This window comes from Pan troglodytes, chromosome 10, assembly GCF_028858775.2.
Source record: "Pan troglodytes isolate AG18354 chromosome 10, NHGRI_mPanTro3-v2.0_pri, whole genome shotgun sequence".
NCBI lineage: Eukaryota > Metazoa > Chordata > Mammalia > Primates > Hominidae > Pan > Pan troglodytes.
In genome coordinates, this window is record NC_072408.2 from 56893827 (window position 1) to 57470542 (window position 576716).

At 36.7% G+C, this 576716-nt stretch overlaps 2 protein-coding genes and 1 long non-coding RNA gene across 6 annotated transcripts; 1 reads left to right on the forward strand and 2 right to left on the reverse strand.

Moving 5' to 3' along the window:
* Window positions 1-62287: 62287 nt before the first annotated feature.
* LOC107967541 (uncharacterized) lies at window positions 62288-65292 on the reverse strand. The gene is made up of 2 exons (XR_001708038.3): window positions 65168-65292; window positions 62288-62570 (listed from the first exon to the last, which is right to left on the reverse strand). It is a non-coding gene; the product is annotated as an uncharacterized LOC107967541 (long non-coding RNA).
* Window positions 65293-65594: 302 nt separating this feature from the next.
* Window positions 65595-324009, forward strand: CPNE8 (copine 8). Of its 4 annotated transcripts, none has more exons than XM_016923660.4 (20): window positions 65595-65719; window positions 97168-97208; window positions 98630-98676; window positions 131710-131813; window positions 140424-140463; window positions 151935-152011; window positions 199171-199234; window positions 207720-207823; window positions 212927-213031; window positions 214256-214297; window positions 244459-244534; window positions 249887-249940; window positions 250953-251014; window positions 271870-271916; window positions 282573-282754; window positions 290760-290887; window positions 298860-298962; window positions 300639-300696; window positions 305609-305682; window positions 322297-324009. In XM_016923660.4, exons 8-20 carry the CDS (start codon window positions 207732-207734, stop codon window positions 322483-322485), a joined length of 1212 nt encoding a protein of 403 aa, XP_016779149.1. In that variant the 5' UTR covers window positions 65595-65719; window positions 97168-97208; window positions 98630-98676; window positions 131710-131813; window positions 140424-140463; window positions 151935-152011; window positions 199171-199234; window positions 207720-207731; the 3' UTR covers window positions 322486-324009. The 4 variants fall into 4 exon arrangements, with proteins under 4 accessions (XP_016779149.1, XP_001168902.1, XP_016779147.1 ...); XM_001168902.7 differs by lacking the exon at window positions 65595-65719 and adding an exon at window positions 66291-66424; XM_016923658.4 differs by lacking the exons at window positions 65595-65719; window positions 300639-300696 and adding an exon at window positions 66291-66424.
* On the reverse strand, window positions 109836-110428 carry LOC746169 (small integral membrane protein 14). Its single transcript, XM_009425599.5, has one exon. It carries the CDS (start codon window positions 110243-110245, stop codon window positions 109946-109948), a length of 300 nt encoding a protein of 99 aa, XP_009423874.1. The 5' UTR covers window positions 110246-110428; the 3' UTR covers window positions 109836-109945.
* Window positions 324010-576716: the final 252707 nt, after the last annotated feature.

The window sequence follows — 576716 nt, forward strand, 5'->3', positions numbered from 1 at the left end:
TTGCGCCCAATCTTAAATTTATGGTTGACCCAGGATTAGAGAGATGCAATAAATATCATGTGGATATACTTAATGATTTTCACAGTTTGTGACCCCTAGTATTATCAGCAGGAGACAAATAAACTCATGTCTTTATTGAATAAATGTCTGTTGTGGGCCTCCTGTGTGACAAGCATTGTGCTACCTGCTGGGATGCCATGAAAGAGCAAGACATCATCTCAGGCCTCTGACATTGACATCCTTCTTTAAGAAACTATGTCAGGGGCAAATGGAAAAGAGAGTAAATTGTGGCAAAAGACCAAGCATCTTGCCAAACTGTTTTAAAGTCCTGGATGTTGATACTGAGCCCAAATCCCTAGGTCTATCTCCCAAAAAGGCCACAAAGCCCTGTGCAGGGACTCCTGCAGATCAGGAGAGACAGTAGGAGATTTTTTCAAAACTGTACTCTTTGTCTTTAATGGCCAAAGAAAGAGGCATGAAACATTTCTCGCTGTGAGGAACATCTTACCCTATAACTTGACCCCCAGAGATATTTGAAGTTTTCAGATGAACTTTTTAAGAGCTACATAAAACAGGAGAGACAGCTCTCATTACATGGCAGAGTGTCCCATCCCATCCAAATACCATGACTCTCCCTGCTGATGGGCCTCTTCTGCAGTAAGGATCTTTCAAGTGACTCCATTGAATTCTTAGCACTTTGAGACTATCCAGGATCTTTCATACAGTAGTTTTCAAAACACATGTGATTTTATAAAGAGAATGATTTCAAAACATATTGAAACTAATCACTTGACTATCACCTTTAAGATATTTCTTAACATTTTCTTAAACCAATATCTTGAACTTTTAAAACCTGAGGTCTTTTAGAACTAAGACATAAAATCCTTCATGCAGCATCCAACAACAAAAAGCTATATATTGGACCAAGCATGATAGGTTATGCCTGTAATCCCAGCACTTTGGGAGCCTGGGGGAAGGGAGAGGATTGCTTAAATCTGGGAGTTTGAGACCAGCCTGGACAATATAGTGAGACCCCATCACTACAAAAAATAAAAATTAAACATTAACAAAAATAAAAAGCTATATACAATTTCCTTGGCTTTTTAATTCTTCATAGTATATAAGGCTAGTGGAATTATTTTATGAGAATAAACAATATTAAAAAAACAGAGTTCAATGAAGATATTATGGTTGTCAATTCATACTACTTGAGAAACATGGGATTATTTTCAAACATAATCTAAAGACCAAATTTCTGCCTATTCCTAACAAACAGAAAATGTAAACTCAAACAAAGCATATATCAAAATAATGTTACCTCATTCCAGGTTCAGCCTCAGTATGTGTAACAAGTGGGCAAGATGGAGGCTTTCTCACAAAATGTATTTCATATATTGATTATGGATCAATTTTTCTTATGTGCAAGCAAAACAAAGCCCTCTTGTTACTTTCCTCAGTGTATTGATACAGAAAGCAAACTCACTCAGCTTTTCCACACAAGGAAAACAAATGATACTGAAATTGGAAGGAAATTAGTGCCAATTAAAACAATTGTGCAGCTGTGAAAAGGGGCATGTTTATACTTAGATTGCTGCCCTTATGGTATGCTTAATAATGGAAAATGTAACAATGTGATGTGTAAATCAAGGCTTATAATTTTCAACAAAGTTTTAACTTTTATTTTCAGATGATGCTATTTTTATTCTGGCTCACAAATTAGAGCATATTTGTGTAAATTACTTAAAATGCATGCTGGAAGGTTCATTGTACCATCACATTTTTCCATTTGCATTCCCCATTCCATCTGTCTTTTTTTTTTTCTGTGAGAAATCTGTACATGTTAAAATAGATTATTTCTTGAAGTATTAATTATGTACAAGAGAAAACCCAACTGTGAATGGGTTGTCATCATCAATAGCTTCACAGTTTTACTCTTTATGTGCTTTCTTGTATGTGGTAGTACAGCGTTCAGAACTAGGCAGACATAATAATGTTAGTAGCAACAGCCTACATCCTCAGACATTTGCAAATGAATTTGTAGGTGACTTACAGACATACAAGTGAAGCGGCTCCCAAACACTGAGCAGATAGACATGAAATGAAATATTCATATGCTACAGAAGTATACTATAGGCAACATTTCTTGAGGGAGCATGCAGGTTTTTGTGGAAGCCTATGTTAATATAAAGGAGCTCCTCTGGTTGGTAGAAGATTTTGTGCATAGAGGGCTGGAGCCAAGATGGCTGAATAGGAACAGCTCTGGTCTACAGCTCCCAGAGTGAGCCATGCAGAAGATGGGTGATTTCTGCATTTCCATCTGAGGTAGCAGGTTCATCTCACTAGGGAGTGCCAGACAGTGGGTGCAGGACAGTGGGTGCAGCGCACCGTGCGTAAGCCAAAGCAGGGCGAGGCATTGCCTCACTCGGGAAGTGCAAGGGGTCAGGGAGTTCCCTTTCCTAGTCAAAGAAAGGGGTGACAGACTGCACCTGGAAAATCGGGTCACTCCCACCCTAATACTGCGCTTTTCCGATGGGCTTAAAAAACGGTGCACCAGGAGATTATATCCTGCACACGGCTCAGAGGGTCCTACACCCACGGAGTCTCGCTGATTGACAGCACAGCAGTCTGAGATCAAACTGCAAGGCAGCAGCGAGGCTGGGGGAGGGGTGCCCACCATTGCCCAGGCTTGCTTAGGTAAACAAAGCAGCCAGGAAGCTCGAACTGGGTGGAGCCCACCACAGCTCAAGAAGGCCTGCCTGCCTCTGTAGGCTCCACCTCTGGGGGCAGGGCACAGACAAACAAAAAGACAGCAGTAACCTCTGCAGACTTAAATGTCCCTGTCTGACAGATTTGAAGAGAGCAGTGGTTCTCCCAGCATGCAGCTGGAGATCTGAGAACGGGCAGACTGCCTCCTCAAGTGGGTCCCTGACTCCTGACCCCCGAGCAGCCTAACTGGGAGGCACCCCCCAGTAGGAGCAGACTGACACCTCACACGGCCGGGTACTCCTCTGAGACAAAACTTCCAGAGGAACAATCAGACAGCAGCATTCGCGGTTCACGAAAATCCGCTGTTCTGCAGCCACTGCTGCTGATACCCAGGCAAAGAGGGTCTGGAGTGGACCTCTAGCAAACTTCAACAGACCTGCAGCTGAGGGTCCTGTCTGTTAGAAGGAAAACAAACCAACAGAAAAGACATCCACGCTAAAAACCCATCTGTACATCACCATCATCAAAGACCAAAAGTAGATAAAACCACAAAGATGGAGAAAAAACAGAGCAGAAAAAATGGAAACTCTAAAAAGCAGAGCACCTCTCCTCCTCCAAAGGAAGGCAGCTTCTCACCAGCAATGAAACAAAGCTGGATGGAGAATGACTTTGACGAGTTGAGAGAAGAAGTCTTCAGACAATCAAACTACTCCGAGCTACAGGAGGAAATTCAAACCAAAGGCAAAGAAGTTGAAAACTTTGAAAAACATTTAGACGAATGTATAACTAGAATAACCAATACAGAGAAGTGCTTAAAGGAGCTGATGGAGCTGAAAGCCAAGGCTCGAGAACTATGTGAAGAATGCAGAAGCCTCAGGAGCTGATGCGATCAACTGGAAGAAAGGGTATCAGTGATGGAAGATGAAATGAAATGAAGCGAGAAGGGAAGTTTAGACAAAAAAGAATAAAGAGAAATGAGCAAAGCCTCCAAGAAATATGGGACTATGTGAAAAGACCAAATCTACATCTGATTGTTGTACCTGAAACTGACGGGGAGAATGGAACCAAGTTGGAAAACACTATGCAGGATATTATCCAGGAGAACTTCCCCAATCTAGCAAGGCAGGCCAACATTCAGATTCAGGAAATACAGAGAACGCCACAAAGATACTCCTCGAGAAGAGCAACTCCAAGACACATAATTGTCAGATTCACCAAAGTTGAAATGAAGGAAAAAATGTTAAGGGCAGCCAGAGAGAAAGGTCAGGTTACCCACAAAGGGAAGCCCATCAGACTAACAGCGGATCTCTCAGCAGAAACTCTACAATCCAGAAGAGAGTGGGGGCCAATATTCAACATTCTTAAAGAAAAGAATTTTCAACCCAGAATTTCATATCCAGCCAAACTAAGCTTCATAAGTGAAGGAGAAATCAAATCCTTTACAGACAAGCAAATGCTGAGAGATTTTGTCACCACCAGGCCTGCCCTAAAGGAGCTCCTGAAGGAAGGACTAAACATGGAAAGGAACAACTGGTACCAGCCACTGCAAAAACATGCCAAATTGTAAAGACCATCGAGGCTAGGAAGAAACTGCATCAACTATTGAGCAAAATAACCAGCTAACATCATAATGACAGGATCAAATTCACACATAACAATATTAACTTTAAATGTAAATGGACTAAATGCTCCAATTAAAAGACACAGACTGGCAAATTGGATAAAGAGTCAAGACCCATCAGTGCGCTGTATTCAGGAAACCCATCTCACGTGAAGAGACACACATAGGCTCAAAATAAAAGGATGGAGGAAGATCTACCAAGCAAATGGAAAACAAAAAAAGGCAGGGGTTGTAATCCTAGTCTCTGATAAAACAAACTTTCAACCAACAAAGATCAAAAGAGACGAAGAAGGCCATTACATAATGGTAAAGGGATCAATTCAACAAGAAGAGCTAACTATCCTAAATATATATGCACCCAATACAGGAGCACCCAGATTCATAAAGAGAGTCCTTACTGACCTACAAAGAGACTTAGACTCCCACACAATAATAATGGGAGACTTTAACACCACACTGTCAACATTAGACAGATCAACGAGACAGAAAGTTAACAAGGATACCCAGGAATTGAACTCAGCTCTGCACCAAGTGGACTTAATAGACATCTACAGAACTCTCCACCCCAAATCAACAGAATATACATTTTTTCAGCACCACACCACACCTATTCCAAAATTGACCACATAGTTGGAAGTAAAGCTCTCCTCAGCAAATGTAAAAGAACAGAAATTATAACAAACTGTCTCTCAGACCACAGTGCAATCAAACTAGAACTCAGGATTAAGAAACTCACTCAAAACCACTCAACTACATGGAAACTGAACAACCTGCTCCTGAATGACTACTGGGTACATAACGAAATGAAGGCAGAAATAAAGATGTTCTTTGAAACCAACGAGAACAAAGACACAACATACCAGAATCTCTGGGACACATTCAAAGCAGTGTGTAGAGGGAAATTTATAGCACTAAATGCCCACAAGAGAAAGCAGGAAAGATCCAAAATTGACACCCTAACATCACAATTAAAATAACTAGAAAAGCAACAGCAAACACATTCAAAAGCTAGCAGAAGGCAAGAAATAACTAAAATCAGAGCAGAACTGAAGGAAATTGAGACACAAAAAACCCTTCAAAAAATTAATGAATCCAGGAGCTGGTTTTTTGAAAATATCAACAAAATTGATAGACCACTAGCAAGACTAATAAAGAAGAAAAGAGAGAAGAATCAAATAGATGCAATAAAAAATGATAAAGGGGATATCACCGCCGATCCCACAGAAATACAAACTACCATCAAAGAATACTACAAACACCTCTATGCAAATAAACTAGAAAATCTAGAAGAAATGGATAAATTTCTCCAAACATACACCTTCCCAAGACTAAACCAGGAAGAAGTTGAATCCCTGAATAGACCAATAACAGGCTCTGAAATTGTGGCAATAATCAATAGCTTACCAACTTAAAAGAGTCCAGGACCAGATGGATTCACAGCTGAATTCTACCAGAGGCACAAGGAGGAACTGGTAGCATTCCTTCTGAAACTATTCCAATCAATATAAAAAGAGTGAATCCTCCCTAACTCATTTTATGAGGCCAGCATCATCCTGATACCAAAGCCAGGCAGAGACACAACCAAAAAAGGGAATTTTAGACCAATATCCTTGATGAACATTGATGCAAATATCCTCAGTAAAATACTGGCAAACCAAATCCAGCAGCACATCAAAAAGCTTATCCACCATGATGAAGTGGGCTTCATCCCTGGGATGCAAGGCTGGTTCAATATATGCAAATCAATAAATGTAATCTGGCATATAAACAGAACCAAAGACAAAAACCACATGATTATCTCAATAGATGCAGAAAAGGCCTTTGACAAAATTCAACAACACTTCATGCTAAAAACTCTCAATAAATTAAGTATTGATGGGACGTATCTCAAAATAATAAGAGTTATCTATGACAAACCCACAGCCAATATCATACTGAATGGACAAAAACTGGAAGCATTCCCTTTGAAAACTGGCACAAGACAGGGATGCCCTCTCTCACCACTCCTATTCAACATAGTGTTGGAAGTTCTGGCCAGGGCAATAAGGCCGGAGAAGGAAATAAAGGGCATTCAATTAGGAAAAGAGGAAGTCAAATTGTCCCTGTTTGCCGATGACATGATTGTATATCTAGAAAACCCCAGTGTCTCAGCCCAAAATCTCCTTAAGCTGATATGCAACCTCAGCAAAGTCTCAGGATACAAAAGCAGGGTACAAAAATCACAAGCATTCTTATACACCAATAACAGACAAACAGAGAGCAAAATCACGAGTGAACTCCCATTCACAATTGCTTCAAAGAGAATAAAATACCTAGGAATCCAACTTACAAGGGATGTGAAGGACCTCTTCAAGGAGAACTACAAACCACTGCTCAGTGAAATAAAAGAGGATACAAACAAATGGAAGTACATTCCATGCTCATGGGTAGGAAGAATCAATATAATGAAAATGGCTATACTGCCCAAGGTAATTTATAGATTCAATGCCATCCCCATCAAGCTACCAATGCCTTTCTTCACAGAATTGGAAAAAACTACTTTAAATTTCATATGGAACCAAAAAAGAGCCTGCATCACCAAGTCAATCCTAAGCCAAAAGAACAAACTTGAGGCATCATGCTACCTGACTTCAAACTATACTACAAGGCTACAGTCACCAAAACAGCATGTTACTGGTACCAAAACAGAGATATAGATCAATGGAACAGAACAGAGCCCTCACAAATAACGCTGCATATCTACAACTATCTGATCTTTGACAAACCTGACAAAAACAAGAAATGGGGAAAGGATTCCCTATTCAATAAATGGTGCTGGGAAAACTGGCTAGCCATATGTAGAAAGCTGAAACTGGATCCCTTCCTTACACCTTATACAAAAATTAATTCAAGATGGATTAAAGACTTAAACGTTAGACCTAAAACCATAAAAAGCCTAGAAGAAAACCTAGGCATTATCATTCAGGACATAGGCATGGGCAAGGATTTCACGTCTAAAACATCAAAAGCAATGGCAACAAAGCTGAAATTGACAAATGAGATCTAATTAAACTAAAGAGCTTCTGCACAGCAAAAGAAACTACCATCAGAGTGAACAGGCAACCTACAAAATGGGAGAAAATTTTTGCAACATACTCATCTGACAAAGGGCTAATATCCAGAATCTACAATGAACTCCAACAAATTTGCAAGAAAAAAAAAACAACCCCATCAAAAAGTGGGCAAAGGACATGAACAGACACTTCTCAAAAGAAGACATCTAGGCAGCCAAAAAACACATGAAAAAATGCTCACCATCACTGGCCATCAGAGAAATGCAAATCAAAACCACAATGAGATACCATCTCACACCAGTTAGAATGGCAATCATTAAAAAATCAGGAAAACAACAGGTGCTGGAGAGGTTGTGGAGAAATAGGAACACTTTTACACTGTTGGTGGGACTGTAAACTAGTTCAACCCTTGTGGAAGTCAGTGTGGCGATTCCTCAGGGATCTAGAACTAGAAATACCATTTGACCCAGCCATCCCATTACTGGGTATATACCCAAAGGACTATAAATCATGCTGCTATAAAGACACATGCACACATATGTTTATTGCAGCACTATTCACAATAGCAAAGACTTGGAACCAACCCAAATGTCCAACAATGATAGACTGGATTAAGAAAATGTGGCACATATACACCACGGAATACTATGCAGCCATAAAAAATGATGAGTTCATGTCCTTTGTAGGGACATGAATGAAATTGGAAATCATCATTCTCAGTAAACTATCGCAAGAACAAAAATCCAAACAACACATATTCTCACTAATAGGTGGGAATTGAACAATGAGAACACATGGACACAGGAAGGGGAGCATGACACTCTGGGGACTGTTGTGGGGTGGGGGGAGGGGGGAGGGATAGCTTTAGGAGATATACCTAATGTAAATGACGAGTTAATGGGTGCAGCACACCAACAAGGCACATGCATACATATGTTACTAACCTGCACATTGTGCACATGTACCCTAAAACTTAAAGTATAATAATAATAAAATAAAAAAGAAGATTTTGTGCATAACAAAGATTTCAGAAGTTTCCAAATGATTAAAGAAAGCAATCTTGTTAAATCTAAGAAAGATATTTTGAGGGGATACACAAAGTTAGTGTCCTTGTGTGTCTCTTCAAAATGCCTTGCTTAGATTCAAAGATGCCTTTGACAGATTCAAAGTGGAAAGCATTAAAAAGCTTTTCAAAAGGAGGGAAATTGGCTGACCATAGCAAAGAAAAGGAAACAAGGGAGTCCAGGATGACTTGGAAAATTAGATAGTATTTATAATAAAACAGGAAAAACACTATAATTGATTTAACAGCAGATGAGTTAAATTTCCTAGTTACAAACCTTACTATGATGCTGAGCGTGAAGGATCACAGTGAACTGAATGTAGACCACACCCAAACCCAGAAATGGACAAAGTTAAACTGCAGACAAATTATTATAGCTGGATAAACATCACAATATGTTGTATGTCATTGTTTATGTTGGAGGTATGTGTAAGTATGCGTGTCATTGCGGGTATGTGGGAGTGTAGAGCTATATACACAATTCACTCCCCTTCCCATACAACACACACACAAATGGAGACATTCAATGATAAATCTGGTGGACTAAATAAGTATAATGTACTTTTAACTTGTGGAATCTCTAAAAAAGATAATGTAGGTGTGAACGTAAAGTAAAATGGAAAGTAATGTAAAACAGAATGTAGGGAAATAACCAAAGGTGTCTTCTCACTATGCTCGAAGCAGCATCCTGGTGAAGAAGTACCACAGCATGGAATAAGCCTGGGAGTAAGGTCAAGAGTGAGTCTGTCACTTGATCATGGTTTCAGATCAGATTAAAAGTACGATGAAGGCATTCCTCTTCTGCTGAAGGTGAATAAAAAAATAAGATTGTTTCTGGATAGAATGGGATCACCAGGATTGCATTTACCCTCCCACCTTAAACAACTAAAACAAAACCAAACAACAAGAACAACAGCAGCATCAACAAAAACAGAAAAAGAACGTAAGAACCAAGAGTTTTCTGGCAGTGGATAACAGGTAGTAGAGTACAGGACAATGAGAGGCTGAAACAAATGAGGTAAGAGCGTGTCCCAGTTTCCTGTCTGGAAAGAGCTCCCAGGCCGTTGTGCAGAGAGGGAACCCAGGAATAGCCCAGCTGACTCCGCAGGTTAAGAGACAGAGTTTGGAGTCTGAGGAGGCCAAGGCAGCTAAAATTTCCAGGGCAGGGGACCAGAGGAGAGAGAGCTGCCCTACATTTCTGTTAAAGCAGCCCCAAATTGCTAGAGTGAAAGAAATCAAATACTATAGAAATTGAGTTCTTACTAATCTACTAATCTAATCCACTGATCAATTCTAATCTAATTATAAAATGCTTTCAATTTTCAATTACCATTGAAAGGTACAATTTCTAATCCACAATAGCTCTTTCTAAAATCTAATTCTGTCACCCTCTGCAGCTGAACTTGTAAGGTACCTTCAATTCTCCTCCAACTTCCCAAACCCCATGAAGAAACTAGAGCGGCCCTGGTCTTTGCTCTGTTGCCTCCCCCACTGCTCACATCTCTAGACTTTCCCTACCAGTTCTCCATATTTCCATCACAAAAGCCCAAGGACTAATACCTAAAACTCTCCTTAAGGAAGAGGAAGCTGAGTGGGCTGAGAAAGATTCTTCTAAGCAGTGTTGGTGGAAGAGGAAAACGGGAAGACAAGAGACATCTACATGTGCGTACACTTGCTCTTTTTATAGACAGATAAAAGCTCATAGATATTTTGCATTCTCCTTTTGCAAAGAGTTAAATAATCTCAAGATGGTCTACCCTAAGAGCAAAATAACTGCATACTGGGCATTCATCAGAACAGGCAATGCTGAATTTGCAGTTTGTAATATTTAATAGGAACCCACTGTGACAAAACTAGTAATTATTTCAACTCCAAGTATCTCCACATTCTTCATTTGGGAAAAAAACAAACTGCTAGAAAGGTTTTTTTTTGTTGTTGTTGTTACAATTTTCTGGCAAAACCTAAAAATATTGAATTTATTTGAAGGAAACAAACTAATTTAGAAGCCAAGAACAATATTTGAAGCCTCTATTGTTTTTCGAATAACAAGTCATCTATTTTAATCAGAATCTAACACACAAAACAGAGAGATGCCAGATCCCTTCCACATAGATTTTTATCAGTATATACGGAGCATTCAGTTAGCTCTCACAATCAATGCTAAATAAAACATACAAAGGTGATACTGAGCAGATGGACTTATTAAAGTAATGCTAATAACTCAGGAAATGTGTTAATCTCTTGAAAAGAAAGATAATCAAATGAGATTATTGCACATTCATGTACTCTAACTGCCAAGTTCTGAGTAAAATTCCTTGATTGCAAATTTTGAAGCATGAATTTTAAGCTGAGTGTTATAACTGCAAATAACATAATCAGAATTTTCCAAAGAGAAAATATTATTGAAAGATAAATACGAAACTGCATTAACATTTAAATTCTTTGATTTAAATGCTACCAGGCAAAGATGCTCATAGGATAAAAATAACCTATAAATAAAATCCTTTTCTCCTCAGAGCCTTGATTTTTATTTCAACACCAAACTCAGATATAACTTTTGCTCTTATCTACAAGCTTGAATGAATCACATAACCAATATCTTGTAGAAATAAAGATAATTTATCTGCATCTTCTTAGGCATAATTAAAAGTAGGGGAGAAATAGGACCTCTCAAGTGGAGGATACAAAGATGCCCTTAATTTGAGGCAATCTATTTACTTATAGTAATAAGAAATTTATGTCTAAGGCTTTGTATAAAAGTACAAATCTATACTGAGAGAAGTCATGGGATCTTTGTAATGAGGAAAACCTGAACAGGAGATAAGTAATGGCACTATTGGAACTCAATGGAGACAGGAGAAGAGGGTTGAGTAGAGCGCCAGGATTCACCAGGTGGAAACCATCTATCAACATCCATGGATAGTATTCTCAAATCCAAAAAGAAAGAAAAGCAGGTTTGGCCACATTTCTTAGCCCCTCTTCAACAGACCTAATCTTGTTTTTCTGGCACTGTAAATTTCCCCCCAGTGGCAAATCAGAAAGAATTGCTTGATATGCCTTGAATCAAATTCCCCTCAGCACTCAGTCTTAGAACTAGAGGGACCAACACTAATACCATTTACAATGCAAAGCATTATTAAATGTGTGCTATAAGACAAGCAGAGACCATGTGCTTTAGGGGAACCAGTGAGAGACCAACTCATTCCAATGGAAACATCCAGGGAAGTCTTGGGGGAATGGGAGTGGGATTAGCGATAGTGAGGAAAAGAAAGAGCTGTGGAGGGGCCAGTGGAATTATCATTTGAGAGAAGAGTAGACTATTACAAGTTAGAAAATAGGAAAAATAAAATTTCCAGGAAAGGGAAGAGAATGAGTAGAAACAAAGATTATAGGCTAAGATGTTTAAAGTTCTTGGTTTTCAGAAAGTTTTTCCTCAGCATCATATTATTGAATAAAATCTTCCTTTCTCACTGATTTTTAGTATTATTTTAGTCATATTTTAACTTCTTAGATGGACCAGTTTATCCAATGTAATATCTAAATTATCCCATTCCAAATATTTATTTGCTTTAGAGAACCTCTACATTACTAAATCCATATGCTATTAATAGCATCTCCCACATGTTAGTAATCTGTTTTTGGAACTCAAAAGTTTTGTCTGAGAAAACTAACCAATAGCCTAGGCTGGGTGTGGTGACTCACACCTGTAATCCCAGCACTTTGGGAGATCGAGGTGGGAGGATCACCAGAGGTCAGGAGTTCGAGACCAGCTTGGCCAACATGGTGAAACCCCATCTCCACTAAAAATACAAAAATTAGCCGGGCATGGTGGCACACACCTGTAATCCCAGCTACTCAGGAGGCTGACGCAGGAGAATAGCTTGAACCTGGGAGGCAAAGGTTGCAGTGAACTGAGATCACCTCATTACATTCCAGCCTGGGCAACAAGAGTGAAACTCTGTCTCAAAAAACAAAAAAACAAAAACAACTAACCAAGAGCCTATTATTATTTTAAAGAAAAAACTATAATGCATTATACTTCATCCCAAATTCACCAGCAAATTTTCTGAAACTCAACTAAAACCTAGTAAATACAAATATAATAGGATACTGTGGTGTTAAGATCTATAGTGCTTTAAACATAGCTTCTACAGATCATCAGTCATTGTGTTTAAAAAACACAACTGTTGCTTTTTATATGGTAACGTAGATTTTGCATGCTGTACTATGGTAAATAGACAGAAAAAAATAAATTTATTAGATATAATGTGCACAAAAAGTAACAACCAAAAACAGGAAAATTTTCTGTGATGAACTTTACTTAACAAGTAAGACAGAGACTTAAAACTTGTAGATGGAGGGGAGTTTAAATGCATATTCCCTCAGTATCCTTTTCAAAATGTCTAGCATATGATTCTAACAATGTACCCAATTGTATACAGAATGTAACTTGAACAGGTTTTTGCACATCCTTTAATTTTGTACTGAATTTGGAAGAAATTACTGTACTTTTTCTAAATAAATATTGCCTGATAAAACATGGATTGATAGATACTTGCATTCTATACATTTGGATACTAAAAACTAAGGAGCATGAAAAGCAGGTGAAATGTGAGTAAGGATTTATATTTGATTCAATGGTATTGTACCAAAGTACAATACCAATGTTGTTGTACCAGTATTGATTTCCTGGTTTTGACAATGTATTGTAAGATGATTTCCGTGGGGGAAGCACAGTAAAGAGTACATGGGGATTCTGTACTATTTTTTGGCAACTTCTTGTGAATCCAAAACTATTCCAAAATAAAACGTATTTTTAAAAAAGCATTAATTGAGAATATTAGGTGGAAGATGCCCGTACTTTGTTATTGTTGTTGATTTATTCTATCAGTTTATGCTAGGTTCAGAGAATTAGTTAAAGCTATTCTTTTAGGCTGAGGCTGGGTACAGTGGCTTACACTTCCTAGCACTTTGGGAGGCTGAGGTAGAAGGATCACTTGGGGCCAGGCGTTCGAAACTAGCCTGGGCATCATAAGGAAACCTCATCTTTACTAAAAAAGAAGAAGAAAGAAAAGAATGATTCTTTTAGCATATACTGTTGATATTTCACTTTAGAGATAGTTAGAATATATTATTATGATTTGATCACATTACTCTAAGTAGGTACTAAACCACTTGAGGTAAAAAAGAACTTTGATTGCATTTATATAACTTGTTGGTAAATTAGAGTCAAAACAGTGAATGAATTAATAGCTTCCAGCTGGAGGTATTTCTGTTCTATAAAATGTGATGAATTTATTCTAGGTTTTTAAAGTCAAAAGTAATAACCCATACAGAAATTAATCAGATTTGTGTTTCCATATTTTATAACAGCCTTACCATCACTAACTATATGCCAAATTTTAAGACTGTGGCTTTTGAGTGAGCAAAGGAGAATGGAATAAAGAAATTCATAGTTACATAGCATCTATTGTGTATCAACCTCTACGGTAGGCACTTTCATTTTCTCATTAAATCCTAATGACTCTGACTCTGAAAGTCAAGTGTTACCATTCCCACTTGAAAGATATGAAAGTTGACTACAAGAGATTAAGCAATTTTTCAAAGGTTTCACAGCTAGTATGTGGGGCCATGATTTAGCCTCAGATCTGCAGCTCTCATTCAGCCCTCACTCTCCTCCACTGAGAGGGCATGATGATACTGATTTGCTACTAGCTCAGTAATTGCACGTGTCTATAGAGATAATAAATCTTTGACTGATCTCTCCTTAGCATGGTATTCTGTATTGATCATTATGTCCTCCTAATCTTCCCGTACTTATGGAGAATACTTGTTCAAATGTGGGCTAAACTCTATTCCTGAGCACTTCTAATTTCCTATAGTGTTCCATATAAAAGATTCAGTAAGTTATTTTTACTCCAACAACAGAATCTACTCCTATCACCTCCACAAAGAAAGAATTTATTTAAATGGTATTAGGTAGGCCAGGCGCAGTGGCTCATGCCTGTAATCCCAGCACTTTGGGAGGCTTAGGTGGGCGGATCACTTGAGGTCAAGAGTTTGAGACCAGCCTGACCAACATGGTGAAACCTCATCTCCACTGAAAGTACAAAAATTAGCCAGGCATGGTGGCACATGCTTGTAATCCCAGCTTCTTGGAAGGCTGAGGTGGGAGGATTGCTTGAACCTGGGAGGCTGAGGTTGCAGTGAGCCAAGATCATGCCACAGCACTCAAGCCTGGGCAACAGAGCAAGACTCCAACTCAAAAAAAAAATATATTAGATAGATCACAGAATCTTCTCATGAGACAGAGAAGCTAAACAGCCAGACAAAATGTCCAACCATATTGTAGACATAGGTAGCTAAAATGTCATCTCCTACTGCTGTATGGTTTCTGTGACACTCAGAACTGAACATCAGAACCTCTGGTAGTGTTTTTTCAACAAACCAGTGCCTATGTCATACTAGCCAGAAAATCAACCTTCCTCAACAAAACTTTGCCCACATAATACACATTTCCACACCCAAGACACATGTATACATGTATCATTGGCAAAATCTAGGTCATATGACCACATCTTGAGTAACCATTTGAGGTCCATTTGAGGTCCACTTGAGGAAACACCTTTCAACAGTGACACAAGTAAAATCTTCTTCCTGGCCTTCATCAAAATAACTTTAGCCATTTAGCCAGGTGACTATGCAATACAGAAGGGGAAATGTGTAGGAATTTCAGGGATAACTGAGCACTGGCTCTGAACTGACATAAATTCCAGAAGTCCTAAAATGCCTTCATTGCTTCATTAGAGTGGGGATTTATGGAGGCCAGAAAATAAGTGAGGTTTTGGCTCAAATTTCTTTCAAAATAGGTCCCTAGGTCCATGAGTTCACTCTAGAGTTATTTCCCAGGTTCCTGAATTCATTGTTGGGTAGATGAATTCGGCAGTTGCTAAATAACATTCTTGCCAGCAGCAAAGACCTACACAAAGTATCTGATGCAGTACCATTTCTTACAGAACCATCTAACCCTTTCTCCTTTCATTATGGAAATGGCAGAAATTTGACTTTCACTGGATGCTTTATTCAACATCCTGGTATCCAACGACAATATTACTTCTGATCAAGGAACTAGTTTTATAGCAAAATAACTAAAGCTCTTCTCTTAATCTCATATTCATGAGAATCAAAAGTATTACCATATACACTGTCAACAGAAGCTGCTAACATGAGAGAACTGTGCATAATATATTAAAAACTGACTTAGGTTGCAGATTTAGTAATGGACCATGAGGGGTTGATATGCTGTCCCAAAGATTCACTAGGTACTCTAAAACAGTATCCAGTTTATGGTGTCTTATCTCCCATATTCAGAATATATGGGTCTGGGAACTGAGGGTGGAAAAGAGATCAAGAATTTTTTGTGCTTTAATGCCCTCAAATTTGTGCTCTGTTTGTTTAGAAGGGTTGTTTTTGAGGGAGGCAGGGAAGGGAAATGAGAATTGTACTGCATAAAGTGACTGGTTCCAATTGTCACTGAAAAAGTAGGCTGATGCTACACAGTGGGGATTAGAAGTATGGAATTGAGAGGATTCTATACCCTGGGGCACTTCTTATAATTTCCATACACTGGTAGAACAGAACACAACATCTATCTAATGCAGTTAGAAGCATTAATAACAGATCCATTTGGAATAAAGATTTGGGTCATGAAACTTGGTGAAACAAATAAACAAACAAAACTAAACTAACTTATGATCAATTGAAGGACTTGGTAACAGGTATTAGAATAAGGGAACAACGAATATCAAAATGGCTTCACAACTAGTTATAGAATTAGGACTGTATAAGCTATGGATATTTTCTCCCTTGGTTTGTTATATATTTGTATATGTTATTATTTTCCTCTTCACTCTCCTACCTTTATATAGGATGTGTTGGTGATTTTGTTTTTGAGACGGAGTCTCACTCTGTCACTCAGGCTGGAGTGCAGTAGCGCCATCTCGGCTCACAGCAACCTCCGTCACCCGAGTTCAAATGATATTCCTGCCTCAGCCTCCTGAGTAGCTGGGATTACAGGCACACACCACCATGCCTGGCTAATTTTTGTATTTTTAGTAGAGATGGAGTTTCACCATGTTGGCCAGGCTGGTCTCTGAATTCCTCACCTCAAGTGATCCACCCGCCTCAGCCTCATAAAGTGCTGGGATTACAGGTGTGAGCCACTGCGTCTGGCCATTTTTTTTTTTTTTTTTTTTTTTTGAGGTGGAGTCTCACTCTGTAACCCAGGCTGGAGTGCAGTGGCGCCATCTCAGCTCACTGCAACCTCCGCCTCCCAGGTTCAAGCAATTCTTCTGCCTCAGCCTCCTGAGTAGCTGGGACTACAGGCATGTGCCACCACTCCCGGCTAATTTTTTGTATTTTTAGTAGAGACAGGGTTTCACCATGTTGGCCAGGTTGGTCTCGAACTCCTGGCCTTGTGATCCGCCTGCCTCGGCCCCGCAAAGTGCTGGGATTACAGGTGTGAGACACCGCGCCCAGCCTGGCCATTTTTTTTAAGCAACTCTAATCCTGTAGTTGATTTACAGAGTACCAAAAAGAGATCATGACTGCTAAAAAGAGAATAACTGTTATCCACAAATGGACATGGTATTTTATGGGAATTTGTGTTACTTTTGCCTGTAGGGCTCTGGTTAGATTACACAATGTGAGGCAATCATGAAAAATTCATAAGGAGAGAATGAAAAACCATCATTCTCTAGTAGCAGCTGCAAGAATATTCATGAGCATCAACAGACAGCAATGTCAATCAAGAGCAGTGAAGGGTTGGAGATCCTACTCTGCTTGCATCAAGTTAGCCTGTGACAGGTTCATAAATGCTGGCAGAAGACATGAGCCTGCTGGGTCAGAGACAAAGAACTTTATTATTCATGGCACATCAGGCAGCATGAGCTTCATGTTCACATCAGGTCCTTTTGCCCAAGTCCCATAGGAGTGATGTGAAGCCATATGGGTAGATGCTTCACGCATAGTGGCTTTATGTCACAGCTGAGAAATCCTGAATTTATGACACCTCAATCTTATAAGGCAGCTGCCAGAAAACTCGAGCAAACTTTGTACAGGGAGAAGGACCTTATCTTTATTATCCTGATCAAATAAATCTATTCTCTGCCCCAGAAGGAAACACTATTGCTATATTTCAAGGCTATCTGCTATTAAACAACCTTGGGACGATAGTCCAGAACAAGAACTAATACAAGATATATAGAAATGCTATGGTGAATTGTCTTTTAATAAGCTTATGTGGTTGCATGAAATCCAAACAAGAAACTCAATTACTTGTTTTTCCAACCAAAAACTGACAAACACCCTGTTGTTTTTGAAAACTCTAGCCAAGAAAATAAAATACAAAACAGATAAAACAAAATGGGGATAAAATTACTATTTACATATCACATAATTCTATTCCAGGAATACATTACAGAATCCCATAAAAATATTACAATTGCTAGAAGTCCATTAAAGTGACTAGAAAAGTATATTGTATATAAAAATACAAAAATTACTAACTCTCCTATGTATCAGTAATAGCCTGTGAAAACACCTATGTCAAAAAACCCAAACTTATAACCAATGGCAAATTAACTGCACAGCATCCAGGAATTAATTTAAATTAGTAAAAAGAATTGCATGAAGAAAACTAAGCATTCTTATTACTAGATGTGGAAGAGGGATTGGAACAAGTGAAGAGAAATATAGAGCTCTTGGGTCATATAACCTAATGATATATTTACATTCTTTCTGAATTGAAGCTATAATGTAATGTTTATCAGAATTCTAACAGCATAAACAAAGGGTCAAAGCAGTGAAAAGTGAAACTATGTATGATGGTTAATATTGAGTGGCAACTTGATTGGATTGAAGGATGCAAAGTATTGTTCCTGGGTATGTCTGTGAAGGTGTTGCCAAAGAAGAGTAACATTTGAGTCATTGGACTGGGAGAGGCAAACCCACCCTCAAGCTGGGTGGGTACAATCTAATCAGCTGCCCGTGTGGCCAGAATAAAATCAGGCAGAAGAATGTGAGAAGACTAGACTGGCTTAGTCTCTGGGCCTACATCTTTCTACCGTGCTTAATGCTTCCTGCCCTTGAACATCAGACTCCAAGTTTTTCAGCTTTGGGACTCTTGGACCTTCGACCACAGACTGAAGGCTGCACTGTCGGCTTCCCTGCTTTTGAGGTTTTGGGACTCGGACTGGCTTCCTTGCTCCTCAGCTTGCAGACAGCCTATTGTGGGACCTCACCATGTGATTGTGTGAGTAAATACTCCTTAACAAACTCCCCTTTACATATACATCTATCCTATTGGCTCTGTCCCTTTAGAGAACCCTGACTAATAACTGTGGGTAAGGAATAAATCATCAGATATCCAGGAAGAAAAGAAATTCAGGTCTAGATGAGTTAAACAGGCATTAGAACAGAGAAAATAAATCAAGATCTCCTGATTCAAAGTCCATAGTTCTTTCATTCAAAGTCCATATATTCTCATATATTCTACCATAAGTTTAAATTTTGTATGCATTTCTATCACATAGTAGATTAGTGAATAGTTTTATTGCTGCCCAACAGAATATCTTCAATTTAATCCCAATATTTTAAATGTAAGGAACTCTCAGACAGAATATTAAATATTTGTCTTATACATGAATCTATCACCAAAGACTACAGTCATGTTTGGAAGACTTTCTAATGAGCTGTGATTTTTGTTATTCATCACCTCCCCTCCACCTTTTTGGTAATAGTACTGTTATTCTTTATGGAAATGCCTCAACACCATTCTCTTTCCATGTGTCTTGATGCACCCATTCTTCTCAGCTTCAGGAGTTTGCTTGAAAGAGGAAAGAGTTGGAGTGGAGGGATAGTATCACATCTCCCTGGCCACTGTGATTAAATCAAGGTTCTGCATGGGCCTCACTCAGACCTAATGAAATGTAATGAGATAACTTTTTACCAGGGTCACCCAGAGACAGGCAAGTTTTGTCCTCCAGTGTAGCTGCTGGTATTCATAATGATGTGAGACTAGAGCTGACTGGAGTATAATGAAACCAACAGAGGGAAAGAAGATAATCATTTGACCTCCTGGGCCAAGCTCTGCTTTAAAAAATCAAATACTATTCCTGGGAGTTTTTATATTTTTTATTCAATAATGTTTTTAAATCAATTGATTGGGTATTCTGTTACAGTAAAAAACAGTTCTAACCTATTCATCCAACTATTTAAAAGTGAATATAGTAGTCCTCCTTTATTCCTGGTTTTACTTTCCACAGTTCTGGTCAACAGTGGTCTGAAAATAATTTCAGTGGTCTGAAAAAGAGTACATTACAATTAGATATTGAGAGAGAGGGAGACAACATTCACATAAGTTTTATTACAGTATATGGTTATAATTGTTCTGTTTTATTAGCAATTATAAATCTCATACTATGCCTAATTTATAAATTAAACTTTATCATAAGTTTGATGTATAGGAAAAACACATACACAGAATTTGGTACTATATATGGTTTCTGGCATCCACTGGGGATAAGGGGTAAACTACTGTACGTAAGTATATATTTTAGAAAGGAAGAGGACAAACTTTGTATATTAATAGAATGCACAAAATATAAATGTAATACAAGAAAACTTCAGTGTCAGTATTTTTTAAGATCTTTTAAGCTCTATTCATAAAATACCTATAGCTTTTGTTTTGAGTTAGGCAATCCTTTGGAGAGACACTTCCTTTTGTATGCAAATTTCCTTAATATTTAAAGAATTCCATTGGAAGAAGTGATGTGTAAAAAATGATAGTCAAAATAAATATGTATTTATGCTTAATTTTGAACAAAAGTCTGAATCATTTGTAGGAGGAAAATACAAGTATATGAGATTTTGCTTGACTACCGAATTACTGAATCAATAACAAATGTGGATATAAAAATCTTTCCTTCCTAATTGCTGTCTTTTATCTATGTCCCTATCACTACCACATAACTGCCAACTTTTGTACAGGCCGGGTGTGGTGTCTCATGCCTGTAATCCTAGCATTTTGGAAGGCCAAAGCAGGAGTATCACTTGAGCTCAGGAGTTCTCAGCCAGCCTGGGCAACACTGACACCTTATCTCTGTAAAAATAAATACATAAATAATTTTTTTTTTAAAAAGCAACTTTTGTCCAGCCTAGGGCACCTCAGCATCCATGTGGTCAATCATTTCAGTTCCTTGATCTCCTGCTCTCCTACTAACAATTATATAAAATAAATATTTATCAAACTCTAGTCATTGCTTATGCAGTAAACCAAAATGGTTAATCTCCTAGTCATTACCTATCGCAGAAAACCAAAATAATTTTTTCTAGCTGCAAGGGTCTTACATTCCACTGGAAAAGACTTGGAAAATAATAAATAACTGTGTAATACAATGTCAGGTAATTAAGTGCCATGAAATTAAACAATGCAAAATTAAATAATAAAACATTGTCTGAAATAATGCTATTTTAGAGCAGTCAGGAAAGGATTCTGAAGAGTGATGTTTAAGCAAAGATTGTACTGACCTAAAGATGATCTATGCAACATCTTGGGACAGAACTGATGGAACAGCAAGAATATTCTCCCCAAGTTAGAGTTCGTTTGTTAAGTTAGAGCAAGAAGCTCACTGCCTGGACAAGAGGAAAATGAACCTGGAGAAGTGGCTAGAAGCCAAGTACATATGGCCTCATATGTAAAATAAATTTTGAATTTAATTCTAAAAAGCCATTGAAGAGTTCTGAACTGGAGCCGGTATCAGATGACCTGCACTTTAAAAAGATTACTCCAGGCCGGGCGCGGTGGCTCACGCCTGTAATCCCAGCACTTTAGGAGGCCGAGGTGGGTGGATCACCAGGTCAGGAGATCGAGACCATCCTGGCTAACACGGTGAAACCCCGTCTCTACTAAAAATACAAAAAATTAGCCGTGCGTGGTGGTGGGCGCCTGTAGTCGCAGCTACTCCGGAGGCTGAGGCAGGAGAATGGCGTGAATCCGGGAGGCCGAGCTTGCAGTGAGCAGAGATCGCGCCACTGCACTCCAGCCTGGGCGACAGAGCCAGACTCGGTCTCAAAATAAGATAAAATAAATAAATAAATAAAAAGTAAATAAATAACACTCATGCTAACATCCCTAATATCCTTGTTCTTCAGATTATTCATTTTACCGATTTGGAAAAAAATGCAAATCTAGATGCCTCCACGATTTGCTTATTCTATTTCTGCAACACAGCTTTGTGCCATTTTTCAACACACACTCACAGACAAACCTGGGTATCATTCCTAATACCTCTTTCCCTTCTCCCTTATCTTTGATACCCTTTCCAAAATATCATCAAGTTCTCTTAAGCTCTCCAATGGATCCATTCTTGCTATGTGTAAGACATCACTTTTGTCCTGAACTTCAAGATCCTCTAACCAGCCCCTACAACCTTCCACCCCCTACAATACATTGATGCAACCAGAGTGATTTTTATTTTTTACAGTCAAGTCTAATTATGACTTCTTTGGTTAAAATTTCAGTGAGTTCACCTTGGGATAATTTTTTATCAAATGGCCTGTAGATAGGGTGACTATATAACTTGTAGCTCAGAATGGGACACTTTAGTAAGTATAAAGGGGAGCTATTAATGGATGTGTTAGGACAACTGACATAAACCTGGACCACCCTGGGAAAGCTGGAACATCTGGCCAGACAACATAATATCCTATTGATCCTGTTACTCTCTAACTCTCCCGTCTCATCTCACATTCCATTCCCATCATTTAAAAGCATTCCAGCCACAATTTCACAATTTCTACTCATTCCGCAATCCATGCCAATTTAGCTTCTCCCTCCTCCAGGATAACAGCTTCTGATCTTCTAGTCTAGGTTTAGTCCTCCTATTATATTCACTTAACACATCAAGTACCTCTCCTTCTTGTAATTTTATATTTACTTGTGTTGTTGTTTAATTGTCTCACTTTCTAGGCAGTTACTTTTGCTTACTATATAACTAAATTTCCTGTAAAATGTCCACTATATAGTGACACTCAATAAATATTTCTTAGACACAAAATAAGTAAATGAAAATTTAAATCATGTTGCAAAGTGGGTAATTATGCTTATCACTCTGTTCTGAACAGTGGTAGATCTTAGTTAAGTCCCCTTTCTATGTGTTAATTCTAACACGGTTTGAATGGAAAAAATACAATTTTTTCCAATATGCCCCAAATATTTGCAATTGCTTTTCAGCAGTTGTATAGCTTTGCTCTGTCCTACATTGAAACCAAGTTGAAATAGACACAGCTGTAGGGCTATCCCTTATGCTTGCTATTGTTGTGACTGACAAGTATGGCATAATGGGATATAAGAACAAACACATGTATATGTACAATAGAAATTGCCTGTGCATCTATTTTTACCTATATCCTGTCCCCACTGCCCATACCATCCCCATCAGGAAATTAGTTTGGAAATGAGGCATAAAATTCCATACCTAAATGAATGCAAACAATTTTTTTTCCTGAAAAAAAAAAAAGAAAAAAATGTTTGTATGGAGGGAGTAGAGTGGGGTGGCATAGCCACATTTTTGCTGTCTTCTTGAGCTGGATGAATTGTTTGGGTTCATTATGACTCTACTATTCCCATAAATGAGTCATAATTATTCTCTCAGTACAATGTAGACACTAGTACCAAGCCTGCCAACTTGTAAGAGCAAATTCCATGACATAACAGCTTAAATCTTTTCAAAACTGTTGTTGAGTTCTGAATGTTTGTCCCCCTGTACCGCCCCCTGCAACTCCCAAATTCATATATTGAAATTTAATCCCCAATGTGTTGATATAAAAAAATGAGACCTTTGGGAGGTGACTAAGTTATGAGGGCTCTGCCCCCAAGAATGGGATTAGTGTCTTTATAAAAGAGACCTGAGAGGGTTGTCTTGCCCATCTGCCATGTGAGGACACATAGAAGGTGCAATTTATGAGGAGTGGGCCCTCACCAGAAACTAAATTTGCTCCCACCCTCACACTGGACTTCTCAGGCTCCAGAATTGTGAGCTATAAATTTCTATTGTTTATAAATTACTTAGTCCAAGGTATTTTGTTATAGCAGCCCAAACAACCTAAAAAAACTATAAATCTCTTATGAGTCTAGGCAATGAATATTCATGGCCACTAGAATCACAAAAGTGACTAGTCACCCTGTCGTGCTATCAAATAACAGAACTTATTCATTCTATCTAACTATATTTTTGTGCCCATTAACCACCCTCACTTCCCCCCTCACTACCCTTTCCAGCCTCTGGTAACTATCCTTCTACTATCTCCATGAGTTCAATTGTTTTAATTTTTAGCTCCCACAAATCAGGGAGAACATGTGAAGCTTGTCTTTCTGTGCCCAGCTTATTTCACTAACAAATTGACCTCCACTTCCATCCATGATGTTGCAAATGAGAGGATCTCATTCCTTTTTACAGCTAAATAGTACTCCATTGTGTAAATGTACCACTTTTTTTTATTTATTCATCTGTTGATGGACATTTAGGTTGCTTCCAAATCTTGGCTATTTTGAATAGTGCTGCAATAAATATGAGAGTGCAAATATGTTTTTGATATACTAATGTCCTTTCTTTTTTGTATATACCTAGCAATGAGATTTCTAGATCATATGATAGCTCTATTTTTAGTTTTCTGAACAACCTCCAAACTGTTCTCCATAGTGGTTGTACTAATTTACATACCCACCTACAGTGTACAAGGGTTCTTTTTCTTCACATCTTTGTCATAATTCTTTATTGCCTGTCTTTTGGATAAAAGCCATTTTATCTCGGGTGAGATGATATCTCATTTAGTTTTGATTTGCGTTTCTCTGATGACCAATGATGTTGAACACCTTTTTATATATCTGTTTTCCATTCATATGTCTTCTTTTGAGAAATATCTATTTAGATCTTTTGCCCATTTTTAATTAGATTATTAGATTTTTTCCTTCAGAGTTGTTTGAGCTCCTTGTATATTCTGGTTATTAATCCCTTGTCAGATGGGTAGTTGGCAAATATTTTCTCCTACTCTGTTGGTTGTCTCTTCCCATTGTTGATTGTTCCTTTTGCTGTGAAGAGCTTGTTAAGTTGATCGTGATCCCATGTGTCCATTTTTGCTTTGGTTGCCTGTGCTTGTGGGGTATTAATCAAGAAATCTTTGCCCACTCCAATGTCTTGGAGAGTTTTCCCCAATGTTTTCTTGTAGTACTTTCATAGTTTGAAGTCTTAGATTGAAGTCTTTAATCCATTTTGATTTGATTTTTGTATAAATGAAAGATAGGGGACTAGTTTCACTCTTTTAAATATGGATATCCAGTTTTCCCAGCACCATTTATTGAAGAGACTATTCTTTCCCCAATGTATGTTCTTGGTACCTTAATCAAAAATGAGTTCACTGCAGGTGTTTGGATTTGTTTCTGGGTTCTCTATGCTATTTCATTGGTCTATGTGTCTGTTTTTATGCCAGTACCATGCTGTTTTGGTTACTATAGCTCGGTAGTATAAATTGAAGACAGGTAATGTGATTTCTCCAGTTTTGTTCTTTTGCTTAGGATAGCTTTTGTTATTCTGGGTCTTTTATGGTTTCATATAAATTTTAGGGTTGCCTTTTCTATTTCTGTGAAGAATGTCATTGATATTTTGATTGGGATTACATTAAATCTGTATATTGCTTAGAGTAGCATGGGCGTTTTCACAATATTGATTCTTGTAATACATGACCATGGAATATCTTTCCATTCTTTTGTGTCCTCTTCAATTTTATTCATCGATGTTTTATAGCTTTTGTCATTGATATCTTTCAATTCTTTGATTAAGATAATTCCTAGGTATTTGATTTTATTTGTAGCTATTGTTAATGAGATTACTTTCTTGATTTCTTTTTCAGACTATTTTCTGTTGGCATATAGAAATGCTACTGATTTTTGTATGTTGACTTTGTATCCTGCAACTTTAGTGTATTTGTGTATCAGTTCTAATAGCTTTTTTGGTGGAGTTTTTCCAAATATAAGATCATATCATCTGCAAACAAGGATAATTGGACTCCTTCGCTTCCAATCTGAATGTCCTTTATTTTTTTCTCATTTGATTGCTGTACCTAGAATTTCCAGTAGTATGTTGAATAACAGTGGTGAAAGTGGGCATCCTTCTCATGTTCCAGATCTTAGAGTAAAGACTTTCGTTTTTTTCCCATTCAGTATGATACTAGCTGTGGAGCTATGGATCTACCATATATGGCTTTTATTGTGTTGAGGTAAGTTTCTTCTATACCCAGTTTTTTGAGGTATTTTATCTTGAAAGTATGTTCAATTTTATCAAAAGCTTTTTCAGCATCAATTGAAATGACTATATGGTTTTTGTCCTTCATTCTGTTTATATGATGCGTTACATTGGTTGACATGCATATGTTGAACCATCCTTGCATCCCTGGCATAAATCCCACTTGTTCATCATGAGTTACCTTTTTAAATGTGTTGTTGAATTTGGTTTGACAGTATTTTGTTGAGGATTTTTGCATCAATGTTCATCAAGAATATTGGACTGTAGTTTGCTCTTTTTTAATGTGTCTTTGATTTTAGTATCGGAGTAATACTAGTCTTGTGGAATGAGTTTAGTAGTATTCCCTCCTCCTCTGTTTTCTGAAATAGTTTGAGTAGAATTGTTGTTAGTTCTTCTTTAAATATTTGGTAAAATTCAGCAGTGAAACCTAGGCTTTTCTTTGTTGGGATAATTTTTTATTAAGGCTTCAATTTCATTACTTGTTATTGGTTTGTTCATGTCTTGTGTTTCTCTGTGGTTCAACTTTGTTAGGTTATGTGTATCTAGCAATTTATCAATTTCTTCTAGGTTCCCCATTTATTGACATACAGTGGCTCATAGTACCCTCTAATGGTCCTTTGAATTACTGTAGTATCAGTTGTAATGTTGTCTTTTTCATCTCTGATCTTATTTATTTGGGTCTTCTCTCTTTCTTTGTTAGTCTGGCTAAAGGTTTTTTTATCTTTTCAAAATACCATTTTATTTCATTGATCTTTTGTATTGTTTTCTTTATGTCCATTTCATTTATTTCTGCCTCAATGTTTATTATTTTCTTCTGCTAATTTTGGTTTTGGTTTGCTCTTGTTTTTCTAGTTCCTTAAGATTCATTATTAGGTTGTTTATTTGAAGCTTTTCTAGTTTTTTTCATGTAGGTGTTTATAGCTCTTAGTACTGCTTTTGCTGTATCCCATATGTTTTGGTATGTTGTGTTTTCATTATCACTTCTTTCAAGAAATTTTTCAATTTCCTTCTTAATTTCTTCATTGACCCACAGGTCTTTGAGGAGCATATTGTTTAATTTCCATTTGTTTGTATAGTTTCTCATATTCCTCTAGTTTTTGACTTCTAGTTTTATTCCTGTATGGTCAGAGATAATTCTTTGATTTTAATTAAGAAAATGTTTAAGACTTCTTTTGTGGCCTAACATATGTCCTTGAGAATAATCCATGTGCTAAGGAGAAGAATGTGTATTCTACAGCCATTGGATGAAATGTTCTGTAAGTATCTACTTGGTCCATTTGGTCTACAGTGCAGATTAAGATTGGCTGATTTTCTCCATCGGAGATCTGTACAATGCTGACAGTGGGGTGTTGGAGTCTCCAGCTGTTACTGTATTGGAATCTATCTCTCTCTTTAGCTCTAATATTTGCTTTATATATCTGGATGTTTCAGCATTGGGTACATATATGTTTAAAAGTGTTATGTATTCTTGCTGAATTGACCCCTTTATCATTATATAGTGACCTTGTTTGTCTCTTTTGATAGTTTTTGTCTTGAAATCTATTTTGCCAGATATAAGTGTAGCTACTTCTGCTCTTTTTTTGGTTTCCATTGGCATGAAATATCTTTTGCTACACTTTTATTTTAGGTCTATGTTCGTCTTTATAGGTGAAGTGCATTCCTTCTAGGCAAGAGGTCATTGTTGTTGTTTTAAATCCATTTAGCCACTCTATGTCTTTTAGTTGGAGAGTTTAGTACATTTATATTCAACACTATTATTGATAAGTAAATATTGCCTCTCATTTTGCTATTTGTTTTCTGGTTGTTTTGTGGTCTTCTCTTTTTTCCTTCCTTTTAGTGAATGTGATTTTCTGTGATGATATATTTTAATTTGTTGCTTTGTATTTTTAGTGTATCTATTTCTATGTGTTTTGAATTGAGGTTACCATGAGGCTTATGAATAATATCTTATAACCCATTTTTTAAAAACCAATGACCACTAATGCTGTTTGTATGAACATACTAATAAACAAGCAAAGAGAAAACTAATAAAAAATTCATACTTTAAGTTTACTTCCTCACTTTAAAACTTAGGATGATTATTTCTATTCATGTCTTATTATAGTATGTCTTGAAAAGTTATTATTTTTAATTGGTTCATCTTTTAGTCTTTCTACTTAAGATATGAATAGTTTACACACCCCAGTTGCAGTGTTATAATATTCTGGGTTTTTCTGTGTACTTACTGTTACTAGTGAGTTTTGTACATTTGGATGATGGTTTATGGTTTATTGCTCATTAACATCCTTCTCATTCAGGTTGAAGAACTCCCTTTAGCATTTCTTCTAGGACAGGTCTGGTGTTGATGAAATCCTTCAGGTTTTGTTTGTCTGGGAAAGTCTTTATTTTTCCTTCATGTTTGCTAGGTATGTTATTCCAGGATAAATCGTTTTTTCTTTCAGCACTTTAAATATGTCATGCTACTCTCTCCAGGCCTGTAAGGTTTCCATGGAGAAGTCTCTGGCCAAAGGTATTGGAGCTCCATTGTATGTTATTTGTTTCTTTTTTCTTGCTGCTTTTAGGATACAGTTTTTCTCCTTGACCTTTGGAAGTTTGATTATTAAATGTCTTGAGGTAGTCTTATCTGGGTTAAATCTGCTTCGTGTTCTATAACTTTCTATAAACATACTTGAATATGATACTTCAATATTCATGTCTTTCTCTAGGCCTGGAAAGTTCTCTGTTATTGTGCCTTTGAACACATTTTCTGCCCCTATCTCTCTCTCTACCTCTTTTTTAAGGCCACTAATTCAGATTTTTGTTTTTGTGGTTATTTTCTAGATCTTATAGGTGTGCTTCATTCTTTTTAATTCTTTTTTCTTTTCTCCCCTCTGACCATGTATTTTTAAATAGCCTGTCTTTAAGCTCACTAATTCTTTCTTCTGCTTGGATGATTCTGCTCTTAAGTGACTCTGATATATTCTTCAGTATGTCAATTGAGTTTTTTAACTCCTGAATTGCCGCTTAATTCTTTTAAATTATTTCAATCCCTTTGTTAAATTTATCTGATAGAATTCTGATTTTCTCTGTGTGTGTTATCTTGAATTTCACTGAATTTCCAACAGCTATTTTTGTCTGAAAGGTCACATAATATCTGTCTCTTCCAGACTGGTCCCTGGTGTACTTTTTTTTTTTTTTTTTTGGTGAGGTCATGTTTTCTTGGATGGTGTTGATGTTTGTGAGTGCTCTTCAGTGTCTGGGTATTGAAGAGTTAGGTATTTATTGTAGTGACTGCAGTCTGGGCTTGTTTGCACCCATTTGTCTTGGGAAGGTTTCCAAGTATTCAAAGGGACTTGTGTGCTATAATTTAAGTTTTCAATCACTGCATCCATGTCTGCATTAGTGGGTACTCCAAGCCAAGTAACACTGTGGATCTTGCATACTCAGAGAGGTACTGCTTTGGTGGTCTCAGATAAGATCCAGAAGAATTATATGTATTACCAGGCAGAGACTCTTGTTCTCTTCCCTTACTTTCTCCTAAATAAATGGACTCTCTTTCTCTGTTCTGAGCTGCCTGGATCTGGGGGATGGGTGACACAAGCTTCCCTGTAACCAACACCATTGGAAATGCACGGGAACGGGATCAGATCTAAAGCCAGCAAAACACTGAGTCTTGCCCAAGGCTCACTGTAAGCACTGCCTTGTTACTTACTATGTTTGCTCAAGGCCCTAGAGCTCTATAACCAGCAGGTGTCAAAGCCAGCCAGACTTATATCTTTCCCTGCAGGGTGGCAAGTTCCCTCTGGTCTCTGGCGTGTCCAGAAATGCCATCCAGAAGCCAGGGCCTGACATTGGAAACCTTAGGCATCTACCTGGTACTCTATTCTACTCTGGCTGAGCTGCCACCCAAGCCACAAGACAAAGTCCTTGCTATTTTTTTTCCCATTTCCACAGGCAGAAGAGTCTCTCCCTGTGGCTATCACCACCCAGGCCCCCAGCAAATACTGCCAGTCTACTGCTATTGTTCATTCAAGGCCCAAGGGCTCCTCAGTCAGTCTGTGATGAATGCCGCCAGGCCTGGGACTCTCCCTTCTGGGCAGTGGGCTCTCCTCTGGCCCAAGGCAGGTCCAAAATTGCCTTCCAAGGGCCAAGGCCTGGAATCAGGGACCCCCAAGGGCCTGCTTGGTTCTCTAGCTCATTGCGGCCAAGCTGGTGCCTACGCTGCAAGACAAAGTCCCCTTTACTCTTTCCTCTCCTTTCTCAAGCAGAAGGAGTCTCTTCTCATAGCCACCACAGCTGGGAATGTGCTAGAGGACACCTGAAACCAGCATGTCTCTGAGTCTCCTCCAAATCCCAAGGCCTGTGTACTGCTGCTGATTATTCAGGGCCCAAGTGCTCTGTAGTCAGCAGGTAATAAAATCTGTCAGGTCTAGGTCCTTCCCTTCAAAGCAGTAGGTTCCCTTCTGTGCCTAGAAATGTCATGCAGGAGCTAGGGCCTGGAATAGGTGCCTCAGGACTCTGCCCAGTGACCTATCCTACTGTGGCTGTGAGGGTATCCAAGTTGCAAGACAAAATTATCTTTCCTCTTCTCTCTCTTCTCCTCAAGAGGGGTAAGGAGTCTCTCTTAGACCTTCCAGCTGTGCTGCCTGGGGTTGAGGCGGGGTGGCAGGAGCACTTTCTTGACCACCTCTGTTGGTGTTTCACTAGGCTGCATGCCCTCCATGTCCACTGGCTCTAAGCCCAGCACAGGATCAGGACTTGCCCAGGAATTGCAGTCCTTCTGGCCTTGACTGGCTTTCAAGTTTATTTAGGATCCCAGAGCCCTTTAGCCCATAGTGGCAAGACTTGCCTTAACTCAGGATCCAAGTGCCAGGATGGACAATTCCCATCTGGCTAGGGCTGGTGTAAATGCTCCCTCTGTGGTGCCAACTGAGCTCTGCCACAGTCACTGTGCTCTTCCTCCCCACAGTGTACAGATTCTCTCTCCTCACCATGCAGCCACTGCCGGGGCTTGGAGGAAGGGTTGGTGTCAGCAATTCGAGACCGTTTTTCCTCCCTCTTCAGTGCCTCTTTCAGTGATATGAAGTTAAAAACAGTTACTGTGATTGCTTACCTGATTGTTGGTTCTTATGAAGGTGCTTTTTTGTGGGGATAATTGTTTAATTTGGTGTTTCTGCGGGGTGAATGACCATTAGAGGTTTCTACTCAATCATCTTGCTCCACCACAGAACTTTATCTTCAGGTCTACCTGCCAAGGTATTATGGTTGAAACGATATGATGTCTGGGATTTTCTTCAAAATAATCTAGGGGAAGGGTGAAAGGGAGTGGAGTATAGGTGAAACAAGATGGTTTTGAGTAGATATTTACCTAAGAAAGGTTATGGGTACGGGGGTTTTATTGTACTATGTTTATATATTTTTAAAATTTTACAATAAAACCTCAAATTTAAAAAAAATGCGTAAGAAAACGAAGCAATTCCTTTATCCTCTTCTTTTCCTCTTTCTAATACTTTTCCTTCTCTCTCTCTCTCAGAAATGGAGGCTAGGAGAGATAGGTTTATCTAAGGTACACTGATTTCAAAACATGCAGTTTCTGAGAAGATTATTAATTTCACATTCCTGCAATAAACATCTGTGTGTGCATGTGTGCGTGTCCTTGTGTATTTTACTCCCTGTAAAAAATTATTTTTATTGTAATCTCAAAGAAATGTAGAATCTGATGTGGATACACAACTGTAGAGTAAATATACTGTATTTCTTATAATTTTCATTGAATGATTATTCTTGTGTATAAAGGTGATTTTCATTTGATTAAATGGTAAAATATACACCTTTTTCTACCTTTAGTCCTGACCAAATTGAAGATGTAAAATAATTATAAGCTTCATTTCTGAGCATTTTTATCAAAAAGAGAGAAAATTTTGTTTTTGTTTCTAATTATTCAAGAAACACATGATTGTGATTGTGAAAAAAATCCTCAAATAATAAGTATAGAGAGCAAAAAAGGAAATCTTATTTCTCTGGCAAAGCATTTCCTTCAGAATATCCACTACTTACAGTTTAGTTTGTGTTCATTCAGAAATTGCTATGGATTTACACATCTTTATCTATATTTCCACATTATATGCTTTTAAAAATATATAAATGGGAACATCTTGTGTTTTTTTTTCTGTGACTTTCTTTCTCTTAACAATAATCATTAGCATATAATTCTTTGCAAACTTATGTAGATTACCTCATTGTTTAACCAATTTGTTTTGGTGAATAGTATGGATGCAGTATAATTTAACTATATCCATACTGATAGATGTTTTTTTCTAGTGTTGGTATTACAAACAGTATAGTGGCACACACATCCTTGTACATGAAATTTTGTTGGCATATAAAAGTATTTCTGTTGGATAAATGCCGTTTTTTGTTTTTGTTTTTTTTTTTTTTGAGACAGAGTCTCACTCTGTAGCCCAGGCTGGAGTGCACTGGTGCGATTTTGGCTCACTGCAAGCTCCACCTCTGTGAATGGGTTCACACCATTCTCCTGCCTCAGCCTCCCGAGTAGCTGGGACTACAGGCGCCCATCACTGCAGCCGGCTAATTTTTCATATCTTTTTAGTAGAGATGGGGTTTCCCTGTGTTAGCCAGGATGGTCTTGATCTCCTGACTTCGTGATCCACCCACCTCGGCCTCCCAAAGTGCTAGGATTACAGGTGTGAGCCACTGCACCCAGCTGATAAATGCCTTCTTCTATAGGATAAATTCCCCAGAGTGGAATTACTGGGTCAATGGTCTTGTTTAAAATTATATTCAATACTATTAAATTGCCTTCTGAAAAGCTATACAAATTACTTTCTCACCAGCAATGAAATTCAGAACCCATTCCCCCTACATCCATGATAATAATAGTTACTATCAATTTACCTAATTTAATTCAATTTTATGTATAAAAAGTAGTCACTCATATTTTTTCGATTACTAGTCAGTTTGAATGTTATTTACAGACTTATGAGCCATTATATTTCTTTCATGAATTTCTCTCCTTTATGTGTATTAAAAACTTTTTTGTAGTCACTCTTTCTATACAACAAATATTGTTTCTCCACTACATTAATTTCAAGGTCTCTTTCAGTTCTTTGTTTGTGTTTAATTTTAATTGTAATAAACTTTGACAGAGAGAAGTAATTTTTATGGAATTTTTAGTTGTTGTTCTGTAGTGTTTCTCACTAAGAAAGTCTTCCTGAACATCAAAATTTAAAAAATATGTATATATACATATAGATAGATTTTTTCTTCTAGTAATATTACAGACTTATTTTATATATTTGACCTATGAACAATTTGCAATTTATTTTTTGAATAGTGTATAAGGTAGGTGTAGGATACAGTCAAATTCCTCTTCAAAGGTTTTAGCCTGTTAACTTCCTTTAAAATCTAAGAAGGGAAAGTCGTTAAGTACAATGAGTTCTGAGCTCCTCTTCAAAGAGCCAATATGTCAGTATGTTCAGCTTCCCTGTTCTTTGTTCTCCATTTTAATTTCCTCATTCTTTATGTCTCTTTGCCCCTAGTTTCAGTAAACAACTCCCTCCTAGCCTCTATCACCTGCTCTGTCCTTAGTCATCCTTAGTCACCTCCTCTGTAACCATCCTTTCCACTGAAACTATTCACCCTGCCACTCTGGCTCATACCCCTGCTTTCTTTAAAACAGCCAATCGGAATTAGCTTAGACTGTGCAGTCCAACCCTAGACAATAGGGGAAAGATACAGCAGTAGGGACTAGCTGCATTAGGATAAGAACCCCTTCTCCTCCCTTGTCCAGTGTGCTCTCGCCATTGCTTCATCTGTGAGATGAACCCTTCTATAGAAGTAAATTGCCTTGCTGAGAAAACTTTTGCCTGAGTGCTATTTTCACTTGGTGGCACTGAGCATTTACTTCCAACAAATTTAGGGGCCCTCCTGGGATCCCATTCTCCTCTGGGGAATAGTTTCTGATCACCTCTTAAGAGGAGACATGTCCTGCTGCCTCACTGAGGTGGCCCCAGGGGCAAGGAATGGAGACCCACCCGGTGTGATGAATAAACCCAGACTCTCAGCAACGTGGGGAAAAAAAGGCCTACAAATAAATACCACAGCGACCAGGTAACTCTGTGCACAGACCAAAGTAAGAAAAGCAGCAGGGACAATGTAGTATTTTCTTGGTGGTTGGGACCAAGATAAGAAAAGCTGTAGAGGCAGTGAAGTGTTTCTTGGTCAGGACACACCAAGGTAAGAAAAGCCATGGGAACAGTGAAGTATTCCTTGGTGGTCAGGACATCCTGGAAGTTGAAAGTGTGTGAGTGAGACACACAATTGAGTGCAGAGCAAGTGCAGAGTCTAGATCTCGTTCTGCAGTCACCTCATATGGCTTAAAGGTGGCTTGCCTTAGTGGGGTTTATACTGACCTGCCTATGCTAAGAGGGACCTGAAAATTCCCACAAGGAAAGCAGATGGAGGACAAGCAAAAGCTGAAGGGTGCAAGAAATCTCTAGTAGGAGAGGTTAAGCCCTGCAGACTAGCTAGGTTGCAAGAAATTTCTAGTAAGAGAGATTGAGCCCCACGGACTCAGGGAAAAGCACTTTCTCCAGGATGGGAAATACAGCAAGTAAGACAAAAGATAGGAAGGATCATGATCATGATAATATCCCCTCTGATAGTCTCCTAGGCCTAATGTTAGAATACTGGAAGGATAACGGAAGGACCAAACACAAGAAAAAGCTGCAAGTGATAAAATACTGCTGTTTTATTTGGACTAAAGAACCTTCCTCTCCCCAAGCAGCTGCCACCCCAGACCGTTCCCCTACTCATGTTATACCCTCCCCCCAATAATCCTGAGTGTCACCCCTCAAGGGGACTTCAACATGAGATAGAACAATATAAGAAAAATACCCGAAATTTCCCTTTCCCCAGTACCTCCAAAGAGTTGGCTCAAACTCTTTTTCCCTTAAGGGCAGTGCTTCTTGGAGGAGGGGGCATTGGCTTTCTGAACACCCCCTTAACCAGCTCAGAAGTCTGAAACCTAAAAACAAAAGGAGCTTAAACCACTCTTAGATGACCCTTATGAAGTGGCAGATCAAATTGATCAGTTTTAGGACCCCAGTTATATACTTGGGCTAAGTTAATGTCTATCTTAGGCATCTTATTCTCAGCAGAAGGAGCATGATACACAGGGCTGCTATGACCTTGTGGGAACATGAACACCCTTCCGATCAGAATGTCCCAACAGCTGAACAAAATTCCCAGCCCAGGATCCTCAGTTGAATAACAACCATATAGCCCATCAAGGAACTATGAAAGATCTTAGAGGAGACAGAAGTGAAATACAAAAACCAATCAGCTAATATCAAATTTCTGTTAATTCCAGAAGCAGGGACAAATCTATTAGGAAGAGATTTAATGCTAAAATTAGGCTTAGGCCTCCAAATCAATCATGGAAAATTCCTCCCTTCCCTAAACTTGCCCACCACCACAGATGAAGAACACATTCATCCCGAGGCATGGCCAAAAGACGGGAATCTAGGAAAGTTACAGATTCTTCTGATTCATGTTAAATTAAAAACCCCTGGGGAAGTAGTAAAGAGAAAGAAATACCCTATTCCTTGAGAAGCCAGGGTAAATTTATAACCTATAATTGAAGGTCTTCTCTGTGATGGGCTTCTTGAACCCTGTATATCTCCCTATAACTCTCCAATACTACTGCAAAGAAGCCAAATGGGTCATACCAGTTAGTGCAAGACCTTAGAGCTATTAATCAGATAGTCCAAACTACGTACCCTGTTGTTCCCAATCCTTATACTATTATCAGTAGGATCCCATACAGCCACCGATGATTATAGTCATAGATTTAAAAGATACCTTCTGGGCCGGGCATGGTGGCTTACGCCTGTAATCCCAGCACTTCAGGAGGCCGAGGCGGGCAGATCACGAGGTCAGGAGATCGAGATCATTCTGGCTAACACGATGAAACCCCATCTCTACTAAAAAAATACAAAAAAAATTAGCCAGGCGTAGTGGTGGGCACCTGTAGTCCCAACTACTCAGGAGGCTGAGGCAGGAGAATGGCATGAACCCGGGAGGCGGAGCTTGCAGTGAGCGGAGATGGCGCCACTGCACTCCAGCCTGGGCAACAGAGGGAGACTCCAACCTACAAAAGCCTTCTGGGCTTGTCCGTTGGCAGAGGACAACCAGGACCTATTTGACTTTGAGTGGGAAGACCCTCACTCCAGTCAAAACAGCAATACTGATGGATAGTCTTATCCCAGGGGTTTACAGAGCCTCCAAATTTATTTAGTCAAATATTAGAACAAGTCCTAGAGAAACTTTCCCTGCCCTTGCGCGTATGCCTCCTCCAGTACCTGGATAATCTTCTAATTTCAGGAGATGATAGAGAAGAAGTAGTAGCCTTCTCAACCCATGTCTTAAATTTTCTATGGGATGAAGGCCTAGGGGTCTCAAAAAACAAACTCCAATTTGTAGAAACTAAAGTAAAATATTTAGGGCATTTAATTAGCAAAAGTAAATGAAAACTGGGCTTGAACAGATTGAAGGCATCATATCCTTGCCTCTGCCGGAGACTAAAGAACTTAGAAAATTTTTTGGATTAGCTAGATACTGTCATCTATCGATAGACTCTTATGCCCTAGAAACAAAACCCGTATACAAAAAGCTTATGCAAGACGAGCCAGACCCCCTCGTTTGGCAATTACCAAAAATCCAACAGGTGGAAAGGTTAAAACACCTATTAGTAACTGCCCCTGTCCTAGCTTTACCCTCCTTAGAGCAGCCATTCCAACTTTTTGTCAACATAAAAAAAGGCGTAGCCTTAGGAGTACTTACCCAAAAGCATGAAGGCCATCAGTAACCCGTAGCCTTTCTATCAAAAATCCTTGACCCAGTAGCCAGCGGATGGCCCGAATGCATTCAATCTGTAGTGGCAACTGCTTTGCTAACAGAAAAAAGTAGAAAAATAACTTCTGGAGGAAACCTCACTGTGAACACACCTCATCAGGTCAGAACTATCATTAAGTCAGAAGGCAGACAGATGGCTTACTGAGTCAAGAATTTTAAAATACAAGGCTATCTTGTTAAAAAAAAAAAAAAAAAAAAAAGATGATTTAACCCAACCACTGATGATTCACTGTTTCCTTCTTAACAGGAAATCCAAACCCAGAAAAAACCCATGCCCCAGACCAGAACTTGGGCATAGATGATTAGATATTATTGCCTATCAGACAAAAGTTAGACCAGACTTAAATGGAACTCCCTTTCAAACCGGAAGACACCTTTTTGTAGATGGTTCTTCTCAAGTAATAAAAGGGAAAAGGCACAACGGGTACTCAGTAGTAGACAGAGACACCCTCACAGAAATAGAATCAGGAAGATTACCTAAAACTGGTCTGTGCAAACATGAGTTGTTTGCACTAAATCAAGCCTTAAAATTTCTTCAAAATCAGAAAGGAACTATTCATACTGACTCCAAGTATGCCTTTGGAGTAGTCCACATCTTTGAAAATTTGGGCAGAGTGAGGCCTCATTAACAGTAAAGGTCAAAACTTAGTCCACTGAGACTTAATAATCCAAGTACTAGAGAACTTACAGCTGCCAGAAGAGATAGCAGTTGTTCATGTTCCAGGTCACTAGAAGAATCTTTCCTTAGGGAGCCAAGGATAACCTAGCTGACCGAGTAGCCAAATAAGCTGCCTCTTCTCAAGCAGCACCCATTTTCCACCTAACCCCTTATCTTCCCCCTCCAGCTGTAGTTCCTATCTTCTCCCCCAGAGTGTAAGAAAAGCTAAAAGAAACAGGAGCCAAAGAAAACCACGAGGGAAAATGGATACTACCAGACAAGAGAGAAAGGCTGTCTAAGCCCCTCATGTGAGAGATATTGTCACAGCTACATCGAGGAACTCACTGGGGCCCCCAGCCTATGTGTGATGCAGTCCTTACAGTTTATGGATGCAGAGGAATTTATACCCTTGCTAGACAAGTTGCAGATAGTTGCATAGTGTGTAGAAAAACCAACAAACAAACCCTAAAGAAAATGGGAATACCACATGCCATGGCATCTTTCCCTCATCAGGGAAAGTAGAAAGGCCTATTGCCCTGTTGAGAGTCCGAAATGCTCCCTGAAAAGACATAGAACTACCCCCTTAAGAGGTGCTTTATGGATTGCCTTATCTACATTCTACTGCTGATCTTCCTCCATTTGAAAAAAAGATCAGTTTCTCAGAAATTATATACTTGGTTTATCTTCCACTTTGTCTTCCCTCAGAACTAAAGGTCTTTTAGCACAAGTGCCACCCCTAGAGTTTCCAGTACACCAACATCTGCCTGGGGACCACGTCCTCATCAAAAGCTGGAGAGAAGAAAAAGCTTGAACCGGCCTAGGAAGGACCTTACCTAGTGCTCCTAACTACTGAAAGTGCAGTTTGGACAGCAGAAAAAGGATGGACCCATCACACCCTAGTCAAGAAAGCACCGCCCTCTCCAGAGTCATGGGCCATAGTCCCAGGGGAAAACCCCACCAAACTAAAGCTAAGAAAAAGTTAACTCTCTTTCATCTATTCTATTACTCCTTCTTCTTTCCTCACTCTATTGCTGACCACCTCGTTATTAATGCAACCAAGTAAATTTTGCCTCAAACTATTACATTTAATGCTTGCCTTGTTATACCCTGTGGAGACTTCTCAAGTCAAAGACAGCTCTCCACTCAAAAAAGTACCTCTGTCCTTCCTGGCTCTACTCAGACTGGGCATTAGTAAATCAGGATCATTTAGCCTGGAGAGGTCTCGATGAAGACCCCAGTGTCAACTGGAAGTCTTGCCCCCCCCGAGACAGAGCTTTTATGCTGCAGCTGGTCCAATGTTCTGTGGACCACTAAAGAGCAAGGATGGACTGCCCCAACCAGTAGTTGTAATTTCCTAAAGCTATACATTTACTACTAAAAGAACAGCTTCCCCTAGCTGTCAGCTAAACCAGTACTATCCAATACAGGTTATTATCTCAAACCCTCAAAGTTCTTCCCCTTCTCTAAGCCGGCTCCCTTCTTTAAGCCAGTTTTATGGTATGGGGGCTGAGGCTTCAGGAACAGACTATCTGATCCTTTGAAATAAATACCCTTCATTGATCCCCCACCGCCTACACTTTCCCCTAAGCCTTCTTCCAAAACCTCTCACAATGAAACTGTTGTTCCTCCTCCATGTAATGACAAGACCAAGGTAGCTATTGTAGAAGTTAAAGACCTAAAACAATCTTTGGCAATTGAGACAGGACATCAAGATGCTAATGCCTGGTTGGAATGGATCAAAGATTCCGTCCGCACTTTAAACAAAAGCAATTGTTATGCTTGTGTGCACGGCAGGCCAGAGGCCCAGATTCCCCTTTCCACTAGGATGTTCCTTCAGTCAATCAGGCATGGGCTGTATAGTAGCTCTTTTCCATGGTTCCACAGCTTGGGATAACAAGTCATGTCGAGCTGTCTCTCTGCTATATCCCGAAGTTCAACAGCCTGCGGGTCAGCCCCTGAGGGCCATCGAACTTCCAGCTCCAGAAACTAAGTTCACTTCGGGTCTCTCACGACAAGGAGGAAACTTTGTGTTCCTTGGAGACCTAAAAGGATGCAGTGAGCTTAAAACTTTCCAAGAGCTTACCAATCAGTCAGCCCTTATTCACCCCTGAGCAGATGTATGGTGGTATTGTGTCAGACCTCTACTGGACACTCTCCCAAGTAACTGCAGTGGCACTTGTGCTCTAGTCCAATTGGCTAGCCCTTTCACCCTGGTATTTCATCAACCAGGAAAAGGAAAAACAACATTGTAAAGCAAGGGAAGCTTCTTATGAGTCTTTCGATTCCCACGTTTATTTAGATGCAATTGGAGTCCCACGAGGAGTACTAGATAAATTTAAAGCTCGAGATCAAATAGCTACAGAATCTGAGTCAATATTTTCGTGGGTGACAATAAAAACGTAGATTGGATAAATTATATCTATTATAATCAGCAGTGGTTTATTAATTACACCAGGGATGCTGTTAAAGGGATAGCCCAACAATTGGGGTTGACTAGCCAGATGGTCTGGGAAAGCAGAATGGCTCTAGATATGATACTAGCTGAAAAAGGTGGTGTTTGTGTTATGATTAAACTCAGCATTGTACCTTTATCCCAAACAACACTGCCTCCGCAGTAACAAGGGCCTTACAAGGACTTACCGCTTTAATCCAATGAATTAGCTAAAAATTCTGGAGTCGACAACACTTTCTCAGGATGGCTAGAAAGGTGGCTTGGTAAACAGAAAGGAATCATAGCCTCAATTCTTACTTCTCTTGCAGCTGTAACAGGTGTACTCGTTCTTGTTGGGTATTGTGACATACCGTGCATCCGTGGGCTGGTGCAAAGACTTACAGAAACAGCACTTACTAAAACCTCCCTTAACTCTCCTCCACCTTATTCAGATAAGCTTTTCTTTTATGGATCAAGTCGAGCAGCAAAACCAAGATATGTTAAAAAGGTTTGAAGAGGAAAGACTATGAAAATTGAAAGGGGGAAGATTGTAGGATACAGTAAAATTCCTCTTCAAAGATTTTAGCCTGTTAACTTACTTTAAAATCCAAGAGGGGAAAATCGTTAAGTACAATGAGTTCTGAGTTCCTCTTCAAACAGCCAATATGTCAGTATGTTCAGCTTCCCTGTTCTTTGTTCTCCATTTTAAAGTTTAACTTTCTCATTCTTTACATCTATTTGCCCCTAGTTTCAGTAAACAACCCCCTCCTAGCCTCTATCACCTGCTCTGTCCTTAGTCATCCTTAGTCACCTCCTCTGTAACCATTCAAAATTATTCACCCTGCCACTCTGGCTCATATCCCTGCTTTATTTAAAATAGCCAACCAGAATTAGCTTAGACTGTGCAGTCTAACCCTAGACAATAGGGGAAAGACACAGCAGTAGGGACTAGCTGCATTAGGATAAGAACCCCTTTCCCTGCCTTGTCTGGTGTGCTCTTGCCATTACTCCATCTGTGAGACACACCCTTCTATAGAAGAAAATTGCTTTGCTGAGAAAACTTTTGCCTGAGTGCTATTTTCACTTGGTGGCACTGAACATTTACTTCCAACACAGGGATTATTTTTTTCCAACTTGATTGCTAATTCTCTTAATAGCATTTATTAAATAAATGATCTTTTCCATATTGATTTGAATTGTCAATTTTAACATAAACTATTTTCATTAAGACAGATTTTTTCAAACGAATTATTTTGCCAACACAGTATTTTTTGTTGGCTTTAATTAGCAGAGCCTTCATAAACATTAACATTTATTATTGGTACGTATCATAAACATAAGATAATAATATAAATAATAGACTTTTTATGAATAATTTTCATAAGGCTTAGGTATTCATGCACGTTTCCTCTTCTTTGTGAAATTTAGAATCCCAAATCCCTGCTGGTATTTTACTAAAATTTCAATGGATTCGTAATTTCAAAAATTGCATTTTAATTTATTGGCAAAAGTAAAATGTATCTATTTAGTTGGGGCTTCTTTTACACCTTTCAGCCAAATTTGATAGTTTTATTCCCATAGCTATTAGATGGTTCTCACCATGTTCCTTCTACTTCTGGGAAAAGAAAATGTATAAGATGAGCCTAAAACATGTTTTCAGACCAGAAAGCAAAGAAGCTGTCAAAGACTACTGGAGTTACGTCAAAAAGAACTCAGTAGACAAGTCGAATAAACATCTAGTCAAAAGATGAGAAAAAGTGGTTACAATAAATCCAGTATCTTCAGCAGAGTGAATTGAGACTGTTTCAATCCCTATGTATGCAGTGACATGCACAAAATTACTTGTTAACTTTGGAGATTGCTAAGGAACTCATTATTTGAAAAAACAGGCAAATAAAGAGAAAAAATCAAGCATTTATCATACCTTTCGTATCTACACTGTACAACAGGTGACCAAATATTTGAAATAGGAATGTTTCAATCTATTTATTTATTTATATACTTCTGATAACAAAAAATTATTGCCATTTTGAAAAATTTTGTTAATTAAATGCATTGGGTAATGTAGTAAATGCTCAAGGAATGATAACTATTATGATGATTACCATGCAGGTAAATCTTTTGGATGTTTGGAGTTGGAGTAGTTGTAATCAATGGTTGCTAACATAACGTAACAGGCATTATGTACATCCTAATGAAAATCTACAATATCACTTATCAGGACCCTTATCATAAAAATGAAAAATGAAAATGAATCTGATCAAGCCATTAGATCCAACTATGAATACTTTAACAGATAAAGCAGAGATGCATTTAATGAAACGAACACTGTGAAAAACTCTATAAGACAAAAAACCCAATTCTTTCAATAGCAACAACTCCCCTCCTCCTGAAAAAAATATCACAAGAAAAAATACAGAGGGAAAATTATAGAATACAAGAGACTTAAGAGGCTTATCAAACAACTAGAACACCTGTTTTGTTCACTGATTCCAACAAACTAAAGAAAAAACAAGACAATGGTTATATGTGACCTAACTGTAAATAAGACGATATATTAAAATTATTGTTACTTTTTTTTTTTTTTTTGAGACAGGGTCTCACTCTGTCACCCAGGCTGGAGTGCAGTGGCACGATCTTGGCACACTGCAGCCTCTGCCTCTGAGGTTCAGGTGATTCTCCTGACTCAGTCTCCTGAGTAGCAGGCGTGTAGCATCATGCTTGGCTACTTTTGTATTTTCAGAAGAGATGGGATTTCACCATGTTACCCAGACTGGTCTGGAATTCCTGACCTCAAGTGATCCACCCACTTTTGCCTCCCAAAGTGCTGGGATTACAGACATGAGCCACAGCGCCCAGCCGATGTTATTTTTTAAATGATATAATGAAATTGAAGTTATTTTTTTAAACTGCATTCTGGGAGGATTCCTTTACTTCATCTTGCATCTTAAGAATGTAATCTTTACTGATACTTATATTGCTATTAACTCAATTTGTTGTATTTTTTCTATTTTAACAATCACTTTTTATAGTTTCCTAAACTCCCTTTCCTAAAAATTCGTTAACGTTTTATGACTGTCATAGCTTTTAAAGATTTCTTTTCAGACATTATGTTTTAATGTATTTAAATATATTCTTCTGCTCATTCATTTTTTTCCCATGAATGTTGTTGAATGCTGGATGTTTTGCTGACTGAATGTAGTGATTCATCATGTTGACTTTCCCTCAATTTTTACAACTTTTCTTTACATTTTCATATTTTTCAATAAATGTAATATCTAAAGTACGACTGACATATATATACACACACACACACACACACACACATATATATGTATATATATATAGGAATTACCTGGATAACGAGTATGGCAGGAAGAGTGATTAAAGTGAGAAAAAACTCAGAGCTAGAATGGAAGTGCACATTGCTTAGCATGGCTAAAATAAAATTGCTAAAGAGATGTGATTATAATACAATAGGCCAGAGAGTTAAAATAGAAAACAAAAACAAAAACATGTTGGGCAAGGCTTTTTGTGCCACATAGGACATTTTAGACTGGGTTCTAAAATCAATGGGTAGCAATATCAAATTTGTGGCTTATAAAGACCTGTATGGGAGAGTGGTTTCCAAGGAAATAGAAAGCAGTTCCTTAAGAAAATTAGCTTTTGAGATAGAGGCTTTGTTTAATAGCTGGCTTCACAACTTATAAGCTTTGTATATTAGGGCAAGTTATGTTACCATACCTTTCTAAATTTCAGTGCCTTTCAAAAATTGTAGCTAATAATACCTACCTCACAGCGTTGTTGAAAGAATTAAATTAGATAATCTTTCATTGCACTTACCATGATAATGTAGTAAATGCTCATGGAATGATAGCTATTATGATGATTATCATGCGGGTAAAACTTCTTTTGGACATTTGGAGTTGGAGTAGTTGTAGGATATTTTTAAAAGCCAAGCAACTGGCATTTTAATCTGGTCAGAGATTCTTAGTGCACACCAAATATCTTCTATTTTCTCACCTTCCTTGCAGTAAGTTTGGACCATATGATTAGTTCTGGCCAATGAAATATGAGAAGTGGCATATGCCCATTCCATAAGAAACTTGTAAGTCATATGTTTCAGATGGCGTGGATAAAATATAGAGGTGGAATACCTGATTTGCACAGGATTGTGGTATGAGGGGAAAGGAAAACTTTACTGTGTTGTTACTAAGATTTGAGGGTTTACTTGTTACTGCAGCCTATTCAATCTTATTAATATTCAAATTGACCAAAATGATAGAAGGTAGAATGGAGAACATGGAAAAATTTTTTAAACCACTGGAATATAGCCAAAATGTTTTTAAGAGAGAGCTTGTGATTTGGCTATAGATAAAATAGGAAAATTTTTGGACATTAAGAATAATAAAAAAGAACAAAGGGAACATATTGAAAGGGCAAATTCCAAGGCCCCACCACAACAATTTAAATATTTTACAAGTGACCCAGATGATAAAAAGTTTGAGAATCCCTGATCCATAAGAAGGCTTCAAGATATTACTCAAATAACTAAAATAGAAGGCAGAATGCATAATAATTATCATGTCAAATGTAAAAATAAAGTGTTAGGAGAGCTGACAGTATATTTCTAAGATATGTCCGTATCTAAGTCTTTATTACCACTAGGAAAAGTATGAAGAAGGTGGCATTTGAGATGGAAGATAAAAGGATAAGATTTTGGTAGATGAATATAGGCCATTCAGATAAAGGGAATGGTACAAGCCGAAGGAGGGTAGAGATAGGTATTGCACCTGCACCTAAGGTAACCTGATAGCTGATATTCATATAAAGTGCCTAACAAGCTTTAGGGAGAAGATTCTTAAATTTAGGTTTCCAGTTTTAATTTATCCCTCAAGATTCTGACATGAAGACAAATGGTTTTCTGGTTTCATGTATACTCCCAAACTTGACTCTACACTACAAAAACTTAGACATACTTTTTGAAAATGGCAATTTCCTGATTAGAGAAGTAGAATTTTTCTGCTAATACAGGCTGATTTTGTCATACATTTGTAATGCTGACTTTACACTACAAAACCTTACACATACTTTTTGAAAATGCCAATTTCATGATTAGAGAAGTAGAATTTTTCTGCTAATATAGGCTGATTTTGTCATAAATTTATAATGCTCTGTAGGCAAGACTTAAGTGTATTACTTGTTTAGATTTTTTTTCCATAAATGGGTGGATTTCTAATCCTTCTTACCATGACAACTGTTGTATTTTCCTAGTCCTTCCACCAAATAATAGTTTTTAGGACTCTGCTTAGATTCTGAGTCATAAAAGTTCTCTGAGATGTGTTAATTAATGACTTCCAATGGAAACAGAGAAGGAGGTTGTGGGAGAGTCATTGATATTTACATCCTGTGGTAGTTGAGTTCAATTATACCATTGAAACCTAGAACAATGCAATGCTTTAAAAATCGACTTCTCATATTCTTAACTGTTCTATGTTTACTTATTCTGGAGAATTGTAGGTTACTTGCAGGCTTTGGGGGAAAAGGCTTTCATATTTTAACATAGGTGAGAGATCAGCAATTTGAGTCTATTGTTTGTGATGCCACTTTGTCATCTGCAACTACCACTATGGCACTTGCGCAATATTTCTCTAACTACTGTTTAGTACATTACTGTAGAAACACATGTTCACATACAAATATCTCTTTTGATTCAAACATTAATTTTATCTCAATTTCCTCCTCATTTAGGAAGTTTCCTCAAGTCACATCTATGGGGTCCCTTGAAGCAAGTGTCATAACATGGAACAGAAATATTCTCCATGTAAACCTCTGTGTTAACATTTCCTGCTATTTAAGATAGAGAGAATGACTTGTGTAATTTCCTACAATTCCTTGTTAGGAACAATATAAAAAGGCATAATGAGTAAAACTTTTCAAGACACCATCTTGCAATAAAACCGAGTCTTGGAACAAGGCATGTATTTTCCATCTATTTTAGGCACAGTTACATTGTGCTACTTAATGCCAAAATCAAAGCAGGAAGTAAGAAATTCATTTTGCCTTGTAAAGAAAGTATTAAGTGGATGTCCCAAGCTTCAGCGTTTATGGGTCATTAGGCTACCATTTTAAGACACTGGACTTACAATATTGGCCTTTTCATCAAGTGGCTTATGGTTATATTTTCCCACCTAAATTCCAGACTTGATAATGAGTGACAGGAGCTAGGGAGAAAGAAGCCTACTGACTTATGGTTTAATTTAAGAAATGCTCTTACTTTGAATGAGCTTAATTTTCTCTGAGTTAAGTTATGTGTGTAAGATAATGGGGTGGGTGGAACAGTTCATTACTTTTGATGTGCACAACTAACAAAATCATTCTTCCAGGGTGTTTCTTCCTAGTTCATTCATTCACTAACATTTTTAAAGAATTTATTCTATGCTAATGGTACTATTGTAGGTGCTAAGAGTAAATAAAGAAGTGTCTAAGACACAGTCTAGTCCGAGGTCTCCAGGAATTAATACAGTTTAGGATAATTAATATCACCCTTACATCCAGGAGAAGTTTTACATTATTAATCACTTAAACTTGATGTTTGCAACTGACTTATGCAAGTAAGCATGACTGGGAGAAATTCTGTCTGTTAAGAAGGCATCATATTCTAAACTGCTAATATAGAGAAGGAACAAATTTTCCACTCTACAAAATGTATGTACCAAAAGACAAATTTTCTATAAGTGAACTTAGTTTCAGTCCCAAGTTCCTTTTCTGCCCAGTCGTGGGGAATCTAATCTTGTAAATTTAGGGTAAACTCAATCAATCTATGGTTATTATTATCCTGTTACATTTCTCTAGGCATTTAATTTTCTTGAGGCTTATGTAACATCACAACAACACAAGTCCAAGATCTGTTATCACAATTAAAACTAAGAATCCATTTATATTTGCTTTCTATCCCTCTGTCTGTCTCTGGCCTCTACTTCATTATTTTCTCTCCTGTAAGATAAGTTCCTTGGACAGAAGCAATTTTATGTGGTATACCATGATGGTCATGAAGGTTCAATGTATTAGTACTCAAGGCAGTCAACTTTTAACTAGCTAACAAAGGAATGGATCTGTTGAATTAGAAGGTGTGACTACCAGCAGCTGGACAGATAATTCTTTTTTTTTTTTTTTTTTTTTTTTTTTTTTTGAGATGGATCTGTTGGATTAGAAGGTGTTGACTACAAGCTGGACAGATAATTCTTTTTTTTTTTTTTTTTTTTTTTTTTTGAGACAGAGTTCTGCTCTTGTTGCTCAGGCTGGAGTGCAATGGCACACTCTCAACTCACTGCAACCTCTGCCTCCCGGGTTCAAGCGATTCTCCTGCCTCAGCCTCCCAAGTAGCTGAGATTACAGGCACCTGCTACCACACCGGGGTAATTTTTGTATTTTTAGTAGAGATGGGGTTTCACCATGTTGGCCAGGCTGGTCTTGAACTCCTGACTTCAGGTGATCCACCCACCTCGGCCTCCCAAAGTGCTGTGATTACAAGCATAAGCCACAGTGCCTGGCATGGACAGATAATTCTTAGCTGGCATTTTGAGACCTTTCAGTCAGCTGGTATTCAGTAGATACATGTTTGTGGTGCAATAGGCTGATTTGCACAAGATTAGGTTTACTGCAATCTCAATGTTGTAGGCTTGCAATGTTGAATGGCTGTTGTCGTATAAAACAGTAGAAGACTCAATTACACTGCAAGCCTGGAGACAAATTCTTGTGAGGGTGAGGTGTTCTCCTGTAAGATGCCTAATATCCTCTGAACTCATTAAATGGTGCATTCTCTTTCATAGTCACAGTATTTGCTTTTATACAACTCTGGGATCTTCTTGTCCACATGTTTGAGAATCCATGGAGGAACACTTTGACTAGAGATCCTATAAGATTTCCATTGAATTGGAATCTGAGCTTGCTGCCAGACAATTCTAGACTCCAAATGGCATTTAATGAAAGACAAAAATATTCTCAGGATTGTGGTGTGGGCTTGGGTGACAGCCTGACTCTCGATAGGAAACAGGTTTGCTACTATAAGCAGGAATGGAAAAGAGTATGAATAGAGCCCAGGAGATCTCTGGTACATCCGTGTTTATTTAGCGGAATAAAAAGCAGTATCATAGAGGCAGGACTTCCAGGAGTTGGTTTCTAAGAAATGAAGTTGTAGGCCATAAACTTAGGCAATAAACTCAGACCAGATTAGATGTTAGCTAAAGGAAAAAAAAAGAAACAAGTAAATGAGATAATTAATGAGATACGGAGATTATCAATACCAACTACAGCCTTATAACCAGTTATAGATACAAAGTAGAGAATACCTGCATTTTTTTCTTGCAGTCATATGCACACACACACACACACACACACACACTCTGATAATTATCTCTCTGATAATTACTCTCTTTTCTTCCCTCTCACATTATTTAATGTTAGTTCATACTTTAAAGATTATCAATACAGAATTATGTTGGAATAAAAAAGGAATAGCCATTCCCCAGAGATCTTGAAACTGAATGTGGTAACTGGTAAGTCTTTGTGGAAGAAATGAGTGTATATTTGATGTGCAAGGCATAGTTATAATGTGCCACATGTGATCACACAGGTAGTTTTATACATCCAAATATATATTTGGAAGTGTTAATAGGAAAAGAACTAGATATTTTTTGTATGCCAAGTGCTATAATTCTTTTCTACATTTGGATTATTCTTACTTTGTAAATTTTGGTGGGAGACACATCCCATTTCTCAATATAAATGCTAATAAATTCTTTATTTTCAATTTTCCAGCTTTCCTTGAATCTGAGGAATAGACACCTGCTCTTAACCGAATGTCCCAAGATAAATAGACTAGAGTAGTTTGTCTTCGCTAGTGATGGCAGTGATGTAATTGGTGTAGGCAGTGGTGGCAATGGTGAAGAAATGACAGTTGAGGTGGTGAAAATGATGACAACGCGTAGCAAAAATGGCAGTCTGGTCTGTGGTGCTACAAGGGAGTCAATTTTCCAAGTACAATAATGGAAGTGTTCTAGGGTCAGTATTGAGAAGTTGCTCTGGTAATAGCAACAATATAAGGGCAACATCTAATATTCATTGGTGTACTCATTAGACCAGTCCTGAGGTGTGATTTTGAGGCATTTTGACTTCACTGTCTCAACTTCATTGACTTTGAGACTGGTTCTCTTGAACTCCCAGTGATTCTGGGAGCAACCCAATATGTAATTAATTTAATAAATTTTCTGCTTAAATAAACCAGAATCAGCTTTGGTTGCTTGCAATTAATTAACTTGACTGATAAGACCTGTTGATTTAAAGCCTTCCTCTGAGAGAAGGGAGAGGGTCAGGGAGAGTTTTGTCAATTTTCTTGACAACAAAGATTTCTTCATTCTTCTCTGATTACATTCTTCCTTTGGGTATGAGCCTTGCAATTTCCTCCCCATATCCAGATTAAACCACAAAAAGCCTTTCTCCAATAACATGTGTGTGTATGTATGTATATATAAATATATATATATACACATATATATGTGTATATATAGAGAGAGATATATAATATTATATTTTATAAAAATATAAAAGACTAATCTAGTATTTGGGGAAGTTATACTTATATATACATATATATATGTGTATCTCTCTATATATACACATATATATATGTATATATATGTATAACTTCCCCAAATACTAGATTAGTCTTTTCTTACCTTCAATAGAAGTTTTCTTATATGCTATCTTCTGGGATTTCTTGTTGGGCGGGGGTGGGGAGGGGATTCTCTCATTGAAAAAAAAAAATCTCAAGTGGTTTATAAAATCTTATTTTTAATCAAGGTTTTGACTCAGTGTGAGAGAGAAAAAAGCAAAAAGACTACTTAAATAAAACTGGAAAAGACCTTTAACTAAATGCTGTGTACCTGGAAATTTTGAGATGACTAAGTTTAATACAAGTTAAAAGAATTAAACTACTGTATATTTGTTACAAAAAGGATCAAAGAGAATTACCCATTTGGAAAATGATAAATACTTCATGCTTCTTGAAATTAACTTGATTATAACATACATTCATTTAAAAGAAAAAAATAACATTTTAGAGGGGCACTACACACGTGCAAGAGAAAAGAATAGAAAATTTCCAAATTCTGTATGTTTCTTTATATTATAATTTGTAGTAATTTAAAGAAATATGTCTACCACTATCTTTTTTTGTATTTTTAACTTATTTTTTGTTCTGAAAAATTTAATAATAAAAACTACACCTCTTATCAGAAAAAACTCTCCCACGAACAACATTTTGCACATAATTTTACGGGATTCATGGGACCTTTGAAGCCCCTTTATTAATCCTTTTTTAGGATCCTTGGTTATCATGTTAAACATCTCTAATCTAATCTCCAAAGGAAATCCAATAAATTTTTCAGCCAATTACGATTAAATTTATATTATTATAGTATTGATTTAATTTTTTATTTAAGAATATAAGCTTAACTTATTATAAATAATAATCTTATTCCATTGAGTATCTTAGGAATAGAGTTTGATGAAGCATAATACATTAAAGAATAAATGCCATTAATTCTTTTTAAAACAGGATCCTTCTTCTATTTGATTGAAGTAGTACTCTAAGCAGAAGAAAGGGCAAAGAAATCTTTAGTTAAAACAAAAGTAATACAAACATTTGAATCTGAGCAGTCACAGCTGTTCACAACAGCTTATTGTAAAAGTCAGTTACTGGTTATTTGTACTCCCTAGCAGGTAGGCATGTGCCACCTGCTGGTCAGATAGTTTGAGCTGCGAATATTCTCAGTATGTTACATGCATGAGTCAGGAGCCTGGAGTGTGGATATATTTTTACAAAGCAAAACCTGTTGAGAGTCTATCTGTCTACCTATGTATCTATCTATCTATCTACCTATCTATCTATCATCTATCTATCCATCTTCTATCTGTCTTCTATCTACTCTTCCAAAAGGAGGTATTTCTATTGTAGCATAACTCTAAATGCCCACAGATTTAATTTATGAAGCTATGATGTTAGTTACATATTGAACTGAAATCTACTCACTGCACAAACATAAACGTTTGCTTTGATGCTGTTGTTTTCCCTATTTATTGAATCTCCCTTTTCACCAAAGCAGATATATTATTAGAGAATTTTCAATCAAATTATAAAAACAATCCTTGGCGAGGACTTACCTATTTATCTATCTTTCACAATCTGAGATGGAGATAAACACTAAGTGGCCTGTCAAGACCTCTTATGGTGATGTTTGAAGATTTACGGATAATTACTGGAACTAAACATGTATAAGATAATAAAAGAAGTCTTCATACACTCAAAACTGTTATTATATAATCCATTTTATCAGATAACATTGTAATTGGATTATTAATCAATAATAAAAAGATGATAAGATACTCTTTTGAGAAAAAAGATATACTCCATACAATCAATTGGTTAAAATGAAATTTGTAAAATATTATAAAGCAGCAGTCAAAGTACAGTCAGCCCTCTGTACCTGTGAGTTTCACATCCATGGATTCAACCAACCACAGATCAAGAATATTTTTAAAAGCATTTCATTTATGTACAGACTTTTTCCTTGTCATTATTCCCTAAAAAACACAGCATAGTAACCATTTACATAACATTTACACTGTATTATTTTACTAATATAAATAATCTAGAGATGCTTTAAAATATATGGGAGGATGTGCAGAGATTATATGCAAATACTATGCATATTATATCAGAGACTTGAGCATGTTGGTGTCCATATGGGTCCTGGAACCAAGCTCCCATGGATACTGAGAGGCAACTGTACTCTATATCAAAACTTGTGGAATGCAGCTAAAGCAGTACTATAGGGAAATTCATGGCTTTAAGTTCTTGTATTATAATATGAAAAAGATTGTGAAAAACTAAGCATTAAACTTACCAAGTAGGAAAAAATGAAAACAGAGTAAAGACAAAAGACACATAAGAAAAGAGCAAAATGAAAAGAACAGAAATTAATAAAATAGTAAATAGATAAAATGATACACAATTACAGGCTGTGTCAGCAGAGCTAAATGATTGTGAGCAATTGTAAATGGTATGGACATACAGAGGAGGAACAGATTGGCTATGAGGGAATGGAAGATAAGTGCTATAGTTTGAAGAATTCAACCTTTGGAGTTATTTGATTAGAGCCATTTACCACTTGCTATAGATATGTGACCTTTAAGTCATGGAGCTTCCCTAAGTCTAAATTTTCTTATTTGGGATAGGAATAAATAATACCTATTTTAAATAATACTTACTTCACAAGGTTTTGATGAGAAGTAGTTATTGACTTTATTTAATATACGTCAACTTTGGCTCTCACTGCCTCACGAGTGATCTGATACAGAGAGTTTCATTCAAGTTTCTGAAATGCTTATTGTATACATTTTTACATGTCATTCATAGCCTATAATATATATGTAAAAGGAAACAAAACATCTTTATTATTAGAATTCTAGATTTTAAAAACTCACTGGATTGAAAAATCATACTGCTTGCCAGTTAACTCTGCCAATTTTCCTCCACATTAAAAAAAAAAAACCTCCCATTTTTAATCCATTCAATACATATTCACCATGAGTCACTGTGTGCCAGGCCCTGGCCTCAGCAGTCACGTGTCTTGGCTCACTCTCAGCTGACGGATGGCCATGGTCTCTTGGAAGCCGACTTAATTATTTTTTGTGGGTCATTTTGTTTTGGGTGAAAACATGTTTTGTGTTTACAATTGTGGAGGGCCGGGTAAACATCGGTTGCAACCAGAAACAAAAAAAACAGCTTATTTGAAGTTTTTAATGTTGTTTAATTTTTTCCCCAATGGTTTGACTATGTGTATTGGACTACATACAACTTTTTGCTTCCTTAACCAAATCTATTTATGTGGACCTGTTATACTGTTGTTAAACCACCATCTGGAACTTTATCGTTCACTTGCAAATGCTGCAGTCATGGAGCTACCATTTGTGTGAAAAAAAGCAGGTTTATGAAAAGAGATTTGTACTGAAGATGTATTTAGCATTCTATACATTGAAGTTACATAATATCCTACTATTTTTGGCTACAGTCATTATAAAAACAAAGTGGCAGGAAAAAGTCTCCTGTAAAGAATAAGAATATTGCATCCTTCCAACCTGTGATTCTTTGAATGTTATAGTACATTATCAAGAAAGAAAAGATACCTTTTTTTTTTTTTTAAAGACAGAGTCTCACTCTGTCACCCAGGCTAGAGTGCACTGGAATGATTTTGGCTCACTGCAACCTAGAGGCATGTGCCGCCATGCCAAGGTAATTTTTGTATTTTTAATAGAGATGGTGTTTCACCACGTTGGCCAGGCTGGTCTCAAACTCCTGACCTCAAGTGATTGCCCTCCTCGGCCTTGTAAAGTGCTGGGATTACAGGCGTGAGGCACTGCACCCAGCCACCAAATTTTTAAAAATTTTAAAATCCAATGTAGTTGTCAATCTTGGCAATCAGAACAATTAACTGCCCAGCTAATACAATGAGTCACGCTAGAAATGCTTCTTAAAACAAGCATAACAACCACCACCACGACCACCATCATCAAAACCTAAGATTTAGTGGAAAATGGTTTTAGTGGCCTCTTAAAGGTAAGCCATTCTAAAATATACATGGAATTAATGAATAGACCTTTTAAATATTAATTTTTCTTTTTTATGTTTGTCGACATTCTTTGACATGTTGACTCATGCTGGGATAAGCATGAGTTTTCTTGTACTGATTTTAAAAGCTCCTCATAGAGATGCATTGAGATCCTGTGAACACCAGACGGAATGCATAGAAATCAGTCTTTTTTTCTCTGCCATATGGAGAGCTACTATACCAAAAATGTAGTATCCCAGAGGCCACTACAAATCTGTGGCATAGTGTGATATTTCATAGTTTATGAAAAGAAAACAGAAGGAGGCAGAAAGAAAGGAATGGTGGGAAGGAAAGTGAGAGAAAACACACCTGCAAGTAAGATGCTTTTAGGGTCCGTTTGTGGCCAGTGGGATGGAAAGAATCACTGCTGGAGTAGAAAACAAGCAATAGTTGGTACAACTGAATTGCTTGAATATTTTCCCAGAGATCTAATAAATATTTATTAAATATTTAAAGAATTAAGAGTTTTAGCTAACTGTATGTATCATAACAAAGATTTGAGAATAAAAGCTGTCATCCCTTAATTGAGTGACAGGGCCACATAGTAATCATTTTATCTGACCAGGCACGGTGGCTCCTGCCTGTAATACCAGCACTTTGGGAGGCTGAGGTGGGCGGATCATCTGAGGTCAGGAGTTGGAGACCAGCCTGGCCAGAATGGTGAAACCCCATCTCTACTAAAAATAAATATTCTTTATTATGCCTGCCTCATATTCAACTGTGAAATATACTTTATTTATCAAATTCCTTACTGATGAACACTTAATTTGTGTCCAGTCTTTTGATATTGTTAACTGGTATAATAGGTAACCTTAGGCAAATATAATTTCACACATTTGCAAACATTTCTGTAGAATGGATTCCTCAATTGGAAATGCCAGGTTAAATGGTGTGTGCATTTTTTTAAAAGCTTTATTGAGGTATTATTGACATACAATAAACTATATGTAATTAAATTGTTCATTTTGATACATTTTGACATATGTATTCAACCATGAAAGCACCACCACAATCAAGGTTATCATTATAGCCATCACTCTCCACTGTTTTGCTTTTTCAGTATTACAAATAAAGCTGCTATGCACATCCATGTATATATCTTTGTATGAATATATGTTTACTTGGGCAAATACCTAGTGGTGGAATGGCTACATCATATGATCATATGATGAGTGTATGTTAAACTCATACATCATATGATCAGTGTATGTTTAACTTTTAAGAAACGTCCGGACTTCCGAACTGTTTTCCAAAGCGGCTGTATCATTTTACATTTCCACCAGCAGTATATAAAAGTTCCAGTTACTCCATATCCTCACCAATACTTGGTATAGCCAATTGTTTTTATTTTAGCCATCCTAATATGTGTGCTCTAGTATCTCACTGTGATTTTAATTTGCACTTTTATAACAATTAATGATGTTGAGCATTTTTTGAAGTATTTATTTGCTGTCTGTATATCTTCTTTGGTGAAGTGTGTGTTCAAACGTTTTTTCAGTTTTTCAAATTGCGTTGTTAGGTTTGTTATTAAGTTTTGAGTTCTTTATATATTCTTCTCATTGATCAGATATATGTTTTGCAACATATTTCCTCTCCTATGTGATTTGTCTTTATTCTCTTAAGAATGTCTTTCAAATAATAAACATTTTTAATTTTGATGAAGTCCAGTATATCAGTTTGTTCTTTTCTGTATCAGCCTTTTCTGCCTCAACCTCCCAAGTAGCGAGACTTACAGGCTCCCACTACCGTGCTCAGCTAATTTTTGTATTTTTAGTAGAGATGGTGTTTCATCATGTTGGCCAGGCTGGTCTCGAACTCCTGACCTCAAGTGATCTGCCTGCCTCGGCCTCCCAAAGTGCTGGGATTACAGGTGTGAGCCTTTGCACCCAGCCAAACTTTACAACATTCTAAGGGACTCACTTGTGAAATAACAATTTAATTATTTGAACTTTCAATAAAGAATATTGCATGTTATCACAAAATTATGGTAAATTTAACAGCAATTAACATAACTATGAAAAACAGTTTTGTGAATTACAAGTTTTGCCTGAATCTCTTGGACAGTTAGAGAAAGGTCCTGTAGTATTTTAACATTTTCTAATTAAAATAATTATTTTCAAATATACCAAAAAGCCTAGGTTAGCTCATAAGAATGTCAATTATAACAAGTTACTAAACACCCAAGATTTATATTCTTTTTTTCCTCTCTGTCTCTATTTCCCTAGTTTCCAGCAAAATTTTTACTTTTTTGCATGGTTGCACATTCTAATTATCCATGCAGGAAAGAAACCAGAGCAGACTCTGACCACATACTAATTAATGCTTATCTGCCCTGCTCTAGCAGCGATCTAAATCAGGTTTGGAAATGAGGCATTAGTTCCTCATACATCTGGCTATAGTAGGCCAGAGGGGATTGTTCCTATGTGAGGTCCTCAGCCATGCAGTTGCTTACTTGAGAGCTATTTTCTGGATTAATGGCATGTGAAGTAGGGTGGGCTTTATTCTCAAGACATCACAGCAGGAGCTACAGTTGGGCTTCTAGGACATTTTGGTAGAAGAATCTGAAAGACAGTCCTTGGATGATTACAGAAAATCTTTAGAGGATTCTATAACATTGGTAACTGCCCAAGAAAAAGAGTGAGGCAACCCACTGGGACAACAAAAACAAGGCAGAAATGTGGCCTTTGCAGCTTCTACCACAATGATCCCATTGACATCTTTCCCCTTAATAGCTTCTTCTTATTATTTAGTGTCTTGATGCTGTTTTTTGTTTGTTTTTCTTTTCCTGTTTGTCCCCGTGCTTCTTCCCAACTTGTTTCCTTGGTAGGACCTTTCTTTGTCCTTCTCTCCCAAGGCCAGATATGCATTATTTTTCTTCTTTTCCTTTCTTTCCTGGAGTACTCACCAAAATGCTTGGCATCAACTGCTAATTCTAAGCTATTGATTCCAATATCAACAATCTTGTCCTCTCACCAGTCCCAAATCCTGTTGGACAGTCCATCCAAGTGCTCAGCTGTTGCTGAACTAAACATATCAAAGTGAATTTAGATACTTTTAACAGTCCTTGGCCACATAGCACCTCACTCACATCGGTGTACACTGAGTGCAGGGGACAATCAATGAGTAAGACAGATGGACCCCTATGCCCTTGAGGCTCAATGTCTAGCAGGGGAAATAGGTATTAAGCAAATTGTCAAACAATGCTTATTCTAATTATGACAGTTAAAAGTTATTGCTTATTTTGGGCATTTAGGAAGGTATCTGTAGACGCAAAATATTTTAAACTTCATACTCCTTTTATAAGAATGTATTTTTTCTTGTATTCTTTTGAAAAGTTTCAGAATTCTTTAGGCCTGCCCTTTCTGATTCATTCTTGCAAATGGATTTCTTTCAGCAGTCTTGAAAAATCAAACTCTCTGAATTGGCAGATTTAGTGAAAAGCTACTTAGAAGACATTTTTGATAAATTTAGAGGTTGAAAACATTTATAAAAAATAAGTCTTGTTCTGTACTTAATAATCATGAAAAAATATCCCTGTAAAATTCTTATGGACAGGCCCCTTTCAAAGACATCTGTTTTTCAAGGAGTAAAGGCTTTATTCTAGGAAGTCTCTCAATGTTAGCTGGGTATCATTGAGTAATTATATTCAAATAAATGTCTACAACTCTAGAAGAAACATACTGCTATTTTCTTTATTAGATAAAGGAATCCTCAGATTTCATATATGTCTCTTCTCTATGCATTAAGTTGTCCTCCTAGATTCATTGTTTAAAAAGCAATGCAAATGAGAGTATTTATTGAACACTTCCATGAGGAAATGACATTTTAGGTAGGCCATGAGGACTGAATAGGAGTTGGCGAAGTAAGACAGAATTAAAAAGAAGTACAGTTTAAAAGCTTTGAGAAGGAGAGGGGCAAAGTAAGTTAGAATAGTTCAGGGAAGGCTGTGTGGCTGAACTGTAGTGAATGTAGATGCCTCTTAGTCATATAAGCCACATAAGTAATTTTAAATTATTACTTGGGAGATAGGTGACACTTGGAATGCTCCTCTGCGAAGCTTACGTAAGAAAATAGAGCCAGAGGGTTTAAACCATCACCACCAAATTATGGTCATCACTATAATCAGCATCACTATTCTCATTTTAAGTGTTAAGTGCTAAATGAATTACATACATTTTCTCTAATTTTCACAAACTGGATATCACACATAATGGTATCATTTAACAGGTAAGAATATTGAGACTCAGAAGTACCTGAAAAGACTTTGTTGAGGTAGTGACATCTGATTTGGGGCCAAATATGTAAGTGTTAGCTAAAGAGGAAGGCAGAGAGGAGTATTACAGACAAGGAGATTGGTATGAAAAATTTAGGAAGGATTTTGACAAGATCAGATTAATGTTTTATAAAGTGCATTCTAGCCATGGAATGAGGAGAAGATTGGAGGAGGGGACTGGAAACAGGGAGACAAGGTAGGACAGTGCTGCATTCACCGGGGTGAAAGATGACCATAGACTAAACTAATGTCTACCATTAATGGAGTGGAGGAGAGAATGTGAAAGTTGAGGAGATTTAAGAAATATTTAGGAAGTAGAATAGGTTGTCAGCACTATCCAATAGAACTTTAGAGAGTAGGCTGGGAGTGGTGGCTCACGCCTGTAATCCCAGCACTTTGTGAGGCCGAGGTGGGCGGGTCACCTGAGAACACGAGTTTGAGACCAGCCTGGCCAACATGGTGAAGCCCCATCTCAACTAAAATACAAAAATTAGCTGAGCATGGTGGCATGCACCTGTAATCCTAGGTACTCAGGAGGCTGAGGCAGGAGAATTGCTTGAGCCTGGGAGGTGGAGGTTGCAGTGAGGTGAGATCGCGCCATTGCACTCCAGCCTGGGTGACAGAGTGAGACTCCATCTCCCAAAAAAAAAAAAAAAAAAAGAACTTCAGAGAGTAAAGGAAATCGTCTATCATATCTGCACTATTCAATAGGGTAGCCCATAGCCACGTGTGGATATTGAGCACTTGAAATGTATTAGGTTGGTGCACAAGTAATTGCAGTTTTTGCCATTACTTTTAATTGCAAAAACTGCAATTATTTTTGCACCCACCTAATTGTGCAACTGAAGAACTGCATTTTAAATTTTATTAAATAGAAATTAATTTAAATAGCCACTTGTGACTCATGGCTACTCTACTACAGTTCAGAATTGTATAATTTTAGATTGCTGAAAGTTTTACATATCCCCACTTTAATTACAAGATCTTTTAAGATAACTTTGTGCTGTCTATCCAAATTTGCACACTTCTTTGGTGAGTTTGGTTGTCTTTCTACTGTGCAAACATATGTAGTACTTAATTTTACTTCTGTATTTACTTATATTGTAACCCTTTTCTATATTGGTCAGTTGTCTTTTTTTACCTGTTGGAAAGTGTCAAGTCCCATTTTTCCAGGAAAGTTTTAATAGCTTGTCTTTCTCATTAATATGCCTTCCCTTGAGCATCAATTACATTAGTCTATATCACATTATCTCATGACAAATCATTGCTTACTTCTTGCTCTTTCATATTCTTTATTGGTGCAATGAATTGAAGCTGGGTCTCACACTAAACTCTAAGATGCTTGGAAGGAGGGAAGATATCCTTCATGTCTTCTATATTTCTTCCTCCACCTCCACTGTTCAGCCTATAGTTGGCATAACAGCAATTCTTAAAGACAAATACTTGCTCACTACTCTGAGCCTACTCATTACAATATATGCTACGAGATTTCTGGTTCCTTAAGTGTATTTGTTCTTTTCAATTAGAAAAAGTCTAAACTAGTGAAAAAAAATATGAATGTCTTTTTTTTTAAAGTGGGAGATACATGCTATTTTAGCCTCTATTGACTATTTTAAGTACGTAGTCCCCAAGGATGCCTGCCATCAATTCCTTCCCTCATAATACGTGCATGCTGCTCTACCCTGTAAGTCAAGTCAGCCACCCCGCTCCCTCCAACTCCTTACACTGGCCTTGAGACTTGCTTTGACAATTAGAAATCAGTGACACTGTGCCAGTTCTGTGCCGAGGCTTTCGGAGACCTGGCAGCTTCCACTTTGGCTCTGGGAAAGCCAGCCACTGTGTTGTGGAGAAGCTCAGGAGAGACTCGAGAAGGAGGAGAAACCACAGAGCAGCTACTTGGGGGAAAGGCACTGAGCTGCCAGACATGGGAATGAAGCCTTGTTGGATTTTCCAGTCCGGCCAGCCTCTAGCTGAATGCAGCCATGTGTATGACCCAAACTGATGCTACATGGAGCAGAACTGCCTGGCCAAGCCGTGCCCTAATTTCTGACCCAAAGAATCATGAAAAAGAGTAAAATCATGTTGTTTTGCATGACTAAATGCTGGAGGGCTAGTTATGCAACAATAGATAGCTGAAGTATTATCATTAAAAATAATAGAAGATTCAGTTATAGTAAAATAACTAACCTCCGTTTGGTCACCTTCCTGATCTACACTCTCTCTTAACTCCTGCAAGTTTATGGCCTCCCTTTACTGAATAGCCAGTGGGTGGAGCCAGTTGACTCCGTGATAATGGAAAACAAATATCCAAACCAACCCAAGACCTTCAAAACATCATGTGAAATAAATTATATGCTTAAATATGAAGTGTGAAATTCTGAAATTGAAAAGATTTTGCATTCTATGTGCTCTCTTAAGTGTAAAATTTACTTTGGAAACATTTACTTGAGACTAGGTTTACCTAAATAATCATACATGGTCCCTTAGAAAAGTGCTACTTGATTAAAATATTGGATTTACTGTCCCTAGACACTTATTCATGACAGATCTTAACTCTGTTATTATTTGTAGTATTTTAAAGTTGATTTTAAAAGTGATAGTCTTCTGACTGTCTTAGCTATTAGCAAGGTGGTAATTTATGAGGTTGGTGAGACACTGATCTTACTTGGTCACAAAGGTAACTTTAAGCAAACAGTGTTAGTGATATTGACAATTTGAATGTTTGAAATGATTGAATTGTTTACATACTTGATCCACTTTGTATGGTTTAAAACCAGGTGGTTATTTGATCCAGAGAGAAGGCAGGTACTCAGAAAACATGTTTTGGCCACTCATCACAATGTCTTCCCTCATCTGTCACTCCCTAAAATTAAACAACTAGCCCATTTTTGCTGTGATATAAGTTTATTTTATTTTAAGCTGTGTCTTCATAGAGCAGGTCAAGTAGCTAAAGTAATTATAAAGCTATCCACAGAGGTTAGAGAACTATGTATTTTCTTCAATTTCCTGAGGGTATTTTAAAGGTGAGCATAGGGCAATGCTGGTATTTCTGACTTATCTTTGGCTAGGATAGTTGTTGGAGCCAATAGCGCAAATGTTCCATGATGAAGCTATACCCTGAAGAAATGCTCAGTCCAGTTTGTTTTGGATTATGTGTGAGCTGATACATCACTTGCCAGGCAAGGTAAATACATTTTATCCTTATATTATAAGCATACACTGTTTCAGGGACATTCTTCAAAAAGTACGTTCCCTTCTTTCTGTTTTGTTGCTCTCATTGGAGACTCAACAGTGTTTTTTGTTTGTTTGTTTTTGTTTTCTTGTTTGTTTGGTCTTTCTCTTCATGTGTTTTTCTCATTAGCCTCTCCTTAACCAAGCTATTTTGTAAATAAGTCCTTCTGAAAATAATGGTTAATAATCATTTAATTTACCAACTGAAATCTTCTCTAATCTTGTGAAATAATAAAATCTCAGAAATGAAAAGAACTCCGTGATTCACAATAACCAAGATATGGCATTAATGTAGGTGCCCATCAACAGTGGATTGGATAAGGAAAATGTAGTACATATGCACCATCGAAATACTAGACAGCCATAAAAACGAACAAAATCATGTTCTTTGTAACACAGATGCAGCTGGAGGCCATTATTCTAAGAAAATTAATTCAGGAACAGAAAACCAAATACTGCACATTCTTAGTTATATGTGAGAACTAAACTTTGGGTGCTCATGGACATAAAGATGGCAACAACAGACACTGGGGACTGATAGAGGGGGATGGGAAGGATGGAGGCAAACTTTGGGGAACTGTGCTCACTATCTGGGTGACAGGATAATTTGCATCCCAAACCTTAACATTATACAATCTATCTATTTAACAAACTTGCACATGTACGTCAGAGATCTAAAAGTTGAAACTATTTAAAAAACAGAGCTCGATGACTCAGTCAGTATAATCTTTACCCAATAATGTATCTCCTTGCTAACTTTTACTTGGTCTATAAGTGCCAGAAGGAGCTTTAGCTCTTAGATCTAGTATAGTGCCTAGTGCATAGCAGACATTGAATTAATGTCTGCTAAATCACTGATTCAGTGAATGATGGTTTATTACGTTATAGTAAATGTACCTTATCTTTGATTTTTAGTATATTCCAAGGGCTTTATGTTATTAATTTAAATGAATTTTAATAAATATAAACTTCTTATTATAAAATCTCCAAAATAAAAGTTTAGACATGTCATAATTTATATTTATATTATTAACATTTATTTTTAAAAATTATATTCCTTTCTGTATTGTGCTAACTATAGCAACAGAATTTGAGTATACTTTCAAAGTTTTATCATTTAAAGCTTACTTCACTATGATGAATTTATAAGCACAGAACTTGAAAGAGTCAGCAAAATGGAAATAATAAATGTTATCGATATGTATTACTTTTCTTAGGGCTGCTGTAACAAATTACTGCAAGCCGAATTGCTTAAAACAACAGAAATTTATTCTTTCACAATTTTGGGGGTCAGAAGTCTAAAATCAAGGTGTTCCAGGGTCAGGCTCCTTCCAACGTCTCTAAGAAAAACCTTTCCTGGCCTCTTCCAGCTTCCTGTGGTTACTGACGATACTTGATATTCTTTGCCTTTGGTGGCACAACTTCAGTCTCTGCCTCTATCTCCACATGGCCTTGTTCTCGGTCTGTATTTTTCCAAGTCTCTCTCTCCTTAAGTACACCACTCCACGGCTGACATATATTAAGGAAGACCTAAATAAATGGAAAGATATATAACGTTCATAGATCAGAAGATAAATTTAGATCAGATGTCAATTATTCTCTAATTTGTCCATAGAATCAATGCAACCCCAATGAAAATCTCAACAAGACTTTTTGTGGACCTTGTCTAGCTGATTCTAAAATTTATATGAAAATGAGAAGGATTAAAAATGAAAAAACAATTTTGAAGAGGATCAAAGTTGGAAAAGTTATACTACCTGACTTTAAGAGTTATTTTAAAGCTATAGTAATCAAGACTCTGTGGCATTGGTTTAAAGAAAGACAAATAGGTCAATGGAATAGGATAGAGTCTAAAAAATGGACTCATAGATATATGTTAATTTTTGGCAAAGGATGCAAAGATTTTTCAATGAAAAAGGGTAATATTTTCAACAAATGGTGCCAGCAAAATCTGATGACAATGTGTAAAAATGAGAACTTTGATTAGGAAAACCAAAATAAATTATAGAGATAAACGTAAAACCTAAAACTGAAATTTCAGGGGAAAGTATAGAAGATGATAATTTTTGTGATCTCACATTAGACAACTATTTCTTAGTTTTGACATCAATATTATGATTTATAATAGATAAAGTTGAAGAACTAGATTCATCAAAATTAGAAACTTCTTCTCTTTGATAGACAGGAGAATGAAAACACAAGCCACAGACTGTCAGAAAATATTTCGTAAACCACATGTGATAAAGGTCTTGGATACAGAATAAAGAATTCTCAAAACTCAGAAATAAGAAAACCAACAACATAATAAAAAATAAGTAAAATATATGAAGACACTTCACCAAAGAAGATACGTATACACATAGCAAAAAGACATAGGAAAATACGTTCAACATCATTCGTCACGAAGCCACATGAGATATTACTACACATCTGTTAGATAAGCTAAAATTTAAAAGACCATCATAAATGTTGGCAAGGATGTGTGCAACCAGATCTCTTATATACTGTTGTGGTAAAGAAAAGTAGTAAAACTCTTTTGAAAAAAAAGTTTAATAGTTTCTTTTTCTTTTTGAGACAGAGTCTCGCTCTGTCCCTAGGCTGGAGTGCAGTGGCGCGATCAATCTCCACTCCCTGCAACCTCTGCCTCAGGGGTTCAAGAGATTCTCCTGCCTCAGCCTCCGGAGTAGCTGGGACTATAGGCGCACACCACCATGCCCGGCTAATTTTTGTATTTTTAGTAGAGACAGGATGGTCTCGATCTCTTGACCTCATGATCCGCCCACCTCACCCTCCCAAAGCGCTGGGATTACAGGCATGAGCCACCGCACCTGGCCTTAATAGTTTCTTAAAAAGTTAAACGTACACATTCCATATGATCCAGCTGTTCCACTCCTAGGTACTTACCCAGAAGTAATGAAAACATACGTCCACAGAAAGAGTTGTACATATATGTTCATATCAGTTTCATTTGTAATTGCCCGAAGTTCGAACAACCAAAGTGTCCATCATCAGGTGAATGGACAATTTACAGCGCATATATACAATGAAATAAATTAAAAATTTATTTCATTAAATAAATGAAATGTATTAATTTAAAATAAATTAAAAATTTATTTCATTGTATATATGAATAAATATTTAAAAAGTAGAATGAACTATTGATGCTAACATAGATGAATCTCAAAAGAACTTTGCTTAGTGGAAGAAGCCAGACCAAAAATACTACCTGCTTTATGATTCCACATACATAATTTTTAAAAATGCAAACTCTTCTATAGTGACATAAAGATCAATGGTTGCTTAGAGGGTTGTTTCAGTGATGAAAGGAGGTCCTGATTACGACGTAAGAAAACTTTTGGGTGATGGAATGATTCATTGTTTTGATTTTGGTGATGGCTTCACAGGGAGATACATGAGTCAACATTTATCGAATGATGGATGCACTTTAAGTGCAGTTCATTATATATGTTATACCTCACTGAAGTGGAAACAAATTGGACGTAAGTATCCCACATGTTGACTACTAAAGTTCTCAAGTTTCATCTCTTCAGTAGGCTTCTGTAAAGTAAAATTCTGGTGAGCTTAAAAAAAAAACCTAGATCTCTATGCCAAATTAACTTTGAGCAGCATAATAGAAATGCCTGGAGTTTTAGGGCATTTCCAAATCGCAGTAAACTACAGTTTAATTTGTAATAGGACAAGAGGAAGAAAAAAAAAAGGAAGAAAAAGCGGTGGGTGGGGAAATCAGGAAAGGAAAGCAAGAAGAAACAGGGGAAGTACACTCGGCAGGGGAAGCGGCAAGACTGCACCTACACACTCTCACCCGCCTCTACAGATTCTCTAGGCAGGAGGCAGCAAGTGGATTAAAATGTTACAACGCAAGGCAAGTCCTCCACCGCAAAAACTGCTCCTCCCAGACTTAGCCCAACCAGCTGGAAACTCCGTGCTTGGAGCGTTAAATCGGACGGACACCCGCCCCCTCTCCACCCTCCGCCTTCCAGCTGCGCCGCATGCTGTTCTCCGTCGCCGCCTGGTGGCGAGCTCCCGGGACCTGCAGGCGCTCGGGTGAGGCAGGAGGGAAGGCGCGGGGAACAAAGGTCCCTGCAGTGGAGGGGCGCCGCGTCTACCTCTGGAGGCTTTTGCCACGATTCCGTCTTGGCACCAGTCTTGCTGCCCTGGAATGCAGTTTCCCAAACGCAGCGCTCACTCTGACTCCTCTCTGCTTTTATCCGTCAGGTCTCAGGTCTTGCGGGTGGGAGTCGGCTGAAGGAGCTGCGTTATATGGTTGTGACATCACCCTCCCCGGCCCCCGTTTTCAGGTCAGAACTTTCATGTCTTTGGAAACGAGGGACCCAGAAGAGCCCTTACTGTAGGAGGAATGTCGCCGTTAGACCTCTAAGCTCCAAAGAACCAAGGGGAGACAGAATCCAGATTGCTTCCTTAAATCCCAAGTAGTAGTGTTTTTTCCACCTTAGAGTCCGCCCCCCCGCCCCCACTTGTCCCATATATTGATCGGCCACTTTGCCACCGCGTTCCAAGGTTGGAGAGCGTCACAATGCCCCACCGTCCCCAACTCTCAAGTGGCCGACAGTGGGCAGTCCAGAAGCTGGGACCAGACTCATCTGCCCGAGGGCACAGTAGGAGGGACGGAGGGATCTCCCATGAGCTCCGAGGGCGAGGTGAGAACCAATTGTGGGGAGGGGGACCTTATAACGGGGCAGTTAGGAACGGGCAGAGGTGCCCCCACCTCCAGCTTTCAACTCAGGCGAGGAAACTTCGAGACCTTCCCGTCCACACCTGATTGACAGAAGGAAGCTGTCGCGGCCCAGGAGGCGAGTGTGGGTGTGCAGAGGTGGAGACAAAACCTAAAAGCACGCAGAGCCGGCGAGGGCTTGCGGTCCTGGACGGTAGGGGTCTGCATCTGGTGCCACCTTCTCCATCAGGCTGCTTGCTGGGTCCACCAAGCCTGACCCCTCCAGCCAGGAGGGGATCACGGAGTGTGTCCCCCGCCCGGGCTGCTGCCTGCCGGAAGGGGGCTGGGAAACCGGGATCCCCGCGCGCCACTTGCCCGGCAGCGTCAGTTTCACCCAGGACTGGCTAGCGGTTCCCTCGTGGCTCTGCGCGGAGGTCCGCCTCCTCCCTTCCCTCCCCCATCCCGCGCGCTGCCTCCGCCTCCTTCTTCTGCCTCCACCCTCAACCCCCATCCCCGCCTGACGGGAGCTAGCCCTCAGTCCGCCCGAGCTGTGGTTGTGGGCGCCGGACAAGTCCAAGGCGCCTCCTCCCAATATGGACAGCCGCTACAACAGCACTGCGGGCATCGGGGACTTGAACCAGCTGAGCGCTGCCATCCCGGCCACGCGGGTGGAGGTGTCCGTGTCCTGCAGGTGAGGACGCAGCCCTTCCCCTCTCTCCTGCCCTCTCATCTGTGGGGTTGGTAGCACTTGGAGAGCGCTCGGGGTACCACGAGGCTTTGCGCAGGCAAGAAGTTGCGCCATGAGTGGGAAATATCTCAGTAGTGGGGCTGGAGTTACCCCGGGTCAGGTGACACAGGGGAGCGGGAATTAGAAGCGGTGGGCTCCGGGACTGAGACTTTGTATTTTCTTTCTGGGAAACGCTGTAAAAGTTGGCTGGGCTGTGACTCAGCTGTGGGAACACCGGCCGCCGCCCACTTTACAAGCCGGTTTTCCGTCCCAAACCCGGGCTGGATGGTTGGGTGATGACCGGAATCGAAGGGGACAGCACTGCCAAAAGCTCTTGTGACCGCTGCACGCTTAGGCCCGGGACTTCCTCTGCTAGGCTTGTGCAAACCTGCTGTTGCTAGGGTTGGCTCCAACCCCGGCAGCTTCCTCCCCACCCACTTCCTGGAGCCTTCCAGCTTGCTTCTCCCCCACCCTTCCGGGCTTTTTGCCTTTTGCCTGATAGGTAGAGATTTCAGCCCTCCTTGCAGACGAATCTATGCCTTACCTAAGATCTGGGAAGTCACGACTTTTGTTTTGTTTTGTTTTGTTTTGTTTTGTTTTGTTTTCGGGCCCACATTTGAGTGCTTGTAAAAACTGACTCTCGGCCGGGCGCAGTGGCTCAGTACAGTTTATACGCCTGTATTCCCAGCAGTTTGGGAGGCCAAGGCGGGTGGATCACGAGGTCAGGAGTTCGAGACCAGCCTGGCCAATATGGTGAAACTCCGTCTCTACTAAAAATGCAAAAATTAGCCGGACGTGGTGGCATGCGCCTGTAGTCCCAGCTACTCGGGAGACTGAGACAGGAGAATCGCTTGAACCCGAGATATGGATGTTGCAATGAGCTGAGATCTTGCCATTGCACTCCAGCCTGGGCGACAGCGCAAGACTCCATCTCAAACAACAACAACAACAACAACAACAACAACTGACTTTCAACCCTGTCCAGAGACTGTAAATTGCAAACTCGTTGTCCTGAGCTTTCGGTTAGTTGCCCTGTAAATAAAGCAGCATCACCGCTATATCATAGATGATTTTGAGAAGGAGATGAGCGATGGTGCTAAATTGGTACTGGCCACTAATTTGCGAATTAATATTGACCCTGGAGCCCACTCCCTTGTTTGCATAATTGGGTCTGTCTCACTGGAAAACTGGTTCCTCATTTATCCATTTTTGCCCTAAGATTGTTTTTATGCCCTCACATCCTCCCTTTCCTTTCCTTAGCAAACTTGCCTTGAAGATATCTAACAAATTTGGGTAATCTTGATGTAAATAAGTTTAAAATTCCATCAATCTTGACTTTGCATTTTCACAAACTGAGCCTAAAGCCAAAGGAATTCTTTTCTGGGGGTGGAAATTCGAGCACCAGCAACCGTAGTAGAAGTATTATTTGAGGGTAGGGGACAGCCTTTATCTAGCCCTGAAACTATATCACCTGATTGTTTGCCGCCTCTTAAGACTGATCTGGGACTATGGAAATAATCATGCTGATAATGATAGCTATCATTAAGCTCTTGCCTTATTGCTGTCACTGCTTTAAGTGCTGCCTGAGATTTTTCTGTCAATGGAACAGGTGAAGCTGTTTGGAAAACTCTTTAGAGGATTCCTAGGCCTTTTTCTTTTCTCTGAAGCTTGCTTTCGATGTTAGAGGGAAGTTACTGGTATATACAGATAATGGATAGCCGGAAGTCCTACAATAACAGCATTACTAGAGTTCTTATCCTCTGCTCAACAGTCTGCAAAGTCTGAATGGCATGTGGCCTATACTTGGAATGAATATAAAATAATATTGTCAATCAAATCTGAATTTTTCCATGAGCTTTTTAAGGGAAATTATACCTAAACTGGTCATTCTGCCAGTAGGGCCCATGTTTAATGCAGCCCCTTTTTTGATGCATGTTTTCTGTGAGTGTGCTGGGCATACTGAAGTCAATTGGCTTAAGGCAATTTGTTTCAGTTTGCTGCCTCAGAACCTGCAAATCCCTTGTTCCAGCTTTTTTTCATAACATTGCTTTGACATTTTGTTTTTAATTTTTAAGATTTCTAACAGGAAAAAAAAAAATCCTGAAAGAGAACCCGAATACTTAGTGTCAAGCATCTCTGCCAGGGGCACTAGTGCTTAGTCTATTGTTTGAGTTGCTTCTGACTCAGCTTACTATTTACGATAAGTTTGAGGTAAAAAGCATCTTTTGGGCAAAGAGAAACATAATTAAATACCCAAGTTAGTGCCTTTGGAATAGGTTTGGGAATAGTTCCTGAAAAGTTGGGTTAAATTTATTTTTAATACATTAAAATTCAAAGATAAAAATATTTGAGTATTGTTGGATCTTGTAACCATAGGAGGTGGTTTAGTTTGGGCTTTGGCATCAGAGACCTAAGTACAAATTCTGGCTTTGTGACTTGTTCTTGCTACCTTGGAGTAAGTTCTTATTCAGTCTATCTAAGCATTCTCATCTCCAAAAATAAGAATAGTTATGGTATTTACCTTATATAGAGTGTTATCAAGGTGATGTGTGAAAGCGCTTACACAATGCATGAAACAAAAACATGTTTTCAAAAATGTTAGCTATTATTATAATATTGGAAATAACATTTGTTGAATAAATGTGTTATATATGATTCAGGTATGGAATTCTGTAAAAGTCCTTCTCTTTTGAACTTCAATAAGTTGGTTAAAGAACACAAGGATAGAACCAGCATTGGGATACCTGTTCCCTCTTTCTCTATCTTCTTTGATGTGCATCAAGAACATGTTTTGTAGAAAGTTTGTGGGGATTTCACTTAGCAACGAAGCACAGTTGAAGGCCTCTGAGCCTTGCTATGGGCAGGCAGAGTAAGGAATTCCCTTGCCTTACTATACCAGAGACTTCTGAGGATTTGCCCACACTTCAAAAGCAGCTCAGATTTGAATAGGTTCTTTCTTTCTCATTCTTTATCTTTCTTTCTCTCTCTCCTTTCTTTCTTTCTTTCTTTCTTTCTTTCCTTCCTTTCCTTCCTTTCTTTTCTTTCTTTCTTTTTCTTTCTTTCTTTTCTTTCTTTCTTTCTCTTTCTTTCTTTCTCTTTTCTTTTTTCTCTTTCCTTTCCTTTTCTTTTCTTCATTTCCTTTCTTTCACCTCCTTTCACTGTCCCCTATCATTAAAAGCTTTATGACAAAGTTTTTATCTTCATTTTGGGGAAGGTGAAAAAGATCAACAATTGAAGCTTGAATATAATTCATGGAAATAATTTAGTCTGTTTATTCATCAAGTGTCTGAGTGCCTTTTATATGTCTATGTTTATGCTAGGGTCCATGAGAAATGCAAAAGAAGTTCTCTTCTCTGAAAATGTAAAATCTGATTGAGAGATAAACACTACATAAGACACGGTAATGGGGCTAAATTCAAAGATGAGGCTCATGCATGAGGAGGGAAAGGATCATTGTGGAATAGGGTGCTTGGAATATATTACAAAGGGGAGATGGGGCTTGGGCAGAGACAAGCTGGATAGGCATGGTTTGGATTAGAGAAGGGACAGTGGTTAAATTTATAGCCACTTAAATTTGTGTTAAGGGGGTGAGAGGTACCCTTTTCTAGATGTATTTATGCAGAGGCAAACTCCTGCTATTTGACTTCCTTCGTCTTCTACCCATTGTCTAGCTCTTGCATTCATTTTCTTTTATTGTATAAATTTGTAGATTTTTAAATTAATTAGCTTACTTAATTAACTAAAAATGCCTGTAGCTGAAATGATACAACTTTGAGAGATAAACTAAGGTAATATTTCCATTTTATTCTGAAAGCTTATTACTATAGAATGAGGTAAACCCACTGGGAAAAATAATATGCAGTAATCACCTGTTTTCCTTGGGTCCTTGATTTGTTGCACTATTTCACTGATTTTCATGATTTTCTCTGATTGAGAAGTCAGCTTATCAATAATAAAAGCAGTGAGAATATTGTGTATTTCTAGACTTTGCATGTTAGGTATCAAAAGTACATCCTGTCACAGAAATAATCCTATAATGGTGATAATACTGACTATTTATTTATTTGAGATGGAATCTCACTCTGTGGCCCAGGCTGGAGTGCAGTGGTGCGATCTCTGCTCACTGCAACCTCCACCTCCCAGGTTCAAGCGATTCTCCTTCCTCAGCCTCTCGAGTAGCTGAGATTACAGGTGCCTACCACCACGCCCAGCTAATTTTTGTATTTTTAGTAGAGATGGGATTTCACCATGTTGGCCAGCTGGTCTGGAACTCTTGACCTCAAGTGATCTGCCCACTTTGGCTTCCCAAAGTGCTGGGATTACAGGCCTGAGCCACTGCCCCCCTGGCCAATACTGACTTTAAACATTAAAGTGGAAGGAAGACTATGAAGTGGAAAAGGGTTGAGTGCCTACGTGGTGCTAGGCATTCTAAAAAGCCCTTCCTGACCTGGTGTAAGTCTATTGCCTCATCTCCCATCACTCCTTGCATGAACCCAGCAACTGTATATAGTCTGATAAACAGATGTGTGCCATAGCCCAAAATGCATGCCCGAGAAATACGGCTAAAAAATACTCATAAAAGGTACAGTCCCAAAGCGTGAGCGATCATCCTAGACAACTAAACTCCTCATGCTTTTGTGGCTACACAGGTGCTGCTCTTTGCCCTGCCCTACTTCCCTTCCCCTTCTTTTCTGGATTAGGCTGTGCTCCTAAACTGGATTAGTCCCAAAGTAGCCGGGGTGTGCCAGTGTCATAGGTATATTACCACTCTTAGTCTTTCTATTCTCCTTGAGGACAAGTTTTGTCTCTTTCATGTCCATGTACTATATTCTGAGCTTGGTACAGAATATGTAGTTAGTAAATGTTTGATGCTGCAGTTCTATAGCCAAACTGTCTAATGTGGGAAGGGGGATTTCTCCTGTTAAATAAAATATCATTCCTAGGTCCCATAGCAGATCTATTGAATCAAAATCTCTGGGGATGGGACCCAGGAATCTGAGCTTTTAACAAGTTCAACCTGTGCTGGTTATACACACTAATTATTTTAATCTCCTGGTTTCATGAGTAAGTGACTCTAACTCTAGTCCCTTGATCTGAGTTAGTAAAACCCACCCTACTAGGGTGTTAGGAAGATACTTTTTGATGGTGTGCTAGAGCTTAAATGGGTTTGGGAACAGAAATTTGTAAGTCAGTTGTTAAAGTGACTATTAAAAATCGAATTATATAAACAAAATTAAATTATATTAAAAATAAATTTAAGAAATGCTGAAAGGTTATAACTTCCTAATTGCTTTACTACATGTTACTGTCATCTGTTTTTTTTTTTTTATAATCATCTATTCTCTATTTTTTAAATCTGTGTGTTGAAAGTATTCTGCAGTGCTGTGCTTCTGTTCTCTTCCCAATTCATGTATGCCACGTTGGTAGCTTGAAATAAGCCATAGTTACACCATGGAAATTGGCAAACACTGCAAATCAGTGTTTGACTTACCCTTTTGTCATCTGTATTTAAGAAATCATTCTGTGGGAATCAGTTGACTCTATGGAGTTTATAATAAAAGTACTATATGCAACTTATTATTTGTAGATTGTGTGCCAAGCTACATACTCTACACATCAGTAAAAAATAACAAATTTTGTACACACAAACGTTCAGCTTTTTATTGAAGAGGTTGTTTTAAAATATATACTTGCACATCACTGTTTATGGACTTTTGGAAAAGGTAAAGCCTTATATAAAAGAAAATTATTGTTGTTTGTCTGGTTCAGTTCTGGCTATTATAATAAAGTACCAGAGACAAGGTGGCTTATTAACATCATACATTTATTTCTCACAGTTGTAGAGGATGGATGTCTGCGATCAGGGTGCCAACACAGTCAGGTTCTGATGAGAGCTTTTTTTCAGGTTACAGGCTGCCAGCTTCTCACTGTACTTTCACATGGCCTACAGAGAGTGAGAGAGCTCTCTGGCGTTCCTTTTATTAGGACAGTATTCCCATTCATAAGGGCAGGCACCATCATCATGACCTAATCATCTCCCAAAGGCCCTACCTCCTAATATCATCGCATTAGGGGTTAGGATTTCAACACATGAATTTTGGGGGGACACAAACATTCAGTTCATAACACTCTTGTTAGACTGTCACTATTAGAAGTGGTAGTGTCAAGTTCAGCACTATCTCTGGTCTTCCTTCTCTACTGGAATAAGTGGGGTTGTATGATTTTATAATCCATAAAAGTTGTGATAGCAAGTATATTGCAGTTAGGAACTTATAGACTTTTAAATTTCTCCCTCTCCTTTTCATGTGGTCCTCTCTACACCTTTATTCTTCTCTTACTTTGAAGTTGTATTTTTCTTTCTCTGTTTCTCCATCCACTGGTGGCATATCCTTTGCAAGTTTACATGTTACAAGTCCAGCTACACTTAGTGATTAACTGACCACCTGCGAAAGCAAAGTTAGATTCCAAGAGAGAGCGTCTGACCCTTTTTGGAGTTGGCTGTCTGAGGTAGATACCTGTGCTGTTCTAATGATCTGCGGTGAAAGGAATCAAAGCATTCAAACACAACAGTTGGAGGCTCTACCTTAGTCCACAAAAAATTTGGTGTTACTATGTAAATAGATTTTCAAGTGATGTTGTTAGTTGATAAATTAAGTTATATATGCTAGGGATATTAGACTGCCTGTTGTGCTGTTAATGAGCCATATGACAGGTAAACAGAGGGTAAAGTTGTTGTAGACCGTAACATCCTATTCTGTCTCTGCAGCTCTTGAGATCCTGTGGTTCAAGATTGTAGTCACCCTGTAGTGCCTTTTTTGATCATATTTAGGTTTGTCTTAGCCCCAGAGTTTCAGTAAAATTTGTCCTGGGAACTTTCTGAACTGTGGCGTTGAAGTCTTAATGTGAGAGTTGCCCTGGTATATTTTTTTTTCAGAGAAATACCTTACTTAACATTGTTGTTCCACCAGTATTTTGGTCTGCCTGTGTTTTTTAGCATTTGGGGCCTGAGGGGTTCTAAAACAGCCCTGGTATGTGGAGAATGCTAATCTAGAAGCAGTTTAAAGGACAGGATCCCACAGGAGAGGGTGGTAATAGCTGTGCTCCTTTAGGCCTGTTATTTGTGTTGTAGCAGGCAGAAGCCTACATCCCCTATTTGAGTTTACTCAAGACTGAGAAGAAATACAATTCCTTTCAAAGAGATTTCATCCAGTTTGTAGCCTGTTTGAGAGCCAGTTTTGCTTAGCGCTGAAGAACGTGGGTGTAGGGCTAGATTAGCTCTGCCACTTAGTATCTTTGAAACATCTGTTCCTCAGTTTCCTCATCTGTAAAGTGGGGATAATAATAGCCCCCAGTTCTTATATTTGCTTTGAGGATTAAATAAGTTAATACATGTAAGTGAGATAAAACACTGCTTGTGACATTAGTTAAGCACTCAATGATTACAAAGAGATAATAAAAAAATTAAAATCCTTCGCGGTTCCATCAAACTATGAACAAATGAGTTCATTTTTGTCTCATGTATAGCATCACATTTATATTCTCTGTGTATATGAATATATACACACATATATAATATATAATACCTAATACAATATGTAATATATTAATAGTGTGTATTAATATAGAATATAATTATATATTCTATACAATATTTTTCCTGTGCTTTTCCCTTAATATTATATCATGAATATGTTGTTGTTATTAGTCTTTGGAAATATAACCTTCCATGTCTGTGCAGTATTCTATTATATGGTTGTACTATATTTATTTAACTTAACCCTTGTTTTCCAAAATTTATTTCAAAAAGTTGCTATTCAAAACAGTGTTAAAAATGAGTATTCTCCATCACAAACATCTAACATCTCTGGTTACTTTTTTTCCTGGGGATAGTTTTCTAGAACTGAAATGATTAATAAGCTATCTTCTCAAAGGGATTTTGGTAGCTTGTTTTGGTTACTTCCATCCCATTCCTATTTAAATACGCAGAATCAAGGCTAAGCTACTGGCTGCACTTTTCTAAATACTTTTATTACCATAAGAATGTTGCATTTAGAGATTAATGAGAATTTGAGGCAGCAGAGTATAGCAGCAAGAAAATGGAATTAGAAATCAGACAGATGTCTTTAAATCTCATTTTTATCCCTTTGTGGAATGTTATTTTGGGTAACCTGTTTCAACTTTTGGAACCTCATTTCCTAATCTGTAACATAGAAATGATTTAAAAAACAACATTTCAAGGTTGTTGGATGAGTAAATGAAATAAAGTCTGTACAATGCCCAGCCTGTCACAAGAAAAGCACTAAGTAGCTATTAGTCTTATCCCAGGTTCTTCAGCATTTTACTGTGTGGCACACAGCAACATAGAAGAAGGTATCTGTACTTTGGAAAAATTTACAGTCAATTTGGGGAGCCACAGAAACATAGAACCAAAGTGACAGTGATAAAGCTGCATGTTATCCCATGCTGATTAATTCAATGTGGAGAGAGTGTGGAATAAAACAGTCGTTAGAATAGTGTGGATTTGTAAATGCACACTCAGTTTCTACAGATTCCACCCTATAGGCCCACTTCTGCCAAGACACAATCAGTCATGTGGGATTTGACAGGTAGGAGGTAGTCTGCTATAATAACCAAGTTTTAGAACAAAAGAACATTCTTGTATCTGCTCAATAAAGTCAACGGGCTGATATTTAAGACAGCTGTTTTGTGTTGGGCATGATAAAACAGATACTGCTGTAGTTGCCAATACAGGCTGAGGTAAGGCAAGTAGTTATTGCCCGTAATAAAATAGGATGTATTTAAAAGGTGCCTGCCCCAGGGACCAATGATGTTCACTCCTTGATACACAATACCTTAATATTGGCAAACTTAATGACAACTTTCAGTGTTAGTGCCTCTCCAGCCAGGACCATTAGCTACCAGACATTCTTGTTCAAATTGTGAGGGTTTTTGTCAGGTTTATTCTGTGAAGAATAATGTTGCAGACCTTCTGAGGGAATCATCAGCTGATTTTCTGAAACTCTGAAGAAACAAAATATCATTGATAGTCCCCAGCAAATATTTCTACTTATTAGACAGTAAACGAATTCAAATATAAGCTATTTTAATGAAGCCAAGAAACATGCAACTTTTGGATATTTGCCATCTATTTTCTTTAAATTAATCTCAAAATCTAACTCTTTGTCAGACAATGTATAAAGTGGTTAATGTGGGCTAATTCATTCAATCCTTGCAATTCTGAAAAGAGGTGATGTTATGTCCTGTTTTACAAGTGAAGAAATTGAGGTTTAGAGAGAGTATAAGTAATTTGGTTGAAGTCACGTATCTAGTAAGTGGCAAAGTTGAGTTCCTATCCATATATGTCTAATTCCTAAACATATGCTTATGACCATTAGCTATATTATGTTGTTCTTCCATAAATTCTTTATTGTCGGCTTGAAGAGTGGAGCTCTTTTCTGTCAATACCAGTGTGTTAGTAACTAAAAAAAATTATAAAGCTTAGGAGATGCAATTATAATAGATCATATCAACACTACTCTACCACAAAGGATATATGTCTCTGAGGATGCAAAATACAGAATTCTTTCCTGTTTTTCTGTTCCCTACTGGTGAGAGCTTTGAGTAGAGCAATTTATAGGAGTGGCATAAACTTTAACCATGTGATGTTTTATTTCCAGTATTGATTCTTATCTTTTTCTGATGCTGAGTTACCTAATGAAGATGTGGGAAATTAAGTAATGAGAAGACTATTTAGCTAGAAATAAGCAGGCAGGGTGAGATGAAAACTAAATACTGGAGAGAGGTGATAGACTGGGCAAATGAAAAGTAAGAAAAGTTAATTGAAATGACTATGTGACATTCACATTTACCAGTGGAATTGAGAATTGACCTCAGGCCCTACCATTTCAGTCCAGTGCTTTCTTAGTACTGGCGAAGTCACCGTTTAACTTGCTAGCTTTTCAGTAATACTTAATTCCAGAGTTTCCCTTCATGGCAAATTCATTCTTCAGAATTTCATGTAAATAAAATAACTACTTCGATATTAATATCAGTACATTATTCTGAGCTATATGAATTGTGGCATGAGTTTGTAAAAGTCAATTTTTTCTTACCTTGCTAATTAGCTTCATGCTCTCTATGTATGTAAAATAAGTAACAAGTGACACATTAATTTTATTAAGAACGATCTCAAATGTCAGAGAGTGTAATGAACCAGAGATATGATTATAATTGCCATAACTGGTTGAAACCAACATGTGTCTCTGCCTTAGCCTAATAGTGGTTTTATAATCATTTTGAGAAATGTAATTGTTTCTCACTGTCTGCAGATCCTTCTTATTGCATCCATCTCCTATAACTCTGAGCATTCCTACAATCCTCTTTTATCTAAATGTACTCCTATAAAGGAGTACTCTTTTATCTAAATGTACTCCTATTTGTGGATTTTTTGGTAATTGAAAGTAACACAAACATTTTTCTTTAATGTCTTAAATAGGTTTTCATGTTTCCAAGCTATAAGCAAAGAATATGAGAGAGAGAGAGAGAGAGAGTGAGCTAGAGCAAGAGCAAGCACGTGAGACTAAGGGATACGTGGGAACTACACTAGAACAATAAATGTATTTGCTAAACCCATCTCAATTACCTACGATTTTAGATATAGCTTATTATCTGACTTATCTTGGTATCTGCACTCTCAAATTAATTATGGAAGCAGAGATATTAGAAAGTTGATTACAATTGATTTTTATGCCAGTGGTTTCATCCAAAGCCTCTTGTAGGCATTGGGGAAAGGAGGCATAATCAATATCAAGTTACTAGTGAACTTCTCTCTTAATTGATGATTTAAATTAGTAAATTTAAAAATGTTTTTTTGGGAAAAGTTTGAAGTACACTACCTAAAAGATGATTGATTTTTTAACTTAAGACATATCTTATAATGGCTTTAATTTCTTTGTTTCACTTAAATCACTGTGCCATTGGAATGTCATATATATGGCATCTTGCTTCCTTGTGGAACACTTCAGCAAAGAAACAGCATCTGTTTTGTTTCTGGAACTAGCTCTGTGACCTTTGACAATCATGCCACTTCACTGGATCTTAGATCCTATAGAAAGGTGGAGTCTCTGGTCAAGATGACCTATGATATTACTTGGAGGTTCATAATTTTATGATTGGAGAAGCAGGACCTTGAAATAAAATGGAGACATACTTCAGTTTAAGGAAATAATGTGATTGTCAAAGCCCATTGTAAACTAGCTAAACCAGGTGGTGATAATTTATCTTTAATAAAACAAACAAAAAAGGCTATTTTACTTTCAAAATATTTATCTCAGAATGTCTTTAGATAGACAATTCCTCTAGTGTATTTAAAATGATATTGATATATGAATTTTAATTTTAATCAGAACAAGTACAGATATAGAGTAAAAGTTATTTATTATCTTTGAGTTTTTTAAATAAAAGAAGGTTTGTGAAGAAAAAGTAATAGGGAAAGGAGTAGTATTGTTACTGGAAAGGGGTCCCGACCCAGACACCAAGAGAGGGTTCTTGGATCTCGTGAAAGAAAGAATTTAGGGTGAGTCTATACAGTAAAGTGAAAGCAAGTTTATTAAGAAAGTAAAGGAATAAAAGAAGGGCTACTCCATAGGCAGAGCAGCACCAGGGTGGCTGGTTGCCCATTTTTATGGTTATTTCTTGATTATATGCTAAACAAAGGGTGGATTATTCATGCCTCCCCTTTTTAGAACATAGAGGGTAACTTGCTCATGTTGCCATGGAATTTGTAAACTGTGATGGTGCTGGTGGGAGTGTAGCAGTGAGGATGACCAGAGGCCACTCTCATTGTCATATTGGTTTTGGTGGGCTTTGGTTAGCTTCATTATAGCAGTGTGTTTTATCAGCAAGGTCTTTATGACGTGTATCTTGTGCTGAACTTCTATCTTATTCTGTGACTAAATGCCTTAACCTCCTGGGAATGCAGCCCAGCAGGTCTCAGCCTTATTTTACCCAGCCCCTATTCAAGATGGAGTTGCTCTGGTTCAAACACCTCTGACAGTGTTAACATATATTTAGAAAACCTTAATTTCCTCCAAACAGTTTAACTTTGTTGCCATATTACACTTGATTTTCTAGACATAGGCTCTTAAACCTTTGTGTGATCATGAGACTTTAAAAATGTAGGCTCTAATTCTAGTGTCTAAGGTTTTTTTAAAAAGAACTATTATGTTAGATTATTTCTAACACCAACTACTTGCTATTTCAACGTCCTCATTTTCCTTAATATTCTCCCCAAGAGTTTTCAAGTTCTGCTGTTGCTGTTCTAGTTTTTTCTCTCAACAGAAATCTATAACAAACTGTATTCATGGAAATGAACAGTGTTTGATATGAATAGATACCGGTGCCTTTTCAGTAATTTACTTTTCTAATATATTACTTTTAAAAAATCATTTAGGTCTCTTTGGCAACTAGAGAGTTTTTAGTAAAATTGTCAGATGGATTCAGTCTTGTGTGCTTCCTCTGATCAGTTGTCACTGAGTGTGGGCTACCTGGGCTTTCTGGAACAGTTGACTTTCAAAATGAAATAAGCCAACACTGTGAGTCATGTATGCTATTACTTCCCTACCATTATAATGCTTGACTTACTATATTTCATAAGCTTTATGAATGGTTTCAGTACTTTTAAAATCGCCTTATCAGTCACCAAGACTTGTTTATTCCGTTCTCCAAAGTGTCGGTCACCTCCTTTCCATTTCTGCTGTCTCCACTCTGCCTCAAGAAGTAATCATTTTTCCTCTTCTTCACACATGTAGTGAGCTTCACATGTTTAGTTAGCTTTGTAAACAAAGGTTGAATTGCATGATTTTTCTTTGCAGAAACTTCCACTGTTTCAGCGTGTCCCCTTTGTTTACAGAGTAAAGTCCAAGTATGCTAGCATGTGTTCAGAGTACTTACTCATCCTGCCCAGATTCCTTTCCCAGCCTTATCTCAGACATGGGCACCAGCCAAAGTGGACTAGGTGTTAATCCCCACATTCCTTTGTGTCTTCCCTTTCCCCACCCTTGTTGACACTTTCCTACAGCCTGAGAAGCCTTTCCCCCATTTGTGGCTCTCCTTGCCTGGTTGTCAAGATTTACCTCACTCAGTGCAATTTGTGATATTTTACTAGATTCTTGAGATTGGAATTAATTGTTGCTTCCTTGGAGTTCCCAGACAACATTTCTTGTACATTCTTTTTGTTTTATTTTGACTTAAAATTTTTTAGGTTTTTGCACGCCTGTCTCCCCAACCAAGTTTAAAAATACCTATTTGTTTTATCATTGATTATTACAAAACCAGACTTTGTGCTTTGCACATGAAAGGTTTTCAATAAATGTTTGCCACTTGATAGATTGGAAGAATGAATGTGGACATCTATGAATTTGAATATGTTTATGTATTATATGTTTATACCCTTAAAAATATTAGTTTATATTGGCTGGTTGTGGTGGCTCACGCCTGTAATCCCAGCACTTTGGGAGGCTGAGGTGGACGGATCACATGAGGTTGGGAGTTTGAGACCAGCCTGACCAACATGGAGGAACCCCGTCTCTACTAAAAATACAAAATTAGTCCGGCGTGGTGGCGCCTGCCTGTAATACCAGCTACTAGGGAGGCTGAGGCAGGAGAATTGCTTGAACCTGGGAAGTGGAGGTTGTGGTGAGCCGAGATCGTGCCATTGCATTCCAGCCTGGGCAACAAGAGTGAAAACTCCGTCTCAAAAAAAAAAATTAGTTTATACACTTAGTGAGAACACTGAAATGCCTGCCTGATTTTGCTATTCAGTAAAAATATAATTACTTAATCTTTGTTTATATAACGTTCTACAAAGTTTTATTTGTGAAGAAATGAGAAACAAATAAATTTAAGTTAAAACACATTGTCCTCAAGCAGAGGAAAGCTAATTTTAGAGGTGGCCACAGTACATTCTAAATATTGACGGATAATTTGGCCAGGCGCAGTGGCTCATGCCTATAATCGCAGCACTTTGTGAGGCCGAGGTGGGTGGATTATTTGAGGTTGGGAGGTTGAAATCAGCCTGGACAACAGGGTAAAACCCCATCTCTACTAAAAAATACAAAAATTAGTCAGGTATGGTGGTGGGTGCCCATAATCCCAGCTACTTGGGAGGGCGAGGAGGCAGGAGATTCTCTTCAACCCAGGAGGCAGTGGTTGCAGTGAGCCGAAACTATGCCACTGCACTCTGGGTTGGGTGACAGAGACTCTTTCTCTCTCTCAAAAAAAAAATATTTTATATATATACATATATATATATGTATATATATAAATAAAAATGTTGACAGATAATTCGCTTAATCTGGGCATGAATACTACCCAAAAAAAGGAGACAATTTGCATGTGTGATATCCTATGTAAAATACCTAAGTAGAAAAATAAGTGAACATATCTTTCACTCAAGGAAGACTTTTGTCTTGGGGAAAAATATGTCTTAAAGTACTTGGTGAACTAATAAAGTGCGGCAGCACGTGATGGTTTCACTTGGGTATAATTTAGGGTAAGAAGAGCTGTTTGGTGGCCTGGTCACTTGAGGAAGCAAAAATTTGCTTATATGCTAATGTACTTCTTCCAGACTCTGTATTTTTTTAATCACCAATTTAAATTTTGTGCCACACAATGCAAAATAAAATTTTAGAAAAGTCAAAATCCAACTAAAGAAAAGTGTCAAGGATGAGAAGATGGAAAACAATGCTTTCTATAAAAAAAGGAAAAGACAGAACTTGTTTACACATGTTCAAGTTAAAAATGAGCAACTTTACTTAAGTCAAGTCACTATCCATAAATCATGTCTTTCCTACACTTGTCTGGCTATAAAGTTTCCTTGGATGGCCTAAGTAATTTCCTAAGTGCTTGTAACAGCTGAAGTATCTAAGTGCTCAGTTGATTATATTTAGCCTAAAATGTTGTCATCCCTGATTACATCAAGTCTTTCCAGAGAAACAGACCTCATTAGTGGCTATAGCTATAAAATTAGGAAAAAAAAGAAAATTATAAAGCCACTTTGTTTCAGTGAGGTCAATAAATGGTAATACAAGGTGATGATGATGATGATTGATGAACAATTTCCAGCACATATATAAAATGCTGTGATTTAAAAAATGCAACTGTTGTGTGGTTGTGTCATTTTCATTTTGGCAGCATGGTCTAAACCAGCTATTGTCAACAAGAGGCACCATCAAAATTGCTTCAGAGGTTTTGCGAACTACTTATGGGCACTCCTGAAAATTCTAGGTTGCTTTCCTACAAGGGACTAAGTCCTCCCCATCATTTTCTCTATGCCCCCAATACCCCAGTAAAACTTCTGTCAGTTGAGCCTCAGGCCTCATCCTCCCATTCCTTCTACTTCCGTATCGTCTCTTTAACATGGCTGACCATTCTGCTAACTAGGTCCAGGCCAGTCTGACCCATGCAAAGACTATGCACAAGTTCCTTGACTCTTCCAACCTCACAATCTCTGGCCAACCTTCTCCTCCTCGCCAGGAATCCTGTACTTTGAGCTGGTAGAGTTGTACTCAAAAAGGGCAAATGACATCATACTATTACTCCCTTGTTTAAGACCCTCTAGTTGCCTGTATAATGAGTCATCAGGATCTTCCAAACCCTGACTTAAATTTTCAGCCTCATCTCTTTCTCTCTATGTCCCACCACCCTCCCCTTCTCCACTTTTGCCTCTAAACTCTTTCCTAAACTCTAAGTCACTTCAGACACCTGCATTTCCTGAGAAAACCATGATGTTCACACTGTGGTTCTCTCTGGTAGGAACAGTTTGGCCTCACGTTGTTATCTCACCTGATGGACTCTGCCGATAGTTCAAGCATCACTCATACTATGAAGACTTTTCCTGATCCTTCAGATTGAATTGTCCACCCCTCCCTTTCTCTAATTTGTAATGAATTTATTTATTATACATATTCCACATTTCACTGCACATATTTGTTTACAAATCTGTCCCCTTAATGGAATATAAATAATCTAGGGCCTGGAGCCCAATGTGTTCATATCATGGTCTCCAACACTAAATCCTTTATCTGGCACTTAATAACCTAGTGCTGGTTGAATAAACATTTGAATGAGTGTCAGACAGCTATTAAACTGTAAATTCTCATAGGATAAGATTCATGTCTTATTCAGCTTTGCATCCCACTTAGCTTCTAGTCCAGTGTATTGCATATAGAAAGTGCTTGATAATTATTTATTCAATATATAGTTGAAGAAAGGAAGGTTAGTAGAAGAAAGGCACATCACATATGAACAGGAACCATGGCTGGAAGGCCTGAAGGCCAGAAAGAGTATAGTATTAATTGAGTTGAAAAAAAATCAATTGTAAAAAGGCAGGATGAAGGAGACATAGCCAAGCAATTGCCTATGCCTGTTTCATTCAGTGGTTTTTTTAGGACTTGTAGAACTGTAGGTAGGATGGGCTGCTACTGAGATTTTGTTTCTATTGTTGTTTTGTTGGTTTTGGGGCCGAGATGAGAGCCTTTGAGTCAGGGCACACTTCTGTTCTACTCACTTCTGATAAGGATGAAACATACATATTAGGAAGTCATTTTTATTCTCCTGTATCTCAGCTGATCATTTATGCTGACCTACATATTCCCATTTGGATTAGTTCCTTCTTCTGTTTAAATTCTGTTATATTGAGTCTGCAAATCTCAGATTACTCCTAGGTACTTCTGAATTGTCCAATGGTCGAAAGAAATTACAGAAGATATTGCTTAAAATCTGGAGGAAGAAAAAAACCAACCTTGCCAATCTAGCCTTACCTTTACAAGCATGTTATTGTTTTCATTGTCATAGCCTATGTATTATTTTATGCATCTTAAAGAGAGCTGGCTCAAGACAACCTTGCATATAGATAAAGATTTTCTTTTGAAATGTTGAAATGTTGAGCCTGAATATACATGACTTTTCCTCCGTTATAGAAGCAACATATTGTTCTACAGCTAATAGACAAAGGAACAAAATGTTAGAAAATCCAGTCATATGATCAATATTTTTGGGAGTGGTGCTTGGAAGGCAGCAGTATGTGAGCTGATGTTGGGTAGAGTGATGTTAGCCTCCAGCTTTCTACTTAGTGGAGATCTGTAGGCACATCACAGTCATCAGCTCTTGCTTCTTGGACAAGTGATCCATTGCACTGACTCTGGGAAAAGCAATAAACCCTAAAAGACTGCTAATCTAGCTAATTGTGTAAAATATTTGGAGGATCATTGTCCACTTAGCTGTTAGCAAGTGAGCTGAAATGTGGTTACTGCTTTTCGAGTGGGCAGGAGGAGAGACTGAGAAAAATAATGATATATAATCTCAAGTGTTGTAACATAGTTAGGGAATGGTGTAATGTATTACAGGCTTAGCAAAAGTTTAGAGCCAGAAAGATCTGGATTTAAACGGCAGCTCCATACTTTACTGTGAGAGTTCAGATAAGTTAGTTTCCTTGTGCTTCTGTTTATAGAAATTCCTTCTGATACAGTTGTATAAGGATTGTTTGAGATAATATTAATAAAGTGTTTTGAAAGTTTCCATAGCTTAGCAAGGAATTCTTGTTTTTATACAGATATTCAACTGAAATATTTGGAAAACAGTAGATCACTTCATGAAGATAAAGTTGTAAAAATATGCAAAAAAAAATCAAATTATGTTGAAAAGAGCAAAGGAGAAAGTACAAATCACCCCAACTTTCTTACCCAGCAATAGGTCAGGCCAAGCAGATATCTCTTTGTGCACTTATTTAGAGGCATATAAGGCATATTTCCATTCATATTTATTTTACAATGACTTACGTAAGATGGAAGTCGAGTTTTTTTCCTTGGATTTTGGCTTCAGATATTAATACCTGAACCTAGCTGCTGCTTTTCAGGCCTAGTACCCCCTGCCTGGAGAGCATCTCTCCAAGGGAATGATCTCAGCTGTGGTCTCAATATACCCCTCTTCCTATCTGTCTGCCTCCATGGAGCCTTCACTGCTGTTGTTAAAACATTGCTGTTGACAGTGCCACTGGGAAGTTGCAGTAATGTCCTATTGCTACAAGGCCTGGCATGAGACCTTGCTGTCTGCTGTCCCTGTAACCCTGTATGTAACTCTGCTCATTGCCTCCTGGTGCTTGTCTCTCTTGATTTACCAGATCTTTGTGGTTCTATGTGGTCCTTCTAGGTTCAGTCTCAGTCAGAAGTCCTCCTTACTAAAGACTCCCTGGGTGTCGTCATTTCTTTAAATCCATATATTCACAGCTTTTTTGCTCTGTGGGCACACACCCCACAGTTCCAGGCTCCAGACTGTGTGGGCCTGTCTTTGTCTCTGAATCTGGGTCTCCCATCTGAGCTCTACCTTCTTTTGTAAAGAAATTCCTCTCAGAGTTTCCTATTATATATTCCTTCCACCAGACCCTGGCTGGGCCGACAGTATAAACTTAAAAAGATATCAAGAGGATTCATTTTTCATTTTACCAGGAGGCTCTTTGGCCCCTTTTAATTTCATAGAAGGCAAAAGGAACTTGGAGGAGGAGCCTTAGGCTCACATTACATCTCTTCTTTCTTCTACAAAGTGGACTTGAGATCAGGGCTTAACTATTCCCATACACTACTCTAGTAGTGCCTGGCACATAATACATGCCCAATAAATCTGTGTTGAAAGAAAGCATGAATGAATATTTGCGAATGAATTTGACCTTTTTCCTTAATCACAGTTTAGGGCTTTATCACTTAATTTAGGGCATTGCACACCCACTCTACATTATTCTCTTTGCCTTTGCCTCTAGATAGTTTTTCCAATATTTACTATATGCTGGGTTTGCTCTAAGCACTTTATATTTACTTACTTACTCCTCAAACAACTCTATGAGGAGGATACTATGATCATCTCCTTTTTTACAGATAAGAAAACTGAAGCCTAGAGAGTTTTAGTTTACACAGCTAGTAAATGGTGGAACTGGTGGTTCCCAGTTGTAATGACTGTTCAGAGGTGGCACCCTGCCAGGTGATGACAAGTCCATGAGATCTGGTGATTGTACTGAAGTGGGGAAAAGCTGGCAGTCTCTTCTTGGGTGCCAGAATTATAAAATATGAAGCTAATAACCCCAGCCATCTATATTAGTCTGTTCTCCCCTTGCTGTAAAGAACTACCTGAGACTGGGTAATTTATGAAGAAATGAGATTTAATTGGCTCACCGTTCTGTATGCTGTACAGGTAGCATAGCTGGGGAGGCCTCCAGAAACTTTCAATCATGGTGGAAGGCACAAGGGGAGGCAGGCACGTCTTTACATGGTGGAGCAGGAGAGCGAGAGAGAAGGGGGAAGTGCTACACACTTTTAAACAACCAAATCTCCTGAGAACACACTGTCACAAGAACAGAAGGGGGAGGACTGCCTCCATGATCCAATCACCTCCCACCCGGCCCCTCCTCCAACATTGAGGATTACAATTCTACATGAGATTTGGGTGGGGACATAGAGCCAAACAATATCAGCATCTGTGTTTCCCACCATGTAGTTTAGAGAAGTAGAGGAAGCAGTTAAAAAAAAAAAGATTGAAATAGATAATACTTGCACACAGAAAAACAGTTTGGATATTTCTGCCCTTGTTTTTGTTCTTCTCACAGGGTCAGCTACATGTCTGAATCTGGGCTGTATAAAATATCTGTATTTTCACCATAAATTTCCCTTTTCTTCTGTAACTTACAACTAAATGAGTTCTATTCATGCAGCTAATATTTGTCTGTCTCACAGTAGAGCATTATCTTATTTATTTTATTTGCATGTCATTGCTTATTATTCAGGATGAACTTTATTTAAAATGTGAGTGACCAAATATATTTCTTCCTCTTGTAAAATGCCAATTCACTTCTTTAAGTCATTTTTCTTTTGGGGTGCTTATACTTTTTTCTCATTAATTTAGAGAATGCTTTGTATATTTATAGCCTTAACATTCTTGTATATGATATATGTAACAAATGTTGCATTTTGAGTTTAATTATTATATCATTTTCTGTATATAAGTTTAAAATACATTCATTATCATATAAATTAATTTTTTCTCTAGGCTTCATATAAAGCTTAGAAAGTATCCTTTATGCCAAAATTTTAAAATAATATGTTACATTTTCTTCATCTTTTTTTCAATTGATTGTGGTTGATGATTTTTCTCTGTAATTTACTTTAAAATATTTCAGCAGAGAGTGTCATATAGATGTGTGTGTTAGACTGTAGAGTTAAATCTCAAGGATCCTAATCAGTTTTATATACTTTGGGTGTGGGGAGTTAGCATTGGAAGTTTAATCAGTAGCTCATGCTCTGGAAGTGGCTACTCCTAACTGGTAGACTATCTTTACCCTTTATCAACACCAGAGCGTTTTGTAATTACAATGGATGTTAGGCTTAAAAAAACCAAACTGATAAAACGTGTGGTGATCAGGTATGTGGATTGACTACTTCATACCACTATACAATTATAAAAAAAAAGACTGACAATAACATTGGAGAGGATGTGGAGAAATTGGAACAATTATATATTGCTGGTAGGAATGTAATATAATGCAGTCACTTTGGAAAATAGTTTGGCAGTTTTTTCAGATTTTAAAAATAGTGTCACCATAGGACCCAGCAATTCTGTTAGGTATGTACCCCAGAGAAGTGAAACCATATGTCCGCATAAAAACTTGTACAAATCTTCATTGCAGTATTATTCATAATAGCCAAAAAATAGAAACAACCCAAATATCTATGAATTGATGAACCAAAGTAGTATATCCATACAATAGAATATGATTTGGCAATAAAACGGAATGAAGTACTGACAGATACTACAACATGGTTGAATCTTCAAAACATCATGTACTTGAAAGAAGCTAGTCACAAAAAGAGCACATATTGTATATGATCATGATTCTATTTACATGAAATGCTCAGAATAGGCAAATACATGGAGACAGAAAGATTAGTGGTTACCAGGGGCTCGGGGAAGTGGAATAGGGTGTGATTTTTGATGGGTTCAGGGTGTTTTTGGTGGGAGGAAAGAGGAAAATATTCTAAAATTAGATAGTGGTAGTAGTTGCACAACTCTGTGAATATACTATCAACCACTGGATTGTACACTTTAAAAGGGCAAATTTTATAGTATGTCATTTACATCTGAATAAAACTGTTATAAAAAGATACTGTGGATTAGCTAGAAATATTGCTCAAGTGAACGGGAGATACATGCCTAGTGACCTTTAGAGTGGTGCCGTAGGCCTAGGGACGCCTTAGGTAATGGATATAAATGTTTAGAGAATTCTCTACACTTATCTGACCAGAAAGTTAGACACTGTCAACAGAATATTGTCACATCTGCCTGAAGGTGCTATTTAGAGTGTCTGAAAGGACAGGGAGCTGGAAGTTGATTAAACTGATGGAGTACACTGTGTGACTGTTTTGAGTTCTTCTTGGTAATGAATATTTGTCACTTTGGCACAATTTGGCCTGAGACTTGCTTTCTTGGTAATATACTATTTTGGAGTGAGGTTATAGTGAGAGCTGCATAGCTCACATGCTTCAGCAATTGAAGGCAACATATCACTACTAAACAGCCTAGTTGGATAGAATGATTAACAGTTGATACCCAGGAGAATTATTAACTATTATGTATTCATCAAGCTCCCAATCACTCTACTGAATTATCTTATTAATTTAAAAAGCTTTTATTTGTTAATTCTCTTGCTTTTTTCTGTGTACAAAATTAAATCTTCTGCAAGTAATTTAATTTTTCTCTTTCCAATACTGCCTAATTTTTATTTTATATCTTTCTCTGTAGAGTCTCTGAAATGATGCTAAATAATAACATTATTTGCAGCTCATTTCATTTTGTTCTCAATGATATAGATGAATAGTGTAACAAAAACAGACATCAAAAATCAAAATCAAATTCAGAAATCAATAGAAAATTTGCAAAGCCGCCTCCAAGTGTTTGCCTTTTCTGTGACTTTGGCCACTTTATTTAACGTCTCTGAATTTGATTAACTTATTTGGAAAATGGATCCTGCTAATAATTGCTACTTGGTAGGATTATGGTGAGGGTTAAGTGAAATGATTTATTTAAATGCCCAGCTCAGCACCTGGCACTTAGTAAATAAATAGTAGGTGTGCAATTTGTGATACAGATTCTTGTTGAGTGTGATGGGGCACCTGGGGGAAATAATCAGTTCTGCATGCTAGGACAGAGCCATGGAGAGAGGCTGAAAGAGGAATTCTCATTTCCTAGCAGGAAAGGGGTTGGTGAGGAAATTTTGGGAAACAGAATGCTATGGGTAAAACGTAAGTGTAGAGAAGTGTGAGGCAGGATTCATTTGAGGGACTGCAAAGAATCTGAAGTGTCTGGAAGAAAGTCTCTAAGAAATAATATGGATAGAGGTGCAGCTGGAGACATAGCCAGGGGTCAGAATGTGGCAGGTGGTCAGTGCAGTGTTATGGAGTTTGGAATTTCTGGAGGTAATGGGTGTTTTGCAAGCGAGGCATTTGCTCAAGCATTTACAGTAGAGAGCTTTCTCCTGGAGGTGTCTTGGTGAATGAACTGGGATATGGGAGACAAGATGACCTGTTACTGAGGCGTCTTGCTTGGAGGAGAGGTTGGACAGTGTTGCTGGCTGTACTCGTTTCCTGTGGCTGTTATAATAAATTGCCACAGCCTTGTTGGCTTAAAAGAACAGAAATTTATTTTCTCACAGGTCTGGATGCCAAAAGTCCTAAATCAGTATTGCTGGGCTGAAATCAAGGTGTTGGCAGGGCTGATGTCCCTCCAGCTGCTCTAGTGGACAATCCATTCTTTGCCTTTTCCAGCTCCTGGTGGTTGCTGCTAGCATGCTTTGGCTTGTGACTGCATCACTCTAATCTTCAAGGCCAAAATCTACAACTCTCTCTGTGCTGTCACTGTCTTGTCTCTTCTGTAAGTGTCAAATCTCTGTCTGCCTTCCTCTTATATATGATATGTGATTGAATTTTTGGCCCTCCCAGATAATCCAGGGTAATCTACTCATCTCAGGATTTATAGTTTAATCACGTCTGCAGAGACCTCTTCCAAATAAGGTCACATTTACAGGTTCCAGGGATTTGGACCTGATATGTTTGGGTGTCCATTATTTTTCTTTCACAGTTGTCATTTACTAGGACAGAAAATACAGGAGCCGTAAGATTGGGGAAAAGGTAATGAATTTAGTTTTGTACCTGAGATTTAGGTTTTTAAGAAGACCCATATCCTGCTCTCAGTCTCTTTTTTTTTCTGCATTTTTTTAAAGCATAAACATGTTTCCCTTTTCCAGCTGAAATCAGGAATTGCATTCTGTATCTTTTTCTGAAAGCTTGCATTACCCTGAGTTAACCCTCCATTACTTCAAACCCGTAGGTTCTTGTATTTATCTCAGGCTAACCAGAGCTCTGACATGTCAAGTTCTGACAAAGCATAGGTTTCTTTTTAAGTAGTTTCCAAGGATATCAATCACGGTTGAATGCTTCAGAACGAATATAAAAAATTATACGGTTAATTCTCCTCTCCTTAAATTTCTGTTAGTGTCTAACCCAAATTCACCCACGCAAAGGTTGAAACTATAATTTTATAACTGGCCTTTTCAGCTTAACAGTAGTAATAAGTACTTTGAACAACCAATTTCAGCAGAAACTGAAAAATAACTTAAAATTTCTTTTATCCCTAGTGTCGGTTGGGTAATATCTGTCATTTATGATAAAGTTCTTGCTGTATATTCAGGCTACCAGAGGAAGCTGTTGAACTGAATTTTTTAGTCTATTTGTGCAGCTTCAAATCTGAAAGTCTATTCTTAACTTTCTTGAAAGCCAGATAATCTTGTTAAGTACTTTCCAATGACCCTATCCTTCAGAATTACTTGGTATCTTAGATGCTAGCTGACTTTGGCTTTTTAGTAAGTTTCGGTTTTAAAATATTTCTTTTTTTTTTTTTGAGACGGAATCTCGCTGTGTCCCCCAGGCTGGAGTGCAATGGTGCGATCTCGGCTCACTGCAAGCTCCGCCTCCCGGGTTCACGCCATTCTCCTGTCTTAGCCTCCCGAGTAGCCGGGAATGAAGGCGCCCGCCACCACGCCCAGCTAATTTTTTGTATTTTTAGTAGAGACGGGGTTTCACCGTGTTAGCTAGGATGGTCTCAATCTCCTGACCTCGTGATCCACCCGTCTTGGCCTCCCAAAGTGCTGGGATTACAGGTATGAGCCACCGCTCCCGGCCTTTTTTTTCATTTCTAAACCTTTCCTTTTTGCCTGTACACAGTTTGGCTCCCCTTGCTATAGAAATTACAGTTTTGGGAAAAATATTTTTTCCTGAAGTGTGTTATGTTAAATTTCTCAGGGTATTGTTTATTCAGTGAATAAAATAAAAGAATGAATGAATCAGAGAGAATTAAACATTGCATTTAAATCACTTCCAAAGATTAAATTTGCTTTCAGTTGCTCAAAAAAAGTTTTGATTTCCTTGTCTTCATAAAAAAAAACTCTGAAAACCATTTTGTGTGTATGTACATTAAAAAATATATATACATACAAATAACTTTCTGATTCCAGTCCATAAGATAACATAATGCCCTAAATAAAGGCCGTGGGCATGGTTCAGTGACATGGGGCTCAGTGATGCTGTCACTCTCAGGGATTTTCAGTTAATGGATTACCTATTAGAGCAAAGGCCCCAAATGCTAGATTCCCCTTCTACTCTGCCTTCTATAATAAAACACCTAACCTTACCTAAAGTGAAAAAAGATGATGCTTTAGATTGGAGACTAAAACTCTTCGTTCATTCAACGGGCCCCACTTATGTGCAAGCTTGTGCTAGTTAGTTTCTGTAGCTGCCTAAGCAACATTTGGTAAAGACTTTGCAGGCTATCAGTGGTCCAGAGACTACACTGAAAAATAGATAAATAAAAGGCCCTTAATAATTTACAAAATTTTAATTAAAACCAGAATCATTCTGCTTATTGACACAGGGCAATTTGCAGGGGACATTATGATTCAAAGATACTGGTCTCTGTCCACATGTGGAAAATTTATTCTGGACAGTGTTTGCAAAATGATAAAGCATTGTTTGGCTCTACTTATAAACTGTATTTTTGTCCCTATAGAAAATTAAATATTTTTTGTTGGGCTCTATTTACAAACTATATTTCCATTCCTGTTAAAAATTAAATAGAAAAATTGCACTCAAGGTACAGCAGTAGATTTTTTAATGTGTTGTTTCACTTCTGCTGGTCACAGTGCTTTTTGGAATTAATTTTATATCTCCAAGTTGAGGACTTAACCCCTAAAACAAGTATCTTGTATGTTTTTTTTTTTATTGAATTAGAACTTTAAAAATTTCTAATTTTTTAATTAAATTAGAACTTTAAAAAGATCACAAATAGCAAAATTGCCTTTACTCTGAAACTATTAACTTTAAAATTCACACACAGGTCGTCTTTTTCAAATTTCATCTGTGGAAGGATAATGATATTTGTTTCCCTTTTAAAGGATTTTTTAACAAGAATATTTATTAGGTGATTTTATCTGCTGAGCAGGAAAGAGTGAGTAGCATGCCTGCAACTTTAGGATTAACTCACAAGTCACTTTTTACTTTAAATACATCATGTTTTGCTCATTATACATATGAAGAATTCAAAGTTTTTATTTTCTACTATTAAATCCTTAATACATATAAATATAATAGACAAAATACTTAGCTTTTTAAAAATAATATTGCAGGATTTTTTCCTTAGTTTGGCTAAAGACAGGGTCCGTGTCCCATGGCCATGAAAATTTAGGCTCACAGACAATTCGAGGAGGGAGAAAAATGGGATGTAGTTGGCAAAAAGGAAAAAAAAAAGGGAAACAGAGACTCTCTGTAAAGCCAGGGTCCCTAATGGGCTGCTTCCTATCTGGCAATTTGAATCTCAGGTTCTACGCAGGAAGAGGAGTGGCCAGGCTCCTCCCCGCTGCAAATGGGGCAAACTATGGCTCCACCACAGTGTGCATTCCCAGTGCACAGGCTGGTTGGAGTTTTGCCAGGGACCCCCTCCCACCTGACTGTCTCAATAAGGTACTTATTTCAGGACATATATTTATTTAGATCACTTAAATTATATATATGATTATCGATTATTTGAAAAATAGTTGGAATAAGAACTAATTACTGTACCTGGCTTTTGTTGTTGTTGTTGTTGTCGTAGCTGAATCAATTTGACAGTTTTTAGGTTACTGTTCTTTCTCCCTATAATAAACTGTGATTTTATACACCATCCTATATTGCTGTTTAGTTATTTCTGTAAATAAAATTCAGCCTTCTTGAAATAAAACTTTAATGCAGATTGTATTATTTTTGATAGAGCTTAGTTAGGTCTTGGCCATAGATTATTTGCTTGAAAAATACTTGCAGATTTGCTTTGAAGTTGAAAGAGAATTGCTACTTTCCAGTTTGAGAAAGACAAGCATGAGATACAATTTTAAGAGGCTAGCTGGCTCTTCAGTGTGAGTCTCAGAATGCCGACTGACAATAAAAACTACAACAGTAAAGACAACTGTGATATTCATATTGGCTACTCAGTAACTACTATATGGGAAACTGTCTTAAATTTGAAAGATGACTTGTTGAGCATAAAATCAAAGCAGGCTGGGTTATCAGATGAGCTAACTGACTGTTGTGTTTAGGGGAAGGCAGGCTGTTCTCAAGGATGAATATGCATGAGAATTGAGTAGGAAGGCACAGGAGTCAGGGAATTCTTTATCTTGGATGGTTTTGGAAAGGTGTTGCTAAATTCCTGCTTATCTACTTTTTAATTTACATTTCACGCAAAATACACCTCTCCAGTTAACCCAGTGATGTTACTAGAAAGGTGTCCCGATCCAGACCCCAAGAAAGGGTTCTTGGATGTTGCCCAAGAAAGATTTCGAGGTGAGTCAATAAAGTGAAAGCAAGTTTATTAAGAAAGAAAAGGAACAAAAGAACAGCTACTCCATGGGCAGAGGAGTGCCGAGGGCTGCTGGTTGCCCATTTTTATGGTTATTTCTTGATTATATCCACGGGGTGGATTATTCATGCCTTCCCTTTTTAGAACATATAGGGTACTTCCTGATTTTGCCATGGCATTTGTAAACTGTCATGGCCCGGGTGGGAGTGTAGCAGTGAGGAAGACCAGAGGTCACTCTCATCACCATCTTGGTTTTGGTGAGTTTTGGCCAGCTTCTTTACTGCAACCTGTTTTATCAGAAGGGTCTTTATGACCTGCATCTTGTGCCAGTCTCCTTATACTGTGACTAAGGATGCCTTAATCCCCTGGGAATGCAGCCTAGCAGGTCTCAGCCTTGTTTTACCTAGCCCCTATTCAAGATGGAGTTGCTGTGGTTTGAAGACTTCTGATAGTATTTCTTCCCACAGGTTAGAATTAAATTGGCTGGGCCTCGGCTTTAGTTATGCTATTTCAATTATCCCCCTTTAAGCTCATAGTCTAGGAATTTTAATGAAATTTGAGGATGAGTGGATACTAGAACAACTCAGGCAATTTATAGGTTATAATTTTGATTAGATATTTCATCAGATAATTTTTCTAACTTATACACTGTATTTTTCCAAAATTTCTTTTGAAGAATTTGTTCTTTTGTATTAGCTACATCTAGATTTGCAGAATAGAAACACATGTTCAGGACTTTTAACCTAGTGTTGATGTTCAACATCATGTTATAAAATGGTAGGAACAAAGTTACAGGCATCCTAGCTCAAGCAGATGACAAGTCCATGGAGGGAAGAGTAGCCTTCTCATATAAAATCTGGTCATGGAGGGGTGTGTGTATGTTTATTTTTAAAAGTGCAATATATAAAAAAACAAAGATTTTTTTCTATGAAAAATATAGTGGGTTTGGCCTCTCATTCTGGTTTTCTGTCCTCATTCTATAAGCAGCATCTCTCTTTATACTAGTCTATGAACAGGAATTTATTTTCCTTTATATTCATGTGGTAGGTAAAATTGGAGGCCTTTGACATTTTCAATACTCATAGAAAATAAGAAGTCTTCTGGATTTCTCCAGAAACTGAGGTATTTTGTAAAGAACAGAAGACTCAGATTCAGAATGATTGGTACCATTAGATTATTCTGTACTGGGCTGTGTACATTGACTCATTCACTCACTTTCTCTGAGCCCCAGCTTAGTTTCTGAATTTATGAAATGGCCTTCACAATAATACCTATCTTATTTTACTTAATGTGAGTGGGCTTTGTTTCTAATAGGATATTGGGAAGATAAAATTCTTATTCCTAAAATAAATCTAAACTGAATGGTGCATTTTAACAATCACTGGTCTTTTGCAGTGTATATATCACTAAGAATATTTTCCTTTTCCAACTTTGCGATCATATATGCTTGAGTAAAGTAGTCTTTTGGGAATTCAACCTGTCAGAGATAATCTATTCTATTATATTCATATGACCAAAGTACAGGTAAAATTATTACCAAATATAATTGGAAAGTTAAATTGCAAATTTCAGACTATGTTATGAAGATTTATAGATTTTTACTTGTCATTATACAAAGGGTTTTTTGTTGGCTTGTTTTATTTTTGATCTTACCATTATGTGTTATGGATCACAATGGCTGAGTGAAACAATGTGACAAGTAAAGTTTATGATTAAGAATACTAATCTCAGCGGGGTGCAGTGGCTCATGCCTGTAATCCCAGCACTTTGGGAGGCAGAGGTGGGTGGATCACCTGAGGTCGGGAGTTTGAGACCAGCCTGACCAACATGGAGAAACCCTGTCTCTACTAAAAATACAGAATTAGCTGGGCGTGATGGCACATGCCTGTAATCCCAGCTACTCTCGGGAGGCTGAGGCAGGAGAATCACTTGAACCTGGAAGGCGGAGGTTGCAATGAACAGAGATCGCACCATTGCACTCCAGCCTGGGTAACGAGTGAAAGTTCGTCTCAAAAAAAAAGAATACTCATCTGTCCTATTGTTTATAGAAATCCTTTATTTTGTATTTGTGGTTCAAACTTGTAGTTTATTTTTTTTTACATAAGTAAGGCATTGAAACTACATGATTTTCTGTTAAATACGTACATAGCATAGTTTTTGAGTCACAGCCACATCACAATATTTTGCACTGTCATCTCTGTTTTTTTGTGAATTCTGAAAGAAACAGCATAATATTTTCCTAGGATACCTAATGAGCAAAAGCTTGAGTCACAGGAAGGATTGGGAGAATTCCCACTTAAGTGAAGAACTACCTTTGTATAATAAATATAATGTCACAGTAATTTCTCAAATGGAAATGTTTTAGTTTACTGTTTGCTAACCATTGCTGGAGTCATGGTGTCTGCTCAGGGGACAGAAAGGATTAATTTAATGTGATTACTGACTAGTGGTCTTCTAATCTGATTTAATTCCAAATATGAGTATGTCTGATGTTTCTCCTTTCTAGGAATATTTCAAGACATGATCTCATTTCATTGTTTGTGCTGCATTGGTTTGTTGAATATGTTTTTGTTTTTTCAGTGTATAGTGATTCAATGGCGGCAATCACTTTTGAGAACCTGAAATAAGAAAGGATGCCAGATTCATATGAAAAAGGGACTTTTCAGATACCAAGGGCAGTACAAATAAATGCACATGAATAGTAGTCCTGGTGGAAAATAAGACAGCTTGAACACGAGATTTTTATTATAAGTATTACAAATTGAAATGTAATTTAGCTACTCCATTTTAATTAATGGAAGATGATTATTAAACACAAATTTGAACTTTTAGAACCCTCAAGTCATCATTCTAGATAATCAAATTTTTCAGAAAAGCATATAGCTTTAAATCATAATTTTATAAAAACTAATTTTAGATGGAAATTTTTCGAATAATTTCCTGCCTTGTGAATCAGAGCATATTGAATTTAACTTTTTAATGAGTACTCAGGGTTATTGTTATGAGCATAAAGTATAGGACTGCATTACTACCACTGAGGGTAGCAATACACTAGTATCAGAGGAATCCAGGCTTTCCTACTTTCTGATTTTCCATTGTTATTCTATGTTAGAAATATCTGGAAAAAAAAAGTACTAATAATGGCCTTGTGTACTTTTTTAATGTTTACTGAAAAGAGTCTTCAGGCAACATCTATATGTTCATCTTAAATTCCGAAACCGTAATAGCAACATAAAACTCATCAGGTTTGATGTAACACAAATGTCAGTAGATGCTGCTTCACAACTGTATTCTAATTGTATGGACTAACGTGATCATGTGCTCTGAACTGCAAACAATTTTGCATTAATAACAACTCACAATTCAATTCAGGAAGCATTTCTGAACACCTTTATATTCTTAATGAAGGATTAAATGGAAACCTAAAACAGTTAATTCTCTCAAAGAGATTTTAATCTTAGGATGTAAGGAGTCATGTTACTGGTTAAGTGGAATGAAAGTCTGAGAAAATAAAAGCTTTCTCTTATTTTTGGAGTCCAGTGATGTTCAGTCTGAATATATACAAGCAGACCCTTGGGACATGTTTATTTAGTCATATATATGTATATGTGTGTGTATGTGTATGTTTATATATATATACACAATTATGTACATACACATTTTAATATGTCTATATAAATATAAATATTTTGCTTTCATATCCAGCTAACATTTTCTGTTTTATTCAACAGAAATCTTCTTGACAGAGACACATTTTCTAAATCTGATCCAAGTAAGTATGTATTGCTTGCCTTTTGAAAAATCATTTGATTTTGCAAAAGTTGTAGGAAACTCATAGTTCTTGTTTAAAGGTTTGTTTTAAAGCCTAGAAAGCAACAGGAGAATGGTCCCAAGCCCTACATACTCATCAACCCCGGGCAGTACTGTGGGTAAAGAGGGACTTGCTGAGCACTTTGAGAATAAAATAAGAATGCAAATGACTCCAATGTGGGACAGTTCACTTTGAAATTAAAACCTCGTACTATGGCCATTTGGTAGAAATTATTATATTTGAAAGAAAACTGTAATGGGCCATAATTTAAAGTTATTTAGTCACAGAGTAATACGTTTCTTTTTTTTTTTTTTTTTTTAAATGAAAGTGGTGGTCGGGCAAGGTGGTTCATGCCTATAATCCCAGCACTTTGGGAGGCCGAAGCAGGACTATTGCCTGAGCCCAGGAGTTCAAGACCAGCCTGGGCTACATAGTGAGACCCACCCAACCCCGTCTCTTAAAAAAAAAAGAAAGAAAAGAAAAATAAAATAAAAGTGGTATATACAATTTACAACCAAGTGAAATATGTAACATCTGATATGAACCAAAGTGTTTGATTACTAATTAGAGGTATTGAAAATTGGAGATAACTTGTAAAGTGAGAAGGGTAGTTTGAATTAGAAAACAGCAGAATGAACTGTATAAATCAATGTGTTTCCGAATCTTGTAATATTTAGAAATGGATATACAACAGTTCTCTATCTCTACAAATGTGTGAACAAATATGGTTGAATTACAGAGGGAAGGTTTTTGTCAGTTGTCAGAATTCTTGAGGTAGTCATTGGGAAAAAGGCATTGCAATTGTGGGTATTAAAAATTCCTGGGGCTCATTTGACAAGTGGGTGGGACACTTCTTTTCCCTTAATCTTTACCCAAAACTCTCAATCTCCCTTTTGGGAATTCCTTTCTTGGTTGACAGGATTTCTTACCTATTTACAAATATTAAGGGTGGAAGTTATAAATATTAAATGTAGAGCATGACTTGCCCCAAGTTTTCGTTCCTATTATACCTTTGAGCACTGTAAATATCTTAGGGAGAGCTTGGCTTGTTTTTCACAACATAATGAAATATTTCAAATTGTTTAAATTATGGTTTTAAAATTTATCTATGAAGACCTTAGCAAGTACTTATTATTTTATGTGCCAAGCTCAATTCATACTAAGTTCTAAAGATCTGGCATAACAGTTTGTTTTCTGCTTATTTAAATCAATTTTTAGTCATATGATGATTTACTAGCCTTTTTTTTTTGCAAGGGTAAGTCTAGGAATTAGGCATTTAATTTTGATGTAGCTTTTGAACAGCTGAAAAATAAATTGTATACATTCACATATGATTTTCATAAAAGACATTTATATGTGCGTATTTTTTTCATCTTTTGTAGTTTGTGTCTTATATGTACAAGGAGTTGGAAATAAAGAATGGAGAGAGGTAAGTTTAAAACTTTTTAAAAAAAATCACTGGGCTTGAAGATACAGTAAGTTATAACTTGATCAAGATGATACTTTCTATTTTCCGTTGTAAGTCCTTTTGAACCCAAAGATTGAATTGTTTTTATCTTAGGAAAGTTACCTTTGTGTTTTGTTTTTAATAACAGTGAATGTTTAGCTGATTTATGACCTTCTTGTGAGATATTCTAGTCCTGAAACTTGTACTTCCTTTATCCAGACATAAATTTAATGTGTTGCAATCTATTTGACATGATTTCTTACAAAATTTAAGTTTGTGGGTTAAGTCTTATTTTTAGAGATCAATTGCTGATACTTATAAAATGCCACTTGAAAAGATTTCAGTTGTGCTGCTTAATACCAAATATTGCCTACTTTTTGCAACATATTTAAAAATAAAGTAGAAATTCAGCTTCTTAATACAAATGTATGTTGTTTAATGAAGCAAAAGTGAAGAGACTGAATTGTTAATTTATTTTCTAGAGTGTCTCCACATTCAAATGGGCGGATGATCATTGGAAGGTGGAGGGCATATTAAATAAAAGGCATTTCCATCTGCCTATAGTTGCCAGTTATCTCAGGAAGTTAGTGCATTGTTTTAATGAGGTTACAGTTTCTGGCTAGATTTCCCTAGTGAGGTTAGTGCTATTTGTGCCACAGAGTGCATTTGCCAGTCATTTTACCACTGTGTCTCAATTTTGAGTAGAGGGCAAGAATAAATCATTTAATTTATTCTTAAAACCTGGGGAAAATAATTCAAAACTTGTTTCTACTGATAATGAGCTGGTGGTCAGTAGTCTGCTGAACATGTTTATCGTATCTAACTGCTTCTGCACATTTTTTTTTTTGTCTGAGACGGAGTTTCACTCTTACTGCTCAGGCTGGAGTGCTATGGCACAATCTCGGCTCACTGCAACCTCTGCCTCCCAGGTTCAAGCGATTCTCCTGCCTCAGCCTCCCGAGTAGCTGAGATTACAGGCATGCACCACCATGCCCGGCTAATTTTGTATTTTTGGTAGAGACGGGGTTTCTCCATGTTGGTCAGGCTAGTCTCAAACTCCCAACCTCAGGTGATCCACCTGCCTCGGCCTCCCAAAGTGCTGGGATTACAGGTGTGAGCCACCACGCCCAGTGCATTTCTATTTAGTTCAATATCTTCCTCAAACTCTGTATATCAAATATAAACTCATCATCTTTATGCTATGTCTGCTTCTTCTTTGCTTCAAATATAGCTAAAACTACCAGCCAAAATATGAAACTGCAATTTTTGTAGTCATCCTGAGTTTCTCTCCCACATCTTCATAACTTAATGTCATCCAGTGCTATGAATTCTCTTTCATAAAAAAGAAAAATCCATGCTTGGATAAGCCAGCCTTTTTATTCAGACCCATTTTCTCTTTTGTCCTCCCTGTTGCAACAATTCTCCTACCTTAGTATATGCCCCCTTTTTCCATGTTCATCTGTCTAATCATCCCCTTGATTATCTTCCTGAAAGACATGCTGTCTTGTCATTCTCTCCGGAGTTCCCTTTCTCAAAGGCCTGAAACAATACAGTGGAACTGCTTACTGACCATAGATGCCAGGCTAGATGGGACTGAGCATTGACCAGGGTGTCCACAAAATGGCTTTGCTTCAGGCACCAAAAAGTAACCAGGATAAGGATACCTAAGTTATAGTACCAGGCATCTGGGCCAGTGCAAATGACTAATAATGAGGCAACTGGAAACTTTATTGGATAAAGGGAGTTTGAAGAAGGACAACCACAAAAAATTTTGGACCTAAACCAGGGTTCTGGGAGTTAATTCTTAAGTGGGTGCTGACCAAGTAGTGTTGGCCAGTTAGTTTAAGGGCAGCCTCAGCTCAAAATCTCCCTTCCTTAAAAAATTTCTCATGCTTTCCTATTGCCTAAGCAATGAATGATAAATTTCTTATTTAATTTACAATTTTTATAATAAAGATGGCTAACTAATGTTCCAAACCCTTCATAAATATTGACTAATTTAGTTTTCACAGCAACTTTAAGAGGTAGGTTATATTATAATCCTTATGTTTCATGAGAAAAAGGAAACATAGAAAGGTTAAATGACTAGACCAAAGTTACCCAGTTGTAAATGACAAAGTGGGAATTTCTTTTTTTTAACTTTTAAATTATTTAAATTTTTATTTTTATTTTTATTTATTTATTTATTTTTATTATACTTTAAGTTAAGGGGTACATGTGCAGAATGTGCAGGTTTGTTACATAGGTATACATGTGCCATAGTGGTTTGCTGCACCCGTCAACCTGTCATCTACCTTAGGTATTTCTCCTAATGCTATTTCTCCCCTAGCCCCCAACCCCCCGACAGGCCCCGGTGTGTGATGTTCCCCTCCCTGTGTCCATGTGTTCTCATTGTTTAACTCCCACTTATGAGGGAGACCATGTGGTGTTTAGTTTTCTGTTCCTGTGTTAGTTTGCTGAGAATGATGGTTTCCAACTTCATCCATGTCCCTGCAAAGGACATGAACTCATCCTTTTTTATGGCTGCATAACATTCCATGGTGTGTATGTGCCACATTTTCTTTATCCAGTCTATCACTGATGGGCATTTGGGTTGGTTCCAAGTCTTTGCTATTGTGAACAGTGCCGCAGTAAACACACATGTGCATGTGTCTTTATAGTAGAATGATTGATTTATAATCCTTTGGGTATATATCCAGTAATGGGATTGCTGGGTCAAATGGTATTTCTAGTTCTAGATCCTTGAGGAATCACCACACTGTCTTCCACAATGGTTTAACTAATTTATACTCCCACCAACAGTGTAAAAGCATTCCTATTTTCTCCACATCCTCTCTAGCATCTGTTGTTTCCTGACTTTTTAATGATCACCAGGCCATCTGGCTACACAGCCCTTGCTATGAGACCATCTTGCTATGCAGAATTCTTGTCTGATACCAACCTTTATGCTCTTCGTTTATAAATGGAAAGAAACTTTATCAATCAATTTTTGGGGCTTTATTAATATTTTCTTATGCTTGGCTTGGAAAGAAAGACAAGTAGAAAGAGGAAGCCTACAGTTTATGAGAAATGGCATAATATTAAAATAGAAAAAACAGAGTATTTTGCTTATTTTTTATTTTTGAAGGAGTTAAAAGTATTGGTAAGAAGGAATAATGATCAAAAAGGGTTTGAAAACAAAATGAAAATGGAGAAAATGATGAGATAGGACCCAGAGTTATATAGAGTAGGTGGGAGCTGAAGATGGCTGAAGATGGGGAAATACAAATTAAGAGGCATTTTCAACATAGTTTCAGAAGAGTGAAAAGTATTAAAGAGAGAATGGTCTGGAAGAATAGAAAGGAAGTGCGAAATGCAAGAGACAAGCATTTTGGAGCATTTAGCAACTAATTGAACTTGCTGGATAATGAAAAGGGATCACAAAATGAATGACACTGTGTGTGTTACTAAGCCCCACAAAACCATTTGAGAAAGAGTTTATTTTGAGAGCCAGCATAATGTTGTGGTTGAGGGCATGCACTTGATCTTTCAGTGACTCTGTTTCCTCATTTGTAACATGAGAAATAATGATAATGATTCTAGCTAATACAGCTGTTATGAGGATTAAATATGAATCACTTGTAACAGTATCTGGCACATAAGAAGTACTATACAATTAAGGATACATTATAATTCTAAGACATTAAACAACTTGTAAAAGGATAACAAAACTAGGAAGTGGCAGGTAGGTAAATTCCTGCATTATAAAATTCTGTAAAATTCTTTGCACAAGCCCAGCAGTTGATGGGAAAATGACTTATGGGATTTACTTGGCCTCAAACCTAATATGAAGCTGTGGTGTTACCCAGCTGCTAAAAAGCTAGTGCAATCTGAGGATCCATTGATGGATGTGCAGTGTTTACATCAAGGAAGATAATGCTATTAGGTTGAACCATATGAAATTGTCATATTTTATAGGTCAGAAATGGTTGAATCTTGGCAGTTTCATGTGATTCAACTGAATACTATTGCATTTTGCTCCAATGGAAAATTGCTTTTTTATCTACATTTCAAACCATTGGAAAGCCAAGGCTGTATTTGAAGAGGGCTGCCATTTTGAAGAAAGGGATAGAAACTATACCATAGGAATAAAATAATATTTAATCTGAAAAAAGGCGAAGACTGAACAATTCACAGTACTTTCTTCAGACTCTTAAAATATTTTCATTTGGAAATGGGGGTATACTTGATGTTCAAGAGAAAACAAAATTTTAACCAAAGTCTGGAGAGACAAATAGATAATATTTAGTCTACTGTGAAGAAAACCTTTGTAACACTTAAAGTATCCCACAGTAGTAGGTTTTTCAGAGCTGTATCCTGAAAGTATAGCGCATTTACTGTTACTGGAAGTATTGAATAAAAGGCTGCATTGATTCATCAGGAAAGAAGTTGAACTTCATTATCTCTATTTTCTTACAAGTTTGTGAATTCTTATGATGCTATGGAGTTCAAAGAGTTTCCTAGTCATTTTATTAATTCTACCAAGTATCTTTTAAGTATTGAACACTATTTTATAAGGATGAAAAGTAGCAAAGCTACTGTAATAATTACTGTTAGGATTATTTGAAATCAGACTGGGAAAACTTAGATACTTTATTAATAGTTTTTAAATGTATCCTTTATTTATCAATTTGACCAATATTATTGGGTGCCAATTATGTAGTAGTGAATAAAATTTAAAAATAAATAGTGTTTCTACCTCAGGGAGCATGCAATATAATTGGAGAGTTTTCTCAGCAATTTTGGTATATCTGTAAAATCAATTTATTGATGGAGGTATCAGCATTATCTCAATAATATAGTGGTTATGTTTGTATTTAAATTCAGGTATATTTTGGAAAAGCATGTATATAACAAGCCATATGAATTTATGTTCTGAGATGAATCACTTTTAGATAATAAGGGGAATAACTGAAAAAATAAAGCTTAAAAATGTATTGAAACAAATGCTCCAAATAAATATAAAATTATTTAAAATTAATCTGTAGTCGAAATTTGTGATTTAAAAATCATCTCTAACATGATTATAATTACCACTATATTGTTGATAAATTCTATCTAATGAGTGAATTATGAAAAACTCTTGAAGTAATGGATGTTGTAAAACTAAAATTATTTTTAGCGTATAGTAATTTCAGAGCTAGAAATGATGTTTAAGCACCATGAATTATGAAAATGTGGAAACCTCCTAGTGGCAAATGGAAATAACAAAGTAACATCTCTAAGAATGGCCACTTTACTCAGAGTTGGGAAAATGTTCCAACTAATTTCTTGAAGTTAGATTTTAGTTATCCATAGACAATTCATTTTGTGAATTACTTTTAAACATTTAAAATTATAGAATTTGTTCCAGGTTCCCTAAGTTAGTATGTGATAAAAGAAGGCAAGCGGAAGTTGTTTATGAACTGTAGTGATTATAGCATAGAGGCAAACAAGTCTGCTTTCAAATGCTGATTACTACAGTTTGACATTGTCTCCACTCTGCTCCATTCCATTGACACTGAGCTATTTTAACATTTATTCATCTCCATACTGAATAATACTTGTTTTGGTATCTCTCTCTCTCTCTCTCACACACACACACACACACACACACACACACACACACACACAAACACTATACTATTCAACAAACATCAAAGACTTTTTTGTAAACTTACTCTCTTACATGTCTTAGCTTCACTGTTTAGCTTTGTGCTTCCAATGGTGAAACCTCGTGCACAGCATTTAGAATATGGCTTTCTTTGTTCTTAAAAGGTGTTGAGGGCCAGGTGCAGTGGCACAGGCCTGTAATCCCAGCACTTTGGGAGGGTGAGGTGGGCAGGTCACCTGAGGTCAGGAGTTAGAGACCAGCCTGGCCAACATGGTGAAACCCTATCTCTACTAAAAATACAAAAATTAGCAGAGTGTGGTGGTGGGCACCTGTAATTCTAGCTACTCAGGAGGTTGAGGCAGGAGAATCGCTTGAACCTAGTAGTTGGAGGTTGCAGTGAGCTGAGATCCCGCCATTGCACTCCAGCCTGGGTGACAGAGTGATACTTTGTTTAAAAAAAAAATGTTCAATTAATATTTGATTGAACACCCAAATTTAGGGACACCCGAATTTAGCCTCTCAACACAGGCACATACAGTTTAACGTCATGGTTTCAGAATTTATGTGGTGGAAGAATCCCTATAGATAATTTGCTATGTAGGCCACATTTTTATATTAAATGTGAGAACATGTATATGTCATGATAACTAGTTATGGGAGCCTAAGACTTGTTCTGCTGCCCTTTATTCTAAGCTTAACTACATGTTTTGGAATTTGAATTACAGCATCAATTGAAAACATGTTATGTATCTCTTTTTTTTTGTTGTTGTTACTAACGTTTTCTATTTATTCATTAATAAAAAGTGCATAGTACAAGCCCTTTATCCCAATCCAAGTACTCAGAAAAAGATTAACAACAGACCCTGGATGGCACAGACATAATTTGTTTGGCATGATTTAAACATATAAAATCAGTAATTAACATTTAGCATATCACACGACCACTTTTGCTTTTAACAAAGTAATCTTCACACATGGTAACAAATACCTATGATTTTTCATTTAGAAATATTATAAGAAGACTAAATTTACTATTGCAACAACAAAAATTTAACCCATTAAACTAGAAACTCTCTTCATTTTTCCTTCTTCAAATTACTGTTTTATGTCTTAAACTGAGTTGGTCAAATTTGAGCACATAATTCATGTAGAGTGACAGACTTTCATTTAGAGTGATAGACTTCCAAGGTTCCTTTGAAAATTTAAGATACTGGTAATTCCATAAATACTCCCACACCACATACCACAAAAACACTAAAAGTAGCCATAGAATAGCTGTATTCAATAATTATTTTGGAAAATCCACATTGTAAAATATGACTTGCTGACCATGGAACAGTGCTTGGATAGATAACATGAAAAAAATGAAAAACATCTTTTTTTTTTTTTTTGAGACGGAGTTTCACTCTTGTTGCCCAGGCTGGAGTGCAATGGCGTGATCTTGGCTCACTGCAACCTCCACCTCCCAGGTTCAAGTGATTCTCCTGCCTCAGCTTCCCAAGTAGCTGGGATTACAGGCATGCGCCACCACACCAGGCTACTTTTGTATTTCTAGTGAAGATGGAGTTTCTCCATGTTGGCCAGGCTGGTCTCGAACTCCTGACCTCAAGTGATCCGGCTCCCTCGGTCTCCCAAAGTGTTGGGATTACAGGCATGAGCCACTGTGCCCAGCCTGAAAAAAATCTTTTCCTAGAAACAGTTCCAATGTTAACTTTTCCCACATGGAAAGCAAAACAAAACAAAACAAAAACAAAAAAACCCGAACAAAACAACCTCCCACTATTATTGTGCATAAAAACACATTAAATGACTCTAAAACAAAATAAACTTTTTTTTTTTGGTAGAGACAGGGTCTCGCCATGTTGCCCAGGCTAGTCTCAAACTCCTGCGCTCAAGCAGTTCTTGCCTCAGCCTTCCAAATTGCTGGGATTACAGGCATGAGCCACCATGACTGGCCTAAAACAAAATAAATTCTTAATGGCATTTGTAGAATGTGTTTAAGAGCCAAAACTGTGAAAATGTAAGCTTTATCTTTCTTTTTTCCTAGATTATTTAAAAAGGATTGTAGTCACAATTCAGATGAATGTTTACAAGCCAAATAATGATTTAAGAGTGTGCTCAATAAAAAGGCCATAGGTAGAAGCTTTAAGAATTAAATGGAATAATATAAATTACTAGGTCAACAAGAATATTTCATGTATAGTACACTGTCTAAGGAATGCAGAGAAATTTTACAAGAAACCCAAGACTAAATACTTCATTAAGAACACTGGTTACTAAGTAAATAGATGGCTCATGTAGGAAAAAGCTAATATATGTAGATGTAATGTCAACTAAGTGCATGTGACAGAAATGAAGAACTAGGAATAAGAATCCAGATTTTCCGGCCAGGCATGGTGGCTCACGTCTGTAATCCCAGCACTCTGGGAGGCCATAGCGGGTGGATCACCCGAGGCCAGGAGTCCGAGACCAGCCTGGCCCACATGGCGAAACCCCATCTCCACCAAAGATACAAAAACCAGCCGGGCGTGGTGGTGGGCACCTATAATCCCAGCTACTCAGGAGGCTGAGGAAGGAGAATCGCTCAAACCCGGGGGTGGATGTTGCAGTGAGCCAAGACCGCGCCACCCCACTCCAGCCTGGGCGAAAGAGCAAAACTCCATCCCAAAACAACAACCAAAAAGAATCAGATTTTTAGGTGTCTAATACTAGACATTCTGTATCCAAGTTTCAGCCACTTCATCCAATAAAGCCTTCTAAAGCCTTTTTTTTTTTTTTGAGACAGGGTCTCACTCTGTCACTCAAGCTGGAGTGCAGTGGCGTGATCTTGGCTCACTGCAACCTGTCTCCCAGGCTCAAGCGACTCTCCTGCCTCAGCCTCCCGAGCAGCTAAGACTACAGGCCGTGTCACCAAACCCGGCTAATTCTTGCACCTCCCGTAGACACGGGGTTTCACCGTCTTGGCCAGGCTGGTCTCAAACTCCTGACCCCAAGCGATCCACCCGCCCCAGCCTCCCAAAGTGCTGGGATTACAGGCATGAGCCACTGCGCCCAGCTCCCAAAGCCAATTTTCAATTATTTGTGAGCCATAGATTCAGTGACTACATCAATATCTCTTGCCAGGGATTGGCCTAACAGCTCAGAGAACAGATTGTTAGGATATATGGGCAAGCCTTCTAAGTTCAAGAGGCAAGAGCAGAAAATGGAATGCTATAGGGATTTAGCTCCATCTTAAGCCATTCTGGCCCTTTCTGCTCTACTTTACCAGCTATAGAGTTAGGAAGGCTTCCAGTAGGCCACAGCAAGAGGAAGAACCTTTATTCTGTGGGGCTCATTTATCCAGGATTTAACTTACCTGTGTCATGTTACCCATCTATTAACACAAGTAATTTAGAGTTCGTTATATTATTTCAAGAAATTGAGCACAAAGCCAGGATGTACAAGGAGGAATTCAAACAATCAATATTGGATTATATAACGAAAAGATGCCCTTACAATGTTTATGATCTAGAATGTAATCATAATAAAGGGGGGAAAATACCTTATGAGTATCACAATTGTATCAGAGACTATTAAACAGTACAATGATACAGAGAATTTATTCAATTCATACAAGTAATTTACCAGATCTAAACAGTGAATAGACTGACCTAAGGGGAAAAAAATCCTTACATTGATAGCAAAATATCTTCTAGCCCCCATAAATAATCTGCAATCATTTGCTAGGAAAAAAACTTCATAACCATATGGGTCATGCAGACATTTTTATTTATTTATTTATTTTGAGACAGAGTCTCGCTGTGTCGCCCTGATTGGAGTGCAGTGGCACGATCTCAGCTCACTGCAACCTCCGTCTCCCAGGTTCAAGCAATTTCCTGCCTCAGCCTCCCCAGTAGCTGGGATTATAGGCACACACCACCATGCCTGGCTAATTTTTGCATTTTTAGTAGAGATGAGGTTTCACCATGTTGGTCAGGCTGGTCTCGAACTCCTGACCTCAGGTGATTCACCTGCCTCGGCCTCCCAAAGTGCTGGGATTACAGGCATGAGCCACCGTGCCCAGCCCATGCAGACATTTTTAAGTGCTATTGGTATTCACTTTATTTCAAACTGAGCAAAACAATACAACCTTTTACTTTTTTATACATTTGAAAATTTCTCTCATATTAACATTCCTTCCTACCCCAATCCATCCCATCACCAAACAGGAATGAGGTAAGGAGTGAAAAAAAGATGTTTGTTTCTCATTTTCCTTCTTTTCCCTTGAAGTAAACCAGTAATTTATTAAAATATTTTACAGGTCAGAGGATAACAAAAGACTCAATGTAGTAAATAAGTAAATAGGCATTCAAATATCAGTAACCTAACAGGCCCTAATACAGCTTTAAGATTTTCTTTTTTCTTTTTTTTTTTCTTTTTTGAGAGGGAGTCTCGCTCTATTGCTTAGGCTGGGGTGCAGTGGTGCGATCTTGGTTCACTGCAACCTCCACCTCCCGGGTTCAAGCAATTCTCCTGCTTTGGCCTCCTGAGTAGCTGGGATTACAGGCACATGCACCAACCCTGGCTAATTTTTCTGTATTTTTAGTAGAGACAGGGTTTCACCATGTTGGCCAGGCTGGTCTCGAACTCCTGACCTCAAGTGATCCACCCACCTCGGCCTCCCAAAGTGCTGGGATTACAGGTGTGAGCCACCGCACTGGCCTAAGATTTTCATTTTAACAGGGAAGTGTTAGAACAGAAAAGAAGCTTCCCAAGAGGCACTCATTTTAAAAATAAATTATAGCTTAAATTATTACTATGTGGATTATACCAGCAAAGGCAGAAAGAATTAATGTTTTCCTCCTTTCGTGAACCTTGTAAGGCTAGTGTTGAGTGGCTTACAAATGTCATATAATGGACTGTAAATCATCTGCCATATTGATCAATCATGTTTATTTAAGGTTTTCTTAACATTAGAGATTTTTAATGGGAGTATAAAATTAGTAAACAACCATTTCATTTTTTTCTCTCTTCCTATTCTAGCCACATAAGCCAGTTTAATCCATGACACAGATTTCAGCTGTAATTTGCAAAACAATCCAAGAGCTACCACAGTCCCCAAAACTACAGAAAACTGCCATCCACAAATAAACTACCAAGGTAAATGTAAATACAGCGTGGTTCTCATTTTCTTTCACACAATCCCAGACAACCCCAAATAGCTTTATAAATACCTTATGAAAAAAAGCAATTTAAAAACCTATCAAATCTATTTAAAATATATAAATGCAGACCTCTCAAATTTCCTTCAATCAGGCCAGAAATTATCACAAAAATTATAATCACAGTTACAAACAGAATGAGTGGAATGTTTGTAAGTTTAGGACAACCAAAAAAGCCCCATGTAACTTTTTAAAAATATAATCACTCACTCAAATATACTGTAAATAGGAATGGCAGTAACACAGGAAGCAAAAATAAACTTGCAAGTGAAATTTCTAGAAGCTCATGAAAACAATACCATCCCATATTGCAGATACAAAAGGAAAAACAGTTCTAATGGGGTTAAGAGTACTCTGGTCATCTTCGTTCGTTTGGTCGTGCAAAGTGTTAACTATTTTCACATCCCATATCACAAAGTTAGTCCACAGGAGGAGCTGGTGGATCTTGTCCATTATGAGGACTGGTTGGCTTTCCAGGTAGGTTGGATCCTCTTAGATTAGGAGGTCTCAGTAAGAACAAGATCAATGCAATAACCATCCAGGCTACTAAGATCATTGTAACACTGATGCCATTATCACCAGAGGGTCCCGGTAATTCCTGAAGACACTCTGTGTCTGTGCAGTAGGACTGGGACTGCCGTAACAGATTGATCAGTCTTCTCATTGCATGTTCATGAGAGCAAACACATTCACAGGGATCAAATCCACCTTCTGCCATGATTACCCAGCTTGATTTTACTTGACTGTTTAAATCCGCCCAGACAACAACCGATGGGGCGGGGAGGATGGGGGCCGGGACCGAGGCTCGGCAGAAAGACCGCCTGGAGCTTCCAGAAGGCAGCGGCTGCTCCGGACGCTGCTGCCACTGCCGTTTCTGGCCGCCGGCTTCCTCCCGCTCCTCTGTTTTTTCAACATGTTATATATCTCTTAAGGCTTAGGGATACTCATTACATTCTTTCATTTTTGTTTTAGAGAAATACTATGATGAAACATACAAAGCTAATTATACAGGAGAGAGGAAGCTTTTAAAATTTTTAGGCCATAACTGTTGCTAATTGATTAAGCATTCTGCATGGCTACTGATACTTTCTTCACTATTGAATGCATGTTGCAGAACAACTGAATATTTTTATTTTGTTTTATTTTCTGTCTTTTAGAAAAGATTTGAATTGCACTATTCTGCTGTGTATTCAATCTACAGCAACTATATTTCTTTAGTAGATATTGGAAGGAGTCTCACAATATGTATAAAGACTTCCTGTGATTGATTGAGGGGATTGTAACAGAAGACATTTGCTGTGTTCTTGTAAAAACAGTTGTGTGACATGTGGTTGAAAGAACTTAGTAAAGCCAATATATTTTATGAAATGCGTGGCCATTAATATTTCAGCAAAAGTATGTTGTATGTTACTCAGACAAATACTGTATTGATCCACTTGGATTTCCAATGTCAGCAATAACAGTTTTGGAAAGAGATCTGCAGACTGGCATTGGAATCTTTCTGTTCAGAAAAGGACATAAAATAGTACTTACAAACATTACTGGATATAGATAAGCAGAAACTGTGGGTTAATATAAGTTACCTGTAGTTTATAAAGCTTAGTTGAAGTCTATTAGCTCTGTGCATATCATGTGTTCAATTGAACAAGTATACACTTTAGATAGAACTTTGCTGGTTGTTAGCTGAAAAGCAAATCCAGAATATTTTGATCTCTTAAATTATTTTTTCTGTCCCATTTTTAATATACCTTTTTATCAAAATAAAACACATCCAAATGAAGGGCACAAATTACACAGCACAATGAATTAGAAGTAAACACACCCATGTAACCGTCATCTAGATGAAGAAAGGGAACATTACTAGAAATCCAGGAATTTTGATTGTGCTCCCTCCCTCCCCTAAATTGAACTACCATTCTGATTTCTAACACTATAGAATAGTTTTGCCCATTTTTAAGCCTTTTATATACATAGAATCATATAGTTTATACTTAATTGTGTTGTTTCTTTCAGTGAGCTCTATCCATGCCTGTGGCAATAGGTTGTTCATGCCTGTTACTGCATGGTTCTCTATTTTATGAATATACCCCAGTTTACTTATCCATTCTACTTTGGACAGATTTTTGGCTTGTTCCCAGTTACTGAATATTATTATCTGTCTAGAACAATCTTGTACATATCTTTTGGGTCTTACATTCACATATTCCTAATATATGTAGGAGTGAAATATCTGAGCCATAGGGGGAATGCATATTTTCATCTTCAGTAGATACTGCCAAATGGTTTTCCATAACTTTCCATCTGCCACTTGTATTGCCATACATCTTCGCCAATGCTTTTTATTGCCAGTTTAAAAAATATTTCCATTCTCGTTAGTGGGTAAAGATATCCTATTTTTGTTTTTTGACTTGCCAATGATTACTATGGTTCAGAACCCTTAGGTAGGCTTAATGACCATTTGGCTATTCTCTTTTAAGAAGTGTTGTCTATTTTCTTACTAATTTTTAGGAGTTATATCTTCAGGACAGGAATTCCTTGTTGCTTGCGTATCTTGCAAATATCTTCTTCCTTTATATAGTGTGGCATTCTACTCTTTGAATAGTGTATTTTGATAAACAAAAGTTCATAATTTTAATTTAATCTTACATAGCAATATGATCCTTTATAATCATAACATATCCTTTATGATCTGTGCTTTTGTTCTCTTTAAGAAAATCTTCTTCTCTGAAGGCCATGATGATATTTCCTAGTGTTATCTTTTAGAAGTTTTATTGTTTTACCTTTCATGTTTAGACCTACAGTTCCTCTGGGATTAATTTTTGTATATGGTTTGAGATGAAATTTACTTTGATGCCACTATAGTGTTGAATTGACTCGGGAACATTTGTTGATGGGATCGCCTTTCTCCGCTGCACAATTACATCACCTTTATCATAAATAACTGTATATGTGAGGACCTTGTTGAGGATTCTATTGTGTAATACCATACTGTTTTAATAACTAGTGCTGATGGCATGAGCTTTGTAGTTTTTTTTTTCTTCTTCTTTAGGATTTTCTAGGGCAGGGGCTGGCAAACTTTTTTCTGTAAAGGGTCAAATGTAAATAGGAGCCAGGGCAAAGATTTTAGGCTAGGTGGGCCTTATAGTCTCTCTAGCTACTGTAGCATGAAAGCAGCCATCGATAGTAAATAAATGGATGATGATGGGACTATGCTTCAGTGAAACTTAACTTACAAAAACCAGCAGCAGGCCAGATTTGGCCTATGGGCCATAGTTCTTGAACCCTATTTCTAGGATATTCTTACCATTACACAGCTCAACAGAAATTTTAGAATCTGTTTGTCAATTTATACATACATTTATCCTTACTGTACTGACAGGGGCCTCCTGTATAGTGTTGAATAAAAGCGGTGACAGGAGGCATTCTTTTTTCTTTTTTTTTTTTTTGTGAGAGATGAAGTCTCGCTCTGTCGCCCAGGCTGGAGTGCAGTGGCGCAATCTCGGCTCACTGCAAGCTCCACCGCCTGGATTCACACCATTCTCCTGCCTCAGCCTCCTGAGTAGCTGGGACTACAGGCGCCCGCCACCATGCCAGGCTAATTTTTTTTGTATTTTTTAGTAGAGACGGGGGTTTCACCGTGTTAGCCAGGATGGTCTCGATCTCCTGACCTCGTGATCCGCCCGCCTCGGCCTCCCAAAGTGCTGGGACCACAGGCGTGAGCCACCGCACCCGGCCGACAGGAGGCGTTCTTGTTCTTGATCCCATGGGTAAAATTTCCATGTGTTTGCATTTATTCAGATAATTATATGATTTTTATTTTGTCATGAAGGTGAAATACATGCTTGATTTTCAGTGCTAAAACACGTATTTCCGTAATGTTTCCAGCTGAATAATAATGTATCGTCTTTTAAATATATTGCTTACTAGGCTTTGCTACTATTTGTTAGAATTTTGCCTGTTACGAATTATATTGATCTATAAATTTACTTCTTTGTCATAAACTTGTAGCTTTTGTTGTTAAGATTAGGCAAACCTCATTACTTCTGTTTGAAAGCATTTCCGTTTTCTCTTTGAAGGAATATGAGTAAAATTGGTGTTATATTTTAGTTAAATGTCTGACAAAGTTTGCTGCTAAAGCATTCTGAGTCTGGACATTTCATTATAGGAGGTTTTAATATCAGATTCAGTATCTTCGTTACATACATGTCTACTTAAAATTTCAATTTCTTCTTCTGTTAGTTTTGTGTGCCATGATTTTTCAGGAATTTGTCCATTTAACCTAAATTTTCAATTTATTGGCATAACACTGCTTGTAATACGCACTTACGCCATGTGTACTTTCTGTAGGATCTATCATGATGTCCCTTTTTTACCTTCTTATATTGATAATTTGTGTTTCTTTTTTTGGTTCTTCTTGGCAAAGGTTTATCAGTTATTAGTCTTTTCAATAATCAATTTCTGCCTTTGATGGTTATCTCTAATTAAAAAACTGTCATTGGTTACTGCAACTAATTTTTTTTTCTCATTTTTGGGTTTAATTTGATCTTTTATTTCTTTTTTGAGTCACAGTCTCATTCTCTCATCCAGGCTTGAGTGCAGTCGCATGATCTTGGCTCACTGCAGCCTCCATCTCCTGGGTTCAAGTGATTCTCATTGGTCAGCCTCCCAAGAAGCTGGGACTTCAGGTGTGTGCCACCAGGCCTGACTCATTTTTGTATTTTTAGTAGAGCCAGGGTTTTGCCATGTTAGTCAGGCTGGTCTTGAACTCCTGACCTCAAGTGATCCACCTGCCTCAGCCTCCCAAAGTGCTGGGATTACAGGCGTGAGCCATTGCACCCAGACTTTCTCTTCTAAGTTCTTGAGAATGACAGCTTAACAGGTATTGTCAGTCATTTTTCTAATATATGCATTTTAGGCTAAAAATTCTCCTTTGAGAGGCTTTAATTATATCCAAGTTTGTTATGTTATGCTTCTGTTACCTTCCAGATTCAAAGTTATTTTTTAAAATTTGAAGCTATGTCGGGCGTACAGAAAAGGTGCAAATATAGTATAAAGGATTTTTTCCCTTTAAACTGTTTGAAAATAGGTTGCTGACAAGATGCCCCACAACATCTGAATGCTTTATTTACATAAAAGACATGCTTCTCCATAATCATACTAACCAGAATCAGGGAATTAAACTCATATGTTTCCACCATCTAATCTTCAGGATTATATAAGAGAAATATATAATGATTATAATGTATATAATAATATGTATAATGCTAACAAGTTAATTTGACCTACAGTTACACAGTCAGGATCTTGTTGACCACATGTGCTTATGGTGCATTTCATTATATTTTTTCTGTTCTTTGCATTTCTACAATTTGGCAAATTGAATCTGAAGGTTGAATAGAGATTTAGTTTCTTTAACAAATCTATTGGTGGTTGTATAAACTTTCATTGGAAAGCAAATTATGTCTTGTTTTCACTCTTTTGTGATATTAGTACCCTATGATGCTTAGTGCCTAGATCATTGGAGATTTTCATGTATTAGTTGGAATAATGTTATACTATACCAACATTAGCAGATTATATTGCCATTCATGCTTTATTTTCTCTCTTTCAGCCATAATTTAGTCTTAGTTCTGTAAGTAATGCTCACCACTACTCTATATGTCAATATTTCTCTAGTAATTTTGGTTTTATAAAAATCAATCTTTAGTAGATTCCTTAGAAAAGTTCATAGGAACAGTATTTCCCTAGTTCTTGCATGTTAATAACAATTTGTGTCCTTTATATTTGAAGAACATAAAATCTTTTGATCACATTTTCTTTCCTTGTGTATATTTAATATATTATTCCATTTTTATTCTGTCATAAAGCATTTCTGACAAAAAGTTTGATGAAAATATAATTTTATTTTAAGCCATGTACTCATTCTGCATGAATGGCTAGTGGATTAGTTTTCTTTTTTAAATAATATTAAGTACTTTCACTAGACTGTATCTTGGTATTAGTCATTCAAGATTGATATTCTGAGTAGGTCATGTTTTCTTTTAATGTTTCAATTTGTTTTTGTGTTTGAAAGTTTAATAAGTCGTTTTCAATATTCGTTCTGATTTGCTTTGCTTTGATTTTTCTTTATTTTTTATTGTGATAAGAACACTTAATATATGCCCTTTAAAAAATTTTAAGTGTACAGTACAGTATTATTAACTATTGGCAGTGAACTTACTCATCTTGCATAACTAAAACTTTATACCCATTGAACAACAATTTCCCGTTTTTCTCTCCCCCCCCAGCCAGTGGCACCCACCATTCTGTGCTGTTTCTTTAAGTTTGACTATTTTAGATACCTCATGTAAGTGGAATTATACAGTATTTGTCCTTCTGTGACTTGTTTATTTCAGTTAATATAATGTCCTCCAGGTTTATTCATGTTGCTGCATATAGCAGGATTACCTTATTTTGTAAAGCTGAATAATATTCCATTGTATATTTCCACATTATTTTTTGTGATAAGAACACTTAACATAATATCTACACTTTTAGCAAATTTTTAAGTATGGAATACTGTATGGTTAACCATAGGCACCATGCTGTACAGCAGATCTCTGGGACTTACTCATTTTTCGTAACTGAAACTTAATACCCTTTGACTAATTCTTCCCAGTTTTCCCTCCCTTCAACCCCGGACAGACATTCTTCTACTTTTTGCTTCTATGAATTTGAATATTTTAAATTCATCATATAAGTGGTATTATGTAGTATCTGTCCTTCTGTGTCTGGTTTATTTCACTTAGCATAATAACTTCCACATTCATCCATGTTGTTACAAATGGCATGATTTCCTTCCTTTTAAAGGCTGAATCATGTCCCATGGTATGTAGACTATTGTGAATAATGCTGTAATGAACATAGGAGTGTAGATATCTCTTCAAGATCGTTGAGTTTTTTTTTTTTTGATATATACTCAAAAGTGGGATTGCTGGACCACATGATAAATATTTTTAATTTTTGGAAATTTCATACTGTTCTCCATAGTGGCTGCACCATTTTACAATTCCACCAATAGGGCACAAATGCTCTAATTTCTCCACATCCTCAAAAACAATTCTTCCTTTTTTTTTTTTTTTTTGATAATAGCCATTCTAACAGGCATGAGACAATATCTCAGGGAAGTGTGAATTTACAGTTCTCCAATGATTAGTGATGTTGAGCATCTTTTCATATACCTGTTGACCATTTGTGTATCTTCTTTGGAGAAATGTTTATTCAAGGTTTTTTTTTTTTGCCTATTTTTAAATTCAGTTATTTGGTTGTTTTGCTGCTGAGTTTCCGATTTCTTTGTATATATTGGTTGTTAATCCCTCATCAGATGGTACACAAATATTTTCTCCTTCTGTAGGTTGCCTTTTGACTCTGCTTTCCTTTGCCATGGAAAAGCTTTTTAATTTGAGTTAATCCCATCTAATTTTGCTTTTGCTGCTTGTGCTTTTGGTGTTATAATCAAGAATTCATGGCCCAAGACCAATGTCATGAAACTTTTACCCTATGTTTTCTTCTAAGAGTTTTACAGTTCCACATCTTACATTTATGTCTTTACTTCATTTTGAGTAGCCTTTTGTGTATGATGTAGGATAAGTGGCCAGTTTCATTCATTTGTATATGAATATTGAATTTTTTCTACACCATCTGTTGAAGAAATGATCTCTTCCCCATTGACACCCTTGTTGAAGATCAGTTAAACATCTCTGTGTGAATTTATTTATGAGCTTTCTCTTCTATTCTAATGATCCATGTGGCTGTTGTTATCAGTACTATGGTATTTTAATGACTATAGCTTTTTAGTATATTTTGAAATCAGGAAGTGTGATACCTCGAGCTTTGTTCTTTTTCAAGATTGCTTTAGCTATTCAGGATCTTTTGTGGTTCCATATGAATTTTAAGATTGTTTTGTCTATTTTTATAAAAAATGTCATTAGGATTTTGATAATTATTGCATTCAATCAAAGATCAAGATCACTTTGGGTAGTGTGATTATTTTGATTTTCCAATCCATTAACATGAGAGGTTTTTCCATTTTTTTGTCTTTCTTATTTATTTCATTCATGCTTTGTGTTCAGTGTCTTTTACCTTCTTAGTTAAGTTTATTACCAAGTATTTTATTCTTTCTGATTCTGTTAGAAAGAAATTATCTCTTAAGTTTCTTTTTTGATGGTTCATTGTTGGTGTATAAAAAGCACAACTGATTTTTGTAAATAGATTTCGTATCTGCAACTTATGAATTTGTTTATTATTTCTAATAGTTTTTGTGGAGTCTTTGGGATTTTTTTTTTAACCTATAAGTTCATTTGCAAATGAAGATAATTTTACTTCCTCTGTTTTGATTTGGATACCTTTTATTTCTTTTTCATGTCTAATTGCTCTGGCTAGGATTTTCATACTATGTCGATTAGAAGTGGTGAGAATTGTCATCTTTGCCTTTTTCCTGATTTTAGAGGAAAAGCTTTCAGTTTTTCACCAACGAGTATGATGTTGCCGTAGGCTTTACGTATATGGTTTTGTCATGTTCAGGTAAAGTATTTACTAAGTATTTTCATCAAGAAAGGTTGTAGAATTTTGTCCAGTGCTTTTTCTGTGTCTATTGAGATGGTCATGGTATTTTATCTTTTAATCTGTTTTATTGTGTATTGCACTAATTGATTTGCTTTTTTTCAATCATCCTTGTATCACAGGAAAAAAAATCTCATTTGCTCATAGTGTAACTGAGGTGGAAGTTGGGACTCGACTCCAGAGGTGAGGCTTAGACACTAGACCAAATTGAGGACTAGCAAAAACAGGGCTGGTGTGGAAGCAGCTTTTCATAAGATGTCTACCAATGTGCCATGTCAGTTTACCATTGCTGTGACAATACCTGGAATTAATTGCCCCTTTCCATGACAACAACCTAATGACCTAGAAATTACCACTCTTTTCCTATAAATTTCTGCATACACTGCTCCTTAATTTGCATGTAGTTAAAAGTGAGTATAAATATGACTGCAGAAGCACCTTTGAGCTGCTACTTTGGCACATTGCCTATGGTGTAGCCCTGCTTGCAAAGAGCAGTAACTCTGCTGTTGCTGTAGACTGACACTTTAATAAAAGTTGTTGTTTAACACCACCAGCTTGCCCTTGCATTCTTTTCTGGGTGAAGCTAAGAACCCTCCCAGGATAAGCCCCAATTTTGGGGCTCGACTGAACTGCATCATAACCATCTATGTTAGGTAATTGGCTTTATATGGAGGAAAAACAAACTTCCTGTCTTTAGGACAAAAGGTAGTTTTGCAACTTGGAACAATGTCTCTACCAAAATTAGGCTCCTACTTTCCCACAGAAACTGGGAGACAGAGGTGCAAGTTATTTCGATGTTTACATTATATAAAGATGGCTCCTATGTTCTTGAGAAGGGCATTCCTGGGTTATAAAGCTGACCAGAGTTTTCAAAAGGATTTATATACATTTCAGAGAGAGAAAGTACTTGTAATTACATGTTTTCCAAAGTAAATGCTCTGAATAAAAGGAGGGAGGGAAATATTTTCTCTTATTATCAACAGGGAGAATTAAGCCTCTTATTTATTTATTTTTAGACAGAGTCTTGCTCTTGTCTCCCAGGCTGGAGTGCAATGGCACGATGTCAGCTCACTGCAACCTCTGCCTCCCGGGTTCAAGCAATTCTCCTGCCTCAGCCTCCCGAGTAGCTAAGATTACAGGTGCCTGCCACCATGCCTGGCTATTTTTTTTTGGGGTTCGCCATGTTGGCCAGGCTGGTCTTGAACTCCTGACCTCGTGATCCACCCACCCTGGCCTCTTAAAGTGCTGGGATTACAGGCGTGAGCCACTACCTCTAGCCTAACCCTCTTATTTTTAATTTTTGGTTTGTATTTGTCCTTACATAAGAAATAATACAGAGAAATCCTATGTCCTGTTTGCTCACTTTCCCCAAGTGGTAATATCTTAAAAACTCTAGTACATTATCACAACCAGAATATCGACATTGATAAAATAAAGAAATAACTGTAATGTAGTTCAGTGTTTTTAGTTGTACTTTGCAAGAAAAATAGAGAAACGACTCCATCTTTCTGGAAGTGAAAGTCCCATCCTTACAGTTTCTCTGATAGCCAATCAATAAACAATGACAGATCTATGTTTTATTTATAGTCAATATATTCATGTACTGCCAATTATATTACAAAATAAAATATGAATTATTAGAATTGTAGCTATGATTTTAATTAGGTATGTCTCTTGTGTAAAGGCTACATTGGCATGAATAATACTGATATATTTTGTTGACATTTATGTATGTTAAATCAGTGTGTGATAGGGTTTTGCTATATGAATCAGTAACATTTGAAGGAAAAGTTTGAAGGTTGTCAGTATAGGTTGCTAGCCCTTTATTTTGAAAATTAAGGAAAAAGACAACAAGATTAAGGCAAACATCTCTATTATCATAATTTATTTCTAAAAAAAGAGTATTTTTTATCAAAATATATCTAGGCTGTATATTGAAAAAAAAAACCCTGATACTCATAGTATAGTGCAGTTAGAAACCTCATGCAGTCACAATTTTCCTTAAATGTGAAGCATCTAAAGTTTTAAATAAAGATAAATCACAACATAAGGTTTTGTGATAGTACATGTATACTGAAAAACCACAGCCTAAAATTTTATTCTATGGTTAATCATTGATATAGTAGCTGTCTTCTCCCAAGTTTTAAATGTGGTGATCAGTTTCTTGCAGTACAACATGAAGTACAGAACAATGTCCAGCCTATTTGTATTTTTATTTTATGGGCATTATAAACAATTCAATTTTACATAGGCATTTTGAAAAATTTGTAAGCACTACTGTCAAATTTATTTTATCGATTCAGAATATTATAGGAAAACTAAGAAAAATCTAAGATTCTGCCCTCTAGGCAACCCATGCCATTAGTTGATGACACCAGGTGTCTAGCTAGTGAGGATTATAGACAAGGATGATCCTTTTAATGTGCTGTTGAATTTGTTCTACTTGTATTTTGTTGAGGATTTTTACATCCATATTCACCAAGGATATTGGTCTACAATTTTCTTTTCCAGTTGTGCCCTTGTTTGGCTTTGGTATGATGATAATGCTGGCTTCATAAAATGAGTCTGAAAGGTGTTTCTTTTTCTTAATATTTTGGGAAGAATTTAAGGAAGATTGATATTGATTCTTGTTTAAATGTTCGGTAGCATTCATCAGAGAAGCCATCAAGTCCCAGGTTTTTCTTTTTGATTACTGCTTTTGAGGTTGTTGATTACTGCTTCAATCTCTTATTCATTATTGGTGTGTTCAAGTTTCCTATCTTTTCATGGTTCAGCCTTAGTATGTTATATGTTTCTAAGAATTTATCCATTTCTTCTGGGTTATTCAATTTGTTGGCTAAAGTTGTTCATAATAGTCCCTTATGATCATTTTTATTCCTGTACCATCACTTGTAATGTTTTCTCTTTCATTTATTATTTTATTTGTGATTTCTCTCTTTTTAAAATTAGTTTAGGTAAAGGCTTGTCCGTTGTTTTATTTGTTCTTTGGTTCCTTTCTGTCTCTTTCTTTCAGTTGTTTCATTGAATTTTAGAGGTTTTGTTTTAACTTTTAATTGACAATAATTGCATATTATATATTTATGGGATACAATGTGATATTTTATATGTTTACATTATGGGAATAATTAAATCAGTTTGTTTAAGAAATCCAGTACCTCACCTACTTATTATTATTTTTGTGGTGAAAACATTGAAAATTTTCTCTTAGCAATTTTGAAATATACAGTGCATTATTATTATAGTCACTTTTTTCTACAGTAGATCATTAAAACTTATTCCTCCTGTCTAACTGAAATTTTGTACACTTTGATCAACATCTCTCCTTTCCACATTCTGTGTTGTGCATGGATTTATTTCTGGACTCTCAGTCCTGTTCCATTGGTCATTATATGTTGTTATGACAGTAACATGCTGTGTTGGTAACTGTAGCATTGTGATCGATTTTGAAGTCAGGTAGTGTGATGCCTTCAGCTTTGTTCTTTTTTGTCAAGGTTACTTTGGCTATATGGGATCTTTTGTGGTTCTATATAAAACTTAGGATTGTATTTTCTATTTCTGTGAAAAATGACTTGGAATTTTGATAGAGATTGCATCATTTATGTAATATGGCCATTTTAGCTATATTCAATTTTCAGTCCATGAACATAGAATAGTTTTCCGTTTATTTGTGTCATAATTATTTCTTTCATCAGTGTTTTTTTTTATTATATAGGTTTTTCACCTTTTTGGTTAAATTTACTCCTCAGTATTTTGTGTTTTTTCATGTTATTGTGAATGGGATTTTCTTAATTTCTTTTTCAGATAATTTGTTGTTAGTGTAAAGAAATACTACTGATTTTTCTGTGTTGATTTTGTATCCTGTAACTTTACTGACTTTATCAGTTGTAATAGTTTATTGGTGGAGTCTAGAACTTTCTCTATATAAGATCATGTCATTAGCAAATAGAAACAGTTTCACTTCTTTCTTTCCAATTTGCATGCCTTTTATTTCTTTTTCTTGTCTAACTGCTCTGGCTAGAACTTGCAGTCCTATGTTAAGTAGAAGTGTGAGAGTGGGCATCCTTGTCTTGTTCCTGAATTGGAAGAAAAGCTTTCAGTATGATGTTAGCTGTGGGCTTTTCATATATGTCTTTTATTGTATAGAGGTATATTCCTTTAAAACTTAACTTGTTTTGAATTTTTATCTGGAAACTTTCTTGAGTGTTGTTAAAAGCCTTTTTGGCTCCATTGAGTTGATCATATAGTTTTCATAATTCGTTCTGTTAATGTACTGTATCATCTTTATGGAGTTGTGTATTTGAACCATCCTTGCATCCCAGGGATAAATCCCACTTACGATAAATTATTCTTTTAATGTGCTGTTGAATTCAGGCTGATAGTATTTTGTTCAAGATTTTTGCACCTGTGATCATCAAAGATAGCTGCCTTTAGTTTTCTTTTCTTATAATGTTTTTGTCTGGCTTTGGTATCAGGGTGTGTTAGTCAGGGTTCTCTAGAGGGACAGAACTGATAGGATAGACGTATGTATAAGTGGGAGTTTATTAAGAAGTATTGACTCACACAATCACAAACCACTGGTGTAAGTCCAAGAGTCCAAAAGCTGAAGAACTTGGAGTCTGATGTTTGAGAGCAGGAATCATCCACACGGGAAAAAGATGAAGGCCGGAACACTTAACAAGTCTGCTTTTCCATCTTCTCCTGCTTGCTTTATTCTAGTGTGCTGGCAGCTGATCAGATGGTGCCCACCCAGATTGAGAGTGGGCCTGCTTCTCCCAGTTCACTGACTCAAATATTAATCTCCTTTGGCAACACCCTCACAGACACACTCAGGAACAATATTTTGCATCCTTCAGTCCAACCAAGTTGACACTCAGTATTAACCATCACACAGGGTAGTGCTGGACTTGTAAAATGAGTTTGGAAGCATTCCCTTTTCTTCAGTTTTTGGAAGAGTTTCAGAAGGATTGGTATTACAGATTGATTGTCCCTAATCTGAAAGCTAAAAATTCAAAATGCTCCAAAATTTGAAACTTTTTGAGTGTTGTCATAATGCCACAAGTGGAAAAGTTTACATGTGACCTCATCTGATGGGTCACAGTAGAATGTGGTCAAAACCCTGTTTCATGAACAAAATTATTAAAGTTATTGTATATGATTGCCTTCAGCATATGTGTATAAGACATACGCTGAAGCATAAATAAGACACACACTAAAGCATAAAACAAAGGAGTTTCATGTTTAGACATGGGTCCCATTCCCAAGATATCCTAATATGTATATATAGTATTCCAAAATTTGAAAAATTCTGAAATCTGAAACACTTCTTGTCCCAAGCATTTCAGATAAGGGAAAATCAACCCATATTTTTTCTTTTAATATTTGGTAGAATTCTGTGTGAGTGTCATCTGGCCTTGTTTTTCCTTTGATGGGATATTTCTTTTTTATTATTATTGATTTAACCATTTTATTCATTATTTGCTTATTCAGGTTTTCTATCTTTTTTTTATTCAGTCTTTGTGGGTTGTATGTTTCTGTGAATTTATCCATTTTACCTAGGTTATCCAATTTGTAGGTACCTTGTTTATAGTAGTCTCTTATGGTCTTTTGTATTTCTGTGGTATCAGTTGTAATGTCTTCTCTTTCATTTCTGAATTTGTATATTTGTCTTCCTTTTTTTTCTCTCTGACTAAAGGTTTGTCAATTTTGTTTACCTTTTCAAAAAATCAATTCTTAGTTTTATTGTTATTTTCTATTGTCTTTCTAGTCTCTGTTTTATTTATTCTTCTCTGATCTTTATTATTTTCTTCCTTCCACAGACTTTGAGCTTGGTTTTTTCTTTTTTTTTTTCTAGTTCTGTGAGGTATAATGTTGTTTATTTGAGATCTTGGTCTGCTGTATGCTGCTGTGATCTATTACATAGAGCTGGAACAGAAATTCTCATTTCTGATGATAATTGCTGCATATGGTATATGAAAAATTAGAGATAATGCAAAGGTTTGAATGATTTTGTAATTTTCTAGAGTGGGTTTACTTTTACTTATGTAGATACAGAAAGGCTAGTAAAAGTTCACCTTAATTCCTTAAACATTTGAATGACTCTAATCTGGCTTTCATTGCTCTTGAGGGTTGTTCTTCCGATTTATCCTTCTCAATTGTAGCCCTTTGGGATCCCAGTCTAAAGGTTTGTTGACTTATTTTTTAAAATTTTTCTCTTTCACTTTTTAAAGGTTTAGACATATTAAAAATGGAAAGAAATGTAGACCAAATATGCATATACACTGCTAAAATCTCTGCCTAGTTTGGCCTTTTCTAAAGTATATGATAAAACTTTAATAAATGTTTTAACTAAAGTTTTAAAACAGTATAATATAATTTTAAATGCTGGTGGACTTTAGTTCTTTCTGTATTTTATGTGTGAAAATTACAGAGACATGATGTAGGTATTCATTTGTTGGTGGTTAATGATTTAGGTGAGTTCCTAAAAACAGAAGATCCTAAAAATTGAATGACAGTCCCTTGTGTGAAATATTTTGTCTTATCCAAGAACATTAGAAGGAAGTCATTTTACTTCTCTCTCTCTCTCTCTCCGTGTGTGTGTGTGTGTGTAGTGTGTACATGTATTTTTATATCTATAGCTACATCTCATTGATCTATAATATTGTAAGATCTAGATAAAGCTTTCAGATATTCTACTTGTTATAATAAAGTGAGTTTCGTATTATTGGATTGTGAAAAAAATGCCTTGGATAATGAGTTATATAACAGAGCTATATGTCTTCCTCTTATAAGAAGAGGGCTGTGGAGTCTCTGTTGAGGCCAGTGTTTTATTTCCAAGAGGAAGAGTATGAGAATGTAAACCTTCTTTGTGTGTGTAGCTGTGTGTGTTTGTATGTTTGGTATCCTTCATGCAAGTTGGATATTTATAGTCCTAAATTGCGGTTTTAGATTAAATTTATCTTAATATTATGTCAGAATATTCTGCCTACCATACTCATCTAATTTACTCTTGTGTAATCTCTGGAAAGTGTGGCTGTATATCATGGCTACTAAGATTTAATTATAACATAATAATTGAATTAAAGATGTGCAGTTGTTCAGATGACCTTTTTTCTTCATCACTTTCACTTGACAAGTGAATGTGAGACTGGGTGGTTGTGCTGGGCCTTCATAATATATTAAAACTTTCTGAACATTTTTATCAAAACATAGTTCATCTGCTTGGTGCCATAAATAGATGAAGTTACTGAGTGTTCTTTCCAGTACTGCTTCTCTGAAGTAGTTTAATAATTAGTTGATTTAGAAATGAGGAGTATTTCTATTCTATCATTTTCTGCAAGATTTGTTCCTAAATTGGAAAAGTAGCTATTTATCCAATTAGCTCAAGCATAAAACAAAGGAAAACTTTGAAAGACTTGATTGTGAATTGTTTTTCACTTTTTGCTTGGAATTTTAAAAGGAACAGTGTTTTCTGGTTTTAACAAATTTAAGTTTACACACTTTTTTTTCAAATAACTGAAAATTTTCATACTTGGTGAATAAAAGAATAGTTTCCTAATTATAAGTTTATGAAAACTTAATACTGTATCATTATGTAAAAGTGCTTGGCTTCCGCATATTTGTACATGTACATTGTGCCAGAGGTTATTGTAATTAGGTTCATAGGTACTTTTGATAATCTAGTATTATTGATATTCAGAACGAGACTTTTTAGGACACAAGTTAAAATTCTTTAAAATGTAGCTGTTTCTGGGTGTATAACATCAACAAATATTATTAATAATTGTCTTTCCTCAAAATTTTACACCCCTTTGATAGGTATAGAATGATATGCAACTGCACATTTTCCAAAGAATTAGCAATTATTTATTTAGTAGCATAAGACATTAGCTAAGATGTAAATTTTATTTCAAGTCAAAAAGATTAATCACTTGGTTGATAGCTAATACATTCCAGCATCCAGGAAATAACCAGTGTATTTCCCATAAGCTGAACTAGTCATAACATATCTGTAGATTTCTTATTATTTCCAGTTTTCACTTTTTATAATAGAGTGAACTAAAAGCAGGAAAACTGCCTGAAAGTTTTTTGTTTCTGATTTTAAAAGTAAATTCTACTCATTGCAAGAAATTGGGAAAATCCAGAAATGCATAACACAGTTTTAAAAAATTAGATGATAATCATTACATTCTGGTACACTGTATTCTATTTTTTTCCATATATATATATATGCATATATATGCTTATGTTTTAATCAAATTGGTATTATGCTATACATATACCAAAATTGGTATTATACTATATATTACCCTTGATATATTTTCTGAACCTTGATATTTATATCTCAGATCTCCCTTATTTAACCATTTGTTCAATTTTATTCAGGTGTAAATCAAACACATGTCTGTGTCCTGTTCCTTCACGAAGCTTACTGTCTAGTGGGGGAAACATAAACATTTTATTTTTATTTTTATTTTTTGAGATGGAGTTTCACTCTTGTTGCCCAGGCGGAAATGCAATGGCGCGATCTTGGCTCACCGCAACCTCCGCCTCCTAGGTTCAAGTGATTCTCCTGCCTCAGCCTCCTGAGTAACTGGGATTACAGGCATGCGCTGGCTAATTTTTTTTTTTTTTTTTTTTTTTTTTTTTTGAGACAGAGCTCACTCTGTTGCCCAAGCTGGGAGTGCAGTGGCGCGATCTTGGCTCACTGCAAGCTCCACTTCCCAGGTTCATGCCATTCTCCTGCCTCAGCCTCCCGAGTAGCTGGGGCTACAGGCGCCTGCCACCACGCCTGGCTAATTTTTTGTATTTTTAGTAGAGACGGGGTTTCTCCATGTTGGTCAGGCTGGTCTTGAACCCCTAACCTCAGGTGATCTGCCCACCTTGGCCTCCCAAAGTGCTGGGATTACAGGTGTGATCCACTGCGCCCAGCCTACATAAACATTTAAATGTATAGTAGCAAAATATAAGTTTTATTAAGGGGGAAGACAGGTGCTATGAGAGAGACTAAGAATGGAGCACCTATTTCAGATTGATGTTTAGAGCTGACATGCTGACATTTAAGCAGAGGCTTAAAGGATGAGGAAAAACTCAGCCATTCAAGAATGGGGTTAAGAACATTCTAGTAAGAGGAAATAGCAGGTGCAAAGGCCATGAGGTAGGAAAGGGTTTGGTGTGTAAAAGGGCCTACAAGAAGGCCAGGAGGCTGGAGCAAAGAGAAAGAAGGGATACTGCCTAAAATGAGGTTAGAGAGGAAAATAGGAGCCAGGACCTTTAGACCAAAGAAAAGAGATTTTATTATAAGTACTACAGGAAGCCATTAAAATTTTTTGGCTGGTGGAATGACATGGGCATGTTTACATTTTCAAAAGATTATTCTGGATGTCACATAGAAGATGAATTGGAAGGAGAATAAAAGAAGAAGAAGCAGAAATATAAGTTAGGAGGCCCTTTGGGTAGACCATAAGAGGGAAGAAAAGCTTGAGTTAGGCTGATGATGGGAGCTATGGAGAGAAGCAAACAGCTGTGAGGCATGTTTTGGAGTTATAACTGATAACTTATGAGGTAGTGATGAATAGGAGTTGGCAGTTTAAAAAGAAAGACTTGAGATTGGTGACTTTCATTTATGGTCTGATAAATCAAGTGGATAGTGGTAACATTTATTGACAAGAAGTAAACTTGGTAAGCACCAGTATTAGGGTGATGTTTGTGATATAAAATAATTATTTTATGTTTGGATGATACTTTTGAGGGATCTATAAGACAACCACTTGTATAAGTTAAGAAAGCAGTTGTATGCATGAATACCCAGAAGTGAGTCTCAGAGCTGATGACATGCCTTTGGAAGTTATCATGTAGATGGGATTTAAAACCAAATAAATTATCCTGGTCTGTTTTGTGTTGCTATAACAGAATACCTGAGACCACGTAATTTAAAAAGAAGAGAAATTTATTTTCTCACAGTTCTGAAGTCTGGGAAGCCCAAGATCAAGGCACTGGCATCTGCCGAGGGCATTCTTGCTGTATCACATGGTGGAAGACGGAAGGGCAAATGATGGCCAAATGCTGTATGAAGCCTCTTTCATAAGGGCCTTCCTGCCATTCATGAGAAAGGTGCCCTTATGGCCTAATCACTTCTTAAATGCTCTATATCTTAATACTGTCACATTGGTAACACCTGAATTTTGGAAGGGATACATTCAAACTATAGCAGGAACAGATGAAATAACCTAATAAAAAGTGATTGTAAGAGAACAAGAGTGCCTTGAACTGAGCTCTGCCAATGAGATGTTGAATGCTTGAGAATCTGAGAAGAGGAGAAACAAAGAGGAATGTGGTGTCAAAAGTCAGGAAAGACGGCTTCTAAAAAGAATGAGTGGACAGCTGTGTCACATGCTGCTGAGAGATCTGGCAAGATGAGGGCCAGAAGTGACCACTGGATTTAGCAATATGAAGGTCACTGGTGATATAATCAAAAACAATTTCAGGGCTGTGTGGTAGAAGACATATTGTAATGGATATAGTCATAATATATAGATGATTTGCTAAAACCAGGATTTTAATGGCTACAAATTAATCTTCACTAGAGATAGCAGAGTATACTCAGTCACTCCTATTGCTGAGGAGCCAGCATTCTATGAGAAATAGGCTTGTGTGTGTTTTAAGGGCTAATAGGCTCTGGGGAGTTGCTGGCTGCACCTCAATGGGGCTTACTGTGGGAAATTTCACTTCATTTTTTTTTTTTTTCATTTTCTTTTCTTTTTTTTTAAATTATACTTTAAGTTTTAGGGTACATGTGCACATTGTGCAGGTTAGTTACATATGTATACATGTGCCATGCTGGTGCACTGCACCCACTAAGTCGTCATATAGCATTAGGTATATCTCCCAATGCTATCCCTCCCCCTTCCCCCCACCCCACAACAGTCCCCAGAGTGTGATATTCCCCTTCCTGTGTCCATGTGATCTCACTGTTCAATTCCCACCTATGAGTGAGAATATGCGGTGTTTGGTTTTTTGTCCTTGCGATAGTTTACTGAGAATGATGATTTCCAATTTCATCCATGTCCCTACAAAGGATATGAACTCATCATTTTTTATGGCTGCATAGTATTCCATGGTGTATATGTGCCACATTTTCTTAATCCAGTCTATCATTGTTGGACATTTGGGTTGATTCCAAGTCTTTGCTATTGTGAATAATGCCGCAATAAACATACGTGTGCATGTGTCTTTATAGCAGCATGATTTATAGTCCTTTGGGTATATACCCAGTAATGGGATGGCTGGGTCAAATGGTATTTCCAGTTCTAGATCCCTGAGGAATCGCCACACTGACTTCCACAATGGTTGAACTAGTTTACAGTCCCACCAACAGTGTAAAAGTGTTCCTATTTCTCCACATCCTCTCCAGCACCTGTTGTTTCCTGACTTTTTAATGATTGCCATTCTAACTGGTGTGAGATGGTATCTCATTGTGGTTTTGATTTGCATTTCTCTGATGGCCAGTGATGGTGAGCATTTTTTCATGTGTTTTTTGGCTGCATAAATGTCTTCTTTTGAGAAGTGTCTGTTCATGTCCTTCGCCCACTTTTTGATGGGGTTGTTTGTTTTTTTCTTGTAAATTTGTTTGAGTTCATTGTAGATTCTGGATATTAGCCCTTTGTCAGATGAGTAGGTTGCGAAAATTTTCTCCCATTTTGTAGGTTGCCTGTTCACTCTGATGGTAGTTTCTTTTGCTGTGCAGAAGCTCTTTAGTTGAATTAGATCCCATTTGTCAATTTTGTCTTTTGTTGCCATTGCTTTTGGTGTTTTAGACATGAAGTCCTTGCCCATGCCTATGTCCTGAATGGTAATGCCTAGGTTTTCTTCTAGGGTTTTAAAAAATTCTCTCTGAGTGTGAGTTTAGGTTAAAAATCCAAATACTTGGGAATATGGGTACTGGCTGAGCTTCTGTTTGAGAGTGTTGTGCATTTGCCGCTTTAGTGCTCTCTGCTCTGGTCTGGAAACAGTTTTTCCTCCCAGCAGTAGGAACAGTGGGAGGGTGGAGGGTCCCTCTGGTTTATACTTGAACTTACTGACCTCTGCACAGTTCTCTTGAAGTACGCGAGCACTGCCAGCCCCTGGTTATTTGGGTATATTCTCTTATTCCCACTCCCTTCAGATTAGAAAATTAAAATGGATAGGCTCATTGTTGGATCTTCTCCAGGGCCTATGTTTTACACTTAAATAGAGGAGAGTCCTAGAAAGAATGCAGATTTTGTAGCCAAAGTGACTTAGGTTGAAACTCTGCTGTAATTTTCTTATCTCTAAAATGGGGCTAGTTCTACCATGCAGAATTATAGTAAATATTGAAAGTAATGTGTGAAAAGTGCTTGGAACAAGGTAAATACTCAATAACTGGTGGCTGTAATTGATATTATTGTTTAAAGTAAATTCTCAATATTATTGAAATGTTGAATTAGTGACGTGGGTTATAATTTGTCTGTATGATATTGGTCTGTGATATAAAACATTGTCCAATGGCATAGGCCTCTGAAAATTTGTTCTTTTTGGGAGTGATCCATTGGAAGTAGCCTTAGTAAATCCTATGTCATCAATATTTTGTACTACAGTTTTATTATTACAATTTAAGAAAGCTTCACATTTTAATGGATTATCATAGTTCTTCTCTTTTCCTATTAAAAAGATAATATTTCATTGAACTTTAATAAAAGTTGGTTTGTGATAAGACAGCATGCTTCATTGCCTAATGTTGCTCAGAACCAAAGTTAAAATTCTCTCATTAGAATTCCATGGGAGTTGGAAGGGAAGAATGTAAGCCAAGGATAGAAAGGAGATGAAAATTTTATATTTGTGCTCTATCTTTGGGAGAAGTGCCAAATGGCCTTCTTTCACATTGAAAGGAGGGAGGACTAGAAAGTGGAATATTTTTTCCTGTTTTCCACTTGCCCTAAGATGGAGAAACTTAGTTTTTCTAAGCTAAAGTATAGCATATTGCTTTAAAAGATGCAAGAAGTATAGGTCCCATTTTAGCTATCTAGATATGGTAAGAATTAAAACATGATTAATCAGAAACAACTGATTGTTGTGACATATGTGTGTAGGAGATTTTCAGAGCATTCTCCCCAAAACATGGCTAATAAACGGCATTGTATATGGGACTGTTATGTATAAAAAGAGGAGGAAGGTTATGAATACTATGATCTCTTCAATTATAAGAATATGTATTGTCTGGCCTTCTTATATACAAGGTTAGGAAAATAATTTATAGTACATTTAAATTTTAGGTAGAAATAACTTCTTTTCATTAAAAGAGGATTTAACTTTCAAGTAGGGAGAGGAGAAGGAGAAGCATTATGGTTTGTCATATGAATTTTGGGGAGAAGCTGATTTTTGAATGAACTCAGGGCTTATTTTATGATTTCCCTGAATAAATAAGAGAGGTGATTTGATCGCTAAAAAATTTCTATTATTTGGATATTTATTGCTTATTTTTTAAAAGAACTGTGTGATGTTAAGTACTATACTTGTAATAAGTAGCCGTACAAGGTTTAATTTTAAATTCTCTCTCTCTTTCCACAGTTTGGAAGAACTGAAGTAATTGATAATACTTTAAATCCTGATTTTGTAAGAAAGTTTATTCTGGACTACTTTTTTGAAGAAAGAGAGAATCTTCGTTTTGACTTGTAAGTTCTACTAAAACTTGCATTTAGAAAAATTTGATTTTAAAGACAATATTACTAATGTAAGGCAGGGTCCTATGGTTGCACTGAGTTCTAGATTATATTGGCAGGAAACCAGATTAATTCTGTTCAGAGTGTGGCCCAAGCAAGCCCCCTGCTTTGCATTTTGTAGGTCTGAATACATGTTGAATGAATAGGTGAGCAGTTTAGCCATGCAGGACGGTGTATATGGACATTCTTCCCAACTGCCCCGTGCTTCAGTGGATTTCCTACAAGTTCTATGTATACTCCAAAGTTATCACATCCACTCCCATGGCTGATGTCTCTCAGATCTTAAGTTTGGCTCAGCAGCTTCTTAGCATAGCAGCTGGATCTCTGCCTAACTATGGCTTCCATTCATCCCTTGGTAGCCTTGTATTTTTCCAAGGACCAGGATAATCGAGTCAACATTTTAAATATGTTAAGTATTCTTGTTACTTTGATACTAAGTCTGGCATATTAAAACATTATTGTCAAATCCAAGTTCCTGTCCACAGAGAACATAGAGTCAGCCTGTTTATATTATTATAGAGTTTTTGTTCCACAGAAGTGAACTGTAGTGATTGTTGAAGTATCTGGATATGGTTAAAAGGAAATCTGTTGTGGGGAGGTGGGTAAAATATGCTTAAAATATGAAAATAATTAAAGGAAATTCACGAACATTAAAAGATAAATGTCTTATTTTAAATAGCTGAAAATCCTGATGTACCATGCTTTTACAGTTTATAAATACTTTTTGATAACAAAAGCTATCAACATCTTATTTGAAAAAGTCATAATTTGCTTCATAATGTAAAAAATAACAGCTCTTTACTGTTAATAGCCTTTCTCATTTTCCTCTAAAATATGCATGGTAAAATAACCTGCAGTGCTTGTGTTTAAAAAAGATCTTATACTAGCTTCTTTCTTCAGGAATACTGAGTATTTGTCATATTTATCAAACACAATTTATTACATTCACATTTGGTTTTTTATTTTTTAGAAACTCCTTTGCAAATAGTAAAAATGAGGCTCATTGGAAGAGAAACTGAAATGAAATGTGGTAACTTCCTGATTATGTTTATTGTACAGGCTGCACATAGCGTTGCCACTAAAAAACAGATATAAGTCATGTAGTATGTGGTTGAATTCTCCCATTATTCTGGGCCTTGGTAGCAATTGCTTTTTAAGAATTTTCTTTTACACCAGCATGGGACTCTTAATTTTTCCTGCTTAATCCCAGACTTAACTTTATGTTAAAATCAGCCTCTATTTCATGATTCTTTGTTCCCCCCTTTGTTTTTTCCTTTCTTTTTCTTCCTTTCTCATTCATCTGCATTGTTTTCACTGTTGAAAGTAATAAATATTTATTGCAAACTTTAAGTGATATAGACATTTAAAATGAAAGCTTCCTTTTATCCTAATACAAAAAAGCATTGCCTCCCCTCCCAAACCTGCAAATGACTCAATGTATATGCTGGGAGTTTTTTTTTTCTTTAAGCATACACATATGCATACAGGAATTGCAATAAATATATTTTCCTTTACCTTGTATTTTGCAGATATCCTTTTATGCCACAAAATATGCATATACCACATTCATTTTAAAGGTTATATAATTTCCATTGTTCAAAATAACTGTAATTTATTTAACCAAACACTTACTGATGGGCATTTGGCTGGTTCCATTTTTCCTACTACATATAATCCTGCAGTGAGTTTCCTTGGATGCAAATCTTTTTGTAGTATATATTTATGTATACTTTACGTTTTCAGAGGACAAATTACTTACAGCCAAATTTTAGGATTATAGGATGCAGACAGGAGTACCCACTGTCTGGTTCTAAATCTTTGAAATCAACTTGGTGTGAAAGTTAATTATATGAATTGAGTCATTCTTGTCATACTCAACTAAATCAGAGTCAACAGGCCAGGGGGAAAAAGCACTTATAGGCACCTGTTCCAAGAATTGAATTTTCCACAAGGCCAGTTGCTGAATCGGTCCAATGTAACCCTAAAGAACAGTCATGACCTGCCATGACTCTAAGACTAGTTTTACCTACCACCGTCACTCACCAATTGCCACTTTTGCCAGCTCCCAAAATCTTCTGTAGTGCCGATCAGTTTTCTTTCAAAACAATATATAGCTTTTCTCTTTCTAATAAAACTCCCAACCTTCTCTTAGTTTTTTGGACATACTGAATGAAAATCACCCTGGTCTGCATGTATATGCCCTGAATTGCAATTCTGTGCATCCCAAATAAAAGATTTAATTTAGAGATTCATCTCTGTATTTTATTTTGATTTCAACATTGGAGATCCTATAAGCTTTGTTACTTCCCTGAACTCCTCGTCTGTTATTTAGCTCTGATTTTTAGATCCGTGTCCTGCTCTTCATTCATTACCTGATACTCAAAACTTGTCTGTTCCAGGAACATTTACCTCAGAGTGTCAGGAAACTATAAAGTAACATAAATTAATGTTAAGTAAATGGATATATTTTAACTTCCTAATTGAAGTTGAAGCAATTTTTACAGAAACAGTGTAACGTTTGAAATGTGAAAGCATATTGCAAAATGGAATTAAATAAGTATTGTTTTACCTTTTGCATGTATTTTGTTAGTTTCAGAAATTCAATTCAAAGAACATCTCCATTTTATATGATTGCTGAAAAGTTCAAACAATTAGGGCTAGAAAGGGTTACCTGCAGAAGATCATCAAGAGGAGTAACAAGTCCATCATCTTAGTTCATGTAGTGTCTTTGCTATCACTTTAATTCCTTTTGATTTTCCATTTTTTAGAATACTCACATAATAAGCTTTAACCTGAAAGAACAGGCTTATTATTATTATCATCATTATTATTTTTGTGATTTCTTCAGGATATCTACATAAGTAAATGTGGAAATAGTGTAATAGTTCACGAGTTATATATATATATATATATATATATATAAAAAATACCTGTGATATTGGTTTTTAAAATTCTTAGCAATGTGTTATTCCTAGTAAAAGTAACATATTCATGGTAAAAAAAATTGGAAAATAAAAAAGATTAAAGTAGGCAATACAAATTACCAGTAGTCCCAACCCCTACCACCCAGAGAACTACTGCAAATATACTGACATATTGGCAGTATCAGCCTTAAGTAAATATATACAGAGATTAATCTCTAAGAAAAGTATTTATTTAGGAATAATATACAATAATTAGAATTGCAATTTGCACACGTACACACACGTACCAGAATGGTTTCTGGTGTGTTCAGAGAACAAAAGGAAAGGCTGGAGTTTTACTGGGAAAAGAGAAAAATTACATAGGTTGTTTTGAAAGAAACTTTATTGATGCTGGTTGTGTCTTACAGAAGCTGGTGATCTCTGATTGGTAAGGGGTGGCAATTACTAGGTTAAACTTGTCTCAAAATCACAGCAGGTCCTTGAGGTTTTGGATTGGGCTTGTGAGACAGTTCTTGGAGTAGGTGTTTGTGACTCCCAAGTGATTTTCCCCATGGCTCTGCTGCCATGGGGAAAATCAGTCCTGATTCTGTTTTAGTTGGGTGTGACAAAAATGACCTCATTTTGTGTGATCAATTTTCACTGTAGTAATGTAGTTCGTTGAAGGAACAGCATGCTGAAAGATGCACTAGTGTAAATTGACCAACAGATAGATGTAAATGGTTTTCAGAATTGTTTTGGGTTTACTTAATGCCTGTTGATTTTATAAAAGTCTAAACAAATTAAAAAAGAAGCTTTGAACATGTTTTATCTAAACTGGATATTATAACAGGTTTTAGAAATGGCTTTTATAAACTTAAAAAAAATTTCAGTGCTGAAATAATTTTAACGACAGTGAGAGAAAAAGAGAGAGAAAGAGATAGAGACAACTTATTTCTGCTACCACTGACCCAAATTCTTATAAGTACTATAATAGTTAACCGATAATAATTTTTTTTATTGTTACTATGGTATGTCTGAGATATATTTTCAAGATTACCTTATCGGCTATAAGTCCTAAAATTCCCTTGCCTTTTTGATCTGGTATGTGCTTACTCATTCAGGAGACATGGTTTCTTTCATCATGCTATGTATATATCACAGAGAAAGTAATAAACTTTGACATTTATTTATTTTCATTGTAATTATCACACTGATGATAATACAGGTTCCTAATAAATCCACTTTGTTGTCATGGTTGAAAACTTTATTATTGGTAGAGTAGCTGTACCAAAATGCATTTGAGCAGGAAGTGTGGATAGCCTTATCACTTCGTAGTATGTGCCAGATAGAGGATAATTCAGAAATTACTCTTCTCATTCGTTTTTCCATTCAGATTGGAACACTAAAAAGGGATATCTGAGTCTAGATATGACTTACCTAGATAATTATTTTCTTTCTTGATAAATAAAATGGTAATAATCATGAAATGTATAATGTTATTATAAAATATTTTAGATGGATCTCAACACTTTGAGGAAAAATAACTTGTTTTATTTCTTCTAGTAGTTGTCCCAACACCATGTCAACTGTGGTTTTTCCCATTGGTTAAGGGCTCCCTTAACAATGTCAAAGTCTAATTTCATGCCTTTCCAGTCACTTTTGTTTCTTAGAGCCATCTTACTCTGTTAATTGTTAGGTACTTTTTATTTTAAAACTTTAATCTCAAACTTCATTTAAGACTTTTCCCTTCCACTCCCTTCAGCTGGAGCTATTGCCCAGCTCCTTGCAGGACAGAAGGGAGGTGGGAATGCAAAAAGGTAGGCGGTGTTGGGAGACAGAGATGGGGGTCTCCTACCGTCCAAAAAATCCAGACCTTATGTGGGAATCAGCCTCAGAGGACACATTTTAAGTACTTTGCTTGTCTTGTCCTTATGGAGGAGGGGCCAAAAAGGACATTATTCTATGTTTTTCGTCGCTCAGAAAGCACTTTCTAGAACTTCCTAGTGAGTTTCTCTTTCATTGACAGCCCCAGAGTGGACTTGCAGCAGGGCCCCGTAGCTTACTGATGAACCAGATGCTGCACTCCCCTTCTTGCAGGCATCCCAGATACCTTGCAGGCATCCCAGATTTTGGAGCCATACTTTACTTGGCTTTGGGGAGTGGAAAGAACCTCCCTACTGCCCCCCAACAGAGAGGGAAAAGTCTTCAATTATGAATAGTGTGTTCATCACCTGGCCATGGACTGGTCCCCTGAACTTTAGGGAGAAAGTATGTGACCCTAATGTGATTGATTCAGTAGCTCTGAGCTAAGCATGATCACATATTTTGTTTTTTTTCTTTGGGCCTTAGTTGCAATTCCAGAAATACAAGAAAAATTTCCATCAATATCTGTTACTCTTGAATCAAAAACGTAATCCTAAGGTGCACCCAAATCAGCTACTGCCAATTCATTACTGTAGTAATAAGGTTTCAATGGCAGGATGAAGTTGTTTGCAAAATTTGTTACTAAATTTAGGCACAGTGGATGCATCCTCTTAGGAGAAACTACCAAGCTTCCTCCATGATCATATATTCTGTCTTCCTTAAAGAAAGTATGGAACTTATAAACAGATACACAGGTACACGTATACATTGTAACCAGTTAGGATGTAGTGTTTATGTTATGACCTGTGAGAGTGGGACTGGAGAAGTCTTGATATATTTAGAAAAGTTAGAAGAAAAGTTGTGTTAAAAGAAAGATGGTAATTTTAGGCTAGGCACGGTGGCTCACGCCTGTAATCCCAGCACTTTTTGGAGGCTGAGGGGGGCGGATTACTTGAGGTTAGTAGTTCGAGACCAGCCTGGCCAACATGGTGAAACCCCATCTCTACTAAAAATACAAAAATTAGCCAGGTGTGATGGCGGGCACCTATGTCACCCCAGTGACTCTGGAGGCTGAGGCAGGAGAATCACTTGGACCGGGGAGGCGGAGGTTGCAGTGAGCTGAGATTGCACCAGTGCACTCCAGCCTGGGCAACAGAGTGAGACTCTGTCTCCAAAAAAAAAAAAGGAAAAATGGTAATTTCTAATGCTTTATAATCTAACATATTGTATTCAGGTATATCATGTAAATTACCTATGAGATAATGGTATTTAAAAAGCTTTGTAAAATACAGTGAAAGAGGATTGTATTTGAAGATACTTAAGCTTTTTGTGATGAAAACATTTTCCTTTTACTTCTTAATTGAACATTCGATGTCATTTCTCCCCAGTCCACACTCGGTTCTTTTTAGAAGATAGTTTCCAGAGTTGATTTTTGAGAAGGAGCTAGCACAGCTATGTTTCATCTCTGATATTGTTTAAGTTGCTAATTTCAATCTTACCTTTAAAAAATTTTTCTTATATAAGAAACATTTCTTGGATAAAAAATGTATTTTTTTGTACTAGCAGCTGTAGTTCTACAGTAAATGTTGGCAATTTGCTGATTTAAAATTCCAGGCTATAGCTGTTGAAAGTGCTCAGAATGCCTTGATGCGAAGGAGAGTAATTTGTAATTCTTCTGAGGCAGGTTTTTGCATCATGCTTTTTTTTTTTTTTTTTTTTGCTATTGTAAAATTTAATTATAAAAGTATGAAAATAAATTCATTTACGTAGGTAAACAGGTCATAATGAGTGTGTGCTGTTGGAAGAGAGAGGCAATTAACTTCCTTCTTATTTAAAAAATAATAACAAGAAGTCATATTCTCTGCATTTAATCCCTCATCTTTCTGCTTCTCCCTGTGGAAAGGAAGTCACAGGACTTCTGGAGGAGAGACTATTTTGATAAAGACAGAAAAAGCTCTAAATATTTTAAGTTTTATCATGGACATTTTCAAGCAGATTCAAAAGTGGCATGTATGTATTGCCAGTTTTGGTTCATTTACTTCCTCCAGGTTATTTATTATATACTTATTGCTGAATCACTTTAAAGCAAATCATTTCACCTACCAATACTTCAAAATAAAGCTCTCACAGATAAGGATGCTTATTTATGAACCTCCTGTTTGTTTGCTTGTTTTTATAAGACCACCACGCCATTGTCCAGCCTTACCCCAAATAACTACTTACTGGCAGCTAACATTCAGGCCATTTGGAAATTTCTCTGATTGTCTTAAAAATGTCTTACAGTTAGTTTAAGTCAGGCTCCAAACAAGAGTCACACATTGTATTTTTCTCCTGTGTCTCTTGTATTCTATAATACTTTCCTTCCCCTTTTTAATACCAGTTATCTGTTGATGAGATTCATAATATTTTTTAAAAGAGAAGGTGAGACAAGAAATTCCATCTCTATAGAGTGGCTCTGTGTGTTCTCTCTCACATCCCATCACTTGGAGTAATGCTAAGATTGTTCAGGGGTTGTCTGCCTGATTAGAAAAGACCCTGTCCTTTCACCTCAAAGCCTTAGTATCCCTGGATGATTATTACCTAGAACCATTGCAATTCTAAAGCTAGTTTATGGTAAACATTCTTTGCTAGAGAGTGAATGGACCCTCTGCCTAGCATCCGTATACTCAGTGAACTTTTAATGATTGAGATGTTTTCTTTATTTGTGAAAACATTCTTATGTGAGAGAGGAGACTTTAACCTTTAAAGAGGCAGTTAATTTTTGGTAGGAGGTTATTCACAAGAAATTTGAAATGAATATGATTTGGGAGAAAGACTGTAGTCAGTACAAATATTTTCGTATACAAGAATTTGGCAAATTGAAGATATTTTGACTATCAGTGTCCTCTCTACTTCTACAAACTCTTTAATACCAGGGGATAAAGTGATAATGAATGATCGTATTGCAGACTCTTTCCAAGAACTGATTAATTTCCAGTACCAACTGGTCAAAACCAGAACATATGGTAGTCTTATGTAAATATGTTTGTTTCCATAAAATGTATGTTTTCTTTAAGTTCTGTGATTAGGGAAAAATAATGTCTCATTACTGCAGCCAATTTAACAATAGCATTTAAGATATTAAGTAAAAATTAAAATGTGTGCTAAGGACAACCTGTTACCAGGATCTGTTTGTTAAATAATTAATTTGATTTTTTAAAATATTTTATTTTGAGATAAACATAGAGTCATTCACATGAAGTTGTAAAAAATAATACAGGAATTATACGGAGAGACTTGTGTATCCTTTACCTGGGTTCCCCCAGTAGCAACATCTTGCAATATCACAAATAGGATATTGACATTTATCCTGGCAATATACAGAACATTTCTATCACCTCAAGGATCCCTCATGTTGCCCTTTAAAATGATGTCCAGAGAAGAGGGCTTTTCAGTTTTTAAGGAATTTTGAAGTAAGTTGCACAGTACTGGGATACTACTGATGCACAGAAAAGAGAAGGTTTAAACTTATGCACAGAAAAGAGAAAGTTTAAACTTATCAAAAAGCAGAATTGATTATTGAGAAAATATTAAGACTTGTTAGGTGTTTAGAAATGAAAGAACCCAAGGATCATGAATTCTACCACTGGCATGTAAGCCACGGAATATGTGAAACTTTAAAATTTGCTAAGTTTTTCTTCCTATTGGTATTATTTTGGATTCATTTTTATATTATTTATGTGTTTTGGAAAATACTGGGTTTTTTTCTAGCTGTATTTTGTGGAAATAATTTGAGTTTTATATTTCAATCTTTTAGGTATGATGTTGATTCAAAGAGCCCCAACTTATCCAAACATGTAAGTTCATATTTTTATGTTTTTATAACATTATAATACAATGATTAGTACTTATGCTGACTTATTAATATTAAAGTTATACATCTATTAAGTTATTCATGTAACGTGATTGTCATAGAAAATAAGTAACATTTTAAAAGAACCCCAGAAAAACATTTTGGAGGAGCTTATTAAAAACGTTACCTTTAGTAAGTAAAATGGACTAATCTTCTTTTTAATTTTTAATCTTTATTTTTTCAGTAAATGATGATTACAGTTCCCAGTGATGTTTGAAGTTAGATCAGGTTAAGCAAGATGAAATTGCAAGTGTCTTTTTGCAAGGTTTAACTTCTAAGAGAATGGGAAGTAGCTGAGTATAGGCAGAGTGGTTTGTTATTCTGTTTTTTTTTTGTAGTTTGTTTATTTACCAATATTTCCTGAATATCTGTATATGCCAGGCATTGTGCTAGTTTCAGAGGGCATAATATGGGCATGATAGACATAATCTCTGTCCTCAAGTCACTTATAGTTTTGTTTTCTTTTTTGGGTCCCTCCTTTGGTCTATTCCTCTTTTCTCAAGAGCTCTAGTTGCCAGGTAACAACTGTTACCTGGGGAAATTTCCAGGTCCAGGAGTAGTTGGGCATCAAAGCTAGACAGAAAAAGAAGTGTAGATGGGAAGGGAGGAATGAGAGTGAGATACTCCAGCGAAACATTGTGCTAATCCATCAACTTGTTTATTGACCTGTGAAATTGGAATTAGGCCACCCCCAGTAGGAAGGGCTGAATGAGGGTGAAAACAGCATTCTGAAAGGAGATAACTGAGGTGCCAAGTGAAATCTGGGTACACAGATGTAGAATTAGCAGTTGTGTCAGAGTTAGGAGGCTGGCTGGACTAACAGTGCCCAGAAATGTAGGAGGGTGAGATTTTTTAACTTTTCCACTGTTGTACGCTGTCAAACTAGAATAGATGGGCATGTGATTTCCCATGAAGTTTGGAGAAGGGGAGTGTAATAATTTGGAAAAGAGATGAGACAGAAAGGGGGATTACGAGCTAGGAAACAGATTTGGAAAATCTGGGAGCATGGATACGTATGGTGGTAAAAATCACATTTACTGCTGCCCCCTTCATTGAAGGAGGTATGAGATTTATTTGTGTTATGAAGCATACAGCAGAATCATGTGAAGAAGTATTCAGGAACAGTCTGTCTAAGTGATTTACCTCTTTACAGGTTGAAAAAAATGCTGCAACAAGATTATTGCTCTCCATAAGTAAAGTTCATTGTGATTGCCATGCCACCTTCCTGCTCATGATTAAGGTTTATAGCATTGTGACTAGACATTTACAATTTATTTGCATAGCTTTATATTGGAAGTTTTGCAAATGTCCTAAAAAGAATCAGAAAAGAAACTGCATTTTATAGTCAAAGTTGTTGAGTTGTAAGGAAAGAAATGTATTCACTTCTCACACATAGGTTGTTGATTAAAGGGATTATGAGCATGTCATAAATGTGAAGTGTAGGTTGGCTTTATGGGAGCTGGCACTGGAAACAGGGTGGTGAGTTGTGAGTGAGATAGCTATTCTCTCCATTTCTCTTTCTCTCTCTCAGGCCACATATTCTTTTTACCATGTCTTTTCTCTGAGCTTCTGCTTCTCTTTGAAGACCAAGTTTCTCTGTTTAGGGAAATGACCTCACCACTTCTGACTGGACATAGACTTCCAAGTACCACTCTCCCTGAATATAGTTTCTGTGTTTCTTAGTTCAAACTACTCTTCAAAGGGCGTAATAACTGGCAGGTAAGGACATTTCCATGGGGTTGGATATTTTAAGTGAAGTTGGGAACATGTGTTTCCTATCAGTGGAGTTGCCTTAAGTACAGGGCAGAGAGAAGTGTATGGGATAGGAAGGTACCTTAAACATGGCTAATTCTTTTCCCTTTAATAGTCACTAGTGACTACATTTTATTATATAAGAGATACTCCTCCTAGAAATCATAAATGTATATTTCCTTTCAAATCTTTCTCTTTTGTAGAAATACTTTTATTTTCATAAGAAAATTTTATCTTCTCATTGTAAGAAATTTTATCTTGACACTGCTTTACCCTCATGATACCTCTTTTACTATCTCCTCATCAGGTTTTCACTTCTGCTTAAACTACCCCGACATAGGTTAGATTAAGATTGAATGTCTTCTCTTCACTCTTTACCTCGTAATCTCTCTCTCTCTGTTCCAAATAGGATTGACTACTCCGTTCTTGAAACATTCATTTCTAACTTCCACAGAAACCTCTCCCTTGCTGCTTCTCCAGCCTCCCTGTTTACCCATTATCTGTCACTTTAAGCTTTATTTCCTCCTCTTATCCCTTAATATTATTTTTTCTCATAACTTTATTTTCAATTTTTATCTCATCTCACTATATAAACTGTTTTTGGGAGAGCTCAACCATGTCCCTACCATACCTGATGACCCTCAAGTGTTTATCCCTCTGGATACCTTAGCAAATGCAAGTTTCAATTGCTTGTTAAGTATTTCCTAGTACATACTCCACAGAAGCCTAAAACTCAAGTAGATCTAAAATTTATGATTTTTTCCTTCCAGATCATGTGCTTCTGCTTCTGTGATTTATCTTGAGAATAATTCATCAACACAGTTTACTCAGTTAGAAAATTTGGATGCATGGTTAACCACTTTCTGTGTCACGTTTGACTTTTACTGAGTCACCAAGTCCTATTCCTTCTAACAAAAAAATGCTTCTCTTTCTGCCTTCTTCTTTCCCTTCTTGCTGTTATTGCCTTAGTTCAGATTCTCATTACTTTTCTACCGATATATTGCATCGTCTCCTGTAGGTCCCATGATTTATATTATTTCGCATTTTAAGCTATCCTTTATATTTGTGTCTGTGTTATGTTTTTAAAATATATTTAGTCGACTATACAGATTAGTTAATAAGTGCCTGAGCTTATAAGTAGGTGAAGGATGTCGAAAGAGAAGAAAAATGTGTTTTTGAATTGTTATAAGAACTGTTAGAGATGACCATCTAGATTTCTGTTAGAAATTTATAGCAAAAGCTGTTCCTTAATTGAAAGCATACAAGTACAGATTTTAGGTAAAGACACATATAGCTCATCCAACCCAAAAGAAATTCATGAGGATTTTTGAAGATCAGACAGAATCAATGAACAAGATAGGTTTATTCCCTGAGGATATGATTCATTAAGACTGTTGTTGTCTACCTGCCAATTTTGCAAAGTGAAATAAATATGAACTGGAACCTTGTAGGAAAAACTGCTAAGTGCCCAGGTTGCATGTGGCATAAAGGCACTTACTTATTTTTTTATAAAAGGGATTTTGTAGCAAGAGAGACCCCTTGAATTAGTAATAATAATTTTTTTTCCATTCTCTTTTCCGATAATTTTGAAAGAATTTTCTCTCAGGATGACTTTATTTGGTGTTCGGTACTTAAGACTCTTGGGTCAAATTCCTGTTTTTTGATACTGTTAGGGAAAATGGAGATAGAATATAGAACTGCACCTTAGATTTCTAACATTGCAAATAAATATGACGTAAGACATAAACAATCATAATTACTTTAATTGATTCTATTTGTGGTGGAAACGTGTTTTAGTGAAAATCATTGTGCACCAGACAAAGACTTATGGAATCTAGGGACATCTTTTTTAGAAGATTTATTCTGTTTATGATTCTCTGAGGAAATAGCTTTACTAAGATATTTTTCCCTATAGTGTTAGGCCCTGTGAACAAAATATGGCATTTTGAATTCTGAGTTTGTTCTGTAAGGTACTAGTGAACCTACTCAACTAAATACTATTAGCAGAACTACATAGTATACTTTCATTTGCATAATTAAATTGCATAAGCCAAACCATTAATGAAAGGATTAATGACAGGCCCATAATTGGTGTGTACAGGATTCTGCTTGGGATGTTGGACCAGATAACATAGAAACTGTACTCTATATACGAAATTTTCATACAGACAAGGCAATCCAAAATACATTTATCCACTTGGTTGGTTGCGGAAGGCACCACTAAACTTTTTGTTTCAGACATATTCGTGGCTCACTGGATTATTTTGTACACTAGACAGTAGCCTTCAGTGAAGGTGTATATTTTTTAACACACTTTCTAAATGTTATAAATATAAGCTTTCACATACAGATCAGTTATATTTAAAAATTGTATTTGAATATTGTTTGGACTATGAAATGGATTTTCTCATAGAAACAGATTTTTAAGTGGGGCAAGATTCTTTCATTAGAGTATAAAGCTAATTTAACCTATATATAGATGAACTGAATTCTAAAGTATTAATATATATTCATATAGGCAGACAGGCAATAAATATAGGACAGGCACTTGTCGTGCTGGGGAATATAGCAATGAATAAGACAAACAAGACCTCTCTCCTAAAGCAGCTTACATTTTGGAATTGAAGAGGTGAGGTAAGCAGATTTACTCAATGAACATGAATACAATAAGTGATTAAGATACTTGACTTTCTTTATGGCACTTAAACTAGTAAGACACTTTATGGCACTTAAACTAGTAAGACTGGGAGAGAGTGACTGGAGAAGCACCAGTAGTCAGAAGCTGAAGTTTCCCTAAACCAACCAGCATGGTTCTATGCCATTTATCACCTTGGGTGTATATTTACTGAGGAGAAGGAGGGAATGATTGAAAATCTAGGAGAACAGCATCCCAGGCAAAAGGAAGAACAGTACAGTGGCCTTGAGTCAAGAAAGAGTTTGGGGCCAGGTGCGGTGGCTCATGCTTGTAATCCCAGCACTTTGAGAGGCCGAGGTGGGTGGATCACGAGGTCAGGAGACTGAGACCATCCTGGCCAACGTGGTGAAACCCTGTATCTACTAAAAATACAAAAATTAGCTGGGCGTGGTGGCACATGCCTGCAATCCCAGCTACTCAGGAGGCTGAGGCAGGAGAATCGCTTGAACCAGGGATGAACCAGGGAGGCAGAGGTTGCAGTGAGCCGAGATTGTGCCACTGTACTCCAGCCTGGTGACAGAGTGAACTCCATCTCAAAAAAAAAGTTTGGAATGTTGGTGTGACAGAAAGATGGCTACCATATGTAAAATATTAAGAGTGATGAGGGGAGTGTACTGAAATAGTTCGGAAACATACATAGGAATCAGATGATGGAGAGATTTGGAGGCCACAGTTAAAAAAAGAGTTTGGATTTTTCTTTTTTTGGATGGATGTCACTGGAGGATGATGTGATCTGATTTATGCATTTAAATGGTGACTGTGACAGTTGAAGTGGAGAATGGGGTTGAGGAAGCAAGACTGGAATTAAGGAGGTCAGTTATAAGGCTGTTGTAGTTTGACTGGGTGAGCAACCTTTGGTGGTTAAAAACCACTGAAGTGGTGAGACGTAGTCAGATTTGGAATATATGTTGGTAGTATGACTGATGATGAATTGGATGTCCAGTGTAAAAATAAGAGAAGTTAGAGTGGCTACTAGGTTCCTGATGAGAACAAATGGGTAAATAGTGATGTGGTTCATATAATGAGGTACATTGTGGAGAAGGAGATTGAGGCAGGGGGGTGAGGATTGAGAGACCCATGGTAAGGCCAAGTTCATGTTAAATTTGAGACCCCCAGTAAGCATCCAAATGGAGATATTGATTAGGCAGTGTTTGAAGACTAAGACATAGATTTTCTAACCATCAGCCAATCAAGTTGGAACTCAGAGTTATCTAAGAAAATGCAAATGGAGAAGAGCATAGGATAGAATCTTGAGGGAAGAAGAGTAGCTAGAATGATCATTTTAAAAGCCAGCTAGGACATGTCGCTTTCCAGTTTAAACCCTCCAATGGCTTTCATCCACACTTAGGATAGAAATCAGTCCTTGATATAGCCCCTGGTTACCTCCTCTCCTGCCATTCTCGTCATTGCTCACCCTGCTCTAACCTGCTGTCTCTCTTGCTTTTCCTTGAGCACCCAAGTACTTGTCTCAGGGACTTTGTTCTTGTGTTTTCTCCTATCTGTAATGCTTCTGCCCCAGATATTCACATGGTTCCCTCCCTCACATGATTCAGGTATCTACTTGAATAGATAACTGCGAGGCCTTACCTGACTGCCCTGTGTAAAAGAGCGCTTCATGTTATTCTTTGATGCTTTTTCAATAAAAACTTTCTTTTTTTCCTGTAGCCTTCTTTCTAGTTCTTATTAGATGATGAGAGATAGCCTTATACACATATTCAAGCTAAAATGTTTATGACTGTTGCTATACATGGCTATCTTTCCCATTTGCATTCTCAGTAGGGTCTTAAAGAATCTGCCTTAGACTTTCAGACAGAGATAGGGATAATGCCTGAGATGGGTTTGAATATAGCAACTTCAGCACTCATTAAGTTATATTAGGTGGGTTCGTTTGCACATAAAACTGGCCCTTACTCAGGGCTTAGTATTTAATAATGATACTTTGTCATAGTATAATGTCATATTTAATATTATTATTTGATAATGCTATATTTCAGATATTTAATCATAATATTTAGTAAGTTTTCTAGTTATTTGGCATAGCACCTGTCTCACCATGTTTACTAGCAGTGAGAATATTTACTTATTTTCTGTTAACATATTACATTTTGAACTTCGTTATTGATGAACTAGTGTTCTATCAAAAGTGATGTGCTGTAACAATGTAAATATTTTCCATAGATTTGTAATATTTGTGAATATAAATATTTAAAAACTATGGTAGAATGTTATTTTACTATAGCATAGCTGTATTTTGAAAAGCTGTATGTGGTATATGTTTGCAATTATTGAATATATATGTGGATCTTTTTTTTTTTTTTTTTTTTTGAGACAGTGTCTTACTCTGTCACCCAGGCTGGAGTGCAGTGGCCCGATCTTGGCTCACCGCAACCTCCACCTCCCGGGTTCAAGCTATTCTCCTGTCTCAGCCTACCAAGTGGCTGGGACCTCAGGCCTGCACCACCATACCTTGCTAATTTTTTTATTTTTAGTAGAGACGGGTTTTCACCATGTTGCCCAGGCTGGTCTTGAACTCCTGACCTCAAGCGATCTGCCGGCCTCTGTCCCCCAAAGTGCTGGGATTACAGGCGTGAGCCACCATGGCTGACCAATATGTGGATAATTTTTAAAAATTGGTGGCCGGGTGCGGTGGCTCATACCTGTAATCCCAGCACTTTGGGAGGCCAAGGAGGGCAGATCACGAGGTCAGGAGATCGAGACCATCCTGGCTAACACGGTGAAACCCCGTCTCTACTAAAAATACAAAAAAATTAGCTGGGCGTGGTGACAAGTGCCTGTAGTCCCAGCTACTTGGGAGGCTGAGGCAGGAGAATGGTGTGAACCCGGGAGGTGGAGCTTGCAGTGAGCCGAGATCGCGCCACTGCACTCCAGGCTGGGCAACAGAGCAAGACTCCCTTCTCAAAAAAAAAAAAAAAAAGGTTAATTTCAGTCACTGATCATCTACTTGTTGAAAACTTAATTTTCTTTCAGTGTCTTATTTAACTGCCTTCATTTGGACTGTTAGAAAGCCAAAGGTATCTTTTCTTTTCTTTTTTTTTTTTTGAGATAAGGTCTCACTCTGTCGCCCAGGCTGGAGTACAGTGCCACGATCTCAGCTTACTGTTACCTCTGCCTCCAGGATCAAGCGATTCTCCTGCCTTAGCCTCCCAAGTAGTTGGGATTACAGGCACACAGCACCATATCCGGCTAATTTTTGTATTTTTAGTAGAGATGGGGTTTCACCATGTTGGCCCGACTGGTCTTGATCGCCTGACCTCAAGTGATCTGCCCACCTCGGCCTCCCAAAGTGCTGGGATTACAGGTGTGAGCCACTGCTCCTGGCGTAGCCAAAAATATCTTAAAAACCAACAGTTGTGCTGAGGGAAAAGAAATGTATACATTCAGGGATAGTGTATAATTTTCGAAATTGTATTTGTAATTTAAATTTAGAACTTTGTATTATCTCTCGGAGGTTGGATTTAGCATTTTGGTTTGTAGATGGATCTATCCGTTAAAAAGACAAATTCTTGCTTTTTTATAATATTAAAATGTGAGAAACTGTTTCTACTAAAATATTGAATCAAGCCCGGGTGCAGTGGCTCATGCCTCTAATCCTAGCTCTTTGGGAGGCTGAGACAGGTGGATCACCTGAGCTCAGGAGTTCGAGACCATCCTGGCCAACATGGCGAAACCCTGTCTCTACTAAAAATACAAACATTAGCTGCGAGTGCCATAAATATTTGGGGGCAAAATGTACGGTACCTGTAGAGGCCTCCATTCAAGTCGTATGTACATTATACTCACCTGAATTTGCAAGAGCAACAGGCCGAGGTCTTCTATAGCCTTACACTTCCCAGCTTCACCTTTAAGGGAGAGGCCTGGGAAGTGATCTGGCAATACTGCCCTGTATGGCTGTATGTCCAGCTTACTGCCACAGTACTGTTTTCCTTCTCAGCTGATGCCTGTGCTTTTCATGTCTGCCATTATGGGCCTGTGTTGATTCTTCAGCAGTCCCAATTTAGCTAATTGGGTGATTGCATTCCCCTGCGCTGGTGGAGCTGGAAAAGGAAATGACTTCTGACTCAGTTTTCTCCTGGGGATTTTTCTGTAGAGTCCAGTGGTGTATGTCATAGTGTATGTCAAGCCACACACCCTTTCCTGTGCTTCTTGTAGGTATGAAATCGTCCTCATTACCTAGCACTCAGGTGTTTTTAATTCAGGGGTTTATCAAACCAGTCTAGTGGAGTTCTGGCCAATCAGCTAGGACTAGCCAGAGCTGGTTGACACCAGTGTGTGTGTGGCCTTTGACACAGAAATACACAGATTCACGTCATAGCTTTTTGGTGCATGTTTTGTTGATTTTGTTCAGCCAAGGTGATTGTTCATGTGTTCTCTTGTATTTGTTAGTGTGTCTCCATATTAATATGATCCTGCTCAATATTTATGTTTTATTCTCTTGAGCAATTTCAGCACAGATGGCTTTTACTGAGACTCGCTACTCCATTGGCAAAGTCCATTTAATATGTAGTATTTGCAGGTGCGCATTAGCATAATTATCCTTAGAAAAGAATTCTGGAATCGCCCTTGTGTGTTTTTTTGCTGCTGACTCAGAAGAGCAGTGATACATTTCAGATCTTCAGTTTTCAGTTCTTTCTAGCTGTCATGAGACTTAAAGAAATTTAGGTTTATTAAAATTCCATAAACATTTGTAAAATCTGTTTTGATATTGATAAAGAAGTGCCATTATGAAAGGTGTTTCATTTAAATATGGGAAAGCTTTATCTTAAATTCTCTTTATGTATTTGAAAGCAAATTTAAAGTGATTTGCAGTTTAATGAAGGTGTGGCCATGCCGGCAGTATCCAAGTATCAGATGTGGGGTTATTTTTTGTCTCATGTGCAAGTACGGTTTTCACCAAATCCTGTCATTTTTCTGTGCGGTACTGTTTGGGGCCTTAACACTTTGCCTCTTATTAACTACCATAGCCTTCTGATTGATCTGGCTTCTAGTTTTTTTCCTCATTCCTGAAATCACTCTGCAAATAGGCACTTGAGTAATCTTCTGAATACACTGCTCTAATGGTGTCCCTGAATTGGTGAAAGGCTTCTGGTTGCTTCTGATGACCCTAAGACAACTTTTGTGTCTGGTCATGAGGGCCCTCTCTGGGCTTGGCTCTTCATCTCCATTTCTGCTTTTTACTTGAGTCCTTCTCTTTTCTCATTATTCTCTGGCCTGTAACTCTGATCTGTTCTGTAAATCTAGAATGTCCAATTATCTTCTCTCCAAGCAATATCTGATCTGATTCCTTACTGGCTCTCAAGAAAGTAATTCCTTTGGGAAAATGTTCCCTTGACTATGCTAGTCTACAGATATCTTTTCCTCCTCTCTTTAATTAGGGCACTTCTCACCCCCACTTTCCCCACCTCCAACACTGAAGAACATAGTTTTTACTTTTGTGGCTTGGTAAGCTTTTTTGTGACTGGGTCTCATTCCTTTCATTAGACTAGAAGCAGAGAGGCAGCATGGCTTGGCATAGTGATTAGGTGAGTAGTAAGCCTTGGGTTTAGACTTGGGTCCAAATTGTAGCTCTGAGCAACTTACTTTCTCTGTGCCTCAGTTCCCTTATCTGAGAGATGGGGCCAATACTAGTTCCTCACCATGAGTTGGCTTTTTTTCTTTCATCTGAGAACAGTCATTTCTCTGTAAAACTACTAAACTAAATAGATTTGTTTATTTAGTATACTGAACACATTTTGTTTGCCATTAATCCTCTCTGTCCATCCTTCTTAGGAATTTTCTTGGTCCTGTTCACTACACAAACAATTTAGAGAGATCTCCCACCTTGTTTTAGAACAGGGCAATTCTTTGAATCATATACAGGCTAAGCTAGAAGGCACGTGTCTTTCCCTGGAACAACTTCACATTTTCTTGACCTACATATCCAGATGGTGTTGGTGCCCTTATTTTATAGATATATGAGTTTGCATTGTACTTATGGTATTTAAATTCTTATGTGGCATATCAATCTGGAGTCAGAACATCAGAGTTTGTCTTGGCTCTGCTATGTTTGGAAAATCAACCTTCTAGAGTTTTAGTTTCTATTTTTTTAATTAAATTAAATTAAATTAATTTAAAAATTTTTGTGAGTACATAGTAGGTGTATGCATTTATGAGGTACATGAGATGTTTTGATATAGGCATGCAATGTGAAATAAGCACTTAGTTTCTTTATATGTGAAATGCAGTGTTAATATCAGACCTCTCACTTACAGGGTTATTCTGAGTCTTGAAAATAAGAATCATACGGTTGTATGTTAATGAACGTTATAGTATATTTTACTTAACCCATTTTTAGGCACTTACAATATGCTAGTATTAACTCATGCAATAACTAATTGAACCCTCAAAACAATTTTGTGAGGAGGTACTAATACATTATAGAGAAGAGCAAACTGCAGAGCTTAATTAATTGCCTACAATCACAGTTAGTAAGTGGTAGTACTAGAATAGACACCTGGCAGGTTGGCTGTGGACCCTAGTTGAGGCTACTGCATCACATGACCTTTCTCTAAGTGTTACTGGGATTAGCCACCTCTGCTGTGGGCTTTCTCATTTTGTCTCCTCAGCCAACAATTCCAGTAATTCAGAGGCATCCGAAGTTAAGCCAATCGTGCATTCAAAACCCCCAACTTTTGTCTATTTTTTATTATAACTTAAAACATAAAAAGAAAACAAATGCAATGCCTGTGAACTCAGAATAACTGCTCTGTGATTAAAAACACAAAATGCTGTGCAAACATATGAAAGTCACGTGGTAAGATTAATGCATATTGAGCTTATTTTACTTATTATTGGAAGTTAGAAATGTCAATATTTCAGCAATGAAAACAATGCAGATGTATGATGTACAAAACATATACTGTAAAGATAGTTTGGAAACTTATGAGCTTTAATCTTTTTATCTATTTCAGGACTTTCTGGGACAAGTGTTTTGTACATTGGGAGAGATCGTTGGTTCACAGGGAAGTCGCCTGGAAAAACCAATAGTGTAAGTATTTTTTAATTCAGACAATGAAATGCCAACTTTAACAGTTTCTATTTTGTCAGTTTGGAATTGGTGAATGCATGGTTGTGGAGCAAAAGTGGGTTTTAAAATCTTGTTTGAGTTTTTTCTTTTAACAAATAATTTTGACATATTTTTAAAGAATAATTTCTATGTCACCTGTCATATGCTATGCTAAAAAATTTTCACAAGATGAAATGAGCAAATTTAAATAAGGAAATGTGTTGTTTTTCTTTTGGTTGTACTATTAATTATCAGATTTAGTACTTCTTGAAAAAGAGATTTTACTCTTTTGGGTTAGTAAATATATGTAGTAAACTGCTGTTAATACCATGTATTTCATAAATGCACTTTTGGTTATTGAAATTTTCATAATAATTTTTACCATGGAAGTAGCTTGTAGAGAAAGCTGTAAGTAGGTAAATATTGGGAGAAGGTAATCACTAAGAATAGTCTATTCCATCTTCACCTTCAATTACTAGGATCATGTTTAGTTTTCAGGTCAATTGCATGAGTTGATTCTGTTTTCTCCAGTTCCAAATAAGGCAGGGAGCAAATTTTAGAAATTTTTCATGGCTTTATTCTCCTTTCCTCCTTCTTCCCCTTCCCTAATCCTGATTATTTGGATTGACTTAACTGTTCATAAAATTCAGAAGATCTAGAAAGAATAGTACATTTGCAGAGCTAACCACAATGTCAAAAGCTTTAGGGAATTTTGAAGTCTTTATCTTCATCAATCTTTTAAGAATCTCAAACTCAAAAAATAAATATTCCAATACTCCATAAATCTGTTTATTTCTGACATAAATACTTGAAATGACAAGGCATTATTCTCACATTTCTTATATAAAATTAAACTTTTTATTTAGTGTGTTCATTGCTATGCAAGAAATTATTAGGCTAATAAGAATTCTATAAATTCTAATTTTTTGAAATTTAATTTGATTTTCTTAGAAAATTATTACCGAATGTCAGTTTGAAAACTTTCATATATCAGCTCCCATTTTAAATTCTTTTTATGTTTAATTTATTTTCACATAATTATAGGACTTGAAAGCTTTTTACAAAAATATATTTATGCTCACTTTAGTAAGTAGTAAGCAATCTGTGAGGCAAATGCAAATATTTTATTGAGTGCATATAATTCTAATTGCATCTCCTATTCTAGTGACTTATGCTCACAAGGATTCCTAAGATCACTAAATCTACCTTTTGTTTTTTGTCATTAAAAAGAATCAATAATATATGCAATACCACCTTAAAGATGCCTTTAACATTCTTCAAGAGAAAACAAAAGCAATTAAAATACAGAATTTTCATTTCCAAGCAACAGAATAGAGATTTTTATGAATGGGTACACTTCGTATTCATTTATTTATTTGTTAGCTTTTATTTTAGGTTCAGAGGTACTTGTGCAGGTTTGCTAGGTAGATAAATTGCACATCACAGGGCTTTGGCATACAGATTATTTCATCACCCAGGTAATAAGCATAGTACCCCATAGGTAGTTTTTCGGTCCTCACTTTCCTCCCTTCCTCCACCCTCAAGTAGGCTCCAGTGTCTGCTCTTTCCTTCTTTGTGTCCATGACTACTCAGTGTTTATCTCCTGCTTGTAAGTGAGAACATGTGGTATTTGGTTTTCTGTTCCTGTGTCAATTTGATTAGGATAATGGCCTCTAGTTCCATTACTGTTGCTACAAAGGATAAAATTTCAGACTTTTTTTATGTCTGTATAATATTCCATGTTGTATATTTACCACATTTTATTTATTCAGTCCACCATTGGTGGGCATTTAGGTTGATTCCATGTCTTTGCTATTGTGAATAGTGCTGCAATGAACATAAACATGAATGTCTTTATGGTAGAACAATTTATATTCCTTTGGCTATGTACCCAATAATGGGATTGCTGGGTCAAATGGTAATTCTGTTTTAAGTTTTTTGAGAAATCACCAAATTGCTTTACACAGTGGCTGAACTAATTTACATTTCCACCAGCAGCATATAAGTGTTCCCTTTTCTCTGCAGCCTCACCAGCATCTGTTATTTTTTGACTTTTTAGTAATAGCCACTCTGACTGTTCTAAGATGATATCTCATTATGGTTTTTATTTGCATTTCTCTAATGATTAGTGATGTTGAGCATTTCTTTCCTATGCACGTTGGCTATGTGGTATACTTTTTTTTTTTTTGAGACGGAGTCTCCCTTTGTTGTCCAGGCGCAATCTCTGCTCACTGCAGCCTCTGCCTCCCGGGTTCAAGCGATTCTTCTGCCTCAGCCTCCCGAGTAGCTGGGATTACAGGCGCACGCGTGGCGCCCTGCTAATTTTTTTTTTTTTTTTGTATTTTTAGTAGAGACGGGGTTTCAGCATGTTGGTCAGGCTGGTCTCGAACTCCTGACCTCGTGATCTGCCCGCCTCGGCCTCCCAAAGTTCTGGGATTACAGGCGTGAGCCACTGCGCCCAGCCTATGTGGTATACATATTTTTAAATTAGTAATTTTATTGGAAATTTTTATCTGGTTTTTTTTAACATAAGGAAATCATAATTCTGATTTCAGAAAACGATTAAATTATTAAGTTATAAAAAATTTACCAGTGTAAAATCATATTTATATTAATCTTGGAATATATTAAAAATTTGATATTATTATAATGTGTTGATTGGGGTATGTGGTGAATAGAACATAGCATAAGATATGGTCCTTGTTCAGCTGATTCAACAATTCCCACTAGGTATGACCAGCAAAAATAAATTCTTGCTAAGAGGTGAAGATACCTAGGGTAGACTGGTAGAATATGCAAATGTTGGGAGAATTTGCTGGGGGTTGAGTCATGATCATTTTATGTAATCAGAAAGGATGAGATTTAGATTTTTCTTAGCTCTTGCTAAGGGCGGGGTATAACATACACATATTTCATATAGTGTAATGAGGGAAAGACTTCAAAACTTGCTCATCCAACATGGATCTACAGTAACCACATGCTGTGCTTCATCTATAGGATATTCTGAAATTTAGACAACTTTATTGAAGGTCCTCAGGTTCTATCTTTCTTACTGAAAAAGGAACTATTAATTTGATTTTCTAAGCTTATATCACTAAATTTTATTCAGCCCTTCATCTCCTTGGACAGTCTTGTCAGGCAAGTAAACATTAAGAAAATAGTTTAAAGGTAAGATTATTGTTTGAGCAGTGGAAGATTTCTAAATTTTTCTAAGAAAACTTAGCTAGGCAAGTTTTAGTACTAAGTGGGTAAGAAAATGTAAAGCTTGAATGTAGCAAAGAGATGGACTACAAAAGAAAAAAGCAAAGAAATAAAACCTTAGGAATTGCAGACTGGTTGCAATTACATTCATTAAACAGTAGTGAAGATAATCCAATAGAGGAAAGAGATGAGAGGGTGAAATGAAATAGGAAAGATTAATTAAAAATGGGAGAGTAAAAGTGAATACGATTAGTTTGCTAGTGGAAAGATATTTTGGCTTTATAAATTAAGGCACCTAGTGACGTGCTATCACTGGATCAGATGTTCCACCGCAGGTGAACAATGGACTGGAAAAAACATTTTGTAGTCACCCTTCGTCTTGCATGGAAAAGACTAGCTTTAATGAAAAACTCTAGCTGTGAGAGAGGCATGTGTCTGGAGGAAGAACATGTGGATTGAAGAACAAGGTCTGTTGGCTAAGTTTTAAGTTCAGGTACTTTGAGAGAAGATACAGCTTCTATGCAAATATCATTTTACTCCCTTACCTCAGTCTCAAATGAAAAACACAACCATTCATACTTTTTGTTTGAAAAAGCACAATTGGGTTGAGGAAGAGCAAAATGCTGTTTGCATGGAAGCTTTATCTGCGAATAATGCCAAGATAGCCCTTCAGAGCAGCTGGTCCACTCCATGGAGTCCTAAATTCCACATTCATCCTTGCTAACTCCTGCTCTTCCATGTACTTCACTTTTTTTACTTTTTAACTTTTTTTCCTGAATCAATCTAATAAGCAAATAGTGGGAAGAGATGGGAACATGGGAAGATCTGAGATATTTCAGTGGAAGAGGGAATGGCTTTGGAAGAAATGAAACCAGGGAAGGTATTGGAGATGATGCAAGGTCAGGAAGTGTTTTCTTCTCGTGACAGGAAGCTTGGTGACAAACACAACTTCGAAGCCTCCATGTTTTCACATGAATATGTAAGAGTAGTAAAATTTATGAATGCATGACCGAAATAGCCGAGAAATTCACACTGGGGAAATAATAGGTATTTATGGTATAGCTCTTCTATCTATTCTTCATAGTTTCCACTGCCTCCTGCTGTCTTGCTGTGTGAACCTGCCCTGACCAGGTATCTTTAACTGTTTGGTTAAAGATAACATTGTAGGACAGCCACTAAACATTCTACTGTTTTTCATGGTCTGGTCCTCATGACTGAGGATAGAAATAGAATTTGCACACTCCTGGTGCTGCAGCCATTACTTTTTGCAATCATGTTTGTGAGAGGTTAGGTGATTTTCCCTATCTGGATGGGCACTGGCTTCTGAATTGCAGCATAGGACACCTCCAGAAGATATCCTGAGGCAGACAGTCCACTTGCAAGTAACACACAATTGATTTATCATGAATTTGAAGTCTTCTTGTGTCCCAAATGTTATTTATCTTAAGTAGCATTATCCAAGTACCTCTTATTTATTAATTTTAGATTAGAGATTTATTTCCCAATTAGTTTCCCATTTATATTCTAAGTTATTCAGAATACTTCCTTGTTTTTTTTTTTGCTTTCTTTCCTTTAAATGGCCTAACTTAAATTATTTTCTGATAAGATACTCAGAATAATTTCTTCTAGCTTTTTAATTGTGATTGTGTTGTAATATCTCCTCAGAGGTAGTTTTTTAAATTTATGATAACTGTAAAATTGGGAGATTTAAAGGAGACAACTTAGAATTTGAAATTATTTAATATCAATCAAACTTTTGACAACGAAGTTAGGATTATTATGAAGGTAAAATGGTTTGTTGTATGTAGCCTCTTGCCTCATTCCATAATGAGAATTTGAATTTAACCTCGGGCTTTTTTACTTTCTGTGTTTTGGTTATTGTTGTCATTTATAAAATTAGATTTTCTCATTTTATTATGAGAAAAAGCATTTCTATTTTTAATATTTTATATGCATAATGATGAAATAATTTGAAATTGATGTTCAATAATTTTTAGTTTACTTTTTAATAGCAGCTTAAGATTTTTGCAATTTCAATAGTCTGTTCTGTTGAATTTAAGCTTTGGGCAAACAGGTTTATCATCTGAATTCCATCCTACACTTTTGGTCTTTTCCTGGAACCCTCCTAAAATGAGTCTTGTGCTACTTAATTTGACTGAAACATTTACTGTGCTTCCTATGACTCATCAGCTCCTCTCTTTAGATCATCCCATTATTATTTAGCATTATACCCACTCAGCAGTGTGTTTTCTCATGCTGTGAGATTGTATCCAATTTTCTGTGATGCTGTCAAAGAGTCGTATGTCTTCTATCTTTAGGGATCTCAGTGATGGATTCGGCAAAGCCTTCCGAAATGCAAGAATCAGCACCGGTTTAAGAAAGATTGCCATTCTCTCCTCTGGGAGGCAAATATTTATTATGTTCCTCAAGTAATAGGCCTATTTGTTCCTGTTACTCTCAGCCAGGCATGAGTGGTTCCATATAAAAGGATCAGGGAAAAAGGCAGGCACTGGTAATAATCAGAAACTAGATTCTTACTCCAGGGAGAAGCAGGATACAATGGGAAGAAGCAGTACCAGCAGTAATGGTACCAGCAGCTGTTTTGACTAAAGGACGTTTAGGAGGGCAAAGTCTATGTTTTTTGTAGGCTGGCAAAAGCACTTTGTGATCTAGGCAGTTGGTAGTGGGTGGAGGATTAAGGGAAGGTTCCTAGATGGATGATTGTGTCCTAACAGGTGAAGAGGACAGGGACAGGGACTCAGAGGCAAGTGATAATTGAAAAACCAGCTTGTAATTGTCTGATAGATGTAGGGATCTCAATTGTGACTTAGGGTTCAAGGACAGAGACAGACAGGTGCTGAAGTACAACAAGATGAAAGCAGGGAGAGGAACAGAGCAGAAAGGAAGCTTCAGAATAAGGAAGAAGACTAAAATAGAAGAATAGTGTTTGAGGGGACTTGAGGCAGAGACTTACGGGGTTGGCTTAAAGATTTGACACAGATGTGGACTTATCCTGAAAGTTAGGCTTTGACTGTGAATGCACTTAGAGATCAAATGTCTGTGAGAAGGAAGAGGAGGAAGAGGGATAGGAGAATGCATAGTCATAAAAGTGGGAAACATACAAACTCACCATAAAACAGGGCATGTTTTTAGCATGCAGCTTTTTGCCTGTAAAAATGTAATCAACTTTGGGGGAAATTTTGAGGCTCAAAGTAATCTTTATTAATTAAATTGATATTGTTATGCTCTCTAATTTACTTCAGTGGAAAGAATATTGGGCTGGACTCAGAAGATGGTGTTTTTAGTCCTATCTCTGCTACTAACTTGCTATTGCAATATTAGGCCGTTTTTACATCTATACTTTTTTTATGTCTATGGGTCACATTTGTAATAAGAATTTGCTGTAGAGCTAAATAAACAGCCACTGTAATGAAGTTGATAGTACATGAGCTTTGGGAGCAGTCAGACCTGGGTGTTACAATTGATTAGGTATGTAATTTGAGCAAAGTGCATCAAATTCCTGAGACCCAGCTTCCTCATCTGAAATATCTGAATAACACTCATTTAAGAGTATTATTGTAAGTAACATCAATACTTTATACAACTGATTTGTGATGGAGCACATTAGAATTTAATAAACACTCAAATGGTGACTATTATTAATATTGTTTTTATTAAAAATAGCCAGTATCTTTCCTTCCTTCCTTCATGTTTATTTTTCTTAGAGACGTGTTTAGCTAGGAATTCAGCAAGTTTAAGGAAAGGACCGTGTTAAACCAAACTTGATTACCCTTATGTAAAGTGGTAAGTATTATCCAAATATAAATATTAAAAACTATTTGTCTGTTTTCAGTATGTAGCTGAACTATCAAATAGGGGAACTGAGTTAGATTTCTTCTTTTCATTAGTTTGGGTTTTGTAAGATAGTTTTGGAAATATCCCGAATTTCCCATGTTAACGTGTAATTGCAAAAAATAATCCAGAGTTCAGTGTCAATTAAGAATAAAATATTTTTTTATTTGCAAAGACTACACAGATGTGTATACATGTTTGTAATCTTCACATGACTCAACACATTAAAAATAAAACTACTGATTGCCTTTCAGATAGATATTAGATACTTCACCAGCCTAGAGTAGAGCTTTAATCTACTTCTGGGAAAGCCTCTCGAAAAATGGTATATTCTTTTTAAAGGCCAAAGATAGAAGGAATTTTAGTACATTTACTCATGTTATTACACACAAGCTTCTGAGGTTTACATATAATCGAAGTTTAATAAAAATGTTGAGTTGAACCACTTTCTTACATTCATTTTCGAATGTGAGTGAGCTCATTCTCTGGAATGATCTCCGGGGAGGTAAATTGCTTACTCTAAATAGGCAGATTATGTGTATCTGCAGATTCCCATGATTCTCTGCTCTACTCAGATATTCCAGTAGTGACAACTAAAGTCATACAGATGAAGAACTCTTCTGGATGGAAAGGATTGTAAAGGATATGACCAGTCATGAGAGATATAGGTAAAATGAATGAGTTTTTTACAAAATAGCCTTTAATGTCATTGTCAGAGACAAGCCTCAGAATGATTGGTTGGTTGTTCTGACTTGGTGTGACATGTGTCTTGTTCCTATGAGACTTGTGTGCAAGTAAGCCCTTTGGGCATCCCAGTTTAGGAAAGAAAAACAAAAGGAAAAATTATTTTACGAATGGTAACTTTATAAAGCAAATAATTTACTGACAGATTCTGGTAGATAGAATCTGAGTATAATAGAGGTTTTAGGGATTGTGTTTTTTAAAAATAATATATTCAACAAATCTTTACTAGGAATTGATTATGGATCAGAAACTGTTAGGTACTAAGTATACAATGATGAATATACAAAGTTGTTCCTGTCTTTATTGGTTTTTACCATTTATTCATTAAATGAATAATCATGCAACTAAGTATAATTGCATATTGATACAGGCCCTATGAAAATTAGAATACTAGCTTAACCTACAATATGTAGGTCATTTTTAGTATTTTAAACTTTATCATAAATGCAATGGGAAAATTTACGATTTTTTTCAAAGAGGATCATTGACTTCTGTGTAGAGGATGGTTGTATGTGGTTAACAGATAGTTGTTTGGGTTAGGAAGATGAGGAAAAATGGACAGATGAAAAATATGTTCTGAAGGTTGATTTCACAAGGATTGGTGAAAGGTTGATGGTCTAGGTTGAAGAAGATTTCAAGGACCTTCAGGTTTCTTTCATGAGACAGTGGATGTAAGGAGGATGTATGCTAACAAAAGGAAGATCATCCATTTTTGAGGTTGCCATACAGATTGGTGAGCTTTAGTAGTAGATGGGACATTCTGTCCATGTGTTTTAGGTGCCAGTATTCACCCAGAGTTTCAACATTTGCAATATATTTTTGTTTATATTTGCCTAACCTCATTGGGTTGGATTGAAAACCTGTTGGAAACATTATAACTGAAGGAAACAAGTGATAAGACATGATCTATATTATTTTGGAGGGTGAGTTCTAATAGTATTACCTTTATAGATTCGGCGAACATTCTCAGTTTCACTCAAATAAAACTAATAAACAGGTTAGTTTTATTTGATACTTCACCAGCCTATAAAACTAATAAAGCTTGTTTATTAGTTTTATTTGGGTGACACTAAGAATGTTCTTAGTTTTCTAAATAAAACTAATTTATTCAGATGAGTTTCTATTTTTCTTTTCTTTCTTTCTTTTTTTTTTCTGAGATGAAGTCTCACTGTGTTGCCCAGGCTGGAGTAGAGTGGCACAATCTCGGCTCACTGCAACTTCTGCCTCCCGGGTTCAAGCAATTCTCCTGCCTCAGCCTCCTGAGTAGCCAGGATTATAGGTGCACATCACCACGCCCGGCTAATTTTTGTATTTTTAGTAGAGATGGGGTTTCACCATGTTGGTGAGGCTGATCTTGAACTCCTGATCTTGTGATCCCCCCATCGTCGCCTCCCAAAGTGCTGGGATTACAGGAGTGAGCCACCACGCCCTGCCAATTCAGTTTAGTTTCCAAATGGTTGCTTTTTGTATAGGAAGTGTTTATAAGTTATATTGTGATAAAATCTTTCAGAGAAACTACAATTTCCTCTACAGTGAAATTTATTGCTCCTTTCTTCTTTTTTTTCCTCTTGTGTATGGCATAGTTTGATGATTCTAGGATTCAAAATGCAGGCTAAGAATATTACTTCTGTAGTTAAACAAACTAATAGGTGAGGAAAGACCTTTATGGACCAACCTTGGAACATAAGCATCACACTTATCTTGGTCTGAGTTATAACGCACTGATAAAATGAGTGTTTGGAAGGAACATTTGGGAATTATCTCTGCTCTTTTTTTTTTTTTTTTTTTTGAGACGGAGTCTTGCTCTGTCACCCAGGCTAGAGTGCAGTGGTGTGATCTTGGCTCACTGCAAGGTCTGCCTCCCGGGTTCACGCCATTCTCCTGCCTCAGCCTCCCGAGTAGCTGGGACTACAGGCGCCCGCCATCACGCCCGGCTAATTTTTTGTATTTTTAGTAGAGACAGGGTTTCACCATGTTAGCCAGGATGGTCTCGATCTCCTGACCTTGTGATCTGCCCGCCTCGGCCTCCCAAAGTGCTGCAATTACAGACGTGAGCCACCGCGCCCGGCCCTATCTCTGTTGTTATACTTATTCTCAGGTGGATGTTAGTTATCAAAGCAAATAAAAGGGAGCTGTGAATTGTTATTTTAAGTAATACCAGTGGCTAACTTGATTGCATTATAATAAGTCAGTTATGGCTAGCCATATGCAGAAAACTGAAACTGGATCCCTTCCTTATGCCTTATACAAAAATTAACTCAAGATGGATTAAAGACTTAAATGTAAAACCTAAAACCATAAAAACCCTACAATAAAACCTAGACAATACCATTCAGGACATAGGCATGGGCAAAGACTTCATGACTAAAACACCAAAAGCAATTGCAACAAATGTCAAAATTGACAAATGGGATCTAATTAAATTAAAGAGCTTCTGCACAGCAAAAGAAACTATCATTAGGGTGTACAGGCAACCCACAGAATGGGAAAAATTTTTTGAAATGTATCAATCTGACAAAGATCTGAAATCCAGAATCTTTAAGGAATTTAAACAAATTTACAAGAAAAAATCAAACAACCCTATCAAAAAGTGGGCAAAGGATGTGAACAGACACTTCTCAAAAGAAGACACTTATGCGGCCAACAAACATATGAAAAAAAGCTCATCAACACTGGTCATTAGAGAAATGCAAATCAAAACCACAGTGAGATACCATGTCATGCCAGTTAGAATGGCAATCATTAAAAAGTCAGGAAACAACAGATGTTGGAGAGAATGTGGAGAAATAGGAATGCTTTTACACTGTTGGTGGGAGTGTAAATTAGTTCAACCATTGTGGAAGACAGTGTGGGGATTCCTAAAAGATCTAGAACCAGGAATACCATTTGACCCAGCAATCCCATTACTGAATATATACCCAAAGGATTATAAATCATTCTACTATAAAGACACATGCACACATATGTTTATTGCAGCACTGTTCACAATAGCCAAGACCTGGAACCAACCGAAATGCCCATCAATGATAGACTGGTTAAAGAAGATATGGCACATATACACCATAGAATACTGTGCAGACATAAAAAAGGATGAGTTTATGTCCTTTGCAGGGACATGGATGAAGCTGGAAACCATTCTCAGCAAAGTAACACAGGAACAGAAAACCAAACACCACATGTTCTCATTCATAAGAGGGAGTTGAACAATGAGAACACGTGGACACAGGGAGGGGAACACCACACACCAGCACCTGTCAGGGGGTGGGGGACCAGGGGAGCGAGAGCATTGGGAAAAACACCTAATGCATGTGGGGCTTAAAACCTAGATGATGGGTTGATGGGTGGCAGCAAACCACCGTGTAACAAACCTGCACTTTCTGCACATGCATCCCAGAACTGAAAGTATAATTAAAAAAAAAAAAATCAGTTACTATTCTACTGGCTTTGCATCTATTGACTCCTCTAACCTTCATAGCACTATTACGAGCTAGACAGGTACTGTTATTATACCCATTTCATCAGAGGGAGAAACTGAGACAAGATTCTGAAAAAACTAAGTTCAAATACAGGGTGTTTGGCTTTCACACCTGCATGCTTAACCACAGCATTATATTGCCTTCAAAAAAGTGAATAAATTGGCCAGGCGCAGTGGCTCACGCCCGTAATCCCAGCACTTTGGGAGGCCAAGGCAGGAGGATCACGAGGTCAGGAGATCGAGACCATCCTGGCTAACACAGTGAAACCCTGTCTCTACTAAAAATACGAAAAATTAGCCGGGCGTGGCGGTGGGTGCCTCTAGTCCCAGCTACTCGGGAGGCTGAGGCAGGAGAATGGCATGAACCCAGGAGGCGGAGCTTGCAGTGAGCTGAGATCGAACCACTGCACTCCAGCCTGGGAGACAGAGCGAGACTTTGTCTCTCACAAAAAAAAAAAAAAAAAAAAAAAAAAGAATAAATTAATGTGTAACTTTAAACGAAATTTTAAAATTTGGTATCACTTTAGTAATACAGAATCATTTACTGAAGAGTCAAGAATATCTCTAGATGCAAGAAGAGCTCCCAGGGAACACCCATTCTGATTTAGGTCATTTCAAGGATGAGGTTCCTTCCTGGTGTCTGTTACCCATGCAACTCTTCCTCAAGCACAGTCCAGTGGCCCACCTTTATCTGAGATAAACAGGGCTCAACTGTTTTCCAGAACAGAGCCAAGACAGTCTAAATATAGGAAGACAATTGGAAGGATTAAAAAATAAATTCATTTTTAGTTTTGGAAATAAGTACTTCTGTTTTTTCCCCTTATTTGGAAAATCACTGTTTTGAATTGACAATGTGGTAACAAGAAAACTTCACAGTGTTGTCATCGTACCTGGTCATTTTTTCTATTTGATAATTCAGGATGATTTGCCCAGTCTCTAACTCTACAGAGCTTTCTAGGGCTTTCTATCCTTTCAAAAGTTCCTGTTTAAATGGCTCACATACTCCTTGGAGAAAGGGAAGGGGAGAGATTAGACATACTGTTAGTGTTTGTATTCATTCATTCGTTTATTTAAAAAGCTTTTGAGTATTTAGCCTTGATTGGGCTGTGGCATCATTTTAGGTCCAGGTAGACTCAGTGCATCAGGCTGCCCTGAGAACAAATGCCAGTAAGTAAAAAATTCCAATAATCTTGACATTTCACTGTTTTCTTTGATAACAACAATAGTGATTGGACCCTTCCAGTAATTGTGGAGATAGATCAACTGGCTCTCAATTCTTTCACGGTTTGAGGTAACTCTGATGAAAGATTCTAAACATGGACAGCAGTTTAGTAAGTGGACATTCACAAATACAGCTACATTCCAGTATATATTTTTAATCATTAGCAGGAATTTATTTCAATTTTTAAAATAAATATACAATTTCTGGCTAACTGTGAATTGTTAGTTTTTCTGGAATTAGAGTGATGGTTCTTTCTCCCCTTTCTTTCATACTATTTTTGTTTGTTTTAAATTACCAATTTTTCTTTCTTAAGCAGGTCTGCTTAAACAACAACAAAACAAAGAACCTTCAATAGTTGCTCCTGTTAGGTTTTTATTAATTCTCCTGTATACTATGACACAGGGAGTCCACAGCATGCTGGATCAAAGAACCTGAACAAACTTCTAAAACTCAATCAAGAGGCTGAATACCTTCCCCCATTTCTTTCTTTATAGAACAATTGTAAAAAGACTTCAAAAGAAAACATTATATTCTCTGTATTGTAGAGACCTGTTGTGCCTTGTAAATAGTAAGAGTTCAATAATTGTTTATTGCACTGAATTTTCCAGGATAATAGTCACATTTATATGTTTCCTCTTTTTCTCTTGATTATTTTAAGTATCTCTCCTGCACATTATAACTTTGCACTTGTTTCCCAAGACTTAGGAATTTTAAAATTCAGACTTTAAAAATACAGAATTTTAAAATTATAATAGCCTTGCTACATGTGTACCTTACCACATTATAAATGCAAACTATGATTTTAGTAATATTAGAAACCTCATATTTCTGTAGATGGATAGATAGATAGACCTAACTTATCAGAGCACAACAATTTCTTGAAACATTTTTGACATATGTGGTATGTAAGAGCTAGGAATATGCTACTCTATTCAATAATTGTTTATTTTTAAAAACAAAATCTGAATCTCCAGAGGTTGAGCAGTTTACTTTGTTTTTGTTACTGAAAAATCTATGTATTACATAATTTATTGTACTCCTTATGATTCCTTACCATAATAATAACTATTTTGCTTTCCTTTTAATGTCAACATTTACATTCTAACTATAAAATGAGATCCCATTTAGTCTAATTACTATGTTAAAAATTACCGGGTAACAGATGGATTTTTTGATGAGCATAGTGTTTTAAATTTTAAACAAAAGTTGCAATTTTAGTTTCTGGCATATGATGTATTTTAACAGTGAGCATAGTGTGTTTCATGTGTGACAGCGAATTTATTAAAATCTTAGAAATGACATGTTGTTAATAATTTGAAAATAAAAAAAACTGCATAGAAAGATAAATGCATCTGCTTTAAATTAAATGAATCATTAGTTTTAAACTGTACTTGCATGCATCTTTTATTTTTAGTTGAGGAAAGATTGAATGATATGTGAAAAGCTCTTGGGCACAGTGTGATAGAGGATTAGATAATAAATATGACAACTAATATTTAATATGATATTATCTACTCAGCGTAAAAGGTGAGATTGTAAAAATAAAAGGCTAGGAGTGGTGAGAAGAGGAAAGGGTAAGTGCTGGGGGGCTTGAAAAAAAGTTATTCATAATATTTGGAGAAGCTACTGAGCAGAAAAGGAAAATGTGCTTGGAAGGGTCACAGAACATTGCAGATGGAGCTATGGCTGGACCCCAGGACCCAGTGGTGGCACCAGCCTGTTTGGTTCTGTAGTAGGATCCTGCAGTGCTCACACCACATGGGTCTGCCTAGGTGCAGAGAGGGCAAGTAGCTGGGGTTGACGACACCATAGAAGGATGAGGTCAGTGTGAAAGGGTATTGAAGATGTGACAATAAATTTAATGAAATGTGTGACCAAAGCAGAAAGTATCATACGTAAGGTATTGCAGGTCTCATGTGGCTAACTTAAAAAATATATATATAAAGTTAAAATTGTTGACATATTCACTACCAAAATATAATTGTTTCAATGGGGTCCATGATGAACCTACAGAGATTTCTAAGAGGACACTAAATAAGAAATAAAAAGCTATATTATTTGCTGACAGCTATAATTAGTGTTACTATAGTTTACAATCTAGTATAGAATATGAAATGCTATATATTAATAGTTATATAGAGAATATTCCAGACTGTGTCAAAGCATAAGATGTAGGCCTGTAAATGGATATTTAGTCATAAGATCTTAAAATTCCATTGTTAAGCAAACAAAAATAAAAGCCACATAAATAGCCCACCCTAAATCAATAGGGGAAGGAAGTCAGGAGCAGGACTGGTTTTTAAAATTCAGGTCTGAGGTCACAAGTTCAAGACCAGCCTGATCAATATGGTGAAACCCCGTTTCTATTAAAAATACCAAAAAAAAGATTAGCTGGGCATTGTGGTGTGTGCCTGTAGTCCCAGTTACTCAGGAGGCTGAGACAGGAAGATTGCTTGAACCCAGGAGGCGGAGGTTGCAGTGAGCCAAGATTGCACCACTGCACTCCATCCTGGGCAGCAGAGTGAGACTCTGTCAAAAAAAAAAAAAAAAAAAAAAAAAGCCAGGTCTGGCTCCTTAAACTTTCTTCAGTTTTTTTAATCTCACTACAGTTGAGATATGTTTTCTTTTCTGGCTTAGTCAAGCATGTTTCTCTTCTTCTCTTAAGCAGTTGCATTTATCAAAGCTTTGCATTTCGGTACACAGAGGCTTCTCTAGAGACCTTGCCTGCATCTTGAACTTCCTCCCTGACAGCCCGCAGACCCACAGTTCTGCTTCTACCTCATGCTGCAGCTCCCCCTCCATTCTTTCTATCCTCAAAGACTCTTCTTGTACAACTACTCAGCTACTACTCCCTCTTCAACTCATTCTTCATGATTCCACTCCAGTGGCATACCTGGAGTCAGGGACCTCCTCCGTGTCATGTACCCCAGGTGCTTGCAGTTATCATATTTGGCCTCTCTGTGGCTATTGGAAATCTTGACCACTTCTTCCTTGAATCTCCTCTTCCTTTGCTTTCATGACACCATCTCTCTGAGGTTTTCTCCTGGCTCTCTCGATAGTTTTCACACTGTCTTTCACAGACCTAAGAATGACCTGGAATTTTATGCAGAATTCTGGGTGAAAATCTTTTCCTGAAAATTTCTGTAGCTCTTAATGGAGTCTCAAATGTGTCTGTGAATCAACAAACTTTAAACCTACTGCCTGCAGTGTATATTAACCTGAGTGATCTATTACATGTCCCTGATTTTAACAGTCAACTTTATGCCATCAATGTTCATGTCTTATAACAATTATATTTCTCCCCTTGGCACAACTGCCCACTGAACATAGATGTCCCAAAGAAATCTCAAACTGAATAAGCCCCAAAATTGAATTTATCATTTATACCTCAAAACTCCTCCCGCTCTATTTTATTTCTGTGATAGCATCACTAGACAGTTTTCTAGGTTAGATAGCCAGAAGTCATATTCCAGTCTTTTTTCCCCTCTATCATTCTTTTCCCAATTAATGACCATCTTTTCTGGGACTCTTCTGTCCATCTCCACCTCCACTACCCTTGTGTAGCAACCCTTCTTATTTAGATCATTATATGGCTGTCACAACTGGCCTTTGATGTGTATGGTCTCATTATGCATTAGTCCTGTCTGTGTATAGCAGCTCCTAATTGTTTTTTCTGGAATAAGATATAAAATTCAGCCCCCTTTCCTTGTTTGAAATCCTCCAATTCTTTTCCATGCCCTTTGAAGAAAAATAATCTGAACTCTTTATGATAGCACTTGAGACCAAGCAGTTTATTCTCATATTCCTAAACACATCTTATGCTCTCAACTACTTAGATTTTCTCCAGTGGGCCGTATTCTCACAACAATGTATCTGCTCCCTATGTCGGAAAGGTACTTCTCTTAGTCTATTTTGTACTGCTATAACAGAATACCTGAGATTGGGTAATTTATAAGGAACAGAAGTTTAATCTTTCACAGTTTTGGAGGCTGCAAAATCCAAGATCAAGGCACAGTATCCGGTAAGGACTTTCTTGCTGCATCTTTATATTGAAGAAGGCAGAAAGGCAAGAGAGGGGCACACTCTGTCCTCACATGGCAGAAGAGCAGAAGAGTGAGAAGCCACTTCCATAAACGCTTTTTAATAGTGGCGTTAATCCATTCATGGGGATGGAGCCCTCATGACTTAAACACCTCCCCAAAAGCTCCACTTCCCAACTGATATGGTTTGGCCGTGTCCCCAGTCAAATCTCATTGTAGTTCCTGTAATCCCCACATGTTGTGGGAGGGTCCCAATGGGAGGTAATTGAATCATGGGGGTGGTTACCGTCATGCTGCTGTTCTCATGATAGTGAGTTTTCACGAGATCTGATGGTTTTTATAAGGGGCTTTTCCTTTTTTTCCTTGGCACTTCTCCTTCCTGATGCCATGTGAAGAAGGATGTGTTTGCTTCTCCTTCTGCCATGATTGTAAGTTTTTTGAGGCCTCTCCAGCCATGCTGAACTGTGAGTCAATTAAACCTGTTTCCTTTATAAATTACCCAGTCTCAGGTATGTCTTTATTAGCAGCATGAGAACAGATTAATATACCAACACTGTACCATTTGGGTGAATTTTCCAACACGTAAGTTTGGATGGGACACATTCAAATGATAGGACTATTTCTGCACCTGTTCAACTTGCCTATTTGTACTCACCTTTTTAGTAGACCCAGTTCCTGCCACCTTCTGTGTTAAATCTTCTTTGTCTCTGCCAGACCATGATTATTGCCCCATTTTTGGTGTTCTTCTATTGACTTTGTCTTACTTCAGTTTATATTGCCCGTTATCCTTTGTTGTTACTGCATCAGTGTCTGCATCAGTTATGACATCATTACTATGTGCTTATTTGCTTTTCTTCCCAAGAGACTCTCTAGGCTAGGGACCATATTTCTTCAACTTTGTGACCTCACTACCTAACATAATGCCTATAAAAGGGTAAGCACTACATACATTATTTTAAGAGCTGGAATCTTGCTCTGTCACCCAGGTGGGAATGCAGTGGCACAATCATAGCTCACTGCAGCCTCGAACTCCTGGGCTCAACAGATCTTCCTGCCTCAGCCTCCCAAATAGCTAGGACTACAGGTGTGCACCACCACACCCAGCTAATTAAAAACCTTTGTTTATTTGTTTGTTTCTTGTAGAGACATATTCTCACTATGTTGACTAGGCTGATCTCAAACTCCTGGCCTCAAGTGATCCTCCTGTCTCAGCCTCTGAAAGTGCTGGGACTTCAAATGTGAGCCACCATGCCTGGCCAATACATGTCTTTTAAACAATTATATTATGGAACCTAAGTTTGACTTTTTTTATGTTTCTTAATTTATATAACTGAAATCTTACTGTATATATTTTTGTGACTTGATTTTTTTGCTTAAAATAATTTGTGAGAACCATCCATGTAATATGTGAAGCCCTAGTTTATTCATTTTTTATTGCTATGTCAATTTTATGAATTACAAATAGATTTGCCTAGTATCTAGTCAACGAGCTTTTTTTGTTGTAGTTTAGTCTTTTTCTCATTGTTCTGTAATAATCTATTTTATGAATTATAAACAGATTTACCTAACATCAAGTTGATAGGCTTTTTTAGTAGTTTTTAGGTTTTTTTTTTTATATACGCAATACTGCAATAAAACTTATATGTCTTATATGCCTAGGAATGGAATTGTGAGATTACGGGTACGTGCAGGGTAGAAGGAAGAATTTTGGCTCTCATGATCTTAGCTATGTGGTGTCACACCCATAGTTAGGCTACTTTACATGGCAGGAGGAAGTTTACAGGTATAGTTAAGGTTACTAATAAGTTGAGCTCAAGATGAGGGTGGGCTTAATGTACTTACATGAGCCCTTCAAAACAGAAGAGAAAGGCAGACTAGGAAGTCGGAGAGATGCAGTAGGTGGGGAAGTCTAAGAGATTGAAAGAATGAGAAGGATTTGATCTTCCTTTCCTAGCTGGAAGATGTAGGGAGCCACATGGAAATCATGAGAAGAAAATGAATTTTGCCAACAACATGAATGAACTTGGAAGTGAAGTCTCTCTCAGATCCACTAGATAAAAACATAGACCATTTGACACTTTGATTTCAGCCTTTGAAATTCTAAAGAGAATACTTAGCTGATCCTACTGAAATTTTGATGTACAGAACTGACCAATGATGAATGGATATTGTTTTAGCCCACTAAGTTTATGGTAATTTGTTATGGCGATAGGATAGCCCCTATCCTCCACCCACTCCTCTTGCATAGAAGTGGGTGGAGAATGGGAGAATTTTGAAGAACATGTTAGAAAAAACTTAGAAAGCTTTGAATAGACATGATGAGTTGGGAAATACTCAGCTTACCCAAATGGCCGAAGACTCTCAAATGAAGAGATTGAGTATCAGGAAAGTCTACTCCAGACAGAAGCATGAAGATGTGACGCTGATACTCCTGCTAAAACTTCAGGGAGATATACAATTAGAATATTCAGTTGCACAAAAGGCTCTTTGAAAAGACTGAATATGTGATCTCTAGACACTCTCAGCTATCTCAGAAGAAAATAAATAGAGATAGTATTGTCTAAGAAAGATCTGTGGAGGATGCCATTGCCTGGTGGAATGAGTCCTCATGACATATGCAGGAGACCCATAAAGATCTTGAGGATTTTTTGTCAGCAGAAGCACTGCCAACTTGGACTGAAAGAGAGAGAGGGAGAGTATAAATGAAAGTAGATTGTCATACCCTCCAACTTCTTCTGGCAGGAAACAGGCTGATAAAACAACTCAATTGCAATTTCTTGCTACCCTTTTACAAAAAAGGAAGAATGACTCAGTTGATGGAGTTGTGAACCATGAAAAAGCTCATAGAGTTTGCTCAGCTGGATTTGAAAATTATTTTGGACTCATGACTCCATTTTACCTTTTATTTCCTCCCTGTTTGAACTGGAATGTATATAACTGTTATCCTATGCTTGACCCATCATGTGTTGGAAGCAGATAATCTGTTTCTTTACAGCCACAAGTCCCAGATGGAGGGAGCTATGTCCCATGATAGATTATATACAGAGCCCCAACCATATGTGATTTAAAGGATTTAGATGATGAGATTTGGAACATTAAAGCTGGTTAGATTTAGGGGAGATTTTTGAACTGAATTTGTGTTATAATGTGATGAGATCTTCAGGGACCTGGGCAGGGAGTGAATGTGTTTTTATATGGGAGGACCATGGATCATGAGGGCCAAAGGGTGAACTGTGAAAGCAAAATTCTGCCTCCATGATCCTCACTCTCTGATGTCACAACTATAGTTTGTTATGTTGTGTTATGTGGCAAAAGGAACTTTGCAGATGTAACTAAAATTACTAATCATGCTAATTAGCTGACCTTAAGATAGGAAGATTATCTTAGTCTATGTAGGTACACCTCATATAATCATGTGACCCTTTAAAGGCAAAAGAGATGCAATGCAAGAGAAAGTTAGAGACTTGTAGAGTGAAAGGCGCTCAACCTACTTGTTGCTGACTTGAAGACATGGAGGCCACGTGGAAACCGTGAGAAGGAATTAAATTATGTTTGCTATCAACCTGAGCCTCCAGATAAGAACACAAGCTGGCCGACACCTTGATTTCAGCATTGTGAGATCCTAAGCAGAATTCCCAGCTGAGCTCGCTCAACTTCTGACTTCCTAACTGTGAGATAGCATTATTTTAGCTGCTAAACTTGAGATAATTTATTTTGGCAATTTTAGAAAACTGACATAAGCAGCTTGAAATTTATTAGGTAACCAAATTGTTTTCCAAATGGTCATACTCAATTTACCTTTCATAGCAGTATAAAATAATTCCACTTGTTTTTACTTTTTGTTGAAACTTGACACTTTCAGACTTAAATTTTTGTCAGTATGTCATATATTTTAATTAGCATTTGCCTGTTTACTAGCGTGCTTGAAATCTACATATTTATTGCTTGTTTATCATATTCTATAAAATATTTGTTTATAACTTTGCCCATTTTTTCCTGTTAGGTGGTTTGCCAAAATTTTCTTACTGATTTTTAAGCATTTTTTATATAGTCTTTTTTTATTTTATTTTATTTTATTATTATTATACTTTAAGTTTTAGGGTACATGTGCACAATGTGCAGGTTAGTTACATATGTATACATGTGCCATGCTGGTGTGCTGCACCCATTAACTTGTCATTGAGCATTAGATATATCTCCTAATGCTATCCCTCCCCCCTCCCCCTACCCCACAACAGTCCCCAGAGTGTGATGTTCCCCTTCTTGTGTCCATGTGTTCTCATTGTTCAATTCCCAACTATGAGTGAGAATATGTGGTGTTTGGATTTTTGTTCTTGTGATAGTTGACTGAGAATGATGATTTCCAATTTCATCCATGTCCCTACAAAGGACATGAACTCATCATTTTTTATGGCTGCATAGTATTCCATGGTGTATATGTGCCACATTTTCTTAATCCAGTCTATCGTTGTTGGACATTTGGGTTGTTCCAAGTCTTTGCTATTGTGAATAGTGCCGTGCAATAAACATACGTGTGCATGTGTCTTTATAGCAGCATGATTTATAGTTCTTTGGGTATATACCCAGTAATAGGATGGCTGGGTCAAATGGTATTTCTAGTTCTAGATCCCTGAGGAATAGCCACGCTGACTTCCACAATGGTTGAACTAGTTTACAGTCCCACCAACAGTGTAAAAGTGTTCCTGTTTCTCCACATCCTCTCCAGCACCTGTTGTTTCCTGGCTTTTTAATGATTGCCATTCTAACTGGTGTGAGATGATATCTCATTGTGGTTTTGATTTGCATTTCTCTGATGGCCAGTGATGATGAGCATTTTTCCACGTGTTTTTTGGCTGCATAAATGTCTTCTTTTGAGAAGTGTCTGTTCATATCCTTCACCCACTTTTTGATGGGGTTGTTTGTTTTTTTCTTGTAAATTTGTTTGAGTTCATTGTAGATTCTGGATATTAGCCCTTTTTCAGATGAGTAGGTTGCGAAAATTTTCTCCCATTTTTTAGGTTGCCTGTTCACTCTAATGGTAGTTTCTTTTGCTGTGCAGAAGCTCTTTAGTTTAATTAGATCCCATATGTCAATTTTGTCTTTTGTTGCCATTGCTTTTGGTGTTTTAGACATGAAGTCCTTGCCCATGCCTATGTCCTGAATGATAATGCCTAGGTTTTCTTCTAGGCTTTTTATGGTTTTAGGTCTAACGTTTAAGTCTTTAATCCATCTTGAATTAATTTTTGTATAAGGTGTAAGGAAGGGATCCAGTTTCAGCTTTCTACATATGGCTAGCCAGTTTTCCCAGCACAATTTATTAAATAGGGAATCCTTTCCCCATTGCTTGTTTTTCTCAGGTTTGTCAAAGATCAGATAGTTGTAGACATGCAGTGTTATTTCTGAGGGCTCTGTTCTGTTCCATTGATCTATATCTCTGTTTTGGTACCAGTACCATGCTGTTTTGGTGACTGTAGCCTTGTAGTATAGTTTGAAGTCAGGTAGTGTGATGCCTCCAGCTTTGTTCTTTTGGCTTGGGATTGACTTGGTGATGCGGGCTCTTTTTTGGTTCCATATGAACTTTAAAGTAGTTTTTTCCAATTCTGTGAAGGAAGTCATTGGTAGCTTGATGGGCATGGCATTGAATCTATAAATTACCTTGGGCAGTATGGCCATTTTCACGATATTGATTCTTCCTACCCATGAGCATGGAATGTTCTTCCATTTGTTTGTGTCCTCTTTTATTTCCTTGAGCAGTGGTTTGTAGTTCTCCTGGAAGAGGTCCTTCACATCCCTTGTAAGTTGGATTCCTAGGTATTTTATTCTCTTTGAAGCAATTGTGAATGGGAGTTCACTCATGATTTGGCTCTCTGTTTGTCTGTTGTTGGTGTATAAGAATGCTTGTGATTTTTGTACATTGATTTTGTATCCTGAGACTTTGCTGAAGTTGCTTCTCAGCTTAAGGAGATTTTGGGCTGAGACAATGGGGTTTTCTAGATATACCAGCATGTCATCTGCAAACAGGGACAATTTGACTTCCTCTTTTCCTAATTGAATACCCTTTATTTCCTTCTCCTGCCTAATTGCCCTGGCCAGAACTTCGAACACTATGTTGAATAGGAGTGGTGAGAGAGGGCATCCCTGTCTTGTGCCAGTTTTCAAAGGGAATGCTTCCAGTTTTTGCCCATTCAGTATGATATTGGCTGTGGGTTTGTCATAGATAGCTCTTATTATTTTGAGATACGTCCCGTCAGTACCTAATTTATTGAGAGTTTTTAGCATGAAGGGTTGCTGAATTTTGTCAAAGGGCTTTTCTGCATTTATTGAGATAATCATGTGGTTTTTGTCTTTGGTTGTGTTTATATGCTGGATTACATTTATTGATTTGCGTGTATTGAACCAGTCTTGCATCCCAGGGATGAAGCCCACTTGATCATGGTGGATAAGCTTTTTGATGTGCTGCTGGATTCGGTTTGCCAGTATTTTATTGAGGATTTTTTATCAATGTTCATCAAGGATATTGGTCTAAAATTATCTTTTTTGGTTGTGTCTCTGCCCGGCTTTGGTATCAGGATGATGCTGGCCTCATCAAATGAGTTAAGGAGGATTCCCTCTTTTTCTTTTGATTGGAATAGTTTCAGAAGGAATGCTACCAGTTCCTCCTCGTGCCTCTGGTAGAATTCGGCTGTGAATCCATCTGGTCCTGGACTCTTTTTAGTTGGTAAGCTATTGATTATTGCCACAATTTCAGAGCCTGTTATTGGTCTATTCAGAGATTCAACTTCTTCCTGGTTTAGTCTTGGGAGGGTGTATGTGTCAAGGAATTTATCCATTTCTTCTAGATTTTCTAGTTTATTTGCGCAGAGGTGTTTGTAGTATTCTCTGATGGTAGTTTGTATTTCTGTGGGATCGGTGGTGATATCCCCTTTATCATTTTTTATTGCGCCTATTTGATTCTTCTCTCTTTTCTTCTTTATTAGTCTTGCTAGTGGTCTATCAATTTTGTTGATCCTTTCAAAAAACCAGCTCCTGGATTCATTGATTTTTGGAAGGATTTTTTGTGTCTCTATTTCCTTCAGTTCTGCTCTGATCTTAGTTATTTCTTGCCTTCTGCTACCTTTTGAATGTGTTTGCTCTTGCTTTTCTAGTTCTTTTAATTGTGATGTTAGGGTGTCAGTTTTGGATCTTTCCTGCTTTCTCTTGTGGGCATTTAGTGCTATAAATTTCCCTCTACACACTGCTTTGAATGTGTCCCAGAGATTCTGGTATGTTGTGTCTTTGTTCTCCTTGGTTTCAAAGAATATCTTTATTTCTGCCTTCATTTCGTTATGTACCCAGTAGTCATTCAGGAGCAGGTTGTTCAGTTTCCATGTAGTTGAGCAGTTTAGAGTGAGTTTCTTAATCCTGAGTTCTAGTTTGATTGCACTGTGGTCTGAGAGACAGTTTGTTATAATTTCTGTTCTTTTACATTTGCTGAGGAGAGCTTTACTTCCAAGTATGTGGTCAATTTTGGAATACGTATGCTGTGCTGAAAAAAATGTATATTCTGTTGATTTGGGGTGGAGAGTTCTGTAGGTGTCTATTAGGTCCCCTTGGTGCAGAGATGAGTTCAATTCCCGGGTATGCTTGTTAACTTTCTGTCTCGTTGATCTGTCTAATGTTGACAGTGTGGTGTTAAGGTCTCCCATTATTATTGTGTGGGAGTCTAAGTCTCTTTGTAGGTCACTGAGGACTTGCTTTATGAATCTGGGTGCTCCTGTATTGGGTGAATATATATTTAGGACAGTTAGCTCTTCTTGTTGAATTGATCCCTTTACCATTATGTAATGGCCTTCTTTATCTCTTTTGATCTTTGTTGGTTTAAAGTCTGTTTTATCAGAGACTGGGATTTAAACCCCTGCCTTTTTTTGTTTTCCATTTGCTTGGTAGATCTTCCTCCATCCTTTTATTTTGAGCCTATGTGTGTCTCTGCATGTGAGATAGGTTTCCTGAATACAGCACACTGATGGGTCTTGAGTCTTTATCCAATTTGCCAGTCTGTGTCTTTCAACTGGAGCATTTAATCCATTTACATTTAAAGTTAATATTGTTATGTGTGAATTTGATCCTGTCATTATGATGTTAGCTGGTTATTTTGCTCGTTAGTTGATGCAGTTTCTCCCTAGCCTCGATGGTCTTTACAATTTGGCATGTTTTTGCAGTGGCTGGTACCGGTTGTTCTTTCCATGTTTAGTGCTTCCTTCAGGAGCTCTTTTAGGGCAGGCCTGGTGGTGACAACATCTCTCAGCATTTGCTTGTCTGTAAAGGATTTTATTTCTCCTTCACTTATGAAGCTTAGTTTGGCTGGATATGAAATTCTGGGTTGAAAATTCTTTTCTTTAAGAATGTTGAATATTGGCCCCCACTGTCTTCTGGCTTGTAGAGTTTCTGCCGAGAGATCAGCTGTTAGTGTGATGGGCTTCCCTTTGTGGGTAACCCGACCTTTCTCTCTGGCTGCCCTTAACATTTTTTCCTTCATTTCAACTTTGGTGAATCTGACAATTATGTGTCTTGGAGTTGCTCTTCTCAAGGAGTATCTTTGTGGCGTTCTCTGTATTTCCTGAATCTGAATGTTGGCCTGCCTTGCTAGATTGGGGAAGTTCTCCTGGATAATATCCTGAAGAGTGTTTTCCAACTTGGTTCCATTCTCCCTGTCACTTTCAGGTACACCAATGAGACGCAGATTTGGTCTTTTCACATAGTCCCATATTTCTTGGAGGCTTTCTTCATTTCTTTTTATTCTTTTTTCTCTAAACTTCCCTTCTCGCTTCATTTCATTCATTTCATCTTCCATCACTGATACCCTTTCTTCCAGTTGATCGCATCAGCTCCTGAGGCTTCTGCATTCTTCACGTAGTTCTCGAGCCTTCGCTTTCAGCTCCATCAGCTCCTTTAAGCACTTTTCTGTATTGGTTATTCTAGTTATACATTCGTCTAAATTTTTTTCAAAGTTTTTAACTTCTTTGCCATTGGTTCAAACTTCCTCCTTTAGCTCGGAGTAGTTTGAACCTCTGAAGCCTTCCTCTCTCTACTCGTCAAAGTCATTCTCCGTCCAGCTTTGTTCTGTTGCTGGTGAGGAACTGCGTTCCTTTGGAGGAGGAGAGGCGCTCTGCTTTTTAGAGTTTCCAGTTTTTCTGCTTTGTTTTTTCCCCATCTTTGTGGTTTTATCTACTTTTGGTCTTTGATGATGGTGATGTACAGATGGGGTTTTGGTGTGGATGTCCTTTCTGTTTGTTAGTTTTCCTTCTAACAGACAGGACCCTCAGCTGCAGGTCTGTTGGAGTTTGCTGGAGGTCCACTCCAGACCCTGTTTGCCTGGGTATCCGCAGCCGTGTCTGCAGAAGAGCGGATTTTCGTGAAACACGAATGCTGCTGTCTGATAGTTCCTCTGGAAGTTTTGTGTCAGAGGAGTACCTGGCTGTGTGAGGTATCAGTCTGCCCCTACTGGGGGGTGCCTCCCAGTTAGGCTGCTCGGGGGTCAGGGGTCAGGGACGCACTTGAGGAGGCAGTCTGCCTGTTCTCAGATCTCCAGCTGAGTGCTGGGAGAACCACTGGTCTGTTCAAAGCTGTCAGACAGGGACATTTAAGTCTGCAGAGGTTACTGCTGTCTTTTTGTTTGTCTGTGCCCTGCCCCCAGAGGTGGAGCCTACAGAGGCAGGCAGGCCTCCTTGAGCTGTGGTGGGCTCCACCCAGTTCGAGCTTCCCGGCTGCTTCGTTTACCTAAGCAAGCCTGGGCAATGGCGGGTGCCCGTCCCCCAGCCTTGCTGCCACCTTGCAGTTTGATCTCATACTGCTGTGCTAGCAATCAGCGAGACTCCATGGACGTAGGACCCTCTGAGCCATGTGTGGGATATAATCTCCTGGTGCGCCGTTTTTTAAGCCCGTCAGAAAAGCGCAGTATTAGGGTGGGAGTGACCTGATTTTCCAGGTGCAGTCTGTCACCCCTTTCTTTGACTAGGAAAGGGAACTCCCTGACCACTTGAGCTTCCTGAGTGAGGCAATTCCTCACCCTGCTTTGTCTTGCACACGGTGCGCTCCACCCACTGTCCTGCGCCCACTGTGTGGCACTCCCTAGTGAGATGAACCTGGTACCTCAGATGGAAATGCAGAAATCCCCCGTCTTCTGTGTCACTCACGCTGGGAGCTGTAGACCGGAGCTGTTCCTATTCGGCCATCTTGGCTGCCTCCCTTTTTTATATAGTCTTGATACTATTTTTGTTGTTCAACTATTTTGAAAACATCTCCCAGAGTATGACTTTTTCTTCTATTTTTTATATACTATGCTTTGATGAATAGGAATTCTTAATCTTAATGTGAAATCATCAATCTTTTATCATTTTTACTTTTATGACTTGTTAAATTTTTATTGCCCTAAATTTGCATTATTTTATAAAAACTAAATATTTTTGTCTTTTCCTTTTGAGTTCAAGATTTTTTTTGTTTTTAATTTTTTGAGATGGAGTCCCACTCTCTCTCCCAGGCTGGAGTGCAGTAGCACGATCTTGGCTCACTGCAACTCCTGCCTCCCAAGTTCAAGTGCTTCTTTTGCCTTAGCCTCCCAAGTAGCTGGGATTACAGGCATGCACTGCCACATCTGGCTAATTTTTTATGTTTTTGGTAGAGATGGCCATGTTATATTTATGGTAGAGACGGCCTTCACCATGTTGACCAGGCTGGTCTCCAACTCCTGAACTCAAGTGATCTGCCTGCCTCGGCCTCTCAAAGTGCTGGGATTACAGGCGTGACCACCGTTCCTGGCCTGAGTTCAGGATTTTAAAATGTTACACAGTCTTGTATTCTCAGAATAACCTCAACTGGTCATGTTGTATTATCTATCTTTTATCTATCTATCTATCTATCCATCTATCATCATATTTACCATTTTAAGTGTACAGTTTAGTAGTGTTAAATATATTCACATTGCCATGAGACAGATCTCTAGAACTTTTTCATCTTACGAAACTGAAACTCTGTACTCATTAAACAACACTCCTTTTCCTCTTCCCTCTAGCTGCTGGTAATTACCATTCTACTTTCTCTTTCTATAAATTTGATTACTTTAGATATTTCATATATGTGGGATTATACAGTATCTTCTGTGACTGGCTTATTTCACTTAGCATAATGTCTTCAAGATTCATTCTTGTAGTATGTTATGGGATTTCTGCCTTTTTAAAGACTGCATAACATTCCATCCTATGTATATACCACATTTTGCTTATTCATTCATCTGTGGATAGATTTTTGGGTTGCTTCTACTTCTTAGATATTGTGAATAGTGCCGCTATTAACATAGGTGTGCAAATATCTCTTCAAGACCCTGCTTTCAATTATTTTGAATATACACATGGAAGTGGGATTGCTGGATCATATGGTAGATCTACTTTTAATTTTTTAAGGGAAGTCCATTGTATTAATCAGTGTTCTCTAGAGGGACAGAACTAATAGGATATATATGTATACATGAAAGGAAGTTTATTATGGAGAATTGACCTACCCATTCACAAGGTGAAGTTGCATGATAAGTGGTCTGCAGGTTGAGGAGCAAGGAAGCTAGTAGCGGCTCAGTCTGAATCCCAAAACCTCAAAAGTAGGGAAGCCAACAATGCAGGCTTCAGTTTGTGGCTGAAGGCCCAAGAGCCATTGGTATAAGTCCAAGATTCCAAAAGCTGAAGAACTTGGGGTCTCATATTCGAGGGCAGGAAGTATCCAGCACAGGAGAAAGAAGAAGATCAGAAGATTCAGCAAGTAAGCATCTCCCACTTTCTCCTGCCTGCTTTATTCTAGCCATACTGACAATTGATTGGATGGTGCCCAGTCTCATTGAGGGTGGATCTACCTCTCTCAGTCCACTGACTAACAGGTTAATCTCCTTTGGCAACACCCTCACAGACACTCCCAGCAACAATACTTTGTATTCTTCAACCAATCAAGTTGACACTTAATATTAACCATCACATTCATACTGTTTTCTATAGCAATTGCACTGTTTTATAATCCCACCAATAGTGCACAAGGGTTTCAGTTTTGCCATGTTATCACCAACACTTGTGTTCTGTTTTTTTTTTATAGTAGTTTTTTTTAAATAGTAGTTATCCTCATGGCTATGAGATGATATTTAATTGTGGATCTGATTTCCATTTCTTAATGATTAGTCATGTTGAAGATCTTTTTATGTATTTGGCCATTTGTATATCACTTTTGGAAAAATGCTTACTGAAGTGCCATGCTCATTTTTAAATCAGATTGGGAGGAGTTCTTTATGCAGTTCTTATTTATTATTAACTCTCTATTGGATATATACTTATTTGGCAATTTGTATATAATCTTTGGAAAATGTCTATTCCAGCCCTATGTTCACTTTTTAATCAGATTATTTAAAGCAGTTCTTTATATATTTTGGATATTAACTATCAGATTTATAATTTGCAAATATTTTCTCCCATTCTGTAAATTGCTTTTTCACCCTGTTGAGCATGTCCTTTGATACACAAAAGTTCTTAAACTTAATGCAGCCCCCATTTGTCTATTTTTGCTTTTCGTTGCCTGTACTTTTGGTGTCATATCCAAGAAATCATTGTCAAGACCAATTTCAGGAAGCTTTCCTCCTGTGTTTTCTTTTGGGGGATTATGTTTAAGTCTTTAATCCATTTGAGTTTATTTTTGTGTATAGTGTAAGATAAGCATCCAAAACATTCATTTGCATGTGGATAGTTTTCCCACCACCTTTTATTAAAGAAACTATTCTTTCCTTATTAAGAAGTCTTGGAATTCTCATTAAAGGTCTTCTCATCATGTACATTAGGGTGTATTTCTGAGCTCTGTATTATATGTCATTAGTCTATTTGTCTTTATACTAGTAACATACCATTTTGATTACTGTAGCTTGTAATATGCTTTGAAATCTTGAAGTGTGAGTTTTCTAATTTCATTCTACTGTTTCACAGTTGCTTTGGCTATTTGGAGTCCCTCGAGGTTCTATATGAATTATAGGATGATTTTTTTTTCTATTTATTTCTGCAAAAAAATGCCATTGGCATTTTGGTAGGAATTACATAAAATCTGTAGCCACTTTGGGTAATATGGATATCTTAACAACATTAAAGCTTCCAATCTATGAACATGGGATGTCTTAACATTTATCTGTGCCTTTAATTTCTTTCAGCAGTGTTTTGTGGTTTTAATTGTAAATGTTTTTCACTTCTTGGTTAGGTTTATTTCTAAGTATTTTGTTCATTTTAATGCTATTGTAAATGAAATTATCTTAATTTCCTTTTCGTTATTGTTAGTATATAAAAACAGAACTAATTTTTAATACTGATTTTATATCCTGCAAATTTGAATTTGTTTATTAGTTCTAACAGTGTGTGTGTGTGTGTGTGTGTGTAATTTTTAGAATTTTCTACATAATGCATGAGCTCTTCTGTAAACAGAGATAATTTTATTTCTTCATTTTCAATTTTGATGACTTTTATTTATTATTCTTGCCTAATTGCACTGGTTAGTACATACAGTATTATGTTGAATAGAAGTGGGAGAGTGGGCATACTTGCCTTCCTCTTGATCTTAGAGGAAAGTCTTTCAGTCTTTCACCATAGACTACAATGGTTGCTGTGGACTTTTCATATACCGCCTTTTTTTTTTTTAATTATACTTTAAGTTTTAGGGTACATGTGCACATTGTGCAGGTTAGTTACATATGTATACATGTGCCATGCTGGTGCGCTGCACCCACTAACTCGTCATCTAGCATTAGGTATATCTCCCAATGCTATCCCTCTTTTATATTGAAGTAATTTTCTTCTGTTTCTAGTTTTTATCATAAAAGGCTGCTGGAATTTTGTCAAATGCTTTTTCTGCATCAGTTAAGATGATCATGTAGTTTTTTGTTCTTTATTCTGTTAATGTGGTGTATTACATTGATTGATTTTCATATGTTGAACTATCCTTGTATCCCAAACATAAATACCAGCTGGTGATGGTGTATAATTCTTTTAGTGTGCCATTGATTTCAGTTTGCCAGTATTTTGTTGAGGATTTTTGCATCAATATTCATCAGGGATATTGATCTATAATGTTCTCTTCTTTGTATAGTGTTTTGATGTGCTTTGGTGTTGGGGTAATTCTGATTTCCATAGAATGAACTTGGAAGTATTTTTTCCTTTTAATTTTCTGCAAGTGTTTCAGGAAGACTGGTGCTAATTCTGTTTTAAATGTTTGATCAGATTCTGTAGTTGAACCATTGGGACTTATGCTTTAATTTTGTTGTGAGGTTTTTTGATTATTGATTTAACCTGTTTGCTAGTTATTGGTCTATTTAGATTTTCTATTTTTTCATGATCCAGTCTTGATAGTTCGTGTATTTCCAAGAATGTGTCAATTACTTCTAAATTTTTCAATTTCTTGGCCTGCAGTTGTTCATAGTATTCTTATACTTTTTTCATTTCTGCAGCATCAGTTGTATTGTCCCCTCTTTCATCTGATTTTGTTATTTGAGTTTTATTTCTCTTTTTCGTAGTTAATCTAGCTAAGGGTTTTTCAATTTTGTCAATCTTTTAAAAAAAAACCTCTTAGTTTCATTGATATTTTTGTATTGTTTTTGTATTCTCTATTTTATTTATGTGTGCTCTAAATTTTATTACTCCTACCTTTTCCTAGCTTTGGGTTTAGGTTTTTCTTGTTTTTATTTGTTCTTTGAGGTATAAAGTTAGGTTGTTGACTTGAGATCTTTCTTTTTGTAAATATATATGTTTACAGCTATAATCTTCCTTGTTAGTACTACTTTCACTATATCATAAGTTTGGTATGTATGTTCTGTTTTTATTTTCATTTGTCTCAAGTTTTTTTTTTTTAATTTCTCCTGTGGTCTCCTCTTTGACCCACTGTTAAGTGAAAAATGTGTTAATTTCTACTTATTTGTGAATTTTCAGTTTTCCTCTGCTGTTGATTTTAAATTTCATTCCATTGTAATTGAAAAATATGCTTTGCATGATTTCAAGCTTTGTGAATTTGTTAAGACTTGTTTTGTGACCTAAAATGTGGTCTGTCCTGGAGATAGTTTCATGTTCACTTGAAGAGAGTGTACATTCATTGTTATTGAGTGACATGTTCTGTATGTCTTTTAAGTCCAGTTGGTCTATAGTGTTGTTCAAGTTAGTTCCTTGTTGACCGTTTGTCTGGTTGTTCTATACATTATTAAAGATGTGGTATTGAAGTCTCATATTATTTTCTTTCCGTTTTATTATCTTTTGTTAACACACTTCAGGATTGTTGTTTAATGCTAGTTTGTTTAGGTTTTTTACACATTCTAAATAATAAACTAGTAGAATGTTAGAAGTATTATTTTCATTATTGTGCAATTCTAAGTATTCTCTTCTCTATTTTTATTCCTTTTTTTCAACCAATAAGTTTTTCAGAAATGTTTTAATAATTACCTTAGCTATTAATCTGTAACTCAATTTTTTGGTTAGTAAGTATATTTTAATAACTATTCTATAACATAGTATATGGTCCATTTTAGTCTGTGTTTCATAAGTTAAAGCTAATTTTGAAGAAGAAGGAGAAGAAATACCTGAGATGAGAAAAGGTCATTGAGTAGGTGGTAGGGTCAATATTCTAGGTAAAGTCTGGGAGAAATGAAACATCTGTTCTGAGTTCAAGTGACTCTTTAGGAAGGGGTTGGGAAAGATGAAACTACATGGCTGTATCATATGAAGGCAGTTACATCTTAATTAATAAGTTTAAAATTATTATACGATCTATATAGAGACACTGGAAGATGAAAGTGTACATAGTTAAAAGATTTGTTGCCAGATCAGTTTGGCATTAACGAAGAGTGTAAATTAAATGGGTACTAGTCTGAGACCGCTGTGAAAGAAGAAAACTTCAGGAATTGAAGCAAAAGTATAAAGGTACAAGCTAAAGCAGTGGCAGATATAAAGGAGAAATAGTAAGAGATATGGAGAATGTTACAAAAACAAACAACTACAACAATCAGTACAGGGCAAAACAAACCAAATCACACAAAAAACAAATTATCCAGTCTCTCAAAGGTCATTTATTCTTCATGTGCTCGATTTTGTTTTTTGTTTGTTTGTTGTTGTTTTTAAATCTTTTTAATTTTTGTGGGTACATAGTGGTGTATATATTTAAGGTGTATATGAGATGTTTCGATATAGGCATGCAATGTGTAATAATCACATCATGGAAAATATGGTATCCATCCCCTCAAGCATTTATCCTTTATGTTACAATCTAGTTAAACAATTTTAGTTATTTTTAAATATACAATTAAATTATTATTGACTAGAGTCATCCTGCTGTGCTATCAAATACTAGGTCTCATTTCGTTATTTCTAACTATTGTTTTTATATTCCCATTAACTAGCTCTATATTACCCCAAGCACCTACTACCCTTCTCAGCAGCCTCCAGTAACCATCTTTCTACTCTCTGTCTTATGAGCTCAATTGTTTTGATTTTTAGATCCCGCAAATAAGTGAGAAGACGCAATGTTTGCCTTTCTGTGCCTGGCTTACTTTACTTACTATAATGACCTTCAGTTCCATCCATATTGTTTTAAATGGCAGGATCTCATTTTTCTTTATGGCTGAATAGTACTCCATTATGATCAGTATCACATTTTCTGTATCTATTCTACGTGGTTTTCAAATCTTGACTGTTGTAAACAGTGCCGCAACAAACATGGGGTGCAGATATGTCTTTGATATACTGATTTCATTTCTTTTGTGTATATACCTAGTAGTAGGATTGCTGGATCTTATGATAGCTCTATCTTTAGTTTTTTGAGTAATCCCCAAAGTGTTCTCCGTAGTGATTGTACTAATTTACATGTCTACTAAGAAGGTCCAAGGGTTTCTTTTTCTTCACATTCTTGCTAGCATTTGTGTTGCCCGTCATTCCGATATAAGCCATTTGAACTGGGGTGACGCTATATCTCATTGCAGTTTTGACTTGCATTTCTCTATTGGTGATATTGAGCACCTTTTAATATGCCTGTTTGCCATTTTTATGTCTTCTTTTGAGAAATGTCGATTCAGATCTTTTGCCCATTTTTTCAATGAGGTTATTAGATTTTTTTTCCTACAGAGTTGATTGAGCTACTTATGTATTCTGATTATGAATCCCTTGTCAGATGGGTGGTTTGCAAATATTTTCTCTTATTCTGTGGGTTGTCTCTTCCCTGAGTTGATTGTTTCCTATGCTGTGTAGAAGTTTTTTAACTTGATGTGATCTGATTTGTCCATTTTTTCTTTGATTGCCAGTGGGATATTACCTAAGAAATTTTTGCTCAGACCAATGTCCTGGAGACTTTCCCAAAAGTTTTCCTTTTTTCATAGTTTCATAATTTGAGGACTTTTGTTTAATCCATTTTGATTTGATTTTTGTATATAGGAAAAGATAGGGGTCTAGTTTCATTCTTTTGCATATGGATATAGAGTTTTCCCACTACCATTTATTGAACAGACTGTCTTTTCCCCAGTATATGTTCTTGGCACCTCTGTTGAAAATGAGTTCACTGGAGGTGTATAGGTTGGTTTCTGGGTTCTCTATTTTGTTCCATTGGGCTATGCGTCTACTTTTATGCCAGTACTATGCTATTTTGGTTACTATAGGTCTGTAGTATAATTCAAAGTCAGGTAATGTAATTCCTCCAGTTTTGTTCTTTTTGCTTAGGATAGTTTTGGCTATTCTGGGTCTTTTGTGGTTCCATATATATTTTAGGATTGTTTTTCCTATTTATGTGAAGAATCCATTGGTATTTTGATAGGGATTGCATTGAAACTGTAGAATGCTTAGGGTAGGATGCACATTTTAACAATTTGAATTATTCCAATCCATAAACATGGAATATCTTTTCATTTTTTGGTGTCCTCTTTAATTATCTTTCATCAGTGTTCTATAGTTTTTATTACAGTCATCTTTTACTTCTTTGGCTAATTCCCAGGTATTTAATTTTATTTGTGGCTACTGTAAATAGGGTTACTTCTTTATTTCTTTTTCAAATTATTCACTTTGGCATACAGAAATTCTACTGATTTTTACGTTGATTTTATATCCTTCAATTTACTGAATTATCAATTCTAATAGTTTTTTTGTGTGGCATCTTCAGGTTTTTCTAAATATAAGACCATATAATCTGCAAACAAGTACAATTTGACTTCTTTCTTTTTGATTTGGATGCCCTCTATACCTTTCTCTTGTCTGTTGTCTGATTCCTCTAGCTAGAACTTCCAGTACTATGTTGAATAACAGTGGTGAAAGTAGGCATCTTATTGTGTTCCAGATCTTAGAGGAAAGGCTTTCAGTATTTCCCTATTCAGTATGATACTACCTGTGGGTCTATCATAAATGGCTTTTATTATGTTGAAATATGTTTCTTTTATACCCAGTTTTTAAAGGTTTTTTTGATGAAGAGATGTTCAATTTGATCAAATGGTTTTTCAGCATCAATTGAAATGATACGGTTTTGGTCTTTATTTTGTTGATCTGATTTATCACATTGATTGATTTGCATATGTTGAACCATCCTTACATTCCAAGGATGAATCTTACTTGATCATGATGAATAATCTTCTTAATGTATTGTTGAATTCAGTTTTCTAGTGTTTTGTTAAGGTTTTTTGAATCAATATTCATCAGAGATATTGGCCTGTAGCTTTCTTTTTTTGATGTGTCTTTGTCTGCTTTTGTTATCAGGGTAATATTGGCCTTGTAGAATGAGTTTGGACCTATTCCCTACTTCTCTGTTTTAAAAGTATTTCGAATAAGATTGGTATTAGTTTTTCTTTAAGTGTTTGGCGGAATTTAGCAGTGAAGCCATTGGGTCCTGGGCTTTTTTTTTTTTTTTTTCTGGGAGACTTTTTATTATGACTTCAGTCTCCTTACTTTCCTTACTTGTTATTGTTCTGTTCAGGTTTTGGATTTCTTCAAGGTTCAATCATGGTAGATTGTATATGTCTAGGTATTTGTTCATTTCTTGTAGATTTCTTAACTTATTGGCATATAGTTGCTTATGTTAGCTGCTAATGATTCTTTGAATTTCTGCAGTATCAGTTGTAATGTCTTGTCTTTCATCTCTGATTTTATTTATTTGGCTCTTCTCTTTTTGTTTATTTATTAGTCTGCCTAAAGGTTTGTCGATTTTGTTTAACTTTTCAAAAACCTAACTTTGTTTCATTGAGCTTTTGTATTTTTGTAATTTCAATTTCATTTATTTCTGCTTTGATCTTTATTATTTCTTACCTTCTACTAATTTTGTGTTTGATTTGCTCTTGCTTTTCTAATTCTTTAAGATGCATTGTTAGATTGTTCATTTGAAGTTTTTCTTCTTTTTTTTTAATGGAAGCACTTACAGCTATAAACTTCTTAGTACTGCATTTTCTGTATCCCATAGGTTTGATATGTTGTGCTTCCCTTATCAATTTTTCAAGAAAAATTTTCAATTTTCTTCTTAATTTCTGACCCACCATTCATTTCAGGAGCATATTTTAAATTTTCATGTGTTTCTATATTTTCTGAAATTCCCCTTGTGGTTGATATCTAGTTTTATTACATTGTAGTCAGAGAAAATGCTTAATATTATTTCAATTTTTTGAATGTTTTTAGACTTGTTTTGTGACATAAAATATGGTCCATCCTTGAGAATGATCCATGTGATGAGGAACATGATGTGTATTCTGCAGCTGTTGGATGAAAAGGTTCTCTATATGTCTATTAGGTTCATTTGGTCTATCTATAGATTAAGTCCAGTGTTGCTTTGTTGATATTCTGTCTAGAAGATCTGTCCAGTCCTGGAAATGGGATGTTCAAGTCTTCAGCTTTTATTATATTGGGATCTGTTTCTCTCTTTATCTCTGATAATATTTGTGTTATATATCTGGATGCTTCAGTGTTGGGCGCATATGTATTTAAAATTGGGTGTTCCAGTCTCCAGTATAATTGTATTGGGATCTGTCTCTGTCTTTAGCTCTGATAATATTTGTTTTATGTATCTGCAAGCTCCAGTGTTAGGTGGGTATGTATTTAAAATTGCTAGACTCCCTTGCTTAATTGACCCCTTTATCTTTATATAGTGACCTTCTTTGTCTCTTTTGATAGTTTTTGTCTTGAAACCTATTTTGTCTGATATAAGTATACCTGCTCCTACTCTTATTTGGTTTCCATTTGCATGGGATATTGTATTAATCAGGGTCCTCTTTTGGGACAGAACTAATGGAGTATATATATATTAATAACTCACACGATCACAAAGTCCCATAATAGGCCATCTGCAGGCTGAGGATCAAGGAGAGCCATTTCAAGTTCCAAAACTGAAGAACTTGGAGTCTGATGTTCCAGGGCAAGAAGTATCCAGCAGGAGAGAAAGATGTAGGCTGGGAGGTTAGGCCGGTCTCTCTTTACACATTTTTCTGCCTACTTACATTCTATCTGCACAGGCAGCTGATGAGATTGTGCTCACCCAGAGTAAGGGTGGGTCTGCCTTTCTCAGCCCACTGACCCAAATGTTAATCTCTTTTGGCAGCACCCTCACACACACACCCGGGATCAATACTTTGTATCCTTCAATCCAATCAAGTTGACACTCAGTATTAACCATCACAGTTATCTTTTTTCATCCCTTTATTTTCAGTGTGTGCTTGTCTTTATACGTTAAGTGTGTTTCTTCTAGGCAACAGAACATTGGGCTTTGTTTTTTAATCCATTCAGCCTCTCTGTGTCTTTTAATTGGAGGGTTTAGTTTATTTGCATTTAGTGTTATTATTGATAAGTAAGGACTTTCACCTGTCATTTTCTTATTTTTTTTTTCTAGTTGTTTTGTGTTCTCTTCTTTCTTTCCTTCCTTCTTCCATTTGTTGAAGGTGATTTTCTCTGTTGATATGATCTAGTGTTTTGCTTTTCTTTGTTATTTTTTGTATCTCTTGTATTTTCTTGTTTGTGGTTACTAAGAGGCTTGCAGATATTATCTTATAACTCATTATTTCAGCCTTTTAACAACTTAACACTGTTTGCATAAACAAGGAAGTAAGCAAAAAGACAACTCTTAAATTCTATGCTTTAACTTTGTTCTTCTGCTTTTTAACTTTTTGTTGTGTCTATATATGCCTTCTTGTATGTCTCATGGTGCTAATAAAGACATACCTGAGCTTGAGTAAATTATAAAGGAAAGAAGTTTAATTGACTCGCAGTTCCATGTGGCTGGGGAGGCCTCACAATCTTAGTGGAAGGTGAATGATTAGCAAAGTCATATTTTACATGGAGAGAATATGTGCAGGGGAACTCCCCTTTATAAAATCATCAGATCTTCTAAGACTTATTCACTATCACAAGAACAGCCTGGGAAATACCTACCTCCATGATTCAGTTACCTTCCACCAGGTCCCTCCACAACATGTGGGAATTATGGGAGCTATAATTCAAGATGAGATTTGGGTGGGGACACAGCCAAACCATATCATGTTTTTTTTTTTTTAATTGGTTAATTTTTTAGTCTTTCTACTTAAGATTATTTTACACACCACAGTTACACAGTTATAGTGTTATAATATTCTGTGTACTTGCTACTATCAGTGAGTCAGTGAGTTTTGTACCTTCAGATGATTTCTTATTGCTCCTTAATGGGCCCTTTTTTTTTTTTTTTTTTTTTTTTCAGAGACAGAGTCTCACTCTGTCATCCAGGCTGGAGTGCAGTGGCATGATCTCTGCAACCTCCTCCTCCTGGGTTCAAGCGATTATCTTGCCTCAGCCTTCTGAATAGCTGGGGCTACAGGCACGTGCCATCGCACCCGGCTAATTTTTGTATTTTTCGTAGAGACGGGGTTTCACCATGTTGGCCAGGCTGGTCTCAAACACCTGACCTCAGGTGATCAGCCCACCTCAGCCTCCCAAAGTGCGGGAATTATAGACATGAGCCACCGCACCAGGCAAGGTCCTTTTCTTTCTGATTTGAGATATTCTCTTCAGCATTTCTCATAGGAGAGGTCTTGTGTTGATGAAATCCCTAAGATTTTGTTTGTCTGAGAAAATCTTTATGTCTTATTCATGTTTGAAGGATACTTTCACCAGGTATATTATTCCAGGGTAAAAAGTTTTTTTTTTTTTCCTTCAGCATTTTATATATGTCATGCCACTCTTTTGTGTCCTGGAAAGATTTCACTGAAAAGTCTGCTGCCGGACATATTGGAGCCACTTTGTGTGGTGTTTGTTTCTTTCTCTTGCTGCTTTTGGGATTCTTCCTTTATCCTTAACCTTTGGGAGTTTGATTACTACATGCCTTGAGGTAGTCTTCTTTGGGTTAAATCTGTTTGGTGTAGTATAACTTTTTTATCCTTGGGTATTGATATCTTTCTCTAAGTCTGGGAAGTTCTCAGTTATTATCTCTTTGAATAAACTTTCTACTCCTCCTGTCTCTTTTTTGCCTCCTTTTTAAAAGGCCAGTAGCTTTTAGATTTGCCCTTTGGGGGCTTTTTTCTAGATCCTGTAGGCATGCTTTTTTGTTTTTCATTCTTTTTTCTTTTGTCTTCTCTGAATGTCCGTTTTCAAATAGCTTGTCTTCAAGCTCACTAATTCTTTATTCTGCATGATCAACTCTGCCATTAAAAGACTGATGCATTCTTCAGTATGCCAATTGTATTTTTAGCTCCAGAATTTTTGTTTGATGCTTTTAAATTATTTTAATTTTTTGTTACATTTATTTGATAGAATTCTGAATTACTGTCTGTGTCATCTTCAATTTGAGTTCCCTCAAAACAGCTATTTTTACTTCTCTGTCTGTGTGCTCACATATCTCTGTTTCTCCAGGCTTGGTTCCTGGTGCTTTATTTAGTTCGTTTGTTAAGGTCATGTTTTCCTAATGGTCTTGATACTTGTAGATGTTCATTGAACATTGAAGCATTGAAGAGTTAGGTATTTATTTTAGTCTTCACTGTCTGGGCTTGTTGGTACCCATTCTTCTTGGCAAGACTTTCCAGATATTTCAGAAAACTCGAGTGTTGTGATCTAAACTGTATCTACTTTAGGGGCCAAAGCCCACCAATGCTGTGGTTCTTGCAGACTAGTAGAGATACTGCCTTGATAGTCTTGGACAAAATCTGTAAGAGTTCTTTGGATTACCTGGCAGAGACTCTTGTTCTATTTCCTTACTTTCCCAAAACAAACAGGGTCTCTCTTTCTTTGTTCTGAGCCACCTGAAGCTTGGGATGCGGTGACACAAGCCTGTCTTTGGCTATCATCACTAGGACTGTGTGACTGTAGTAAGACTAGTTTAAATGCTCCCTCTGTGGGTGGGCATCAGCTGAGTTTGGTTTGGTTTTACTTTCTGCTATAACAGGGCAGCACTGAGTTCAATACCTCACCATTGCTGCACTCCCCTCTCCCCAGCACACAGAAATGTTCTCAGCACCACAGTGTAGCTGCAAGGGGATTAGGGAGGGGTGACACTGGTGATTCAAGACTGATTTTCTTAGTTCTTCAGTGCCTCTTTTGATGATATGAAGTTAAAGCCAGGTACTGTGAATGCTCATCTGATTTTCAGTTCTTATGAAGATGCTTTGTGTGTGTGTATAGATAGTTGTTAAAATATAGATAGTTGTCCTTGCAGGAGGGATGATCAATGGAGCCCTCTATTTCATCATCTTGCTCCGCCTTCCACCAGTCTTATCTATGTCCTAAATTTTGTGAAGGATTACTCATCTCTAATAATCTCTTGAGATCATGTTTAACTGTAATGTGGATGAGTTTTATTATTCTATGTCTCTCAAAATGTAAGAATACAGTTAAAAGAAGGAATCTTTAAAATTGATCTTTTTTGGTAACTTTCTTTTCTGATATAATTTCAACTGCATGTAAAAGTTGCGAGAGTAGTCAAGGTGGGGTGGCTCATGCCTGCAATTCCTGCACTTTGGGAGGTCAATTCTGGAGGATTGCTTGAGCCCAGTAGTTTGAGAACAGCTTAGGCAACATAGTGAGACCCTGTCTCTAAAAAAATGAAAAAACGTTAGCTGAGCATGGTGGCACATATGTGTATTCCTAGCTACTTGGAAGGCCGAGATGGGAAGATTGCTTGAGTCCAGGAATTTGAGGCTTAAGTGAGCTCTGATCACTCCACTGCACTCCAAACTGGGTGACAAAGTGAGACCCTGTCTCAAAAAAAAAAAACAAAACAAAACAAAAACAAAACAAAAAATGTAGTTCAGAACTCCTGTTTACTTTAATCAGAAGCTAACTTTATTCTATTCACTTTCTTACCCTCTTTCTCATTCTCTTCCTGTTTCATATTCTAGGTCTTTCTTTCTGAGTCATTTGAGAGTAAGTTGGAGACATTGTTGGAAAAATTATGCCCTCTTTCCTCTAAATACTTGAGAGTGAATTTCTTAATAAGAATATTCTTTTACACAACCACAATATGATGATCAAAATCAGGAAACTTCACAATGATACAGCATTATCTAATCTACGCTTCACTCACATTTCAACAGTTGTACCAATAATGTCATTATAGGTATATTTTCCTCATCTAAAATTTAATTAAAAATCATAATTGAGATTAGTTGTTTTAATTCTAGTCTCTTTTAACGTGAAATAGTTTCTTAGGCTTTGTCTTTTATTGACCTTGCATTGTTTCAATAAACTTTGTATTTTAGAATAGTTTTATGTTTATAGAAAAGTTACAATAGTACAGAAAATTCCTGTATTCCTGTCACACCAGTTTCTTCTAACATTAACATCTTGTGTTACCATGGTATTTAATACATTTGTCACAACTAGAAAGACAACAGTGGTACATATATTACTATTAGCTAAATTTCAAACTTTACTTGAATTTCACTCATTTTTCACTAATGTTCTTTTTATACCAGAATTCATTCAGAATTCATTTCAGGATGTACACTTTCTTTTGATCTGATATGTTACAATTTCTTAGTCTTTCCTTGTTTTGTATGACCTTGATAGTTTTGAGGAAGTATTAGATTTTTTGTAGAATGTCCCTAAATTTGCATTTGTGTGATGTTTTTCTCATGGTTAGATTGGAGTTGTTAAGGATTTGGGTAGAAGGCCACAGGAGTGAAGTGTCTTTCTCCTTACATCTTATCAGGAATATATATTAATATGACTTATCACTGGTGATATTAACCTTGATCACCTTGCCAAGGGTGTTTACCATGAAATTGTTCAACATAATGGTGTATTTATCCTTTTGTAGTTGTGTAAATTTTGCTTTATGTATTTTGGAGCTATAATAGTAGATGCATGCAGTATTGAGGTTACTATATCTTCCCAATTAATTGAATGTTTTGTCATTACACAATAACTATTTCTTGCAACCCTTTTCAATTTAAAATCTGTATGTATGCTATTAATGTAGGTATACTGATTTTCATTAGAATTAGTTTTATTTTCTGAGATATCTTTCCATTCTTTTCTTTTGAATTTTTTGAATCAAATTTTGTTATCTATTTTAAATAGTTCATGGCTGAATTTAATTTTTATATAATTACATACAATATTTGCATTTAATCTGGAGCATTTAGTTCATTTACATTTACATCAGTAACTATTCCTCTAGGTTTATTTCTACTACCTACTTAGTGATCCTCATCTGCCCCATTCTTTCTTTAGTCTTAGTTCCTTTTGAACTGATTGCATTTTAGAAACATAATTTCAAAAATTTTCTTTTCTAAACTTGAAACTATAAAGTACTTAAATAATTGTAGTTTCTTTGAAGTTTTTAAACATATTTACTCATTTTTTATGAAATTCTATTTTTTCAGCATATTTAATTTCTTCCTGAACAGTAAGAGACCATGAGAAGGCTTTAACTTAAATTATCACCTTGCTGATTAATGCTATCATATTCATTTGTATTTGTTATTTTAGTTTTTAACATTAGTGTCACTGATTTAAGATTAACTCGTATTTAGTATTTCCTTGGCTTCTCTCCTTCTTTCTTTTTTCATCTTAGATCTCCCATCTGTGATCATTTCCTTCAGTTTGAAACCCATTCTTTAGAAACTTCTCAAGCAAAGATTATTGAATATAAATGCATTATTTCTTATTTGTTTCAAAGTATCTGTAGTTTATGCTTGTTTTTAGAATAGATCTTTACTGTTTACGATCTTATATTTATAATTATTTTCTTTCATACCACTGAAGATATTGTTTCAATTATTTTTCAGTTTCCAGTGTTGCTTCCAAGTAGTCAGCTCTTAGTTTAATCTTTGTAGATCATATCTTTGTCGATCATCTGTCTTTTCTGTCTGGTTCCTCTGGAGATATATTCTTCATCTCTCACGTTTTTCCATGCTCCTATCATGTGCCCAAATGTAAATCTATTTTTATTATGCTGCTTGGGATTCACTGAGCTTTCTGAATTGAGAAATTGAGGTGGTTCACCATTTCTAGAAGTTTCCCAGCCATTATCTCTTCAAACGTTGCATCTGCTCTATTTATTCCTTCTTCTACTGGAACTCTGATTAAACATATTATTAGACCTTTTACATTTGTGTTCTGTGACTCCAAACCTCTTCATAATAGTTCCCATGTCTGCTTCTCCATGCTGCATTATGGATAATTTATTTATATCCTTCTTTCAGTTCACTAATTCTCTCTTCACCTTTGTCTAATCCAAACATATATAGTCAACTGATTTTTTACAAGGGCACCAGGAGGACAGGATGGGGAGCAGATAGTCCCTTTAATAAATGGTGCCGAGAAAACTAGACTTCCACATGCAAAAGATTTAAATTGGACCCTTACTTTACACCATACACAGAAATCAGCTCAAAATGGGTAAAAGACCTAAACATAAGACCAGAAACAATAAAAGTCCTGGAAGAGAACATAGAGGAAAAGTGCCTGGACATTGGCACTGGCAATGACAGCTTGGATTTACTTCTGGGCTCCCTATTCTGTTCCAAATATTCTTGCTTATTTTTTATAATCCTTTGCTAGTTATCCATATGTCCATTTCCTCTTTACATTTTAAATATATTATAAATGCTTATATTTTGTATACTATTCATAATATTTGCAACATTCTAAATCTGTGTTTGATTCTGCAACCTGTTGTTTTGGAGAGTCTAACTCATGGTGGGTGCATTTTTCCTTGTGTATTTTTTAATATTGTAAAACGAGCTTCACATTTACTTTTAAAACTTTAAATGTGAGATATTTTGAGATGTAATTTGAAGGGAAACTTTTCTGGAGAGGATTTGCATATACTAGGCAACCATGATCACTTGAATTAAATGTAATTCTTGGTTTGAAGTTTTGGTAACTACTCAAGTGATGTCAATTAAGGCAGCAAGCCTGGTTGAGCCTTAAATTATTAGGATACATTTTTTTCTCTTTCACTCATCACCACCTTTTAAGGCAGTGATTTATTTTTTAGGCCCATAAAGTGAATGTTTACATATAACTCATGCTACAATCAGGCAATCTAGTTAATGAGATATAAGCTTTATGCTGTGGGTCAGCTTTATATTGAATTTCCCACCTTGTGAGTCCCACCTCCTCTTGATTTTCTCTCTAATTTTTATGCCCTAAGTAACCATAAAATCAGAAGCCTAAGATCAAGTTCTCCAGTGTTCAGTTCTGCTTATCTTTCTGACTTCACTTTAAGCTTCTGATTGGTCCTTATTTTCTTGCAACGTTATCTGAGCATTTATAAAGATCTTTGCTTATTTTATTCAGCATTGTAAAGTGTGTTCAGGTTGATGCTCAGTCAGGGTGTTTGGTTTTCCATAATGCTGAATATATTAAACTCATAGTTCACAAATAGAAAGAAAAAGAGAAAGGTACAGCTGAATTAGAAAAATTAACTGATTAAGGATGCTGGAAGGATGCTGAAAATGATAATGTAGTAATATAAGACAAAATGTGCCATGCTATATTGAGTTCTTAGTCATAAGGACCTAGGGAAGATGGAAGATCTTGACATGTGCAATGACCCTGGTTAAGAGTAAATACATGGTGGAAACAAGAATTAAGCAGTGCATGACTGTATATTACATACTTACCTATAAACTAAACACCTGCTGTATACAGACATTTAACTCTGTGCTTACAAGAGGTTTATGTCGTGAATATTGCTCTTACAGAAAGCATAATCAACTTGAGAAAAGAAAGGTTAACAATTTGTCCTTTTAACAGTTAAGGAATAATTAAGTGCTAAACCTTGCAGTATTGACTTTAACATCAATAGGAAAGCAGAAAAGGCTGAGCTTTGTGTAAGGCTGCCTAGGATAAGGTTTTCTTGGAACAAATGGAACTTGTTCCATATCCAATTTGGGGATATGGAAAGTTTGAGGCGAAATAGGGAACAGTTAACAAGCTATAGTTTATCAAGGCATGGGAGTGAACACAAAGAAGAAATAAGCACAAAATGTCACCGAGTTGATGAAAGGAGAGGGAACAGTGAAACCCACAGTTTTAGATAGGTTTTAATAACATACTAAAAAACTTAGAAACCATGAGAACATTTTGTTCTATAGTCATGCACTACTTAGCAACAGTGATATGTTCCGAGACATGCTTCCTTAGGTGATTTCATTGTTGTGAAACCACCATAGGCTGTACTTACACAAACCTAGATGGTCTAACCCAGAAGTCCCCAACCTTTTTGGTACCAAGGAGCAGTTTTGTGGAAGATCATTTTTCCATGCACTGGGGGTTTGGGGGTAGTTTCGGGATGATTCAAGTGCATTACATTTATTGTACACTTTATTTCTATTATTATTATATTATAATGAAATAATTATACAACTCAATGTCATGTAGAATCAGTGGGACCCCTGAGCTTGTTTTCCTGCAAGTAGATGGTCCCATGTGGGGGTGATGGGAGACCGTGACAGATCATCAGGCATTAGATTCTCATAAGAAGCATATACAACTTAGGTCCCTCTCAGTTCACAATAGGGTTCACGTTCCTATGAGAATCTAATGCTGCTGCTGATCTGACAAGAGGCAGAGCTCAGGTAGTAATGCCAGCGATGGGGAGCTGCTGTGAAAACAGATGAGGCTCAGCTTGCTGGTGCCTGCCGCTCATCTCATGCTCTGCAGCCCTGGGGTTGCAGACCCCTGGTCTAGCCTACTACATACCTAGGCTATATGGTATAACCTCTTGTTCCTAGGCTACAAATGTGTACAGCATGTTACCTCACTGAACAGGTAATTGTAACATCAGTATTTGTGTATCTACACATAAGTAAACATATAAAATGGTATACCTGTGTAGGGTACTTACCATGAATGAAGCTTACAGGAATGGAAGTTGCTCTGGGTGAGTCTAAGTGAGTGGTGAGTGAATGTGAGGCCCTGGGACATTATACTACTGTAGGCTTTATAAACACTGTATAGTTAGGCTACACTAAATTTATTTAAAACTATTTTTCTTTCTTCAATAATAAATTAACCTTAACTTACTATAATGTTTTTACTTTAAAATATTTTAAACTTTTAAAAATGTTTTAATAATAACACTTATCTAGAACACAAACACATTGCACAGCTGTACAAAAATATTTCCTTTCTTTATATCCTTATTCAGTAATCTTTTTTCTGTTTTTAAGTTATTTATTTATTTTTACTTTTTAAACTTTTTTTTGTTAAAAACTAAGACACAAAGTTATACATTTACCTAGGCCTACACAGGGTCAGGATCCTCAGTATCCCTGTCTTCCACCTCCACATCTTGTCCCACTGGAAAACCTTCAGGGGCAGTACCATGCATGGAGCTGTTGTCTCCTGTGATAACAGTGCCTTCTTTTGGAACATCTGCAGGACCTAAATGAGGCTGTTTTTACAGTTAGCTTTTTTTTTTTTTTTTGGTATGTGTAGAAGAAATACACTTTGAAATAATGATAAAAAGTATAGTATAGAAAATACATAAACAGTAACATATTTGATGTTTACTATCATTGTCAAGTATTATGGACTGTACATACATACTTTGTATGACTGGCAGCACAGTAGATTTGTTTGCCTCAGCATTACACCAACACATGAGTAATGCTCTGTGCTAAGATATTACATCATTAGGCAGTAGAAAGTTTTCAGCTCCATTATAATGTTATGGGGCCACCAATGTATATGCAATCTGTTTCTTACTGAAACATAATTAGATGATGCATAACTATTACATTATCTTATATTTTATTATATATTAGACAATATGGAGATATTGAAGATTCTTGAGGAGAGGATCAACATGTTTAAAGTTATGTTGAAAGTTTAGTCTCATTGAGGGCTGGGTGTGGTAGCTCATGCCTGTAATACCGGCACTTTGGGAGGCCGAGGGGAGCGGATCACTGGAGGTCAGGAGTTTGAGACCAGCTTGGCCAACATGGCGAAACCCCATCTCTGCTAAAAAAAAGATAAAAAATTTAGCTGGGCCTGTAATCCCAGCTACTCAAAATATATTTGTTAGGGAAGAATCATGTTATTATTATATGCTCTTTATTAGAGTACATAAAAATAAACATGATATATAAATTTATATTATATAGTATTAATATAACATATTAATGTATATAAATATATTTTTGTTGTTTTAGAGGAATTCCAGGGAAGAAATGTGGTACAATCATACTTACAGCAGAGGAATTAAACTGTTGCAGGGTAAGTAAATATTTCTTTGGTTTAGAAAATACTTCCATACTTCAAATGCTATATCTAAAATTGTACTTAACTAATTAATTTTTAAGTAATTGTAGCAAAAGTGTTATACAATTTTATAATCCATAAAATATCATTTTAGGTACTTAGCCCTATGACCAGAGAGACTGTATTTCATAGTCTGAAAAGTATAATCAGTTATTTTAATAATCTTTTTAAGGAATTGAAAGTATTAAAATAACACCTAATATCAATACTGCTTTTTAAGCATTAGTATAAGGAATAGTCAGTTATACCAATCAGTTCAATTACTGCAAACTTTTTTGCAGTATTTTTGAAGATCTGTGTGTAATCCTGAAGGAATATTTCTTGTCATTTGAGTTTACCCCATTTGTATAAGATATTTTCCCCAATTTTTCTAATTTAATTAATCCAGAATTTATATTGGTTCCATCTCTTGTTAGCTTGGGAAGTCCACATTTGAAGAAAGGATTAGCTGCCACTACAGCTAGCAGTATGACTACAGAGAGTGCATACTCTGTATTTTTAGAACATTGCTACTTTCAGTTGTGATTTGCTGATGTACCCATTGACTCATGATTAATGATTTCACTGTTGTCAAGAAATGGGGTGATAGCTATGACACTCCACACTGAAAGTAACAATGACCAGCTTAATCTGAAGTCAATATTGTCTGTTTAATGTGGGCCAGCAGATCTCTGGGAATTGGTATTTCCAGAGGAAAAAAATTTTCCCTAGATTACCTCTAGTGCTCTTTACTTTTAATTGCTGCTTGATTGTAGGAACAGAAACTCACCCCAAATACCAAAAGCTTAACATTTTGACATTGACCAGAGTTTTTATAGAGAGAGCCATAGTTTATTTTATTATCTCAAGAAGTTGTCTTTTTAACTTTTAGATAAATTCTGTAGCTTTATTTACATAATACATTTCTGGTGGGACGTGGTGGCTCATGCCTGTAATCTCAGCCTTTGGGAGGCCAAGGTGGGAGGATCACTTGAGCCCAGGAATTCAAGGCTGCCGTGAGCTATTGTGCCACTGTACTCCAGCCTGGGCAACAGAGCAAGACCTTGTCTCAAATATATGTATATATTATATCTCTCAAATATAGATAGATGATCAATAGATAGATAGATAGATAGTTGAGATAATATGCTCAGGGAATCATATATTGTCAGCAAATGATAGAAACTGGGTATTACAGCTGATTGCATACCTTTGGGATTCTGGGGGCAGGAGTAGAACAGTGAGATAACAATAGGAACTATAATAACAGATGAGTGGAAATAGTTAAACACTAATATTATAATTTAAGTCATTTAAAAAACATGTAAATTGAAGCCTTTCTGTTGTTGTGCTCATTGTCTTTGTCCCCCTGGGCATGTCACGGTCATATCAGTCTCACTTTCCTCATCTAAAAAATACCCAAACATGCCCACATATAATGCTGTTAAAGACTATCAGACTCAAGTTTTGGTTTTGCTACTAATTTGTACTTTGTCTGATCAAGACACTTGACTACTTACTCTGTGTTTTACTTTTCGTATTTGAAGGGCAAAAAACCAAAAAATGTGAACTAATCACTAGACTATTTAAAAAAAAAATCTTCCAGTCCTGGCAATTAACTACCATAACATTAAGTTTGATACTATAATGTACATAAAAGTAGTTTGCATATACTACCCAGTGCCTTAGAAAATATAGCATAATTATTTAAATGCAACGATATTACCTATCCTATTTTTTTAGTTAAAATGATACAATGATTTTTTAAATTATATTATCTAATCATCATTTATACTTGTCTCAATTTGTAAATGTTTCAAATAATATATGTTTTGTATGATAAAGGAGGAAAGAAAAAAGTTCACAGTCAATAAGATACATGTTCTTTATGGTGATATTAACATGCTATTTTGTCAAAATCTTGAGTTTATTGAGCAGATTTTGTGTAAATGTGTCATGAATACAGTACTATCTGTTCTATTTCAAAGTAGAACCAAGATACCAAGACACAGGTTGAGTATGGACAGGCTGCATCCTAAGTATCTTCCACTTTCAGTTCTACTCTCTTGTTGGAAGAGCCGGGAAAATTCTTTTACCAGGCCTTAGTAAATGAAAGGGAATGTGTCATTTAGTGGTCTAGGTATTTTTATCCCTCTTTTTACAATTAATTCAATAACATCTGGAATTATCTTTCAATGAGTCAATACATATTTCTCATACTTAGAAATTATAGTTTAATATTTTTATCAATATTGTTTAAAATCTTGGTGTAACTTCATCTTATGTTTTCTATGTCCTGATTCCTGGCTATAGCCTTATTGATCATCAGCATCATTATTAATACTAATAAACTTGAAATAGTATTTCATTACTACATTAGTATAGTAGAATGCACAAGTGTACTCAAAGAAATGTTCATAGTTACTTCAGAAGAATCAATGCTTTTTAAATTTATACTTTAGGGAACATTAAAAGTATTGGGCATTATTATTTATAATGTTGAATGCGATCATTTTAATTCACCTACAACATCATAAAAATCTACATTTTTTTTCTTTAAAACGAGTTGTCAGTTATTAACTTGTACAATGAACATAAGCTTTAGAGTCAGCTCACCTACATTTTAGTCTTACCTTTTTCACTATTTAGCTGAGTGAGGTTATATTGTTGAAGCTTTAAGTTATGCATTTGTAAAATGACAATTTTTTTAAACCAGTTTATTAGGTATAATTGGCATACAAATAACTGGACATATTTAATGTATACATCATGGTGAGTCTGGAGACAGGTATATACCCATGAAACCATCACCACAATCAATGTCATATATTAGTCACTTACAATGGTTCCCCCTACCCTGCTTATTTATTATTAATATTTTTGTGATAATAAACAGCATAAGATTTACCCTTTCAGCAGTTTTTTAAATATAAAGTGCAGTATTGTTAACCATAGGTACTATACTGTATATAGTAGATCTCTATGACTTATTCATCTTACATAACTGAAATTTTGTGCTCCTTGATAATACCTTCCAGTTTCTTCTTCCCCTCAATCCCTGGAAACCATCATTCTACTCCCTGCTTCTATAATTTTGACTATTTTAGAATCCTCATGTAAGTTACAATATGTAGTATTTATCTTTTTATGGCTGGCTTATTTCACTTATATAGTGACTTCCAGGCTCATCTATCTTGTTGCAAATGGATGGATGTTCTTCCTTTTTAAGGCTGAATAATATTCCATTGTTTTACATATATATATGTGTGTGTGTGTATAAATTTTATATATATATAAAACATTTTCTGTATCTATTCATCTGTTGATGGACACTTCATTTGCTTCAATATCTTATTTGTGTATAATGCTAGAATGAACATGGGAGTTCAGATATCTCTTCAAGATACTGATTTCAGTCTCTTTCTTTGGATATATACCCAGAAGTGGGATTGCTGGATCATACAGTAGTGCTGCTTTTAATTTTTGAGGAACCTCCTACTATTTTCCACAGTGGCTGCACTAATTTGCATTCCTAGCAACAGTGTACAAGGGTTTCCTTTTCTCTACATCCTCACTGACACTGCTTCCTTTTGCGTTTGTTTTTTGATAGTAGGCATTCTAACAGGTGTGAGCTAATCTTTTGTATGGATTTGCATTTCTCTGATGATTGGTGATGTTGAGCACCTTTCATATGTGTGTTGGTCATTTGTATGTCCTTAGAGATATGCTTATTCAGGTTCTTAGCCCATTTTTAAATTGGGTTGATTTTCTATTTTTTATTTTTATTTATTTTTAGTTTTTGCAGTATTTTTGAAGATTTGTAGGAGTTCCTTATATATTTTGCAAATTAACCTTTATAGTATACAGTATCTTAGTCCATTTTGTGTTGCAATAAAAGAATATCTGAGAGTAGGTAACTTATTTTTAAAAAGAAGTTTGTTTAGCTCACTCTTCTACCAGCTGAGAAGCTCAAGAGCATGGTACTGTCTTGTGGTAAGGGCTTTCATACTGTTTCACAATGTGGCAGAGAAAGTGAAAGTGGAAGCAGACATTTGTGAACATAGAGAAACCTGAGGGGCACCCTAGCTTTATAAAAACCCACTCTTAATAGAATGAACTCATTCTGAGAGAATTAATCCAGTCTCATTCAAGACTGTGAAAGCAGCACCTATCTATTTATGAGGGATTCGCACCCATAACCCAAACACCTTCCATGGGGCCCCACCTCCCAGCACTGTCACACTGGTGATCAAATTTCGATATGAGCTTTGGTAGGGACAAACAAGTCATAGCAACCACAGCATATTTTCTCCCATTCTGTAGGTTGCCTTTTCATTCTGTTGATTGTTTCCTTTGCTGAGCGAAGCTTTGTAGTTTGATGCAGTCCCACATGTATTTTTGCTTTTGTGGCCTATGCTTTTGTATCATATCCAAGAAATAATATCCAAGGCCAATATCACAAGGCTCTATGTTTTCTTCTAAAAATGTGAATATTATTAATTCTTCCTTTAGATGGATACTCTACAGGAAAGAAATGGTAGCATTTAAGGGATGTATAGGTCATAAATTTATACAAATATTTATTTGTAGTGTAATAATCCTAATTATCTCAACTTATTTTGATACAGTTTTATTCAAATGCAAATTTTATATTTAATTAAATGCCACAGTAAAAACTAATGTAGTTTAGAAATTATGTTGGGAGTGTATCTTCAATCAGTATTTTTTTTTTAAATACGGGGTCTCACTCTATTGCCCAGGCTGAAGTGCAGTGGCACAATTTTGACTAACTGCAGGCTTTGAGCTCCTGGGCTCAAGTGATTCTCCCACCTCAGTCTCCCTCCTAGCTGGGACCATAGGCAGGCACCACCACACCTGGCTAATTTTTTTTTTTTTTTTGATAGAGATGTGGTCTCACTGTGTTGTCCAGGCTGGTCTTGAACTCCCAGACTCAAGTGATCCAAGCCCCCCTTGCCCTCCCAAAGTGCTGGGGTTACAGTCATGAGCCGCTATGCCTGGCCTTTTATGTAGTATTTTAAAAATAGCTTGAAATTTTTCATAAAGTATATTTTTTGTTTTTATTTATTGATTGATTGAACAGTGTTTACAAAATGTTATTATGTCCTTGGAATGAATGCTTAGAATAGAATGGCAAGAAAAAAACAGTACAAAACACAACACCACAACCCCCAACCCTGGTCCTTGTTTTTAATGAACACATAGTTTGTGGGAAAGAGAGACATTAGTCGGCTGACTATGCAGGTAATATATGTCATGATATGTGACAAGTGATTCAAATATATTATGAGAGTACAGCAGGGATCTAATTCATATTAAGCCTTGGGGGAATCACTGGGCCTCTTTGAGAAAGTGACATTTAAGCTAAGACCTAAAGAAGGAGTAGTGTTTGCCAGCCCAATGATAAGAATTCCAGCAGACACAGCTGTATAAGGTCCTGAGGTGGGAAAGGCATGTGTGGGTCCGATGTGAGATGGCCAGGGGTGAGCAGTGGGAGTTGATTGAGCTAAAACATTGCCAGTTGAAGGTGGAAAAGGCTGGTCAGAACCCATTAGATGTTGGCCTTTGCGGACCATGTTAAAGGTTCTGCATTTTTCCTAAATGCAAGGGAAAGCCTTAAAGCATTTTAAGTTGTGAGCAACATGAATTTTTCATGTTTCAAGAATTTTATTCTGTCTGCTGAATGGAGAATGGATTGGATACATCAAAGAGTCGAAGTGGGAGTAAGGAATAAATGTCACTGAACATGTCTGGGTGAGAAATAAGATTGAACTGGACTGAGGTGGTGGCAGCAGAGCCAAAGTAAAGATTTGAGCAAAATTTTAGAGGTAAATGATGCAACTGGTGGTGGACTGGATAAAGGATCAGGAAAATAGAAGAGTCAAGGATGGCTTCCTTGGGCACTTGAGTGAATGACAATGCCACTAACTGAGCTGGGAAAATCATAGGAGAAGCAAGTTTATGGATAGACGTTAGATGTTCAGATTGGAATATGTTAGAAGTGCCTGTGAAACATCCAAGTGGCTTTATGCAATAGAACGGTCCTTATATGTGGAGTATTAAAGAGAGGTCTTAAAAAATGTATTAGGTGACATTAAGCATAAGGCATAAAAACAAAGCAAAACAAAACAAAACTTTGCAGTGATGCTAGTGTATTTCTAAAAGTACATAAATACTTTTCCTCTCAAACAAGATGTATTTTGTGCTTGATACAAATGTACCATTTAATCCCTGCTAAGTTGTTAACCTGGGTAATTGCAAGAACATTATTTTTCCTAAGGTTATATAATTTTCTTCATTGAAATAAATCTTTATTTTGAATCAGTTATTCATTTTGCAAGCCCTAAGGGATATAATTTGAAAAATTAAATTTAGTATTACATTTACCAGTGAGCCTATGAAAATTCATGCTTTTATAATAATACACCTCTGATGTTTTATTCACAATCTATTTGAAATAAACACATTTCATTTATCTGTTATGCATTGTAAGTATACAGAATGTTTCTTGGAAGTTTATATTTTGGTCCAGGTGCTTTGGGAGAAATGTGTTAAAGTGTAATGTTTTTCTGCAAGAACAATGTCCTTGGAATGTCCCCATGTTCTTAGAAAGCCATTCTCTCCCAAGGGCATCTAAATATATATGGAAATGAAAGGGCATTCAAAATAAACAAACTAAACCAAACAGCTCACCTTTTCAATGCTGCCTTTGATTTTATAATTTGATCATCTAGAATGATTATTTCACTGCTTCTATAATAGATAGTATAGAACTTTTTGATCTTTAAACCTCGAGTTTAAAAAGAACATGATATGCTTGAGAGGTTTGAGGTGATAGTGATGTCCATATTGTCCTTACCTCTATTGTCACTATACATTGCTAGAATGTATTTCCTGCTCTGTTATAAATGTTCCTCTGATAGAAGTTATCACAGCTACATGCTAAAAGTAAAATCAAATAACACTATACCAATACTTTTGAAAATGTGAAATTAAGAAATCTGACCTTTCCAAGGGTAGATACTGCCTTGTTCATTACCCTATTCCAAGATTCTAGCTTGACTATTGCTTGCTAAATGTTTGCTAAGTAAGAAAATGAGTGAATGAATGAATGATAAAGGTAGTATCATGTTTTGTGTAGTCTTCTGGAATTACTGAAAGGAAATAATTAAAAGTTTAGGTGTATACTTAGTAAGTATTGCTGGACTCTGTAAGATAAAGAAGTGATGAATAAGGGAATGCTTTTTCAGACATGGTTAACATTTTATCACATAATATTCAAAATTGTAACCTCTTTGTTTAATCTGAGTTACTTTGCCACTTCACCTCTTTCCAACATTTTAAGCTTTCCTGTTCAGTTAAAAAACACACAAGCCTGTAATCCCAGCTCTTCGGGAGGCTGAGGCAGGCGGATCACGAGGTCAGGAGATAGAGACCATCGTGGCTAACACGGTGAAACCCCGTCTCTGCTAAAAAAAAAAAAAAAAACGAAAAAATTAGCCGGGCTGGCAGCGTGTGCCTGTAGTCCCAGCTACTCAGGATGCTGAGGCAGGAGAATGGGGAGAACCCAGGAGATGGAGCTTGCAGTGAGCCGAGATCTTGCCACTGCACTCCAGCCTGGTGACAGAGCAAGACTCCGTCTCAAACAAAAACAAAAACAAAAACAACACACATACACACAAAACCCCACAAAACTATTTATTTTGATTTTAAAAAACAATACATTTTCTACTTTAAAAATGGTTATCAATAATGTGTTATGATACCCTAGCTTGTTTTCCTTTAAATCATGTAGCTGCGAGTGTTTGAGTACATAAATTGGTTTAAATGATCGATTTGACATAATAATTAACATGCAAATTGTAATTTCAGTTACAGAAGAAAATTGTTTTTAAATGTAGTTACTGATTCATTATACTACACTTGTATATGATTAAGAAAGTAGGAACTTTCCTGTCCCCAGATTATAAACTATGTGGTCAATGTTTATCTTTCTTATTCCCCATCTAATCATCTAGTACATCTCAACATTTTATACATACTAGATATGTAGTAAAAATTTAGTAAATATTTCCTTAATGAACAGAAATTTTTTTAACTATGTTCTAAAAATGTGTACCTGTATAACTGAAGATATGAATGAGGATCCTATATTATAAAATTGAGTACCTGGCATCACCTAGCTTAATATCACTTTTCAAAGGAAAAATGTTAAAAGTTTTTGAAAAGTAATAGTTTTGTAATTAGAATGAAAATTACCAGCAAAATTTTTAAAGTCATATAACCCTTTAAAAAGCAATTTTATGTTGTCTGGGATTCTCCCGAACTTGGCCATTTGCATTAAAATAGCAAATATGTTTTCTTGCCAAGTCTTGTTTCTGATCTGCAGTTTCTAGTTATTTATAGCCCAAATCTTGAACTGTTTTATTAATTTTGTTTTTAGGATGCCGTTTTGATGCAATTTTGTGCAAACAAATTGGACAAGAAGGACTTCTTTGGAAAATCAGATCCTTTCCTTGTATTTTATCGAAGTAATGAAGATGGCAGGTAGATTTATCTTTTATGCATTTCAACTATATGGTAATGATGATACTTGAATTATAATTATTTTTCTCAGAGAAGCTCATTAAATTGATAAATGAAGTAAAATAGTTTGAGATTTTAAAAATTGATATGATTTTTGCATCTCAAAATAATGTGCAACTTTATAAACATTTTATGTTTTGTCTGATACTTAAAATGAAAAATTTCTAGTTTCATAGAAATATTTCCTCTTTATTTGTTATACAATTATAACATTGAGTTAATAGTTTAGAAGAATTATATTTTGTGAAAACCCAAATGCTGAAACAAATATATTTTGTTACAGATTTGAACCTAAACCATTTTCTTAGAGAAGGATATGGAGCTTGTGGGTTTTTTTTACCAATAATATCTGAGACTAACTTTCAGTAAAAATGTTCTTTATATTCTAGTAATTTGAATACTTTTGCCAGTTATGATTAGACTAGTTTCTGTAAATTTTGAATATGTCCTTATGAGTTATAGACCATAATTTAATATGTATGGCTCTGCTATTAAATATATCTGACTTGTTTTTTGTGATTCATATTGTACTATTAGTATTTGTGAGAATGTTTAGTTGTTAATAATATGGCTAATTTCTGTTGTCTAGATTTAAATAATAACCTTGCTACTTAATAGCTATAGTACTATGGCAAGTTTTTAATGTATGTGAGATTCCGTTTTCTCCTCACCTGTAAAATGGGGTAGTAATCATAGCTACCTCACAGGGTTGTTGATCAGATTAAATTAGTTACTATACAAAAAAATTACTAAGTTTGTCCAACACATAAGAAGAACTTAAACATTAGCTAATATTATTATTATGTATAGTTAATATTTTCTTTTTTGTTTTTTTAACTATGTGTAATATATCAGCTAAAGAGAACATGTTATTTGGAAATTAAAAATGAGGGGAATAGAATGGGAAAAAATGCTACACTTATATATGAAACTATACAATATGTTGTTATATAATAAGTATAAAATTTTGCATAATATAGACAGTTTGCTATTCAAAGTGAATGCACTGGCCAGTTTAAAATGATGGTCTACTTATTGGGAGATGTTTGTTGATGCAGCTACTGAGCAACTGTTGGATATATTTGCTATAGTGTTATACTATTAGATTTTGTGTATTTCCCTTCTTTTTGATGGTAAAAATGTCAGTGTCATAGCATCTGAACACTAATTTTATTCATAAGAAAAATGTTGCAGAGTGAAGAAAATAATATTTGCCAGGCATTTCGAAAATAGAGGAAAACCTCAAGAATGATTCTGAATTTCTTGAATGAAAATGTTCTTATGAACTACTTGCTCCCTGAATTTTCTATTTTTATTCTTATTAGTTTTCTTTATAAAGGTTAGTTGTACAATTGTAAAATTTCACTTTATCACACATCTAATGCTCCTAGTGATACTTTTATTAAAAAATGTATTATGCTTGTAAAAATGATGTTCACGGCCAGGCGCGGTGGCTCACGCCTGTAATCCCAGCACTGTAGGAGGCCGAGGCAGGCGGATCACGAGGTCAAGAGATCGAGACCATCCTGGTCAACATGGTGAAACCCTGTCTCTACTAAAAATACAAAAAATTAGCTGGGCGTGGTGGCAGGTGCCAGTAATGCCAGCTATTTGGGAGGCTGAGGCAGGAGAATTGCTTGAACCTGGGAGGCGGAGGTTGCAGTGAGCCAAGATCGTGCCATTGCACTCTAGCCTGGGCAAAAAGAGTGAAACTCCATCTTAAAAAAAAAAATAAAAAAAAGATGTTCACTCATTAAATAAAATCTAAATATTAAGAAAAATACAACTAATCCAAAAATGTCAACTAATTTGAAAAAACTATTTTTAAAAGTTGGTGAATCTCATTTCAGAAAACTTTCCATTTATATTTACACACAGAAACCTAGTTTGCCAGCTTGATCCAGATATTTTATGTATGTATACGCACACATAGGCTTTGTTGTATTTTGAGTGTGTACAGATGCTTTTACGCCTCACTTTTTGTCTCCATTTTTAACTGCAAAGATTCTAGCTTTATTTTAAATATTTTTTTAATATGGGACTATTTCAAAAATTGCCTAATACTTAGTGTATTTGTGGCTTATTTCATAAGAAAGACAAAAACTTAATTTCTACTGGAAGTATTAATTAAAAGCCTTCATACTATATGATCTTATACTCATATTCTTGCTTTGACATTTATTTAGTAGCGTGATATTTATATATGATTGGGTAATAATTTTCCTTTGGAATAGCTATTTTTGGTAAATGGCCTCACTTAAAGTATCTTAATACCAGTTATTCAATAAAAATATTTTTTTATAATACTATTTGTAACACACACATTATATTTATATAGAAATATTTCTGAATGTTAGGCAAAGCTACATTGGACTCCTGGCAGAATTTTTATGAGTTACACCAGCACTGGAATTCTTACCAGTGAGGTTTTCCTATATATATGATCTCTAATACATTAGAAATGAGAATGATTAATAGGCAATAAATGACTACCTGCCTCATAAATATCTCAGTAAGAAGGACATGCCTTCCCTCAGAGGAGATGTTTCAAGTGTCAAAAGTATTTAATTACTGCAGCTGGTGACACTAGGAATATAAGAGAAATTTTGACTTAACCATAAGCAAAGAGGCCAAAAAGTCAGTAGATAGTTGAATATGTTGGTCTGAAGATGGTCAGTTGGTCTCTCAGTCTAGTCTCTCTCTCTGTCTCTCTTTTTCTCTCTCTCTCTCTCTTCCTGTCATCTATCTAGTTATCATCTATTTAGCTATCTGTATCTATCACCATACCAAAGACTTGCTATATATTAGAATATGATACAAGAGAAGAAATTCCCTTTGCAGATCTTTAAGAATGTATTTTATTTTTATGAATGTATCTTAATGAATATATTGTTTCTGAAACAAACCAACATACAGCTCTGCCTTCCCTCTGTAATTTGTTTTCTATGAATTTTTCTTAAAAATTTTTTGGTACCTTTGCCTTTTCTCTGTGTTCTGAGCCCCTACAGCCCTCCCCTAACTTGCCCTATCCACTTTGATTTTCTTCTTCTGCTTTAGACATCTTCATTACTCTTCAAGAGTCTTCTCTGTCTGCCCCTCTGTCTTACTTGTAATGCCTTTTCCCCCATTGACTCCTAAATTGCTTCAGGTGAGTCAGCTCTGAGAACATTTGACCACAGATACATTTTCCTGGGCTCTGTCAATTTAATGACACGAGTTTCCTTAGATGAGTGAGGATACTGCCTGGAAGGAGAAGGCACGGATGCCGTTAAGTCTTGTAATAAAAACTTGATCCTTTCATAAAGTATTATGTTTCTATCTTATCTCTTAATAGAAACAAATCCCTCTTGTTTGAGAGTAGGAAAATGAACTTGAGGACTTATCAAAGGGGGGATATTTCATCATGGGGGTTAGGGGCAGTATATTCACTATGGTATTTATTAATACTTTCATGTGTCATTACTGTTAGATAATTGCATTTGAAACACTTTATGACTAAGGTCTTGATGAAGTTTTATGTATTGTTTCAGTGAAGATCACTTTGAATGCTTCTAGCTCAGAAACTGCTGCATAAATTCACATGAAGGAAGAACATTTCCAGGAGCTGATTGATGTCTTAAGATTGAATACTTTTGTGGAAATGACACTGGAATTTGAATCAGAAAACCGAGCTTAAGGCTTCATGAATTCTGCCCCATATTGTGAATTGCTGTCTTTCTTCCCTTAGGAATTCTTTAGATATATAGAACCAATAGTTTAGATAAAGAAAGAACCCACACACTAAGTGGTCTTTCTACAGATCCATGATGTGATGTTAAACTTAAATGGGCCCTTGGGGCTCCTGAGGAATTCTACTCCTTTTTTCCTAATCTATGAACATTTTCTTTATCCCAGACACTTTATCACTTATGTCTCATCCTCCTTCTTTGCTCATTGTCATGCATCCTCTTTCATAAGAAAATGGTGGCAATTGGAGAGCTTCCTCATGATCCCACCACATCAACCCATTTACTCTGCCTTCCTGAATGTTCTTGCAGAATGACTGTCTGGCCTCTCAAGGGCAGCTCCTCCACTGATGCTCAGGATCCCATCTACTCTCACCTGCTTAAAAGACATTGCTCCCGGCTGGGCACAGTGGCTCACGCCTGTAATCCCAGCACTTTGGGAGGGCGGGGCAGGTGGATCATGAGGTCAGGAGTTCAAGACGAGCTGGGCCAAGATGGTGCAACATCGTCTCTACTAAAAATACAAAATTTAGTTGGGTGCAGTGGCAGGTGCCTATAATCCCACCTACTCGGAAAGCTGAGGCAGGAGAATTGCATGAACCCGGGCGGCAGAGGTTGCAGTGAGCCAAGATCACGCCGCTGCACTCCAGCCTGGGCGACAGAGACTCCGTCTCAAAAACAAACAAACAAACAAAACAAAAACATTGCTCCCACCTTTCTCTCATGCATCAGAAGTGGCTTCCTTTCTGCCAGATCTTTTCCTTTACCAGACAACCTTGCTGTTATTTCTTCCATCTTGAAAACAAAAATTAAAAGTAAAAACAAGAACACCAAAAACCTTTCCTGTGATTAATCCTTTCTTTTCCCTTAAATTAGCCTAACTTTTTTTCTTTTTCTTCACAGCTAGACTAAAAGTTCACACACTGTGCCTCAGTTTCTCTTCTCTTTCTTAAACCCACTGTAAAACCAGGTTTTTCTTCTCAACACTCCAACAAAGCTGTTCTTCTCAAAGTTGCTGGTGATCCTCATATTCTTAGGGACCTATGGATATTTTTCACTCCATCAGCATGTCACCACAATTTTTACAGAGATTGTTTACAAAACAACTTTAGGATTTATTGAATTTTCAGATTGTTTTTGGTAAATTTATTGCAAAGTAGGTTATGGTGAGGTGATCTTTCAGGTTTTAAAATCACGTATCTCTTTCCATGAAGTGATGTAGCAGCAACAGCGGAACTGACTATTCTGAACATAAAGTAAGCAGAGGAATGGCTACTAAAACAATAGATCAATTAAAATAGTCAAAGCATGCAAATAACTGAAAACTCTTTCTTTATAGTTTTACAATTTGTCACAAGACAGAAGTTGTCAAAAACACTCTAAATCCAGTATGGCAAGCATTCAAGATCTCAGTCAGAGCATTATGTAATGGAGACTATGACAGGTAAGAAGGATAGTTTATTCAAAAATCTTCAAATAGCTTTTAAAAAAATCTACAGTGATTTGAGGAAGTGGGATAAGTTGGCTAATTAAAATTTGGTTAAACTTATTTTCCAAAAATGAAAATATTTAAATGCTAAAATACGTTGCATATTTGCTTTAAATTTTAATTTATTATTCAAAAGTTATTTCAGAATCTTCATTGCCCTAAGCCTTTTCTATGGTACAGTCCTTCTAGAGTGGAACAAGTAGAAACACGAAAGTTGCAACACTATGCTTAGACATATTGTCAACCCTGAAATACTCTTGAAAATGTTATTTGGCATAACTCATGGTTGCTGATTCACAAAAGTTTCATAGTTATAGCACAGGAGATTTTAATGTTTCACAATTACCTGGGTAAGGTGGTCCTGAGGATTTTCCCACAATATACCTGAAGATTTCTTAATATCAAAGTTTTTTTCTTATGAAACTTTATTTTATGATTATAATATAAAAACCCCATCCATCCCAAAAGAAAAGCAAATGAAAAGTAAAAATCTCAATCTTCATTTTGTTACATATGATAGAAAAATAGTTTAATTAACCCATATCATAGAACTATTATTAAGTTTTCTTTGAAATTTATCATGCCACTTGACTATCATTCTTTTCATTTAATAAGATCATATCTTTATTTTGCTGGACTCATTTTTTTCCTAAGAAAGTTCTTAGAAAAGTTCCTAAGAAAGTCATAATGTTCTTCCTGATTAGCAGCATCAGTCAGCATCACCTGGTGATCTCATAGAAATTCAAATTATGTGGCCCCAATCCAGACCTGCTTAATCAGAAACTCCAGGAGAGAGGTCCAATAATCCATGTTTTGACAAGTGCTCCATATGATTCTGATCTTTGCTGAGTTTGAGAAACACTGCTCCAAGACAGTAATTTTCAAGAGCGGAGAAGTGGGTGCATACCATCCCTTTGAGGAGCTCTGTCAAACTGCACATGCTTCCCCTGTAGAGTCTCCTTACTCTCTTTAAGGAATCAATGAAGATTTTAGAAGCCTCTTTTAAGATGCGAATTGGATTATAGTAATGAAATTAGCAAAATTAACTTCAAATTCATATGTAAAATCTGCAAGCATACATTGTTTTATCTAAGAAAATCAACTTATTTTTAAATTCTCAACCATACATTATTTTGATCTTACTAAGTAACTTTATGTGTATGTTTTTCTCATGTACAGAACAATCAAAGTAGAGGTGTATGACTGGGACCGAGATGGAAGGTAAGACAGTTCTTATCTTCTTACTCTTGAACTGGGTGTACTTTAAGAGGCACATACATTGAAATGACCACATTTTTAAATTGTAATTTTTAGATGGCATATTTGTTTTGTTTTTCCAAATGTTACTGATGCATTTACATGAAATTTTAAAATGAGCATATTTTCTCCAACCTTGAGATGAAACTAGAGGTTTTTCTTATTTCCAGTAACTTAGTAAAGATTTTCAACTTGAATCTGATGATTATAGATGTCTAGTTTTATAGCTGTAGTGAGTATCAAATTTCTGCATTTCAAAATTTCTCTGAACATTTTTATGACATTGATATCCCATACTTTTCAAGGGAACACAAGTAAGCTTTGCATTCACCAGCCAACTCTGCCTATATACACACACATATATATATATATATATATATATATATACACCATACAACAAAACTCGAGAATTGTGTCTGGTCATTGCCAGACCAAATAGTTGTTCAGAGCTCTGCAATCACTGTAGTCTTCTGCATATCAAAGTAGATATTAAAGACTAAAAGAGAGGAAACACATTTTTTTCTTTTTTAAGCATATTTTGTTTCTACTGTCATCTTCGTAGGATGATGATGAGACGTTTGTAAAATGATCTTAAGCCAAGGACCCAGAAATGCTCAAATCCCATTTTGCCCTAGACTGCTGCCTCTCTAGGTGCTCCCTGAAAGGGCTGAATATGTGGATATCAAAGGAGAATGATAAATGGGAAAGCAAAGGTTACTTTTAATTTTTCAGTCGATATGTGTCCTAAACTCAAATCCATAGCTCACTGATAAATGGAGCTGAAACATGAGGTTAAAGCTAAATAATGCTTTTCTCTCTGCATTGTGTACAAGCCAGAAACCAACCCCCAAAGGGATGAAAGTGCCTGGATACCTGAACACTCCTGTGAATACAGGAACAAGTTCAAGAAGGCTGGCCTGTGCTGAGGGGCCACTGTCTTCTCTTCCCTTCTGCTGCATTGGCAGAAAGTTGCTCAGTTGGAGAGCCACATGCCAGCATGTGTATGACACTTGCCCATATGCTTACTCACACACACTGTGCAATAAGTGTCCTGGAATTTGATGCAAATAGTATTTTTTTTTCTTTCAAGAAGTGATAAGAAAAGATGGGGAGAGAAGTGGAGATTATTATTCCACACTTTAGCTACTACCAAATAAGTATATAAGACTCAAATATTTCAGTCTTTAAGTTGTATCACAAACATTATTATGAAAAAGAGTTATAATACTGATTTGAAGTTTGCTCTTAGAGATAACTTCATAATAATCCATGCTATGCTACTGATCTTTACGTTTCTGCCAGGTATTCATTTGGTTAATGTATTATTTAGTTCTATGTGCATTCTGGAGAAATCTTATCAGAAAACTTTCTGTTTTTCCATAGGGATTTATGCTCCATTGCTTTATTAAACTTGATTCACTGAGATAATGAGTTTTGCTGCTCAGAATAATAGAAAAGGAAATAATGCCAATCTGAGTAAAGGACTTTATGCCCTGTATTATATACCCTATTTTATATTTTAATTGTGAATAGGCAAAAGTGGTGGCTTTTCCCTAGTAATTTTTAACCCATTTCCCATTTAGAAACAAAAAGTGCAGCTCACTGCCAGAGCTCCTTTAATTTTGCAAAACAAGATCCTTGAGGCTGAAGCAAATCTGACTGATTTTCAGTGTGAAAATATAAAAACTGTTTTTGGAGTTATTTCTAAATAGAACTTGTCTCTAATCCTAATGTAACAGAAATGTATGTGATATCACATTAGAATTAGAGACAAGAGTATTTTTGGGCACATGAGAAATGGTTTAAAACTTTGGGAAATGGTTTTAATTTAACCACTAATAAACAAGGGGTATAAATTTAGGTTTCATCCACATCCATAGACGTTCAATCCTAAATTTGCTGAAATTATAGATATTGTATTGTCTTCCTTCAAATGATGAGTTTCTGTGACTCTCCTATTGTCTCCAATCTATTTCTGAGCCACAAGAATTTTGAATAGCTTTGAAGATCAGAATTACCTTGGAATTTAATTATCTTTTTTCCTGACTTGAGCATTTTGAGCATTCCTATTCAGGATATGATTTATTGAAAGTTTCTAACATACCAGGTATTCTCTAAGCATTTTTAATGTTATTCCTTATTTAATTTTCACGATAAATGATAGGTACTACATTAATTACCTTTCACAGATAAAGAAACTGAGGCAAAGAAGTAACTTGCCTAACGTCGCAAAACTAATCAATGGTGGAACCAGGGCTTGAACCCTGGCAGTTCGCTTCCAATAGTATATTCATAACTATTGCACTGTCTTTTTTATAGCATTGTAATCGTAATTCCTGGCATTAAGTGAAAGGCTTCAACCTGGACATTGGACTTATTCTGTGCTACTTTAATGTGATAGTTATGAAGACTATAAGGAACATTTAAGAAACAATCTAACATAATTTTTTTATTATCTGAAACTGTATATTGTCTGGAAAAGTGGGTAAAGCATTTCTTGGTAACAGTTTTTATGTAACTAGAAGTTAGGTAGAAAGAAATGAGTATTACAGACTCTGAAAGAATCCTAATAGACATTGAAAGGACCAGTGAAATGTGAAAAAGAGGTGGCTTAGATTCAGCGAATGAGAGCTATAATAAGAGCAAGAATAGAGAGAGAGAGAGAAAGCGAGAGTTTGTTCACAGGTGATTTGTGCCATTAGATAGGAAAAATATTTTTCAACAAGAAATAGTAATTTACTTTTGAGACATCAGATTTAAAAGCAAGGAAACTATTTGGATATTGAGATTTAATAAGCATATTTTGTCATTGGGTCATCAGCTGCTTGGGGGGAAGATTGGCAGTGCTGGAGGATATATTAATGCATTTTTAAATACTCATCTTACTATACCATCATTAACAGCATGTTCAAAAGAAGTCTAGGGAGTTAAAGACTGAAAATAAAGGGGTGAGATTGGGAGGGGAAAATTGTTTGGTGAAATTTAAACATTCCTTGGAAATGAATTATATGATTAATAGAATAATTAGGGGAATGGATTTTAATTTTGTAAGTGTAAGTTTAATACCTTTTTAATGTTTGAGTAAAGTGCTCTTTTATTATTCCAAAAATAGATCTATATTTTAATGTAGAAAATTTAGTGTATAATTCTATATAATACATTTTCACCAAGAAACCTTTTTCAATGTTAGCAAAATGATCAGTTTGTGGATGCCATATAAAAAGCAAAATTAAAATAATTCTTGATAACCCTTTTAATTCAATAACTTGTCTTATGTATGAAATTTGAAAGGCACATTAGTCTCCAATAAAATATAATACATAAACGTTTTTTAAAATCCAGATATTAATTTTATAATTTAATAATAATGATCACTGTGTGGATTATTATACAAATTGATATGAAGCTTATGATTATGTGTGGTCTAATAACATGGTTATTACACTTTTTACATGTTTTTTTAATCTGACAAAATTGCCCAATGTAGATTTTTTAAAAACATCAGAGTGACTATGATAGGACTCATTATATTTCATGACATAATGATCAACAGAGACTGTTTCCTATTACTTATTTTTGTATTCCTGTCATCATTAATATTTGTCCTAAATCCTGTACATGTGTCATTTTTTACCCTATTTGTTGATCCAGAACTTTAATTCTTCTTATTAAAAAACATTATTTGCTCAGTGGATGTTTTTTGAGAACTTGGACTAACATTGTACAATGGAAATATAATGCAAGTCACATATATAATTTTAAATTTTCTAGTGATAACATTACAAAGTAAAAATAAACCAGTGAGATTAATGTACTAATATATTTTATTTAATCCCGTGTTTCCAGAATATTGTCATTTTAATATAGAATCAATACAAAATTACTAAGAAGGATTTTTACTTTTTAAAAATACTAAGTCTTTGAAATGTGGTATACATTTTATGTTTACAGCACATCTCAATTCAGACTACCTACATTTGAAGTTACAGCAGCATGTGGCTAGGGGCTGCCATATTGGTTGGTACTACGTAGACTTTAATGAAATCCATGTAATATGCATCATAAGTAACTTTATATCAGATGAAATGTTTGTCTGCATTTAGTAGAAGTCTAGAATCGACTCCTTATAAAATGGGGAAAAGCTGGTCAGATATCTGTATTATTTTGTATGTAAATTTACTCATAGAAAACCAATAAGGCAATGTGCTCTTTCAATCTAGAGAGAATATGTCAGTCAAATATTAAAGTGGCAGCCAGAGCAATAAAACAAGACCCTGTCTCTATGAAAATAATAAAAACATTAGCTGGGCATGGTGGCATGTGGCCGTAGTCCTCGCTACTCGGGAGACTGAGGCAGGAAGATGGCTTGAGCCCAGGAGGTTGAGGCTTCAGTCAGCAATGATCATGCTACTGCTTTCTAGCCTGAGTGACAGAGTGAGACCCCTGTCTAAAAAAAAAAAAAAAAAAAAAAAAAAAGTGGAAAATGCTTTACTTGCTTACAATCACATTTTGTTTTACTAGCTAGAGTATTTCAGACAATTGTTGTAATGATATTCACAGATTGGGCACTTCAGGGACTGGTGTCCTCTTGTGTCAGAATTCCGATGGCATTTTTTACTAAATTCATCAACTGAAATTAATTCTATAAGAAGCACCTCACAAATCTATGAAGCATACAAAAATGTGTTAATGCTGTTGAGCATGTAACCAGTTGACATTAAATTAGGTATCTTGAGCTAATGTAGAATAGAAGAAATATAGTTACCTGTTCTTTTTATTGAAACACATTGACAAGGGTCTGAGAGTTAGAGGCATTGCTTGACATTGGTATTAATAATCAGTTGAAATGTATTTAATTTTCAACAAGTTAAACCACAATGCTAAAATCATTCCTATACTTCTCACTATTTCTTTTTTTTTCTTTTTTTGAGATGGGTGGATGAATATTTAAAGCTCACTTTAACAATTGAAAAGCTAAAGTGCTGAGAAACTGCCTTGTGCTGGTTGAAAAGCAATCAGTAGCGGTATCCTTGAAAAGCTTCAATTGCTTGAAGTTTTTTCAGCTGAATTTGTAGCTTAAATTAAAATTCAGGGAGCATTAGTGGAACAGTGCTGCATTAATACCATGTGGTTGTGATGTGGGACTGATTGTAAATGGGCCACCAAGTAGATTGCTGCCTACCAGAAAAATGATGCTTTGATGAAAAGGCTGAGTTAGTGAACTGTCCATCATAAAATCCCCGCTTCTGAACAGAGAGAGTAAAAGTTTCATTTTTACCACTCTGTATTTTATCAAATGTAGTCATTTCAATAATGATATTTATATAATTAAATGCAAACTTCATTTGTCTGCAAAATGCCATACAAATGCTGTCATTTTCTGTTGTTACCTTAGAAGATAATATTTGATCAATGCATTTGATGTTTTCATTCTGGGATTATGCATTATCATGACCAAGTGATTCCTTGCCTATTGCTGAAATGTATTTGTGAATTGTCTAAAGCATTAGAACTCATTTAGAAGAAGCATTTGTAAACCTTTTATATTTTTCTTATTTATTTTGTTTCCTCACTTACTCTGTGGAATCTTCCCTTAATGGTAACCTACAATTTGCTTGCAGTTAACCCTGAATATCCTAAACCTGTATTTAACAGGCAAGTTTCAGTCTCTTTTTCTTGTTCCCTTACGTATCACTTCTTTCAGACTTAAAATGTTGATAAATGGAATTTCATAATCTATATGTGATTCATTGACATATCTAGTCTTCCAGCTGCTAAAAATGTAGGTCATGATTTTTCTCAACTCTAGCTTGTGAATTTTTTGTCCCATTTCACTTTAATCTATAATTCTTGCTCTCAAGAAAGACCGATTTAATTATATATGTATCTAGTATATCTGAAGTGGTAATCAATTTTTAACTTCTGTACATCTTCATTTATTTATGACTCAATAGAAATTATATTAATTAATTTATGAAGAAATTGTTATTGAGCACTCATTATGTGTTCAACATTTTTCCAGGTAATATGACTTAACTAAAAACTTCAATCTTTATACAATATTTTAATTTTATTTAATGTGTTTTTTTTAATATATATCCACCTGCCTACCTTGAATGGTTTGGGATTCTTTCAGATAATGTTTCAGAGGAAAAGGCTTTTTCTCACTTTCAGTAACATTTTTAAGAAAATTATATAAACGTTCAACACCAGCCCTTTACTAGAAGATCTTTGCAGGATTTTTGAAAGTGGTATTTCAGCCAGTTTCACTGTGCAGTTTTGGTGTTTGTCCTGTGCTCTTCTATCCCACATATTTGCTTGGCCTCACCATTTGGAAAGCCCTTCTGTGTTCATTTTGCCTGTTGATATTCTGTTCAGGTCCGATTTCAATGCTGTCATTTGTATGAAGGTTTTCCTTGTACATTGAAAGTCATTTAATCCCTCTCTCTTGTGTGTTTACTTTGCCACTTTGGAATGTTTATCAGCATATCTAACACATTATGACTTATATTGAAGTTATTTGTTTCTGCCTTGTCCTTCATATCACAGTAATCGTCTCTTATCTCTGGGGGAATATGTTCCAAGACCCCCAGTGGATGCCTGAAACCATGAATAGTACGGAACTCTTTATATAGCTCTATTTTTTCTTATACGTACGTACTGACGTTGAAGTTTAATTTTTACCTTAGGCACAGTAAGAGATGAACAATAATAATAATATAGAACAATTATAATATACTGTAATACAAATTATGTGAATGTGGTCTCTCTCAAAATATCTTATTGTACTGTACTCACCTAACTTACAGGTCATAGTTGACAGCAGGTACCTGAAACCACAAAAAGTGAAACCGTGGTTAAGGGGGCAGGGGTAGGGGAGACTTCTGTAATTATAAACTACCTGAAATCAAGGACTGTGTTTTGTCATATTATTCCTCACAGTGTAGATTATAGTGCCTTTAATGTAGTAGCTTCTTGCTATGTTACTTCAGTTATACAGAAGAGAGGACTTAAAATAGAGCTCTGATATCTTTCTTTTTCTTGCTTTCTTTCTTTTTATTTGAGATGGAGTCTCACTCTGTCTGTCACCCAGGCTGGAGTGTAGTGGTGTGATCTCAGCTCACTGCAACCTCTGCTTCCCAGATTCAGGTGATTCTCCTGTCTCAGCCTCCTGAGTCGCTGGGATTACTGGTGTCTACCACCATGCCTGGCTAATTTTTGTATTTTTATTAGAGACGGGGTTTCACCATGTTGACCAGGCTTGTCTCAAACTCCTGAGCTCAAGTGATGCACCCGTCTCGGCCTCCCAAAGTGCTGAGATTACAGGCATGAGCCACTACACCCTGCCAGCTCTGATATTTTTCTATATCAACACTCAGTCCTCCATCAATACTTATATCCCCTTTATTTTAAATTATGAAATTACCTTAAATAATATTAGAGCTTTTATTTCTCTGGTGAAACTTCAGATAGTGAGTAATTAATTTAGATGTCATTTTCTTAGTCTTGTTTTCACAATTTGCAGGTACCTTAGATTTTATATTCAGGAATCTATCATCTTTCTTGTCATTCAGATTAATTACTTTTTCTGCTTTATTCCATATCTAAATACCGATAATGTTCACCAACAGGAGAATTATCAAGTTCAAATCATCAAATAGATTTATATTTTAAATTTTTATTTTTAACCACCTTACTATTTAAATTCGTCTCCACTAGAATGTCATCAGTCAAATTTGGAATACAAATTAAATTCTAATTCTGGTATAAGGTGATATTAGAATCTTATGGCTAGAAGAGGCCTTTAGAGTTAACTCTTTGTTTACCAAGAACAGATTGAGCATATTTCTTGATATTTGATGCTGAATGAGTTATATTAATTTCACCACTAAATCTGCCTTTTCTCTCTCAAGTTTTATTCTGTTGTGAGGTTACCAGAGGTGATATTGAAAATATTTATCTGCCATCAAAATAGATGGGAGTTGTACAATGGGAATAGGGTCCTGGGAGGCCTTTTCTTTGCCAGAGCCAGCTTTTTAATTGCTGAATTATGGGGTGGCCCAGGGAGTCCAGGGGAAGGTTCTGGGAAGCTGAGGTAATAGCCAGGCACACAGAAAATGGTGAGCAGTGACTAATTATCAGTGGGAGGGTAGATAGATATCTTTGTATTTTTATATTTACTTTGGCTTTATTGATTTACATCTCTTGAATGTAAGGCCTAGGCATTACTACAACCCGAACCTTGCAGACTGGAGAGATCATAGCCATATTAACCCTGCCCTTGCTGTCATCCACTAAATCCAATCAGTTGCCAACTCTTGCATCTGTTAGAAATAAATAATTGAACGTTGCCTCCATTGTCACTAGAACGAATGAATTTCCTAAAGTTAATTATATAATTATTTATAGTTTTATGACATGAAAAGATGGAATAAACACAGATGTTTATGAAAAGAGTATAAATATTTGTTACCAGGCTAAACTTTTTTTTGCAACAGTATCACAATTTATACAACAAAATACTGAGGATGAATTTTTTAAAAGTAAACAGATACTGAAAGAAAAGAACAGTAAAGAGAGCAGCGTAGCAGTAGAAAAAGTTTTTACAATGCAGCCTGGTGAAAAAGAAAATAAATCAGAAGTAGAGATAGCCTGAATAATAGAAATGGTAAAAAGTGATGTTATAAGGGACTATTGTGAATTAGACAAAATAGGAAGCTCTGAAATGAGGGCAAGTGGGTGGACCTGAGGTTTTATACATGTCTGTCAAAAACATCCAACTTTCCAAAATAAATATATATATATTTTTATCTCCAGTGCCACTATTGCTGAATTAGGATTAACTCTATCACTGAAAATGAACTCAAGTTATCTGAAAGTACTAGTTTTTAATTTGGCCTGTAGGCATAATGTAGTATCAACATTCCTAGCTTTCTAACTCAACATCCCACAGCAACTCAAGCTGAGAATTGCTATGTGAAGTCCATAGATTTAAATACATCAAGCTTTATAGGTAAAAATATCGCACAACAAAAAGTTAAAAGATGATTAGAAAATAAATTGCAACATATATAGTAAAATAAGATTTCTTTAATGTATAAAGAGCTCTAGTACAATAATAAGAAGATGCCCATACCTAATAACAAAGGGGCAAAGACTTTAACAATTTTTTTTAAAAAGGTGAATATTTTAAAAATGAAATTTACTAGAATATTAGTCCATTTTCATGCTGCTGACAAAGACATACCTGAGAATTTACTGTGTTAGTCTGTTTTTACACTGCTGATAAAGACATACCCAAGACTGGGCAATTACAAAAGAAAGAAGTTTCACTGGACATACAATTCCAAGTGGCTGGGGAAGCCTCACAATCATGGCAAAAGGCAAGGAGGAACAACTCACATCTTACATGGATGACAGCAGGCAAAGAGATAACTTGTGCAGGGAGACTCCCATTTTTCAAAACCATCAGATCTCATAAGACTTATTTAATATCAGGAGAACAGCATGGGAAAGACCTGTCCCCAGGATTCAGTTACCTCCCACCAGGTCCCTCCCACAACATGTGGGAATTCAAGATGAGATTTGGGCGGGGACACAGCCAAACCATATCATTCTGCCCCTGGCCCCTCCCAAATCTCATATCCTCACATTTCAAAACCAATCATGCCCTCCCAACAGTCCCCCAAAGTCTTCACTCATTTCAGCATTAACTCAAAAGTCCACAGTCCAAAGTGTCATCTGAGACAAGGCAAGTCCCTTCTGCCTATGAGCCTATAAAATCAAAAACAAGTGAGTTACTTCCTAGGTACAATTGGGATATAGGCATTGGATAAATACAGCTATTCCAAAACGGAGACATTGGCCAAAACAAAGGGGCTACAGGCCCATGCAAGTCCAAAATCCAGCAGGGCAGTCAAATCTTAAAACTCCAAAATCATCTCGTTTGACTCCGTGTCTCACAGCCAGGTCACACTAATGTAAGAGGTGGGTTCCCAGGTCTTGGGCAGCTCCACCTCTGCAGCTTTGCAGGGTTTAGCCCCCTTCCTGGCTGCTTTCACGGGCTGGCATTGAGTGTCTGTGGCTTTTCCAGGTGCAAGGTGCAAGATCTCAGCAGATCTACCATTCTGGGGTCTGGAGGACCATGGCCCTCTTCTCACAGCTCCACTAGGTGGTGCCCCAGTAGGGACTGTCCTAGCAGAGGTTCTCCATGAGGGCCCCGCCCCTGCAGCAAACTTCTTCCTGGGCATCCAGGGGTTTCCATACATCTTTTGAAATCTAAGCAGAGGTTCCCAAACCTCAATTCTTGACTTCTGTGCACCTGCAGCTCAACACCATGTGGAAGCTGCCAAGGCTTGGGGCTTCCACCCTCTGAAGCAATAGGTCAGGTTGCACTTGGCCTCTTTTAGTCCAAGCTGAAGTGGCTGGGATGCAGAGCACCAAGTTTCTAGACTGCACAGAGCATCACAGGGACCCTGGGCCCAACCCAGGAAACCATTTTCTCCTAGGCCTCTAGGCCTCTGATGGGAGTGGCTGACATGAAGACCTCTGATATGCCCTGGAAACATTTTCCCCATTGTCTTGGGGATTAACGTTTGGCTCCTCCTTCCTTATGCAAATTTCTGCAGCCCACTTGAATTTCTCCTCAGAAAATAGGATTTTCATTTCTATTACATTGTCAGGCTGCAAATTTCATGAACTTTTTGCTCTGCTTCCCTTATAAAACTGAATGCCTTTAACAGCACCCTAATCACCTCTTGAATGCTTTGCTGCTTAGAAATTTCCTCTCCCAGATACCCTAAATCATCTCTCTCAAGTTCAAAGTTCCACAAATTGTTAGGGTAGGGGCAAAATGCCACCAGTCTCTTTGCTAAAACATAACAAGAGTCATCTTTATTCCAGTTCCCAACAAGTACGTCATCCTCAGCCTGGACCTTACTGTCCATATCGCTATCAGGCTTTTGGTGAAAGCCATTCAACAAGACTCTATGAAGTTCCAAACTTTCCCACATTTTCCTATCTTCTTCTGAGCCCTCCAAGCTGTTCCAGCCTCTGCCTGTCACCCAGTTCCGAAGTCGTTTCCACATTTTTGGGTATCTTTTCAGCAACACCTCACTCTACTGGTACCAATTTAGTGTATTAGCCTGTTTTCAGGCTGCTGATAAAGACATACCTGAAACTGGGCAATTTACAAAAGAAAGAGGTTTAATTGGACTTACAGTTCCACGTGGCTGGGGAAGACTCACAATCATGTCAGAAGGCAAGGAGGAGCAAGTCAAGTCTCACGTGGAGGGCAGCAGGCAAAGAGGTAACTTGTGCAGGGAGACTCCCATTTTCCAAAACCATCAGATCTTGTGAGACTTATTCACTATCACAAGAACAACATGAGAAAGACCCGCCCCCATGATTTAATTACTTCCCACAGGGTTCCTCCCAGAACACGTGGGAATTATGGGAGCTACAAGATGAGATTTGGGTGGGGACACAGAGCCAAACCATGTCAACTAGTAATCAACAAAAAAAGAATTTAAAACATATAACTTAATATATAACAAATAACATTTAAACTAATGTAAACTATTTAAACTAAATAACTTTTTAAATGAAACTGGCAAATATTTTAATATATATTACCCAATGCTGTTTAGGGTGAACTGAGATAGGTATTTTTATATTTTTAAGGTATTATAAATGGGTAGAAATTTTTTGAAACTAATTTAGTTACATGTATTAATATCCTTAAAAATACTGTTATGGTGGATCACAAGGTCAGGAGATTGAGACCATCCTGGCTAACACTGTGAAACCCTGTCTCTACTAAAAATACAAAAAAAAATTAGCCGGGCATGGTGGCGGATGCCTGTAGTCCCAGCTACTTGGGAGGCTGAGGCAGGAGAATGGCATGAACCAGGGAGGCAGAGCTTGCAGTGAGCCGAGATCGCGCCACTGCACTCCAGCCTGGGCGACAGAGCGAGACTCCGTCTCAGAAAAGAAAAAAAAAATACTATTACGACTTTTATCTAGTAATTTTATTTCCAAGAATCTATTCTAAGGTAATATTGGAAAACTGAAAAAGGCTTGTGTTAAAAATGTTCAACTCAGTTATTTATGATAGAACAACCCTGATGTCCAAATTAAATTGTGGTACTTCCATCAAAAGGAATATTATGTATCTATTAATAGTATTGCGTTCGGGTGGGGTTGCTCATGCCTGTAATCCCAGCACTTTGGGAGGCCGCTGCAGGCGGATGACTTGAGGTCAGGAATTGGAGACCAGCCTGGCCAATATGGCAAAACCCCATCTCTACTAAAAATACAAAAATTAGCTGGGCGTGGTGGCTCATGCCTGTAATCCCAGCTACTCGGGAGGCTGAGGCAGGAGAATCGCTTAAGCCTGGGAAGCGGAGGTTTAAGTGAGCCGAGATCGCGCCATTGCACTCCAGCCTGAGCGGCAGAGTGAGACTGTCTCAAATAAAAAAATAAATAAATAAATAATTACAATAGTATTGCTTTCTAGGAATGCTTACTTATTTGGGAGTATGCTTTTTTTAATAAAATGAAAAATGAAAATTACAGAGTGCTTTATACTAGTACTGTCTAATAGAAATGTAAATTACTCACATATTTTCTAGTAGCCATATTAAAAATGTAAATAGAATCAGTTAAAATTAATTTTAATAATATATCTTAAATTGATATCAGAAGTATTCAGCGTGATTAGTATCTAAATTATTGAGATATTTTTCTTATGTACTATCTTTGAAATACAGTATATGTTGTACATACTTACAGGAACAATCAATTCATACTAGCCACAGTTCAAGTACTCAGTGAATGCAGGTGGCTAATGTCTACTATATTGAACAGTGCAGCTTTATACAGTGTATCTAGAATATTTTCTTAAAATATATACATGGAAAAGATGTATCAACCATCAGAAAGATTATCCCTGGATAATCTTAAAAAGTAATACACTTTTTACTCCTTTTTTAATGCAATTCTGTATCCTCAACATTTTTTACCAGGAGCTTTAAAAATATATTTAGAAAAGAAGGTTTTAACCAACTGTCTAGAAATGTCCACATTATAAATAAGCCAACTTGTCATACCAATTCTCCATTCCTATAGGTGGCTAAATAACTTAAATTCATAATCCAATTCATACTCCTTTACTTGTGGGATTGAGACACAAATGAGTAAGTAAGCAAGCAGAGACTTCACCTGTGTGTGAAAGAGACACAAAATGGAGAATAGGCAGTGACATTACAAAGGATTCTATGTAGAAAATCTTTGGCAATAGCTACAAATATTGGTGCTAGTAGTTTCATTAAACTGTTAGTAGAGCATATAGTGTTTTATTACTGAATCAGGATCTGCTTTTCTTTAAAAATAAATTGAGAAAGTCTGGTTGCTTCTGAAAAGTGTGTGAAGATCAGATGAGAGTAATTCTATATGGCAATAATAGAGGCTTGGAGTTTAGTGTGCCTGATCTGAGGTGGCCTGCAGATCACTCATGTGTCCCACATTTCGTATTTCTCTTCATAAAAACCACGTCTTAGATGTTTCCTCATTCATTTAATTAAGATATATTACATTTCAATCTTACTAGTTCGGGAGACAAAAACCATCTAAGTCATATGCAAATTCAATCTCTTTTTTATATATAGGATTCTAGTTCCTGTTTTAAAATTGAGCAGTAACAAAGAGGAAACTTTTAATTGCACTTTATTCTCTGTAAAAATTAAGATAATACCTGCTTTATGGCGATGATTTTGATTCAAGTTCCTGTTAGCATCTCCAAGGTATGTTAGTTTTTGGTCCTTAAACTGAAAATATTTCTGTTCCTGTTGTATTCAAAACATTTATGAATGATTTCTTATAAAGATGCTTTTAGCAAAAAACAGTCTTCTAATGAAAGAAAGCAGAGTTCTCAATATCATGTTAAGAAACTTTCACTTGTGTCAAAATGATATTTAGTCGTTCAACTCTGAAGCACCTCAGCATTGTTTGTTATTGTCAATTTTGTTATCATCTTGTGGTGTCTAACTATCTTACAATTTGTAGCTTCGGAAAAAATTAGTCTGGAAAAATACAGTTTATTTATATTGTAACATGCATGAGAAATATACAAAGTTTTCCAAAGAAAAGAAGTGAAAGCCTGACCTCTTTACCCCATTCATGGTAATCCTTTTGACCACCAAGTTACCACATAAAATACTTCATTGATTAGCATATTCGTGACTTTAGGTAATCTTATCACCTACCTCCTAAAATATTTTTGATCTATATTCAAAAGGGTTTTTTTTTTAATATTGAAGAATATTTTGAATATCTCTGTGATGACATTGTCATCTCCATCCTATGAAATAGAATACCTTGACCTCTTTCTATAATCAAGAGCAAAATATATTGAAATTGTCTTACTGATTGCGAGAAATACATATTGCGGCCACTTAAAGCAGTGGTTTTAACTGGAGGTATGCATGAGAATCACCTGGAGAGCTTTTATTGAAATATCACTTCTCCAGATGCTGCTTCAGGATGCTCAGGATGTGGTCCAACTGTGAGTATTTGAAAAAACTCTCCAGGTCGGCCTGACTCAGATTTGGGTTAAGGACCATTGCTAGAAACTCATTCTGCAATAGCATAATAAAAAACCTATGGGGTGCCGTGGCTCACGTAGGTAATCCCAGCACTTTGAGAGGCTGAGGCAGAATTGCTTGAGCCCAGGAGTTTGAGACCAGCCTGGGTAACATAGTGAGACCTTGTCTCTACAAATAATTTTTTAAAATTAGCCCAGCATGGTGGTGCACCCCTGTGGTCCTAGCTACTTGATAGGCTGAGGTGGGAGGATCGCTTGAGCCCATTAGGTCCAGGCTGCAATGAGCTGTGATCACACCACTGCACTCCAGCCTGGGAGACAGAGGGAGACCCTGTCTCAAACAAACTTAGTAACCTCACTTGGTTATGTTTTAACAAATGTTTTCTGAACATCTATTAGGTATGGGTCACTATACTAGTTACTGCAGGGGAATTTAAAGATGATTGCTATCCAGCCCATGGATTGAAGAAGGGTATGTTCCTGCCAAGAATGCAATAAAATTCCAGGAACAAAATACCAGGCAAAGCATGGATGTTTCCTGAGAGAGGTATAATGTGATGCTGGATTTCAGGAAAGGATAAGTTCACATCTGTGTTGAAGTATCCCAGATGTGTTCATAATAAAGTATGATATGTGATTTATCTGAAAGGAGTGTAGGAATCAAAAAAGGATGGATATTGTGGGTGAAGAGTTCTGCTTTGGCCATGTGGTTCTGAGTATGTTATAATGTATTAGAGGGAATTCATGAGAAATGCAGACATAGAAAGGTAGATCAAGATTATATGGTGGAAGGCCTGTAATGACAGACTGGATAGTATGTATTGAATCCCATTGAAATTTTGGAATCTTCGAGAAACTTTTTGACTCAGAATCAGGCACATTTTGGCATGGCCAAAGGTGTGGGAAAATATCTGTAGAATGAATTGGAATCAGATACAGCAGTGCAAGCACTAGTTCAAGATTATGGAGGTCATTAGGAGAGTAATGAAAACCTATATTAGGTTGGTAGGAAAGGTAAGAAAAAGAATAATAAAATCACTGTTATGAATGCCATCTGAAGTACACTTTGAATATGCATAGAGCTTTTCAGTTTACAAAGTACTTTTTTTACATCCTTTTCCATTTGATCGTTGCAAAAATCCTGATAGGCATGCATAACTTATGGTTGTTCTGCTTTTGTTGATAAATGAATAGAAGTTCAGCTTCTTGCCGAAGTTTGCCTAGATGACGGCTTCAGAATGTGGAGCCTTCAGATTTCACATTTATGAGTTTTCATTTCTCCACAGCACATGAAGCTGGGTAGTAGGGCCAGTGTTAAAGAGATGACATCTATGGGTTTATAACAGCCACATTATTTTAATTGAAGACTGATGTAAAACACAATTCTAAAATTCTAAATGTAGTTGACAAACATATATAGTATTATTGATGGGAACAGGAGAATAAGGTGTTGCTGACTTGTCAGTTGGGGGAATAGAGGTCGATATAATGGACTTAGATTTTGAATGGGTGAATTTAAAATTCTAATATTAGCTTTTCTTTAGTTTTGATGAGGAGAATCCCAAATGTAAACTTAGCAGATAGTTACAATCCAGACAATACTGGAATTCGTGATTACCTCATGTCAGAGGAATGAAAATATTTCAGATTACACCAACCTCAATCTATTGTGCTTTCTTATGTAAGGTTTAGTTCATGCTTCCCAACAGACACAGATGTTTCCAAGACCTCTCTGTGTTTTACTCTGGTTCCCTTTATGTGAAAACTGGCTATTTCTTCTGATATTCAGAAGTCCAGAATCTTTTCTTGAAAGCACAGATGCTTAACTTTTCACACTTGATGCTGCCTATAATAGATCCAACCTGAGATAATTAAAACCAAACAAAAATATGTTTAGCTATTTATTCATGTCATAGTCAAATCGTGCCTGGAAAGGAAAATTTTATAGTTGTTCATCTGGCAGAAACAAAGACATGTAGCGTATTGTCACTGCCAATAAAAATTCAGCTTTGATAAATACTCAGATACATTTCAGTGCTGCTTTTACTTATTTTAAATTTTTTTGATTGAATTACTGACACACGCTTCTCCAGTATACTGGGGACACTTTATGTATCTCCTAATGTACCCTAAATATTACTTTATAGCCTGAAGTTCGATTTTCTGCTCCCTAAATCAAGAATTTTGTCATTGCTTTTAAAATTTAGTCTCTGGAGTTCAACTGTGACATTCTTAGTTCCAGCCTGCTTATGCACGTAGTTTTAGATACTCATAATTTTTAATTTGTATCAACATATGAGAGAAGGAAAATCAAGCCTTCAAATAGTTTTATTTAAAATATATATGTAATTGTATATTTCAATGATCTAAGTAATTGCCTCAATAATCCACATCATTACAAAGGGAAGCCATACTTTTTTTGTGGCATAAGATCTTTTAAAATATTTTGGATCATTTTTGCATTATAGTTTTAACCAGATAATATAGTCTACATTAAGATTTATGCTACTAAAAATTAGAGCATTTTAATATAAAGAAATACCACATAAAATCTTTGGCATTTCACCGACTTTGACATTTTTAAAGAAATTTAAGAGACTAACCCATTCTCTTCTACTTTATTAAATCTATTTTATGTTCATATTTAGTGGTTGTAATATCATTATTTGGCATTGAAATTCAGGAAGAGGAAATACTCAGTAAATGCTTTCTGACTAATAAATAAGGTCATAAACGGGTTTGCTTTTTTGATATAATTCTATGATTAATATTTATGATATAATCTTTAAGAATATCAAATTAATGTGAGATTTTAGATTTTCGGTTAAATTGTGTATTTAGTTAAGTACAAATGAAATATATTAATTACTATTGTGTATGCTATGCTATGGAGGGTTTTAGAATTATTTAGACAACTTTTTCCTTCAGAAACCAAATATTCTAAATTTCTATATTGATGCACACATGAAATAAACTATTATAAACATGAAAAAATGTTTACGGATCATGCTACTTATATTGCTGGTTTTGCTTGTATTATACTATGATTACAACTCTAGGACAGAGACACAAACTTGTTAACCTATAATTTTAGAGTTTACATTGTATTGTACGTAGAACAAAATAAACATAGCAAACAACAGAAGAAATTTCTGATGTGCCATTCTTCCTATGGTTTATGTTTTATTTTTATTTATTTATTTATTTGTTTGTTTATTTATTTATTTATTTATTTATATTTTAAGTTCTAGGGTACATGTGCACAATGTGCAGGTTTGTTATATATTTATACATGTGCCATGTTGGTGTGCTGCACAAATTAACTCGTCATTTACATTAGGTATATCTCCTAATGCTATCCCTGCCCCCTCCCTCCACCCCACAACAGGACCCAGTGTGTGATGTTCCCTTTCCTATATCCAAGTGTTCTCATTGTTCAATTCCAACCTGTGAGTGAGAACATGCGGTGTTTGGTTTTTTGTCCTTACGATAGTTTGCTGAGAATGATGGTTTCCAGCTTCGAACCATGTCCCTACAAAGGACATGAATTCATCATTTTTTATGGCTGCATAGTATTCCATGGTGTATATGTGCCACATTTTCTTAATCCAGTCTATCATTGATGGACATTTGGGTTGGTTCCAAGTCTTTGCTATTGTGAATAGTGCCGCAATAAACATACATGTATGTGCATGTGTCTTCATAGCAGCATGATTTATAATCCTTTGGGTATATACCCAGTAATGGGATTGCTGGATCAAATGGTATTTCTAGTTCTAGATCCCTAAGGAATTGCCACACTGATTTCCACAATGGTTGAACTAGTTTACAGTCCAACCAACAGTATAAAAGTGTTCCTATTTCTCCACATCCTCTCCAGCACCTGTTGTTTCCTGACTTTTTAATGATCGCCATTCTAACTGGTGTGAGATGGTATCTCATTGTGGTTTTGATTTGCATTTCTCTGATGGCAAGTGATGATGAGCATTTTTTCATGTGTCTGTTGGCTGCATAAATGTTTCCTTTTGAGAAGTGTCTGTTCATATCCTTTGCCCACTTTTTGATGGGGTTGTTTGTTTTTTTCTTGCAAATTTGTTTGAGTTCTTTGTAGATTCTGGATATTAGCCCTTTGTCAGATGAGAAGATTGCAAAAATTTTCTCCCATTCTGTAGGTTGCCTGTTCACTCTGATGGTAGTTTCCTTTGCTGTGCAGAAGCTCTTTAGATCCCATTTGTCAGTTTTGGCTTTTGTTGCCATTGCTTTTGGTGTTTTAAACATGAAGTCTTTGCCCATGCCTGTGTCCTGAATGGTATTGCCTAGGTTTTCTTCTAGAGTTTTTATGGTTTTAGGTCTAACATATAAGTCTTTAATCCATCTTGAATTAATTTTTGTATAAGGTGTAAGGAAGGGATCCAGTTTCAGCTTTCTACATATGGCTAGCCAGTTTCCCAGCAACATTTATTAAATAGGGAATCATTTCCCCATTTCTTGTTTTTGTCAGGTTTGTCAAAGATCAGATGGTTGTAGATGTGTGGTATTAATTCTGAGGGCTCTGTTCTGTTCCATTGGTCTATATCTCTGTTTTGGTACCAATACCATGCTGTTTTGGTTACTGTAGCCTTGTAGTATAGTTTGAAGTCAGGTAGCATGATGCCTCCAGCTTTGTTCTTTTGTCTTAGGATTGACTTGGGAATGCGGCCTCTTTTTTGGTTCCACATGAACTTTAAAGTGGTTTTTTCCAGTTCTGTGAAGAAAGTCATTGGTAGCTTGATGGGGATGGCATTGAATCTATAAATTACCTTGGGCAGTATGGCCATTTTCACGATATTGATTCTTCCTATCCATGAGCATGGAATGTTCTTCCATTTGTTTGTGTCCTCTTTTGTTTCATTGAGCAGTGGTTTGTAGTTCTCCCTGAAGAGGTCCTTCAAGGAGGAGCTGGTACCATTCCTTCTGAAACTATTCCAATCAATAGAAAAGAGGGAATCCTCCCTAACTCATTTTATGAGGCCAGCTTCACCCTGATACCAAAGCCTGGCAGAGACACAACAAAAAAAGAGAATTTTAGACCAATATCCCTGATGAACATTGATGCAAAAATCCTCAGTAAAATACTGGCAAACCAAATCCAGCAGCACATCTAAAAGCTTATCCACCATGATCAAGTGGGCTTCATCCCTGGGATGCAAGGCTGGTTCAACATATGCAAATCAATAAACGTAATCCAGCATATAAACAAAACCAAAGACAAAAACCACATGATTATCTCAATAGATGCAGAAAAGGCCTTTGACAAAATTCAACAGTCCTTCATGCTAAAAACTGTCAATTAGGTATTGATGGGACGTATCTCAAAATAGTAAGAGCTATTTATGACAAACCCACAGCCAATATCATACTGAATGGGCAAAAACTGGAAGCATTCCCTTTGAAAACCGGCACAAGACAGGGATGCCCTCTCTCACCACTCCTATTCAACATAGTGTTGGAAGTTCTGGCCACAGCAATCAGGCAGGAGAAAGAAACAGTATTCAATTAGGAAAAGAGGAAGTCAAATGTCCCTGTTTGCAGATTACATGACTGTATATCTAGAAAACCTCATCGTCTTAACCCCAAATCTCCTTAAGCTGATAAGCAACTTCAGCTAAGTCTGAGGATTCAAAATCAATGTGCAAAAATCACAAGCATTCTTATACATCAATAACAGACAGAGAGCCAAATCATGAGTGAACTCCCATTCACAATTGCTTCTAAGAGAATAAAATACCTAGGAATCCAACTTACAAGGGATGTGAAGATTTATGTTTTAAAATGAATTCACAGTGGGATTTTTGTTTAGATCTATAGAAAAATATCCTTATATTTAAGTCTTCACACATTGACAATGCCCCTTTGAAGCCATTATTATCTAAACATATCCCTGGTGTTATGTTTCCTAAAGGTATAGAATAAGATATTACATATGTAGAAAGAGTCTACCATATTGTAGAGTCTACCTTATCTTATCTACTTTAGAGCACAAACTAATTCTGAATATATCATAGTAGAGACTAAATGAATCAAGCCATTGGAATGCATATGTTAAAATGTAAATTTTAATCTCCAAAATTAATTTCAGTATATATTGAGATTAGGGCTGCATTTTTATTTTCTAAGATAATAGTTTTCTTCAAAGAAACCAAAACAAACTTTTGGTGTCCCCTAATTAATTATATCAACTTTTAAAAAGTGAATAGGAAAAGGTATTTTATGGTTTTGAGGGGGTGAAAAAAATTATTAGAAAGCCTACTAAGTGACCCAAAGTCAGTAGAACCCAAAGGTAGAACCAACAGCCAGACATTATTTTTGCAGGACGGCAAGGATATTCCTTTCATTTTCATAGAATATTCAAAGATTTTTATAATGTGTTTTAGGAACAAGTTACCAACTATGCATATTTTAAAGAAGAGTTTCCACATGCAGATATTATACCGTCCAAGCAGCAGCTCACTCAACTTTTTAAATTATTAGATTTAATGTCTCTGGGGAACTCATTAATTCTGAAATTTTACTTCATAGTTTCCGGGAGCCTCATTTGGTTAAAAAAGTATATAACATATGCAGACTTCTAACAAAAAGTCTTTTATGAGGTGAACTATACTATTTCCATATTTTAATGCTTTGAGAACATTTATATTGTTAAAACCATTTTCATAAAGTAACACTCTTCAAAAACCGTATAAGACATTATTGAAGCCTATCACAAAATCTAAGAAGTTTGTTTCCCCATAAATCGTTTAAGAAAGTAATTTTAGGCTGGGCGTGGCAGCTCACGCCTGTAATCCAAGCACTTTGGGAAGCCAAGGCAGGCGATCTCTTGAGCCTAGGAGTTTGACACCAGCCTGGCCCACATGGCGAAACCCCATCTCTACGAAAAGACAGAAATTAGCTGGGTGTGGTGGTATGCACTTGTGGTCCCAGCTACTTGGGAGGCTGAGGCAGGAGGATCCCTTGGGTTGGAGAGTTGGAGGCTGCAGTGAACCAAGATCATGCCACTGCATTCCAGTATGGGCAACAGAGCAAGACCCTGTCTCAAAAAAAAAAAAGAAAAAAAAGAAGAAAAGAAAAATTTTAATTTTGAGAGGTGAGAAAAGTAATGATGTAAGAGTCCAAAGAGAACTTCATAAATACCGAATGGTAATAAGGAGTTATTACTTTTAAGTTAATATTAAAATGTGTACCCAATCCCCCGCTGGCTGAAAATTCTTTCAAATCTGAAAGATCTGAGTTGTCAAATAAAATCGATGTCAAGGATTACAGTACACTGTCAGCTTTAAATTCAAAATGTCACTAAAGTGGTAGGATGGTCTTTTAAAATTTCATAATGTACATTTTTTGACTAACAATCCCTTATCTATACAGCACAAAATAAAATCAAAATTTGTGAATTAGTTGATTTATTTGAGGCAAATCTTCTAGGCAAATTTGGTGGGAGCTGGGATAAGTGCTTTTGGGACTTGAATTATCTAAATTGTCTCTACATATTGATTGATTGAAAACGACAACAGCAACAATTTACATAACTTTGTACTGGGTAGACATATATTTTTGGGGTTTGTAAGACTATTAAATCTAAAATCCTGACATGATCAAAGGATGTTTTCCAAAATGCATTTTCCCCCCATGTTTGAAAGAATTTCAATAGCAAATTTACTTTAATCTCCTCCTCTTTGTGACTTACCCTTTGCAGTTGATCCTTGTTGCCCTTTTTGGAGTCCCTCAGTCTGTCAGGAAGATAATGAACAGTATGTAGACTGGTGGCCAAAGAAAGCATGGAAACTGGTAGCCGGCTCCACAAGCAAGAATGGCGAGGGAGCTAGAACACTTATGATGCCTGTTGGCAACTCTGGCACAACTATGGGAAGTGGTGTCCCGAAATACAGAGAGAGAGGATATGCCAGAGACAAAGAAGGGACTATTCGCCATTGAAAAGACCCTACCCTTGTGTAGCAGTGGACTCTAGAGTACAACTTGCCAACTTTTGCTACTTCACGCTGGGGGTTTTGTGTTGTATACGTGTGTGCAGGAGAGAGAGAGAGAGAGAATGAGTATGTGTTACTCCTGGCAGATTTTTTTTCTTTGTGCTTTCTTATCAAAATATGAACCTCGGTTCAAAAAGTTATGGACTCTCTGTGTTCCAGGTTTAATCTCTGTGAAAAAGTGAGAGAAATTAAGAAGAAATTATTATCTTTCAATGACATGTGGTAGTGATGGCTGACAGAGAAAAAACAAAGGTAGCAATATAATAGCAAATCTAGAGAGATGATTATATTGAACTTTACCTAATGAACTCAGGCAAATTTGAGTGAAAAAAGTAAAAAAATAGAAAGTACTAATCTATATTTAGCATTGGCCCAGAATTATCCCACTATGTAAATGAGTAGGCTATAAAAGTATATGCTACATAAAGTAAAATTTTTTGAACTACTGTGCTATATAGTTAAAGTAAAATTTTTTGAACTGCAAATTTATTTTGTCTTGTCTACTTATGACTGAAGTATACGTGTATATTTGTTCTTGAATAAAGTATGTTACTAGTATGTGGGAAAGTAGGTGATGGCATTTAATTGCATTTATTTAGCCATTGACCAATGACATAAAAAAAAAAGATACAAGAATACAGATTTAGTAGCACATTTTTTTTAACTTCAGTCTTTGTTCAGCATTGAATATGTCATCATTTTATAATAGTGCTGCTTTTTTGTTTTGCGTATAATAATGATAATTATTGTTGTTACTATTATTAATTCCCATTACTCTGAAAAAAATTACAACTTACTGGCTTATAGTTTAAACTTGAAACAGGACACTGAGTCACACAGACTTCCTTTTCTAGAGATTAGCGTTCAAGCTAAAAAATGAATTCAATCACATACAGAGACAAAGTATGTGAGTTACATAAGTATTTTAAAATCCGTGAAACTGGACAAGATTTTAACCTCAGACATGAGCACAGTAAAGTTTCTAATTTATATAATTCTAGATAAGTATCCAAGGTCATAACTGGATAAAGAAACTCCATTCTACTTTTTAATAGATTAAGTTACATTTGTGAAACTGTTGCTAGGTAAAAGTTATTTCCTGTTAAGAATTTTTTGTCTTAACTATCATATGCTTTCTATTTGTGTAGGCAAATTTTAATTTGAATGGGGAGCTTTTGTTTGACAATATTCTGGTGCATTCAGCTTGTTAGAAGCAATAGAAATAGAATTAAAGGTGTTTATATTTTAAAAGTATACTTCATGTGGAGTTAAAATTTAAATTATGTCTAATAGATACACATGCAATTTAAATGATCTAACATTATGAATATACTTAAAAATATGTATATATTCTGTTTTTTAAAAAAATAATTTGGTGTAACTAAATAGGCATACAATTTTGGCTTAAATGTGATAAATTATTATATATAACATATCCTTAACTATGGCTTATAGCACTTGCTTTACCAATGTAAACCACAATAAAAATATTATCTTCATCTTAGAAAATGTGATTTGTTCTAGTCTTCGTGTATCTTTGTGTGGATATAATCAAGAGGTGAAAATAAAATTAATAAAATATTCAATAATCATAATAGATGAAATATTAACATACTAAAATTTAGGATTATAGAAGTGTAATACACACACACACACACACACACACACACACACATACACCCAGCAGGGCAATAGAACTTATTATATATATGTATAAAAAGATAATTATATCTTTTAAAAATTCTATCTGTATTAGAAATGGATTAATGAGCAGGTGTGGCTAAGACTGATAAAATTAGCCTAGTTCTCCTGCTGAACTCTTAATTTATGAGAGTGGTTTTATCTGTGTATTTCCCTCTTGGAGGCCCAGAGTACTATCATAATCTACATAAAGAGCAAAGGAAATTTAACCCTTTTGAAATGATTTAAAATGTCAGCAAAGCTGGAGATAAATGATCACTTCTACATTGAATACATTGATACATATCTTATATATAATAATTTATACTATTAATAGTAAAAACATGAACCAGGACTTTATGAAGAAAAAATTATTTTTGCTCAAAATATGCTTATAGTTTGTGTTTACTGGGGCAATTAATTAAAAATCATGCTAGTTCTGCAGATTTAGACAGAGATCGGCTCATAATCTAGGAATACTGAAAGGTCATATTTCTTACCTTTTTAAGAAACTAGATTATCAGGATTTGAAGAAGTTAAAAGAAAAAAAAGGCTTGATTGTGTTGATGTTTTAACTACTTTCTTTAAGAATCAGTGAAGGTTGTTGATGTTATCGTGTAAGAAATCATTCTTAGATGCTGAGAAGTTTGTCAAACACTATGCCTACAACAAAAGCAAAGAAAGTTAGCAAAATCAGGGAGAGCTAATACATTGTTATCTGGACCTATGAAGATGGCTTTTTGTGGTGATAGGAAAACACAAGTCTCATGGTGCATTTTACTTGTAATCATGGAATTAAAGGCTTGGTTCCAGTCACCTCTGAAAAACTCTGCTGCCCTCTGCCCACAAATACAGATTTAAACCTCTTTTACTGTTTAAACAGTAAAAATGTCTGCAACCCATGCGTTTAATTAGGGTCATGATAACTACATTTCAGTCCAAGGGGTCTTTCATTTTCGTGACTGCTCCATTTTCAAACTCACTGTTTTCAAAAATCTTGATATGTGTTCCAGGACTTGAACAGAATTGCAAGACAGGGAAATGTGGGAAATCACTGCGCTGAAGTACAAATGAGAGACAAAAACTAAGGGTGTTGTTCCCCATGAGAAAAGATCATACCAATTTTGTTCCAAAATCCCTTCAGCATCCAAATTAGAGAAGTTGTCTTTCATATACAATTTGTTTACAAATTCTCATTTGAGATATCCTTTGATACATATCTGAAACATGTCACACTGCGGTGTACTCCAAAGGGGAGACATGCCTTGTGAATTAAGCATACCTGCATGAGAACAACACAAGCCACATGCGTGTGTAACTCCAAAATATTATGAGACAACACACATCCATTCATAAGCCTATTACTTCTTTACAAATTAATTTGATTAAAGCTTCTTTATTGACAAAATGTATAAGTGTCTGGAGTTACAGTCTTCATAATTAGATTGTATTCTAGAAGTGACTTTTTGATAAGTTAAACACCTTTCATAGAAAGAATCAAATGAATTCTCTGGTTGATGTTTGAAATAGAAAGTAGACATTACCTCCAATTTTAAGGTGAAGACTTAAGGACCCAGAGGTTGACTGACTGACTCAAGACAACATGGTGGTAGAGAAAGGGATGAGATGGGTTAGGTATGTATTTGCCATTGGTCCATATTATATGCAAAACTAGATAAATGTCAGGAAAATAAGCATTATCTATTGAAGGGTGGCCTTCAGGAAAATCTTCAGATGTGCCAAAAATGGCAATATTCTCTTTTTTCCATACCTTTGTTGTAATTACATGGGGACATTTTCATGGAAAATCATAGTTGTCTGCATTACTCTCAGAGTTATTTTAAGGAGATAGAGAAGGTTAATATGTTTAATATGATTGGCACTTGTGCCATTCTTTGGGGCTGAATATAATTGATGTGAGGCAAATTTGTTAATATCATTGGCAAGGTAAGATCACAGTATGACTGTGCTATTGCCCTAAGTGTGTTTGCAAAATTCAGCTGTGCCCATTGTGTAGCAGGTACGGAGGGAGATGCTGGGAATCCTGAGATGAAGTTAATACCTTTCTTGCCTTCAAAACATAGGTGAAGAGAGGAAATACATGAATTGATGGGTTTAATATAATATAGGAACTGTGATGAGAGATACTGGTTGTTTGCTTGTTTTATGTTTTTGAGAGCAAAAAAGAAGGGAATGAAGCAGAAAAGACTTCTTGGAGGATATCATAGCTGAGCTGTAGAGTAAAAGATAAGTGATATAAGGGAGTAATACCCCAAAAGTAGAGGGAGATGGATAAGTTTGTAAACTGTCCTACAGGTTTCAGGTATAAATGTGACTATGCATAATACCGTTTTCCCACTATTAATGGAGCATAGAAATGATCCTAATGAACAGATTTTATTCAACAGTTTAATCACTTTACTCAAGGACTTTTAGAGCCAAATTACTAGCTACAGTAGTAATCAATTTGCTCAAAATACCTGTTTAATTCATTCCCTCAGACTTTAAATAACACATACATGTAATAAAAGGTAGGGGAAAAATAGAGACGTAAACAGACACAAGCCAGATAAATGGCACTGGAGTAAACTTTATTTTGTAAATGCAGTCAGAGAGCTTGGAACTTATAACATAGAATAATTATTTTAGTTATAATTACATTAACAGGAAATAGCAAAACAGTATTATTGAATCACAAGGAAATTATTGGTTGTGATTTATTATCAAAGTATTTTTCGTCACGTTTCTCTGTATAGTGAGAATTGTTTCAATATTACAGTATTGAGCATCATGAACAGATAAAATATTAATGCACATTATATTTTTTCTTTTAATCTTAGTAGAATCTAGGAATAGTTGGTAATAGTGTAAAATATAATAAAAATCAGTGAAAAATACCTTTAATATTCTCTTTAGAGTAAGTATCTGTGATTTAATATATAGTATTTGAAGTCAGACAGGTTACAAAGGTTAGAAAGTATAAAAATATCCATGTATTAAAAGAGATCTGTAACAAAATTGGCCTGAGAATCTATCTGCTTATCTACCCAGATTCTTCAGATATATTCTTGAGACAATGCATCTTATAGCTTGGGTTGGCTATTTTATTTTTATCTCCATATACTGCCTTATGTTTATGACTTTTAGCAAATCCTCACTTCTGGATCATCTACTTCTCTAGATGCTGAATGGATGCAATAATATGTTTTCTTAGTCTTACAGAAATGTTATGTTGGAGGCTGAAATGCAATATGTGATCAACATACTTTCTCCTCTACAACACATGGATAGCATTGCATTTACATGACATGCAAATTCAGTGTTTTGTTCAAAATAATCATCTTGAACAAGATTTAGAAAGGAGGACTAATATTTTATTCATTGTTTCATTTATGTATGTTCTATCTTATTCTGAAAAGGATCCAAGGCAGCTTATAGAGATGCTTGTAATATGAGAGTAAACTAAATTGGCTGGGGACATTGAAACAAAGGAGTAATATAGGGTGAGAAATCTGAAAAGTCTGCAGAGGACAGTATGTCATGAAGACATGTCTTGCTAGAGACTTTAGCTGTAAGCTCTCTAACCACTAATGCAGAGGAGAAAGCTTTCTCCCTTTCATGATAAAAAAGGGTCCATTCAGAACAGAAAATATAAGTGGGCAGCACAAAAACACAGATTCCTAGTCCTGAGACCAAAGAGATTGTCGTAGACCTGTTGTTCACTGCTCAATTCTGTAGAGGCTTACAAATTTAACTAGAACAAAAGAGAACCAAATATCAAAGAACTGCTTCAAAGTTCCCCAATGACTTCAACACAGGCAAGTCAATGTGTAGTTTGGCAAACCTGACCATTGCAGTTGGGTCCGGATTTGTTATTCTGTCAGACTGACTTTATCCAGATGGAGGAGAAATTGGATTTACTCAAGACCAGTGAATTATCACTTCTTTCTGCCATGTTTTTGATAAGCATTGTGTGGCAGAAATTAAGTGTTAACAATTAAGAGTTGAACATTGGATTGAGATAATTAACCAAGCATGGGTAAGTTTAGCACAGTCAGAAAATGATCACAAGGGCTTAAGTGATTCAGGCATTTTTAAGGCCCCTATGTTAGGTTCCCACCACTGCTGTGGTGAGCTCTGTTTATATAAGCCTCCTCTACAACTATCGATATCAAAGCGTGTTTGAAGTGTTCTAATAGAACCTTTTATCTCAGTGGTTATTAAGATACTGAAACTTGCATAGCAATGGAGGAGGATGGATTCTAAAAAAAACCTTCATAATTCAGAAAATTTTAAGAGTGCAGTGAAATAAATCATGAGTATATACTTGCACTTTTGAAGGTCAAAGAGAATTATTTTATGTGTTCTGATTAAACCAATGTTACCGGATTTCATACGAATTGTACTAATCCAAAAGTAGTGTGTAACACTAAAGTGCTGTTTTGTGATTTTCCCTGGGTAACTTGAAAGTGAGTTCTAGAAGTTTGGGTTCATAAATAGGAATATATCAGAGCCTACAATTCTTTTTGCTATTAACATATTCATATTAATCTGCTTCTGAAATTTAAATCTAGAAGAGGTCAAGATGCTATTGATATAAAGAGTAATGTTTCACATAAAATACCATGATATATTAGTATATACAAGATAGTTTAGGGAAAATAAAGGACTGGATACCTAAGTAAGTTTTTTCTCAAATAAGTTCTTTAAAAACATTTTTTTATTGCAAACACTCTACTAAAATTAAGGGCAGATAGCATTTTTACCCCTCCACATCCTGTCTTTAAAAACTGGTATTTTCATTGGTTAAACACCACTTGTATGTTGCTTGTTACTGATTGCAAGGTCCATAAAAGTTTCATGGATTTTAAGCGATTCAGTTTTATGGCAAGGAATAGCTTGCATTTGCAAAACAAATTGGCAGAGCTTAAATTCTATTATACAAATGGCTACTGTGACATCCCTCATGTTTGTTATACTGCTTTCACTCCTACAATCCGTATCTTCTTCTAACATGCTACATTTCACCATTGCACTGAATACCAGCAGTTTGTACTTATTTCTCAGCAGTGTGTGTTCAACTTAGCACTGGCCATTAAATTAACTCAAAGGGGTAGAATATGAGTCTGCTCTGGATTGCTGAATGTTTAGCATGTTTTTGTAGTTGAAAGCTTTTTAGTTAGAACTAATACATGTTTACTCAATCCTTACCCCTCCTCACCTAAACTGAGAAGACACCTGAGAAGGTAGTGATGATTACTTCAAGGTGCAGAAATTCTGAATTAACATGTTGTTATTGATAAAATATTTATTAACTATTATAGAAAAAAAGTGTAGTGACTATTACACATATTAATATGTTATAACTTTTTAAAATAGCATCCTATTACACTCTGGCCATAGGAAAGTTTGAAGATTCTTAAATTATTATATTTTTAAAATATATATCCATAGATATGGACAATAATAAATTTATTAGTATAGTCTCTTTCATCCTAGTTAATTAATCATTTGAATAATAGATGATTTAACAGTTTTGAGAAATGTGTTATCAAAACTAGTATACCTGTTTGAAATGTTAATATTGGTGGAATAAATTAAACCTTTGAATATTAATGAAATTGTCCAGCATACATAATTTTAGATTAATGAACAATGTAATTATGTATTAGTCCTTTTAAATATTTTGTAAATTATTAATTTATATTCATAATAATATCAAGCATTTTTTTGATAATGATTAAACCTTTCTAAAAACTTTAAAATACAATTGACAAATATATGAAAGCCAATATTATGTACTTTTTTTCCTTTAATTTTAGTCATGATTTCATTGGAGAATTTACAACAAGCTATAGGGAACTTTCTAGAGGGCAGTCACAATTCAACGTATATGAGGTAAGAGGCATTTTATTTTACCATTGTTTTTTTCTAGAATAAATAAATCTGTGCTTTAAAAGTATGGATTCTGCAAAGCATAATTGCCAAAGGTTAACTAAGTATCAGTGTATGTAAGAATCTTTGAAGTTGTTGAGCAGACATTTTTAGATTCAATGATATTACTTCTTCAAGTCACATTTAAATGTTTTTGATTTTTAATTCTTGTGTATAAAGCATTTTACTTTAAAAATATGGATATGAGTTTATTGTTTCTTAAGCTTCAGCCTTTATGTTTTGCCTTTTTACCAACCTCCTCTTCCATCCCTTCCTAATAAAGAAGAAGATTAGCATTTTTGTGGTGTCAGTGTGGCGTTATAAAATGAGCTGTGGTCTGCATATATATCTGAGCACCTTCACTACCGTTTAGGTGGAGACTGAAGGGAATGACAAGGTAATATGCAGCCATTAAAGAAATCCAAGTTGTTAAAGCAGACACATTGTAGTTATTTCTGCCTAACACCACTGTGCCAGTTAATCACCAAATATGTATTGAGCATGTAGTATGTTCTAGCACTGTTATTCCTTGAGCTATGGCATCTGTACATTTCCTTTAACTTTAAAATTTAACGTACGTGGATACCAAAGGAGAATATCTCAGTATTTAATCAAGAATGGTAATACTTCCCTGCCAGGTTGATGCTAAAATTGGCCTCTGTTAAGTAGAGAGTGAGAAATCTCCTTCTACCACTTTATTCCAGCATTTATTTATTCATTCACAAAACAATTTTTAAAGTAGTTTCTATATTTTATGTTCTATGTTAGGCCCTGGGGATACAGAGGTGAATATAAATTTCAGTACCTAATGGGAAAGACAGATATAAAATATGTTTTGTGTAGATTGATATGTGCTCTATATAGTAGTATACTTAGTGCTCTATGAAATTATTACAGAGGGGCCAAACTCAGCTCAAGAAAATTTCTCAGTCAGAAAGAGACAAAGATTATGCATTAGTTTAGCTGGGTCTTTCAAGGAAAGAATATTAGGTTCTAAACAGGAAATAAATCATATAAGACAGGTTGTAATTACGTAAATACCTATTTTGTCTGCCTAACATCAAGGCTGAGGAAGAACCACACATGCACACTAGTTCTCCTTGTACTAGCATATAATACTCCAGAGATTAACCACTTTTAGTTTCTCTAGCTTTTGTAGCATTTTCTCATCATTGGTTTCAGTCAGTCCCCAGACTCTCTTGTCCAATAAAGCTTGCTAACTGACAAGACTGGTGCCACATCTGATGAGATGACAAAGAAGCTTAATAATGTTTATGTGTTCTTAAATACCCTGTAAGGCCATGACTTCAAATATAAATGTTTTCTTATTATGCATATTTTCAAAAGAAGAGATCAGTCTGAAGAAAATCTAGGAGACCATTATGAATTATGTACAAGTAATTTTAGGAGTTCAATGGACAATCTTTGGTCCAATACATTACAAACTTTATTATCTGCACTTGTGCAAGGGATTCAGGTTTATCAAGCAACCAAAAAAATTTCCAGCCATTAGTTCTTCATATAATTATTTCTGCCACTTTCTCTTTCTACTCTCTCTTTTTGGTACTACCATTCTACTTATGTTGTTATGCTTAATGGTGTCCCATGGCTCTCTTAGGCTCTGTTTTTTTGTTTTTGTTTGTTTGTTTGTTTTGTTTTGTTTTTCTTTTTTTGTTTCGTTCCTCAAACAGGAAAATCTCAGTTGACAAATCTTCAAAATTACTGATTATTTCTTCTGCCAGCTCAGATGTTCCGTCGAACCCTTCTGGTGAATTTTTCATTTCAGTTGTACTTTACAAGTTGAGAATTCTTGTTTGGCTCCTTTTTATGTAATTTTGATTCATTTTTGATATTTTCTGTTAGGTAAGGAACTGTTTCATACTTTCATCCTTTACGCATGATTTCCTTCTTTCAATATATTTGTAATAGCTGATTTAAAGATTTTGTTTAATAAATCCCATATCTGCAAGTCCCCAGGGACAATTTCTGTCGACTTCTTTCTTCTATGTATAGAAAAGTGTGGGCTATACTTTCCTGTTTCTTTGCATATCTTATTTTTGTTGTTGTTGAATGCTGGAAACTTTAAATAATATAATGCAGCACATTGGAAATCAGATTCTCCAGCTTCTCCAAAGTTTGTGTTTTTTGCTCTTTGTTCAGTGATTTTCATGGACTAATTCTATAAAATTGTTATTCTTTGTCATGTGGGCTGCTGAAGTCTTTGCTTGGTTAGCTCCGTGATCAGCAGATGTTTTGACAGAGATTTGTATACACTTGGGCACTCCTTATATGCTCCAACAATGTAAAATCCTGCCTTAGCTTTCACTTGTTGTTTGAGCAGAGACTTGAGGTTGGACGGAGATAAGAATTCCCTAGATCTTTCTTGGGCATGTGTACACCCCTTCAAAGGGCATGGGCTTCTAGATTTCCAGCAATATGCCAGAGCTTTTAAAAGCCCCCGATAAACATCTCATTCTCTAGATCTTCCTTTTTGGTTTTTGAGTTAGCCTCTTACTTGCCTCAGATTATATCATCACCTCCAGCAGATACGCTGTTAAACACCTGCAACTGACTACTTTCAACAAATGCCCTGGAGATAGGGCATTTCCCTCTGAGCAGGCTTTGAGTTAAGTCAAATAATGACAAGCCCAAGCCCTATGAATGGAGCTTTTCCAGAAAGCTTCCATATAAGTCAGTTAATGACAATTCTCTAGAAAAGACACATTTTTTTTGTTTTGTTTTTAATTGACACATGTTAATTGTAAATATTAATGGTGTACAGTGTGGTGTTTCAATACATATATACATTGTGTAATGATCAAATCAGGATAATTACCATATTCATTACCTGAAACACTTTTTGAAGAACTTTATACCCATTCTGTCCCCTCCAGTGGCTTTTAAACTGTTGGTTTACACAGCCACTGTAGTTGCTAGGCTGATGGTTTTCAATGCTGCTACATACAGAGCTGGGAAAAGTAGGACTGCAGTAAAGCAAGTTAAAATGACATAGTGAGATTTACTCTTTTTCTTGAATGAGTGATCACTGATTTTTGCAAGCCTTTGATTAATTTCCAGATTCATGAAAAAACTTGATTTTGACAATTTTTGCTAGTGTTCTCATTGTCTTTATGGACAAGCAACTTTGCAGAGGGCCTTACTCTATCATTCTAAAGTGACTTCCCTAGTCCATTATTTAGTTTTAGAAGTGACGGATGCTACTCTATTTATATATTACATAACTTTATTATTGTTATATCAGATGTATTATTGGCAATTGAAATGGCCCTATATGATTATATGAAAACATCTTTATGCAATTAAATTTAATTATGTAATTTAAAACCAAATCATGAGGTAATTTTTCTGTGACAATAGTGCATTATGATGTGCTGACAGCAAAAAGACTCATATGAACTGAAAGATGCTTATGAAATTCTACTAAAAAGTTACTCCTAAAATTTAGGAAAAACCTCTTCTAAACCGAAGGCATAATGCTAGATTAATGATTTGTAGGTGGAAAAATGCTGAAATATGGTTTTTCGAGAAAAATGTATCACTGAACTTTTTATTTTCAAACTTTTGATTGAATTAATTTTATTCATTGATTTCCTATATATTGTTCAGAGTGCCTGTTCCTCAAATTATCTGGAAGAATTGCGGAATTCTTCAAACCTCAAGATCAAACATTACCTTTCTCCTCCAAACAACCTGCTCCATATTTAATAGAATAACCATTGAACCATCTGAAAAATTTGTGATCTTGCCAGTGATGCCCAACATCCTTACTGGTGCATGTTTTCCTGTAGAATGTGTTCAATTAGGGCTTTCTGAAATACACAATAAATAATACGTGGAATGAATGAATGGATGACCAATTTCTCCTTTAGATTTTCTACTTAAATCTGAAAAACGTACTTTATTCTGTTGTCTTAATTTTTGTTTTTTTTTTGGTGAGCCGTTTTTAATGGGGCTTCCTTATTTAATGATTCATTACTTCTTGCATAGAAAATTTAAAAATAGGACCGTAACTGTTGCCTTCATTTTCTCCCCTTACAACTCTATCCTGTAGACCAGGGGTCCCCAACCCTCAGGACACAGACTAGTACAGGCCTGTGGACTTTTAGGAACTGGGCTACACAGCATGAGGTGAGCCGCAAGCAAGGGAGCATTACTGCCTGAGCTCTGCCTCCTGTGTGCTCCTTATAAGAATCTAATGCCTGATGATCTGAGGTAGAACAGTATCATCCCGAAACCATCCACCCCACCCTCATCTGTGGGGAAACTGTCTTCCATGAAACCAGACCCTGGTGCCAAAAAGGTTGAGGACTGCTGCTGTAGACCTATTATATCATTCTCCTATTTAAACATCAACTAAATAACACCCAAACTCCCTGGCCAAGATTAAGGATCTCCTTAACATGCCTCAGCTTATTTTTTCAGATTCACTTCTGATCCGGTTGTGTGGGCTCTCTGCCCCAGCCAACCTGGGTCAGTTGCTTTTTCTTCTTTCTAGAATGGTGTGTTTATTTATTTTAAATTGAAGCCCTAGTTTAAGTTAATAAATTGTGGTTCAAATAATACTTATTCATAAACCATTTCATCTTTTTTTCCCTGTCAAAGGCTTTCTCCATATTTTGGATTGAGATGATCTGAAGAAGTCTCTCCTCAGGCAATTATGTATTACGTTTATCCCATTAGATCGGCAGGTCTTATTTATCTTAATATTCCCTATATCCCCTAATGTCTTATGAAATATAGAAGTGCAATCTTATTTACTCATGGATCAAATAGTCAAAAGGCCAATCTTATGTCTACAAAGCAGACCTTTACCAATTATTATGTAGCATGGGAAACTGGTGGAAATTACTAACATTATAAAGCAATAGTGAGGTCAATAGATCCTTTAAATATTCACACATTGGATGATTTGCTATGTTAGTGTATTTTATTTTTAAAGTTATGTCACTTGAATATTCTTTAACAACCCATCATTTTTCTATAAAGCAATCATTAGTTAGGACATTAGATGTTAAAGGTCTCTATCATATCAAGAACGTGACCATAGTTAAGGGTAATCAATATGTACAGGTGAGAAGAATATTACAGACAAAACATTTTTAAAAGATAGTCACTATTAACTTTTGCAGAGAAGTTTTGACTGAATGACTGTCCAAAGTCATACTGAAAGCATTTGTAAATGAATACATGCATAAGAAGTGAAGGCAGCAGGTTAAACTTCACATTTTAAAAAATTCAATATAAAACTTCGGTATAAAACCTAACACATTTTAATTGTTTTATCTGCTTTTTAAGGTGGTGAATCCCAAAAAGAAAGGAAAAAAGAAAAAATATACTAATTCTGGAACAGTAAGTCAAATTTTATGTTATTTATTAAAGATTAAAATAAATGAATAAGCATATATGTAGATGGCATCTTTAATCCTACTGGAAGCAATTAAAAAAACTGAGCTGTGTTTCACTCAGGGTTTTAATATGAAGGAACACAATAGAAAAATCAACTTCTCAGGGGACAGATTGTAATCAAGAATACCTTATAGAAGGTAGTGACTTGGCTTCTTGTAGATTATCCTAGGGGCTGCAAGGCCTCTGAGAGAGGCTGAAGTTTTGTTATGAACTCTTCATTCAGTGGAATCCAAGTATAATGAATCAGGCAGATGTAAAAAACACAAATGGTAGTAAGAAATACTATACTCTTTATAGGCTATACTTAACAAGTAAGACTCGTTTCGTGGGATGTGTATGTGCTCAGTAAAATTGACAACTCTGTGGGAATGGTGTACTAAATCAGTACAGAAGGCAAAGATGTATCAAAAAATATAAAAAAATCAATATCATCCTATTTTAAGAAAAAATACTGCAGAGTTTTTTCTTAAGGTAAACTTTTTTGGGCAGTAGCAAAATCTAACTTTTCCCTCAATTTTCTTTTAAAGATCTCTATAAAGCAAGACAGTTAAAATATTAGATGAGCTCGTTACAGAATCCTGACTGAAAACACACATTTCCTCTTGAAGGCTTTGCTCACTGATTTTGGTTTTTTGGTTTTAACCATTTTCCAATTCCCTTTCATCTTTCCTTTTATCTAAAATGGGAAGTAACACAATGTCCTTGTAGATAATTTTCATGCTGGTCTTCAAAGGAAGTAAACTGGTCATAGAAAGACATTGGTTAATTTTTTTGGTCCCTTTCCTTCAGACGATTTAAAATGTAAGAACAATCAGTCCTAGCAGATGTTAATAAAAAATAATATCTTTAGTGAGTTTCAAAATGCAAAGAAATATGATTTTCTCTCTAATAGTTAGAAAAGTCTATTTGGGGGTCACAAACAACTAGAAGGTAATTCTGTCTTTTTCTTTTTCAGGTAACTTTACTCTCTTTCTTGGTAGAAACAGAAGTTTCATTCCTTGACTACATTAAGGGAGGGTAAGTAATTCTCTCAAATTGTTTCGTTGCTTAGGCATTTCCTAAAATTTGTGTAACAAGCGCTACCATGAGGTACCTGGCACTGAAATGATCACCTTTATTATATTTTGATGGCAAGCCTATTAGACTTCTGTTTCAGATATAAAGAAAAAACGTACATACCTAGAGCTATTACTTTTGGGGCAAATTGTAACTTTAACCAAAAGAAAATATTGTATGATTAATAGTTGTAGATATGGCTATTATGTTCACTTTCATAGGATGTTTTTGTTTGCCTAATACATAGGACATTTTACATGTACTATTTATTATTTGTAATATAGGTGAAAAGCTTCAGGGCCTGATTTAAATGTATATACTAGGTTAAGAATATTAAAGGAATGTGCCTTGTCATAAAATCAGAATGCAGAAATGGATGGTGTAGTCATTTAGTTGGTCCCACAGCTCTCAGACAGGAATACATTTCAGGAAAAAAAAAATAGTTGCAACCAATTTTGAAATTTTTCAAAACCCAGACAGATCCTGTGTTGGTAATGTACTATAAGTTCTTACACCCTCGTAAATAGGGAAGTATTTTCAATTTTGCTTCTCATTTTAACCTATTTCTTCCTTTTCTTAACCTTACCAAGCATCCCCTGTATTAGTCTGTTCTCACACTGCTATAAAGAAACTACCCCAAACTGGGTAATTTATAAAGGAAAGAGGTTTAATTGACTCACAGTTCCTCACGTCTGGGGAGGCCTTAGGAGACTTATAATCATGGCGGATGACCGATGGCACAGGGGAAGCAAGGCATGTCTTACATGGCAGCAGGCGAGAGAGTGCATGTGAAGGAGGACCTGTCAAACACTTGTAAAACCATCAGATCTCATGAGAACTCACTTACTATCATGAGAACAGCATGGGGGAAACTGCCCCCATGATCCAATCACCTCCCACCAAATCCCTCCCTCGACACAGGGGGATTGTGGGGATTACAATTTGAGATGAGATTTGGGTGAGGACACAGAGCCAGACCATATCATCCCCAGAGATTTAAAAAAAGCATTGGTTGTCTTGCAGTATAAAATGTCTACATATTCTATTTTCCTTCACCTTGTATTTTCAATACGCAAAAGTGGAGTGAAGCAAATTTGAATGTGTTTAGTAACTTCATGATGAATAACAGTCAGAGATATCACTCACGTAAACCTCTTCCTAATTATGATTCAGCAACAGCCCCCTGCCACCCCATAAAGACACTGATAGAATGTCCTCAGGTTGAAGAAGGGGTTGAGGGAGTGGGGGGACCAAGGGAACAAAGATAGCTTCACAAAACCCAGAGAGCTTGCCTCTTGTTGCTCTTAATTAAGGATACAAAGCAAACAAACAAGCGAAATACCTACTTAAATGAGTACTCTTTGCTATATATGGGCATCCAAAATGCAAAGTGGCTGCATAGACTAAGAAGCAACAGTGGTTGTTTCAATAAAGTTAAAGTACAAAGTAGAAAAAAAAGTTTGCCACTTAGTATTCCAATGTCTTTGCCTATTTTTATTTTCAGAAGATAGAAAAATAGAATGTTGAATTTGTCATAAAAATATATTTTATTCCTGTAAAAACTCCTTAGTAGTTGTAGGTAATAGTGTTACAGGATCTTTGGGGTGTCACTTTTTCTGGCCTGAAACCTCTGGCCGGTGGCACCTTTTCCTGAGTTTGCTAGGGCCTGCTGGGCTCGTTCCATCCGCTTGGCCTAGCAGGCTGCACTTTTCTCATGCTACCAGCCTGGATCCCACGCCTGCCAAGGGTGAATCAGGTATGGAGTGGTGAGGGGTGTGTGAGCGTGAGATCCAGCCACTGTGCAGTCAGACATGCTGGCTGCTGCAGCAGGGTGGGCAGCTCAGGGTGCTGGCATAGGTACCAGCTCTCCGCAAGACTATGGCTGGACCAGACGCACCACAAGCAGCTTCCCTGGCTGGCACTGGGGAATTCAGTGGCACCCGAAAGCTTGAAGATGCTAGGCACTGCAGGACACCAAAAAGGAAGTCACATCCCTGGCTCAGGGAGCTCCCAGGTCTGGGCTTCCCCAGGGGCCACAGCTATTCTCTCCTTCTCTATGCCTGCAACATGGTGAGCAATGGGCAGGTTTCAGCCCTGTTTGTGTTGTAGTTTGTTTAGTTCTGCCAGTTGGCAGGTCCCAAGTTCTTCTCCTATATCCAGGAAGAATGAGGTATGCAGAAAATGAAGGGTGAGCCAAGATGAAGAGGAGTTTTATTGAGCAATAGAACTGCTTACAGGAGACCCTCAGGGGGTAGCTCCTTTTTGCAGCCAGGGTGCCCCTAGTGTTTAGCTCCTAGCAGAGAGGGGACCCTGGAGTGGGAAGCTCCTCTCTGCAGGCAGGTTGTCCTATCATCTTCCCAGATCTCCCAGATAGGAGGCCTTGGAATGGGTTGCTCTTCTCTGCAGGCAGGCCCTCTCATCATCTCCCCAGCTCCTAGCAGACAGAAGGCCCTGGAGTGGGTTGCTCCTTTCTGCAGCTGGCAGTCCTGATGTCCCTGCAAGTCTCTAAAGTGCTCAGCAGAAAGGAGGCCCTAGAGTGGGTAGCCCCTTTCTGCTGCTGGTCAACCCCATCCTTACCAGGCATCCATCCCGTCGGCCCAGGAATCTGTCTGCCTCCTGCTGCTCTTCTTGGCACCTGGGCTCGGCACTGACTTTGCTCCAAGATTAGAGCGGAAGCCAACAGCAGGGAGAAGCCAGGCAGTGGGAGTAGGCACTTCTGAGCCTGTGAGGGCAGGAGCTCTTCCTGGGCCCCCAAGGGTACAGGGATGCCTGAGTTTGCAGCTGTGGTTTGGGCAACTGCAGCTGTGTGGGGAAATGCGAGGGGGCAGCTCCTGCCTGCTCCATGGAGCAGGAGTGGCCTGGGAGGTCTGAGTCTGTAGCCATGGCTTGGATGACTGCAGTGCACCTGGGGAGCTCCTACCCCAACTCGGAAAAGGCAGAGCTCCCACTTGTCCCTGGCTCCCACACGCTCCCCGGAGCATGCAGCCCCGGCTGTGCCTCCTTGCTGCAGCCAGCGTGATGGCAGCGTAAGGCTGTCTGGAGCAGCTGCTGCCATCAATAGTTGATAAAGAAATAAGGTAAGTAAATGGATATCCCTTAGCACCTTCTTTATAACTTAAAAAAAATTACTTGATATATCTGGTTATATTTTGCATGTAGAAATACTGAATTGTGGTATTGAAATGTTATAAACTTCTTTCAGTTTTTGTCTTGTTTTTTTGTTTTGCTTTATGAGCATGTGAAGAGTATGTATGTGTATATATAACAGATATCCAGTACGTTCGGTCAGCGGTGCAAATCTAGCAGTATTTGGGTGTGAGTCTATCAGTATAAAACATTCTCAGAATCTGGTACCAATAAATCACATTTATTGTTTGCTCTCATTTTCCTGCTGAAAATTCTTAGGGCTAATCAGAGCAAATGGCATTCTATAGTACCTAAAGCAATGACAGTCTTAACTCTATCACACTTGTCATATTTTTCTGTTGCTTACAAACCTTAGGATTCTTTTCCTTAGCTACACACTTCCTACTTATAGCACTGCCTGTGCAGGAAGAAATGCTAGTTATTCTATAAGTGGAGCCCCACCTTATGGGGTACAGTTTGCCCCAATCCTGGCTTCTTGAGGCTTTTATAAGAACCCAGTTCTGGGGAGGTGGAGCTTGCAGTGAGCCGAGATCGCACCACTGCACTCCAGCCTGGGCGACAGCAAGACTCTGTCTCAAAAAAAAGAACCCAGTTCTGATTTACAAATGGGACCTGGGGAAATATAGTTTAAGTTTCACAACATGATTAATCTAACTAGACCTAAGATAATTTCTATAAAACTTTATTATTTGTAAAGGACATGAAAAAATATTATTTGCATATATTCCATTATTTTTATACAAAGATATATTATAAATGTATGTAATATCCTTAAAATATATTACAGTTATGCATTTAACTATTATTCACTACAATATAATGTTTATAAGTAAAATACAGGGGCATTAACTTATTCTTTTGGATAGTGGAATCCAAATCAACAAGCAATAATAATCATTGTATTATGTATCTTTAAATGTATTTATATATCTTTGCCCTGAAGGACTTCTTAAGAGCAATTGGCACAATTTCTTTCTTTCTTTTTTTTTGTTTTTTTTCCTGAGACAGTCTTAACTCTGTTGCCCAGGCTGGCGACACTGCAACCTCTGCCTCCTGGGTTCAAGCAATCCTCATGCCTCAACCTCCTGAGTAGCTGGGATTACAGGCATATGCCACCACGCCCAGCTAATTTTTGCATTTTTAGTAGAGAGGGGTTTCGTTATATTGGCCATGCTGGTCTTGAACTCCTGGCCTCGAGTGATCTGCCCTTCTCGGCCTCCCAAAGGGCTGGAATCACAGGAATGAGCCACCACACCCAGCCAAATTGGGCACAAATTTAAAATTTGACTTTTATTAATGATATGGTAAAGAGATCTAGCTTGGTCATGACACCCTTGTGTTATACAGTGACAGGCAAATCATTTAAAATATCTAAACTGTAGTTTCCTGTAGTTCACATGAATGGGATATTCTGAAGTCCATTTGTAAAAGGATATAATTCAATTCAATCTTCCAGCTCTTCCATGACCTTAATGACATCTTATTTATTTTTTCTTCACTCTGAAATAATTGTTTGCATTTTTACAGAAGGCTTACTCTAACCTATCAACTTACTCTCAGGTGTAATTTGTGTATGATAATAGCTAGCATCTGCTATTACTATTTTTTTATAATCATGGGATCACACTATGTGCAATACACTGCATTGTATGTTTTGTTCATTAAATGTATTGTGTGTATATGCTAGTATGTCACTACTACCTTTTTGTAAACAGTTTTCCATTATATGATTGTACATCATTTAATTTAAAAATTTCCTGTTAATACATGCTTTAGTGACATACATTTTTTATTATAAACAAAGCTGCAATGTAAATGCATGGTACATGGCATTTTATGCATTTCATTAGTGCATTTGTGTATAGATATGCAAGCATATCTGTAGAGTTCCTTCCTAGAAATAATGTTATTGGATTTAATGATATACGTATTTCACAATTTGTTAGATATTTCTAAATTGTATTGCTAAAATACTCTAAGAATTTATATTCCCCAAATCTGTGCAGGATGTTTACCATATCCTTACCCTTTCTGAATAGTGCCCCTCCTTTTTCATTTTCACTAATTTAATAGATATAAGCCCTTGTCAGTTTTCACCTGTAAAACCTTTTTATCAGCTATTTTCATGTTTCCTGTAAAAGCTCATGTCAAACCAGCTGTGTCTTTGGAAACAGACCTTTCAGAACTTTTTGTCTTCTCCTGCTTCTTCCCCGACTTCCACCATAAAGGATTGTGTATTTTCAACTAAAGAAAAAACACAGAAAGGTAGTTTGGAGCTATATTCCTTTTTTAACAAGTCAGCTAAACTTCTGCAATATTCACACCTTGGTCTTTGATCCTGCTCATCTTCAGCATGCCTCAGGGGAGACTCTTCTTAAGTTAGCCCATCTGGCCATTATGCCCTCTGATGACACTGCAAAAGAATAAAATAAACAAAAACCTTGGGCTATCATCAACCAAACCACCCAAACTAATGCATTAGAGGGCATATTTATTAATACATTTGAAGATTTGTGGAATTATCAAACTTAGCTTTTTTTTTTAAAGATGCCCTTCCATAATACATAATAAGTATGATATTTCAAGGTAATTGGAACAAATTGCTGAATTTAATTTGGTTTTTATAATGAATCACAGTAACTCCTCACTTTTAACTTAAAATACTAAGATAAGAGCACTGATTGCTGCATTTGTGGATGGTTTTGTTGCTGGCTTAAGGTGGCATCATCAATTCAGGGAACTTTTTTTTTCTGACTTCAAGGCTTATTTCTTTATAGTTTTTTGGGGGGTACAGGTGGATTTTGTTTGCATGGATAAGTTCTTTAGTGGTGATTTTTTAGATTTTAGTGCACTTGTCACCTGAGCAATATACACTGTATCCAATATGTAGTCTTTAATCCCTCACCACCCTCCCAAACTTCACCCCTCAAATCCCCAAAGTCCGTTGTATCACTCTTATGCCTTTGTGTTACCATAGCTTACCTTCTGCGTATAAGTGAGAACAAGATATTTGGTTTCGCATTCCAGAGTTACTTTACTTAGAATAAATACCTCCACCTGCGCCCAATTTGCTGCAAAAGACATTATTTTGTTCCTTTTAATGACTGAGTAGTATTCCATGGTGTATATATATGTGTGTATATATATATATATATATATCACACTTTCTTTGTTTACTTGTTGGTCGATGGGCACATAGGTTGGTTACATGTATTTATAATTACAAATTGTGCTGCTATAAACATGTATGTGCAAGTGTTTTTTTCATATAATGGCTTCTTTTCCTCTGGGTAGATACCCAGTAGTGGGATTGCTGAATGAAATGGTGGTTCTACTTTTAGTTCTTTAAGGAATCTCCATACTGTTTTCCATAGTGGTTGTACTAATTTGCATTCCCACCAGCAGTGTAAAAGTGTTCCTTTTTCACCACATCCATGCTAACATCTATTGTTTTTTGACTTTTTAATTATGGCTGTTCTTGCAGGAATAAGGTGGTATCTCATCGTGGTTTTAATTTGCATTTCTCTGATAATTAGTGATGTTGAGCATTTTTTCATATGTTTGTTGACTGTTTGGATATCTTATTTTGAGAACAGTCTATTCATGTCCTTCCTCACTTTTTGATGGGGTCATCGTTTTTTTCTTGCTGATTGGTTTGCATTCCTTGTAGATTCTGGACACCAGTCCTTTGTCAGATTCATTGTTTGCATATATTTTCTCCCACTGTGTGGGTTGTCTGTTCACTCTGCTGATTATTTCTTTGGCTGTACAGAAGCTTTTTGGTTTAATTAGGTCTGATTTGTTTACTTTTGTTTTTGTTGCATTTGGTTTTGGGTTCTTAGTCATGAATTCTTTGCCTAAGCCAATGTCCAGAGAGTTTTTCTGATGTTATCTTCTAGAATTCTTATGGTTCAGGTCTTCAATTTAAGTCTTTGATCCATCTTGAGTTGATTTTTGTATTAGGTGAGAAATGGAGATTCAGTTCCATTCTTCTACATGTGGCTTGCCAGTTTTCCCAGTATCATTTATTGAATAGGGTGTTCTTTCCCCAGTTTTTATTTTTGTGCGCTCTCAAAGATCAGTTAGTTGTATTTGGCTTTACACCTCGGTTCTGTGTTCTGTTCCTTGATCTATGTGCCTACATTTTACCAGTACCATACTGCTTTAGTAACTATAGCCTTGCAGTATAATCTGAAGTTGGGTGATGTGATGCCTCCAGATTTGTTCTTTTTGCTTAGTGTTTATTTAACTATGTGAGCTCTCTCTTTGGTTCCATATGATTTTTAGGATAGTGTTTACTCATTCTGTCAAGAATGATGCTGGTATTAATGGGAATTGCATTTGAGTCTGTAGAATGCTTTGGGCAGTATGGTCATTTCACAATATTGATTCTTTCCATCCATGAGCATGGGATGTGTTTCCATTTGTTTGTGTCATCTATGATTTCTTTCAGCAGTGTTTTGTAGTTTTTCCTGTGGAGATCTTTTACTTCCTTGCTGAAGTATATTCCTAGGTATTTTCTTTTCTTTCTCTTTTGCAGCTGTTGTAAAAGGGATTGAGTTCTCGATTTGATTCTCAGCTTGTCACTGTTAGTGTACAGCAGTGCTACTGAGTTGTGTACATTGATTTTGTAACCTGAGACTTTACTGAATTCGTTTATCAGATCCAGGAGCTTTTTAGATGAGTTTTTAGGGATTTCTAGATATACAGTCATATCACTGGCAAACAGCAACAGGTTGACATCCTCTCTTCCAATTTAGATGCACTTTATTTCTTTCTCTTGTCTGATTGTGCTGGGTAGGACTTCCAATACTATGTTGAATAGAAGTGGTGAAAGTGGGCATCATTGTCTTGATCCAATTCTCAGGGGGAATGCTTTCAACTTTTCTCCATTCAGTATGCTTTTGGCTGTGGGCTTGTCATATATGGCTTTTATTACTTTGAGGTAAGTCCTTTGCATGCTTATTTTGTTGAGGGATTTTTATCATAAAGCAATGCTAGATTTCATTAAATGCCTTTTCTGCCTCTATTGAGATGATCGTATGTTTTCTAAATTCTGTTTATGTGATGTATCACATTTATTGAATTGCGTATGTTAAACTATCCCTGCATCAATTTAGGGGCCTAATTATCATAACCTTTCCACTGCCGGGTTATGCTCATGTTGAATCTGAATTGACAAGTAAAGCTTGACGTCATCAAAAGGGTGAAAAATTACAATGTAAGATATCATTAACAACAATTATATTGATTCTCTAGCTAGCTCTGCTTAATCCAAATACTTAGTTCAGTTTTCTTGAATTTATTTTGTCCTCTACATTAATTTTATAAAACATTTCTCTTAGAACAGATGCAAGGGAGCACAGGGATAGAGAAAGAGTGTGAAACAGGCAACTGTTGTGAACTGTTCAGCAATTTTGCTGAGAGTCAAACATTGCAATTAAATTCACAGAAATAACTTATTGAATTGCAATTTAAAATTTTATCTCTTCTTGTTTCTTCTCACAAAAAAATAATGGAATCAAAAATTATAAAAATGTTAAGTTGGTTTTTTACTCATGAATCCAATTAGAAATTATGCAGAGTTAAGAAAAGACACATTTAAATACTAAACAAAATTGTTTTCATAGCCTTTTAATATCTTTTCCTTCAAAGGAACTTATTTTTAGGCCTGGTTCGTAGTATTCAATATTATACACTTCCATTAGTTTAGTTATTATTGATGTAGATATTTACATGAAAATACCAGCTTGATTGTTTGTGAAACCAGGTTGTTAGTTTGTTACTTTTCATTCATTGTCTCAATCCCTAAAATATTGTGTTTAGCTGCAGTAGACAGATTTATGGATTCAGGTACACAGTGAGCAGATGAGACAGATGCATTCTAAATCAACCCAAATCCAATTTTTATTCAAATATTCTCTGAAATACAAACCTAATTTTTAGATCTTTTTTTTTTTTTTGATAAGCAGTGCTGTGTTTTTTCTGGAGTATGAGATACATTCTATAATTTGAAATAGTGAAAAGTTTTATTTTCTAGACAGAAGAAGAATATTCATAAAGGAGCTTTGTTATAGTGTAATAAACACTGATGGTCTCTTCTGGATTATTGACCTTGGTGTCATCATTTTTAATCACACTCTGTACTTTTATCCCTGTAGTTATTTCTCTTTACTTATTAACAATAATTTTAGATATTAAAATTTGAATACAATTGTCTACCTAAAATGTTTATTTAGTAATCTCCAACCTTTGGCATTGAATACTTCAATTATCATTAATAAGGACAATGTCAGATTCATTTCAAATTACATACTGTTATGAAATCTAAGATAATTTCTTAGGTAGCATGATAATTATTTCAATTATTATTATTTGTGAACTGGGTTTATTCACTTTTACAGACTTGTAGAATATATACTTCCATATCCCCAGCAGCTCATGCTGTAAGTGTCTGAAGACAGAATCATAAATTTCAATTTGGTTCTTCTGCCTTTTAGTCCTCTATGTCTCTCAAGTGTTATGACACTCCACTTCCCCATCCCCGTAACTAAGGAACAAATATCTATAAAGTTTTCCACATCTCTTTGATTGGCAGATGAAGGGGGAAAACAGATCACAAATTTTGTTGCACACTGAGTCCCTGCTAAGCCACTAGAATTTCATGTCAACATGAAATCCTGGTCTATGCTTTTATCAGAAAATTGAGTGTGTTAGAAACTTGGAGGTCTACAGACTGTCATTTTTATCCTTTGAAAAAAGGCCAGACTCTCATCCAGTGAGTCCAGGTGAGCTTATACTAATTTCCCTGGATGTCATTTTAATTGTTTATTTGTATGATTTGTTTGTTCAAAGAGACATAATTTTAAAATATTTTTATAGGTCTGAACACAGAGTGGCCATTGAATAAATACGGACTAATTAGATGGCCATTTGGAGCACGATTTTCTACCCTCTTTTTCTCCCAAATTTCTTATCAAAATTAAAACATAATGAACAAATAGAACTTTAAATACAGAGTGTGACAAACTGGAATGCAAACCCTCACATCTGTCTCTCTCAGATTTTATCAATTTGCCATCTTACTCTCTCCACGGGTCACACAGCAATCATCAGATAAAACAGATGGACCAGGCTTTCTGGAATAAGAAAACATGCTTTTGTATTGCCTCTACCAGAATTTGTCTCAGCTGAACTCTATATCTTCGTTGTAGTTACTTGGAGGAAGGGCAAAATCAAGATTAGAAGCACAAACAGCTTGTTTTCTTCATATCTTAAGAGAAAGGGAGTATGAGAGAAGGTAATAGGAGAGACAGTAAGTGGGCAGTAACTTCCTTATTGAATAAGAAATTCAATAAGGAATAAATGTTTGCGAAAAAGTCAGCCCAATTTCAAAGAAATGGTTGCTGATAATTGAGGCATTGTATAGTAGTGGCAAAGAATTTGGGTTCTGGCATTAATTGTACAGTTCAAATCCTAGATCTGCCTCTTGCTAGCATAACCTGTTTTCATTTCTGTGAAATAGGAATATGAATAACAATGATTATTTCATAGAGTGGCTGTGAGGGTTAACTAAATTTCATGTAGTTAACCCTCAATAAATGCTAGCTATTATTTTTTTGAAAAATCTCAAAGTTCTAATATGTCTAAGCTCATCATATTGTTGTCATCTTATTGTTGTAGTAATTGCCCTAGTTATAAGAGATATGAAGAAAAAAGTATGTATTCAAATTTACAAAGCCCATGAAAATCACTTGCTTGTAGTTCATTTCTATTTGAGGATAACCCCAGGATACTTCTTTCAGTCCAGACGGTCCTGTTCGCTCCAACCCAAACTCAACTCTAAATCTAAAACTTGTTTGAAAAAAATTTTTAAAGAGCTATCTACCTATCATAAGCTAATCTTAAAGGCTAAAGTGGGCTTCTTGATACTACTTATTTTGGAGGCTAGATCAATATCAGTAAGTTCCTTTATCAACAGGCCCCATACAGATTATTTTTTTTACTTAAAAATACTTGAACAATTGAAATGACTCTGTAAAACATTTAATTTAGTTTTATAAAATTGGTGGCAGCCTGGGCATGGTGGTTCACACCTGTAATCCCAGCACTTTGAGAGGCTGAGGCAGGTGGATCTTTTGAGCCCAGGAGTGTGAGACCAGCCTGGACAATATAATGTGCCCGCATCTCCATAAAAACTAAAAAATATAAAATAGTTGGGTGTGGTGGCACATGTGTGTTCTCCCAGCTACTCAGTGGGCTAAGGTGCAGGGGCAGGGATTGTTAAACCCAAGAGGTTGAGGCTGCTGTGAGCCATGATGATGCCACTGCACTCCAGCCTGGCAACAGAGCAAGACCTCTTCTAAAAAAAAAAAAAAAAAATGGCATCATTGCATTGGATATGTTGCTATGTTGCTTCAGGAAGCACATCTGGCCAGAACATGCAACACTATAAAGTTTTTTTTTTTCCTTAATCCAATTTCTTATTCGAAAATGGAATATACATGTCTAGAATATTTATAATGCTTTTTGTTGTGGTACCCAAGTACTTTCATTCATCAAATCAGTGGAAAGCTAAACTCTGTGGTGCTGAGTAGGGATAAATCTAATAAAAACAAAGCCATTCTGCCTTCTATAAATATTTTCACATGGAACATTATCATATCGAAACTGAACTCATTTTCACATGGAACATTATCATATCGAAACTGAAAAGTTTGTTTAGAAAACAAACTTTTAGGAATATTAAGAAGACTGTCATAAACATTTATTTGGTTAAGGTTTGATTCTCATTTTTGTATGTTTAAAATGTATACTTGGGCCGGGTATAGTGGTCATGCCTGTAATCCCAGCACTTTGGGAGGCCGAGGCGGGTGGATCACCTGAGGTCAGGAGTTTGAGACCAGCCTGGCCAACATGGTGAAACCCCGTCTCTACTACAAATACAACAGTTAGCTGGGCGTGGTGGTGCATGCCTGTAATCCCAGCTACTTGGGAGGCTGAGGCAGGAGAATCGCTTGATCCCAGGAGGCGGAGGTTGCAGTGAGCCGAGATCGCGCCACTACACTCCAGCCTGGGCAGCAAGAGCAAAACTCCATCTGAAAAAAAAAAAAAAAAAAAAAAAGAAGTACACTGGGAAAGCTTAGAGATATCTAGTTACATACTTTATGATTGTGATTTCATTGCCAGTTTGTTATGCTGCAGATAAATTTTTTCAGAGCTCTCCATTTCAAAGTCAAAGGAAACTCTTCAGGTATGCCTCATCATCAGGACTAGCACTAATCTTGCCAAATATTGACACTCTATTGGTATTGGGCAGTTTCATAGTTATTTTGCTTGGTTACAGTGTGCACTTTTAGCCACACACAGTGAAAACTGAAAGAACTGAGTGATGCAACAGCAATGAATTTTTGCAAACCTATTATTAATAGTAGGAAAACAACTTTAAATATTTTCCTCCTGATGATGTACTAATAATTTTCTCTTGAAACATATAACTTTTCTTCGAAACTTAGAAACTTTTGTAGGAACAAAATTTTATCATCTATTTCTGTGAAATTATTCTATTGTAGACAACACACTTTGCTATTTCTAAAATAGTTTCACAGTGGTGGGCAATTAAAAGGTTGGGGGCTGGGAGCAGGAGAAACAGAAATACATAAAAACAGTAGCTTACCAAGGGCAGGAGGTAGTAGAGTGGGAAAGAATTTATCACGGACATTGTTTAGAATTGCTAGTGTACGGTGATATTAAAATGTAGGTTGCATATGCATAAGATATATTACTATATTTAAGTTCTGTACAGACAGTGTACCCCTCTACTGCCTGTACTGGTTACAGCTTCATTGCCCCACCCTTGATACATCACTAACCCACATTATGGGAAGGACTAGTGGAAAATAAATTTATGTTAATATAAAGAAAGAACTCTCTTCTGACCCAACAGAGGAGAGTATTAGTATGAACCAGGAGAAAATGGCATGGGTTGCTCACGAAATTTGTCCTACAGCATGTAGAGTATTTGCTATGTGCAAGTACTTGAGAGTTTTATTTCTAACATTTAGAAGTCTCCTTCAATGTGGTTGTTACCTATCTGTCATATGAGAAAACTAGGACCCAGAGATTTGATAGTTTTGCAAGGAGTCACAACTAGCTAGCTAGTGGTGATTCTGGGATTCAAACTCCAGTCTATATGACTCAAGAGTTCACTGTCTTCCTACTAGGCAGGCATTACCTCTCTGGCACCTACCTCATTTTAAATGGGATTTTGATGGATAGTGCTTACAGTTTCAGTTTGGGGTTGGTTTTTTTTTGTTGTTGTTGTTAGTTTATTTTGATTATGTCACATATATTTTCTAACTATTGGTTAGAAAAAATGTTGGCAATTTTGCATACCTTTTTGATAAGGTGTTCTTGAATTGCATGAAGATAAGCTAGCCTCCTTATGAAGTTGTATTTTGGAGTAGTAGTATTGTGTGAAAAAAATATAGAAATCAATCTTCAAAGTCTAGAGAAATTAGAAAGTTTTATTGATTTGTAAAAACTGAATTCAGTAAGGTTGAAGAATAAAGAGTTGAGGGATCATATCTCTTGTCTCCAGTTATTTTTTTTATTGTTACTTTTGACATTTCACTGATCCCCAGGAATCCAGAGTGCATGAAGGAAAGAAAGGATAGAAAATAAGGCAAAAGTCAAAGTTTACAATTACTTCATGCAGTAGAATTTTGTTTGAGGAAGTACCTAGATAACACCTAACAAGGTTAGATTATAAATTCATGGCTCAGTTTTGGGTTGAGCAGATTGGTACCTTATTAGTGGGTGTGAAGGAAAGGAAATCTGACATGGGAGCGTCAGATTCTTTGCAATAACCTGAACCTCTGGTAGACCCAGAAATTTGATAAGCATTATACAATCCAGTATTCAAAGAAGTATGCTCACGTTCTGAAAAACTAGTATCAATAATCGTGATAATAATGAGTCATCTACTTAATGGGCCTTCTAAAGGACAGGTTCTTTTATGGTCCTCACAGCAACAATCAGGGAAGGTTTTATAATTATTTACAAGTGAGCTGCAGAAGATTGAATAGTTTTTTCAAGATCACGTGAATCATGAGTGAAAGTATTTATATCTGAATTTGCATTTGTGCATCTCAAAACCCGCCCTCATTCTAGCAGACCTTACTTGGCAAGTTTAATTCACTGAGTAGTTCATGGGCATGGGATGCCAGAATTTTGAAGATGCAACAAAGTTTGGAATGAGGCATCTGGTCTGCATTGTCATTCAGGTAGTTGAACCAATTTTAAGAAAAGCAAAAGGATAAGACAGAAAAGGGCTCAGGGTTTAGCCCATGGTGAGAGAAGGTCAAGAAGGGTTAGGTTGGATGACAATGTTTGAGGCAAGTGCACCAGGGCTTCAGGGCATGTTCCAGAACCAAAGTGTGAACTAGAATACATATTGGTAAATCAAGGCAGAAGCATAGTCCTGGTACCAACATAGAAAGAATGAGAGGAATATTATTGTTAGGTGGGCATCCCAACTACATTTTTGGGTTCTAGATACCAACAGCTAGTGGATGTGAATCTGTTTGTCAAGATTAATTTAAAAAGGAGTGGGAGAAATCCACTGTATAATTTACAAAGTTCAGTTTGTGCAACTGAACTAGATTTGAAATTGGGAAGAAAGGAAAACAAGCCTTCTGCACATCCCTATCACAGTTTTGTTAGTTCTCTGTAATTAATTCAAAATAACAGCTGTAGAAAACACATGTAAGATGGTATTACTCTCTGTATGTGTATATGTGTGTCTAGTTTTCTTTGATACTCACATATATACTTGCTTCCTGTGGATCTTTGATGTGCTAGTAAATTATTCTCATCTTGACATCTGATTTCTCTGTCATTCACAGCTTTTGGAAAGATGGTAAAATAGGGACATTTTCCAAGTTCATATTTTAGTAGTACTAGGACATATGTATTGGGAGATCTCCTAAGATGTTAGTACTAACTCATGCAATTTGGCAGGCATAACTTTTTATATTCTAAAATATAATGCTGCTAACTGGATTTTATGAAATCCTTCTGTCTTATCTGCTTCTAAAACATAAAATGACAGCTAAAGTAACACTTCCTAAACAAAATGTTTCGAGGATTTAAATGTGATTGTTTTATGAATATTCTGTCAGGAGTAATCTTATATAAATTTGGGGTTTTTTTTTTACTTTGACACGATTGATTTTTTTTTTCCTCTAACATTAGGCTTCAAGCAATATTAGAGAATGAAAAAGGGTAATGACGTTACTGATTGAAATGTTGTTTGGTTTACTTTTATAACAAATTATTTATTAAAGTCTTCAAGAAACCTGTTTTATAGCTTGAGGTTATAGTATTGCTAGGAACTTTCTTTAAATTTTTTATCAGTTAATATTTTCTAAATACATAGAATATGACACTTGATTTAGTAAGTATGTATTATAATATGAATGGAAACTCTTAGGAATCATGGCATTGAACAAACTGATATTCACAGTAAATGTGCAGGTGAATTTTAGGTTATGCTATTGATTTTGAATTCAATGATAAAATGCCGTGCTATCTTTGTCATTGAACAATATAAAGCTGGAGTTTTGCTCTGTGAGTTCAAGAATGGTGTTTTATTTGCTCCTGTTTCTCTTCATCCTATAGCACAGTGCTTGGCAATTGAAAGGTGCTCCATAAATCATTGTTGAACTGTGGTTTTCTAAGTAGAAAAATCTCAATGGTGTGATAGCAGGCTAAGTGACCATCGCTAGCATGAGCTGCTTTATTTAGTAAGCCGTAATATTTTCCTTTTGAGCTGAATGCTGCTGCTGATTCAAAGTAATAAAGGCAAGAGATTCTTCCTGACATGCAGAATGAGACAAAGAATTAATCAAATCTTGTCATCAATCAGTCATCAAATATGCTTCAGGATTCTGCTTTACTCATTGAGTGTCTCTGTTGCACCATAATTACCAAATGGTCTTATTTATCATTTAGTGCTAAATGAATGCATCCACCTTTTATACTTAGGCTTAGAGTGTCCTGGGTTTCAACAGTGCTCATTGGTCCTGCCTTTCGTTCTTCTTCCTTCCTTCCTTCTTACCTTCCTTCCCTCCTCTTTTTCTTATCTTGTCTTCTTTTCTACAGTTCATTGTTTTATTGTACATAGTCTACATGGTTTTATAATTTAGTTTAGCTATTGATAGTTTTAGTAAGTTTAATTCTAAATATCTGCTCCTTTTTATTTTCATTTTTTAACAGACAGAGTCTCACTCTGTTGCACAAGCTGGAGTGCAGTAGTGCAAGTATAGCTCACCGCAGCCTCAAATTTGTAGGCTGAAGAGATCATCACACCTCAGCCTCCTAAGTAGCTTGGACTACAAGTGTACACCACCCAACCTGGTTATTTTTTAAAATTTCTATACAGACTGGGTCTCAGTATGTTGCCCAGGCTGGTCTGGAACTCCTGGCTTCAAGTGATCCTCCCACCTCAGCCTCTCAAATGCTGGGATTACAGGTGGTATCCACTGCGCCTGTCCTCTGCTCTCTCTTCTTTTTAACTCTTATGTATGGTTCTTTAGTGAATAACCATAACTTTTCTTTGTAGCTTTGGTAGGCACAACTTTGTCTTTGAGAGGACCTTTGCATCTATGACTACTGAAGTCTTGTATCTGCAACTAGTGCTTCTAGGAAGCTGACGGTTATGCTGTAGCATTCTGGGCTACCCTGGAGAACAAGTTAGAAACAGTCATAAACAAACGTATCCATTTGCCCAGTGAACACAGTGAAGTTTCAATATGTGGAAAGCATTGTGCAGACACTGTTGCAAGAGAGAGTTGAATCAAGATAGTAATGTGTCTTCTCCTACAGTGTACAGAGATTGAACCAAAGACTGGACTTCTAAATTGATCTTTATAATCTGCTAAAACATATAGTCTTAAAGCTCAAAGTTATTTTTTATTCCTAATGAGGTGTTATTTGAATAAAATAACATAAAAAGAATATATACATATTATTTTGTTATTTATATACTTGATAACATATTTGATAGAAGAAAAAATTTGCCCAAGCATGAGATTATATCCAGATTTTTTTATCATTAAGAATATTTACTGTCTATATTTGATAGAAGAATCCCATTTCTCATGAGAAAATCAATGGATAAAATTCAGTGTTTCTTCAAAACCAAAACTTCCTTTATCAAAACCTGTAGAACACAGGTTTCAGCAAACTTCGTAAAATATTCAGATCAAATTTGGGTTTGTTATTGATTTTCAGGAGGATTAATCTCTTTTATATTAAAAGCTCATTTGGTCACACACAAAAAAGAACATCTGTTTAGTTTTTTTCTAGGATTATGGCATAATATTAATAATATAATCCATATCCTTTATTGTGTGCCTATTATAGCCAGAAAGTTTGCAAATATTTAACTGGAGAAACAGATTAGTTGAATGTGAATTCAAATTCCAATGCCGTTGTTTATTACTGGCATGGAAATTATTACGTTTTGTGAGCATAGATTTCCGTCTCTGTAAAAAGAGGATGATAGTATCTTCTCTTTAAAATTATTTTGTGGTTAACTGGTACAAGCCATGTAACATCACATTATATATAATGTGTGATAAGTATAATGTGAATATCTTATGATATATATGTATATATATATTATGTGTGTAAAATAAAATGTATATGTAATATCTCATGTTGTTTCCTTTCAGTTCTCATTTTTTTTCTATCTGCCAGGTACCTGCCCTCCAAGAGTTTTGAAATTTGGCTAAGGTCACCAACTGGGTTGCTGGGACTCAAACCCAGTTCATTCAGATTCAAAATCCACACCCTTTCTAATCTACCTTACTGCCATGTATCACAGTCATTTCTCTCCCTACCACAGCATGACGAAGCAATGCGCTGATGGTGATTGTTCTTTTCAATCCCTCAAAGGGGCTTTTATCTGAAAATGTTCTCCCAGAAGTCTTACTATATTCTTTTTCTAAAAGTTTGTACTCACTTAGGTTCATGCTGGTTAGTGTTATGCTCCAAATTAGCCTATATTCTTAGCCTATAAACCTGATTTCTACTCTGAGAAAAAAATACCATGTAACTATTAATATAAAGGGAATCTATACCAGTTTTTGTTAAATATAAGCAAGAAAGGTTGTTGTTTCCGTAGGAAAAAAAAAATGTGTGAATTTGATTCAATCCCTGCATTGTATTTAGGTCTTTCCAGGCCGAATATTTGGAGAAAGAAGGAAATATCACAATAGTTTTTACTAAGAGAACTACAAGGGACCCTATGCTGTAATAGCAGAATCAGATTGCTGTATTTAAATCCCATCGTTGTTTATCCAATAGTTCCAAAATTGGAAGTGTTAAATCAATTGTGCTGTGTGTCAAAAGTAATTTGTTGCTAAAAAATAGTCAAAGTACTCATGTTTTCAGATGATTTACTTTTTAATTAAAAATTATTTTGTAGATTAGATGTGATTCCAGGTTATTACAGTATTTATAGCATTGTTATGTATTTGTGTTTTTATATTTTCCCTGGTAAGAAAGAGATGGAATTACATATAGAGTCATAGGTATACTCAAAAAGTGAATTTCTTATGTGACTGCCACTACCTCATTAGTTTCCATCAGCAAAAAAAAAAAAAAAACTAAACTAATTCACTAAAATAACTTTGGGTAACAACCATGTGCCGAAATTTAAATATATATATATATATACACATATATATATACACATACATACACACACACACACACACAGATGGTCCTCAGCTTACAATAATTCCACAAGATTTTCTTTACCATAGTGCAAAATCAATACACATTTAGTAGAAAGAAAAGCAGCATGATACTCTCTCCTGATGCTGGACGGTGGCCACAGCTCCCAATCAGCCACAGGATCACTGGATAAACAACTGATGCTCCACAGTGTACTGTGTTGCCAGATTATTTTGTCCAACTATAGGCTAATGGAAGTGTTCAGAACACAATAAAATAGGCTAGAGTAAGCTATGACTTTCCTTAGGTTAGGTATTTAAATGCATTTTTGACTGAAAATATTTTCAACTTACAGTTGATTTATCAGGATGTAACCCCACTGCAAGTTGAGGAGCATTTTGTAACATATTTTATCAATCAGTATATATCTGTATTTATCTATATCTGTAAATACACACACACACACGCACACATACATATACACACAAACACACAAAGAGAAATGCTGTAAGCAATGGGAGACTAGTGTCTGAAATACTTCATTTCTGAAGAAAGCAAAAGAAAATCCTGTGTGTTTCTTTTTCTAACTTTCATTTTAGATTCAAGAATTACATGTGCATGTTTGTTACCTGGATATATTGTGTGATGCTGAGGTTAAGGTTACAAATGATCCTGTCACCCAGGTACTGAGCATAGTACCCAACAGTTCATTTTTCAGCCCTCAAGCCACCCTTCTTCCATCTCTCCTCTAGTAGTCCCCAGTGTCTGTTGTTGCCATCTTTATGTCCATGAGTACCCAATGTTTAGCTCACACTTATTAGGAAGAATACGTGGTGTTTGCTTTCTGTCCCTGCATTGATTTGCCTAGGGTATCGGCCTCCAGCTATATCCAAGTTGCTGCAAAGGGCATGACTTTATTCTTTTTTGTGGCTTTTTCCATGGTTAGATTTTCACTCCCTCGGTTAGATTTATTCTAGATATTTGTGTGTATGTGTGTCACTCTTGTGAATGGGATTGCATTCTTCATTTGGCCCTCAGCTTGAGCATTATTGGTATATAAACAAGCTACTGATTTTTGTACATGATTTTGTATCCTGAAACTTTGCAGAATTTATCAGTTCCAGGAGCCTTTTAGTGTAGTATTTAGGATTTTCTAGGTATAGAATCGAGTGGTGTGTGAAGAAAGATAGTTTGACTTATTTTCCCATTTGGATGCCTTTTATTTCTTTCTCTTGCCTGATTGGCCAGCTCTTCCAGTACTATGTGGAATAGGAGTGGTGAGAGTGGGCATCCTTGACTTGTTCCAGTTCTCAAGAGGGTTGTTTCCAGTTTTTGCCCATTCCGTATGATGTTGGCTGTGAATTTGTCATAGATGGCCCTTATTATTTCGTGGAGTGTTCCTTCAATGCCTAGCTTCTTGAGGGTTTTATCAGGAAGGGATGCTGGAGAAAATCGTGTGTTTGGGGGATTGTCAAAAAGAATTAGTTTAAGGAATGACATTATTAGAGATGATTTTAGCAATGCAACACTTTAAAGGACATGCTAATTTCACGATTACTACAGAACAATTTTGGAAACATAAATTAATAATACATGATGGCATTGAGGCTGGAAAATAATTATTTGCAGTTTGACTACTTTGTTATGAGTCACTTACTTACTCCAAAATAGGAACTACTTTTATTCCTGAGACTTTAGTTTTCATTGTATGTGACTATAAATATATGTAACTATAAATATATTTTTGCCAAGTTCTTACCATGTAAAACTGCCTATCTGATGCTATCCAATATGTACTATAATATATTGCTCTTAATTAACGTTTGAGAAAATCAGTGACATTAAAAAATATAACCGAAATGGAAAAGAAACGCCTTTTATCAGGTTATTTCATTATTAATGAGTCTTGTTTACTTCTATTCCAGGACGCAAATCAATTTCACAGTGGCTATTGATTTTACAGCATCAAACGGTGAGTGTTTTGATTATCCCCTGATAAAAATCATCAGCAATTACATGAAAAATTATATTTTCATAAGTGTTAATTTATTTCTATATTTCCATACTTCTGAAGTTTTCCATATAAAATTTACATAATTTTTTCTTTCTTTTTAATGTTGTGAAATAGTTCAAATATACAAAAGACTAGAAATAATATAACAAAAATGCTAATAGTCTCATTCAGATTTATTATATACTGAAATATTGTCATTGTTTTACATGTGTTTAAAATAATACAAATTTTAGATGTACTGAAGCCTATTGTATCTCTGACCCATTCTCCTACCCTCTGTTCTTTTCCATCTATAACTATAATTCTGAAGTGTATTAAGTTATAATCCTCATTTTTATAGTACTTTTGTATGTATGAATTTATATAAATGTAATTCAACAGTATCTGTCCTTTATAAAGTTGGTTCACTTTTACTCAATTATTAATTTTTAATAATTACTTATGTTAACACATTAATATCTAATTCACTCAGAGGGACTGATATATAACAGCCCATGTATGGATATTCATAATTTATGTATTAAACCTTTTAAGAAAAAACGATAGTGGGCTTTTATTTTGAAGCAACTTTATTTCAAACAGAACAATCATTTGAAATTAGTTATTATGTATCATCAGAATGTTAACTTCATTATGTAACTTTTACCAGAAGTTGCCACTAGTTTGTATTTGTCTATTTTTTCTTTCAAATGGCTTATTGTCTATGGATCCCACCTTATATTCTTTTTATTTCATTTTTATTTCACAATCATTCACGTTTTACAAAACAATAGAAATTTTAGGGAAGAAAGTACCTTAGAGGTCACTTAATTGAACCTTCTTCTTATACAAGTGAGGACACTCAGATCCAGGAAATATTTTTACTAATAAACACACTTGACTTGTTAGTTCTAGAGTTAGAACTACAGATAAGACCAGACTCTAATTCAGCTTTCACTGCATGTCACGTTCTTTCTGCAACATTATGGCTTCCAATTAATTATTTTTACTCGTGTTTTATTCAGCATAATATAGAACATAGAAATAATACCTAAGGCCAGGCATGGTGGCTCATGCCTGTAATACCAGCACTTTGGGAGGCTGAGGCGGGCAGATCACCTGAGGTCAGTAGTTTGAGACCAGCGTGGCCAACATGGTGAAACCCCATCTCTACTAAAAATGCAAAAATTAGCCAAACGTGGTGGCACACACCTGCAGTCCCAGCTACTCAGGAGGCTGAGGCAGGAGAATCACTTGAACCCAAGAGGTAGAGGTTACAGTGAGCCAAGATTGTGCCACTGTACTCCAAACTGGGTGACAGTGAGACTCCATCTCAAAAACAAAACAAAATCAAACAAACAAACAAACAAAAAGAAAAAATACCTAAAATCCAACTGCCTTAAAATTTTTAAATTTTTAAAGATTGTGTTCACTGATGAATACTAGCACAACAACTAAGATAAGCAAGAAATTATTAAATAAAAAGACAAACATTTTTGACTTGAGAAGAAACATTGACTTGAGAAGAAACAGGTAATCAGAGTAGACCTATAACAAGTAAAATGACTAAATTAGTAGTTTTTAAAAGACTACCCACAAAGTTAATCTGAACCCAGGGCCAGGTAGCTTCACTGGTAAATTCTAACAACTATCTGAAGAGGAATTAATACCAATTCTTCACAAACTCTTCTGAAATGTGAAAGAAGGTTACTTCCCAGCTCATTTTGTGAGGTTAATATTATCTTGATACCAAGAGAATTACACACTCAAACAAAGTAAGATTTGTCCTTGCAATGAGAGGATTTTTAATACTGAAAAATCAAATAACATAACCTACCTGTATTAGTCTTCTCTCATGCTGCTAATAAAGACATACCCAAGACTGGGTAATTTATAAAGGAAACAGGTTTAATTCACTCACAGTTCTACATGGCTAGGGAGGCCTCACAATCATGACAGAAGGAGAATGAGGAGCAAAGTTATGTCTTACATGGTGGCAGGCAAGAGAGCATTTGCAAGGGAACTCCCCTTTATAAGACCATCAGATCTTATGAGACTTATTCACTATTATGAGAACAGTATGGGAAAGACCCACCTCCATGATTCAATTACCTCCCACCTGGCCTCTCCCATGGCACATGGGAATTATGGGAGCTACAATTCAAGATGAAATTTGGGTGGGGACACAGCCAAACCATTATCAACACCCTGTCGATAGAAGAAAACACAGAAACCACATGATCATCTCAACTGATGCAGGAAAAGCATTTTACAAAGTCCGGTGCACTTTCACATTGAAAACACTCCACAAACTAGAAATAGAAGGGGACTTCCTGGCCAGGCTCAGTGGCTCACGCCTGTATTCCTAGCAGTTTGGGAGGCCGAGGCGGGTGGATTGCTTGAGACCAGCCTGGGCAACATGGTGAAAACCCGTCTCTACTAAAATACAAAAAATTAGCCAGGCATGTTGTCACACGCCTGTAATCCCAGCTACTAGGGAGGCTGAGACAGGAGAATCGCTTGAACCTGGGAGGCGGAGGTTGCAGTGAGCCGAGATCATGCTGTTGCACTCCAGCTTGGGTGACAGAGCAAGACTCCATCTCAAAAAAAAAAAAAAAAAAAAGAAGGGGACTTCCTAACCTGGTGAGGGAATCTATGTAAAGTCCACAAATAACATGATACTTAGTGGTGAAAAGCTTAACATTTTCGTCTTGAGATGAAAAACAAGACAAAAATGTATGCTCCCACCTCTTCTATCCAACATTATACTGGAGGTTGTAGCCAAGACCATTAGGCAAGAAAACTAAATACAAAATATCTGGATAAGAAGGAGAGAAATAAAAGTATCCTTATTGCAGATGGCATGATCTTGTATATAGGATATCCTAAAGAATCCACTGAAAATCTACTATAACCAATAAATAAGTTCAGCAAGTTTGCAGGATAGAAGATCAATATATAAAACTCAGTTCTTTTTATGCACTTCCAAGAAACAATTAGAAAATGAAATTCAGAAAACAATTTCCTTTATCATAGTATCAAAAGGAATATTATACTTACGAATAAATTTAACTAGCAATTCTTCTTCTGGAAATATATATAATACAGATTTACCTGCACTCGCAGAAAATGCTATAGTTCATAGTAATTTGTAAAAAAAAAAAGTTTAGAAAGCTTCATAGAGTACCTTAGCTGGGTACTGGTGAAATAGACTGTGGTTCGGCCACAGAATGAAACACTATGCAGCCACCAAAAGGTAAGAATGAGGGAAAGGAAGGAAGGAAGGAAGGAAGGAAGGAAGGAAGGAAGGAAGGGTAGGGGAAAAAGAGAGAAGAAAGGAAAGTGGACCATTCTTTCTACTAATATGGAAAGACTTCTAAGATATATTGTTAAATGAAAATAGCAAAGTAGAGAACAGAGTTATCAGTTATCAGTGTGCTGTCCTTTACATAAGGATCGGGGCACATAACAATATAAATGCATAAATATTAGAAGTATACACAATGAACTAACAAAAGGTGACTAGCACCAGTGAATTAGGTGAACTAAGAACATTAGAGAGCAACTTCTTTATGGAAATCTTTTTATAGTATACTGATAGTGAGATTGTGAATACCTGTTCATAAAATAAAGAAATATGGTTAAAAGAATGGAAAACAAGAGAAAAGAAGTGCAAAACTTATAGTCCAACAACTCTGAAACAAGATAAGTGCAAATTATTTTCTGAAAAAAACATTGTTGAAATAAATTAAAAATGAAAATAAAGAGAGAAACCAGCCATGCTTTTGGATTAGAAAACTCCACATTGTTAAGGTGGCACTATTCCCCAGAGTGATCTACAGATTTAAAGCAATCTTTATCAAAATCTGAAAGGATGTTTTGGAAGAAATTCATATGGAAATTAATATGAAATTTATTTAAAGCAATCCTTATCAAAGTCTGAAAGGACTTTTTGGAGGAAATTCATATGGAAATTAATATGAAATTGCAAAGGACCCAGAAGAGCTAAAACAAACTTGAAAAAGAACATTGAAGTAGGAAGAGTCAACATTTCTCACTTTTAAAACTTACTACAAAGCAACAGTAATTAAGACAGTGTCTTCTGGCATAAAGATGATTATTCAGATCAATGAAATGGATACAAGTTTGCAAAAGTAAACCCTGATGTCTAAGGTCAACTGATTTCAAGAAGAATACCAAAACAATGCAACGGGGGAAGACTGGTCTTAGCAAATGGTGCTGGGACAACTGGATAGCCACATGCAAAAGCAGGAAGTTGGACTCTTCCCTCGCATACAAAAATTAACTCAAAATGGATCAAATACTTAAATGTAAAAGCTAATGCTATATAATTCTCAGAAGAAAACATAGGGATGCATCTTCATGACCTTGGATTTGGCAGTTGATTCTTAAATAAGATACCAAACTCATGAGCAACAACAACAACAAAATAGATAAAATGAACTTCAAAATCAAAACTTTTTATGCTTTGAAGGGCACTATCAAGAAAATGAAAAGACATCCCCCAAAATGGAAAAAATGTTTGCAAATCATACCTCTCATGAGGGACTTGAATCTAGAATATATAAATAACTTACAATTCAATAAAAAGACAAATAATCCAATGTTAAAAGTGGGCAAAGGATCTAAATAGATATTTCTCCAAAGAAGGATATACAAGTGGCCTATAAACACATGAAATGATTCTTGGCCAACTTAGGCATCAGGAAATCCAAATCGAAACTATAATGAGATATCATTTCATACCCACTAGGGTGACTGTAAGAAAACAGTCAAATAACAAGTGCTGGTGACGATATGAAGAAATCAGAATCCTCATAACATTGTTTGTGATTGTGTTGTTTCATTTGCATTGCTGTAAAGAGACTGGGTAATTTATAAAGAAAGTAGGTTTATTTAGCTCACAGTTCTGCAGGCTGTATAAGCATGGCACCAGCATTTGCTTGGCTTCTGGTGAGGCCCAGGAAGCTTTCAATCATGATGGAATGCAAAGGGGCAGTCAGCATATTACATGGTGGGAGCAAGAGAGAGAGAGAGAGAGGAGGAGGTACCATGCTCCTTTTAGCAACCACCTCTCACGTGAACTAACAGAGTGAGAACTCCCTCATTACTAGGAAGATGGTACCAAGCCATTCATGGGGGATCCTACCCCATGACCTAAACACCTCCCACCAGTCCCCATCACCAACATTGAGATTTGGAGGGGAAAAACATCCAAACTATATCAGTGGGAATGTAAAATTGTACAGCCACTTTAGAAAAACACTTTTCTAAGTTAAATATAGAGTTACCATATGACCCAGCAATTTCATTCCTAGATATATACTCAAGAGACTTAAAAACATATGTCAGCACAAAAACTTATACGTGAATATATATAACAGCATAATATCCCAAATGTGGAAGCAACCCAAATGTCTAATAAGTGATAAATGATAAAATCCATACAATGGAATACTATTCTGCAATAAACAAAAATAAAGCACTAATACATGCAGGCTACAAGGTAGATGGTTGTTGAGATCTATAAGCTAAGTGAAAGCAGCTAGTTACAAAAGATCACATATTATGTGATTCTTTTTTTATGAACTGTCAAGAAGAGACAAATCAATGGAGACAAAAAGACGATTAGTGATTATTTAGGGCTAGGGTGGTAACTAATGGGTACGGTTTCTTTTTGAAGTGATAAAAATGTTCTGAAATTAACTATAGTGATGATTGCACATAACTATGAATATAGTAACAATCATTGAATTGTTCTTTGTTTTGTTTTGTTTTTTGAGATGGGGGATCTCACTCTGTCGCCCAGGCTGGAGTACAGTGGTGCAATCTCAGCTCACTGCAACCTCCACTTCCAGGGCTCAAGTGATTCTCCAGCCTCGGCCTCCCAAGTAGCTGGGACTACAGGCACATGCCACCAACTCCTGGCTAATTTGTGTGTTTTTTGTAAAAACGAGATTTTGCCATGTTGCCTAGGCTGGTCTTGAATTCCTGAGCTCAAAGCGATCCACCCACCTTGGCCTCCCAAAGTGCTGGGATTACAGGCATGAGCCACCATGCCCAGCTGAATTATATATTTTAAATGGTTAATACATAACTTATGCCATTATGTCTCAATAAACTCTTAAAAATATTCTATTGAACGGTGAGTTTCTTACAAAGGCATAGTACATCTCCAAAGCAAAATCAGATATAATTTTGATAATATTGAGTATAACAAAAGTATACATATTGTCAGTTTGTTGAAAGGGTTAAGTGAGCTATGATATAAAATTGTCAATACATGTTAAGTTCCGTGTTATAATTATTATGGCTATCAGTTGGGCCCCAATGTTATTAACCTACTACAAATTCATTGTTTAAAAGCATCTTTGCAGATACAGAGGAAATACAAACACTGTCCCAGACTCAAGGAGTTGACTCAATACTTTAAATTGCCATTTTTTTTTTTTTTTTGGTATAGAACACAAGATCCATAACAGTATAAGAGAAAAGACAATAAGGGCTGGAATAAACAAAAAGGGTTGTCTAGTATGTGTGAGACATAAGTTGGAGGAGGAGAAGGTGAATTTCAGGACAGGGTGGCAACTTGAGAGGTAGAGGTGGGAGGGAAAGTATCATTAGCAGTAATGTGACGAGACTGGTGTAGAGGAAGATGCTGGAAAGAGGTAGGTGACATCTTTGTATGGGTACAAAGGGCCCAGCTATGCATGTTAGGTTAAAATGTTTAAATGTTCTGGGGTATTAATTATATTTTTTTATTTACAGTTTTCATAGTGAAGTAAAAGTATTTGCCATATTGTCACCATTGGATTAAAACTCTTCTATATTTGCGAGTTTGAGTGTTGGGAGAAGCGTTCGTTTGTTTGTTTGTGTTTGTTTTTGAGACAGGGTCTTGCTCTGTTGCTCAGGCTGGAGTACAGTGACACTATCAGGGGCTCACTGCACCCTTGACCTCCCGGACTCAAGTGATCTCCCACATCTCAGCTTCCTGAGCAGCTGAGACTACAGGCACATGCCACCACACCCAGCTGATTTTTGTATTTTTTGTAGAGGCAGGGTTTCACCATGTTGGCCAGGCTGGTTGCAAACTCCTGGGCTCAAGCTGTCCACCTGCCTCAGCCTCCCAGAGTGCTAGGATTTCAGGCATGAGAGTTGTGTTAAATAACCATTTAGTCTAGTAACGGTATTTTTTAATCTCTGATTCCACTGGGCTTTGGATCAAGTGGCAAAGTCCCTACTTTAGAAGAAAGTGTCAAAGAAAAATCACACTGGACACATTAAAAAGGCAAGAAAGGCTTTATTTAAGACCATTGCAAAGGGGTCAAGACTGTTACAACAGAGGACAAAAATTGAACTCAACTACTCCAAAACAAAAGGTTGGAGTGTTTGTGCTTGCTGAGGTGAGCTACTGGAAAAGTCCTAGAGGACATTAGCCCGGAAGTTGGTTTGTGTGCTTAGGCCATCTCTGTTTGCTAATTGGTGCTTATTGAAGTTAGGCTTCTATCTTCTCACGGAGACTGGAAGATAGGGCTGCTGTTTTTCTTGATGTTTATATTTCAAAGGGATGCCTTCCATGTCCTTGAGAAAGATACTCCTTGGTTGTAGAAGATTTACATCTCAAAGGGGCAGAGGAAGAATTTACAATTGCAAGTTTTCTAAAGTGAGAGCTGTAAGAGCGGTCAGGGTCTTATAGTCAGGAAGAAACTTTCTTTTTTCTTTTTTTTTTTTTTTTTTAATTGATCATTCTTGGGTGTTTCTCACAGAGGGGGATTTGGCAGGGTCATAGGACAATAGTGGAGGGAGGGTCAGCAGATAAACAAGTTAACAAAGGTCTCTGGTTTTCCTATGCAGAGGACCCTGCGGCCTTCCGCAGTGTTTGTGTCCCTGGGTACTTGAGATTAGGGAGTGGTGATGACTCTTAACGAGCATGCTGCCTTCAAGCATCTGTTTAACAAAGCACATCTTGCACCACCCTTAATCCATTTAACCCTGAGTGGACACAGCACATGTTTCAGAGAGCACAGGGTTGGGGATAAGGTCACCGATCAACAGGATCACAAGGCAGAAGAATTTTTCTTAGTACAGAACAAAATGAAAAGTCTCCTGTGTCTACCTCTTTCTACACAGACATGGCAACCATCCGATTTCTCAATCCTTTCCCCGCCTTTCCCCCCTTTCTATTCCACAAAACCGCCATTGTCATCATGGCCCGTTCTCAATGAGCTGTTGGGTACACCTCCCAGATGGGGTGGTGGCTGGGCAGAGGGGCTCCTCACTTCCCAGTAGGGGCAGCCGGGCAGAGACGCCCCTCACCTCCCGGACGGGGCGGCTGGCCGGGCGGGGGGCTGAACCCCCCACCTCCCTCCTGGACGGGGCAGCTGGCCAGGCGGGGGGCTGACCCCCCCACCTCCCTCCCGGATGTGGTGGCTGCCGGGCAGAGACGCTCCTCATTTCCCAGACGGGGTGGCTGCCGGGCAGAGGGGCTCCTCACTTCTCATATGGGGCGGTTGCCAGGCGGAGGGTCTCCTCACTTCTCAGACGGGGCGGCTGGGCAGAGACGCTCCTCACCTCCCAGACGGGGTCGTGGCCAGGTAGAGGCGCTCCTCACATCCCAGAGGGGGCGGCGGGGCAGAGGCGCTCCCCACATCTCAGACGATGGGCGGCTGGGCAGAGATGCTCCTCCCTTCCTAGATGGGATGGCGGCCGGGAAGAGGCGCTCCTCACTTCCTAGATGGGATGGCGGCCGGGCAGAGACGCTCCTCACTTTCCAGACTGGGTAGCCAGGCAGAGGGGCTCCTCACGTCCCAGACGATGGGCGGCCAGGCAGAGACGCTCCTCACTTCCCAGACGGGGTGGCGGCCGGGCAGAGGCTGCAATCTCAGCACTTTGGGAGGCCAAGGCAGGTGGCTGGGAGGTGGAGGTTGTAGCGAGCCGAGATTATGCCACTGCACTCCAGCCTGGGCACCATTGAGCACTGAGTGAACGAGACTCCGTCTGCAATCCCGGCACCTCGGGAGGCCGAGGCTGGCGGACCACTCGCAGTTAGGAGCTGGAGACCAGCCCGGCCAACACAGTGAAACCCCGTCTCCACCAAAAAAATACAAAAACCAGTCAGGCGTGGTGGCGTGCACCTGCAATCGCAGGCACTCGGCAGGCTGAGGCAGGAGAATCAGGCAGGGAGGCTGCAGTGAGCCAAGATGGCAGCAGTACAGTCCAGCTTCGGCTCGGCATCAGTGGGAGACCGTGGAAAGAGAGGGAGAGGGAGATAGTGGGGAGAGGGAGAGGGAGAGGGAGATAATGGGGAGAGGGAGAGGGAGAGGGAGAGGAGTCAGGAAGAAACTTTCTACAAGTTTAGTCAAGTTGAGGGGAACATAAGGCCATTTTGGTAAGAAGATACTTTTTTAGTGATTTTGTTATGTGGAGCCAGCCCTTGAACGCTGGTAACTCTTGGAAATATAAAATTTAAAAAGTTCAATTAATTGTTTTTAGGACAAAAATATTATGTGTATAATTACCTGTCAAATAACCCAAGGGGAGATCTTTATTTTGTTTCTCTCTGGATCTCAAGTGCTTTTGTTACTTTTTTTCCTTATCAGAAAAACTATGCCCTGAGGCTTTTCTTCTTCAGACAATGCTTTAACGTAAAATTGAGCTTCATATACTGCTACAAGTCTCATTTAACTTTCCATTTTCATTTAAGGAACCAAATGGACTTTCAGGCTGCCTTTATGCTGGTAATTAGGGCAACTTGTTGTGAATTTCAATGTGTTTGAGTGGTAGCACATATTAATACATTACACTTTCTCTCAATTTCATCACTATTCAAGTGCAACATCGTACACAGTATAAGCATTTTGAAATTCAGAACCTTGTGGATGACCCAGACCATAATAACTGCAGCAGTTCAGCTTACAATTTTATGGTGCTTTATTATTTTTAATCACTTTTAAACATGTAATCTCATTTTGTCCTCCGGGTAAACACAGTGGTAGGATTTATTTTACAGAGGCTGCCATACAAATGGCAAGACTTGACTCTGGCCTCTGGCTCCTAGCTTAATGTCTCATTCGAAAGTTGTGAAGAATTTTTTAGATCTAGATATTTAATCAGCCTGCACTTGAAAATCACTATGCTTCCCTTTTTTAAGTGCTAAATTGGGATACTTCTCAAATATTCAGTTATTTATAGGAAGCCTTCATAATTATTGAAGTCCATTAAATCTATTGGGTCATCTTGCCATAGGCATAAGGATTCAAGCTAAAGGCACATGATTTTGTTTAAAAATAAAGGTTACAATAAAATAAGATTAACAAAAGTACTTTTATACTTCCGGAACAAAAACTCAAAAATACCCTGTGGCATTGAAAATAAGAATCATTTCTGAAAACTTCTGCGTATGCTTTGGCATATCTTAGAACTTTCTATATGTCTAATATAATATAACAAATATTTCGGTGTTAATACCCATCCAAAAAGAAATGATTTGACACACTGTATATAGGCAGAAAAACATAATTTTGAATATTTCATTCTGAAATAGACACCAAGAAAAATTTTGTTAAATGTATTTACCCTAATTGCTTATGTTTGAAATATGTGTTCTGTCATCAGGCAACCCTGCTCAGCCCACTTCCCTCCACTACATGAATCCTTACCAACTGAATGCCTATGGTATGGCACTAAAAGCAGTGGGAGAAATTGTTCAAGATTATGACAGTGATAAAATGTTTCCAGCTCTAGGATTTGGTGCAAAACTGCCTCCAGATGGAAGGATATCTCACGAATTTGCTTTGGTAAGAATTTGTCAAAAGGATTTGATGTTTTGAAAAATTAATGTTAGACCTTTTAATATTGCTTTGGTACTTATTCTTTAGTCAGTCAAGTAGCAAGCTTTACTGACTGTAGCTTAATTTTGGTAAGTAATTGACTTTGGAGTGTGAACTTAATGGGAAAAAAGGACAGCTAAATAGCTTAGCCATAAATCTACCTGAAGTGCACCCACCTGATTTACAAATGGGGGTCTATTTTGGTTATCTATTGCTTGCTAACAAATCTTCCTAAAACTTAGAGATATCAAACAATATCATTCTATTATGCTTATGATTTGTGCCTCAGGAATTCAAGCAGAATATAATGGGAGATAGCGCATTTTTGCTTTGCAGTACCTGGAGTCTCAGCTTAGGTGACTTGAATGGCTAGAGATGCCTGGAATTGGTGACTGGGGCCATATTTTTCAACTTAGTTCTGGCTGTCTTTTGAATTCCTTAGATCTTCTCCATGTTATGTCTTCTGGGGCTCATATGTCTCCTAACATAACTTCTTTGCTCATGTTCATTCATGTCTTGGGCCTGAGCTTGGATAGCTGAAAAGCTGGGGTTGCCTGGACAACTCTCCCTTGTTTTACGTATGGCCTGTCTCTGTAGTTATGGAGGGCTTCAGAACTGTATAGTGGTCTCATTGTAGCAAGATTTCTTATGTAGCAGCCAGCTTTCCCAGGGTGAGTAATCTAAAAGTCTAGGACAGAAACTCCAAGGATGTTTATATCATATTCTTAGAAGTCCCAAAATGTTATTTCTGCAACATCCTATTGGTCAGGCAAGTTACTAAGACCATCCCAGGTTCAAGGTAGAGGAATTAACCTTCACTTCTCAATGGGAAGAGTATCAAAGAATGTGTGGCTCTCTGTAATGTACCATCATTTTTAAAACCTAAGAAAAGAAATAATTGTGTTAAACTAAATGAGGTTTATTAATTTTCCTTTCATATGTTTCTTCTCACCATTGAATTTTTCCCTTTCTCTGTCTCTGTAATTCTCTCCTTTGCTGCCTTTCCTGCCTCTGTGTTCATTCCTTGTAACCAAACCTATACAAATATATACTGGTTGAGCCTCCCAAATCAGAAAAGTAAATGTTCCCAAACCTGAAACTTTTTGAACTCAATAAGATACTCAAAGGAAACGCTCATCGGAGCAATTTGGATTTTGGATATTCATATTTGAGAGGCTCAACTGGTAATTATATAAATACTTTAAAATCCAAAGAAATAAATTCAAATTTGAAACACTCCTGGTTTCAGCTAAGGGATACTCAACCTGTATTCTTAAGGAAGGATTTGTGCCTTACTTTTTTTTTTTGGTTTATTTGTTTTTGTTTTTGTTTTTTGAGACAGAGCCTTGCTCTGTTGCCCAGGCTGGAGTGCAGTAGTGAGATCTCAGCTCACTGCAACCTCTGCCTCCCCGGTTCAAGCAGTTCTCGTGCCTCAGCTTCCCAAGTAGCTAGGATTACAGGCATGCATAACACCTGGCTATTTTTTGTATTTTTAGTAGAGATGGGGTTTCGCTGTGTTGGCCAGGCTCGTCTCAAACTCCTGGGCTCAAGCAGTTCGCCTGCCTCAGCCTCCCAAAGTGCTGGGACTGCAGGTGTGAGCCACTGTGCCCAGCATTAATTTGTTCTTTGAGCCCAATTAAAACACATATAGGATAGATATTGCTGTGGTTTCAGTCTGTCCTCTCCAGAGTTCAGGTGCTGCTAATGTAATAGTATTAAGTGAGGCCTTTAAGAGCTAGTTAGTCTGCGAGGGCTCCGCCCTCATGAATGAAATTAGGCCCTTATAAAAGAGGCCTTACTCAGCTCGTCCTGCCTTCTGCGATGTGAGGATACAGCCCTCACCAGGCAACTGAACCTACTGACTTCTTGATCTTGGACTTTCCAGCCTCCAAAACTGTAAGAAGTACGTTTCTATTGTTTATAAATTACCCAATCTCTGGTATTCTCTTATAGCACAAACAGAATAAGACAGAGAGATCAGACCTCTTTAAATCTATGAAAAATAGTCTCCCACATTGATGATGAAAATAAGAATGATTATGTTAATGATAATGTTTCAACTTCAGTATTCCCTAATGATTATATTACTTTAAAATTTTCAACGCACTTTTGTTTTTCTTTTGGATAAGACAGACAAAGGTTAAGTAGGTTTTCAGTGAAATAGTATTTGACTCAATGCTGAGTATTTACTGAGTATCGAGTCACATACTTTATACTCATTATCTCATATAATCTTCATAAAATTCCTATGTGGTAAATATTTCATGCTAACACATTGCACTGCTCTAGAAACTGCCAATCTCATTACCAACGGTGAGAAAAGTGCACCCAGGAGTTGTATAACTCAACTCAGAGGCTCAGAAGTTAACCATTGTCCCAAAGGACAGGACTTGAACCCAGGTCAGTCTTATTTTAGAATTCATGCTCTTAACTACAGCTAAACCCCATCTTATAAAAGCACCTGTAATCTCACCTCTTGGATGCATGCTTATATTAACACCATGATATATGTACCTTTATATAAGTTTTTATATAAGATTTCATCTTTCTCAAATGTTTTAAGAGGAGTGTTACATTTTTATTTTTGTATTTATTCTTACTTTTCTATTCCATCACCCACACAATTTCTAGAGAGGTTGCTGGAAGGCTTAATTCTTTCTTCCATGAAATAGCCCACATGCCACTCTCCCAGTGTCATAAAAATGAGTATCTGTTGGGATTTTGTTGTGTCTTAGAAAATTAAAATCTCCCAGAAACTTATAAAACCATGAAAATCACTCATGTGATTCTAAGTCTGAAGTGCCTCAGGAAAAAGGTCATGAGCTATTTTAAAGCCTAAGAAAAGGAATAATTGTGTTAAGCTAAATGAGAGGTTTATTAATTTTCTCTCCATACATTTCTTCCTCCACTAGTGTGTATTTTTTTCCTTTTTCCTTCCCTCCACTTTTCTCCTTTTCTGCTTTTCCTACCTCCACATTTACCCCTTGTAACCAAAGCTATACAAGTATCTACTGCTAAGGAATGATATATATTTTTGGTTATTTACACCATAGTCTGTTCTTTGAACCCAATTCGAACATTTATGGAATAGAGATCATACCCCTTTAAATCTATGAAGAATAGCCTCTCAAATTGATGATGAAAACAACAATGATTATGTTGATGATAATGCCTCAACTTTAATATTACCGAATGATTATATTACTTTAATTTTTTTCAAAGCACTTCTGTTTTGTTGGATAAGTAAGGCAGATATGGGTTAAGTAGGTCTTTAGTGAGATAGTATTTGATTTCATTCTTGCTGAAGTATTCTGTGTTAAGCTCATCCTAAATCACTGCAATATCTATCTGTAGGTACTGAAAATGACAAATACAAAAAGTTCAGTTTCATGACAGTCTTGTCTTTCATGAACTACCTGATGTTAATAAACCCTCGTATTTCCATGGTATGAATTTGTGATATATGTTCTCTAACATTAACCTATTTATCTCACCACATTCACATAATTCTTTTGGATAGCAAGGGAGTCTTCTTAACAACTTAAATTACCCCCAGTGTATAAGTTTTGGCTAGTACAGATGTTGAACTTAAGCTTTGCTCATTTGAAAAGGTCTCAGTAAATCCCAGCTTTTTATGTGAGACACACTATGAGCAAAGGAAAAGGAATGGGAGAGGAAAGGAAGAATTTCCTAATATTACCATTTCAAGACTTATGGTTATGAAAAGAATGAGTCATTGCTCTCCTCTCATTATCATTCTTGATGACTCCTTTTGGATTTATAACTGAAAACTCAATAGTGCGGAGCTCTAGTAGAGGTATTTCTACCTTCGTCTTCCATGCGGACCAATAGAGAAACGCTACACCTGTCCAAGTGATTTCTCCTGGGAAATACCTAAATGCACTTGCATGCTTTTCACTTATTTTGGCATTTATACAAATGTATGCAATTTAATATTTATGTGTATGTATTTTTTTGCCAAGTAGGCACCAGTAATTTAATAACTAAGAGTCTTTAACACTGTACTATATATAAAACAGAAGCTCAATAGGTGTTTGTTCATTGAATAAAAGGAAGAATTCTCTCAGCTTTTTCCCACAGTAAGCAACAGTCACATTTCAGAGTAGAGCAATAGTCCCTAAGAGCTTCTTTTCAGTATTTTGTCAGCTTGTTAGCCCTGCTGAAAACTGTCACAGGCTGCAGGCAGCAACAGAGATGACAGGCTTCTTGCATGGAGCTGAATCCACACCCTCAGCACAATCCCTGAGGGAGCTAAACGGGAGGAAAAATGGGTAAGAGCTGGGCACTCCTCCCCACTTAAGTCTGAGTGGTGAGATTATTGATCATTTTAAAGTCAGATCTTTATGCTTTTCTATGTGTTCTACAAGTTAACGTGTTATTTTATACATGGAAAGGTTGTCAATTAGGAGGGAAATATGAAATAAGGCATCCATTGCCCTCTTCATTAATAAACAACAAAATTAAATGTGCTTATTTTTAAAAAAATCCTGTGTTTTACTTTTGTGTCAGAACCACAACTGGACTTATTCTAATTTGTTTTAACAAGCAATAACTGATTCCCTGCATAATTATTTCAAGAAATGAGTTTTTAAACACATTTAAAATGTTTTTACTTATTTCACTAGTTTTGGGGGAACACGTGTTTTTTGATTACATGGATAAGTTCTTTAGTGGTGATTTCTGAGATTCTGATGCACCCATCACCTGAGCAGTGGTCACTGAGTTATCCTTCACCCTCCTCCCACCTTTCCCCGCCAGTCTCCAAGTCCATTATATCATTCTTATGCCTTTGCATCTTCATAGCTTAGCTCCCACTTATAAGTGAGAACAGACAATATTTGGTTTTCTATTCCTGAGTTACTTCACTTAGAATAATGGTCTCCAACTCCATCTAGGTTGCCGTGAATGCCATTATTCCATTCCTTTTTATGGTTGAGTAGAATTGTAGTATACACACACACACACACACACACACACACACCACATTTTCTTTATCCACTTATTGGTTGATGGGCATTTAGACTGGTTCCATATTTTTGCAATTGCAAATTGTGCCACTATAAACATGTGTGCAAGTAACAGACTTAAAAATCTTTTTATAACTCATTACAACTTTCTTATTAAGAAGAAAATCTCATTTTAGTAGCTATAAAATATTTTAAATAATCCTGATATAATCCAGAGCATATACTAAAAAGAAGGCATAATTTTATATAAGGTATTCTTATCGTCTAAGACATATGAGGAAACCTTAGAGCAACTTATTATGGTAGGACTAATTCATAAATCATTAAACATTCCATGTTGATGAATAGAACATCTAATGATTACCTTTCCATTCTCAAAGAAGAGAAAAATGGTGACCTTGTAGTTTCAATTCCAGAGAAATAGTGATAACATACAGTTTCATCAAAACGTAAACCCCCAATCAACATGTTAAAAAATAAAAGTAGCTCAGGACTACCCTAGTTTGTAACTGTTCCCTTAAGGTAGATCTATAATACATTTTTATATGCCCAAAATCAGTAATGAGTTTTAATTTTAATTAGCTTCATACCTTATCAAGGGAAAAGAGCACCATAAAATCTTAAAGGAATGTTAAATAGGTCGGCTCAGATTAACATCAAAACACTAACTGCTTTGTGCTAAATATTAAACTTATCTTTTACATTCTATTTTCAGCCAAGTCATGCAACCAGTTTTATAATGTAAAGCAGGCTTTTATTTTTATACTTTCAAAAATGTATGAGGGTTAATAAAAATGTTTGAAGAAAAGACAAAATTAAAAGAAAAAAAGTGGGTATAAATCCCTCTGTCATGAATGATAAAATTGAAGTAGTTGGTAACATTTGGCCCCGTTTCCTAAGCTCCCCAGCCTTGTAGAAAGCTTTGCATTTTGGCCGGGTGCAGTGGCTCACGCCTGTAATCCCAGCACTTTGGGAGGCCGAGGCGGGTGGATCACCTGAGGTCAGGAGTTCGAGACCAGCCTGGTCAACATGGCAAAACCCTGCCTTTACTAAAAATACAAAAATTAGCTGGGTCTGGTGGTGCATGCCTGTAATCCCAGCTACTTGGGAGGCTGAGACAGGCAAAGCACTTGAACCCAGAAGGCAGAGGTTGCAGTGAACCGAGATCCGGCCATTACACTCCAGCCTGGGCAACAGAGCAAGAGTCCGTCTCACAAAAAAAAAAAGAAAAAAAAGTCTTGGCATTTCGTAATTTGGTAGCATAATGGTGTTTAAGAAATTGAGCTCTGGAGTTAGACTGCCTGGTTTAAATCTTAGCTCTCCTCTTCGTGTTGTGTGACCTTAGACACAGTATCAAAGTTCTCATTGCCTTGGTTTCTTTATAAAGTGGGGTTAATGGCAGTCCTACATTTTTAAAGTTATGGAAGTTATATATGTAAATATTTTAGTATAAAACTTGGTATATAGAATTCAATAAATTTTAGTTATAGATTACTGGTTACTTGTGATTGTTCAAGTAAAAACATGTATGCTAAAATTATTCCTAACTCTGTTTAAATGTAGTTACTATCACTAGTGCATAAAAAAATATACACACAATTTTAGATATTCCCCTTCCTGAAGTGGAGGCTATCTTCTTTTTCTCAAGTGTGAACTAGACTTAGTAACTCATTTCTAGCAAATGGATTAAAGTAGGAGTAATGATATGTAACTTCTGAGACTGGCTCATAAAAGGCATTGGGGCTTTGTCCTTGCTCTTTCTCTGGGATCACTCAATCTGGGGAAAGTTAGCTGCCATTTTATGAGAACACTCAAGCAGCCCTGTGGAGAGTCCATTTGGCCTCCTGCCAACAGCCATGTAAGTGAGCCTTTTTGGAAATAGATCCTTCTGTCCACTGTCAAGCTTTCAGATGACTGCAGCCCAGGTCGGCATCTTCACTGCAACCTCATGAGAGATCCTGCTCAGAAACCACCCTGCTGAGCTGCTTCTGGATTCCTGAGACTTCAAAAATGTGTGAGATAATAAATGTTCATTGCTTTAAGCCACTATACAGAGGGTATAACTTTGGGGGTAATTTGTTACATAGCAATAGATAACTAATACATGGTCTTGTGTTATTTGTGTAATTTGGACTAGGAGAATTAAACCTAATAATGACAGAGCATTTAAGGTGTGAAAAAGCCAGCCTAGGTGTTCAGGTTAAAGTTGCCTCAGGTCCTGTCCCCAGAATAAGACCTTGGGTTAAAGTTGCCTTTCTGGGCGCTGTTCCCAGAATAAGAGCTTCTTAACAACAAGCTCCATTTCCCTTTAATGACCTGGATTTTTTTTTTATTCCTTTCCTTTTGCCTTGTCTTGATATTCCCCACACCAAATTATATTCCCTCTGACTCCTTCTCTACTTGGAGTTATCAATTGTGGCCTGAAAATGTTCATGTGGCAGATATTTTACATTTTTTCTGCTGTCAGGTAAAATTGTTTGAATTGATAGCGTTTATTTTTTCTAATTTTAATACATGTTCACTGCAGAAAAATTGGAAAAATAGAGAATAGGTTAAAGGATGAAAGTAAAGTTATCAGTTATCTAACCACCTAGAGGTAGCCACTATTAATACGTTGGTTTTCTTCTTTTTAGGATTTCTATATGTTTATCTCCACATGTACCCAAACCTGTGTAAATTAAGATACTATTAATTTTAGGCTGTTGTGGTGTTCAGCTTCTTATTTAAAATTTTCTTCTGCCATTTTTTAAGAGTATAGATTTTTAATGATTGTACATTATATCATGTTATGATCTACATAATATATCATAATCGATTGTTGATCACTTAATGTATTATTGTTTTGCTATTGTAAATTTATGAATAAGTGTTCTTCAAAAAATATGAGTGTCAACGTGTATTATTCTCATCTTTTTCAATTGATCTTCACGGAGATTTACTTTTTTACTGTTGTTTTGTTTTGTTTTGCCTATAAATTTCTACAGAATGGGAATCCTCAAAACCCCTACTGTGATGGCATTGAGGGGGTGATGGAGGCTTATTACAGGAGTCTGAAATCTGTACAACTATATGGGCCCACCAACTTTGCTCCTGTAATTAATCATGTAGCCAGGTAAGTAGAGAGTAGACAAGGTGCTTATTCTGATGTACTGGAACATGGTGAACTCATAACATTGTTGCTAGCATGACTCCACACATGAAAGTGGTTTTCTTCTAGTTTACCTCCAAGAAAGTGGGGAAAAAATGTATGTTAGAAAGAGTCTCTATCAAACGATCATGATACTTTGCTGAGAACTGTACATTAAAATCTCAAGTGAAGAAACATTTGCTGGGTTATGTTAGGAACTATCTTTGTTCAACTAAGGAAAACGTTTTCTTAGGAAAAGGCATCCATGAGGAAAATAACAAGATCAATGGTGATGCCAACTGTGTAAATCATTCTTATCTAATATCACATTCCATAATAGTAATAAGTAGCATAGAAGTAGTAAGAGACTGAATTCTATTAGATGACTACTTGAAGCTGTCAGCGACATATAGGGCACATTATTTTAATCTCTCTGAAATGAATACAGTAGCTAATTTATAAATTCCCAGAGCTCTACCTGTATATGGTACATAGTACTGAGATCAGAATATAATTGCTTATTACTCCAAGTACATGTTCTGAAGAAAATGTTAAAATGTTAAAAATAAATCTATACATACTTATCATTTTTTCATTAGTACATAAATGAATTAGACAACACTTTTTAAATCCCTAGAAAGTTTGGCCTATGTAAATCCTATGACACCCTGACTTATTTTGAGATAATTAGAAATTGCATATCCTTTCAAATATGTAGCCAGAACTTGAAAAAAAATCTGTATTTTGGTCAGTTTATCAAGTACAAAGGCAATGTGAAACCCCAGTTCTCTGAAGGTTCTAGTACTTTACCATCTTCCCTAATGAATATTACCGGCAACTTCAGTGTGCTCTACTTTTCATTATCTGGGACATGGACAAAATGCTAAAATATCCCTTGCACCCAGGGCTGACCCCAGTGCAACTTCCCTGTGGAACTCCAACTCAGGTTGACAGTGATACATTGATGACTTTTCTCTGAGTGTGACCCTTCGGCTTGAATTTTTCGGACAAAATCATCTGCAATCTCCACTAAAATATGAATTTTATTAATATATATTAACCCTGTACATACACAACCCCCCAAAAAAGTTACTCATGAAATGGTACTTAGTCTTACCTGTTTTATCTTTATTTCTATGGCACCTGTTCTTTTCTATTTCTCCTTTTTAAAATACAATCTTGGCCTCCAAAATTGATCTCACAATCCATTAATGGGTCATTACTTGCAATCTGAAAAACATATCCTAGCTTATACTAGCCGATGTAAGTAATGTCATATACACTATGTATTGATGGCAGTCAAATAAAGCAGAATATAATACCATGCTAATGCAAGATAAATTATAATTGATGGCCACACTACCCTGCAGATCACTTTTTTATAAAAAGATAAGAGAAAAATGACAAGACTTCTTTTGTATGAACTCATGCTGGTTATTAGAAATGTGCTCATCAATGCTTACCAAGTAATTTCATAATTTTTCCTGGTATATATTTATAGTAAAAGTTAAAGTGATAGATATAAAATATCTAGGTGCATTTCTATATACATTTAAAATCAAAGGCTCCACAGTGTTCTATTGCGATTTTTTGTTTTATCTATCATTTTGTAAGTTCTTGAATATAGGAGCACCTGCTAGTGAAAGCTTTCAGACTCCTTGAAAATAAACTATGATCTAATAATTCTTTATTATTTTTTACATGAGAAAATTAAGAAAAACAGTAAGAGATGGCTATTTAAGAGTCATCTTTTCCTTCCAATACAATATAGGAAGTTCCATGTATACATTTCTTAGTATACGACTACAAAAGAAATGCTTTTATCCTTTCATCTTTGAATTTTATGTTTAATTGTATTTTTAAGCTTGTATTGAGACAGACAATTTCTGTCTGACCCAAAATTATCATTCAAAAAGTTTAACAACTAAGCAGACGAGGTACTATTTTTTTCTCTATTAAGAGAAGCGCCATAGTTATAGTGTGTGTGACCTCCATTTATGTAAAATTCTTGCTTTATATAACTCTTAAAAGCTTATCAACAGTACTTAGCATCATACCCATTATGTAGGAGGTAAGTATTCAACAAATGTCTAAAAAACAAATTCTGTATATGTTAATATATTATCATTAAAAATTATTTTTAGCAACGTCAAAACAAATATATATTCATACTTTTTATATTGGCTTGATATTATTTTCCTTAAGTATATTTTCTATGTGGGTAAAAGCTCAGTATTTATTGTCATTTTCTATAAGCATTTTAAAGAATGCTTACTCTTTTTAAGAATAACAATTTTAAGCACATGTTTATTTTTAGGATTCATATCTATGTATCTCTGATCTGTTTGACTTTTTAGGTAATATTAATGAGGTAACAATATTGTAAAATAGACAAGACTCAAAGCATCAAATTTATAAAATTTGAAGGTTTTATATGCTTTTTTTTTGAGGCTTTCCAGCCCCTGCTTCTGATTTCTTGCCTTTCCAGTCCTCCTTTTCCAATGCTGTCTGGGGAACAGCATTTCAAATGATGTAAAATCCTACTCAACATCTGTTGATGCCTTGTCATAAATTTAAGTGCAGACAGTTTAGCTTGGCATTCAAGAACATCCAGTATTCAACCAGCACTCACCCATCCAACCTCATTTCCACATTCTCTCAAATGTACTGCACTTCAGTCACAGAGAATCTCTGCTTCTTCTGGTCTATGATATCATTCCATGCATATGTCTATTACTAATTTGATACTACTCTGTGGTTACATGTAGATCTTTTCCACATTGAAGGGAGGAATTATTCATTGTGACATTCATATACATGCACATATATACATATAAAAATAAAAGCCACAGTATTTTGGATATACTGAGATATCTGTACCTGTTTGTTTAATTAAATTATCTGAATACCACATGAGGTTTTGTTTGTTTGCTCTGTCGCCCAGGCTGGAGTGCAGTGGGATGATCTCGGCTCACTGCAACCTCTGCTTCCCAGGTTCAAGCAATTCTCCTGCCTCAGCCTCCCAAGTAGCTGGGATTATAGGTACCCACCACCATGCCTTGCTAATTTTTGTATATTTAGTAGAGACTGGATTTCGCCATGTTGGCCAGTCTGGTCACAAACTCTTGGCCTCAGGCGATCCGCCCGCATTGGCCTCCCAAAGTGCTGGGATTATAGGCGTAAGCCACCACGCCTGGCCAAGTTCATTTTAATTAACAAAGTTATAATAGGAAACTAAAGAACCTTTTTGGTTTTGAGACAGAATGTCTCTCTGTCACTCAGGCTGGAGTGTAGTGATGCGATGTCAGCTCATTGCAACCTCCACCTCCTAGGTTCAAGCAATTCTTGTGCCTCAGCCTCCCGAGTAGCTGGGAATACAGGTATGTGCCACCACACTTGGCTAATTTTTGTATTTTTAGAAGAGACGGGGTTTCGCCTTGTTGGCCAGGCTGGTCTCCAACTCCTGGCTTAAGTGATCCACCCGCCTCAGCCTCCCAAAGTGCTGGGATTACTGGCATGAGCCACTGGGCCCAGCCTAAATACTCTTTTAAATGATAATGCTTAGCCAATCTTAATGACCTATGGAAATGTGATTGTGATTAACACCTACTGTATCAGTCAGGGTTCTCCAGAGAACAGAACCAATAGGAGACATATAGACATGGACATAGATAAAATATAGAGATATATTTTAAGGAATTGGCTCATGCAGTTGTAAGGGATAGCAAGAATGTAATTTGTAGGACAGGTTGGTAGATTGGAAACTCAGGTAGGATTTCATACTGCAGCCTTACGTGAGTATTCCTTTTTTTCTGGGAAACCAGTTTTTGCTCTTAAAGCCTTCAACTAATTGGATGAAGCTCCTTTACTTAAAGTCATTTGATGGTAGATGTTAACCATATCTATAATCTTTGATTAAATAAGTGGGATTTATAGTCTAGTTGACACATAAGCATCATCATCCTACCTACTAAAACAAAGAAATATATTGCCATTATGTTGTAAATTGACAACAAATTTAAATTCTGAGAAATAATTTTAGGTTCTTGCAGATATGAACTTAATACTATGTCTAATGTCTAAAATACTATGTTTAAATCTTATTAATCACAATAGAAAGAAAAATATATGAAAAATAATGGTTTTTGTGGAATGCAGATTGAATAAAATGGAGTTTTAAGCATCCCCTGATTAATCTGTTTCCTCTTGTATATAGTGTAAACCATCTTTACATTCCTGTTCTTATCATTTAAAAAAAATTTCTATTCATCTAGAATTCTTCATCAATAATTTTAAGTAATTTGAAATAAATTTAATTTGTTGGTATATTATACCAGCTTAATATTTCAAAAATAAATTAATATACTAATGAAAATTTCAAGTATCTTTTCAGACTATTATGAAAATTTCTTCACTCGATTTAAATATATTCATTATTTCCTATTAGTCTTTTGTTTCCTGTGCCTAATGAGTTACTTGTTTTGAGGCTGTCACATTTCAATTTTAAGGGGGATCTATCAGTTTCTATCTTTTGGCTATTTGTAATTTTTTCTGCTTTTTTCTGATATTGAGAACCTTCTAAAATCCAGATAACTATCCAAAATGAATTTTCATTTTTTAGGAAATAACTTTTTATTTTGGAATTCTTATAACTAATTTTCAAATTAAATAATGTATTATGCTTTATTTATTCAACCTGTACAATCAATAATAAAATAAAAACTATTCTTATGGAGCCCATGATCTATCTCTAACAACATGTTCAGTGCTATAATATGGATTATCTATTCATCTTCACAACAACTCTAAGAGGTGACAGTAGTGTCATTTCCATTTTGCTGATGATAAAATAGATACATAGAGTGATCATTTGTGGTAGAGCTAAAATTCAAACTGGAATAATCTGACTCAAAATCACTATGTTTTGATGCCTTACATCTTTAAGCCTTTTTATCTCTGCTGCAGAGGTAAAGTCACACAAAAGAAAATGCAACACAAAAGAAAAGAAAATGCAACAAAGCTACCTATCTATGTGGATACAGTGATCACTTCATTGCCCAGTCAAAAGTAGTTTGGGGTGACACTTAGTAACATAAAATTTGCTCTGCTACTTTGTGTTGAAATATTTTAATGTATTCCTTTATTCATTGTTAAGAAGTTTTAATCCATTGTGCAAATCATAATTGAACTACTTAAATAAAACATCCCTAAGTCAGTTTCTTATCTTATATTCTTGCCCTCTCTATTCTTGTGAACTAATAATAAGCTGAAAGAATATTCCATGAATCTGAGCCAACCAGATATGAACTTTTATAGAAATAATCCCAGAAACTTCTTTCAAAGAAATGCAAAAGAAATGTGTTTGAATTGTACTGCCCTGACAAAGTTAACCTCTCTTTCAGATATATCATAGTAATATTAAGATATAAATTATAGATAGGCTATATTTCAAAAAAGACAGCTGGCTTTTAGTAATAAGACTTAATTATGCAATTTATAAAAGGATTCCCCATCAAGTTCTTTTAAAAAGCAAGCTTCTCTAATACCTTTAAAATATAATTTGAATCTGTGAGTCTATATATCAGTGTCACCTCCTAGAAAAAGTATTGAGGTGTGGCCAGCTTATAATTTTTACTTCATCCATTTCTGTAGCATGTGAATTATTTTATCTTAAATATATAATATTTTTAAAATAATAACAAAATGAGAAGAAATGATAGTACTTTAAAATAAAAGGCTAAATAGAATAAATGGTAATACAACATTGATTTTGTTTGAAATTTAGATTTACTTGCAAAGTGCAACAATGTGCCAACATGTAGAACAAGTGCCAAAGAAGCAACAACTGGTTTTAAAAGATTAATTTGTGGTGCCGAAGGTGATAAAGACTAAAATGGATTGGACAGCACTTAAAAGTAAAATGTAATTGATTTTCAAATTACATATGCCTAGCAGTAGTGACAGTCACACAATAAACTCATGCAACTTTCTACAGCTTTAATGGTTTTTAAGTGAAGAGATATAAAATATTAATACAAGCATATATTTATCATAAAGTGTAAAATTTCTATGAATTTTTAAGATAAAACAAACTTCAGCGAAATTCCAAGTTTACTATGATCTGCTTTAGGCTGTATCTATAACTCTCTTACAGTGTGAATATATTCTTCTCCTTTTCTTAGGTATACATTCTGGTGTATCCAAAGAAAATCAGTTAAGCCACTGGAAGTAGTATTTTATATGACTGCATAGTAGTCAGCTGTCTGTATTGTTTTTTAATCTGGTAGATATTTTACATTTTAAGAGTACCATTTGGTAAGAAAAGCATAAAAGCTATACTGTTGTACTTAAGAAGGTTTTCACTACTATTTAGAGTCTTTCATTATTCTCATGAAATGTAAAACCCTATCTTTCTGAATCATATTAAGAAATGCTTTCTTAAAAAATAATGGATATTTAAAAATTAAAAATTGAGATCCTGGGGGAAATTGTTAGACTTCTTTTCTTTAAAACAAAAAAAGTTAAACATGGGATAGGAGAATAGGTTTATAACCACTTTGGATTGTTTTCCACTGGTTGTGTTACTACTAAATTAATACATATTCTTTAATGTCCAGGATCAATTGTTCAGTATTATGGGGATATTTTTAATTCTATAGTACATTGTGGAACCTGTTCAACATCCTGCTTACAGGGTGTGATTGAGCATGCCACTTACTATATTTACTTTAACAATCTTTAAAATTACCAGTATTTTATTAGTAGCATGGACAAATCTTATTTTCTATAGTCCATGGGGAAAGTTGTAAGTATTTTTCTTCTTTATATGTTTTTAAATTCTGCTACTTAAGAAATAAGTTGTGCCCTGACATATGTTTTATACTATTTGTTTGTCACCAACTTGTTCAAATGGGATTCATTGGGCTCCTTAAGATTGTAAAGGAATTTTCATTAATCCTTCAGGTTGTAAGGGAATTTTTACTTGATAACTTTTAGAAATACAGATCAAGGTCTTCTTTACTATCCTATCTCCTAAGAGAACCACAATGCTTACTTAGCACTGGACATGAATTGCATACCAGCCAGGTGCACAAATCGTAAAAATTATCTCTATTGAGAATATAATCTAGATATCTAGAATGTAGAAAACTAGAGGAAAAGAGAAATGTAATGAAATGTAACATATTCATAAAATTCCCCTCTAAATTACTGAGTATTATTTGATATGTTATCATATACATAATTTTGTGCTTTGAAATAACTCTCCGTCTCATCTTTCATAGATTTAACATATATTAAGACTTGACTGTGGATGTGTCAAAAATATTTCTTCTATTGTGTAATTTTATTGAGGTGAAATTTTCATAATAAAATTCACCATTTAAAGGTATACCATTCAATGACATTTAGTAAATTTGTAATGTTGCAACCATTACCTCTATGTAGTTCAAAAACCAAAAGCACTTATGATTATTGCTATCATTATTCAATGCTTATATTGAGTACCATACATGCAATTCTTTATTAATTCATGCAGGAATATAAATATGTAAGTGTTATTGTCTCAATTTTAAAGCTAAGAAAATAACTTTCACATAGCTTAGGTAATTTACTGAAGATCACTTACATAATGTGTTGCTTAGTCAGGATAAGTCTATTTCCAAAAGCTATGTCCATTCCTTTGTACTAAATAGTCACTCATCTAGCACACTTTGTATTAGTAAATGAACTTTTAGGCAACTAGATATTTCTGTGTGCCAGCATGCACTAACATTGCAATTGTTCTAGTGTGTTATTTCAGATAATTGTGTATTTGAAAGTTTGCATAAGATATACCTCTAACATGTTCAAATATTTTATTGAGATTAAAATGTTTGTTAACTATTCCAAATTGTATTTACCAACCATCACATATAGAAAACTGTTTTACTTTCCTTACCTTTTCGTTGCCTTTCAGATATGCTTCTTCTGTAAAGGACGGCTCCCAGTATTTTGTGCTTCTGATTGTTACAGATGGTGTTATCTCAGATATGGCCCAGACTAAGGAGTCCATAGTTAATGTAAGTGGGGGTCACTCCGTATTGGGCTGGCTACATGACAACATGGTGCTACTTAGAGAGAAACTAGAGTCTATTTTAGTTAACAATAAAATAAAATCACCACACCTTTGCAGCAGATTGCATCCTTAACCTTATCCAGACAACTCATATACATCTGTACCACTGATCCAGGGGGATCAAGCTAAGGGATATGAATTATTTTAGTTAAAAAAAATTTTTGCCTAAAGAAAAAAAAAGATAATAGCATAATTTTCACAGGCATTGGTGTGTTAACCTCTATTAGTTTGATGTATTTGTGTACAATCTTGTGATTTATACTGGTTATTTCTTAACATTTACATTGCAGTTAGAGGAGAACTATGATAGCTAATTGCTATTTCTGTAGAAGTGGATAGTGACTGATTGATTAAAAAACCATCCTGCTCATTATAATTCCTAATTGTATGTTTGTTTTCTTAGGGTTATTTGATTGTTTACTAATCTATAAAATCTATGTTTACTAGATGGTAATTTGTAAAGTCTCTGGGTTTAGCAATGTTTGGCATGAAGTAGACATTTGATAAATATAGGCTGCAGGAATGAGTTGCATTAATATGCACTTTAAAATATGGACTTGGTAATTTAGGTTTAACTAAGAAGACATGATGCCCTGAGGAATAATCAGTCATATTTCAGTGACCTTCATAGTGAAAGATGTGGTTGCTCTAGTGTTCCATCTATCTATTGCTGGATCAATCTCACATTCTTACTATTAAATTATTTAAGTGATGATATGTGATATATTATATGGAAAAAACATGTTATAACATGAAATATTTAGTCTCCCTCAAAATCTCAAGGATATTTAGTGCATAACAGTACTAACTTTCTGTAATGATCATTTGTATTCACTCATTTACTGTGAAAATTGCTTTTTCTAACCTTGGGTATAAATGAGGTAGATTATGGTACTACTACTATTTTATGAATCTGTTACCACTTTCCCCCTTTAGCAACTGAAATATTTTTGGAGGAGAAAGAACATGAAAAGAGGAAAAAGATACCCAAAGTCAGCTTAGAAAGGTTTTGTCTGAGAGTAGAAAGTGGAAGTAGATGCTCCTTACCTTCTATTTGATCTTACCCAGGGCTGCTCATTTCCGAAGAATGTCCCACTGGATTAATGTGTGCAGAGAGTTTGGAAAGGATAAGAATGGAATCAAGTATATTATTCTGTATTAACAATTTTGAATATGCTCACAAATTATTTTAATGAACATCTGTGAAAAAATATTAAATAAAACTCTGGTTATATTTGCTTCTTAATTATTATTTTTTCTTTTTTATTATTTTTTTTTTTAGACAGGGTCTCACCCTGTTGCCCAGGCTGGAGTGCAGTGGCACGATCATAGCTCACTGCAGCCTCAAATTCCTAGGCCCAGGTGATCCCTCCACCTCAGACTCCCAAGTAGCTAGGACTTCAGGCACACACCACCACACCTGGCTAATTATTTTTTGGTGTAGATGGGGTCTCACTATGTTGCCCAGGCTGGTCTCAAACTCCTGGCCTCAAGCAATCCTCCTTCTTTGGCCTCCCACAGTGCTGGGATTTCAAGAGTGAGATATCATGCCTGGCCTTTAATTATTTTCTTAAGAACTCAATTTCTTAATTGAAACCTAATTGTATATTCTCTTTGAAGGCCTCAAAACTTCCAATGTCAATAATTATAGTAGGTGTTGGACCAGCAGAATTTGATGGTGAGTAGTAAAATTTCAATAATATTCCTTGGGAATTCATTTAATCTAATGTAACATGCTTTTGGGTTTCTGCCATTCTTGTCTCTTTAGAAGGATGTGACTGTGTATTTGGGTTTGTATATAATGTTCATGTGTCCATAATTAGACATATACATAGATAGCTCATGATGATGTCTATTCAGGTGTGCCAATTAAAAGATCCTGTCTTTTGACTAGGATATTATCTCTCTAGTTTATAGATTATTTCAACATGTAGCTTTCTATTTCATTAGAGATAGTTTGTACCTCAAAATAATATCTCCTAAGACTGACAGAGTGATAAATTGAGTTTTTGTTCCCAAGGCAAAACACACTCTGTGTTCACTAAAACCCTTTAAGGATGAGTGCTAAATTAATAAATCATTAGGTTGTGAAAAGAAATGTTAACATAAGCATAATATGCTAATTTAATGGGTTTTCGGGCTCTAGCTAGTTGATAGACATTAGCCTTATAAATAAAGAAGTTGTGTCATATGAAAGAGAAAAGTAAAATGAAAATGGAGCTGACCAGCTGAAATTTAATGAGACTTTATATAATTATGCTAAATTGGCATACTGGGTAGTTTTTCATTCAGGCTCAAGGCTTGTTCAAATGCTCATTAAGAGACAAATGTTTGTGTAACGAGTGATCTGGGTAAATGTTCCTAGTCATCTGATAAATTCCTTTAAGAGAACTTTGTGCTAGACAGCAAGTACACAGCCACATAATATTCACCCGGTTCAGGTGTTTCATATTAACAATGGCAGCTTATTTAGCTTGAGGCTTTGGAAATGAGAATGGTTTTAGAATGTTTGACACAATCTTTGTAAGTTACTGGTTAACTTAAGCACATAGGTGGCTAACTAGATTGTAATTATCACTGGGGTGATTCTTATTTAACCACCAGTCCCTCCTGCATGAGAATAATAAAGAGCTGTCAGTCTCAGGTAAAGCACCACAGGCAAGTTGTATTGCTGACCCTGGAATCCCTAAATTCTAATCTTGGCTGGTCATCCTTTCTAGCATGATAATCTTACAGTTTCAAAAGCAAGTCATTTATCCCTCACTGACACTACTTCTCCTGTTATTTTCTCTATCTCTATTAGCATCTACTTGAGTTGTACTTCGGGCATGAATTTCAGACACCTCTCTGGAGACAGGAAGGCTAAGACATCTTTCCTCTCCATGCTTTACACACTTGATAATCTGCATTAACTAGTGATAGACTGTGATTCACAAACTTCACCAATTGGTAGGCTAAAATAACTCATGCTTTCTTCTTTGGCTACTATTTGCTTTTGCCTTTGAAGGATGTATCTTTCATGGGTATATCTCAGGTCTCTCAGACTCCTATGGAAGTCCACCTTTAGGCATATGACCTCAGAGATGGTAAACCTCAATCAGTTATTTTTCTTTGAGAGCTCCCACACCTGATTCATAAATGCAAAGCCACTGACCCTTCCTGGCATATATTTCTGGTAATACATTTCTATACAGAGCAGCAGGCACAGCCGTTTTGCTACTGCCCTTATCCAATAGCCACAGCTATTTATTTTCTTCGTTTCTTTAGTTCCCAGCAAATTTGTTAGGGTTTTAAGGTATGATAATTCATCATTTCTCTCTGTGAGGTCCTGAACTAACTGGAAAAAAATATATGCAAGAATCATTCTGATCACTCTATCAGCTTCATTACTAGCAATGCAGAATTTGAGAACTTGGGTTAACCTGTGGACAATCACATTCCCATTACTTTTTCCCTCCAAAATTAAATTATCTCATTCTTATCTCCAGGACTTCTCCTTATAGAGGTGGAGTTTTGCCTATTAAGCATGCCACTGGGAGAAATTATACTTATCCTCAGGATAGTGCTGCTCCAAATGAGAGTGATTCAAGCTCAGTTATTTCTCCTAATCTTAGTAATCCTATTCCTCTTTCCATGCAGAAAGGTAAATGAAGATTGTAGATGAAAAGGGAAGTTGCCTTCCCAGAAGTTAGAGTGAAATTTTCCTCTGGAAACATGGGAACAGGGAATTAGGCTCCTGTAACACCTGGTTTCTGTTTTCACCATGATGGAAGTTCTAATGGGATAGAAAAACTTCTGGGCCCAGTACTAGAAAAGTAGATTATTCTGCTAGGCGACAACAGGTGCTTCTCTAAAATATTTTTCCTTTTTTCCTTTCAAAACACATCTCTTCATGGCTTAAAAAAAATTTCTATATTAAACTCATGTTTAATATAGAAAAATCTCTGACTAGTCAAATTGTTGCTCTTCTATCAGAGGAGCCTCTCATGACACTTCCAAATCTACTCTAGAGTAAGTGTATATATCACACATATGAACTGACTGACCTAAATCCAACTGGCAAATTGTATTAGTCTGTTTTCACACTGCTATAAAGAAATGAGACTGGGTAATTTATAAAGGAAAGAGGTCTAATTGACTCACAGTTCCACATGGCTGGGAAGGCCTCAGAAAACTTAGAATCATGGTGGAAGGGGAAACAGTCACATCCTACATGGTGGCAGGAGAGAGAGAGAGAATGTGAGAGGGCAGGAAAGAGGGCCATTTATAAAACCATAAGATCTTGTGAGAATTCACTCACTATCACGAGAACAGCATGGGGGAACCACCCCCATAATCCAGTCACTTCCCTCCCTCTACATGTGGGGATTACAGGTCCCTCCCTCAACACATGGGAATTACAATTTTAGATGAGATTTGGGTGGGGACACAGAGCCAAACCATATCACAGATTTCATCAGCTAACCACATAAAGCCAACATCTACACATTTTTTAACCTGAAAGACATTGTTTGCATGGGCAAGAAATACAATATGTTGCCATCTGTCCTTTGAAGGTACAGGAAATAAGAATAGACTATTAGATTATTTAAATTTAACTCTGTATTTTGATAAGACCATTTTAAAACTATCTACATAAATTTCCCCAGTGACTCTTTTTCAGTACTAAAAAAGAACCTTTATTATAAAGAAAGATTTCTCAAAGCAAGATTTCTTTATACTTAAAAGGCAGCCAAAAAGTCAAATTAAAGCAGCATCTGGCTATCTGCTTTGATTCGAGTTAGACGAAGGGGATAAATAAAAGGGCTTCTAACTTCATTGTGTCTCCCATGGCTAGAAAGAAATGCAGATCTGTCTCATACACCTTTCCAGGAAGAGGTAATGGTGGAAGACTGGGGTTCATAATCTCCACCTGCTTGAGGACCAGATGGTCTGCACACCTGAAGAGTAGACCTGACCCCTCCACCACTTACACACCATCTCTCTTCTTGCTCTCAAAAGCACAGCCTCCACTTCTTGCTGTCTACAGTGTTTTAAACCAGACATGCTGAAAAGTGGGAGATATTTTATAGGACTTCATGCTAATACAGTATTGCCTAAATGACTGTCCTTTTCTTCATTAATTGGAATGAAACACAAAGACCGATGGGGATTGTAGAAGACTGTGGAAAGTGAGACCTAGATTATCATCTAATTCTTGTTTCCCATTTTAGCATGTGTATAGGGTAATTGTTGTAAATTATTAACATATTAGAGAATAATGGAGAAGTGTTCGTGACCACTGAGTGTTACCATTGGTGCATATTTATGTCCCAAAGTAATGTGAAAATTGTAAAAGCAAATTTAGATATAAAAAGTATTATTTACTGAAAGTATTTGAACATAATGAGTTATATTTACATATCCAAGAAGTAAGGGAGATTAAAAAATGTCTTCTGCATTGGGACAATTATCTTATTATTGGTAATATACAGATTTTACATAATTATGATATATATTGTACACCTTGACAAATTATTGAACAGTAGCTCTCTGTTAATTATGTATACTAGCAGCATTTCAGCCCAAGCATTGACTCATGAACATGTGTAGAAAGGTAAAATTGAAAACAATGTTTTCAACCCAAATGCATTATCTAAGCACTGAAGAAAAGAGTAAAGAAGTGAGGATTGTATGCTGACTGAGCAGTATTGGGGCCGGGGAGATGGGTGATGAGGCCAAAATTATAACTGTAAGCGGCTCTTTGGAGTCTGGTGAATGTCATGTGTATACAAAATGAATTATCAGTAATAGAATTATACTTTAAGCACAAATTAGCATTCCTCATGTAATTAATTATTTAGAGAATTCTCACTGAAAACTTAATAAACCCTAGAAAATGTTCTTAATTGCAGCACTGCATTACTGTGTCACCAGCTGTCCCATTATATCCCAGCATTTCCAAATACCAGCTGATCTAGGAAATGTCAAAATTATTTCTTAATCAACAAAAAAATTGTACTTCAGAAAAATCATACTTTATCCAATCAGTATAAGAGCAGAGAAAATGCCTCTGTTTTTAAATCTATTTGTAAAGTAAAAATCAGGCAGTGTGTGTGTATGCATGTGTGTGTGTGTATGTGTATGGCTTTGCCGTAGTTTCAATGAAAATAAAGTTCAACTTGTAATTGAAAATTCTGTGATGATTAAGGCCAAGCTTCTTAAATTAGAAAGAAAAATTAAAATTTGATGGATTAACATCACTTGCTCAATCAGTCATGCAACCATATAACCCGAAGTTTAGAACTGGTAGAATGGAGAGATAGACCCAGAGACAGTTTCACAGAGTCCTCAAAGAGATAGACCCAGAGACTGGCTCTGCTCACCTTTCAAAGAGTCACAAAAGATCTTGGTTCACTTTCTTTGTCTGTAAAATGCACACTTAATCAAGTTTTGTGTGAGAAATGAATGAAGACATGAAGGGATCAACATGCTTTCTGTCTTTTCATAGCACATTTTGCTACTTCATACATCTTGATTTCCTTATTGTCCACATTGTTTTAGTATTTGGCTAAAATGTACTGAATAAGTGATCATATTTTCTCTTAAAGCAATGGTCGAATTGGATGGAGATGATGTAAGAGTCTCCTCTAGAGGAAAATATGCTGAAAGAGACATTGTGCAGGTAAGAAATAAACCTTTTCCTACTTTACTATTGCTAGAAAATATCATTGGGATCTTTAACAAAATTAGAAGCTAGAAATATAACAGACTTTTTAATGATGCTTTTCTATTTGTTAGTCTCAACAAAAACTAAATATATTTTAATTGGGTAGATACTCAGAGTGAATAAATTTAGTAAAAATATACCAAAAACTTTGTATGTATTTTCATGCTTCCCTTATACATTATGGTTAGAAAAAATAGAGAAATAGATCCTAAAATATGTCATATATTAAAAAATTACATCTACATATAGAAAAGGCTAGAATTAAGAAAAATACTTAAGTAAAGTGTATTACTCTGGAAGTGAATATAAACAACCAGTAATTAAATGTAGTTCAAAGTATAATTGAAAGCAAGGTGTTAATTCAACTAAATGGTTGCATAAAATTTCCATATTTTTAGGATGTCAGAAAAAAAGCTGTGAAGTATATCTTTTTGGATAGGAAAAGGAAGAAGGTCTCAGTACCATTTAAGCACATGGTATCAAAATTTTAAGGGAGCAAACAATGAACTTTAATATTATTTCCTAAATAGTAACATATATATTCACCCATAATACAGTCATTAATAGAAAATAATTTGTGATTGTAAGAATTAAAGAAAGAGGAGAGAAACACAAAGGGCGGCTCGACAGTCAACAGGTTTTCAAACCTGGGAGGGACTTTTGACTGAATTAGATCAGAAACTGCACTCTCTTACAGACCAAGAGTTTTTAAGGATTCTGAGTGGGAGAGCTTGTACTGCTTCTGTGTCTCTTTGTTGTGCTTACCTGGGAGGGAGAGTTGTGTGTCTGTTCCCATACATCTTTCTGCAACTGCAGGCATATCCCCCGAGTCTGCTTTTAGCTTCCCTATCTTAGTGCACATGAAGGGAAAGGAATATGCTTACCAAGGCCCACTGTTTTACTGGGCCCCTTGTATAAGGGTAAAGTTTGGCAGTTGCCTAAGAGACTTACCCTCCCACCTCCCTCTGTGCTCAAGCTGTCTTATCTGTGTTTTACTGTCTGCTCTTTGTGGCTGCTTGTAGTTAGAAGAGAAGTAATTTCCTTAAAATACATGAGGCTAGAAAGGGAGCTGGAACTTAAAGTGGCCGTGTTTGCCCAAGATGACTGTGCTCCTGCTCTATCAGGGATCATACAGAATTTGGTTCAAATTCTGACTTTTCCACTATGATAACTTGGATAAGCTTTATAGATTTCAGTGTTTTGGGGGATAAATAGAATTGTGAAGATTAAGTGAGATAATGCATATAAAATATATTCCTGAAATAGAACTCTTAGACAAAAGAACAACAAATAATACTTGAAATAATTTGAGGAAGTAATAATATAATCTGTTAGTATGATAATATAAAGAGTAACACTGATAAAGATCAAAAATAATTATTCTTCATTAGTCAGCAAAATTAAATTTTAAAATAAAAACTTCTGTAAAATAGTTTTTTTAAAAAGATAATTGAATATGATGTAAGCTTTTCAACCTAAAGTACTTGATACAGTAAAAATCACACTCACATAAATGATTAGGTTAACAGCAGCTGGGAAAAAGAACCTGGTGATATGGTCATTTGCTTAAGAAGCTCATTATGCGTGTGTGTGTTATTATTATTATTTTTTTTTTTTGAGGCAGAGTCTCGCTCTGTTGCCCAGGCTGGAGTGCAGTGGTGTGATCTCGGCTCACTGCAAGCTCCATCTCCTGGGTTAACGTCATTCTCCTGCCTCAGCCTCTCGTGTAGCTGGGACTACAGGTGCCTGCCACCATGCCCGGCTAATTTTTTTTTGTATTTTTTTAGTAGAGATGGGGTTTCACTGTGTTAGCCAGAATGGTCTCGATCTCCTGACCTTGTGATCCGCCCGCCTCGGCCTCCCAAAGTGCTGGGATTATAGGCATGAGCCACCGTGCCCGGCCCATTATGTGTTTTTTTCATAATTAGACACATGATTATTCACCTTAACCTCATCAGCATAATTATAGGTCTAAGTAATTACACTTTATTTAAAAGCTCTCTAGAATATTTGTTCAGTTTCCAAAAAATCGAATTACTGCATGGAAGTATGAATTTGAAGTCTTTAGAATGTTATGTTGCTGTTCTAATGCATTTTTACCAAGTTAGCAGAGGCAACCTCATATCTCATAGTTCTATTTAAATGATGCTTAAGAGAAGCTTGGTATTACTTTCTTCATTAGGAAATAGCTAAGATTACTCACATCATTAAGGTTTCCTTTCAGAAGACCAATAGGTTATGTTTGTGACAACATATTTGCATGAATAAAAATTGTCCTTGATCACGAAACTAATCAATCAATAGATATACTACATTGAACAGAATATTGAGATAGGACACCAATGATCTATGAAACTATAATTATTTAGTCACTCTGGTCTTGAACAAGTAAAAAAATTTCTCTATCTTTGTTTCATTATCTGTAGACTCCAAATTCTTTCATCTTTGCCCCTCCCATGATGTTGTGAGTCTCAGAGGAAGTAACAGACATAAAATACTTTGTTACTTACCAATAGCATAGGTATATACTAGTATAATTATATAAGTTTTTGCTTCTTGAAAGTCAGAATCCAACTGGGCACAGTGGCTCACGCCTGTAATCCCAGCACTTTGGGAGGCTGGGGCGGGAGGATCGCCTGAGGTCAAGAGTTCAAGACCCGCCTGGCCAACATAGTGAAACCCCGTCTCTACTAAAAATACAAAAAATTACCTGCGTGTGGTGGCGGGCGCCTGTAATCTCAGCTACTCAGGAGGCGGAGGCAAGAGAATTGCTTGAGCCCAGGAGGTGGAGATTGCGGTGAGCCGAGATCATACCATTGCACTCCAGCCTGGACAACAAGAGCGAAACTCCGTCTCAAAAATGAAAAAAAAAAAAAAGTCAGAATCCTTGAGAGCAGCCTATCACCATAAAGTAACATTGGGACTCCAAAGATTTTGAACACACCTGGGGATACAGGTGAACACTCAAGGGATTCTGCCATGTAAAGTTGAACTGAAGAGTAGTGAGGTCTTAACATTTACTGAAGAAGAAATTAAAATGTCCCTAGGAAATTAGTAGCACCCTGAATGACAGTGGCATCTTGACTTACATTCCTGCATTGAGTTAGAGATTTGATGTACTCATTTCTACTTTCATAGAGAAGTTTCTACATGGTGGTCAGTACTTTACATATCACATTGATCATTTACATTCACATTGTGTAAAAGAATTGGCACCTCCTCTCTCACCTTGAATAAGGCTAAACCTTCTACCATCAGAGTTTTCCAGGTTCTACCAGTCACTAAAAAGTTTTTAAAGCGAATTATTTTAAAGGAGAGAAACACTCTTGAATATTTAGAATAGTGGGGGTGCAAGTGTACATGCAGGATATTTTCAATCTTCCCCTGGTCAGAAAATATTGTAAACCAATTCTCTAAAATATTATCAGATAATAGGGTCTATTTAGGCTGTCTTACCTTTTCTCTGCTTTCCATTTCTCACTGCTTGAAGCGAATCCAGTTTATACACACAACACAATTGAAATTCCAGATTCTCAAGTGGACAAAGAAAGCCCTAAGGTGGCAAATAATAGTATGTAGCTGAGGTTCAGCAGAATATTGGGGGTAGTAGATGGGGTTTTATTAGTATAGTAAATATTAAATACCTTCCTTTTTGTATAATGATATTTAACCCTTTATTAAGTGTTTCATGTGCTAGGCAGGCTAAGAGCTATAGAATTAAATCACTCAGTCCTTAATTAACTTTATGTGACAGGTACTTTGATTATTGCATTTTACAAAAAAGGACATGAAGCTAGCTCAATTCCTCTTGTCCACAGTCACCCAGCTAATGAGAAGTGGACCAGGATTTAATCCTAAAATGTCTGATTCTAAGATTCTTAACATGTATTCTGTATAATTTTGATTCTAACACCTAAACATGGCATTTAAGATTCTCCGTGACCTGACTTCAAGCTCTTCTTTAGCTAAATACACACAGAAACAGACAAACACACTGTACTTTATCTTAATAAACTAACTTCACATCATACATTTCCATGGTTCTTGCTTTTACTTTCACTTGTCATTTTACCTGGAATACTCTTCCTCCTCATCTGTGCTGATCGAAATCCTATACTTTCAAATTTCTCAACGTGTAGCCTGTCACACAGCCCTCTCCAAAGACCTCACTCGCCGCACCTGGATGAATTTTCACTTTGTCCCCATATTACTTTATATCTTCCTAAAAATACTGGTCATTGTTTGTCTCATAGTTATTTACAGATAAGAAAACTGAAGCCAGCCCCAGATCAAAAGTTAAACAACTTTTGGAAAGTTATTTAGGTCATAAGTTGGTAGATCCAGATTTCCAAGAGTGTTCTGGTTCTAAAACCTGTGTTACTCCTATTATAACACACTGTCCTAAAAGACAAAATTATAAAGAAAATTATTAAGATCTATTACCCTTTTTGTATTACTGAAGTGGCTAATCAATTCAAGTCAGATCCATTTGAGTTCAAGTAGTGATTCTGACATACTCAGAGCTGATCCTGGATAAGTTAATTAAACTAAGTTTCAGTTTCCTCTTATGTGCATTAAAAGTATATAAGATATTTTTGAATATTAAATGACATATTGTACTAAATCGCCTAGCAGAAGACCTCCCAACTACCAGTTGCTCAATAAATGCGTTATTATCAGTACAGTACATTGGTGCAGTCCAGTAGGAAGGCATTTTTTTGGTCATTATTTCATAGTAGCTGTGCCCTAACATAAGAAAATAAGTTACTTAAGTTTTAGAATAATAACCATCCTGCTTACTGTTTATACTATAGTGATATGAAATTAAATATTGAGGCAATGAGACTTAATCACAAATAAAGCTTACTACCTTGTCATAAGTCAATATACGTAAAGGCTTTCTATTTGTTTGTTTATGCTGTGGATTGGCCATTGTGTATAAGGCAGTGCCATTCCCCCTGGCTGCATGTAGCTGCTGGCCAGCTTATCATTTCCTGAAAAATTATATTTAAATCATATTTTCCATTAAAAGGAGAATAATAACCTTGAGGGCTTAGACTTGAAAATCACTAATGGAGCTCTGCACAGTAGGAACAATAAAGCAAAACTGAGCAGAGCAGCAACTAAAAGCCCATTTGCCCAAATGAATTCAAACTTATTTTTACGAATAGGCAAAGCAAGCAGCTAGAGCAGTCATGTGGAACATTTTCCCTACACTTGTGGGTGCTGAAAAAAGATGTAGAGTAACAAGTATACCATACTTCCTATAGAATAAAATGCATTTATTGGTATTCTTTACATGAATGTGATAAATTAATGCAAAGTAAAAATTGATTTATTCTTCTAAACTGAATATTATAAGGGTCCAAATTACCATGTGGTCAACATGCATTCACAAATGTGTGGGAATTATTTTGGACAAAAGGTTCTCAGGTACAGGGATCAGAAATGAGAGACTAATAGAGGTAATAAACTGAGTGGCCTAAGAAGTTGAGTGGAAACCTGTAAATATAAAAGGATATGAGCAATCTTCTAAGAAAGAGGGCAATTTTGTCATGAAAATTTTAAGATTTGAAATAAGAGGTAAAGGAAATTTCTGAAGTCACTTGTCTTTTTTCTCATTTATAAAGTAACACCTTGTGACATGACTGAAGAAATAAATGTTCCTTTGGAAAAGGTTTAGTTTATGCTAGTGACTTTTTTTTAATCCTACTCCAAATATTAAGTGTGGGATGAAGGATACTCCTGTTTGATAACAGTGACTTCCTATGACAGTGGTTCTCAACCTGTGGGCAGTGCCCCCTAATGTCCAAATGGAATATCAGACTCTGCTCACCTAACAAACCTAAGCTAAATGTGATGTATACTCCCATCCTAGGTTGAAATTGATGATTTCTTTTTTACCTATTATTTATAAACATGTTTTAAAGAAGAGTAGAACTGTGTGTATTATAAGAACAGTGATGATTATGAGCCTTAGTTTTTATGTTCCACAGTGTCATACAGTTCTTAAAAGTGAAATTCAGTTTACCTCAATTAAAAAACATCCGCGTATCCTGTAGGACTTGCTGAAAAGGTGAAACAACAGTGTTTTAAAATTTGAAAAGTCCAGGAATTACTGTATAACTGATACTGTACTCAAATTTGAAAGAGATAAAATTAATAATAATCTTCCTTATATTTAATGTTTGATATGAATATAAATTGAAAACTATTAACAAATTGCTTTATATTGACTATATAAATGTGTAAGTTAATGAATAGAAATAGTAATTATGATAATGATGGCTTTCATATATAATACATATTACAAATTGAACTGTTACTGTTTAAGCACTTTAAGTTTTAACTTATTTAATACAAAACAATGAAATAGGTATTCTGTAATTATCCTTTTTATTTTATTATTGACATTATACATATTTATAGGGTACAGTGTGATATTTCATTACATGTATGCAATGGATAATTATTCTATCAGGGATAGCATACCCATATCTCAGACATTTATTTTTTTGTGTTGGGGACATTCAAAATTCTGTCTTCTAGCTATTCAAAAATATTCAATAAATAATCATTAACTACGGTAACCCTACAGTGCTAGAGAACAACAGAATTTATTCCTCCTATCTAGCCGTAATTTTGTATCCATTAACCACAGTCTCCTTACCCCTCTTTCCCCACCTATCCTTCCCAGCCTATAGTAACCACTATTCTACTCTCTATTTCTATGAGATCAACTTTTTTAGCTTACACATATGAGGGAGAACATGTGGTATTTATTTTTCTGTGCCTGGCTTATTTCAGTTAACATAGTGTCCTCCGGGCTCATCCATGCTGCCACAAGTGACAGAATTTCATTTTTTATGGCAAAATAGTATTTCATTGTGTACATATGCTACACTTTCCTTATCCATTCCTCTGTTAATGAATGGACTTAGGTCAATGTCATATCCTGGCTATTGTGAATAATGCTGCAATAAACATGGCAATGCAGCTATTTATTTGACATACTGATTTCCTTTCATTTGGATAAATACCCAGTAGTGGGATTGCTGAAGCATATGGTAGTTCTCTTTTCCATAATGGTTGTAATAACTTACATTCCCACCAACAATGTATGAGTTCCCTTTTCTCTGCATCCTTATCAATATTTGACTTTTTGGTAATAGCCATTCTAACTGGGATGAGATGATATCTCATTGTGGTTTTGATTTGCATTTCCCTGATAAATAGTGATTTTTCAGCATTTTCTCATTTATTTTTGGCCATTTGTGTGCCTTCTTTTGAGAAATATCTATTTAGGTCACTTGTCCATTTTAAAATCAGATTCTTTTTGGGGTGTTTTTGGTTTGTTTTTGTTTTTTGTTTTTTGTTTTTGTTTTTTGTTTTGCTATTGTTTGAATTCATTGTATATTCTGGATATTAATCCCTTATTAGATGAATAAAAGCTTGTCTCTTCACTCTCTTGATTACTTCCTTTGCTGTTGAGAAGATTTTAGCTTAATATAATAGCATTTGTCTAGTTTTACTTTTGTTGCCTAAGTTTGGAGGCCTTATTCATACAATTTTTGCCTACTCATGTCCTGATGCATTTCCCCTGTGGTTTCTTTCTAGTAGTTTCATAGTTTAGGGTCTTACATTTAAGTCTTTAACCCATCTTGAGTTGATTTTTTTTATGGTGATAGATAAGGGTGTAGTTTCATTCTTCTGCATATGGATATCCAGTTATCCCAGCACCATTTAATGAAAAGGGTGTTCTTTCCCCAGTGTATGTTCTTGATGCATTTGTCAAAAATCAGTTGGCTGTAAATATGTGAATTTATTTCTGGGTTCTCTATTCTGTTCCATTGGTCTATGTGTCTGTTTTTATGCCAGTGCCTTCCTGTTTTGGTTTCTATGGCTATGTAATATATTTTGAAGTCAGGTAATGTGATACCTTCAGCTTTCTTCTTGTGGCTCAGAATTGCTTTGGCTATTTGGAGTCTTATGTGGCTCCAAACAAATTTTAGGATTGTGTTTTTCTATTTCTGTAAAGAATGTCTTGGTATTTTGACAAGTATTACTTTAAATCTGTAGATTGCTTTGGGTAGTATGGTCATTTTAACAATATTAATTATTCCAATCCATGAACATGAGGTTTTTATTTTTGTGTCTTCTTAAATTTCTTTAATCAGTGGTTTATAGTTTTTATTGTAGAGCTCTTTCACCTCTTTGATTAAACTTATTTCTAGTTTTTTTAGCTATTATAAATGAGATTGCTTTCTTGATTTCTTTTTCAGCTAGTTTGCCATTGGTATAAAGAAATGCCACTGATTGTTGTATGTTGATTTTGTATCTTATGACTTTTCTGAATTCACTTATTAGCTCCGACAGTTGTATTGTGGTATTCTCAGGGTTTTCCATATATAAGATCATGTCAGCTGCAAACAGGAATAACTTAATCTCTTGCTTTCCAATTTGGATGCTGTTCATTTCTTTCTGTTGCCTAATTTCTCTGGCTAGGACTTCCAGTGCCATGTTGAATAAGGGTGGTGAAAATGGGCATCTTTCTCTTGTTCGAGTTCTTTGAGGAAAATTTTTCAACATTTTCCATTCACTATGATATTAGCTGTGGGTTTGTCATATTGGCCTTTATTGTGTTGAGGTATGTTCCTTCTATACCTAATTTACAGACAGTTTTTATCCTGCAGGGATGTTGTATTTTATCAAATGCTTTTTCTGCATCTATCGAGATCATGTGTTTTTTTTTTTGCTTGCATTCTGTTCATATGATGTATCACATTTATTGATTTGCACACATTGAACCATCCTTGCATTCCTGAGATAAATCCTACTTGATCATGGTGTATAATCTTTTTGATGTGCTGTTGTATTTGGTTTGCTAGTATTTCATTGAAGATGTTTGCATCTATGTTCATCAGGAATATTAACCTGTAGATTTTTGTTGTTGTTGTGTCCTTGTCTGGTTTTGGTATCAGGGTAGTTCTGGCCTTGTGGAATATATTTGGAAGAATTCATTCCCCTTCAATTTTATTTATTTACTTATTTTTATTATACTTCAAGTTCTAGGGTACAACATGCAGGTTTGTTACATAGGTATATATGTGCCATGTTGGTTTGCTGCACCCATCAACTCATCATTTACATTAGGTATTTCTCCTAATGCTCTCTCTCCCCAAGTCCCCCACCCCCAACAGGTGCCAGTGTGTGATGTTCCCCACCCTGTGTCCAAGTGTTCTCATTGTTCAGTTCCCACCTATGAGTGAGAATATGCAGTGTTTGGTTTTCTGTCCTTGTGATAGTTTGCTCAGAATGATGGTTTCCAGCTTCATCTATGTCCCTGCAAAGGACATGAACTCATCCTTTTTTATGGTTGCATAGTATTCCATGGTATATGTGTGCCACTTTTTTTTAATCCATTCTATCATTGATGGACATTTGGGTTGGTTCCAAGTCTTTGCTATTGTGAATAGTGCCACAATAAACATACATGTGCATGTGTCTTTATAGTAGCATGATTTATAATCCTTTGGGTATATACCCAGTAATGGGATGGCTGGGTCAAATGGTATTTCTAGTTCTAGGTCCTTGAGGAATCGCCACACTGTCTTCCACAATAGTTGAACTAATTTACACTCCCACCAACAGTGTAAAAACATTCTTATTTCTCTACATCCTCTCCAGCATCTGTTGTTTCCTGACTTTTTAATGATTGCCATTCTAACTGGTGTGAGATGGTATTTCATTGTGGTTTTGATTTGCATTTCTCTGATGACCAGTGATGATTAGCATTTTTTCATGTGTCTGTTGGCTGCATAAATGTCTTTTGAGAAGTATCTGTTCATATCCTTTGCCCACTTTTAGATGGGGTTGTTTATTTCTTATAAATTTGTTTAAGTGCTTTGTAGATTCTGGATATTAGCCCTTTGTCAGATGGGTAGATTGCAAAAATTTTCTCCCATTCTGTAGGCTGCCTGTTCACTCTGATGGTAGTCTTTTGCTGTGCAGAAGCTCTTTAGTTTAATTAGATCCCATTTGTCAATTTTGGCTTGTGTTGCCATTGCTTTTGGTGTTTTAGTCATGAAGTCTTTATTCTATGCCTATGTCCTGAATGGTATTGCCTAGGTTTTCTTCTAGGGATTTTATGGTTTTAAGTCTAAGATTTAAGTCTTTAATCCATCTTGAATTAATTTTTGTATAAGGTGTAAGAAAAGGATCCTGTTTCAGCTTTCTACATATGGCTAGCCAGTTTTCCCAGCACCATTTATTAAATAGGGAATCCTTTCCCCATTGCTTGTTTTTGTCAGGTTTGTCAAAGATCAGATGGTTGTAGATGTATGGTGTTATTTCTGAGGCCTCTGTTCTGTTCCATTGGTCCATATCTGTGTTTTGGTACCAGTACCATGCTGTTTTGGTTACTGTAGCCTTGTAGTAGAGTTTGAAGTCAGGTACCGGGATGCCTCCAGTTTTGTTCTTTTTGCTTAGGATTGTCTTGGCAATGTGGGCTCTTTTTTGGTTCCATAGGAACTTTAAAGTAGTTTTTTCCATTTCTGTGAAGAAAGTCATCGGTAGCTTGATGGGGATGGCATTGAATCTATAAATTGCCTTGGGCAGTATGGCCATTTTCATGATATTGATCTTCCTAACCATGAGCATGGAATGTTCTTCCATTTATTTGTGTCCTCTTTTATTTCATTGAGCAGTGGTTTGTAGTTCTCCTTGAAGAGGTCCTTCACATCCCTTGTAAGTTGGATTCCTAAGTATTTTATTCTCTTTGTAGCAGTTGTGAATGGGAGTTCACTCATGATTTGGCTCTCTGTCTGTTATTGGTGTATAAGAATGCTTGTGATTTTTGCACATTGAGCAGGTTGTTCAGTTTCCATATAGTTGTGCGGTTTTGAGTGAGTTTCTTAATCCTGAGTTCTAATCTGATTGCACTGTGGTCTGAGAGAGAGTTTGTTGTGATTTTTGTTCTTTTACATTTGCTGAGGAGCGCTTTACTTCCAACTCTGTGGTCAATTTTGGAATACGTGCAATGTGGTGCTGAGAAGAATGTGTATTCTGTTGATTTAGAGTAGAGAGTTCTGTAGATGTCTATTAGTTCTGCTTGGTGCAGAGCTGAGTTCAATTCCTGTATATCCTTGTTAACCTGTCTTGTCGATCTGTCTAATATTGACAGTGGGGTGTTAAAGTCTCCCATTATTATTGTGTGGGAGTCTAAGTCTCTTCATAGGTCTCTAAGGACTTGCTTTATGAATCTGGGTGCTCTTGTATTGGGTGCGTATATATTTAGGATAGTTAGCTCTTCTTGTTGAATTGATCCCTTTACCATTATGTAATGGCCTTCTTTGTCTTTTTTGATCTTTGTTGGTTTAAAGTCTGTTTTATCAGAGACTAGCATTGCAATCCCCGCTTTTTTTTTTTTTTTCTTTCCATTTGCTTGGTAGATCTTCCTCCATCCCTTCATTTTGAGCCTATGTGTGTCTCTGCATGTGAGATTGGTCTCCTGAGTACAGGACACTGATGGGTCTTGACTATCCAGTTTGCCAGTCTGTGTCTTTTAATTGGGGCATTTAGCCCATTTACATTTAAGGTTAATATTGTTATGTGTGAATTTGATCCTGTCATTATGATGTTAGCTGGTTATTTTGCCCATTAATTGATGCAGTTTCTTCATAGCATTGATGGTCTTTACACTTTGGCATGTTTTTGCAGTGGCTGGTACAAGTTATTCCTTTCCATATTTAGTGTTTCCTTCAGGAGCTCTTGTAAGGCAGGCCTGGTGGTGACAAAATCTCTCAGCATGTGCTTGCCTGTAAAGGTTTTTATTTCTCCTTCACTTATGAAGCTTAGTTTGGCTGGATATGAAATTCTGGATTGAAAATTCTTTTCTTTAAGAATGTTGAATATTGGCCCCCACTCTCTTCTGGCTTGTAGGGTTTCTGCTGAGAGATCCACTGTTACTCTGATGGGTTTCCCTTTGTGGGTAACCCGACCTTTCTCTCTGGCTGCCCTTAACATTTTTTCCTTCATTTCAACCTAGGTGAATCTGACAATTATATGTCTTGGGGTTGCTCTTCTTGAGGAGTACCTTTTGGTGTTCTCTGTATTTCCTGAATTTGAATGTTGGCTTGCCTTGCTAGGTTGGGGAAGTTCTCCTGGATAATATCCTGCAGAGTGTTTTCCAACTTGGTTCCATTTTTCCCGTCACTTTCAGGTACACCAATCAAATGTAGATTTGGTCTTTTCACATAGTTTCATATTTCTTGGAGGCTTTGCTCGTTTCTTTTTACTCTTTTTTTTCTAATCTTGTCTTCTTGCTTTATTTCATTAATTTGATCTTCAATCACTGACATCCTTTCTTCTACTTGATTGAATCAGCTATTGAAGGTTGTGCATGCATCACGTAGTTCTCGTGCCAGGGTTTTCAGCTCCATCAGGTCATTTAAGGTCTTCTCTATGCTGTTTATTCTAGTTAGTCATTCGTCTAACCTTTTTTCAAGGTTTTTAGTTTCCTTGTGATGGGTTAGAACATGCTTCTTTAACTCGGAGAAGTTTGTTATTACCGACCTTCTGAAGCCTACTTCTGTCAACTCGTGAAACTCATTCTCCATCCATCTTTGTTCCATTACTGGCAAGGAGCTGTAATCTTTTGGTGGAGAAGTGGCACTCTGGTTTTTAGAATTTTCAGCTTTTCTGCTTTGGTTTCTCCCCATCTTTGTGGTTTTATCTACCTTTGGTCTTTGATGTTGGTGACCTACAGATGTGGTTTGGTGTGGATATCCTTTTTATCGATGTTGATGCTACTGCTTTCTGTTTGTTAGTTCTCCTTCTAACAGGTCCCTCAGCTGCAGGTCTTTTAGAGTTTGCTGGGGGTCCACTCCAGACCCTGTTTTCCTGGGTATCACCAGTGGAGGCTGCAGAACAGCAAATATTGCAGAACTGAAAATATTGCTGTCTGATCCTTCCTCTGGAAGCTTCGTCCCAGAGGGGCACCCGGCTGTATGAGGTGTCTATCGGCCCCTACTGGGAGGTGTCTCCCAGTTACGCTATACGGGGGTCAGGGACCCACTTGAGGAGGCAGTCTTTTCGTTCTCAGAGCTCAAACGCCGTGCTGGGAGAACCACTGCTCTCTCCAGAGCTGTCAGACAGGGATGTTTAAGTCTGCAGAAGTTTCTGCTGCCTTTTTTCAGCTGTGCCCTACCCGCAGAGGTGGCGTTTATACAGGCAGTAGGCCTTGTTGAGCTGCAGTGGGCTCCACCCAGTTCGAGCTTCCTTGCCGCTTTGTTTACCTACTCAAGCCTCAGCAATGGTGGACACCCCTCCCCCCACCAGGCTGCAGCCTCGCAGGTCGATCTCAGACTGCTGCACTGGCTGTGAGCAAGGCTCCGTGGGAATGGGACCCACCAAACCAGGCACAGGAGAGAATCTCCTTGTCTGCCAGTTGCTAAGACCATGGGAAAAGCACAATATTTGGGCAGGAGTGTCCCCTTTTTCCAGGTACAGTCTGTCATGGCTTCCCTTGGCTAGGAAAGGGAAATCCCCCGACCCCTTGCACTTCCCAGGTGAAGTGACACCCCGCACTGCTTCAGCTCACCCTCTGTGGGCTGCACCCACTGTCCAACCAGTCCCAGTGAGATGATCCAGGTACCTCAGTTGAAAATGCAGAAATCACCCATCTTCTGCGTCTGTCACGCTGGGAGCTGCAGACCAGAGCTGTTCCTATTTGGCCATCTTGGAACGGACCTGAAAGGCTTGGTCCCAACCACCAAGGAAATACTTTACGGCTCCCACAGTGTCTATTCTTTGGTCTGTGCACAGACTTGTGTGGCTCTTATGGAGGATCCTTTAAGCTAGGTTGCTGGCCAGTTCCTTTCCACGTTGCTGAGAGCTCCCCGCTTCAATTTTAAAAAACAGTTTGAGAAGAATTTTTGTTAGTTCTTTAAAAGTTTGGTGGAATTTGCCGTGAAGCCATCTGGTTTTTATTTTATAGAAGAAGAAACTGAGGCAAAGAGTAGAAAATAACCTGCTCAAGATCATGCAGGCAACAGGCAGCAGAACCAGGCTTTGAAACTGGGAAGTCTAATTCCAAAATTTCTGAGAATAGGGAGGTAAAAACTTAAATGAGTTTAATGTCCATAATGTAGGAGCAAGGTAAAGAATATAAGACCAAAGTTGAGGTAAAGGTAAGATAAAAGAAGCAGGGGAGATCTCCCCTTTCCATAGAGAAGCATCAACTGTTTGCCAACATTTCCATGAAATGTGTGTATTAGCTACATACATTTTCAAAAACAAACAAACAAAAACTCTTCAAAAAAAAAAAAGTCTAAAGACCACTGCATGTATACTGACCATACCAACATTACTAAATGTTAACATTTAAAGCATTATACCTTCTAGAATAAGAATTAAGTAAATTATAGTTACAATTAGATATATTTTCTCATTATTCCCTGTGTTGATTCCTATTTTCTCTTTTCTAATTATAGTTTCAGAGAGAAAATTAACCTCAATTTGTTTTTTTTGTTTTTTTTTTTTTACCTCTTTGATTTTTTTCTGTTAAAAATGTCAAGTCTTGTCCATAGCTAGGGAATGAACACTTCGCAAAAGTTCTAATTCTCATTCTCTTCTGAAGGAAGATCGCATTTATTGTTAGTTTTTTTTTTTTCACACCCTTAGCAAGCTGCCTTTCTTGCCCTTAGTAGGAGAAAGATATGTCACCTTTTAAATACCTATTTCTAAAAACTGCTCTGAGTTTCCCTCCTGGAAATAGGGTGTAAAGACAAATAAGGTAAAATTTTAGTCATATACATGTGCTTCCTTGTAATGTCTTATTTTAAAAAGAAAGGAATAGTTTTCTTCTCTTCTTTTAAAAGAGACTACCTTCATTGCATAAAAGGCATTATACCTAATCTTTGATTTCGTAAAATTTTTCTTGGTTTACCTGTAGCAACCTGATCATTTTAAATGCTTCCTTCCAATAATGATTGTTTTCCAGAGGCACATATTGAATAACTTTAAATAAAAAACAAACTTATTTTATTTTTCAAAATAAATGTAAAATGGTATTTTACAGCATGAGACAGGATTGTTCTTTGTCTTCATCCAGGAGAAAAATGATTTAATTCAAATTTTTATATATTGTACTCAAATTGTTCAACATATTAAAATGTCTTCACTTTGCCTTTTCTCTGAAGACCTAAAATTACTGTGCTCTTAAATTATCACAACATTCACAGTTCCAATCACTTCAAAGTTGCATCAAGCATCATTATGCCCCTAAGGGAAAATTGAACTGATGCCCTCAAACAGCACAGTGTTTATTAACTTAAGTAACCATTATAAATGAGAATGGAATCAGGCAATCTATTACAGGAGCATTTGGTATTGAGCCGATAAGGGCTCTCACATAATTACATATATAAAGATATAGTAATCATTTTTATTAAGGGTGGTGCAAAAGTAATTGCAGTTTTTGCCATTGAAAAACCACAAATTACTGCAAAAACTGCAATTACTTTTTGCTCCAACCTAATATATGTTGTTAGAATGATGATAGTTCCATAAGAAATATACCCAAATCTTATGCCAAGATCTTTTTTCCTGTCTTCCCAAATAGTAGATTCTCAAAAATCAACATCTGATGCAAAACTCAATGTACTGAATATTTCAGCTTCCTATTAATATGAGCTGTGTGAATTCTATATTCATAGTCCATGCGATTTTGTCTTAGAAATAATTAAAATACTTTAATGTGTTTAGGACTTTTTAACAATGTACACTATTATATTTTACCCTGAATTGGGTAATACTCATTTCTTATCCAGAATTGGGTAGTATTTTTATATCAGAAGCTGAATTAGGCATGTATTAACTCCATTTGACAGGAAACCAAGTCCCAAAGAGGTTAAATGCTCCATCCTGTTGGGATTCAGGCTGGGTATAGAACCCAAAACTGCAGAAGACATTTGGCAACATAATAAGCATATTAGGATTAAGTGACATGAGTTATTGGAGGAAAAACATAGAAAATGATTGCATTCCTTTTGAGATAAAGCATATATTACGTAAGTTTAGTCACTTATAGCTATTTCTAGTGTATTGAATTTCTTTTTTTATTTTTTGAGACAGTCTCGTTCTGTCGGCCAGACTGGAGTGCAGTGGCATGATCTCGGCTCACTGCAAACTCTGCCTCCTGGGCTCAAGCAATTCTCCTGCCTCAGCCTCCCGAGTAGCTGGGATTACAAGGGTGTGCCACCGCACCCAGCTAATTTTGTATTTTTAGTAGAGACAGGGTTTCACCATGTTGGTCAGGCTGGTCTTGAACTCCTGACCTCAGGTAATCCACCCACCTCAGCCTCCCAAAGTGCTGGGATTACAGGCATGAGCCACCATGCCCGGCCTATTGAATATTTTTTAAAATGTGTAATAATTGTTATCCATCTCTCCATTACTCTCAGATTCCCTGATTTTCCTATGACATGTGTTGTACATGTGTTGATTTTTTGTGTTTATTACATAGCCTGCTAAAGTCTGTGAAATAACTTTCTTTCGTCTCTGTTTTAGTTTGTGCCATTCAGGGATTATATTGACAGAAGTGGAAACCACATACTGAGCATGGCTAGATTGGCTAAAGATGTCCTAGCTGAGATCCCTGAGCAGTTTCTCTCCTATATGAGAGCCCGTGGAATCAAGCCATTGCCTGCGCCTCCCCCATACACCCCACCTACACATGTGTTACAGACTCAAATATGACTGTGCTCTGAAATGCTAATGTCAACTACAAATCAGAACTGCTGAGTTAATGCTTTGTGCCTGGTGCTCTGTAATGAACCAGGCAATGAGATACTTTTCTCAGTTTGGTTTCAGCAGTTAATGTGCTTTCTTGGATCCAAAATTAAATATCTTCCTAAACCAAAACTGTAAATATGGTTGTTGCATGAGCAACAGAAAAAATTGTTTAAATGCTTGAAGCAAAGTACGGATGTCTTCTCTAAATCTTTCTTTTTTTTTTTTTAACAGAAACAGCTAATTTCCAATGTATTGTTGGGAAAAAGCACAAACTATGTTTTTAACTCAAATATTGTCTTCGACTGCTATGTGTATAGGAAAGCAGTCTCTGTATCAATGTTTACATGTTACTACTTTTTAAATTTCAATACTTTTATAACTGTTCTTAAAAATAAGAGTTTTAAATACTGAATCCTTTGTCTTCTAAATTGCAATAGCTATAATCACAAGAGCAATATCTCTTTGAATGACTGTCTGGACAAACACAATTGCAAATAAGGGAAGGGAAAAATGCTTTTCTATTTTTCAGTAACTGGATTGTCTTAAGAAACTACATCTGCTTAATAATCAATTTCTCAGCAATGTTTGCTGGGTATGGGAGTTTAAGCCTGGCAGATGTGTCTCCTGGTTGAACATTCATTTTTCATGGAGTTTGGGTTCTAAATTTAGACTGCAGTTGGTTTGTATTTTGTAACACTAAGTAGAAATTATAAAAAGTCAAACATTGTGATCTATAAATGCACAGAAAATACTTTGTAAAAAGTAGCATCCTTATATAATAATGCTATTTAGAAAGACTGAAACCAAGACTATTTAACTGTGAACTATGTAGCAGATGTTTTAAACTTTTTATTCCATTATATCTTGTCTAGATATTTTAATTCAAAGGGATACTGGCTCTCTTGATCGGAATTTCTTGTTATCACCATTCCACGTTGCCACACAAGGTGCACAGGCTGGAAGTCTTTTGTGAAATTCCCAGTTAAATATATACAACTATGTGACTTAGTGCACAACACATTTGTGAAATAACCTACTCCTATATACTGACCTGCCTGTCCACGAATAATTGTAAAGAGTTTTTGCATGTACAGTTTTTACAAGAATTACAGTTTTGTGAAGTTGTGTCTAAATTAAAGCATTTCTTTAGAACAAATGGCCTTAAATTCTCACGGAATTCCTGGAAATGATTGTGAATTGCCTTCAAATAATAGAAAAGTGTATTTATTTGTGTGTGTGTGTGTCAAAAATGTAACTGCTTTATAATATTTTTTCCTTACCTATATATTCTATTTAATACTTGGTTTATTTCTACTGTACATTGTTTTCTTTGTCCCAAGTTGACCTAGGGTGACTTTTATAAGCATGAAACTATTTTACCGGAAAGAAAAATATATACATCCACATATCTAACAGTATCAATGTTACATAACTATGTAATACTCAATTGTCGATTTTTAATTATGTATTAAAATCTTTAAATCATAACTATTTGCTTTGTATGTTTCATGTATGAATGACAATAGTTTGATGATTTCCTTTACGGATCTTAAATATTCATGCCAGTACAGTGTATAACCTACAGATTTTAAAATTTACGTTTATTTATCAACCCAAAAAACAAATAAATAAGATCAATATTCTTTCCTTCTTGTCAAACATCAGTTATTTTTTTGAACTGTCCAGAGAAAACAAAAGTTATACAATTCCTTATATAAATAATAGATTGCTCAAACCTAGTGGGAGTAAATGGCCAGGAATGAAGCAATTTCTCTTCACAAATGTTATCATTTATATGGCTGAGAATGATAATCAGAAACTTATGTGAAGTTAATGCTACATGTAAGATTAGAAAATACGTAAATCTTGTGTATTCATTGCAAAAATGTAGTAAACCAAGATTGGAGGGATTAAGTGATGTATCCAAGACTATACAACTAGAGAAGAGCTCATTACCATCTTGGAAATATTTGTTATAACTTACATTTTGTTAGTTGCTATTAGGTGCTATGCAATAGGAAATCCCAGAGACATGCTTCATAAAGGAAAACACATAGTAATAGTTGTACATACAAACTGGTTATCAGGGATATTTACACTTATGGTAATGAGCAACAAGAAAGGTATATATTGAGAAGGGGTGATAGATTCAAGTCATTAAACCTGCTGCAGAAGTCAGTCTTCAAGTGGTGCCCTCAAGAACCCCAGAGACTTTGGGCACTGTCCTATCTTTCTAATCTCATTTCCTTCCTCCCCAATGAAAGCCTCTAATTGTCATTTGAACTCCAGGATGAACTCTTGGTGTTATTTTCAAGTATCTCCATCATCTGAATTTGCCCAGTTATGTAATACCAATTCATATTGCTTCTCAAATTAATATTAAAACTAACCAGGCCTGCCTCATTCCTTTTCCACAATCACTCCGAGTTTACCTGGAGTCTGTCTATAGTGTTAATATTCTGTTCTCTCATCAGGCCCTCTTCTCTGGTCTTTACCTGAGGATATCCTTTGCACTTTCCAACTCAAGCCCCAGCTCCTCGGAACCTTGTTCTTTAAAACTTCAATGCTAACAAAAATCAGTACTTTCTATGAGCTCATCTTTGTATTGCATTTCAGCATATTAATTGCCTCAGATTATTTCTAAACTATTTTATTTTATCTGGGGCATCTTGTCTCTCCATCCTTATGGAATAGTATTTAATGGCACCTGGTAAATTTTTAAAGCTTCCCAGTTTATTGTAATGTGTAGCTAGAGTGTGAAATTGCTGCAACTAAAGACTATTGGATGACTCAATTACTACTTTTTAAATTTTCTCTTCCAACATGCAATATCGAGAGAAAAGAAGAGGTGGATATGACTCTGGTGGTGGTGAATGTGGGAAGAGAGTGGATTTGGGATTAGGGTTGGAGCATAGGTTATTTTGTTTTTCAGGCTCAGGGAAGATAATAGATGGACTCATGCACTTTTTTTTTTTTATTACTGTGTCATCATCAGCTTAGGAAATAAAGACCTCTCACAAAGATGAGGTGGATGTGGTTATTTCTTAGAAGACCTGAAATGCCAAAGATTTTACTGAAGAGCATGCCTTTTTCTTTCAGCTTGCGTGAATTTTAGTTATTTAATGACTTTGTGTTACATATAGCTGTAATTGAGACAAAGTGGCCAGATTCTTCATAAAAACTCAGAGTAAAGAATAATTTTTGTGATTAGCACAAATCAGATACATTTACTAATAAGCTGCTGGGTTGAGGATCAAATAGATTGAGTGCATGTGGAGTGTTACCTATAAAGATGGAAAAGATGGAAATCTACTTGCAAAAAGTCACACTTGTGCAGAGCTTTCTCATCAGTGTGTTACAGATGATTTACAGATTTATGCCTTGCAGATGAGCTACAGGTGTGCACCTTGGGGTGGTGTATAGTGCCTGGGGTAATTGGAGCTCCCAGCCTCCATCATGTTCATTGGCTAACCTCAGGATATTTTAACAAACATTCCCATTTTTAATGTGTGTCTTGAAATGTAGGGAAGCACTGCATTACAGAGATTATTTCCTAAATAACCTCTGCTTACAACCAGTTCCACCTTCATTTTTTCTACTTATATGCCCTTCCATATTTATACTGAAATTAAATTGAAAGAGTATTCACATACAATTCCATGGCAAATGTATTGTAGCAAATAAACTTCAGAGGAATAAGACATGAATGTCCTTGCATTTTTCACCACCTTCTTCATAAACATCCTACCACTCACGAAAATAGGTGTATCATCAGATGACCGAGAGGACATCAAAGTGTAGAGTCAAAGGGATTCAACCTTGTTATTTCCTTAGAATAAACACTGTTCTAGAAGACATCCTCTTCTCCCAACCATGACTGTTCCCCTCACCCCACTTTCCTACCAAGTATCACTGTATTTGCTCTGTTGATACCTGAGCGTCATTTAACAATAGGCAGTCCTTCATTTTACAAACTATTGGGATGTGCTGAGATCAGATACACGGATCTTAAGAATAAGCACATTTTAAAAACATATTGACATAATTCTTTGCACCAAAATTTTTTCTAAAAAACCTTTCTTCATCATATCTTAGTTACTTAGGTATGACTTTGATAAGGGAAGACTTGGTATATCATGAACATGCACATGTTTTAAACGGCTTCCTTAGGAAATGTGAAAGGGGAAATAGAGAAGCAACAAACAACTATTTTCTCACGAGTTATTGCCTAAGCTATGTTTATAACTCTTAAGAGATGATTATCCTAAGCAATGCTCACCTCCTAGATTTCAGGTTTTTAACCTGGAATGAGGAGATACCAAGTAGAAGTACTTTCCCAACACAGAGTAGCCCATAACAAAATTATTTTTCTTTAAATTGATATGACCCCCACCCCCAGCTACCATTTTACTGTATAGAATCTTACTTCTTTGTCTCTAAGCAAAATATGCTAACATAATACACAGAAGTCTCCAAATATAATGTCTATACTAAGATTATCTCAAAGACATAATAGTTCTAATTCATATCACAAACTTTTGAGCAGTATTTGAGGCAATATATTCACACCTCATCAGTCAGGGTTATTGCTTACCTCATACTTCATCAGCGCACCCCCAACCCCAACAGCTAACCTTGCTCTTATTTTCTGGCTTTAGAGATGCTCTGAATGTCAAACTCTGAGAGGAAAATGACCACTGAACTCTGACTATGGAAAGAGCAAAAGCAAACTGATCGAAAGATTTGCTCATTTAGTTTTAAAGCAATAGCGGCCATGACCTCATGATTTTCTTACCACAAAGTTATTCACCAATTTAGTTTCCATGAAACAGTCCTGCTGGGCATTCCTAATATATTTAGATACGCTGATTTCATACAGATGGGATTTGCTATCAGTCAAATGGGTGGATGTCATTGACCTCACAAATTAGGGGGAAGGATAAAGGAAGGAATATGCTTAGGGTTGGCTTAAAAATAGCTACTCTTTCAAAGATCTTTCTCTCCTTATGAAATAAATGAATTAAAAGAAGTTATAAGACTGGTTCAGTAATTTTGACAGAGAACAACCAGTTTGTTAACCCTTACAATTTCTACAAGATAATGCTGACAAGAAACAATAAATAATGCACCTTTCAAATCTTTAAAACAATATTTAAATCAGAATCTGCTTAAAATTCACAAAATTTTACTATCACTTTCAACCATGGCAAAAGGCATACACTGTAATTTAGACATTGGCAAATTTGTCATGCACTTTAGATGACAATTCTGCACCAGATTTCAAAGAAAGTGGGTGATCCCTGAGAAAACGAAATGACAATCACTAGAAACCACTTTGCATCATCAAGCATCAACTTTTAAATCCCTAAACATTATATGGACCTAACCCATCTCCCTTAAAAAAAAGTCTGTGACATCGGCTTGCAAATCTTGAGATAGGTCATCAGATCAGTCTTGAAAGATGAATTATAGGTGCCTTTTATCGTTCATTTATTTTCTGAGGATATCCTGTTGTTTTCAATCAATGATTTTAAACCTAAATCAAAAGTTACATATGCGCTTGGTATCTTCTATAGGCTGGTTATGAAATTGCTAGACGCTTCAATGGAAGGAGTGTGACTCATCAATGTGCCATCTACTGAGAGTCAAAAAACCTTAGTTTCCATCTTGGTAGTCTGATTTTGGGAAAATACAACATAAATGTCCAAACTTGATTTTTACCATTCATATAATATGGTGATATTTCCAAGGGTCCTTAAAGCACCCTCCTTCTGCAATTCTCTTAGAAGAACAGAGGTTAACTTTAACTGGAGCACTGGCAACTTGGCTGTTTAATAGTGAGGTGGGACGAGGTTATGAAATAAACTTAATATACTGAGCTATCAAAGTACCTTCTTACAGATTGTGCAGCAAGTGAAACATCTCAGTTTCTTCTTTTACAAGGCAGGTTATTAACTTAGCCATTACTCTTAGTCCTGTATTCTCACCACATTTCTTTTTACCTGAGAACCCAGAGGATATGGGAAAGATGGGAGAAAATGCCAAAGTCCCATTGCTCTGTGAAGGTCTTTGAAACTATCTGTATGCCCCCATGCTTGTGGCACTGAAAAGAGGGCTTCTGGACACACACTCCCTAGTGATCATCTGGATGCTCAGCAGGTGTTTTCTCTATTCTCCTTAAGCACTTGCCTGAAAAAAAAAAATACCAAGGCTACTCAAAACAAGTGTTTCTTATTAGGTAATTTAACTTGATTGATTGCATGATCTCTGCCTCAAATGCTCATCAAACTCCCTTTACTTGGCTAGCTGCTGCTTGTTCTTCAAGTCTCCCCTTTACATGATTCCCTTATAAAGTCCTTCCTTGAAGACATGTACTGGATATAATCTCCTTGTTCTGCCTTCCCACACCACCCTGCGCTTCTCCTCCTGTCATTCATCGCATTTGTAATTCCTGGTCTGTTGGCTGTATTTCAGTTTTGCCCATGAACTTCAGGAGAGCAGGAAGCAGACAAGTCTTGTTCACTCATCTATCTCTAACACATAACCCAGGGCCTGGCTTTCAGTAGGTCATCAATTGAATTGTGAAAGTGAATAGAATCAAAATATTGGTTACTAAGAATGTTGTATTAGTAACTTGGTATTTTAATATTTTAAGCCTGAATTTCAGTGAATTCAGATTAAGAAGATCTGTAAAATTTTAAAGCAGCACCAAACCTCACTTTTCCCTTATTTATTTTTCCCTCCTTCTAAACCAGAACTGTGAAATTGAATGAAAAGAGGCCAACAGCTTCTCTCTACCTGCTCTCAGGGATAATTACCAGAAAAATGGTCAAAAGGCTGACAGCAGCAGGGGAGAAGAGATTAATAAACCTTCAATACAATCTGATAGCCTGTTGGTCTTGACTCAGGACAGACTGAGGAGAAAGTGTTCACAAGATGCCAGGATCTTATGTCAGCTCTGAAATTTCCTTTGACTAAACATGCTAAACAAAACAATACAAAACAAAACAATAAAAAAGATTATTTTAAGCATATGTTGACCCACATTCTCCCTTAAAAAATGAAAGTGACAAGCATTTATATTTAAGTAGCAGAAAGGTATTCTAAATCCCTACCTTTGCATTTTAGCTGTGTCTGTGTGTGTTTCCAAGTGGATTGTGCATGTATGCATATGAGGGTGAATACATGCCTTCTCTTATGCATGTGCCATCATATATGTGTAGGCATCAGTAAAAGTGGAGATAATAAACAAGGGCAAGGGGTACAGAAGAAATGGCAATGCTAACAAGCATTTACTGCCTTTTCTGGTGCTGATTTTATGTACCCTGGAGGAAGTACTAATGACCTGCACAGAATGTGGACAAGAATTCAGGAGGTTAGAACTTTCCAACTGCATTCGTAACAAGACACGTTGACTTGCAAATCCTACTGTGCTAATATTTATGATTTTTAATATATTCTTACATCATCTGCTTAGCAACAAGCAAGAAGGATTTAATGAATATGAATTTGACTGTGGGAAAGGAATGTGGAGGACTGTAGTTCTTACATATTGATATTTTAGTTGGAAATTCCACCCACTAGTTGATAAGACTGAATTCCATTTAACTTTCTAAGAAGAAATGAATAAACACTCCAAATCCTACCTGCATCCCCCATTAGATAATCTATTTTCTATAACCATTGGTATAGTAATGACTTTGGTATAGCATTTAATCGCTTAGAAAGCACTGTCTTGCATGTAACCTTCTGTCTTCCCCTGTCAAAACTCTGCTCACTCACCAATCCTCAGCTCAAATGCTACTTTTCAACAAAGCTTTCCTGCATTCTCTTGATTACTGGAACAATCTCTCTCTCTCTCTCTTTTTTTTTTTTTTTTTTTTTTACAGCCTGTGTATCGGCATTCTACTCTGCCTCCCTAGGGGCAGACTCTGTTTGCAGTGGGGAAGTCTTATGGCCCTAACCCTGTTGAGAGTCAATCTGTCTAGTTGAGGTTAATCAACTGGTAACTTATCTGCCTAAATATATTAGTCATTCTCCTATATGACCTTTGTCAGAAATAAAATTCAGGCTTCATCTTCCATCTGCGTTCCTCCTTTGTCCTATTTTTGTTGCTTCAGAGAAGCAGGGGTGATTCCTCTGGACACTCAAAGACCCAAACCATCTCCCAAGGAGTCCCGTGCCTGCATTGTTGCTCATTATCCTGCCTGGCTCTGTGCAGCCCCCCCTTGACTAGAGGTAGTTTCCACTACCTTGCAAGATAGAATCCAGAAGCCTTAGTTTGTGTTCTCCTCTTAAAGTAGAGCCTGGGACCAAGACCTGGGTGCATGTAGTTCATTAGGAAGGCAATCTCCTGGGGCAGGAGTAAGGAACTTGGGAGAGGGAGGAAGTAGGGAAATCCATTACAAGAGTAGGTTATCAAGCTCACCACTGAAGATAACAAAGCTCTCACTTGTCCCCTCGACTTCTGAGCATAATATGTTCCCTTCTCAGAATTGTCTCCATGAGGACCAACTGCAAGTATTTATCTTTAAGTTCCCATCTCCTGTTGGTTAGGGTTGCCTGCACTGTCTGGGCTGCCTATGTAGGCATGAGGAAAGAGCATTTGAGTTTCTATGGGATGAGAGCCTTTCCAGGGTGAAAAGTTAAAAAACTGCAGTACCTGCTTGAGGTAAGACACTATCTACAAAAATAAGTTGAAGTCAGTATGGAAGCCAGCCATGGCTGAAATGGGACATGAGGCTAAGAGAGTGAGTTGAGTCATTAGAGTCACCTGAAACACATGACCTTCAAGCCCACATTAAGCTGTCATTACCTGTATTTCCAGCCTCCTCTCCTTCCACTTCTCCTTACCACACAGAAGGCAAATTGCATTAAAGTGCATGCGGTTCTACAAATACCCCATTCCATTTCATACTTCATGCATTCCATATGCCAACTCTTTCACATTCTCACTCCTACTCAGCCTCCAAAGCCCTGCTTAGGTGTCTGTGCATAAGAATCTCTTCCTCCTTTATTTTATGTAACTTTTTAATTGAAGTAAAATATATTTAGAAGTACAAAAATTATAAGCACATTGCTTGAGGATTTTTCGCAGAGGAACATATCTATGTAACAATTTCACAGATCAAAAATACAACATGTTCAGCATCCTAGCATCCTGCTTTTGTCCCACCATAATCATACACGCCTCCTCAAAGTAATCACTATCTTGATTTTCATCACCATAAGTATTTTTGTCTTATTTTCAAATTTTATATAAATGGAATTATACAATTTGTATTAATTTCTGACTTCTTCCATCCAATATTTTGTGTGTGAGATTTATCCAAGTACTTGTGCATAGCAAAATTTTTTCTCAATTCTGTTTAGTATTTCCTTGTATTAATATATTACAATTTGTTTTTCTCCTTCATGAACATTGGGTTATTTTCAGCTTTGAATATTATGAAGAAAGCTTTATGACTAATATTGTACATTACTTTTAATAAAAATACACATCCATTGCTATTAGGTATATACCTAAAAATGCTTATTGCCTTAGAGCTTATTGGTCTGAAATTAGTATATCTAAACTCTACCTCCATCCTATTACTTTCAGTTTTTCTTATCCTTACATCTAACGTTTATTTTGGGGTGGCAGCATTTACTTGAGTTTGCACTTCTGCTTCTCTAGGAACAGGTTTTAAATTTGTAGTGGGGAGGCTTGCCTGGAGTCATGCTGTGCCTGGGTTCATCTCTCTAGTTCTGAAGTTATTAGGGGGCCATTCTGCCACAAGTCATACTCTCCATTGACAATGATAACTTCATCAGTGATAATGTTGTACCTACGTTTACCAGATAAAATACATCATGTTCAGTTAAATTTGAATTTCTGATAAACAACAAATAAAGTTTACTCCCATCCACAGATGTGCTTCTAACATGCATATTTCCCCACATACATGTCTGTTTTCCTCACCATATTGTGAGCTTCCTGAGGATAGGGACTGAATCTTTGTGTGAATTATCCACAGGCACACATGGCCTAGCAGACATTTAGAACTCAATAAATGCAAATTAAAATGAATTGAATGTCCATTGAGTAGAAACTATAAAAGTAGACCAGAACCATACGCATAAAACTTAACTCAAAATATTTTTTTTTTTGAGATGGTGTCTGACTGTGTCACCCAGGCAGGAGTGCAGTGGCATGATCTTGACTCACTGCAACTTCTGCCTCCTGGACTCAAGCAATCTTCTCATCTTAGCCTCCCAAGTAGCTGGGACTACAGGCACACAGCTAATTTTTTTCTTTTAATATTTTTTCATAGAGGTGGAGTTTTGCCATGTTGCCCAGACTGGTCTTGAACTCCTTGACTCAAGCGGTCCACCTACTCAGCCTCTCAAAGTGCTGAGATTACAGGTCTCAGCCACTGTGCCCAGCCAAAAGAAAATGTTTAAGTATTTCACCCATTCTACTAACTTTACCAGGAAAAGCATAAAGCTCAACAGAGATTTCAGTGACGTGATCCCTTTTTGATATAAGGAGTATTGCAAATAGCTCAGAGACTGTTTCTTCCCTTTCTTATGATGGAAATCATTTCTCCATGTAAAAAAATCAAGCCAGTAGAAAGATATTTTGGGCATGAAATATTGTAGGTTAAAGTGAAATAACTCTGAAAGCCTCAAACTTCTTTCAGTGGATAAAGACCTTTGCCTACCAGACACCAGCCAACCAACCTTATTGAGTCTGCATCTGCTCTGCCATATGCCTAAGACTTCTACCCCCCCATTTCTATGAAGCAATATGAAGGACCAATTAACCATTTTAGTAACTTTAGTACATTCTCGTTTATGCTTTGTCTTATAATGTTATTTATTTGGCTATTGTTTCCTAGATATGTTAATAAACTCTCAAGAAACCATATTTTTGGGAACAGTAGACACTGGGGACTACAAGAGAGAGAAAGGAGGGAGGAGAGCAGGATTGAAAAATTACCTATTGGGTACTATGCTCACCACCTGGGTGACAGGCTCAATTGTACTCAAAACCTCAGCATTATGCAATATACCCATGTAACAAACCTACATATGTACCAGTGAATCTAAAATAAAAGTTGAAATTTAAAAAATAAAAACACTATTGTTATTGCTTTTAGAAAAGAAACTATCCCTTCAGAACCTGAAAACATTCTCATTCCTAAAGATTGAAACTGCTATAACATATATTCCATCAAATATTGAAAAAAATAATATAAATATGGTGTATAGACTTACATAACTCTAGATGGAAAAATCAGGATTAGTTGTAAAGTTGTAAGAAAGTATATTTTGTGTCAACATAAGAAATATATATATATATATATATTTTTTTTTTTTTTGAGATGGAGTCTCACTCTGTCACCCAGGCTGCAGTGCAGTGGTGCTACCTCAGCTCACTACAAGCTCCGCCTCCCAGGTTCACCCCATTCTCCTGCCTCAGCCTCATGAGTAGCTCGGCTACAGGCGCCCGCCACCACACCTGGCTAACTTTTTGTATTTTTAGTAGAGATGGGGTTTCACCATGTTAGCCAGAATGGTCTCGATCTCCTGACCTTGTGATCCACCCACCTCGGCCTCCCAAAGTGCTGGGATTACAGGCGTGAGCCACCACGCCCAGCCAAAATAGTTTTTTAAAAAACTTAGAATCCTTTAATTTCAGGGTGGATTGACCTGGAGGATAGCAAGTCTTCTCTTCTCTTACTAAATCTGTTTAACAGCAGAGCTGGATGAACTCTTGGGATGTCATAGAAATACATTTTTATAAAATAACTGTATTAGTCTGTTTTCATGCTGCTGATAAAGACATACCCGAGATTGGATAATTTGTAAAGGGAAGACATTTAATTGACTCACAGATCCACATGGCTGGAGAGGCCTTACAATCATGGTGGAAGGCAAAGGAGGAGCAAAGTCATGTCTTACATGGTGGCAAGCAAGAGAGAATGAGAGCTTGTGCAAGGAAACTTCCCTTTATAAAACCATCAGAGCTCATGAGACTTATTCACTATCACAAGAATAGCACAGGAAAGACCCACTGTCATGATTCAATTGTTCCCACTGGGTCACTACCACAACACATGGGAATTGTGGGAGTTACAATTCAAGATGAGATTTGGGTGGGGACACAGCCAAAACTTATCAATAACTTTAAACTTTTCACCTAAATCAATTTGCTCTGTTATATCCCTCAGTTATGTTTCTTCTAACATAAAACATATAAAAATAAATATATAAGCTATTAGTGTATACTGATAAGTATGAGGAAGAAAATAGACTAAGTCATATAATAGGAAGTGTTTGTAATATGATTTGGCTGCATCCCCACCCAAATCTCTTTTTGTTGTTGTTGTTTGCAGTTGCAAGGTTTAATAGAGTGAAAACAGAGCTCCCATACAATGGGAGGGGACCCAAAGGGGGTTGCCACTCCCTGCTCAAATGCCTGGGTTTATATCCCAATCATTGTGCCTCCCCCTGTGTTCTCAGGTGATATATGATTTGACAATTTCTTTACCTCCTGCTCCTTAGCCTAATTTGTATTTTAGTGAGCTATCTTTACTACCTGATTGGTTGGGTGTGAGCTGAGTTACAAGCCCTGTGTTTAAAGGTAGGTGTGGTCACCTTTCCCAGCTAGGCTTAGGAATTCTTAATTGGCCTAGGAAATCCAGCTAGTCCTGTCTCTCAGTCCCTCCTCTCAACAGGAAAACCCAAGTGCTATTGGAGAGGTTGGCCGATGACCGCTCTCTTAACTGCTTCCTGCTGAATTGGGGCATAGTAGGGGTTGTGCAGTTGAGATTTCCTCAGGAGGGGTGCCTTTGATGTCATTGACATTGGAGCATGGGCTAGCAGGCTGGTCCAAGGGTCCACGGTAGATCTTAGTCATGGACTGCATCTGGGGCTCCATTTGAAGAATGATTTGTAGTATTACAGCTTTGATTCTGGAAGAGACAAACTTAACAAGGAGGTTAAAGATACAGGGATTGAAATGTATGACCTGAAGGGCAGGGGATTATTTCTTTGGCACTCTTCACAGGCCCTGACTATCTGCTTGATAGTTTTGAAAAGGCCTGGTCCAGTAAATGATTTGGCCATCTGATGGGCGCTATCAATGCCAAGTGAAAGGTTTGGTGAAGGGTTTTAAGTAATTTCCATTGATTAGCTGCAGGCAAAAGTATTTTCCTTCTTCGGTGGCTAGCCATCCTGAGGGGAGGAAACTATGTCCTCATGAGGTTCCCCATTCTATTTCTTCTGCTGAGTACCGGGGCTTGGTTTCTGAGAAGGGTTACCCCATACTAGGGGTCCTTCTATAAACATTCCTAATGAAGGATCCCGCCTTGTGGCTTTTTTGGCTTCAATATTCGCTTGGCGGTTCCCTTCTATTTCCCTTTCCTTTCCTTTCTGATGACCCTGGCAGTGTAAGACTGCCACCTCTTTAGGTTTCTATACAGCCAATAATAATCTCCTAATGGCTTCCTGGTGTTTGATAGGTGTTCCCTCAGATGTTAGGAATTCCCTTTCTCTCCATATTGCTGCGTGGGCATGGAGGACTAGGTAAGCATACTTAGAGTCTGTATATATATTTACCCTTTTTCCTTAATCTAATTCTAGTGTATAATAGTCTCTGCTTTTGCCAGTATGTCTCTCCCTAACAAAGGAGTGGGGCTTTCAGGCATAATTAGAAAGGCATGTGAAAAGAGTAAAGTTCCTGAGTCACAACTTAGTGGCTGGGAGAAGTATTTAGTGACTGCCTGTCCTAGGATCCCTCGGATAGTGACAGATCTGGAGGACAGTGGTCCGGGACAGGAGAGTAAGACTCAGAAGGCCATGCCAGTGTCCAAGAGACAGTTAATCTCCTGGCCCTCAATGGTCAAGCAGACCCAGGGCTCTGTGAAGGTGATGGCATGGGCTGGCACTTGCCCTGGGCACCCTCAGTCCTGCTACTGGATCATCCAGTTATTGGCTTCTGACTCAGAGGACCTTTGTCCCCTGGGGCAGTGGGCCTTCTAGTGACTCCCTTGACATAAGGGGCATGGACGAGGGGGTGTCTTATTTCTATTCAGACAATCTTTTTTTAAAGTGTCCTTGTAGACCGCACTGGAAGCAAGCCCTATTAGGCATTTGATTTGCCCAGCCTTTCTCTGTTTCAGAGCCTCCAAAGCCTGCTTGCCTAAGGGCCATGACTAAAGCAGTGGCCTCTTTTTTTTTAATCCCGTCTGTCCCATTCAACCTGCTCCTCCTGATCTCTATTTTTAAAAACTGAGGTTGCCAAGTTAAATAGGGTTTCTAAGTTTTGCTCTGGGCCTGAGGTGGACTTTTGAAGTTTTTTTCTAATGTCTGCAGTGACTGAGTGATAAACTTATCCTTTAAGATTAGTTGGCCTTCAAAAGAGTCAGGTGAGAGAGAGGTATGTTTCCTCAATGCCCCCCTTAGTCTCTCCAGAAAGGCTGTAGGATTTTCTTCCTCACCCTGTGTTATAGTGGACATCATTGAATAATTTATTAGGCTTCTTCCTAGTTTTCCTTAGTCCTTCTAGCACACAAGTTAGTAAGTGTCTGTGGCACCAATCTCCATGTTCTGATTCTGCGTCCCAATGAAGGTCTACACTGGGAACTGCCTGCTGGCCTGTGGGAAATTGTTCTTTTTCCTCTGTTGTCATCCTATCATTGACCTGACTGAGATACCAGAGATCGCCAAACTCTCAGGCTGCAGTTATGGCGGCACTTCTCTCATTTGGGGTTAGTGTCTGATCTACCAGTAACATTATATCTCTCCATGTCAGATCAAATGATTGTCCTAGCCCTTGTAAAACATCAACATAGCCATTGGGGTTATCTGAGAATTTACCTAGGTCTATTTTAATTTGCTTCAAGTGTGACAGGGAGAAATGTACATGCACTCTGACTGGGTCGAATTCTCCAGAATACATCTTAGGGGTGTTTTGCCTTGGGGGAAATGTTTCCCATCTGAAAAAAGAACATAGGGATGCCAGCACCCCTAGTCATTTTCCGATGGGCAGTAGTCCTAGAGCATCCTCTATGATCCTAATGCTTATTACTTTCCAGGGTGCGTAACCACCCATGGACCTCTGCTTATTGGATTAGTTACACTCACCGATGTAGCAGTCCTGCACCCCATTTCCCAACTTTCTTGACCACAAACAAATGGGTCTGGGCTGCTGGATTCTACTGGTCCTTTACCAGTGGTGCCCAACATTGCCTTTGTGCTCAGAGGTGAATTCTAGAGCTGGGCTGGGTTCCTGAGTATTTCATAACAACCCAGCTGCCCCATCAAGATGCATTCCCATAAACAACATTTCTTATGCAAATTCATTTCAGAGAGAGTGCAGGTAAACTTTTGAGTCAGGATTGAGATAGAGTTTTTTTTGATTCTGTAAGTACTTCAAGGCTTGGCTGAGTGTAAACAGCTTGCACATTTGAGCAGACCAATTATTAGGCAATTCTCCTAACTCTGCTTCCACAAGAGTTTCCCTATCAATTACTGAATACCCATTGTGTTTTTTTCTCAATCACCTGGGAGGAAACATCTATCGTCCTGTCCTGAAGGGAGTTCCTCCTAGGCCTTGTTGGACCTTTGTATGGTAATTAAGATTTAAATCCCCTGTTAGGAAACCTCCTGGGTTAAGGGATTTTTTAAATCACCTTTTTCTAACAGAATAGCCCCATACTCTAAGGTTTTTGAGTTAGTAAGCTACCTTTTTGCTTTTTTTTACTTAGGATAATTCTGAACTGGTGAGGTGTGCTCACAATAAGATTTCCTCTAAAAGTTACTTTTCTACTTTCTTCTGCTAGCAAAGCAGTTGCCACTACCAATTGAATGCATTTGGGCCATCTGTGGGTTACTGGGTTAAGGACTTCTGATAGGAAGGCTACTGGTTGTCAGTGGTCTCAGTGCTTTCAGGCTATGCCCTTGTTTATGCTGACAACAAGGTAGTATTGGAGTGTTATAGGGTCATGGAGAGAACCTTCAATTATCAATTACAGGTTTTAAATTTACCCTGTCTTTTAAAGGAATAAGGTACACTGTTTTTTCTTTAACTACTTGTATATTTCTTTCTTTCTCTGCCTCTCTCTTTCCCTTCTCTCTCTTTATCTCTTTCCCCTTTTGTCTCTGTTTCTTTGTCTCTCTTTCTCTCTTCTCTCTTTTATCCTAGCCATTTGCAAACTTGGGGCCCTGGCAAGGGTGGTGGGCAATGGGTCCCACATAACTGCCCATGTCAAGAGCTATATACCTAAATTTGCAGGTGAAAAGAGCGGTGCACATTCCTCAGCCCCGGGCTCAAAACAAACAAGCCCAGTACAAACACCACCAGGAAAGTCTCCGATAAGGGGACAGATGAGGGGACAGCCGTTCAAAGTTTTACTGAAAGAGCGGGAACCAAAAGAATTCCTTTGTTCCCTTGTAACTTACAGGCTATAAAAAAGCAAACACTCGCATTGTTCGGGGCCCTCTTGTATGCGGTGAAATGGAGGGACCAGGTTCGAACTTGTAGTAAAGATCCTTGCCACTTGGCTTTGACTCTGGACTCTGGTGGTCTTCTTTGGGGAACAAACGGTCTGGGCATAACATCTGGGGGCCCGTCCGGGATTCCCCAAGCCCACCAGACCCCTGGTCAACGGATCTGCTAGGATCGATCTACTGATAGGTGAGCTGGCTCGTCTCCGTTTGTCTGTCCGTGTCTGTTCTGAATCCGAATCTGTGACTCGCGAGGTCTGAAACTGGAGCTGGCACAGTCCTGGCGGACGCGCTATAGGACGGCCAGCGGAGACCGGTGGGAGACGTCCCCTGGCTCTCATCTGATCTATATTGCGATCTGAGCTGCCCCGGTTTGGCGGGCAGCGGCCGTATCTGAGCTGCCCGGTTGGGCGGGCAGCAGCTGTCTCTGATCTGAGCTGCCCAGGTTTGGCGGGCAGCAACTGTCTCTGATCTGAGCTGCCCAGGTTTGGCGGGCAGCAGCCATATCTGAGCTGCCCGGTTGGGTGGGCAGCAGCTGTCTCTAATCTGGGCTGCCCCAGCGCGACCGCGATCCAGGCAGCTGACTCTGACCCGGGCTTCCGGTGCGCGCTTGCGATCTGAACTGCCCCGGTTTGGCGGGCAGCGGCCGTATCTGAGCTGCCCGGTTGGGCGGGCAGCAGCTGTCTCTAATCTGGGCTGCCCCAGCGCGACCGCGATCCAGGCAGCTGACTCTGACCCGGGCTTCCGGTGCGCGCTTGTGATCTGAGCTGCCCCGGTTTGGCGGGCAGCAGCCGTATCTGAGCTGCCCGGTTGGGCGGGCAGCAGCTGTCTCTAATCTGGGCTGCCCCACCGCGACTGCGATCCAGGCAGCTGACTCTGACCCGGGCTTCCGGTGCGTGCTTGCGATCTGAACTGCCCCAGTTTGGCGGGCAGCAGCTGCCTCTGACCAGGGCTGCCAAAGTGCGCCTGCGATTAGATATCACTAATAAGTAAGTCAGATCAGATTTCCTTTACAGGGATTCAAACTCACATTCCTTTACAGGAAGAGACTACAAATTATTACAGGATGGGTAATACCCAGAGCACTCCTCTATCTCTCCTTACGAGTAATTTCAAAGAAGTTAGAGCAAGGGGCCATGATCTTGGTATAGAAATCAGGAAAGGAAAGCTAATTACTCTGTGTCACTCCGAATGGCCTGCCTTTGATGTGGGGTGGCCGCCCGAAGGGAGCTTCCGACTTGCTGTCATCACTAGGGTAAAGTCCAAGATTTTCCTACCTGGGCGTGCGGGCCACTTAGATCATATCCCATATATCCTCATATGGCAGGACCTTGTTGAGAACCCGCCTCCTTGGCTGTCCCCTTACCAATTGGCCTCTGAACCCTGTAAGGCACTAGTTGCTCGACCACTAAAATCCAAGCAACCAACTGCCCCCCCCATCCTGTTTTACCTGACAGCGGGGACCCACTGTTCACAGAACCCCCTCCGTACCCCTCCGGGCCCCAGGCCCCAGCCCCCCTGGCTGAGCTGCAGGAGGGAGCAGGCGGACGGGAGGCGGCCAGCATTCACGGGCCCGCTGAAAGGGAAAGTAACTTTGAAGGGCCGGCGGGGAGGACGTGAGGGTGCACTTCGCGGACCAGCCCCCCTCAGCCGCCTGACTCCACGGTGGCTTTACCCCTTCGGGAAATAGGACCCCCGGATGACACAGGAATCCCCAGGCTCCAGTACTGGCCATTCTCCACCAGTGATCTGTATAACTGGAAAACTCAGAGTGCTCGGTTTTCAGACAACCCCAAAGATTTACTGGCTTTACTAGATAGTGTCATGTTCACCCACCAGCCCACTTGGGATGATTGTCAGCAGCTCCTCCGAATTTTGTTCACCACGGAAGAGCGAGAGAGAATACAGATAGAAGCTAGAAAGCTGGTCCCAGGGGATGACGGTCAACCGACTGCCAACCCCGACCTCATAAACGCAACCTTTCCTCTGACCAGGCCGGCGTGGGACTACAACACGGCAGAAGGTAGGGGACGGCTACACCTTTATCGCCAGACTCTAATGGCAGGTCTCCGGGCAGCTGCTCGCAAGCCCACTAATTTGGCTAAAGTATATTCTATTCTGCAGGGAAAGACAGAGAGCCCAGCTACCTACTTAGAAAGATTAATGGAAGCTTTTAGACAGTACACCCCCATAGATCCAGAGGCTTCAGGAAGTCAGGCAGCTATTGTAATGTCTTTCGTAAATCAGGCAGCCCCAGATATTAAGAGAAAACTCCAGAAATTAGAAGACTTGGAGGGAAAGCGGATTCAGGACCTCCTTCAGATAGCCCAGCGGGTTTACAATAACAGAGATACTCCAGAGGAAAAGCAATTTAAGGCCACTGAAAAAATGACCAAGGTCCTGGCAGCAGTGGTACAGAAAGAACATCTACAGCCAGAGTACACCCAACCTAGGCGGCCCCCCCGGCATGATAATCTGAGCAAAGACCAATGTGCCTATTGTAAGGGGGCTGGCCACTGGGTAAGAGACTGCCCCAAAAAGAAACCACGAGGACAGGGACCCGGACCCCCTAGGTCTACACCCGTACTAGTCACTCAAGACGAAGACTAGGGAAGACGGGGTTCGGAACCCCTCCCCGAACCTAGGGTAACTTTGCAAGTGGAGGGGTCCCCAGTCCAGTTCTTTGTCGATACGGGAGCACAGCACTCGGTCTTAGTTAAAACTAATGGGAAATTATCCTCCAAATCCTCGTGGGTACAAGGGGCCACAGGAGTTAAGAAATACCCATGGACAACACAAAGAACAGTAAACCTCGGAGCCAAGAATGTAACCCATTCTTTCCTGGTCATCCCTGAGAGCCCCTGTCCCCTATTGGGGAGAGACCTGCTAACTAAAATGGGAGCACAGATCCATTTCCTCCCTGAGGGGCCCATCGTGACCAACCCCCACAATCAAACCGTGTCCATCCTGACTATAAACCTAGAAGATGAGTACCAGCTCCACAAGGAGAAAGCGGCCCCTGACCAGGACATAGCAACTTGGCTCCAGCAGTATCCAGAAGCGTGGGCGGAAACGGGGGGCTTAGGTCTAGCAAAACACCGTCCTGCCTTATTTATTGAACTTAAGCCTGGGACAGACCCCGTGCGGGTACGCCAATACCCGATGCCCCTAGAGGCCAAGAGAGGGATTGCCCCGCATATCCGCCGGCTCCTTGACCAAGGGGTCCTACGCCCATGTCACTCACCCTGGAATACTCCATTGTTGCCGGTACGAAAACCTAATAGTGGAGAATACAGACCTGTACAAGACTTAAGAGAAATCAACAAGAGGGTTGTGGACATACATCCAACTGTACCTAACCCGTATACCCTCCTAAGTACCTTAAACCCTAAACATCAATGGTACACTGTTTTAGATTTGAAAGATGCTTTCTTTAGTTTGCCTTTAGCCCCTCAGAGCCAAAAGCTCTTCGCCTTCGAGTGGAATGACCCTGATAGGGGCATAAGTGGCCAACTGACATGGACCAGGCTGCCGCAGGGATTCAAAAACTCTCCTACCCTGTTCGATGAGGCCCTCCATGAAGACCTGGGTGAGTACCGACGTAAACACCCTGAAATAATTTTACTCCAGTATGTTGATGACCTCCTGATTGCTGCTGAGACCCAAGAAGCTTGCATCCAAGGGACCAAGGGTCTCTTACAAGCTCTAGGGAATCTAGGCTACCGAGCCTTGGCAAAGAAAGCTCAAATCTGTAAGCCAGAGGTAATATATCTAGGGTATCTGCTTAAGGGAGGGCAGCGCTGGCTAACAGATGCCCGGAAACAAACTGTTCTGCAGATCCCCAGGCCACAATCCACCCGACAAGTGAGAGAGTTCCTGGGGTCGGCAGGATTTTGCTGACTATGGATACCTGGGTTCGCAGAACTGGCTAAACCCTTGTATCAGGCAACACGGGGGCAACAACCATTTAATTGGACAGACGAAGCCGAGTTGGCCTTCCAACAGATTAAAACCGCCCTACTCTCTGCGCTTGCACTAGGACTACCTGATGTTACCAAGCCCTTCCACTTATACGTGGATGAAAATAAGGGTGTCGCCAAGGCGGTAATAACTCAGAACTTAGGCCCCTGGCAGAGGCCAGTTGCCTACCTGTCAAAGAAGTTAGACCCAGTAGCTGCCGGGTGGCCCCCTTGTCTCCGAATGATTGCGGCCACGGCTCTGATGGTGCAAGATGCTGATAAACTTGTCATGGGGCAAGAATTGCGGGTCGTTACTCCACATGCCATCGAAGGTGTACTCAAACAGCCACCTAATCGATGGATGAGTAACGCCCGGCTCACCCACTACCAAGGACTACTACTAAATCCTCTCAGGATAATTTTCCTGCCCCCAACGACCTTAAACCCTGCCTCGCTGCTGCCCAACCCAGACCTGGACGCCCCACTCCATGACTGCACCGAGATACTAGCTCAGGTGCATGGAGTTCGAGAAGACCTGCAGGACCGCCCACTTCCTGATGCCGACCTCGTCTGGTTCACTGATGGGAGCAGCTTCATGCATCAAGGCCAGAGGTACGCTGGGGCGGCAGTAACTTCAGAGACTGAGGTAATCTGGGCAGAACCCCTGCCCCCGGGGACCTCGGCCCAGAAGGCCGAACTGATAGCGCTCACCCAAGCTCTTACCTTAGGGGCGGGGAAAAAGCTGACAGTATATACAGACAGCCGATATGCTTTTGCAACGGCGCATATACATGGGGCCATTTACAGGGAGCGAGGGTTACTGACGGCTGAAGGAAAAGAGATAAAAAACAAGCAAGAGATCCTAGCCCTGCTAACAGCCCTATGGAGGCCAGAAAAATTAGCCATTGTACATTGCCCAGGGCATCAGAAACTAACTACTCCAACTGCTCAAGGCAACTTTCTGGCAGACCAAACTGCAAGAAATGTGGCGAAGGCTCCCAGCCAACTCCTTGCACTCCAGCTCCCTGACCCGGGCCCCCGGGACTTGCCATATTTCCCTGAATATTCAGAACAAGATCTCCAGTGGATTGACAAACTTCCCCTGAAACAAATCCAGAATGGGTGGTGGACTGATACTAATGACCAAACCATCCTACCAGAAAAATTAGGACAACAGGTGTTAGAACACATCCACCGAACCACCCACCTGGGGGCCCGGCGGATGATAGACCTGATCAGACGCTCCAAGCTCAAAATCAGACATATAGCTGAGACGGCCAGCAGTATCGTGACAAGTTGCAAAGTCTGCCAGCTTAACAACGCATACCCCCAATCTCAAGCTGCAGCAGGAACAAGGCTCAGGGGAACCAGGCCCGGTATCTACTGGGAAGTAGATTTTACTGAAATAAAGCCAGGAAAGTATGGGTACTGGTACTTACTTGTCTTTGTAGATACTTTTTCAGGGTGGACTGAAGCATTCCCAACCAAAAGAGAAACTGCTCAGGTCGTAGCAAAGAAAATTCTGGAAGATATCCTCCCCAGGTATGGCTTCCCCATCCAGATAGGGTCAGATAATGGGCCCGCTTTCGTCGCTAAGGTAAGTCAGGACTTGGCTTCCATCCTTGGGGCAAATTGGAAACTACATTGCGCTTACAGGCCCCAGAGTTCAGGACAGGTAGAAAGGATGAATCGGACCTTAAAAGAGACCTTAACTAAATTGACTATAGAGACTGGCGCTAATTGGGTAGCCCTTCTCCCCTATGCTCTGTTCCGGGCCCGTAATACCCCTTACAAACTGGGCCTCACCCCTTACGAAATCATGTATGGCAGACCTCCACCCCTGGTTCCTAGCTTAAAAGATGACCTGCTTAAGTCTGAAACAGAAAATGTCTCTGAATTCTTATTTTCCTTACAAGCCTTACAGAAAAGTCACCAAGAAATCTGGCCCAAGCTGAGAGAGCTATATGAGACCAGTCCCCCACCGACACCCCATCCGTACCAGCCGGGAGACTGGGTCCTGGTTAAGTGACACCGACAAGAGACCCTAGAGCCCAGGTGGAAAGGACCACTCCAAGTACTCCTGACCACACCCACCGCCCTGAAGGTAGAAGGCATTGCGTCGTGGATCCACTACACCCACGTCAAGCCAGTGGACCCAACCTCCGACCTTCTGGGGCCAATCACGGCGGCAGCGGCTGAAGCACCGGACACGTGGACTGTGGACAGAGCTAAGAACAATCCCTTAAAACTCACCCTGCGCCGGCAGCATAACTCACTGCAAACATGCAGTTAGGTAGTCTAACTCTAACATTAATCGCCCTAGTGGCCGCTGGGGAAAACATAAAGCCAGCTCCTAATCCCTTTGTCCGGAGATTCTGGCTTTATGAAAACCGAACCCACCCTGGGCAACCTCATAAGCCCGGGAAATTAGTGGCCAGTGCAGATTGCCCCTCCTCAGGGTGCAATAGCCCAATTTTACTAATTTTTACCGATTTCCCAGTAGCCAAACCAGTGGCACCAATAATATGCTTCGAGTATGATCAGACTGAATACAATTGTAAGCACTATTGGTGGCACCAAAGTGCCGGCTGCCCTTATAACTATTGTAACATCCATAAATACCAATGGTGGGCTGGAGAAGAACAGATAGATCCCAGATGGCCCTTCCATCACAGACGAGATAGAGACCTTTCATATACATGGATAGTTAGAGACCCCTGGAACTCCCGCTGGACCACGCCTCAACACGGGGCTGTATACTACTCCTCCGCCTCCACATGGCCTAGCAGTCACCTCTATCTGTGGCGGGGTCTAGTGCAGGTACGGCCCCTGGTCCATGGAAATATCCAGCGACAAGAAAACCGCCTGACACAAGATTTACGTCCTTTTTCCTGGTTAAAATTATTGCAAGAAGGATTAGAACTTGCCAACCTTACAGGACTTCACAGCCTGTCTGGCTGCTTTCTGTGTGCCACTCTAGGGCATCCACCGCTAACTGCTGTCCCTCTGCCATGGGGATCATCCACCTCTGCCCAAGCTAACAACCACCAAAACCTCTCATATGCCCCTATCCCTAACGTGCCACTATACCTAAACCCCAGTCAAGAGAAGTTTCCCTACTGTTTCTCAGGAACTAATTCCAGCCTCTGCAACATCACTGCAACGCCCCCTAACATCACCTTAAGGGCTCCATCAGGCATATTCTTCTGGTGTAATGGAACATTATCTAAAAACCTATCAAGCCCCTCTGTTACCAACCTACTGTGTCTTCCTGTCACATTAGTTCCCCGGTTAACTCTACTTACTGCTGGCGAGTTCCTAGGGTATACCGGTAACTGGACTAGTGCTGTTATTCACCCAGACCCTAGACCGAGACCTGCATGAGCCATATTTCTCCCCCTCATTGCAGGAATCTCCCTCACCGCATCCTTCATGGCAGCCGGACTGGCTGGGGGAGCCCTAGGTCACACCCTTATAGAAAGTAACAAGCTGTACCAACAATTTGCCGTTGCTATGGAGGAGTCAGCTGAGTCCCTTGCCTCCCTCCAGCGGCAGCTCACGTCCCTAGCACAGGTAACCTTGCAGAACCGGAGGGCCTTAGACCTACTCACTGCTGAAAAAGGGGGAACGTGTATGTTTCTAAAGGAAGACTGTTGTTTCTACATAAATGAATCAGGACTCGTGGAAGACCGAGTCCAACAGTTACGCAAGTTAAGCACAGAAGTAAGAACACGGCAGTTTGCTTCAGCTGCAGACCAATGGTGGAACTCATCTATGTTTTCTCTGTTAGCCCCATTCCTTGGACCCCTGCTGAGTCTACTATTTCTGCTTACCGTACGACCTTGTGTTGTTAACAGAATTTTGCGGTTCGTTAAAGAAAGGTTTAACACTGTACAACTCATGGTCCTCAGAACCCAATACCAACCTGTAAACGCTGAAACAGAATCAGACTTATAAGACCCAAGATTGGCTCTAAAAAATACCTGAAAAGAAAGGGGGGGAATGAAAAGAGCCGTGCACATTCCTCAGCCCCGGGCTCAAAACAAACAAGCCCAGTACAAACACCACCAGGAAAGTCTCCGATAAGGGGACAGATGAGGGGACAGCCGTTCAAAGTTTTACTGAAAGAGCGGGAACCAAAAGAATTCCTTTGTTCCCCTGTAACTTTCAGGCTATAAAAAAGCAAACACTCGCATTGTTCGGGGCCCTCTTGTATGCGGTGAAATGGAGGGACCAGGTTCGAACTTGTAGTAAAGATCCTTGCCACTTGGCTTTGACTCTGGACTCTGGTGGTCTTCTTTGGGGAACAAACGGTCTGGGCATAACACAGGAACACCAGGGACAAGACTCCTTGAGTTCATAGCCTAGGTGCCTAAGGACACAGCATACAGCTTCCTTTGATCCCTTTGGAGATACAACCTGCTCTAATACTTGGGAGAGGAAGTGAAAGTCTGAAACATTAGTATCTGGAAGGCAGGGATCGGAGGAAGTAGATTCAGAGGTAAGGAGAATTTTGGGGCTGCACTTTGAAGAAATCCATGGTCAGGACCCAGGTGGTATGGGTCACAAGGAGAGGTAGGGGTGCACGCATGGGCAACTGTTGAGTAGAGACTTCTGGCTGCGCCATGATCTCGACCGGCCAATGCTGGGGGTTCAGGATGACAGCTTTCTGCCTCTAGTTGGCCCTCAGCTTCCCCCAGGAAAATTGAGAGTGGAAGCTGGTCCCAGGTAGACCAAAGCTCCCAACCCAGAAGGGTTGGGGGTTATTAGAAAGCCCTTCTCCGGACAGCATCACACCTGAGTCTTAAGTCCATCAGCCACGCTAATCGTTTTTAACTAGCTGACAGGTGCCCGGTATTTTCCTCCAATTCTAAGGGAGGATAGGACAGAATAGCAGTGAAAGTGGTGCAATATTAATTACCACTTTGGAGAATCCCTGTATGGTTGCCACCAAATGTTACGGGGGGCGGTCTTTGTTCTTAGCGCTCCCAAGATGGGGGTGGGCTGCTCCCAAGATGGCAACAAGCCTTTTGTTCTCTGACCTGGTGTTCTTGTCCTCATGGATTCCAAGGAATGGAACCTTGGGCTATGCAGTGAGTGTTATAGCTCTATTAGAAACCATGGGTCATAGAAGAGAACTATGGAACCCAGCAACTAGTGTTCAGCTCGATGAGGACAAACCAGGGCATTTAGCCATGCAGGAACAATGGTGAGCCTTTAAACTGATTGGGAGTGGCAATGGGTACCTAGCTGAATCAGGAGCACAGCGGACACCCTGCCAGATCCAGAGGGGTGGGAGTGAATGGCAGGTCTGCAACAGCGGCAAACAGCAGTGGTGGACAGGGAGCGAAAGCTCAGCTGAAGCCGTAATAAACACGGACCAAAAGAGTGTGCAGTTGGGAGATTTAATAGAGTGAAAACAGAGCTCCCATACAATGGCAGGGGACCCAAAGGGGGTTGCCTCTCCTTTTGAATTTTAATGCCCGTAATTCCCACATGTCATAGAAGGGACACAGTGGGAGGTAATTGGATCATGGGGGCAGTTTTTCCCATGCTGTTCTCTTGATAGTGAGTGAGTTATCAAGAGATCTGAAGGTTTTTGCCAGGTGCGGTGGCTCACGCTTGTAATCCCAGCACTTTGGGAGGCCAAGGTGGGCAGATCATGAGGTCAGGATATTGAGACCATCCTGGCTAACATGGTGAAACCTCGTCTCTACTAAAAAGACAAAAAAAATTAGCCAGGCATGGTGGTGAATGCCTGTAGTCCCAGCTACTCGGGAGGCTGAGGCAGGAGAATGGTGTGAACCTGGGAGGCAGAGCTTGCAGTGAGCCAAGATCACACCACTGCACTCCAGCCTGAGTGACAGAGCGAGACTCCATCTCAAAAAAAAAAAAAAAAAGGAGAGAGAGATCCGAAGGTGTTATAAGCATCTGGCATTTCCCCTGCTAGTTTTCATATTCTCCCATGCTGCCTTGTGAAGTGGTGCCTTCTGCCATGATTGTAAGTTGTCTCAGGCTTCCCCACATGTGAAACTGTGAGTCAATTAAAACTCATTTATTTATAAATTACCCAGTCTCGGATATTTCTTCATAGCATCATGAAAAACAGACTACTATAGTTGGGGTGCTTACTTTAGACTGGGCAATCAAGAGGTCAGCTGAAGTCTGAAGACAAAGAATCAGCCATTCAAGATCTAAGTGAAGAACATTCCTTGAAGACGGAGTAGCTAGCAAAAAGGCCCTGATGAGGGAACAATTTGTCATGGGAGCAGATCAGAAAGAGGGTGACTGAGGCAGGAGCCTAGTGGGCAAGGGAAGGAGTGGCTCAGAAGAAGGTGGAGAAGGAGAGCAAGGTCTCACACCCCATGGGTTTCTGAAATCCCTCAATCACGTTGACACATTCAGGAAGATGCAACATCACACTCTTCACATCTCCTCTTTGAATCCTTCACCAATCCTTCTCTTGGGGTTTGGCCATGTCCATAGGTAGCATCATCTCTCTGCAGATAGTTTCATTTCATACTGTGCTCAATCAATGGTATTGTTAGATGCCCATACCCACTCAACGTCTTGTTGTAGGGTGGATGAAATTTCCCCCTTCTCCTGTTGCAGTAAATTATATTAAATTGTGTTATAATTTTTATTGTCTCAAACCCATTTATTTAATCTCTTTATATAAATCAATTTATTTATTTGATAAATATTTTAGCCAACAAATATCTATGTAGTGCCTAATGATATATGTCAGGCAAAATGTTATTGGGCATAAGTCCAATATGGGAGTAGAACAAGCAATAAATCTCTAATAAACACCATGTTGGACACAGAACCATGGGTCCCTCTGCTGACCAATATGTTGTTATTTGATAAAACTGGTTATTTCTGGCTTCTTTCTTCAGAATGATTTTCCTCAAGGAGATGCCACATTACCTCCTGTAACCAGACTTCAGAGGTTCAATCCACCCATTAACAAGATGACACTCTATTAGTTGAGCCTGTGGGCAGACTTTGCCTAGACTATTAATGGTCTTAAACATGTTAATGTTTGTGAAATAATAAACTTAACAAAACGTGAAGTTCTAAAATTGGATTGTGGTGATAGCTGCAGAACTCTGTAAGTTACTAAAAATCAATGAATTTTACGTTTACAATGAGTGAATTTTATGGCATATAAATTATACTTCAATAATTTTTTTTCTAAATCCAGAGGAAAAAATGCCTGCTATAATCCATATGAGCCAATATTTTAGGAGAGATTAATCTAAAAGAATTACTTCCTTTTTAACCTGAAGTTTCAATTACTACAGATAATATAAAACACTACTTGCTCTATAAACATCTTTTGCTTGGTTTACTGCATCTTCCTGATCTCTTCCATGGCACTCTCAACAACAAACTTTTGGTCAACAAATTTCTGAAAGGTATAGCAGCTCACCAAAATTCCCTCTTTAGCCCACTACTCTTATTATCGAATAATTACAGGATAAGGTTTGCAAAAAGAGGCATTGGCCAGGATTTTTGGACAGGACCCTGGCGAAGAGTCATATGCTGGCCTACTTTTAGGGGCAGAAAGAATTAGGGAACAAAGTAAAATTCACAAGGAGATTAACGAACATTTTTTAAGTTCAAATATATGGTAAAAATCAAAAGTGTGTCAAAATAACAATTTGGCAGGATTCTTGCTTGGTCCACAGCCAGCATCCTGATAATAATTTTTCCTGTATTGGTATGTTAGTTAATTTATGGAATTTCACAGTCCTTTGTCATTGTTATTTTTCATTGGTTTCCTAAACAATGCAGAAGTATTCATTTATTTTTAAATAAAAAGCAATGAGATAAAGAAAAATAAAATAAAGTTGAGATTTACAATTTTTAAAAATGTATTTCCCTTTTTGTTCTAATCCACTTTCAGTCAATCTTGCCAGCTATCTTTGCTTGGGAATGTTTTCGTAAACTATTACATTGTATAACTTACTTGAGTAAATGCATGGAATTATTAGAGGATTTTTTGAATAAGCCTATGGCCTATAGTGAAGGCAGTTAGCCCCATTTTGATATATAAGTGCTTCTATGATAATTAAAAAGAATCTCTTCATCTCTCAGTTAAGTATTATATGAAACCAAAGCCTCCCTGCTTTAGGTGTTTGTGTCGCGAGACAGCTATAGTAGAAAATAATCATGTCTGGAAGTGTACCATACTGGCAATTAACTTTTAATGACCCATGAAAACCCCAGTATACATTTGGTTATTTTTTTTCCTCAATGTCTGAGAAGACCATGGGGCATTTGCTGGGGATGAAAGTCTAATAGCACTTTCTGGCCAAATCAGTATCAAGCCATTTACTTCAGCTACTTATTACACCCTTGGATGTAGCTCAGACTGTTTTCCATTTACATTTTGTCTTTCTATTGCTATGACTTTTCTTCCTTCCTTTCTTTTTTTTTTTTTCTACATAGATCTGCTGCACTGTCAGAATGATTTCTGCTGGTGCTTTGCATACTCTTCACTTTAGTTAAGGTTTGCCATTTATCAAATGTGACCTACACATGTTATTATATTGTTGGATTCTTGCAAGCACAATTCTCCGTCTCCCAAAACTGGTTAATGCCCAGTTCGTGCTTGGATTGCCAACTTTCTGTAATACTATGCCAATTGGGATTATGTTACCTCTCTGCTTAAATCCTTCAATAATTCCCCACAGCTCTCAGGATAAAATCAAAACCCCTTTGCTTGCATACTCGTCTCTCAATACATGCCTAAGTTCTGCCTGCGAGTTCAGGCTCATTTCTCACCAACATCCCCATACAACCTTTGTTTTCATCCTTTGGAACTTTCTATAGTTCCTTTGGACGTCTTGCTTGTGAGCCTGCAGTTTTCTCCATCTTCATCTTTCTCAATCCTCACTTCTTTCATCCAATTGACTCTTACTCATTAACAAAACATGGCTTTTTATTCTGCCATTCTCTTGTATTTCTTGATCACAGTGTTTACAATACAGTGCTGTCGTTGTTGAGTTAGTGGCTGTTCTCCTCTAATAACACTTATGCTTCTCAAAAAGAAATACCCATTATTATTTGGCTTTAAACATCATATCCTATTAAATGTTTGTTCATACTGGATATTTGACGGATTTCAAATGAATGAATGAATGAACAAGGAATATGTGTTGGGCTTGGCTCAATTAATCGATTGAATACTGTTACCACTTTATGGGATGAAAATCCTAACAGTCATTCTAAAGTCTTAGAAAATAATTCTAATGGCATCAACTAAATCTGCATTTTCCCATATGTCTTAAAGCTATAACCATTCTGACCCCAATAAAATGAGCTCAAATCTCCTTCTCATCTTCTCAGCCCTCCCCTTTGCTTAAAAGGCCATGGAAAATGTCTATTTTAGTTTTAAACTCAACGTCCAAACCATAGAATTATTGAATGAACCAGAAGTTGTTAAGTAGCTATGTGTTAAACCAATACTTCTTATTATTCATTAAAATACAAAGACAGATATTTGGAAGCATCTGATATACAAAGACAGTACAGTTTTGTCTGTGCTTCAATATCTGATTGATACAAATTTCTTAAGGGATTCCCCTGAGACAGGTTTGAAATATACTGTTAAATGAGAAACTGTTTATAAAAACCCTCTCCCCAAAACTTGTCTTGTTCTTTTTCTTTTAATTGCTTTAGTTAATATACCTCCTTAGTCAATATACCTTCTCATATACCTCATACCTCAGGATGGTTTGTTGAAAATCCAAATTGTTTATCTGCCATGCCCTAGCACTGTTCCAAAGTACCATATATCCTGGAATAATGACTTGCAAGAGAGACAAAAGCATACTCTAAAGCTTCTGTGTTTAATGTGAATTCTTTCCTGATGAGGCCCAACTGGGACTTGAGAGTTAGGACAAGTTATACCCATTGCCAAAATTGAGGAAATAATCACTGGCTCTGCAAATAGTAATGCACATGATCAATTCAGAAACCAGAAATCACTTTTAAACCTTTCTCTGTCCCCATATCCTGTCACACAATCCATCCTGTCTCTTCTGTATTTTAACTACCTCTCAAATCCACCAACTTTCTCATTTTCCACTAGCACCATCCTGTATGAAACCATTATTATTTCTGACTTCAATCTCCAAAGGCACTCTGACAGCAATCTAACTTACTTCCCTTCCGTCTCAGTGGCTGCACTTCTTTGTCCACACTACAGCCAGAGATCTCTAACAGTCTGATCACATTGTTCTCCCTCATTAACTCCATCAAAAGTTTCCTGTCGCTCTTAGGAAAAAGTCTGCAGTTGTTATTGATGCAGGTTCCAGTTTACATCTGCAGGTTTAAGACTTATCCATCCTACCTCTCTTCACTAATTCCTTTTCAAACACACACACACACACACACACACACACCCCACTCTTAATGCCTATGATCCACTCAATCTTTCAATTTCTTGAGTGTGATATATTTTTTCTTCTCTCTCTGTTGGAGCGAACAACATCCCATTAGGTGCTCCCAAAGTCCCTTGTTAGTGCTTCTGAAGTACCCTGCTATATTATGTTGTACTGTAATATCCTCTTTTTTTTCTTTTAACCAGAGAGTCCAGTCAAGGCCTGACACTGGCTGATACTTTTTAAAGCTCTTATGGGATTAAAAAATAAATGACTGTATTCAAGTTTCAGAATCCATGTTGGTTGGATGGCTTGTCATCATTTATATAGTGCCCTGAACTTAATGGGACAATTAAATTTATCTTCTCTATAGCCAAATGGCATTGATTTTTTTTATCTGCACATCCAGAGGACTTATTCATAAATAACTATGGAGACTGTGATCAATAACAGCCTACATTATCATCCAACACCAATGGAAAAAATCCTGCTTTAAACTTTCTTAGTTTGAAATCCAATTTGCTATGACATTTTTTTCACATATATCATGCAGTCTCTGCTTTGAAAGGGTTCCAAATATGATTATCTAAGTAATGTATTGATCACAGAAACCAATAATTTGTGAAGTTCTGTGATGACTCCAGGAAGTGCTACATTACTTCAATATCCCAGATAAAGTTAAAATTTTTAAATAAAGAAAATAATTAACACTTTCAATGTATGAGAAGAAAGGTGAGCCAAGAAAGGTGAACAAAATCTCCCTTGAATGGGCTGGTAGAGAATAATTTTTTATGCTTTCTCTTGTTCCACCTAGGACTCTTCTTTATACATAGTAGTTATTTAACAAAGACTTACTCAATTAAGGCTGTAATACATATCAAAAATGAATACTCTTTTTGTTGTAAGGTTTAGAGTAGACTGTATCTCCTTGTGTTGGAATCTTCTGTTTACAGAAGAAAAACAAAAGCTGATCTGTTCTAGAATATGTTTCCTTAAAGCCTTCATTTGATTATGTTGCATTTAGGATGAGTGACTCCATTTTGGTTTGGTCTAGTCTGCTGGGGCCTAGTGTATAACCTCAGTCCAAACAATTGCCTCCCATAATTTTGTTTTTAAATTTTCCCCCTTTTAGTCAAGTTCTCACTTTAAGTGAGAGTATGACTAAAACATAGAGCCTTAGCATCACTCTCAGTTACCATCATTTTGGATTTCTAGTCTCATCACATCATTCATAGGTTACAGTGCCCTCAGGATTACACATTTCTTTGAGCTCTTGCCATTCCAGTTGAAGAAAGACCATTTGACATTCCAGAGGTGGCTGCATGCAAACATTTACAACCTTTGAGAGAATACAATGCACTAGGTAGACTACTATGGCCATCAGGAGAATAATGCCAAAAGTTTGGAGTATGCTCCTTAGCCAGAGTCCCCATGAACCAAACCAATCAGAATCAAATAGATCAAAGAATGTGCTACATAAAGAATCTACTTGCTTTAGTCAAGCAGCCTGCTCTTAATCCCCTACAACTGAATATATGTAATACTCGCTGTATTTTTCCATGGGCAATAAGAAGTGTTACTAAACCCACTGTTCTGCTATTTCCTAGTGAGTTTCAAGACTAAATAAGTACATTTATGATGGTGATAGTGACATCAATGACTAAACTTTTGGTCAATACCTCAAAATTGAGAGGATAACTAAAAGGGGGAAATTGTTAAATCAAGTTTAGCCTAAAGAGGCCTCCTTGCATATTTTAAGTTTAGATTAAAGGTTTATCTATACATAGTAAATTATAACCTAAATGGAGGTATAAACAGATTGTAACTTACTCTTGTAACAGTGAGTTTTGGCCAAAGGGGGCCAAGTGTTCAAACCATACTCAAATAAGGCAAATGCCGAGCTGTAACCAATCCGGCTGTTTCTGTACCTTATGTCCATATTCTGGACATCATTTTCCTTTTCCTATCCACAAATCTTCTTCCATCACATGGCTGCGCTGGAGTCTCTCTGAGCCTACTCTAGTTCAGGAGGCTGCCCAAATCACTAATTGTTCTTTGCTCAAATAAACTCTGTTAAAACATTTTTTAAATTAAATACTTTTTATCAGGAATTATTGTTATAAAATATTCATTGCTTCGCGATTATTGATTAAATATATTTTTACAGACAATTCTGCCTAGTACTCCTAAAAACATCCTACTGAAATTCTACTCTTTTAACCTTGCCCTGTTTGGGATTGCATAATATATTTGCAAAAGAGAGATAACTATCTAAAATCACATCTGTGTAGATATTAGTGTCAACAACACTATGTATGTTCTCTTTATTCTATTGCCTATTTAACCTTTTGGATGAGTTGAGTAGGTAATGAAGCCTTGCCTGTTTAATCCTATGAGATGGATTGCTGTCCTAACTTCCGTATCTTTTAACTCAATTGAGGCTGTTTATTCATTTATCAAACATTTAAGGAGAACCTATTACCTGTATGTTTATGAAGCTGCACAAGATAATGGAGATTCAGCTGTGAGCAACAAAAGCATGTTCCTGCTCTCATGAAACTTACTTTCTAGTATAAGTGACAGAGAACAATAATTAAGTTCATAAAACTGGCTCCTGACCTGATCCATTTTAAAAGTTCAGTGACACATAGTCATTATTGTTTGGATAATTAGATTGTGAAAAATAAAAGAATTAACTAGATAATTTGTGGGAAGAAAAGAGCAAGTTTTATCTAACTTACCCAGACCTGCTCTTAGCATCTTTTACTTGGGAATTATACATTCTCAACATAAAAGGGACCTAGTTCTATTTTGTCAGTGTCATAGAACATTACATCTATGTTAGTATTTTAACAAAAATTCTACTACTTTTTTTAAGTAAATAAATTCCATCAAAACTATTTATAGCTCATTCATTTTTCTAAGTATGGGGTATTTATAGATGTAAAGAGATACAGTGCTTTTCAACCAGTACCAATATCACAGAAAATCTATGATGGAATACCCAGTTGCAAGACATTTCTTCTCTTTCATGTAGATGACTATCTGTGCCAAAGCAAGGATTAGGTAATTGCTATAAAAGCACTCTTATCTTATGAAGCCTGCTGGGTAAATAAAAATAGGACACATTTAACTCTGGTTAATTAGAAAAATCTTTAAACTTCTAGGTTTTGATATTTTTATGTGTAGGAGAGGATAGGCATAAAAACATGGAATAAGCAGACCCTCTACAAAACAGTAGTTTATTGCTAAACAAATACCGCTTTCCTTCTTTGTTTCAGTGGAAGATTGTGTCTATTTTTCTTTTTTTTTCTTCATCATAGTAATTTTTATTATTATTATACTTTAAGTTTTAGGGTACATGTGCACATTGTGCAGGTTAGTTACATATGTATACATGTGCCATGCTGGTGCGCTGCACCCACTAACTCTTCATCTAGCATTAGGTATATCTCCCAATGCTATCCCTCCCCCCTCCCCCAACCCCACAACAGTCCCCAGAGTGTGATGTTCCTCTTCCTGTGTCCATGTGATCTCATTGTTCAATTCCCACCTATGAGTGAGAATATGCGGTGTTTGGTTTTTTGTTCTTGTGATAGTTTACTGAGAATGATGATTTCCAATTTCATCCATGTCCCTACAAAGGACATGAACGCATCATTTTTTATGGTTGCATAGTATTCCATGGTGTATATGTGCCACATTTTCTTAATCCAGTCTATCATTGTTGGACATTTGAGTTGGTTCCAAGTCTTTGCTATTGTGAATAATGCCGCAATAAACATACATGTGCATGTGTCTTTATAGCAGCATGATTTATAGTCCTTTGGGTATATACCCAGTAATGGGATGGCTGGGTCAAATGGTATTTCTAGTTCTAGATCCCTGAGGAATCGCCACGCTGACTTCCACAATGGTTGAACTAGTTTACAGTCCCACCAACAGTGTAAAAGTGTTCCTATTTCTCCACATCCTCTCCAGCACCTGTTGTTTCCTGACTTTTTAATGATTGCCATTCTAACTGGTGTGAGATGGTATCTCATTGTGGTTTTGATTTGCATTTCTCTGATGGTCAGTGATGATGAGCATTTTTTCATGTGTTTTTTGGCTGCATAAATGTCTTCTTTTGAGAAGTGTCTGTTCATGTCCTTTGCCCACTTTTTGATGGGGTTGTTTGTATTTTTCTTGTAAATTTGTTGGAGTTCATTGTAGATTCTGGATATTAGCCCTTTGTCAGGTGAGTAGGTTGCTAAAATTTTCTCCCATTTTGTAGGTTGCCTGTTCACTCTGATGGTAGTTTCTTTTGCTGTGCAGAAGCTGTTTAGTTTAATTAGATCCCATTTGTCAATTTTGTCTTTTGTTGCCACTGCTTTTGGTGTTTTAGGCATGAAGTCCTTGCCCATGCCTATGTCCTGAATGGTAATGCCTAGGTTTTTTTCTAGGGTTTTTATGGTTTTAGGTCTAACGTTTAAGTCTTTAATCCATCTTGAATTGATTTTTGTATAAGGTGTAAGGAAGGGATCCCGTTTCAGCTTTCTACATATGGCTAGCCAATTTTCCCAGCACCATTTATTAAATAGGGAATCCTTTCCCTATTTCTTGTTTTTCTCAGGTTTGTCAAAGATCAGATAGTTGTAGATATGTGGCGTTATTTCTGAGGGCTCTCTTCTGTTCCATTGATCTATATCTCTGTTTTGGTACCAGTACCATGCTGTTTTGGTTACTGTAGGCTTGTAGTATAGTTTGAAGTCACATAGTGTGATGCCTCCAGCTTTGTTCTTTTGGCTTAGGATTGACTTGGCAATGCAGCCTCTTTTTTGGTTCCATATGAACAAAGTCTCAGGATACAAAATCAATGTACAAAAATCACAAGCATTCTTATTCACCAACAACAGACAAACAGAGAGCCAAATCATGAGTGAACTCCCATTCACAACTGCTTCAAAGAGAATAAAATACCTAGGAATCCAACTTACAAGGGATGTGAAGGACCTCTTCAAGGAGAACTACAAACCACTGCTCAAGGAAATAAAAGAGGATACAAACAAATGGAAGAACATTCCATGCTCATGGGTAGGAAGAATCAATATCGTGAAAATGGCCATACTGCCCAAGGTAATTTACAGATTCAATGCCACCCTCATCAAGCTACCAATGACTTTCTTCACAGAACTGGAAAAAACTACTTTAAAGTTCATATGGATTGTGTCTGTTTTTCAATCACAATCATCTGTGAGAAATACTGAAAATGCAGCAGCCACTGAGGCACCCATGTAGATAATTAGAATCACTAGAATCCACATGCTATTAATGGACACAGCAGATCCTGGTCTGTATTGTCATAAACTTAGAATTGCACCATTCCTCTGGGATGTCCTTCTACCTGCAGAATCTAAAAATGTATATTCTGGGAAGGGCCCGTTATATAGGGAGACATTTGAAGCTTTTTCAGTAGAACTTAATTCTTGTCATTTACTCATGCATGAAATCATTGAAAATGTATTTGTTGAGTGTCAGTGTAAGCAAACAAGTGTCAATATAAGGAGATATTACAGCTTTCTTAAAATAATCAAACCTGGATTCTTCCTAAAGTGAAGGGATGCTCTTGCTTATCTTTCCTTTGAGAATTGCTCTCTAACTCTTGCTGCCGCTGTGACAAGGACCTTTGTATTTCTTTACAGACTAAATGACAGTCAGGTGAATGCATTACAGCATACGAAGATAAACAGTGTGCGGCTCCTGCCTTCAAGAAGATCACATTCAGGAGGATGATGGAGATAAGAAAGCTGATAATATCAAGAAACTGTCTTATAACTGGGTATTTAAGGAGGATTAATAGAGCACAGAAGATCTTTTAATTATCATACATCAAGTAAGGCTCCCTAAAGACAAAGGGACACTGAAGCTAATTTTTAAAATGTGTAGAAAGGAGTTGAGCAAATGAATAAGTGAGTAGAGAAAACAGGATACGGGCATTCCAGACGAAGAGATTAAGAGTACAATTGGCACAGTCATGAAACAGCACAGCATTTAGGGAAATACAAGCACTTGGGTATGAATGGAATAAATGGCATATTTAAGGAAATAGGATTAAGTAAGTCCAGAGAAGTAGACAGAAGAATATTTATGAAAGACTTTACATCTCAGATTGAGGAATTTGAAATTTGTCTTTGAAGCTTTACGGGAGGGCCACTGGGGATCTTGAGCAGGAAAGTAAAATGATTCCATTTAAATAGCATGAGCTCAAGTGGAATGCGTCTAGAGGCAGAGAGATTTGGAAGGGAGGTCATTGTAATAATCTAGACAAGAAATAATGAGAACCCAAAGAAGTGACGAGAGTAATGATTGCTGGAAGGGAGAGGACAGAACAGTTTTGAAAACAATCAGGAAGCAATCTGTGACTGATTGGGTTTTAGGGGTGAATGAAAAGCAGAAATGTCAAATGCATTCCAGGTTTTGGTTGGGAAAACTGGCTGGACAGAGAACAAAGGAAGTCAAACCTATATTTTATTGTCAAATTTAAAATATTTGTGATATCTCTATATGCAGAAATCTGGTAGGCCAGTCATATAAAGGTGTGAAACAGAGTAGGACATTCTGGGCTAGAGATGACTATACCAGTATGTAAGGGTTTTTGGTGCTACCGTTAGCCACCTACACTGTCAAAAGTGGTTATAAAATGTATCGTTTAATGAAATAAATGTGTTATCATATTAGTATTATTGTAGAGTATTTCCAGACTTACTGAATCTAAACACACTGAATTAAATAAAATAAAAAAGTATAATTTTTAATAACTTACTAACCTAAAATGTGGATTTCTTCAAAAATTTTACACAGAACCACTTTTACACAGGACCACACTTCAATGCCATAAGATCACATCATAAAAGAGGATATCCAATAACAAGACAGAACAACTGGAACAAGCTACCACTCTTCCTGCTTTATAATTTTATCATGCATGAGATGGGGGAAAGGCCATCATTTGACGATGACCTATTAACTCAAAACAAAAAATGGCCTTGTTTGCCATGCCAGAGAGTTTAGATTTTAGCCACATGATAGGGAGCCATTAAAAGGTTTTACAAGGAGAATAACAATACCAGACTTAATATTAAATAAAGTTAATGCTAGCAGCAGTGGAAATGATGAGACGGAAAGAGGAAAGTTGTGATCAGGCAAGAATTTGGGGGAGTTATTTCAAGAATCTAAAGGAAAGTTTGGTTCATACACTAATAGGAGAACAGATTATAATTCCAGGTACTGGAAATAATAATAGCATTAGTAGTAGTAATAGTTAGCATTTATTGAATACCTATTATGTGCCAGGCACTTTTCTAACCCTAACATTAAGTAGTATTTTACTTAATTCTCATTAGCACCCTATGAAGTAGGCATTATTATTTTTCCCATTTTATATGCGAGGAAACAGATACCAAGAAACAAACACACTCAATATTATACAGCTGCTAAGTTATAGAGTTAGAATTTAAATTTAGACTCTGCAATTCTAGAGTCCTTGCTTTTAATCATGACGCTTCAAAAGAATCCCTGACAGAAAGAGTGGATATCTATGGGTCATTCTGAAGGCATAAGGCTTGTGTAGCTGTTACGGGTCATCATCTGAAAATTAAAATTCCACCCAAAGCACTCAGATAGCATGTCAATAAACACCAAATAAAGGAAGAAGCAAAAGAGTTATCTGTATACACCTTTGAAAATTATTGGATTTCCAAAACCATTGTATCCAGTGTCAATAACACTCAACTAGGTGTTACAAAACATATTAGTTTCACTTAGCTGAGTGACCAGATAATTGCTAGGCCTTGGACTCCTAATATACCAGATGTAAGGGCTGGAATAAATTATTTTCAAGACCTTTTCCAGGACTAACACTTGACAATTCTCAGTGTTAGCCAAGAGGGTGCTACAAAGCAGCTATTGGTTTGGCTAAGCAGGCAAAGCCTTGGTGGTTGTAATATGCTTGGCAAATGGTAGATTGTATTGAATAGTAGGGGTGAATGCATTTGTCCCTGTCAAGAATTAATTGTCTCATTCTGTGGTCACCTTCATCTCAGGCTATTGGTTTACTTTGCCTGGACTTCAGTTATTAATAAAAATATAAAATTTGAAAGGTCAGGGTCAGTCTCTACAAAAACATGCCTCATTGATGCAACTTAAAAGGAATTCCAAGGCCAAAGAGAATGGTCACCAAGGGGTCAGGATCTTCTGCTGAGCAACAGCAGAAAACTCAACGTATTTGCTTGCTACTAGGAGCTCTTCAATTCCTTTTTAAAAACATTTGAATAAAATCAACTGGTTCAGATAAAATCAACAGGCTTAAACACAGTAAATCTCCACCTACTTTTTTAACTTGTGTTCCTTTTCAGAGGGTAACCTCTATTTGCAGTTTCTTTCACATTGTTTCACAAAATTTATTCTTTTTTTTATTATTATACTTTAAGTTTTAGGGTACATGTGCACAATGTGCAGGTTTGTTACATACGTATACATGTGCCATGTTGGTGTGCTGCACCCATTAACGCATCATTTAGCATTAGGTATATCTCCTAATGCTATCCCTCCCCCCTCCCCCCCACCCCACAACAGTCCCTTGTATGTGATGTTCCCCTTTCTGTGTCCATGTGTTCTCATTGTTCAATTCCCACCTATGAGTGAGAACATGCGGTGTTTGTTTTTTTGTCCTTGCGATAGTTTGCTGAGAATGATGGTTTCCAGTTTCATCCATGTCCCTACAAAGGACATGAACTCATCCTTTTTTATGGCTGCATAGTATTCCATGGTGTATATGTGCCACATTTTCTTAATCCAGTCTGTCGTTGTTGGACATTTGGGTTGGTTCCAAGTCTTTGCTATTGTGAATAGTGCCGCAACAAACATATGTGTGCATGTGTCTTTATAGCAGCATGATTTATAATCCTTTGGGTATATACCTAGTAATGAGATGACTGGGTCAAATGGTATTTCTAGTTCTAGATCCCTGAGGAATCGCCACACTGACTTCCACAATGGTTGAACTAGTTTACAGTCCCACCAACAGTGTAAAAGTGTTCCTATTTCTCCACATCCTCTCCAGCACCTGTTGTTTCCTGACTTTTTAATGATTGCCATTCTAACTGGTGTGAGATGATATCTCATTGTGGTTTTGATTTGCATTTCTCTGATGGCCAGTGATGATGAGCATTTTTTCATGTGTTTTTTGGCTGCATAAATGTCTTCTTTTGAGAAGTGTCTGTTCATATCCTTTGCCCACTTTTTGATGGGGTTGTTTTTTCTTGTAAATTTGTTGGAGTTCATTGTAGATTCTGGATATTAGCCCTTTGTCAGATGAGTAGGTTGCAAAAATTTTCTCCCATTCTGTAGGTTGCCTGTTCACTCTGATGGTATTTCCTTTTGCTCTGCAGAAGCTGTTTAGTTTAATTAGATCCCATTTGTCAATTTTGTCTTTTGTTGCCATTGCTTTTGGTGTTTTAGACATGAAGTCCTTGCCCATGCCTATGTCCTGAATGGTATTGCCTAGGTTTTCTTCTAGGGTTTTTATGGTTTTAGGTCTAACATGTAAATGTTTAATCCATCTTCAATTAATTTTTGTATAAGGTGTAAGGAAGGGATCCAGTTTCAGCTTTCTACATATGGCTAGCCAGTTTTCCCAGCACCGTTTATTAAATAGGGAATCATTTCCCCATTTCTTGTTTTTGTCAGGTTTGTCTAAGATCAGATAGTTGTAGATATGTGGCATTATTTCTGAGGGCTCTGTTCTGTTCCTTTGGTCTAGATCTCTGTTTTGGTACCAGTACCATGCTGTTTTGGTGACTGTAGCCTTGTAGTATAGTTTTAAGTCAGGTAGCGTGATGCCTCCAGCTTTGTTCTTTTGGCTTAGGATTGACTTGGTGATGCGGGCTCTTTCTTGGTTCCATATGAATTTTAAAGTAGTTTTTTCCAATTCTGTGAAGAAAGTCATTGGTAGCTTGATGGGGATGGCATTGAATCTATAAATGACCTTGGGCAGTATGGCCATTTTCACGATATTGATTCTTCCTACCCATGAGCATGGAATGTTCTTCCAAAATCTATTCTTTAACAAGCATTTAAAATCTCCTTCCCTTCTACACACATTTAATTATACTTTTCTGAAACTTACCTTCATTAATAAGTATATTGGACATCTGTTCTTATCTATGCACAGAAATAAACATTATTTATTTGCCTGCTGATGAGCCATATTTTATTTACCAGTACCATATTTTCTTAGCTATTTGGCTATACCACAATTTAATAAACTGTGTGCTATTAATTGGCATTTAGATTTATTTCAGATTTTTACCATTGCAAATAATGCTTCAATGAAGATAGTTTGTACATTTATGTTTGCATACTTAGAATAAGTTCCTAGATGTGAAATTATGGAACTATGGTTAATTTGAAGAGTTCTTTACATATGAAAAACATTTGTACTTTCTTTACAAATATTAAAAGTAAGTTTCCTAGATGTTAAACTTTTTTCTTTATGGTGTTTGGCTAAAGAACTTTAAAAGTATATGTGCAGTAAAAATTATTTCTTTGTAACTTTGATTTATTTCTTTCAAGTAGAAGGGACTTTATCCGCTCAAAGATTATTGCCTTTGCTTTCTCTAGTACTTTAATTTTATTTTTAATATTTGAATATTTGATGCATGTGAAACTTATTTTGCTGTAATAGATGACAAAAGAAACCAGGTTTATTTACTAGCTAGCTCTTTTCACAACATTTATTGAATACTTTATCTTTTCCTAATGACATTTATATGCCAAATTTTATATATAGTATATTTGGGACTATTTCCTTTTATCTAATTTCTCTGTGTTTCTCTACATCAGTATGAATTTTCTTTAATTGAAGTGGCATTTTAATATGCTCAAATATCATGTATGATTACACTATTCCTTTATTCCATTTTTTCTTTCTCTTTTTTAAAAATCAGGTTAAAGACAGCAGAGTTTGATACTGAGGCTAGATGAAAGATGTCCTTTTTATTTTTTAAAGTTTGAGACTCCTAAATGGCAGATTAGACTTATAAGCAAATACAAACATGTATCTAGATTTGTCATTTGTGATTATAGGACTTACATCAGAGCCTCTGTCTCCTACACTCTTATAAACAGTATTATTATGGTATAATTTATCAAAAAATGAACATATTTAATATGTAGAGTTTGGACATATGCAGACTTTTGGGATACCATCACCACAATGAAGGTAATAGACATTTCTAGCATCTCCCAAAGTTTCTTTGGGTCCCTTTGTTTTGTTGTTGTTGTATTGTGATAAAAATGCTTCAGATGAGTTCTCTTAACAAAATTTGAAGTGCATAAATCTGTGCTATTAATTATAGGCACTATGTTGTACAGATCTCTAGAACTTATTCATCTACCCTAACTAAAACTTTATAAGCATTGAACAACTTTCTATTTCCCCCACCCCTCAGCCCCTGACAACCACTATTGTATCTTCTGCTTCTATGAGTTTCACTATTATATTTTCCTACATGTTTTGAATTATATTCAGCCGGTACAATACAGGAAGTTGTATCTTCTTTGGCCAATTCTTACGCTGATACAAATCACAGAGTATACATTTCATGGGCACAACACATGCAAAAGATCAAATAGTTGATAGTTTTGCTTTTTAATAATTCCTAATATTCAGCACTTCTAATTATGATTAACCTGCAAGATCTTATTACTTAAATTATATGTCATATTTACTATATCTAGTATATTCTGGAAGTTTTTGCATTTGGAATGGATTTTCTTTGTGTTTGGTTGGTCCTATAAAATATTCTATTTTCTGATTAAGTTTGCTTCAGTGACTGCATCCCTGGTGGCAATTGAAAGAGAAGCAGCAAATGTGAGCATCTAAATCTTTACAAATTAATGCCATTGATAACCCTGTTTTGATTACTACTTTAGCCCCCAGTGATAGAAATTTTCTTTATGCTACCAAATTTAGGCACATACACAGAGAGAGCTACTAAGCTGCCAATACCAAAGGCTTAAACCTTTCATTAGCACAGTAAATGAATCTGAACCTAGCATAGACTGTGCTGCACCTCTACAATTTCCTGGTGCACTTTGGAAATTAAGAAGTGGGAATGCAATCAACATGATAATTTGGCCAAGCTCTGGAGGAGAGATTTCAGAGTTAATGTAGAGCATATTTTTAAAAGAATAAATGTAAAACGACCTGAATCTAAAGAAAGGTAATTTTGAGAATGAGTTATTTGAAATAAGTATTCACCAAGTTTAAAATACTTCTAGAAAATATTCCATGTTTTCATAAGGGCATTTTGAGCTTAAATCAAAGACTATCTAATAAATAATGCTCTGACTACCAACCAGAGAACTAGAGGGCATATTTACAGTGCTGCTCGACCAACTTTGGCATTCTCCTAATCTACATGCACTGTACTACTTAATTGATAATTGGAATTTGGAGCTGACCCTTGAAAAAGTATGGAGATTGGTAGTATGCATAAAAGTAAAATATATGTCTTAGGAGAATGATGACCACAAACTGGAAGCAAAATGTATAAAAAATTTATATAAAGTAAATTAGACTAAAAGAATTGGAAACCAACCTATAATCTGTGGTTTAAACTTTATGTATTGGATGATTTTTGCTTCTGTTAAAGTTTTTTCTATGCCATTCTATTTTTGCTGGATGGGTGGGTTGAGATATGGGATGCTAGTTGTATTTTCAAGGGAACTTAGGTTCAATACAAAGGTTAGCAATATTTGGCTGGGATTAACTGAACATCTGTATGTATAAAATTAAAGTATGAGGAGTTGAGGCAGAAACTTGGGGAAAAGTTACATAGAAGTCCAGATGACTGCTCCATGAAAGGCCAGAAAAAGAGGAGAAATCTGTGTGTAAACCATCAGAATGGAATTGTTTGGTTCTAAACAAACAATTAATATTAATGCCAGTATGGTGAAATTAATGCCAGTATAAAAAGGCAAGTTCAGCCCCTTTTAGTTTCTGTTTGCTCTTCTGTTTCCCACCATGTGATGACACAGCAAGAAGACCCTCACCAGAAGTCTTCTTGGTGACTTCTAACAGTCACCAATTCTAAACAGTTCTAAACAGGTTCCAAGAGGGAAGTGGAATGTTGGTGAAGTAATATGCATATATTTCCTTAATCCATAAACGGTTGTCATGGCTTTTTATAAGGAAACACTAAAGACACGGACACTGTCCTGGTCCTGACCTGAAATGCCTAATTTCAATTCTGTCATTCCATTATCTACCAATCCAAACCCAAACCCATTCTTTAAGGGTTGGGTTTACTTATATCTCCTCAATAAAGTCTTCTGTAATGACAAAATTCAGGGATTCTCAATGATGTCTACACAATTAAATCAATAGTGAGGTTTTTGACATTTGTTTTTAGTACCAATGCCCATACCTGATCCTAGGTAAATTTTATCTGGCTCCTAGGAGGTAAATTCTAGGCTATTTTATAGTGGGATATTTTTAGAATTTCCCCAAGTACAGCCAAGGGTAAATTTAGACATTTCTGATCTCTCTTCTTTTGCTGTAATAGAATCCCTGACTTTTAGTTGAAAAAATGGCTCCTATCTACAGTAAAAATTATATTTTCTAGCTTTCCTTGCAGCTTTGTGTAATCATGTGACCAAGATCTGGCAAAATGTATACAGGTAGAAATGTCATGAGATTTTCTTTCTGCAATCATCCTATATTTTGTTACCTAGAATACAGATAAAAGAATTTGAAGCCATGTGTGGAAGAGCAACTTGATGGTAAGATGTCCATGACATCCTGAGGAGGCATGCTAACTTTAGACTGCCTTTCAGATGTTGTAAGAGAAAAACAAACTCCTATTTTACTTCTATGTCTTTTTTATTTTTCATAGATAATCTTAATTCTAAAAAAAACAAATTTAACTTCAAAGTACAGTGCTGCATACAACTAAAATATTTGACATTGTTTTTACCAAATAATAAGTAGCAAAGGCACAGATATTGCCAACTATGAAGCTAGTGGCTCCTATTGTACTATGGCAATTAAAAAAAATGTAGTTAAACTGCTGCCATTGATGTCTTGAAAGGCAGTTCACATATCCACTGAGATTGTAGCGTTATGACAAATAACAGGAACAGTTTAGAATACATCATCTGTGTTGGATGGTTCATTCTGATTTCAATAAAGTAGGCATAGAGCAAATATAACTGCTAAAATAGGCACTTTCTACCTATAACCAGAATTTAAATTAATGGATAGTCTGTAATTTGAGGCTTTGCATGGTTAAAAAGCCAACTACTCTGTACCCCAATGTCTCAGTTCATTTCGTGCTGCTATAATAAAACATCAGAAACTTACTAATTTAGAGTGAACAGAAATTTATTTCCTCACAATTCTGGAGCCTAGAAAGTTTAAGATCAAGAGGCTGACTTCTGGTGAGGGTCTTATTGCTGTGTCATCACATGGTGGGAAACAGAAGAGCAAACAGAAACTAAAAGGGGCTGAACTTGCCTTTTTATACTGGCATTAATTTCACCATACTGGCATTAATATCCCTCATGGTTTAATCACATCCTAAAGGTCCCAGCTCTCAATATTGTTACAATGACAATTAAATTTCGACATGAGTTTTGGGGAGGACAAATTTTCAAACCATAGTATACAAATCGAAACAGTTGTAAATGATGGCTTCAAATACACTAGTAGGTGGTTAAGACTGAAGCAGATTTTTAAAGTAGCTTCCTTTAGGAATTCTCTGCTAAACGTGGGAGAAACAGAAAGTAAATTAAAGATTTTGCCTTCCTACACAAACCTGAAGTTTCAGATGGCCTCAAGCTATCCTCAATTTAAATAAGAGAAGAAGGAATGGGCAGAGCCTGAAGCTCAATAAGTAGAAGACTAGGTTCCAGGCTAATAAAAGATGTCTAATGAAATATTTGGATTTGGTTACTTACACATGGAACTAACTAGAAACAGTGAAATTAGTTGAAGTAAAGAGATGACTATACATGTGCCATATTGGTGTGCTGCCCCCATTAACTCGTCATTTAGCATTAGGTATATCTCCTAATGCTATCCCTCCCAAATCCCCCCACACCACAACAGTCCTCAGATACATATGTAACAAACCTGCACGTTGTGCACATGTACCCTAAAACTTAAAGTATAATAATAATAAAATTAAAAAAAAAGAGATGACTATATTTGTGATAAAATTGTTTGGCTAAAGAAATGCCTGAAATAGGCTGTTTTATTCCTAAAACAATCTTTAGCCCTTAAACATCTATCATTAACTGAGTCCCCAAAGTATGCAGTTCCCAAGAACGGCATCCGAAGAAACTTCCAGGAGCAGATCCAAAGCCCATGGAGGGCTCTGAACAAAGAATTTCATTCCAGGGCAAGAATAAGAAGCTACCAGACGGGCTCATAAGAAACTTATTTGATTGTGATAGAAGGAGGTCTTTGCAATGACAGCCCGTAGAAATCTAATAATGTTAATAAAGGATGAGTGGCTGCATGTTTTTCCCTCTCCTTTTTTCCTTTCTATTCTCATATTCTTTTGTGGTAGACAGAAAAATGTCTCCCCCAAAACACCTGTGTCCTAACACCAAGTACCTGTGAATATACCACCTTATTTAAGTGGGCCTAGGACTTTTCAGGTGTGATTAATTTAAGGGACCTTGAGATGGGAGAGTATCCTGTATTATGCAGGTGGGCCCAATGTAATGACAGGGTTTTTATGAGAGGGAGCTATGAAAGTCAGAGAGAGAAAGAGATGTGACAATAGAAGCAAAATCAGAGAAAGACAAAGTCAGAGAGAAAGACAGATTGAAGATTTTATGCTACTTTTTTTTTTTCCTGTTTGAGACAAGGTCTCACTCTGTCACCCAGGCTGGAGTGCAGCAGCACAATCATGGCTCACTGAAGCCTTGACATCCCAGGCTCGGGCAATCCTCCTACTTCAGCCTCCTGAGTAGCTGGTACTATAGGTACAGGCCACCATGCCTGTACATGCCTGTACAACTAATTTTTTGTATTTTTTCTTTTTCTCTTTTTTTTTTTTTTTTTGAGATGGAGTCTCTTTCTGTCACCCAGGCTGGAGTGCAGTGCCGTGATCTCGGCTCACTGCAAATTCTGCCTCTCAGGTTCAAGTGATTCTCCTGTCTCAGCCTCCTGAGTAGCTGGAACTACAGGCACGTGCCACCACCCCCAGTTAATTTTTTGTACTTTAGTAGAGACAGGGTTCCACTGTCTTGCCCAGGCTGGTCTTGACTCCTGAGCTCAGGCAGTCTGCCCACCTCAGCCTCCCAAAGTGCTAGGATTACAGTCATGAACCACCACTCCTGGCCAATTTTTTTGTATTTTTTCTAGAGATGGGATTTTGCCATGTTGCCCAGACTGATCTCAAACTCCTGGGCTCAAGAAATCCTCACAGCTTGGCCTCCCAAAGTGCTGGAATTTCACATGTGAGCCACCGTGTGCAGCTTGTTGCTGGTTTTGATGATGGAAAAGGGAATAAGAACCAAGATGGCCTCTAGAAGCTGTTAGAGGAAAGAAAATTAATTCTTCCCTAGAGCCTCCGAAAGAAACACAGCTCAGCTGACTCTTATGATTTTAGCCCTGTAAGTAACACCCATCTTTGATTTCTGCCCTCCAGAAATGTATAATGATAAATTTGTAGTATTTTAAGCCACTAGTTGGTGGTAATTTATTGTAACAGCAATGAGAACTTCATACATCTCCAACATAGTTCCAAAAATACTTAAAAATTTCCGTGATACTTCCTCCAAATATTTGAATGGATGAGCTCTAATGTTTAATATCCAATACATTTTATATATTTTATACTTAGGAATATACAAAAATACTCTCTGCAACACACACATACACACATTTTGCAGGTGTATTAGTCTGTTCTCACACTTCTATGAAGAAATACCCAAGACTGGGTAATTTATAAAGGAAAGAGGTTTAATTGACTCACACACATGGCTGGGAGGCCTCAGGAAACTTACAATCATGGCTGAAGGCAAAGGAGAAGCAGGCACCTTCTTCACAAGGTGGCAGAGTGCAGTGAGTGCAAGCAGGGGAAATACCAGATGCTTATAAAAGCATCAGATCTCGTGAGAATCACTCATTATCATGAGAATAGCATAGAGGAAGCCACCCTCATGATCCGATTACCTCCACCTGGTCCTGCCCTTGACAAGTGAGAATTATGGGGGTTACAATTCAAGGTGAGATTTGGGGGAGGGACACAAAGCCAAACCATATCAACAGGTGAGAAGATTTTTGGTATCTCTCTTGCTATTTTTTCTGTTCAGGCAAACGTACTTATTTTCACTGCTTATCATGCTTTAAAACAATTCTGAATTTTGAAGAGATGTGAAATTTTATTTCTTCTTTTTACAATGATCTGCTCTCCCTTTAAAATTATATCTTATTGTAGGTCAAACATGGGTCAGAATTTATCTCCTGCATGGGAACTTTCCTAAATAACCTGGGAGAACAGCCTGACAGTCTTGGCTGTCACTTAAGCAAGTCACTTAGCATATCTGAGCTTTATTGTCTAATCAAAAATTATAACAGTCAGTTCTGTTTGATTTGATTGTATTTGTACCGTGGATTAAGCAGTGCTGTATTTCATGTAACACTATAGGGACTTAAGTGAACTTGGAAGTGAGCAGGAAGAATATTTTATGGGAGTGAAAGCCAATTCAATCAAGTAACCAATTGAGAGTTGAAGGCAATTTAGCTTTCTCTTATCTATGTGAGTAAAAATAAGACTTTCGAATAGAAAATAGGTACATTATCTTCTACTTAAAATGTATTAGAAGATCTGCTCTCCATAGACCACAGTGAGCAGAAAGAAAATGCTATTAAGTCCTTAGTTCTATTGTCTGTTTATGAAGAAAACCTTGATTGTAACAATGATGGAATTGGTTTCCAATGAATGTCATTGACCTCTTCCAGGAAAATTAGATTTAGGGATTGTATTGGTCCATTTTTGCATCACTATAAATACCTGAATTTGGGTGGTTTATAAAGAAAAGAGGTTTAATTGGCTCACAGTTCTGCAGGCTTTATAGGAAGCATGGTGCTGGTGTCTGCTTCTGGTGGGGGCCTTCGGAAGCTTAGAATCATGGCGGATGGCAAGGGGGAGCCAGCATGTCATATGGTGAGAGTAGGAGCGAGGGAGACAGTGGGGAGATCTCAAACTCTTTTAAACAACCAGATCAGGTGTTAACTGAGTGAGAACGTACTTATCACGAAGGGGATGTTGCTAAGCCATTCATGGGGACTCCGCTTTTATGATTCAATCATCTCCCACCAGGCCCCACCTCCAACATTGAGAATAACATTTTAACATGAGATTTGGAGGGGACAAATATTCAAACCATGCCAGAAATCAAATTTAACCTCCCTTGTCTCTTTTAGCAATTGTATGTATGGTATCTTCAGGTTTTGTGTGTTGCTTTTTTCCATGCAATTTGTTTGATGTTGTGTGTTTTATTTTACTTTTTAATAGTTTATTTTGCTTTTTATGGAATATTTTAGCTATATCTCTGTGTCCACTCAATTTAATGGACCTAAATTGGAAATAGAATCCTTCTGAGATGGAAGAGGACTCTGGCAGCTTTAAGGAGTGCTAGATTGCTTTAGCTTTGATGAGCAACTTTAGCGTTCATAGTATTGGAAACACTTTTGAAGATTAGTTCCAATAAGTTCAGAGTAGTTTCAGCTGAAGTGCACTAATCACAATTACTAATTCTTTTCAAAGACTGATAAAGTGATGCTCCTCAGGATTCTATATGTTACCATCCAGTAGACATCTCAAAATAGAAAGCAGTCAGCATGAAATAGAGAAAGTGATATCTGCTCCAATGACATTAATGTTTTTCTTAGAGCATGATCAGTCTCATTCTGCAATACAGTGCCATCAAAGGAATTTCGTTCTTGTTTACTACAACATTCTTTCATTTTATGGACCATTCATTGCTTCAAAAAACACAAAAAGAATCCTATTTCCAACAAACAAACAAACAAACAAAGCTTCTTTTCTTTTTTTAAGACAGAGTCTTGCTCTGTCACCCAGGCTGGAGTGCAGTGGTGCTATCTCAGCTCACTGCAACTTCCACCTTCCATGTTCAAGTGACTCTTGTGCCTCAGCCTCCCAAATACCTGGGATTACAGGCATGTGCCACCACACCCAGATTATTTTTGTGTTTTTAGTAGAGATGGTTTTATCATGTTGGCCAGGCTTGTCTCAAACTCACAACCTCAGGTGATCTGCCTGCCTTGACCTTCCGAAGTGCTGGGATTACAGGTGTGAGCCATCACATTTGGCCCCAAATAGAGCTTTTTGATAGCTAAAGCATTGCTATAGGGAATGGAAATTTTGGTACTTTCCCATTTATTAACTCTTTCCTTGACTATTGTTACTATCTAGAAACTTCTGCTGTATTTGGCTTTGTTATTATTATGTTGGTACAAAAGTAATTACGATTTTTACCATTGCTTTTAATATTTTAATATTGTGTGTGTGTGTGCATATCTCTTGACTGTTTTCTACTGGATACTTTAAAAAAGTAACTAAATAATGCAATATTCATTATGAGAAAAGGTCTATGAGAGAGGAAAAATGGAAATGACCAAAAGGTCCCAAAATAGAGATTTAGTTGGTTAATTTAAGACATTTAGGACATACAAATATACTTAGTCTTCAGTCAATAAAAATGAAGCAATGAAAAATCAATGACATAGGAATATCTCTATCCTAATGTGAAAAGGTGGTTAAATATGGCAAACTCAGTAAACATAATTCTTCTCTGTACTGCCACAAAAACTCCTCCTGAAAACACTGCACTTCTAGAGAAAAATTACTGAATTCTTGGGAACAACACATTAGAAAAATATACAGCCAAACTCACCAAAAGACAACAAAAGGGAGGAGATATTTGTTCATTGCTGCAAATGAAAGGGAAACATAAAACAGAACTTTTAGCTGTTACTGAAGTGGCTTGGAGGTATGAGAACTGAGATAAAGTTGAGAGATCAGGATATTGTTACTCATATTGGAACAAAAGCTGTGCTTTTGGCACAGCTGGAATGGAACCCTCTTCAAAGAAAAGAAAATAGATGTCACTGTTGGCTATAATGTCTATGAAAATTGGACTAGAAAATCCACAGGTCCAGGGGAACATCAGGAATCATGTCAATTGCTCAGAACCATAAAAGGAAAAAAACATAACCTTGAAGAAATGAAAACTCTAATCCCAAATCACAGGCTGTGAGGTTTAAATGTTTACCACTCATGTGGTAGGAAACCAAAAGTTAATAATTTAACATTGGCCCACAATAAGACTCCCACAAATAAATCTGCCCTCACTGAAGATGAGATATAAAAAAATTTAAACTCCACATGAAAATTAATTACCCTAGTCAACAAATGTGAACAATAATATATGAATAGCTAGCAATAAAAGAACAATACAAACATGACTATGGAATGTCAATGTTTAACATTGTTTAACAATGGGAAATTTAATGTTTGTTAACATTTTTTAACAATGTTAATTGCTTAATGTTTAAAGAGATACAAGAAGGATAAAATCCATATTGAGAGAGGTATGGGAATTGTAAAAGACTAAATGTGAAACAGAGACAAATCAAATCTCTAAGAAAAATATAATTAATAAAATTATGAATACAAAGTACAGATTATACAGAACAGTAAATTCAACTAAAGAGGGATCGTATATAGAAAAATCAATTTAGTGATGTATACAGTAAGATAAAGAGATGAAAATACAGACACGAAAGAGAGTAAATGAAGGTCTAACATATAGTAATAGGAATTCCAGAATTAGCAAGAGAAAAGGTTGGAAAGATCATAGTCAAGGGAAGATAATAGTTGATAATTTTCTAATAGTAACATTATTAGTTTTCAGATTGAAGACGTTCAAAATGCCTGATGAGTGAAAACAGAGTCATTGATACGTATGCATCTCACGAAAACTGAATAATATCAAAGAGAAAGATAAAATTTTACAAGTAAATTTTCTGCTAGTTTCTGTTTCTCCTTTACAGCTGTAGCTCCAATTACATATGTCTTAAACTGTCTTATACTATCACATAGGTCACTGATATTCACTTAATTTTTCTTCAATCTTTATTCTTGCAGTTCTCTAGATTTAATGTTTTCAATTCTGTATCATTGAACTTCACTGATTCTTTTACTTTCTCCAATTTGTTGTTAAGCTGTTCAATTAATTTTGATTCACTTATTATATTTTTAGATTTAAAATTTTTATCTGGCTCTCTTTTATACTTTTTATTTCTTTACTATGACTCCTCATTTTCCCATTCATTAGGACTGTATTTTTTTTCTTTTTCTTTTCTTTTTTTTTTTTAAATGGAATTTCATTCTCGTTGCCCAGGCTGGGGTGCAGTGGCATGACCTTGGCTCACTGCAACTTCCGCCTCCTGGGTTCTAGCAATTCTCCTGCCTTAGCCTCCCAAGTAGCTGGGATTACAGGCATGCACCACCACGCCTGGCTAATTTTTGTATTTTTAGTAGAGACGGGGTTTCACCATCTTGGCCAGGCTGGTCTTGAATTCCTGACCTTGTGATCCACCCACCTCAGCCTCCCAAAGTGCTGGGATTACAGGCGTGAGCCACCATGCCCGGCCCTGTATTTTTCTTTTTTAAATTTAACTTTTATTTTAAGTTCAGGGGTATATGTGCAGATTTGTTATATAGGCAAACTTGTGTCATGGGGGTTTGTTGTACAGATTACTTTGTTATCAGGTATTAAGCCTAGTAGACATTACTTATTTTTTTTGATTCTCTCCCTCCTCCCACCCTCAACCCTCCACGGTCTGGTGAGCCCCAGTGTGTGTTATTCCCCTTTGAGTGGCCGTAAGTTCTCATCATTTAGCTCCCACTTATAAGTGAGAACATGTGGTATTTGTTTTTCTGTTCCTGTATTTGCTTGCTAAGGATAATTGCCTCCAGCTTCATGCGTGTTCCTGTGAAAGACATAATCTTGTTCTTTTTTATGGCTACATAGTATTCCATGGTGTATATGTACTACATTTTCTTTATCCAATCTATCATTGATGGGCATTTAGGTTGATTCCACGTCTTTGCTATTGTGAATAATGCTGCAATGAACATACACATGCCTGTGCGTTTATATTAGAACAATTTATAGTTTTCAGGTATATAACCAGTAATGGGATTGCTGGGTTGAATGGTATTTCCGTCTTTAGATCTTTGAGGAATCGCCACACTTTCTTCCACAATGGTTGAACTAATTCACACTTCCACCAACAGCATATAAGCATTCCTTTTTCTCCACAACCTTGCCAGCATCTGTTATTTTTTGACTTTTTAATAATAGCCATTTTGACTGGTGTGAGTTGGTATCTCATTGAGGTTTTGATTTGCATTTCTCTAATTATCAATGATGTTGAGCTATTTGTCACATGATTGTTGGCTGTGCATGCATGTCTTCTTTGGAAAAGTGTCTATTCGTGTCATTTGTCCACTTTTTAATTATTCTTTCTTGTACATTTAAGTTCTTTATAGATGCTGGATATTACACTTTTGTCAGAAGCATAGTTTGTAAAACTTTTCTCCCACTCTGTAGGTAGTCTGTTCACTCTGTTGATAGTTTCCTTTGCTGTGCAGAAGCTCTTTAGTTTAATTAGATCCCATTTGTCAATTTTTGCTTTCATTGCAATTGCTTTTGGTGTCTTCATTGTGAAATATTTGTCCATTCCTATGTCCAGAATAGTATTGCCTAGGTTGTGTTCCAGGGATTTTACAGTTTGGGGTTTTACATTTAAGTATTTAACCCATCTTGAGTTAATTTTTGTATATGGGATAAGGCTGGGGCCCAGTTTCAATCTTTTACATATGGCTAACCAGTATCTCAGCACCATTTATTGAATAGGGAATCATTTCCACATTGCTTGTTTTTGTCAGATTTGTCAATGATCAGATAGTTGTAGGTGTGAAGCCTCATTCTTGTCTAAACAAGAAGCTGAAAGCTCTCTACAAAGAGAACTACAAAACACTGCTCAAAGAAACCAGATATGACACAAACATGGAAAAAACATTCCATGCTCATAGATAGAAAGAATAAATATTATTAAAATGCTGATACTGCCTGAAGCAATTTATAGAATCAATGCTATTTCTATTAAACTATAATTGACATGATTCACAGAACTAGAAAAAGAAACTGTTTTAAAATTCTTATGGAACCAAAAAAGAGCCCAAATAGCCAAGGCAATCCTAAGCAAAAAGAACAAAGCTGAAGGAATTATGCTACCTGATTTCAAACTATACTACAGGGATACAGTAATAAAAACAGCATAGTACTGGTACAAAAACAGACACATAGACCAATGGAACAGAATAGAGAACCCAGGAATATATTTTTCTGTAAACCCTGGATCTATTTATGATTGCTGCCAGAAGGATCTGGTCTCTAGAAGGCTGGAGCATTCCCAGTTTCACTGCTGCTGTGGACTGGGAAATCAGAAAAGGGGCCTCTGGACACTGCACCTGCTGTCCCTCTCCACCACATGCACAGAAGAATTGGTATTTTGATATGGATTGCATTGAGTTTGTAGATTGCTTTGGATAGTATTGACATCTTAAGAATATTGTCTTCCAATACATAAACATGGGATCTTATTCCATTTATTAATTTATTTATCATTTTTCATTCCTTTCAGCAGTGTTTTGTAGTTTTCAGTATACCGTAGTTCCCACATTATCAGTGGTTTAGCATTCTGCCATTTCAGTTACCCAAGGTCATCAAGGTTCAAAAATATTAAATGAAAAATTTCAGAAATAAAAAATTCATAAGTTTTAAATTATAGGCCATTCTGAGTAGCATGATGAAATCTTGTGCCATCCTTCTCTGTCCTGCCTGTGATATGAATTATCCCCTTGTCTAGTGCATCCACACTGTATATACTACCTGCCCATGAGTCACTTAGTAGCTTACTCAGTTATCAGACTGATTGCTGCATTATTGCAATTATTGTGCCAAAGTAATCCTTATTTTACTTAATACTGGTCCCAAGGTGCAAGAGCAGTGATGCTGGCATATTGTTATAATTGTTATGTTTTATTATTTGTTATTGTTGTTAATCTCTTACTGTGTTTAATTTATATCGTGGGTATGTACATACAGAAAAAAATCATTGTGTGTGTGTGTGTGTGTGTAGGTTTTATTGCTATCTGTACTTTCAGGGATTCACTGGGCGTCTTGAAATGTGTGCCTCTCAGAAAAATCAGGACTAGTGTACAAGTCTTTTACCTTTTGTGTTGGGTTAACTCCTAAGTATTTTATTATTTTAATGCTTTTGTAGATGGAATTGTTTTCTTAATTTCGTTTTTGGATTGCTTATTAGTTCTGTATATGTCTGTTAGAGATACTCATTTTATTGTGTTCTCTATTTTTTTTAACTTATCTTCTGTCTGGTTGATCTATCTATTATTGAGAGTGGGGTATTAAAGCCTCCAACTATTATTAGTGCATAGACAATCAGCTTATTTTTGCATGTGGATTTTGTATTCTGTTAATTTTCTGTATTTCTTTATTATTTCTTTTATTTTCTTTCTTTTTTTTTTCTTTTTGAGACAGAGTCTCTTTCTTCCACCCAGGCTGGAGTGCAGTGGCATGAACTCGGCTCACTGCAACCTCCACCTCCCAGGTTCAAGCAATTCTCCCTGCCTCAGCCTCCCGAGTAGCTGGGATTACAGGCATCTGCCACCACACACAGATAATTTTTGTATTTTTTTTAGTAGAGACGGGGTTTTGCCATGCTGGCCAGGCTGGTCTTGAACTCTTGACCTCAGGTGATCCACCTGACTTGGCCTCCCAAAGTGCTGGGGTTACAGGTGTGAGCCATCGTGCCTGGCCTGTTTATTATTTCTAACAGTTTTCTTGTGTAATCTTTGGGGAATTCTACATGTAAGATCATATCATCTAAATACAATGATAATTTTATTGTTTCCTTTCAAATTTTGATGCCTTTTACTTCTTTTTTCTTGCTGAATTGCTCTGGCTAGGATTTCCAGTACCATGTTGAACAATAGAAGTGGTGAGAGTAGACATCCTTGCCTTATTCTTCATCTTAGAGGAAAAAATTTTAATCTCCCACCATTGGACACTGAGTATAATGTTCACTGTGGCTTTTTCATAAATATTTTTATCCTTTCTGTTAATGTGGTTTATACATTAATTAATTTTTGAATGATGAGCCATCCTTGCATTATAGAAATAAACCTCACTTGGATTTTTGTATTCATGTGCATCAGGGATATTGGTTTGAAGTTTTTTTTTTACTTGTAATGTCTTTTTCTGGCTTTGGTATCAGGGCAATATTGTCCTCATAGAATGAGTTAGAACGTGTTCCCTCTATTTCGAATTTTGGAAAAATTTGAGAAGGATAGATGTTAGTTCTTAAAGTGTTTGGTAGATGCTATGGTTTGAATGTATCCCCCAAAGTTCATGTGTTGGAAACTTGATCCCCAGTGCAGTGTATTGGGTAATGAGACCTTTAAGAGCTGTTTAAGTCATGAGGGCTCCACCCTCATGAATGAATTAATGCTTTTATCATGACAGTGGGTTTGTTATAAAAGAGGGAATTCAGCACCCTTTTCTCCTTCTTGCCCATGTGATATCTTCTGCCAGGTTGTGATGCAGCAAGAAGGCCCTCATAAGATGCCAGCCTCTTGACCTTGGACCTCTCAGCCTCCATAACTGTCAGAAGATAAATTTCTGTTCTTTGCAAGTGATTCGGTCTCAGGTATTATGTTATAGCAGCAGAAAAGAAACAAACACAGTAGAATTTACCAGTGAAGCTATTTGGTCTAGAGCTTTTTCTTTTCTAGGAGTTTTTGATTACTAATTAAATCTCCTTACTAGTTATAGGTCTATTCAGATTTTGCATTTCTTTGTTATCCAGTTTTTGTAGACTTTATGTTTCCAGGAATGTGTTCCTTTCATCAAAGTTATCCGATTTGTTCATATACAAAGTAATCTCCCATAATTATTTATATTTCTATAGAATTCATAGTCATATATCCATGTTCATTCCTTATTTGAGCTTTCTCTCTTTTTCTTAGTCTATCTAGCAGTAGGTTTGTCAATTTTATTAATGTCTATGAAGAACCAGCTTTTGGTTTTATTGATTTTTCTCTATCATTTTTCTATTCTTTATTTTATTTATCTCTGCTCTGATCTTTACAAATGCTTAACTTCTAGCTTTACATTTAGTTAGGTTTTTTTTAATCATTCCTAAAGTTTTAAATCTAGGCTATTGATTTGAGATTTTTTTTAATGTAAGCTTTTATAGCTATAAATTTCCCCTTCGGTACTGCTTTCACTGTGTTCCATAAGTTTTGGTATGTTCTGTTTTTATTTCCATTCATCTCCATATATTTTCTACTTTGTCTTGTGATTTATTTGATCCATAGATTAAGAGTGTGTTGTTTAATTTTTACAAATTTTGTGAATTTTCTAGTTTTTCATCTGTTACTGATTTCTAACTTCATTCTGCTGTGGTAGAAGACACTTTGTATGATATCTCTTTTTAAATCTTTTGGTATTTAATTTGTAGCCTAACATATGGTCTGTCCTGAAGAATGTCTGATGTACACTTGCATATTTTTTTGTTTTTGTTTAGAAGGTTCTGTATGTGCCTATTAGAGATAACTAGTTTTATTCTCTTAAGTTCTCTATTTTTTTTTTAACCGATCTTCTGTCTGGTTGATCTATCTATTATTGAGAGTAGGGCATTAAAGCCCCCAACTATTATTGTAGAACTATTTCTTTCTCCTTTAAATTCTGCTCATTTTTGCTTTCTATAATTTGGTGACTTGTTATTAGGCATGTGGATGTTTATAATCGTATCTTCTTGCTATACTAAAACTTTTATTAGTATACAATATTTTCTTTGTCTCCTATGATTTTTTTTTATTTAAAATATATTTTTCCTGATAGTATGGCCATCTCTACTCTCTTTTGATTACTGTTTGCATGAAATATCTTTTTCTATCCTTTTACTTTCAACCTATGTGTATCTTTGGATCTAGAGTGAATCTTTTATAGACAGCATATAGTTGAGTTATCTTGTTTTTTACCCATTCTGCCAATCTCTGTCTTTTGATAGGAGAATTTAATCTTATAACATTTAGAATAATTACCGATAAAAAAGAACTTGCTTCTGTCTATTTGCTATTCATTTTCTGTATGCTTCGTATCTTTTGTCCTTGATTTCCTGTATTATTGTCTTCTTTTGTGTTTAGTTAATTTTTTGTATTAAACATTATAATTACCTTCTCATTCTCTCTTGTGTGTATTCTATAGCTACTTTTTGTGTGTTTATCATGGGATTATATTTAAAATCCTAAAGTTAATGCACTCTAATTTAAATTTTTACCAGCTTAACTTCAAAATCCTATAAAAATTATGTTCCTATACATCTCTGGCCCCATTCCCTTTCAGCTATTGATATCATAAAATTACATCATTATATATTGTGTATCCAAAAATATAGACTAGTAATTGGTTTTTAATACACCAATCTCATAAATTATGTAGAAAACCAAAAGTGAAGTTACAAACAAAATTTAAAATAATGTTAGCTTTGATGATTGCCTATGTATTTTACCTTTACCAAGACCTTCATGTCATCGTATGGCTTCAAGTTTCTGTCTACTGTCCATTCATTTCTTTTTTTCCAATTTGACTCATTTTATTAATAATGTTTCCCACACAATCACTCAACTATTTAACATAAGTTTCATATATTCTATTGCATCTAAAATAAATTCCTTAAATGCTGACAGATTCTTAATAAAAATAAAAGTTATAGAAGGAGGGAGACAAAGAAGTTCATTTTTTACAACATTTTTCTTTCAGTGTTCAGATTAATATCTTCTCTTTTTTGTCCTTAAAATATTTATATGATTCTAAATCATTTCCACTAAGTGCAATGCTACAATACTATCTCTTCTTTTCCTTCTTTTCCTCTCTCCCCTTCTCTGCCATTCCATTTCTTTCATTTGTTTTTGCTTCTCAACACACACACACACACACACACGCACGCACACGCACGCACACACACACACACACACACACACTAAAGGTCTCAGTTGATAGAGCAAGCCAGAAGATGAGCTAAATACTTTAGAACAGGAAGGGGCTCTCTCTCTTTCCTAAAATCACATATCACAATAATGTCCTTTTATTTAAAACTGGAGGACTCCCTTTACCATTTATTGTATGTCAAGTCTAGTGGTAACAAACTTCCTCTGGGAATGTCTTAATTTCTCCCTCACTTTCGAAGGACAGTTTCATGAGAGATAGGATTCTATTTACTGTTTTGATATTTATGAAGAGACTAGGGAAAATATAAATGTTCAAAAAACCCAAGATTTTATTTTGGGTAAACAATGCTAGTATATATGAATTTTTGTTAGATCCTAAAAATAATAACTTCTATGACAGAAATTTCAAGGACGTTCTATACCAGGTTTTGTAAATACTAGGATGTAGATCATGACATATAGACCCTGCCAGGTTTCATCAGTAATGTGATGTGTTCTAACTAGAGAGCTGTACACCAGATTTTTATTGGTCCTCAAATGAATCAGCATTATCAGTTTGATCAAACATTTGCAGAAATTCAAGAATCAGTGGTTTTGAGAGAGTAAGAGCAAAGGAAGAAAACATCCTGAAATGAGAATTATAAACACATTTACCAGTAGATACTTGAAGCCTCTGGTAGATTTGTTACAAAGCTGTCATGGATTTGCAAACAAGCAAGATCCAAATCTAGTCACAGCTCACCTCACCCCAAATATTCCTTCATCTTTTTACTCAGACTTGGTAAGATAGCCAACAAATCAACAGCTCAGAGTGAGAGTAAGCACAATAAAAAAAAGCAAACACTAAAAAAAAACCCTGAGGCATTTATTTTTAGTGATTATTTCCACCTGGCAGAACACAAACCTCTGTGAGACAAATAAATCCTGCCACTGCTAAGACCAGTTAGCTATGACACTTGTCAAAGGTCACAACAGTAGGCAGGGAGATTTATTTCTTACTTTATTACAGAGGGATGTGGATATTCCATTCCTCAAAAGATGTTATTTTGAAGATTAAGAAGAAGTATTTTTCAACATCATATTTTAATACAGTGCACAGGAATGTATTTTAAAAATCTCTCCTTTTATGGGAATCCAACACACACACACAAACACACACACACACACACACAATCAAAGCATAAATTCAATGACATTTTCATTTAATGTGACAAATCTACGTTGTATAAATTACCAGAGGGAAAATTTCCAAATATATGAATAGCATAATAGGCTTTCATCTTCTTTTTCTCTCAGTCAGAACCTTCTTGTGAACAAAGGACAGTTGAACAGTAATCCCTGTGAAAACAGAAAAAATTATAATCTCTCTAACCTGATTTTCAATTGGAAGGATTGCATAATATGTAGAGGGACAGAAAATTATTACACAAACCTCAAGGAAAATATCTTCTTAATATATTCCAGGGAACCACAAAATTGTTTAATTGTAATTTGCAAAATACGCTATACTACTAAAAACATGGTTATCTGTAATATTCTCCTGGATCTGGCAATATAATAAAGCTAATGATCACATACTTTATCTTCAAGCAGTTAATAAGTGTTAGTGAAAATAGCAATTATTTATTGGATATTTATTAGAAGAGGTCAGTACTTTATACACATTATGTCTAATTTTCACAAAACATTGTAATATATCATAATCAATTTTACCGTGAAGATTTCCTCAGTGTCAAATAGCTGGTGTCATTGCATGTACCGCAATGTTACATGTAAGATAGAAAGCACATTAGGTGTTTTAAGCAGAAAGAAGTAGAATAGAATGGATAATGATGCTTACAAAGTTGCTGAAAAAGTAGAAGAAATGCAAGTCTGGACAAGAACAACCAAGGACCCTTGGTTTACAGATCACAACTGTAGTTATAATCTAGAGGTGAGGAAGCTATGGTTGGTGCTTCTGCTACTATTGCTGACGTGACTGCCTCACAGGCAATCACGCACTTGTGCTATCATGGCATAGTTTTTACCTGTGGCAGCCACAGTAAGATTGTCTCCATCTCATTTTTACTTTCCCAATATTGTGTGAGTAAATCTCATTGGCAAAACCAAAGAACATCTAGAATTCCATTTGTAAGGGAAGATTAGTCAATCAGCACCGATCATGCAAAGGAAAACATGAAAGAGAATGTAAATGGATGTGCTCCACTTTATAACACAGTCAACCCCCTTTTAGCTCAGTATTCACACATACACTTCTATCAATAAAGTTTCTAACACCAAGAATGACAAATATAAAAGTAAATGAACCTTCTTATGTAACATAATGCAACTCCCTCATGTAACTTACATTATCCCCAATAGGAAATATTATATCTCTGTGTCTATCTTGGAGTGATGTTCACTATTTTTTACACAGTAATTTTAATTTATTTTTCAAAATTTTATTTTATTGTGGTAAGAACACTTAAAATGAGACCTACCTTTTTAAATTTTTAAGTGTACATTATTGTTGACTATAGGCACAACGGTGAACACCAGCTCTCTGGAGCTTATTCATCTTGCTTAACTGAAACTTTGTCTGTTGATTAGTAACTGTATCATGCTGCTGATAAAGACATACCTGAGACTGTGAAGAAAAAGAGGTTTAATTGGACTTACGGTTCCACATGACTGGGGAGGTCTCAGAATCATGGTGGGAGGCGAAAGGCACTTCTTACATGGCTGTGGCAAGAGAAAATGAGGAAGATGTAAAAGCGGAAACCCTTGATAAAACCATCAGATCTTGTGAGACTTATTCACTACCACAAGAACAGTATGGGGGAAACCACACCCATGATTCAAATTATCTCCCATCGGGTCCCTCCCACAATGTGTGGGAATTATGGGAACACAATTCTGATGAGATTTGGGTGGGGACACAGAGCCAAACCATATCACTAATTCTCCATTTCTCCCTTCCCCCATTCCTGGCAACCACCATTCCATACGTTCATATTATAAATTTGACTATTTTAGGTACTATGTGCAGGTGGAATCATGAAGTGTTCCTTCTGTGACTGGCTTATTTCAATAAGCATAATTCATCTACGTTGCCACATATTACAGATTTTCCTTCCTTTTTAAGGCTGTATAATATTCCACTGTGTGTATATCCTACCACATCTTCTTTATCCATTCATCTGTCAATGGAAACTTAGGTTGTTTTTTTACAACTTAGCTACTATAAATAGTATTGTAATGAACATGGCAGTGCTAATATCTCTTCAGGATCCTGATTTTTATTTTTATTTTGGATAAATAACAAGAAGTGGAATTGCTGCATTTTAAAATATATCTTTTTGGCATTTGTATGTCTTTTTTTGAGAAATGTCTATTCAAGTTATTAGTCCATTTTAAAATCAGATTATTAGTGATTTTGTTATTGAGTTGTATAAATTCCTCATATATTTTATAGATTAACCCCTTATAAGGTATATAGTTTGCAAATATTTTCTTCCATTTCCTAAGTTGCCTATTCATTCTGTTAATTATTTTCTTTCCTGTGTAGAGATTTTTAGTTTGATGAAGCCTCACTTGTTTATTTTTGGTTTTGTTGACTGTACTTTTGGTGTCATGTCCATGAAACCATTACCAAGACCAACGTCATGAATGTTTTCATCTTTTCTTTTAGTAGTTGTACAGGTTCAGATCTTATGTTTAAGTCTTTAACTCATTTTGGGTTGATGTTTGTACGGTGTAAAATAAGAACTGAATTTCATTCTTTTTTATATGGATATCCAGTTTTCCATACCATTTGTTAAAGACACTATCCTTTTTCCAATGTGTATTCTTGGCACTCTTGTTGGAGATCAGTTGACTTTATATGTGTGGGTTTATTTCAGGACTCCTTATTGTGTTCCATTGGTCTATATAACTGTCTTTGTGACAGCATCATACTGTTTCGATTATTGTAGCTTTGTAATATGTTTTGAAGCTAGGAAATGTGAGGCCTCCCCACTTTGTTCTTCTTCCTAATTTGGCTATTCCTAGTCTTTTGTGTTTCCATATGAATTGCAGAATAGTTAAAAAAAAAAACTTTCTGTAAAAAATGCCATTGGAATTTGATAGCGGTTGCATTGAATCTGGAAATCTCTTTGAGTAGTATGAACATTTTCATAATATTAAATCTGCCTATCTGTGAACATAGAATATCTTTCCATTTGTTTGCATCTTCTTTTTTTGCATAAATGATTTGTAGTTTTCAGATTGTTAGTGTACAGAAATACAACTAAGTTTTGTAGGTTGATTTTGTATCATGCAGCTTTACTGAATTTGTTTATTAATTCTAATAGTGTCTTAATGGAACCTTTAGGGTTTTCTATATATAAAATCATATCATCAGCAAATGGGCAATTTTACTTCTTTTTCATTTGAATGCCTTTTATTTCTTTTTCCTGCCTAGCTGCTCTATCTCTGTCACAATTACACCTTCATGTCCTATAATTTGGGGAATAAATTAAAATTTTTTACCATTACTGGATTGCTTTTTCATAAATTAGCAAGGAAAGGGGAAAGGAAATGTTTGTGATTATGTACATAATATAAGAAATAACTTCAATGAAATAAATTATGAGTAGATCTTAAAGTCTTTGATTCTTCATTTGGCCACTAAAGAAAACAGTACTACTAATAATGGCATATCCAATGTAGTTTAGTTATGGAGACATTTCAGGCTTTTTAGTGACAGCAATACTCTATCTTGGGGGTACTAAAAGCAGTTGTCTTACACCTATGTAGGTCAGATAGTAGACAGAAAGAGAAAAATGGATTCCCCCATACCTATTTCTAGAAGAAAGTTTTGGGTCATGGTATCATTGTACTTATCACATTGCATCAAGAATTGAGCCAAATGTGGCCTTTATGCAGGCTAGCAGGTCCAAAACAAAAAGATGAATGGCAGAACTCTATATGCTCGATTCTTTTCCAATTACAAAGGCTCTCTTTCTTTAGGAAGGAGTGAATTGGAAAAGATGGTAGAAATTCTCTTCCCATTTAGTTCAATCAGTGGAAGCTCCTGCTCTGAAATACTAGATGAAGAATTGCAGCAGAATGAGGAGAGAATGATTCTTATACATCAATTATAAAAGCCACATTTCTTGTATGCAAAGTTTTAAGACAAATTATTTGCTAATATCAGTGGTGTCATTCATCATCAATGGAAGGGCGAACAGGAAGGCTATGAATTGGTAACTCTCCTATTTAATAAAGACAATTCAAATAGTTACTTTGCTGGTGTTAGAGACTACACAATGAATGCTATATTATTAATTAATTAGAGGGAAAAGATTGATAATTGCATTCCATTGGAAATAAAATTGAACTTTAAGAATTTAATGCTACTTATGTAAATGACAGGTATCTATTTCTATATATAAATAACATATATTTACATAAATAACAGATATCTATTTTTATATATAACAGATTATATATAGATTTATACAAATAACAGATATCTATATAATTTTTTATAAATAAACTTACAAAAAGTGTTTATGGTAATTTAAAAAATCAGCAGGAATATGTTTCTCTTTCTTAACATTTCTTTGGGATTTGTATTTGTTGTATTTCTGAATTATGTTTTAAAACTAATTCTCAGTCTTTAGTTCATCATAAATTTTCTGAAAAGGTATGCTAGTTAAAATCCTGCCTTGTAAAATACCTGGGTAAATAAATCTTTGAAACCTTGAAAAAGCTTTTCTACTCCTCTTCCCACGAGCGCAGACTGGCACAATTTTGAATACTCTGACTTTTTCACTTACCGTGTAGGACATCCTGTCCTCATTCTCTACATCTCTTTGATATAATCCCTAAAACAGTTCAACTTCTTGCCATCAGTTTTAGTACCTCTAGCACTTCCGTTGATAATACTTGCAGTGTCTGAACTCAGACTAATATCACTCATATCCTTCATTCTTTAGCATTTATATGGATGTTTTATGGTTTGGAATTATAGCATGTAAGGCATCCAGCTATAACGATGTATTTATTATTTTAAATGAGCTAGATATAAGCAAGGTTTTCAGCTCTTGCTTGCTAATTTTAAGAAAAATTTCCATACTCTGAAACCATGATCTGTACTTCCAATTACTCACATTTTGATGCAAATAAAAAGAGATATGAAATTTGTAAGTAATAATGGAGATCAATCCATTTCTTTACACAGCTAAAAACCAGAAATATTGTAAATAGATGCCACTCATCAAGAAACTGCTCTGGTACTGATGAGATATTCTTATATTTCTTCATCAGATTCATATGCACTGCTTTGGCTTCATCAAAAGCCTTTATACGACTAGTACCAAGCACATTATATAGCAACAAAGAGTCCATGGCTTTCGCCATACAATTTCAAAGCTTTGTTGATTAATTCTATGTGTCAAGCAACTATAACACCCATTACACTTTTAATGTCTATATTGCTCTTACATTCATTATAAACAATGTTGCCAGCTGTTGATAATTTTTTTAAAAAAATCTTAGAATTGGATTGGCTCAGAGAAAGCAGGAAGCAGTGACGCAGTTTAAAAATTGATAAATAGTTAGCTAACTTGATAGGTGAATGAATAGACAGGTAGATAGATACATTGGATAGCGATAGAGAGGCTGCAGAAAATTTCACTCACCAGACTGCCTGTGGAGGAAATCATGCATTTTTAAGAGAAAGATTAATAAATGATTGTGGGTGCATAGTGAACAGTCAGGGAGTAAGTTCATTATCCCTAAATATCCATTTTCCCTTTCTTTTTTGATAATAGAACTTCAGATTTTAACTGGACTCATGATTGCTCAGAATAATTTTCCAGGTTCCTTTGAAGCTTATTGTATGGCAAAATAAGAAATATTGGCAAAAGGAATTAAGTAGAAGTTGTATGTGCAATTTCTTGGAAGCATTCTTAAAGACGGATGGAGAAGTCATGCTTTTCTTTTGGTGCTTTCTCCTTTATGCTGATTGAAATACAGATGTCTACATTTTGAGTAACCGTGTTGAAACATGGGATGGGAACCATGCACCAAGGAAAGGATGGCAGAACAATAAGATTTGGGAGATTATTTTTTATTATAACTGTGTCATGCCCTACCAGCCTGGGATTAATATAAGAAGTTTCTCTTATAAGAAAAGAAAATAAATTTATACCTTCTTTAAAGTACTGTTACTGTGCATCCTCTTGTTATAGGCAACATTCTGAAAGCCTCATTAATCTTGTGAGCCACTAAAAACGTTTTGAAATAGCAAAATGTGATTGGTAAACTGTCTTCTATGAGTATAAATTTCTAATTCATTTCATATTTTTTAAAAAAGTGCAAATTGATGGGGCATGGAGATGTAAGTTTTGGAGGCAGAGGCCAAGAGGGCTTGATTTATTTGTGTAATAGAGAAGAAAGAAAATGTAAATTTTGGAGGGAATCAAGGGAAAAAGAAGAGTAAACAAAAGGATTGAGGAAAGAGAGGAAGAGAGTTAAAAAAAACCCACAAATAAATCCAAAGAAACAAAAACATAAAGCTCATGTGACTGGACAGATGAAAGAGATTTGGGGAAACCAAATGATATAATAAAAACTTCTAATATATTTGTTTTGGCTCTGCTATCAATTTTCTATGTTTTCCCTACACAATCATTTGTGAAGTCTAGATAGCTCACTAAGATGCATCTATGTATATATACATGTACTTTTTTTCTTTGGGGTTGAAGTCACGGTGATTCAGGGAAAAAATTAAGTCTATAAGCAAACATATGAACAAAGATTTAGTTGGCTCACAAATAACTGAGATATCCTTCATCTTAACCAGAGAAATGGTTGGTCTAGAGTATGAAGAAACAAAAGAAGTTTGTGTGCCAGAGGCAAAATGAAGAAAATGTTTTAGAGGAAAAGCAATCAATTATGAGAAATATTGCTGATAAGGAAAATAAAAGGAAATTGAAATTGACCCTATATTGTGGCAAGTTGGAGGTCATTGGTGACCCTCACAAGCACTGTTTCATAAAATGGTAAATAGCTTGGCTGGAGAGCAAGATAGAATGAGAAAAGAGAAATTAGAAACAGTGAATATATCCCAACCTTTGGAAGAATTTTATTGTAAATTGGAGCATAGAAATTGGGCTGTAGCTGGAAAAGGATGTGGGATTAAGAGATTTGTTTCTGTAAGGTGAGGAAAAGTAATAGCACCTTTAATACTGATGAGGATACTCAAACTGAGAGGGAGATGAGTCAGGAGAGTAAAGGGAGATCTGCAGTAGCAGTAACCTTGAGCTGAGGGTGGACTCCAGTGGACAAGTAGAAGAATTGGTCCTAGTAGGAGTATCAGTCATTGATCCATGGTAACAGGAGGGAAAACAGATACAGATGAAGATGGCTTAGATATGTTTGATGGTGGCAACTTATGAAAGTAGCACTTATAGCACTTATTATTTATTTAGTTGTAAGGGCCATCTCTTATACTAGATTGCAAGCTTTCTGCGAGATTGGAAAATGTGTACCTAGTACATCACTATATTCTCAGCATAAAGAATGGCACTCAGATTCATAAATGCCCAATAATGGATGAGTGAGTTAATAATACCCGCCCCCCCATCACACACTCCACTTCACATTGTGTCATGCTTCCACCCGGTTAGGATGTGAACATTAAGTGTTAAGGGTCATCATTCTAGGGATTCTGAAATTCTAGGTTATTACAATTCCCCAAATTTCATAGCATATTTATTATATGTAAAAAAGATAAGGCTGTCTGAGTTTCTGTCATGTTTATAACCCTCTGTTAGAGAGGAAAAAAAGCCACAGCAATTACTTTTCACTTTTACTTTTTTGTGTCACATGAGTCTACTCTCTGGACCCAGTGGATTGGACCTAAAGGCGTACAGCAGAGGCTCTTGAAATGGGCTTTACTCAAAAGAGAACATCTTTACTGGATGTAACATTCAAACACCCAAATTCTTTTCCTTTTGGAAAGCATGAATGAAAGACACAGAAAGATTAAGGAAAAATTTAAGATGCAAACAGAAGGCACTACAAGCCATTGGGAAGATAACAGTGTAGGACAAAACAAAGGTATCCAGAAGCAAAGGCAGATGACACTTGGATCAACATTATGGTGGTAGCACTTGGGTAAGGAGTGAGGAGAGGTCTTTCTGGGAGTTTGCTGGGTTTAGAGGTTTGCTAGAATGACTATATTAATCTGAATGATGTTTCAAAGTTTTATGACATCTGGATGTGTGGCTTCAAAGGCTGTTTCTTATTCTTCTTTTCTGCAGTAATGCACCTTGAATTAAGTTAGTAGGAGTGTGACTCTGTTTTTGCAGCCTGGAATGTGCAAGCATGTATTTATTATTTATATTGAATTGTGTTCTTCATGGTACATTATCTCTGGAGACATGATTAAGCTTCATGTTTTTCGTATGAATGTCCATACTAGTGTCAAATTATTCAAACTATAAACTTGGGGATGATAGGGCCAATGTCAGTTAATTTGAAACACGCAGTAGAATGGTATAATTGTATTATTATAGAATTACTAAATACTGTTGGTATTTTTATTATTTAAAATAATTATTTTCACTTCTTGGGTAGCTATTACTAAATGGACACATTGGTATGAATAATGCATTTCAACTCAAAGTAGCTATTATTTCAATTACATATCAAAGAACTTTTTAACTAAAAATGTATTTACCTGGGAAATTGTCTTTCCAGCTCTTGACTGCTTATCAGAGCAGAGAAATTAATTGCTTCTTAACATCTTCCTTTTCTCTTTGAGACTTCCTGCTCTATGTCAATCCAATTTTATCCAACCAATATCAAACATGGCCTAATGTCTTGAGCTCTCAGCCCTTGTAGGTTAACTATATCAGAACTCTCCCAAGACCCGCTATTTATGCCTGCATTATGACTTGCTTTTAATAGTCTTTCTCAAATATGGTATTTTATTTTATGAAGAGCCTGTTAATCTTTTTGTGGTTTCTTTCCAGACATCAAGTGTCTGTTTTTTCTTCTTTGGTCTTTTCAAGCACCATCAAATATATAGTAGGGTAGATTTTTAAACAAAAATTAAGAATGGTTTCAACACAAATAATTTTTGAAATTGATGATAATTTTAATACTACTTCTGTATCAAGAACATGGAAAATACAATCATGATGACTTATGCCCTACTTAGCATTAGAAACAACTTACAGGTCCATTTCTGGATTGTTTAAGGCAACAGTGAAAATCTTTTTATACTATTTTGTTGGGTTTATTTAAAACCATACCATGAAGATCCTAAAAAATATTCTTTGGGGCCATATTTTTAAAAGGACATGGCCAGGATAAGGTAAGTGCTTTTTGATAGGGAACATTCCTTTTGTGGCAAATATGGAAAGGAATAGGATAACTGTTTAGTTTATACTTAAAGCTGCAGAACCTGGCCAGAAGGGAATCTTCCTAATACTACTGGTGACCTCAACTCCTGATGTCCTTTAAGCCATATGTTGTTTATGGGTAGACCTAAACACACTTCCATTACCAGGTGTGTGAAATAGAGTAGTGGCCCTGAGAAGATGTCTATGTCCAAAACTCCAGAAACTGAATATGTTGGGTTACACGGCAAAAGAAAATTAAGGTCGTAGAGGAATTACAGTTGCCAAATATCTGACTTTAAAATAGGTTATCCTGGGCTATCCAGGGTGGACCCAATGTACTCATAAGTGTCTTGAAAGTGGAAGAAGGCAGAAGAGAGGGTAAGAGAAAGAGGTGAAGCTCTCTGAGAAACTGCTTTGTGATGTGTGTATTCATCTCACAGAGTTAAACCTTTCTTTTCATTCAGCAGTTTGGAAACACTGTTTTTGTAGAATCTGCGATTTAATTTTTTAATGTTATACTCGCTTTTTCACCATAGGCCTCAATGAGCACCCAAATGTCAATTGGCAGAATGGACAAAAAGAGTGTTTCCAAACTGCTGAATCCAAAGAAAGTTTTAACTCTGTGAGATGAATGTACACATCATTTCTCAGAATGTTTCTTTTTTGTTTTTTTTCTGAAGATGTTTCCTTTTTACCATGGGCCTCAATGCACTCCCAAATATCCCTTTGCAGATTCTACAAAAACGAGGTTTCCAAACTGCTGAAAGAAAAGTAAGTTTTAACTCTGTGAGATGAATGCACACATTGCAAAGTGGTTTCTCAGATAGCTTCCTTCTAGTTTTTATCCTGGGATATTTGATGTGATGGTGGAAGCGGGGTCAAAGAATTGCTATGTTGCTGGCTTTGAAAATGGAGGAAAGGGGCGAGAATCTAAGGAATGTGGTTAACTAATGAAAGCTGCAAAAAATACAGAATAGATTCTCCCTTAGAGCTTCCAGAAGGAATACAGATTTGCTAACACTTTGATTGTAACGAGATCTAGGCCAAACTTCACACCTATAGTGAGATATATGCCAAACTTCACCCTATAGCAAGATCTATCTCAAACTTCAAATGTATAGAACTATAAGATAATACATTAGGGTGGTTTTAAGCCATTATATTTGTGGTTATTTGTTATGGCAGTAAATAAGAAACTAATACACCAGGTATAGGTAACATAGTAACACTTGCTTACTAGAGTATTTTTGTGGTATGCTGACTTGGTAAATTCCTTAGTGGGGGTAAATTTTGAGTGCTGGATCACTCATATTAAAGCTCAAGAAACTCAATATTAGCATTAACTGAGGATGGCTTTAGCTAGAAATGCAAAGCATAAGAAATACGAGAAACTAAATACATGACTATAGCTTGCTAAGAACACATTTGACATGCGGTTACCACATGATGTGTTTATTAAGAATAGTCTCTTCCTCCAAATTATCTGAGATGTCAGGAACTAAACAGTTGCACTGTATGTTTTTTAAGATGTTTTAAAACTGTGAGCCTGTATTATTTTTACAGAATTTTAAAAAATGGAGCCTGTCTTCTCCACAAAGGAGAGGACTCCCAAGTGTTATCAAAACTGAGATTAAAATTCGACCTTCAAGATTTTTGAGTAAGTTGTCACCACTTGTTGCTCATGTACTAGGTGCCATACAGTGTTTTGTGGTTTAGCATATATTTCATCACGTATGTATCACATATTATATACTAAAGTTGAATAAAATTAGTATTCTTCCAATTTAAGATTAATACATCTAGGCAATATAAATACCTTGTTACAGATAGAACCAAGACTTGAACACATGCTTTTGTGCAATTTCAAATTCTTTCTATTACCCTATAGTGACTTATTTTGTTTAGCTTTACAAATATTGTCTTTATCAACAAATATTAATGTGGAAAGTGAAGATGATTGCCATCAGGGTTATTTGTAATAAGAACTCCTTATTTATCCAGGATGATTAAAATATCTCTAGAAAAGAATAATGTCACTGGTGCAATGAATTTGGTCCAAAATACATCTCGTCATTTTGTAGCATTAATTGTGCAAAGCTTTCTCTAAATTTGAAATCTATGTTTTTAAAACACAGTGATTGACAAATTGACAATGACCTCATTAGGTAGTGACAGAAATGATTCTGAGAAAATAGGTGCTGTCAATCTAGCAGAGAAATGAACAAGAATTTTGGAAGATCCTGCTAATATTGAGTAGTATTTGCTATATGTGGTGAATCTAAAAACTAAAAAATGCACATTTTATAATTAAGGGGTAGAAATGGTTATGGCTTGAGTTTGGGCTAAGATAAAGTGTAACTGGTGAGAACAGAGAGTACATGTTGAAAATAAAGAGACGCGAGGTTGAATAGATTAGGATTAGATTATGAAGGATTTTTGAAAGCAGGCATGGTAGATCATAGAGATATAGAACATAAGTGATTGATTAAGGCAATGATAGGATGATCTGTTAGCAGCATTTAGGATAATCCATAGCAGGGAAAGAGCTGAATTAGAAACTACAGGTAGGAGGCTGGGCGTGGTGGCTCACGCTTGTAATCCCAGCACTTTGGGAGGCCGAGGCAGGTGGATCATCAGGTCAGGAGTTCAAGACCAGCCTGACCAACATGGAGAAACCCCCATCTCTATTAAAAATACAAAAAAATTAGCCAGGCATGGTGGCATGCACCTGTAATCCCAGCTACTCAGGAGGCTGAGGCAGGAGAACCCAGAAGGCAGAGGTTGCAGTGAGCCAAGACTGCACCACTGTATTCCAGCCTGGGCGACAGAGTGAGACTCCATCTCAAAAAAAGAAAGAAAGAAAGAAAGAAACTACAGGTAGGAAAACATTATTACATCTCTAGGTCCTAATCCTCTCTGTTCTGAACAGTATCAATACACATGAAGTTGGAAATCTTTGGTCTTAGAAATCTCCATAGCTTATTTTTTTCTCATTTTAAAAATATGGACTAAAATACTCAATTCATTTCTTTTAAAAATAATTTATATTTTTCAACTAAATATAAAATTGGGAAATTTTATCCTAATAGTTACATAGATGTACATATTAATATAGCAACTCAGCAGTTTTACAATGCATTTCATGACCATTTTCCAACTAGAGATCCTGAACAACCCTATGAGGTGGACGAAGAAAATAGCCTCATGCTCATTTTAAATCTACAGTAACAGAGACTCCAAGACATTAAGGGGTGAATTTATGGTAAGAACCGGTCTACTGCCTTTTCATTTCTCATCTGAAACTATCTTCGTGGTAACAATCACTTTGGAAATGAAAATAAATTAGTTAACCCCCCCACCCCTGCCTCTTGGATGTAATATGAGCTCCCTGCTCTCTGTAAGCTATCTAGCTATTGCACAAGAAATCTGAAGTGCATTCTTACCAAGGATTACAATAAATTCTGGTTGGTACTGAAACATCTACTTGTATTTCTATTATTTGCATTCCAGTACTCATGAAGTTTATAATTTCTTTTAATTGAAAGTTAACCATTGTTCATGATGCATGCTTTGGAGATCTAAGTTCCTTCTATTATCTTCATATGAAATTGAAAACACAAAACAACGCCAACCTGACTGTGAGCTAACACATAGATGGTTTCCTTTGTAATATGTATGTGAAAGACTCCAGAATCTCCCCAATTTCCATTTGCTCTTTCACAGTGGCTGTTCAAACTGCTAATATGGGTGTGCCTGTGTTGACAGCAAGCCATTTTGTGTGTAAGTGCTTATAAGTGACAGGGCGAGGGTGAGGGCAAAGCAGTGTTTACCCAAAAGAAAGTATATAAGAGAAATGAGCTCTTAACAATGAGTATGGGGGCAGGGGATGTGAAGCCAAGAGATTTTTTTTTTTTTGAGTTCTTATAAATGTGATGAAAGGAGAACTTAAGTGAATTTGGCAGTACCTAAAAGAAAATTATTTTATTTCTAAAATGAAGGTTCACAAGCCAAATCTGTGTATTCGTGTTCTATTATTTGTAATATTGATAAAACTGTTTTGGTGTTTATCTAGCAGTGAAATCCCTCTTCAGAAGCTCAAGAAAGTTTCTTTTCTCTACTATGGGTTTAACAAACCAACTCATACTCTGTTAATAATAGCTAATATTTCTGCATCCTCACTTTGTGTCAGGTATGTTCCTAGGGTTTTATGTACATTATTTCAATTAATATTGCAATAGGTATCATAACAATCTCGAGAGGAAGACGGTCTTTTTTCAAACAGAATAACTGAAGGTAAGAGAGGGTAAGGAATTAGCCCACGGTGACCCAGACAGGATGTAGTGGGGCCAGGATTTGAACTCTAGTGCCTAACTCCACGATCGCTCTTTTTACCAGGAGGTAATATAGGTGCCCCAAAGCTGTGACTATGGTAGTGCCAACCGAAGGGGAATATGATATCTTTGAGCTCTGTAGGTGAGATCTTTGCTTTTTTTTTTCCTGGGTATTTTGTAAGATCTTATTAAATATTTAAACTAAAAACTTGTAACATGATTTTGGAGTCTTACTCTCATAATTAAGCATGTTGTTGATAAGCTAGAGAAAGTGGCACACAAATGCAATTCATCAGAACAAGAATGAAATGAATTATTTGCTGAGTTATTTGAAACAACAGAAGTAAAAACAGAGTGGAACTCACATTTTGCAATAGAAAAAAAAATCAGGAAGTCAGCGGGAATGTCAGATGAAATGTTTCTTGCATGAGCAGGAAACATGTTACTTCATTCTGGTTTTAGAATAGGAGTAGTGATCAACACCAACTCAATTAGTTTTACTTCTCTAATTGTAGACTTGTGGGGAACTGAGGAAGGCTCAGCTGTGCAAGAGTGACACTCTCTCTGCCTAAACTCTTTGGAAGTTGCCTTATGTTGACTGAACACTATCAGATGCAGAGCTTTCCACACCAAATTCTGTATCTGAATTTAGGGGAAAGCACCCTTCCCCAGCATCTCCCTAACATACTGAACATGTTTCCATCTTTCCAAGCTGATATCTGCAGAGGTAATGAGACCTGGTTTTTCTGTCTCCCATCTCTCTGTCTCTGCCATCTTATCATAAATCACTTAGCCAGAAGGCACAGGCTTTTGCTTTTCCTTCCTGTCTGTTCAGAACTTTCCTCTGCACTATATTGCTCTCCTTGTTGAGGTAGTGGCCATTCCTTCTCCCCTTTCTTAAAAACTGTGATGAGACAGGAGCTCTAAACATGCTCATGGATATAATTTGGGATATATACTTAAAATAACGTAAAGCTGTTTCACATGTTTACTTCCATCTAAACATGTGTTAGAAGAAATGGTTGTTTTTGCAATTTAAAAATTTAATATGGACAGAAGAGAATAAAACTAGGAAGTTTTGGGGTAAAGCAAAAGATAGCCAAGATGATGATGTTTAGCAACATGAGTTAAGCAACGTAATAGCCTTATGAGGATACAAATAAATGATTCAGACATGAGTAGTCTGGAGCTCCAATTTAGATAGCAGACAGAAGCTTAAATGTGGTTACTACCAGGAATTATAGTTTCAGATAGAGTCTTAAAGCATTGATGTCCAGAAAGAATCCCAGTGTGTTAGAGGCTGGATGACAGTGGGAGGTATGGTAAAGAGAATGAATAATAAAGATTGTGCAATTAAAAGTCTAGGGTAAGAATGTTGAGATAAAGGGAGAAATTCATTCGTCTGTACAAAATATTAAATCACCATACTCATTATTGCATTTATTAAAAATGAATAAGCACTTAGGGAAGATAGCAGATTCCAAGCTGTATATTTTATGAGTGCCTAGAAAACAATGGGAGAATGTCAAAAAAAAAAAAAAAAAAAAAGCTAGGTCTCTGTTTTATAATCAGTACTTCTTTTCTTCTTCACAGACAGGAGTAGTGTGCTGCATGGGGAAGATAACAGTGTTGATAGATGATAGAAAGAAATGAGTACCTCTCTCTTCTTTGCTTCTGCCCTTTTTTTCTGGCAAAGATATTAGAATAGAGTAGAAACATCAGAATAGAATTTAAAGAATAGAACAAATATTTTAAAACAGAAATTGAAATCCAAGTTAGTCAAAAAATTGAGAGGAAACCTGCTTTTAATGAATTTAAATATTTGGTTCCAATGGATAATAACACAGGGGTCGTTGAGCCAATTTGCAAAACTTCACTGATTGTTAAAACAGTGTCACAACAGCAAATTGGGAAATGATGAAGAATTAAAAGGGTTCCAGCAAACTGTAAATATATAGGCAAAGTCATTGTCAAAGTCAAGAAAATGCTTGATATCACTGTAACAAAACAATTATAGGATAGATTGTAAAAAGTAATGGTTTGGGCCTTCATTTGAATATAGTTACTAAATATCATTCTCTTTCTGGAAATTATTCACAACCAACAAGGAGAAGTGAAACAAAATTATAAAATCTGAATAAATAAATAGAATCTATTTTTGGGGAAAACCAGAAGTCAACCAAAACTCCAGATTCTCAAATAGCTGGAATGATGCTCAAAAGAATAGAAATAGAACAGGTGGACCCCTGAAAGAAAGTGGAGGAAACAAGGATCCCACTGGAAAAGTTGGCTTTGACTGTAGATTTCAGGAAGAACCAGTAAAAATACCACTATTTAAACTGAGAGGCCTACCCTGAAGTGTAAAACCGAAGTCCACACTGTGCAATATGAAGAGCAGCATGACAGAATGTAGTCTTTCTATCAGGAAAAAAAAAAAAATCCATGGCTACTTATTCTTGTTGGTTGTAGAGAAGTCACAGCTAAACAATCCTCAGGCAGATCGTGGTAATGGGATGTATTCCGTGTCTCACGTGAAAATTCTGAAATAGCAAATCCAGAAAAATACAAAACAACAAGAAAACTACAATAAGGAAAAAACTTATTGAAATAAAGAATAAGTTTAAAAGGCAGGGTAGTGGGAGAAACAGAAAAAGAAAACGCAGATGAAGGATGTTGTGGCAGCTGTTGCTTTTCAACTTCTGTCGCGGTCCCCTAAACCTAATTTCATCCATTTTGTGAGCAAAAGAATCCTAATTTATAGTTGTCATGGCCCATCCAACTGAGAAACTATGTCTCCCAGTTTCTTTTAAAGATACACATGGCTCCTTGACTAAGTTTGGGTCAAAGAGATATATAAGCAGAAGTGTTAGGTGGAATTTTGAAGAATTACTTGAAAAGAAAGTGATACTTTCTTCTCCCCTTCATCCTCCACAGTTGAATTTCTAGCCAGAATGAGATACAATGAGTCAGAAAGATCGTAGGTAATTTTGTGGGCACTCACCAGCTCCAGGCTACCGGATACCAATCTCTTTTTGTTTGTTTATACATGAATTGGGGATAAATTTTATTTGTGCTACAGTCCTTTGGGGTTTTACTGTTACATTCAGCTGGAAACAAACTCACAACAGAGAAGTGTTCTCATGGAACAAGTAAAAATTTTCATTTGCCAAGACTTTGCTTATTATTAAAATACAGAAATAAATTAAACATTCTATAAAACAAGTGTATAAAACAAAAATGTAAGTACTCAAGGAGAAAAATGATATGATAGCAGCAGGAAATAAAAAGAAATTGGCATAATTCAGGAAAGAAGTAAAAGGAAAAAATATAAAGCCATCACAAAAAGCAGGACAAATTTTGAGGATCACAGTGAGAATAAACACTGTAGAAAACAATTAAAGACATTGATGACAAACTAAAATGAAAATAATAAAAGAGTTTTAAAGGATTAGAGAAAATAATAGCTATGGAGATCAACAAAATATATTATAATACTCATAATTATTCTTCTATGAAGTTAACTGAAATGATTGAACAGAACAAATATTTAAAGATATACTTTTTAAAATAAAAGAGGATTTGAATGGACATACTGTTTCCCATGAAAATTTACCTAAAAATTAACAAAGACACATCCTGGTAAATATACTGCACTTCCAAGATAATGATGGTATTCTTTAGGCAACAGGTAGATAGATAAAGTCACCTATGAAGAGTGAAAAAGCCAAGCTAGCCCTAGTCTTCCTTTGACATGAAGGAAGGTAGAGTAATACCTCTGAAATCTTCCAGGAAAAAAGGAGCCAAAGATTTCATACCAAATGTAACTGTATTTCAAGTAAAAAGTGTTACAGATCAATCGTGATCATATAAGAACCAGGTAGTAAAATGTTCCTATAAGACTTTCTTAAGATCAACTTCACCTAACCAAGAAACAATTGGTTAACATTGTCTACAAGTAAGACATAAACACGTGTATTTTAGGGTAGTGGGACATAATATTGCTACTTGTAGGAAGCAGGATTACATGCATTATCAGAACTTTTAGTTATCAAGTAAAATTATAACAAAAACAAAAACCTTCTCAAGATAGAAATATACGAGCAAGGGGAACACAGTAAAGGATTTTATTAAATCTATACAACATATTCTCAAATAAGCTGCAAAAGATATTTCAAAGTACAATAGAATTGTACAACACTGTGAATTTACTAAATGTCGCTATATTGTTCACTTTAAAATGGTTAATTTAATGTTATGTGAATATCATCTAAATTTCAAAAGTACAACAGAATTAAGATCAAACATTCTTGTGATATTATTTAACCTAAATGGGCTATGCTTACCTATTAAAAGAAAAAAACTCAATGGATCACAAAGTGAAACCCAACTAGAATGAACAGAAAGACAGTCTAAAGCAAAGTGTCTTAAAAAGATTGATGTTAAAAATAATTGACACAACAAAAGAAACTCTCGTCAGAGCGAACAGGCACCCTACAGAATAGGAGAAAATGTTTGCAATCTATCCATCCCACAAAGGTTTAACGTCCAGAATTTACAAGGAACTTCAACAAATTTACAAAAAGACCCACAATCAACCCCATTAAAAAGTGGACAAAGGACGTGAACAGACACTACTCAAAAGAAGATATTCATGTGGCCAAGAAACATATTTTAAAAAGCTCAACATCACTGATCATTAGAGAAATGCAAATCAAAACCACAATAAGATACCATCTCACAACAGTCAGAATGGCGATTATTAAAAAGTCAAGAAACAACAGATGCTGGTGAGGTTGCACAGAAATAGGAATGCTTTTACACTGTTGGTGGGAATGTAAATTAGTTCAACCATTGTGTAAGATGGTGTGGCAATTCCTCAAAGATCTAGAACCAGAAATACCATTTGACCCCGCAATCTCTTTACTGGGTATATACCCAAAGGCATATAAATAATTCCATTACAAAGATACACGCACGCATATGTTCATTGCAGCACTATTCTTTGCAGCAGTAGCAAAGACATGAAATCAATCCAAATGCCCATTAATGGTAGACTAGGTAAAGAAAATGTAGTACCATGGAATACTATGCAGCCGTAGAAAAGAATGAGATCATGTCCTTTGCAGGGATGTGGCTGGAGCTGGAAACCATTATCCTTAGCAAACTAACACAGGAACAGAAAACCAAACATTGCATGTTCTCACTTATAAGTGGGAGCTGAACAATGAAAACACGTGGATACAGTGAGAGGAACAACACACACTGGGGCCTCTTGGGGGTGCGGTGAGGGGAGGGAGTGCATTAAGAATAATAGCTAATGTATTCTGGGTTTAATACGTAGGTGATTGGTTGATAAGTGCAGCAAACCACTATGGCACATACTTACCTATTTAACAAACCTGCAGATCCTGCACATGTACCCAGAAATTTAAAATTAGAATTAAAAAAGAATTGACAAATGTGCACTAGAAAATAAAAACAAACAAGGCAGAAATCATATTCACATGAGGCAAAATCTAATTCAGAGCAAAATGCATTACATGAGACAAAGTAGAATGCTTTATAATGTGGGAAGTAAAGATACAAAAGTTATTAATACATTTTCAATAAACAATATGCCATCAACATTCATAAAGAAAAAAACTCCCAGTTACAATGAGAAATAGACACAAAATTACTAATAATGTAAAATTTTGGTTCATTTCTTTTAGTTTATCACAGTCGAGGCACAAAAAAAAAAATGAAAGCTGGCACGTGAGATTTTAAATTACACAAATAAAAGGGTAAATATAATTGATTTATACGAAACCCTGAAAAGAGAGAATAGACTGTCTTTTCAAGTGGCTATGGAACTTTTGCAATATGAAATTTTCAAATGCATTTGCCCATGTATTAGAAAGAAATCCTCAGTAAATGTCAAAAAGTAATATTAGATTATGCCCTCCCTTCACTGTGTAAAAATACCTAAAATTAAAAAAAACACACACAGAAAACAAAAGCATTAAAAGCTGATTTCAAAAGCTTTCCCATATAAAATTATTTATTTTAAAAAATCTAAGTTGAAATTTAAAATATCCAGTAAATTATAATAGTGAAAATACTGCATATCCAATACATGAAACTTATTAAGACTGTGTTCAGAGTAAAATTTTCAGCTTAAATAATTTAATCAAATGTGGCATTAAAGAATTCCAAAAAGAAAGAAAATAAATGAATTGTGCATCCAACTTAAGAAATTTAGAAAAAAATTGTTAAAGCAATAAAATAATAAAATAGTGAGTTAATAAATGGCAAAAGAGAAAAACACTTAAACCAATACATCCAAAAGTTGCTTCTTAAAAGAACAGTAATACAATAAAGCAATAAAAATGAATTTATTTTTTAAAAGGAGAAATCGTAGGTGAGAAAAGGAAGAAGTGATAATATAAACATAACCATATCGAAACAGTCCTAAGACACTGATATGCTCACCCTTTTAAAATATATTTTATGGACAGAGAAAATGGCAAAGTTTAAGTGAAAAACAAAGACAAGAATGGTTATGCTTATAATAAAATGAGAAATTTGTCAAGATGCTCGGTCTCACAGTTTTCCAAAATGCACGAAGCTCACATTGTGTCGGAGTAAGTTATAACAATGTTTTGAAAAACAAATATTTTCAAAATAACTTAAAATATTCTCAAACATAGAAAAAAAACTTCTAATTATTTCTGTAAAGCCCCCAAAATGTGATATCAAAGCACAAAAGAATCGACTAAAAAGAGAATTAACACTTTTACTTATAAAGAAATACAGGTAGCCCGGCCCGGTGGCTCACGCCGGTAATCCCAGCACTTTTGGAGGCCGAGGCGAGTGGATCACGAGGTCAGGAGATCGAGACCATCCTGGCTAGCATGGTGAAACCCCCGTCTCTACTAAAAATACAAGCAATTAGCTGAGCATGGTTACACGCACCTATAGTCCCAGCTACTTGGGAGGCTGAGGCAGGAGAATCACTTGAACTTGGGAGGCAGAGGTTGCAGTGAGCTGAAATCATGCCATTGCACTCCAGCCTGGCCGAGAAAGCAAGACTCCATCTCAAAAACAAAAAACAAAAAAACAAAAAACAAAAACAAACAAACAAACAAACAAACAAAACTAAAAGAAATGCAAGTGTTAAAAAATACTAAAACAAATTTGTGAACTAAAACCATGTTCCATACTTGCTGAAAAGACAGTCCAAAATCTAACATGTGTTTTTAAAATTTAATAAAATAGAGCAGATGAACTTACTTAACATGATAAAATATATTTATCTCAGATGACAAGTCAACATCATTCTTAATGGGAAAACATTAACATCAAAAAACAAAATATTTCTTATTATTGTTCTAAAGCTACTAACCAAAACGATTAGAAAAGAAAAATGAATCATTGGTACAAATTTTTGAAAAAAAAATAACATTATTGCTAATATACAAATGATATGTTTTGTTATTGGAAAATCACAAAGGAATCAAAACAATTTGCAAGTTTATTTCCAAAAACAAAACAACTACAAAAAATTAAGATACTTTCATAATAAGCAAACAAAAAATATAAATAAATAAATAGTTCAGATATGTAATTAATAGCTAAATATGTGAAGAAAAAATCACACATAATAGCAAATAAAAGATAAAATAGAAATAAATATAAAATGGTTATGTATTATTTACATATAAAATAATAAGCTCTCCAAGGTAGACTTGAAATAAAATAGGAAGCATCCATGTTCTGGGACAGGCACATGATAAACATGTAATTATATCCAATTAATGTATATATTTAATGCATTCCTATTGCAATATCAAGTGTGTTTTTAACTTCAATAGATGAGCTGATCTTACTTTAATATGGGAAAAATAAATATGAATAACTACAAAAATTTTGACAAAAAGGAAAAAGAAAGGAGTTTGGTCTAACTCACTAGACAATATTTTATTTTTAACTTTAAATTTTAAATTTTTGTGCATACATAATAGATATGTGTATTTATGGGGTATGATGATTTGATACAGGCATGCAATGTGAAATAAACGCATTATGGAGAATGGGGTATCCATCCCCTCAAGCATTTAACCCTTGAGTTATAAACAATCCAATCACACTCTAAGTTATTTTAAAATATACAATTAAGTTATTATTGACTATAGTCATCCTATTATGTTATCAAATAGTAGGTTTTATTGATTCTTGTATTTTTTTGTACCTGTAAACCATCCACTCCTCTCCCCACTTCACCCTCCCACTTCCCTTCCCAGCCTCTGGTAACCATCCTACTACTCTCTATGTTTGTGAGTTCAATGTTTTAATTTTTAGATCCCACAAGTAAGTGAGAACATGTGATGTTTGTCTTTCTGTTCCTGGCTTATTTCACTTAACATAATGATCTCCAGTTCCATCCCTGTTGCAAGTGACTGGATCTTGCTCTTTTTTATGGCTGAATCGTCCTCCATTGTGTATATGTATCACATTTTCTTTATTCATTTGTTGATGGACACAGGTTGCTTTCAAATCTTAGCTATTGTAAACAGTGCTGCAACAAACATAGGAGTACAGACAGCTCTTTGACATACTGATTTCCTTTCTTTTGGATATATACCCAGCAGTAGAATGGTTGGATCATATGGTAGCTCAATTTTTAGCTTTTTAAGGAACCTTCAAACTGTTCTCCATAATAGTTGCACCAATTTACATTACCACCAACAGCGCACAAGGGTTCCCTTTTCTTTATATCCTTGCGAGCATTTGTTATTGCCTTTTTGCATATAAGCCATTTTAAGTGGGATGAGATGTTATCTCATTGTAGTTTTGATTTGCATTTCTCCGACTGAGCACCTTTTCATGTGCCTCTTTGCCATTTGTATGTCTTCTTTTGAGAAATGTTTACTCAAATTTCTGCCCATTTTAATTGTTAGATTTTTTTTCCCGTAGAGTTGTTTGAGCTCATTATATATTCTGATTATTAATCTCTTGTCAGATGGGAGGTTTGCGAATATTCTCTCCCATTCTGTGGGTTGTCTCTTCACTTTGTTGACTATATCCTTCGCTGTGCAGAAGCTTTTTAACTTGGTGTGATCCTATTTGTCCACGTTTGCTTTGGTTGCCTGTGCTTGTGGGGTGTTACTCATGAAATTTTTGCCCAGACCAGTGTCCTGGAGATTTTCCCCAATGTTTTCTTCTAGTAGTTTCATAGTTTAAGTTATTAGATTTAAGTATTTAATCCATTTTGATTTTTTTATATGGTGAGAGATAGGAGTCTAGTTTCATTTTGCTGCATATGGATATCCAGTTTTCCCAGCACCATTTATTGAAGACACTGTCCTTTCCCCATTGTATGTTCTTGGCAGTTTTGTCAAAGATGAGCTCACTATAGGTGTATGAATTTGTTTCTGGACTCTACATTCTGTTCCATTGGCCTATGTGTCTGTTTTTATGCTGGTACCAATATGTTATGATTACCACAGCTGTGTAGTATAATCTGAAGTAAGGTAATGTGATTCCTCCAGTTTTGTTCTTTTGGCTCAGGATAGCTTTGGCTACTCTGGGTCTTTTGTGGTTCCATATCAATTTTAGAATTTTTTTCTATTTCTATGAAGAATGTCATTGATATTTTGATAGAAATTGTATGGAATCTGTAAATTGCTTTATGTAGTATGGACGTTTACCAATATTGGTTATTCCAATCCATAAACATGGAGTTTTTTCCATTTTTGGTGTTCTCTTCAATTTCCTTTATCAATGTTTTATAGTTTCCCTTATAGCGATCTTTCACTTTGATTAATGCCTATGTATTAAATTTTACATGTGGATATTGCAAATCAGATTTTTAAAATTTCTTTTTCACATTGTTCACTATTGGCATATAGAAATGCTATTTTTTTATGTTGAATTTGTATCCTGCAACTTCACAGCATTTGTTCAGTACTTCGAATACAGTTTTGGTGGAGTCTTTAAGTTTTTCCAAATATAAGATAATATTATCTGAAAACAAGAATAATTTGACTTGTTCCTTTCCAATTTAAATGCCATTTGTTTCTTTCTCTTGTCTGATTGCTCTAGCTAGGACTTCCAGTACTATGTTGAATAACAGTGGTGACAGTGGACATCCTTATTGCATTCCAGATCTTAGAGAAAAGGCTTTCAGTTTTTGCCCATTCAATATGATACTAGCTGTGAGTCTGTAGTATATGGTTTTTATTATTTTGAGGTATGTTCCTTCTATTCCCGGTTATGTAGGCTTTTTATCATGAAGGAATATTGCATTTTATCAAATGCTTTTCCAGCATCCATTAACATGATCATATGGCTTTCATCCTTCATTCTGTTGACATAAGGTATCACATTGATTAATTTTTGTGTGTTGAACAATCCTTGCATCCCTGGAATAAATCCCATTTGGTCATGAAGGATGTTCTTTCTATGTATTATTGAACTCAGTTTGCTAGTATTTTGTTGAGGATTTTTGCATCAATACTTATCAGAGATATTGGCCTGTAGTTGTGTGTGTGTGTGTGCATGCGCGTGTGCATGTGTCTTTGTCTGGTTTTCTTATCAAGGTTAATACTGGCCTCATAGAATGAGTTTGAAAGTATTCTCTCCTCTATTTTTCAGGATAGTTTGAGTAGGATTGGTATTAGTTCTTTAAATATTTGGTAGAATTTAGCAGTAAAGCCATTGGGTCCCAGGCTTTTCTTTCCTAGGATACTTCTTATTACGTCTTAGATCTCGTTAGTTATTATTGGTCTGTTCAGGTTTTGGATTTCTTCTGGGTTCATTCTGAGTAGGTTGCATGTATGTAGGAATTTGTCCATTTCTTCTCGATTTTCCAATTTATTGGCATGTAGTTGCTCATAGTAGCCACTAACAATTCTTTGAATTTCTGTAGTATCAATTGTAATGTCTCCTTTTTTATTTCTGATTTTATTTATTTGGATCTTCTGTATTTTTTTCTTAGTCTGGCTAAAGGTTTTTCAATTTTGTTTAGCACAATTTTGTAAAACAAACACAACTTTTTGTTTCATTGATCTTTTGTATGTTTAAAAATTTCTATTTATGTCTTCTTTGTTTAATTATTTATTGTCTTCTACTAATTTTGGGTTTGGTTTGCTCTTGTTTTTCTAGTTATTTAACATGCATCATTAGATTGTTTATTTGAAGTTTCTGTTCTTTTCTGATGAAGGCACTTATAGCTATAAAATTCCAATTTAGTACTGCATTTGCTGTATTCCATAGGTTTTGATATGTTGTGTTTCTATTGTTATTTGTTTCAAGAAAATTTTCAATTTCCTTCTTAATTTATTAATTGACTCACTGGTCATTCGGTAGCATGTTGTGTAATTTCCATGTGTTTGTATAATTTCCAAAATTCCTTGTCATTAATTTCTAGTCAGATAAGATGCTTGATATTATTTCTTTTTTAAAAATGTTTTATTCTTGTTCTTGCAATAGTTTACTGAGAATGATGATTTCCAATTTCATCCATGTCCCTACAAAGGACATGAACTCATCATTTTTTATGGCTGCATAGTATTCCATGGTGTATATGTGCCACATTTTCTTAATCCAGTCTATCATTGTTGGACATTTGGGTTGGTTCCAAGTCTTTGCTATTGTGAATAATGCCGCAATAAACATACGTGTGCATGTGTCTTTATAGCAGCATGATTTATAGTCCTTTGGGTATATACCCAGTAATGGGATGGCTGAGTCAAATGGTATTTCTAGTTCTAGATCTCTGAGGAATCGCCACACTGACTTCCACAGTGGTTGAACTAGTTTACAGTCCCACCAACAGTGTAAAAGTGTTCCTATTTCTCCACATCCTCTCCAGCACCTGTCGTTTCCTGACTTTTTAATGATTGCCATTCTAACTGGTGTGAGATGGTATCTCATTGTGGTTTTGATTTGCATTTCTCTGATGGCCAGTGATGGTGAGCATTTTTTCATGTGTTTTTTGGCTGCATAAATGTCTTCTTTTGAGAAGTGTCTGTTCATGTCCTTTGCCCACTTTTTGATGGGGTTGTTTGTATTTTTCTTGTAAATTTGTTTGAGTTCATTGTAGATTCTGGATATTAGCCCTTTGTCAGATGAGTAGGTTGCGAAAATTTTCTCCCATTTTGTAGGTTGCCTGTTCACTCTGATGGTAGTTTCTTTTGCTGTGTAGAAGCTCTTTAGTTTAATTAGATCCCATTTGTCAATTTTGGCTTGAAATCTATTTTGTCAATTTTGGCTCAGTAAACTATTACAAGAACAAAAAACCAAACACCACATATTCTCACTCATAGGTGGGAATTGAACAATGAGAACACATGGACACAGGAAGGGGAACATCACACTCTGGGGACTGTTGTGGAGTGGGGGGAGGGGGGGAGGGATAACATTGGGAGATATACCTAATGCTAGATGATGAGTTAGTGGGTGCAGCGCACCAGCATGGCACATGTATACATATGTAACTAACCTGCACATTGTGCACATGTACCCTGAAACTTAAAGTATAATAATAATAATAAAAGTTTTAATATTTGTTTTGAGACCTAACATATGATTTATCCTTGAGAATTATCGATATGTTGAAGAAAAGAATGTGTATTCTGCATATTTTGCAGCTGTTGGATGAAATTTTCTGTAAATATTTATTAGATCCATTTGGTCTATAGTGCAGATTAAGTCCAATGTTTCTTTTTTCTTTTCTTTTCTTTCTTTTTTTTTTATTTTTATTTTTTGAGATGGAGTCTCACTCTGTTGCCCAGGCTGGAGTGCAGTGGTGGGATCTCGGCTCACTGCAACCTCCGCCTCCCGGGTTCAAGTGATTCTTCTGCCTCAGCCTCCTGAGTAACTGGTACTACAGGGTCACGCCACCACACTTGGCTAATTCTTGTATTTTTAGTACAGACAGGGTTTCACCATATTGACCAGGCTGGTCTTGAACTCCTGACCTCGTGATCCAGCCACCTTGACCTCCCAAAGTGCTGGGATTACAGGAGTGAGCCACTGCACCTGCCTAAGTCTGATGTTTCTTTGTTGATTTTCTGTCTGGAAGATCTTTTCAATGCTGAAAGTCAGATGTTGAAGTCTTCAGCTATTATTGTATTGGTGCTTGTCTCTTTCTTTAGCTCTAATGATGTTTCCTTCATATATCTGGGTGCTCCAGTGTTGGGTGCATATATATTTAAAATTGTTATATCTTCTCATTGAATTGACCCCTTTATCATTATATAGTGTCCTTCTTTATCTCTTCTTATAGTTTTTGTCTTGAAATCTATTTTGTCTAATGTAAGTATAGCATCTCTTGCTCTTTTTGGCTTTTATTGGCATGGCATATCTTTTTCCATCCCTTTATTTTCAATATGTGTCTTTATAGGTGATGTGGGAGTCTGGCTTTTTTTATCCGTTCAGCCAGTCTATGACATTTTACTGGAGAGTGTAGTCCATTTACATTCAGTATTATTATTGATAAGTAAGAACTTACTCCTGCCATTTTGTTATTTGTTTTTTGGTTGTTTTGTGGTCTTCTCTTCCTTTCTTCTTTCCTTCCTGTCTTCCTCTAGTGAAGGGGATTTTCTCTGGTGATATAGTTTCTTGTTTTTTATTTATTATGTGTCCATTGCATGTTTTTTGGTTTGAGGTTACCATGAGGTTTGCAATAATGGGTTGTTTTATAACCCATTATTTTAACCTGATAATAACATGATTTGCATAGATAAACAACAAGCAAAAAGAAAACTAATAAAAACTCTATGCCTTACCTTCACTGCTCTGCTTTTTAACCTTTTGTTGTCTCTACTTATATCTTATTTTACTATGTCTTGAAAAGTTATTATTTTTGATTGGTTCATTGTTTAGTCTTTCTACTTAGAGTAGTTTAGATACCACCATTACAGTGGTATAATATTCTGTGTTTTTCTGTGTACTTAACTATTATCAGTGAGTTTGGTATCTTCAAGTGATTAGTTATTGCTCATCAGTGTCCTTTTCTTTCTGATTGAAGTACTCCCTTTAGCATTTCTTCAAGGACAGGTCTGTTATTGATGAAATCCCTTAGCTTTTGTTTGTCTGAGAAAGTCTTTATTTCTCCTTCATATTTGAAGGATGTTTTCAATGGATATACTATTCTAGGGTGAAAGTTTTTTTCCTTCAGCACTTTAAACATGTCAAGCAACTCTCTCCTGGCCTGTAAGGTTTCCACTGAAAACTCTGCTCCCAGAATTACTAGAGCTCAATTGTATGTTATTTGTTTCTTTTCTCTTGCTGCTTTTAGGATCTTTTCTTTATCCTTGACCTTTGAGAATTTGATTATTAAGAGCCTTGAGGTAGTCTTCTTTGGGTTAAATATGGCTGGTGTAGTATAACCTTCTTGTACTTGGATATTGGTATCTTTCTCTGGCTTTGGGAAGTTCTCTTTTATTATCCTTCTGAAAACTTTTTACCCTATCTCTTTCTCTACCTTCTCTTTAAGGCCAATAACTTTTATATTTGCCCTTTGAGGCTATTTTCTAGATTCTATTTTCTAGATCCTATGTGAGGCTATTTTCCAGGTGTGCATCATTGTGTTTTATTCTTTTTTCTCTTCTGTGTATTTTTTGTCATCTTGTCTTTAAGCTTACTAATTCTGCTTAATCTATTCTACTATTAAAGGACTATGATGCATTCTTCAGTAGGCCAGTTGGATTTTTCAGTTCCAGAATTTCCTCTTGATTCTTTTAAACTATTTCAATCTCTTTATTAAATTTATCTGATACAATTCTGAATTCATTCTCTGTGTTATCTTGAATTTCTTTGTGTTTCCACAACACAGCTACTTTGACTTCTCTGTCTGAAAAGTCACACATCTGTTTCCCTAGGATTGATCCCTGGCATCTTATGTAGTTTACTTCATGAGGTCATGTTTTCCTGGTTGGCGTTGATGCCAGTATATATTCTTCAATGTCTGGGCATTAAAGGTTCAGGTATTTATATTGCAGTTGTCACCGAATGGGCTTATTTGTAGCCATCTTTCTTGGGAAGGCTTTCCAGATATTTGAAAGGCCTTGGGTGTTGTGATCTAAGCTGTATCTATGTTTTGGGGCACCCCAAGCCCAGTAATGCTGTGGTTCTTGCAAACGTGTAGAGGTACCACCTTGATAATCTTGGACAAGATCCAGGAGAATTCTCCAGATTACCAGGCAGAGGCTCCTGTTGTCTACCCTTACTTTCTCCCAAACAGAGAAGGGGTGGAGTGACACAAGCACTCTTGTGCCTATCACTAGTATAACTGTGCTGGGTCAGACCTGAAGCCAACACAGCACTGGGTCTCACCCAAGGCCTGCTGTAACTACTCCCTGGCTACTGCCTATATTCACTCAAGGCCCTGGGGTTCTATAGTCAGCAGGTGGCAAATCCAGCCAGGGCTGTGTCCTTCCCTTTAGTGTGGTGAGGTCCCCAGGCCCTGGGTGAATCCAGAGGTGCTGTCCAGGAGTCATGGCCTAGAGTCAAAACTTTAGAAGTCCAGCTGGTGTTCTATATATTGCAACTCAGCTGGCACTCAAACCACAAGACACAGTCCTTCCCCTTCTTCCATCCCATTTCCAAAGGCAGAGAAGCCTCACTGTGTAGCCACCTCCACCCCAGGACACAAGGAATACTACCAGACCACTGGTCAATGTTCCCTTACGGCCCTAGAGCTCTTAAATTAGCCTGTGGAGAATGTCGTCTGGCCTGAAACTTACGCTTCAAGGAAATGGGCTCCCCTCTGGCCCAAGGCAGCTCCAGGAATGCTGTCCAAGAGTTCAGTCCTAGAATTGGGAAACTTCAAAAGCCCACTATGTGCTCTGCCTGCCTCCGCCCTCCAGAATCATGCTGGTACCTAAGGTTCAAGACAAAGTCTCCTTTATGTTTCCCTCTGCATTTCTCAAGCAGAAGAGGTTTTGTCCTATAGCCAACACAGCTAGTAATTATACTAAATCTCTCCTGAAGCCAGCAAATCTTAGAGGCTCACTCAAGTCTCTTGATGTAATACCTGGGTATTGCCGCTGGTTATTCAGTGCCCAAGGGCTCTTCAGTTAGCAGGTGATGAATCCTGTCAGTAATAGGTCCTTTCCTTCAAGGTAGTGGGTTCCCTTCTGGCCCAGGATTTGTCTAGAAGTGTCATCTGGGAGCTAGGGCCTGGAAAGGGGGCCTCACTGGCCTCTGTCTGGTGCCCTATCCTGCTGTGGCTGGGTTGGTGTCCAAGATGCAAGACAAAGTCCTCCCACTCTTCCCTCTCCTCTCCTTAAGTGGAAGGAAAGGGTCTCTTTTGGAGCCATGAGCTGAGCAGCCTGGGCTTAGGGGAGGGGCGATGCCAGCACTCTCTTGGCTGCCACAGCTGGTGTCTCAGTATGTTGTGAGATCCCCCACCCCAGTCCAGTGTCTCTGGGCCTAGTTCAGCACTAGGACTCACCTAAGAGTTGCAGTCCTTGTGTCCTGTGTTTACTTGGAGACACAGAGTTCTTGTAGCCCTTGATGGCAAGGTTTGCTGGCATTCAAGTTCTGACCCCTGGGATGGGTGATTCCCCTCTGACGAGGGCTGGTGCTGGTTTAAATGCTCCTCTGTGGGTAGGCATCAGCTGAGTTTGGTCTGGTTTTCCTTTATGCTCAACAGGACAGCACTGAGTTCAATGCCTCACAATTGCTGTGTTCGCTGTCCCCCAACCGCCAGAAATACTCTCCAGACCACACCTCTGCTGCTGCTGGGCAGTGGGGGAAGGGTGGCATTGAGGAGTCAGGACTGAAAGAATTCTCTCTTCAGTGCCTCTTTCAGAGACATGAAGTTAAAACCAGATACTATGAGTGCTTATTTGATTTTTGATTCTCATGAGTTGTTTTTTCTGTGTACATAGTTGTTAACTTGATGTCCTTGCCAGCGGTTGCAGTGTGGCAGGGCTGAAAGATCAGTGGAGTCTTCTATTTCACCATCTTGTTCTGCCTCCAAATTATATTTTATATACTGAAAAATTAAAACAGTATGTCACAAGTACTCTGATTAACAGGTCAATGGAACAGGATAAAATACAAAAGAATATACTCATTGTATTTAATATGGTAGCAGTGGATCGAATCATAAAATAAAATATATTATTTAATTAATGATGTTTGGACATATGGGTAACCAGCTGATAAAAAAATAGTTGATTTACACCTAATTCTTTACACGAGCAAAATTTCAAATGGGCCTGTGATTTAAATGTATAAGATATAACCATTAGAGTAGTTTTTAAACTATGGAAGAATTATTTTATAATCTCTAAACAGAGAATTTTATTCTATGACACAAAACTTTGAAGCCATAAACATGTAATAAATTTTAATACACACAAATGAAAAATTATACATAAAATCTGGGAAAATATTCATAGTTTATGTAAATAATAAAGATCTAATTTTCTTAAAGTCTGATAAAAAAAGAACACTTTTCACCATGGGCAAAAACTATAGACCTAGAACACTCAAAGAAAGATATACAAATGGCTCTTAAATACATATGAAGCTGTTCAACAACACTGTTAGTAAGAAAAATGCAAATTAAAACTACATTGATATATAATATTTTACCTATCAGAATAAGAAAGATTCAAAAGTTTGGCAAGTTCTTGTGATCATAAAGGTATAAGGAAACAGGAACTTTCTTACACTGGTGGCAGTAGTGTAAATTGGCACAAGTGCTATGAAGGGAAATTTGGCAATATCTATCAAATTACAAATGTACAACTTACAACAAAGCAGTTCTACTTCAAATTTCTACAGACATACTCTACATATGCAAAATAATGTTTATGTAATGTTTTTTTCATTAAGAATTCTTAATAATGGTAAAATACTGGACAAAACAAAAATATTATTAACATAAAACATGTTAAACAAATTATAGTACATTTAACCAATAAAAGACCATTTGATAATAAAAATGAGCATGGAACATTTTCAAATATTGATATGAAAAGTCCTCCAAAATATAGAATTAATAATTAATTTTAATAAATTAAAAGAACAAGGTATGAGTGTGTATGTGTGTTGTGCATGCATCTACACACATTTGCTTACTATTGAAGAATACACAAAAATTAATAACATTGGTTTTTCATGAGAAGGGAAATAATGGACTCTGAACAGATATAGGAGAGACTTTCTACCCTTTATCCTTTCGGAATTATGAGACTTTCTGAATTTGAGCATGTACAGGCCAAGACTAGCCCCTGCCACTGAAAATAAAAAGCAAATATATATATATATATATATATATATATATATATATATATATATATAACAATTCATGATTTATAGATGTATAAAGAATGCAGTCATAAAGAGAACTTCTCATTAGTGGCCTAAGGAAAAATTCATACCAAACTAACCACATTTCTTTTAATAAATTCAGTGATATTTTAAGGGACTGTTATCGTTAGGTTGTATTTTGACTCCAGATTTTTTGTTAACAAATCACTTAGGACATTTCTGGGAGAAAATAAAATAAATGCAGGACATGGCACTTGAGTCAATTTACAACCAGCTGAAAACCCACAGCCAATAACAAGAAATTTCCCCCCTGTGGTGATATAAACTGCAAGAGAGTTGTTAAGAGCCTTTCCCAACAACTTGCATTGATATTAAGATTGCTAATATGGTTTATAAGAGAGTAGTCATTCAAAATAATCTTAGCTATTAAATTGGAGCAAATGTCATTGTGGTTTTCACTATTTTAATGGCAAAAACTGTGATTACTTAATTGAAATAATGTATTGGATAGGTTTGGGTCCTTAACTATGCATGATAATTTGTTGGGAAAGTCCTATGAAGAATAAAGAGGAGAAGGCGGTAATAAGCAGGAAGCACCTTCAGAGCTCAATGCAGGTATAACAGCTGTGAACAAAGAGGAAGAAGGAAGGGGGATTAGGCAGGAAGGGTCTCAGACTGTAGCCCACTTCCAAAAAGGCTTTAGGCAGGACTTCGTCCCTCAAACCAAAGTCACCTGTTAGAGGATCCCTGCTTCTGTAGAAATGGGCCAGCACTAGTATCTCTCACCTTGTCCAGTCTTTGGCTGCGAGCAGCCTGGGGAAAGTATAGCCTTATGAGAATGTGGTAGTTATTTCTAGAGGGGTGGCAGTTACTTCTCACAGTGAAAGATCTGAAAAGCACATTTGCCATTATAGTCTATCCCTTGCACAGATCTACTTCTCTATGTACATTCAAGGGGGCAGCTCCTCCATGGCTTCTGGGGGGAGTACAGGGGGTCTTTCTTCTTTGTAAGAGGGAACTTACAAGTAGGAGGTTAGTAAGATGAATTGTAGCCCCGTCAATGCAGTTATTTCCTTACCCTCAGCTCTGACCATAGCAGGTCTTGATGGCTTATCTGAGGAATCTAAAGCATTGACAGTTGCACCCCTCTCAGTATGTGATTTCCGCACATCTTTTCACAGTTAAAATTGCTCCAGAAATCACATGAATTCCACACGTATTCCCTCCTGCCTCTGTTGTGAACAAGTAGCCTTTCCTCTGCCTGATGATCAGAGCCAAATATTCTTATCAAGATTGTGATAACTCTTTTCAACTGATGGTCTTTGTCAAAAATTTTAAAGTGCTCCGGCAGCTGCAATAGATTGTGGTTCAACAGGACCTTTTCTATACTACCTGGCAATGGTACAGCAAGGTGGTAATAGCAAGGGGAGCAAGACTTCCACCCCTGCAGACTGCAGAGTTGTAGAAACAGGAAACACCAAGTCCTTCAGCTGGGAGCTGATGGAGAGTGAGCCACTTCCACTTCTTCATTTCTGAATCCATATATTCTTTCTACTGGGGGAAGGTGGGGGTAGGGGAAGCAGGACAATGTAAAGGTTTCTGATTTAATGCATATACTTCACCCCGAAGGAGAAAAATCTATCTTTTCAGAGTATTTTTCCAAAGTGGCACTTTATCTTTGCCTATGAGGCTGGCTGCCTCTGATTGCCTGTGATATATTCACAGGATTCCATGACCGTAGACCTGTCCCTGCAACTCCTTTGCTGTGAAGGGGGCCTACTCTTCTGATGCCATGTTGGGTGAGATTTCGTGCTTACAGATTAAGTATTCCTTAATCCCTTTCATAATGGTGCTGGAAGATGCTTTTGGGGCAAGAAAGGCAAATCCATACCTGGAATAAATATCAATTTCTGTGAAGAACAACCCTGGCTCTTCCAAGTCACAAGGGGTCCATTGCAATCAACTTGTTACCAAATGCCTGGTGAGTCTTTGAAGTAGCATCATACTGGGGGCTCAGCAGTGGTCTCTGTTGCTGACAGGTTGGAAATTCAGAGGCAGCAGTAGTTAGATCAGTAGTGGGAGTCCAAATTGTTGGGCCAATAAGAGACTTCTTTCTCTACCACTGTGGCCATCCCACTTTAGTGCCCATAGTGTCAGTAGTGGGGGTGACTAGTGATTAATGCTGGTGTCTTCATTTGGTTTGCTATAACAAAATACTATAGATAGGCTTATAAAAAAACACTTATTTCTCACAATTCCAAAACCTGGAAGTCTGAGACCAGAGTAGTTGGTTTCTGTAAAGGCCATCTTCTGGTTTGCAGACAGGTGTCTTTTCTCAGTATCCTCACATAGTAAAGAGGACAAGCGAGCTCTCTGTGGTTCCTTTCATAAGCACATTGATCCTGTTCATGAGGGCTCCACCCTTATGACTTAGTTATCTTCCAAAGGCCCCACCTCCTTCCAAAGGCCCCCAATATGGTATACCATCATATTGAAGGTTAGAATTTTAATATGTAAATTCGGGGTTGGAGGCACAAACGGTTAGTCCCTTGAAGCTGGTTAATGGCAGTTGCCTGATTCATTTTGTTTACTGGGATGTTCTGTGCCACTTTAATGGTAAATGCTTTCTGTGGGGCACTAACTTTAGTGCCCATTTAGAGACACAAGAATTGTCGTATTTTATGCTCACCCCTGTATGACTATCCATATTCCTCTAGCCAGACCACCTCGTCCCTTGTCTCATATTTTCCAGCCCTTGTCCTATCAGTCCCTTGATTAGAGGGCGTGACCTTGCTTCAGGATTATAGGTACCTGAATTGTCATTGACATCAACTAATACCATATCTTTTCCCACCATTGATATTTCCAACACCGTAGGCTCTTCCAGATTGTATGACCCAAGTGACAGGGCCGTTTGCACCACAGTATAGACTTGCTGAAGAGCCCTGTTAATGCTTTAAGCACCACTCAAAGCTGTCAGCTTTTGACATCACTTGGTATATGGGCTACAGAAATATTTCCTGGTGTGGCCGTGTTGTGTCTAGAACCCAAAGAGGCCTACCAAGAGCTGTTTCCATTTTTATGGTAGACTAGATACAGCATTTTTATTCACTTTGAAGGGGATAACCTTGTATGATTCTGACTACTAGATCCCTAAAATTATCACTAAACTGATAATTCCCTGAAACTTTGTGGTGATTACCTCTCATCTGTTGGAGTGTGTGTGTCATCCCAAGGTCTCAGTCATATTAGCCACCTCTTGCCCATCCTGTCCGATCAGCATCATGTCATCAGTATAATGGATCCATTGATGCTTGGTGAGATACCTACAAAGTTTAGATACTTTTGGACTATATTCCAAAGAGGATAGGAGAGTTAATATACTCTGAGGTAAAAAAAAGAATTAAATATTTTTGATTATTCTATTATTTTCTAAAAGAATTAAATATTTTTTGCTTATTCTATTATTTTCTAATCACAATAGAAAAAAAATTCACCAAATGAATGACCACCTAACATATATTTGAGGCCTTATTAATCTACATCTGCTATGATACCACATTTGAAAAAGTGTGATCCATTCTACTATTGGTTGAGTCTGTGGTAGTCTTCAGTTATTTGCTCAGATCCATCTGGTGTCTGTAGGGGCCAGACTTTTTAATTAAACAGAAATATAGTGCTACCTGTGTATTTTTTTTTTTTGTTTTCATGGTGGCATGAACATGGGCCATCACCATGGGATACAATATTATTTTTAATTGACTATTTAGGCTAAAGAGAATGAGGAGCATTTGAGAGGTTTCTCTTTGGCCTTCTCCATTACACTACCTCTTATTCCACAAGCCAAGGACCCAAATGAGTTGCAATTTCATTATACACTCAGATGCTGGAAAAATAACCACTGTATGGATCTGCAGAAACAAATGGACTCAATATGAACTGATAGTAAATGGTCACAGTGATGTTTTGGACTCCAGGTACCAATGTCAACTTAAGATTTGTACTCAACTGTCCTCTAAATATCTGTGTATTCCCCTTTCTCTTGTATGCAGTTACCCAAGCAAATGGTTGTAGAACCCTAGGTGGGATAAGGACCAAGGGAAAACATTATCACATATACCTACCAGAGGATTGCAGGGTCCTTCTTCCTAAGGGCTAGGCTACCTCTTCAGGTTTTGGATCTAAAACTCAGTTGAGGGAACTGAGAAAGTTATTGTGCTTTGTTTGTTTGTTTGTTTTTTAGAGCAAATACACTCAGCCTCCTTTTCTTCCATTCTTGTCTTTTCTGGCTGTAGATGTTAATCAGGATGCTGGTTGGCTGCCCATGCTCCAGTAACCAACTCCATGATTCCTTGATGGTCAATCCCCCTTGGCTGTTGCTCCTACCTTGCTGGTCATTATGACAATTGTGTTATACTGGCTTCTGGCAGTTAAGAACTGCCACCCGGTCCCTATTACTTTGTGGTCCTATCATCCACAGGGATAGTAATGATCTCTGTGACCAACTCTCAGCCCTGGCTTACAAAGGACAGTCACCAATGAACTTCTGAGTGATTCTGGTGGCAGTCTCACCAGTGCATTCCTGATGGCCCTGGTGAATGTGTATTCTCTGAGTCCTCTCATGGACCATGATCCTCTTGAAAAATCTTCTTCTGGCTTCACATAAGGTATTTATTTCAACACTCTCTCTGCCATCAGCTTCATTATTTCTTTCTCTATTGTCTGTAAGTGCAACTCAGGCATTTCCACTTTACTCAGCTTGAGTTATAATTTTCTCTGTGCTTCTAATACCCATCTAGCAGTGACTTTGCTTTCTAGGACCCTCTGGGGTCTTTACCAGGATGTTAAATCGGGTGTACCAAGTAAATGACCCCAACTTGAGGAATTCTTTCTTATTCAGATTTGTATTATTATCTCCTTGATTAAGCACCCTTAAAACTCAAACTAGGGTTTGTGAACGCTCCTGGATCCTTGCTGATACATCTATCTAAATCTTGCAATTCCTTTGGCGTATAATCTCCTTTTCCCCAATCAGGCCCAGCACACACTAAGCTAGGCTATGCTAAGATTTTGTTTTTGTTATACTCCTGGAAGCCAGGAAAGAAGGTATAAATATAGGGGGATTGGCAACTTGTAGGGGTGGATGGAGGCTCTGCAGAATCTTCCAGCTTGAAGAAATGCTAGCTGTTACTAAGGAGAGGTATTAGAGTTCTTATTAGATGACTCAGAACCTTTGCAAGATGAATGTGTTTTGCAGAGCCAACATCTCCAGAGGCAATCATCAAGATATTCCAGTTCCATATTTCAGGACTCATGGTCAGGGCCCTGACCAGTCTTGGCCTAGAAGTCTCTGGAGCTCTGTGTCTCCATCAAACTCCAAGTGTGCTTTTTGGCTATGGTCCCTCTTCTATCTTTTGTGGTGTTCCCCTACACTGGGATATTTTCCCAGATCACCATCCATGGAATTCTTCAGGAATCAAGCTGCTGCCCTGAGCCAGGAGCCAGGTATATTCCCCTGACCACTCAGAATGGCTTTCATTTTGCACAGTGGGTGGTGAATGAGCCAGTCTCCAAATTTCATCTGACTGGCAGACTTCTTGGACCACTCTTAGTACTGTCTGTGTAATTCAGGTTCTTTGCAAAGCAAATGCCAAATGGAATAGGATTGTGAGAGTCACCTGTTAACAATAAAAAGAAAGAATCAGGAATAGGCAGAGAGCACCTTCAGAGTGCATCACAAACCTGACACCTACTAAAGAAAAGCGGAAGGAAGAAATTGGGAGGAAGTGTCTCAGACTACGGGAAAGTTCAAATAAAGTTTTCAGCAGAGGGAGGGTAGTTCTTGAGCCAGAGTTGCTTGCTCTAGTACTCCCCATTGTGTTCAGTCATTTAGTAGGCAAAGCCCAGGAGTAGCATGACCACTATGCAAATGAATTGGTGGATCCAGATGTGGGGGTTGGAGGGCTAGAGCTGTCAGTCAACTATTATTTCCAAGATGAGAATCTGCGTGGCACATTTTCAAGGCTACCACATGCACAAAGTGTGACCAAGTATTCAACTGGGGTAAATACATAGTCTTAAAATTTGGATTAAAAAAAAAAACAAATAATTCATTCATTTCTAACTAGGGTGAAAGACATAGTATGATAGAAGTTTATTTAACAAAAATCTGACGATTCTTAATCCTCACGTTTTCAATAATGCAACAATAGGGAGTAGCTCCCTTAGACATGATTGGCATCTTACGCTGCACTTGTTGGAATATTGCATCCAGTTCCCAAAGAGTGATAGCCCTCCTATTCTTCATACTCATGAGATGCCATCACTGGTTTGTTACAAGTTCTGTGTGCCAGAAGAAAGCCACGTGAAATTTTGTCAAATAAACAGTTGAAGGAAATGGAATATTTAGTTGGCAGAAAAAAACACCTTCAAATATTTGAAGGCTGTCTTGTGGAAGAAAGTAAAGACTTGTTTTGTTTTGCTCCAGGGAGCAGAATTAATAACAATGAGAGGTAATTACAGGAAGGCAGATGATAGCTCAGTAAAAGAAAAATCTCTGTAACAATTAGAGTTATCCAACATTTGAACAGGCACATCAATTACATGCTAGGTTCCTGATCACTGCCTGGATGACCACTTCTCAGGGATGCCCTAGAATTGACTCATGCAATTGGAAGGGACTGAGTCTGATCTTTTTATTCCCTTCCAACCCAAATGTTTTATGATTCACCAATTTGGATAGAAAATCACAAAGCATTACTTGAATTTTCCTTTTTGGTTGACTGTAATCTCGGAAAATTTTGCTAATAGAAGAGGAGCTTGAAACATCTAGATCAAAAACTATAGAGGTAAAACATTAGTTGCTGTGTGAACAGGAGGCATACACTTACTACTGTTGAAATATTAATGTTTTGTGGCTTTAATAGCATTTTTTATGAAATAAACTTTAAAATCACTTGGTTCATTTTACAGATGAGCTTTTACAGGCTCTTACTTGATCACGTTCATGTTATCAATTTAGTGGTTGATATCCTGGACATCAGGATTTCAAATAAAAGTGAATATGTTCCCGCAACACTGTATTATTACTATCACCTTTCTATAGAACAAAGTTCTTATTTGGATAGACCGTTATGGGGCCAATAAATAAATAAATAATTTATTTGAAAGAGATGAATGATTAATTCCTTATTACTTTAACTTAATTCAATATGTATTAAATCAGGACCAATTTTGTGATCTAACATTATTCTTAGTACTGTGGGGGATATATTGCTTTATTTTTCTTCTTTAAAGAAAGACCTAGAAATACCATTTGACCCAGCCATCCCATTACTGGGTATATACCCAAAGGACTATAAATCATGCTGCTATAAAGACACATGCACACGTATGTTTATTGCGGCATTATTCACAATAGCAAAGACTTGGAACCAACCCAAATGTCCAACAATGATAGACTGGATTAAGAAAATGTGGCACATATACACCATGGAATACTATGCAGCCATAAAAAATGATGAGTTCATGTCCTTTGTAGGGACATGGATGAAATTGGAAATCATCATTCTCAGTAAACTATTGCAAGAACAAAAAACCAAACACCGCATATTCTCACTCATAGGTGGGAATTGAACAATGAGATCACATGGACACAGGAAGGGGAATATCACACTCTGGGGACTGTGGTGGGTTGGGGGGAGGGGGGAGGGATAGCATTGGGAGATATACCTAATGCTAGATGACGAGTTAGTGGGTGCAGTGCACCAGCATGGCACATGTATAGATAAGTAACTAACCTGCACAATGTGCACATGTACCCTAAAACTTAAAGTATAATAAAAAAAAAAAGAAAGACTTTTAAGTGTTTATTGTTTCTTGTTAGAGACATGGAACATACGTAGAGGAATATTGAGAAAAAATTTCTACACTCTACTTTTACAAAACCTTTTAAGTCAATTTTTAAGTACTATTGAAGGTTTTGAAAAATTCATATTGTGTATATGTGCATGTGTGTGTGCAAAGCTTAGAATAAACATTCTGGCTAGGTGCAGTGGCTCATGCCTATAATCCCAGCTCTTTGGGAGGCTGATATGGGAGGATTTCTTTAGCTCAGGAGATTGAAATCAGCTTGGGCAACATAGTGAGACTCTGTCTGTACCAAAAAAAAAAAAAAAAAAAAAAAAAAAAAAAAAAAAAATTTAACTAAACAGAGCCTTCTTTTTTGGTCCAAACCCTTATTTTTCTGGGAACTGTTGTTTCTCCTCCCTCATGTCCTTCATCTGCTAGTTTCCTTTAAAGATGGGCGCAGCCATTTTTAAAATAAATGTTTTCTCTGGCCAAATTGATTCAGCCAGCACTTGCCACTTAATCCATGCTTACCAAGTAGCTTTCTTTCCTGGCAATGTTGGTCTTGGGAAAGACAGAGTTAAATTAGATCAGTTTCTCTCATGTTGGTTGAAGTTGAAATTTGTAATTTGGAAATCCAATCTGGGCCAGGGTGTTTTCCACTATGCAGAAGGAAGAGCAAAGAGAAAAGAAAAAAGGAACAGAGAGACAGTCAGACAACAGAGAAAAGCCCTCAGCTCTCAGACCCTGTGTTCCAGCTGCTCCAGAAGTCCGGTGGCAACCGTCCTTCCCTCCTTTAGTCTAGTTGTTCAATTACTCTCTGGATTCTGGTTGTTCAGTTACTCCTTGGATTCCCTTGAATTCTGCCAATAAATTTTCTCTTTTTTCCTCTAAAGTTAGTTCAAGAGGGGTTTCTGAAATTCACCATAGTAAGGTCCTAAAAAAAATAATAAACTATATCTGAAAAACAAAGGTGGCCAGGCGCGGTGGCTCACGCCTGTAAATCCCAGCACTTTGGGAGGCCGAGGTAGGCAGATCACTTGAGGTCAGGAGTTCAAGACCAGCCTGACCAACATGGAGAAACCCTGTCTCTACTAAAAATACAAAATAGCTGGATATGGCGGCACATGCCTGTAATCCCAGCTACTTGGGAGGCTGAGGCAGGAGAATTGCTTGAACCTGGGAGGTAGAGGTTGCAGTGAGCCAAGATCGCACCATTGCACTCCAGCCTGGGCAACAGGAGTGCAACTCCATCTCAAAAAAAAAAAAACAAAAAAAAAACCCAAAAAACAAAGATGACCCAATATATGTCACCTACCCAAGTAGAGACAATGCATCATAGTGGAAACACTGCTGACTGACTGGAAGTGAGAAGGTTTAGGTTATGGCTCCAGCTCTGTGTTGACTAAGTAAGCTTTGATCCATTTTAAGATTCCTAGTTGGCTAACCTGAAAAGTCAGAGGGCAGGGTGGGGTTTTTAAAACTTTCTTAGTGAAAAAGTCTCTTCAAATAAAATAAAACAGATAAACCAATGTGTTAATCGAGGGAGGATGCTCTGGTTTGAATGTTTTTCCCCTAGAAAACTCATGTTGTAATTTAATCCCCAATGTGGCAGTATTGAGAGATGGCACCTTCAGTGGTAATTGAGTCATGAGAGCTCTGCACTCATGAATCGATTAATACATTCATGGATTAATGGGCTAAATAGATTACTGGGTTATCATAGGACTGGGACTGGTGGCTTTATAAGAAGAGTTAGAAGGACCAGAGCTAGCACACTCAACCCCCTTGCCATATAATGCCCTGTGAAGCTTTGGAACTCTGCAGAGAGTCCTCACCAGCAAGAAGACCATCACCAGATGCAGTCCCACGACCTTGGACTTTCCAGCCTCCATAATCATGTGAAATAAATTCCTTTTATTTGTAAATTACCCAATTTCCAATATTCTGTTATAAACAACAGGAAATGGACTAAGAGGAGAAGAGAATAGGGATAAGGGGTCCAGGTCCTCTCTCTTACTCCCCACAAAAAGCTTCATGGAACAAATAGAATAAAGCACTAGACAATGTCTAAGTTCCAAATCATCTCTAACATACTGTGATTTAAAGAATTAAACAATGAGGAGTTTTAGTTAGGAAAGGTAAACTATTGGTTAAATTCCAATGAGGAAAAGCAGGAAAAAAAATTCTGGGGTGGAACTAGTAGCTAATTATACTCAAAAGCTGATTTTGAGAAGTAAAATCTCCCAGACAGGTTCTCTTTAAACATCCACAGGGAGAAGGACTTCATTTTTTCACTGATGACCTAATAGTCTTCCCTTTAGAGATCAGCTGAAGATTTTTCCCACCTGCCACTTGTAAAGAAAAGGCAAGTGATTCTTGATGACAATGTAGAAACGGGATCATCTAGACATAAATGAAATGATTATTATGATCTCGATTCTCAGATCAAAAGTGGAAAGAAATTGTGAGGATGCAAAGTAGTTAAAGGCATAAATAAAATCAAAAATAAAAATCCACCTTCCTAGATCACTAAAGGAAAACAAATTGGTGCTCACCTGCTGATAACCGCTAATTGAATTTTTTGACCATAAATACACATTGATTTTTCTCCCACTTGTTTAAAGAACACCACATATGTTATTTTGAAAATTATATGCTGAAAAGTGGCTTTAGTTCTTAGTTTGTAAAAGCAAACATCCTTTAGAGAAAATAGGCTTGCAATGCTTCCCCATTCTGACAGATTCATTTTCCTTCATGAGAGACATTGTATCTAATTTTATTTTGTTTGAAACGCAATCTAATCCTTACATTTCAGTCAGTCCTACAAGTCCTGAGCATATTTGGTTCTATTCAGGTAGCCTGAAAACCTCGATAGAATAGGCTCTTTCACGAGCTTACAAATTCTTCTGTATCTCATTGTTGAACTGGAAGAGTAATACCTTGTGTTTTCAATTTTTCCAACATCTTTTCTAAATGATGGTAGCAGTTTGTAGGTTTTTTGTCAGATATCCTGGAGATAGGAGAAAGTTTTAATGACCTTTTTAAAGCAATACCATAGGCAGCAATAGTCCTTTCATAGCAGATGGTAAAAACTGCTGCAAAAAAGAGATTAAGAACAGTGCCTAAGGTTAAACAGCAAAATTTGGGCCATGTTTAGGCTTATAATTTTTGTATCTGAATTTCTCATTAATAGTATATGTGAGCTTCCATTGACTCTCAGAAAAATGGAAAGATTCAAGAAAACTGAAACTGTATTAGATTTGGATCCTCAAAACTTAATTTTTTCCATATTCTACACCATGGTCTATGTTGTGATAGGAACTTATCATTCAATCTGTCAGTTAGTCAGTGTTTTTAATATTGTTGAAAATCTCTGCATAAAAATGCTCATAAAAATGAATATGAAGGTATAAAAATGAACTTTGTAAACACATATAAATATAATGTGCACATATTACATACCTGCAATATACAGAATATATTTCTTTGATTCTAAAATGAAAAATTTTTTGTTTCAAACATTTCCAAAATTGGAATGTACTTAAAATTGATATTGTCATAAAGTTGCTGTTAACAAGGCAACAGCTGTGATTCATCAATGACTGATCCTGGGTAGAGAGCAGATCTAGTTTTCCATTCTACTATTCTTTGAACTTCTCTGTATCTTTAAAATTTTTCATAATCAATGCTTTGGGGAAATCTATTTAATTAAATAATTTAAATAAATCATTAATTAAATTAAGTAATTTAATTAAATAAGCCTATTTAATTAAAATCTTTGTGGCACAGGGCATAATGTTTTGTTGAAAAATGTGGACACCAATAGCTCTCACCATAAAAGTGTTTTACAAGATTGAGACTCTGAATATGCAGAAATTTTAGGAATACCTTAACCATTTCTGTTTGCTTATCTGATATATGAGACATATAATTTTAAAAATCTGAAAGAGTTCTTTTAAAAAACATAAAGTAACAATTCTCAGTGACAAGAAAGCATTATGTCAAAGGTTAACTGGCAGTGACTTTTTTCATTTTGGTGCTCCTGAAAATAATGGTGAATTGCACAATATAAAATACTGTTAGTAATATTTCCAAAGCTACATGTCATAAAGAATTTATAGCCTTAACTTTCATATCTGAGTGTTAAATAAATATACTAGCTACCACTTAATAAACATCCATAATATGCTAAGAATTTTATGTATATCATTTGACTTAATCCTTAAAAAATTATTTTCTTCATTTTACATATAGGGTGACTGAGAGAGAGACAGGTAGCTTGCCAGTTGTTCTATAGTTACGGAAGTAGTAGAGCCATTATTCACACTCAGGTCTACTTGGCCCGAAGCACTATCCCATAGGGGAAAAAAAAAAAAAAAAGACTTTCCTGCTGTCTGTGAGACAGGAAAAAAAAAAACCCACTAAAAGTATATAAACAATAAAAATGTTTTAAAATCCCCAAACAATTCAACAATATTGTGGATAGTAGGTGGAACCACCTTAAAAAAAAAAAAAAAAAAAAAAACTATGATGCAGGTAAATGAAACTTTCAACTTCCAAAGTTCCCTCTACTCCCTCTAGAGCAGTAAGTAGTTCATAAAACTGGCAACATATTAGAATTATCTTGTGTGCTTGTAAAAATACAGACTCCTGAGTTTTATATCTGTAGACATCTCTGATTCAGATTATCTCTGAATCTCTGATTCGGTAATTTTGCAAAAGGGACCCAAGGAATCTGTTTATCTAAATGTTTCCAGTGAAAATTTGGTACATAGTCAGGTGTGAGAACCTCTGCTGTAGAAAAGAAGACATTGTGTAAATGTTAATACAGCTTAGGTTCAAATTCCAGCTCTACTGCTAGCTGGTGAGACCTTTGGCAAATTACCTTGTTACTCTGCTTTGATGTATTCATCTCTAAAACGGAGCTATTAATAGTAATACCTTACAGGGTCATTGTGAAGATTAAATAAATTAAATGCATGTGGTGTTCTTAAAACTGTTCTTGGCAGAGAATAACAACTGAATACTTGTTGTTGGCTACTGTTAGGTGTTTGGCATAGATGTTCTTCTTTGTGAACTCATGGCTATTAAAAAGAAAGGCACATAAGAGAACAAAATAAAATAAATAGTGTGGAAGTTTTTACGTGCACTCAGCATAATCAGGAGTTTATTTACCCTTCCACCTAAGATGTCCAAAAACTAGACAAAATATATGATGAAATATTTTTCTAAACACTGGAAAACAGAAAACAAAGGACAGTGATCCCTGATTGATGGAGGCAAAAATAAGGTGAGATTTATCATTGGTCCTGTTTACTGCTTGAAAGAGCTTTCTAGACATGGTATAAGGAGGAGGAATCTATGCAATGCAAGTAATTAGATCCTGGGGTGGCAGGGATCATGTGGCAACACTCAACCACTAAAGGCAAGGTGGGTGTGGTTACTATAAAGGACAGCAGAGACAAAGCAGCAATGAGAATAGTCTGACTCATGCAGACCTATCACATTGGCTAATTGACGTTACAAGAAAAACGTTGAACTAACTAAGTTTAGCAGAATTGATCTGAGCGAAGAACCACTCATGAATCCAACAGCCCTCAGAACCAGAAAAGGTTCAGAGAGCTCCACCCAACAAGGTCGGCAGGCAGTATTTATTAGACAGAAAAAGGAAGTGACATATAGAAACAGTTTTATTGGTTACAGTGGAGCATTTGCCTTGTGTGGTCATGATGTGATGAGATATTTGCTTTATATGAATGCAGTCTGGTCAGTTTGCAGCCTGTGATTGGCTGAAGCTCAGCTGCTTTAATTGGCTAAGACTCAGATACTTCTTAGGAGAATATACTCTCAAGTTATATTGCAGTTTGTTTACATAAAAATTAGGTTGTAGTTTGCTAAGCATCCCATGTAAATAAGCAGCTTTAGGACAAATGGATGTGATATAATATATACGTAATTGGGAAGGCACCACCTGAAGTTGGACAACTGAAGCACTGCAGCCCCCTTCTGGGACGTTTCTAAAGGACAGTGATGAAGGGAATTTCTTTCAGTGGACAGAACTTCCAGCAGTGTACCTGGTTGTTTACTTTGCTTGGAAGAAGACATGACTACATGCGCAATTATGTAACTATTGACTAGGGGGTCAGGGACTGGGAAGAAGCATAATTGGAAAACTGGTGTCAGGAAAGAAAAAGTGAAATTGTGTTATTTATAGATGACAGGATTGAGTATGTAGCAAATTTGATGGAATCCACAAAAAAGCTACTAGAACTTATAAGTGGTTTACCAAAGTTCCAGGATGGAGGATACATATGCAAATATAAATTGTATTTATATGTATGAATGACAATTAAAGCAAGTAAATAAAACTGAATTTAAAATATCATTAAATAACAAATATTAAATGCTAAGAGATAATCTGAAAAAAGGTGTGAAAAATCTGTATACTGAAAGTTATACATATTAGTGAGAGAAATCAAAAAAGACCCATTAAATGGAGAGATATATTATGTTCTGGATGAGAATATTATTATTATGATCTTTAGTCTCTATAAATGATCTATGTATTAACAAATCCCAATAAATACCAGTAAGCTTTTTTTGAGTTAGAAATTGAAAAAGTAATTCTAAAATTTATTTGGAAATGTATATGACAACGAATAGCAAAAACAATTTTTTTTTTTTTTTTTTTGAGATGGAGTTTCACTCTGTTGCCCAGGCTGGAGTGCAGTGGAGCGATCCCAGCTCACTGCAACCTCCACCTCCCGGGTTCAAGCAGTTCTCTGCCTCAGCCGCCCGAGTAACTGGGATTATAGGCACCCACTACCGCAGCCAGCTAATTTTTTGTATTTTTACTAGAGACGGGGTTTCACCATTTTGGCCAGGCTGATCGTGAACTCCTGACCTCGTGATCCACCCGCCTCGGCCTCCCAAAGTGCTGGGATTACAGGCGTGAGCCATCGTGCCAGGCCAAAAACAATTTTTTAAAAGAGGAACAAAACTGGAAACCTAGTTCTACTTGATTTAGTCTTATTATAAGCTCATTATAAAGTTATAGTAACCAAATAGTGTTTTTTGGAGTTATGATAGAAAACTCGATCAGCAGAACAGAATTAGAGATTCCAAAGATATACCCATAAATGTATGAGTAACTGATGGACTCTGCAAAGATGCAGAGGCAATTCAGTGCAGAAAAGATTGTCTTCTCATCAGAATGTGCTGGATAAACTAGATATCCATGAACAAAACAAAGCAAAAGATTCTTACCTTGAAGGAAATATAAAAATGAATTCAAAATGGATCATACACCTATATCTACAAGCTAAAAACCATACAAATTCTAGAGAAAACATAGAAAAACTTTTATGAACTTCCCTGAGTTAGACAACAGTTTTTTAGATCTGACACCAAAACATGATCCATAGAGGGAAAAATGATAAATGGAATTTCAGCAAAAATTTTTATTTCTCTTTGGAATAAGAGAAAGAAACTACTAAGAGAATGGAAATAAAGCCATAGACTAGAAGAAAATAGGTGCAAATCATATATATAATAAAGGTTTTGTATCCACAATATATAAAAAACTCTTAAATAATAGGGAAACAAACAACCCAATAAAAAAGGAGCAAAGTATTTGAACAAACATCACTAAAGATATAAAAATGACAAATCAACACATGAAAAGATGCTCAACACCATTAGTCTTTAGGGAAATGTCAGTTAAATCATGTTATACCCTTACACTCAAATTAGAACGTCTAAAATTAAAGGACTGACCATAACAAGTTTTGGTGAGGATATAGAGGAGCTGGAACACTCAAGCACTGAAGGTGAAAATTTAAAATGATACAGCCACTTTGGGAAACAGTTTGGTAGTTTTAAAAAACTGAAACATATACCTACATATGATCTAGCCATTCTATTTCTAAATATTTAAAGAAAAGATATAAAAGCATATGCCTGTATGAAACTTATATATGAATGTTTATCGTAGCTTTATTTTGTAACAGTCCAAAACAAACAACTGAAATGTCCATCTATGGGTGGATATATAAACAATTGTATTCCCACAATGAAATGCAATATATTCAATGAATATATATTCAATGTGCAATGGAATACTACTGTGCAATAAAAAAGTCTCACGCTATTGATACAGGCAAGTACATGTATAGATCTCAAAATAATTATATTGCGTGAAAGGTAGACAAAAAGGCTAAATGTTGTGTGACTCCTTACATATACAATTCTAGAAATTGCAAACTAATGCAAAGTGACAGAAAGCAGTTCATTGTTTGTTCAGATGAAAAGAAAAAGAGTGGGATAGAAAAAGTTACAAGGAAAAGTGGTAGTTGTCATTGGAAATCTATATTGAAAGCCATAGGGACTGCTGTGTAAAATGGCTGATTGAAAACACACAAATCTAGTTTTACTCCAAACCAAACTCCCACTGTAAATACAAAAGCATGCTGTTTTTTGAAAAATAAACCCATAGATAATGGGAAAACAGGAAAGGAGAAAACATCACAAGAAAAATTTGGAAGCCGGGAAAACAGATGGGTAAGTGGTAATTGACTAGCACGTTTGAGAAAGTTGACTCATGAATAGGGATTAATAAGGCTAAGATTCAGCATGGTTTATGCAGAGGATCACCTAAAGACAGAAAATGAGAAGACCAGGTTCTACTGTGAGAGGAGATGAAGGGAAGGGGGGTAAATAGGGTGCATTACTTGAAAATGTAATAAATAATTGAACAGTCAGATCCCTTCCCTAACTCTTCACAGTCTAGAGATTTCTCACAACCCAGAAGAAGACTTAATAGTTTCCTTCTGCAGAAGGTAGAGGACCTTTTGTTTGCCACTTGTTCTTGGACTTAGTGACACCAAACACAATGGAAGTCCTAGGTTCTCTATCATAAATAGGGGGATTAGTAGAATGTGTACAGACTGGATTTTGAGACTCATAGATTTTTTCAACATATTTGCCAGAACAATGGTAACCATGCTTTCACTTGGCAGACAAAAAATTCAAAAAGTCTTATTTATGTAATATAATCATTCCAATGGAAAATAGTTAAATATATTGACATCAAGATTTTATAAATAAACAGGCCAGTCTAATCTTCCTATGATAAAACACATAGCTGACAAGCCCCAACCGTGTATTACTCAATAGCTTTACAAACACTATTTCAGTCCCACATTCTTAAATATGAGCATATAACCAAGGATGGCCAGACCTCTGAAGAAGCCACTAATATGAAAGTTACGGCCTAAAAGAAGTAAGTAGAAGCAAGCCACACAAGGATCAGGGGCTATTCTAAGAAAGCAAACTTGGGAGAGGTAAGACAATTTGTACTGTGAAACAAACAAATTGCGAAAATTGGGAACATTCAAGTTATTTTGTGAGGAATGAACTGGAGATTTGATGGTTTCTGAAAATTTTAACCAATTAATGTAGTTCCATCTTTAATTCACCCTTTAAAAAACCAGGTGCTGCTGATTCCTAAGATGACACAGGGAGATTAAATTGGGTTGCAGTATAAATTGGGTTGGATTTGTCTTTTATCAATCCTTATTAATCAAATTTCTCAGATATGGTAAGACAATTACCATTTGTCCACCATCTTTCAAGTTACCTCTTTTGGGTTTTTGTTTTTGTTTCTGTGTTTTCCCTTTCTCTTCCCTTTTTTGTTGTTATTGAATTTAAAAATGCAAATCTGGAAGTGAAAATCTCAATAGAAGTAAATTATAAAATTAACCCAGGATGCCCAGTATTTGGGTAATATGTGTTCCAAAAAGAGAGAGCAAAGGACACCTAGAAGATATCACCTATGAAAGCATTTAAGGAAATAAAATCACCAAAAAATAAGGGCATGATTTCCATATTTAAAGGATCTGTCAACACACACTGGTTAAAATAGAAAAAAGACACACTGGTGAAAATAATGAAATTTCGAATGCTGGGGACAAATAGATAATGCTACGTGGAAAAAGTAGTTAATATAAAACGAATTTGCAATCAGGATGACCTTGGAATTCTTAATAGCATTAAGGAAAGCTAAAAGAAGATGAATTATTGCTTTTAGAATTGTGTAAAAATAATTTTCAATCTAGAATTTTATATTCAGTCAAACCATCCATTAAGTGTGAATGTAGAATAAAGCTTTTTTTTATGTACATGTTACAAAAAAATACCTCTCACAAACATTTTTTAGTAAGCACTAACAGTCTGCTCCCATGGAGTAGACCAAAATTGAATGACATGGCATACAGGAGAGTCATCACAAAAATTCCCGTAATGAAGGCTGTGCACCAGACTAAGAATAATCAGTCAAGATGATAGCTGCAATATGGTACTATTCAAGAGAGATGTTCTGAAGAAAAAAACGGAACCAAAAAGATTAACTTATGATTTCTATTTTATTGAAAGTTATGAATGAACAGCCACAGATTATTTGAGATCATTTGAGAAAATTCTAGAAATACAGAAGACATCAAAATCAACAAATAGGAAAAGTAATCTGAGAAAGAGAATGCATCAATGAAAATGGAACACAATTTTTTTTAAAGACAAATAGTAAGAGGAAGGGAGAAGGATAAGACCAAGGTCTAAGAACTCACAGAGAGGGGAACTACTTTTTTTTTAATTAAAAGAAGGCTTTGATAAAACTTCTGTGAATTTTTACAGACAATAGACTAAAAAAAAGACCAAGATATTTGCTATGCACGTACACACACATACACACTCATATACATTCATATGTAATATTACCTGCATTAAGTGTAAGGATTATATGGCCATAAATAATGTACGAATCCAGTGAGGTCAGCTGTGAACAATGTTTACATAGACAGCGATTTATATGCTGTATATTGAAATAACAGAAACTTTTGAAAGAAATTTTCTAAAGAACATGGAGAGAGAGGAATAAAGTATAGATAGGATAGAAAAGTGATAAATTCTTCTCTTCTCTGGTAGAATATAAATAGATTTGTCTAAAATTGAAGAAAAGGAATAGCTTACATTGAAAATGAATGCAAAAATCAGAAGAAAAAGCTAAAAATTAAGAATGGTTTTCTCACAAAGCGGGGCCCAAGAATAGAGAAAGGCACTTATTAGAAGCTTTATAGTAATAGTAATAAAACACAAATTAAATATACCTTGAAAATAAGTACAATAAGTATAATCCATAGTAGCCAAAAAGTGGAAACAACACAAATGTTGATCAATTAAGGAATAAACACAATGCTGTATATCCATACAACAGATATTAGTCAGCCATAAAAAGGAATGAAGTACCAATACATACTACAACATGAATGAACCTTGAACATGTTATGCTATATAAAAGAAGCTAGACACAAAGGCCATATTTGGAATGATTCCATTTATATAAAATGTCCAAAATAGGCAAATTTATAGAGACAGAAAGTAAATTAGTGTTTGCCCAGAGTTGACTGGTTGAATGGTAGTGACTGCTAGTATGTATGGGGTTTCTTCTTGAGATGATGAGAATTTTCTGGAAAAAAATTCTGGTGATAGTTGCAGAAGATAATGACTATGCTAACAACCACTTGATATAGTTTGGTTGTGTCCCCACCCAAATCTCATCTTGAATTCCCATGTGTTGTGGGAGGGACCTGGTAGGAGGAAAGTGAATCATGGGGGCGGGTTTTTCCTATGCTGTTCTTGTGATAGTGAATAAGTCTCATGAGGTCTGATGGTTTTAAAAGTGGGAATTTCCCTACACAAGCTCTCTCTTTGTCTGCCTCCATCCACATAAGATGTGACTTGCTTCTCCTTGCCTCCCGCCATGAGTGTGAGACTTCCCCAGCTGCATGAAAATGAGCTCTCCATTAAACCTTTTCACTGGTAAATTGCCCAGTCTTGGATATGCCTTCATCAGCAGCATGAGAATGAACTAATACAGTAAATTTGTACCAGTAAAGTAGGGCACTACTGAAAAGATACCCGAAAGTGTGGAAGTGACTTTGGAACTGGATAACAGGAAAGGGTTGGAAAAGTATGGAGGGCTCAGAAGAAGACAGGAAAATGTGGGACAGTCTGGAACTTCCTAGAGACTTGTTGAATGGCTTTGACCAAAATGCTGATAGCAATATGGACAATAAAGTCCAGGCTGAGGTGGTCTCAGATGGAAAGGAGGAACTTGTTGGGAACTCGAGCAAAGGTGACTATTGTTATGTTTTAGCAAAGAGACTGGTGACATTTTGCCCCTGCCCTGGAGATCTGTGGAACTTTGAACTTGAGGGAGATAATTCAGGGTATCTGGCAGAAGAAATTTCTAAGCAGCAAAGCATTCAAGAGGTGACTTAGGTGCCGTGAAATGCATTCAGTTTTAAAAGGGAAACAGAGCATAAAAGTTCAGAAAATTTGCAGCCTGACAGTGCGATCGAAAGAAAATCCATTTTCTAGGGAGAAATCCAAGCCAGCTGCAGAAATTTGCATAAGTAGCGAGGAGCTGAATATTAATCACCAAGACAATGGGAACAGTATCTTCAGCGCATGTCAGAGACTTTTGCAGCAGGCCCTCTCATCACTGGCCTGGAAGTTTAGGAGGAAAAAAATGGTTTTGTGGACCACGCCTGGGGTTCCTCTGCTGTGTGCCATCTAGGGAGTTGGTGCCCTGTGTTCCAGCCACTCCATCTGTTACTTAAAGGGGCCAAGGTACAGCTCAGGGTGTTTATTCAGAGGGTGGAAGCCCCAAGCCTTGGCAGCTTCCATGTGGTGTTGATCCTGCCAGTGCACAGAAGTCAAGAATTGAGGTTTGGGAACCTCCGCCTAGATTTCATAGGATGTATGGAAATGCCTGGATGCCCAGGCAGAAGTTTGCTGCAGGGGCAGGGCCCTCATGGAGAAACTCTGCTAAGGCAATGTGGAAGGGAAATGTGGGATTGGAGTCCCTACACAGAGTCCCTACTGGGGCACTACCTAGTGGAGCTGTGAGAAGAGGGCCACCATTCTCTAGACCCCAGAATGGTAGATCTACCAAAGGTCTGCACTGTGAGACTGGAAAAGCCACAGACACTCAGCACCAGCCCCTAAAAGCAACTGGGGAGGTCTGGGGGGCTATACCCTGCAAAGTCACAAGGGCAGAGTTGCCCAATGTCATGGAAGCCCACCTCGTGCATCAGCATGACCTGGATGTGAGACATGGATTCAAAGGAGATCGTTTTGGAGTGTTAAAATTTGACTGCCCTACTGGATTTTGGACTTGCATGGGGCCTGTAACCCCTTGGTTTTGGCCAATTTTTCCCATTTGGAATGACTGTTTTTATCCAATGCCTGTACCCCATTGTATCTAGGAAGTAACTAACTTGCTTTTGATTTTACAGGCTCGTAGGTGGAAGGGATTTGCTTTGTCTTGGATGAGACTTTGGACTGTGGACTTTTGAGTTAATGCTTAAATGAGTTGACACTTTGGGAGACTGTTGGGGAGGCATGATTGGTTTTGAAATGTGAAGATATGAGATTTGGGAGGGGACAGGTGTGGAATAATATAGTTTGACTATGGCCCCACCCAAATCTCACCTTGAATTTCCGTGTGTTGTGGGAGGGACCTGGTGGAAGGTAATTGAATCATGGGGTTGGGTCTTTCCCATGCTGTCCTTCTAATAGTGAATAAGTCTGAGATCTGATGATTTAAAAAATGGGAATTTCCCTACACAAGCTCTCTCTTTTCCTGCTGCCATCCATGTAAGATATGACTTGCTCCGCCTTGCCTTCTGCCATGATTGTGAGGCTTCCCCAGCCATGTGGAACTGAGTTCTCCATTAAACCTCTTTCCTTGGTAGATTACCCAGTCTTGGGTATGTCTTTATCAGCAGCATGAAAACAAACTACTACAGTAAATTGGTACCCATAGAATGGGACACTAATACACCATTGATGTGTACACTTTAATATTGCTGAATTATGTGTGTGAATTATATCTCAAGAAAACTGCAATACAGAAAGAGAGGATAAAGAACAATGATATAGCTCAAGTTAAAGAATGAATAATGAGTCAGAAAAGTAAAGGGAAACCTTCCTGGACATTGAGGGCATGTACTGAGGCATGAGTCATGAAAAAATATGAAAGTTCAAGAATAATGAGAAATGTAGCAAGAGTTGTTCAGGGGATGAGGGAAAGGAAAGGTGAGAAGATGAAGGTAGGGCAGTTAGGTTCAGAAAAATATGTATGATTTTATTGGTAAAGGCTCCTTAGATCATGAGAAAGGGTTTGGATTTTAATTTGTCATAGAGTACAGTGGGAAATACACAATAATGAGGAAATGACTAGGGGAGAGAACCAGTGGAACCTCTTTAAAAGTTCATGGATAAACTAAAGAGAGTGTGCATTGTGCCCTGAGGTAAAGAGGTAAAGGGGTGACAGGGCATATGGTTTAGAGGACTATGTATTTGTTACATTAGAGTAAGAGGGTTAAAATGGAAGTCCTGAAATAGAAGGAGTATGATAGAAGAATAGTTAAAATTGGGAAGCAAAGAAGGCAAGACAGAAGATGAGTGAGGTTTCTAGCTGAAAAAAGGCAAAAAAAATTCAGATTATAGGAAGAAGAGAAGGCTTAAAGATAACAAGTTTATTTTGGAGGATGTTAAGTTTGAGATTCTGTGGATTTTCCAGTGGAGATTTTTCCTTCATGTTTTCAGCATATTTTGATTCACAAGTTTTTACTAAAATGAGGGAAGGTTTTCTTCAGAATATGAGTAAATGGGTGTAAATGAGACGGAAATAAGTGATCTTTCATTCTTCCGAAGTCTCATGCACTTTAACACTTAGTGTAGAACTCTCTACATCTATATTGTAATTCTATATTGATGATTACAGGATGCCAGCTTGAAGTTTTGAAAATTTAGAATTCCTTTTGCAGAAAATCACCATATAAAAATGATTTTATATCTCATTTAGTACTTTGCCACGGTAGGATTTCTACCTATGCAAGGAAGCTGGAGTCCTGAAAATTCAAATGCATTACCCAAGGTTATCCATTTAGTCAGGGAGAAAACCAAACCTCAAGACAAGTTGTTTTGTTTGTTTGTTTAATCTGCTAGACTAGTGATATTTTTACTGTGTTCCTCTGCCTCCCTCAAAAGGCAAAATACATTGGATAAAGAGTCACGAAAGAGGTGGTACAAAATGTACATTTAATGCTCAGATTTGATAATATGTGACTTTTGATAACTGCTTCAGCTTTCTGAGCATCAGTTTTCTTCCAATAAAATGAGAATGTTTACCTAACCAATATTGACAAGGAACTCTGAGATTCTTCTTAATCAGCTTTTTAATTTGAGATCTCTTTTTTTTTCTAGTGGATGACTAGCAAAACAAGAGCAAACCAAAATGAAACAAAATAAAAATTATTAAGTCATATCAAGCACACATGTGGCAGATACATTTTGTGATAGATGACCATTTTTATATAAAAACATACAGGTATGTGTAGGTATTAATATATCCTGGACAAAAGCAAATCCCATCCCTTCCCCTCATGTCCCACCATCTTTATTACATGAATCTCTTGTTTACATTCATTTTTAAGATTTTATCTTATTAATGCTGGCATTTTTTCTTTAAGACAAAACATCTTTAAGCAAAAATTAGAGCATTGTGCATTTTTATTTAGTTTTACAAATTCATATAATACTTCTCAATATTAAAACTTTTTTGTATTTAAGAAGATTTCCATATTTCTTGTTATATAGTCAAGGGGATATTCTGAAACCCTATGGTAGATCTGTTTGGCAACTGTGGAATGATACGTAAGCACTTTGGTGCTTTAATAGCAACATTGACTTCGATACCTGGAAAATTATTTTTAGCTAGATACTCTTCTTCAATATTTAGAACATGACAACACAAGAAGCAGAACTACCATTATGGCATCTCATTTCTCAGTTCTAACATTTAGCATTTTCTTAGCACACAGAGCAAGTGAAACATGACATGGAGGTAGAACCCATTTACAGATTGAAATGGAGAAATTGCCTCCAACAAAAGCAGAAACAGATGGGAAAGCCTCAGAGGAGCTGTATCCTAAAGGGAAAGGTACAACCTGTCATTTCCACTTATTGTTGCAAAATTGAACGCTAATTAGGATAGTCTTTTTTTTTTTTGCAAAAGCTTTGTAACAAAAATAACTATTTTGAGAAAATTGTTTTCATGTCCTTTTTTTAGCATTTTATTTTTAAAAAGTGCCTAAATTTACTTATGACTATGTGAAAAGTATTCAATACCTCCACATACATAAGTGATTATTATTCTGATTCCCATAGATTTTAATTTTATATCTGTGTAGATTAGACTGATATATAACGAGAACATTGTTTCAACTGATGCCTTTTGACATGTTTTGGGGTCAAGACTTCCTAATTTATCTTCTGTATCTTCTGATCTGTTCTCCCCATTATTTTTGTGTCTGCCTCCTTCTAAATATCTTTCCCTTTTGCTAGAGTGATCTTTTAATAACAAAAAGCTAGTCATGGGCTTTTTATATCTTGCTTTTATAAACATCATAAATTTATTGAATCAATTCATATTTATTAAATATCTCCAACTATTAAGATTCAGCTAGTCAATGTAGAAGACACAAATATTGGTAGAATACAGTATTTTTTTCAAAAAATACAATCTAGTAATAAAGACACAAGAGATACCCATGTCAACATCAACCTTTACATTATGTAGTATTTCATGATTACAAATGTCTCCTGTATATTATTATATGTGATGGTTACAATCTTTGAGGTAGGCAGGGCAAACAGATGTATTCATTCATTTTTCCTGTCCACCAATATTAGTGAGCATTCACAATGTGCCAGGAATTGAGGTAGATTCTTGGGATGGAGAAAAGACAGAATGCACATTTTTTATGAGTTCAGAGATTAGCTGAGAGAAAGAACAAAAAGACAATGACAGTCCTCCGTGGCAAGGGCTCAATAGGGGGCGCAGCATCTTGTAGGAGAATGCAAAGGACAGAGAGCCATTCCAGACTCACCCAGTATTGAAACAGGGCTCTCTGCTCCTTAGGAATCACAAGACTTAAAACACGATATTTCACTTCCTCCAGCCTCAGTTTCTTATCTGTAAAATGCATCTATTTCATATAGCTATAATGAGGACTAAATAAGGTAATCTAGGCACAGTATCTGATACATGAGTTAGAACCAGCTCATCGCATCTCAAGGAACATGTTGATCTACTTGAACTCTCTCTCTCTTTCCCTCTCTCTCTCTTTCCCCAGCTCCATCTAGCTCTAAGTGCTTTTGTCTCTGCTCTCAATTGTCAGACATTTTGCAAGATAAACAGCAGCATGCAATGGGCTGGAGAAAGAAACAGCAGAAAGCACAGTCGAAAGAGCCCAGGGAACCATCCATCACAAAGCCATCCTGCCTTAAAGTGAAAAGTGCAATTCCCTAAGACTCTGACTGAACATCCTGCTAATTTTAGCAAAATAATAAATATGAATAAGTCTTGTTTATGAAACTGTCTGCAGCCAAATGAGAGTGGGAAACGTTAGCTTGCAAGAAATAAAAACCGGAAGCTCTTCCCTTTCGATCGAAACCATGATTAACAAACATTTGTGAAATCCAAGTTGTTCTCAAAAGATCAGAACTGGTATGATTCAGTGATGGCAGCTTGCTAGAAATTTTTTTGTGTGTGTGCTTGCAAAACCAGCATCAATGATGTAGGAGAGTTGAAAGAGGCAGAGAGGATTAATGAAGGAGACTATTTAGGTTGGTATGGGCTAAAAACCCAATGAAATAAAAATTGTAACCAAGGAAGAACAACAGAATATTAAAGGAAAGTATTTTCTTCGATGTTACTGCCTGCTCAGCTTCTTGGAGAAAAAAATGAATATTTTTAGATCAGATTTAGAGAAATGAGTAATAAGAAAAGGGATAAAGGATTCTTTTTTAAGTGATTGTATCTTCTTTCTTCAACTGTGTTGTAAGTTCCTGGAGGATAGGGTTTACAAATTTCCTTCTCTGTTCTGTACTGCCTGGAATAGGCCTTACATAGAGGAGGGGTTCAGCAATAAGTCCAGCTTGGCAGACAGCTATTAATAGAAGATAAGCAAAACACAGGACATTGAATATTATTCTTTTATGTGAATTTATATTGACATTACTTTTTCTTCATTGAAAAAGAAAGAGGACAAAAAATAGAAATGAAGCTATGTCTTGTTACTTGATTTCACTTAGCATAGAGATTGGCCCACAGTGAATGTTGAATAAACATTTATTGAAGGAGTTAATAAGGAAAACAACAGTATGCAGATATAATAGACAAGAAACACTGCATTTCTGTTGCTTTGGTAAAAAGACACATCCTCCTCTCGTTCCAGCAGGTAGACTGGCAGCAGCAGCAGCAGAGGTAAATGCAGCTGCCTTTTCTTAAAATAGGACCATGGGTCTACAGGTTAGAAACTGTGACCTCCTGAAGGGTGTGAGTCACCAGGACCTAGCACCCAGCTGGGTCCTTGACAATACCTGTGGAGTTGATTGAGTCATTTATTGTAGTTTACCTTTCCTCATCTCATTTCTTATCTGCCCAGGTTCTCCAGGTTTACCTGAAAATTTCTCCATTTACCCCATAAAAGCAAACAAAAATTTCAACTTTTTTGGTATTATGTCCTTGTACATTTGTTGTCTTTCTTTCCTGATCATAATATGATCTTTTGGAAAGGAAGCCTTTTGTGAGATATGGAACATGGATCTCCCGTCCACTTTCAAAGCCTCACACAGCAAAAGCTTTGAATTTATGATGTGTTCACCCTGGATTTCAGGCATGTCTTGGAATGTCAGGAGGACTTTTTGTTTTGTTAAAAACAAAGATCTAGTTACATGAGGTATCACGTCTCTCTGATCACAGAGTTCATTCACGCAATAAACAAATATTTATTGAGTACCAACTAGGTAGCAAAGTGCTAGGCTTAGAAAGCTATGACCTCTGCCCTCAGAGAAGATATACAATGAGTAAGTAAAGTAAGTATTTCAAAGAATTATGGAATACTATGGAAGCATATTACAAGATGATCTAAGCTAGTTTAGGGAAGGGGGTCAGAAAATACTTTCCTAGGGAAATGATATTTATGCTGAAACCTGAAGAGTGAACTGAATCACACAAATGTGGGTCAAAGAAAGGACAGTGGGCCATGGTTAAGAGATGAAATGTGGTTTTGAGGGCAGGATGGTGTCTGTCACGTCGGTCCTATCCTGGATTAGTTTATTTCAATTGACACCTGAGACCAAGTGCAATGTCAAAATAAAGAGGGTGAGGGCAGGGAAGCTGGTGGCTGGTAGTAAGTCTATAAAAGCTGGAGACTCTCCTCTGGGAGTCCAGTGTCTATTGCTTCCATGTTGAAAAGAAATTATTGCAATGACTTTTGTAACTCAGAGACACATTGCACATATTAGCGGGCAGGAGGGCTTACTTTTTGTAAGCACCAACTATAATACAGTTACCACAGCAGCAAGTCAAACAAGTGCAGGGAAACAGACAAGATGGTAGTGTGATGATCACATACTTCAAGGCAATCATTCTCACATGCTCCACATTGCAGCCACTGACATTTTAAAAGCACAGATGTGATAACAGATACATTGTCATGCACCTGCTTATTTGCCCTCTCTTTGCTCTAGGAATTAATTCCAAACATGGCTTACAGTTCTCTTTATGACTTGGTCCTTTGATACATTTATAAATTTGAATATATTTAATATATATTCATAATAATATAAATTTATTCATATTATTCATATATTAAATAGTATATTTAACATATTCAAGTATATAAATATCAAGATTTATTATTTATTAATTATCCTCCACTTTTCTACCCATCCACCCAACACATACACACACACTCACACACACACACACACAGTATATCCTGTATTCCATTATTCATCCATTTTTAACTCTGTTTACTTCTCTGGAATCACCATACTCTCTGAACTGCAGACTTGCATTTGTTGCCTCCTCTGCTTAGTATTTCTCTGTCCCACCTCCCCTCTGGCCCCTCTGGCTTGACAAACAACTACTTGTTCTTTAAAATCTCCTCTAGAAATCCTTTCCTACAGCCCCAATACTAGATATGGTACCCCCTTCCTAATTTCAAAGCACCCTACACATGTTTCTCATAATGTTTATGCTACTTTATAGTAATTGTCTGATTACTTGTCCTTATCTCTCATAAGACTATAAGCTCCCAGAGGACAAATGCAGTGTCTTATGATTCACAGCATCGTTCCTGTCACATGGTAAGTGCTTCCTATATATTTGTTGGATACATATCTGACTTCTCCTACTTTTATGACAGTTACTGCCATGCCCCATATCTGACTTGATTCCATGTGTATCTGCTTGTATTTGCTGCCTGCTTGTCCATGTTGGAGAGAGGAAGCCCAGAGCTTTGTTTGCCTAACAGAAAGATGGGTGTAGTTTTAGTTGTTTTTCTAAAAATGGCATCTAGTTCTGCCAAGTTGTCTCAAGCATCCTGTCAGTGCTTCAGAAATTGTTTCTTTGTTGGAAATTTGACCTCATCATCAACAGATATATTTAGCTCTGAGATCTAATAGATGTCTTTTTGAAGGACTACTGAGCAAAGATAACTGAAATCTCCAGGTGTGCCTCTCCCAAGAAGGTCTACTAAATAAATCTGTTAGCTGGTGGAGCCTCTTCCACTTGTGCTTCCTGGGGCATGCTTCTTGCTTCTGTTTGTGGCCACCAACCCTGAGGAGCTGGGGTGACTCACTTGAGTGGTAAATTTGGGAAGAAAAACCAGGATACTTAGTTAACTGTGGCTGTTTTCCTCTTGGGTGCAAGCTGCTCACAAGGAACAAAATGCTCACAGGAAACAGAAGCTCTGTTTTTCACGGGGTCAGGCCCTGTCTCTGAGGTGGTGGTAGTGGAGTTGGCTTGGGTGAGAAGTCTGTTAAATGAGATACTCTATTAGAAAGGCCACCGGGTGTCAGGGTAAGCTATGTGCTCCAACTTGGCCTTTACCAAGGTTATGCTTCAGTTTCCCACCTGCCATTTGTCTTATTTATCAATTTGTCTAAAATATAAATGAGAAAGACACTTTCTCAAAGACCCCTAGTAAAATCCGATCTTTAAAAAAGTGCTTGGGAACTCTGATGATTCTTCTCCTAAGCTGCACTCTAGCTCAATCGATATTCCTTCTTCAGAAAGTTACTTATGAACAGACCCTGGACTTCTATATCTGGGGATTGATTCCAGCTTCAGCAGAAGGCAAAAATTTGGCTTACAGTGGATACAAAAGGAGGATTTAATTTCACTGACTCCAGTGTCTGCTGGCTTGATTGGTATCAGACTCTTTGCCTTTACTTAAATTCAATGTTTGTGTGTACCTAGTACGTGAGCACTTGGCTGAGTTCTAACTCATTGCCATGTCTTTATTACTGATCTCCCCGCAAGTCTCAGGTCCAGACCACTTCCATGTTTGCTCCAAACATTTGTTCTGAGGATTTTTTTGGTCCTCCTGGGACTGACTTTCCACATATCTGTATTCCATCACTCCCACACACCTGGCATAGTGAAATTAGAGACATCAGCTGTTATGTTGCTTTTTATAAAAGACAGCATGGCATAGAGAGAAATACCAGGGACTTTACCACCAGAAACATCTAGTTTGAATTATATTCCAACATTTACTTGTTCCACGATCTTAAACAATAGTAATGGCAACCACCAATTACTGACTGCTTACTCTGTGTTGGGCATTTTCTGAGATATGTTATGTCTAATATCTGTCAATCAGATATGCCAGCTTTGCAAGATATCGATATCATCACCATTTAAAAATGAGAAAGCCAGAGAGGCTATGGATTACATATAAAAGTACTTTAGCATAGTTCCTGCCACATGATAGGCATTCAAAAGAAAAAAAATTGCTTAACTTTCCTTCTTGTTTTATAATAGTTTTACATGTAGAAGATTCAAAAATCATAATGATAAGCAATATAGGCCCTAAGAAATTTTGATCACTTCCCTGTCCTCATTTACCCTATTCTCCTTCATTCCCTGTACATAACCATTTTTAACCATTTTGTATTTTTTGTTTATACTTATACTATTTATTTATGCAATATAGGAAGATATGTGTACATACGCACATGTATTTTCCACCTTTGAAATAACTTGCAGCATAATATGTTCTCTATAAAATATCACTATTTTTTTGTTGGAGAAGTCCAATATCTTTGTGTTAACCTTGATTTCTCTTTTCCCTCAGTCCCAACATACAATCCTTTACAAATCTTGTCTACCTTCAGAATGTAAATTGTATAACCATTTGTCACTTCCTCCACTCTGGTCCAAGTCACCACCCTCTCCATCTTGGATTGCTGCAATAACATTCTGCTTTACTCTGGTCCAACTCACTCCCATCTCTATCCTGGATTACTGCAGTAATATCCACAACAGTCCCCATGGCTGTGCCTGACCTCCACAGTTATTCTCACAGTAGTCAGAATAACTGTTTCAAACTCAAAGTCAGATTGTGTCACTATTTTCCTAAATCTAACTGTAAAATGCACCCCATTAAACTCAGAGTAAAATCTAAAGTTATGACACTGGTATACTTGCTAGCTATTGCTGTGCAACAAACCACCCCAAAATTTAGTGGCTTTAAACAGCAACCATATGTTTCTTCATGATTCTTTAATTTGGGCTGGGTTTACCTGGGTTTAGTTTTCTTCTGGACTCACACAAGGGCCCCATGTGTTGCCAGGAGTCACTTGTCTAGGATTCACCTGGGGCTGATGACTTCAGAATACTTTTATTCATACATACGGCAGTTTTCTAGGGTCGTTGGCTCAGATGCCTCTGTTCTTTCTTACATGGGCTTTCCAGTAGGATAATCTGTAGCAGGATCACTTCTTTATATGGCCTTCTTAACTTCATAACTTTTTTTCTCATAACTTCTTTCAGGAGTGTAAACATGAAAGTAGCAAAGCCTCTTGAGCCTAGGCTTTGGCACTCAGATAACATCACATATGCCACATTCTATTTGTAAAATCAAGTCCAAACTTCCAGCTTAGAGTCAAGGTTTGTATAAATATGCTTCATATCTTGAAGAGAAATTTCAATCTACCACAACTAGCCTATGAGCACTTCATGATCTGACCCCTGAGACCTCATCACTCATTCTCAGCCACACTCACTCTGTGCTAGCCATACAATTAGCCTCACCATTGTTCCTCATAATGACCAGGTGTACACCAGCCTCAGGTAAGTTTCTTCCACATGGGCTGTGGTTTGTCTGCACATCGCTCACTTCCTCATTTCCTTTAAGTCTTTGCTGATCTGTCCCCATTCAGTGAGGTAAACCCTTTTAAATCATAGGCTTCATTCATTGAACATCCTATCTACATGTTCTTTACTTGTTCTTATTTTATTCATAACACCTATTTTCTTTTATGTAGAATAATAGCTTACTCATTATGTCTACTTTTCAGTTTTTCCTCCTTCTGCTGGAGAGTGTGAATATTTTTTTAATTTTACTTAAGTTCCGGGATACATTTGCAGAATGTGCAGGTTTGTTACATACATGTACACGTACCATGGTGGTTTGCTGCACCTGTTGACCCATTCTCTAAGTTCCCTCCCCTCGCCCCCCACCTCCCAACAGTCCCTGGTGTTTGTTGTTCCCCTCTCTGTGTCCATGTATTCTCACTGTTCAACTCCCACTTAAGAGTGAAAACATGCGGTGTTTGGTTTTCTGTTCCTGTGTTAGTTTGCTCAGGATAATGGCATCCAGCTTCATCTATGTCCCTGCAAAGGAGATGATTTCATTCCTTTTTATGGCTGCATAGTATTCCATGGTGTATATTTACCACATTCTCTTTATCCAGTCTATCACTGATGGGCATTTGGGTTGGTTCCATGACTTTGCTATTATACATAGTGCTGCAATAAACATACATATGCATTGTCTTTATAGCAGAATGATTTATGTTCATTAGGTATATACCCAGAAATGGGATTACTGGGTCAAATGGTATTTCTGGTTCTAGATCCTTGAGGAATTGCCATACTGTCTTCCACAATGGTTGAACTTATTTACATTCCCACTAACAGTGTAAAAGCATTCCTATTTCTTTGCAATCTCACCAGCATCAGTTGTTTCTTGACTTTTTAAAAATCACCATTCTGACTGGCATGAGATGGTATCTCATTGTAGTTTTGATTTACATTTCTCTAATGATGAGTGATATTGAGCTTCTTTTCATATGTTTATTGGCTGCGTAAATGTCTTCATTTGAGAAGTGTCTGTTCATATCATTTGCTTACTTTTTGATGGGGTTGTTTGTGTCTTTCATGTAAATTTGTTTAAGTGCCTTGTAAATTCTGGATATTAGACCTTTGTCAGAAGGTTATATTGCAAAAATCTTCTCCTATTCTGTAGGCTGCCTGTTCACTCTGATGATGGTTGCTTTTGCTGTGCAGAAGCTCTTTAATTAGATCCCATTTGTCAATTTTGGCTTTTGTTGCAATTGCTTTTGGCGTTTTCATCATGAAGTGTTTGCCCATGTCTATGTCCTGAATAGTATTGCCTAGGTTTTCTTCTAGGGTTTTTATGGTTTGGGGTTTTACATTTAAGTCTTTAATCCATCTTGAGTTAATTTTTGTATAACGTTTAAGGAAGGGGTCCAGCTTCAGTTTTCTGCATATGGCTAGCCGGTTTTCCCAGTACCATTAATTGAATAGGAGATTATTTCCCCATAGTTTGTTTTTTGTCAGGTTTGTTGAAGATCAGAAGGTTGTAGATGTGTGGTGTTATTTCTGAGGTCTCTGTTCTGTTCCATGTTTGTATGTCTGTTTTGGTACCAGTATCATGCTGTTTGATTATTGTAGCCTTGTAGTATGGTTTGAAGTCAGGTAGCATAATGACTACAGCTCTCCAGCTTTGTTCTCTTTGCTTAGGATTGTCTTGGCTATATGGGGTCTTCTTTGATTCCATATGAAATTTAAGGTAGTTTCTTCTGATTCTGTGAAGAATGTCAATGGTAGTTTGATGGGAATAGCATTGGAACTATAAATTACTTTGGGCAGTATGGCCATTTTCACAATACTGATTCTTCCTGTCCATAAGGATGGAATGTTTTTCCATTTGTTTGTGTCCTCTCTCATTTCCTTGAGTGGTGATTTGTAGTTCCCCTTGAAGAGGTCTATCACATCCCTTGTTAGGTGTATTGCTATGTATTTTATTCTCTTTGTAGGAATTGTGATTGGGAGTTCATTCATGATTTGGTTCTCTGCTTCCCTACTGTTGGTGTATAGGAATGCTTGTGATTTGTGCACATTGATTTTGTATCCTGAGACTTTGCTGAAATTGCTTATCAGCTTAAAGAGTTTTTGGGCTGAGATGATGGGGTTTTCTAAATATAGAATCATATTGTCTACAAATAGAGACAATTTGACTTGCTCTCTTTCTATTTGAATAGGCTTTATTTCTTTCTCTTGCCTGATTACCCTGGCCAGAACTTCCAATACTGTGTTGAATAGGAGTGGTGAGAGAGGGCAAACTTGTCTTATGCCAGTTTTCAAAGGGAATGCTTCCGGCTTTTGCCCATTTAATATGATATTGGCTGTGGGTTTGTCATACTTAGCTCTTGTTATTTTGAGATATCTTCCATCAACACCTAGTTTATTAAGATTTTACATGAAGGGCCGTTGAATTTTATCAAAGGTCTTTTTTTCAATCTATTGAGATAATCATGTGGTTTTTGTCTTTGGTTCTGTTTATGTGATGGATTATGTTTATTGATTTTCATATGTTGAACAAGCCTTGCATCCCAGAGATGAAGCTGACTTGATTGTAGTGGATAAGTTTGTTGACATGCTGCTGGATTCTGTATGTCAGTATTTTATTGAGGATTTTCACATCGATGTTCATCAGGGATATAGGCCTGAAGTTTTCTTTTTTTTTGGTTGTGTCTCTGCCAAGTTTTGTTACAAGGATGATACTGGCTTCATAAAATGATTTAGGGAGGAGTCCCTCCTTTTCAGTTGTTTGGAATAGTTTCAGAAGGAATGGTACTGGCTCCTCTTTGTACCTCTGGTAGAATTCGGCTGTGAATCTATCTGGTCCTGGGCTTCTTTTGGTTGGTAGGCTGTTAATTATTGGTTCAATTTCAGTACTTCTTATTGGTCTATTCAGGTTTTTTACTTCTTCCTGGTTTAGTATTGGGAGGGTATAAATGTCCAGGAATTTATCCATTTCTTCTAGATTTTCTAGTTTATTTGTGTAGAGGTGTTTATAGTATTCTCTGATGGTAGTTTGTATTACTGTGGGGTGAGTGGTTATATTGCCTTTATCATATTTTATTGTGTCTGTTTGATTCTTCTCTCTTTTCTTCTTTATTTTTCTAGCTAGTGGTCTATTTTGTTAAGTTTTTAAAAAAACCATCTCTGGGATTCATTGATTTTTTGGAGGGTTTTTCATGTTTCTATCTCCTTTAATTCTGCTCTGATCTTGTATATTTCTTGTCTTCTGCTAGTTTTTGATTAGTTGGCTTTTTTCTATCTCTTTTAATTGTGATGTTAGGGCAATGATTTGAGATCTTTCTGGCTTTCTGATGTGGGCATTCAGTGCTATAAATTTCCCTCTTAACAATGCTTTAGCTGTGTCCCAGAGATTCTGGTACATTGTCTCTTTGTTTTCATTGGTTTCAAAGAACTTCCTGATTTCTGCCTTAATTTAGTTATTTACCAGGAGTCATTCAGGAGCAGGTTGTTCAATTTCTATGTAATTGTTTGGTTTTGAGTGAGTTTCTTAATCCTGAGTTCTAATTTGAATGCACTGTGGTCTGAGAGACTGTTTGTTATGATTTCAGTTCTTCTGCATTTGCTGAGTGTTTTACTTCAAATCACGTGGTCAATTTTAGAATAAGTGCCATGTGGCACTGAGAAGAACATATTCTGTTGATTTGGGGTGGAGAGTTCTGTAGATGTCCACTTGATCCAGAGCTGAGTTCAAGTCCTGAATATCCTTGTTAATTTTCTGTCTCATCGATCTGTCTGATATTGACAGTGGAGTGTTAATGTCTCCCATTATTATTGTGTAGGAGTCTAAATCTCTTTGTAGGTCTCTAAGAACTTGTTTTATGAATCTGGGTGCTCCTGTATTGGATCCATATATATTTAAGATAGCTCTTCTTGTTTAATTGTTCCCTTTACCATTATGTAATACTTTTCTTTATCTTTTTTTGATCTTTGTTGGTTTAATGTCTGTTTTGTCAGAGACTAGGATTGCAACCCCTGATTTTTTTTGTTTTTTTGTTCTTTTCTTTTTTTTTTGCTTTCCATTTGCTTAGTAAATATTCCTCCATTCCTTTATTTTGAGCCTATGTGTGTCTTTGCATGTGAGGTGGGTCTCCTGAATACTGCACACCAATGGGTCTTGACTGTTTATCCAATTTGCCAGTCTGTATCTTTTAATTGGGGCGTTTAGCTCATTTACATTTAAGGTTAGTATTATTATGTGTGAATTTGATCCTGTCATCATGATGCTATCTGGTTATTTTGCACACTAGTTGATGCCGTTTCTTCATAGTGACATTGGTCTTTATATTTTGCTGTGTTTTTGCGGTGGCTGGTACTGGTTTTTTCTTTCCATATTTAGTGCTTCCTTCAGGAGGTCTTGCAAGGCAGGCCTGATGATGACAAAACCCCTCCACGTTTGCTTGTCTGGAAAGGATTTTATTTCTCCTTCACTTATGAAGCTTAGTTAGATAGCGAGGATGGGAAATTCCAGTTAAACTGAGTTAGCAGGATTCTGGCTAAAACTGGACAATGGAGAGACAAACACAGAAGCCCAAAAGCCAAGTCCTAGTTACAATGAGAACTCAGAAGAACCTGATCAAAGTTTGGTTAAGGGAAGAATCTTTGTTAGTAGTCAGAAACATTGAAGCTAAGTAAAATTTCCAAAATGCTTATGCATACCTAGCCACCTAACTGAAGTGATGTCATTTACTACAATATTTTCCACAATTCAACTTTTAGAACATATTTGTTTAATTTGTGATGCTCTTCTTAAAGATTTAGGAAACTGAAGCCAAACAGTCTTTCTGGGGGGAGTAGGGGTCTTTCTAGTTGTGTTACGGACAGAGGCTACATTTTCTATACTGATTATTCTTTCAAAGAAAGGAATATAGCATTTTCTATAGGTCATAAATGCATGCACTTGAGAATAAGCCAAGGAATAAATTTATATTGTATAAATGAAGTAGTCAAAGGCACTGTGCAGCCTACCCTGAAACTTGTGGAACAAAGAGCATAATTCAGGGCAAAGGCGATTCTATAGCAGACACCAGCCCCAGAACATTTCATCAAAGAGAATGCTATGTGAAAGACTAATTACTCTGTTGAAAAAAGCACAACTGAAAATACTAATTAATTCACTCTACGATTAAAAAAAGTACTGATGATTTGTTGTTCAAATTGATTGAACTTAATACAGCTAAGACATTTTCAAGCCCTGGGAAGCTAGCTTCATTTTTAAAAATTATTGTGCATGATAGTTTTTTTGGCCATTTCTTTAATGACTAAGAATAAAGGGATTAGACTAGAGAGATTTAGAAAAAACAAGTTAATATAAAACTGAGGGGCACCACTTTTCTTCTGTACTTGTTCTACAGGTTGCTGGGAAATTAACTTCAGCAATTCACTAAAGCCATAAACACAGTAGGGTTTTTCTTTTTTTTTTTTAATGAATTTATACCAGTTTATTCAACTTTATAAAGATATCATAAGTCAAGCAGCAGGAGTATTGGCACAGAGCTCCACCTCTGAAGAACCTGATGAAAACTCATCCTCTGTAACATCTTGTCAGGCTAGTCTTTGGATGGGAAGGTATATAATGCATAAGTACTGTACCCCAAAACTGCTCTCAGATATAATACCAACTGAGAAAAAAAAAAAGATTTAAGATGCCACAGTAGGGTTTTTCACAAGAGCAACCATAAAGCCACACCTTAAAGAAGAATGAAGTTAATAGGGCAGACTATTGAACATCTTAACTTATGCCAAAGATTTCCCTTTGTGAATAAAAATGTATTGATTAACCAACTGGTTATGTTGGCCAAAAAAATAATAGAACCGAGTGAGAGAATTAGGTGTGGAGATACCAGATCAGAACAAATCCATAAGACAGTCACACAAGCATAAGTCTGATAGTCACACATCTCTAGCATATGAGTTCAAATAGATATTATTATTTTCATATATATTAACACTACTAAGGAATAATTTATTTTTAACTTTAAAAGTAAACATTTTATAGCACATTTTTGAGGATTCTGCGATTACTTAAAGTCAGACTCTGTTGTTTATGTTTTTTAAACTGAAGGGTTCAATACAAGAGCCCATAAATCATGTAAAATATAAAATAAAAACCACAGCTCACCCATTTAGTAAATGTCATAGAAGTATATTACAACATTGAAATTTGTTACCAGTGTGGTGACCTAAGATGCCTACTTTTTGATACATGGATATAAACTATTTTAAAAATTAAGATATAAGAAATTGAAACAAAAAGAAGGCAGAAAATGAGCTTTTGAAATGAGAATTTTCAAATTGTAAAGACAGGTTTACTGTAGCCTCTCAATCAAACATGTATACCACCTAAATATTATGTTGTAAAGATAGATACGTTTTATGCTCTGATGACTCCTGCTTATAAAATATGTATATAATAACAAAACAGAGCAGATCATCAAATTGAGGCATTAATGTATCCCATGGATTGACAAAGATACAGATTTTATTTCATTGTAATTTCAGGCTTTATAGCTACAAAGTTCATCAAGCCAATATTTTGAATGAATAACTTTCCTTCTGAAAGACTAATAACATTTTCTGTTTAACAATAATACTTCAAATTATACTATAAGGCTACAGTAATCAAAATAGCATGGTGCAACTCTGGGCACATTGACCATGGGTTAGTCTGCTCCATAAGGCATAGTAAATAATAATAATAATAAAACAGTACAAGAAACAGACACATAAACTAGTGAAATAGAGTAGAAAATCTAGAAATAAATTTGCACACCTATAACCATCTGATCTTCAACAAAATTAACAAAAATAAGCAAAAGAAAAAGAACTTCCCATTCAACAAAAGGTGCTGGGATAACTGGCTAGCCATAGGTGGAAGATTAAAACTGCTCCCCAACTTCTCATCATACACAAAAATTAACTCAAAATGGATTAAAACTTTAAATATAAGGCTTCAAACAATAAAAATCCTAGAAGAAAACCTGGGAAATACCCTTCTCAACATAGGCTTTGCTAAAGAATTTATGGCTGAGTCCCCAAAAGCAATGCAACAAAACCAAAAATTGACAAGTGGAGCCTAATTAAACTAAAGAGCTTCTGCACAGCGAAAGAAATTACCAACAGAGTAAACAGCCTACAGAATGGGAGAAAATATTTACAAACTTTGCATCTGACAAAGGTCTAATATCCAGAATCTACAAGGAACTTAAACAAATCAACCAGCAAAAGCAACGACAACAAAAATCTAATTAAAAAGTAAGCAAAGGACATGAACCAGACATATCTCAAAAGAGGATGTGCAAGTGGCCAACAAACATATGAAAAAATAACTCATTATCACTATCGTCATATCACATTATCATCAGAAAAATGCAAATCAAAACCGTAAAATAATCTCACACCAATCATAATGGCTATTAAAAAGTCAAAAAACAACAAATGTGGTTGGGACTGTAGAGAAAAGGGAAGGCTTATACACTGTCAGTGGGAACGCAAACTAGTTCAGCCACTCTAGAAAGCTGTTTAGAGATTTCTCAAAGAACTTAAAATACAGCTACCATTAGACTCAGTCATCCTACTACTTTGGGTATACTGGTATATACTTAAAGGAAAATAATTCATTCTATCAAAGATGCACACACCTGTATGTTCATTGCAATACTGTTCACAATAGGAAAGATATGGAATCAGCTTAGGTACCCATCAATGGTGCATTGAATAAAGAAAATGTACATTTACACCATGGAATACTATGCAGCCATAAAAAAGAACAAAATCTTGTCCTTTGCAGCAACATGGATGGAGCTGGAGGCCATTAACCTAAGCAAATTAATAATGCAAGAACAGAAAAACAAATAGTCCATATTCTCATTTATAAGCAAGTGATAAACAATAAATACACATGAACATAAAAATGGGAACAATAAACACTGGAGACCACTAGAAGGTGAGGGGGCGAGTGGGGCATAAGCTGGAGAACCACCTGTTGGGTACTATGCTTACTGTCTGGGTGATGGAATCATTAGAACCCCAAGCCAGAATGTCACGCAATTTACCCATGTAACACATGTGAATGTGTACTCTTTAATTGACAATAAAATTTGAAATTTAAAAAAAAGAGGACCCAAAATGCCAAATGACCTTTCTCACTCAGCAATTAATTGTCCATTGCTAATCCAGCTGATAAATTCTCTCAGCCATGCCCACTACTGAGATAGAAGTTTAGTTACTTTTTTTAAATTAAAACTTTTTTTTTTTTAGAGATAGAATCTCATTCACCCATGCTTGAATGTAGTGGAGCGATCATAGCTCACTGCTGCCTCGACCTCCTGGGCTCAAATGATCCTCCTGCCTCAACCTCTCAAGCAGCTAGGAAGTTAAACAACTTTTAAAGGCAGTCAAATTATAAAACTTTTCAGTTTTGTCTTGAGTCTGACCAACGATTCTCACTCTTGCATCCTTTCAGTCTCCTTTTACCCAACTACCCCCCATGCCTGCAACATTAGTAAGACAAATGGAGAAAGTTCTTTTAGAGTGGGACAGAGAGGAGATTGTTTTTGCCAACTCTACAGTACATAAAGGATTTGAATTATAGAATAAGGATAAGTATAGAGTCAAAAAAGTTCACACTAGTGAAATATCAAATGTGTAGCCAGAGGAATGTTACTGTCATATAGACGGGGTGTCAAAGTTGGCTTTTTTGTTAAGGTTTATGTGCATATTTATGCACTATCGACCTTTGAAATCTGCCTCTCTTTATTAGGCAATTTTTATAATTAAAAAGAAATTAAAGCTAATCTCTAATGTATGCAGAATGATTGACAGGCTTTCATGTTGAACCTATCCCTTAATTGTCCAACTCATAAAAAACATGCCACCCATTTTATTATTTTAGGATGTTCATATTGTTGATTTACAAAATGTATGAGACTATAAAAAGGATTCAGTTCTGTTATCTGGCCATGGACTTGTCAAACTTCCCACGCAATCAAACGACTGCATAAACAGATGGGTGTTGAGTTTTGTCAAAATAAAGTGGGAGGCTAGTTCTGGAGATAGAAATCATCCTTAGGGAAATACTACTCCACTGACAGTATTGTAGAATCCAAGCTTTGGTAGAAGTGTGTTTGTCTGGCTTCAACTCTTTAAGGTGCTATAGAGATGGCAATGTGACTTAACCAGTTAGTAGCCCTGGCCACAAACATGGAGAATTTAATGATGAAAATGTGTATCTTACACTACATTGAAATTAAGTCAATTTATAAATTTTTTAAAAAGTGAAACAATCAACTTTGATTTAAATGCTCTCGTGAGTAGGTACAAAAATGATATGAAAGTTTGTTTTTCATAGTTTGAAAAACATGTAAATCAAATTATTAGATTGGTGCAAAAGTTATTGCGAGTTTTGCCGTAACATTGGCAAAAAACAATCTAACCTAATACATAATACGTAAACTTAATTAAGGTGTGCAAAATGTGTCCAACATAGTGATTTAGAGAAAGCACAGAAAAAGCTCTTGCTCCAACCAGATGGGAACTGTTCACCCAAATCCACTCAAATTCTGAGGGACATTAGTTCTCTCTGCTTTTCTAACCTAAATTCTCTATTTTATCCCTCTCTCATTCAAATGTTTCTGGCTTCTGATTTTCAATATAAAATTCCAGCCACTTCTAAGGCATATTACTTTAGCCCTCCATAATCTCTCTCTCTTTAGAAACACTTAACATTGCACCAAAAAGAGGACTTGGCACTTAGAAGGCACTCAAGAAATATTTCCTGAATAAAAGAGTAAACATGCACAGTGCTTTACAAAGTGGTCTTATACATAACTATGTTTTTGATACTGAGAGCAATCCCACATGCTGGGGATAAGACAGATATTATTCTTTTATTTTTATACTGGCTAACAAATTCAGATAGCTTTATGCCTTATCCTAGAAAGAGCACAGCCCAGGTGGGAACATAGGTTTTGTACCTAATGTAGTTCTCTCACCCCTTCTCCTGCTAGCCCTTTGACCTGGATTATTTGCATCCTGAAATTGCATGCAATAACGTATTCTTTTAAGAATGAAGTTATTCTGAAAGCGTCCATTTTTTATGTAATATTTTTAGAGACTAAATAATTTAAGACATTGCCTTATATGGAAGTAAAAATAGGTATATTGAGGAGAATTCACAAGTCACATTATTTAAAAAAAAGATATATCAAAGATTGACATGGGACAAGCATGTATCTTTTAGAAAGCTTTCCTCTTCATATCTGTTCATGCTTTCCGAAAACACACACACACACACACACACACACAAACAGACACACACTGAGTTGAAGAGAGTATTCAGCCCAGAAAAGAACCCAAGAATTACATACAAAAAGTGTAAATACAGAAACAAGAAACAAAAATGAAAAACAAATGAAACCTAACTGCATTCCAGGGAATGATTTCTACTCGGGTGTAGAAAAAGTGCAGAACACAATAGAGGGAATTTCAAGGTAACTCTAACGACCACAAAAGAAAATAAAGGTCAACAAAAAAATAATAATGGAAACATAATTTTATGCAAAGTGAAATGAACATAATAAAGCCTTCGTTATGTTAGCCATGAGTCAGAGAAGGCAATGTCTCATTTTGATTGTCTGCTCCACCCCATGTATACCAGAGGGAAGCCTGCCTTTTGACATAATCCATTCTTTATACAAAATCCCCAGTCAGTTCCCATTCAAAAGAGAGACCCATTTGGGAAACCAGTCTATATAAATATACGGGGATCCTTTCTAAGCTATGTAGAATCATAAACCTGGTCTTCTATTTGTTAACATAAACACAAACCAAGAATAGTAGAATTGAGGAAAAGCAAAAACCCAAAAGACAGTAGGGGATCCTAGGTTGAATCTGGGAAGAGAAAAAGGGTATTAGTGGAAAAACTGGTGAAATCTGAACAAAATTTGTAGTTGAGTTAATAGTAATGTACCAATGTTTATTTCTTACTTTTGATAAATGCACTGTGGTAACCTTAGGGGAAGATGAGTGAAGCATATAGGGGAAACTCTGTACTATATTTGCGACTTTTCTGTAAATCTAAAATCATTGCAAAAACAATTAAAGATTTTTAAAAATCTGAAAGAAAGGATTAGGTGAGCAAATGGCTGACAAAGTTTATTAAAAATATAGATCCTAAATTAAAAATAAGTCTAACTAACAGAATGATAACCATTCAAGTTTAAATTAGGGACTGAAAGATGAAAAGGAGGTCTCCCAAAATATAAAACAAGAAGAAAAATATAGAAAATATTTAAAAATATTAAGAAGCATAAAGAGTTAATCAGAAGATCCAATAGCCATCTAATAGTAGTTATATAGGAGGGACCACAATAAAAAAAGAAAATATATTAGAAAAACATTAATATTCAGAAATTTTCAGAAGTTAGAGAAGAATAAATCCTCAGAATTAAAGTTTCCATTGAGTGTAAGGCAGGATAAATAAAGATACACATTTATATATCGGGTTGCAATTTCAAAACCTCAAGGATACACCCCCCTCCCCCCCAAAAAATCTTAAAGCTTTTGCAAGAGTAGAGGAGTCAGCTTGCCTGCAGATAAACCAAAATCAAATAGTTATCAAGAATGTGACTTGACCTCTATTTCAGATGACACTGGTTTCAATTCCGATTGTAACACATCTTTATCATAAAACAGTGAACAAACCACTTCTGTTTTTAAGCCACATTTTTTTACTTGAATTATGGACAATAATAGAACGTATTTCATTGGTTTAAGTATTAAATGATATCAATGTATACGCATAGTAACCTCGCTCTTTGTAAACTCTTGATAAATATTACCTTTATTATGATGATTAAGAATTCTATTGAGTGCAAAAATATTTTTTGAAAACTGAGGAAAAATGATTTTGAAGTTAAATTTCAATAAGAAGCCAAATTATTACCAAACATGAGAGAAGAATAATGACAATTTAAATTATAAACAGGCTCCAACAGTTCAACATTTGCAGACTGTATTGAAATAATTTCCTACAGATTTATAATATCCAAATGAAAAATGAACCCAAGAAAGAGAAAGACATGCAATATATAGACACAATAAAGTGGCAAAGTCAGAGTTGACGCTTCCAAAGATGGAGAGAGAAAAAAATCAAACCATGAAATAAAGGAACAAAAAGACCATTGAATAAAGGAGACTACATAAAGGTCTAAAATGAAGAGACAAATATGGACAATTGCCTCTAAAGTATATAGAATGAATTGCAATGAAAAATAACCAAACACTTAATGGAAGAAAATTATTTATAAATGAATGAAAGTCAGAAGCTTCAGACTGAAAAAAACTGTAGAATTAGAGGGAAAATTAATTTTAAAATCTTAAAATTTCAAGACATAGCTTAGTGATATCATTAAATTATAAACTTTTAAAACTGCATAAAAATGAAGGTGTTCACTTAGAAAGTATGTATGGGGTGCTGTGGGTAGTATGTAGTAGATTACAGAGTTATTGTCAACAATTTTGGAAGCCAGGGACAATGGAGCACCTTCTCTAGATTATAAGTTCTTTAAATTTGCTACATCCTTCAAGATTTTTCTCAAATATTATATTTCTAATGAGGTCTAGTCTGATCATTTACCATTTAAAACTCTAGTTTTAATACTTTCTAACATTTCACTCTTTACTGTCTTACCCCATGCAACTTGTTTTCTAATATGCAACATTATTTACCTATTTTCATGTGCATTGCTTTTTGTCTGTTTCATTCTACTAGAATGCAAGCTTTTGGGGGAATGTGCAATATGCCTAGGACCTGGCATGAGTAGATGTGCAATGGTTATTCATTAAAGGAATGATTAAATAAACATACACTGTTGGGAAGAGTATGGGAAATGGGTTCCCTCATACATGGCTGGTGGGTGGAGTGTGTAAATTGTAAATTGTTACAGGCTTTCAAATAGCAACTTGATAATATATTAAGCTTTAGAAATGCTCATATTCCCCTATTAAGCTTTTATGTTTCTAAGTCTGCATTCTAGAAAATACGCCACATCTACAGAAAGACTTGTAGGATGATTTTTCACTGCAGCATTCTTTGCAATTGCTAAATATTGAAATAACCCAAATGTTCATAAAAGAGAAAATAACTATGGTATATGTAATCTAGGTAAAACACTGTAGCATGTTTAAATGAACCATTTACATGAAAACAAAATAAAACAAAGCTGAATTATCTGGATATGCATATATAAACAAATATAAGTGAATAAAAAGGATCAGAAAGGGCACAGACTAAGTAGTTAAATGGTTACTTGGAACAACACTGGAAGAGCAGAGAAGGATTAAGTGATGAAAAGTATAGGAAGACTTCCACCATTTACTACACATCCATATATTTCTACATTGTCTGAATTTTTTACAATGAGGATTTTTCAGATTTTATTGTGTAATATTTTTATGATTGAAAATAAAACAAAACAAATTCTCCATCATAAGAATTTTTTCTAATGAATGATAAAAATGTTTATGATAATATTGATGTCTATTGTCTGTTGTAGCAATGTTACAATAATATATAGCCATTATAATATTATTAATTCTAGCATTTGTTAAAGTCTTATAGTGAGGCTCCTTGCAAATGAATGTACTTACATTATTTCATTTGGTCTTTAAAACCATTCTGGTACTATTGTAATCCTTTCTTATAGGTGAGAATACTGGGGTTTAGACAGGTTAAATAACTTACCCAAAGTTCCGTGGCAAGTATGCAGCAAATTAAGGTATGAGTCACATACCATTTTTTTTTAACTTTCCAAAATCCTGCTTCCTAGGCTGTTCTAGTTTTTGTTGTTTTTATTTTTGGGGGGGTTGATTAGGAACAAAAACTATATCTTATACAAAATTGTGTCTCTACATATAGGAGAACTAAATAAAGGTCTTTGGATTATGACTTGAAAAGTGCATAAAGGATATCTACACTATTTTTATGGAAATATGCTGCACATTATGATTCAATGCAGGTCTTTTACAATGGCATGATTTTCTCTATTTTAATGATGACATAGCAAAGATTGACTAACAGTTATATCTGCACAAGATTAGAATGCTGTTGGCTTTCCTCCCTGAAAGTTTATATTTTCAACCTGTGGTTACAAAAGTGAATTAAATGTACATTTTTTAGACTTACATTAAATTTTTCTGATGTTCCTAGTTAAATAATGAAACTTAGAATTAATGCTTTAATTTTCCTAAGCTATTTAGTTTGTCTGTACTTTCTCTTAATAACGCTTTAGTAATAAATTAGATTCCAAACTGTGTATATTACCTACACTTAGTTGCAATTTGTGGGATCTGCTTTTTCTATTTTAAATGTGTGCATTGCTTTAGAAAAGCAATAAAGAAATATTAAAAGCATAAATTAAGGCAAACACAAGGCTCTGGAGGAATTTCCAATATTAGATTTGAACACATTTTAAACAAAGAACATATTTCAGGCTCTGAATAGAACCAAATGATAGAAAAGAAACAGCCCATTTACATTCAACCAGTGGCCTCAAGTTTAGGTTCAAATATTTGAGATACTGAATATTGAGTCATCAATCAAACTTCTGATTAGTGGATACTTTCGCTCCCATTAATTTGCCCAACAGAATCAGTGACTATTTCATAAGCATTAATAGGTTGTATTTTCCTTTTCAATACAATGAGTTTACAGAAGTACCATGAGTACATGTTTGTATGTTGTTTTCTTGGTATTGACAATTGCTTCCCACTATATTGTGAGTTTCTTGTTGGGCCCCTGCTAAGTCTCTTGGCTGGCTGAAGTCAGAGGTTGGAACCATGATGATGGAACTGGGTAAAAGTGACTGGTTGCCAGAGGTTTTCATGGCTGACCTTGACTTCATTAGTTAGAAACTAAAATCAAATCTAACTGGTTTGTAATAGCTTGACTATTTTCTTTGTTTGTTTGTTTGTTTGTTTGTTTTTGAGATGGAGTCTTGCTCTGTCGCCCAGGCTGGAGTGCAGTGGTGCGATCTCTGCTCACTGCAACCTCCGCCTCCCAGGGTGAAGCAATTCTCCTGCCTCAGCCCTCTTGAGTAGCTGGGATTACAGGCATGCACCACCATGCCCCACTAATTTTTTTTTTTTTTGTATTTTTGGTAGAGACTGGGTTTCACCACATTGGTCAGGCTGGTCTTGAACTTCTGACCTCATGATCCGCCCACCTTGGCCTCCCAAAGTGCTGGGATTACAGGCACAAGTCACCACACCTGGCCCTCACTATTTTCATTAAGATAATTTCCTCCTGAAAGGAGGGATACTTTCTTTCCTCTGTAATTTCTCATATTCTTCTATCTCACTAGGTGAATGAAAATGTATTTAACATAGTCTTCTTTAAATTAAGCCTCCCTTTGTTCTTCTCTGATAAAATGGGATATCACTTTCTCATCATATTCTGAATTTATAGGACCTTAAAAGAAAATTAAATAAAATCTGAGTTTGATGAATGATCCAAATGTACTGAGTTAGGTGGTATGGGAGTTGAGAGAAAACAAACAGACTTTTATTCTCTATTTTCCTCCTTTTTACCTCTCCATTTCTTGGAATAAAAGATGCAAAAAATTAACTTTAAGGTAGAACTTTATCTTTTAAAAAGTGAGATTCAAGTTTTAAATTATATAGTAGGAAGAAGAGGGGGGGGGAAAGGAGTGATGTAAGAGATCTAGATCAATGATTTATGCCATATTTTTATATTGCATCTCCGTGTTGTAAGACTACTACCCATGTGCTAAACACCTTTTCTGCAATTTTTAAGATGGGTACTTACTTCCTATTGTTAATTCCTTTCTAATTCCCAGAAATGAACAAGAATGTGAAAACAAGCAAAATAATCAACAAACCGTTTTTGAAAATGCATTAATTTTTTTAAATGATAGAAATTCAAATACTGTCTGATTTTATTGATTCTATGAATAAATGTGGTCAAAAGAGTGATGCATTAAGTATGTGTGGACAGGAAGGCTGCTAAGGAGTGTCTCTCCACCTGTAATCATGCTAGGCAAGGAAAATTGGTCTGAGATCAAAATGGGTCATAGTGTCTCACTTGCATTTGTTTCACAAGGATATTACCTAGGTTATGATTTTAGGAGCGTCAAAGGCCCTAAAGTACTTGTTTCAAGTCAGTCTCTGGAATGATCCGTAATTAGAAAACATTTTTAAATAATTTAAGATATTTTGCTTTCAGAAAGCTTCTGGCTAAATTTTCTGTCTTCTAGCTTTTCTTGCTTACTTTTTTCTTCCTTTATTTCTACCCACGAACACTTATTAAGTATTTGCTCTATGCCAGAATTTGATTGGAAGTGAGGATAGGAAATCATATAAAGCCCCTGCACTCAACTGTAGAATACAGATTGGGTCAGATTTGTAAATAAGTAAATACAGCAACATTTTATCTATGATAACATGGTTGTACCTATGTGGTACATCAGGATCTTAAAGGAGAGAGGAATCTGAAAGTGTCCTCTAGGAGAATTAACATATTAAGTCATTAGTGAAGCACAGATTAGCTTTCATCACAAAACTAAAACTAATTAATTTTGGCAGGAGCTAAAAATATTTGTTTAGGAAATGAGGTAAGGAATAGGTTAGGGTGGGTCAGTATCAGAGACATTTACAAATATATGTATTTTGTACCCCCAAAAGTGATTAAATTAATAAGAAGTTCCAGAAGGATGCCATCAGGATGCAAAGGAGGAAGAGGTTCCTTCCAGCAAGGAAATACGAAAAGACTGTACACAAGAGGTAGAATTTTTCTCTGGATCTTAAAAATTAGAAATAATATAGATTTATGAAACTGAGAAAGAGAACTTCTAGGCAGTGGGGAGATTACCAAAAAAACATACAAACCTATACACTGCTGCATATGCAGCAACAAATAAAATTGTTCATTTTTTCTGAATAAAGGATATATAAAGTGGCATAGTAGGGAATATAATTGGAAAGGATAAAGGGAAATTAAGTTATTTCTGATCGATTGCTTGATAGTATGTCACCTAGTGAATATCCTGATTTTAGCATTCATCATATTTGATTCACCATATCTTAGGAATCATATTTGTAATTACTTGTTCACATAATTGATTTTCTCTCAGAGCTGGATATTTTCTCAAGATTTGGGGCTGACTATTCATTATTAAAATTACAGAACCCAGCTCAATCTCACAAAAATTACTGACCACTTACTATGATGCAGAGTGCTAAATAGATTAAAAGGGACAAGTAAAAAAAAAATAGAAAAAACTTCCTACTGGGAAAATATAAAAAACAAAAATAAATGATTAAAATATATTTCAAGGGTGGGAAAATTATACCTTTAAATACGAAAGACCTCACCATTAAGATGCCATTTGTGCTAAGACTTGTAAGAGAAGGAACTATTCATACAGGTATTCAGCAGAAGCAAAGCTAGGCAATGGGAATAGCAGGCGCAAAAACACTGAGGCTTAAGTCTGGCTAAAAACTGAGGTTGATCAAGAGACTGGTATTGATGACATCAGTTGGTGGGTACCATAAGATGAAGTTGGAGAGATAATGTGGAGTAAGAAAAGAGGGTAGCAGATTGTGTATGTTGATTAAAATGTGTTTACTCTGTAATTCAGAGTAAAATGTGGCTTTTACTCAGAATGAGATGGGAAGCCATTGGAGAAGTTTGAGGAAAAAATAAAAAACCTTTTTGGTTTTTTATATTTTAAAAACCAACAAAACCATATTTCATATTTAAACAAATATAATATTTATATTATATTAAAATATAAAAAAATTTATATTTTAAAAACCAACAAAAATTGGTTTCATATATTTTATAAAGATTGGTCAGGGTAGATGGCAGCTACAGCAATATGTGTGTGTGTGTGTGTGCATGTGTATTTCCTTGACACCCTCCCTGTACACACACACACACATACACACACAAAGAGATATAGCAACTAGAATAGCAAAACCACAACCCATAGACAGCATCTGCAACTAAACCAGAGGATAAGATTTCCATACAAATTCCAAATCATGAGTGAATGCAGAAAAACCACTGACAGCAACAAGGTCTGCAGTGTATCAGCAACTATTCAGAAAAAAAAAAAAAAAGAAAAAATGGAAGGCAAGCAAAAGCATTATGCAAAGCCTGAGAACTAGAAAACTCCCCATTTGAAAGGTTTTCAAAGGAAAGCTCAGTGGGTCAATTTGTGGTCAGCATCCAAAACTGGGAAATGGCTTTTTCAGGTTATCTATTTCATGGATGAGTGCAAGCTTGGAGGAAGATGGAGTTGTCTGGACCATGAGAATTCTCCTTTCTAATCCAAGGCCCTGTATTGAGGAGAAATTCCTGTGCGCCTGCCTTTAAGGCAGATGGGGGTGAGGAAAGAGAAGAAACAGTTAAAAGTAGGGGAGAGGACAGAGCTAGAATATCTTAGTTACTTCCAAGACATTTTTGAACACTTTAAAATAACTGAAGCGAAATCTCTACAATGCGAGGCTTAAAAGATGTCCCGCCCATGTTTTCCTTTGAGGAGAAGAAAAGCCCATTTCACTTAAACATGAATAGTCCATAAAGATCCAGTAGAATTTCACACAAATTAGTTTTTGGAGGAGGAGAGAGATAGAGAATGAGAGAGAGAGAGAGAATGATAAGTAGAATAACATCTCTTCAGTCTCTTATGTCTTGGGACATAAGTCATGTCCCAACTTAGTTGTGTCCACTGAAAAGTACTAGAAACAATACCCATCAAAGAACACTAGTAGTGCCTAGATTATTATCTCCATAGCCCATTTACCACTAAAAGGGAGCAGGGCTCATTAAATGGCTGATTCTAGGTTCAGAGCAAGAAATATACAAAACGAGCCTGGAAACTGTCATACCAGAAATTAAGGATGTTAAAACCCACTAGGCTCATGGCAAAATGACTTAGGAGCCATCTTCAACAGGTGCCTACTGACAAACTATGTTAAAATTTCAGTATCAATACGAATAAAAAATTCAGTAAACACATACCTTATAATTCGTGAATTCATATTCATTTAATTGCCATTCAGAATGGCAATTATTAAAAAGTCAAGAAACAACAGATGTTGGCAAGGTTGCAGAGCGATAGGAACATTTTTACACTGTTTATGGGAATGTAAATTAGTTCAGCCATTGTGGAAGACAGTGTGGCAATTCCTCAAAGATTTAGAACCAGAAATATCATTTGACCCAATAATCCCATTACTGGGTATATACCCAAAGGAATATAAATCATTATATTATAAAGATACATGCATGCTTATGTTCATGGCAGCACTAATCACAATAGCAAAGATATGGAATCAACCCAAATGCCCATCGATGAGAGACTGGATAAAGAAAATGTGGTACATATACACCACGGAATACTATGCAGCCATAAAAAGGAATGAGATCATGTCCTTTGCCAGGACATGGTTGAAGCTGGAAGCCATTATCCTCAGCAAACTAATGCAGGAACAGAAACCAAACACTGCATGTTCTCACTCATAAGTGGGAGCTGAACAATGAGAACACATGGACACAGGGAGGGGAACATCCCTCACTGGGGCCTGTTGGAGGAGGGCAGGGAGGGGAGAGAGCATTAGGGAAAAGAGCAAATGCATGCTGGGCTTAATACTTAAGTGATGGGTTGATAGGTGCAGTAAACCATCATGGCACACGTTTACCTATGTAACAAACCTGCACATCCCACACTTGTCCCCCAGAACTTAAAAATAATGGCATATAACTATAAGTAAAAATAAAAAAATTGCTTATTGGAGTCGAGCCTCATTCTGTGTTCTCCCTTTGAGAACACCTAACCAAAAATCCAAATGTATGAAATACCTTACTTGTGAAGGGTTTACCTACTTTACAAGTTTATTACTATTTTGTTATAAAAATTAAAAGTAATATCGATATAACAATACTGTATTGATATTAAATATATCAATAGTGTATTGATAGATACAGTATATGATCAATACAGTATTATGTATCAATATAACAGTCTTGATATCAAATATTCACTATAACAGGATATTTGAAAAATACAACTTTTCATGAAATAACTTCACTTGGAGAACTGATTTTAGTTTTTGCCTACTCACAGATATATCTTTTTTTAGTTCCAATCATAGTATGATACAATTTTGTAACACATCTGTTTCTGTAATAATAATATAAAATAAACACTATTCTAAGAGGTCATATGATCTTTTTGGTCATTGTTTTAATATCACATAACTTTGGATCAAGTAGATATTGATTGAACTAATAATTTTCCTTTGATATTTCTGGTGGCTATCATTTTTCTGTAATATTAAAAATAGCATCTCTCTCTCTCTTCCTCTCTCTCTCTTATTCATGGAGTTTTTTTAAAAAAATTCTTTTAGATGATTTTCTCTAGCATATATTTTCTAAAACTTAGCAGTTATAAAAGTGTTTGTGAAATTATCAAATTATTTTCTAAAAGGTCGTGGCCATTTATATTCCCTTACAGCAATGCATGTGTACCAATTTGTCTGTACCTTTGCCAACCTTGCTTATATTGTTAAAATATGCTTTAGCAATTTCAGATTTTATTTCATTGTTTTAGTTGTATTTATTTATATAATTGTAAGACATAACCTTTTAAAATTATTGTTTCCTCTTGTGAACCTGATTTATCTCATGAACATTATCTATTAGTGTTTTAATGTTATTTCATAACAACTTGTATGCTACCTTATATTAATCTTTGTCCTGCTTACTGAGATATTTTTTCAATCTTAGCAGGAATTATTTATTTTAACAAAAGATTCATAATTAACTTTCATAGTCATGTAAAACCTAACCCTACTTAAATAATAATGTATGCACAACTTCCCATATACTCAACAATTGTAAAAGATGACATTTATAGTCTATTATATCATCTATGTAGTGAATTTAGCTCAATATTCACAAGTATTATTGTAATGGCAAAAATGTATAGAACACAAGTGTAAATCTCTTTCATGTATTAAAACTCAATTATCACAACAACCCTCTGAGCTAGGTATTATTAACACTAAATATATCAAGATTCCCAGTTAATAATAGAAAATAGATCATCAGACACTATGGATACATGAGTACTTAAAGAATAACTAGACAGACAATACAAAAGTCACTTTTTGGAGGAAAATTTTAAAAGCATTTTTATTGTTGCTAGTCAGTCTTTTGTACACGAAGAAAAGAAGCAGAATTTGAACTGTAGGAATCTTGTCTTTTTCTTAACAGATTGTAGTGGCCTTTAAACATGTACCACCCTTGTTCTCATTTCAGTGTTTTATGCAGTAATAGCCATTTCTCCAATGTCTTCCTCTACTGATGCTTTACTTTGTACTGCTGATGTGCAGTAGGCAGAGAAGTTAGATATGCTCTAAATCAGGCGATAGGGAAAAACTTTGAGGTCAGCCATTTGCATATAAAATACTCTCACTGGGGCTCTTTATTTTTTGTTTATAAACAAAGCTTCAGTGTGGAGAATGGTCTCACTTAATCCTCTTTCTCTGGTTTATCTGGAATGAAAAGTATTGACCTCAGTGCCACTGAGCCCTGAAAGGAAAAGAAAAAGATTTGGATCTCTTGATGTCACTGGGAGTGAATGAGAAATGAACATTTTTAACTAGGACTTTGGCAAACTTGTCAGATAAGCAAACTCCTTTTATTATTAAAAATGCTCTTTAAAGCACGAACTGCTTTACGTAGATAAAACTGCCTGACTTCTTTTTTAGTAACATTTGCTAAATACTGCAGTCCAAAGTCAGATATTTGTAAAATGTATTCTTTATTTGAGACTGAAGTCCTTGCTATTTTGTTTCTTTTCTTTGGCTGAAAACATGCTGGATACTTTTGCAGTGAATGGAATTAATTATTAATCAAGTACTGTTGGCATATTCTGTGCTATACACACTTAATAGAGGAGACACAGTTCTTGCCCTAAATACCTTTTATTCTGTGTTCGACAAAATGACAATACACTTTGTACCCAGCCCTGGTAGTATTTTTACACTGCAATGTGGTGTAAGATTGTCATTTCATTTGGCTCACACCCATAGTTTCCTTTACTGGACAATTGCTTGGCAGTGTTCAAGGACATAAATTGTGAGGAGAGTTCTGAATAGTAAAAATGAAAACAAAATCAAACAAACAAAAAGCAGTGTCTGAAGTTCCCAAAGGAAGATACTGACTGGGTCATGAGTGATGTAAGTAGGAGTGGTGAGAAAAACCTCAGCTAAAGTGGAAAGAAAGCATTGAAACAAATATGGAACAAAGAATGAGATAGTTTTCTTACTAGAAGCTGAAGAAAGAAAAGTCTTATTCAGAGGTTGTTTTTTAATTCTTTTACCGATCTCATCCTCTGTTTATTTAATTCCTTCTGCCTATTATGTAAAGTATCATCATCTAAGAATGCTAAGCATTTTACACAGTTCTCACCATTTCTTAATGTTTAATTAAAAAATATCTTTTAAATTTAATTGCAATTTTTATCAAGACAATATCTGCTTAGTTAGGAAAATCAAACAGTAGCACAGGCATGTAATAAAAATAAAAAACCTTCTCTAATGGCCACTCCCAGAGATGACAAAGTATAATTTTCAAAAGTGGTAAAATCATATCCTTCATCCAGATATAAAATGAATATACAACAAATATTTTATTTAATTCATTAATTACTAAGGCAATCATTTTTAAAGGAGAATCACAAAACTAGACAAATATGTAAGCTCATTAGAAATTATTTGCATTATTGTTAGTTTCCTGGAAATTTCTTCTTTCTCTACAGAGGTGCAAAATAGCTGAAAGTCAGTGAAAGGCAAGAGTCCTGTGGAATTTTATTATCTGGAAGGATATGCTCTGAACAATGCAGGTTCATTTATTGATGTCACCTCATGATTTTTTTTTCAGTCCATTCCAAAGTCTTTCACAATTTTTCCTCACAGAGACCACCATGTTCTACTCTTGTAGCTATTTCAGTATTTAGCCCCATGTTTATTTTATTTATTTTATATTTTCAACTTTTATTTTAGGTTCGGGGGTACATGTGCAGGTTTGTTATATAGGTAAATTATATGTCATGAGAATTTGGTGTATAGATTATTTCATCGCCCAGGTAATACACATAGTACTCGAATAGGTAGTTTTTCAATCCTTTCCTTCCTCCCACCCTCCACCCTCAAGTAGGCCCCGGTGTCTATTGTCCCCCTCTTTGTGTCCATGTGTATTCAATGTTTATCTCCACTTATAAGTGAGAACATGCAATATTTGGTTATCTGTCCCTGTGTTAGTTCACTTGAGACAATAGCCTCCAGCTCCATCCATGTTGCTGCAAAGGACATGATCTTGTCCTTTTCTATGGCTGTATAGTGTTCTATGGTAAATAGGTACCACATTTTCTTTATCAAGTCTATTGTTGACGTACCCCAGATTTTATAATAGCACGCTTTATGCAGTTTTTTCATAATTGTTCAAGTTTACATATGAGTTATTGACATTTGTTATCTAGAAAATGAGGATTTAATTCTCATATGTGACTCTTCACACAAGTTCTTCTTTCCCTGTCTCAATCATCATCAAATTCTCACCAAATTTGGGCTGATTCTCTATGTGGCTGACGTTCTGGGATTTTCTTACAGAATACATATAAATTAATTCCTTCTACCTGCTTCTTCTGCTAGGGCCTCTATTTTCACGATCCTATATCTTCTTTTTTTGGAATGAATTTTTTTTTGTTATACTTTAAGTTCTGGGACACATGTGCACAATGTGCAGGTTTGTTACATAGGTATATATGTGACACGTTGGTTTGTTGCAACCATCAACTCATCATTCATATTAGGTATTTTTCCTAATGCTATCCCTCCCCTCACCCCCCACCCCCTGACAGGCCCGTCCCTGTGTCCATGTGTTCTCATTGTTCAGCTGCCACTTACGAGTGTGAACATGTGGCGTTTGGTTTTCTGTCCTTGTGATAGTTTGCTGAGAATGATGGATTCCAGCTTCATCCATGTCCCTGCAAAGGACGTGAACTCATCTTTTTTTATGGCTGCATAGTATTCCATGGTGTATATGTACCGCATTTTCTTTATCCAGTCTATTATTGATGGACATTTGGGTTGGTTCCAAGTCTTTGCTATTGTGAATATTGCCACAATAAACATATGTGTGCATGTGTCTTTATAGTAGCATGATTTATAATCCTTTGGGTAGATACCCAGTAATGAGATTGCTGGGTCAAATGGTACTTCTAGTTCTAGATCCTTGAGGAATCGCCACACTGTCTTCCACAATGGTTGAACTAATTTACACTCCCACCAACAGTGTAAAAGCATTCCTATTTCTCCACATCCTCTCCAGCATCTTCCTGACTTTTTAATGATCGCAGTTCTAACTGGTGTGAGATGGTATCTCATTGTGGTTTTGATTTGCATTTCTCTAATGACCAGTGATGATGAGCTTTTTTTCATAGGTCTGTTGGTTGCATAAATGGCTTCTTTTGAAAAGTGTCTGTTCATATCCTTTGCCCACTTGTCGATGGGGTTGTTCGTTTTCTCTCATAAATTTTTCTTGTAAATTTCTTTGTAGATTCTGGATATTAGCCCTTTGTCAGATGAATAGATTGCAAATATTTTCTCCCATTCTGTAGGTTGCCTGTTCACTCTGATGATAGTTTCTTTTGCTGTGCAGAAGCTCTTTAGTTTATTTAGATCCCATTTATCTATTTTGGCTTTATTGCTTTTGGTGTTTTAGTCATGAAGTCTTTGCCCATGCCTATGTTCTGAATGGTACTGCCTAGGTTTTCTTCTAGGGTTTTTATGGTATTAGATCTTACGTTTCAGTCTTTAATCCATCTTGAGTTAATTTTTGTATAAGGTGTAAGAAAGGGATCCAGTTTCGGCTTTATGCATATGGCTAGCCAGTTTTCCCAACACCATTTATTAAATAGGTAATCATTTCCCCATTGCTTGTTTTTGTCAGTTTTGTCAAAGATCAGATGGTTGTAGATGTGTGGCATTATTTCTGAGGCCTCTGTTGTGTTCCTTTGGTCTATATATCAGTTTTGGTACCAGTACCATGCTGTTTTTGTTGCTGTAGCCTTATAGTATAGTTTGAAGTCAGGTAGCATGATGCTTCCAGCTTTGTCCTTTTTGCTTAGGATTGTCTTGGCTATGCAGGCTCTTTTTTGGTTCCATATGAAATTTAAAGTATTTTTTTCTAATTCTGTGAAGAAAGTCAGTGGTAGCTTAATGGGGATAGCATTGAATCTATAAATTACTTTGGGTATTATAGCCATTTTCACAATATTGATTCTTCCTATCCATGAGCATGGAATGTTCTTCCATTTGTTTGTGTCCTCTTTTATTTTTTGAGCAGTGGTTTGTAGTTCTCCTTGAAGAGGTCCTTCACATCCCTTGTAAGTTGTATTCCTAGGTATTTTATTCTCTTAGTGGCAATTGTGAAGGGGAGTTCACTCATGATTTAGCTCTCTGTCTGTTATTGTTGTATAGGAATGCTTGTGATTTTTGCACATTGATTTTGTATCCTGAGACTTTGTTGAAGTTGCTTATCAGCTTAAGGAGATTTTGGGCTGAGACGATGGGGTTTTCTAAATATACAACCATGTCATCTGCAAACAGAAACAAATTGACTTCCTCTTTTCCTAATTGAATACGCTTTATTTCTTTCTCTTGCCTGATTGCCCTGGCCAGAACTTCCAACACCATGTTGAATAGGAGTGGTGAGAGAGGACATCCTTGTGCTGGTTTTCAAAGGGAATGCTTCCAGTATTTGCCCATTCAGTATGATGTTGGCTGTGGGTTTGTCATAAACAGCTCTTATTATTTTGAGATACATTCCATCAATACCTAGTTTATTGAGAGTTTTTAGCATAAAGGGCTGCTGAATTTCGTTGAAGGGCTTTTCTGCATCTATTGAGATAATCATGTGGTTTTTGTTATTGGTTCTATTTATGTGATGGATTACGTTTACTGATTTGCGTATGTTGAACCAGCCTTGCATCCCATGGATGAAGCCGACTTGATGGTGGTGGATAAGCTTTTTGATGTGCTGCTGGATTCGGTTCGCCAGGTTTATTATTTATTTATTTATTTATTTATTTATTTTTTGAGACAGAATCTTGCACTGTTGCCCAGGCTGGAGTGCAGTGGTGCGATCTTGGCTCACTGCAAGCTCCGCCTCCTGGGTTAATGCCATTCTCCTGCCTCTGCCTCCCAAGAAGCTGGGACTACAGGCTCCCGCCACCACGCCCTAATTTTTTGTACTTTTAGTAGAGATGGGGTTTCACTGTGTTAGCCAGGATGGTCTCCATCTCCGACCTTGTGATCTGCCTGCCTCGGCCTCCCAAAGTGCTGGGATTACAGGCGTAAGCCACCGCACCCGGCCTTTGCCGGTTTTTTATTCAGGATTTTCGTATCTATATCATCAGGGGTATTGGCCTAAAATTCTCTTTTTTTGTTGTGTCTCTGCTAGGTTTTGGTATCAGGATGACGCTGGCCTCATAAAATGAGTTAGGGAGGATTCCTTATTTTTCTATTGATTGCAATAGTTTCAGAAGGAATGGTACCAGCTCCTCTTTTACCTCTGGTAGAATTCAGCTGTGAATCCATCTGGTCCTGGACTTTTTTTGGTTGGTAGGCTATTAATTATTGCCTCAATTTCAGAACCTGTTACTGGTCTATTCAGAGATTCGACTTCTTCCTGGTTTAGTCTTGGGAAGGCGTGTATGTCTAGGAATTTATCCATTTCTTCTAGATTTTCTAATTTATTTGCATAGAGTTGTTTATAGTGTTCTTTGATGGTAGTCTGTATTTCTGTGGGATCTGTGGATGATATCCCCTTTATCATTTTTTATTGCATCTATTTGATTCTTCTCTCTTTTCTTCTTTATTAGTCTTGCTAGTGGTCTATTTTGTTGATCTTTTCAAAAAAGCCAGCTCTGGATTCATTGATTTTTTTGAAGGGGTTTTTGTGTCTCTATCTCCTTCAGTTCTGTTCCGATCTTAGTTATTTCTTGTCTTCTGCTAGCTTTTGAATTTGTTTGCTCTTGCTTCCTTAGTTCTTTTAATTGTGATGTTAGGGTGTCGATTTTAGATCTTTCCTGCTTTCTCCTGTGAGCATTTAGTGCTATAAATTTCCCTCTACACACTGCTTTAAATGTGTCCCAGAGATTCGGGTACATTGTGTCTTTGTTCTCGTTGGTTTCAAAGAACATCTTTATTTCTGCCTTCATTTTGTTATTTACCCAGTAGTCATTCAGGAGCAGGTTGTTCAGTTTCCATGTAGTTGTGCGGTTTTGAGTGGGTTTCTTAATCCTGAGTTCTAATTTGATTGCACTGTGGTCTGAGAGACAGTTTGTTGGGATTTCTGTTCTTTTACATTTCCTGAGGAGTGTTTTACTTACAATTATGTGGTCAATTTTAGAATAAGTGCAATGTGGTGCTGAGAAGAGTGTATATTCTGTTGTTGGGGTGGAGAGTTCTGTAGATGTCCATTAGGTCCACTTGGTCCAGAGCTGAGTTCAAGTCCTGGATATCCTTGTTAATTATCTGTCTCATTGATCTGTCTAATAAAGACAGTGGGGTGTTAAAGTCTCCCACTATTATTGTGTGGGAGTCCAAGTCTCTTTGTAGGTCTCTAAGAACTTGCTTTATTAATCTGGGTGCTCCTGTATTGGGTGCATATATATTTAGGATAGTTAGCTCTTCTTGTCGAATTGATCCCTTTACCATTATATAATGGCCTTCTTTGTCTCTTTTGATCTTTGTTGGTTTTAAGTCTGTTTTATCAGAGACTAGTATTGCAAGCCCTGATTTTTTTTTTTTTTTTTTTTTTTTTTTGCTTTCCATTTGCTTGGTAGATCTTCCTCCATCCCTTTGTTTTTTATTTATTTATTTATTTTTTGAGATGGAGTTTCACTCATGTTGCCCAGGCTGGAGTGCAATGGCACAATCTTGGCTCACTGCAACCTCTGCCTCCTGGGTTCAAATGATTCTTCTGTCTTAGCCTCCTAAGTAGCTGGGATTACAGGCATGTGCCACAATGCCCAGCTAATTTGGTATTTTTAGTAGAGATGGGGTTTCTCCATGTTGGTCAGGCTGGTCTCGAACTCCTGACCTCAGGTGATCTGCCCACCTCAGCCTCCAAAAGTGCTGGGATTACAGGTGTGAGCCATCGCGCCTGGCCCCATCCCTTTATTTTGTGCCTATGTGTGTCTTTGCACATGAGGTGGGTCTCCTGAATACAGCACACAGATGGGTCTTGACTCTTTATTCAATTTGCCAGTCTGTGTCTTTTAATTGGGGGCATTTAGCCCATTTACATTTAAGGTTAATATTGTTATGTGTGAATTTGATCCTGTCATTATGATGCTAGCTGGTTATTTTGCCCGTTAGTTGATGCAGTTTCTTCATAGTGGTGATGGTCTTTACAATTTTTACAGTGGCTTGTACCAGTTGTTCCTTTCAATGTTTAGTGCTTCCTTCAGGATCTCTTGTAAGGCAGGCCTGGTGGTGACAAAATCTCTCAGCATTTGCTTGACTGTAAAGGATTTTATTTCTCCTTCACTTATGAAGCTCTTAGTTTGTCTGAATATGAAATTCTGGGTTGAAAATTCTTTTCTTTAAGAATGTTGAATATTGGCCCCCACTCTCTTCTGGCTTGTAGGGTTTCTTCTGAGAGATCCGCTGTTAGTCTGATGGGCTTCCTTTTGTGGGTAACCTGACCCTTCTCTCTGGCTGCCCTTAACATTTTTTCCTTCATTTCAACCTTGGTGAATCTGGCAATTACGTGTCTTGGGGTTGCTCTTCTCGAAGAATATCTTCGTGGTGTTCTCTGTATTTCCTGAATTCGAATGTTGGCCTGCCTTGCTAGGTTGGGGAAGTTCTCCTGGATAATATCCTGAAGAGTGTTTTATAACTTCGTTCCATTCTCCCCGTCATCTGCAGGTACACCAATCAAACGTAGATTTGGTCTTTTCACATTGTCCCATATTTCTTGGACGCTTTGTTTGTTTATTTTCACTCTTTTTTCTCTAATCTTGTCTTCTCGCTTTATTTCATTAATTTGATCTTCAATCACTGATAGCCTTTGTTCTGCTTGATCTATTCAGCTATTGAAGCTTGTGCATGCTTCACAAAGTTCTCATGCTGTGTTTTTCAGCTCCATCAGGTCATTTACTTTCTTCTTTACACTGAGTATTCTAGTTAGCCATTCGTCTAACCTTTTTTTTTAATGTTTTTAGCTTCCTTGCAAGGGGTTAGAACATGCTCCTTCAGCTCAGAGAAGTTTGTTATAACCCACCTTCTGAAGCCTACTTATGTCAACTCATCAAACTCATTCTCCATCCAGTTTTGTTCCCTTGCTGGCAAGGAGTTGTGATCCTTTGGAGGAGAAGAGGCCTTCTGGTTTTTGGCATTTTCATCCTTTCTGTGCTGGTTTCTCCCCACCTTTGTGGTTTTATCTACCTTTGGTCTTTGTTGTTGGTGACCTAACGATGAGGTTTTGGTGTGAATGTCTTTTTTGTTGATGTTGATGCTATTCCTTTCTGTTTGTTAGTTTTCCTTCTAACAATCAGGATCCTCAGCTGCAGGTCTGTTGGAGTTTGCTGGAGGTCCACTCCAGACCCTGTTTGCCTGGGTATCACCAGCAGAGGCTGCAGAACAGCAAATATTGTGCCTGATCCTTCCTCTGGAAGCTTTGTCCCAGAGGGGCACCTGCCAGATGCCAGCCAGAGCTCTCCTGCATGAGGTGTCTGTTGGCCCCTACTGGGAGGTGTCTCCCAGTCAGGCTACACAGGGATCAGGGACCCACTTGAGGAGGAAGTCTGTCTGTTATCAGAGCTCGAACTTCATGCTGGGTGAACCATTGCTCTCTTCAGAGCTGTCAGGCAGGGACGTTTAAGTCTGCAGAAGCTGTGCCCACAGCTGCCCTTACCCCAGGTGCCCTGTCCCAGGGAGATGAGGGTTTTACCTACAAGTCCCTGACTGGGGCTGCTGCCTTTTGTTCAGATATGCCCTGCCCACAGAGGTGGAATCCAGAGAGGCAGTCAGCCTTGCTGAGCTGTGGTGGGCTCCACCCAATTCATTCTTCCCAGCAGCTTTGTTTACACTGTGAGCGTAAAACTGCCTACTCAAGCCTCAGCAATGGTGGACGCCCCTCCCCCTGACAAGTTCCAGCACCCCAGGTTGATCTCAGACTGCTGCACTAGCAGCAGGAATTTCAAGCCAATGGATCTTAGCCTGCTGGGCTCTGTGGGTGCGGGACCCACCGAGCCAGGCACCAGAGGGAATCTCCTGTTCTGCCAGTTGTGAAGACCATGGGAAAAGCACAGAATTTGGGCAGGAATGTACTGTTCCACTTGGTAAAGTCTCTCAAGGCTTCCCTTGGCTAGGAAAGGGAAATCGCCCGACCCCTTGCCCTTCCTGGGTGAGGCAATGCCCCGCCCTCCTTTGGCTCACCCTCTTTGGGGTGCACTAACTGTCCAACCAGTCCCAATGAGATGAATCAGGTACCTCATCTGGAAATGCAGAAATCACCTGTCTTCTGTGTCAGTCTCGCTGGGAGCTGTAGACCAGAGCTGTTCTTATTCGGCCATCTTGCGGGAAATCCTTTCTACTTTTGCATATTAACTTGTCCACTTCTGTCAGATTAGTTATAATTTAAAGTATTTTGCTTATTGTAGAACTAAAGAGATAATAAGAACTGATGAGGCAAGATCTAAGCAAGTATGAGGTTTTCTCAGGTTCCTGAAATCATCCCATATGATATTACACCTACTCTGCCTATATGTGACACTTAAGATGTGGAGACATCTGAGATGTCTGAAAAGGAAACATCTGAGAAGGAGATCTCTGAGGCAGAAAGTAACTATTCCTTCCCATGCTGGTAATGTATCTCAGAAGTAGTGGTCATTAAAATGCTTTTCAATACGCACTTTGAATTTTCCCATTTCAACATTACATATCCATAAACTCCTCCTTTTTCAGAGGATCATTTCAGAAAAATGAATTTCACAAAATTAACCCCAAGAAGAGTGGAAATGAGCTGCTGTTCCTTTGGGCCATGTATTATAGAAATACAAATGCTGAGAATAGATTCTTGGAAAGGGAAGATAGCAAGGTGCTTCACCTATTCATACCCAGGCCAGAGAGAATAAAAATAATTAGATAGACTCTTACAGGGATTCTTTACTCTTAATTAGGAGCATAAAAAGAAAACTGAACAGGGTGTTTTTGGTCTGAAGATAACAAGCAAAAATTTTCAGGGAAACAGTGAAACTTCTTATCCTGAAAAACGTAAAATTATTCTGAAGAATGTACTGAAAATTATACAATAATAAGTGATATTGGCTTGAAGATATAATGGAACAAATGTATTCACTCTTTTTTCTCTTATATTTGTGACTTAAGAATATATAAAAGTTTGAGTGCTTTTCCACAATAGCCTCTCCAGCCTCAGCTTCTTTCCATCACTGTGCTTCCAGACCTTGCCCTGAGCATTCCATCTGCACCATGTGAAAGACAAGGGGCAGGGACTGGGGGCAGTCCTATTGCGAGTGGATCTAAGGAAGCCTAACTTGTTTGGTAGTTATCATCAACCACAGGTAATTAGCATGTGGGAAACACAACTCCATATAGGATCCCCTCTGGCATGCTCTCCATTTTATTATGAATACAAATCTGGGGTTGTTAATGTGCAATTCCAAACAAATATTTAGAGTTGTTTGTAATTATAGAGCTGTTGAATGTATTTATTTTGTTGTTTAATAGAAAGAAGTCTTGGGAGAGAAGTGTTATAAAAATCATCATGGAGAAATGTTGGTAGTATAATTAGTAAATTATTAGCTACCAGAGGCATTATCATCATTTCACAAATCTTGTAGGACTTACTTTTTGGTTTTAACTTGCTTTCTTTACAAATCTTGATTCTAGTTTCAAAGGTGCTTGAATCTTGTTCAGAAAACTAGTACTATTCCATAATATTTCCTTTTGCTTTCTCCTGCAAAAAGGAAGCTCTCTGGGTTTCCAGAGTGGTATCACACATCTCATGTTTTACCTGCTCTTTTAGATATTTTCTTTAGCTACAGTGTTTGTTCATCCTTTCAATAGAGAGAGAGAGAGAGAGGAAAGTTGTGTTGGCTGCTATTGACTTAGTATCAGATAGATATTCAGCTGCATTTTGTTAGAAAGCAGTGCAGGTTCCTGTCCAAATATTTCACTGGGGATTTATTACACTCAAAGTACACCAGGAGCAAGAAATTATTCTGCGTTTGATATGGTCACCCCTGCCACGGCACAAGCCAGGAGACCCTAACGATACTACTGGTGTCCAACTGCTTGAATGAATGGATCCTAGCTTTATGAATATGATTCCAGGAGTTACAAACTCGCTTATCAATGTGAAAGAAGTAAGAATAAACCAGGATACCAGTGTTGGAGAGCCAGGAAAGTATTCATTGAGAAAATGGCATGAGGTAGCTTTTGAGCAACGATGAGACATTTCCCAGGCAGAAAACACAGGCTGAATCTATCCTGGGCAAAGGAAGTGGTGTGAGAAAAGCAGGGAGGTATGAAACAGCATGGCACATTGAGGGAAACAGAAGCCATTTAATGAAGCTGGAAAGCAGAGGGGAGGAGAGAGTTAGCAAGAAAACAGGCCAAAAAACTAAATGAAGACCAGATCATGCAGTTCTCATAAAATGGGCTACTGGAATGTGAAAACATGGAAATACTTCCAATTGGCAAGCAAGTGTGTGTGTGTGTGTGTGTGTGTGTGTGTGTGTGTGTTGTGTGGGGTGTGTGTGTGTGTGTGTGTGTGTGTGTGATAACCTACAGGTCACATTTGACAGGCTTTCAAATTAACCCGCCTTGGAGATGTCTTGTGATTCATGGAAACATCCCATCTCTGAATAAAGAATCTTATTGTGAGTTCCCCATATTGTTGACATACTGATTAATGCATGACCTGCTGACATTGAAAAGGACACTGATTTGTTTATGAATCATGAAGCTTTACTGATTAATTTGCAGGTGAACATTTTAGCTTAGCTATTTTCGTCTATTAATATATGTTACAAGATATAGCTGATGATTGTAACTTCAGTATAGTATCCTCCAATGAAAAGGACAGCTCCAGTATCATGAGTCCTCTTCCCTTCTAAACTTTCCTCTAAAAGTCTTCCAATTTGTAGCAGACTCTGGAACTCCCAATTTTGTCGGTGTCTTCCTGGGTTGATACTTGCATTTGGGTTCAAATAAACCTTTATCAAATTACTTCTGTCTCAATAGTTTAATTTTGGTTGAACTGTATAAAATCATATATTATATATAATTTATATAGAGTTTATAATGCAGAATTTAGCTTATTTAGAAAATAAATTGGAATATGTTTGTTTCCTATTGCATTATATATTAGTAGTACCATAAATTTTGTTGAATGTTGTTAATATCCTCTGTTCTTAGCCATACCAGGAGTAGGGTGACTAAGCCTCTAACACGCCATCTTTTAACATTTTAAACACAGTAATATATGCACATGGGTCACCCTTCAACCTTTTTTAGAAAAGGTTTGTAGAGAAAAGCATTAATTTCCCAAAGGTACTGTTGAAGGGATCTTTCCTAACTCCCAGTCTCCCTTCCAACCTCCAGACCTGCTTCCTTAGGACAAGCATATCTAACTCTTTCAGTAGTTAATTGAGAGAATACTCAGACAGTAAGAAGAATTTTTGCATGGTTGTTAAAATATATAAAATTATTTCCTTTCTGTATCTCAATGAACTGAAACCCCTCACTATGTGTTTACCTAAATAATTACAACATGGAGATATGTTGCAGAACAACATATTTTAAATAAATGTGCAAACGTTGATAAAGATTTGGGGCCAATGAAAACCAATATGTGCCCTAATTACATAGTACACAACACTTATTGAAGTTCTGTGTGTGCCAGGGACTACATGAGGCATCTTATCTTTAATATCTCATTTAATATTTGTAATTATCACATGAACTAGACTTTATCAGCACATTTAAAGGTCATAAAATCTGTTCATTGTATAGTAAGTCATTACTCAATTGTTGGTCTGTCAATTTCTTAGAACTGTTCCATTTTCCAACACTATCCAAATGGTCAACAGTATGTCCACAATTGGTTGATCTAATTCCTCTCCCAGGACCCTAGACCCTTTCTAGGACCAGAGAGATCTCTGTACTATTTGGCTTCTGCCAGTCTTGCTTCCCCAGAGTTGGACCCTGTCCCGTATCACCCACATGAATGGAAGAGCCTGCAATTTTCTGGGTATTTTCTAACATAATTACCTGCCCTCGTGACTCACAAAGAGAGTTTGCACCTGGGATGTCTCTCTTGTTTCTGTTCACCAGATTGGACATCTTTGTATTGATGATAGCAAAAACCTCACCACCTTACTTGAGGATTTTTGTATTACCCAGTTACCTTCTCTGCCTCTCACCTCTGAGTAGGGTTCTTTTCTACAGATCAGTCCTGTATCTTCCATTCAGTGTTAGTTTCTCCCAAGGCCCTGTCAGCCACAGAGACTGACATATGAGAATGTTTCATGTTCAAATTCATCCACGTCTCACCAAGCAGAAACTGCCACATGTCACATGCTAAAGGTATTGTTTTGCTTATCTTTTCTCACAATTAATGATTATTTTATTGCCCGTAAACTCCTTTCAAAAATTGTTGAGTTTTCACTTAGTTTTGAATGTCCTATTATTCTTTTCCTACAGATGGTTCAGATGAACATATTAGGGTTTGTTGATTCACACATTTCCTCTAGGGTTTCCTAATCTGGAAGAGTTTTGTTGTCTTCAAGTGATGCTTGTTTTATTGTGTGTGTGTGTCTGTGTGTACATGTGTGTGTGTATACACAGTGGTGCAGTCCCATGGTCCTGTCTTGATCTTAAGCTTCTAGAAGACAGGAGTTTTACAGTTTAAATGATGCATCATTTTTATGATGACCTGAATGCATAGGAGAGGATTAATTTTTTTTTTTTTTTAGATGGAGTTTAGCTCTTGTTGCCCAGGCTGGAGTGCAGTGGCACCATCTCGGCTCACTACAACCTCTGTCTCCCAGGTTCAAGCAATTCTCCTGTCTCAGCCTCCTGAGTAGCTGGGATTACAGGTGCCTGCCACTGCATCTGGCTAATTTTGTGTATTTTTAGTAGAGACAGTGTTTCATCATGCTGGCCAGGCTGGTCTCGAACTCCTGAACTCAGGCAATCCACCTGCCTCATCCTCCCAAAGTTCTGGGATTTCAAGCATGAGCCACCACGCCCATCCAGGATTAGTATTCTTACCCTGGCTCTACCATTAATCAACCCTGGGTCTGTTAGGGTCCCTTAAATTCTTCTGATGTAAGTTTCCTTATGTACAGAATAAGATATTTCTCTCTCACCCTCCTAATTTCCCTCCAGCAATACAGTCCAGGCCTTTACCATAAGACTTTCTCCAAAACATTTTTATGAGCATCAGCAAATTGGAAGGCTTAAATACCAAGTCACAACAAAGATGGTTAAATATTATATTAACCATTTCTATTATTTATATGTTTCCACTTCTTTCAAAAGCATCTGGCTTTCCAGAGCTCAGGTTTTGTTCCCCCCTTGTACCGTGTGGTTCAGGAACCATATTTTTAGTTTTGCTAAACTGCTAAGCAGGTAGCACAGAGGATTTAGGCTAACTGATAAGCTAAAAGTAAAGTTGCAGTTGCTGGTGCCAAAAAAAAAAAAAGTTTCTCCTTGATTTCCTCTCATAATTCTCCTAAGAAGACATACAATCTCCAGACAGGCTGGTTTAAAGAAAAAACCTTTTGTCAAGACAAAACACCCGCCCTGGAACCAGCTGAACAGATTGTGCAGTTCTACTCCATGACAGCTGTGAGAAAGAAGCTTGGAAACTGCTAATTCAATCAAGAGGGGTTTAATGCAATTTGAAAGATTTCCAATATAAATCAGGCCATGTTGCTATTTGGAAAAAAATGTCCCTTACAGAAATGCATAGCTTAAGGACAAGCACTGGCAGACTGAAAATTTTGCGGGGACTCTTGATGAAATTGAGAGTTAATAGACCTGGTCTCCATCCAAAGCAAATCTATAATGAATTGGAATGAAGTAATTAGAAAAGTATCTAATGGGGAAAGCCAGAAACTTTACTACATGTAAAGGCAAAACATTTGATGAATTGAAAATTCCACTAAACAGTTAAGCCCATGCACTATCCTCTTCAGATTTCCAGGCCCCAAACCAAAGAGTAAATCTGTTTGGTTTACACAATATAAGATAATAAAACCACTGGAGAAGTCAGTGACTCATGATCTGGGATCAAGAAAGAATAATAAATGAAAAAATAGACTCCTTCTAGACAAAAGTACTGAGTATCTCAGACATGAAGGGGAAGTTCTTGAGATTGAATTGTCTCTCTTTAGTTGATTAGCAAATACCTTAACCCAGGAATTGCAAATGTAAAGGTCACATTGGTAAAAATAAATGAGATAAGTATAGAAATGGTGGGACCTGCTAGCACAAAGCCTGTCTCAAAGTGACAGCCAATACTTAGTTCCAGCTGTTCGTGGTCAAGGGTGTATTTGTCCCCAGTGTGCCAGATCTTCTGAAATTTTCAGAGAAACTAGGAACCCATAATTTCTGTGAAACATTCAAATTTTAAACGTTGGATTAAATTTAGAATAAAACAAAAACTTTTTTTTTTTTTGAGTGAAACCAAGCACACTTGTGGCCCTCTGGCTGTGACTGCTCCATCCTCTCTACTTCACAGAACCCATTCACAATAGGGACGACGCCTTCTTCACATTTCTTGCAAAAGAAATTTCTAGGTTTGAAAGCGGTGGGGAAAGAATTTGCATGTTCTAATACTTTTGTTGTATATTGTCATATTGCCTCAGCAACTGCAAAACAGTTCATACTCCCACAAGCAGTGTAAAAAATAGCTACTCTTCATTCTCTGAACAATACTGGTACAAATGTGCATATATTTTTAAATTCATTAATGATTTTTTTTAAATTAAAGCATCCTTATTTCTACTTATAATTTTTTCTTTTTTTATTATACTTTAAGTTCTAAGGTACATGTGCAGAACGTGCAGGTTTGTTACATAGGTATACATGTGCCATGGTGGTTTGCTGCACCCACCAACCCGTGATCTACATTAGGTATTTCTCCTAATGCTATCCCTCCCCTAGCCCCCACCCACCAAGAGGCCCCACTGTGTGATATTCCCCTCCCTGTGTCCATGTGTTCTCATTGTTCAACTCCCACTTATGAGTGAGAACATGCGGCATTTGGTTCTCTGTTCTTGTGACAGTTTGTTGAGAATGATGGTTTCCAGCATTATCCGTGTCCCAGCAAAGGACATGAACTCATCCTTTTTTATGGCTGCATAGTATTCCATGGTGTAGATGTACCGCATTTTCTTTTCCAGTCTATCATTGATGGGCATTTGGGTTGGTTCCAAGTCTTTGCTGTTGTGAACAGTGCCACAATAAACATACGTGTGCATGTGTCTTTATAGTAGAATGATTTACAATCCTTTGGGTAGATACCCAGTAATGGGATTGCTGGGTCAAATGATGATATTTCTAGTTCTAGAACCTTGAGGAATCACACACTGTCTTCCACAATAGTTGAACTAATTTACCCTCCAACCAACAATGTAAAAGCATTCCTACTTCTCCACATCCTCTCCAGCATCTGTTGTTCCCTGACTTTTTAATAATCACCATTCTAACTGGTGTGAGATGGTATCTCATTGTGGTTTTGATTTGTATTTCTCTAATGATCAGTGATGATGAGCTTTTTTTCATATGTTTGTTGGCTGCATAAATGTCTTCTTTTGAGAAGTGTCTGTTCATATCCTTCTCTCACTTTTTGATGGGGCAGTTTATTTTTTTCTTGTAAATTTGTTAAAGTTCTTTGTAGATTCTGGATATTAGCTCTTTGTCAGATGGATAGATTGCAAAGTTTTTCTCCCATTCTGTGGTTGGCTGTTCACTCTGATGATAGTTTCTTTTGCTGTGCAGAAGCTCTTTAATTTAATTAGATCCCATTTGTCTATTTTGGCTTTTGTTGCCATTGCTTTTGGGGTTTTAGTCATGAAGTCTTTGCCCATGCCTATGTCCTGAATGGTATTGCTGAGGTTTTCCTCTAGGGTTTTTATGTTTTTAGGTCCTACATTTAAGTCTTTAATCCATATTGAGTTAATTTTTGTGTAAGGTGTAAGGAAGGGATCCAGTTTCAGCTTTCTGCATGTGGCTAGCCAGTTTTCCCAACAGTATTTATTAAATAGGGAATCCTTTCCCCATTGCTTGTTTTTGTCAGGTTTGTCAAAGATCAGATGGCTGTAGATGTGTGGCATTATTTCTGAGGCCTCTGTTCTGTTCCATTGGTCTATATATCAGTTTTGGTACCCATACCATGCTGTTTTTGTTACTGTAGCCTTATAGTATAGCTTGAAGTCAGGTAGTGTGATGCCTCCATCTTTGTCCTTTTTGCTTAGGATTGACTTGGCTATGTGGGCTCTTTTTTGGTTCCATATGAATTTTAAAGTATTTTTTTTTTCCAATTCTGTGAAGAAAGTCAATGGTAGCTTAATGGGGATAGCATTGAATCTATAAATTACTTTGGACAGTATGGCCATTTTCTCAATATTGATTCTTCCTGTCCATGAGCTTGGAATGTTTTTCCATTTGTTTGTGTCCTCTCTTATTTCCTTGAGCAGTGGTTTGCAGTTCTCCTTGAAGAGGTCCTTCACATCCCTTGTAGGTTGTATTCCTAGGTATTTTATTTTCTTAGTAGCAATTGTGAATACGAGTTCACTCATGATTTGGCTCTCTGCTTCTCTTTTATGGAGTATAGGAATGATTGTGATTTTTGCACACTGATTTTGTATCCTGAGACTTTGCTGAAGTTGCTTATCACCTTAAAGAGATTTTGGGCTGAGACAATGGGGTTTTCTAAATATACAATCATGTCATCTGCAAACAGAGACCATTTGACTTCCTCTTTTCCTAATTGAATACCCTTTATTTCTTTCACTTGCCTGATTGCCCTGGCCAGAACTTGCAAAACTATGTTGAATGGAGTGGTGAGAGAAGGCATCCTTGTCTTGTGCCAGTTTTCCCAGCGAATGCTTCCAGTTTTTGCCTATTCAGTATGATATTGGCTGTGGGTTTGTCATAAACAGCTCTTATTGTTTTGAGATTCATTCCATCGATACCTAGTGTATTGAGAGTTTTTAGCATAAAGGGCTGTTGAATTTCGCTGAAGGCCTTTTCTACATCTATTGAGATAATCATGTGTTTTTTGTCATTGGTTCTGTTTATGTGATCCATCACAATTATAATTTTTTAAAAGAATACTCATTGGAATGTAGAAAAACTAGATGAGAAAACCTTCAAATCTTTCATCTTTCCAAATGGCTCCCTTTAGATATATTTACACAGACACACACAGACACACACACACAAATACACAGATGAATTTTATATCAATGAGGTTATTTTGCAAATATTATTTTGTTATCTGCTCTTTTTCACTAAATAATGTGTCAGAAAGTTAATTCTGTGTCACTACCAGTATAGCTATACCTTATTGTTTTAATAGACTTTAAAGAATTCCAGGATAAATATCTTTACTCAAATAAATTAAAATACAAGAATATTACAGCTGTTTATTTAAGCAGACCCTGTTTTGGACATTACGCTTGTTTGCAATAGTTCACTGTTAAAACAATGTAACAATAAACATTCATATAGTAAACATATTTAACCACTTGGCAATTATCTCCTTGGAATTATTTCCTGAGTCATGGTGAATATATATTTAAATTTTGGCAAACATTGTCAAATGAGTTTTTAAAAGGTGTGCATTAATTTACATTCTTACCAACAAGATAGGATACATTCACAATTTTGTGCTTTTGTATATCTTTTTTGTTCTTTAGGGGGAGGTGGGTCCATCTGATAGATAGAAAGTATGTAATCAATTTTGTATTTATTTCATTTTCTCTATTAATTAGCCAAGTTGAATTTTTAAATATTATATTAAAATTGAATTTTTTGTAAATTGCCTGAATGTTTTGTGCTTTTAATTTTAGAGCTATTTGCATACTATACTAGAATTATCAGTTTATTGTCCGTCAAATGTGTAGCAAATATTATTTTCCAAATTTAGTATTTGTATTACAATTTTGTTAGTCATACATTTTGCCATAGAGAAATTTAATTGTTATTTATTTATTTTTATAATTAAGCCTACCAAAGTTCCTTTGCTCTCTACATTTAGTTATATATTAAAAAGCCTTTCCTCATCTAAATTCCACTTTAAAACTTACCATATCTTGGGGAAAGATTTATGACCAAGTTCTGAAAGGTAACTGCAACAAAAACAAAAATTGGCAAGTGGGATCTAATTAAAGTTCTGCATAGCAAACGAAACTATCAACAGAGTGAACAAACAACCTATAGAATAGGAGAAAATACTCACAAACCATATGTCTGACAAATGTCTAATATCCAGAATCCATAAGAAATTTAAACAATTCAGCAAGCAAAAAACAACCCCGTTAAAAATGGGCAAAATACATGAACAGGTACTTCTCAAAAGAAGACACACAGTGGCAAAGAAACACATAAAAAAATGTTCCACATGACTAATCATCAGAGAAATGCAAATCAAAACTACAATGAGATACTATCTCACACCAGTCAGAATGGTTATTACAATAAAGTCAAAAAACAACAGATGCTGGAAAGGCTGTGGAGAAAAGGGAACACTTATACACTGTTGGTTGGGAATGTTAGTTCAGACAGTGTGGAAAGCAGTTTGGAGATTTTAGCCAGTACAGAAAGCAGTTTGGAGATTTTTCAAAGATAAGATGGAACTACCATTTGACCCAGGAATCCCATTACTAGGTATATTTCCAAAAGAAAATAAATTGTTTTACCAAAAAAACACAAACACTCATATATTTATTGTACCACAATTCACAATAGTAACAATGTGGAATGAACCTATGTACTTAATGGTAGCAGGCTGAGTAAAGAAAATTTAGTACATATACACCATGGAATACTATGCAGCCATAAAATAGAACAAAATCATGTGTTTTGCAGCAACATGGATGCGGTTGGAGCCCATTGTTCTAAGTGAATTAACACAGGAACAGAAATCAAAATAACGAGTTATCACTTATAAGTGGGAGTAAACATTGGGTAATTGTAGACATGATGATGGCAACAATAGACATTGGGGGCTATTGAGGAGCGAAGGAGGGCAAGGTTGAAACACTATCAGGAACTATACTCAGTACCTGAGTGAAAAGATCAGCTGTACGCTAGACCTCATCATAATGCAACGTACTCAAGTAACCTGCACATGAAATCCTAGCCCCGAATCTGAAATAAAAGTTGAAATTATAAAATAACATAAATTATCAAAAAACCCTCATATTTTTCCTATAATTTTGGTTTTAATGTTCACATTTAAATCTGTATTCTTTTTTAAATTTAAAATCTGTTTTATTGAAATCTCTTTTATCCCATATATGTCTATTACAGTACAATATTTGTTTAATTATTAAAATTTTACACAGTATATTTTACAAATGAGAAAGAGACAGACTAAAAGTTTTTCAGTTTTTCAGAATTTCCTGATTTCTCAAAAATGTATACTTTTGGCTGAATTTTAGAAACACTTTGTTTTGTCAGAAAAAAATTGTATCTTTTTCACTGAATTTTTATCGTACTTAGACATTAACAGTCATATATTTATGACTTCATATTTTATTTTTAATAGTATTATATTTTATTTTTTAATAGTGTTTATTATAAACATCATATATTTATAGTGTTGCATCTTTCTTGCCAAGAATGTTATATTTCTCCATTGATAGACATATGTATGTCCCTTAATACATTTTAATAATTTTCTTTATATCAGTTGTATATGTTTCGGTATGTATTTGCTGAGTTGTTTTGTTATTTAGAATGACATATTTTACAATTTTATTTAAAATTTGCAGTTGGTTATTTTTAGTTAATAAGAACCTTGTTTTGAATCTTTTAAACTTTTTCTGTCACAATTAAGTGGTTTCACATATATATATATTTTTATTTGAGCTAATTTAATCAGCAGACAGTATAGTTGATATAACCACACAAACGACTTTCAAATATATGGAAAGTGATTTTAATTATATATTGACTACCCATATTAAAATTCTGTAAAATTAATTATAGCTACCATTCATGATCCAGTAAAGTCAGTAATTTACAAAGAAAGCAAGAAAGAAACTTACACACACACACACATAATATATGCATATACATACAGTCTATTTGGCTCTCTATTTCTTAATAAATATCATCCAAATTGCTCTTCTCAGTTGTGTAAGGGTGAAATGATGAAATTAAATTATCTTTGTTTCATAAAAACAAGGGAGGCAGCTACCTCCCCATTCTCTCCTTAGAGTGTCTGTTTATAAACATAATAGGCTTAATATGAGGCCTGAACTTTTTATTTTAAAGTGCAAAGTCTTGGGCCTTTCTGTTCTTTGGGACTGCAAATATACTTCCAAATCAATTCATGATTTCATTATGGACTTTACAGAGGACAATCACCAGGTGCATGTATTTATCTTTCGAGACGATACAAGACATTTTCATTGTGTTTTTCTTCTACTTTACTCAGTAAATTTGTGAGAAATTCTATCCAGAGTTTGTAGTAACTTTCATGCTACCTTACATCCATATAAATCTGAGAATGCTTCTCAATAATAAATTGTGTTCTTTCTTCTGTATTGGTACAAAATAATTTTTTTTCTTGGCAATATTGTTTTATTTTCCCAGCATTTGATAAGATATGCATGCAGTGGCTTTAAAACAAACATCACACGTAAGAGTAATTTGTGGAATCAGAACATTAGATCCAATCAACATTATTTCAAATATTATTCTTCTAATATAATCTAATAAATGTGATCTATTTCACTTTGGAGTAGTCATTTTTTCTTTTATAGTATAATGCTCCTTATGATTTTGTTACTGTGTATATGTGCACATCCTTGTTGTAAATGTATCCTAAATAACATAAACTTTGCCTTTTATATTTTCTGTTCCAGAAAATATTATTGAAAGTTAATGATGTGTTTTCCTGCAGCACTAATTAAGTACTTGCATAAGCCAAAGCAACATCATTATTGCTAAACTCCCATATTTTATCTTCTCAAAGAATTCCTCTTGGCCCAGGCAAATAACTGAAACTTCCAAAGCAGTGCCAAATTCAGATGAACCCTGTGGATCACATAATGAATTTTTAATTGCATTGGGTAAAACAAATGCCTGGGAGCACTCAAAAGAAAAACAAAAATGTCTGGGTGGGTTTAAAACAAATGAGGAGAAAAATCAAATGACACAAAAATGATTAATGATTAAAAGAAGCTGACTCTGCATTTTTTTTAACACTTTGGGGCTCTGAGCTGTCATCTTGAGATCACAGACCTCTGGAATATGGCTCCCATGGTGAATCTGATGGGTTTGATAGTGACAGCTGCAAAACTTTGCCCAAGTAGCAATAGTTTTTTAATCCTCTCACTAAGAGATCTCAAGGAGAACCACATTCCATCCCTAGACAACACTGTTTGTTCTTCTTTCCCCTTCTTTCTTTCATAATTACTAAAAGTAAAGAGTGAGTCTCAGAATACAGTACTATGTTATAGGAGTTAGATACAATTGGGAAAAACAACTTCATATGCTGGAGCTAACTAGAATTCATTCACACATTAAATTAGTTGCTTACATATATCTTTCAAAAAATAATACACTTTGAAACATAACTTATGTGTATATTATTAATGAGGTGGGTGTGTACTCCTCAATATTACTAGGCAAGCAGGAAACTATCAATTCACATGTAATGAGTACAATTAATGCAAAATAGGTTGAAATCCTGAAAATGACCACACGCACTGGAGTCATATTAAAATAAATGGAGGAGATTTTGTAATCAAAGAAGAGATACAGATTGTCATATACTAGCACTACTAAAAATGGGGATCTATTGAAAAATGGTAATTATGTAGGCCCCATTACTATCCAGAAAATATTTTTGCTAACTAACTGATATTAGGATTCCTGTTTCTTTTCCAAGTGTTTTTACAGGAAACAATGATGTACCAAGTTGCCACAACATTATAAGAACTTTCTTTAAAGTTTTCAACCACCTTTTGCTTTCTGACATTGTTTTTCCATTGTTGGAGGAATGTTCTGGAAGAGAATTTTATACTTGCTGACATGTGTGTTCGGTAATTTTGGCAGTATTAATTTCAGAGAAAACAACTAAGTTGTTATATTGGTTTATGAATAAGATTCATCTGAGTTGAGCATAAATCAGTCCCTCAGAGAATGATCAACTTACAACTTAATAAACTAGCATTTTGCAAACTTGCTGAGTAATGGAAGTGTAAGATAGCAATAAAAGAGCAACATAAAACAACCCCAACACACATGCATACATACACACAAAACACACAGAGAGAATAATACCTAACACTTACATGACACAAATTTCTAGACATTATTCTAAACTATTTTCTTAAAATAATTTGTCTAATCCTTACAATAACCTTGTGAGTTCAGGGCTAAATTATTAGTAAGTAATAGAACAGAATTCACACCCAAAGTAGCCTGGTTCCACGGTCTGTACTAAACAAGAAACTCTACTGTCTCACCTCCATATAACTCACTTTTTTCCTCGATCTGCAACTATATCCTTATCTCTCTGGCAATAACATAAATATAAGTCATGGGGTGCAAAATAAATGTTTGATACTAGTCCCCTCCACTCTTTGCAAAATAATTGAACCTTCTTTGGTATTCTTTTTTTCAATATTGAAGTTGTTGGAAGAAAGCCCATATTAATTTTTATTGTTAATTCTTACCTTCTTTTGCAAACTTCAAAATCTGTGTAAGTCAACTAAATCTCTTGGAACTTTTTGTGGCTAGAAATTGAAGTAAGGCATTGTAAAACTTGTTTTCTGACTTCTTTCAAATCCTAACTCCAAATCATAAGGCAATCCTGTTGGTTCTACCTTCAAAATATATCCACAAACCATTTACCACCATTCCCACTGCTATCCCCTTGTCCAAGCCTCCATCATCTCTCCTCTGATACTCTAATCACTTTCTAACTGGTCTCACTGTGTCCACCCTCACCTCCCTAGAGAATACTCTCAATGCAACAGGCAGTGGGATCTTGAAACATCAATCAGATGGTGCAGCTTCATCTCTTGAATCCTCCAATTGCCCCCCAACTGTAGGTCTTTCCAGGGATTTACAAGGTGTTCTCGCTTTGACTTCAGCTGTTATCACTGTCCTCTTACTCCGTCTGCTCCAGGCAATCTGAGATCTTTAATACTCTCACACTGTAGGCAGACTCTTGCTTGAGAGTTTTTGCACTGGCTGTTGCCTCTATCTGAATAATTCTTCTGCTAGACATGAGCATGGCTAAAACATTTCTTCAAATCATGTGTTAAATGTCATCTTTTCAATTAGACTTACCCTGACTACTCTGTTTAAATTTGGACATTTGTCCCATCCCTAATCATAACACTGCCTATGCACTCCCCCTTCCCTATATTTTTCCCATAGTGATAATCATTCTCTCTCAATTATTAGGCTTATTGATTATTGTCTGTCTTTCCCTTCCTCAAACCAGAATATAAACTCTGTAAGAGCTGGAATCTTGTTTATTATGTCAACTTTTATAGCCTAAATTCTTATAACAGTGCCTGGCACATGTTGGGTGATAAATCAATTTGTTGAATGAGAATGATACTAACGAAAAAGTAGTAATACTGATCAATGCTTACTTGTTTTTGGAAGAGTTCTAAGATTCTGTCTCTATAACTTTGTTTAATCTTCATAGCAAACCCCTGAAGTAAGTGTTATATTACTCAGTTCCCAGATAATAAAACTGGCACAGATGGGGACAAATGTCTACCAATTAATTATTAAAATTAACTAAGATTTTGATAGAGTGTTAAACACAGAGACAAAAGAATAAAAGGAAGGGATAATCATCAAATGAGATGTTTAAACTTCTGGGTCCTGGATCCGAAAAGTGTTATTTTAGTCTATTTTGATTTATAAAATATGATAATTTTTAAACATTGAAAGTATAGAATTACTGTATTTATATATGCTCCAAAGAACAGCTGTATTCTAAATCTAGATGTCCCACTTACTTGTTTCATAGACTTGACCAAGGACTGTGCTTTGGCCTGAATGTTCGTATTCCCCAACATTTATAAGTTGAAATCCTAACCCCCAAGGTGATGGTGTTAGTAGGTGGGTCCTCCAGGAACTGATGAGGTCATGGGGCAGAGCCCTCATGAATGAGATTAGTGCCTTTATAAAAGAAATTCTGGAGGGCTTGTTTACCCCTTTCACGGTGTGAGGTCTCAGGGAGAAGTTGCCATCTGTGAACCAGAAAGTGATTCCTCACCAGACACTGAAGCTACTGGTGCCTTGTTCTTGGACTTCCCAGTCTCCAGAACTGTGGAAAATAAATTTCTGTTGTTAATAAGTTACTCAATTAAGTTTATTTTGTTACAGCCATCTAAGCAGACTAAAGCAGACTGCTTTGTCTCTTGTCTGTTAACTGACATGAAGACACACAGTATAAAACAAATAGGAAATGTTTGTGCCACTTTATAAATATAAAATGCCACAGGTAGCAGATGTAAATTTAATCTTTGATCTGGTTTGTCAGAAGCAAAGAGTTGCATATAATAGAAATAATAAAAATGGTATTATTATTTTGAAAACTTTTTAGTTTACCATGTACTTTCATATATGTTATCTAATTTTATCACAGTAACTCTTTGAGAAAATTATCACTTCCATTTCTTGGATACAAAAATACAGGTTCAAGAAAGCTTAAGTTGCTTCTCTAAGATCACAAAATTGGCAGAGCTAGATTCAAAAATCAGTGCTTTTTCCAAAAAACCAATCTCACAAAGACTATTAGAAAATATTCTGAAACATATAATTGCATTTCCTGCTCAAAGTTATAAGTGGAATATCTTGAAATGGATTTGACTTTAAAACTCCAAAACATATCTACTAACAAATATTTATTAAAAGAATGAAGCTGGGAAATAAAGACATTCATAGAGAGAAGACCTGGATGGCTTAGGTATTTTCTCAATGGTGGTAGAAATGACAGCTATGGTGATTGTGTATGTGGGAGGTGGGAGAGAAGATATAATTGTTGTGTGTGTCAGGGCGTTTGGCTCTGTCTAAGGAATTTACTGACTAAGAACATTCCCAATCTGTCATTCTGACTATTTGCCAGGTGCAATTAGGGAAGGGAAGGTTGGTTTCTTCTTTGCATTCATAAATAGCAGGGGACTCAGGAGAAACAGATTCCTGCTGCATTCACACACAAAAAATGTCACTTGTGCAGCATCAAATTTGTTATATCTGATGATCTGGGAGAGAATTTTTGTTCTCTCTTAAAAATCTGTTTCTTCTGAATACCAAATGCACTTAAAATTTGTCTTCTATATGTCTAAGATGTCTTCTGCACATTGTCCTCCACAGAACACCATCAATATATTGCACCCCTGATTCCATATTTGCAAAGCAGTGGACTTAAATGACTCTTCTCATTCTAAAAAGAGAAAGAATATGTTTATGATCAAGAGACATCATTATCCATATTGTACACTATGCACTTTTTCATCCATCAGGGCATCCCCTTGGTAACAAAAGAACCATATTGTTTTGTGTGTGTTTGCTTTTTAGCATCTAACATAATAAAGGGGGTTACTGAGGGACTGTTCTATTCCCCTTCATTATAATTAAAGTACCATAAAAAGTCTTCAATTTTTATGCTGTATCTCAAGGGTTGGTTTGTTACATTTAAACTAAACCCATTAAAAGTTAGAGTTTATAAGGTTAGTTTTTTCTTTTTTTCTTAAGTAAGAACAAATGCCATACGCCGCTTCTTTTCTTCTCCCGTGGAGTTAGCAGGAAAGATATACTGTAGAAGGAGTCTCCAGCTTTAATGCTGGCTCAGTTGAGCCCACGGAGAGAAGCAGGAGCAAACCCCCTCCCCATTAGTATCTGAGGCAGTCCTTGTATTGACTGAGCTCCAGAGTCAGCTTGTAAGTGCACCAATGCAGGGAGTCCCTCTAATCGCTCCACATCCTTCACTTCTATTAGGATAACATGACATATATCAGAATGTACAAGCTACTTTTCAGAAACTGATTTCCCTTAAGGCTGTTTGTCTCTATGGCTCAAAGTATAGGTCACCATCGTGACTCATTTTAATGTGTAGTCTGTGATCAGGGCTTGAAACATTCCCCACATGATTTTAAAAATATCACAGGCAACCTACTTTGCTGATTCCATCAGGAAAGTAGTGGGCTGTTTTCGGGAGCTTACAGAATTCTTAGTTTACTCTGTACTGTAAAACTTCCAATATCAGAAGCTCACACTTCCCCACTTCAGAGTCTTTCATAAGAAGTATTGGTGTGGAAAACTTAGAATGTTATTTGAGATTATGTAACTCCAAAATCTTTCTATTTTCAAGTATTTATAGAAAGCTCCGATTAGTCCCAACTACTGTGATAAACACAGTTACATTGACTAGAACAGAGATTCATAACCTGGGATTCAAGAACACCTAAGCAAGTCCTTGAATGGGTTTCATGGGGTCCATAAACAGCTGAAATTTTACATATATTTGCCCATGTGAATTTATAAGATCCATAACTTCCACTGAAATCTCAAAAGGCACCGTGACTCTAAAAATGTTAAAATCACTGCCTGAAGTTTTGAGAAATATGCATTTTTAACTTCTTAATCTAGACAATTCAGAATGAAATGGCCAAGTGTTCGTGATGAGCAAAAGCAGTTATCACAGTGCCCTAGAAATTTCCACGTGTTTTTTTCACAGCTAAAAAGATGAGAAATATGATATTAAATCTGCCAAAATAAGACAGAATAACATTTAAAAAAAAGAAGCTTTAATTTATTGGAAGAAAAGGGCATGTTATTCAAGAAATGTAAATGCTTACTATTTCTAAGTAATACAAACATGAATGAGTGAATAGGAAGGATGTCTACTTCTGTGACCCTAAATTTACTATTCATCTAAAGAAACAAGAATGAGTGTTGTGAAAGAAACATTAACTGTAAATATAACAGAGTATATGTCTTACTGTGCTCAGGCTGCCATTAAAAAATACCATAGATTTAGTGATTTAAACACCAACAATTTATTTTCTCACAGTTTTGGATGCTCCAAGGCCAGGATCAAAGTTCTAGCCTATTGAGTTTCTTCCAGACTGGCCCGGGGCACATGGCTGGATGTGGGAAGTGGGGCATGTAGGGAGGGGTAGGAAGCACTCTCTGGCGTCTCTTTTTTATGAGGACACTAATCCTATTGAATTAGGTCTCTACCTTTATTATTTCATTTAACTGTAATTACCTCTTTATATGTCCTATTGCAAAATACAGCTGCACTGAAAATTAGGGCTTCAACATATGGATTTTGCAGGAGATATAAACATTCAGTCCAGAACTGATCTGTAATAGAAAAATATCTTTGGAGCAAGCAAAACAAGTTATAATGGCTAAAGAAAATTGTGCGGAAGGGGTGGTACTCAATTTGGGCTAGTCAGGTGAGCTTATTTCAAAATGTTCTCTTTATTTTAAATGTATGGCTTCCCTTCTGGAAAGTATAGGTATGTTTGAAAACCTTTCTTTAACAAGAACTTCTCATCAGTTTCCATAGAATGTACTTAACAATAAAATGCACCTCACATATTGGACAGAAGCTACATAATGTGGTGACAAGAGAGGTGAGATATATTAGAAATAAGCTCCCCATACCTCCAAATTTGGAATAACAAAAGTGAGTGTACGTTCATGACACACATGCATACATGTACACACGTATGTAGGAATACAGAGGCAGTTTCACTTGTTTTAGCTTTTTGAAGACAGAAATCTTGGCTTATGCAAAATTTTAATTTGTGTCCAAAGTACTTGGATTAACAATTTGTTCATTTATCCAATGTTCAGACCAGTATTCACTGAGTACTCATTATGTCAGAAAAATGAATACAGTATGTAAATAGATGAAACATGGTAAAACTCAGTGAGTATATGATTGAAGCCTGAATATTGTGAGGAGAGGACATAGAAAATAGGCCAAAGATCTGGCGAGGATGTGGAAAACCCGGCAGAGAAGATGGCATTTGAGCCAAATCTGGTATGAAGGGCAGGAAAGAGTAGGAACAGCTATTTCAAATAGCAGAACAGCCTAGGCTAAGCTGCAGTCATGAAAGGTAGGCCTGGGTAAGACTGTACTTGTCTCCCAGTTGTATCAAGCCCCAAACTCTATATGTATGCCCTTAATTTACATCCATATGCAAAACAAGTAAAAGGGCTTAGATTTTGACTCTTGAATACTTCTAGTGTGTCACTTAAAAAAGCTATCTGTAAATTCAAACTGCATAGGTTTAAAGCGTAGTCTTGCTATTTAACCTCTCTGGGCCTACTTTTTAATACTAATGAAAATGATGAGTGTAAAATGGAACATACTTTGTTTTATTATGAAAGTAACATTTGAACAAGGACCCAAAAAAGGTGGTTGTTAGACAAGTGGATATTTACAGGAAGAATATTCTAGAAAGAGTGAACCTTGGAGGGAAGGCCATAAGCATCTGGTGTGTGCATGGTAGGAGACTACCATGGTTAGGGCCAAGCAAACAGGGTGAATGGCAGTGAGTGATGAGGTCAGATCACATAGAGCCTGATGGAGCGTTGTAAGGACATTGGTGTTTGAATGAAATGAAGAACAATTGTAGGATATTGACACAGGAGAGACAAGATGTGACTTAAGTTTTTAAAGGATCACTGTGCTGCAAAGAGATTGGGATAAAAGTAAGATCGGAGTAGACAAAGAAAGACTCATTACGAGTCTATTAATCCAGGCAAGACATCTGGTGGCTTGGACTAAGTTGAAGGCAGTGGAGAGGATAAACAGACAGGTTCTAGATGTATGTTAAACATACATGGACAGGTTCTAGCTGTATGTTTATGGACATGGATTTAGAGAGAAAGAGAGTAATCGAAGATCACTCCAAATTTTTGATCTAAGCAACTGGACAGATGATGTTGCCATATATACATGTGTGCATGTATGCATGTGTATATATATGCATGCACATATATATAAAATCTACTCAGAGACATTATATACATATATATAATATATACTACTTCCATATATATTATTTACTCTCTACTCATAGGGTTATTGTGATGACAATTTAATTACTTAGCTCGTGTAAATCACTCAGAATAGTGCTTGGTACATAACAGGTATTCAATAAATATTAGCCATTTCTATTCATGCCTGCCTTGTTATACATGTCTCTTTAGGGCCAAGTTAGCTATTTTCTTGTGGGACTTTGACTCATTAATAGCTTCTGGGTCGGAACAAACCTACTGTATGACCCAGAAATTCAGCCTGCTGAGTGGAAAAGAAACTGTAAAACTTTCCTTTAGCAGGTATATTCATAGCAGGTCTCCTGGAAAGAGCAAAAAAAATCACCTTTGGAGAGGAAATGCCAATACCTAACAGATAATAGCTCGTAAGCTGCTTCATCTATGAAACAATGTTGCTCTTATCATCACAAAAGAATAGGAGAGAAGGTGGGGTTATGCAGCTCACAATGAAGGCCCTGACGTGAGCCACGAGATTAAATTGGTGTTAGAGGAAGTCTCCTATCTTTTTACTCAGATGGGAAATTGAGAGAGTGACATGACATTAAGTCAAAAAGTCAAAGGTTGAGAATCCAAATAAACTGATAAAAATGTCAACTCGCAATCCTAGACCATTAGCATAGTCATTTGGGATCTCACCTGTATTTTTGGAATACCCATATTTGTATTTAATTCACACTTGTATTATTTATGTCAAATAAAGTCACAGTATCATTTTCCACACCTACAGAGAAGCAGCTGTTTTATTTTGTTTTTTGTTTTTTGTTTTTTTGATGGAGTCTCGCTCTGTCGCCCAGGCTGGAGAGAGGCAGTTGTTTTTATATCTTGCATGGGAATACTCTGAATAACTTGACAAAGCAACATAATACTTGGAAATTTCACACATGGTTTCAGCTAGATAAACACCACCTAGACACTAGCAGAAAGGATCAGGGACAGATTAGAATGTTTTCATGAATAGCCACATCAAATCTAGTGTGTGCTTTCTTTAAATTATTAAACCAGAAGTAAGAAATTGACCCCAATTTGAGCAATATAAAAAAGAAGCTGCAAATAGCCAGCTAAAATTCAGCCCACAATAGAAATGAAACAGATTATCAAGTCACAGAAGAAACTCCAAACACTCTTTAGTTTTCAAATGATAGATCTATTAGCAGACCTCCCTCCTAGGCAACTTCTCCGGACTATATATTATACGCGGAATCACATATTTTTCTCTTGACATTTTAGTGTCATAAGAGGGGGTAAATTAAAACTTGAACTACCTGCATAATGGATTTTTGTTCTGGTAATTAAGATAGCAGCTGGAGTTTTGACTTCTATTGACATGTTTAGGAAGAGAAAGAAAAATGATCCTTGACCAACATGCTAGAATCTCAGTGGGGTAAAGTGGTTTTCCACAGGTGTAATAATTAATCCGAACTCAGAAGAGCTCCTAAAACGCTTACTTCTCTGTAGATTTGATAATTTTGTGTTTCAAAATATTCAGCTGTGACAGAGTTTACAAATAACATGGCCTTGTAATATGCATGATAATCAGAATTTACGTTAAAAATTTTCTATGTCCAAAGGATTTGGAATACTGATTTGAAAAACAAACCTGGATCATCCTAAACACACGTTGATTCTATCCATCAATCTCACAAATAGAAATGTGAATTTATTTTTTACTGCAGCCATTGGAAAAAAGAACAACATGATGCTCACAAGGAAATTGTTTTTCCTCTTTCCTTTTTGCACCCAACTCTTTCTGAAATCTAGATTTCAGTTTTATTTATATACTTGGTCAGATGGTAAAGAATGTCAGAACATCAATCTGATTAATTCAAGTCTGTGGATGGAATATTGACACTCCTTGTAAGGTTGCCTTTTATGTCATCATACTGCAAAGGTTAAGTTGATTTGACCTGCTATAATCAAAAGCAGCCGATCGACCACTTCATTTTAATTACAGCTCTTTAGGACTATTTTGATGCTAAGGAAGATTCTGCACTTGCTTTACCAGGAGCACAATTAAAGTTGTCAGTCTTCAGACATTAAAGTGCATGAAAACAGAAAAGAATGGGTTGCTTTAGGTTTCTATTTAATTGAGACATAAAAAGAATTAAATGTAGATGAGGTATATTCAAGTATTTGATTTGCAAAATGCTAGGGACTCTTTAAGATAAAAGGATTGTATAAACCTAAGTTATTATCATTGATTTTCTGCAAAAATGGAGAAAAAGATTTGGGAAAAAAATAGAAGCAATGAAAAGGAATGCATGCTAAGGGACTCATGGATGAATGCTCCTTTGACTTTCTGGTGCATTCCCAAAATTTTGCAATCCCACACAAAATCCAGGAGCTTTGTCAGACTAATGTTTTTATAATTGATGAAAGTTATCTATATTACTTTCTACTGCCATTGCAATTCCTCTGCCTCTAAGATCAGTGATAATCCTTGGACCCATGCATGTTTTTGAGAAGACCTATGAAAGTGAAATCTTCTGGATTCCATGGTAGAAAGGTATTTTAAAATTTTTGTTTCTTCATGGTTATTTTAAAGAGCATGGAGAAATTTAAATATCCTTGAATAAGACAAAAATAATGGAAAATTTAAATTATGTTCAGTAAGAACATCAATATTCACATGAATCAACAAGCAAAGAGAATTATAAATTATCATCATTCATTAAATATAAATTAAACATTTACTAAATGGTATTCCCTTTTTAGAAGCAGCAAACACAAATGAGTTAGATAATATCCTTGCCCTTAAGAATATCATTCTTTCAAAGAGAAAACATAGGTTTTCTAAAGGGAGCAAGAATTAAAATCTAAGAGTGGCTTGTCTTTAAGGATTTTTGTTGTTTTGATTAATGCAGAGCCTGAAAGTCCAACTTCTTTTCCACCAAGACAGAAAAAGGCATAAAGAGTAGATTTAAGAAAAATAGCTCAGGATCCAGAAGAACCAGAATAACAAAACCTAAAGAATTCCTTTAAACATGGGATTTGATAGTTTATGGTAAGTAGGTCAAGGACTCTCACTAAGGAGAGTTTCAGAGTCTTAATAAAATACTTCCCCTATTCCACAAACTGTAAATATATTGACTTCTTTTCACCATGTGGTCCAGAAAAAAATGATTCTAGTTTCTGATTAAATACAATATGAGGCAAAAGTTTAAATTTATACATAAGTTACTGGTACCAACAGAAATGACACTGATAAATAAGGTAGAGCCAGTAACAACATCATAAGCCAGAAAGTATTTTGGAGGTAGTACAGTTATGGAAAATTGATCTTAATAAGGCCAAGGTAAAGGTTATGTCTTCACTGTGTCCTTGTGAGAAGTATAACCTACAAGGATAAAACTCTTTTAAGTTCTTTATTGAATCTAGGAGGAAGTCAAATTTGAGCTTAAAATTTTACTCTTGCCTCTGCTGGGAAATGTAGCTGTGGATTTTAACCCCCAACACTCCCTCCCACCACATATTCATCTAAGTCAAGATTTGAATATCTAGTATATTTACCTACTTAGGGACTTTTAAGAACCCAGATCAAGAAGAGTCCTAAGCTCAGTTTCCTTCTTGCTTCTGGCTGGCATTAAAATGTCACTGAGTTTTTATGCTGTCCATGTAAACCATGTTTACTGACTACTTCACTGGCTAAAATGAATAAACAAATCCTGACATATACATATAAATACACTTCAGGTACCCTAATTACACAGGCAACTCAAAAAGATGCTCCACTGGGTAGTTTGACAGACCCAAGAGTGAAATGTGAAAGTAGAGAGCCTGCTTTGTCTGCAGAGTGCATAAAATGCTATAATCAAAAGTGTTTTCTTATTGGTTGCTAAAATGAAAACCAACTATGCAGGTTTCATCATTTAGATAAGTTGCTTGGAGACATATTTGTGATTCTAACATCTCGTTGTTGAGAAGGAAGGCATGTAAAAGGAAAGACATGAAGAAACTCTGTTACTCTTACCACTACTACTACAACTAACAATAATTGAGTGCTTCCTAGCTTCCTATCTTCTAAGCATTACATGCATATCATCCTGTTTAATCCTTACAATAACCTTACATGGTAGGTATTATCATTACCTTCATTTTTAAGATGCAGTAACTAAGGCACAGAAAAAGGGTGAATTACTTTGCTCCAGATTAACAAAGCTGCTAGATTATCATCTAGAGATATGATTCCAGACATAGGAAGTCTGGCTCCATTCCTACCTTTATTTTGCTAAAATCTCTTGTAATCTATTTTATTTTGGCCCTAAATATTAACAAGTATTCATAGACAATTGGTCTCTGAAGGAAAAAGATGAAACCAAGTTATTGTTGCTGTTTTTAAATAATTCTTCTCTAGGACTAACTTGCATCCCACAGCAGAGGACATATGTCAGGTAAGCAGTGCAGATTGCTCGTCTCTGGGATCTTAGGATATTGCCTGAAGCAAAAGAAAGTCTTTGTGTGGGATCCTTTTCTGATGCCAGAATCAAGGCAGAGAAGATGCTCTGTTTCATCACTTCCCTTTAAACAGTACAGGCAGTTCCTTCTAAGGCACGTGAAATTGGGCTAACTGATCATTGATAGTAATCGTTTGGATTTCCTTTGATATTAAGATAGGGAAGTGAGACTCCATATGCTGAATCTGTGAGACTTAGATATTTTAAGAGAAGAAATCATTATATTCTAAATTTTATTTAAATGTTCTAATTTCCAAAGTCAGTGAAACCAAGGAAATATTTTCTACATTCTTTTGATTCTAGAAATGAGGTCTTGATTGCTTGACTTGACCAAACTCATCCAGTAAGTTGTGAAATCTGTGATTATACCCAGGTTGAGGCAATTCCAAAAAGAGCAGGAAAAACAGAATAGGTGGTGTCTTAGTTCTTCTTCTGCTGTGATAACAATACCTGAGACTGAGTAATTCGTAAAGAATAGAAATTTATTTCTCACAGCTCTGGAGGTTGGAAAATCCAAGACCAAGATGCCTGCATCTCGTTAGGCCCTTCTTGCTGAACCCTCACATGGTGGAAGGCAGAAGGGCAAGTGATAACAGCGTGTTGCATGAAGTTTTCAAATGCCTTAATTCCATTCTTCTTGAAGGAGGACCCATAGTGGCTGATCATGTTTTGAAGACCCCACCTCTTAATACTATCATATTGGCAAACCTGAATTTTGGAGGGTACACATTCAAACCGTAGCAGGTGGTAAGGATCCAGTTGTACTTAAGAAAATAAATAGAACTGACGATAAATACATCTGTGATTGCCAATCAGAAGATACAGCAAGTTAAGAGTGGAGCCGTTATGCTGGTAATATGACTAGGAAGTAAAAACAGATATGACAGGAGTTAATGAGGAAGTTTGTAGATTGCATACTCTGTGCCAGGCTTCACTAAGTTGTTTTTGTTTTAAAGACATGCACTTTGACTTTAATATTCCCATCGACCTGATGAGATACCTCTGATTACTATATCCATTTTATAAAGAAAGAAACTAAGACAGTAGGTGGTAGATCTAATATCCAAACCTAGACTAATTTCCCTAACCATGATAGTATGATGACTGTTATACCAAATAGTTTTTACAGACAAAAGAGAATTGCTTTTCAGTGAGCTTCTTCATACTCAACAAAATTGTCTAAGACTGTGCAAGGGTTAGGAGTGCAGCAGCTGTAAGTAGTACATATGTTTATGGTGAAACTGTCACACGGTTTAATTCTCACTGAAGTAGTTATAGAAAATCTCAGAAGTTTAGCACTTCACATTTTGAGGTCACTTTAAAAAGATTTAGATTACTTAGCTGCAAGGGAATCCCATCATAAATTGATGATAACTCTACTTCAAGGAAACAAGATCATAAATGTTTAAACAACAGCAAAGAATTCATTAATAGTTGAGCTTTCTGCATTTCTCTATTTGAGAAGTGCCAATTAAATAGCACCTTGGAACAACACAACTGCTGGAATTGGTCATATTAAATGTTGAGACTTCAGTCTCAACACACACTTCTTGCAACACAAGCTTGTGGGAAAGTTGCAATGCATTTGTCAAAGGAAGGTAGCAAAAGAATTAACACTTTAGAATTGGTCAAACTGAGTTTGAATGTCGACTTTAACACTAGTAGCTGTATAATATTAATGAGTTTTATTCTCATATCACAATTTATAGTACTCATTCATTGTTATAGGCACAAATTAAATTAAATAACATGTATGCTTATATAAAACCTGGTAAATAGTAAGCAAGAATAAATTGTGACTATTATTATTGGACAAATGCTAAGGTATAAAAGAAATTAGCCTAGGAGAATCTGTTTCAGTATGTGACAGCTTCTGGGTGTGTCTATTACAGAAGCATTCCAGAAAGTTCAATCACATTGGCCTAATATATAAAGATCTTCATGAGCTTGTCAGCATAGTGCAGAAAAAAAGAGCATGAGTTCTGAAACTCTTCCCTTGACTCAAACCCTGCCCATGTGACTTTGTCTAAATGATTTAACACCTTTGTGCCTCAGTGTTCTCATCTGTAGAACTGAATAGTAACAGTCTCTAGGGTTGAAAGTTGTAAGGATTAAATGGAGTATCCGTTGAAAACACTTGCCTCTATGCCTGGAATATAGGAAGCACTGAATACATGTTATCTACAGTGTAAACTATCTGGTCCCACCTCTTTTGTCATTTGATCTCCTACCACACTGCTGCAGATACCTTTGGCCTGGCCACACCAACCACTGCAGTTCCCCCAACATTCTTGTTCTGTGCTTCCATCCTTTCCTTAATGTATGTTGTTATGGCTGCCTAGAATTCCCTCTCCACTCCTCCTATGTAGCTCACGCTCACTGTCCTTCAAAATTCAGCTCAAATACACCTCCACCAGGCAGCTGCTCTGACTTGCTTAGATTTAGATGTTCCTTCATTTCTCCTCAGTTTGCTGTCTGTACCACTAGCTCATAGTACTTGTTACATAGCACTGTAATCGTGGCTTTACTTTTAAGTCCTTCTCACTAAACCTTGTACTCCTTAACAGAAATGTCTTGTGTTTATCAAGGGCCAAGCATGGTAACTGGTTCTCCATAAATTCCCAATAAATGATGTGGAATAAATGAATGAATAGAGATGGCTGAATTGCTCAAAAGTACAGTAATAAACCATATCCAAAATTAGTATCCTTCACTTAGGGCAAAACAGCAAATAGGTTAGGAGCAAGTGTGGGCTTGGGAGTTGACATGGATCCAAATCCTGGATTGCCGTTCCCAGCTCTGTGGCTTTGGGGGAGTTAAAGTCTCTGTTCCTCAGTTTTCACATCTGTATAAGGAAGATGCTAATATTAATAATCTATATCTCTTAGGATAGTTATAGGGGTTAGGGATATAATCCCTGTCAAGTGCTTGGAATAGTGCTCGGTACATAGAAATTGCTTAATAAATGTTAGCTATTCAGTAGGAACTGCAAACTCAGAATATGAAGCAAAAAGTTGAGACTACTGTCTCAAAAAGTTGGAAAAGAGTTTGCTGTTCAGTTAAGAGCAGTGACATCAGTTGCATGAGACTTAAACACAGCCCTTGGTTTACTGTCCAAGGGACCAAAGGATGGTCTGGAGACAGCAAATAGCACACTCAGATAAATGATAGCATGAATGCTCCATACAAAATGTAAAACTGGTTGGAGAAGTTTTCATTTGAACTAATTATTTCCTGAAAAATATTCAGTATTTTTTAATCTCCTACTTTTGGCGCTCTCAGGTAACATTCTAATTAGTTTTTCCTTCCTGTAGAAACCATAAAGGTAGTTTGTTCACCTCTCATCATGTGGGAATAATGGGGGACTTCTTAGTACTGTGCTGAATTTTTAGAAAGTCCTTTGAAATGGAGAAAATACCTAGTCTGCAGGCAGAGCAACATTAGAAACTGACTGAATTAAATGCTAGATTCTTGCTCTGTTTTCACCAGAAATATTCCTTCCTTACTGCTTGAGAAGTTGGAAAAGGTAACCCCTAAGATTTATTGCAAAGACAAAAAAATTAACTATGATATGATTCTATGGATTTCAATAGAAATGTTATTTTCTAGAAGGATCAATAAAACCAAAACAAATTTAAAACTTAGATGAAAATTTAATTCCAGATATTTTTAATAGAGGGGATGGTAAGTTTTACTACTATTATCTATTTTTTTGAATCAAAAAAATTTATAGCAATATAAGACAGACTATATAAATTCATATGAATATCAGAAATTTAGACAAATAAACAAACATGGAAAATGCCAAGTTTAAGCAGAGAATTCATAGTATATGCAATTGAAGTTCCTGGGGTATCAGCTCAGAGACTGAACCTCACTCAACATCTCTGGATAGTGATTTCTCCACCGTTAAAAAAGAATAAAAATATCAGCTCTGCTCACTTTACAGAGTTATTAGAGAAAAGGTAATAACAGATGGAAATTCTTTGTAATGTTACCCATGTGCAGTCTGGGTTGAGTGTGCCCAGCCTTGAAAATCAATGAAGAGTAATTATGTCTTTATGGAAGATAGAATATCTCAACTCCAAATCTCACTGCTCTGGGCTCTTACTCAACTTGATATCAATATGTTCCTGTAATTATTTGCCTCCAATATTCCTGAGAATTCCCAGATGTGTTTATATATGTAATAAAAATGTTGTCTATTTTCCACCAGTTCGAGAGTCTCAGAGAAGAACATTAACCCACAAGAAATCACTGGGAGCAGGTGTACGTAGGACATACACAAATAGCTCCCAGGGAGTGGGAGTGGTCGTCTCATGCAGAATCAGCCCACTGCTGTTGCTTTTCTCCTGTTCTGCTCTCCTTGGTTGCTCTGCTGTGCACATACTGCCCATTTCCTCTAACTCAGCCAGGAACATGCTCATTATTGCCCTCCTTCTGCTTGTGCTTTCAGGATCTCTGGGTTCTTCCTCAGTCTAGGATTTCCTTCTGGTGAACCCCCAGTAGAGTTCTGCAACTCCCGCCCATGGTAACCTGAACTATTTATTCTTCAATGTTAGGGCCTTACCCATACTCAAATCATAAGAGCTTTTGCATCGGTTGATAGGCTGGGAAACTGGAGGGAGCAGAGCTGGCCCCCTTGAGCAAGAGCCTCCTGGAGACATGCTTTCTGAAATTGTGCTGGCTGATGTCATCAACTCTTGTTCACTCAGAGTAATTACCTTTGTTCTCCTGGGTTCTAGTATCCATCTTCTTCAGGTGATCTACATTCAGTACAATTCCAAGCTTCCAAGGTGTGAATGGGCTTCATGTTCTTGATCTCTTGGGCCCATACAAATCACAGAAGCTGTTGTAAACACCAGAGCACATATTTTGTATTCTGATACTGCAAACACAATGTGTGAAACCTTCTGAGAGAGGAAATTCTTCTGCCCAGGGCATACAGAGGGCATCAGGGGAATGGTGGGGGCTTATCAGAGTCTTTATTTAGCCCAAATACCTTATATATATCATCATATATATGATTATTATTTTCATATGAAGAGGTCATGAGTGACTCTAAGACATTTAGTAACAGCCATGACACAACCTGGTAGCACAAATTCTCCCCTCTTCCTTCCATGCTGTGAAACCATTTGCTTTTATTGCACAACTCCTACTTACGGCCAAATACCAGAGTAACATATTGCCACTCCCCAACACCTTCCAGCCGGAATACTAGCCATCAAGTAAGCAAAGAAAACCACAAACCATTGTTCGTTTTAATCTATTTTATTTATTTTCCCATATGAATAAAGGTTAGATTGTTGACTTAAATTAAGCAGAAAAAGATGTATGTTAAAACAATCTGGACTTCACAATGGCATTAAAATTAAATATTAGTAATGGGTTGTAGGATGCAAACTGAAGCTTGGTCTCAGGGAGTTAAAAATCTAATGCAATTTAGTTTTACAGTAATGATACTATCAAGATAGAAAATGAAATTACTTTTATTTGAAAAGTCATGATGGGAATAGGCACTTATTACAAGAAGTAAAAGACTGGAATACTTAATTCCAGTTGATGCTAAGATCCATTTAGATATGGCACTCCTTAATAATCTCATCACTGAAATGTGAGGAAGAATTACTGCTTACCCTATACCTCAAGCAATTTTAGATTTAGACAGGCATGGTGCTTTGATAATGGCACAATATATTCAAAGACTAAGTCATTCTCCACTTATCCTATCTGTAGCTGGCAGCTCTGAGGGAACAGCTTCTAATAAAATATAAGAGAAGAAAAAGTAGAGAAACTTTTCTCTTAGACACCATTGGTACTCTGGGATTACTGGCTTCTTATTTTTAAAATATTTTTCCAAGGAACTATAGTCATCAACACTAATTCACTTCTAAATTGTGACTGAATAGTCCTGCTTGGGCTATTTATTACCTTCTATTCTTCTGCACAGTCTAAGGGTACAAAAAACAGGTAATTTTATATCATTTTTAAATTGAGAAGGTAGATGTGGGAGGTAGAGTACTCCTAGAAAAAGAAAAAGTTTAAGTGTCTCCTTATCAATACTTCATCTAAAGTTCATTTCGATCATTCTTTCACTCTTATTCTTATGTTCATATTTATTTTCTTCAAAACTCTTAGGTCTATCCAAAATTACAATGCTGTCTCTTTACTGTTATTTTCTCTCTCTGCTCACTGGAAGATTTGATCCTTCATTCCCATGGGATTTTAATTTTTTCATCATTGTTTCTCTAGTTAATAATACCTTCAGTAGTCTCAAAAATGTATTGAATAAACAAGTGATAAGTGAATATTTAATGTGTTCAAGAGAAAAATTGCATCACAAAGGAGCACTGTCGCCGCAAATAGCCTCAGTACTAGGTTAAAAAAAAATAATGTCAGGGATCTCAGCTTCTAAAGGTTTCTTTCAAACTAATACATTGATATATGATTAATTGATCAACTAACTGGAAATACATAATTTATGTTCAAATGTAGTTAGTTCAATTGTACACTATCAGCTCTAAATATTATGATGCTTTTAAAGTGTTAAGATAAAGCCTTATGCAGCTAAATAGAAACTTGTACATACTAGTTAAATTAAATTAAATTAATTAAGTTAAATTCATTTAACTAGTGTTAAATGAAATAACTGTATAGTAAAAAATGTTGCCTAATCTTATAAAATTATAGAAATGAGGAAGTAAAATTAAATCAAAATGGTTCTTTTTGCTAAAGTGATGATGCTCAGGATGACTTCGTGTTTTTATTTTTTAACCTGCTATTTTTGCAATAATGCTTATTTGTGTTTTCAAAATATGGACATTAAAAATCTCTTGGGATCTGTCTCAGGCTGATTCAGCATTTGAATTGATCATATATATGTCACTTACATATAATTATTATATATAATATAATAGATAATATATAAATATATATTATTGTATTATAGAATTGTATGTTATATATAACACAATTCTATAATATAACAATATTAACTATAATATATAATTAGTTTCTATTAATGTTATATTATAATTCATATTATAAATTATATATTATAATATATAATTTATATTAATAATATTTTAATTATGATATATAATTCTTATATGTAATAATTATATACATAATTCTCTAAAAATCTCTAAAATTGACTACTTTCTTATATATTTCTCTAAGCAAAATATCTGTTGCCTCTGATTTGGTTGACTAACAATTGACATTTACTTAATGCTCTCAGTGTTTTTATCCCATAGCAATTAACTCCATTACTGCCTCTTTCCACTGATAACTTCCTCCCCACTCTTTCTTGTTTTTACTCCAAGAATAGCTGTCACAGACATTATCTTGTTAAAATCATCATGGAAATTATGTATGTGTGGGTCTATGTGTGCAAATGTTGGATAACAGGGGAAAATGTTAAGAAACACTTGCCCATAGAAACCGAGCAACCCATATAATTCTTTCTGCAGGAGCTGTTATCAATTTCAAAAAAAATTCCTTTAAACATCAAAAACACATAAAAATGCAAGTGATTTTTCCAGTAATAATAAAAATGGTAATAAATACTCCATATTTGGCATTATCTTATTGAACACACACCTTCTTCATGTTTTATTTTCTTTGACACAATAGCCCCAGGAGAGAAGTGAAGCAAGCATTAATTAGTTTTTCAAAATGATTTTAATAAATATATCCATATATAGGTTCTGTAATATACTTGTTCTTTCTACTGTTTGCCACTGACTTTCTTATTCTAGTGGATATTACATAAATACATTTCTCTAGTACTGATGTCTTATTTGCTCTTTAAAACAAGATCAGCTAGAGCATGCTGCATTTCCATGAAATTTTTTATTGTGTAGACTTTAACATTAATGAAGCTGAATGATTTTATGAAGCACTTGATTTGTACTCTCAAGAAATTGTGTTATAATTAATATCACTATGGATAATTTATCTTCAAGATGATTTAGATTGGAATATTAAAGTTGTTGACTGAAAAGTCAGGGATTAATCATTTTGGCTGCAATTATTTATATAAAATGACTGAAAGGACTCTCAGATCTTCAGTGTATTTCTGCAAAGGAGACCTTTATATGAAGATGGGATAAATTTGAGCTCACATGGGTACCCACTAGTTTAATTAATGTTTATAGTTCTCTGAGAAGAAAATAATTGACATTCATAATTGCCAAAGAGGAAAACTGAGACACAAAATAATGAACCTCAGAGAAGGTCATACTTTGTTTTTGTTTTTGTTTCTCTTTTACAGTTGCAAGATTTAATAGAGTGAAATAGAGTGAAAACAGAGCTCCCACACAAAGGGAGGGGACCCAAAGGGGGTTGCCATTACCGGCTCGAATGCCTGGGTTTATATCCCGATCGTTGTCCCTCCTGCTGTGCTCTCAGGCAATAGATGATTAGCTATTTCTTTACCTCCTCTTTTGCCTAATTAGCATGTTAGTGAGCTCTCTGATTGGTTGGGTGTGAGCTAAGTTGCAAGCCCCATGTTTAAAGGTGGATGCAGTCACCTTCCCAGCTAGGCTTAGGGACTCTTAGTTGGCCTAGGAAATCCAGCTAGTCCTGTCTCTCAGTCCCCCCTCTCAACAGGAAAACCCAAGTGCTGTTGGGGAGGTTGGCTGATGACCACTCTAACTGCTTCCTGCTGCATTGGGTCGTAGTAGGGGTGGCGCAGTTGAGATTTCCTCGGGAGGTGTGCCTTTGATGTCATTAACATCAGAGCATGGGCTAGCAGGCTGGTCCAGGGGTCCACGGTAGATCTTAGTCATGGACTGCATCTGGGGCTCCATTCAAAGAATGATTTGTGGTTTTACAGCTTCGATTCTGGAAGAGACAAACAAGGAGGTTAAAGATACAGGGATTGAAATGTATGGCCTGAAGTGTAAGGGATTATTTCTTTGGTACACTTCACAGGCCCTGACTATCTGCTTGACAGTTTTGAAAAGTCCTGGTTCATTAAATAATAATTTGGCCATCTGATGGGTGCTATCAATGCCTAAGTGAAAGGTTTGGTGAAGGGTTTTAAGTAATTTCCATTGGTTAGCTGCAGGCAAAAGTATTTTCCTTCTTTGGTGGCTAGCCATCCTGAGGGGAGAAAACTATGTCCTCATGAGGTTCCTCATTCTATTTCTTCTGCTGAGTACTGGGGCTTGGTTTCCTGGAGGGGATTACCCCATACTAGGGGTCCTTCTATAAGCATTTCTAATGGAGAGTCCTGCCTTGTGGCTCTTTTGGCTTCAATATTCGCTTGGCGGTTCCCTTCTATTTCCTTTTCCTTTCCTTTCTGATGACCCTGGCAGTGTAAGACTGCCACCTCTTTAGGTTTCTGTACAGCCAATAATAATCTCCTAATGGCTTCCTGATGTTTGATAGGTGTTCCCTCGGAAGTTGGGAATTCCTTTTCTCTCCATATTGCTTCATGGGCATGGAGGACTAGGTAAGCATACTTAGAGTCTGTATATATATTTACCCTTTTTCCTTCTCCTAATTCTAGTGTCCAAGTGAAGGCTATCAATTTTGCCAGCTAAGCACTAGTTCTTGGAGTGAGGGGATTACTTTCAAGTGTTCCATTATCACTGACCACTGCATACCCTGCTTGTCAAAGTCCTTTTTCTACAAGGGAACTTCCATCAGTATACAAGTTGAGGTCAGGATCAGTCAAGGGAACCTTGAGTGGCGTAGGTTTGAGCAATTACTTGTTGACAGTTATGTTCTATCTTTTCTTCATTGTCTGGAAGAAATATGGCTGGGTTAAGAATTGCACAAGTGTGCAGTTGCAGCACTGGCCCTTCAAGTAATAGAGCCTGATATTTAAGTAAACGGTTGTCTGACAGCCACAAGTCTCCTTTAGCAGTGAGTATGCCGTTCACATCATGAGACGTCCACAGAGTAAGATCTCTTCCCTGTATTATTTTAACTGCTTCAGATACTAAGACTGCCACTGCCACCACTACCCATAAACAATGAGGCCAACCCTTTGCCACTACATCAATTACCTTACTCAGGTATGCCACGGGTTGCAAGCTCGTCCCTCGGACCTGCGTAAGGACTCCTAAAGCTATTCCTGTTTTTTTATGACATATAAAGAAAAGTCTTGTCCCATTGGCAAGCTTAACACTGGGGCTTGGGTTAGGGCCTTCTTTAGGGCCGGGAAAGCCACTTCTGCTTCAGGTGTCCATCTTACTAAATGGGTATTGGCTTTCTGAGTTTCCTTAATTAGTGTATATAATGGTCTGGCTATTTCACTGTACTTGGGAATCCATATTCGGCAGAAACCTGTTATGCCAAGGAACACTCTTAGTTGCTTTAGGGTTTTGGGATGAGGATAAGCCAGTATAGGCTGGATACATTCCTCACTGAGGGCCCTGGTGCCTTTGGATAATTTTAGCCCTAAATATTTAACCTGCTGTGAGCAGAGCTGAGCCTTTGGTTTGGAAACCTTGTAGCCACAGGTGGCGAGAAAATTTAAGAGCACTTGGGTGGCTTGATGGCACAAGGTTTCTGAACGGGTGGCTAAAATTAAATCATCCACGTACCGAAGGACAAGAGTGTCCAGGTATGAGAACTGGCTCAAGTCTTGGACTAATGCCTGGCCAAATAGATGGGGGCTATCCCTGAACCTTTGGGTAAAACAGTCTAGGTGAGTTGAGATGTTGGGCTCAAAGGATCTTCAAAGGCAAACAAGAATTGAGAGTCAGGATGTACAGGGATGCAGAAAGAGGCACCCTTAAGGTCCAGGACTGTAAACCACTCTGCTTCCTCTGGTATTTGGGAAAGCAGAGTATAAGGGTTAGGTACAGCTGGATATGAAGGGACAACAACCTCATCGATAATCCTGAGATCTTGCACTAACCTGCACTGTCCATTGCATTTCTGTACTCCTAAAATTGGAGTCTTGCAGGGGCTACTGCATGGTTTTACTAGGCCTTGGGCTTTTGGGTCCTTAACAATCTTTTGGAGTCCTTGTTGGGCCTCGGGTCTAAGGGGGTACTGCCTTTGGTAGGGAAAGGAGGCGGAATCCTTTAATTTAACTTGAACAGGATGGGCATTCTTTGCTCATCCATATTGTCCTTCTGTTGCCCCGACTTCAGAGAAGGTCATACTTTGAGTAAATAATGGCATTCTGAGATTCCACCCTTTAGTCTGCCTCTGTCAGCTTTCTGAGGGTGATAACTATGCTGACCTCCTAAATGTACAACACCTAATATATAGCTACACATATCCTAGACTCCTAACAAATGCCACTTGTCACCTGGATAATGCTTCCTTCATGGAGCTGTGCTGCCTAATTAGTTCTGTTATACTCTCCTTAAGTGTCCTTAGCCTCCTTTCCTCTTCTCTATACTGCTCTCAGGTAACACTAAATATCCCCAGTCATTGTACCACAAAGTGGGTTGTATGGTGACCCCAAGACACATAGGTCTACATGGTAATACCCAGCCCCTGTGAATGTTATTTTATTTGGAAAAAGTGTTCTTTGCAAATGTAACTTAATTAAGGATCTTCAGATGCGATCATCCTGGATTATTTGAGTAGGCCCTAAATCCTGACACACGCTCTTGTAGCAGACCGAAGAGGAGAAGACACAGACACAGAGGTGAAGGCCATGTGAAAATGGAGAAGAAGATAAGACTTACCCAGTCATAAGCCAAAAAGTGCCTAGAGCTGCCAGAGGCGAGGCTAGGCAAGGAAGATCCTTCTCTAAATCATGAGCAGAAAGTGTGGCCACCCACACCTTCGATTTCAGACTTCTGCTTCCAAAATTGTGAGATAATTAATTTTTTGTGTGTAAGCCATCCAATTTGTGGTACATTGTTGCAGTGGCCCTACAATACTAATATGAGCTGCAATGATAACTGATAGAGAAATGGTTTTGAATAGGTAAAATAGGAAATATTCTAAGATTTATGTATTTAATTTAGACAATAGTCCAAGAAAAAAGCACACAGGTATATGTAATAAAATAGAAAAGAGCTACATTTTAATAAATTGATCTGAGACAGGAATAGATTTGCTGCAGATGTTCAGCCCACTTTCACAATTGGTTAGTTCTTCTCCTTAGCAGCCACCAGTCTGCATTGAGAAATCAAACAAACAAAACTTCTCTATTGCTCCAAATAAAATACTAAATGGATACTTCATATCTTCAAATAATGTTTTCTCCTGCCTCAGATTTATCTGGCTGTATGTATAAGGGATAGTGGTTACTATGATGATAAAATGTTCTCTTTTTTTTCCTGGAGAAATAAACTTAAATTTGCTCTGCAGCAGAAAGGTTTGAGGATTGTCCCGGATAAGAATGAAGCCAAGAAGTTGAATTATTTACCATGTAAAAGGTATTTTTTCCTAAGGTTGTGGTCACTTGATGTTATTCCTAGAAAAGGGCACAGTTGTCTGTATATTTTAGAATATAAAACTAAAAATAACATTTCTAAAAGTAAAGTGATTATTTTCCCATCTATGGGATGCATTTTTAAAAACTGTAATCATTACATACGTTGATTTACAAAATAATAAACCCTCAGCTAGCTACTCTAACGTGAACAAGTTACTATACAGATAGAACATTGGCTAATCAAAGAAGTCACTGGCAATTTTTTTTGAGAGGGTGGTCATAATGGTTGTGTCGCTGAGAGACTAGAGAGCCCAGCTGTATCTGCTTAAGCTTGATTAAAATAGCTCCATCAAGCGTGAACAGTTCAAGTGGAGTCCAGAGGCACTTACCAAAGGGTTCTTTGTCTGTGATTTTCTTGCTGTGGTCATTTGATCGGGAGACTCAATCTCCAACACTTTGGAACTCCCCTGCTGAGAACTCCGGTGCTGAGAGTACAGCTGTGCAGGGCACGTGCTAATCGTGCCATTCATCAGTTATCTCCATATCGTTGTCTTTGCCACCAGACTCTGAACTTACTTTTTATTCCTATATTACTATGCTCTTGTAACTCACTTTTGAAAATTATTACAACATTGTCGCTTTAACTTTTAACGTTAAAATGGTAACAGGAAACTCATGAACAAAGGAGACGTACATAGAGATAGCCTATTCATTAAGCCCTGGAAGTTGCATACATTTCCTCCCCACTGGCTCTTCCAGGGTCCTGTGCAAGATTTCCCTTTTCTATTCCTAGTGAAGTCCTTGACACATAAACCAGCCCTTAAGGAAAAGCTGACAACGTTGCTAAAGAAACAAATGAGCCAGGCAATTCAGAAGAACCAGAGGCCAAATTTCCCCTTAGGATAACAAGTTCAGCTCCAGTGACAGTTCAACCGAAATTACCAGAAGTTTATTAATTCCCTGTTGGTCTCTTTAAAATGAAATTAACAGTCTAAAATCAATAATCTCAAATCTATACAATGATTAATAACCTACCACATGTGACAGAAATATAGAGATTCCTCAGTTCTAAATATGGTGACTAATTATAAATATTTCAAGGCCTCCAGCAAGACTCCAAGGTCCAGTGGACCATGAGTCTCTAAGTTATTGAAATCCCTTTTGCACTTGGCTGCAATCATGTTTTGCCCAGGTGGAACCAGAAGGCTTATTTTGAGGTCTGGGGTGTCTCAATCTATTTTTCTTAATAAGATCAAAGGAGAAGACTTTTCAGACTGGGATTATGATTTATATAAGATTTTAAGGAAAAAAGTGGAGGTCATCCTGCACTGGGAAGTTCCCACAACATACAAAGGAGAGGAACTTCATTCATCAACCAATACTTGATTAGATCTTACACCCTTCCAAAAAGGGAATGATGTCCTCTCCCACAACATACAAAGAAGAGGAAATTCATTAGTCAACCAAGACTTGATTAGATCTTACACCCTGCTGAGAAGAGAATGAAGTCCTCATTTTCAATAATAAACCTCAGTCTTTCAAAAAGAAATAATCTGACGGTATGAATCCCATTTTAGGAAGCCTTTTTACATATCTTTTTTCATCTGAAACATAATTAGAAGATTTTCATGAGCAAGTTAAGCCCTTCTAAAGCATATCCAGAGCCAATATATAGGGCTTGGTCATTATTAGGATGAACCATATACTATTGCCTCATTCAGGTCAAAACTGTAAAATATTAGCCAAAAAAACTGTGGTATTAGGGGTCAGTCTTGGGGGACAATGACCTGAAACAGGTAAAACAGAATTTCTGAGGTTCTGATAATGTTCTGGTTCTTTATTTGGGTGCTAATTAATTTTTTTAAATGCATTGAGTTACATGTGTGAGTTTTCATATGTATATTATACTTCAATAAAAGTTGATATTAAAGTAAAAAATAGATGTACACTTCAAAGAAATAAAGAAAAAGAGGATAAAACAATAGAACATCTCACTAGAGAATTTGAATCTATGAAAACAATCAAATAGATATTCTAACAAGGAAAATATAATATCTAAAATTTAAAACTAAGTAGATGAGTTTTATAACATTGGTGCTGGAGCAGACAGGATTAGTGAAAATACTCAGACCAAAACACACAATGCAAGCTGTTATCAGTAGGCAGTTTGCATGAGCTCAGGACTGCCATGAAAGTTAAGTTGCCTACCTAAATAAATAAAGTGAATTCAAGCTTTTACAGAGGTAGTTAAGTTACAGAGGTAGTTACAGAGGTAGTGAAGTTTTTACGTGTAGATGTGTAGGATAAAGAGAAGAGATTATGGATAATAATTATGCTTACTTTTTATGCTTTTGATTCAAGACCTTATATAATTACCACAGCAATCCTATAAAACTGGTTAACACCACTTTTAAAAGTTATAAAACTAAAAATCTTAACTGGTAATAATTTGCTAAAGATCCCACAGCTAATACATGAGAAAGTTGGGACCTAATACTAGTTTTGTATCATGCCAAAGCCATTAAACTCTTTTCAAGACTTTAATTCATTTATGAAAGAAGCAGATTAGCAAACTACAGTATCTCTCTAGCTTTAACTATCTCTGTTGTTAAAAATAATTGTTAATTAATATCTGAATGGCTTGAACAATACCAAAAAAGATTATGTAGGGCTCTGTGTTAAAATTATTGCAGAGAATTTGTGTTATGTGCTGTTTCAACTTAAATACACTTTATCAGATAATTCTAGAGAGCTAGGGGATCTTCTCTCTTTACAAATGAGAGAACTGACTTCCTTGAATGATAATGTCACTGCAGGATCACATATAACCTATAGCAGATCTGATATTAAAACCCAGGGTTTCAGAAATACAGTCAAGTGCAACTGCAATGTCCAATCTCTGCTAACAAATTCTTTTTATGAGGATCTCTGTGAGGCTCCAATTGTATTTTTTTTTTCCTTTTTGAGATGAAGTTGCACTCTGTTGCCCAGGCTAGAGTGCAGTGAGGTGATCTTGGCTGACTGTAACCTCTGCCTCTCACGTTCAAGCTATTCTCCTGCCTCAGACTTCTGAATAGCTGGGACTACAGAAGCCTGGCTTTTTTTTGGTATTTTTGTATTTTTAGCAGAGATGGGGTTTCACCATGTTGGCCAGGCTGGTCTCAAACTCTTGCCCTCAAGTGATCCACCTACCTCGGCCTCCCAAAGTGCTGAGATTACAGGCACCACCCTCCAGTTGTATTTGAAAGATAATTCGACACAAGAATATTCCAACTCCTGGCATTAGCATCATCTTCTTGGAAACCTCTGTGCCATGAGAGCCAACTGGAGGAAGAAGCAAATGCATGGAAAGAAGCAGTGCAAAAGAAGAAAAGTGAGACAAAGGTCCAGTAAACTGCTTAGCTTGTGTGCCCATGAAAACCACAGGAGCAGAAACATGGAATGCCAGAGGTTGGAGATGCTGTTGCAAGTTGATGGGCTGCATGCTACTTGCTAGAACTTGTCTCTCAATGGATCTAGAATTTTCCTCACCATCTGGTTGCTGAGACCATCTCTGAGAGACCCACCTTGCTCATACCCAAACAGTCCCTGTCAGTCCTTTGCCTTGGACCTGCGATGTTCTGGCTGTTTCTGTGTTCAGTTGTGGCCAAGTGTAACAAGTATACAACAAATCACCTATTTTGCTGTCTTAGCTAAAGAATCAAAAAAAAAAAAAAAAAGAAAAAAGATTCTTTTATTATTATTTCAATAGTTTTGGGGGAACAGGTGATGTTTGGTTACATGGATAAGTTATTTAGTGGTGATTTCTGAGATTTTGGTGCACCCATCACCTGAGCAGTGTATGCTGCACCCAGTGTGTAGTCTTTTATCCCTCACTCCCCTCTCATCTTTGCCCCCAAGTCCCCATAGTTCAGTATATCATTCTTATGTCTTTGTGTCATCAAGTGAGAACATATGATGTTTGGTTTTCCATTTCTGGGTTACTCCACTTAGAATAATGGTCTCCAACTCCATCCAGGTTGCTGCAAATGCCATTATTTCTTTCCTTTTTATGGCTGAGTAATATATCCATATATATATATATATATCTATATATATATAAATGCCCATGAAGGCCACATGAGTAGGTATATATATAGACATATATGTATGTCTATATATACACCACATTTTCTTTATCCACTCATTGGTTAATGGGCATTTACACTGACTCCATAATTTTGCAATTGTGAATTGTGCTGCTATAAACATGCGTGTGCAAGCATCTTTTTCATATAAAGACTTCTCTTTTTCTGGGTAGATACTCAGTAGCAAGATTGCTGGATCAGACGGTGGTTCTACTTTTAGTTCTTTAAGGAATCTCCGTACTGGTTGTACTGGTTTACATTCCCACCAGCAGTGTAAAAGTGTTCCCTAGAAAAAGAAGATTCTAGTTTAACAAAGATCTTGAGAAATGTATTAGCATTTCATTTATTTAGCCAGAAATCCTTGGTATCTTAAGCATTTGATGTCTCTAACATTTTTCTAAATCAAAGAAACTAATTTCTTTGTGACTCAAAGTGAGCAAAACTCACCTATTACACAAAATCACCTGTCATTGTTAAGAAACTTCTTGAAAGAGTTGAAAAGGAACTGACTGTATGTTGAGGACTTACTGTAGAGCATCAAGTTATCCCATTACACCATTTGAAACCCTGGGATGTGTTAGTCCTTATTAATAGTTAAGCATTGGTCATTTTTTTGTTTCATCTTGTTCTCATTTTTCTACAAAGAATGTCAAGAGATTCATTTGTGAAGGTACTGAAACAATCACCTGAAACATAAAACACTGGTGTTTTCCTTTTTAAAATGAGCAACCAGGGACATTTTCTTCACTCTCCTCTCAAAATGAGCAGTGATTTAGGGACAGCTGAGGAGGCCAGAATCTGGAAGTCTGCCTAACAGGTCATTTGTTTCCAGTTTTTGGAACATGAGACAATCACAATGATTGATGCTCTCATGTACGGGCTTTTTTGTTCTTGTGCAGTAACAGTGAGGGCATGATTAGCCATCTTTGCCAGCTGATGTCTTGTTGGCACACCTGCCTTGTTACCACTCTAATTAACAGGCCCGTGTCAGCAGCTCCGCTTCCTCCTGACAAGCTCCGAGCACAGGGGACAGCACAATCTGAAACTCTTACGGATACCAACAGCAACAAAAATGAAAGCAGTTATGGTGGGCAAGCATTAATCTAAAATTTTTTTTAAAGGACAAGCTTTTTTATATTTGACTCCTACTAATAATAAGGATTTGGTGGGGGGAAAGAGAAAATAAATTTCAATAACATTTTTCCTCAGGGGAAGCAAACTTAGTTGTTGAAGTTTAGATTTTCTATGTACTGAGAAATTAATATTTTAGTAACTTCTATTTGATTGAGCCAGAGGAAACATCTTTTGAGAGAGCATTCTCCTTTTTACTGATAAATACTGTTTTTTCTTTTGAGATGGAGTCTCGCCCAGGCTGCCAGGCTGGAGTGCAGTGGAGCAACCTCAGCTCACTGCAACCTCCACCTCACAGGTTCAAGCAATTCTTGTGCCTCAGCCTCCTGGGTAGCTGGGATTACAGGTGCCCACCACCATGCCTGGCTAATTTTTGTATTTTTAGTAGAGACTGGGCTTCACTATGTTGGCCGAGCTGGTCTCAAACTTTTGACCTAAAGTTATCCATTTGCCTCAGCTTCCCAAAGTGCTGGGATTGCAGGCATAAGCCAACACCCCTGGCCCAGAAAAACATCTTTCAATTTTCAAAATTTCATATAAGACTGTTAAACTCCAAATTTGTCTTCAGGAATTTAAGCTAAAGCCAAGTAGTTTCCTAGCCAATGGAATTTCTTTTTCTCCCTTTCCTCTCAGTAGCCATAGATTTTCTACTAATTTAACCATTTTATTTCTTTTTAATTTTATGGGTTTTTTTGGTGCTCTTGTACAAATTGATCATCAACAAATCAATCATGAAATATTTATTGACAGACACTGATGACAAGGGAGAAAATATGGGCTCTGAAGTCAGAAGACCTGAGTTCAAGTCCCACTTTGTCATTATCTGCTTGTGTGATTTCAGGCACTTACTCTCTTATCAAGTTCCTCATATGTACAATAGTGAAGAAAAGGAAGAAGTTCCGCTTCTTATAGTTACTATGAAAACTAGTTCCTCATATGTACAATAGTGAAGAAAAGGAAGAAGTTCCTCTTCTTATAGTTACTATGAAAACTAGGTGGAGCAAAACTAGGTGTCTTAAGTGTAAAATTAAATAAGATCTATGATGCATATTATGAATTATACAGTACAGGTAGTTGTTAATTTTCTGTATCAACTTGGTTAGGCTATGGTGCTCAGTTGTTTGGCCAGATACTAGTCTAGATATTGCTGTGAAGGTATTTTGTAGATGTGATTACTATTTATAATCAGTTGATTTTAAGTAAAGCAGGTTACCCTCCATAATGTAAAGGGCTTTATCCAATCAGCTGAAGGCTTTAAGAACAAAAACTGAGGTTCCCTGGAGAAGAAGAAATTCTCCCTCAAGACTATAATATGGAAATCCTGACTGAGTTTCTAGCCTGCTGATCAGATATCTTTGAATATCAGACTCAAGACTAACATCAACACTCACCTGAATTTCTAGACTTTCTGTCAACCTGCCCTACATGTTTTAGACTTACCAGATCCCACAGTCATGTGAGATATGAGCCAGTTCTTTATTTAAAATCTCTCTCTCTGTCTGTCTGTCTCTCTGGAGAATGCTAACTGATACAGTACTTTCCACAATTAGCAAAACCTTATTGAGTCCTTGCTCTGTGATAGACATTATATGAATATCATTTTTTTAAAAGTCCAGCATGGTAACTACTAAGCAACAGAGCAACATTTTTATTATTATTATTCCTAAGTGGTGGTTACACCAGATTTAACTATTGTCCCAAAACTCCAGATATTTTCCCTTAAACATATTGCAAAATAACAGAACCAACCCTATGGACTTGAGCACAATTTATCTCCAAGCATATGAAGAGAGATGGGACTTCACAAGAATTAACTGAAGACATTGGAGGTGCACATGGGAAGGAGACATTGGAGGCTTTTGCAATTCAGCAACCTCGGTACTTGCTGCCTTCCATGTAGGGAGGGTGTGGAAGAGTTTACAGTGTTTGTGAAAGCATGGAGCTTTTTTCTAAACACAAAAACTGATGTTTACTTCTCAACTGGAGATTCCTGAAGTAAGCAGCCTGTTGGAAAAGCCCCAGAACCAGAATAACAAAGAGCTGTAGTATAGAATTCCCTGGGGGGAGCTAGAGGTGGTTGGGGAAGAATAGGGTACCTCTATCCCAGTTATCCATAGCCCTTGGAGAGGGTACAAAGCCAATTCCTATGGCTTCACATATAGGAGAAAGGGGATTAGAAGGAGAAATGAATCCATAGAGCTGTAACATCGATGACAGATCATGCGAGGAGATACCATTCCCTGTAAGGATTTGGTGCTGCGGTCAAGATTAAAGGCTAACATAATTCTCTAAGAAGATCTTCTTTCATCAGGAGCACCAGGTCAATATGAACACTGTCCTAAACAACCATACGCATAACTGCAAAGGTCACCAGCACCACATAGAGCCGGAAAGAACTAGAGAAGACCAGAGCCATCCTCTAGCAGCAATGTAGGGCTAGCTCACATCAGAAAATGTCACTCTGTCACTCCTGGTCTCATCCTGGCTCCATCCACTAAAGGAGGTATGCCTTCAAAAGAGAGTACTCTCCATCTTCACCATGCAAGCAGCCAGCATCACAGTTCAAACTAGAGATTAGTTGAGAATTCTTAGCAAACTAATTATACAAGGTAAAAGATAATATATGCCAGGCTAAATAGCACCTCATCTATATAATGCTCATTTCCAGCTTACAGGGTACCTTTAATAATATCATCTTACTTATAAGGATCCTATGAAATACTTTTTCCTATGTATTTCCTTACAATGTAGTACTATTCAACCATTTAAAAAAATGAGATCATCATTTGCAACAGCATGGATGGAACTGGAGATCATTAAGTGAAATAAGCCAAACACAGAAATACAAACATCGCATCAGTTACTTGTGGGATCAGTTCTCAGTTATATGTGGGATCTAAAAATCAAAACAATTGAACTCATGGACATAAAGAGTAGAAAGATGGTTACCAGAGGCTGGGAGGTATTTTTAAATTTTAGGTTCCTGGGGTACATGTACAAGTCTGTTACATGGGAATGTTGCATAATGGTGAGGCTTGGGCTTCTAGCTAACCTATCACCCAAATAGTGAACATAGTTTGCGATAAGGTAGTTTTTTCCATCCTCATCCTCCTCCATTTCTCTCACTTTTGGAGTCTATTATTTCCATCCTTGTGTCCATGTATACTCACTGTTTGGCTTCCACTTATATTTGAGAATATGTGGTATTTGACTTTCTGAGTTATTTCACTTGGGATAATGGCTTCCAGCTCCATTCGGGTTGCTGCAAAAACATAATTTCATTTTTTATGGCTGTGTAGTATCCCATATATATAATTTATATATATAAATAATAGTTTCCATATTAGCCATTTTATATATACGGAATGTACAGTCATATAATATATATAGTATTATATATATATGCTATATATATAGTATTTTATACATATACACTATATATTGTATTCCATATATATATAATACGGCTGCATAGTATTCCATATATATAAACATGTTACATTTTCTTTATCCAATCAACTGTTAATGGACACTTAGGTTGATTCTATGACTTTGCTATTGTGAATAGTGTGGCAATAAACATACAAGTGCACATGTCTCTTTGATAAAATGCTTTCCTTTGGATAGATACCCAGTGATGGAATTGCCATGTCAAATGGTAGTTCTATTTTTAATTATTTGAAACATTTCCATACTGTTTTTCCTTGCAATACTTATTTTGTCTTTAAAAAAAATAAGGGAAATTCAGTTTCAGAATGATTAAGAGACTTGCCTAAGGTCTCAAAATTATGCTGCTAGGCCTAAATTTGTCCTAATGACCAATATGGTCTAATCACAAACTTTTTTTTCAGCTACACCAGGTTTTATGGGTTTATCATCCCACTAGAAGTCCTCTGAAATAGTGGAGTATATTTTCTAATTCCTGGAAAGTACTAAATTCTCTGGAACAAAAGCCAGAATTCTAGAGTAATGGTGACATTACTTACTATATACCACAAGGGCACATTAAGAATGATCAACAATTCTAATAACAACTTTTCATTAAACTCTGATATTGAATGCTTTATATGCATTATCTCCTCTAACCACATTAACATACTAATGCCAAATCTGCAGATAGGTAAGTTTTTCCTTGATTTCACCTTCCTGCCTTCTTCCTGTTATCTACAATCAAACAACTCAGCTACATAATAGGAGATGAATATATGTGGTTTGAATATATTCATGAAGGATTAATGAAATAATAACTATAAGTTGACAAGCAGCATATATTGACTTTCACTCTATCATTTAATCCCTCAAGTAAGCCTCTGCTTTTGAGTACTCCGCAAATATTTGCTGAAATAACTATCAAAGAGTTATCATTACAAAGAGAAATCTATCCTATTTTAAGAATTGCCCAGAAGAAATCTACATCATTTTCATTTTCAATATTAGAAGATCGTATATTTTTAGGTTGTTGTCATCCCCTCTACTAATCTCAGTAACTAAGATTTTAAGTTAACATAATTATCAAAGGCCCCAAAACTTACCTATGACTCTACCTTCTTTCTCTGAGCAAGCGAACATATAGTTTATTGAAAAATAAAATATTATTCTTCATGAATGAAATTCAACACACTCTTGTACCAGCTTCACTAATCAAATAGTTCTTTCTTATGCTTAACATAGTTTTTCTTCAAGTGATTTAAGATATTTCTTGTTGCTCTTTGTGAATCAAATTTAAATGATCAAATAAAAATCATTTTTATTTCTCAAATTCAAGCTAAACTGTTTTTTAGATAGGCTAGGTTCAATTTCAAGCAATAGAAATTTAACTCTGGCTTAAACAATGAGGAAATTCATTATTTCATTAAACAGGAAATCCAGAAGGAAGGCAGGCTTCAAACTTGGTTGCTCTAGCAGCTCACTCTTCCATCAAAGACCCAGGTTCTTTTTTGTTGTTATTTTTTGTTATTGTTATTTGTTTCCCTGCTGTGCTGGCTGCAGCCCCCTACTGAATCCTAAATCAAGATCTGGCAATTAAAATTAAAGCCACAGTACATAGGATGGATGCAACACCTTTGTGACACTTAACATCCCCTTGACTCTCTCACCTTGTCTCCGTCTGCTCCCTCTCCCCTACTCTCTGTTCCTGGTTCAGTGATCTTCATGCCACACTGTTGCTTGAGGCCTTTGCTCTGTCTCCTGAGCCTAACACACTCTTCCCTCACATCACATATCCATTTGCCCAATTCCATTGTGTTCTTCAGGCCTTTGCACAAATCTCACAGCTTTATTCTGACCACTTAATTTAATTAAACAACCTATCCCTGGGCACTCTCAATCCCCACTCTCCTTTTATTTTACACGGTACTTGTCACCTTCAGATTTATTACATAGTTTATCAATTTATTATGTTGACTGATTATTTTCTTACTCCTATGTCAATCTCCTACTCCTAAATCTCTTACTCCTAAAGTCAATCTCCACAAAGGCAAGACTTCTTGGTTTACTCATTAGTATATCTCAAGTACCTAGAACAGTCATTAGGAAATAATAAGTGCTCTATTCAATATTAGTTGAATATTGTTGAATGAATGTTTATAAAACGGCTGGCTGTACTAATTAGGTCCATAGGCTTCCTTGTTTATTTACGGGAGGAAAAGAGAACTGGCTTCTCTTGTTCTGAAGAAAGCAAGGAAGCATTTTAGACTAAGGCTGTTTAGAACAACAAAGCTTCTATTTCAGAAAGAACAAGCAGGACTCTGCTTAAATCTCATTGGTTAAAAATTAGATTACACACCGTTTCCTGAACCACACCAGTGGAAGAAATATAATTACCAAGATTGGTTTAAATTAATCAGAACCTACTTTCTAAGTTTGGTAATGGGTTGAAGTCATCTAAACTGAGTCACACGGGTTTTGTGAGGAAGAGATGAATATCTTTACAAAATTCAGGTTTTATAGGAAGAAGAGAATAGATCTCAGTTAGATAATCAGCCATGCCCACTACATCTCCCACATGTGATGCTTAATTGTTCTTCTCGTAGTTCTTATTTCTGTCATGGTCCCTCAGACAATAAACCTTGGAATTATTTTTTTTCAGTGCTCAGCCCTGGCTACATGCTTTAATCACCTGTGGAGTTTTCAAAGCTCCCACTGCCTAAACTGTACACAATAGCAATTAAGTTAGGATCTGGTGTGGTGGTACAAGACATGAGACATTTTTAAAGCTCTAAGTGATTCTGCAAAAGAAATTGAAATGGACCCAATAAACAAGCAAGGAAGACTTTATTTAAGGCTATTGCAATTAGGGATAGATTGTATAGCAATAGAAGAGAGACGCTGAACTCAACTTGCTGAAACAAAAGGCAAGGAGCATTACTAAGCACTGAGGTGAGCTAGTTGATGGAGAAGTAGTACCGGAAGATATTAGGGGAGAGATTGGTCTGTGGCACGAGGCCCTCTTTGTTTGCTAGTTGGTGCTTATTAAATTTAGGCTCCCCCGTCTCCTGCAGAGACAAGAGAGAGGGGAACTATCTTTCTTGATGATTAAGTTTCAAAGGGATGGCTCCTCTGTCCTTAAAAAGACATTCCTGGGTTGCAGAAGACTTACTTCTCAAACAGACAGAAAAATTCAGTTGTAAGTTTTCTGAAATAAATCCCTAACAAAAGGGAGATCAGGGACCCATCTTCAGGAAAAACGCTATTTAAAGTTTAGTCAACCTGAGGGGACTATTAAGGTCATCTGGGTCAATTCCAGTGTGCAGATTGTTGAGAACCACCACTCTGCCCCTTTTTCTTCCTCAATAACCATACACATTCAGTTACTGAGTCTTCTTAATTTTATAATTGGTAGGTAAAATTAGGTATCTCTAGTTTGATTCCTTCTTGCCTTACATTTTTGCCCGGGTTCCTGAAAGGGATTCCAAACTATTCTTCCTAGCTAGGTTATCTTGCCACTTCAGTAAAATTGCAACTGACTGCAAGAGTTATCTCATTAAATTAAAATACATCTCTTTATATTATTTTCCTACTTAAAACCCTTCACTGCTCCCCATTAGCCTAAGAATATCATCAGATTCTCCTAACATAGTTTGCAAGGATCTTATGAAGCAATCTATGGCCTCCATTTATTTGTTCGTTTCCAAACTATTGAAGGATTACTATTTCCTTTAGATCTAGATCCAATTTCAGCTTCTTTGGGAAGTCTTTCCAGACTCTGCCCAAACTCCAATGACAGGTGTTATTATTATGACAACAATAGTTATTTGCCTTGCATTATGTTTTCCATGCAATTTTTGTGAGCTCTGGTAAGCTAAGTATTCCCCCCACCCCCAACCTGTTTGTTGCCACACTCTCTTTCCTCTAGGACTAACACATGTTGGATCAAATGAATTAAAGGTAATTTTGACATTACACTATATCCCATACAAGTATATATAGCTAGTAAGTGGTAGAGCTGAGATTTGAACCTAAGAAGACTGCCTCCAGAAAAAGTATTTGTAATAAAAATCTGTATTGTTCAGAAGTGAAGATGACATGGAACAAAGACTAGGCTGCAATACAACGTGAATGAGAAATCAACCCTTGTTGTTGGCTCCATTTATTACTGAGACATAACTTAGCCTAAGCTCATTGATACAACTCCCTTTAGCTTTGTGTGTGTGTGTCTGTGTGTGTTTTAATGTTTTTTTTTTCCCTATGGTGGTTTTGGCTGTTGTACAAGTGGTAAATTCTTAACACATTGTTATAAGACCAAATTTACAATTCAGTTAATTAATGTTTTATTTTGCAAATAATAAAAGAATTTCTTATGAATTAGTTTTTGTTTCTTTTGTTTAGAATTATAAACATAAGAAACCAATGAATCAAGCTAGGATTCTATCTTTTCTTTGCCTGGTTACACGGGTGTTTCCACTTTTAAGAAATTTCAGGGAAGCCTACTTACCAAGTGTCTGACTCCAGTGCTTCATAAATAGCTAATGGAATCACAACTATACCTTTTTTTTCCCACTGGGGAAACAGTTTTTCATATGTGGGAGTTTTAAAGTTATGTCAGAAAGTTCACACCTTTACTCTTGGATTGGCATTGAACTTGAAATTTTGCCTTCTCCAGACTCAAAGAAAAGCTGACCTGAGTCAGAAAGGCAATTGCCCACAGAATGTGCTAAAAGAGAATAGCCTCTTCAGCTTTTATCTGTGCATTCACTGCTGCTGACTAATTCTGTTCTGCTAATTGCTGTCAAAAAGAAATGCCCATGTTCTTCTGCCCACCTGGGCAAGGCTGACATATTTCTTGGCTCAGGTTCACAATAGCCTTTGTAACAAAACATATTGATCTCCCTTGAAGTGAATCTGACATAGAAATATGTAGATGCTTGCAGTTAGATGATTTATACTCCTATATATAGACAGATACTTCTCAAATACTATTAGCTGCATTGTAGCTAGTCCATAGCAAACATTCTTTTACCCTCTGTTGACATATGAAATCACCTATGGTATTCTACTTATGTACTTTCTTGACATCTTTCTTTTCAACAGTAAACATTTATTTGGCTTAATTATTTTTGGTATGTGAAAATCTAGCACTCTCTATTTTTTTCTTAAGTGCTTTTTATTTCTAGCAGAAAACTGCTTTGTAATTGAAGCCTATAACTACTGTCCATGCTCCAGAAAATATATTTTTTAAAAAATTGCTGTGCTTGGCTTTCATCTGAGCCTGGTATTTCTGCCCTGGCAGCTGGGAGAATATAATAATGGTTGAATACTCACTTCCCTTAAAAAGTTTTCACTGTGATATTTTATTATTTGATTTTTATGGGACTTAAAAATGATATGGTCCCACTCAGGGTTAAAAATAAGAACACATCTAATGTGAAATACAAATTAATGTTTGAAGTGACCATCATTGTGTATTATCCATTTAACAGCTCTCTACTTGTTCAAATAATTTAAAGGTGACTATGTGTAATATTGTTCCCAGAATTCCAGTGTCAATCAATAAATAGAAGCTGTGCTGTGGAGAAAGTATGCTGGATTGAGACAGGTATAGGGGAAATGGCTACAACATTATAATGGAAGATACTGCTGTAGAAAATCATCTGTGCAGACAATTTTGGCTTGTCGTTTTCATCAGAAGGAATTCTTGTGTTATTAAGCAAGTTATGGAACCAGAGCAAGCTCTCCACTATCCAGCTCTGTTATTATGTGAACACGAACATCACAAAAATTGTCAAAGTCCTCCTTAAAACTTACAGGCTGGGTTAGACACAACTTTCCATCTTCTACAGCCTGTTTCACTTAGAATGTTTTAAATCATTTGTTAATTTTTATTCTTGGTTGATTATACCTCATATTCTGTTTCTTAAAAAAGTAAAACTGTCATCTTTTCTATTGTCTTTTAGACTCTAATTATATGATCCTGCTCATTTTCAGTAGATCATTTCTCCTTTCACTTTGTTTTCCCTTCTCATTTTAGATCCCCTCTTCTCAAAATTTCTCATTTTGTATTCTTTTTATTCTAATCACTGGACCTTTCTTCTTTCCTAAAACTGACTTCTCCCTTGGCACTCTTGACCCTATGCCCATCTGTCAGTTATGTGATCATGCTGTGTTAGCTATCCCTTTGGTTCTTCATTCCCATTCATTCTTCAAAACACATAGGACTTAATTTGCCTCCATGAATCCAGTGAGACCATTTTTGAAAAATCATCAATAGCCCCACAGTACCCAGCCCAGCAGCAGCGTGTCAGCATCTGACCTGTTCAAACTCTCAGCAGCATCTCATTTATATTTTCCTGCCTTTCATTTGATCAGTTAAGCTGCTGAAACTTGGATTCCCATGAGTCTTTGGGATTATCTTAAGTTCATTTTACCAGTCTCTCATTTGAAAATATATGTATCAGGTTGCTTTAGGTGACCGCTCAGCCTCTCTGTTACTCTATCCATTCCTCATGTTGGTGTGGAGCACATTCAGACAATTCTCTCTGTTTCAAATGCTGTCTTGTTTTCTCTTGCTCACACTATAGCGAGACACTATGGTAATATTCCTGAACACAGCTATGATTATTTCTCTCCTCTTTGCAAAACACTCAATAGTTCTCAACTGAATAGAAAACAAAGTTTGAATTCCTAACTAATGTGTGAAAATCCCTCAACAATTTGGGTCCAACATTCCATTACAGTCTTTATTTCTTACTATGCTTCAACCCACACAACGTATATGATACCAGTCACCCACCTCAAGGCATTTCCCAAACATGACTTATGCTTTTTAATTATTTTCCTTTGCTCCATCTTCTTTCTTGAAATGTCCATTTTTTTCTTTCCTTAACTGATAATAATCTTTGAACCCATGGGGCATATAAAATGTCTTGTCCAAATTGAAGTCTTCCCTGATTAAGCCAATGAAAATTAATCTTTCTCTCCCATGGTCTGCTAACATTTTTCATCAATTATTTGTTGAGTATTAAACTATATTCGAAGAACTAGCAATACAATGATAAACAAAATATCATGATTCATGAACATTGATTGCTGATAGAAAATGTTATAGTTTGCATTAGATTATAGTCATTTGTGTATAAGCCTGTCCATCTTACAAAATTATAAGGCATGGCTTCCTAAAGGATCATGATTTGCCTTTCACAATACAAAGCTCCTGTGTTAGATGAAATGCATTCAATAAATATTTGTTAAATCAATTCTCTTTAATTAATGTTCAATCATATGATTCATAACAAATAAGACACTCAAGCAATCTGGATGAATGATTGACTTTAATCTGAAAATCTGAGAGGCAAAACTAATAACTAAATAAAAAATGTTGATCATTAATTCATTCTGTACCAGTACAATACTAAAGATGTTTCATTTATTATCTTTCTTACTTTTACAAACAACTCTATGAGATCATCACATTCATTTTCCTATTTTATAAATGAGAAATAGAGGGATAAGGAAATACAATGACCGTCTTCTCTGATTCCTAATCACTAACAGCCAATCACTAACTCTATTGCATAGACTGCCTATTAATATTTAGTAGTAATAAATATTCAACTTAATTAAAGACACAATTTGATTTTACATTCTGCCAGATCTCATCAATTTAATGTATCAGTCCAATTACGAGTGAAGGGTAGGTTAAGGTATTCTTAAAATTGTCTTTTTTCTGGGTCAGAACAAGTCATATGGCACCTCTTAACCACAAGAGGTCCAGGAAACACAATCATCTTTGTGCCTCTAAGGCAGAAATTTGGAAAAACTGGTGATCAGCATTCCCTAAGACTACCAAAGTTTATCCTTCTGGTCAACAAATACTAGACTACTACCCTTCTTCCCCTAGGCAAAAAATGCACTTATTCATCCCCAAAGGAAGACCACATTAAGCTCTCATCCAGTCTCACAGTCAAACTGAATGTCCAAATATCTGAATGATGCACAGTGCTATTTATATCAGATTCTAGTGGTATAGGGACAGAAGAATACCTCATTTGGAAAAGGGGATGAAGGAGGAACACAGAACTGTCACACATCCCTAGTAATTCTGAAATCCTGCTGGTCAGGTGGTATAAGGACTCTTACCCAGAGGGTCGTTAATGTTCCTTAATTAGACTGTGAATCTGCTTCTTGACAGTAACTCCTTATCCATAGTTTGTCATGGCCTCTGAAAGCTCCTTTAAGGAAATTTCTTTTTCATCATTTTTCTTGGTCATATCTGAATTGGGCATGAGAGAAAAAAAAATCCTCCTTCAAAAATTAGTAGTATTCTCAGCCCCCTCCCTATATGGACATGCTAAGCACCATTTTAAGACAGTGACAGATGCTTTCGATTCAGCCTGTTGATATTTTTGATAGTGCAAGCCTCTCAAAAACATACTGAATGTTTCTGATTATTTAATAGTTTCTTTCACTATAAATAAGTATTTTCCATAATATTTTCTAATCAATTATTGCCAGGATTTAGGAAAACTAGGATTTTTTGTGTATTCATCTTCTATCTAGTTATTTTTCTGAACATTGTTGTTAACTTGATTAAACTCCTAGTAGATTTCCCTGGATTGCTATGTTATCTGCAATTAACACTTATTGCTGTCTTTCTAATATTCTTTATTAGCTAATTTTCTTGTCTGATAACATATTTTTGATCTTCCAACATAATCTGGAATGTAGCTATGACAGCATATATTTGTGTTTTATTACTGATTTTGTCAATATGTCTAATGTTTCACCATACTTTTTTTAGTTTCCCACTAGATTTTTTTTACCTTTAATAAATAAAAATGTTCTCTTCTATCTTAGCTTTCTAGGAGTTTCAAATACATAACAAATTGACTTTTATCAGTTTATTTTGCTTCTGTATTTAGATTATAACATACATTTTTCCCTTTAATTTGTAAATATAGTAAATGACATTGTGGATTTATTTCCACTATTGAAGCATTCAAGTATTACTGGAATTAAGCAAACTTGGTAATTTTACTTTTTTTTCTGGCTTTATCTATGTGCATAAGTGAAATTTTTCTCTACATTTCTTGCATTGACTTTATCCAGTTTGCTACTGCAATTAGATTAGACTTGAAAGATAACTTTTTATATTATGGAAATAATCTAATTGTTAGAATAAAATAACCACATATTTGAATGATAGTGTAATTGAATATGGAACTCTGGATTCTAAGCCATGGAAGATATTATTCCATGGTATTTTTGCCTCCCATGTGGCTGCTGAGGTATCTGATAATAATCCGACTCTTGTTCCTTTACAGGTAGTATCCCCCCTCCCTTTGGTACCTTTAAAGATTTTCTTTATCATTGATATTTTAAAATTTTACTATGATCTGCTGAGAACCAAGATTTGTTTATATGTTGTTTTGTTTTTGTTTGCTTTTTAATTTATCCCTTTAGTACTTAATCTTTCTTCACCATAGGCAAATTATTTGCCATCTTCTTTAAGTAATGATTTCCTTTTATTGTCCCCATTTTCTCTATCTGCAACATCTATAATATACATTCTACAATTTCTGTGTATGTCTTCCATGCATCTTATATTTTTTATATATTCCTTTCATTTCAGCTCAATAATTTGCTATTCAGCTGTGTCAGTTTTGCTATTTGACCATAAAAATATGTGTAGATTTAAGTCCCAACCTCTAATTCATTCTTTTTATATGTAACAGCTTTTTGGCATGAATGGCATATTCCTCCTGTTCCTTCGAAAAATTCTACTGGTTATAATTTCTGTACTTATTTTTAGTTAACTCTCCATCTTCAGGTATATGTTCTTGTTTGAAATCTCTTTTATTCAATATGTTAATGCTACTCACATAGTTGGTGATGTGCTCATCATTTTAGTTGCTGTAACCGTAGGCTGTCTGCTTCTGTGTTTACAGAACTTGCCTTGAATAGGGCAGGAACTCTTGCCCAGCTTGTACTCTATATCAAGATGGTGAATACTCACCATGAAATGCTACTAGTGGTTCACTTCCATGGCTTATCTTCTGACTGTTGATGTTTTTTGTTCTTTTCAGATATCATCAACCATTTGGATCCCTGTCCTCTCATTTATCCTCAGGTCCACCATTTATTACTCCTGTGTGTAGACAGTTAACCCATTATTGCCTGGTTCACTTGGAGTTGGGGGTGAGACATGTGTCCAGGAGACACCCATAGCATTTGAAAGTCTTGCACGTTTCCATGGCAGAATACAAATGAATTCCCTGTGAGATCCCCCAGGTTTTCTCCTGCTCTTTTCTTCCACAACTTCTGTGGCAATATTTTTTTTCTGCAAATTCTGGCATTTTTTCTTTAATAATATCTGCTTTCAGTATTTCAGGAATTTTGCAGGTTCAAGTTCTAGCAAATTCTCCTCCTTGTGTTTGAACAGCTATGAGCTTTTATGTAGAAAGGGGAATTGCATCATGTGCTTATTTTACCACCCTAAATATTTTTTCAGATTGCCATCAAAATTTTAAAAATTCTCATTTATAACCTTCAGATTCCTGAGGTCAGGTCCTCAGATCGAAATTTTTTAAAACACTGCACTTTACCACATGACCTCTAAGTTAAAATAGCACAGTTGGATTTCTTCTGCAATTGGATTTGCTTTAGTACTGTTTTGACAAGCATCTCAAAGCAATCTGGAAAATATTTTTGTTCATGAAAAATCTTCCTTGCCTGCACATCAACTTCTGAAACAAAACAGGTGTGAAAAGCACAAAGCAGGGCAATTTGTACAGATGGTATGGAGGTCAAGAGAAAAAATGTTACATTCCCCAGAGTTGACAGTTGTGTGTAGTGTTAAAAAGCCAGTTATAATGTCTTGCTAATAATCAGTTATTTAACAGGTTTGTGTACTCAGTGGCTCTCCAGTAACATTGTTCTTTAGAATCGAATAGTTGGAAATGGTGTGTTAGACAATATTGGAACTTCTTATAATGAGACGGAATACCAACCAGGGGTAGTTGTAAACAGAGACTATTTAAAAGAATAGAAATATTGTATCTAATTTAGTGAGTTTTGTGAAGGCATCTTGTACATTTTTCATTATCAAGCAGCACTGCATGAATTATTTAGCCAAGATTCTTGAGACAGCCGCCAAATTGATGTATTGAGTTGCCAATATAAAAATGAGCCTTTTATAATTAATTATCCCTAAAGCAATCCTTTTAAACATCAACACATTTTCTTGGGTTTATTAACTTTATAATAAGCCTATCAATATTTTCACTTGGTAACAATCTGAAAGAACTGGACATAAGCACATTTTGCTAGAAATGTTAGTAAAAATTACATAGTACCAAATTGCCAAAATATTAAAAATTTAATTCTCATTTAAGAAATTGCATAAGAGATTTGCAGAATTATCTGCAATTTACATACTTTCATTAGACTCTTCCTACTTTGCTTTATGCACTTTCGGGTCACAGGCTCTGGGTAGTACTGCCTTTTTGGCTTGACATCACATGGGTGCAGTGAAGCATCACAAAAATTTCTTCACTTTTAGGGCTATATTAAGCTCTTAAACCTACTTTGGGAAGCCATCTATGAATATTCTTGTTGGAACAAGCATTTGTCCTTTACCATAAATTATTCAGCATGGGGGATCAAGGGAAATATATCTCATCAAATTTTAGGGGAACATAAATTAGTATAAAATCATTTGGGGTATGAAAGTAATCTTGAATTTCTGTATAGTGTGGTAAGGGGCAACCACATCACACAATCCAAGGACTAGAATTTACAGAGGAAGACTGAAGCCCAAAATAGTTTTACCATCAAGCATGGCTATATCTGCCATTTGAAACTGGTACTTATCTGGCTAGTTCATTCATCCATCTATACCCTTAAAGAAAATTTGTCATTTAACAACATCATGATGACTACTCATCCAACTGCATTTAGACCTAGAGATTTTGCAGCATGTTTACAAATTTTGATAAAAAGTAAAATGCATTTGACACTGAAGGCTTACATGGTGGTATTTATGGTATCTTACTGCTTATTTAGCCTTTCTCACGAAGATCTGTTAAAGGTTTATGACTGTAATGAAAGACAAATACTTTGCCTTTCATTCTGAGATGTTTACTAAGTAGTTCGTCTTCTCGATTTTAAACTAGTTTTTAGCTCAGTGAGCAGATATTATGTCAGCTCATAAGTGCTTTAATGCCAGTTTCTTGAGAGAGAAGCATTACTGGCTCCCCTAGGAGTTTTTTGTTTGTTTATTTTAGACTTGGGAAAGTTTCACAAGTATACAGAGTCTCAGATCCAAAATAATACTCTTAGAGTCAGGACAAATAGAAAAGCTTTAAAATGGTCCCAGTCACTTGTTATTCTGCATTTAGACAGCCTAGATATTGTAACTGGACAGAATTAAGTTTTTGTCTTAATTCCACATTTTACTAGCTTTGTTATCTTGTAGAAACTGCTTGGTTTCTCTGTAACTGGACAGACTCAAGTTTTTGGCTTAATTCCACATCTTCTAGCTTTGTTATCTTGCAGAAACTGCTTGGTCTCTCTGGGTTAGTTTCTCATTCTGAAAAAATTAATAGAATATGTACTTTTCATGTCTGTCTGTATGTGTGTGTAGATATAGCAACAGCTTCAAGAATTGTGAGCACTTCATACAAAATCTTGTTTAATACTCATGACACTCCTGTAGGTAACTACTATTGTTGTATCCTATTTTACAAAGAAAGAAGCCAAGTTCAGAGACAATAAGGAACTTGCCATAAATCAATGAGCAAATAATTATTGATATTGGGGTGTATTTATAGTGCCCTCACAATTTTCTTCTATTTTATGGTGCATATTTGGGCTTTGTAACTCCTAGGGCAAAGAAATTCAAATGACTTCTGCTTTCAACTTCTGTACATACAAAGATTGAGCCCATTGGATCTAAGTTCCAAGGGCCACAATATATCAAAGCTGAGAGTCCTTGGAGCCAAGCAAGAGAACTGTATTTCCACCAAATGAAACTTTGTAGCAATATAGGGAGACATGTGGGAATGAGAATTACTTATGTCAGGATACGTCAATTATGCAAATTGTACTTAAAAACAAAGGAAAAGACTAAGTGGGGTACCACAGACAGATGCAGTAATTGCCAAAAAAAAAAAAAACCCAAAAAAACTTGCATTATCATTGTCTTTGGTCCTTCCCCATCTTGGCTCTTTCCATAAAATCATATTTCATCTTCAAAACAATCTTATGATCCAAACAAACTTATTCTACTTTTTAGATTATAAGACCTAGACTCAAAAGGTAACTTTCCCAAGGTCAGAGAATTTTCAATAATGCACTTAAAACTCAACTTTGATGACCTCTGTGGTTCTGGCCATGGGTTTATCTAAATACTCTTGAACTTAGCTTTACTTACTTACATATATTCTGAATGGTAGCACATTTAAGAATTTTACTGCCACTGTGGGAAGTGCTTTTATCTTTGGTTCTGAAAATTATTTCAAGGCGCTGATATAGAGGTAGAGGTGGCAACTAGAACAAGAAGAAAATAATGGAATTAATGAGATACGGTGTTATGATCTGAATGTTTATATCCCTTCACAATTCATATATGAAACCTAACCTCCAAGATAATTGTCTTAAGTTGTGGAACCATTGAGAAGTGATTAGATCATGAGGCTTTACCTTTATGAATGAGATTAATGCCTTTATAAAAGTGCTTGAGGACGTTTGTTTGCTCCTTCCACTGGGTGAGGACACAGCAAAAAGGTACCACCTTTGAAGAACAGCAGCCCTCACTAGATACTGAATCTTCTGGCACCTTGATCTTGGACTTTCTAGCCTTCAGGACTGTAAACAATAGATTTCTATTGTTTATAAATTACCCAGTCTAAGGTATTTTGTTTTAGCAGCTGGAACAGTCTAGGACATAAGAATTTTCTCTAGGCCCTCATTCCATTAGGTATATATTGTATATATACCTATTGTGTATATATATACACACACATATACATGTATATATGTGTATGTATATATTTTTATATATATATATATATATTAGACCGAATATATTCTATTCTAATATATATATATATTAGAATAGAAGTCAACTAGACCATTAAAAGTCCATGGAGGTCTATTTGCCTGTGGAAGGGTCCCAGAACATTTGTAATCCTTCTGATACAGGGAAAATTATATGTGTATTTAAATATCTGCAGTTGTTTTAGGGTGAGAAACCAAGCCTAAGACACATTTTTATTACATACCTAATGTGGGCTGTGAACTGTGTTTGTCCTAGGCTTATGGTGGTGACTTTTAAGAAGTACAAAGAGTCTGAAATTCTACTCTACTTTCAAGCTTACAAGTTAGCCTGCCACAGGTGCATGAATACTGGCATAATGCATGAAACTCTTTGGTCAGAAACAAAGGCCAGTTCATTATTCACAATAATAACAGCTGAGCTATAAGCATTTGTAGCAGCTCTCCAGGCCTAGATTTTCCCTGGGTGCTGTAAAGAGTGCTGGGTAGGTAGCAAATGTACACACAGTGGAATGTGTTACAGGCAAGGACCCCTGAGTTTAGGAAATTCTAATCTTTTATAATGTGCAGTAAGCATGCCTGACCTTTGCATTATGTATACTACACTAAACAGCAAGAATGACTGCTTGAGATACACTATGTTGTTACATATCTTAGCAAACATGCTTGAAAGATAGGAGAAAAGGCAGTCGATGTTTCTGCTATCAACATGTGTAGATACCTGAGACACTCATGGACACTTGTTTCCCAATAACAGCCAAAAGACTACTCATACAGTTATCTGCCTTCATGGACATTTTTTTTGTCTTGCTTTGTAAACAAATACCAAGGTTAATATTATGGGCCCTCATATCCATGAGTTCTACATCCATGGATTCAACCAACGGCAAATTGAAAATTTTTGAAACAAAATTGCATCTGCACTGTATATGTGCAGACTTTTTTCCTTGTAATTATTCCAACAGTACAGTATAGCAACTATTTACATAGGTTTTACATTGTATTAGGTATTATAAGTAATCTTGAGATGATTAAAAATATACAAAGGACGTACCTACAAAGTATTTGATAGGTTTATGCAAATACTGTGCCATTTTCTGTAAAGAACTTCAGCATCCATTGATTTCTGATATCCTCAGGAAGTCCTGGAACAAATCCCCAACAGACACTGAGGAACAATTGTAATTATAAATTGTGATAATAATTGAGAAGAAAAAAGAGCAGTATGCTATCAGAAATGCAGAAGGATGAGTTAGATTCAAGGAGCTTAGAAATGGCTTATCTGAGAAAGGGACTTTTAACCTGAGGTGTGAAAAGAAGTTAGGCAGGTAGAATTGAGAAGAAAGCATTGTAAAACAGCATATTTGAAGGTCCAGATTCCCTAGAATTCAGAGATTGTTAAAACAGCCAGGATAGTAGGAATATTGAAGGGCGGAGATAAAGGAAGGGGATGTGATTGAATGGGTAGGCAGAAACAGATTATTATCTGTTTCAAAGAGCAATGAGAAAGCCACGGAATGCTTTAACTGGGGAGTCTAGTCGTCTGATTTACATTTTAAAAGATAGTTATACTATATGTGGGATGCAGAGGAGGAAAAATTAGTGGAAGAGAAAAATCAGATAGGAAGCTGCTGGATGATAGTGTTTGGCAATGATGACAGCAGTAAAGATGAAGATGAGTGATACTCAGGGCTGTCTTTTTTGTTTTAACCTTCTATTTTCTGGCTGTAAAAAAATTGAATATATTTTCACTTTTCCATATCCTTCCCAATTGTGCAGTTTACTACTGAATAGAAGTAGTAAACCATGAGGGAGGCTAAGCTACACTGAAATGTGGGATCTGCAATGGCATGATGATCAGAATGTTATTGTACATCCAATTGTTAACAAATATTCCCAGGTTTAGGTCCAATTTGCATATATGTGTTGTTTCCTAGTTGCTGAAACTAAATATTTTTTATCTTTATACCTCATTTCCTGGAATAGTGTTTTGTTTAGTGACCTTAAATATTTGCAAAGTAAATTACTTAATTCATGAATCATGGATGAAAGCATAAAGGATTTGTGATCATCAGGATTTATTTTCTTGTTTTTATGATCACTCTAAGAAACAGAATGGATCTCCAACCCCAAATTTGGTTCAGATATCAAAATTGATGATACTACACTCATACCATGAGGGTAAGAAAAGATTTATTAGTCACACAATGAGGCTTTCTGGGCAGAGCAGGGCATGCCTCCCAAGCTGGTCCAAAAATGTCTTGAGAAAACAGGGAAAGGGGACTGGCATGGGGTTTTTATGAGCTGGGGGTGGGATTGAGGTGAGGGTTCATATGCATAGTTTGAACTTCCTGCCCGCGCAAAAGGAGGAAGCTGGGGGGCTTTGCCAGCTGTAGGGCTTCCCGGGAAGAGGATAGAATGAAACTTACACACTATCAGTAATCGAACATCAAAAAAATGGGATTGGACTCTCGATTATACTTATTTACTGGAATGAAACTTGAGAGACAAGTTTGTATATGAAGTATATGTACTGGGGTATGGCAATGTTCACTACAAAGTTTAATGTAGTCTTTTTTTGCCATTAAACTTCTGGTCAACAAAGAGGACATTGAGATCAAGTATCTCTCAGTACTTCACAATAAGTAGCTATCTTGCAGAATAAAGTTGATCTTGCTAGCTAGATATTAGTTTGTTATTAACAAAATTTTGGTCATTATATTCATATCACAAAATTATATTTGTATTTAGTAGGTGGCCATTATTATGTATTGTTATCTTATTGTAGGCACTAAGGAGGATTGGCAGGACTTTCAACATAAACACCATTGCATTGTACCAGGAAATTTGGCTAGGGAACAAAAAGAAGCTCTAGTTGACATTTCTTTCCCAAAGCTTAATAATCAGAGCAGGCACATTTAAATAGTTAACCTTTTCTGGGCAGTAAACAGGTTTGGCAGGACTGAAACAAATTGGATGTGCCCATCATAATCAACTTAGAAAAGAAAAGAATGGGGAAAATGCCCAGAAAGAAGAGAATGTATTAATATAAAGTCTTGCAAAAAAATAAAAATATTTAGAAACAGAATGTGTGCTTAATTACAGCCCAAAAAATGGAAACAAAATAATTGGATGGGACATTTCCTCAGCACATTTGCATATTTGAAAAAACAGACCTCCATTTTTTTCTGGTATGAGGATGTATTAGTCATTCGCATTCTTACAATGATGAGACCATTGAAACTTATGATTATTCTGGAACTGATTATCTAGTTTGGGGGCTCTCCACTCCCATTGCTTCTCTCTCTCTTCTTTTGCTTCCTGCCTTTTGGCTGCTTCTCTGACCATTACCATTTATTCAGTAGTGAGTGTCTGCAAATGAAGTAATAAAGGAAATTAAATTCAAGTGAATCTGTTGGCTACCTATTAGAATCTTGGCTAACAGGATTAATGAAGGTAAAAATGGGTTTTTCTGTCTGCGAAAAGATTTTACTTTTCTATGTCATTGTCCCTCAATCATCATGGATGATTTAGGGCTGGCTGCATATAACCGAACAAAGACTTCTGTCTCTTCTGGTTGTGCAGATATTGTATGAGGTCGTAGATACTGGTTTCAATGATTGTGTGATTTTGGAGAAAACAAAAAAACATAAGCACATACTTATAAAACCAGTCAGGGATTAGATATAGATACCCGTCAAATAGCTACAAGTATAGGAAATTAATGATTTGGTGGTTTTATAATTGACATAAATAGTAAAGGATACTTATAAATATTTGTATGGAAAATCCTTTGGCAAGAATTAATACTATTTCTCTATTAGTATTTTATGCAAGACAATCAATACTTGACAGGTAAGATCAGATACTTCTCTCTCGACTTCTTAAACATTTAGCTTAATAGAATTTACCACCATTGAGATGCACTGAGAAGTAAAATTTTAAAGAAAGACTGGAAAATGATGTCTTAAAAAGAATTGGTTAATGTTATAAAATGTTGCTGTATGTTAAGATCTTGTATTTTAAATTTGATATTGTTTAATATTTTTACTTTTAAAAATCCATAAGAGTAATGTGTCCGGAATTGGTGGGTTCTTGGTCTCACTGACTTCAAGAATGAAGCCACGGACCCTCGCGGTGAGTGTTGCAGTTCTTAAAGGTGGCGTGTCCGGAGTTTGTTCCTTCTGATGTTCGAATGTGTTCAGAGTTTCTTCCTTCTGGTGGGGTTCGTGGTCTCGCTGGCTTTAGGAGTGAAGCTGCAGACCTTCCCGGTGAGTGTTACAGCTCATAAAGGCAGTGTGGACACAAAGAGTGAGCAGCAGCAAGATTTATTGCAAAGAGCGAAAGAACAAAGCATCCACAGCGTGCAAGAGGACCCCAGCGGGTTGCCACTGCTGGCGCCGGCAGTCTGCTTTTATTCTCTTATTTGGCCCCACCCACATCCTGCTGATTGGTAGAGCTGAGTGGTCTGTTTTGATAGGGCACTGATTGGTGCGTTTACAATCCCTGAGCTAGACACAAAGGTTCTCCACCTCCCCACCAGAGTAGCTGGATACAGAGTGTGATTGGTGCATTCACAAACCCTGAGCTAGACACAGGGTGCTGACTGGTGTGTCCACAAACCTTGAGCTAGATACAGAGTGCCAATTGGTGTATTTACAATCCCTGAGCTAGACATAAAGGTTCTCCACGTCCCCACTAGATTAGCTAGATACAGAGTGTCCACACAAAGGTTCTCCAAGACCCCACCAGAGTAGCTAGATACAGAGTGTCAATTGGTGCACTCACAAACCCTGAGCTAGATACAGGGTGCTGATTGGTGTGTTTACAAACCTTGAGCTACATACAGAGTGCTGATTCGTGTATTCACAAACCCTGAGCTAGACCTAAAGGTTCTCCATGTCCCCACCAGACTCAGGAGCCCAGCTGGCTTCACCCAGTGGATCCCACACCAGGGCTGCAGGTGGAGCTGCCTGCCAGTCCTGCACTGTGCGCAGGCACCCCTCAGTCTTGGGCGGTCGATGGGACTGGGTGCGTGGAGCAGGGGGCAGGGCTTGTCTGGGAGACTCAGGACACGCAGGAGCCCACGGCGGTGGGCGGGGAGACTCAGGCATCACGGGCTGCAGGTCCCAAGCCCTGCCCGGCGGGGAGTCTCAGGCATCACGGGCTGCAGGTCCCAAGCCCTGCCCTGCAGGGAGGCAGCTAAGGCCGGGGGAGAAATCCAGCACAGCGCCAGTGGGCCGGCACTGCTGGGGGACCCAGCACACCCTCTGCAGCTGCTGGCCCAGGTGCTAAGCCCCTCATTGCCTGGGGCCTGCAGGGCCAGTGGCTCCGAGCGCAGGGCCCGCCAAGCCCATGCCCACCCAGAACTCCAGCTGGCCCGCAAACGCCGCACGCAGCCCCAGTTCCCGCTCGCGCCTCTCCCTCCACACGACCCTGCAAGCTGAGGGAGCCGGCTCCGACCTTGGCCAGCCCAGAAAGGGGCTCCCACAGTGCAGCAGTGGGCTGAAGGGCTCCTCAAGTGCCGCCAAAGTGGGAGCCCAGGCAGAGGAGGCGCCGAGAGTGAGCGAGGGCTGCGAGGGCTGCCAGCATGCTGTTACCTCTCACTAACAGAAATTACAAACAAAATATGTGTTTTTCCCTTTTTGTCATTGTCTTGGTTCTCCTTAGCTGTATCTACCTATTTGAAAGATGACATTCCTCTGCCTTTCTCTGAGCCTTTGGCTTCTGGCCATTCTTTGTATTTACTGCATTAATTATTAGCTACTTAACATTTATACTGAAGACCTTACAGTTCCTAGGTCTGGAAATTTCTTGAGTTTTGCAATTTCAGGAACTTCCTCCCCATGTTATATCAAATCCTTACATACATTGTGGCACTTTGAAATCATTCACATTCAATCTTTAAGATCTTAAATGCTGACATCTCCTTTTCTGACTATAACCTTTGTTCCCCAGATGCCTAATGTCCAGCCTATGTTTATATTCATTGTAAATTCCAGCTTCTAAGAAATAACAATGCTAAATTATTTTAAAAACATATACAAGTTTTTTCTTTTGAGACAGGGTCACCCTGTCACCCAGGCTAGAGTGCAATGGGGCAATCTCAGCTCACAGCAACCTCTGCCTCCTGGGATAAAGTGATCCTCCCATCTCAGCCTTCCAAGTAGCAGGAACCATAGGTGTGCACCACCACACCTGGCTAATTTTTGTCTTTTTTGTAGAGATGGCATTTCACCATGTTGCCCAGACTGGCTGCGAAGTCCTGGGCTCAAGTGACCCACCCACCTCTGCCTCCCAAAGTGCTGGGATTACAGGGGTGAGCCATGGCATCCAGCCAAAAAACATATATTTGCAAGTAAAAAATGACCAGTAAAGCCAACAAAATATATATTTATAGATAGGAATGAAATCTCATTCATTTTCACTCCTCCAATCCTGCTTCCAGTAGCAAAACATCTTTCTAAAAGTTTGAGACACCTCGTTTTAAAATTTGGCTTGTACAGATTTTGGAATCAATTTACATATAATATCTATATTCTTAATCTAATTTTTTTAACCCTTTTTGGGGTTGATTAACTTTCATTGTTTGGTTTTATTAGCTTCTCTAATCTGCTTGGACAATGCAGCTTATCATTAATGCTATAGATGAACAGTGTAAGAATAATCTGGGAGTTTATTAAAAAGGCAGAATATCAGGTCCCATAACAGATGCATTGAATCAGAATTTGCATTTTTATAAGATCTCAGGGACTTTATTTGCATATTAAAATTTGATAAGCATTAATTTTTGCCATGCTTCCACCATGCTCCTAAAAAATGTAACTACAGTGGTGCCAAGCACAAAATGTGAATACAAATCAACATAATACAAATTCTGCCTTCACCACATACAGGCCTACCCCATTTTATTGAGCTTTTGCAGATACTGAACTTTTTACATATTTCTAAAGGTTTTTGGCAACTTTGCCTCAGGCAAGTCTGTGGGAGCCATTTTTCCAATAGCAAGTGCTCACTTTATTAGAAATTTTTAGCAATAAAATATTTCTAAATTAAATTGTATACATTTTTTAGATATAATGCTACTGCACACCTAATAGACTACAGTATAGTGTAAACATAACTTTTACATGCACTGGAAAACAAAAAATTTGTGTGACTTGCTTTATTGTAATATTTGCTTTATTGCAGTGGTCTGGAACAAAATGTGCAATTTCTCTGAGTTATGTTTGTATTTATTTCATGACCCTGAAAAAGTTATTTCATCATTCTGTGACTCATTGTATTCATCTATAAAATGGATGAACAATTATGGATGGTATAAAGATTGAGTGAGATTATATGTATAAGTATACTAAACAGTTCCCGGCACAACAAATAATAACCACTATTATAATGTTTATATTCTCCTACTGAATGATTCAATCTTATATTCCCCCAAACATCCTTAATTGTATGTTATTCAAAAATTTTCCCTCAAATCACTGCAACAAGAGAGAATCTTTAATACATGATGTAGGGACAACTATACATTTGGAATAAGATAAAATTAGATCCTTCATACCTCAGACCACACACAAGAATAAACTCCAAGTGAATTAGGGAACTAAATGTTAAAAAAAAATCATACTAGAAGAAAACATAGGTGAATTATTTTTAAATATCAATTTAGGGAAAATCTCTCTAACTATGACACAAAATCCAGAGACAATAAAAGAAAATGACAAATTTGACTACAAAAATATCTCAAAATTGCAGGGACACAAAACTATTAAAAAAGTTATTTTGATGAGCTGGGAAAAAATACTTGCAACCTATATATTACATAAAAATTACTAATATTCCTAGTATGTAAAGAATGCTTTCAAATTGAAGATGAAAAAACACCAAAGCTTGTTTAAAAAAAAAGGGGACAGGGCATGAACAGATAATTATTAGAAGATATAAAAATGTCCCATAGCCGAGGCAGAGCTTGCAGTGAGCCAAAATGGCATCACTGCACTCCAGCCTGGGCGACACAGCAAGACTCCATCTCAAAAAAAAAAAAAAAAAAAGTCCCATAGCCACATTAAGTATGTTTAAAGTCACTCAAAATTAGAAAAATACAAATGAGACAACACTGAAATGTGACTTCTCATTAATAACTTGAAAATTAAAATGTGTGGCATGGCAACATATTCTGTTGCTTAGACCCTGGGGAAAAAGGCAGTCTCATACATTGCTAGTGAGAATGCTCACTGGCACAAATCTTCTGGAGGAAAATCTGGCAATATCAAACAAAACTACATATGCAGTTAGCTTTAGACATACCATCCTTATTTTTAAGAATATGTCTCCAACAATATAAAGATATATATATGTACAAGAGTACTTGTTGATGCAATGTGTGTAATTTCAAAATAATGTAAACAACCTCTGAAATACAAAAGTGATTCCAAAAATTATGGTACATTCCAAAATGGAATATTATGCAGTTGTAAAACAAAAATGAGGAATATCCCTATGAATTCATGAGGAGTGATTTACATGCTTCATTTTTAAGTTGAAAAAGAAAGTGCAAATTTTTATGCTACACTTATGTAAGAAATAAGAAATACAAATATACATGTATCTGCTAACCTATGCAGAAAGAAATACAGAAAAAAAACTAAGAATTATTGAGATTGGTGGGTAGGAACTGGGTGAAAAGAACAATGACATAGGAACAAGTTAAATGGGCTCAAGGAGATGTGCTCTGCATTCACCTTTTTGTATAGTTCTGAATTTTAGAATTATGATGATAGTTCACTTACTCCCCAAAGTAACAATCATCATCATCATCATCGAAAATGTGGGAGCCAACCAAAATGAAATAAAAACAGTAATGCATTGATATGGTTTGGCTGTGTTACCACCCAAATCTCATCTTGAATTGTAGCTCCCATAATTCCCACATGTTGTGGGAGGGACCCAGTGGGTGATAATTGAATCATGGGGGTGGTTTTCCCCATACTGTTCTTGTGGTAGTGAATAAGTCTCACCAGATCTGATGGTTTTATAAGGGGAAACCCCTTTCACTTGGTTGTCATTCTCTCTTTGTCTGCTGCCATGTAAGATATGCCTTTCACCTTCCACTATGATTGTGAGGCTTCTTCAGCCACATGGAACTCTGAGTCCATTAATCTTCTTTTTCTTTATAAATTGCCCAGTCTTGTGTACATCTTTATCAGCAGCATGGACATAAGCTAATACAGTAAATTGGTGCTGGTAGAGTGGGGTGCTGCTGTAAAGATACCCGAAAATGTGGAAGCAATTTTGGAACTGGGTAACAGAGAGGTTGGAACAGTTTGGAGGGCTCAGAAGAAGACAGGAAAATGTGGGAAAGTTTGGAACTTCCTAGAGACTTGTTGAGTGGCTTTGACTGAAATGCTGATAATGATACAGACAATGAAATCTAGACTGAGGTGGTCTCAGACGGACATGAGAAACTTGTTGGGAACTAGAGTAAAGGTTACACTTGCTATGTTTTAGCAAAAAGACTGGCAGCATTTTGCCTCTGCTCTGGAGATTTGTGGAACTTTGAACTTGAGGGGAATGATTTAGGGTATCCGGCAGAAGAAATTTCTAAGCAGCAAAGCATTAAAGATGTGATTTGGATGCTATTAAAAGCATTCAGTTTTAAAAGGGAAACAGAGTGTAAAAGTTTGGAAAACATGCAGCCTGGTGATGTGATAGAAAACAAAAACCCATTTTCTAAGGAGAAATTCAAGTCAGCTGCAGAAATTCACATAAGTAATGAGGAGCCAAATGTTAATCACCAAGACAATGAGGAAAATGTCTTCAGGGCATGTCAGAGACTTTGTGGCAGCCCCTCCCATCACAGGCCCAGAGGCCTAGGAGAAAAAAATGATTTTGTGAGCTGGAGCCCAGGGTCCTCGTGCTGTCTGCAGCCTAGGGACTTGGTGCCCTGTGTCCCAGATGCTCTAGCCATGGCTAAAAGGGGACAAGGTACAGCTTGGCTGTGGCTTCAGGGGGTGCATGTGCCAAGCCTTGACAGGTTCCACATGGTATTGAATCTGAAGGGTGCACGGAAGTGAGAATTGAGGTTTGAGAACCTCTGCCTAGATCTCAGGGGATGTATGGAAATGCCTGGATGTCCAGGCAGAAGTTTGCTGCAAGGGCAGGGCCCTCATGGAGAACCTCTGCTAGGGCAGTTCAGAAGAAAAATGTGGAGTTGGAGCCCACACACAGAGTCCCTACTGGGATAGAACCTAGTGGAGCTGTGGGAAGAGGGTCACCATCCTCCAGACCCCAGATGGCAGATCCACTGACAGCTTGCACCATGTGCCTGGAAACGCCACAGACATCAACACCAGCCAGTGAAGGCAGCCAGGAGGGAGGCTGTACCCTGTAAAGCCAATAGGCAGGGTTGCCCAGGACCATGGGAACCCACCCCTTACCTCAGTGTCACTTGGATGTGAAACATGGAGTCAAAGGAGATCATTTTGGAGCTTTAAGATTTGACTGCCCCACTGGATTTCAGACTTGCATGGGGCCTTTAGCCTCCTGGTTTTGGCCCAAGTCTCCCATTTGGAATGAGTGTATTTATCCAATGCCTGTGTCCTCATTGTACCTAGGAAGTAACTAACTTGCTTTTGATTTTACAGGCTCATAGGCAGAAGGGACTTGCTTTGTCTTGGATAAGACTTTGGACTGTGGACTTTTGAGTTAATGCTAAAATGAGTTAAGACTTTGGGGGACTGTTGGGAAGGCATGATTGGTTTTGAAATGTGAGGAAATGAGATCTAGGAGGAACCAGGGGTGGAATGATATGGTTTGACTGTTTCCCCACCCAAATCTACCTTGAATTGTAGCTCCCATAATTTCCATGTGTTGCAGAGGGACCCAGTGGGAGATAATTGAATCATTTGGATGGTTTCCCCATACTGTTCTTGTGGTAGTGAATAAGTCTTATGAGATCTGATGGTTTTATAAGAAGAAACCCCTTTCACTTGGTTGTCATTCTTTCTTTGTCTGCTGCTGTGTAAGATTTGCCTTTTTCCTTCCGCCATGATTGTGAGGCCTCTCCAGCCACATGGAGCTGTGAGTCCATTAAACCTCTTTTTTTTTTTTTTTAATAAATTACCCAGTCTCAAGTATGCCTTTATCAGTAACATGAAAATTGACTAATACACACGTGAACCTAACTATACTAAAAATGAATAACATCAACACACAGTAAGTTGTCCTGGAAAAATATTAACTTAAATACATTTGGAAAACTTTACTTTGACTATATACTGTAAGGCTAAAGACAAAGAGAACTGAACACAAATATTGCACTCCAGTTAGTACATTGGCTTTTCACAGGAACATGAGTTAGCAATCTTAAAATAGGTTTACATGTATTCTAGAATTGAGAAAAAACATATTGTGAATAATATATAAAAATTTTCTAAGTACTGGATATTGAAATTACAAAAAAGAAAGAAAAGCTAAAATTAATCCTATGCTCTTAAATTGGAATTTGAGATTTTAGTATAAACTCATAGTTTTTAAGACTGATGTATAGATAGATTGATAGATTGATACATAGACAAATAGACATAGGAATAGATACTGAGGTAAGTATATATATATGTGGCAATTTTAAAATATGGCCACAAATTATTTGATATTCTTCCCTTCAAAAAGCAGAACATTTCTCTTCCCTTGAGTGCAGACTGTACTTAATAACTCACTTCTAATGAATTGAGAATGTCAGCAGATGTGACAATATATGACTCTGAAATTAGAACATAGAAAGCATGTGGTGTCTTCCATTTCTGTTCTCTTGAACGTTTTCTCTGAGAAAAGCCTCCGCCATGTCATGAGAATACCCAAGCAGCCCTATGGAGAGGTTCATGTGTCAAGGAACTAAGGCCTCTTGCCCTAGCCAGCAAGAAACTGAGGTTTTTTTGCTAAGCATAATGTCACATGAGTAAACCATATTGGAAGCAGACCCTCCAGCACTGGATGAACTTTCAATTGACTGCAGCTCAAATTGATATCTTTATTACAATCTTGTAAAAACTGAGTCAGAGCCACCAAACTAAGGCACTACCAGATTTCTGACCCACAAAAACTATGAGAAAATGTATTTTTTAAGCTGCTAAAGTTTGGGAGTAAGTGGTTATGCAGTAATAGCTAACTAATACAGATATTGGCACTAGGAAAGGGTGCTGCCATAACAGAACCTACAATGTTGGAATGACTTTACAATCAGGCGATAGGTATAAGCTAGCAGGACTTTGAGGAAAATGTTTGTGAATCCCCAGAGACTACTGAAAAGCTTGTGAGTAGAAATCTGGTGGCTTTTGAGGAGGCTGCCAATAATTGGTTAAAGAAAGTGAGAAGAACATTATTGGAAAGATACTGTTAGAAAGGGAGTCCTGCTAACCAGTGGTGGAAAGTTTAATGACATTTTTTTCCTGTGGTAATGTGGAAAGTAGAGAATGTACCTAAGTGCTTTTGCTAAGGATTATTTCCAAGCAGAGAGGTGAAGGTGTACCAGATTTCTTCTTGCTCTGTACAGTAAATTTTGAAAGGAGAGAGATAAGCTAAAGTGTGGCTTGTTAACAAGGAACCAGGATTTGATAATTTTGAAGATTCTCCAGATGGCAAATAATATTACACATAGGAAATGATTTCAAGATCAAATCAAGGGCATGACAGGGAATATTTGATCTAGAGATAAAGCTAGAGATAAAGGGTAAGACTCTATAATTCATGGGAAGAACTTAAAAATAAAAAAAGACAGTATCTCAGAAAACAGTTCCATCAATAATTCTTCTTAAAAGCTTAATAGTATTGGCCCTCAGAATTTTCAGCAAAAGGTCAAAGTAAAAGATTAACAAAAACAATTTTGGAGTTAGCTTTTGTTTAATAAATATCAGTATGATTTATAGATGATCCACGTTTTTAAGAGAATTATATTTGTATAAACTGAGCTAAAAGGGAAAGAGGCAGACAATAATATATATATAAGCCCTTTAGATCTCAAAAACTATGTAACAGAAGACATTGGCTACATTTCATGGTATTTTTATTTACTATTTAATGTCACACTCCCTCAGGCACAAAGATACTCACAGGGCAAGTGTAGACCCTCACAGATGCCTGGGGCATGAGGGGTACAATGTGTCCAGCCTTAACTCTCCTTATGTCAAGGCCAAGCCCACACTGCATGTGGAGGGCAGCAGTGGTTCCTAGGTAGGACATGGGAGTGGACAGCTGAGAACATCTCCTAGGGAGGTGGGGTGGTAGCAGGAAGTGGGATTAAATGTGGGCCAGGGCTGCAAGTGTATGCTTCATTGTCCTGTCAAACTTCACTTACAAAACAAGAAATTTAATAACAAATTTATTATTTTATTTTATTTTTGAGACAAGATGTCACTGTTTCACCAGGCTGGAGTGTAGTGGCATGGTCGTAGTTCACTGCAGCCTGCAGCCTTGACCTCCCAGACTCAAGTGATCCTCCTGTCTCAGCCTTCTGAGTAGCTGGGACTACAGGAGTGCACCACCATATGTGACTAATTATTATTATTATTTTTTTATAGAGACAGGGTCTCACTATATTGACCAGGATAGTCTCAAACTCCTGCATTCAAGCAATCCTCCCACCTTGGCCTCCCAAAGTACTGGAATTATGGGCATGAGCCACACTTCTGGCTGACAAATTTATTAAGAATATAAACACTAAATCCAAAGTGTGAGGTCCCCTCACAAAGAGTGAATGATGGCACATACATTTGTGTGTTGGAGAGAAGAGGACCAAGGAGAAAATCATGGGGCATCCCATAACTTATTGAGTAGAGAGAAGAAATATAACAAGAAGACTGAAAGGAATGGTCTGAGAGATTGAGGCAGAATCAAAAAAGGGTAGAAGCAGGGAATAACAGCAAATTGAGATTTTCCAGGAAAAGATAGTGTTTACTGGTGCTTAATGCTGCAGAGTGGTTAAATAAAATGAGGACTGATTCTTGCCAGAAGAACTACCATAGAGTCGTGACATAAAAGCCTAACTGAATGGATTTTATGGGTAAACAGACATATCACAGAAGTGGAGATAGCTCATGGAAACTGTTCTTTTAAGTTTGACTATGAAAGAGAAAGATAGAATCCTAATCTGAGAGGGCCTTGAACATGTTATTGACTGTAGGGAAGAGACCATTGGAGAGACAGCCTAAAAATAAAGGCAAGGAAATAGTGAATGGAGAAAGAATCTAAAGTAAGGAAAATGTTAGACCCCACACCATATTTTTTTTTTTTGAGACAGGGTCTTGCTCTGTCGTCCAGGCTGGAGAGCGGTGGTGTGATCGTGGCTCAGTACAACCTCAACCTCTTGGGCTCAAGCGATTCTCATGCCTCATCCTCCCCAGTAGTTGGAATTACAGGTGCGTGCCACCATGCCCAGCTAATTTTTATATTTTTAGTAGAGACGGGGTTTCACCATGTTGGCCAGGCTGGTCTCAAACTCCTTACCTTGAGTCATCACCCCACCTTGGCCTCCCAAAGTCCTGGGATTCTAGGTGTGTACCACAGCACCCAGCCCACAGCATGATTTTTAACAAACAAGAAAGAGCACAGGTTTCCTTCTGGTACAGATTCCTTTCTAAATATATGGCTAGGAAATTGAATAAATCTAACCTGATAATGTTAATTTTCCTGAAGGACCAGAAGACAAAGTCATTTTCTAACAAAGAGAGGGATGAGGATATGGTGAGGAGCTTTTAAGGGTTATAAATGTTTTGGAATAGCCGTATTGAGAAAGTGAGGATGGGATTAGGATCTATTCAAAAATTAACAAATAGCACTGTGGCCCAGCTGATTTAGAAAACATGCTACTGAGGAATGAGCTAGCACAAAAGACAAGTAATAGAAGGCATTTAGAATTTGCAAAATACTGAAATATATGATACAGGCTAAAAACAAGCAGAAAAACAAAGTAAGAGAAAGCACCACAGCAAAAAGCTTTCCTTAGATTGTATTAAGCAGACACTTGGGTGCCAAGTGACCCCATCTTTAGCATAATAATATGAAAGGGAAAAAGTTATGGATTCTTTGTTCCCTGACCTGGAGGGTTCCTCAATCCTAGCAAGCTTCCTAACTTCAGATGCAACTCAGGAGGATTCAAAAATGTTCCAGGAAGCTGTGGCCATTCAGTCACCTTACATTCTTATCTGGTGAAGAGTCTGTTGTTTCTGGTCTACTTGAACTGAAGTGAATATGACATTAAACTAAATCAGAGTTGTCATTTTTACCAATTCAAACACAGATGGCCCCCTATCACATAGCCTAGTTTAGATGAAGAAATGGAAGTCAAGATATGAAGAAGAGGTGGACAAGAAGACAGTGGGGTGACTAAGTGTTGGAGAATTTCATGAGATAGAGAAATAGCTATGGGAAGAATGAAGAAGGAAGATTTCCAGGGAAAGAGAAATAGGTGATCAGAATCTGAATTATAGTTTAAGATTTTAGAAAGTGACACTTAATGATACATCCATAGAGTTGGGCTGCTAAAATAAGAGACATAAAAAATTACTGAAATTCTGGAGGTCAAAAAGCAAAAACCAGAGTATTTCATATAAATTGACCACATGAATATTGACTCAGGGTGCTAAAACTTCCTTTGTTATTTGGATTTATTTTTCATTGTAGCCTAGATTTTTCTTAAAACCTAAATAAATGAATAGACAAATACTGAAATGTTTTCTGTTCATCTAATTTCCTCTATTTCCTTTTCAGGAGCAAACCCAGGAGAAATTGTTAGAATTTCTAAGTCAATACAAAAATCCCTTATTCTTGGCCCATGGAAACAATATAGCACACATCTGGAACTCATGATCTTCGTTATTCCGTAAGGTACCCTCAACTTATTATTTCTTTTTCTTATTTTTCCTCTCTTTACCATTAGCAGATATTTCCTCTGTATTCTGCAGGTTTTACTTTTTCTATACTCCAAATCACAAATTTAACCCTTAAGGAGTCATTTTCTAGATCAGATTTATGACTGCAATGCTCATATATTCATTATCTATACTTTATTACCACTTACACTTTTTTGCAAAATTAAGAAAAATATCATTTTATTTACACAAAATATTGTGTTTTGATTTACTTTTTCTTTTACAATTGCACCCAACTTTTAAGATTTATAACCTCATGTTATTTTCTCATGCCATAGAACTGCTTAAACATATTTTTCTCACATTCTCCGTAGGGAGGCTGAGGGCATATTTGTCACTGATATTTTCTGTCCTTTTCATTGTGTTTGCCATCTCTCTTGCTGTCATTTCAGCATTATTAATAGTGAACTACAGCACCAAAAGAGGTCAGGTCCAATAATCACAAATGTTTTGATTGCATTTCATTTTCCTATGGATCTCCATCAGAAAATTCATCATTTTTCCAAGAGCTAGATCAAATTCTCCCAACTAATTTAAGCCTTTGCTCTTTCACACTATCCCACATATTCTCCTTTTTTTCTGAATGGAACTCCTTATTTCAAGTTTCGTTAATCATTGGACCATTTATTCAATAAACATTGACTGCCTCCTGCCTGCCAAACTCTTGCCAGCACTGGGAGTATGAAGGGATCATCCCTCAAAGAGGTCTCAACTTATTAGGGAAGGCCACTATGTAAACAAGTGTTTGCAATACAACTTAAATGCAGTTATTAAAAACATTGTTGTATCATGGTTATTCATATAATTATGTTCTTTCTCCCAAGAGATTATGTGCTTCTGTGGGCAGCAATTCTGCCTATTCATTTTGGATCTGAGAGTGTTTAAGCATAGTCTCTGGCCAGTGGTAGAAACTCTCAGTAAGTGATGGGAATCCACAAGGCTCCTCCAATTCTACCCTTAATTAAACTGAATTTATTAACATTTTAAATATAAATCAGCTTTCTAAACATGTTTCATTACCACAGATGCATATATTTCTACCATTATGATTCAGCAACTATACTCCTAGTAGGAATAACTGCCGCAGTGGGTACGCCGCCTCTATTTCTTCAGCGCACTTAGTCTGTAACCCATCACCTTCTGCCTCCCAGCCCAGGCTACATGTGCCATTATGGGCTTCCCTTTCATCCAGGCCTCAGATTGTAGATGATTTTCAGGTTGGATATCTTACTGTACCCAAATCTCCCATTTATGGGTCATTAGACTTCTGGTTCTATAACAGCTCTAATGATGGGAAACACAATTTTTGCTTCTCTGCCTTCATTCTCCCCACACAATGGAATCTACTCAGAATGGCCAGGGAGCCCTGTATCTTCAATAACTGAAGTCATTTGTGGCCTATAGTAGTTAAATGAAAGAAGGAATCATAAGGCGGTTTCTTCCATTTCCAGACAGTTCTAATTGTTATTCAAGGTTTTAAATTTTCAGAGTAAGAATAGGCTTTAAATAGTATTCCACTACTTTATAATAAAAGTAAAATCTGCACTTGCTAAAAAGTTAAAATGTTACAGACAGCTATCAAAAGACAGTTAGAGGGGAACTTTTCCTTATACTTGGCTACATGAGAAGAGATTTTCCTCTAGGGGCAACACTGATTCTATTTTCTCCTTTACTCATTCTGCTCTTGAAAAGACAAAGTGGTCTGTATTGATAAATATGGCTGGAATGAATGGCATGTTTAGCTTAATTCTACCCTCCTCTTTCCTCTTTGGGTCTTTCCATCTTCAAGGAACAGGCTGTTTAGGTTCCCAGGGTGATTCCTCCTGCAGGTGGAAAGGGGTTGGAATGGGGATGTGATTTACCTGTGAGTAAGCTGGTTCTGAGATTCACTTAGCAGATGTATTTGAGCCTCATATTCAACAACTTCCCCCATGTGGACCTTTATCTATGTGAAAGTGCGATTTTTTTTCCTTCATTATTATTTTGTTTCTCAAATTACTGATGGCTTTGTATGAAGAAGAAATCTGTTATCTCCCAACAATGATAATAACTCACCCAATCTGAACATTAGTCCTCTTTCTACATTAAGGAATGATATGTATTCCCTTCTAAGAAAACAATACACACATATATATTTATATTTATATCAGTTTTTATATACAGGTAGGATCAGTAGGGTTATATCATTGATTCTGTCCATCATTGTAAAATAATTCATTTTGCATTGAATATTATATCTTATTGAGTTTTCTATAACACTCAATGTATGTCTATAGCACTTTTCTTTTTGTTGTTGTTTTTGAAATGCAATTCCAAACTTGGTTTTGTAAAGCCGACTTGAGGGCAAGTTGTACTAAAAGCTCTTTCCTAGGCTGCTTCTCTTTTCTTATCCTATTGCATATGGCAACTTATCTCTTCTAATTATCTCTTCCAAACCCTTCTTTTAGTATCTCAAACCTTCTCTGAAGCTATAACAATATTATCACTACAAAGATTCCCTCTCCAAATTATTTTATGCCACTCTTCAAGCAATGTCAGAATAAAGGAAGAGCTCTTTAAGAGTAGGGTCCAGATTTTATGAATCTTTGTATTTCTTATCACAAAATAAGAACATGAAAGTATGCATTTCCTTCAGAAAAACCTTCTAGCTTGCTTAATACAGTGTTTTCTCATCTCTCTGTACTTTTAAGACAACTTAAATTAGACAATATTAAAATTGCTAAAAGCATAAATGAACTGAATACAATTGTACCTTAATCACAAGATCTATATTGCATTGGAAGAAACTGTGCATCCATCTGGGAGCTATACATAGCTTTATGCTTTATACTCACAGTCCTATCGGTAGGACCGGGTTTCAGATCCATGTTATTTAACATGGACTATTTCAGATCCACATTACCTTCAAAGGTGTTCCTGATCTAGGACTGGAACTAAGGATTTAATAATTTCATTCTTCAGTCTAAATAACTTTTCAGTAAGAAGATTCAGTGAGGAGATTTCAGGGAGATAATTTGGAGACTATTTAAGAAGGCTCTGTACAAATAATAACAATAGTAACATTAGCAGACATGTTTTAGTGCCATTTAATAATTATATTTAATTATTACTCCCCCCTTTAGGTGTTTTATATTAATACCCACCCTCTGAGACAGAATTTATTAGTTCTCTTTTTATGAAGGAGACAATGAATCACAAAGATGTATTGCTGCATTAAGAAGGGACATAGTCAAGATTTGCGCTTAGGTTTACCTGGCTCTCCAAATTCATTCTGTTTGTATTGGAGAACAGAACAGCAAGCCGCATGTTAAAAAAAAAAATTAAGAAATTATGAAAGAGCTCCATGGATAAAAAAGATAATCAGATAAAGTTAAAAGTTTCTGTAATTTATGTGAAATTCCATTTGTTTAGGGCCCAGCAAAGCACTTCACACAACTTGACATTTAATAAAGGTTTGAGGCTTCCCCTTTTCATGCCTATGTCATTATTAGCAGCAAATATTTAAATGCTATCAAATGTTGTTTTTCCAAAGGGGAATATCAAACAACACATTTTAAAAACATTTTTGGAGTAATGTGTAAGGCACTGAGAATACAATCCTGAACATGAAAACTATCCCTGTAGTTAAATAATTTAAAAACTCATGAAAAAGATAGAGGCATAACCTTTAAAAAAAACTCCATTATACAACTGAGATGACAGAGAAGCTCAAAAGAGGCTGTGATCATAAGAGAGTATTTCACAGAAGAGATGGATTTTGAGTTGAACCTGCAAAGAAGAAGAGTATAACAAAGGCATGGGGCAAGGTTGGGAGAACTAAGACATGTTTGAAGGACAATTTGAATACAATAGAGGGAAAATTCATGTTGGGAGTAAAAGAAGAAAGATACAAAGAGGTTGGTGTCCATTTTTATCCCTTTTAGGATTCTCCCTGGTACCCAGAAGATATCCTTCTGCTCTTTCCTCTCTATTGTCCTTGGTATATGACCAAGAAATTTAAACGAATTTGTGTATCAGCATAAGCAAAATACCAGAAAGTTAGCTAAGCTATGAAAATTATATAACCCAATTCCAAAGCTAACCACAAATGACTTTTGTATTTTGTACTATACTCCATTATTCATTCACTCTCTCCCCTCTATTATGAGGATTTTGGAGAAGTGCCTGTGTATTACAAATGAAAAGTTTTCCAAAAAGAAAAAAAAATAGCTGTTTTCTAACAGAACCACTGTATTCTCATACCAGTATCAAGCACCTCTTTTTTTTTTTTTTCAGCTTATCATTTTGTGAAACACTTGCTTATAGAATAGTTTCTTTGTGGCTCACATGTTGTAGTAATTAGGAACAATAGTTTCAGTTCAGGAGAGCTTGAGGTAATAATGGATTTCTGAAAGCAAACTCAGAAATAGTCACTGTGCCCAGCAGAACTCAAAACAGGCAGGAAAGAACTCAGGAACCACAGAGGCAGAATCCCTACTTTTGTTTTCTCTGTTAATGGGAGGTATGTGTGTATATGTTGGGTTGTGTGTATAGGGATGAGAGTAGATTTCACTTACAAAAGCAAAACTACAATAAAAAACCATTTGTCTTTGTAGAAGGAAAGTTTTACATCAGATTTCTGCTTATCCTGGCATAAGGAGACTGAGAAAAATTTAGTAAAGAATATTTCACAACACTGGCTTTATGCTCTCACCTGATCTCACAAAGCACATTTCAGAAACCTAGATGGGAGCTTTTAACCCCTGGTGTGTATAATCAGAAACATGTTAAAAGGGATATATGGCCCCTTGCCTGACATTCCTTTATTCTATTGACATTGATTGATTTAGGCTTTTGAAGTGTCCTCAGTCTCCAGTCCCAAAATCAAAGACTTCTCTCTGTCTCAGTGTTGAAGCACATTTTTGAATTGAAGAATCATAAACTCCTAACCTTTTTTGCCTCTTTTCCCACATTAAAATTTTAAAATTTCCTCCCTAGGAGGCATTCAACACTGTTGTTGTCAAAATAATTGTTGTATAATTCCTTTTCAGGATTATTTATTGAACTGACATTTCAGTATTTTCCTTCCTCTTTCAGAAATTGATAACAGTGTGCCATGGAGACTCAGATAATACATGGTGCACATTGAAATATACATTTATTGATCTAGCATATTAAATGTTGAGAGGACGAATATACAAAAGGACAATGGCCAGCCTATTTGACAATAGAATTCTGACCTACAAGTTCTAAAGCAACTAGTCCAAAACAGTAAGGACTTGGTCAATAACTGCCAGCTTTCCTAATGTTTGCTTCCTTTCCCAACTCAGAGCCAATCAGAGAAAGCCAAATATGCTCCTCTAACCAATCACAAAAGGTGCCCACTTCCACTGCACCTACCATCAGCTTCCCCAGTGTTAACTATCTCCAAACTGCATTCCTGAAGACTTCCTGTTTTTTATTATAAAGCTTCCCCACTCCCTGGCCTGACTTTGAATTTACATCAAATTCAAGTGACGGTGGCTGACTGCCATAATATAGCAAACTCTGAATACATAGCCTCTGTTTTTTCTCACTTGAGTTTTCTTTGTTTATGGCCAGAACGTTGTTAACTTAAGGACCTGAACCTATAAGGTCAAACAGCCCTGTAGGTACCTTAGAACACATATTACATCTTGAAAATAACTTTCAGACAGCAAACATGCATTGCTCTTGTCTATCTGCCTTAGAAACAATTAGACTAAAGGTAGTAAGAAATAGAAGCCAAGTTATATTGTTACTCTAACTTTTGTTGTTGATTTCTACTTAAATCTTTTTTTATTTTTTTTATTTTGATAAGTTTTGGGGAAACAGGTGGTGTTTGGTCACATAAATAAATTCTTTAGTAGTGATGTCTGAGATTTGGGTGTACCCATCACTCAAGCATTGTACACTGTATCCAATGTGTAGTCTTTTATCCCTCACCCTTCTCCTACCCTTTCTCTCAAGTCCCCAAAGTTCACTGTGTCATTCTTATGCCTTTACATCCTCACAGCTTACATACTTAGCAGCTGGCAGAACCCCCACATTGGCTCCCTGACTGGTAGTGTGAGAGTTTTTATGGTGACAAAGGCCAAATGGAAGCCATTAGAGCTGCCTCTACCTAGAAAAATAGTAAATCAAACAATATCGCATCCCTGGAGGGATTGTGAAGATTAGCGCCACCAGCAAGGACTTCAAAGACACAGGGGTAATGATTCCCACCGTATCCCTGTTCAACTCTCCCATTTGGCCTGTGCAGAGAAGACAGATGGTTCTTGGAGATTGATGCTGAATTATTGTAAGCTTAACCAAGTTGTGACTCCAATTGCAGCTGCTGTACCAGATGTGGTTTCATTGCTTGAGCAAATTAACACATCTCCTGGTACCTGGTATGCAGCCATTGACTTGGCAAATGCCTTTTTTCTCTATTACTGTCCATAAGACCCACCGAAGCAATTTGCCTTCAGCTGGCAAGGCCAGCAATATACCTCTACTGTCCTACCTTGGGGATATATCAACTCACCAGCTTTGTGTCATAATCTTATTCAGAGAGAACTTGATCACTTTTTGCTTCTGCAAAATATCACACTGGTACATTACCATGATAACATTATGCCGATTGGATCCAGTGAGTGAGAAGCAGCAAACACACAAGATGTATTGGTGAGACATTCTCATGCCAGAGGATGAGAAATAAATCTGACTAAAATTCAGGGAACTTCTACCTCAGTAAAATTTCTAGGTGTCCACTGGTGTGGGGCCTGTGGAAATATTCCTTCTAAGGTAAAGGATAAGTTGCTGCATTTGGCTCCTCTTGCAACCAAGAGGCACAACACCTAGTGGGCCTATTTGGATTTTGGAGGCAACACATTCCTCATTTGGGTGTGTTACTCTGGCCCATTTATCGAGTGACCTGAAAGGCTGCCAGTTTTTAGTGGGGTCCAGAATAGGAGAAGGCTTTACAACAGGTCCAGATTACTGTGCAAGCCTCTCTGCCACTTGGGCCTTATGACCCAGTAGATCCAATGGTGCTTGAGATGGCAGTGGCAGATAAGGATGCTGTTTGGAGCCTTTGGCAGGATCCCATAGGTGAATCACAGCAGAGTCCTCTAGGATTTTGGAGCAAGGCCCTGCCATTTTCTGCAGAAAACGACTCTCTTTTTGAGAGGCAACTCTTGGCCTGTGACAGGGCTTTGGTGGAAACTGAATGTTTGAGTGTGGGTCATCAAGTCACCATGCAACCTGAACTGTCCACTATAAACTGGGTTCTTTATGACTCATTTAGCCATAAAGTGGGTCATGCACAGCAGCATTCCATCATCGATTGGAAATGATATATACATGATTGGGCTCGAGCAGGTCCTGAAGGCACAAGTAAGTTACATGAGGAAGTGGCTCATAGGCTCATGGTATCCACTCCTGACACCCTGCCTTCTCTCCCTCAGCTTGCATCAGTGGCCTCATAGGGAGTTTCCTATGATCAGTTGCAGAGGAAGAGAAGACTAGGGTCTTGTTTGCAGATGGTTCTGCACAATATGCAGGCACCACCCAAAAGTGGACAGCTGCAGCACTACAGCCCCTTCCTAGAACATCCCTGAAGGACAGCGGTGAAGGGAAATTTTCCCTGAAGCAGAACTTCGAGCAGTGCAGTACACCTGGTTGTGCACTTTGCATGGAAGGAGAAATGGCCAGATGTGCAATTATATACTGATGTGTGGGCTGTAGCCAGTGGTTTGGCTGGATGGTCAGAGACTTGGAATAAGCATGACTGGAAAAAGTGGTGACAAAGAAATTTAGGGAAGAGATATGTGGATGAACATCTCTAAGTGGCCAAAAACTGTGATAATATTTGTGTCCCATGTGAGTGCTCATGAACGGGTGACCTCAGAGGAGGAGGAGGTTAATAATCAAGTGGATATGATGACCTGTTCTGTGGACACCACTCAGCCTCTCTCCCCAGCCACCCCTCTCATCACCCAATGGGCCCATGAACAAAGTGGCCATTGTGGCAGGGATGGAGGTTATGCATGGGCTCAGCAACATGGATTTTCACTCACAAAGGCTGAGCTGGCTACGACCACTGCTGAGCACCCAATTTGCCAGCAGCGGAGACCAACACTGAGCCCTTGATATGGTACCATTTCTCAGGGTGATCAGCCAGCTACCTGGCGACAGGTTGATTATATTGAACTTCTTCCATCATGGAAATGACAGGGGTTAGTCCTCATTGGAATAGACTTACTCTGGATATGGGTTTGCCTATCCTGCATGCAATGCTTCTGCCAAGACTACCATCCATGGACTCACGGAATGCCTTATCCACCGTCATGGTATTCCACACAGCATTGCCTCTGACCAAGGCACTCGCTTTACACCTAAAGAAGTGTGGCAGTGGGTTTATGCTCATGGAATTCACTGGTCTTACCACGTTCCCCATCATCCTGAAGCAGCTAGATTGATAGAACAGTGGAATGGCCTTTTGAAGTCATAATTACAATGCCAACTAGGTGACAATACTTTGCAGGGCTTGGGCAAAGTTCTCCAGAAGTCCTATATTCTCGAAAGCACCATCTAATATCTGGTACTGTTTCTCCCATAGCCAGAATTCATGGAGCCAGAAATCAAGTGGTGGAAGTGGAAGTGGCACCACATGGCATCCCCCTAGTGATCCACTAGCAAAATTTTCACTTCCTGTTCCCACGACATTACGCTCTGCTGCCCTAGAGGTCTTAGTTCCAAAGAGAGGAATAATGCCACACAGCGTACACAGCTTAGCTCCCACTTATGAGTGACAACATACGATGTTTGTTTCCCCATTCCTGAGTTACTTCACTTGGAATAATAGTCTCCCATTCCATCCAGGTTGCTGTGAATGTCATTATTTCATTCCTTTTTATGGCTGAGTAGTATTCCATTATATATATATTTATATATAATATATATTCATATATATTATATTTATATATTTTATATATTTATATATATATAACATTTTCTTTATCCACTCATTGATTGATGAGCATTTGGGCTGGTTCAATATTTTTGTGATTGTAAATTGTGCTGCTATAAACATGCATGTGCCAGTATTTTTCTCATATAATGACTTCTTTTCCTCTAGGTAGATACCTAGTAATGGCCCTGCTGGATCAAACAGTAGATCTATTTTTAGTTCTTTAAGGAATCTCCACACTGTTTTCCATAATGGTTGTACTAGTTTACATTCCCACCAACAGTGTAAAAGTGTTCCCTTTCACCATATCCATGCCAATGTCTATTTTTTTAAATTTTTTTGATTACGGCCATTCTTGCAGGAGCAAAGTGGTATCTCATTGTGGTTTTGATATGCATTTCCCTGATAGTGAGGCTGAGCATTTTTCCATATGCTTGTTAGCCATTTGTATATCTTCTTTTGAGAATTGTGTATTCATGTCTTTAGGCCACTTTTTGATGGGATTGTTTTTTCTTGCTGATTTGTTTGAGTTCCTTGTACATTCTGGATATTAGTGGACAGATATACAGATTGTGAAGATTTTTTCCCACTCTGTGGGTTGTCTGATAACTCTACTGATTAGTTATTTTGCTGTGCAGAAGTTTTTTATTTTAATTAAGTCCAATCTATTTATCTTTGTTTTTGTTGCATTTGCTTTTGAGTTCTTGGTCATAAAGTCTTTACCTAAGCCAATGTCTAGAAGGGTTTTTCCAGTGTTATCTTCTAGAATTTTTATAGTTTCAGGTCTTTGATTTAGGTCTATTATCCATCTTGAGTTGATTTTTGTAATGGGTGAGAGATGAGGATCTAGTTTCATTCTCCTACATGTGGCTTGCCAATTATCCCAACACCATTTGTTGAATAGGGTGTTCTTTTCCCACTTTATGTTTTTGTGTGCTTTGTTGAAGATCAGTTGGCTGTAAGTATTTGGCTTTACTTCTGGGTTCTCTATTGGTCTATGTGCCTATTTTTATACCACTACCATGCTGTTTTGGTGACTATGGCCTCATAATATAATTTGAAGTTGGGTAATGTAATGCTTCCAGATTTGTTCTTTTTGCTTAGTCTTGCTTTGGCTATGTAGGCTCTGTTTTGTTTCCATATGAGTTTTAGGATTGTTTTTTCTAGTTTTGTAAAGGATGATAGTGGTAATTTGACGGGAATTGAATTTGTAGACTGCTTTTGGCAATATCATTTTTGCAATATCGATTCTACTCTTCCATGAGCATGGGATGTGTTTGCATTTGTTTGTGTCATCTATGATTTCTTTCAGCAGTGTTTTTTTACTTTTTCTTGTATAGATCTTTCAAGGAAAGTCCTTGGTTAGGTATATTTCTAAGTATTTTATTTTTATTTTTGCAGCTGTTGTAAAATTTTTTGTGTTCTTGATTTGATTCTCAGCTTTTGTTGCTCTTGGTGTATAGCAGAGCTACTAATTTCTGTACATTAATTTTATATCCTGAAACTTTACTGAACTTATTTACCAGTTCTAGGAGTTTTTTTTTTTTTTTGATGATGATTCTTTATGATTTTCTAGGTATACAATCATATCTCAGCAAACAGCAACAGTTTGAGTTCCTCTTTACCAATTTGGATACCCTTTACTTCTTTGTCTGACCTGATTGCTCTGGCTAGGACTTCCAGTATTATGTTGATTAGAAGTGGTGAAAGTGGGCATCCTTTTCTTGTTTCAGTTCTCCGGGAGAATGCTTTCAACTTTTTCCACTCAGTATAATGTTGGCTGTGTTCTTGTCATAGATGGCTTTTATTACCTTAAGGTATGTCCCGTCTATGCTGATTTTGCTGAGGTTTTTAATCATAAAGGGATGATGGATTTTGTCAAATGTTTTTTCTGCATCTATTGAGATGATCGTGTGTTTTTGTTTTTAATTCTCTTTATGTGGTGTATCACATTTATTGGCTTGTGGATGTTGAACCATCCCTGCATCCCTAGTATGAAATCTACTTGATCATGGTGGCTTATCTTTTTTGACATGCTTTTGGATTTGGTTAGCTAGCATTTTTTTTTAGAGTTTTTGCATCTGTGTTCATCAGGGATATTGGTCTGAAGTTTTCTTTTTTTATTTTGTTATGCTTTTTCCTGGTTTTGGTATTAGGGTGATATTGGCTTCATAGAATGATTTAGAGAGGATTCCCTCTTTCTCTATCCTGTGGAATAGTGTCAATAGGATTAGAACCAATTCTTTTTGAATGTCTTAGAGAATTCAGCTGTGAATCTGTCTGGTTCTGGTCTTTGTTGGCAATTTTTAAATTAGCATTTTAATTTTACTGCTTGTTATTTGTCTGTTCAGAGTTTCTCTATGTTCCTAGAGGAAGATATAGATCAACCCTTCTAGGGGGGTTGTATATTTCCAGGAATTTATCCATCTCCTCTGTGTTTTCTAGTTAAAGGTGTTCATAGTGGCCTTGAATGATCTTTTATATTTCCATGGTACCAGTAGTAATATCTTCCATTTCATTTCTATAATAATTGAGCTTATTTGGATCTTCTCTCTTCTTGGTTGATCTCCCTAATAGTCTATTAATTTTGTTTATCTTTTCAAAGAACCAGCTTTTTGTTTCATTTATTTTTTGTATTTTTGTTTGTTTGTTTCAATTTCATTTAGTTCTGCTCTGCTCTTTGTTATTTCTTTTCTTCTGCTGGGTTTGGGTTTGGATTGTTCTTGTTTCTTCAGTTCCATGTGGTGTGACCTTAGATTGTCTATTTGTGCCTTTCAGACTTTTTGATGTAGGTATTTAATGCTGTGAACTTTCCTCTTAACACTGCTTTTGTGTATCCCAGAGGATTTGATAGGCTGTGTTGCTATTATCATTCAGTTGAAAAAAAACTTTAGATTTCCATCTTAATTCCATTGTTGACCCTACAATTGTTTAGGAGCAGGTCATTTAATTTCCATGCATTTATATGGTTTTGAGGGTTGCTTTTGGAGTTGATTTCCAATTTTATTTCACTGTGGTCTGAGAGAGTACTTGATATAATTTCAGTTTTCTTAAATGTACCAAGACTTGTTTTGTGGTCTTTCGTATGGTCTACCTTGGATAATGTTCCATGTGCTAATGAAACAAATGTATATTCTGCAGTTCTTGGGTAGAATGTTCTGTAAATATCTGTTAAGTCCATTTGTTCTAGGGTATAGTTTACGTCCATTGTTTTTTTGTTAACTTACTGTCTTGATGACCTGTCTAGTGCTATCAGTGGAGTATTGAAATCCCTTAATATTTATTATTGCATTGCTGTCTATCTCATTTCTTAGGTCTAGTAGTAATTGTTTTATAAATTTGGGAGCTCCAGTGTTAGGTGCATATATATTTAAGATCATGATTTTTTTTGTTGGACAAGGCCTTTTATCATTAAATAATGTCCTTCTTTGTCTTTTTAAACTGCTGTTGCTTTAAAGTTTGTTTTGTCTAATATAAGAATAGCTACTCCTGCTCACTTTTGTTGTCCATTTGCATAGAAGAACTTTTTCCCTCACTTTAGCTTAAGTTTTTGTGAGTTCTTATCTGTCAGGTGAGTCTCCTGAAGATAGCAGAGACTTGATTGGTGAATTCTTATCCATTCTGCCATTCTGTATCTTTTAAGTGGAACATTTATGCCATTTACATTCAATGTTAGTATTGAGGTGAGATACTATTATATTCATCCTGCTACTCGTTGCCTAAACACCTTTTTTTTTTTCATTGTGTTATTATTAGATAGGTCCTGTGAGATTTATGCTTTAAGGAAGTTTTATTTTTGTGTATTTCAAGGATTTATTTCAAAATTTAGAGCTTTTTCATTTATTTGTTTTTAACACTTCTTGTAGTGTTGTTGGTAGTGGTGAATTCTCTCCGCATGTGTTTGTCTGGAAAAGACCATATCTTTCCTTCATTTATGAAGCTTAGTTTTGCTGGATACAAAATTCTTGGCCTAGTATTGTTTTGGAGGCTAAAAATAGAACCCCAATACCTTCTCACTTGTAGGGATGATAGGAGGAAATGTGAGCTCCTGAGAATAATAATTAGGCAAATTTAGGACCATGGCCTTATATTTGGAGAAACCATTCAAAGACTTTTTTAGTGAAGTGCATAATAAAAAATACTATTCCCATAATAAAGAATATTTTGAGTTCCTTCAAAATGAATATTATGGAACTAACTAAACTGTGATGTTAGACTTTCCATAGTGGTTACATTATAATGTTGTTCCTTCTTCTACTACATCCCTCCCTAAGAAACCTGAAGTTTCCCCAAGGAAGTTATATTGAATGATTTTGTTGAGGAGGTAGACAAAGAAGGAATAATGAAGCTAGAGATCAGTTTTTAATAAGTAGAAAATTATTTAATTACTAACAATCTAGAATTAGATATATTTCTGGAGCAAGGAGAAGAGTTGAAGGGTAATACAGAAGGGGTAATTTTTTTTTAATCTTAAGAAGACAAAACAGAATATCTGTTGAAAATCTACTTTCTGAAAAATCTAACTTGGTTAATGTGCTATATATTTCTGTATCATTATGATATTCTTCAAAATATTAAACTCAAATATAACAACTTGATAGGAAAAGAAAGTAACTAAACTATACTTAAATTTAGAGAGAAAAAAAGAATTAATGGAAGTTTATCAGGAATCACCAGAATACTGCTCAAAACTTGGCTCCTTTCAGTTCAGATAAATGAAACACTTTACCAGCTATCTAGAATGAAAAAAAACATCAACTGAGATGGTTTCTTTTATACTTCTGTGCACAAAATGAACTGCTTTTTAAAAAAATTATCCTCCTATGAAGTAGCTAGTTTTCACTTCTCTTTTATCACCATAGTCTTAAAACACCACCTTGGAGAAAAGAAAAAAATCAGTTTTTGTGTGTGTGTGTGTGTGTGTGTGTGTGTGTGTGTGTGTGTGTTAGTGCTCCAATGTGCTCAGATATATCTAAGAAGTGTAATATTTTAAGACTTACTTCCCAGGACTGGTGGATCTGAAACAAGAGATTGAGGATAGATTGCCTTGATTTTCAGTTCTTTGGTTGTGCAGAATGATATAGGTGGATCAAAGGGGCCTGGTGGGAAACACAGAAGAGACACTTGCATTGTGTGTTATCCATCACTCAACCTGAGTGTCCATTGTTGTGTAGCTGACTCTATTGCACTATCTTTGCCAAATGGTCCACCCAGCCATGGGTGATGCTATCACTTTTGATGGTGAGTAGATTAGATAAATTGGGAAAATCCAGGTTAGCACACCAGATACACGTTTAGTCTTTCATGAGCGTTACGCTTTCCTGAGAAAGTTTCTTCATCCCTCTATAGTAAAATAAATAAATAAAAAATAAAAATAAAAATACCTACAAGGCTATTTTCATCAATTGGCTTGCAAAGTTGTTTATATCCTTAGATTTACAGGTTCTCACCATTGTAAAAAAAAAATGAAAGAAAATACATAAATTCAAAAATAGTTCAAAATTATTTTTACAGGTAGGAAAAAAAGAATGCTTATCTAGATAAATATAATGTTATTATTTTCCTAAATTACATCTTTAAGTTCATATAAAGAAGTTTATGGAAGAATAGCAGTAGGTTATGGAAACATTTGATTCAAGTTCTATGTTAAGACAATTTCATTTCTATAGAAGGGCATGACTCATGGATGGAGCAGTGGCGAGAGCACATCTGAACAAGGGAGGGGAAGGCGTTTTTATTCCTGATGCAGGTAGCCCCTACTTCTGTTTCATTCCCCTATTGGCTAGGGTTGAACCACACAGTCTAAACTTATTCTGATTGGCTATTTTAAAGAGAGCAGGGGTACAAGTCAGAGTGGCAGGGTAAGTAGTTTAGTGGGAAGGATGGTTACAGAACAGGTGACTCAGGATGACTCAGGATGGAGCAGATGACCAGGGGTGACACAGGACGGAGCAGATGACCAGGGGTGACACAGGACGGAGCAGTGACCAGGGGTGACTCAAGACAGAGCAGGCGATAGAGACTAGGAGGAGGTTGTTTATTAAAACTAGGGGCAAGGAGATGAAGAGAATGAGGAAGTTAAACTTTAACATGAAGAACAAACAGAAGAGCTGACCATACTGATACATTGGTTCCTTGGAGAGGATCTCAGAACTCATTGTACTTAATTTACAGGGTAAAACCTTTAAAGAGGAATTTATTATATCCTACACTCTATAATAGAAATATTGAATAAAAAGACATTTGGTTTACTGCAAAATATTCTAGGCAAAGAGAATACCATGTACAAAGACATAATAGAGAATAATTCTAAGGCATGGTTAGAAAGCTATGAATTACAGGACAGGCATGCTGGCTCACACCTCTAATCCCAACACTTGGGGAGGAGGAGGTAGCAGGATCTCTTGAGGCCACAATTTTGAGACCAGCCTGAGCAACATAGTGAAATTCTATTCTCTACAAAAAATGAAACAAAATAAATTAGCTGGGCACACCTGTAGTCCCAGCTACTGGGGAGGCTAAAGTGGGAGGATGACTTGAACCCAGGAGATCGAGGTTGCAGTGAGCCATGATTGTGCCACTGTACTCCAGCCTGGGCAACAGACCAAGACACTGTCTCAAAAAAAAAAAAAAAGCTATGAATTATATTAATTACAGATGCTCCTCAACTTGCAATGGGAATAAATCCTGATAAGCCGATTGTAAATTGAAAATATTATAAGTTGAAAACATCTTAAATTGAAAATATATTTAATGCACTCAAATTACTAAGCATTATAGCTTAGCCTAACCTCCCTTAAACATGCTGGGAATACTTATATTAGCCTACATTTGGGCAAAATCATCATTCAATTTATTGAACTCTGTACTGAAAGTGGAAAGCAGAATGGTTGTATGGGCATTCATGTATAGCTTCTACTGAATGCATACCAAAAAATTGTAAGTCAAACTATTGTTATTTGAGGATTGTTTGTATTTGATATAGAGAATGGCTTGTACCAAGAACCCCCAATAACAGTGAAAACAGGATTTGATCCAACAGGACCTTAATATGTCATGGTAATATGAATGAATTTTGTTCTGGACAGAAAAAAATAGAGAAGTCTTTGAAAGTTTTAAAAAGAAAAGCACTATGACTGATGAAAATGTTAAAAAATCCTTTCAGTACTAGAAGACATTAGAAGGAAATGAGACTGAAAGTGGGAGGTTAGTTAAGAGGTTTTTCAATAATATGTGTGTGGAATTATAAGGACTTTAACTAAAAGAATAGTAGAGAGATAAGGAAAAGGTGACATTTAAAGGTGACATTTAAGTAATGATAAGATGTGATACACCCATCTTTCTGATAAATTGGTTGTAAGAAGTAAAAAGAGACTGAGAAAACTAGAATAACTCAACTTTCTGCCTTGAGAAACTAGTTGGATGATCATACTTGGGAAAGGTGTTGAGTTTCATTCTGAACACAAGAATCACAGTGCCTGTGAAGAACCGAGTAGAAATATCTGGTGGATAATCAGACATATGAACTAAGCGGAAAAAACCTGTGCTGGAGATTGAGTGGGCAGTCATTAATATATCTGTGGTTGGGAAGAGTAATGGGAATGAATGAAATTATCCATCAAGAGGATGTAAACTAAAAAGGAGCCACATTCCTGAAGGCAGATGAAGAGGCAGTAATGAAAGAATTTGATTGGGAAGCAATGAAGAACAGCTAGGAAAAAAGTAATATGTCAGTTGCTACACATAGGTCAAATAAGATAAAGTTAAAAGTTTTCATTGGTTTTAAGAAGTTGAATTTGGCCACAGCAGTTTCACTAGAGATTGTAGAGGGCTAAAGTGTTAAGTGAGGAAGTTGAGACATTGAGTGGAAGCTTTTCTACCAAACATGGACTACAGTGTAGGCAGTTTAAAGCATGGACATTAGATACAGATTGCTTAGATTTGGATCTCGGCTCTGCATTTAACTGACCGACTTTGTGAAAGTTATATGACTGCACTGTGTTTCAGTTTCCTCATCTGTAAAAAGTAATACTGTAGCACTTAAGTAAGAGAATCAAACAGATTGATATATATGGAATGTTTACAACAATGCCAGAGTACTAGTAAGTACTCAGTGAGCATTAGAGTTGTTATTAAGTAATGTGGCTAAAAAATATAAAAGAGTTTAGAGTGACAAATGGAATAAAGTTAAAAAAGTGGGCTTTTTATTTTATTTTATTTTTTTACCATTTTGTTGTTGTTACTCTTGTATAAATTGGAAGGGACTTCATGTAAAAGTCATCAGTAGGAAAAACAAAATAGGTAGAGACAGAAAAAAGATGATTAAAGAGGAAATTTAAGTTGGTGGAAGTGGATGGGATTTATTGCTGAGTGAAAATGATGATCTTTAAAAACTAGAATATCCTTCACCTGAGATGGGGAGGAGGGAGAGATGGATGGAAACAGAAGGGAATATGTTGAAATATGGATATATAGGAAATTAAACTTCCACTCATGTGGCAGGCTGTATTGTTCAGACAGTGTAATGGGTAAAACAAGGACAGAGAAGGGGCCACAGTAGTCAGAAGACTTAATTGTATATGCTAATGTTGGAGAACAAAAATTATCAGAGAAAGTTTCTATAAAATTAAGAAATTCAAGGGGGGAAAAAAAGAGTAGGTTGAAGCTTCCAGATGAAGAGGGTGGCTTAGTTAAGAAGTACCTTGGTCCTCTTCTTCCCTCTGAGAGGACAGAGGGAGAAGTTGCTTATTTGTGTGTTCATTAGGGAACATTATCTATCAAACATACAAACCCATATACATATGAGAGCTGTTTTCTGATCTATTCTAGTTGATGAAAGCCTCTTGCTAAATGCTTCTCTGCCTTAATTTCAGCAATTTTACATGTGTTCCTAGGTTTTAATTAAACATTGCTATTGGCCGGGCACGGTGGCTCACGCCTGTAATCCCAGCACTTTGGGAGGCTGAGGCGGGTGGATCACCTGAGGTCGGTAGTTCTAGACCAGCCTGACCAACATGGAGAAACCCCGTCTCTACTGAAAATACAAAATTAGCCGGGTGTGGTGGCACATGCCTGTAACCCCAGCTACTCGGGAGGCTGAGGCAGGAGAATTGCTTGAATCTGGGAGGCAGAGGTTGCAGTGAGCCGAAATCGTGCCATTGCACTCCAGCCTGGGCAAAAAGAGTGAAACTCTGTTTCCAAAAAAGAAAAAAAAAAAACATTGTTTTTATACTCACTCCTAAACCCATCTAATTTTTGCTCTTCTTGTTTCTGATATCTCTTCCAGCAAAGACCATTAAATCTTGTTTTTCTTTTCCTAATAACTTGTGTCAATTCTGGAGCATGTATGGTTTTTCTGCTGATTTGCTTATAGATACTTTTTTTTGTAGTTAACCATTAGATATTTTGTAGCTATAATTGAAGGAGAAGACTGGCCCCTATTAATTATTACATATAAGCTTTGCTTTCTTCATGACATGCATAAGATTTTATTCTGAGGTTACATACATCTCTGTGTTATTTCTACAGAAAGAGAGAAAAAGCTTGAGGCAGTACAAAAGATTCTCATTTTATTAGACATATTAACAACATACAGAAATATTTGTATACCCCTGGTATGTCTTACTGACTTATGCTATTCTTGGTAACTTGGCAAAATCTTTGAAATAGAGAACATTATTTTTCACCTTTGATATGCCTTGAAAGAAATCTTAGGCAATTGTTTGAATACCAAAACAGCTCTGTGAAGAGCTGCGCATTCAAGGTGAGAAAACACTTTTTAACAATATTTTTTGGTGGTAACATTATAGAGGCAGCTAAGAAACATACGGTTGTCATCACATAGCAATCTAGAAAAGAAAGAGGACAGACTATAACAACCAGATTATTTATTCAAGGACATATATTAACACTTCAAATGCTATGCAAACAAGTTTGCATGTGGGGGTGGGGGTTGCAGAGGAGTTTCCCAAAGCAGTGATTAGAATTATTTCCTAAGGAGGTAAAGTTTGAATCAGGTAGTAACTGAAAAAAGAGTAGAGTATGAATTGATAGATAATGAGTGACAAAAAGACAAAGAAGCAAGAAAAACGAGTAAGAGAGAGGCACAGTATATTTGCTTTTTTGAATGCTATAGTAGGTGATATGATGGCTCAAGAAAATAAAATAAAATAAAGAAGTTTAAATAAGGGGCTTGATTATCTGTCTCAGATATATTGGACAAAGGAAATCCTTTCTTAGTTTTAGTGTATAGATATGAGTGATCAAAATGGAATTTGCGGGAAATGATTCTCACTTTAAGAATACGATGGATTGAAAGGAGGATAAGTTAGACACTAAGAAAGTGAAATACTAGGTGGTAGATACCAAATGGCTGAAAACTAATTAGGATTGAGCTAGCAAAATATCAAGAAAAAGAATGAAGAACACTGTATCTGATATTTATCGACAGACAATGCTGGGTGATGAATGAAAGATGGTGATAAAATTAAAAAAAGTATTCAATCATTTATTCCTTCCTTCAGTCTATCACTTATTTCTTCATTTTTCCAAGCATTCATTAAGACATTTTAGATTACAATAAAGAGAAAAAGAATCAGATTGCTGACCCCTGACTACTTATAAGTTTCTTTCAAATAGCTTAATGTGAAGCTCAGATTCTTCATCTACACTGTGTTTAAAATAAAATTTTCTCATCCATGAGGATCAAATTAGATATTTATAGTCAACAAAGCCCTTTCACTTCTAACTGAAAGGTACCCAGTCAACATATGTAAACCCTAGTTTTCATGTAGATAACATAGGTAAAATGTTATAAAAAGTGTAAGGCCCCATATAAAGTTACTATGTATTATTCTTGTTATTTCATTACATACTTTGGGCACAGCACGGCAGTAAGTTCCCAAGGGAAAGTAAAGGTATGATAAAATGTATTTGCTGCGTTCCAAAAGAAATGTGACTGAAATAAAGAGGAGAATAGAGGCATAAAAGCAACACATGATTAAAGCCTTATCATCTAGGGTCCTTGGAAAGACCATATGGAGGAGTTAGGATTTGAATTAGGGATTAAAATCTGAATGGGATTTAGTTAGGTAGATACATTGTAAAATATGATGACCTTGCAGGTTTTCCCTCAATGCCTTCAGAGAAGGGCTTGTTTACCTTTAAAAAAAATTTCATTTTCAAGTCTAATCAAACACTGCATCTAAACCATTCTAGAATGTTTCAAAGGTAACAAAAATTGATCATTGGGTGAGGTTCAACCTAATATAGCTGTAGCTAGTCAAAGACTTAAATCAAAGGTGCGAAAAGATCTTTGAGTCACCCAAGTTAAAGACAGAATCATAAAGGGAAGGCCTCATTTGAAATAGAATGCAAAATTTCCAACAGAACTGTCACAATGAATGTTCTTAGCATGAGGCAAATTGCACTTTAAGTCGTAAAACATAAATAAGGACATGGTGTAACTATAAAAGTTTCACCGTAAGAAAATTAGTGTTCAACTTTTAATTAAGAATGATTTCAAAAATGCTTGCTGTCTATGAAAGCAAGTTTTCCACTTGCCCCAATAGCATTGTTATCCAATGTACCGTTTGGAGGTTATGTAAGAACTTATCATGGGAGCTCAGTCTCATTGTGTTGCTGAGCAACAACTTCCCCTTTCATACATCTGACAACTTTGCTGGCAGGAAAACTTTGTTTAAGATTGAACTTCACTGTTTTTCACTTAAAAAGAAATTGGGAGACCAATAAATTGTTCTTTGTTCTCTACTGAGTTATTGTTATAGTACCTAGTTAGCTATTTTCTCTCTGTTGATACTGCAAGGAGAATATTTCTTTTTATGAAATCATGACTAGAATTTAATTAATTAATTAATTTTTTTTTTTTTTCGAGACAGAGTCTCACTCTGTCGCCAGGCAGGAGTGCAGTGGTGTGATCTTGGCTCACTGCAACCTCGGCCTCCCGGGTTCAAGTGATTCTCCTGCCTCAGCTTCCAGAGTAGCTGGAACTACAGGCGTGCGCCACCACGCCCAGCTAGTTTTTGTATTTTTAGTAGAGATGGGTTTTCACCATGTTGGCCAGGATGGTCTTGATCTCTTGACCTAATGATCCACCTGCCTCAGCCTCCCAAAGTGCTGGGATTACAGGCGTGAGCCACCATGCCCAACCAGAATTTAATATTTTTAAGTAACAGTATGTTTGGTTTGTTTAAAAATAAAGGAAAATTTTCTTCTAAAATAAGTCCATTATAATATAGTTCAAGTATGGAGTGAATAACACAATTCTTCTTAGCCAATAATGAGCACTAAAATGTATTTGGTACTTACTACATGCTGTGTATTGTGTTAGGCATATTATTTTCATTATTTCAGGTTTCTGCTTAAATGTCACCTTATCAGAGAACACTAGTCTGTCCACCTTAACTATTTAAAATAGCACACTCCTCCACTCATAATTATTGGTCCCTTTACCTATCTTGCTTTGTTCAAAGGACTCTTTTTTACCACCGAATATATTATATGTTTAGCTGTTAAATTGCTTGTCATATGCTTACTCCCTCTAGAACTATGCTGTCCCATACAGTAACCACTGGACACATGTGGATATCAAACTTTTCTATAGAGTCTTTATAATAACAAAAGCAATAGGTACATCATGCTGCCTCAGTCAGTTTGGGATACTATAATGAAAAACCCATAATCTAGGTGGATTAAAATGAACAGAAATTTAATTTTCACAGTTTGGGAGACTAGGAAGTCTAAAAATCAAGGCACCAGCAGACTCAGCGTCTGGTAAGGTTATGCTTTCTGGCGTCTAAATAGGCATTCTTCATCTGCCCTCACTTGACAGAAGAGGCAAACAACTTCCCTCAGGTCTCTTTCATGAGGGCACTCATGCCATTCATAAGGAAAAAGCCCTCTTGACCTAATTCCCTTGCAAAGGCCCCACCTCCTAACACTATCACCTTTGACGTTAGAGTTTCAATACATGAATTTTGGGGGTATACAAACATTCAGATCATATTGCACACAGCATAATACTAGTGAAATGGATGCATGTTAGTTTAAAAGTTAGTTCCATTATATGAACATGGTTAATGATAACAAAGTTTATGATTTCAGTGTCTAAGTATGCCAGTTTTGTAACCCATGATTGCATAAATTCTGCTAAAAGATTTCTTATTTGGGAGGTGTAAGGCAACATCTAACTCCAGTAAGACTCACTTGAGGTAGTAATAATGAACTGGCTTCCAAAATCTTTGAAATTTATTGCTTCATTTGTGTAAAGATATTAAGAGACTAGGAGTTGTTAGGAGGAATTCATTTTCATCAATCCACAAGATCCACATCTTTAATAATTAAGCCATTTCTACGGTCTTTTCAAACTACATTTTCAATTTTATTTATCCATGTTCTCCCTAGAGGAATAGAATATACTCTTTATATACTAATATTCAGACTATGAAAAGAACAGAGATCACTTGAGCCTGGTAAACCCTCCCTGACAGCACATCCTGTTCCTACTCCTGCCCACCGTCATTGTAGACAAAATTCTTTAATCAGAACTGACAGTTATAGTCTTGTGAACAGTGACTCTCAAACACTCAGATGAGCAGAGAGAGGAAATGTCACCAGATATTTGGTTCCCAGGAAAAGAAAGTAGCCACAAACTTAATAGACCAAAGAAGTAATACTGTTGAGAGAGAAGAACAAACACAAAGTTAAATTAAGTATAATGTGTTTAATGAGGTTTTATGAGGTTTTGAGTAGATATTAAATCCATGAAAAAGAAACAACTAGAGACAAAGGAATTTAAAATATAATTTTTAAAGTCTCATTAGTTGTCTTCGATTATAAAAATAGATACAGCTAAGAAAGAAGTTATAACTGGAAATGAACATGAAAGGTTTCCACAGTATGAGGTGCAAATGTATAATCTGACAGTAAAAGCCTATATATATGAAGAAAAAAATCAGAAGTTTTGAAATCTATCTAGAAGCATATACAGAATTCAAAACAGAGAATGAGCAAAGGCAAATAATAAAATGGAAAAATTATTTAGTGGCTATGTGGTAATTTAGACAGAAATGCTTTTCAAATATGTGAATAGGGGTTTAAAAAGACGCCAACATATGTAGGATAAATGTCAGAGCAACAGGAATAAAACTGAAAATTTAAAAGCTGCTATGGGGGAATAAAAATATTGAAACCAATAATAAATAAAATATGTCCACAAAGGAATAAAAAACACAGTGGCATGAAAAGCCTATTGATCACATTTGTGATAGAAGATAATGGAGCAGCAACTTCAAATTCCAAGGTTGAAATTATTTTGACCATAAAATACATATTCAACTAAATTAGTGTGGTGACAAAACAAAGAAATCGTTAAATATGTGAGGATCTATAAATTTTCCACAGATGTCTTTGAAGAAATTAATAGAACAAATAATGGAGAAAAATGAAAAATATATCTAAGAATGAGGAAGATGTAGTAGACAATAAATGGTTGTAAGGAAATAAACCAATGTAATACATGTTAAAGCTTAATGAAATATTAAATTTAAAAAGAAACAACCTGATATTTACCACTCAGATGATCTAAAAAAGGGCTGAGGAGTAAAGAAAATAAAATTATTCTAACACCCTTTTATTAGGGGAGAATGTAAATACTAATTATCCTTGGTGTGTTCATTTGTTAGGGCTGCCATAACAAGGTACCACAGACTGGGTGACTTATTAAACACACAGAAATTTTTTACTTTCTCACAGTTCTGGAGACTAAACATCCCAAACCAAGGTGTTGACAGTGTTGTTTCTTCTGAGGTCTCTCTACTTGGCTTGTAAATAAATGCCTTCTCCCTGGGTCTTCACAAGGTCCCTCCATCTGATATGTGCTTGTATCTGAATGTCCTCTTGTTAAAATGGACACCAGCCATTGGATGAGAACCTACCTTAATAACTACATTTAACCTTAATTGCCTTTTTAAAGACCCTATGTTCAAATAAATTCACATGTTATAGTATTAGGAGTTAACTTATTAGGGGAACTTCAACATAAAAATTTTGAGGTGTGGCACAATCCAATTCCTAACAACTGGAATGGGTGAATTTACATGATATAGTAAACAAAGTA

Bases quoted from the DNA above. Each gene is read 5' to 3' on its own strand.
- CPNE8 (XM_001168902.7), top strand. From the start codon at position 66,327: ATGGACAGCCGCTACAACAGCACTGCGGGCATCGGGGACTTGAACCAG. The intron at 244,535-249,886 runs GTAAGAGGCATT...CTGCTTTTTAAG, and splicing joins CACAATTCAACGTATATGAG to GTGGTGAATCCCAAAAAGAA. The intron at 298,963-300,638 runs GTAAGTGGGGGT...TTCTCTTTGAAG, and splicing joins CTAAGGAGTCCATAGTTAAT to GCCTCAAAACTTCCAATGTC.
- LOC746169 (XM_009425599.5), bottom strand. From the start codon at position 110,245: ATGGCAGAAGGTGGATTTGATCCCTGTGAATGTGTTTGCTCTCATGAA.